The following is a 422609-nucleotide window of genomic DNA, read 5'->3' as shown; positions in this document are numbered from 1 at the left end:
AAATCTATTTTATCTGATATTAGTTTTGCTACTCTGGCCTTTTTATGGGGCCATTTGCTTGACAGATTTTTATTACAGCCTTTCGCTTTTGAGAATATGCTTGTTTAGGTCAGCAAAAGGTGTCTCTTGTAGACAGCAGATGATGAATCTTGCTATTTTAGTTTTTCTTTTCTTTTCCCTTCTTTCTTTTTTTCTCTCTTTGTTTCTTTGTTTTCTTCTGTCTCTCTTTCTTTCTTTCTTTTTTTTTTTGGTTATCCTAAGGCTTAAACTCTGGGCCTGAGCACTGTCCCAGAACTTCTTTTTCTCAAGGCTAGTGCTCTACCACTTGAGCCATAGCACCACTTTAGGCTTCTTCTGAGTAGTTTTTAGAGATAAGAGTCTCACAGACTTTTCTGTCTGGCCTGACTTTGAAACATGAACCTCAGATCTTAGTCTGCTGAGTAGCTAGGATTACAAGCACTCTGGCTACTCTTGCTTTTTGATATAGCTAGTCAATCTATGTCTTTAATTGTGGAGTTAGGTTTATTAATATTTAGAGGTAGGCCTGAGAAGTGTTTGGTAACTCCTGCCATGTTATTCACCTTCTTAGTAGCTGTGCCTCATCTTTTCTTACTGCACTTATCTGGTTCTCTGATAAGGGAATTTTTAGGGATCTTCAGTACTGCTGGTTTGGTGGAGATAAATTGTTTCAATTGTATTTGTTATGAAATGCTTTTATTTTTCCTTTGCTTATGAAGGAGAGCTTTCTGGGTTCAAGAGTTTTGATTGGTAGTTGTTTGCCTATCAGGTTTAGCATATATTATTCCAGCCTCTCCTTGTTTTCATGGTCTCAGCTGAGAATCTGTAGTTATTCTGACTGATTTTCCTTTATAAGTAATTAACCTTTTCTCTCTGACAAGTTTACGGATTCTGTCCTTGGAGTCTTTTCATCATCTGTAGATTACAATGCGGTGGTGGATGTTCTTTCTGGGCTGGTCTCTTTGGAGTTCTAAAGGCTTCTTGTATCTGGATGGGCCTAACTTTTTGGATGTTTGGAAAGTTCTCTGCTAGAATTTTGTTAAATGTGTTTCCTATGCCTCTAGTTACCTGTTCTTCATCTTCTTCTTTACCTATCAGTGTCAAATTAGGTCTTCTGATTGCATCATGAAATTCTTGCAAACACCCTTTTTGTTTTTTGGATTTGCTCTGGATAATTGCCCCCTCTTTCTCTATTATATCTAATCTGTCCTCTATTCCTGGGACTGTCTTCTACTTAATTTCATCTACTTAATTTCATTCTGAAGCCTTCCTGATTTGAGAGTATGGCTAGTGCATAGATTCCCAATACAACTGGGAAACAGCTCGGGTTTTAAGGCCTGTATGTAGATTCTAAGTCATGGGTGAAAGATGAATCCTCTAATCAGTTTGTCTGAGGGGCCTTGAGTCTCCAGATGCCTGCACTACAGAGGTGGAGTCTCCACAGCTCTCCGCCCAGCCTAGATTAGGCAGCACTGGAGGGGTGGGGCTCCTAAATTCACAAGATGGGAGGGGCTGTTATCTGCAGCCTAGATTCTGAGGAGTGCTTGAGTGTGGACAGGGCTGAGGAATAACTAGAATCTGTAAAGATCCCTGATGTGGGAGTGTGGCTAACACCTAGGTTCCCACTCAGGACAGCCTGAAAATTTTTATGACCTGTCTGGTATTTTTTGTTTTCAGTGAGATTTAGAGACTTTAGGTTTTATTATTTCAAGATGCTCAGCTGGCTGCAGAATAGTTAAGTCTCCTAATCTTGTTGCTGGCTGCTGGGAAGTGCAGGGCTGCCTCCTGCTGGTCTTTTGTTCCAAGTCCAGGAGGAGTGGGGAAATATCAGATTCCTTTGCTCTTTTCAAACACGGTGTCACTTTTCTGGCAAGTCTCCCTGGCCAGATTCTCTGAAGACAAACCGGCCTCCAGGAAATGGCACATTTCGTGGGTGGGGAGAAGAGTTCCCGAGACAAATGCTGTTCTCCCGGGGGGAGAGGTCCTGAGGGGGATGTCTTGGTGGGATACCCACCATTCCTGGTGACATTTCAGACTGTCCCGCAGTGTGGTGAATTGTCTTTGCATCTGGATGTCTCCGTTTGGAGATGTACTTTTCCAATTCCTGCTTTTTCTCTGTTTGGGTTCTTTATAGGTACATACTCAACTAAGCCAGGCAGCTCAGTGTATGGCTCTGTAATTATACTTCACTCAGTATGACTCTCTAGACCTGGAGTGCCTAAATACCTGCTTGGTCAGAGATAGCTTTTTTCCCTTCTATTTGTAGTATCCTGAGAAAATGGAATGGCTTTTTTTTTAATTAAAAAATAAGTCAATGTTTCTGACACATCAAAAATGCTAACTTCCATTTCTCGTAAAATTATTGGAATATCCATATTGTGGTAGAATAACATATTACTGCCATCTGCTGGAAAATAATGTTATACAAATATATGACTTTTAAAAAATGGTACAATACAGCAGCTTTGTGCCTTACATTTTTACAAACTCCCAATGACTGGCTGAGTGTGTGTTCATGACCTAAAATTGTTTTTAAAAATTCTCTGATCTTATTGTGATGACTTCATCCTTTTCCAGTTGTAAAACTATAAATGTGTATACTTTGATTTATTAGTGACCAAGTTGCAACTTGATGAAATTGCTGTAAGAGAAAAGAAAAGAAACTAATTCACAAAGGGGAAGTGGAGGGAGAGATATATAAATAAAAAGAAATAGCCCCAAATAATCTTAGAAATTCAGGTTTTAATACTACTTGAACATATTGATATCCTCACCTGTTTTTCCTTTAGCTGAGGAAAAATTCAGTTTCTGTTTTCTTCTATATCTGAAGAATTCTTAAATTCTGTGAAGATTGATGCCATCATCGAGAGATTTCTTGACATAAGAAAAATGATTGGCTAATACATATAAGTGTATATATTAAAGAGGGCACTTGGAGTTTTGCAGCTCAAGAGCTGCAAGACTGAATGTTAAAATCCTATGAGAAGGGCATAAATGTGGAGAGAGACTTGCTCAGTTGGAACTGTTGCTATGCTGGCAAAGTGGAGACCTAAATCTAAGAATAATGAGGCTTGATTAAAAACAGCTTATAAGTTTTTTTAATAGAAAGAGGCATCAACTACATACTTAAATTAAATACATCAGTAACAAAGCAAACTTGTGTTTAAGAATTTGTCTCTAAATCAGGTGCCAGTAGCTCAAGCCTGTATCTTGGTTACTAACGAGACTGAGATCTGAAGATTGCAGCTCAAATCCAGCCTGGGAAGGAAAGTTTGTGAGACTCTTATCTCCAATTATCAGCCCAATATGCCAGAAGTAGAGTTGTAATGCAAGTGATAGAGCCACAGTTTTGAGGACTCTGAGTTCAAGCCCTAGCACTAGCACACGAAAATGGAAAACAGTTTGAATCTGTCACATGCAAATATGTTAATCAATTTCTTCTTCATAGCTTAAAAGTCAGGTGACTTGGCAAATTCTTCAATAATGTTATTCAGTAACATGACCATTGGGTTCAATTTCCTCCCAGTTCTGGATTTATATTGATTTATTAATTTGTGCATTATACTTTTTTGTCGGAATTCTCAGCCCACGCGCTTACCCTGCCGGCAGGAGAAGCACTGAGTGTATCCCACAGGGTCGAGCCGAGAAGAGGTAGAAGAGCCGCGTACCGCCCGCTTGCAGCCCAGAAAAGACACGCAGGAGATCGGGGAGAAGTCACAGCAACGTCCCAGGATTTAGTCTGGGGTTGCATTTATAAAGCAGTAATGGCGGCAGGAAGGGGAGGGATTTGGAGCGGCTAGCTGGGCACTGTGATAGGCTGGTTAGGCTGTCCATCAAGGGTGACGTCATGGGACTTCCCCTAAGGGCGGACGTCACAGCCCACAAGACCACCCCTGGGTTGATCACCCGCGGCCATCTTGGTGCACACGCGGTCTGAGGCAGGAGGCGGGGCTGGTTAGAGCCACCTTCGCTGCCTTTCCAGTTCCGGACCCGAGAAGGCAGGCAGGGCTAGCAGCCATGCGGCCCCCGGGCCTGGAGAAGAGGTGGGCCGGGTAGGACCGCCTCTTAAAGCTGCAAGCCAGCGCCCCACATCTCCTCCTTCTGTTTTAAAATAGCAGGAGGCGCCTTACTCGAGAATGCACCTGTCTTAGGTTGCCTCCCCCATGGGAGGTCTTACCCGTCATGGGCTAACACCCTAGCTCTTCAGGCAAACCTACCTGCAGGGCCGGCCAGCCCAGTAGAAGGACTCAGGGGGAGTGGAATTGGCACTCAAGAGAAAGCCCTGTTATTTCTACCTCACGCCTGTACACCCCAGTAGGCTGCGTGTCCTGGTGGGTGTCGTGACCAACCTCATAGGGTTCCCAATTGGCTAAAAACAAAAGACCACCGTTGACTGGACAGCCCTGGCTTATCACTTAAGAAATAGGGGAGAGGGGCTGGGGATATAGCCTAGTGGCAAGAGTGCCTGCCTCGGATACACGAGGCCCTAGGTTCGATTCCCCAGCACCACATATACAGAAAACGGCCAGAAGCGGCACTGTGGCTCAAGTGGTAGAGTGCTAGCCTTGAGCAAAAAGAAGCCAGGGACAGTGCTCAGGCCCTGAGTCCAAGCCCCAGGACTGGCCAAAAAAAAAAAAAGAAATAGGGGAGACCTATTTGTTCTAGCAAGAGGCAATGGGACTATAAGGCAAATGTAGACATAAGGCAAATGTGGGGCCTCTCCCGCAAGGGGAGTAGGTGAAGGAGCCACCCATTTGGCTCAGTCCAGGGAAAATCGGAGTTTAGTCCATCTCCACGCTGCTCAAGGTGGAAAGGCAGCGCCATCCCCCATCTCTGGCGGTGAGGTAGAAGCAGGTTCAGGCTCTGGCGACTCTGGAGGTCCACAGCAGCCAAGGTGCTGGTAACTTAATGCATGTGGTTAGTAAACATTTTATCATAACATTGAAGCAAGGTGCCAAACCCTCAATGCCTATTTCCCTCCAATGGGAACCCCTAAGCTCAGCAGCAGGGGAAAGGCAAAAGGGAAACAACAGTGCAATAGTCCATTCTAGTTCTTAAAAGCTGCAGGCAATATCGCCACAGCAAAACATTGCACCATGAAAGACGCCAAGGCAGAGTTCAGGAAGCAAGCAGGGCAGGGTACTGGGAGGAAGGGAGGCTGGCTGCCTCTGGTGTCGTCCACCACCGATGCACGCTGGCAGGCTTCCCGTATTTCCATGGAGGAGCAGGAGGAAATCCACCATGGTCTTTGTTTTTTCCTAGAGAGAATGAGGAGAAGACCTTCCTCAAGAGCGAGTGCTCTTGGGTGGTTATTCTGATGAACAATACTTTAAGTTTCTAATGTAAACATAGCTGTCCTTAACTGGTCATGGGGGCTGCTCCCCCCCTTCATTTTAATTAACAACAGAGGAGGGGCACCAGGCTGGGGGTATGGGTGGAGGTTGTTTCTTCTGGAACTACTTCCTGCTGAAAAAGGGGCGAAGTAGTCAGGGGTCCCTGATTCGTCATTTGGCCTGGTACCGTCCAGTTTGGTTGGAAAAAGTCCTCATCATTTCCAAAGCCACATTTTGAAAAACCAGTTCAGCTCCAGTGGGAGCTGAAGTCGATGCTATGACCAGAGAAGGTCCAGGAGATGGGAGACAAGACGCGAGCAGAATAGACACGTGGCACGGCTTAATGGCGGCAGAGCTGGTCAGAACCTTAGCAGGCTCACAGCAAGACACCTTCAAGTCCCTGCCCGGCCTTGAGGAATTTGGCACGCCCATCACCTGGGGGATGGGTGAGCTCCACCTCCAACCAATGTTTAGGATTTAGCCAAACAAGCAGAATTTAACCGAATCTCCAACTTAGCAAACATCAACAAGAACCGAAAGCCTTTTTTGTCTCTTTTGAAGCAGATGTTAAGCAGATAAGCCCTTTTATCTCCTGGGCAGCCAGGGGGCTGTCTCCCCTCCATCCAGTACATTCCTCAGCAATGCTTCCCAGTCTCAAAAGAGCCTTTACGGGCTGGGGATATGGCCTAGTGGCAAGAGTGCTTGCCTTGTATACATGAGGCCCTAGGTTCGATTCCCCAGTACCACATATACAGAAAATGGCCAGAAGTGGTGCTGTGGCTCAAGTGGCAGAGTGCTAGCCTTGAGCAAAAAGAAGCCAGGGACAGTGCTCAGGCCCTGAGTCCAAGCCCCAGGACTGGCCCAAAAGAAAGAGCCTTTACTGTCCCCGGGTGTCCCTTTACCACCTGGGGGGGGCCTGGGGAGAAACCGGCCTTGAGGGATAGGGTCAGGTAGACCCCTAGATGGCTTTCCCCTCCCAGGCCCACGCAAGATGGTGGGGAACCTCTGGTGGAGGGGCGACGAGGCAGCGGAGGCCACCCGCCCCCACCCCGCTCATCCGCCACATGTCCTAGGACCGAGGTGCCTGGCCCAGGATCCGGGGGATCAGGCCAAGGCTCGTCCATGGGCCCATCGGAGTGATGCGCTGAGCCCCTCTCCTCCTGGGCAGCGGGAAGGCCGCTTCCCTCCCCTCCACGGCGCTCTCGCTCCCCCGCAGATCCCTCCTGGGCCCAGACGCCTTTCTCCAGGGGGCCTGGGGAAAAACCAGCCTCAAGGGCAGAGAGGACTGGAAAGGCCTCCTGCGGGAGCTCCCCTCCCAAGTCCAACTTCCTCCTTTTCACTTTCTGCTCTGCGGGGCCCCGAGCTGTCCAGCTAGCAGCCCCCGCCAGCCGCACAGGGGCGGCGCGTGTCAAGGCCTCCGGGATCCTTTCCCCCGGGAGTCTGAAATGTCCTGTCTGGTATTTTGGAGCATGAACCTCAAAACCCTGAAGGGTGGGTCGCTCCGCTGACTGGGGGTTTGACCCATAGGGGATACTCTCACCTCAGAGACGGCGTGCTCGGATCGCCGGTAGGGCTTCTAGGCCTACGTTTGTGTGCCCCACGTCTGGGGACACTCGGCTCCAGGCACTTCTCCTGCCGGCAGGAGAAGCTCTGAGCGTATCCCAGGGGGGGTAGAGCCGAGAAGAGGCAGAGTCGCGAAACCGCCCGCCCCGAGCCCCCCTTACGTTTAAGGCAGGACACAGGACATGCAGACGATTCCGGGGAGAAGTCAAAGCAACGTCCGAGGATTTAGTCTGGGTTTGCATTTATAAAGCAGTAATGGCGGCAGGAAGGGGAGGGATTTGGAGCGGCTAGCTAAGCACTGTGATAGGCTGGTTAGGCTATCCATCAAGGGTGACGTCATGGGACTTCCCCTAAGGGTGGACGTCACAGCCCCACAGGACCACCTCTGGGTTGATCACCTGTGGCCATCTTGGCACACACGCGGTCTGAGGCAGGAGGCGGGGCTGGTTAGAGCCGCCTTCACGGCCTTTCCGGTTCCGGACCCAGAGAAGGCAGGCAGGACTAGCAGGAGAAGGCAGGCGGGGCTAGCAGGAGAAGGCAGGCGGGGCTAGCAGCCACGCCGCCCCAGGACTGGAGAAGAGGTGGGCTGAGTAGGACCACCTCTTAAAGCTGCAAGCCAGCCAGTGCCCAACACTTTTTCTTATACATATGAAAACATATGTATCTTTAAGTATCTTTAAGCTTTTAAAAAAAAACTGATAATGTGTAATATTTCAATAAATCTATTGACTACACATAAAATTAAAATTTAATTTTAGCATATTGACTTTGACACATATACCTTAAAATATGTAAAAAAAAAATTAACAATGTTATCAAAATAAAATAGGGGTCCTAAAATCACTTTTTAATAAAATTTTTATGATTTAATTTGTTGGGGGCTGTCCTTCCCCCAGCCCTGGGACAATGAAAGTCCCTCCTACCTTCTGGCCTCCACCCCTTGGGAGGTGAACACGTGCGTGCCACCATGATGGGGTTGTCCCGCCCACAAAGGAAGTTTCGTGATGTCACTTGATGGACATAGTCCTTAGCCTATTACTGGCCCTTTGGCCAGCCCCCTTTCTTTCCCGCCATTACTTCTATATAAGTGCCTTTCCATATTAAAGTCTTTGAGATGCTTCCCACCACCGCAGCGTGTCCCTGATGCCTTCCTTTTCGCCTCCGCCCTTGGTAACATGTGAGGGGACTGGGGGGAGGGGAGGCTTCAGCAACCTTTCCTCAACTTAGCGCTTGCCCATGTGAGCACGCCTTTGGCCTTCCGCTGGCGGAGGGCCAGGCTGAGTGCTCTTTCATAGATTTTGTGGTTACCATTCTCCCCGTGGAGGGAGAAAGGGGTCGTTCAGACCCCAACAAAATTGATGTACAGAGGAGTTATAGTTTCATACATAAGGCAGTAAATACATTTCTTATCAAACGTTTTACCTCCTCCCTCATTTTTCTCCCACCTTTCCTCCTCCACAACCCCCGCCTCCAAGTTGTACAGATGGTTTACAGCATATGTAAGTATTTTTAAGTATTGCTGTTGCATTGGTTCACCTTTTACCCTTTGTCTCTCCATTTTGATCTTCCCCTTCCCTTGTTCCAATAAGCATATATACAATACCCAGGGTCCCAAAATCAGTTACAGTGACATCAGAGGTAAAACCATGGGGAAGAAAGACAAAGAAAAAGGCATAATTTCACATAGTACATTGAAAATAACAGCAACAATGATAAGCCACGTATTCCCATAACTTGGAGTTCATTTCATTTTGCATCATCTTATGTGTTCATATGTACTTAGCTATTGAGCTATTGTGATCTTCTGCTACGACTATCCTAGTCACGTACTAACATTACCAATAAGGGAAACCATAGAGTATGTTTCTTTGTGTCTAGCTCACTTCACTTAGTATGATTTGTTCCAAGTCTTTCCATTTCCTTATGAATGGGGCAATGTCCTAAAATCACTTTTTATTGAAATTATTTCGTTGTCAAATAATGTGTACTGGATAGTAGGTAGAGGTTAGATCAAAGCCCTATGTGTGAGTTGCCAGAGTGAATTTAAATTAATAAAACTAAATGCACTGCCCACTATTGTCTGAAGAAACCTATGCACAAAGGTTTCACCTGTACAGTATTCATGTATTCTTTTGCCTCCTGCATTCAAGATTGGTTTGAGAAAATAAGTCTCAGGAGGAATATTATTGAGCATATTTCCTGAAGGAAGAAATTTTCAAAAAGAATTTTGAGACAATTCTGTGAGTTTAGCCTTTTCTAAACATTTACTTATGAGTGTCGTGAGTGAATTGTGAGCCTATTTATGTTTTCAGTAAAATCTGCTTTCTCACTACATGAGTTGGGGAATTTCTTTACTGCTAATCTCAACTTTTCCTTCCCTTCAAACTGGTAGTTATACGGAGCCTCATGTGTTCTCTTTTCAGTGCATTAACAGTGCTAAGAAGTTGCCACCAAATTCCAAATCTACCTCTACCTCCATAGTTACCTTGAAATGCCAAGACATCTTTACCTTATCCTACTGGGCTACCGCCCTATGACCATGCTTGCCTTTGTGCCATTCCCATAGCCTCTATAAGACTTACCTCCTCTCGTCTTTGCAGCCGTTCTATCAACAACCTTCAGAGCCTCTATGGGAGACCTCATGTTTGTCTTTAAGGTGAATTATATTATAGATTATTTATGCTTTCCAATTAAATGCTAAGTATTTGAAAAGTCCTGGCCATTTCCTCCAGAAAAGCTATGGTTAACTTCGTACATTTGAATTTATTTTCCTGCTATTCCTGAGGCTTGAACTCAGGGCCTAGGCACTCTCTCTGACCTTCTTTTGCTCAAGGATGGACCTCTACCACTTGAGCCACGGCTTTACTTCTAGCTTTTTGGTAGCTTATTGGAAATAAGCATTTCACAGACTTTCATGCCCAACCAGGCTTCCTGTCAGGATCCTCAGAGTAGCTAGAAGTACAGGCAAGGGCCAGAAGATCTCAGCAAACCCAGCATTCCTAAATGTTCTTAGGGTGAAGAAAGGGAGCCCAAGAAGAATTTGTTATCTATCATGTCTCCTCATAATGAAGACATTTTACTTGATAATTTCTAGGAAATTTTCCACTTATATTCTTCCATATAGTCAAACATTTGTTAAATGACCTTATTTAAAATGGACCACTAGATTATCTGAATTATATAAGCTCTAAATGTTCACATTTTGCATTACTTTTTTCAGAATAGTTTGCACCATGTGTATTTTTGTTTCTTTTCTTAGATACCTCATCTCATAAGTCTCAAAGACACAAAAATCTACTTCTTTCAGCAGTTGAAACACATGTTCCTTACCCTTATAACTCTTTATTGTAGGAACAGCAGAATATGCCCATTAATATCCACACACACAAACTTCTATAACTGACTGTATTTCTCATTTCCCATGTAGCTCTTTAATAATGAACCAATGTTCTGGAATGTTTACCTGATGATCAAAAGCTATTCCTTGAATCATAAAAATTATGTGAGAAAAGCCCAGCTTTTATGATCACAAAATTTATGTTCCAGAACCTGTAAATGTTTCCCACATTTATAAAAGCAAATGCTTTCCCATATTGTCCTTTGTGTTTCTAGATGACTATACACACTAGAAATCATTTCTCTCATATTTCTCATCATCTATGAGTATAATCCATGTTACTCATTACTGAAAATACATTTACGCATTTACTATGTAAATAGCATCTTTGGATCAAGCATAGATTTGATGCCTCTATAAAAGGTTCATTTTGAAAGAGACATATTTTGATCTATGTTCTGTTGATATAATAGTCCCAGGAAAGCATAGCCATTGAATTTGTCTTTACTGAATTACTTTTGTACACCATTAGTCACAGGCTGGCTCATGCACTCATTAGTCTGCAGCTATGTTAGATATTTATGATTCTTATTCTGTCTTTCCTCCCACTCTTTCAGCCAGCTATTTACCAACTGGCTTCTAGGTAGCTTCACCAACCACGGATGGGAGTAAAGAGCGAAACCAGAGTATTTCTTCTTTTGTTAGGGGGTAGGGAGGAGTTAGATACTAGGAGACCATCTTTAGCGGTGATGGTATTTTCTCAACTATTTACAGCAGACCTCAATCTAGGGTCTGAGTGTTGCTAAGTGATGCTCTAGTACTCTCTGAGCAGCCCACATTCTACACCAAGTATCAACTTTTTGTTGCTCAAGGAAGACATGATTCCAGCTGCTAATAATTTCTGAACTCCCTCATCTCTGACTAACACGACAGTTCTCCTATCATCCACATAAACAGTTCTCTGAATTTTTATTCCAGAAACAATCTGGATTTTTGGAACGTCTGCTTTAGCTATCACTGCTTCTGAAAAATCAGTTCAAATGTCTCAGCACTGTGACATAAAATTTAAGTTCTGACATTGATTCTATTTCATAGATTTGGGAGTTTGGGGGGTGGAATGAGGGTTTGAATTCAGAGCTTCATGCTTGTTAGATAGATACCCTACCACTGGAGCTTTGGATATTTTTCAGATAAGATCTCACATTTCCCTAAAGCAGCCTTATACCATCTCCATCCTCCTGTAAAGCTTGGATCACAAGCACACATCATCACAATCATGTCATCCACTGAGGTGAAGTCTTGTTACAGTTTTGCCCAGGCTGGCCTCAAATCGTTATTCTTTAAATCTGCTTCCTAAATAGTTGCCATTACATACATTGTACAGGAGGGCCTTGAACATATTTTTTGACCTAGTGGACTGTGAGTTTGATACACTGACCTAATTGCTGGTGTACATAAGTACTGGAAAAACTTATTGACAGAAAAATTAGCATATATACAGATTACAACACTACCTATTTGCCAACAGGGGTTGGTTCATAAGAGCTTATAATTATCAATACACACCTACTCTCTGCTTTCAATACATGATTCTTTTTAAACTCCATGTTACTGTACCTGGAGAGGAGCAAACCTGCACCTACCAGGTGCACTTTGGTGGTGGGATCAATAGCACATTAACATCCTTGATCCGAATGGTTTCCATCCATTTTTTTCCAAGTCTGTGGAACAGCAATTCATAAATAGTAGCTAGCTAAGATTATTTAAAATAAATTATTACCAAATGTTTTTAAGAATCTATGATTTGAGTCTCAAAAGCACGTGACTCGCTACTTTGCTAATAATATAGATGCAAAACATTTGCATCTTCCTATGCAGTTCATTAATCAATTTCCTGTGGAATGTCCTATGTTCCTCATATTTTATTTCTTTCTTCTCTACCTACATTCAAAGAAAAATTTGCATTATCTACCACTTTCTTGCTTGTTTGCATTGTTTTTATTTAATACAGAGCCCCATGAAAATGCCCACCTCTACTACTAGATTGCTATTCTTGAGGAGAAGACCTGGGTAGGAGGATCTGGCCTGGGAAGGAGAAGCTGGTGGCCCTGTGCGAAATGGGGGCTCACAGGGATCAAGGGCAGCCACACCCCTACAGCCCCTGGGTGTCCTTCAGCCTGACCCTCGTCTTCAGCTTGTCCAACAGCTGTTGACATCTGCCAGCTCTCTTCTGGCCCGAGGCCTCTCATCCGTCCTGGGGCTGGGCTCTCCGTCCGCATCCCTGCTGGGGAGCAGGCCTCTGGGGTGGCCGGGGGACTCTGGGGCCTGTCTGCTCATGGACGAACACCCCACCTTGACCTTCCTTGCTCACCTCAGCCTGGCCACCGCTGGTGGAGGGGACGGGAGACCCCCCCCCCCCCCAGCTCCGTCTCCTATGCAGAAGGCCAAGGTCCCAGAGAAGAGTGGTGTTCAGGAGGACTCCAGTGACTCTCTTTAAAATTCAGGTGGAATCGGTTTCCCCAGAGGCCTGGGGCAGGCAGGGCCCCTTGGCCTTCGGACAGAGGGGTCAAGTGACCGGGCTGGCACATGAGCTCGGGCAGGGTCCCCAGTCCCGGGCAGAGAGGAAGCTCCGGGCGCTGACCCTCCTCCCCCCCGCTGGGCAGCCCCCTCCCTCGGACTCCCCATCACACACGCCCCTGCCCACGTGTGCTTTGCACAGTGCCACTCGGTCTCGGGGGGCCCCGGGCCCTCCCTCCGCTCCGCAGGTGTCGGGGAGAGCTGCCACCGTCCACCGGTGCCAGGCCCAGCACACAAGCGGTTTTGCAGCTGGCGAGGGTGGAAAATCAACAAAGAGGGGACGGGCTGTTCACACAATCCGGGGCCCTGGTGCTCACGATGAGACAAACTAGGCCTCTTGAGCGCTGACAGAATGAACTGAGCTCAGGGCCTTATGCTAGCTAGGCAGGTGCACGGCTTACGATAGTAACTATATCCACACTGCTTTGCAACCATCACCTCTATTTTCCAACTTTCTTTTCAATGCGACAAAATCCGTGCAGTAATCATTCAATAATAATCACCCCCGACAACCCGCCCCGGGAAACTTTCAACCTACTTTTTTCCTCTCCTTAAATGGTCAATTCAATATATTTCACATAAATAGCATGGTATTTTCTTTTTTATGAGTTGCAGCTTTTTTTGTGAATGGGTCACAGTGATTTCACACATCCCTCCTGCGGTATAAACCTATTCATGGGATGGCCCCTCCATTCCTTTCCAAGTCTTGACCACGGTGCACACTGCTGATGTTATCGCTGGCATACGAGGGTGTCCGGTTTTGTTTTCAGTTCTTTGGGGTGTGTAGCAAGGGTAGACTTGCTGGCTCGTATGGTAATGCTCTGCTATGTCGGAAGGATGTGTCGAAATCTATCACAACGGCTACAACACTTCCATCGGCACCAGACGTTCAGAAACGGTCTGCACGTGCGCATGAGTGTCCCAACTCTCCCACATCTGAGCTGCAATGGGTCATTTGTCACCTTTATAGGTTCTTATTTGACTCAGGAATGCCTAGAACGATGCTGCTCTGGCTAGAGGCGAAGTCATGTCAATAGCGTGTGCCACCACCCCGTCTCCAAACGCTTTTATTCTGATCATCTTTTTTTTCTCTTAGAGATGATATTAGTGAGAGAGAATATTATATATACATTTTCATCTCTTTTTTTCTTCCAGTCCTGGGGCTTGGACTCAGGGCCTGAGCACTGTCCCTGGCTTCTCTTTGCTCAAGGCTAGCACTCTGCCACTTGAGCCACAGCGCCGCTTCTGGCATTTTCTATATATGTGGTGCTGGGGAATCGAACCCAGGGCTTCATGTATACGAGGCGAGCACTCTTGCCACTAGGCCATAGTCCCAGCCCTACTTTATTCTTCTTGTGTGGGTTCATCCTGGGATTTGTGTTCAGTGTCTTGGATCTTTCCTAGAGGTGGTTTTATTGTTGTTGTTGTTGTTTTATTTTGGGGTTTTTTTGCTCAGTTTTGCCACTTGAGTCACAGTTCAACTTCTAGCTTTTTTTTTCTTCTTTTTGGTTGCTAATAGGGGGTGTTTTACTTCTATCCTCCCTCCCTCCTAGTTTTCCCTTCCTTCCTTCCTCCCTCCCTCCCTCCCTCCCTCCCTTCCTTCCTTCCTTTCTTCCTTTCTTTGTTGTATGTACTGGTCAAGGGGCTTCAACTTGGGCCTCATGATTGAGAAGGTTTGGGGTGTCTTTTTTCCCCTCAAGAGTTGCGCGTTATTACACAGCCACAGCTCAACTTTCAGCTTATAGTTATTTTGTGGTAGTGAATTGGAGATAGGAGTCTCACAGACTTTCTGCCTGGGCTACCTTTGAATGGCTGTCCTCAACTCTCCACTGCTAGCCTCCTGAGTAACTAGCATTACAAGCATGACCCACCAATGCCTGGCTCACTTAAAAAACGTCAATTGCCTGTTTCTCCTTCCAGCCTTCTTTTCGTTTACTTTTTAAGTTCTTTTTTCTCTGTGTGCGGGCTTGAGCACTGTCCCAAAGGGTTTTTTTTTTTCCTCCCTCAATTCAGCCACTTGAACCACAAGTCAATCTCTGCCTTTGGGGGTGAAGATTAATTGGAGGAAAGAGTGTTATGGGAATCCAGGAGCTGTTCACGAGACTTAAAAATGAGGATTGCTGTTCAACGCCAGCACAAGCAGGAAACATCACGAAACACTTATTCTCAATTGACCACAAGAGACCTGGGAGGGACCCCTCTCGGTTGTCTTATCCCGGGAAACTAGTGTTTGGGCTGCTGAAAGGAGTTTGGCCACACGTACGGAAAGGAAGTGAGACTCGAAGGGCAGGCCAGGAGGAGCCACGTTAACTCGCAAGTTGTAATTGTGCCGTTCCCTTCGCTGATACCTGGTAGCCCAGGAGCCTGAAAAGGTCCAGTCCCAACGGGCTCGGGCTCCCTTCCTTTATCGTTACTAACAGTGAGTGTCCTCAAGCCACCCAGTTCAACGCGTGCTGTGGCATGCACCGGGCAGATGAAGCCATCAGAGGTTACCCCGCACCCCCGGGGGGCTGCGTAGGGGGGAAAAGTGGCAGAAACGCAGGTGAAAATGATCGGCTTGCTAGCAACTATGAAAACCAGAAGTTAGCGTTTACCCTCAGGTTTTAAAGGCTCCCCAGGAGCTCGCGGCAGGGAGCGCCTTCAGCTCTGTGCTCAAGATGGTTTCCTGGAACACCTCGCGGTGGTGGCTTTAACAGGTGTGCTTGTGTCGCAGCCATGGGTTCGTGAAGGTTTGGGGGTGGGGGGGCCGTGGAGTTGGGGGGGGCGTGGAGGGGGTGGGGGGGCCGTGGGGGGTGGGGGGGCGTGGAGGGGGTGGGGGGCGTGCAGGGCCTGCGCACTGCCCAGCCCTGGCGCGGAGCCCTTCCCCCCCCCGTGCACCCCTGCGGCGGAGCCCGCGGGTACCGGACGTCGCCCCGAGATGGCGGAGACTTCCCGGCACGGCTAAGCGGACGGCGGGCGAGGCTGGCTGGGACCCAGGACGCGCTGCGGGGAAAGGTGCGCGCGGTGACTCTGTGAGCAACGTGGGCCGAGCCGGCGGGGCGAGGCGTGCCCGGGACAGGAGCACCGCGTGCCCGGGACAGGAGTGCCGCGTGCCCGCGACAGGAGCACCGCGTGCGCGGGACAGGAGCGCCGCGTGCCCGGGACGGGAGCACCGCGTGCCCGCGACAGGAGCACCGCGTGCGCGGGACAGGAGCGCCGCGTGCCCGGGGCGGGAGCACCGCGTGCCCGGGACAGGAGCACCACGTGCCCGGGGCGGGAGCACCGCGTGCCCGGGACAGGAGCACCGCGTGCCCGGGGCGGGAGCACCGCGTGCCCGGGACAGGAGCACCGCGTGCCCGGGACAGGAGCACCGCGTGCCCGCGACAGGAGCACCGCGTGCGCGGGACGGGAGCACCGCGTGCCCGGGGCGGGAGCACCGCGTGCCCGGGACAGGAGCACCGCGTGCCCGGGACAGGAGCACCGCGTGCCCGGGACAGGAGCACCGCGTGCGCGGGACAGAAGCACCGCGTGCCCGGGGCGGGAGCACCGCGTGCGCGGGACGGGAGCGCCGCGTGCGCGGGACGGGAGCACCGCGTGCGCGGGACGGGAGCACCGCGTGCCGGGACGGGAGCACCGCGTGCGCGGGACGGGAGCACCGCGTGCGCGGGACGGGAGCACCGCGTGCCCGGGGCGGGAGCGCCGCGTGCCGGGACGGGAGCGCCGCGTGCCCGGGACGGAGCGCGCCGCACCCTCGGGGCGGGGGAGCGGCGTGCGGCCTGCTGGGCTGGCCTGGCCGGCGGGGACCGAATGCGGGCCTGGGGCGAGCGGAGCCCACACCAGGGCGGGAGCGGCCGGCTCTGCGCGGGCGACGGCAGCGTGCTCCGAGGAGGGGCGGCGCCGTGGAAGGGGCGCCGTGGAAGGGGCGCCGTGGAAGGGGCGCCGTGGAAGGGGCGCCGTGGAAGGGGCGCCGTGGAAGGGGCGCCGTGGAAGGGGCGCCGTGGAAGGGGCGCCGTGGAAGGGGCGGGAGAGGCTGCACGGGAACCCCGAGAGGAGGCCCCGGGCGCGGTGGCCCCGGCTCCCAGGCCTCGAGGGGACCCCGGGAGCTGTCCTGACCTGGGGGACCCCGGGAGGGGGCGGGCTGCGGCCCAGGAGCACTGCCGCCCAGGGAGGCCGCCCTGCAGACGCCCAGTGAGCCCTGACCCCGGCTCCACGGTGACCCCACAGTGACACCTCAGCCCTGACCCCGGCTCCACGGTGACCCCACAGTGACACCTCAGCCCTGACCCCGGCTCCACGGTGACCCCACAGTGACACCTCAGCCCTGACCCCGGCTCCACGGTGACCCCACAGAGACACCTCAGCCCTGACCCCGGCTCCACAGTGACCCCACAGAGACACCTCAGCCCTGACCCCAGCTCCATCCACGGTGACCCCACAGTGACACCTCAGCCCTGACCCCGGCTCCATCCACGGTGACCCCACAGAGACACCTCAGCCCTGACCCCGGCTCCATCCACGGTGACCCCACAGTGACACCTCAGCCCTGACCCCGGGCTCCACGGTGACCCCACAGTGACACCTCAGCCCTGACCCCGGCTCCATCCACGGTGACTTCACAGAGGCACCTCAGCCAGCCCCAGGCAGCCCTTGGGCTGGTGAGCCCCTCCCAGAGCAGAAGCTCGCCTTCCTCCTCAGGACCAAGCCCCCCCGCAGGGAGCATCTTCCCAGCGTGGCTCTTAGACCTGAGCCGGGGTGGCAGTGCGGGCCATTCCTGCGCGTGTTCTCTGGAGCTGGGAGGCTCCCGTCCCGTCCCAGCAGCCCACTGGCCCCGCCTGTCCACCTGGCAGGAGCCCCACCAGCCTCCCTGCCCCACAGGCCTGGGACTCTCGCCTGCTGGGCAGAGTCCTGGCTTCGCCAGGTCTGTTCCTGGGTCCAGCCTCGGACTACAGCGGCTGGTGCAAATAGCCCTGAACAGCCAGGATCCGGGGGTATCCCATTCCCCAGGACCCCATCAGCTTGCCCTTCCCTCCATGGACTGCAGAACTATGGGTTCCAGATCACAAGCTCCAACGCATCTGCTCTCAGCCTGCGGAACCCAGGGAAGGCCTCAGCCCACGCAGGACTACAATTCTGATGCCCAGCGTCCTGGTGTGGCTCATGCTGTACCTAGAGACCTGGCACAGGCATCTTCTGGGCTCCACAGGTCTGTGAAAGTAGCTAACAGCACCACCAAGCTCAAGCCCCAGCTGAAGCTGCCCCCCGCCCCCCCCACCATGTGACCTGAGGAAGATCCTCAAGTGTTCCAGAACCTCCCATCAGCAATGACCACAGCCACAGCCCCCGTCGTTAAGACAGTAAGTGGAGAGAGGTGGGGCAAGCCTGCTCTCCAGCTACGGGAAGTGTAAGGAGGGGACCACGGTCCAGGCAGAGGAAGAACGTGAGCTCCTATCAACTGCAGCAGCAAGGGGGGGGGGAATGTGGCTTGAGTGTTAGACCCTGCGTTCAACCCACACACAAGTCAAGTCGAGTCACCAGAGAGGGGACTCGGAAGTGACCGTCGACAGGTATCTACCACTGCCTGTCAACAGTCACGCCTGTTCTGCCCATAACCGCATTCACATGTTCATAGTCCACTAGTAATAAACCATGCTCAGAGCGTATCCGTGTTTAGGTGGAGTAATAAAATGCCTTCCCTTTAGCAAAACCCATAATTGGGGGGAATTAAAGATACTCAACGGCCCTGATTTTGATTTAAGCTACATTTATTATTACTTCATTCTTTCCATCAAACTTAGTGCACATCACATTTCTAAGCACGTGATCAAGTAGACAGAGGTCTCGTTTACAGATTTTCTTTTAGCCAGTGTATATACTTGTCTTTTATTCTGTGGCCTATCTGTAACCGAAATGGAAACAGCGTGAATGCCAGAGCTCCGTGGACCCCGTCTTCTAAGTGTTCGTGCGCGACGCGAGCCCCAGCGTTCCGAAGCCGGGTGACGAAGATGAGCCCGTCGTCTCTCAAGAGGTCGTGCTGACACGTGAGGACGTAAGTGAGCGGCAGGCTCTGCAGCACAGAGTCGTTGGCCAGCAAAGGCAGCGTGGGAAGCACAAGGCTGAAGTAAGAAGCATTTAACATCCCAGTGACTGGCTCCGTGTAAACATGGTTCTTTTTATACTTCTCGGGAAGGAAGACACTCCAGTTAATGAACTTCAGCAGGTGGTGGGAGCTTCGAGGCAGATGCTGGTTCTTCAGCATGGCTCGGGGCAGGGCTTGGTCCTTAGTGACGTACAGGCATACCAGCTTAATTAGCACATCCCTTGGCAGAATTGGGCCATGCTGGTACTCCACATACGACGGCGTGAGGGTATCCAGTAGCTGTAATCCCGGATAAATCAAAGCTTGTGCCTTAATTTTATCTGCAAATTCTGGATCGCTCTTTAGCTGAAAAATACAATGAGAGATTAATGAGTCCAAGGGTTTCAAACTATACAAGCCAGAGGCTTCAATTACCTGGAATCAATACATCTATAAAATTTATTTCTAAATCACGAGCAATTATTCTTCTTCCAATTCCCTGGACAGACAACAACCAGGTAAAACAAGCATGCATGCACACATACACATATGACCACCAAGCAAATATGAATATTATATTCCTAGGAAAGACTATGTTCGGAACCATGTCGGTGTGAATCAGCCTAAATGAGAAGAGTACAGACCGCAAGTTCAATGGCCAGTCGGTGTGAGACCACACAGCACAATGTAAAGGAAGGGCAGTAGTTGTTATTCTGAAATCAGGTTCTGCAACAAATACGCGGAACAGAGGCTGCAATGCCACCTCTTTCCGACAAAGCTTCGGGACTGGTGAGGTAGTCACTCAGATGACATGCAAGAACTAGCTGAACTCCAAATGCACATGCCAAGGGAGGGCGTCCAGGTGACGACAAAATGCATAATCTGTGTGCACGAGGACCTGGATGTTCAAGTGGGAAAGAAGAAAACCTTCCCCTAAGAGCGTATGTTCCCGGCTCTTGATCCTTCCCCAGTGCCCTTAGACTGATAATTACCTACATAAAATGAACCATCTTAACAGCTTAGGGAAGAAACAGTGGCCACAACCACAAAAGTGAGTTTGAAACAGAAGGGATCCTTAAAGATGACTTACAAATTCCTGCTGGTTCTTGAGGCAGGAAGAGACCATGCTTTCAATGATCCATTTCCAAGTTGCATGGAAATATGGGAAAACTGAGATACACCGTGTGGGAAGGAAATGAGCAGTAGTTTTCTCCATAGGAGTTGCTACGTGGCACAAGCTTTAAACCAGAAGAAGCGGGAAGAATGCCGGGGTGGGAGATGCTAAGCTACCGAGAAGGGCGAAGCGGATGCTGCCCGGCTTGCGGGTGTCACGGTGACACCTTCTGGAGCCACTGTGCTGAAAAGGCGAAACCGTGTCCTCCGGGTGCTCTCTAAAGCCACCGTGTACTATAAAACCTCAAGTGGGGCTTCAATGCCTGAGAGATGCTCTGACCACTGGAATCTCCCATTAATACTGGTCCTTTGTTACTTAAAAAAAAGTTAATTCTGCAAGTCCACAGTGTGCAAGTTCACCTAGGACCATGGCGGCCTTAGGTACGGCAGCGGAAGCCTTACTTCCGGGGCAAGGTGGACAAGGCTCTGACCACTTTCGGGGCCTTAAAAGGGGAGAGCTGTGGGCAAAACGGTTTCCAGAACGTTTCCCATTTGGCAGTCTTGATGAGCTTCTACCTGTGCTGAATGGCCACACCGCCCCACTGCAGCGCTACATTCTTACACTAACACAAGGAATCTTGTGTCTCACACTCGCTCTGGAAAAAGTACCTGGGTTCAAACCTGGCCTCCAGGGGCGCCAACCTCCCACCCCTTGGGTCTCAGTGGTTGTGGTGTTGCGTTTCAGACCCAACCCTGCGCTTTCACCGGGGCTGCCCTGGACCTTCCGCACCCCATCTCCACCCACCGACTCGTGGTGACCGCAGGCCTGTGCTGCCACACCCACCTTAAAATCTTCTTACTGTAAAAGAGAAAATTCAAGAAGAGAAACCCACAACGCTATAGCGAATGCAAACAGGCTCCTCAGACACATGGTAGATAAAGGTTGATATCCTCATAGATCGCAAGGAAAAATACTCTGGGAAATAAGCTAGCAAGTACTACAAAAGAAGAAACAAAATCATGTATACTTTATGCATTAGGATATTCTATGTTAGTGGTAAGGAGGACAGGGACATTGATAGTTTAGTGTAAACATGTTCCCTTATCTGTGTAAAAAAGAAAGACCAGAGCTAGGGGTATAGATCTACGATACGGGCACACATCTGCGTGTGCAGAGGTGCAGATCAGTGGTGTATGTGCGTGTCTGCATGTGCTGGGTCTCGGTTTGATTCCTTGCAGCACACGCAAACACTGCCGCCAACATCACCGTCGCATTTATTATCTGCTACCCACATAAATGAAATGAATCCAAAAGTAACATTTAGCACATATTAATATTAGGGCCTAAGTAAGTTGGAGACTCTCATTTGCCCTGCACTGTGGCCTCCAGCCCTAAACATTCAAGGTTCCCCACCTCTAGAAATCTGTCTTGCGGCAGTAATACCAAGTACGGAAGCAATGGCAAGGATGTCTCTTCACTATAGCTTATGAAACAATTAATGAGTGTCATACGCATCAATCTTTGTTAATGAAGTAAGACTTGTGCAGCTCTTGGACTATTTTCTCCTGGGGGAAAAAAAAGTCGTTTCTGCTTCGGAAGCTTCCTAGCAAAGTCTGTGTGTCTGGGAGCCTCCGTGCGCTCCCTATGCTATTGGCTCCTTCCCTTCCCTTCCCTTTCCCTTCCAATTCAGAGGGCGCAGAAGGGTCTCACGCAGCACGATGCAACCGAAGCCATTTGCAAATGCGAACTTACACGGCCCACGCCCCGGGCACCCACGCCCCGGGCACCCACGCCCCGGGCACCCTCGCCCCGGGCACCCTCGCCCCGGGCACCCTCGCCCCGGGCACCCACGCCCCTGTCACCCTCGCCCCTGTCACCCTCGCCCCGGGCACCCACGCCCCGGGCACCCACGCCCCGGGCACCCACGCCCCTGTCACCCACGCCCCTGTCACCCACGCCCCGGGCACCCACGCCCCGGGCACCCTCGCCCCGGGCACCCACGCCCCTGTCACCCTCGCCCCGGGCACCCTCACCCCGGGCACCCACGCCCCTGTCACCCTCGCCCCTGTCACCCTCGCCCCGGGCACCCACGCCCCGGGCACCCACGCCCCGGGCACCCACGCCCCGGGCACCCACGCCCCCGGCCACGCGGGCCACCTACCGCCTGGACCACCTGGGCCGCCAGCAACCCGCCCGAGCTGTCTCCCGCCACGCAGACGCGGGCGGGGTCCACGCCGAACTCGCGGAGGACCCGGTCCTGCAGGAAGAACTTGACGGCGGAAAGGCAATCCTCCAGCGGGACGGGGAACTGGTGCTGCGGGGCCAGCCGGTAGCTGCGGAGGGACGAGGGCGCCGCGAGCGTCACAGACACGCGTGCCCACGAGAGACAGGGAGCGCATCGGACCAGCCGACGCCCCGCCCGCCCCGTCCGCCCCGCCCGCCCCGTCCGCCCTCCCCATCGGCCCGGGCGCGCGGGTATTTCCTGTGTTGCCATCAGCGGTAAAAAAGCAAAGCCGGCGGCGCCCGGCGTGGGGATGGGAGGCCGGGCGGGCGGGCGTGGGGAGGCCGGGAGGCCGGGCGGGCGGGCGGGCGGGCGTGGGGAGGCCGGGCGGGCGGGCGTGGGGAGGCCGGGAGGCCGGGCGGGCGGGCGGGCGGGCGTGGGGAGGCCGGGAGGCCGGGCGGGCGGGCGGGCGGGCGTGGGGAGGCCGGGCGGGCGGGCGGGCGGGCGTGGGGAGGCCGGGCGGGCGGGCGGGCGGGCGTGGGGAGGCCGGGCGGGCGGGCGGGCGGGCGGGCGGGCGTGGGGAGGCCGGACGGCCGGGCGGGCGGGCGGGCGCTCCGCGGGACGGGAGCCGGGATCCGCCCACCCCGGGGGGGGGGGATGAGCGTGGAGGCGGCCCCCGCCTTCGCCTCCCCGGGAACCGACGGGCCGGAGATGGGGAGCCGCGGGGCGACCCAGTGCGGGGGGGGGGGGGGGCCCATGACCACCCGACTCCCGCAGCGGGACGCGAGCCGCCCGCCCTGGGCAGCCCCGGCCCGCGAAGCCCCGCCCCGCGCGGCCCCGCCCCGCGCAGCCCCGCCCCGCGAAGCCCCGCCCCGCGAAGCCCCGCCCCGCGCAGCCCCGCCCCGCGCAGCCCCGCCCCGCGAAGCCCCGCCCCGCGAAGCCCCGCCCCGCGCGGCCCCGCCCCGTGCGGCCCCGCCCCGCGAAGCCCCGCCCCGTGCGGCCCCGCCCCGCGAAGCCCCGCCCCGCGAAGCCCCGCCCCGTGCGGCCCCGCCCCGCGAAGCCCCGCCCCGCGAAGCCCCGCCCCGCGCAGCCCCGCCCCGCGCGGCCCCGCCCCCGCGAAGCCCCGCCCCGCGCAGCCCCGCCCCGTGCAGCCCCGCCCTCCCGAGCCTCCCTCCCCGGGCTCCCCTTCCCCCCCATCCCCGTGGCCCGGCCTCCCCAGCGTCCAGGCGCCCCCTCCAGAGCCCTCCCCGCCCCCCAGCCCCGTCCATCCCCGCCCCGCCCAGGCCTCCGCCCTCCCTCGCCCCCCCCCGCCCTGTGGCCGGGCCCCCCAGCGTCCCCGGGAGGGCGGCGGCCGGGCGCGGAGCCCCCAGGTCTTACTCGACGGACACGACCACGGCGCCCACCACGCTGGCTGTGTCCCTGTTGAGGAAGTCGTAGACCGACAGCCCTGCAAGGAGACGAGACCAGGGGCAGCGGGCCGCCCCGCCCGCCCCACCCGGGCCCCGCCCGCCCCACCCGGGCCGCCCCGCCCGCCCCGCCCCGCCCCACCCGGGCCCCGCTCGCCCCACCCGGGCCCCGCCCGCCCCTCCCGGGCCCCGCCCGCCCCTCCCGGGCCGCCCCGCCCGCCCCACCCGGGCCCCGCCCGCCCCACCCGGGCCGCAGCCACACCCACGGCCCGGCACGGCGTGGGGGGTGGGAAGATGTGTCTTGCGTGTCTGGTGCAGGGGTGAGGTGCGTGTCACGTGTGTGGCGGGGTGTATGCGGCACGGGGGTGAGGAGTGCTGTTTGCTGTGTGGTGTGTGTGGGTGTGGTGTGGGTGTTGTGTGTGGTGTGGGTGTTGTGTGTGGTGTGTGTGGTATGTGGTGTGTGTGGTGTGTGTGGTGTGTGTGGTGTGGGTGTGGTGTGTGGTGTGTGTGGTGTGTGTGGTGTGTGGTGTGTGTGGTGTGTGTGGGTGTGGTGTGTGTGGTGTGTGGTGTGTGTGGTGTGTGTGGTGTGGGTGTTGTGTGTGGTGTGTGTGGTGTGTGTGGTGTGTAGTGTGTGTGGTGTGTGGTGTGTGTGGTATGTGGTGTGTGTGGTGTGTGTGGTGTGGGTGTGGTGTGTGGTGTGTGTGGTGTGTGGTGTGTGTGGTGTGTGTGGGTGTGGTGTGGGTGGTGTGTGTGGTGTGTGTGGTGTGTGTGGTGTGTGTGGTGGGTGTGGTGTGGGTGTGGTGTGTGGTGTGTGTGTGGTGTGTGTGGTGTGTGGTGTGTGTGTATGTGATGTGTAGTGTGTGTGTTGCGTGTGGTGTGTGGTGTGCGGCGTGCGGTGTGTGGTGTGTGTGGTGTGTGTGGTGTGCGGTGTGTGGTGTGTGGTGTGTGTGTGTATGTGATGTGTAGTGTGTGTGGTGTGTGGTGTTGGTGTGTGGTGTGTGTGGTGTGTGTTGTGTGGTGTGTGTTGCGTGTGTTGTGTGTGGTGGGTGTGTGGAGGCATTGTGTGTGGTGTGTGTTGGGTGTGGTGTGTGTGTTGCGTGTGTGGTGTGTGTTGCGTGTGTTGTGTGGTGGGTGTGTGGAGGCATTGTGTGTGGTGTGTGTGGTGTGTATGGTGTGTGTGTTGTGTGTGGTGTGTGGTGTGTGTGGTGTATGGTGTGTGTGGTGTGTGTGGTGTGTGGTGTGTATGTGTGTGGTGTGTGTGGTGTGTATGGTGTGTGTGGTGTGTATGTGTGTGGTGTGTGTGGTGTGTGGTGTTGGTGTGTGGTGTGTGTGGTGTGTGGTGTATGGTGTGTGTGTGGCGTGTGTGGTGTGTGTTGCGTGTGTTGCGTGTGGTGGGTGTGTGGAGGCATTGTGTGTGGTGTGTTGTGTGTGGTGTGTGTTGCGTGTGTGGTGTGTGTTGGGTGTGTTGTGTGGTGGGTGTGTGGAGGCATTGTGTGTGGTGTGTGGGGTGTGTGGTGTGGTGTGTGTGTGTATGTGATGTGTAGTGTGTGTGGTGTGTGGTGTGTGGTGTGTGTGGTGTGTGTGGTGTGCGGTGTGTGTGGTGTGTGTTGTGTGGTGTGTGTGTTGCGTGTGTGGTGTGTGTTGCGTGTGTTGCGTGTGGTGGGTGTGTGGAGGCATTGTGTGTGGTGTGTTGTGTGTGGTGTGTGTTGCGTGTGTGGTGTGTGTTGGGTGTGTTGTGTGGTGGGTGTGTGGAGGCATTGTGTGTGGTGTGTGTGGTGTGTGGTGTGGTGTGTGTGGTGTGTGTGGTGTGTGTGGTGTGGGTGTGGTGTGTGGTGTGTGTGTGGTGTGGTGTGTGTGTGTATGTGATGTGTAGTGTGTGTGGTGTGTGGTGTGTGGTGTGTGTGGTGTGTGTGGTGTGCGGTGTGTGTGGTGTGTGTTGTGTGGTGTGTGTGTTGCGTGTGTGGTGTGTGTTGCGTGTGTTGCGTGTGGTGGGTGTGTGGAGGCATTGTGTGTGGTGTGTGTTGGGTGTGGTGTGGTCCGTGGAGGGTGTGGGGCGTGTCCTTGACATCACCTGGCAGGAGCACCGTGAGCTGCACGCTGAGCGGTAACACTGCGGCGGGAGGGTCTCCCACTTCAGGGAAGGGTGTGCGGGGGCCGGGGGCTCACACCTGCTGACCGTGCAGCTGGAAGCCAGCCGGGGCAGGGGAGGCGGGGAGACTCTTACCTCCAGTCAGTTACTCAGAAAAAGCTGGAAACGGCACTGTGGCGCCAAGCCCTGGGTTCAAGTCCCAGGCCAGCACAAACACACAAAGACCCGTCTGATTTAATTTGAGGAGACGAGCTCAGGCCCGTGGTATTATTAAAGTTAAGCTTCGTGTTATCTTTTTGTACTTCCAAGATGATGTTATCAACACGCTTGTTTAATAATAACGTTTTGACCAAAATATCATCTACTATATTTTCAAGCTATGTATGAGGAATGGGTGAGTTGTGATTGATACCATCCAGTATATGACAACCAACATGCAGACACATACTCGCAACATAAACGCTATATCAACAAACGTTTTGGAGCTGGGAATGTGGCTCCGCGGTAGAGTGCTCGCCTCGCGAGGTGCACGAAGCCCTGGGTTCGATTCCTCAGCACCACATACACAGAAAAGGCCGGAAGTGGCGCTGTGGCTCAAGTGGCCGAGTGCTAGCCTTGAGCAAAAAGAAGCCAGGGACAGTGCTCAGGCCCTGAGTCCAAGCCCCGGGATTGGCAAGAAACAAAACAAATATATTCTCAATTATACTGTATTCTCTATAGACATATCCAGAATGTTCCATATATGCACAGTAATAAAATGCACTTACTGCTGCTTCCCATGACAAAGGCACCGCCGTGAAGATAAATGACAGCCGGCCGCCGGTCCCCTGAGGTCCTTGTTGGCAAGTACAAGCGGACAGGAATGTCACCCAAGTCTGTGTCAATCACTGTCGTATTTTCATCCGAACTTGGTCTTATAGAGGTCATAGATGATAATGTGACATACAATTCTTCAAATTTCATAATACCTACATTTTCAACTAACAAAGCCTAGCAACACAAAGTAAAATTTAAAACATTAAAGATTTGTATTCCTCACACCAAATGACAAAATGTCACAATTTAAAGGGAAGACTAAATAATAATGACAGTATAGTCTGGAATGCCCTACCGTGACCTGTGTTAATACTGATTCTACAGGTATCTCGAGGGTAACACTAACCTTATTTAAAGTCATCAATAGCCTGGCCCTCTAGGTGAGTCTAATTATTTCATAATTATAAAGAGAAAAAAAAAAGACACGAGAAACATATTTTCTTTGTATTCATCTTTCTAACACCTTCATTTTACTTTAATTTACTGGTTATTCCGTTTAATGAATGCTTTTTGAACTCAGAGCCTGGGCGCTGTCCCCGAGCTTTTGTGCTCAAGGCTGGTGTTCTACCCCCTGAGCCACAGCTCCGCTGGTAGCTTTTTTTGTTAATTAAATGGAGATAGCCGCACAGAAAGCCCGGGCGCCAGTGGCTCACGCCTGTCATCCTAGCTGCTCAGGAGGCCGAGATCTCAGGACTGTGGTTCGAGGCCAGCCCCGGCAGGAAAGTCTATGAGACCCCTATTTCCCATAAACTACTCAGGAAAAGCTGGGCGCACGCAGCACATGGGGCGCACGTGGGAGAGTAAAAGAAGCTCGGGGAATGTGCCTAGGTCCAGTCGGAGCCTCGGGACTGGGGGGTGGGGTGGGGGGGTCAGGGGAGACTCATGGGCCTTTCTGCCTGAGTTGGCTTCAACCTGTGATCCTCACAGCTCAGCCTCCGGTGGAGGGGGGTGGACACCACCCGTTTCCGGGTAATAAAGACATAGTTTAAAAACCACTTGGTGACTGTATTACGAGTAGCCTACATTTTATGTTATCAGCTACAAACAGGCTTCATCTCTTGTCCTTAAAACCATTTAAACAAAACACTTTAAAATTTTTATGTCATTAAAATAAATTTCTCGGGGCTGGGAATATGGCCTAGCGGGGAGAGTGCTTGCCTAGTACGCATGAAGCCCTGGGTTCAATTCCTCGGTACCACCTACATAGAAAAAGCCAGAAGGGGCGCTGTGGCTCAAGTGGCAGAGTGCTAGCCTTAAGCAAAAAGAAGCCAGGGACAGTGCTCAGGCCCTGAGTTCAAGCCCCAGGACTGGCCTAAATAAATAAATAAATAAATTTCTCGAAAGCCTTGTATTAATGGAACTATAAAGCACTACCTGGTATTAGAAAACTATAGGACGCTTATCATTGTGATTATCTGGGAAGGAAAGATTTTAGCAGGTACTATAGATGGTCTAGCCCATCTGCTTTAATGGTGGAATACTGAAGCCAGAAAGTCCAGGTTATTGACAAATTACAGCAAGTAGCGAACAAAGAAAGGAGTGAACCCATTTTTCTAGGCCATTATTACATAGTCTCCTTTCTAAATTGCCAAGTTATATGTTTAAAACACTTGACTAAGTGGGGAGCAGTGGCTCACACCTGTTATCCTAGCTACTCAGAAGGCTGAGAGCTGAGGATTGTGATTTGAAGCCAGCCCGAAGCAGGAAAGTCTGAGAGACTCCCATCTCCAATTAACCAGTCAAAAACCAGAAATGGAGCAAGATACTAGTAAGTTTCAACTTGAAACACATTTACAGAAATATACGCAAAAGCACGTAAAACATACTCAAGCAGATAGCCACCAATTCCTAAAATAAATATATTGTTGGAATGTGGAACTAGGGGAATTCTGGGACATAATAAAAATTCAGGTATAGATATCTGTCGTCTTTGCAAGCTAAATTCACAGGATCTCAAGTAAAAAGTCAAAAGCAGAACAGTAGAGATGAATCACCATTGCAATCACATCCTTCAATGTACAGTTTTTTTATTATGTATTCTTATGCTTCAATATTCTTGAATATCTTTAAGAGATGTATATCTTTTTCTCATAGAAATGTAATTATGAGTTGTAATATACTAATTAATGTTTCTCCAAATCTTGAAGAAAGCTGGGCACTGGTGGTTCACACCTGCAATCCTAGCTACTTAAGAGGCTGAGATCTGAGGATTGTGATTCAAAGCCAGCCTGGGTAGGAAAGTCCCTGATACTCTCATCTCCAATTAGCCACCAGAAAACCAGAAGTGGCTCTGTGGCCCAAGTGGTAGAGCGCTAGCCTTGAGCTGAAGAGCTCAGGGCCCGAGTTCAAGCCCCACAACTGACAAAATTAAAAAATAATCTTGAAGAATATCATGGATATGTTTATTAATTATTAAATCTTATTTGTGTTAAAAGAATAGATTCTAGTAGCTTTCAGTCCTAGACAAGATGAAATAAACTCATAAAGGAATAATAATAAATTCATAAATAATAAAGTCATGGTTCCCATTAACCACAACTACAAATTATGTACACAACACAAAAGAAATGGTACTCTGAAAAGTGAACAATAGCGTGTTTAAGAGGAAATTCAAAACTTGAATAAAGATTCATAAAAGAGGGTGGATTACAGAAAAAATAACAAAAAAGTTTAAAAAAGAGAGTGAATTACATATTTCTTTTGTCTTCTAGTTGATCTGAGCTCAGATTAAGCCTAAATGTCATAGAATGAGAGATTTAAGCAAATATTCTGAGAGAAGCTTTCTATTTTTAAGTATAGACATAGTTGGTGTATTTCCTGTGCACCAGAGTGCTCATGGGAAAGATGACTTTCCAACGCTCATTTCCTTTGTTCATTCCCATTGTACTCCAAGGCCAGTTCTTTCTTTTCCTTTTTTCTTTTTTTTGGTGGGTCATGAGGCTTGAACTCAGGACCTGGGCTGAGCTCTTTTTGCTCAAGGCTAGTGCTCTACCACTTTGAGCCACAGCACCACTTCCCGTTTTCTAGTGGTTAATTAGTGATGAGACTCACGACCTTACCTGCCCAGGCTGGCTTCGAACCATGAGCCTCAGATCTCAGCCTTCTGAGTAGCTACACTTACAGGTGTGAGCCACTGGTGCCCAGCCCTTTTTCCATTATTACAGTATTTTTTCACTGAGCTTCTGGCTCAGGGCCATGCTCAAGAAAGAAATAAAAAGTATTCAAAATGGGGGGGAAAATGGAAACTTAGAACTAGAGAAATTATTTATTTAAAATGAAATATTAAATGAAGTACTTAGTAGTAAATAGAAATGACAAAGGAAAGACTCACAAAGTTCTGAAATTAAAACAAAGTATATTATCTGAAAAATCTTCTTAAAATGGTGCACATTTAAGGATTCATGGGACATCAAAAGATCTAAAATTGCGTCACTGGAGTAGCGGAGAAAGAGAGAGAGAGAGAGGAGATTAGCCAGGAGAAGCTATGTGATGAAATAATACTTGAAAGTGTTGCAGACTTGTTGAGACACTTCCAGTGGCAAGCACCTTATCAGTGAGGGTAAAGTCAGTTCAAAGGATGGCTGGTTTCTCACTGGAAAACGCAAACACTGTCCTGGCCTGTGAACCTGCTCCGGTGGCTGAGGTCTGAGGGTCATGGCTCAAAACCAGCTTGGGCAGATATATCTGGGGGATTCTTATTTCCATTTAGCCAGCACAAAGTCACAAGTGGAAGTGTGGTTCAAATGGGAGAGTGCCTGTCTTAAGCAAAAAAGCCAAGTAAGCGTGTGATGTCCTGAGCTCAAACCCCGGTACTGGTACAAAAGTGAAGAAAGGGAGAAAATATGAACGTGAATATCACATGACAGTTGAATGCATGCTTAAGGGGAAAAAGGAAACAGAATTTGAGGCACAAGGAGAAAACATGCTTTAAAAAGCAATAACAAGATGGGGAAGTAAACCAGACACTACAAGGAAGAAAATGTGTTCTAAAAAGAAACAGCAAAGGGAGTTCCTCGGGCAAAAAGGAAATGCTACCACAGAGAAATTTACTAGTCTAGAAATAATGGAGGAATAACAGTGTATACAATAGACTAATGGTCTGCCCTAAAATGATTTCAAATATTAGTAACTGTTGAAAATAAGGAGTGATATTGGGTATAATCACATAATGACTATACTATAAATATTAGGAATAAACACACTTAAATAGTTGAATATTCTGTGCTCCACAAAAGAGAGTTTATCTCTGAAAAGGGAGAAACACGTAGAAAAGTAAATCCATTTTAAAGGAGCGTAAGGAAATGTGCCAGTACTCAGCGAACTGAGAAAGGAGAAGCATTGAAGCTCAGGGGTTCAAGACCAGCCTGAAACATAATCAAACACAGGGTAGTGTGGGGCAGAAAAGAGAAAGAAGGAAGAAAGGAGAGGAGGGGGGAGGGAGGAAGGGAGAGAGGGAGGAAGGAAGAGAGGGAGGGAAGAAAGGAGGGATGGAGGGAGGGGAAGGGGAAGGGTGAAAGCCAAAACTGTGAAAGAAAAATAAGTAAATGGTTTAAACAGAAAACAATGTAACTTAGTTGTAGAACTAATTCCAACCACAGTAGATTGTATCGTGTGTGTGTGTGTGTGTGCAAACTGAAAGACAGATCCTTTTAAACGCTCAAGGATATGAAGTATATGTACAAAACACTTATTTTAAATACTATTATATGGGTCCTCAGAAATAAAAGCTGTAAGAAATATACTTGGCAAGCAAAGTTCTCATTCCTATAGTTGAAAGTTAACTTTATGTTAATACAATTGTATCACTTGTGGTGATTTGTAATGAAATTAACACCATCTTGTGCAAAGGAATTAATTACTAATACTGTTAAAGGTAGGCATGCAGAAAGTCCTCTCCTGTCTGCAGTAACACAAAGAATAAAAAGCATTTCTGAGTAAAGAAAGCTTGAGAACTACTTAAAAAGGTGAAAGTAGTAACTATACATCAGGATGTAAAAACATAAGTGACATACTCATTTCAGTTTTAAGAGGTGCATGAGACTATATTACCTCAGAAATGTCAAACATATTCAAGCTACAGAATATTTCAACAAATTTCACTTTGGACAATATAATTTCTTCTTATCTAATCACAGTATATGGTCAATGTCTTTAGATACAAATTCTAAAACAGAATTATGTTCTTCCTTGGTTTGCACATATTCAAATAAACACTTATAGTTAATAAAGTTAATTATTAATATTCTAAATATTCTAAAAGAAAAGTCATTGTCTTTCAAAATACTAATGGAAAGAAAGTTAATATTTACTTGTAACAAGACATTCTTATTTCTTAGAAAAAAAATATTACCAGTAGTGAGAGCATTTTAACTGAAGCATCCAAAATTTGTACTTTCCAAGGCTCTTCAATGCCTTCTGGTATAGGTCTATAAACATGGTAAGCCAAGAGAATACAAGACAGTCCTAAGCACAGAGCTTTGTACCCCATTGTAGTTAGTCTCTTCCCAGCTTCTCTGTGATGATAATGTTTTGTCACCCATATATACTAAGTGCTGAATAATAGGATAAAGGTTAGCTTTCTCAAGTGGTGTGGGCATTTTAGCAATACTGACCTAACAGTTCCAAGATTAACTAAATGTAGTAACTGATTCTGCAATTACTTCTCCTGAAACTGATTCACAATACAGCCTATCAAGTCATTCATCAATATCAAACAACTTAAAAAGTCTGTGGCTAGCAGTTCTTCACTTACCCTATGGTGAATAGAAGACATCTTATTAAGCTTCAGCAGAACACCAAAAAGAACCAGGAAGTACATTTTTCTGTGCAGAGATTGTTGACAAGAGGTTAAAAACAAAACCTATTGCGTAACAAGCACGTAATGAATCTGAACTGCAAATCATTAAGAAGAACCTATGGCACAGATCTGTAAAGAAACTAAAATCTGCCACCATCCGCTGAACTTTAATGTGTGTGTGTGTGTGTGTGTGTGTGTGTGTGTGTGTGTGTGTGTTTGGTGTAGGTCCTGGGGCTGAACCAGGACCTAGGTGCTGTTCCTCAGCTTTTCCACTCAAGGCTGGCTACTACTTGAACCACAGCTCCACTTCTGGACATTCGGTGGTTAATTGGAGATAAGCGTCTCCTGGACTTCTCTTCCCACCCTGGCTTTGAACCTCCATCCTCAGATCTCAGCCTCCTGAGTCATTAAGATCACAGGCACCTAGCTAGAGAAAGGATCTTTCTTTAAAAAAAAATTTAAAAAACTTAATGAGCTCCAGGAAATGGAACAAGAGGTGTGACATTGTTCGAAGATGTGTAAGGAATGTTGGAAGATGTGCCACAGGTGTGTGTGTAGAGGAAAGGCAAACGGCAGCACCCTCCAGTCATACAGAAAGGCAAACCAGTACCAGCGTGGTGTGCTTCCCTCGCACTAGGTAAGCACAGAGTTCAGATCCCTGGAGATAACAGCGGAGTCTGAGACACGCCAGATGGCACATGTGCAGGGCTTGATTCTGAGGCAATTAGAGAACGGCATTGCATACACACAGGAGAGCTTGCTCATCCGTGCCTGAGGTTAGTAGACTTCTGCTATATGGATGTGTGTTAGTGACACACACCCTTCTTCACCTCCACAATTTGGTTTGAGTAACTGTCTGCCTTCCGAAGTTGGGTCATAGGGCAGAAGTATTAGAAAATGCCCGAACACTGAAGATTGAAGGGCACCGTGAGTTTTTTGGTTTTTTGTGTGTTTTTTTTTTTTTGCCAGTCCTGGGCCTTGGACTCAGGGCCTGAGCACTGTCCCTGGCTTCTTTTTGCTCAAGGCTAGCACTCCGCCACTTGAGCCACAGCGCCGCTTCTGGCCGTTTTCTGTATATGTGGTGCTGGGGAATCGAACCTAGGGCCTTGTGTATCCGAGGCAGGCACTCTTGCCACTAGGCTATATCCCCAGCCCCGGCACCGTGAGTTTTTGAAGCAGCATGAAAACTGTTCCATGAAGGTCATTATTGCAATGTCTCCTCCACCCCCACCATACGGGACCCCTGTGAAGCAGATATCTGCAGATTGGATATGACGAAGGAAGTTGCTATAAATGCGTGTACAAGCGTTTTCATGGACATATGTGTTCATTTCTCTTTGGTATATAGGCTTAGGAACGGAACTTTTGTGTCGTACAGTAGCTATTCGATCATTTGACGAAGCACTCGATGGATCGCCAGTACACTGGCACTCGTAGATGATCCCACCAGGAGTTCTGAAATTTTTGTTTCTTTGCCTCAATTAACATCACATAAAATTTAAAAATAGATCCACACTACTTAGGTGAAGCAGATCCTTTTGTGGTTTCCATTTACACCTCAATATGATCAGGGAGGTTGAACATCAACTACAGGGTTCTGCATATGTCCCCATCTTCCTTGGGAGAAGTGTGTAATCTCACCCTTCACCTTTGGTATCGACACCAGCTTGAACTATATTTTATCAGTATATATTCACTGGAGAAGGTGTGTATATGCACAGATATTTTAGGTCTGGATTGTGCTTATGAAAGAAGTTATGTGATCTTTATTCTCTGAACCTGGATTATTTCTTGCAATGATACGAAATCAGTATACAAAAATAAGTATATTTTTGGTACATCAACAATGAATAGGCAGGGGAAGAAATCAGGAAAAATAATCCCATTCGCATTATCCTCTAAAACATGAGGAATGAATTTTACCACAGACATGGTCATTTTTAGATTGGTTTTTTTTTTAAGTGACAGTCCTGGGGATTTGACTCAGGGCCTGGGCTGTGGCCCTGAGCTTTGTTGCTCTGCCACCTGAACCATGCTCTATCTCTACCTTCGTGGTGGTTAACTGGAGGAAAGAGTCTCACGGGCTCTCCTGCCCTGAACCATGATCCCCAGGTCTCAGCCCCCTGGGTAGCTAGTAAGCCACAGGTAGTGGGCTTACACGGACCATTTTTGTCTTTCTGTGATAAATTACACTATGGGTGATACAAAACCCCAAAACCATGATGTTGTTTCCCCATAGTTCTACAGCAGGTCGGGCACTATTTGTTTTGTATTTGTGCTTATGAGCCAGCGTCTGTTCATGTCAACGTAATAGCCCCTCTAATCACGGGGATGCCATGGACTTTCAACTCCACACAGTGTTCTGTGGCCTGACTCAACGTTCCCTTGTTCTACCTATTTGTTACCAAGGGCAGCATTTTGTTTTGCATTCTGACTGCACAATACTCCAGGTGTTTTAATATCACGTTTTCTCATCTATCACGGAGCACTTAGGATGATTTGGAAAGCACTTCCATCTTCTGATAGTGATGTGCAATGCTGCGAATGCTCAGAAATCCCTTTCCTGTACAGCTGGGGGTGCCCCCGGCTGCTCGAATCTGCCCCAGCAAGCCCTGGTGAGCACAATAGTGGAAGCCCAGTTCCTCCTCCACCCTGCAGGCACCTGGGCTCCTGACACTGGGAGAGGGGTCATGGGAACTGTGTGGGTTCGCTCAGTCCCGGTGGTGAGCACTCTTCCCACTGCTAGCCGCAGCACGGCTCCTGGTTTTCTGGGGACTACGTGGAGATCAGAGTGTCACAGACTTCCCTGCCTCCGCTGGCTCTGGACTGTGGTCCTCGGAGCTCAGCCTTCTGAGTGGCTAGGACGACAGGCACAAGCCACTGGGATCCGCTTGTTTCTGTTCTCTTTCCTTTCTTTGGTTTGCACCAGTGGCAACCTATTTTTCCACAGCTGCTGCACAATTCTGCATTTCCCCTGACAGTGTCTACCTGCCTCGACTTTCCCACTAGTACTCGGTACTTCTTGTGTGTTTGTGATATCTTGTGGCATTGATTTGCACTGTGTCTCCCCCATGGATAATAACGTTGAATGTGGGCCCTCCGCCCCTCCCCCGCCCCGTCACATTTTTTTGGAGAGGGTTTCACTGTGTGGCCTTGAACTCATAATCCTCAGGGTACACCATCAAGCTGCAACCAAGTCTCACACAGGGCATGGGGCAACTCTGTGGGGTCCTGCTCCCCTGTGGGGGTGCTAGGGTATACGAAGGCGTGTGCGAAGCCCCTGGTGTCGGAGGGGGGCCGAATCCGTGCGGAGAGGCTCGCATGTCCAGATCCCAGGAGACGTGGGGGTGCCGGCTCACGGTACCTGGCTCTGAGGAGATGCCGTCCATCCGGAGCACGACCTGCTCTGGGGCGTCCATGAGCGTCCAGCCTCGACCCACTGAGGACCCACTGGGGCCTGGGCAAGTGGCGTGGAGCCGTACCTGGAAGTGAACTGGAGTCTGGGGGTTGCGATGACTCCGGAGGCACAGGCCAGGGTCAGACACTCCTTGGAGGCACCTGCTGCCCACGAGGGCCGTCTGGCGGGGGAGAGTGGGGCGCCCCAGGCACGCGCGGGGGGTCGGCGAAGGGTCTCGGGGCTTCCACGGGAAGGCGGCCGGCAGGCATCGGGGGGGGGCCCGTGGGAACCGTCGTCCCCACGCAGCCGGCCCGGGGCCCCGCGATGCCGCCCCGACGGCCAGGGCGCCCTCGGCCTGCGTGCCGCCCTCGTGCGCGGTCTCCGCGCGGGCTCCAGGGTGTGAGCTGGGTCAGCAGGGGGGAGGCCGGAGCCGGGGGAGGGCGGGCGGGCGGGGAGGGAGGGGGGAGGGGGGGAGGGGGCGGCTCCACGCGGACTAACCTTGAGTGGAAGCTTCGAGAAAATGGCCCTTGCCTCCGAATCTCCGGGCCGCCTCCCCGCGGACCATTTCCGAGGGAAGCGCTGGCTGTCGGGGAAGATCGCGTGTCTTGATTGAGATCCCTCCCACTGCTCTCACCGTGGGCACCTCCGCCCCGCCCCTCAGGGGGCGCCCCGCCCCTCGCACGCGCCGTCGGCACCTCGGCCCCGCCCCTCAGGAGACGCCCCGCCCCTCGCACGCGCCGTCGGCACCTCCGCCCCGCCCCTCAGGGGAAGCCCCGCCCATCGCACGCAACGTCGGCACCTCGGCCCCGCCCCTCCGGAGACGCCCCGCCCCTCGCACGCGCCGTCGGCACCTCCGCCCCGCCCCTCAGGAGACGCCCCGCCCCTCGCACGCGCCGTAGGCACCTCGGCCCCGCCCCTCAGGAGACGCCCCGCCCCTCGCACGCGCCGTCGGCACCTCGGCCCGCCCCTCAGGAGACGCCCCGCCCCTCGCACGCGCCGTCGGCACCTCGGCCCCGCCCCTCCGGAGACGCCCCGCCCCTCACGCGCGCCGTCGGTCCCCGGGCACCGCTGCCGCTCTCCGGGGCGGCCCCTCCTTCGGCGCCCTCCCCGCTGGCCTCCGTGCCGCCCCGCTCCGCCGCCCCGGCTTCCCCGCCCCGAACGCCGGGAGGGCGCGCGGTCCACCCCCACCCCCCCGACGGAGGAGGGGCTGCGGGGGGGGGGGACGCGGGGCCCGGGGCTGTGATCGCGGCGACTCCCGGGCGGCTCCGCGTCCCCGCAGGGGCCCCGCGGTCCCGGGCCGAGCGCGGCCGGCGCCGGGCTCTTCCCCAGCAGCCGTGCGCCAGCGCGTCCGTGCACTGGAGAAGACCCGGGGGGGTGGCCGCCCCCCTCCCCGTCCCCCCTCCCCTCCCCCTCCCCTGCTCTCCCCTCCCCTCCCCCTCCTCCATCCCCCTCCTCCTCCCCGTCCTCCTCCCCGTCCCCCCTCCCCTCCCCTTCCCCTCCCCTCCCCGTCCCCTCCCCCTCCCCTCCCCTCCCCTCCCCTCCCCCTCCCTTCCCCTCCCCCTCCTCCTCCCCTCCCCCTCCTCCATCCTCCCTCCTCCTCCCCTCCCCTCCCCTCTTCCTCCTCCATCCCCCCTCCTCCTCCCCGCCTCTCCCTCTCTTGTGTCTCTCTTTGCTGTTTTCTCCAGACGTTTTATGTTTGAGGCGCGTGTTAGCATTCATGATTCCCCACCCGTGCGGTGTAGAATGCGGGCCAGGCCCCTCCGATGGCCTCCAGCAGTGGTGGGGCTGATTGATCAGAGTCCTTGCCCTGCCATGCCTGATGGTGTGCTCCCGTTGCGTCTACCTTTGGGTGACAATGGAGACTGGAATAAATGGTCAGCTGCGCTTCCGCTGTGTTCCTGCACCTGCTCTGCACACACACGTGAGGGTGTGGGTGGGGGATCGAGTGCTGTGTGTCTCTCTGTGTCAACTTGGACACTCCTTAAGCATGGTTGACAAAACAAGGCCACCTGCTTCCAGGGATGCAGAGCACTGTGTGGTAAGTATCAGGGTGTGGGTTGGGGTTGGCATTTAGTTTAAGAATTGGGTTGTTAGGTGTCTGGGGTAGAGGTAGGGGTTAGAGTTCTTAGGGCTATTGTTTTCAGGGTTGGTATGATTGAGATTATTAGGGTTCAAGTGCAGGGCTGTTGATGGTAACCATAGGGTGAAGGTTGGGTGTTGTTAACGATACTCAGTGTGAGTTGCGGTTAAGTTTTTAGTTATGCTGCAGGAAAATAGGTTAGAGCAATGTTGGGTTTCCTATTAGCCTTACTTAGCAGGTTAGTGTTGGGAAATAAGTAAGGTGAGGGCTGGGGATATGGCCTAATGGCAAGAGTGCCTGCCTCATATACATGAGGCCCTGGGTTCGATTCCCCAGCACCACATATACAGAAAACGGCCAGAAGCGGCGCTGTGGCTCAAGCGGCAGAGTGCTAGCCTTGAGCAAGAAGAAGCCAGGGACAGTGCTCAGGCCCTGAGTCCAAGGCCCAGGACTGGCCAAAAAAAAAAAAAAAAAAGGAAATAAGGTGAGTGGCAACATTCCAGAAAAATAGCAGATTATGGTTAGTGAGTGGGTTAGGGTTAGGATCTGGTGAAGTTAGGAGTTATGGGAAGGATTAGCATTTGGATTGTGGAATAGGTCAGTTTTAAGGGTAGGGCAGAGTGCAGGGGATGTGGTAGCCAAAGTGAGTTTGGGGCTGCAGTTGAGGAAAATGATAGAATAAAGGTTAAGGGTTAGGGATTGTGTGAGAATGAACTTTGTGGGATGGGTTAGGGTATGGAGACATTTCAGAGTGGTTACTGGAACAGGTGAGGATTAGAAAACCTGTTAGCAAAGGGGATATGGTTAAGTTTTAGGAATACGGAGTGGGTTAGGATTGGAAAAAGTATTAGGCATGCAGTGATGTATGGATTTGGGTTAACTGATGGTTAGGGTTAGGGTAGGGTAGGGCAGGCTTGTTAAGCCTGTAGTTTAGCATCTCACACTTACACACCTACACACCAAGTGAGAGGCCTGGAGCTTGTTTTCATGTCCTTGAACTCGGGGTCTGTCTCTGAGTCTCTCTGTGCTCACGGCTAGGACTCTACCACTTGAGCCATAATGTCACTTCTAGATTTTTCTGAGTAGTTTATTGGAGATCAGCGTCTCACTGTCTTTTCTGCCTGAGCTGGTTTTAAATCCTGATACTCAGATCTCAGCCTGAGTCACCAGCACCTGACCCCTGTAGCTTTTTAAAGTAAAATAAAGTTAGTTAAGTTTTGGAGTACTGAGGGTTGGACTCGGGGTTTACTAGGAAAGTGTTCCTACTAGTTCAGCCATAGCCCTAATATTCCATCACCATCTTATTGTATTTTTTAATTCAAGGCCCAGCTAATTTGCAAAAATTGACCTCAAACTGATCTTGGTCCCCTTGCTTTGGCCTGCCGAGAAGCTGGGATTATAGACACATGCCACCATATCTAGCCTGTGGAATGCTTTTTCCTTTAAATAAAATGGATGGTGTTTTTTTTTGGTTGGCCACTATCTCCTTTTTTTTTTTTTTTAATCTACCCTTAAGAACAGCATAGAATTTTGTCTCATCGTGAACACATGCAGTTCACTTCGGTGTTTGCTGTCACCTTACACCTCAAGCCTGTGACCCCAGTACCATTAGCCAACTCCTTCAGGGCCACTGGAAAGTCGGGAGAGGTTCAGGTCGCATTTCTCACGGATTTCCGTCTTTCCAAGGAAGCTGCCGCCGAGTGGATGCGGGGACGCCGATAATTATCCCTTACCCAAGAATGGAAAGCACTCGAGAAGGGCGGGGACGCTGAAGCCCAGGAATCTGTTTGGATGCGCTGATTGAATGGAGTGCCATCTGGGATCACGCTGGGGATTCCGGGCCTGTGGTCACCCCCAGCCCCTGGCCTGGGCCGGGTGTCACCCCTGCCTCTGGCCCTCGCCAGGGGTGGACGGGACGGGACCCTCCAGCACCCAGCTCTAAGGAGGCCCGGAGTACCCCTGCTCCTCTGTGGAACTCGGAAGCAACGTCGAGAACAGTGTTTCTACAGGGAGTCTGGAGGGATGCAGTCAGAAGAGCGACGTGGAAGTTCCAGAAGCCCAGAGAAGCCCTGGGCTCTGCGGCGGGGGGCTGACCTCCTGCAAGGCCCACAGTTCTTGTTGGGTGACAGTGGTATGGGGGTCGCTTTAGGAGAGCCACAGATCTAGTCAACCCCTTCCTTGGAGGAGCAGAGAAGGATTTTATTTCCTCTGCTTAGCGGGTAAGTGATGATGCCATTGTTTTTATCCTAAGAAGACTGACTTTCCCAAAGGCTTACCCGAAAGAACATAGAAAACACTAGGTGCTCTCAGTGCCTAGGAGATGCTAAGTAATTTTGTTTCATTCTTCAGTGATTATTCTTAGAGCCAACAGAGACAATGTCTTGCTTGAGGAAACAGTCTGATATTTTGCCTCTCTCAAGTCTCCCAAGTGACAACAGAACAAATAAAACAGAGTAGGCATACAGTATCATTGCAGACTTGTCGGCACACATTTTCTTATTGCTTCCCTAATATTCAGGTTTCTCTTCCTCTCATGCAGACACAGCGTGACGTGGCCTGGCCTGGTCAAGTGCATCTCGGTGGCCTTAGCGAGGCAGGTTTCTCTTTCTCTCATCCGGAGTGACACCAGCACGTACATAAACCAGTCTGCAGACAGCCAGAAACGCTCCCTGGAGCTCTGTATTTAGGTCTCTGGCCCGGATTTTCTCAAACTTTAGGCTGCTGTATATTTAGAGTAGAAAACCAATGAGTTAGAGAAGAACATACATTATCTAAGATTGTACCATACTGGAAAAAAGTTCCAATGCTTATCTGTAGGTATTTTCTTTGATCCCTTGTGTGCCATTTTCTGTCAACATATATTTTGTCTGTGACACAATACAAAAACTATTTTGTTACCAAGTCTGCTTTCTATATTACTTTTACCACACGTGTGTGTATCAAAAATCATTTTGCTTTAGATGTGCATTTTAGAAAACTCTTCAGACATGTGGAGAGGGTAGTACGCTGGTGGAATTAACTCTGTATTTGAATTTTCTAAATCTTGAGTCACTTGTTTTTGTGTGATGTGTGTGTGTGTGTGTAAATAACCTCAAGAATATTTCCCCTCTCTAATTATTATTCACCCTGTGTTGAGGCTAGAGATTTCAACTCCATGATGATCAATTAATTTAATCAGTTTCCAGATGCTACTGCCTGAGATGGTCACATCATGAATACAAACTGTTGCTCATAGTGACATTTGTCACTTAAGGAAGATTCAGCAGAAACACAAAGCCAACCTGCAGCAGTAAAGTAGCCCAAATTCAGAACCTCCAAATGAGAGATGAGTACACCTTCCCTGGAAAATTAGGCATGTAGCGTACATGTCCAAAACAATTATTCTGATCCCATTGAAAGGTAAATTTTGCATGACACACCACAAAGGGTTGAATCTGGTTTTTTAGAAACCTTATAGTTTTACATTAACATTTATATTTTATTCCTCAAAAGGAGAAATAAAACGGTCCCTATTTGCTCACAGATGACTTGCATGTTTTCCAAGAAATAAAAAAGCAAGCAAAATGGGAAACAAAACCCACAGGACTAATAATTGAGTTTATAATGTCGGGGGATGTGCGATCAACAAAATAGTTGTGTTTTTATGCAATAACAGTGAGTGTGGACACCAACATTCAAGGCCTAATACCACTGGCAACTGATGAGAAAACGAGTTATCTAAGTATTTGACAAAACATACATACATCGGGTTTGTATGCTGGAAATGACAACACACGGATGAAAGGCATCCAAGAGGTAAACGAGCAGAGCAACCGCAAACACTAGAGGCATCATTCCTTTTGAGGGTTAACCCAGTCCCCATCCTTCGGCCTGGCTGCCCCTGCCTCTTGCTACAGAAGGGGGAGAATGAGAAACTGAACGGTAACCCCTCTGTACAACTGAAGATACTAAAAAGATAATTTTCTTTTAAAAAGGAGCAATGTCCTTGCTGCACAGCTTTCCTCTTTCTCAGATAACCCGCAACATCTGTTCTGCTTCATTTGGCCATGGCTGTATTGACGGCCCTGACAAAGCCATCAACCTATTTGTAATCTTGTTGTCTGAGGTTTTGTTCTTTTCTTCCTTCTAGAATGACATTGGACTTGGTGAGGAACTTTGACTTACACTTAGGATTATCTTCGGGATTCTGCTACCAGCGTGAGACTGGCCTTTTGATCCTTGGAGCTTGTGTGTACCGGTCAAGAATTGCCCTAGGGGCCTCAAAGGCAAAGCCTCCAAGAGCAAACAACTCAGGGGTGGGTAAAACCCCATCCATGGACTGAATTTCAGCTGCATGAGCTTGCGGGCTTCCCAAGCTGGCTGCCTTCGCTACCCAGAGCACCTGCTCCCCAGAGTTGTCCATCCCACCTGGAAATATCTACGCTCAGGGTCTTCAGTCTTTTTTTTCTTTCTTTTGAAAGACTGATAGATGGGTTCTTGTACTTTTCCTAAAGTAAGAGAAAATTTGAAAGTCTGTAGAGGGCCTTTTAAAACAACTTAAAATGATTAAAAACTCAGTCATCAATAGCTGTGGATAGTATAAAACAAATGCCTCCTCCCTTGGCTTTACTTTCCAAGGAGAACCACTTTAAGTGTCTGTCTTAGCTGCGGGGTCACCGTGTGTCACCAAGAGCACATTCTTGTCCGCTCATATTTATAGAAGATGAGGAAACTAGCTTAGGCTTCTTTCTGTCTTCTTTTTCCTCTTCTTCCTTTGATCCTCCTGTGATTCTTCTTTTCTTTCTCCGGGTTTGTAACACTGTCCTTCTGTCTAACTGAAGCTACGTCTGTATGTTTTCAGCAGATTGATTCTGAAGAGCAGAAACCCAATCAATTTACTGAAAAAGAAATTCTGGTTTTATTTTATTGTATTGGACTCAGGGCCTGGGCACTGTCCCTGGCTTCTTTTTGCTCAAGGCTAGCACTCTACCGCGTGAGCCACAGCGCCACTTCTGGCTTTTTCTGTTTCTGTGGTGCTGGGGAATCGAACCCAGGGCTTCATGCATGCTAGGCAGGCATTCCACCACTAGGCCACATTCCCAGCCCTCTGATTTTATTTATAGCAGAACCCAAGTCTGCTTGGGTGGAAGGAGAGCAGTGCATTCTTGTCTGTTCCAGGCACTGAATTCAACGTGGACTCTCTTTTCATAATTTATTTCAACGTCTTGGCTTGGATCTGGGGTGTACGCTGGATCTGGGGTGTACGCAGGTTCTCTGATTTCTCATATTTCTCTTTTTGGGGATGGTGTTTTCTTAAAACACCTACTTCACGTAGACACTCATTTGTGAGCTGCGAGCTTTATAAACGTGTCAAAGGACAGGCACCCCTGAAATCTCCATGTGCCGACGGTGAGCTGCCCACCGCCGCTCCGTCCACCCGTGTTTGCATGTGCTCCTAGCGGTCCCCAGACAGACGGGGAGACAGAACCCCACCTAGGCTTGAAGTCCCCCCTGCAAACCTTTGGAAATGCCCTGTGCTTGCTTGCCGTCTCCCCTCCCCCTCCATGACCTGGCGCCAGCATCCGCGGCTCTGACGCCCGCCCGCCTTCTCCCGCATCCTGCCTCTTGCGCACTCACCTGCCACATTTCTTGGCCACGTGATCCCGCTGAGAACGCTTCTCGGCCTCTCGGGGCGCCTGTATTTTTACTCACAATCTGACTTGATATTTTGCAATTCCCAGGTCTCTACCTAGTCCCCTCTCTGATGTCGGGGGTGGGGGGGTTCCTCTTCTTTCCCACTGAGTTTTCAGAATTGCTGATGCGGTCTTCTGTCTTTTTGATTCTTGTGCCTTTGTAGGAAAAAAAAAAGATTTTATTTTAATCTCGGAAAGCTTTTAAAGTTTTTCTCTTTATCCTTTAGACAGAAAGGTCACCAGTATGTATTGAGGTGTGTGCCGTTTTAGAAATTTTTCCCACTTAGTATTTGAGGGTTCTTTAAGCTTAAAGACATAGTCTTGCCTTATTATTTCTTCACCTCTTGGCCCATTCTGTCTCTCCATTCTTGTTTTTCTTCTTCTTCTTCTGGGATTTCTATTAAGACATTCACTTTTGCTTTAAACTCCTGAGAACTATGTGTTGGATTTTATTATGTTGTGGCCACTGGTGGTCGATAGATAGGAATATAAGAAATTCAGAGCAGCTTGTAGGAGCAGAACAGGATTTCCTAGGGGTAGGGGCAGTGAGGAGCAGGAGAAAGTCTTCAAAGAACTACAGGAAAGAGAAGCTCGGGCAGGTGTGAGTGGTGTTTAGGCAAGGTGTTTACTTTGAAACACATTAAAGCCCTCGGTGTTCTAGTAATTTGTCACAGTATGAAATATAGTGATAACACTATTTGATTGTGTCCTGGGGGGAAATCCACTATACGTTCTGAAAAGCTATCCTGTGCCCACGCTTCTAGGGCCGGGCTAGCAGCTCCAGTTCTCTATGAAGGCCCGGAAAAGAGTAATGCCCCGGAAGAATCAGCTCAGAGGAGGATGTGTACACTGGACCCTGTTTATTGAGATACTAGAAGCCAAGGTGGTAGGAGGTAGGACCCAGGCTAACCTCGAATGGCACTGGGAACTATGGAAAGTTCCTGGGCTCTGCCTGGCTCTCCTGAGCCCAGGGTCCCTCCCATTTCTATCCTCCCAGGACAGGGAGCTGGGAAACTCAAGCTGTAGCTTTAGAGCGTTGGAAGTTTGCTTTCCTTCAAGTCTTTATACACATTGGCCCATCAAGAACGTGGACCGTCCCCTCTTCCTGCGGTGGGCAGGGCCTCCAGGGCTTTCTTCCCACCTCCACCGGAGCTTCTGTCCTGGGAGGAGGGCAGACGCTGGGGGTTCCTGTCAGATGAGCCCTTGGGATTTCTCATTAGCCTTGTGTAGGAGGTCAGGGATATGGCGTTCCCGTGCTGAGATGCAAATCGGGGGTAAACCTGGTTCTGCTTTGCACATGGCTCGTCAGGTGAAGTGGTCGAAGCCAGCCCTGAGCATCCGCCGAGCCGGACCCGGGCTCTTCCAGGCTGCCCTCACGAGGAAAAGCCCAGGCTCTGAGACTTGAACCTTGAGATTCCTTCTGTCAAACCCAAAGACTCGAGAAGTGCTCATTTGGGAAGAGCCTGGTGAGGGAGGGGAGAAATGGGGCCGGCAGACAACCCCCTGTAGTGCACCGCCAAGCTCAGCATCATGGTGGGAAACTAGAACAGGCGTTTAGTGAGGGGCTCTGGGAATGCCAGGGGTGCCCCACACCAGGGGACAGGACGCCGCAGCATGGATGTCTACCCACCGGCCCGCTAGCCAGAGATGGCGCGTTGCAGTCAAGCCCCCGTGTTCTGGAGGAGGAGGGAGCTGCGCGAGGGGAGCCGGGCAGGCCACCCGTGCCGTCTTCCTTAAGTGGATTGCTCACCCGCAGTGAAGAATCCAGTGGCGCCTGCAGTACTTAGGGCATTCTGTGAAGGCATCTGGACCCGGAGCTCTGGAATCTTCCAGCTGGGCGAGGTGGCCTCTGGCTCCATGCAGGCACGAGGGTGCTCTCAGCCCGGCCACGGGCGTTTGGAGAGCCCCCTGTACCCCGCACACCGGCGGCTCCACACAGACGTGCCGAAGGGCTGTCTCCTCTGAAACTGACGTCCAGTGGGCGTATTGGGGAATGCATTGTGCTAGGCCCTAAATATTTCAAGTCTTGAGGGCTGAGATATCCCAGCCAGCCAGGCGGGCCTCGAACCCACAACCACAAAGTCGCCAACACCCAGTCAACTGGGCTAGGAGTCTCTTTCGGCCACGCAGCCTCTGCCCTCGCCTTGGGGATGCTGAGAACAGCTTCCAGCTTCAGTTGGGCTGGGCAGACACCACACGCAGGAGGTATTTGTGCAAGGAAGCAGATCTACGGAAGCACAACGTAGCCTTGAGTTACAGAGGCAAAACATGGCCAGCAGGACCGTTAGTCACGTTATAAAAAATCAAAACATAGCCTAACAGCAGAATATAGCCTCGGGCGGGGGCGGATTGTTCAACTCTTATAACATTAGCGACTCTTTCCCATGGTTTCCGGGTGTTGTTTGGGACCTATGTCTCAGACCGTGGTATCTGCCAGATTCCACTTCAAAAACGATATACACCTAAGGATACTTTCGTGAGCAATATTCAACAGGAAATGACCCCCTTCGTGGAAAACGTAAGTGTCATCACGGTTGATACTGAGGTTTACAGATCTAGCAGAGAGGCAGTTCCCCCAGTGCATCATCCAAGAACAGGGACTTGCGGGGAGAAGCTGAAAACAGTGTGCCTGCAGCCGAAAAGCTATCATCAGTGGGGTAAATTTCACACACACACGACTTTCACCACAGTAAACACTCAGCATACTTTGCTATTACGACTAGCCAAAGCCTGTGCTGTGAATAGTTCTCATTCTTAGCTCATTAAGGCATAGAACAGTTTTGTGTTTTAAGTGGGTTATGTATTTGTCATTTTACTTTTGTTATATTTTTTAAATTATCTCTCAGTAGCTGTGCAAAAGATTATCATCAGTTTATAAGTACAATGCCATTTATGTTTGTCTTTTAAAAATGTCAAGTGATCCACTGGACATCGTCGGAATGGATGGTCTTTTCTAGGAATCTATCTTTTCAAGGTATTTAACAGTGAAAAAAAGCTGGCCTTGGAGGAAAAATTTATTCCCTGGACAGAATTTGGTAAAATCAGATTTGTGGGCATGTTTCTTAATGTTGAGATTTAGTTCTGGACACCTGTTTAAAACTGTCAGTGTACTAAAATCTAGAAGTCTCTTTGAGGTTAGTCTTTTCAGATAATTCCAGGAGGGGCTGGGAATATGGCCTAGTGGCAAGTGTACTTGCCTCAGATAACTCCAGGAGGTTTGGATTGATTGATTGATTGGCTAAAAATAAAGAAATGCTACTGATGGCTCGTGCCTACAATCTTTGCTACTCAGGAAGCTGAGGTCTGGAAAGTTATAGTTCAAAGCCAGCCCCGGGGGGAAAGTCCACTAAGGCACCATCTCTAAGGTAACCAGGAAAAAGCAGAATGGGAGGTATGGCTCAGGTGGCAGAGCATCAGCCATGAGCAAGTACAAGGTCCTGAGTCCAAACCCCAGTACCAGAAAAATAATTACAGAGAGAATGGGAATCTTCAAGAGAGTCAAGGAGTTTTTCCTCTTTTGGTGGTTTAAACTCAGCAGCGAGTGCCACAATTTAACAGCCAATGGCATCCTTTCATTCAGAGCATACCAATCTGTAAAACAACTTTCTCGCCTGGAGCCATACGTAAAACTCAGAAGCAAGACACACTCAACTTAGGTCTTTAGATACACTGTACTGCAGGCTTCAAAACTTGAGCCAATGAAGCATTTTGTTCACATGACCAATTTTAGTGAATAAAAGGGTTTTGTTCAGTCAAAAATAGCCCCGGCTTTCCACTCAGAAAGCCTGAGGTACATGCCACATTTAGAATAGGAATGGACAACAAATGGGGCGGATCGATACAAGTCATTAATGCAGCTCCACGCTGATCACTCTACTTACTACTTAGCATACTTTAGCTGTTTGTGATGAGAAAAATAGAACAAAGTCATCAGGTACGATTCTCATCATTTTGGGCGGGGGTGGAGGGAGGTCTCTGATTTTTTCCCATCCTTCCTTCTTGATTCTTTCCCTCTTGAGCCTCGTGGTGACTTCCTTCCCGCCGTTCCTGTCTCATCTCTAACGTTCTGGTCTCCCCAGTGGCTCGGCCCACTTGCTGCTTCCCCCTTTCTTGGGTTGGGCACACGTGTGGACGCTTACCCATTGTTAGGAAGCCCGGTGTCACCCGGAACAGCTCGGCGTCTCACCCAGCTGGGTGCTGTCGCGGAGCGCGGGACCCGGCCACCCGGCCGCCCGTGGGAACCCGGGCACGCTCCACCCGTGCGGGGCAGAAGGGAGGGGGTCGTGACGTTTCCGCGTGTCTGTACGAGGTCTCCATTGAACTCAGCCGCTCGGCTACGCTTCCTCCCCTTTAAAACTGCCAACAGGTTCCACCGTTCTGTTTTCATAATGCGTATCCCAAATACTTGGACTGTACTTTCCCTTCTTCCCACCTGTACAGCTGCCTTCTCCTCTTGGGGGTAGTCACCCCTACTCCTGCCATTCATTGTAAATATATTCATCGCACCAAGGTGTGTCACCATGGAAGTTCACACATGCATGTATTACCTTTAATCAGATTAACCCCCCTCGATTGCTTTCTTCTCTCCCATCTCCTATTATTCAGCAGCTGTCAGTGAGTTCTTTTATGTTCTTTATATTAGAGACACGATGTATTGAGATTTCTGTTTCCTTCAATTACTCCACAGGTCACAGGATTCTGGATGGTGTCTTTTAGCCACTTGCTGATTCTATCTACTCCCCCCCCGCCCCCCCACCCAAACCCTCTCCAGGAAATAATTACCTCCCTCAGAGCTGGATAAAGGCTCAAAATTTTAGGACCTGAGGACAGACTCTCATGCTCCATGCTGCTCTTCCTCCCATCTTAGGCAGAAACTTCCACTCCTTTGGCTTTAATAAAGCTGCTCCCACTAAGTCCTTTGTGCCTCTCCTTGAATTCTTTCTCTAGTAAGACTAGGAACTTTGTATCCTGGGCCCAGTTTCACCAGGAGAGCTGCAGGGCGTCCTGGGACCAGCAAAGCCCTAGAATCGGGGCTGCAGGACAAACAATCACAGCCAACTTGCTCTTCAGCTTCAACTTCTGCTTATCCTGCTGGGTTTTCAACTTATCTGGCACCAGTTACCTCTTTGTCTGCTTCTGCCTTTTAAAACACGAACACATATCCATGCTTGTGTCTCTGTGTGGGACAGCAAAGGAGCCCGGAAGCACCTTGCAAAGGAAGACAAACTCTATTCCCAAAGAACTGAGGACGATACGGAGGGATCATAGCAAAAGTGAATGAGAATTTATTGGTGTGAAATTGGGATACGCTACAAGGGAGCAGCAGCCCCCCAAGAGATGGCTCAAGAGAGTCCCCAGCCTTCGCTTGGCTAGGGCTTCATGTAGGCCATGGTTAGGCGTGCGTGGACTTGTCAGGTGCTCCTAGAGCAACAAGACCTAAAAATACCAGCTGCTCAGAAGTCAAACAGCGATTCCCACGAGCGTGACAATGTTACCATACATATGAGGTCTCCAGGTTATGGGCCCGAAAGGTCATTATGAGCACAGTTCCTCTACCATTGTGCATGTGGAACTATGAGGAATTTCCTTGACATATCACCTAATAGCTTACGTCTTGTGATAGAAGCGCCTCGTTTATCTTTATAGCCGATGAGTTTCACACTGCCTCGGATCCACTTCTGGGATACGCCATCACAATGGCCCTCGGGGAGCCTGGTTCTGTAGCTGGCTCACTTAATCCTGCCCTGCAGAGGACAGTTCCGATGAGTTTCTCCCTCGGCCTGATGCCCTTTCTGTGCACACCTCCCTTTTTTAATGGGAGTAAGCACCTTGGATCATCCTTGGGAAGCGACCTTGGCTTCAAGATCTCATCTGTTCAAGCCACTCAAGCCACCTGCCAGATCATTCACCGGGTACTTGTGCCCAAGACTCAGATAAAATTCTGAACCATGAGGGAATCCACGGCGGGTGGAAATAGCGTCAACATGTAAGGCAACAACCAAGCGGCCAGGAATCAGAGATGTCGTCTTGTGTTCTGCCAGGGGGGAATTCATACAGTCAGATCTGGTTGGAGATCACCAAGAACTGGAAGAGCACCACTAGCTCAGTCACAGCAGCGCGGACCAGGCAAAGCAAGCAACACACAAGACCCCTGGAAGCTGTTTCTGTGGTAGTAGTAGAAAGTAGTTTCTCCACTCAGGTTTCCTGCACCGCTCTGGTTGCCTTCTATGCAGCTGTCAGCCATGCCTAGCGCTACAGAAAAAAATGTTTTTGTGCCTATCACGTAGCCTGGAATCTGCGAATTCACTGGCCTCTTTGGGGTCTGCATCTCTTAGCAACGTTGCCCTTGGTACATTTGTTCATCCTTGCTCTTTTCCACCCAGAGCAATTGGATCCTCAGATAAGCTTCTTTGCGAGGCAGTCCTCCTCCTGTAACAAAGGAAAAACATGGGCCAAGCCCTGGGGTTAACTATGGGATTCTACCTGGGACTATTTCAGCCGGAGTGCTTCCATTGAGTTGCCTGAGGCTCTGACCTAACTACATCAGCACCCACGTCTCCTTCCGATTTCATACATGTGGGCACCAAGTGTCTTCTTCACTGATTGAGAGGACTCATTAGGAATAATGACACCTTCACCAGGTTGCTGCTTGTTTTATGGCTCTTCCTCTGTCAAGGTACTTAACGCAAAAGTGTTTGTGTCACTTTAGGGGTGGCCTCTCCTAACATACCATACAACCTAGGTTCTGAGAAGCCCCACAGATGGCTAGAACTGTGAGCACGCCCTTTGACTCAGCCTTGTGAACACCTGTTTGGAACAACAGTATCCTAAGCTATAGGCTGTTACAAACGAAGAGTTGTTTTTCTTACAAGTTAGTGCATTGCCCAGTCAGCCTGACTCTGGTTGATAGTTTTAAAGAGAATTAAAAAGGTTTACCTGAAAAAAAAAAAAGAACAACTAGAAAATCAGGCAAAGAGAGGCATTCGCATTAGGCAGAAAACCTGGGTGAACGTTCTCACGTGGCACGATCATATACTTGGCTTCCTGTCAGTAGTCTGCCTTTGTGCAGGAGTAAACTTTTGCCTGTCAAGTTCCTCTCAAGCTGTGGTCATTTCTGCATGGCACCCCAATATCCTGAAGTATTTCCAACACCCACCATTCCTCTGTTCCTCTCACCTCGCCCTTTATTTGTATGTTCTAGGTGACCTGCCCAGATCTCTAACACAAATATCCTGAAGGAATCGGAGATCTGGGCTAGAAAACTCTTGTCAGGCCATGTGACCTTTGTCACCTTTCATAGGAAAACTAAGTTATCCAAGGAATCCCAGAAAACCCACTTTGTGACTTATGTAGCAACAGACCTCGCTTCTCGTTGCCAGCAGTCATAAAACCATTTCCGTCTTAGATAATTTGTGCAGAAAATTTAATGGGACTATCGTTACTTCATTCACCATGCCAGGATCCAGAATGTCTATGGTTCTAGCAGTAGACATGAACTCTCTGAGGTCGATCTGTGACCATGCATGGAAAAAGATGTCCTCACTCTATCTGTCATACCAAATAATAGATCTTGATTCACAGCTCACACACATATCCAAAGAAAACAAAGCTGAGGCGGCTGATTTGGACAAGAGGCCTTTTCAGGCTTGTCAAGGCCAGCAGCCTCTAGCCAAGGCAGTGTGTCACTCATCTGTGACCCTGTGTTGCCCTCGATTTACCTCCCACCATAATTCCCAGTTTTCTGCAGGTGTCACTCAGACACACTAAACAGGAGACAGAGAGCACTACTCTGGAATCCTTTACAACACCGAGGACACAGTAAATCTCTACCATTCTACCAAGACACTATCTGTAGGCAGGTTCTGTCACGGATGGCTGATAGTTTTACAATCATGCCCTTGGGCTTCCTTATTTTTGTGACTCTTATTCCATCCATCAACGAAGACTGCAGAGAAGGTGGTAGCCGGCCTACCCAAGTATTCCACTGATGCAAACCAAGGCCAAGTAGATCCGGAGACTCATTGGATTGACCACAAGGTCAACTTGGGAGACACTTTAACTAACTGACCATATAAGCAGCATATCTTGAGTCTTTTAAGCCCTTTTAACAATATATCCACCCTTAAATTTAACTATTCTTCTACAGTCTGAGCCTATCCTCTTCCCAAGATATGTTTCCTTGGGTACATCACCGAGATACCTCTGAAGAGGGATGTGGGGATTACTATCCCATGTACGTGCAGTAGTAATATAAGCCTCCTCCTTGAGTGGACTTGGCCAGTATTGCCTCATATTTGAATATAGAGCAAGGGATAGTGACCCCTTATTTGGTCAATTGATGGCAGGCATCTAGTCTCTTTTGGTTAGATGGGCAAATATCTTTGGGGAATGGCCATCTTCGTACTACATTGATGGTTGCATACAAAGGCCATGGCTGGCGTCTCTAACTCTGAAGCCCACAATTTCTTCTCCTCCTCCTTCGCCTTTGCCTCCTGCTTCTCCTGTTCCTCCTTTCCTTTCTTTTTTCGGGACTATAAATGATGAGCAGAGCCTCATCCACTTTCCAATAAGCAGAGCAGGCAGTGTGCTAAGGCCTCAAGCTCGCCCTCCTGTTTGGACTCGGGTTGCTGCCTAGCGTTTCATGTGGGTGTGTGCATGTACACTTGCCTGCTTTATTGTGACAACACATCCCTATGTGAAGCACCCTGTTCAGTGACACGGTGTTCTATCCACTGAGATGCACGCCCACAGTCAATTCTAAACAGCTGATCACCCAGAGAATGTCTACTCCTTTGATTTTTTTTTTAATTTTAAATTTTATTGTTAAGGTGATGTACAGAGGAGTTGCAGTTACATAAGTCAGGTAATGAGTGCATTTGTTTTGTGAACAGTGTCACCCCTTCTTACATCTAGTCCATCAGTAGTAACCGTCCATCCCCTTCCGTTCCAGTCCTCAACTGCCAGGATACCTCTTCCCTGTCACCAGATTGTTCTGGTCCCCGCAATTTATTCAAATGGACGACACCCTCTGTGGTCTTCTGAGGCTGCCTTTTTTCACTTAGCATGTTTCTAAGTTCATCCATATTGAACCATTAATCAGTCCACTGCTCCAGTCTGTGGCTGAACATTTCATTCTAAGGATGTACGTAGTTTCTGTATCCTTTCATCAGTTGATGGTCATTTGAGATTGCCCCTACTTTTTGGCTTTTAAAACAATGCCGCTCTGAGAGCTTGCATGTGTGGTTTTGCTGTGCATCTATTTTCATTGCTCTTGCGTTGTACTTGTGATAGAGTAACTCACTCTGAGTTTACCCTTTGAAGGACTGCCAAATCATTTTCTAAACTGTCTGCATTACTTAGCATTCCCACCAGCAATGGGTAAGGATTTTGTCTCCATCCTCTCAGACACCTGCTATTGTCTCTTTTGAGTAATATGTATTTATTAGAATGCACTTGAAATTGTATCCCAGGTAGTTGAAATTTGATTCCCCTTATAGCTAATGATATTGAGTATCTTTTCACGTTCTCATTGGTGAGTCATCCCCCTTTTGTAGAGATTTGTCTATTCAGATCCTTTGCCCATTTTTAATGAACTATCATTTCATTATTGACTTGTAAAAGTTCTTTATGTACTCCTGGTACAAATCCTATATAAGACTTCTCATCTGTCGATATTCTGTCCCTTTCTCTGGGCTTCTTCACTTTCTTGTGCTTTCTGGCTCCTGTAGTGACCAAGTAAATTGTTAGTAAGTTCTAATTTTGTTGTCTGACATTGGTCATCTTAGGCTAAAGAGAATAAAGTTGCCAGAAGTTGGGGCTGTGTTTGGGCATGAATGCTTAGCAAAGCCTCGTCTATGATGTTCATCAAAGGACAGGGCATACGCTGATCTGCGCTGTGGGAGCTAGGCTGAGTTCAGTGAAACATGTACTGGGGTGTAGGAGACCCCGGGAGATGCCTGTCTGAACTCTGAACATGTGATCTCACTGTCATGGCCTTTCTACCTCGATGTCTAGACTGAGATTGGCTTCCCAGAAGTCACTCTGGGAATCCTTCCCGGTGCGAGAGGAGCCCAGCTTCGTCCCAGCCTCATTGGACTTCCTGCCGCACTTGACGTGATAACCTCGGGTCCGTATCCACCTTCGGGTGCCGTCTAGGTCCTCGTGGGGAAGGGCCCCGCGCCTGAAAGCATCCTGGGTGGGCTCCTTGCTCCCCACACAGCAGGAGGGACTACTTTAACGTCTTTCCTTCGTATTGTCTTTTCTTTTCTATAAAATAGAAAGAGTGCCTTCCCTGAGTCCTTTCCGGATCTTAACTTGACGACCCATGTGCAAGCCGTCTATGCAAATGTGGGCACAACACGACGCTGATCAACTTAAAGTGTAAATGACTGATAATGAGCCTTGGTGTTTACATAGGAAATATTCTGATCTGGTTAGGAAACTGTAATACAAATGCAAGCAAAAATCACAACGAACTATTCATTTCCCAAGTATTAAAATATTAGCTATGGCTCATGCCTATAATCCTCGCTACTCAGGAGAATGAGATCTGAGGATTAGGGTGAAAGCCACATCAGGAAGGAAAGTCCTTGAAACTCTTATTTCCAGCTACTCAACAAAACACCTGAAGTGGAGCTGTGGCTCCAGCGGTACAGTATTAGCCTTGAGCACAAAAGCTCAGGGAAGGTGCCCAGGCCCTGAGTTCAAGCCGTAGGACAGGCATTAAAAAAAAAAAAAAAGATATAGCTGCATATTCCACTTTTTGTCTTACAAACAAAATGTAGATAATATAGTACTAAATTCTAGATTGATGACCATTTACATGTACCTATAAAACATAAAACGGCTTCTACCTAACTACTTAGATCTAGAAGGTCTTGATTCAAGTCAAGCCCGGAGAGAAAAGTCCTTCAGGATCCATCTCCAAAATACACAGGGGAAAAAAATCAAGTTTGGATGCACTGCATTCGAATCCTACTATCAGAATGAGGTGACTGGGAGGAGAGGAAGAATGGATTTTAGTTGAGGCAAGTTTGAAAGAGGCATACACAGTTAATTATTTGAGACAAGCATCATTAATCAGGTGCTACTGAGTCAACAGCTTTGCCTTTTTGTTGCTTAGATTTCCATATACATGGACAATAGCCATTCCCCACTCTCTGGTGGTGATTTGATGATGATTAGCTAAGATTAATGTGGACGAGGCGACGAGGCTTAGACCAGGATATGGCAAGTACATTTTAGAGAATGTACATTATTTCATGTATCTAGTGTAGAACTCATGAGATGCTTGCAATCCAACCTACCACAGAAATTCAAAGACCATGTGATAGCAGGGATGATAGAGAAATGAGGCTTAAAATAGTACATCATCTTGGGGAACTTGGAGTCGTTTTGTGGCCCTGTTCTTAGATCTGACAGACAGCCATGTTCTTGTGGAAATAAGGACAAAACTTCACCTCCTTGACAAAAAGAAACGAAGTAAACTGAGTTCGCCTTTTTCCAGAGCACTGAACCAGGGAACAACACTATTTTTAGCATGGCAGACACAAGAGGTGGAAGCCGTAAGGATGGGACGCGCTTCCCATTCGCGTAGGAAAGGTCGCAGTGGGTCGGAAGGTGCTGGCAGCAGAACACACCTAGCTGTGGAGGAGACCGTGTGATTCTGAGGAGTTTAAAATAACATTTGGAAAGGGTTCTGAAAAGAGAATACATGTTTTAACTTTGGAAAAGTTAAAGAGTAAAAGCAAAGGGGGGGGGAGGGAGGGAGGGAGGGAGAGAGCGAGCTCATCAGCCTGAGCTTGAGAAAGAGCTCTGTGCGCCCCAGTGCCTTGGGTTCCCTGGCAGATCCACGCCGGCGTCTTCGTGAGCCCAGCAGAGCTGGCCATCCCCCGCGCCAACACAGAGTCAACACAAGCTCAAGCGCGGCGTGAGGATTCGGGCTGCATCTCACAGCCACGTCCGTGGAGCGTTCGTTCCTAGAAACAACGACAAGAAGAAGCACTGGAGGAAGTGGTGCCGTGGCTCAGAGGGGTTCAGCCTCCCCTCGAGCAAAAGACCTCCGGACAGCGCCCAGGCCCCAAGTTCAAGGCCTGTGTCCAATACCACCGCCACCAACAAACGCACTGCAAAGAGTAGCCGTGGCCTTCTCTCTTTTTTGTGAAATCTATCTAGTAGACCCTTAGTGCTAAAATCTGAATCCGTTCCTCCTTGGGTAGTCGATCTCTTCCCCTGCGTAACTGCCCCGCAGATTTATTGGGACCTAAGTTTCTGTCCTCCGTTGTGTATTTCCTTAGTCCTCTTAACCGGGCTAGGCTGGCTTACTCGCCTGTCACACAAGTGACTTTTCTATGAAAAGCTCACCCCCCGACACCACCATCTCCTCCCGCAGGAGACCTGGAAATCTGTTCTCAAAGGCCTAGCCACAAAGGTGCTGCTTGAGCAGAGGGAGCCAAGGAACAAATGGCGGGCCAGGGAAGCCCCTCTGTTCCCTGAAGAACGGTTCGGAATCAGGACTGGGAGATTTTGTTCTAGAGATGGCATCCACCAACACTTAGGAGCAGGACAAGCCCTGGCACTTACACCCACCAAAGGTTACTTGATACCACTTTTCAGGAGGCACAATGGTGCTGTCAAGAAAGCAGCCAATGGGGCTGGGGATATGGCCTAGTGGCAAGAGCGCTTGCCTCGTATACATGAAGCCCTGGACTCGATTCCCCAGCACCACATATACAGAAAACGGCCAGAAGTGGCGCTGTGGCTCAAGTGGCAGAGTGCTAGCCTTGAGCAAAAGGAAGCCAGGGACAGTGCTCAGGCCCTGAGTCCAAGGCCCAGGACTGGCCAAAAAAAAAAAAGAGAAAGCAGCCAATGCATTAAGTCCTTCCTTCTCACCCTTTGGCAAGGAATACTTCAGAGCCCTGCTTTCAAAGCTACAGATACACATTAAGTTATATCTTAGCCACTGGTAAAGCAACGCCAAGACATGATAGTTCTGAAGAGATATAAACCCTCATCAGGGGCTGAAGTCGTGGCTCAACTAGAAGAGCTCCAGCTGAAACCTGAAAAGGAAAAAAAAAAGTCCGTTGTAAACCCTCATCAAACTTGTGTCACACCTGAGAGGTGGCGTTGTCTACAGGAAGCTATCGGTGCACTGCTAAACACTAGAGCTGTCAGCAACAACCCGACTCTAAGTGTTGTTACTTAAAAGCAGAGCATTATTGCTGCTCAGTGTCACTGACGGAGCCCAAGAACCTCCGGCGTAGCCCAGCCAGCTTGAGGTAACAGGCCCCTCTCCAGCCAAGGGCCTACGGAGCAATTTTCTAATCATCTCTGCTTCCATGGAGAGAAACCCTACACAAGGGTTGAAGTATTAGGTGGCAGAATATGGCAAAGGTTTGCCCCCTTTCTCCTACATAATTTTTTTAGGATAGCCAATATTTTTTAATTAATTTATTGTCAAAGTGATATACAGAGGGGTTATATAATTTTTATTGTATATATATGTATATATATATATATATATATATATAATGTCATCTTAGCTGATATTTTACCAGCTCTGTTTTATTTGGGGATTTTTTTTAAAGTCAGCTGCGGTCCCTGGTGTACAGTGTTAGTTCTACTTTTGTTATCTGAAAATCAACCCTCTCAGATTCCTAAAGAGATTCATATTATATAAAGTGCTTCTTTAGAGACTTCCAGACTAGAAAAAGAATTGGCTACTTTCACCTCATGCTCAGAATTACTGAGGCAGGCATAACTCCTCCCGTTATCTGTGAGGAAATTGTGGTTCTGGCGCCATGCCCCACAGACACTGGGACCGTGAAAATTGAACTGCCACTGGAACCCAAGCTTTCTGCCTATGTCCGCAGTGACCTTTCTCCTACTGTAGCCTGAGTGGTCTTCATGCTACTACTTAGAGAGAGCCTTCCGGTGTCCAAGAGAGCGCAGTGCTCTGCTTCCATCCCACATTGTTCTTTGTGTTCTTTGCTTTTGTTTTAGGAAGATGTATCTTGGCAGGTGAAGCACTCAAGATGGGGATTGTGGATAAAGTTGTGAACTCAGATGTGCTTGAAGAAGCAATCAAATTTGCCCAGCAAATTGTTGGTAAGAAGACAATAGTAGATGCATCACAGGATTGGAAACAAGCTCAAGTTGCATTTTAATAAGGCGCTCCCTAATTAATTATCTTATTTATCATCCATGTGATAGATGTGATGTATGGTAAAGATGAGTGTACTGTCATGATATGAACTCTATTAGGTATTATATAGGGAAGAAAGCATCGTTGTGTATGCCGATGGTGTAACAAGTGTCAGTGCAATCAAACTTTATAAATGTGGAGATTGCGTAAGTGTGTCTGTTAGTCTGTGCTTAAAATGTTTCCGTAAAGGATTCATAGAAAATGAAGTTGCTCTCGGGGTCCGGTGCAGGTCATCTAGCCAAAGCAGTTGAAAGGAGGTGTCTACAGCTTGTCATTCCGTGCCTTAGGAATTTTTACCCCGTCAGTGTTTTTCAAGATAGCAAATAGAGTTGAAGCAGGGGGGTGAATGCGTTCTTGACAGTAGGAGACAGGCAGGCCCCGCGAGTCCCCCCGGGAAGCTGTGGCCTCAAGCTTCTCTTCCTACGACCAAGTCACGCCCTTGTCAGGTCCTCTCACTTCACAGACTGACAGTGTTCCTTAAGAAGTGCCACTTAGGCATTCCTTACGAGACACCCCAAAAGTGACTCCTCTCCAGTCGCTTGCTGAGTAAACTTCCCTCTCGCTTTCACAAGGAAAAGCAACAACTAAACGAGAATCCCTCTTGAAGCCCCTCTACATTTTGTCTGTGTGTCGGATGAGCTTCATCTGTTCCTTTCCAAAGTCTGTGGACACCGCGGGCTCTCAATGAGCCAGGAGAGGGGACAGAGAAAGAAGCTGGGAGGAGGGTGTGGCCGACAGAACCAGGTGAGCCCCACCTGGCCGCGAGGTGGCAGCTGGGGCTCGGAGTGAGGCCGGAGTCCTGGGGGGGGGGGGGGGGGGGGGGGGGGGGCGGGCTCCCTCCGGTCACCTCCTGCTTCGGTGTAGCAGCCGAGCTGGCCCTGGAGAGTCAGGCACCGGGAGACAGTCGGGGCAGTCCTGCGGAGCCGCTGAGGGCCTTGGCCAAGTGGAAATGGCTTCTCCCCTGTCCTCAACGTCCTGAATCACCATCTTCAGCTTATCGAGATGCTGATTCGGGAATTAAGTGAGTTCAAGAACTAGGCGAAGAAGCTAGTCCCTGATGGCACATGCCTGTAAGCCCAGGCACTCAAGACTCTCAAGTGCAGAGGATGGAGATTCGAAGCCATAGGGGGCAGAAGAGTCCATGCGGCTCTTTCTCCAAAATAACCAGCAAAACGCCAGACGGGAGCGTGTGGTTCAAAGGGTGCAGTCCCCGCCTGAGCAAGAAAAACCGAGCAAGAGCTCAACGCCTGGATTTTTTTTTTTCACTTACAACGTTCTCATTTTCCCAAGCATGTCTAAATTAATTCTGGGTTTCTTTTAAAAATATTGTTGTTAACCTTTCCTGGTTGTACCAGGGGGTTCATCGTGGTATCTCTACACATGCACCTAATATACCCTGGTGAAGCCCCCCCTTCCCCTCCACACCCCTCACCCTCTCTGCCCACTTCTTAAGACGTTTCCCACCGTCTCATCGTTATCTTGTCAGGCAGGCATACGAAAGTTCTTTGATCAAATCCACGCATTCCCCTCTCCACTGTACCTACCCTCCGTTCTAGTCTGTTTCATTTCCTGTCATTCTTTCCGCCCCCAGCATCTATTAATTGTCTAAAGAGGACTCAGCATGGTAGTGTACACATGCATATCCTATATTAACCTCCTTACCCACTCTGTGCGTGTGTGTGTGTGTGTGTGTGTGTGTGTGTGTGTGTGTGTGTGTGTGTGGACTGGGCTTTGAACTCAGGACCTGGAGCTATGGCCTAGCTTTTTCACTCAAAGCTGGTGCTGTAGCTCATGAACCGCATCTCTCCTTCCAGCTTTTCGGTGGTTAAGTAGAGATGAGACTCTCAAGGACTTTTCTGCCTGGGCTGGCTTTGAACTGTGGTCCTCGGATCTCAGCCTCCCGAGTAGCTAGGATGACAGGCGTGAGCCGCCGACACACACTCCCGCCCATCTTTTGTACAACAGTTTTCAGTACTTACCCATTTTCTCAACTTTACATATTGTTTTAGTTTTGTGAACTTAGTTGGCTTTATGTGTGATTCACCATGTACACCGAAATAGTTCAGCATACCCCTCAGCTTCATCGATATGTAATTCAATCTCAGTAAAACACACCTAAGTGCAGAGTTTGGTTTGTAGAGTTTTTACACTGAGGGAGAACTGTCAAGATAGATGTGGATATCGTTCTACATCTTTTTTTTGTCAGCCCAGGGACTTGAACTCAGGGCCTGGGCACTGTCCCTGAGCCTCTTTTGCTCAAGACTAGTACTTTACCACTTGAGCCACAGCGCCACTTCCAGCTCTTTCTGTGTATGTGGTACCGAGGAATCGAACCCAGGGCTTCCTGCATGCATGCAAGCGCTCCACCACTAAGCCACCTTCCCAGCCCCTAGTTCTACGTCCCAAAGAAGCCTTCTCCTAGTTCTTCCCAAGGTCTCTTGCCTTTCCATTGGCTCAGGAAACCACTGACCTGCTTTCTGTCATTGTAGTTTTGTGTTTTCTAGAATTTCATATAGATGGACTCATATACACTCCTGTTTCTCTCTTCTTTCACTTGGTAAAGCGTTTTTAACATTCACACATGTTGAGGCGTGTTTTAATGTTTTGTGACTTTCTGTTACAGACATACATTTCATAGCGTGAGTAAATGGCAGTTTTCTTGTTCATGAGGTGATGGACATTCAATTTATCTCCACTCTGGACATTCCGAGGGCCATGTATTTTCCTTTTTGGGGAGTGAGGGAACGGTTGTCCCCTTCTGCTTATGTTGCTAGGTTGCAAAGTGAGTGTATCCTTCACTGTGAAAGACTTTTTAAACTTGAGGATGATAAAAACGTGAATAAACTAAAAGCTCATGAAGTTTTGTCAGGCAAATTGAAAAGGATAGAAAGAACAGTGTGGTGAGAGTAAGATCAACTGGGCTCTCATGACTTTGCCTGTCATAAACAGAGGGCGATTGCGAAGTCACGGGTTGAGGCTTAAAAACGCTCACATTCCTCCTAATTTACTGTGGAGAAAGAATCACAGAACCACAAAGATTTGAGCATAGTAATTGATAATCACTGAAGCTTTGTCTTTGGAAACAAACATCTAATTTTAGGGGATTACTTGTTCCTAAGATGACAGCTATAAATGAAGCAAGTCCACTCAGCCATTAAAACTTCAGTTATTAAAAAAAAAATTCTGGAGGCTGGGAATATGGCCTAGTGGTAGAGCGCTTGCCTCGCATACATGAAGCCCTGGGTTTGATTTCTTAGCATTACGTATATAGAAAAAGCCAGAAGTAGCGCTGTGGCAGAGTGCTAGCCTTGAGCAAAAGAAGCCCGGGACAGTGCTCAGGCCCTGAGTTCAAGCCCAAGGATTGGCAAAAAACAAAAAACAAAAAAAGGAGAGAACAATTCCATTATTTGATGAAAATGAAGCATTGCCTGTGTATAATACTAAGAAAGAAACGTGCAGACGGGAAACGTCACAAATGTGTGTATGCTCAAATACCTGTTGACTTCAGAGCTACAGTGTAAGAAGATAGAATCCATTTTAAGAAAGGTTGTATTGGGGATATAGATTTTTTTAAGTTACTTACTAAAAACAAACAAAACGTTTCTCTTTTCCGACTACTTGGTTCATTAAATTTACCCAGTGTAATAGAGAGACATACCCAGTGAAGCACAGTGTCACAGGAACATGTACAAGGACTGGACATCGGAAGACCTTGGTTCCATTGTGGGCCACAACAGACTCCCGCTGGGCCTTCATTTTCTCCTCCATAAAAGGAATGGGCTTTGCAAAATTAATATGCCCTGCAGCATATTCTGAGGACACAGCGGCTGAATGAACGGCTGGGTTCCCAGTGTTTGAGCCTGGCTCCGACAGAGCAGTTCCACGGCGTCTGTCTCAAGGATTAGCTTCTTAGGTCTTTCGCTGTTTATTTTTAGTAAGTATTGCCCTTCCTACATAAATGCTAGAAATGGAAGGTAGGTAAACAGGGAGGCTCAGCAGAGGACCAACTCAGAGTACTTACACTTGCCACTTAGCTCACAGGTGCAGAGCTGAGCTGTGTCCATTTCTTCCTTTCATTTTCAGTTGAGGTCTTGTGCTTCTTCCTTTGCCTCCCTGCTCTCCCCTTCTCTTTTTTTTTGTGTGTTTGCTTTTAAATGTAGCTATAGGTTTAACTAACGTAACTATGTGCGTGTATGGAAACCGATGCTTCTGTGAAGCTAATGCAATCGTCTGCGGCTAGCACATGATTCTTTAATGTTTCTCCGAGTCCCCTTCCCTTGGGCTGCTTACAGCATCGACAGTTGAGCCCCACTCAGCACTTTCTTATTCGGTACGTGCAGGGCGAGGGGAAAAAGCCGAATCCCTAACAAGCACCTTGGCCGTGCTACGGCTGTGATCTGGGCCCTCCACTCCCAGGACCATTGATGTAAAGGGAACAAAGGTAAAGATGGAGATAATTTTTTCTAGTGTCAACTTTTTCCATATGCATGACCTTGTCTTAAAGGTATCAGTCAGGGGCTGGGAATATGGCCTAGTGGTAGAGTGCTTGCCTTGTATATATGAAGCCGTGGGTTTGATTCCTCAGCACCACATGTATAGAAAAAGCCAGAAGTGGTGCTGTGGCTCAAGTGGCAGAGTGCTAGCTTTGAGCAAAAAGAAGCCAGGGACAGTGCTCAGGCCCTGAGTTCAAGGCCCAGGACTGGCAAAAATAAAAAATAAAATTCCATTAATTCAGCCCATTCCCATAACCAATGCCCAATTGTTGAATTAAAAAAAAAAATGAAGCTGGGTGCCCATGGCTCACGCTTGTAATCTAGCTACTCAGGAGGCTGAGATCTGAAGCCAGCCTAGGCAAGAAGGTCTATCTGTAACACTTATCTCCAATTAACCACCCCAAAAGCCGGAGGTGGAACTTTGGCTGACGTGGTAGAGCAGTAGCCTCAAGCAAAAACAAACACACAAAACTCAAGAACAGCATCCAGCCACTGATTTCAAGCCCAAGGACCGGCACCAAAATTAAGTTAAATTAATAAATTACAAGTTTAAGAAGACATGGTCTCTATACTTCACACAAAAGGAGGGATGTTCCACTTTCCTATCCACAATTTTTGGACCAGCTATGGAGGTCATGAAGTGTGATTAGGAAAATCGCTGTAGATCTCTCCGGAAACTTGAGGCTGTTTCCTGGAGTGTTGGCTGTGGACGTTAATTAGCGCTACGCACCTCGGCTTACCTGACATGTGGAGCCTTCTAGGCGATGGCAGCCCAGTAGAAATAGCCGAGCAACGCGGAGTCCTTGGCCCCGCCAGGTTGCTCTGCTCGGCTGGGAGCGGAGGGTCCTGTGGGGTAGACCCGGCTTCTGCTGCCTGGGTCTGGCAGCCTGCTTTTTGCAGAAGAGATTCCGACTCCTGGTTGTCGTGTGTGCACGCCTACCCTCCGTGGAGCTGAGAGGGGACGCGTTTTTGCACACGCAGAGCCCGGGGGCTCTCTGCCCACTTTCTAGTACAGAGGAGCACCAGAAACGCACTCCTGGGAGGCTCAACCCGGGCAGCTGGCGCTCAGGGGTTTGTGTCCATTTTTGCTTTGTAGTCCAGAGACTGGCTTTGAACTATGGGACTCCCCAGCGTTGGGATTACAGCCCTCTGCCGCCAGTTTCTTGGAGATAACAGTCTCGTGGACCTGCTGCCCGGGCTGGCTTCGAAGCTTGATCCTCAGAACGCGGGCTCCTGAGGAGCTAGGGTGACCGGCGGAGCCACCAGCGCCATGGCCAGCCACTTTTAACAACGGTGGCTCTCCCAAAGACCTTGGTGTGTTTGTCCATTTGGACTTTGTGGCTTTCCTTGGTGTCTCTTCACTTCGTCTCTGGCTCTCGGTCGTTTCCTCATTCCACGTGAACGCTTAGGTGGCCGTGTTTCCACAGAGGGGCGTGGGAGCCTGCCACGCGTCGGAGGGGGCGCGGGGGTCTCCCCTGACGTCCCTCTGGGTGCGCTGCATGTGTCTGCAGTGACTGGCGTGCAGCCGGGCGGCGGGCGGTGTCCGTCCATCCGCGCAGCCTGCTGCCCGGCCGGGTCGGGGAGGAGCTGGCCTTTGTGTCTGGGAGGGAGGGCCCTTTCCCAATTGCACGTGGAGGCTCCTGGGGGCCAGGCAAAGAGAATCTCGTCCCGTCGGGTGAGCAGAAGGCATCGGGGAAGAGAATCGCAGGAGTCTGTCTGGATCATCGCTTAGTTCCACGCCTTCCCGCTTTCCCGGACGGCCAGTGCTGACTTGCCCACGCTGTCCCTTACTAGGGAGGTGCTGCCCAGGGTCTTCTTCCGTTCTAATGTTAAACGAATGACTTGGTAAAAACCTAAAGGTGGAGTCTCCCTCTTTTTGCTTGGGCTGGCCTGTTGCCATGAGGCTCCTGACCTCAGCCTCCCGCGTAGAGGTGACAGACACGGGCTCATCTCTTGGTTGAGAACGGGGCTTGTGAACCTTATGACCAAGCTGGCCTTGACCTGTGCCCCCCGTGACCTCAGCCTCCTGAGTAGCTAAGAGTATAGACGGGAGAAAACACACCTCACCCCAAGAAATCAAGCTGGAAACTTGCTGACTCTCACAAATAGTTGCTTTCTTTCTTTTCTTTTTTTTTTTTTTTTTTTGTCTTTTCTATTTTGGCACTGGGGTTCAAACCTAGGACATTGCACTCGCTAGGCAAGCACCTTGCCACCGAGCTACATCTCAGCCTGCACAAATAATGTCTTCATCCCAACTACAGTTAATTCCCACCCCAGACCCTGGAAGACTACGATCTTCTTTCTGTCTCTATTCGTTTGCTTTTCTGGGCATTTAATATACAAATGTTCAGGTATGACCTGCAATCTTTTGCACCTGGCTTCTTTCCAGTTACATGCTTTCAGGCTCCTATACATTGCCACCGGTGTCAATAGTTTGCTACTTTGTGTGGTTGAGTACTATCCTATGATACGGTTATTCCATGTTTTTTTTTTTTTTTTTTTTTTTTTTTGGCCAGTCCTGGGCCTTGGACTCAGGGCCTGAGCACTGTCCCTGGCTTCTTCCCGCTCAAGGCTAGCACTCTGCCACTTGAGCCACAGGGCCGCTTCTGGCCGTTTTCTGTATATGTGGTGCTGGGGAATCGAACCTAGGGCCTCGGGTATCCGAGGCAGGCACTCTTGCCACTAGGCTATATCCCCAGCTATTCCATGTTTTCTTTATCCATTCAGCAGGTAGTAGACATCTGCCTTCTTTTCAGGTTTTGTTACGACGAATAACGTTGCTCTGAATATCTATGTACATCTATTGTACAGATATTTTATTTCTCTTGGGTAGATTTCTAGAAGTGAAATTGCTAGGTTGAACCGTAAGTTCGTGTTTATTCTAGTTTCTCTAGTACTTGGTATTTACGTCTTCTTCATTATAGCTTTTGGGAGTGGGGCTGTATGTATTATCTACAGCGGCATAATGACTATTTCCAAAATTTAGGCCTAAAAGCAAGCATCTGTCTAACAGTTTCTGCAGGTGAGGAGTGCAGGTGTGGTTAGCCAGTCCTCTGGTTTTAGGAGTTCACACAAGGCTTCGATGGAGACGCCTAGCCATTGGCTGCCAGCTGGATGTTAAGGCAGCCTGGGAGGCGCTGCTCGTGAGCTTCAAGGGCTCGGATTCAGTTCTTCAGGTGCTAGCGGGCCGAGGGCCTCGGTGTCTCGGTGGCTGTTAACTCCAGAGCCTCCTTCAGTCCTTTGCCACGTCGACAGCTCCCGGCCTGATGGGTGGCTCCCATCGGACCGTGAGTGGAAGAAAGGGTGAGAAAGACAGAAGCCACAATCCTTTTCGAACCAGGTCTCAGAATTGCTATCTTCATTCTTTGAGGCCTGTGGCACGTTCCTCCTGGTTATCATTTGCATTTCCATTATATAAGATAATGATGCGGAGGGTTTAAAAAAAATTGCTTGTAGCCATTTATATAAAATACCTGCTTACATTTTTTTTCCTACTACAGAGATTTGAATTTGGGGCCTGTCCCTTTCTCAGCTGATTCTCGTCTAGTTGAACCATGTCTTTAGCCCCGATTTTTTTAGGTCTCTTAGATTTTTCTGCCTTGGCAGGCTTCAAACTCCAGTCCTTTTCACTTTCAGCCCCGCAAAGGATACGTGGGGTAGCAAGTGAGAGCCGCCAGCGCGCCCTGCTCTGCTTACGATTTTGGGAGCTGTCTCCTAGTTTTTTCACTCAAGGCTGGTGCTCTACCACTTTGAGCCACAGCTCCACTTCCAGTTTTCTGGTGGTTCATTGGAGATGAGAATCTCATGCCCTTTCCTTCCGAGGCTGGCTTTGAACTGCAATCCTGAGCTCTCAGCCTCCTCAGTAGCTCCGATTACAGGCCTGAGCCACCAGTGCCAGCCTGCTTAGGTCTTTGACCTTTGAAACATTGCACCCTATGCCAAGCCATTTAAATAACAGGAATTTACTGTCCTACAGTTGTTGACTAGATGGTTGGCAGAGGCTTCACTAACCCCAAACCCTGCTGTCGACTGATGGACGCTGTCTGGAATCTTCCGTGGAGAATCCATTCCCCGCCTAGTGGGGTTGTGAGTGGGAGGCAGTGCCTTGCCTTCCGGGATCTGCTTCCCTGTGTGCTTGCAGTGTGGAATCTGAATTTACGTCCTGGCTTTACAGGTCACCACACACCTTGGTTCTTGGTCCTCTCTGCCACGTTTAAAGCTACACCGGTCCAGAGGAGAAGTCCTTCTCCCGTTGTGCCTCTCCACACCGACTTGCTGGATCCCTGTTGCTGCATTGGTGACTACATGGGGCACACCCAGAGCAGACAGCGCCATCTTCCTACCTCGTAGTATCCCACCTTAACTCACCTGGAAATTCCCTTTGCCACGGTTCATGTATTCACAGGTTCTGTCGTCAGGAAATAGACATTTAAAGGGTGGCATTCTTCTTGCCACTAAAATATTTGTCCAAACTCTCTGGGCCTTCATTTCCTTTCTGTAACAGTGCTCATTCAAGTACAGAAGTCATTTGGCTTTTAAGTTTCAAAGGTTATTGGATATTATTTCTCTAACAAATTATAATTAAGGCATTGCACACAAGAAGATATAGCCTAAACTGAGGTGACGGATACAATTCTCTCGTTTGCTTCTAGAAATTTTGTAGTTTCAGATATTTAATGGTTTTATGACCTATTTTTGAGGTAGTTATCATAAATGGTGCTAGGTAAGGATCTTATTATTTATATATGTATTCATTGATTTATTAATTTTAATGTGGATATTCAATTAGCCTGGCACAATATGATCACAAGACTCATCTCTCTTTTGCTGACTTAATTCCTACCTGTATTGAAGATTAGATGGCCATTAAAATAATAATTTAAAGAATAATTATTGGAGGACTTGGAAGAATTTACTGATAACCCCTAAGTGTCCTTCTACCGATAATGTATGCTTACCTTTTTTGACAACATGACACTGTATTCTTTTCTAAGATGTTAAAGGTTTCTATTCCTATTAAGAAAGGAGTTAACACTATGTTGAATTAAAATATTAAGTCAAAATGGTTTTCTTTAATCTCCTTGACACATTAATATTTCATTGCTTATTAAGTTCTTCTTAGCCATGTAATAAGAACAGAATTTGAATTTTATGCTTGAATTAGGAAATTTAGATTGCTTTGAACCTGTTAAATGCTATCTTAGAAGATGTTCAAAACGTTGATAGTGTTCCATTAAATACCTTGATGGTTAGGATTTAGTTTGGTATTTTAACTGGAACCACTTACGGGTGTTACTATTTCTGTATTATCCTTTCCGCTTTGTGCAACTCCCACTTGCAAAGCTCCGCTCTCTCTCTTTTTTCCTCCAGATAAACCTGTGGACCCACGCGCAATCTTGAGCAAGCCGGTTCTGAGCTCGCCCAACGTGGGCGCCATTTTCAGTGCGGCCTTCGTCAAGGTGCGGAAGCAGAACCCTGGCGTTCTGGCTGCGGGAACCGGTGTCCGTGCAGTGCAGCTCCCGGTGAGGTGTCCCCACGAAGTGGGTGGGCATCGAGGAGGAGGAGAAGCTGTTTCACCCGCTTCGGGAACCCGGGCAGAGCCCTGCGGTGTGCTTTCTTTGCCGAGAGGATTGCAACTACGTGGGCTCCTCCCTCTGGGGCACCCTGGAACACAGCGCCAGGGAGAGCCGGCTCTTCCCTTGGTGTTCTCGCGACGTGCTCAGGGGAGCACTCCTGGGGCTACCCACATGTCACATGCGGGTGCCACCATTTGCTTTAGGGTGTCACCAGGGTGTGAGGCTCACCCTGTTTTTAATCTGACAATCCCGGTGTATTGAACACAAGCTGTGTTGGTTCTCTTAGCTCTCACTCCTTACCATCAACTCAATTCAGTGCACGGGGAGAGCCAGAGACACTCCTAACCTTTTCGACAGCCGTTGGTCGTATGAGGGATGGTCTCTGGGTGCATGTGACCGCAGACTGGACTTGTGTTCACCCTTTCTCGCCACTTCCCTGCCTGAGTCTCTCGCTCCACTGTTGTCTAACAGAGTATTGTTTACACCACAGCTTGTCACTCCTGTAGCCAGGTGGAAATGAATCCTCCTGTGGTGTTGGCGATGTCCATGAATGTCTTCCAGGTCAAAACCACTATGATCATTTGATGTGCCCTTCTGCCCCACCCCCCCCATGCGCCCTTTCAAATGCTATGAAATCCCTTTGTTTCATTCAGTACGCACTCTTAAGTGCGCGGTACCATAGACGCCTCCATGCAGCGATGATTTCTGGGTTCTCAGTACCGTTGAGTGGTTCTCGTCCTCATTCCTAATCCACAGGATTGGGAACGATGGGTCAAGGTATCACCAGTTGCTCTGCGATGGCTGGGATCCCTGCGATTGCCGTAGAATCGGACCAGGCAAAGCACGGTCAGCACCAACACTCCCCCTCTCCTCACCTGTGAAGGAGCGGGCCGGTCGGTGCAGTGGCGGAGGCGGTATTCGAGCACACGCACCTGGCGGAGCAGGTCTTGGATGAACTGTCAGCCGTGTGCAAGCCGGGAGCATCTTTATGCACCAGCACGTCAGCCCTAGATGTGGATGAGATCGCTGCCGCCACGGAGCGTCCACAGCTGGTGCCCGGCACCCCCTTCTCCCCGCCTGCTCGCGTCACGAGGTTGCTGGAGGGTATTCCCACCACCATCGCCACGGTTACGCATCTATCCACCAGAGCAGATTAAGAAGGCCGGGCTACTTGTAGGCAGCTGTCATGGTTGTGTTGGGAACTCCATACAAAAGCCAGACCTGTTTCTTGTTAGAAGAAGGAAGTAGGCCAGAGGACCCCGATGGGGTGGTGGGAGGCTTTGGTGTTAAAACGGGACCCTTTAGAGGATCTGACCTCGGATGTGGGCTGGAAAATTCACCAAGGACAAGGGGTCACGGGGCCTGAACTCAGGGCCTGAGCACTGTCCCTGGCTTCTTTTTGCTCAAGGCTAGCACTCTGCCACTTGAGCCACAGCGCCACTTCTGGCTGTTTTCTGTATATGTGGTGCTGGGGAATCGAACCCAGGGCTTCATGTATTAAGGCAAGCACTCTTGCCACTAGGCCATATCCCCAGCCCTACAGAAGCCCCTGAATTATCTTTGAGAGAGGTGATCAAGGAGGGTCCGCTCACTTCTGCAGGCCCAAAGCATCCAGGGGAATATCAGACTTTCAAGATTTTGACATTCACAAATGGAGATGTAGGGGTTAGGGATTTAAATCAATGCCAGGCCAAGTACAAGGCCCTGAGTTCAGTCCTCAGCCCTGGAGAAAAAAGAGAGAAAGGAAGGAAGGAAGGAAGGAAGGAAGGAAGGAAGGAAGGAAGGAAGGAAGGAAGGAAGGAAGGGAGGGAGAGAGGGAGAGAGGGAGGGAGGGAGGGAGGGAGGAAGGGAGGAAGGGAGGAAGGGAGGAAGGGAGGAAGGAAGGAAGGAAGGAAGGAAGGAAGGAAGGAAGGAAGGAAGGAAGGAAGGAAGGAAGGAAGGGAGCTGTGGCTACGTGGTAGAGCACCAGCCTTGAGCAAAAAAGCAAAGTAGGAGCATGAAGCTCTGAGTTCAAGCCCCAGAACTAACACACACACACACACACACACACACACACACACACACACACACACAGATTTTTGTACTCATTAACCCAAATGCCTCATCCTAAGTGTACCCGGTTAAAGCCATATCCTTCGTGTGGTGACTTTGCCATGAGAATTCAGCGTTGTGCGGAACTCCGCTTCCCGTGTGATGAAATCCTGGGTCTGACTCTTCCATTTTCTCTCCCTGGCAGCAACAGGGGATGCGTCTCTTTATAGAACACGGAGAGAGCCCTCCAGTGTTCACACCTCATCCTACACTGCTAACTAATCACCTTCACTTCTCTTACTCTATTTCTCTAGTATAGTAAGAGCCCCCGGCAACAGCTTCCCACAAACCTCTCAAGCACCTGAGCGCAAGAGCCCTCCCTCCCTCCACAGAATCCCTTCCCCAGTCCACTGGCAAAACTTTCAACCTTTCACCACATTTTCAAACTTCTTCCAACGATGATAGTATTCTGGAACTTTATTTTTTAATAACCTGCCACAATAATGAAACACTGTCTAAATACTAATGAGATATACTTTTAAAACATTTTTTGCATATGAATTATAGTTCCTGATATTATTTTAGAGTACACACACATATTTTTTGGGGGGGGTGCCAGTCCTGGGCTTGAACTCAGAGCCTGGGCACTGTCCCTGAGCTGCTTTTGCTCGAGGCTAGCGCTCTACCACTTGAGCCACAGCACCCCTTCTGGCCTTTTCTGTTTATGTGGTGCTGGGGAATCAAACCCAGGGCTTCATGCTTGCTAGGCAAGCACTCTACCACTAAGCCACATTGCCAGCCCTGCATTTATGGGGTTTTTTTCTGCAATCAGTTGCAATGATTACTTCTCATTTCTCTTGGACCTATATAAGTCAGCTGGTTTCAAGATTGATGTTGCTGGAGGAAATCTCAAGAATTAGTATAATTACTAATAGATCACTAAGAAGTAACAAATGTAGTACCTAATAGCTAAGTAACCGCTCTACTCTCCACTGCTCGATGAGGACACGTCTCCCCTAACGGCACCACAACTAGGCCTGGAGCTTTGTCTCTGGGACTACCTCTTTGTCACAGTAGTTAGGATATAAAAACCTAGTAGAGGGCCGGGCACCGGTGGCTCACACCTGTAATCCTGGTTACTCAGGAGGCTGAGATCAGAGGATGGTGGTTGGAAAAGCCAGCTGGAGCAAGAAAGTCTGTGAGACTCTAATCTCCAATTAAACACCAAAAAATTTTTTAAAAAAATCAGAAAGTGGAGTTGTGGCTCAAGTGGTGGAGTGCTAGTCTTGAGGGGTGAAAAAAAAAAAAAGCCCAGGGATAGTTCCCAGGCCCTGGGTTCAAGCCCCAGGACCAGCACACACACAAAACAGTTTCAACCATTGCACAAAGGAGTGTGCATACTGTCGGGAAAATGGAGGCTCATGGAGAAGGAATAGGCTGGACTCGATCCTCCACAGGCCGACTGCTTGTGGGGGGGGGAGGGGGGGGACAGCGAGGCGCTCAGACCTTCCCAAGGGACTGGAGGTTTTGCCTGGGGGCTGGATTCCGGGGTGGGCTTCTATAGATAGAGCCTAACGAAGAAGTCGAAAACAGAAGATGGGTTCTGGTCTCTTGGGGTCCCAGAGTGAGGTGCTTGGCCGGGCCCACAGTGGAATGCTCCCCCCACCCCACCCCCCAGGACCAGGGGCGCTGTTCCGGGCCAGGCCCAGCTGGGAATAACCCGCCTTCTGGGAAGTGGGGTGGATAGGAGTTGAGCTGGGCCCGCGGGAGCCCTGGGGCTTAGGCCTTCCAGGGGGCTGGGTCTCTGCCCCCATTTTGAGATGCTTTTCGTTTCTTCTTTCTTTGGTGGTAGTTGAGTGTGAACTCGGCGTCTTGCACTTGGTACTCGAGTGCTCTATCACTCGAGTCATAGCTCCATTCTTCTTGTCGCTGTACTTGCGTATTTTTCATAGAGTCTACCTCTACCTTCTCCTGCCTGCCTGGGCTTATAAACGTGCATCCGCCCTGTTGATGGAGGCAGGATCTCACTCGCTCTCGGAATGGTGGAGATGATAGATGTGGGCCTCTCTGCTCGGCCTTTGAGTTGTTTTTAGGAACGCTGAGTTGCTCCTAGGATGGGAAGATGACCTTGGGCATACCTTCAGCCAAGGTCAACACCGGTAGCGGACTCGAGTCCTCACCTCCTCCTCCCAGGCTCACCCAGCCTCTGGGGGAGTCGGGGCCTGGACACTCGAGGTGGGAATCTGGACCAGTCTTTTCTTAAATTACCTTTCTTGTTGTTTTCGAGGTGATGTGCAGCGGGGTCACCTTTACGTACATCCGGTACTGAGTGCCTTCCCTTCCCTTCGCCTCGTGTCATCTGTTGGCTCGTTCTCCCCGTTCCCTCCTCCGTCTCTGCCCAGGAGCTCCGTGCCTCCCTGTCACCGACGTCCAGCGCGGCCGGTGGGCTCGCGGCTGCACGTTCCGCCATTGCCCACCGATTCTGCCCCCTCTCCTTCCCCTCCCACACATGTGCGCACGGACACGGCAAATAGGAGGCAAAGAATACGGAGTCATCTGAAAGTGAAAAGACAAGGTCCTTTGTTTCCTTATCTTTGGAGTTTGCTTCAGTATGTATATTATTTTTTTCTATACGTCTGAAGAGGTGCTCGGGCATTACAACTTGGTGATTTTCTCCTAAGACTATCCTCTTATTGTACATGAATGTCTAGAATCCTGAATAATTTATCATATCCCGTTGCATTTTAAATCTAACTTCCTCATATCAGGAAGAACATGCGCCATTTGTCTCTCTAATCTGGGCTTACCTTGGTCAACACGATTTGTTCTAGTTCCATCCATTTCCCTGCGAATGACGTTATTTTATCCTAGTCTCTAATGGCCGTGTAATTCCACTGTGTATAGGTACTACATTTTTTTTTGGATCCACTCACCTATGGTGGGGCACCTGGGCTGTTTCATTGTCTTGGCTAGTGTGCAGGTGTCCTGATCCTATCCCGGCTCGTGATGTTCAGGGTAGATGCTAAGGAGTGGTATCGTAGGGAAGGTCTACAGCGAGTCATAGGGCAGGTCTTTGTTTAGTTTTTTGAGGAATCTCCAGCCTGCTGTCCAGAGCGATTGTGTTCATTTGCATTCCTACCAGCAGGGCAGTAGGGTTCCTTTTTCTCCACATCCCTGCCAGCATTTGTTGTTGAAGAAGACCAGCACTTTAAGAATCATACTTCTGTCTCCTGTCTCTGTCACTTTCTACCAGAAACTCCGAAGTCCCTGGATCCTCGTTATCTGAACTCTCCTTCCCGTGTGGCATCGAGTCTTGCCTCTCTTGCCTCTCTGTTCTTCCTACGAGTTCTCTTGGGTTCACTTTATATCAGCGCCAGCTCCTCCTCAGGGTTCACAATGCTCTTTTGCAGAGATTATTGGGGATAGTCAAGGGACTCTCTAACAAATAGCTTCATTAACTACTAGCTTCTGAATACATTGAGGAATAAAACAAAAATGAATTATGAGAGCTAAAGCATCACCTCTTTTTGATAGAGGCCAGGTTGGAGGACATACTTTTAGGCAGATCAACCCCGTTGTTGTAGTAACGTTGGACTGGATAATTCGGCAGTCCTTCCCACCTGGCCGCAGCAGTACTGACCATGCTTACCTTCTCATCCATGCTTTTTATACCTGCTTAAAGTCAAGGCTCCAAGCTCTGCTTTAGCTCTGTCGCTCAGGGCTAGTGCTCTACCACCTGAGCCATTCCTTTACTTCTGGGTTTTTGCTGGTTAATCAAAGCTAAGCATCTCACAGACCTTACTGCCTACGTCAGCTTTGAACCCAGAGCCTCGCTCTTCAGCTTGCTGAGTAGCTACAATTACGGGCAGGAGCCACCAGCTCCCAGCTCCCTCGCATGCTCAGCTTCTGCCGCAATATCATCTTGTCAGAACCACTTTTTTTCTGACTACCCACAGATAGTAGTAATTATTTACTCCCTTCATACTCCCCATCTTCTTGTCCTTCCTTTTTCCGCAGCACAATTATCCAACATAAATTTTGTTTGTTTGCTTATTCTCTGGGCCCCTCTCCAAGCATTTTACCTGCTTTCAATCTCGGCACCTAGGCCCGAGCCAGACTATTGGAGATACTCTATGTACTTGTTGAAGAAATAAACATCTTATCTTACCTATCACATAAAATATCAGACCTCAAGTTCTCCCTACTGGCGCTTCACTCGCACTGTCTTAGGAGCTAACTGAGGCTGGAGGATGTGGTCTCATCCATTGTGTGTCTCAGAACTATTCATCACGGCTTATCACACGGGATACAGACATTAAGTTTCCACGAGCCACCTTTTGCCTTGCCCACCTACTCCAGGTCCTGTGATCCAATCATTTTTACTTATGGCTTTCACAAAAACATCACGACATTTTTTTTAAAAATCAAATTATATTTTTTTACTTTTCGTGAATCCCTTTTCTTCGAGACCAAAATATTACTAAAAGTGACCAAATCCAAGAATATTCGCTACCAGAATATATGAACACTTAAAATCTGAAATGTCGCATTAAAATCTTATTTTTGACACCCTCCTAAATTTCCCGTTGCAATTCCAAGTCATCCCCACGAATATCTTGCAGTGTAGACCCTGAGTTGGAAAATGAACAGCTTAATGAAGCGCAATGGAAGTGGCTTACTTCTAAGAAGGAGGAGGGACTTTTTTGCGCCACTAGGTGGTGCTATTGAGAAACTTTCATAGTTCACTTTCAACCACAGTAGAACACACGATTCACAAATTGAACAGCTCTAAGTTAACTTTTCTATAACTTTACACAAGTGTTCTGGAGTCTCTCAGAGGCGAGTTCACTCTGTGTGTGTGTGTGTGTGTGTGCGTGTGCTGGGCCTTGAACTCAGGTCCTGGGTACTGTCTCTTAGCTTTCTCTCTCCTGGCATGGGCTCCGCCGGGGAGCTCCGTCTCCCCTGTGGGTATCTGCGGGTTCGGTCAGAGGTGAGAGTCTCACAGACCTCCCCGCGCAAGGTCGCCCTCCACGCTGCCAGCCTCCAAGCCCAGCTTCCTGAGCAGTCAGGGTGACAGGCGCGAGCCACTCAGCGTCCGATGACTTTTAACTACTCAGCCAGAGAACGCAATTCACGGGTTTCACGTTTCTCTCTCTCACTTTGGGCAAATGTTCTGGGAGCTTAAGGGGAGGTGTGTTGGGGTTCTCACATTCCCGTACCTGGAGACGGGGCCTCCGGCTCAGATAGACAGGGCAGGGGGTCTTTACGAAGCCACAGCGTCTGCACGCCTCTATTCCCATACGAGAGCGCGCCCGAGCCGCTGTGCAGGGGGCTTTTAAAGCCATGCGCAGGTGTCCAGGTGTGACCACACACAGATTTACACAAGCAAAGTCATTACTTAGTGACTCTAGGACTGGCAAAAAAAAAACAAAACATTGTGAAGGTTGCAGCAAGGCTAATGGCTGCAAGACGAATGGCTAGGTTTACCTTTGGGGCTCCCATACCTTATCTGGTGTTTGTATTCGAGATTTATTCCTGTTGACCAAATAGGATTTACTGCTGGTGACCAAACCACATCTCAGAGCTCCTCCCATCGGTGCCGTAAATCTGTCTGTTTTGAGGACTTACTTCTGGAATTTTCTTGTAATGGCTGGTCTGGAGTGTCCCTCACTAAGGCATTCTGTCCTTGATATTTCATCCTATTTCTTATATTCAATATTTTTTTATCCTGCCTCTGATTTCACATGGGTACTTAAGTAGCTAATAGGCAGTATGCACAGGCGGAAATTGGAGGTACGATTTCAGCTAGGGTAACATTTGGCAGTATGAGACTTGCAATGATCACTATGTATTTGACTTTCGATCACCTCTTTCTCAGACTTAAATAATTATGTGAGATGCATATAATATTCTTGTGGTTCCTTTTCAGCTTACAAGAGCATAAGAGGGCAAGGGCTGTAGCTCCATAATTGAGCCAAGGCTCAGGGGTTTGATCCTTAGTACCACAAAGAAAAAAGAAAATACAATTATACCACTCCTTCCTCCCTTTTTTCCTTCCTTCTTTCCTTTTTTCCTCCCTTCCTTCCTTCCCCTTTTTTTCTCTTTATCTTTTGTTGTTGGTCTTAGGGCTTGAACTCTGGGCCTGGGCACTGCCCCTGAGCTCTTCAGCTCCAGGCTAGCACTCTACCACTTGAGCCACAGCGCCACTTCCCCACTTCTGATTTTCTGGTGGTTAATTGGAGAGAAGAGTCTCACCTGACTTTCCTGCCCAAGCTGGCTTTGAACAGCGATCCTCAGATCTCAGCCTCCTGAGTAGTTAGGATTACAGACATGAGCCACCAGCACCGGATAGCTTGTTTTTTGTTACTGATTTTTTTTTTTCTGCCAATCCAAGGGCTTGAACTCAGAGCGTTTCCCTTGAGCTCAGTGTTTTGCTCATAGCTAGCAAAAAGCCTCTCAGATTTGTCTGCCCTGACTGACTTTGAATAGAAATCCTCATATCTCAGCTTCTTAGTTTCTTGAGTAGCTAGGATTATGAGCTACTAGTGCCCTGCTTATTAATTCTTTAACAAGGTTAGATTTTAGTTCTTTCTATATAAATATTTTTTATATTACACAGTCAATTCAGGAATTATTTTCGATGTCTAATATTCTCAGTGTATCGATGTCATGATACGAGCCTTGATAAAATACAGCAACTAGTTTGCTTGACAATTCCCTGGTTTCTACAGTGGATCCAGATGCTATCCCTTGCTGCAGGGTTGCGGCTGTCATAGCGATGAGAGGTCAGTGGCCTCTTTTCTTAATCCACAGTGAAAATGGAATCTTATTGCAAAATCACGATGATACTTCCTTTTTAGACTGCATTCCAGCTCTCTTACCTGACTTTTGCATGTCGGTTGTAGGTTGCATCTTCTAGCCATTATTACTGCCTTCTCCTAGTGTTAGCAGAATTCAGATGAGCGCAGGGCAGACACCCTTTGCATACTTTACGTAATCTTCTGCCTAATCACCTGGATTTATTTGCATAAGTTGTGTAAATCTATCTGAGCCATGAGAGGGCATCAGAGGGAGAGAGACACAGAGCCGGAGAGAGGAGAGGGGGGTCAGAGAGAGACAAAGAGGAAAGAGGGAGGGGCGGGAGAGGAGCGGAGGGGCGAGAACAGGAGGGGGGCGGGGGGGGGGCGACTTTCCCAAGATCCCTCCAGGAGAAGGCACGTGCAGTGACAAATCGGGGCGTGGGGAGAGCGGAAAGAAGAGCTCTCTGCGTCCGCGGCCGTGGGGCTGCCGCAGGGGGGCTGGGAAGGGGAAGGACGCGCGTGTAGCGCAGCCTCGCCTGGACACAGGGTGACGGGGGGGGGGGGGGGGGGCTGTTGACAGTGGTGCAGCTCCAACACAGGCGCTTTTCTTCTTCCACCGAGGGAGAAGGCAGCCGCTAAGACTGGAGCTTTGTGTTGCCCGTCCACCTCCCAACCATCAGCGAGAAGCTCGGTTTGGCCCTCATTCCGGGCCAGAGGACAATGCAACCAGAAAGAATCCCTCCTGCCAGGGCCCCTCTGTCACCGCTGCTCAAGGTAGCATGCTCGGTCCGAGCTGGCCGGCCGGGTAGGAGAGAAGCTGGCGGGCTCTGGGTCCGACAGCATGGAGAAGTTGGTTGGTAGAGTTGCTAACGGCTTCGACCACTCGTGGCCAGCAGGGGGCGACATAGAGACAGAGCGCATAAGCCTTTCTTAGGACTGTAGTGAAAAACCATGTTTTCATCCCATTAACTATGTATAAGCTAGTCACAGCCGCCTTCCTGTGTGGAAAAGAAGCTTGTAGCTCAGTTAGGATGCCTCAGGAAAGCTTTCCCCAAGTGGCCTGAGTCAGAAAGATAAAAATGAAGGGGAAGGGGGGTGGTGAACCAAAGAAATGGCACTGGCGCGGAGCTTTCTAGATATGAATGATTCAAGAGTACATCGATTGGGCTGGGGTTGTGGAAATGAAGTTTGGAAGATAAAAAGAAAATAGGGGCTGGGAAGGTGGCTTAGTAGTAAGGTGCTTGCCTAGCGTGCATGAAGCCCTGGGTTCGATTCCCCAGTACCACATACACAGAAAAAAAACAGAAGGTGCTATGACTCAAGGGGTGGAGTGCTAGCCTTGAGCAAAAGAAGCTCGGGGACAGCGCCCAGGCCCTGAGTCCAAGCTCCAGGACTGGCAATAAATAAACAAACAAACAAACAAATAAATAAAATTGTAAAAAGAAAATGGGTAGAAAAAATAAAAGGAAGACGCAACGAGTGTTGGTGAGCAGAGTGCAAGGCAGAGCCCTGGGCTCTGGGCTGTGCAGTGAGCTGTCAGGCCCCGTGCTGACCCTCCGAACCCACAGCGGGAGGAGGGAGGACTACAGGGTTTGAACAAACCTAGCCAACGGATGCAGCAGACTGAGGAGGGGACTGCTCTTCTCTGTCCCATGGCCCTTGACTCCTCGCTTGTCCCAGTGCTTTGCTGCAAGGGCTTTGTGGCAGCAGAGAGCAAGCCTGCAGCTCCTCCGGAAGTGCCGTCCCTCGCCTGGCCAGCCTGACAGCAGTCTTGACGGAAAGTTGGTTGGCTTCGTTTTAAAGTTTCCGAACCCCTATCCTGTCCACGGCAATACTTCGACACGCCCCTACGATCAGAACCTTGTTTACTCTCTCCCCAAGACAAAAACGGCTCCTGTTTATCTTTCTAGATAATTTAATCAGTTTGTTCCAGTTATATTGTTCACCCTGACTCATGGTGATAACTGTTTATATCTTCCTGGTGTTACAGCTAAGCGCTATACACACACTGTCTACTGACTCCTCAAAAGAACTCTCGAGATAGGTATCATGGGTCCCATTTTACCAATAAGAAAAAGTAGACCAAGCGTGTTGAGAGACTCGCCTAAGGTATCTAAGTATTACCCTCGATTACTACACACGCGCATGTTTCTTTATGACGACAGCTCATTGTCTGTACCACTTCCGATTTGTCACATATGAAGCTCTGAGAGGCTGGAGGCCAGGCTCAGATGGAGGAACAGAAGCTGAGCAAGCACAAAGCCCTGAGTCCAACCCAGCCCTTCCCAAAAGGAAAAAGAAAACAAAACCTCTTAGAGTTGAATTAAACTGCTACATTTCTATTTGTGTCTCACTTGATATTCCCTTCTGTTTGTAACAATATCCATTGCTTTCATGATTTGTATTTGCAATAATATATATTTGCAAAAAATACATAAAGATGTGAGCTAGTGGGTATTGTCTTTAAACTATCCATCTATGTAAATACAGATATCTACAGACATATGAAATGAGCGCTTATTTTGTTACAAATAAGAAATTAATCACTAATAATGTGCATAAGCTAGACCATCGCACTATCATTAGGCCCTATCTCCAGTCTAAAAGTCTGCATGTGAACTCTTCTAGTGATCTTTAGCTTTCTCCTTAAATATCTAGGTCTGTAATCATGCCACCTGCAAAATAGATTCTTTGACTTGTTCCTTTCTAATATCTACATACAATATTTTCTTATCTTAAACAGACCATATTTCTAGAATAACAGACACTGAACTGAGAAAACCAATGTGTGCTTTAAGAATAAAATGGGCTGCTTTGAAAACATGCTCTATGATGTTTAGACTCAAAGCTCAGTCAAGTTAGAGTCACTTTAGTTCTCTCTTTGAAAGGCTCAGGACAGAAATAGCCCAAGACAATTCAAATCAACAGTGGGTAAAGAGTGAAAAGCAGTCATCAAGGCTGGAAGTGCAGGATCGCACAAGCCAGTTCTTTTGCATGCATGCAGCGAGGGAAAGCAGCAGCCCTGGAATCCAGAAGCTAACTGCTCCGCTCTCCATCCCAAGGAGCGGATGTGAAGACGTACTGTGGTGACCTTGGGCAAGCAGCCTCCTTACCGTTCTGTGCGTCTACTTTCCTGAATGATGAAAGGGGCGTTGAGGGGAGCAATCCTGCGCCAGGCCCACGGGTCACTCAGCCACTTCCAAAGCTCTTCATGCCGTTAGTTTCCGAACCAGAATAGAGACGTTTGGGGGCCTGTGGGAGGTTGGATGAGGGCTTCGAGTGGCAGCTTGCGCCTCCTGGAAGCCAGCGAACAGCTAGCGGTGCAGAAGTGGCCTTCTCCACAAAGCCAGGGACAAAAGTCTCCTTATCCCAGCTCCCCGGGGAAGGAACTGCCAGTGGCAGAAAAGGGGTCCCCGCCCTGCTCTCATTGCACTCACCCAGGTGAGTGGATTAGCTGCCTGGTCCCACACTGGGCTACTCCAGGGGCAAGTAGGAGCAGAAGGCAGGGAAAGAGAATGAGCCTTCTCCTCGGCCCTTTACCGAGGGGCAGAGCGGGGAATCACTTCCCAGACAGCTGTGTCAAGATCTCAGGTCAGCCATTGTAGATACGACGATGGGAGCTAATTGGATCCAAGTTTTTTAGTTGTTCGTTCATTTGTTGGGTCTTACACTCTGGTCGCTGGGCTTGCTGGGCGGGTGTTCTAACTGCCGAGCCACACCTCCATCCCTACTTTCTGTCGGTAGTTTTTTTTTTGGCCAGTCCTGGGGCCTTGGACTCAGGGCCCGAGCACTGTCCCTGGCTTCTTCCCGCTCAAGGCTAGCACTCTGCCACTTGAGCCACAGCGCCGCTTCTGGCCGTTTTCTGTATATGTGGTGCTGGGGAATCGAACCTAGGGCCTCGTGTATCCGAGGCAGGCACTCTTGCCACTAGGCTATATCCCCAACCCTCTGTCGGTAATTTTTGACAGAGCCTTTTGCTTCCTGCCCAAGGGGTTCACTTATATTAGGCTTTGGATAGCTAGGGAAACGAGCATGTGTTCCCAAGCCCAGCTCATCTTCCAGCAATTCACTCCACGATAGCTTGTAACGTAAGCGTATCCCATCTGCGATCTATCTGCCCTGTGACTTCCAGCCTCCCCGTCTCCAGCAGACAGGCACCTACTCCTCCACCATGCCTGCCGGTCCCGGGTCCCGGGGCCTCCTGCCCCCAGCCCCTTCCGTGGGAAAGCGTTCCCTCCTGGCTCCTGCTAACGCCGCAGTGTAGGTGGCTACAATACCCTATGACCTCCCTCCTCCTCTTCCTCTCCTCCCCTTCCTTCTCCCTCTCCCCCCTCTTCCTCCACAAGAGAGTCTGAAACCCATCCTCATTGAAAGAGGGTGGGAGAGAAAAGGGAAAGGTTGATCATCCCAGGAAGGTGGGACGGAGATTTTTATAAAGTGAATTAGGGAGCCAGAGAGAGGCTGAGTACAGACAAGCTGCAAAACAGGGAAAAGGCCAAAGAGAACGCGTTAACAACGAGGCACCGACTCAGGTAAAGCCGAAGCGGGTTCCCAGTGCACACCAACCAGTGCCGCGCCAGGAACTCCGCTGCCCCTCGCTGGCTGGAGTCCCGCGGGCCTGGAGGAGCGATCGCGTTTGTTCTCAAAGCCGTTTGTTCTCAAAGCCTCTGCGGCACCACAGGCCCCCGCTCATGCCACCGCCAGCCTCCGGAGCACCCACGGCCAGCCCCAGGCTCACACATGCGCACAGTCCACCGGACACCCAGCACCGAGTTCCAGCAGGGTGCTCCCTCCATGGTGGCTGGGCCCTTCCCAGCGAGTGGGAGGTGAAGCCACCATTGCTTCACGCCCCTAGCACCACCTCGCCTTCGTCTGTTTGTGCCAGGGCTGTTTTTGGCATTTAACAATCTATAGAGCTGTTAGGTTCCCTTATGGAGCGAAGGAAATGTTGGCTCAGTGTGTGGGGCAGAACCCGGACTTGAACTCAGTGCTGTCTGACCCCCGAGCTTCTGCCCTTTCGCTCCTCGCTGAGGAGTGCAGTGAAAGCTAGGTCCTCCCAGAAATTCAGTCACCCAGACAGCACAGCGCTGCACCTGCGTGGCCGTGACACACCTGTGAAGAAGACGGGCGCTTTTCAGAACAACACAGTTCCTACCCGTCCGCATTGCATCATTCCCACGACTCTTCACGTCTTCCTTATGTTCTTGGCCTCTGGGGGTGCTGGGTAAACGCCTTGAATGAGAAGGTAGACTTTCTTATGGAAGTACTGCATTTCACGTGTCTTTGAATCATGTGCCCACAGGCATGACTCTCAGAACTGTAATCTCCACACATTTTATATTGAACTCCCTGTCTGTCTATCCATCCATCCATCCATCCGTCTGTCTATCATCTATCTATCTATCTATCTATCTATCTATCTATCTATCTATCTATCTATCTGTCTGTCTGTCTATCCGTCCGTCCATCTATCTATCTATCTATCTGTCTGTCTGTCTGTCTGTCTGTCTAGCTATCTATCTGTCTGTCTATCTAGTGTTGGTTTCAGGGGTTGAACTCAGGGCCTCAGACTTTCACTTGCGCTTTCCTTCCAGGCTCACACTGCACCACTTGAGCCATAGCTCCACGTCTAGCTTTTTGCTGGTTAATTACAGATGAGCCTGATGGACTTTTCTGCCCAGGCTGGCTTTGAACTTCAATCCTGAGAGCTCAGTGTTCTGAGTAGCTAGGATTACAGGATTCTTTGAGAGAGAGAGTGTGTGTGTTTGGATATATAGCTCACTGCATTCAGTAAAGATTTCCTTTCTCTCTATAAAGGTGTTTCCTTTCCACTTCCCTAGCTAATTCCTAGCATTGTCCTTCAAACCCACTGCCCTGGAACCAAACCATCCCGAGTGCCTACCGACTTACCTCCTGAGGTTCTGTACCTCCTCCCTACCGCACCATTCAGACTCTCCTCAGCCTCCCCTTGGACTCGCAATCCCCACATCTCTGATCTCTGCTCTGGCCCCGTTCCAGGGATCGCAGGTCATTACAGAGAGTTAGCATAGGAAATGACAATTGGTCCTGTCATTCCACACAGAGGTCTTCAGAGGCTTCTATATCAGTCATGTGTTGACATGGCTCTACAGTTGAGGAGGTGAAAACAACCCACGTGGATTACCTCACAGTTTCTACGGCTCAGGGATTTAGGCACAACAGCTCAGGAGCTAGGGGGTCTCTTCCAAGGCTGAAATCAAGGTGTTCTCCAGGACTGTGGTTTTATCTAAGGTTGCAGTGGAATCATTTGCTGCCACATTTCTGTAGCTGCCAGACATTGGGTCCTTTTAGGCTGTTGGCTGGAGATACCAACTTTGTTGTCATGTGGCTCTTTCCGTGGGATTTCTCATGAGATGGCAGTTAAGAGAAAGAGGCCTCACTGGGCAAAGATGTCTCGTGGCTGTAATCCTTACTATCCAGGCGGCTGGGCTCTGAGGGTGAGAGTTCAAAGCCAGCTGGGGCAAGAAAGTCTGTGAGACTCTTATCTCCAATTGACCACTAAAAAGCTGAGTGTGGAGCTGTGGCTCAGAGGGTAGAGCACCAGCTCTCAGGGGAAAGAGCGAAGTGCAGGGTGAGCCCTGGGAAATGGTTCTGTGTTTCAGCGGCTCCGGGAATTCCCATGTGTCTCCTCCTCTTCATTACGCTGTTTAAAACCCTTCATCCAGGTGCATGCAGCTCACGTCTCTATTCCTGGCTAGTCAGGAGGATGCCAGTTCAAAACTATCCTGGGCAGGAAAAGCCCCTAGAACTCTTATCTCCAAATAACCAACAAAAAGCTAGAAGTGAAGGTATGGCTCCGGTGATAAAAAAAAACTCCAGCCAAGGGGCTGGGGATATAGCCTAGTGGCAAGAGTGCCTGCCTCGGATACACGAGGCCCTAGGTTCGATTCCCCAGCACTACATATACAGAAAACGGCCAGAAGCGGCGCTGTGGCTCAAGTGGCAGAGTGCTAGCCTTGAGCAGGAAGAAGCCAAGGACAGTGCTCAGGCCCTGAGTCCAACGCCCAGGACTGGCCAAAAAAAAAAACAAAAAAACAAAAAAACAAAAAAACGCCAGCCAAAGTGAAAAAGCCAAGCGAAAGCCTGAGGTGCTGAGTTCGAGCCCCAGTACCAGGACATAAATAAATAAATACCCTTCATTCAAGCAATTATCTTTGATACTCTTAGGACTGGATTATTAATCTGTCCTCAAAATCATTTCCAGCTTCCTGCCCAGAGCATGGCGGCTAGAAAGCCCTCAGTGGCTCTGATAAAGTGGATAAATGAGCCCCCGGTTGGAAGCTGGGTGCTGCCTGCCTGGGGCCCTGGGGGTGCATCGAGGACGGGCCACAGCCTAGCATCTTCCCAGTGGCTTGTGTTCCCTCGGCCACTTCATCCATAATCCACGAGTCCGTCCTTGTATTCCAGGATGTCCTTTCTGTCCTTGTGACCTTTAGCTGCTTACTGAAATGTGCTAACTGAAGCTACATTATTTAAATTATCAATCACGAAGGAAATGGAGAATGGGTGCGTTACCCTCACGTTAAACCACTCCAGGTGCTCTGGTTGACCCACCGGAGAGGCCCGCTGCTCCTGGAAGTAGGTCTGCCTGCTCGCGCGGAAAGGCCGGCTGTGCTGCGCGGAGCTCAAGCTCGCCCTGGGCCTCCTCCTGTCGCTCCCCCTCACATCACCCAGAGTGCGCTGGGTCTCGGCCCACTGAAGCGTGGACACTGAGAGCTTTGCCGATGCCCCTGGGGGTGTGTGTGTGGGGGGGGTGACAGCTTAATGACAAGCCCTTTGGTGTTCCCGGTTTGTGAGGCTTATTTATCCCCTAAAAATTTACAGTGATAAAAACAAACCCCCAGTTGATTGAGACAACAACCACAATAAATAGGTATAAAGCTGCCGAGTCCCTTTCAAAGAGCTGCTTTGGCACCTTTGAAAAGTCACGTAGAGGTGATCCACAAGATCACCCACTTCCGCCCCCTTTAAATCTGTAAGAAATGCTATCTGGGACGGGTTCAAGGTCTGTCTGCCTTTCAGTCTTGCCTTTGATGGAGGCCTACTGCTATCTTTTGTGGAAAAGACACCCTTGGTGGTCTAACAGCAAAAGGTTAGGGAGAGCTCATGAATATTTCTCTGTTATGAGTCTGTCTTTCTTCAGTTCCTCTTTGAATCTGTGTTTGTGCCAGCATCAGACACATACAGAGGTAGGACACCAAGAAAGACTCCAGCCGGTTTCTAAAGCAAGGCTTCAAAGAAATTCGCTCATCCGGGGGATCTGAGATTTAAAAAGCAGGTGCTTTGTCCTGCTATACTATTTATAAAATTCCCATCCATCCAGATATACACACACAGACACACGTGTGCGTGTGTGTGAGTATGCGTGTGTCTGTGCACATGGGTTGGGGGTAACAAACCCAGAGCTCTTGCCCCTATCACTGAGCTACTACCTCGGTCATGAATATTTGATATGCCCATAAACATTTTGATATGTCCATTCGATAGTATTGGTTGAGTGTCCCTGATGTTTCCAAAATAAAACAGTATACAGTAACTCCTTCATTTTGTAAAGTACCAAGTACAGGCACAGAAAATTAAAGATCTTCATTCAGATAAGAGATGTGACACACCCCTATAATCCCTGCTACTCAGTGAGTGAATGGTGGCTGGAAACCAGCCTGGACAGAGTTAACAGGAGGCCCCATCTGGAAAAACAAACACGAACGAACAACTGAAATGCATAAGGAAGCATCCACGAGGTGCCAATCACAGGCTCATCTCCTCCTCCCCCCTCCTCCCTCCCCCTCCCCCCTCCTCCCCCTCCCCCTCCCCCTCCCCCTCCCCCTCTCCTCCCCCTCCTCCCCCTCCTCCCCCTCCCCCTCCCCCTCCCCCTCCTCCCCCCCCTCCCCCCTCCCCCCTCCCCCTCCCCCCCCTCCTCCCCCCTCGATTTGTCAAACGTGTGGAGGCCAGGTGCGCGAAGGCGGCGTCGGTCAGCCGTGGACACGGGCCTGCAGCAGGGCAGGGGGAGGGCGTCTGGAAATCCCAGCGTGACCTTGGGACCCGAAGGGATTCCCACCCCAGCCCTGTCACCCTGGACGGGCAATGGCCGCGGTACCGAGGACTGTGCGAGACACACGTGCGGCGGCGGAGCTCAGGGCCGCGAGCCTCAGCTCCTCCCCGGCCCAGCTGGAGTTGACAGCGGGCCGGCTGGGGACGGCTGCTCCTCCGCGGGGACGGCTGCTCCTCCGCGGGGACGGCTGCTCCTCCGCGGAGACGGGCTGCTCCTCGCGGGGACGGGCTGCTCCCCGTGGGGACGGGCTGCTCCTCGTGGGGACGGGCTGCTCCTCGTGGGGACGGCTGCTCCTCCGCGGAGACGGGCTGCTCCTCGTGGGGACGGGCTGCTCCTCGTGGGGACGGCTGCTCCTCGTGGGGACGGCTGCTCCTCCGCGGAGACGGGCTGCTCCCCGTGGGGGACGGGCTGCTCCTCGTGGGGACGGGCTGCTCCTCGTGGGGACGGCTGCTCCTCCGCGGAGACGGGCTGCTCCTCGCGGGGACGGGCTGCTCCCGTGGGGACGGGCTGCTCCCCGTGGGGACGGGCTGCTCCTCGCGGGGACGGGCTGCTCCCCGTGGGGACGGGCTGCTCCTCGTGGGGACGGGCTGCTCCCCGTGGGGACGGGCTGCTCCTCCGCGGGGACGGGCTGTTCCCCGTGGGGACGGGCGCGCGCTCTCTGCATTCCTGGGGTGGCGCCCCGGGGGCGCTCGGGAGGCGGGCTCTCCACCCCCCGGGCTCCCCTAGTCACGGCCGGCTCTCGCTCCCTGGCGCCCCCGCTCCTGGGCGACCCCGTCCGGTCCCCTCCGACGCCCGGGACGCGGCGAACACGTGACCCTCCCTCCCCGGACCGGAAACCACTGCGAAACACGGCCTCCCATCCTAGGGATGATCAGCCCGCATCGCCGTCGGGGGGGGGGGGGGCGGGTGAGGGGGGGCGGGGGGGTGGGGGGGCGGCCGCGCTTTCGCCCCGCTCCGCCCTCCACTTTGGCGCAAGGCGGATTTTTTTAAATGACAAAACTTTAATCGTCGCGTCCTGGCAGCCGGGGGGGGGGGGGGGGGGGGGGCGAGTGCGCGTGCGCGGCCCCCGCTGATCGGTGCCATGGGGGGGGTAATGACGTCTCAGGGGGTGGGGGGTGGGAGTTAATGGCGTCAGGGCCGGGGTGGGATGTGCGGCAGGCCAGGGGACGGGCGGACTTCTCGGCATCCGGACGTTCGGCTGCCCCCCCATGGCTGCCCCCCCCATGGCTGACCTCCCCCATGGCTGACCTCCCCCATGGCTGACCCCCCCATGGCTGCCCCCCCATGGCTGACCCCCCATGGCTCCCCCCCATGGCTGACCCCCGATGGCTGCCCCCCCATAGGTGACCCCCCTCCCTGATGGCTACCCCCCCCATGGCTGACCCCCCATGGCTGCCCCCCCATGGCTGCCCCCCATGGCTGCCCCCCGATGGCTGACCCCCCCCATGGCTCCCCCCATAGCTGCCCCCCCCCATGGCTGACCCCCCCCATGGCTGACCCCCCCATGGCTGACCCCCATGGCTGACCCCCCCCATGGCTGACCCCCCATGGCTGACCCCCCATGGCTGCTCCCCCATGGCTGCCCCCCCATGGCTGACCCCCCCATGGCTCCCCCCATGGCTGACCCCCCCATGGCCGTCCCGCCCGCGCGCCGCCCCGCCTCTCGCTCGCGTGGTGGCCGCGCCCATGCGGCCCGGGCCGGCGAGGCGAGCCGAGCCCCGGCCATTTCTCGACAAAGACCCCGCGGCCGAAAGGCGTCGGGCCGGGACCCTCGAGCGCGAGGCTCCGCGGGGGCGCGCGCCGCGCACGCGCCCGCTCCGTCCCGGGTGCGCGCCCGCCGGGGGCTCCCCCCCCTCCCCGAAGGCGGCCCGCGAAAAGCGCGCCGTGCGTGCGTGCGTGCGTGCGTGCGAGACGGGGCCGGCGGGAGTCCAGGCCCCAGGCTCCGCCCCCCCCCCCGCCCCCGAGGCCCCCTGGGAGGGAGGGCGCGCACGCGCCGCGCGTGCCCGCGGAGAGGTCCGGGCGCCCGGGGCGCGTGCGCGGGGAGGCCGCCGGGCGCGGCGCGTGCGCGTGCGCGGGGAGGGGGCGTGGCGCGCGCGTGCGTGAGCGTGAGCGTGCGCGCGCGCGGGAGGCCGTCGCCCCGCCCCGCCGCCCCGCCCCGTCCGTCGCGGCGCCCGCGCGCGGGGCGGCTCCTCCGCCCGTCCCGTCCTGGCCCGCGGAGCTCGCGCCGCCGGCGCTCCCGGAGCGCAGCCTCGGCGGCCGGGCCCGGGGCCGGCGGACGCCGCGGGGAGGATGAGCGCGGCGGCGGGGGCGGCGGGGGCGGCGGCGGGGCCCGAGCGCGGGCGCAAGGGCGGGAAGGTGGACGAGGCGCAGGCCCTGGCGCGGAGCTGCGCCGCGCGCCGCCCCGACTTCCAGCCGTGCGACGGGCTGTCCATCTGCGCCACGCACAGCCACGGCAAGTGCTTCAAGCTGCACTGGTGCTGCCACCTGGGATGGTGCCACTGTGAGTGCGGGGGGGGGGGCGGGGGGCGGGGAGGGGGGCGGGGAGGGGCGGGGAGGGGGCGGGGGGGCCGGGGAGGGGGCGGGGGGCCGCGGACCACCCCCCCACCCCGCCAGCGCGCGGACCCCTCGCCGGCTCGGGCCCGGCCCCGCGGGGTGCCGGGGGGAGGGGGGGTGGGGATCGCCCCGGCCGGCCCCGGGCAGGGGAGGGGGGGCGGCGCGGGAGGAGGGCGGCGCGGGCCCCCCGAGGGCGCGCCTCCTCCGCCCCCCGCCCCGGGGCCCGGGCACGCGTGTGAACTCGACGCCGGGGCAGCCCTCCCTCCTCCCTCCCCCCCTCCCTCCCGGGGGGCGCTCAGCTCAGCACCCGGCGCTCCCGCTAACCCGGGCCCGCGGCGGGACTTGGCGAAGCCGGAGCCGGAAAGGCGGACGCGGCCCCACTCGCGATCGAGACCCACGCGACCCGCCCCCCCCACCCCCACCCCACCCCACCCCCGGGGCACCGCCGACGCGGGCGGCCGGGGGCCGGGGCGGGGTCCGGGGTCGCCTCCCAGCGCGCTGAGCTCGCAGTTCATGCGCGTGCGTGCGCGTGTGCGCGTGTGTGCGCGTGCGCGCGTGTGTTTGTGTGTGCGCGCGTGTGCATGTGTGTTTGTGCGTGCGCGTGTGTTTGCGTGCGCATGTGTGTTTGTGTGTGCGTGTGTGCGCGCGCGCGTGTGTTTGTGTGTGCGCGCGTGTGCATGTGTGTTTGTGCGTGCGCGTGTGTTTGCGTGCGCATGTGTGTTTGTGTGTGCGTGTGTGCGCGCGCGTGTGTTTGTGTGTGCGCGCGTGTGCGCGTGTGTTTGTGCGTGCGCGTGTGTTTGCGTGCGCATGTGTGTTTGTGTGTGCGTGTGTGCGCGCGCGCGTGTGTTTGTGTGTGCGCGCGTGTGCATGTGTGTTTGTGTGCGCGCGTGTGTTTGCGTGCGCATGTGTGTTTGTGCGTGCGCGTGTGCGCGCGCGCGTGTTTGTGTGTGCGTGCGCGTCGCACCTGCAGCGGTTAAGCGCCGCCCCGCCGCCCCCGCCGCCCCGGGGCGCGGTCGGATGCCGATGCCGACCCCTTGGGTGTCTCCCGGTTTTATCTTAGGTTCGCCCGTTTTCCTGACCTACCGTGTGTTAAAATCCTGGCAAAGATCGCGTGTGCGCGTGTGTGCGCGTGTGTGCGCGTGCGCGTGTGCGTGTGTGCGTGTGTGCGCGTGTGTGTGTGCGCGTGTGCGTGTGTGCGTGTGTGCGCGTGTGTGTGTGCGCGTGTGCGTGTGTGTGCGCGTGTGTGCGCGCTCACACGCACCCATGTGTTACGTGTATGCTGTTTCCAAAAGTTCTTGCGATGCGCGCGTCGGATGCGCAGAGCGCTCGGTCTTTGTCCGAGTTGTGGATGAAGTAGCGGCCGAGGAGGAGACGCCATGCGGCTCCCGACGTGGACGCCGCCCTGAAGACGGCGACGGCCGAGGAGCCGGGGCCTGCCGACGGCCATGCGGGCACCGCCCCGCCGACGCCCCCGCCGACGCCCCCGCGGGCACCTCCCCGCCGACGCCCCCGCGGGCACCTCCTTGCTGGCACCTCCTTGCTGACGCCCCGCGGGCTCCTCCTCGCCCAGGTGTTCCGGTCGCCCACCTGTAACCTGAAGACAAAACGTTGTTGAGGTTCCAGCAAGGCAGGACTCTGACTGCTCTTCGGCTGCTTATTCAGATCCAGCCCCGCAAGCGCCCCTCAGAACAGCGGAAGATGGTCGGTTATGATGTCACCCAGGTGGCCTCCCCAAGTCCTCGCTGCTTGCTCAGCGGCCGGGAGCTGAGTTTAAGGCATCTGGATTGAGAAAAGGGGCGGTGAGGTCGGGTGTGCGGGACCGTTGTTGCTGGTTCCCCCCGGTTCGTCCGTCAGACCTATACTCATGCTCTGTTTTCCAGGCCTCCAGCGGGCTCCGGGTCTGCTTGCTGCCCTGGCGGGGGCTCGGGGACCCCACCCACCCACGGGCAGCGGTGGTGTGTGAAGCCACCAGATGCTGTGTTACTGCCGCCTCACCTGGCCGGGCGGCAGCTCTTTCTACCCTTTACAGCCAAGTGGCATTGTTCTTGAGGGGAAACAGCATGTCTGAGAATCATTTTCTCTTTTATGTGACCCGGGTGTAACTTGCCAGTGCTTAGCAGGAGTCCTTTTATTTCGTCGTGCATGGCTTCAGCATCTTTTCTTTATGAGACATCGTTTGTGTGTGTGTGCGTGTGCGCGCGCCAGTACTCAAGCTGGAACTAAGGACCTCAAACCCGCTCTTGGCCTTTTGGGCCGGGGCTGACGCTCTGCCACTCGCGTCACGTCTCCACTTGCAGTCGACTAGTTGTGTGTGTGAGTCCTTCAGTCAGCCAGCTAGACCTGGGCCTTGAACTCAGGACCCGGATGCGGCTCTGGAGCTTTTCTGCTGACAGTTAATGCTCTACTCCCAGCTCCACTCCCAGCTTTTGGGTGGTCAGTTGGAAGTAAGAGTCTCACGGACGTTACTCTTCAGGCTGGTTTCGAGCAATGATCCTCAGACCCCAGCCTCCTGAGTAGCTAGAGTTATAGACTTGAGCCACCAGCCTCAGGCAAAATGAGACCTGTTTATGGAGACAGAAGACAGGTGTAAATACAGCTGGATCCTGCTCTTGGAGAAGATGGTAAGGGCAGAACCCATGCTGGTTTTGTTTTTTTTTTTTTGTATTTCTTGAAAAATGCTAAGTGATCAAGGTGAGATAATTGATTTGCTCACTAGAGCCGAGAATACCAAAATGAAAAGCAGCCCTTCACACCCGTAAAGGCAGATACCACTGGGCACTGGTTTAAAGTATAACTTTTTGTACAAAAGAGAGATCATGGGCTGGGAATGTGGCTTCGTGGTGGAGTGCTCGCCTAGCATGCATGAAGCCCTGGGTTCGATTCCTCAGCACCACATAAACAGAAAAAGCTGAAAGTGGCGCTGTGGCTCAAGAGGCAGAGTGCTAGCCTTGAACAAAAAGAAGCCAGGGACAGTGCTCAGCCCTGAGTCCAAGGCCCAGGACTGGCAAAAAAAAAAAAAATTTAAAAAGGCAGATCATCAAGGAAGAAGAAATCTGGTTGGCAGAGACAGACAAGTGGGCAGATCTGAGGTGAACATCCGTAGGCTTGAGCAAACGTGGAGAGGGAAGAGCAGGAAAGTTATTAAGGATAACTTCTAGACCTCTAAATTTCTGTCTTGTGCAGCTCAGACGAATGAAAATGTAGGATTGTGAGGTAAATTATGAAACCAGGTTTGGATCTACTGAATTTAAACACTTTTGTCCATTCATGGTAATGTCAGTGGGAGTTAGCTATGGGAATCTGAAGAACTCAGGGGAGAGGGCTGGGCTAGAGATAACCTAGAATTCATAACATAGAAGTTATTTATAGGTTATTGTTCTAGCCAGAATGAAGTGTGAGATTGCCGCGAGAGATGGTACCATGAGAAATGAAGAAAGCCCCAGGCTTTTCTTTTAGAACACTAGTGTTTAGAGTGCCGATACAGGAACCTAAGCTGCCAGTGACATCTAAGAAGAGCTACAGAGAGAAGAAAATTCTGGAAAGTGACCACCGAAAGCCAAGGAAATGAGTGCTTGAAGAAAGAATACTGGAACCAGTTTCCTGTGGGTTATTTCTTAGACATTGGTAACTTACAGTGGTAGTGATTTTCTTTATTATTAAAGACTAGTAGTGATTTCTTTATTATGAAGGATGGTGAAAGATTGATTCTTAGGACAATTGACACAGGAAATTTTTCAGTGTAAAATGGGAATAGAATGCTGGGAGTCAAGAACTAGGACACAGAGATGATTGTCTTAATAGTTATTCAGTGATTATTTTGTGCCAGAGTAAGATTATTATGCTGAGGACTGTTGTGAGTGATGGACTAGTCACTATGTCCATTTTAGAGTTGAGAGAAAGACCGAAGTAACAGCAACCAAGAAAAAGTACCTTTCCATGGCACATAGCCAGTAAGGAGTGGAGGAGCCTGATTCTAGTTCTGGGACCTGGGCTTGGTGCCGCCATCGGTACCGCAGAGCAGCGTGATGAACTGACCCAGTTCCACTGACCTAGTGACGAGGAAAATGTTGAAGAACTGGACACGTCATGCCCACTGCAGAGTGAAATCCAGAAGAAGAAGAACTCTGAAGAGTTCACGTGCTGGAGACTCACACCCAAGCGAAGCCTTATATGAGAGAGAGTGGGGAGAAGGTGGAGGGCGGGCGTGCGGGGCGTGGAGTCGGCGCCACCGGCAGAGCTCGGCGCAGTTTCCTTTAGAAGGAATCTTGAAAGATGTCTGTTTCTTTTAGGTTGAAAGGAGGACAAGCGGGACTTGATGTCCTCTAATAAGATGATATTAGCATATCTAAAGAAAGACTGACAGTCGGGGATGTGGATCGGAGGCTTGGAAAAGTAGAAAAAGGGGAGTTGGAGAAGCAGGATGTGTGCCTGTTTTCCAGCGCTAACCGAGGTGTGCCTGCTTTCCAGAAGGTGGTGAGCAGCGTGTGTGTGCACGCCAGTCCTTGGGGCCAGGCCAGCCCAAACATTTTTGGTTTCAATTTAGCTTCCTATTTATAGGTTTCCTATACAGACAAAAGGTGCTGATTAGAGAGTTCAGCTGTCAGGACCTGAGTGAAAGCACGCTCCTTTGTGTTAGCAAGTTAACACTGTAGTTTTTGTTACTCTACTTGCTCCGTTTTTCTGCTGCTTTGAGACAACTAACTCAGGAAATGCACAATCAAGCCCTGACTGCCCTGGGAGCGTACTGGCTGGGTTCCTAAAGCGTAGCTCAGTCCTCCCTGTAGCAGTGGCTGTAGACAGTGTATTCAGGAAAGATTGTCAGTGAAACATAGACAGGAAAAGAAAGAAAGCGGGAGGGGAGGGGAGGGGAGAGGGAAAGAAAGGAGAGGAAAACGGCAAGAAAGAACAGTGGCCACTGAAGGAAGCCCACGCGAGTTCTAAGAGGAAGGTGTGAAGGTGTGGTGTAGTTTCTCCATGGCTCTTCCAGAGCTACGGGGTGTCAGCCACGGTGCGTCAGCCTCCGCAATCGCGCACTCACAGGCCTTGTTGGCAGCACAGCTGCCATGTTTGGAATGTGACGGCTTGAGGATGAAATGCCCCTCGCAGGCTCCCGTGTTGACCACTGAGCCTCCAGTTGGGGGCTTGTGGGAATTGAGAGGTGGGATCTCCACCGAGGACATAGGTCCCGGGGGCCTGTCATTGAAGGTTATACTGGGATCCTGTCCTGTCTTACTTTCTACTTCCTGCCCGCCATGCCTTCTCCATCATGAGAGACTAAATCCTTCCGAGACCGCAAGCAGATCTGTCCTCCTCTAAGTGCTTCTTCTAGGTACTTTGTCACAGAGATGGGAAAAGTAACAAATACAGATGTGCTCGTAACTCCGTAATCATTATAACCTGTTTGGTAAATGCTCTAATTGTCCTCACTTTTCCATTAGGGAACTTGCCTAACGCTATTCCAAACCACTTGCCAACAAGGCTTGCTCTTCCACTCAGGATGTGGTGAGAACGTGTCCAGCCATTGAAGAGATGGGCATTTCTATACATTGTAAAATTTTTATTTTCTTTCTTTCCCTCCCTCCCTCCCTCCCTCCCTCCCTCCCTCCCTCCCTCCCTCCCTCCCCCCCTCCCCTTTCTTCCTTTTCCGTCATGAGACTTGAACCCTGGGCCTGGCTACTATCCCTGAGCTCTTGAGCTCAAGGCTATTGCTCTGCCACTTGTCACAGCCCCACTTACAGTTTCCTGAGGGTTAACTGGAGATAAGAGTCTCATGGACTTTCCTGCCCAGGCTGGCTTTGAACTGCGATCCTCACATCTCAGCCTCCTGAGTAGCTAGACTTAGAGACATGAGCCACCAACGCCCAGCTAAAACTTATTTTCTATAATAATTGGTACTATATTTGAGTAACATAACTTTTTTAAACAATAGGCAAAAATGTGTTTGCACCAGGCACTGGTGGGTCTTGCCTGTAATCCAGCTACTAAGATCTGAAGATCTCGTCACTTCTCAAAAGTAAAAAAAAGAAAAAAAGCCCCGTGAAAGCAGAAAATGTCCTCTTTTGACAGCAGGCCTTGGAGTTAGACTTTCTTCCCTCTTTTTTTTTGATCCTCACTTCACCACCACCACCACCAATAATAACATCAGCCAACAAGCCCTGTGATTGTGTGGAAGAAAAAAAACACACACCAAAAAAACAGAGGAAATATAATAGCTCAAAAACATACAAATGTTGAAACTGACTTCCTGGCTGTCTTTCTCAGTGCATGGCTCAGTCCAGGTTGCATCTGTTTATTACTGTAGCCTCCTTTTATGACTTCACATTTTTTCTTAATAACTTCATATTTTTTAGAGTTCAGGTTAAATGTAGAATATCACAAATTGTAAATATTGTTTCTTCATGACAATATCTCTGCCAGACACTTTTTTTGTGACGTTACTACATAGATGACACTGTATATTTTATTTCATTTCATTTATTTAGCCAGTTCTAGGGCTGAGCACTGTCCCTGGCTTCTTTTTGCTCAAGGCTAGCACTCTGCCACTTGAGCCACAGCGCCACTTCTGGCTCTTTCTGTATTTGTGGTGCTGAGGAATCGAACCTAGTGCTTCGTGCATGCTAGGTGAGCACTCTACCACGAAGCCACATTCCCAGCCCCCCCCCTCTTTTATTGTCAAAGTAATGTACAGAGGGGCTACAGTTACATATGTAAGGCAGTGAGTATATTTCTTATCAAACTTGTTACCTCCTCCTTCGTTTTTCTCCCCCCTTTCCCCCTTCCTGGCCCCCTCCCCATCCTCCCCCGCGTTGGTTTATGGCATATTGTCTTGTAAGTATTGATGTTGCATTGGTTCACCTTTTACCCTTCGTCTCTCCATTTTGGTGTTACTCCCTAGTTTCGATAAACGTGCACACAATACCCAGTGTACCAAAGTCAGTTACAGTGACAACAGGTAAAAGCATGGGGAAGAAAGACAAAAGAAAAAGGCCTAATTTCATAGGGTACATTGGAAATAACAACATCAAAGATAAACCGCTTATTTCCAAATTTTATAGTTCATTTCCCTTAGCATCATCTTATGTGATCATATGTACATAGCTATTGAGCTATTGTGCTCCTCTGCTAGGACTATCCTAGACAAGTACTAATTGTTTCCAATGAGTGAAACCATAGAGTCTATGTTTCTTTGGGTCTGGCTCACTTCGCTTCACTTAGTATGATTTTCTTCCAAGTCTTTCCATTTCCTCATGAATGGGGTTAAGTCATTCCTTCTAATAGAAGCATAGAATTCCATTGTGTATATGTACCACATTTTCTTGATCCACTCATCTACTGAGGGGCAGCTGGGTTGGTTCCATAGTTTAGTGATGGCAAATTGTGCTGTGACAAACATAGTTGTCCTGGTAGCTTTAGTGTGATCTTGCTTATAATCCTTTGAGTAAATGCCCAAAAGCAGGACTGCTGGGTGGTAGGGGAGCTCTGTTTAGCCTTTGGAGGAGCCTCCACACCGCTTTCCAGAGTGGTTGAACAAGTTTACACTTTCACCGACCGTGTAGTAGTAGTCCCTTTTGGCCACATCCCTGCCATTCTTAGTGGGGTGAGGTGGAATCTTAATATTGTTTTTATTTGCATTTCTTTTATGGCTGACACTGTTTATTTCTTAATGACATCTCAAGAGAACAACTTCTTAAGCTACAAATTGTCAGTTGGTTTTTAATACTGCTAATGGTTAAGGTATTAACTGCTAAGTGCTGCATTGTAAACATAGTTTTCCATTGTTATTTTCTCAATTAGAAATTATTTTTCCATCCTTTGTCGCTAAGCCTATATCTGTCTGTCAGTGTGTTGTTTTTCTCCTCGGCACCAGCAGTGTGGTTAGTTTCTGTGGTTGTTTGTTTTGTTTTGAAAGGTCTCACTAAGTGTCTCAGGTTGGCCTTGCAGTCTTCCTTCCTCACCTTTCTATTTGCTTGGTTTACAGGCATATGCCATTGATCTTGTATTTGATTCTTTTCAGGTAGCCATAAACAAAAACCTTGCTCTTTTAAAATATGTATTTATTTGTTCTTTTTTTATACCATATTATGTTCTTTTTATTTCTTTAAACATGACAGACATGCTTTTGTTGTTGTTGCTGTTGTTTTATTTTGTTTTGTTTTTTTCTGGTCCTGGGGCTTGAACTCTGGGCCTGGGCTCTGTCCCTGAGCTGCTTTTGCTTAAGGCTAGCACTCTACAGAGCCATAGCACCGTGTGTGTGTGTGTGTGTGTGTGTGTGTGTGTGTGTGTGTAGTGTGTGTAGTTTATTAGAGATGAGTCTCATGGACTTTCCTGCCTGGTCTGGCTTCAAATGGCGATTGATGCTGAGGTCTCAGCCTCTTGAGTAGCTAAGATTACAGTGCTTGGCAGAAGGCGTTCAAGATAAGCAGGAGTAGGAGTAAGTATATTTCTATCACATTGATCCCAATTTTTGGAGTTTTCTTAGACTTCTGTGATAAGGCTTAAACTTTGTCTCCTGAATTCTGAGCTTCAGAAAACCATAGTTAAAAAGCTAAAGTTCACCTATCCAACCAAAGAAATATCATGTTCGCTTTCACACATCTCACTAAACTTCTGCTATTTATTTATTTATGTTCTTTTATTTGCACCAGTGCTGGGGCATGAACTCAGGGCCAGGGCACTGTCCCTTAGCTCTTTTGCTTAGTACTCTGCCACTTGAGCCACAGCTTTCCTTCTGTGTGGTTTTTTTTTTGTTGTTGTTGTTTTGGCCAGTCCTGGGGCTTGGTCTCGGGGCCTGAGCACTGTCCCTGGCTTCTTTTTGCTCAAGGCTAGCACTCTGCCACTTGAGCCACAGCACCACTTCTGGCCATTTTCTGTATACGTGGTGCTGGGGAATTGAACCCAGGGCCTCATGTGTACAGGCAAGCACTCTTGCCACTAGGCCATATCCCCAGCCTCTGTGGTGTTTTTTGTTGTTGGTGGTGGTGTTGGTGGTGGTGGTGGTTAGTTGGATATAAGAGTTTCTGCTTGGGCTAGCTCTGAACCCTGACCATCGTATCTCCGCCTCTTGAGTAGCTAGGATTGTAGTTATGAGCCACTGGCATCCAGCTGTTTATTTTCGCTGAGTATTCCTTACTTGTTTTTGTCAGTTCATCAATGTAGGGCAGAATATTAACTTTTCAGCATTTTTGTCTCTGCAGGAGGTTGGTCAGGTATCCTAGTATACCATATGGTTAGAAACAATTCTTGGAATTTCTACTATGATGCATGTCTGTTTTAACGTTGCCTCAGTGATTTTATGTAACAACACAAACTATAAATACATGTGATTTTGAATCAGTATAATAAGAGGCAATAACTCTATGCTCTTAATGCTCTTTAGAACCAGTCATACATCACACTTCAGGCAAACTGTTTTAATTTTGTTTTGTTTTTGTATGTAAACATTCATAGCCGTGCTAAGTGATACAAGCCCAGGAGAAAGATCCCAGATCCCTGCCAGCCCTGAAGGATGAATGGAGAATGGAATCTACATCCCCAGCCTGCTCCCTGACGGTGGAGCGGAGGGGATGGAAGGCTTAGACCCACGAGTGCACGAGTGAGCCTTGGAAATGTGTCCGAGGCGAAGGAAGTCTACACAGACACCTGTGTGGGCTGAGGGCAGGGGTCTCGTTCCTCCAGCCTTAGCCACTCCGGAGGCTGAGGTTGGAGGCTTGCGGTCGGAAGCCAGCCTGGGCTGGAAAGTCCATACTAATCTTACCTCTAATTTACCACCAGTGAAGCTCGAAGTGGAGTTTGGGCTCAAGTGGTAGAGCACCAGCCTTGGTCAAAAAAGCTAAAGTCAGTGTCCATGCCATGGCACCAAACACAAACAACAACAACCATCTTACCTGTGTGCTACATGAGTTCACGTGGATGAAGAGTCCAGAATCAGTGATTTACACAGACAAAAAGCAGACTCATGGTGTCCCAGGATGTGTTCGAACAAGAGACGGCAACTGATGGTTGGTGTGAAGTTTCTTTGTGGACTATGAAAATGTTCCGGATTTAAGTAGTTGATACTTGTGGAACTTTGTAACGATAATAAAATCCACTGATTTATCTCTCTAGAAGGATGACTTTTTTATTTTTTATTTTACTGTGGGTGATACCGTGGAGAAAGCTCACGAAAGGGGTTGGGGACTTAGCTTGGTGGAAGAGCTTAAGCCTGGCAAGGGCAAGGCCCTGGCCCGGAGTTTCGTCCTCAGCTCTGAAGAAACAAACCCAACAGCACCTCGTAAAGAGCCCTTTTATCTCGAAGCTGTTTTTCCTTGTAGTAGTGGTGGGGTTGGAACTCAGAGCCTGTGCTCAGTAGGCAAGTGCTCTGCCTTTTGAGCAGGCCTCCCAGGCCTTGTGCCTTTGTTAGTTTTGGCCAGGATGTCTCAGGCTGGAGTTGTCTTGGACTGCAGTCCTCTTGCTTCCACTTTCCACACAGCTGGGATGCTGGACGTGTATCGCCAGGCCCACTCCATCTTTTTGTTGGTTGAGATGGGGGTCTTGCTAACTAATGCATTTAAGAGTATTTTAATATATATTTTAAAGGATTATATTTTGAGAGACACACTGAAAGAGGAGCTTGTTGATACCTTGCTTAGCGATGTGTCTGAGAATATCTGTGGCTGTTAGCTTTCATTGTGTAGCCACTGCGAACACATGGCTTGTGCTTTCATCTACTCTCGAAATGAAGGCTTGATTGTTTGGATGTCATGTCACTTACGGGTTTACAATCTGTTCTGTATTTGGAATGGTAGGAACAAACTCGTTATCATTTTCTTTTGTTTGACTACAGATATTTTGGTAATAGGACAAGTCCCCGATTGACTTCCTAATTAAGCAGTAGATTAATATTATAGGCATGCTCATTTAAATAATTGCTTTTTAGTGTGTGAAACTTGATCTGTTTATTTTTTCATTATAGCTACTTTGTGCCCCTTTGCCCTGACAACTTGATGAGTTTGTTCCTTCCTTATCAATTTTGCTATTTGGCAGTGTTTATCTTATTAGTAATGTTGCCCTACCTGTATTTTATAATGGTCATTTTTATACAACGTCGTTGGATTTATAGTTATAATTGTGTTAAGTCACTAATTAGTAGAATGGGTCTGGTAAGTGCGTATGAAGAATATCAGCCAGAGTATAAAATTGGAACTGCTTAAAAACCATCTGAATCTATAGAAAAAACAAACACACACACACACAAAAAAAATCTGAGTCTAACCTGGTACTTTGAATCTTCAACATTCTTGTTTTCAAACTCGACATCAGCTTCTGTAGAGTGACTAGAAAACTGCTCGTTCCATCTCTGGACAGTGTGTTATTAGCAATAGCAAGCTATTTCTTATATAGGAGCCCTACCGTTTTTTTTCTTGTTTGTTTGTTTTGTCTTTTGTGGGGTTTGAACTCAGGGCCTCCGCTCCAGTTATGGTTTTCTGGTGGTTAATTGGAGATAAGAGTCTCCTGAGCTTTCTTGCCAGGGTGGCTTTGAATGGTGATCCTCAGATCTCAGCCTCCTGAGCAACTAGGAGGCCAGCTGTCTTAGGTCTTTGACTAAAGAAGAGCTACACTAAAGAAGTGTTGTCACCTTCTACTCTTTATCAAACCCGTGTCCTATGCAGACCCCTGGACGAGGTGCTGGGAATATAGCCACGAGGAAGGTAGCAAGGATGCCCACTCTCTTGGAGCTTCCTTCTCAGCAAGTGAGACAGACACGACACAGTCGGCACTGTGAAGGAATCCACTACAGCAGCCTGGAACGGCAGTTGCTTACGGATTACAGACACAAAGTGCTGGGTGCGGGCGGGGTGACCGAGGCCTGGTTGGGGAGGAGATGCTTGAGTTGAGAGAGTACAGGTAGGAACTACCTACAGACCTGGGTGGGAGGGGAGGAGAGCCTTCCGTGCGGAGGGGGAGATGCTGGAAGATCCTTGGGGGGGTCAGGCTTGGAGGGGTGGCTCAGGCCCAAGAGCACCAACTCGGGAGCAAAAGCATGGGGATCCGTGAGTTTGAGTCTGGTCTTGGACAAAGAAAGAAGGGTACTGTTAAGCTTTGCAGTTGTTTTTATTAGTTAGTTGCGTAAGGATTAGGATTTGTGTTCAATTTATTTGTCTAACTTTTTTTTCTTATATGACAGTATCTTGCCACTATTCCCTAAAAGTCAGTAGTAGCCTTTCACTTCAATGATACTATAGAAATCTGGCCTCTTGAATTTCTAGTAAGGTCCGTGAATTAACAGATTTCATATTTTTTTGCTTTTTTTTTTTCAGTCCTGGGGCTTGAACTCAGGGCCTGACCACTGTCCCTGGCTTCTTTTTGCTCAAGGCTAGCACTCTACCACTTGAGCCACAGCGCCACCTCTGGCTTTTTCTGTATATGTGGTGCTGAGGAATCAAACCCAGGGCTTCATGTATACGAGGCAAGCACTCTACCACTAAGCCATATTCCCAGCCCTTATTTCTGTTGTTTAAGGAAGGCAGTCTTATTAAGGACAGTTATCAATAGCTTGTTTTGTATCATAATTAAAACTATATTTCTGCCATGTCATGATTTTAGTGCAAATGTAATAACAATATATTTTTATTTTTATTTTTTTCTTATTTATTGTCAAAGTGATGTACAGAGGGGTTACAGTTTCATACGTTAGGCCTTGGGTACATTTCTTGTACTGTTTGTTACCTCCTCCCTCATTCCCCCCTCCCCTTCCCCCTTTCCCTCTCCCCCCATGAATTGTTGAGTTGGTTTACACCAAACAGTTTTGCAAGTATTGATTGCTTTTGGAATCGTTTGTCTTTTTATCCTGTGTCTCTGGATTTTGGTATTCCCTTTCACTTTCCTAGTTCTAATACCAGTATATACAGTATCCAGGGTACTCAGATGAGATACAGTGATAGTGTAGGTACAACCACAGGAAGGGGATACAAGAGGATCATCAACAATGGAAGCTACGGTTCCACATGGCATGTTGAGAGTAATTACAACAGTGATAGAACACTCATTTCCATAACTTGGAGTTCATTTCACTTAGCATCATCTTATGGGTTCATAAGGGCATAGCTATTGGGCTCTTGTGATCCTCTGCTGTAACTAGCCTAAACCTGTGCTAATTCTTCCCTATGAGGGAGACCATATATTTTTTAAAAAGCATACACTCATATTGTCATAGAAATACAGCATTAAGTTCTATGGAAGCTAGAAAAAGATCATATTTCACCGCTTTCCAAATTATACTGTAGGGTAGGATTCAGGGGAAATGCCCGATTCACGGTGAGGGTGACCTGTTTGGGTTCCCTACCATACCGTAGTGAGAAATCTGTTTGCTTCACATGGAGTGAAAAAGCTGAAGAAATGATCAATATCATTATAAAACAAAGTTGATGTTTTTTCTGGACTTGGCATCCTCGAACATTAATCAGGTACAAATTTTCACATTCAAAAAAGTAACTTCAGTGTTTGCTAGGTAAAATAAGCAGAAACCTGTCTGAACCCTCCTTGGCTTTTTGTTTCTATGCAGTGATGAGACAGATTAAGGGAGGCTTGACATTCTCCAAGGGAAGTTGTGCAAATCCAAACAGTACTTAACGCTTTGGATCACAAAGGAAGTGGTTCTCGGGTATGGAAAGGGAAGGTGGTGTTTCTCTGTATGGCTTCTTTCTGACTCCATCTGAGAGTGTACATATAATTTGTTATCACTCCGCTTGAGAAGTGAAATGAATCAGTTTGGATTGAAGAGAGAATGTTTAGACAGCATCCATATTCCCTGTTATATTTAGACCCCCACTTTATCAAATCATGTATTTTTCTAGCCATTTTTGGTGTTTTGATGCCTGGCATGGACATTGGCTATGCCCAGCAGGTTATGTATTAGTGACTTTAGTTTCCTTAGTTGAAGTTATTGAACATAGAGACTTATTGGCAGGTTGTTTGTTGGTTTACAAATTTCTTAGAATAGGATGGGGATAAATTATCAAATAATTTTTAGGCTTAATAAATCCTTACGTCTGCATAGATCAACACAATTAATTACTTCATGAGCTTATTTTAAAATGTTTTCTAGAGGCATCATTTTTACAGGTAAGGTACCGCTTAGCTACCTTGAAATATCATTTATTTAAAAATATAATTTAAAATTAATCTCAGATTAGGCTTCAATAGTAAGTTCTTCATTCACTATATTTTACAGATGTATAGGTCATGGAGGAAGAGCAGCAACATTTTCTACTTTGTTGTCACTACTGGGGTTTGAATTCAGGGCCTCATGCTTGCTAGACGGGGGTGCTCTGCCTCAAAGCACACCGCCAGTCCTTTGGGCTTTTGCCTAATAGGGCCTTGTGATTTTAGCCTGGGACCTACCTTAGATTATGATCCTCCTACTTATGCCTCTTGGGTAGTTGGATTTACAAGCATGTCTCACCATACCTGGCCAGAAATTTTGCTTCTTAGATCATTGTTCAATTATGTTATAAAAGCCCTCACTAAAGTCTTCAGAGCTGACACACTAAAGAATTTAGGTTTGGCAGTAAATTAATTTCTTTCTCTGTGAGTTAACTTCTAGTTAAGTTCCAAACAACTGTCTAGAAGCAGCATTAAATGCTTTAAATTATAATTTAGTATTTGATTATTACTAGTTTGGTTGCTGTGTATGTAGCTGGAAGGTTAGATTCTGATTCGTAGTTGTATGAGAGGTATAACTTTACAAAGTTTATATTTAGTTTAGGTTCTGGTTTTGGGTTTATTTGCCAGTCCTGGGCCTTGAACTCAGGGCCTGAGCACTGTCCCTGGCTTCTTCTTGCTCAAGGCTAGCACTCTGCCACCTGAACCACAGCGCCACCTCTGGCCGTTTTCTACATATGTGGTGCTGGGGAATCGAACCCAGGGCTTGATGCATGCTAGGCGAGCACTCTCCCGCTAAGCCACATTCCCAGCTCATTTTTGTTTTTGTTTTTTAATTTTTGTTTGTTCATTGGTGTTTTTGTTTTGCCGGGGGTTTTGGAGCTGGAATCCTGCAGTGTGGCCCAGGCTAGTCTTAACCCCGTGAGCCTCAGCGATTCTTCTGCCGCAGCCGAGCAGCTACGGTGTGGGCTCCCCACTCAGCTTTGCCCACGCTCTGGATTGATGGACTCCTCCTCCCTTCTGCTTCGCTTAGGTTAGTTCCCACGTCAGAGTCAATTCCTTGTGTCTTACTTGTGTCTCTTTTGACTCTAGATAGACAGCACATGGTGGTGGTCTGGACTCTCAAGTGGATATTATATTTTTTTCTCTTTTTACATTGTACTTCTAGGCTGTTCTAGAAGCTAGAACTGCTTAGAAAATTGAACTGCCCAGGCAGGTGGCAAAGGGACATGTTATAGGAGGTGACAGAAAGTAGTTTCTGATATTTCTGGGTAGAATTTCAGTAGAAAAATAGATGAAAGCTACCTACAAAAGTTTCTTAAGATAGAAGAATGGGGGGCTGGGGATATAGCCTAGTGGCAAGAGTGCCTGCCTCGGATACACGAGGCCCTAGGTTCGATTCCCCAGCACCACATATACAGAAAACGGCCAGAAGCGGCGCTGTGGCTCAAGTGGCAGAGTGCTAGCCTTGAGCAAAAAGAAGCCAGGGACAGTGCTCAGGCCCTGAGTCCAAGGCCCAGGACTGGCCAAAAAAAAAAAAAAAAAGATAGAAGAATGGGTTTATAGAAGGTTACAGAACCAGGTTCTCCTCCAGTGATCCAAATGTGAAGATTTTTTTTTTTTTTTTTTTTTTTTTTTTGGCCAGTCCTGGGACTTGGACTCAGGGCCTGAGCACTGTCCCTGGCTTCTTCCCGCTCAAGGCTAGCACTCTGCCACTTGAGCCACAGCGCCGCTTCTGGCCGTTTTCTGCATATGTGGTGCTGGGGAATCGAACCTAGGGCCTCGTGTATCCGAGGCAGGCACTCTTGCCACTAGGCTATATCCCCAGCCCAAATGTGAAGATTTTTAACAAGATTCTTCTGTGTGGCATTGAGCGTGGTGGGGGAAGGCAAGAGGTCCCTCGCGTGGGTAAAATTGGTCAGAGGATTGTACCTTCTCTCCCGAGCTGTTTCTTTTGTGGCCAGACATCTGTGCAGTTGGGCAGCCTCTACTCTTAGAAGGACCTAGGCTTGGTTTAATGATCTGTCATCACCAGCTAAACGTTCTTGATAAACTTTTGCCAAGCTCTTGGATCAGAAGTGTCTGTCAGAGGCTCGTGTATTAATTAAAGGCTGGACAGGGAGGTTGTGAACCTCCAGACGTGGGTTCCAGTGGGAGGTCTTTGGCTTACTGCACTATGCCTTCAGCCATTCCTTTCTTTCTTTGTACCACGTCTTGCCACGTGTGCTTCTTCTGCCTTGCACGCCTGCCATGCTTGCCACCACAGTTCCACAGCACAAAGGCCAATCAAGAGTGGACTGAAGGTATAACTTAGATCCGCCAGCTGGGTGGGGGGGGGGGGGAAGAAGGGAAGACCAGAATTCCCTTGAATTGTGTTTCAGATGCAATATAAATATAAATATATAAAGATCACCTTGTATTCTCCTTGCCTTCTTCAGTTAGAAGAGGAGGACGAAATTTCAGGTACAGAATATGTGTCCTTATAGCCTAAATGATGGTGCTGGGTGAGTCTTGGTTCTACAGGTACCGAAAGAGGAAGCCAAAGTTCTCAAACGGCTGCCTACTTTGACGAGGAATCTACTTTTGTCTTCCGATCTATATGCATGACCTAAGTCAGGTAGATTACACCTGGTTTACTTCTTTAACATTTTTTATGCAGACAGCCTGTTAGGCACTGTGGTTTCAGATGGGCAATAATTTGTACAATGGTTTATTCCCAAGTATGCCTTAAGCAGAACAAACGTGTTTTTTTCTGTATAGTCCCTTGCCTTAATAAATATGTAATATAAATTTAAACAAACTTCTATTTTATATATTTGTAAACTACAAAGTAAAAAAAATGGAACATTTTGTGGAGTTTGTACTTTGCATACTCAAGGTGAGAATTAAGTTTTAAATAAACCTATAATATTTTATCTGAAAAAAAAAAAAGAGTGGACTGAAATCCAAAACTCGGAGCCCAAATTTGTCTTCTCGTTGTCTAATTTGTTTGTGTGCGTGTGTGTGGGTGTGTGCACACGCGTGCGTGTGTGCTGGTCCTGGCCTTGAACTCAAGACCTTGGCATTGTTTCTGAGCTTTAGTGCTCAAGCCTTGTGCTCTGCCAGTTGAGCCACAGCTCTATTTCTAGTTTTTTTTGTTTTGTTTGTTTTTAATGGTGCATTGGAGATAAGATGGGCTTTCCTTCCCTGGGCTGGCTTTGAACCCTGATTCTCATTAACCTGCCAAGTAGCTGTGATTACAGGGTGAGTCACTGGTACCTGGCCTATGTCTGTTTTTTGTTTTGTTGTGTTTTTTTTTTTTAACAGCCACAGGAAGCAGATTGAACGTTTTAGACTGGAATCTTGCCCTTAGAACTTTGCACCAGCACCCATAAATGTAGCGCTTTCCCCATAAGTGTTTCACTTAAGGCAAAGAAGCGCGCAGCCTTTAATATGAAGGAGAATAGCACGTTGAGTTGAGCTGAGAAGTGAGTTAAGATGTGTCCCGTCCCTGCCGAGCCGCGTCGACAGTGTAACTTTCCACAGAACTGCCGTGTCGGTCTAGCGCCATGCACCTGGGGGCACCCAGGCAAATCACTTACTGCTACCAAGACGACGTGACTCTCTATGCTACAGCCGTTGTCACACACCACTGAGTTTCCCTTGTCTAGGAAGACAGCATCTGCACAGCCTCTGAGCTAGGTGTCCATTTTGTCATCTGGCAGCGAGCGATGCGCTATTTTATCTGGGAGAGGCCTTAGAGCTTTCAGCGTCAGGAATTTTTATCTATGCCAGTCTCTGTTAGCTTGAATTTAGACCACTCTGTTCAGTTATTGGATATATTTTAAATTCAAGAAAGTAATTAAGGTTAAAAGTGATCTTAAAGAGAAACTTGTAAAAAATAAACTCCTTGGAAAATTGAATATTAGAAAATGGAAAGGTATTTCTCCTTGTCACCTTAATTTTTTATCGGCATCCTGTTTTCTTTTTTTTTTTTTGCCAGTCCTGGGCCTTGGACTCAGGGCCTGAGCACTGTCCCTGGCTTCTTTTTGCTCAAGGCTAGCACTCTGCCACTTGAGCCACAGCGCCACTTCTGGCCATTTTCTATATATGTGGTGCTGGGGAATCGAACCCAGGGCTTCATGTATATGAGTCAAGCACTCTTGCCACTAGGCCATATTCCCAGCCCCAATCCTGTTTTCTTTTTAAACATTGGGTGTGATGGTGGACCGATGTAATCCCTGCTCCTTGGAAGTGGAAGTACAAATATCTAGACTACCCAAACCCGTGTCTGGAAAGCAAGCTAAAGCTGGAGGCATCGCTTAAGTGGTAGAACTGTTGCGAGGGTCGAGCTCACGCTCTAGGACCACAAAAAAAGATCCTCAGATCTCAGCCTCCTGAGTAGCTAGGATTGCAGACGTGAGCCATTGGTGCCTGGCTATTATTATTATTTTATGATGGTGATGGTACTAGAGTGCCAGGCTAGATTCACCTCCCCTGGTGCGGGGATGCTAGCTTACTCCCTTATCAGTGCTCCCCTTTTCACCCTCTCCCCTGGGCACCCGACCAGCAGGTGGCCAAGGTGGAGCGAGGGACACGGGCTAGCCTAAGGTGCACGTGGCCGATCGAGATCCCCTTTTCCTCCCTCCTTACCCACCAAGGAAGCCAGGCGCACACGGATCTCGGAGACGCTTCAGAGAGCAATCCAATTTAATCGGGAGGGGCTCACAGCAATAGTAGTGATGATGAGGATTGAGCAGGAGCTGGCGATAGGCTGGCGAGCTTGTCCATCCAAGAGCAGCTCCCAAGTGTGGGGACTGCTTTCTCTGCTCCGGCTCAAATGCTTATTCCTTTCTCTCTTATTACCCTCGTATCGTCTTCTCCCCCAACCCTCGGCCTGCAGGTCTGTCGGGGTGAGACGTAGGGGCGGCTCCGGTCTGGTGTGCGCGCGACCCGCGTGGCAATGTGACCGTTATCCTACCCTGGGAGCTACGGACATAGACCACGGGTCAGCTTCTGAGAGCGAACTAACTTTATTGAGAGGGACAAGGGTAGATGATCCGGGGGAAGGAGGTTGGCCAGGATTCCCATAGGCCACGAGCTGTCAGGTGACCTCCAAGGGGTTGGTCACTTGACCTCCAAGGGGCCACGTCACTCTGAGCGCGCCAAACCAGGGCGGGGCTGGTAGGCACCAGGCTGGCTGCCAGCTAAGTCGGGGGTCTTTTAGCCCGACCGGTTTCTCCGGATTCCAATGTAGAGAGGATGGAAGGGCTGCATTCCCCAGCTGGGGGAGGTACATCAGGCCCCTTCCATCTAGGGGGGAAGATGGACCCCAACACCCAAGCACCTCCCTCATGGGCTAACGTCACTTCCCATAGTACTGCCCTCTGGGCAAAGCCTGCGAAAGGAGAGCACTCGTGCTCACTGGCGCAAGGTGGGGGATGGTCTCAAAGCTTCCCCTTCTGCTTCCGGACCCAGAAGCAGATAGGTGTGGCTCACTTCCACACTGCCCTGGGGCTGGGGGTAGGGCGGCGTCTCGGGAGCGCTCTCCTCGCCCTTCCCCCCTTAAGGCCAAGATGAATCCCCAACAGTAGAGGTTGAACTCAGGGTCTTGCCCTGGTTGTAGGTACCTTGTATTATCTACATTGCTCACGTCCTTCTTGCCCTCTTGGAGTCTACAGTCTCAATGGAGAAAGAGGTGAATAATCACACAAATAGCTGCAGAGAGTACAGTTCCGATGACTGCAGTGCAGGAGAAGCGGAAGGTGGTGGGAGGATGGATAATAGGGTTGTGTTTAGGTTGGTCTCCTTAAGAAGGTGACCGTAGACCTGCGAACTGAAGGCTGGCTCCATAAATAAAAGCTTTGCAAGGCTGTATTACTCACTTTTCCTGTTCTCATAAAATATAAGTTCTCATGTACTTTTAGAGATCTTCAAAGAGTCCAGCATGGCTGGAACGTAAAGTATGTGTGGAAGAAGGAACTGATAGAAGGGAAGGAGGTGAGCAGGTGCAAGAAATGGAAGGGCTTGAATACCTGTCTAGGCTGGAGTGGGCCAGGAGAGCTCTGAAGCCAGCCGGGGAGACGTAATTACATTTGCATGTTAGGAAGATCTAATTAAGGAAGTTACCTATGGAGGATAGACGGGAAAAGGCAAGACTATTCTATTGTTTCCTTGGTAAGTAATTCATGATCGGTTCTATCCTTTGAAATGTTAACATTTTTTATAAATGTTAATATTTTATTCAATAATTAATATCCAACATGTTTCATTGCAGTACATTTCACTGAAAAAAATTACTGAGATATACGATATCCTATAGATCTTCTGTAATTCAGTGTATTCTTTTAGGATTACAAGTCTGCACCCCAGATGTTAAGTGTTTTGCAATTATAGCACATCTCCATGTGTTCTACTCACATTTTTCTTTTTTCCAAGCATTCAACATGAAGCATTTTTTTCTTTTTTTCCTTTTTTCACAGTATGTCAGTATCTCATCGTGGTACTTTAGTATTCAAACAAGAAAATTTACCCTTGCTGGTACAGTTTAGTACATTTTGAAAATGCAGTTGCTTGTACAGTGACTGCACCAACGAATAGCATGACATGATTCGTGTGTGCAGCACTTCAGTGTGATGGTTTTATGTGAGCCTGAAGGTGATGCCCTGCTCATTCGTGAAGTTAGGATGTGGCCGCACTGTTGCATGCTGCCGGTAAACGGTCCCCGGTGCTGCCCGGAGGCGGCACCGTGGGGTTCGGGCGCTGTCGGGTGCCGTCTCTGTCGCGCGCTCCCTGGGCGGTGGATCGCCTCTCCAGGCGCTCCTGCAGGTCCCCGGGTGTCCGGGCCCGCGCCCCGGCTTTGGGGGGGTAGAGGGCCCGCGCCCCGCTTTCGGGGGGTAGAGGGCCCGCGCCCGGGTTGGGGGGGGTAGAGGGCCCGCGCTGGGCTTTGGGGGGGGGTAGAGGGCCCGCGCCGGGCTTTGGGGGGGTGGGGGGTCCCGGCTGGCTCGGGGCCCGCGGCGGGCCCTCTGCTCCTGCGGCCGCCGGCGGCGCGGCGCCTTCCCCGACCCGGCCATGGACGGCGCTTCGGGATCCGACCCCACGTGGCGTGCGGTGGCTGCCGCCCTGGGGACGCGGGGGGTGGGGCGGCCTTCGCCTTCGGGGAGCCGGGCGCTCAGCGGGGCCCGCGGCGGTGTCCTGTCACCCCTGTGTCCCTTGGCGTCAGGCGGCCGGGCCAGCGCGCGGGGGCTCCGGGGCGTCTGCGGGCCCCGCGGTCTCCTCCTCCGCCTTCTTCTCCCGCACCCACAGCCGCGCCCGCCGCTCCCGGTGCTGCACACGGGGCCCTGCGCTGCTCCTCCTCCAGGCGCCCGGGCAGCCTCTGCGTCCCTGCGGCCGGGGCTGCGGGGCTGCGGCGCCCGGGACGGGGCGGCCGCCTGACCTCCTCACCCCGCCTCTCTCCCCTCTCGACGGCTCCTCCGCGCCCCCCCCCCGGCGACGCCCCCCCCCCCCCCCCGCCCGCAGCCCTCCGCAAGGCCCTCCCGCCACCGTCCGCCCCGCCCCGCCTGCGCCTCCAGTCCTGGCTGTTGCACGCGGGGGAGCGCGGTCCAGTGGCTTCCAGGACAGCTCCCGGGAGCCAGAGACCCGCCGCCCACCGCCCCCGCGGCCCGCCGCCCCACCAGGAGCCCCGGACCCCGCCGCCCACCGCCCCCGCGGCCCGCCGCCCCGCCAGGAGCCCCGGCCCCCGCCGCCGGGCCCCTCCTCACTGGGACGCCCGTCACAGACGGAGCCCAGCTCCCCCAGAGACAGCGCTGCTTCCCCTTCCAGACGCCGCCTGGCCCGCGGGCCCCGCTCTTCCTCACGCTTGCTCTGCTTCCCGAAGCCGCACGTCCGGCGCTGCGTCCAGCGCTCGCGGACCGCCGTCCAGGGCGGCCGGGGTCTCCCCAACCGCGGCGGCCTGGCAGGGTGGAGCGCGAGGACGCCGCGCCCGAGGCCACGCGGGCCCCTGCGCTCTGTTCTCGCGAGGGCGCGTGCCGCTGCCGCTGTGTTCTCGCGAGGGCGCGTGCCGCTGCCGCTGTGTTCTCGCGAGGGCGCGTGCCGCTGCCGCTGTGTTCTCGCGAGGGCGCGTGCCCCCGCCGCTGTGTTCTCGCGAGGGCGCGTGCCCCCGCCGCTGTGTTCTCGCGAGGGCGCGTGCCCCTGCCGCTCGGTTCTCGCGAGGGCGCGTGCCCCTGCCGCTGTGTTCTCGCGAGGGCGCGTGCCCCCGCCGCTGTGTTCTCGCGAGGGCGCGTGCCCCCGCCGCTGTGTTCTCGCGAGGGCGCGTGCCCCCGCCGCTGTGTTCTCGCGAGGGCGCGTGCCCCTGCCGCTCGGTTCTTGCGAGGGCGCGTGCCCCTGCCGCTGTGTTCTCGCGAGGGCGCGTGCCCCTGCCGCTGTGTTCTCGCGAGGGCGCGTGCCCCGGCCGCTGTGTTCTCGCGAGGGCACTGAGGTTGCTCACCCGGAGGCGATCCACCGCCCGCGCAAGGCCGGGAGCTGCAGCCGTCCTTGGCTCCGCAGGCGGAGGTCCAGGCCTGGGGCCGCGAGCGTTTTCATTTCCTCCGTCCTCGTCTGTCCGCGGCCATTCCGCCGTCTCCCATGCTGTGTATTGGTAGGAACAGCACCGCGAGCCTGGCTTCTGAAAACACTCAAGCCTATGAGAACGGAATGGGAAGAGAGACATCTCACACCGGAAGTGATGGCTCCAGTGCTCCAGAAACAACACGGGCTGCTGAGCGGCGAAACCGACCGGGGCTGAGAGCCATGGCGTGATTGGAGGCGTCGGTACAGGAAGGGGTGTGTGTGTGTGTGACACTACTCTACAAGCAAAAAGGAAGAAATGCTGGGCTAGAACTTATGTGATGAAAATGTGAGCTGTCAGGATTCTTCGTATCTTGATGTTGGCTGCTCACTGTCGTCCGTTCAGCTTTTAAAGAAATGTGATGCCTGGAGTACCCTCTGAGTCCACGTAAAAATCCAGTCTGGGTGGGAAAGGATGGGGTCCGAGCACGGCCGTGTGTAAGAAGATCTCAGAAGAAGATTCGGCCGCTGTAATTCGTCCGAGCTGGAACTCAGGGCCCGGGCACTGTCCTCAGGCTAGCACCCTGTCCCTGGAGCCCAAACACCACTGGAGGCCCTTTCTGTGTCTGTGACTCCGAGGGGTGGCACCCAGGGCGTCGTGCGTGCTAGGCGGGCACTCTACCGCGAAGCCACCTCCCCAGCTATTGCCAAAGCATTTGCAAAAGCACCAGGCTTGTCAGGAGACGTGGACTTTAAATGTGCTATCTGCTGCTAGCTAGTTAACTCATTGGGATTTGACACCCTTCTCCTTCACAGTTAAAGTGTCAGAGAAGAACATTCCCGTTGTTTTTGTTGTTGTCGTTACCATAGTATTCCAGCTGGGATAGGAAGCATATTTTCTTCCAAGGGCCATTTGGATACTTGTAACATTCACAGGGGAGACAAAATTATCAATACAAGCAGACTGGCCTTTCATTTTTATGAAGAACCCACTATCTTGGGCTGGCAATTTAGCTCAGTGCACAACACAAAAGAAGACCAAGAACACTATTATCTAGCCAGTGCAATACTAGGTGCTTTCATTTGCATTCAGTCATGTTAATAAAATACATTAGGATGTGTTTCTGATATAGATCTGACCATTTAAAATGATAATGTCTTGAGTATCTCAATTTCTTTCATTTGTTTTATTAACTTACTGGAGATGTGGACTTGGAGGACATAACATGTAGGAAAAATGCTGCTAATTCAACTTGGATATATCCAAATATCTGATTAATTATGAGTCCTTTTAATTTATTCCAAATGTTTACAGTAATGTGGCATGACAGAATTACTTCATCAATGTTCTTTTATTTATTTATTTATTTTTAATTTTTTTGGCCAGTCCTGGGCCTTGGACTCAGGGCCTGAGCACTGTCCCTGGCTTCCTTTTTGCTCAAGGCTAGCACTCTGCCACTTGAGTCACAGCGCCACTTCTGGCTGTTTTCTGTATATGTGGTGCTGGGGAATCGAACCCAGGGCCTCATGTATACGAGGCAAGCTCTCTTGCCACTAGGCCATATCCCCAGCCCCTGTTCTTTTATTTTTGTATTCAGTAACTTTCTTTCAGCAATCAATCTGCCAAGTATTCTTTGAAATTTAAGTTAAACTAAGTTAATAGGCTCTACAGACAAGGTCTATTATATCCCAGGGACTAGGCAATGTACTTCCTCTTTTCCTCTCACACAGCTCTGTCCTTGGCACTTAGCACAAGCTGAATAGATTTTGGTTGGATTAATTACCCTGGTATGAATAGCCAACTCTGTCGTTTCCTATATATATCACACCTGTAACTTTCTTTTTGGCGGTCCAGCAATGTATTAGAATTGGAATCACTAAGACTTCTTAATAGGGCTATTTCAAATTTTTTACTAGAGTTTTATTTATAGACATCCATGTATATTTATGATTTTCTGACTGGATACATTTTGCATGCATCTTCCTGAGTTAACCTTAAATGAAGCAGAAATCAAGACACCACCCTCCAAGGAAAGGAATACTTTTTCTTTTCTTGTGTGTGTGAGGCTTGAACCCAGAGCCTGGTCACTGTCTCTGCTGTTGTGCTCAATGCTGTGCTCTACCACTTGAGCCCCAGCTCTCCTTCCAGCTCTTTGGTGGTTAATTTCAGATACTGTTGTATGGCAAGAAAGCAGAGAAGCCACATTCTGAGAGGTCGGATCGGGAAATTTTGGATTTTTATTTTGTTTTCATGAGTTTGTTGGAGACATTTGGAAGACTTTGGAATTAAGGTAAAGAAATGCTATTTAAGTGGAGTTTAGTCAACAATTCTGGTAGCAGCTCAAAAGACCAAAATGCCGACAGAAATGCAGACAGCAAAGAGTCACTGATGAGACTTCAGATGGAAAAGATTGTGTTGGGAATTGCTTTTGGAGGGGGGTGGGTGTTGGGAATCAAACTCCGGGCATAGTGCATGAGAGGTAAGCAATGCCACTGAGCTACACTTCCAACTTTTTCGTAGGAAATTGGGCTACTGGCCATCTACTACACCATGGCAAAAAAGGGGGGGGGGCAGGGAGTCTTTTTTTTTTTTTTTACCATTGCTTGATACTTTGTAGGAAGCTAAACTTAAAAGTGATACAGACTTGCTTGGTGGAGGAAATCTCAAGGCAGCATACCATCCTTGCTCCTATTACTGGCTCCTTTCAGTCAAATTTACAATGAGAACCAAGTGTAAAGAGAAACAAAGTAGAAAGATTTAAGAAACTTACAGCATGGCCAGAAAGGAAATGCATGTAAAAGTGTGACTGAAGGTGTAGTTGCTAAAGAGATTAGCACAGGTTATTTTTTTAAGCCAACTGATTTATATTAAAACAATAGGAAAGATGACTTGAGAAAATCTGGGAGAGAAAAAAGGTAAGGCCACGGCCATCATAGATTCAGAAGTGTAAAAAATACCAATGTATTTGTAAGACTTTTCTAGGCGAAATCGTTTCAGGAAAAAACTCCATGGTTTTCTGTACCGTCTTAGGATTCATTCCCAATGCTTATTCTTAAAGTAGTTCACGGCTACTGTTTCAAGTGGGCCCAGGTACTGGGTACACCGTGTGCTGGCCAGAGGCGTTGCTGTTTGCCACATGCTGCTTTTGCAGAATGTAAGAGCTGTCACAGCGCTAGGGCTGCTTCCAGCGCCCGTCTAAGAGGCCAGGCAGCGTGCTGTGGATCAGAGACCCCCGCTCCCCAAATGCACGCGGTGATGCCTGGGAGCCGGGGGTGTAAAGCCAGAGCTACGACAGAGACTGTCAAATGGACAGCCCGCCCCCCGCCCAGGGCCACATGGGCCTCAGCCAACTAAGAGTGGGGTGGGGCTGGTGAAGCCCGAGGCCGAAGCCTCAGAAGTTCTTGTCCTGAGGGAGTTGTACCAGGAGCCCCACGGGTGGCCCTGCTGGGTTTTGGTTTCATTTGGGGCAGGAAACTGTTCTTTTAAAATAGGACTATGTCTCTTATGCGTGTCCCAGTATTGTATCTTAAAAGTACTGTATGTAACTTTCCTTTTTACTTTTGTGGGGGTCAAATCTAACTTTACCTTGAGTCTTAGAGGAGATTTTTTATGTCAAACTCAAGAACTGCTGAAATGGACTTTGGAGACTTTCGGGATAAAACAGACTACATTATGAGGTAGACATAAGCCTTTAAGGGCCAATGACAGAGGCTGCGGTTTGAGTAAGTGTCCCTCGGAGGTACTTGTGTTAAAGGCTTGGTCCTTGGGGTAGCACCGTGGGGAGGTGGTGGAGGTACTTGTGTTAAAGGCTTGGTCCTTGGGGTGGCACCGTGGGGAGGTGGTGGAAACGTTAAGAGGTAGGGCCTGCTGGGAGGCCGTTAGGTCCTTTTGTGACCTTGGTCTGTTCTGCTGTTGAGCCCCTCTGGTGAAGTTTTTAGTGCGTTATTGTCTTCTTTGAGCTTCCTATTGTTTCATAATTTGTTTAGCTTTTTGAGGACCTTCCAGACTGCTGTCCAGTGGCTGTGCTAGTTTACACTCCCACCAGCAGTGCGGTACGGTTCCATTTCCCCGCCATCCCTGCCACCGTTTGTTGTTTGATTTCACGTTGGCCGGATGAACTGGGCTGATACGGAACCTCAGAGTTGTTTTGATTTGCATTTAAAAAAAAGGTTTTCTGTTCTGTTGAAATCCTCACTTTATCCATTTCTCACTTCCGTGAGCGTGTGTGTATGATTGTTATTTTAAATTGTGTTAGGTAAATCATAGGACTTGATTTTATCAGGATCAGTTTCTGGAGACTTGTCATTTCTTTGTTTTGAACGTCTTTGCCCGAGCTTTCATCCCTTGTCTCTGAGCTGGAGTCTGGTCATTAGACGAGAAAACCCCCCTAGTCTCTGCTGACTGACCTCATGGAGACCCCCAGCGAGGTTGCACAGGTTCCCGGCTGCTCTGCCTCTTCTTCTCTTCAGGGAGGAACAGTTGTTTTTGTGCTGGTACTGTTTGGCTTGAACTCTGGGGTGTCACACGGCCATTAGCTTTTTTTTGCTCCAAACTAGCATTCTACCACTTGAGCCACAGGTCCACTTCTGGCTTTTTGGACTTTCCCTCGCAGGCTGGCATCGAATCTCCGTCCTCAGATAGCAGCCTCTTGAGCACCTAGGGTTACAGGCACGAGCCAGCCAGCATTCCCCTCTCATTCTTTTGTGCCAGTCCTGGGCTTGAACTCAGGGCCTGGGCATCGTCCTTGAACTTTGGTACTCAAGTCTCTAATGCTCTACTGTTTGAGACACAGCTCCACTTTTGGCTTTTTTGTTTGTTTGTAGTTAATTGGAGACAAGTCTCACAGACTTTCCTGTCCAGGCTGGTTTGAAGCCAGCCCAGCTGGACAGTCGGTGAGATTCGTATCTTGAATTAGCCACCAAAAAGCCAGAAATAGAGCTGTGGCCCAAGTGGTCGAGCACCAGCCTTGAGCACAAAAGCTCAGGGGCAGCACCAAGGCCCAGAGTTCAAGCCCAGGACTGGCACCACCACCCCAGTTTATATATATATATATATATATATATATATATATATATATATACATACATATATATGAATTTATATATAGTTTATATATATGTAAATTTATATATAGTTTATATATATACACACACATATATATTCTCTCTCTATGCTTGTATTTTACAGATTTTTTAAATAGGTTTTTAAGAAATAACCGTTTTAGGGGCTGGGGATATGTCCTAGTGGCAAGAGTGCCTGCCTCCTATACATGAAGCCCTGGGTTCGATTCCCCAGCACCACATATACAGAAAATGGCCAGAAGTGGCGCTGCGGCTCAAGTGGCAGAGTGCTAGCCTTGAGCAAAAAGAAGCCAGGGACAGTGCTCAGGCCCTGAGTTCACTCCCTAGGACTGGCCAAAACAAACAAACAAAACAAAACAAAACCATTTTAGAAGCTGGTAAGTTCTTAATGTTGAGGGGCTCCTTATGGGGAGAGGGCCTTCTTGCCGAATGGCGTCATGGCAGGGGGATGAGCTCCTGGAGAGCCGCATCACCAACCATTTCCAGAGGAATGGCATTCATCCATTCATGAAGCCCAGGACCTAATCACCTCTCCTTAGGCTGCACTGCGACTGCAGTGGCATCGAGGATTAGGTGTCCAATAGATGAGCCTTGGAGAACACGGTCAAACCCTAGCAATGAGCTGAGGTAAAATGCATGCGTGTTGGCTGATTTGGGGAAGAGAACAAGTAGAAATTTGTGAAAATATGTGAAATATTACATATGTCTTTTTAAGTTCTATATTCTGGTAATTCTTTTTTTAAAAAAAGAAATAACAAAGGTATCTGTAACATACTAGAAAGTAAAAATAACAGCATTCCCGCAGGAACATGTAAGACTACTCAAGGGTTCTCTTGGGCTTCTGGGCTCCGTTTTGTGCAGATCTCTGCTTCCTAGGACCCTGATGCCTTACCCTCTGGAATGGGAGTCTCATCTTATTATTTCATAGAGTGTTGTGGACTTGAGGTTCTCCTGCCTACTCTGCTTTCTGTCTCTCAGAAGACATTGTTTCTCTTCTTTAATGTTAGTGGTCTTGAAAACCACTGTGTGCTATGGTTAGTCTGTTCTTTTTAATTTTTGTTGTTTGCTTTGTTTTTTGGTGCCTGTTGCTCTCTCTTTCTCAGAAGTCTATCTTGACTTGGCAAATGGTACTGCCAGTGCCTCATTTGCTCTAACCATAAACCTGGGAATCACCTTTGACCTTTTATCAAATTATTAACTCATAACCTGCTTTTTTGTCAGTGCCTTAGTTCAGGCTCTCGTTCCTTTCTCTTCTTGCAAACTAGTTTGTCTTCCGGACCCCATAATCCTTTTGTACTACTGTGGAAGCAGTCTTTCTAAAATGCAAATATGCTCTGCTATCTCTCTTCTTCACTGGACATCCCTTAGTGACCCTGCCTTTTCCCATGGATAAAAACTATAGATCCAACAAAACCAAACCAAACCAAACCTCTTCAGATCCAGTCTTCCTGCTTGGAAAGCCAGTCTTTTTTTTTTTTTTTTTTTTATTCAGGCCTTTAATTGATAGGGTATTGTTCATTTGCATGGAAAGCAGTCTGCTTGTTCAGAGTTCACTGATTTAAATGCTGTTCTCATTCAGAACCACCTGCCATGCATTAAAATGAAGAGGAAGATCTTTTCTCCCTTCATCACATCTTGTAAGTCCTTTGTGATTTTTACAAAACTTCAGATTTTAAGTTACCAGCAGCAATCAATGGACTCTTGGAGATAATTTTTTCAATAGGTTATGGCCTGCTCCCCCCTGCCCCCAAATCATGAATAAGTCTCCCTAATTTCTGTGACACCCTCAAGAGATCTCACCTAACCTTTTCAGATCACAGTCTGAAAGGATTCACTGAACCTGTACGTGGCTCTTCATGAGCAGCTTGAAGATTCCTCCGTGGGGTGTGTGGTCTCCACGCACAGCCGGGACCTCGTGGACCGGGCTCCCCGCAGTTGGACAGTTCCCGGGGTGTTTGCTTGGCTCTCTCAGGGCGGACACGTCGAGCAGCCGTGCCTGCCGGCTGGGGCAGGGGCTGGGGCTTCCGCCCGGCTGGAGCCGCCCTGGGGCGGGGGCGGCCTGGGGCGGAGGCTGGGGCTTCCGCCCGGCTGGAGCCGCCCTGGGGCGGGGGGCGGCCTGGCCAGCCCGACCACGCGGGACGACGGGCGCCGCCCCGTCACCGGATCCCGTCGGGGTGGCTCACGGGCGCCTCTCGGGCTCCGGCCTCGGTGTCGCCCAGTGTGCACGGGGCTTCGCCCGTCTGGACCCCGGGCTCGGACGGCCCGCCCCGCGCTCTCCCCCCCGCCACTCTCCCCGCCCGGCCCCGCGGGGCCGCCCTCCCCAGCCGCCCCGCGCTCCAGGGGCTCGCCCCGGGGCCCGTGCCCAGGGACGCCCTGGCGGTGGCGGAGGCCGGGCCTTCCGGAGCGAATGACCGGGCAGCGGGCGCTTGGCCTTCTCGGCGGCTCTGGACGTGACTTCTCCGGACGTGACTTCTGAGGACGTGACTTCTGTGGACGTGACTTCTGTGGACGTGACTTCTGTGGACGTGACTTCTGTGGACGTGACTTCTCTGGACGTGACTTCTCTGGACGTGACTTCTCTGGACGTGACTTCTGTGGACGTGACTTCTCTGGACGTGACTTCTCTGGACGTGACTTCCTGGCGCACAGTATCCGAGCAGCAAGGCTGTGGGTTGTTTTTGTGTGTGGGGGGGTCGTGGGTCTTGAACTCGGGGCCCGGAGCTGCCCCGGAGCCCTCACGCTCCAGGCCAGCACCCCACCACCTTGAGCCGCCGCGCCACTTGCATTTTTCTGGGGTGACCCGAGGGAGCGTCTCGGGGACCCTGCTGCCGGGCCGGCCTCCCACGCGATGCTCAGCGCTCAGCCCCCCGACGGGCCGGGGTGACGGGTGTGGCCCGGTGCCCCATCAGAGCCGCGTCCGTGAACCCAGAATTCACCCGCCTCCTCCTGACCCAGGAGCACTGCAGTCTCCAGGCTCCCTCCCGTGGAACACCGACGCCGCCTGCTCCTCCTCACTCTTTGTTCCGCGGTCCTGGGCCGAACGATTACGCTAAGGCCTCACGCGTGCCACTGGCTGGGAAGACGCTCTCTCACTGAGCTGACCTGTCCTGTCGAACTGCAGACTCTCTTTTTGTAAATTAATTTTTATATAAATTACTCGAAGGCGTTACATGTGATCTCTACATAGGTGCCTGTGATGTCCCTGGATCAAGCTCACCACCTCTGTTAGCACTCTTAAAAAAACAGTTTTCCTCGGATTTCACCCCTCTGCCCATGTGTGTGAACCCGGGTCCTCTTGCTCCCTGCTTCCCCTTCACAGCTTCTCCGTCCCTCTCCTACCCACTCCCGCCCCAAGCAGCCCCAAGCCCCGCTCGGGCGCCGCGCCTCCCTTGCGCAGCCCTCCACAGTGCGCAGAGACCACGGGGCATTTGTCTTCCCCAGCCTGGCTTATTTCATCTCACGTGGTTTGTCTTCCACCAGTGAGTGCGACATTGCGTATCCTTCACTGTGCTCAGATACATTCTTTCTGTTCCTAATGGATTCCGCTTTTATCACCAACAGGTGCTGAATTTTGTCCAAGACTTTCTGCATCTGTTGAGACGATAATGTGATTCTGTTTATGAGCTGTATTGTGTTTAATATTTTCAACCCTTTTTTTCTCATTTCTGGAATGAAACCAACTTCATGCTTTTTAATGTGTTGTTGAATTCTGTTTGCAAATATTTTATTGAGCATTTTTGTCTTCATCAAGAAAATTGGCTGTAATTTTCTTTTTTACATTGTGTCCTCTGGTTTGTGCATCAGGTTAATACAGGGTTCATAGAACACGTTTAGAAGCGGCTCCTCTCCTTTCTGTGAAATAGTTTGGGGAGCCTTAGTTCTTCTTTAAATGTCTGTTCGAAGTTGGCAGTGAACCCAGTCATTTCTGGTCGTGGGCTCTTCTTCATTACTGCTGTAATGTCATTGCTCTCATATCTTTTAAGTGGTTTATATCCTCTTTGTTTGGTAAGTCAGAGTTATCCTTTTAAGTTTTCCAGTTCATTAGACTGCTTTTTTAAAGCATTTTTAAATTCTTGTCTGCTTCACTGTTGTTATAAAGATGATGTGTGGCAAGATTGCAATTACAGGTCAGGTGATGAGTGCATTTCCTGTTGTCCAGTGTTGACCCTCCCTCCCCCCCTCCCTCCCTCCCTCCCTCCCTCCCTGTCAGTGCTCTCTGAAGGTCATTTGAATTTCACTGATATTGTGACACTGTTTTGCTCTCTGTAATTGTATGGATTTGGGTCTTCTCTCTCTTTTTTGGTTAGTTTGGCTGAAGGTTTGTCAGTCTTTTATCTTTTGGCACAGCCACCTTTTGCGTGATCCTTTGTAGCGTTCTTCTCGCTTCCATTTTGTTAGGTTCTGATCAGATCTTTAGTATTTGTTTTGGGTTTTGACTTATTCTTAATGTCTAAGAGCTTGAGGTGCATCATCAGGTTACTTATTTAGGATCTGTCTGATTTTTTAATGGAAGCATGCACAGCTATGACTTCCCTTTTAGTACTGGCCCTTGCTGTGTCGCAAAGATTCTATTAAGTTGTATTTTACTTTCATTTGACTCTAGGAACTTTTCATTTCGTCCTCTTCTTGGATGGCCCACAGTTCATTTAACAATGAATTCTGAGGCTGGTGTAATCTCAACTACTGGGAAGTGGAGGTTGGAAGGATTGTAGTGTGAGGCCAGTCTGGACAAAAACTGAGATTCCACACCCACCCACCAGCCTTACCTGCACGTCTGTGGCTCCAGCCGTCCGGGAGGCTGTAAGACAGGACTGAGGCCGGACCCAGGCAAAGATGGCAGACCTTGAAAAAGCAGAAGCAACAAGGATTGGGGGACATTGCGCAGGGTAGAGGACCTGCCTCGTCGGTGTGAAGCACACCCCAGAACCCCGGTACTGCCCTAAAAGGTGTATTGTGAATCGCTTAGTTTCTGAATGCTTTTTTTTTTTTTTTCAGTAGTCAGAGGATCACTATCTACTAGAAATCCTATACCTTGTAAATGGGTGTTGGTCACGTTGCATTCGGTCAGGAGATAGAAGCCATACAGCAGACTAACTGAGGACATTTAGTGGAAAGTGATTCGGAGGAGGCCCCTTGGGGCCCCAGAGGAGCCCAGCTGACACGAGGGTTGACAGTTGCTTGGAGAAAGTTGAGTTCGATCCCAGGGATACCGGAGGAGGTTGCTGTTTGCCCGCGCCCCGCGGGGCTGCGGCTGAGTGGCCTGTAGGCAGCAGCCTGGTGAAGGCGGGAGGCAGAGTCAGCAGTGCTGGCCGTGTCGAGGGAACCGGCTCGGGGCGGGCAGGGGCCTTCGGAACTCTGTGCTCTGATGGAGGCAGTCCTGGCAAGGCTGCCACTGTGCCAGGCCAGAGCTGCGAGGTTGTGGAGGAGCCACACGCCCTGGCGGTGTGGCGTGGATGGAGTTCTGACCGACCCCCCCCCCCCCCCGCAGTGAGCAGGAGAGCCTCGGCCCCGCCGTGTCCCTTCAGCACCCTGTGCTGAGAAAGGTCACATCACACGCAACAGAACCACGTTTGAGAGAACTCGGTCCGTTCCAGCATGGCATATGTCATTGAAGGAAAAGTTTGCACGTGAGTCTCCACACATTCGCTGACAGCTAGTGTGTCCACACTATCAGCTGTGGAGCGATTTCCTCTGTTAGATTATTTTTTGGGGGTGGAGCCAGTCTGGGGCTTGAACTCAGGGCCTTGGTGCTGTCCCTGATTTTTTTTTTCCCTCAAGGCTAGTGCTCTACCACTTGAGCCTCAGGTCCACTGCCTACTTCTTGGCTGGTTAGTTGGAGATAAGAATGTGTCAGACTTTCCTGCCCAGGCTGGCTTCAAACCAGGATCCTCAGCTCTCAGCCTCCTGAGTAGCTAGGATTATAGGTGTGAGCCACTGACATCAAACCCTCTGTTAGGTTTTATATTCTAACCGTGGTGACAGAGAGGTAATCCCAGCACAGAGCTCCAGGCTTAGTTATGGTGCCATTATCTGATCTTTGTCCCCATTGAGCAGTCAGTAGACATGTTACTTAGCTATTCGGTACTAAATTTGTTCCTTCTTACCCCTAATTCTTGAGATTTCTCCAGCAATACCAATTTTGAAATTGGCTAACCTGTAGGTCCAAGAGAAATGACAGGCAGTTATTCATAAGTGATTGCAGAAAGAACATTATAAATATATTTTAAGTTGTTTCAGGAGCTATAATTCACATACAGAAGGGTTTTAGAATTGCGTATCATTAGTATTTAGAGTGTGCTTCATTATTGTGACAGGTTATTAAAAAAGTTCCAGAATACTGTCTTAGTTTGCATTTTCAAAATGAGGTTCTTGAATAACAAACAGATATGAGTCCTAGGAAAAATAGTCTTTCCGTTGCTTTAAAGATCCAGTGGGCATTCCCGAGCCCTGCTGAGCGCTGTGCCCGGGCCCCTGAGCCCTGTGCCCGGGCCCCTGAGCCCGCGGGGGCCCCTGAGCCCGCCGGCGCCCCTTCCTTGTGAACTCAGGAACTTTGATCCGTAGGTCAGGTCATCAGCGTGGCGGGCGTCTTAGCCGTTTCCTTTGCTTCAGGCTGGCAGCTGTGTCTGGCCGCGGCATGGCGGGGCGCCGCTGGGGCGCGGGGGGGGGGGGGGGGGGGGCGGCCGCGGCATGGCGGGCGGCCGTCGGGGCGGAGCTGCAGCGTGGGCCGGGTCCTCGGCGCCTTGCACAGGTGGCAGAGGCCGGCAGGGCCAAAGTGCACCTGACACAGCGGCCATTTGTTACCAAAGCGACCATGGCAGGAGCGGACACCCCCCCCCCCCCCCGCCCCGTCTCCCCGCCCCGGCGGCCAGCTCACCAACTGGGCTTCAGGATGACCGGGAGCTGAGGCCCCCGGGACGTGGACGGCTGTGTGCACGACGGGGCTGTTCCACACACTGGCTTCCCCAGCCCCTCCCCTCCCCACAGGGACGGCCTGCTCTCGGTGGACCGAGTGGCGAGCCGGGGTCGCAGCCGGTGTCGGGCCCTCGACGCCAGCCCACTGCGGCTCCCTGGCCCGCCCTTCTTGGCTTGCTGGGGGAGTGCGGATCTCCTCCGCCAGCGCCCGGGGTCTCTGCGGCCGCCGCCCCCCCCCCCCCCCCCGCCAGCCCCCACTATGCCTGCGTGCTGGGGCCGGGCGCCCCGCCTGACCGCGCGCCGCTCCCGCGAGTGCGCATGGCTCCTGGCGGAGTAGGACGCGCTGGGCACTCTGCCTCCCCCGTTCTTCACTAGCGGGTTCTTCCTGTCTGTCTGTCTGTCTGTCTGTCTGACCTGAAGACTTGACGGGTTTAGAACCTTCGTTCTCCTCTCTTCGCAATCGGCTGCTGTGAAGTTCTCAGTGTGGCAGGCAGTCTGCTCCTTCATCCTTACGGCGCTGACACCAATGGTATTCTCTAAAGCAGGTGGCACGGGAAGGTGGGGTGCCCCGAGGCAGTGGGGGTCCTGGTGACCTCAGCCCAGGGCGCTGCCCCGTGCCAGCGGCTCCGCGGTGCTGGCCGCCTCCTTCCTCCAGCTGTGAGCTGCGAGGTTTAAGCCCAGGCCTGGGGAGGACGCTGGACGGGGAGGACGGCTGAGCGCGCTGGGTGCTTTCCACTGCTGACACAGCAGATAGCAATGGAAGGCGGTTCATGTCCCTTCTCTCTGACAGTCGTGTAATGATCTCCACAGCCTGCCCCCACCCCAGCCCGCTTTCCTCCTTCTCCCCTCGGGCTCTAGCCACGCCGGGCCTTCCTCCATTCCTTATTGTTCATTAGCTTAAATGAGTTACACAGGGGGTTTCATTGCCGTGTCTGCACACGCTTACATGGTATTCCAATCCCTTTCATCCCCTCTGTCCATGGTATTCCTCTGTCCCCTAGAAAGCATCCCCAACAGGTTTCCTTGCTTTATTCTCACTTTTAAATTGTCTGTTGTGGTATTCTCTCTCTCTCTCTCGGTCCTGGGACTTGAACTCGGGGCCTGGGAGCTCAAGGCCCGTGTGCTCCCGCGTTGAGCCACAGCGCCGCCCTGGTTGTCTGGTGGTATTGGAACTAAGAGTCCCCCAGCCTTTCCTGCTGGGCTGGCGTCACTGTGGTCCTCAGATCTCAGCCTCCTGAGCAGCTGGAACGACAGGCCTGAGCCAGCGCTGCCCAGCTCCGCTGCCTTGTTTTTTACCTTCGTTTTTCAGCTCATCCATTCCTGAGGTGAAATGCACAATACTCCCCCCCGAGGGCTGTCTTCCTTGGCTCCTCAAGTGTCACTCAAGCACCCCAGATACCTGGTTTCTATTTCTGATTTGCTTGCCTTTCCTGCCCCTTTTTGTCTGCGCTCTGCCTGGCTCGTGACTGTGGTCTATGTGAGGGTCAGCTTAGGTGTGAGAAGCCCCAGGCCAGGGAGTGGCTCTTCCCCAGCAGAGTCCAGCATGGAACGGATGGCCAGAAGTACGAGTTTGGAAGGCGGGATGAGAGCAGGTGCAGGAGCTGGAGACAGGTAGTGCAGGTGGGTGGCAGAGGACGGGGTCCGAGGCGCAGGAGCCGGCCGGAAGGGCGGATGAGAAGTGGGGTGTCATTCGGGCCGCCCCGACGCACTCCCCACACCCTCGGGACAGGCTGTGCGTTGAGAGGCCTTGGGGAGCTCTGCACCCTGAGTGTTGACAGTGCACCACACACCGTGCGCACGTGTGTGAACGTGCGCGCACACGCGCGTGGGTCCTGGGGCTTGCACTCAAGGCCTGGGCGCGGTCTCTGAGATTTGGTTTTTTTCCTTAAGACTCGCACTCCACCCCTGAAGCCAGTTCCATGACTTCCAGTTTGTTTGTTTTTCGGAGTCACTTATCGGCGTAGACCCTGAGGCGGTTTCGCGCCCAGGCTGGCTTCACGTGGACCCTCAGACCGCAGCCTCGGGGCGCCCGCATTTCAGCGCGAGCCAGCGCCCGGCGCGCGCATGCCTAATCCTTCAGCTACCAGGAGGGGCCGAGTGGCCGGCACCTCACACCGCCTTCACCGGAAAGATGAGAGAACTACTACCTCCATCAAGGCCAGAGCTCGGGAGCCCAGCAGCGGGGTTCACGCTGGCGTGTCTGCCTTGGCCTGGGGCGCTGGCCAGACCCACGTGGCACACCTGTTTTCTTTCTTTTTCCACTGAGCCTGGATGTGTTTGTCTCGGGTCAGCTATCCCGTCTGAAAGCCTGTGACAGCCTCCTTCAAACCGCCCTCTCTTCCTGGGCCGTCCGCGCATGGGTATACCACATCGCGCCGTCGATCTTCAGCCCTTCGCTGTGGTGCCCGCCACGCCCCAGCCAGCCTCCCTGGCTGTCTCGTCCTTCCCTTGCCCTCTCGCTGGTGCCCCAACCCTCAGGCCAGCCCCAGCCCCGAAGGCAGCCTGGAGCCCTGCTGCCGGCTGCCGCGAAGCCTCAGGCCTGGGGGTGCCAGGCCCGACCCCCCCCTCCTCCCCAGGGAAGCCAGGCCCGACCCCCCCCATCTCCCCAGGGAAGCCAGGCCTGACCCCCCCCTCCTCTCCAGGGAAGCCAGGCCCCCCTGCCCTCCCGCGCCTTCACCAGCTCTCTCTGGTTTCACTTTCCTCTCTCACCTTCAATGTGGACGTGAAAGCTCCCAGAAACAGGGCTACGTATTGCACGTCATGCCATTTCCCCGCAGCATTGGACTTGGCGGTATAAACGTGCTTATGTGGTGAACATCGACTAAAGGAGTAGATAAGCCATACTTCTGGGGGTCTGCTCACCAGGAATTTGGCTATGTTAACGTGTGAGTCACACTGAGAAATTACACTGCTCTCAAATGAAGAAACGAGGATCCTGCTCAGATTTCAGATAGGGATTTCAACACATTTGGAAAATGTGTCAACTGTAGTGTTCTCCTGGGTCAAAGTGCAGAAATACTGATGCACCGTGACAGGGGCAAGCTAGAGACTTGAGCCACAAAAATGTCATGACACTGTTTTATTTTGCTTTGCATTTATGATGTCTACTCAACTTAATGACTGGTGCACTTTGCAGAAATTGCTAAATCATTTGGCAATTTCTTTTATTCCATTGGTAGTAAAAGAAACATAGTAAATATGAAATCAAAGAACCAGACTGTGCAGTTTATCTGGGGCTACTCCTTGGTATCTCAGCAGATTTACCGAACTGTAGTTTGTATAGGCTAATATTAAGATTTTTTTTTATTCCTTGAGAGCAATATATTTCAAGGGGACACATATTTAACAACCACAAAACTATCTGTGAAAAGCAAAAGGCTCATTTTCCTCCTAGAGGATTTTTTTTTTTTTTTTTTGGCCAGTCCTGGGCCTTGGACTCAGGGCCTGAGCACTGTCCCTGGCTTCTTTTTGCTGAAGGCTTGAGCCACAGCGCCACTTCCAGCTTTTTCTGTGGTGCTGAGGAATTAAACCCAGGGCTTTGTGCATGCTAGGCAAGCACTCCACCCCCCAAGCCACATTCCTGGCCCCTAAAGGATCTTTTAAAGATGGAAATACGTGCTGGACATTACAATCCTAGTTACTCAGGAGGCTGAGATCTGAGGATTGAGGTTCAAAGCCAGTTAAGGCAGGAAAGGCTAATTACTTGAAAACCTGAAGCAGATCTGTGGCTCAAAGTGGTAGAGTACTGCTAGCTTTGAGCAAAAGAGCTCAGGGACAGTGCCCAAGACCCAAGTTGAAGCCCCATGATTGACCAAAAAAAAAAAGATCAAAATACATAAAAATACATAACTTGATTTTAGACAAAAAGCTTAACAAGGTGCATAACATAGCTTCATGGGGCACCTATGTTTATTTGGCTTGCTTTCTATATTTGTCTTGGTGTTTTGTGTTTTGGTTCCTTTCTTGCTTTACAACTGAGAGAAGCATCTTAGGCAGCAGTGTTTACAATGTAATTACAGTGACTACAGTTGGGATGTCAGCAGAAGCCGGGGCAGGGAATGACTGGGATGTTGGGGCATTGTTCAGGGCTGAGCTAACCGTTTCTTCCTTCACGGATGGCTCCCGGGGCTGGGAAGTCAGTCCGTCTCACGCTGTGAGCTTGAGTATGTAACTGCTCTCTCGTTTCCGTGTTCTCTTCTTTAACCAAAGAACCAAGATACAGATACAATTTTTTTGTTTTCTTTTTTTCAGGACTGGAGTTTGAACTCAAGATTGTGTGCTTCCTAGGCAAGCACTTTACCTCTTGAGTCACCCCAACCGTGTTTGTGTGAGTCATTTCTAGTAGGGTCGTGCGCTTTGTGGCTGGAGCGTCTTGACTGTAGTCCTCCTCCCCATGCCTCCTGTGTAGCTCAGCACACAAGCCTGTCTCGTTAAGACATGGTGAGGGCGTGATATATTATTGCCAAGTATCAAAAGGACTGTTGATGTAGAATAGTGGATGCAAGCAGCAGCCCAGAAACCACGGGGACACATAGTCATGTAGAAGAAAGCAAGCATTTCAACGTCAGCCGAAGCTGACAGGCCAGCTCTCCAGGGTAGAGTAGCAGCTGCGCCCAGGCAGGGAGGTGGTTATATAGCATCGAGGAGGCTGAAGGCGGAAGGGGCTGGGAGAGCAAGTCTTCTGTAGTCACAGCTGGCACTGGGGACATCAGACAGCAGTGGCAGGCGTTGTACAGGTGATCTATAGCTGGGGAAACGCCCTCCATCGGGCACATAGCGGGACGGTGCATTCTGAAGCCGATGACCGAAGCAGCTGGGGGGCTGGGGGTGTATGCAGTTGGTGGGGGGAGTGACTTGACCGGGCCTGGTTTGTGGGTGACCCAAGATGAAGGCTGTCAGCCTAAGATGGGTGACTATGCTGACCGTGAGCTACTTATTTATCGGCTTGAATAGGCTTTTACTCGAGAAGTGCCTGCAGTATTGAATCACAGTTCCCAGAAAGAAGTGAGCTGGGTGAATTGGATTGTGTTCCTTGGCCAGGCATTCTTGTTGGTGGTGGCGGTGGTGGTCGTGAGGCTGACTCCAAGGCCCCGGTGCGGTCCCTGAGCTGTTCCTCCAGGCCAGCGCTCTGCCACCTTGAGCCCCAGCACCACGTGCGGTTCTCTGGTGGTTCACTGGAGATCAGAGTCTCACACTCTCCTCTCCGGGCCGGCTGTGAGCGGGGTCCTCGGATCTCAGCCTCCAGGGCAGCTCGGGTGGCAGCGGGAGCCGGCGCCCGCTCACAAGCGTTTTTTGGCGGGTTTAGCTGTGGCCCATCACCGGTTCCGTTACTGAAAAGCGGTTCCAGCGGGGCCCAGTGGCGCGAGCCCTGTGACCTTCGCTACGTGAGTGGCAGAGACAAGAACATAGCTGAAGCCAGCTCAGGCCGAGAAGAACCCCTTTTTATACTTTATCGCAATCACTAGCTAAGTGAGGCGGCGCTGTAGGAGCCACACAACGGCTCGCGTGTGGTGCACGCTCATCCACACTAAAGTGAGATCCTCTCTCACAATGAGCAGCCAACACGAACAAGGCTGACCAAGTGGCTCACGTGGGAGAGTGCTTGCCAACCATTGCAAGGCCTGGAGTTCAAATCCCTACTACTGTTGTTTTATTTTTAAATTGATTTTAGTACCTTAAAAAATTAGTAACAGGAGTCTTTAACTCCCATTTGTTGTGGAGGCAGGAATGTTCACTCTCCTTTGCACCAGTCCTGGGGCTTGAACTCAGTACGTGGGAGCTGCTCTTGAGCTTTCCTTGCTCAAGGCTAGCACTCTACCACTTGAGCCTCACTCTACTTCCAGCTTTTTGGTGGCTAATTTGGTAGCAAGAGTCTCACAGACTTTCCTGTCCTGGCTGGCTTTGAACCTAGATCCTCAGATCTCAGCCTCCTGAGTAGGTAGGATTACAGGTGTCAGCCACTGGCACCAGCCTACAGTAAATCTTTTTTTTTTTTTTTTTTGCCAGGCCTGGGCCTTGGACTCAGGGCCTGAGCACTGTCCCTGGCTTCTTCCCGCTCAAGGCTAGCAATCTGCCACTTGAGCCACAGCGCCGCTTCTGGCCGTTTTCTGTATATGTGGTGCTGGGGAATCGAACCTAGGGCCTCGTGTATCCGAGGCAGGCACTCTTGCCACTAGGCCATATCCCCAGCCCCTACAGTAAATCTTGGATAGAAGATAGCTCCCTAAGCTCAGTAGCCTTTGGGCAAGAATAAAAACCACCAGACTTCATTCCTGTCATTTTGTGGCCACTCCAGCGGGCATGGCTGGTTCCCCGAGCCTGTCCTCTGCCCGTGTCCACGCCTGAATCTGGGCCTCCGAGGGTTGGAGCCTGCCTCCTCTCTGCCTTCAGTCAGTCTTGGAGCCTTGCCTCCCACCCCAGCGCTGCAAGCAGAACACAAACAAATCTACGACGTCAACATTCTTACATAATTTCCATGACATCGTCTTAGTCTTCCACTTTCAAAATGTATAATCTTAATAAAGATAAGAATGAGGTTGGGAAGCCAGTGTGTCTCACCTCTGTAATCTTAATTACTTAGGTGGTTGAGGTTCGAAACCAACCTGGGGAAGAAAAATCTGAGACTCTTACCTCAAATTAACCAGCAAAATGCTCGAAGCGGAGATGCAGCTCAAGTGTTAGAGCACCAGCCTTGAGTAAAAAAGGCTAACCAGCAAGACTGCAAGTCCTTGAGCTCGGGCCCTAGAATCCACACACACACACATCATCATTTTATAGTATACTGCTTTACAACTTGTGTTTTTAACCAAACTATACTGTAGTCATTCTTTGTTCTAATATGCTAAGACATTTAAAGTTGATTGGCTGGGAATATGGCCTAGCGGTACAGTGCTTGCCTCATGTACGTGAAGCCCTGGGTTCGATTCCTCAGCACCACATATATAGAGAAGGCCAGAAGTGGCGCTGTGGCTCAAGTGGCAGAGTGCTAGCCTTGAGCAAAAAGAAGCCAGGGACAGTGCTCAGGCCCTGAGTTCAAGCCCCAGGACTGGGGGGGGAAAAAAAGGACAAAAATGGCGTCCGTGAACATCCTTCAGAGCAGCTAGGAGGACTTAGGTGTAAATTTCAGACTCCTACACTGCAGTTATTTAAGCGCAGCGGTGCTGCTTCCGTTAGGGTTCTCTGGGGCGGTTAGCGGAGGGTTTGGGGGACGCAGGGCCTCGGCACACGCTGACACTGTACCATCTCTCCTGTGCCCGCAGGCAAGTACGTGTACCAGCCCATGACCCCCGTGGAGCAGCTCCCGAGCACGCAGATCCCCGCGCGGCCGCGGGAGCCCGCCAGCACCATTCGGATCTCAGTGTCGCTGGCCGAGCACTTCCTGAAGCTGGCGTCCGCGCTCCAGCCCCCCCTGCCCCCCGAGTCCCCCCGGTACTGCACGATCTCCGAGCTCTTCCTCGACAGCTACCAGGTCAAGTGCATCAACGGGAAGATGTGCTACGTGCAGAGGCCGCCGGCCCCGCACTCGCGCCGGCCCAGCCCCGAGGACGGCCCCGCGCGCGACGCCTTCCTCCCGAAGGAGAGCAGCACGCCCAAGATGGACCCGTGCTCCTCCCCGTCCGGCTCCGAGGACTCGGGCATCAACGCCCTCGGGGCGCCCTGCGCGGGGTCGGGGGACGAGGACACGGAGGGGGGCGCGGAGCTGAGCTCCGAGGAGGAGGAAGAGGAGGAGGAGGAGGAGGAGGACTACAGCCCCGAGAGCAGCTGGGGGCCCGACGAGTGCGCGCTGCTCTCCCCGTCGCAGTCGGACCTGGAGGTGATCGAGACCATGGAGACCACCGTGTGACCCGGGGGGCCGGGGGGAGCCCAGCCCGGCCACCGGGGGAGCCCGGGGGGTGATGGAGCCCGGCCGCCCATCGGATCCTTTCCCGACGCCACCCGTGTTTTCTACCCCTCCACCCCCCTTGGCGCGGCCCCTGGCCGGGGCGGGTCCCGCGGACGTGCTGTCTGCGGTCGCGGGTTTCCTTCCCGTCTCCTTAGGTAGCATCTGGTGCCACGCGTCGTGCGTGACCCGGCCTTGACCTCACGCGGACGCTGCGGGCAGCCGCGAGCGGCCTGGCCTGGGGGAGGGGAGGGGAGGGGGGCACCCGGCCCTCGCCGCCCCCGCCCCCCCGCGCCGGGTCCGGACCCCTCCCCTCTGCCTCGGCGTCCCTCTGGGCTCCGACGGAGGCCGGCCTGGCCCTGGGGACGGACTGCGCACGCGCACCGCATCAGCGCGCCGAGGAGGAGCCGCCCCCCCCCCCCACCCCGGCCTCGCACCCCGGCCCCCGGCGGACTCGGGAGGGCGCGGGGCCGCTCGGAGCCGGCGGGTGCCCCTGATGTCCTCGGCCCGCGGCCCTGGGCTCGCACGGAGGCGGAGGCGCTCAGGGCCGAGTCCCCCGGGGCCGGGCTCGGCCGCGCGGCTCTGGAATCGTCCAGAGGGGAGGCGGATCCGGCCCCGTCCACCGAGCCGAGCGCGCGGGCTGAGCCCGCTCACCTCCGAGGAGGGGCCCTGCCCACGCCCGCGTCCACGGTGTGCGCACGCGCGCTCGCGCAGGCACGCAGCTCCTCCGTGCTGAGCGGGGCCGCGGCGCCCCCCAGCCCGAGCCGCGGGGGCTCCCCGCTCCCACCTCACCGGAGCCCCGACGGGGGAGGGGGGCCGGGCCCCCGACCCACAGAGCCCTGACTTTGGCCCAGTCCCTGTTTTATAAACCGCACCTGCCGCCCCGAGGCCCCGCTGCGTGGCGCGGCTTCTGCACCTGACGGTCGCCGGTCACTGTGGACGGCCGCAGCGTCTCTCTAGCTCCACTCGCCCGGATGCACCGGTCTCCAACTCCGCTCACCCGGATGTGCGGGTCATTGGAGACGCCCACAGCGTCTCTCTAGCTCCACTCGCCCGGATGCACCGGTCTCCAACTCCACTCACCCGGATGTACCCGTCTCTAACTCCACTCGCCCGGATGCACCGGTCACTAACTCATTAACTCCACTCACCCGGATGTACCGGTCTCTAGCTCCACTCACCCGGATGTACCCGGCTCACCCGGATGTACCGGTCTCTAGCTCCACTCACCCGGATGTACCCGTCTCTAACTCCACTCACCCGGATGTACCCGTCTCTAACTCCACTCACCCGGATGCACCGGTCTCCAACTCCACTCACCCGGATGCACCGGTCTCTAGCTCCACTCACCGGGTGTACCCGTCTCTAACTCCACTGACCCGGATGTACCCGTCTCTAACTCCACTCACCCGGATGCACTGGTCACTAGCTCCACTCACCCGGATGTACCCGTCTCTAGCTCCACTCACCCGGATGCACCGGTCACTAACTCCACTCGCCCGGACGCACCGGTCTCTTAACCCCACTTACCCGGATGCACCGGTCACTAACTCCACTCGCCCGGACGCACCGGTCCCTCCGGACGCCCGCAGCGCCTCCCCCGCCCGCGCGGGTGCCCCGGCGCTGGCGTCTTCTGGGCCTGGAGGCGCCGCCGCCTCTCACACCGCGCACTGTCGGGGCTCAGCCTTTTCTACACAAGCACAAGCCGTCGGGTTTTTCAACTCTAGCAGCGTTCACGCTGGTGGCCCAAGTTGCGACCCCGCAAGAGCTGCCCGCGCTCTTAGGAAGCGCTGGGTATTAAAACGAGCGGTGACTTCCACCTCGGCTCCTGGCCTCTTCTGTGCTGTGCTGTGGGAGAGGGTCGGCTGGGGGGGCGGGGCCTCCCGCGCGGCCCCCGCTGGGATGCGGGGTGCCCCCCCCCCCGCCCGCCGGCACCAGGATCCACGGCTCCGGGGCCGGGCCGGGGTGGGTGGGGGCCTGGGACGACCCCCGCTTTGGGAAAGATGGCCGAAAGGGCAGAAGCTTAGCTCCGTACCCAACCCAGACACTGGTTTTCAAATACACGCGTGACTTGCGGCTGCTCTCCCGACGGGGCACCCGCCGTCGACGGCGACGGTACAAAATAACCAGCCCTACAACACCGACGGGCGCCAGGCCGGCCGCGGGGCTTGGGCGTGGCGGGGACGCACTCCTCGTGGGCGCGCTCGCCTTCTCGGGAGGGAAGAGACTCAGGGACGCCTGGCGGCGGAGCGGCGCCCCGGGCCGGGGCTGCTGGGGGGCGGGGGGGAGGGCAGCGGGCTTGGGGCAGGCTGCACAACTCCCCGGGGGCTGCCCGGCCAGGGCGCGCGCGCACGCGCGGCCACGCACACGCGCGCGCACGCGCCAGGCCCTGCCGCGCTCTTCTTCTTAAACCTGTCTCGAGTCTTACGCACACGTCGACTCTGTAACGTCCATGCGTGGACGGTGTAGACAGCTTTCCTTTCGCGCGTGACGCTGGGAAATCACCGCGCTGTGGAATAAATGTGCATTTCTTTTGTACCAGAACACATCCGTTGTGTTTGGGGTGTGGGATTCCCTCCCCCAAGGCGGGGAGCGGGAGCACGTGCCCCCAGGGCCCCCTCCGCCCGGGAACAGCTCCGAGGGCGCCTGTCAATCAGAGGTGTGCGCGCGCACGACTGCCCGTCCTGGGGCTTACACTGCGGGCCTGGGAGCTACTCCTGGGGGGGGGGGGAGCTTGGACTCAGGGCCTAAGCACTGTCCCTGGCTTCTTTTTGCTCAAGGCTAGCACTCTGCCACCTGAGCCACAGCGCCGCTTCTGGCCGCTTTCTGTATATGTGGTGCTGGGGAATCGAACCCAGGGCTTCACGCATGCGAGGCGAGCGCTCCACCACTCGGCCACGTTCCCAGCCCGACTTCAGCTTGTCGTCAGGGTGAACCGGGCGCTTCTGGCTTTCCTCGGCCGAGAACGCAAACAATGGGCTCTCGGAGCCCCCACACCCCCGTCATCTGAGCCCGGGGCCGAGCTGGGGTCCCCCCAGGGGCCGCGGAGAGCCGCTCCCCGCGCCGTGGCCAGCCTGCGTGCCCCTCCGTGTCTCCCCATCCTCCGCGTGTCCCCCTCCCCATGTCCCCCTGTCCTCCGCGTGTCCCGTCCTCCGCGTGTCCCCCTCCCCGTGCCCCTCCGTGTCCCCCTCCGCGTGTCCCCCGCGGCCCGCGCCACCTGGTGCCCCCCAGGCTTCGCGGGGCTGAGCCGCAGGCAGCCCGGCACGCGCCCCACGCCCGCCCCCGCCGCCCCGGCTCCTCCTCGTGGCTCCTCAGCCCTCGCCCTGCACTGCGGCCGGTGGAGCCGTCGCCGGCCGGGCTGTGGCTTCGGGGAGCAGCCCTGCACCTGGGCTCGGGGCCCGCGCCCCGCCCCCACCCCGTCCCCGCCCGCGCGCCTGCACCCCGGTCGGAGGGTGGGGGCCCGGCGGGCGGGCGAGCGCGGCCTGGCGCCCCAGGGGCAGCCGGTGAGCGGAGCCGGGCAGGGTCCCCGGGAGGAGAGGGAGCCGAGCCCGGGCCGCGCCCTCCAGGATTGGGGGGGGGGGGGAAGAACCGGCCAAGGCCTGCGGGGCTCCCACGACTTTATTGATGGGGGGCGAGGGTGCGCAGCGCGGGCTGCAGAACACGCGGACAGGCGGGGCGCCGCCCGGAAAGGGCGCTGTCCGGATGGGCCGCTGTCTGGGCTGGGCGTCCTCTGGGCGGAGCGAGGAGCTGCTGTCCGGGCGGGGCGTCCTCTGGGCGGAGCGAGGAGCTGTCCGGATGGGGCGCTGTCTGTCCGGGCTGGGCGTCCTCTGGGCGGAGCGAGGAGCTGTCCGGATGGGGCGCTGTCTGTCCAGGCTGGGCGTCCTCTGGGCGGAGCGAGGAGCTGTCCGGATGGGGCGCTGTCCCAGCTGGGCGTCCTCTGGGCGGAGCGGGGCGCTGCTGTCTGGGCTGGGCGTCCTCTGGGCGGAGCGGGGCGCTGTCTGTCCGGGCTGGGCGTCCTCTGGGCGGAGCGAGGAGCTGTCTGGATGGGGCGCTGTCTGTCCGGGCCGGGCGTCCCCGGGGCGGGGCGGGGCGCTGTCAGTCCGGATGGGGCGCTGTCCAGATGGGGAGCAGTCAGGGCTGGGCGTCCTCTGGGCGGAGCGGGGCGCTGTCTATCCGGGCTGGGCGTCCTCTGGGCGGAGCGGGGCGCTGTCAGTCCGGGCTGGGCGTCCTCTGGGCGGAGCGAGGAGCTGTCAGTCCGGATGGGGCGCTGTCAGTCCGGATGGGGCGCTGTCCAGATGGGGAGCAGTCCGGGCGGGGCGTCCTCTGGGCGGAGCGGGGCGCTGTCTGTCCGGGCTGGGCGTCCTCTGGGCGGAGCGAGGAGCTGTCAGTCCGGATGGGGCGCTGTCAGTCCGGATGGGGCGCTGTCCAGATGGGGAGCAGTCCGGGCGGGGCGTCCTCTGGGCGGAGCGGGGCGCTGTCTGTCCGGGCTGGGCGTCCTCTGGGCGGAGCGGGGCGCTGTCAGTCCGGATGGGGCGCTGTCCAGATGGGGAGCAGTCAGGGCTGGGCGTCCTCTGGGTGGAGCGGGGCGCTGTCCGGGCTGGGCGTCCTCTGGGCGGAGCGAGGAGCTGTCAGTCCGGATGGGGCGCTGTCCAGATGGGGAGCAGTCCGGGCGGGGCGTCCTCTGGGCGGAGCGGGGCGCTGTCAGTCCGGATGGGGCGCTGTCCAGATGGGGAGCAGTCAGGGCTGGGCGTCCTCTGGGTGGAGCGGGGCGCTGTCCGGGCTGGGCGTCCTCTGGGCGGAGCGAGGAGCTGTCAGTCCGGATGGGGCGCTGTCAGTCCGGATGGGGCGCTGTCCAGATGGGGAGCAGTCCGGGCGGGGCGTCCTCTGGGCGGAGCGGGGCGCTGTCTGTCCGGGCTGGGCGTCCTCTGGGCGGAGCGGGGCGCTGTCTGTCCGGATGGGGCGCTGTCCAGATGGGGAGCAGTCCGGGCTGGGCGTCCTCGGGGCGGAGCGGGGCGCTGTCAGTCCGGGCGGAGCGTCCTCGGGGCGGGGCGGGGCGGGCGGGCTCAGTCGTCGTGGGCGGGCGGGGCGGCGAGGCGCAGGCCGAAGGTCTCCTTGTGGAAGACGCCGTGGGGCGCGGGGCCGCCGCTGAAGGGCCTGGCGCCGTCGCCGCGGCCCGGGGCGAGCTCGGCGAGGAGGGCCAGCTGCGAAGGGGTGCGCGTGAGGCCGGGCGCGGGGCGCCTCGCACCCCAGCAGCCCGACGGCGCGGCCCGGGACCCGCGACCGGCGCTCTCCCCCCCCCCCCCCCCCCCCGTGTCCCCAGGCCGCCTCGCCCCCGCCCCGAGCAGAACTCTCCCCCCTCCCCCGGGACCCAGCCGGGCAGCGCCGAAGTCACAGCAGGCTGGGGGGGGGGGCGCCCCGGGGCCTCCAGCTGGGGGGGGGGGGGGCGGGCGCCGTCCCGGGGTCCCGGTTTCCGGGGGCTCGGGGAGGTGGGGGTCTCACGGCCCCTCCTGCCCGGGCTGGCTTTGAACCCTGGTCCCCAGGCCTCGGCAGCGGGAGGCCGGCGGTGGCCCCGGACTGGCCCGGCGAGCGGGCTCCGCGCCCCCCAGCCCCTCCCGCCGCCCAGCGGCCGGTGTCCTTGTCCCCAGGCCGGCGCTCCCGGGCTCAGGCCCCGAGCCACGGAGGTCGCGGAGGTGGGGCGCACCGCTCCAGGGAGGGCTGACCCCATCCCCCCCCCAGGGCTGACCCCATCCTCCCACCCACCTTCAGGGAGGGCTGACCCCATCCCCCCCCCAGGGCTGACCCCATCCTCCCACCCACCTTCAGGGAGGGCTGACCCCATCCTCCCCCCCCTACCTACAGGGAGGGCTGACCCCATCCTCCCCCCCTCCAGGGAGGGCTGACCCCATCCTCCCCCCCCTCCAGGGAGGGCTGACCCCATCCTCCCCCCCCCTCCAGGGAGGGCTGACCCCATCCTCCCCCCCCCTCCAGGGAGGGCTGACCCCATCCTCCCCCCCCACCTACAGGGAGGGCTGACCCCATCCTCCCCCCCCTCCAGGGAGGGCTGACCCCATCCTCCCCTCCCCCCCCCCCTGCCCGCCCCGGGAGCCTGGAGGACGCACCCCGTCTGAGCCCCACCCATGCGGGGGCCGGGGGCCTGGGCCTCAGGGCAGGGCCGGCGCTGCGGCCCCCCAGGCCATGGGGGGGCTGGGATCCCCACCCCGCCCTCCGCCCTCGGGTAAGGGCCCCGGGCTCACCCTGGAGCTGCCCCGGTAGAGGCGGCAGAGCTGGTCCAGAGCCTGGATTTGCTGCGGATCCAGCGCGGGCTCCGCGGGCGCCTAGGGGGAAGGAGAGGCGGTGAGCCCGGGAGGAGCGGGGAGCCCCGCAGGGCTGCGGCCCCGCTCCTGCTCCGGGCCACGGGCAACGGCTCCGCCGCCGCCCAACCGCCGCGCAGCCCGCGGGCCCCCGGCTGGGCTTCCACGCGCCCGTGGGCACGCGGGGCCCGGGGAGGCAGCGCGCGCTGGGGGGGGGGGCACACCGGGCCTGGGGGGGGGTGGCCGCTCCCCGCTCCTCCCTGGGCGTCCCCGCCTCCGGGGCGAAGGGGATGGAGTTGTGCACGGCCCACCCCGCTGGCCCTGCCCCGCGGGGAGGCGAGGTTGCGGGCTGGTCGCCGCTGGGCCTCTGGAATAGCCCCGGGGTGCGGGCTGGGGGGCGCAGAGCCGGTGAACCCCCAGGGCTCGCCTGTCACTCGGCAGACTCACTCTGGCCTCTCAGACCCCTCTACACCGGGGCGTTACACTTGCGCACACTCCCGGGAAGCCCGTGCTCGCACGTGTGCGCGGGGTCACACTCGCGCTAAGCCTGAAGCTCCCACCAAACCCAGAGGACAACCCTCCTTCCAGGCCGCCAGGAGCAGAAAGCCAGCTCCCTGCAGTGCTGCCGGCACGAAGGGGGCAACAGGGCGACGCAGGCCCGGCACGGGCCACTCGGCACTCGGGCGCCACCGAGCGGGGCACTCGGCCAGAGACGCCGTCCCATCCCGTCCCGTCCCGTGGGCCTGCGCTTCTCTGGGTCCCTGGTGCCGTGTGGCGGGGGCTTCACTAGGAAAGCCTCCATGGAAACGAGGAGAAGGGCTGGAGCCAGGCCCGGGGGGCCAGGCGAGCTAACCAGCACGGCCGGGTGCACAAAGGAACGCACTCCTTGCAGCACTTGGGGAAACCAGCCCTTCGTCCTGAGGGGATCTTACCGGCCCAGTCTCAGGAAACTGTACATTTCGTGTACGGTAGCACATGAGATTCCATGATGAACAACACAGGTGGTGCGGGTCACATCGAGCAACCGCTTGGGAATTTCCCACCACATTTATACAGAGGAAAGCTGTGCTGCACATGCTCGTCTTATTACTGTTGGAGTTTTCTTTTCTTTTGGCGGCACTGGAGTTTGGAATTCAGAGCTTGCTCTACCACTTATGCCACTCCTTCAGGTTTTCTGCTTTCATTTTCGTAAGGGGCCTTGTGTCTTTCCCAGGGCCTGCCTTGGACCACAATGCTACTACCCACACCTCTACCTGGCTGGGATTACAGACCTATGCTAGCCTGCCTGGCTTGTGCTTTTGAGTTAGTCTTGCTGGCTTTGGCGCCTCCACGCTATGCCCCGTCTATCTCTCCCTCACAGGTTGTTGGGAGCACAGACGTTTCTAACGACCGTGGCCTGCTGGCGGGGCAGGCTGCCCCCAGGGCCGGTGACAGCGCCAGGCTGGGTGGGAATCTGTGTTCTCCAGCTCATCTGCCGCAGGCCAGGCCTGGCCTCCGTGACTACCAGCAAGCTGCTGTTTGCTGTGTTGGAGCTGCACGGTTGTGGGTTTTGGAGCCCTGGGGTGAACATGAAGCAGTAGAGGAGATGAGGGGGGAAGTGCGTGCACACCAGAGCTCGGCACCAGTCTCCACTGTGAAGTGCTGCCCCCCACCCCGGGACCTCCTTCTAATGTGTCCATGCATACCCAAAGAGGAGGAATCAGAGCCCAGGGTGCCAGCAAAACTGGCAAGGCGGGGGGGGGGGTGGGGTGCTGCAGAAGAGGGGGCTGAGGTCCCCCAGTAGCCAGGGACAGGGGTCTGCTCGGCCCGTGCCCGGCGCTGCTCGGAGCTCAGCAGCTGCGGAGTCAGCTCCAGCTCAACAAACGGATGAAGGGCTGGAGGGGAGGCGGCAGCTCCTCTAGGTCCTAAGCCCTCTGCAGCGCAGAAGGGCGCGGGCAGGCCTGCCTCCGCCTGGACTCCCGACGAGGGGCTCTGGGCAGGGAACTCAGCTTCTTGTTTTGTTAGCTGTAATACTCATCTTTGCAAAATGACTGTGAGGATTACAAGGTAATGCACAGGCCTGGAGCTCGCCTAGCTGATGTCTAATGAATGATGGCACTTACTATGATGTGATGTGTGTGTGTGGATTTTTTTTAAAAAGATATTTGGGGGTACTGGTCCTGGGGCTTGAACTCAGGGCCTGGGCGCTGTCCCTGAGCTTATTTTTTCAAGGCTAGCGCTCTACCACTTGAGCCACAGCCCCCCTTCTGGCTTTTTGGTGGTTAACTGGAGATAAGAGTCTCATGGATTTTGCTGGCTTCACACTTGATCTTCAGATCTCAGCCTCCTCAGCAGCGAGGATACAGGCCGAGCCACGGGTGCCTGGCTAACGGTCTCACCCTGTCACACCTCCCTGTATAACCCGAATAGGTGACGTCGCTCTCCAGGGCCTATGCTCGGTTTATTACAGGACAATGCCACGTGAGGCCATATTATATCACGTGGGCACCTTCAGAAAAGAGGCGCTCAGGTCATGGAAGTTTAAGGAAAACTAATGTGTACTGAGGCTACTCATGGCTTTTATTGCATAACCAGAAGCAAACGAGGGCAAAAAACTAGAAGCACTGTCAGAGACTCGTGATAGCCTTGACGGGAAGGAGCGGCTGTACAGAGTGACGGATTGCCAGACCAGCGCCATACACAAAAGTGGGACAACAAAAACCTCAACCCAATCTCAATCTGGAAAATACACAAACCTCCAACACCCTTTCCAGCATTCCAGCCAACGATTTTCCAACCGCGAGAGAAGGAAAAACGACAGGATGCTGAGAGCAAATCTGCCTTCTCAGGTACTGAAGGCCAGCGATAAGAGCTGAAAATTAAAACTAGAGATGAACATTACAGGAAGAAACAGTGCTAGCCCTGGCGCCGACTTCGTGGGGCTCCGCATGAAAGTAAATCCGGTGGAGAATTAGGTCCTGATGACCTATGAGCCCCGGGAGAGGGACGCGGGGTGAGCGCCAGCGCCAGCACATCGCAGCGCTCGGTGACTCGGTGACTCGCAGGCGCGGCGGCAGCACCGAGCGCTGCGATCACACCCGCGGGAGGAAGGTGACAACCCCGGCTCCTGCTCCTCCACAGGCCAACAACCCCATTCACCACCACCCGGAAGGCCAGGCACAGCGGGACGAGAGTAATTCTGGGGATTCTGGAGGTGACACCTCACGAGGCACACTGTACACACGGACAGTCTCTGGAGACTGGGCTCTGTTCACTTCTTATTCCCCATCATAAGTAAGATCCTGAAATCCCGATCCCCACACCTCATTCCCTGACTGTCTCCCTACGTGAGCACACGAGCCAGCCGGTGTGAGCGTCTTCCCTGGATGCTCTGTCCTTCATCATTCCCCGGCTGTGCGATCCCCTCGACGCCAACCCCCTCATGTAAAAATGGAGAAAATGGCTGCGCCCCACCTTCCAGGGCCCTTGTGAGAAGGAAGGGAATGGAGGAAACTCGGCTCCCCTTTGCCCGCTGGTGTCTGGCCTTATTTTAGCTACTTTCAGGGTTAAAGCAAACACCATAAACATATAAGGGATGAACCTCAGGCATTAGAATAGAAGCTGTCAGAGACAGGGAGGCTCTGCCGCCCCACGCGTGACCAACTCAGGTTCCCACCGGCAATCGCCGCTGCCGGGCACCAGGCCAACACCACTGGACACGGCCAGGGCGGAGGGGACGCGCGCGCATTTGCTCCTTCTGCACCTTCTACACTGGTCTAAGGTGTCTGAAACCCTCACGCCACACCTGCACACTGGACGGCTCCCCCTAGCCTGCTTTGAAAGGCAAAACCCTGGGGAAAATCTGCGGCGGTCAAAGCTGGTCTCCTTAGGCTTTCAATGAGTGGATTCTTTTAAAAAGAAATGTATCTGACGACCGCACAACGTAGCTTGAGGTTCTCCTGCAGGAGAATCTGCCTGTTGCCTTCCCAGGGACTGACTGTTGTTGGGGTGCGGTAGAGGGGCGTTTGAGCAAACCTGCTTCCCAGTCATGGGAAGAGATGACAAGGCAATGGCTGCTGCACTCGCCACCTCCTCTGCGATGCGGTCGGGCCAGAAAGAGGAACCACTTTCCACAGAAATGAAGATGATGGCGCTGGCAGATGAGCCAGAGGGCACTGAGGCCGGGACCCCCGCCCTGGCTCCTCCAGGGCTCCGTCCTACGCGACACCGAGGACACATCCTACACCTAGATACATTTTGGCCATCCCATAATAGCTTTCTCTTTTATCAGGCGAGGAAGATCTAACAAAAACATCCAGAGAGACTTATGGGAAGCAGAGTCGCAAAGCAAGCTTCTCATAGGGGGTGCATCTTCCTATTGCTAGTCAGAATCCTCCCCCCGCCCCATTTGCTTGATTGTTGGCCAAGTATCTGGACTTATTTAAAAAATATCAAAACAGGGCAAGCATTGCTTTTGTACATGTAATTAAGGCTTGCTCACCCTTGGATTATCTAACTGGCTGTTGCACTTAGGAAGCAAGTGGAACAATTATCTTGAGCGAGGCGGCTGGGGAGCTGCAATTGTGACCAAGTGCTCGTCCAGGGAGTGTGGAACTTCACGACTTGTCTCCAACAATCTTGACTGTTGAAATAGGTTGAGTAATGGTGTTCCTGCTGCCCAGCTTAAACACACACAGACTTGATAGTAAGGGGAATGAAGACAGAATCATGGGAAGAATAGGTTTAATCCTAAAATAGCAAACCCCAACATAAGTGAATGTAATTACCAACCAAAGGGAAGATTACAGATGCATGTGCTGGCCGCAGTCATTTTAGGCAGCAATTTACTGTCGGAAAGAGAAGCATTCACATTGCTTCTCTCTGAAGGACTTGGTGTTCAGAGGAGGGGAGGGGAGTGAAGAAGGCGTAAACTGAAGCCAGGTGCCGGTGGCTCACACCTGTCATCCTAGCGACTCAGGAGGCTGAGATCTGAGAATCATGGTTTGAAGCCAGGCCAGGCAGGAACGTTTGTCAGACTCTTATCTCCAATTAACCAGCAAAATGCCAGAAGTAGCGATGCGGTCCAAGTCATAGAGCACTAGCCTTGAGAGAAAAAAAGCTAAGGGACAGTGCTCAGGACCTGAGTTCAAGTCCTAGTACTGGCACAAAAGGGAAAATACAAAAGCTTCAAAACACAAAGTTAATTTGACAGTGAACTGACAAGTCTTCCAGAACAAACTTAAAACTCTCTAAAGGAAGACAACAAATGCAGATGCCCAACAAGGTAGCACCAATAATGTCCACTGCACAATCAAAAGTTTGTAGCTACATGGAGCAGGAAAATGTGGCTCACACACAAGGAAAAAAGATGACCAGAAGATAGGCTTGTGTCAGCAGATACACTTACAGTACCTAATAAACGTGCGTCCAGATTAATGGGACGATTTAAAGACATATTTTATAACTATATCTGAAGCTCTACCCAACAAATGAATACAATGGGAGAAGATGAATAGGGAATCCAACACGGTAAGAAATAAACGATGGGAGGATAGCAAATGAACTTACAGACTGGCAAGGGTCCTGTATTTTTTGTAAGATAGTAAAATACAAATTTAGACTGTGATAAAAGAAGGATGCATCCTATAATCTTGAAGTGTACTAAAATATTAGTTAAAGATATATAGCTATAAACCCAACAAAAGTATAAAAATATTCAAAATTCAAAAAATATTCAAAAACATTAAAAATATCCAAACTAACCCAAAGGCAACAAAGAATAAAAGTGAAAAAGGCAGAAGCAAAATAGCAACAAAAACAAAATCAACAGAAAGGGAAAAAATGGTAGAAAAATGACAGAACGAAATATAACCATTACATTAACTTTCAATCGACTGAACTTTCCATTTGATAGGTAAAGACTGCCAGATTAAACTAAAGGTGCAAAACACAGTTAAAGGCTGTTTTCAAGAGATGAAATGAACCTTTCTTTTTTTTTTTTTTGTTTAGTACACAAGTCATATTCACTTAGACCATATGCTTGGTAATAAAAAAACAATCCCAGTGGTTTCTAAAGATTACCATCTTATGGGTTATGCTCTGTCTCAGAAAAGAATTAAATTAGAAATCTATTACAGGAAAATACCTAGAGAAGCAATAAATACTTGGAAATTAAAGCACTGTAATTCTAAATAACCAGTACGTAAAAGCAGAAATCACTAGGTGAATTAGAAACTATTTCAAGGTGAAGCAAGCCTGAAGAGAGAAGTCCATGACACTCTTATCTCCAATTGACCATCAAAAAAATCAGGAGTGGAGCTGTGGCTTAAGTGGTAAAGCACACGCCTTGAGAGAAAAAGTTAAGGGACAGCACCCATACCCTGTCAAGTTCCACGACGGGCACAGAAGAAGGAAGAAGAATAGAAAGAGGAGGAGAAAGACAAGGACTGAAATAAGAAGCTAGAAAAATAAAAGTGAATTAAACTTTAAGTAGAAGGATGACCAAAAGAATTACACAGAAACTGTACAACTGAGTAGTTGATATTATCTGCGATGAAAAATTCACTGGATGGTCTTGATAGCAGATTTCATCTTGATAGCATATTTGTCCTATATGGATACAGAATTAGTTATGTTTAGGAAAAAGCAAGAGTTAAAGAAGGAAAGAAGAGGAGATGAGGATCGAACACACACGGCTGATACATCCCAAGTTCTGCCAGCCAGGTGCTGGTGCTACTTAGGAGGCTGAGATCTGAGAACCAGTTTGCTACCAGCTTGGGCAGACAAACATGCAAGACTCGTCTCTAATTCACAAGCAACAGTGGTCTGAAAGGCACAGCTCAAGTGGTAGATGGCTAGCTATGAGCAAAAAGGCTGAGTCTGGGAGGCCCTGAGTCGACAGGCATGGTGGGTGCGTTCATTCTAGTCTGGAGGAGGCTGGGGAAGGAGGATTGTAAGTGGAAGGCTAGGAATGAGAGGTGTGGCTCCCAAAGTAGAGAGCCAGCCTCAAGTGAAGAAGCCAAGGGAGGTAGTGGCGCCCTGAGTTCAAGCTCCAGTACCAGCATGTGCATGTGTGTGCGTGCGCGCGCACGCACGCACACACACACACAAATAAAATAAAATAAATCAACCCAGACCAAAGTCCCCTTCCCCCAACCAGCAGCAACCCATTAAAAACCCTCACAGATTTAAGACTAGTCAGACGTGGTCTCAAAAAACCCAACCAAACCAGGAAGCAGTAACAACAACAGTGTTTAGACTTAGTTCTGTTAGCAACAGGGGGCCACTGCTATTTCCTAAGCACTGGAAGAGCCCCAATGGCAGGGCTGGGGAGTCAGGGTGGAGAGGTGGGGCAGAAGGCCCCATAGAGGGGGTGACAGCGCTTGCTGAGGTGGGGAGAAGGAGATGGTGACAACTGAAACAAGAAAGTCACTAGAGGGTCTCCGTAGTATTGGACTAGAAAATGATTTGTGCAAGATTGGAAATCTTTTATAGATTTCCAATAGGCAATCTTGTGAGGATAGATCAATATAGATTATGCAAACTGAAGAGAAAAAAGGATGAAGACTAATGAACAGAGAGAGCCTTGGGGAAATCTGGGCATCACCAGCATAACATGTGATTAACGTGAGTCCCAGAGGAGACTGAAAGGAGAAGGCAGCAGAGAAACATTCGAAATGTTCTAAGAACAATCTGTCCATCCTGAGTGCCAGAGCCAGTAAAGCTGTCTTCTGAAACTAAGGGTGAAACGGACTCTTTCCTAGACAAATGGGAAGCGAGAATCTGCTGCTAGCAGAACAGCCTACCAAAAGCCACAAATGGAGGTTCTTCAGCAGGCAAGTGAGTTCAGAGGCTAATTTAAGTCCACATTAAAAAAAAAAAAAAAGACAAGGAGAACTGGAAAAGTAAATATGTAATTGTGAGACACTGTGTAAATTTTTTTTCTTTTCTTGTCATGATTGATTTAAGAAAGCAACTGCATAAAATTACATGTATGTAGCAGAACATTAGGCCTATAACAGACATGCCCATATTTTGTATATGTCACATTTACACAAAGGAAATATGCAGACGAAAGGCTTTATTGAGCTAATGAAGTGAGAGAAGTAACAGAAACAGAATGTAAAGTAACAGAATGGGTTGTTGAGTCTGCAATGCTCATGGAAGTGCTAGGCACAGCAGTAATACCTCAAGAATTGGGCAAAGGGAGTCATGTTTCCATATTTAACTGGAACTTAGCTAGCTTAAATCAGAAGCTGAGTCAGGCATGGTGGCTTTTGCTTGTAATTCTAGTACCTGGAAGCTGGTAGAAGGATTGAGAATTTGAGGCCAGCCCGGTTACATAGTGAGGTGAAGGCCAGATTGGAATACACAGGAAGATCTTGCCACACAAATATCAAACAACACAAAACATGAGCTGAATCAGAGAAGCTAGATGCATCATCACATAAGCCCCAGAGTACCACTAAAAACTACCCAAACAAACAAAAAACATCCTGACAAAACCATTTAAATGCTTCACTGAAAAAGATATATGGATGGCAAATAAGATATGAAAAGATACTCAACATCATAAGCAATTAGGGAACTGCAAATTTTCAAAATGAAATACTACTACTTGGCTATTAGGATGGCTGACTGTCAGTTCTGGCGAGGGTGAGGGACCACCGCATCTTGCGGGGAGAGCGCAGTGGTACCCTTACCCTTGCTTTGGAAGAATTTGGCAATTGAAATAACTCCAATTATGGCTGCTGTGGTTTGGATACTGCATGGCCCCTCCCTCACTCATGTCTACGTGTTAAAAGCTTAGCTCCCTTCGTGAAAGGCGCTGTGGCTTTTTAAGAGGTCACTGAGGAAGGGGTGTCCTCTAAGACAATGGTGAGACTGGGCTTTCAGGCCTGCTTCTTGCTTCCTTCCTGTGCTCTGGACAGAACGTGTTGCCCTTGGCAAGAGCTTAGGAAACCTGATTTGGACTGGACCCTCCAGAACAAGGAATCAAAAATAACCCTTTCTTCTTGAATTTACTGTCTGAGGTGTTTTGTTATAGTGATAGAAACTGTCCAATAATAACCTTAACTTCTAGATCCTGACCCAAATGACCTGAAAACTATGTCCACATAAAAGACCTACACCCAGATGAGTTTTCCGAACAACTACAAAAATCCGGAAGCATCTAAAATTTCTTCTAAGAGTTGAATGGAAACACAAACTGTGATATATTCCGACTAGAGAAAGTTTTTCAATGATAAGAAATTAATTAGGCCACCAAGGACACTGAGGAACCTTAAATGCTGATTTCTCAGTGACAGAAGCCAAATGAAAAAGCTACATCCTGTTCAGCCACATGACATTCTAGAAAGACAAAATTAAGGGGATAGTAAAGTACTAGTTGTTGCCAAAAACTTGGGCAGAGGACAGGTAGAGCACAGTGACTGGAGGAGGGGCAGTGAAACTATTCTGCATGGCAGGCTAATGGTGGATACTTTTCATTAACACTTGTTAGAACCCACAGAGCATACAACACTAGTGTCATCATAGTTAGTTACCAGTAAGTCTTCAATATTGGCTCATCAACTATAACAATATACTACACTATATTCTAGCCAAGCTGATGGCACCATTTACAGGTGACTACAGTGAGTACCGGTTCTACCTACTAAACTATGAAGAATGTCTGGGCTTCCTTCCAAGTCAGTGCCCTTCCTGTATCTTAAACCAAGACTCCAGCTTCTCCCTGTCAGCATATAACAACACCTGGCTGCCAAACTTCTTCAACCCAGCCTATACAGAAACAAATAGCAAATTAGGTGCCCTGTATCCTTGTCTTTTTTTTTTTTTTGTTTAAAGTCAGTAGCAGCACTGAAGTCACGCTTGGACACATATTCTGAGGAAGAAGCATGGACATTATCAAGGGCTGTCACTGACGAGGACTTGCAGCTTTGCAGCAGAGTCAGAGATGAGGCGTTAAAAAGCAAATACATCTTCATTAAGCCATCACCAAACGATGCCTAGAAATGTGGCACTGCTCTCAGTGCTGTCTGTATTTCAGGTTGCTCTGGACTCTCCTGAAATGATTGGCCAGCTGCTCTTGGTGCCAGCCAGCTGAGACATACAGCCAGCTTTTCTGTTGCTATGGTAACAGTAGCCTGGCCAGGCTTTCCCCATAAAACACAAAACCCCCTGCAATTCAATAAAAATCATGAGCAAGTGTAGTTGTCTACATCCCTGAGTAGGAAACTGGGCTATAAAATCCTAGTTCACAACAACACTTGGAATAAGAAATACTGGCTCCAAATTCTTACGACAGAGTTGAATATTTGAGAAACGAAAAGACCAATTTCTCAAAGGCTCAGTTATAAAAAACCCACCAGCATTCAGTTGCCACTGACTAGTAAAGGTGCCGCGAGCAGAACTAACCTTTGTCCCCTCAGAGCTGGCTGAGTATTTGCTGAATGGGATCACGCAATTGTTGGGTAGACGGCGCCTCCTCACTGCTCCTGCTTCCTCCTGGCCAGAAGTGATTGTGCAGGGAACCTCGGCTATGGGCTTTCCAGAGGCCCCCGTCTTCCACAGGGGAGGCGCTCAATCCACTATGACAAAGCTCTTCCTCCAGTGACTGCGTCTAACAGACGCCTCTTAAGAAGAGGCACATTGTCATCCAGTGGCCCGTTCAAACCTCCAATGTGGATCTTTAATATGGGGCTTACTGGAGTGGACTTTTCTATTCATTCTCATCTAAGGAATAGGCAAAGTGCCTAACTTTCTGTGATTAAACACTGACAAGGGAAGCATTTGGATCTTCTTGGTTACTCAAGGTATCAATGAGAGCCAACCAAGAACTATATATGAAATAAATGTCTTCCATACATTTTATATGCTGTACCATAGTTCTAGTTTAGGACAACTGTGAAGAATACCTACAAGTCATAATGCTGTGAAAAAATCCATGCTGTCAAGCGTGCCGGCTCCCTGACACTGCGGTCCTGACACTGGTGTCGTGAAGTGGCTGCTGCGGGGGGAAATGCGTCCCGAGGGGTTCACAGTGCCCCTGCAGAGCACCGCTCTGTCCTCTGCGCACACGAGCTGGTGCCTGGCAGAGCTATGCCCACAGCAGTTACTACGCACTTCCTTCAGCTATGGGTCCACGGATACCAACGGATTTCTTGTGACTTTGGACATGCTACTCTGGCAGTTACTGTTCCACATACCCCACTACTGTCTCCCTCTGTCAGAGCAAGCTTGGGAAGGACTACAGCTGAAGGGTGAGAACTAGAACATGCATGTAGACACACACACACACACACAAGCACAAGCGGATGCACGGCTGGTTAGGGAAGGCCAACCAGGTGTTAAGGTTCCCACGAGGGTACTGCTGACGTGGGGAGAAGAGCGAGGCACTGGCTATCAGACTGGGGACAGAAGCCTGGGCCAGCAAAGAGGTCTTAGGAGTGACTGATGGACTTTAGGTAGAGCTAACCTCCACACATCAAGGCAAGTGTGTTGACTGGGATTAGGTCAGGGTTCTGTGAGCTCAAAGGACACCTAACAGACTTGGAAAAGTATCATAAAGATTTGAATTTATCTCTTCAATTTCCTCAAGAACTTTTTCTCTTGCTTAGACAACTGTCTAATTGTTCTAACTGGCCTTCCTGCTTTCAGTGGGACTCAGCCTCAGGATAAGCAGCAGCTCCTGCAGACGGGGCCTTTTGTGCCCCTCCCAGCAGATTTTCACCCCCAGTTCCTCCAGTGTGCCTGCTCTATTCACGCAGGTCCACCTGTAATACCCTTTTCTTTTTTACCCACTGTGAAGTCTTCCCTGCCCTCTCATCTGTTATGGGAAGTTAAAGCAACTATAGACACAATGAGCCGTGCTAAGTATGTCGACTTAGTTTGGGCTTCATTGAATTTAGGGGTGGTTGGTGGTCCTAGTTAAGAATATCCTATTTCAGGAGTAGCCAGCCAACATGAATTCTCAAAGGCAGCTACCAATAAGCCCAAATTATTGACATAAGACTTTGCAAATCAGCTAAAAAGCATGGTGAATGTTGGAAATGGACTCTCATTGACAAATAAAAGCTATTAAAATATGTAGATAGGATAAAATACTTTAGACATAGTCTCACCTCTTGCTTGGAGAAGGAGCAAGTGTAACTTAACCACTTAGAATACCATTTGAAACTTGGAAAGTTTTTGTTCATGGATTACAAGAGGAAAAGTCATACTTTTATAATGTTGCCCCATTTCTGATGGTGAATGACAGAGCTAAAGGATCGCCAGGGGTGAAAAGCAGGTTGTGGGAACTTGCTTTTAAGTGAGCATTTTGTAACTGGACAACAATGTGGTTGTGGGGGGCAGCTGATCTTTCTTCAAAGTTCCTTAGTTTTTGACATAAAGAACACACAGGTTACACTAAATCACTCGAGTCTTTTCAAAGCCAGGCCTCTTGGGGACGGTGGCATGTGTCACGCTGTGTAACTCTGAGTTTACCTTTCCCACTGACTGCTGAAGTTACTGAGAACAAGGAATGGATCTTTCATCTCTAGACCAATGCTTAACTTGGTATCTAGCACAAAGAAATACATAAACAGCATGACAAATGGAAAGGACACATGATTAAGAGTTGTGAGACTGTTTTAATACCAGTCTCAACAACAGCTTGAGTATTTAGTATGTGTCAAACATAAGTGTTAGGCACTTAAAACAGTATTTCATTTCATCTTCGGGGCAATTCCAAGAGGGAAACTGTTATTTTGTTGAGGAGGAAAAAGAGAGCCTTGCTTATTCAGTATCATTCAGATCACTGGTAGAAGAGTAAATCTTGGAACCCAAAGTCTGGTTGTATCTGAGCACATGTTTTTAATGTCTACGTTAGAAGTGTGTTCCACGGCTAACTTTAGAGAGCTTATACAGAACAAAATTGCCATGTGTCTTCCCCTATCTTTCTTGTCTGTATGCCGAGACTAAAATGATTTAGGCTCCACTATGGTTTGAATGTTGCCTGTGCCCAGAGGTCTATGCAATCAGGGCTTGGTCCCAAGGCGCCCCTGCTGGGAGGTGCCCAGGCCTTCTGGGATGCCCTCTTGGTTACTGCGTGCACGCCCTTAGGAAGGGCAGAGGGACCCTGGTGCCATGCACTGTGCCTCCTGGGAATGCTTACTTCAATATGTGCTCCTGCCATGAATGCGCCACCCTTGCTGGAGGTGCACACCGCGGGGCTGCCAGGCCTTGGACTTGACACTCCCAAACTGTGAGCTAAAGAAACCGCTCTTTCTTCCTAAGTAGCCTGTCTTAGGTACTTTGTTGTAGTAGCATTAAGCTGACGTGGGTGAACTCATAGCCAATCTGAGCCACAAGGTTTAGAGAAAGGAAGTGAAATGGCACTGATGACGGACTTAGTCTACAGACCTGTGGGATGTGCGGAAATGCTCATGCTGCCCGCTAGCTTGCTTCAGGTACTATCATCCAGAGGGAAATCACAGTAAGAAGAACTAGCTTCCTCCTTAGGCACATCACAGGATGACAGCACGAGGCCACGCCTGCTACGCTGACGGGGATTCTGGAATATCGACTGTACTTGGTTGCCAGGAGACTGACACTGGCTGGGTCCTAACCTAAATCGGCATTTCTGGAGAAGTCAGAATTCTTGCAGCATGTCATTAAAGTATCCAATCAGAAAAAGCAACTGAGGGCATTAAGATGACTAAAATCAATGTCATTTTCAGAAAGGTGTTCAACAGAGGAGAATAAACACACAGAAGGAATTACTATTATTGGTTTTAAAAATTTACCTTCTTGACAGGAGGGTCCCCTTTGGACTGATGATATGAGGGAGACGTCTTCGCCTGAAAGTACAGCAAACATTTCAATGCCTTTTTAGTTACAGCCTAGCTATATTTGACTCACATTCAAATACTTCAGCTTAAATTGTTGCAACTGATTTTGTAACCAACCTATTCAACCGAAAATGGTGTGAGACAGATATTTTCAGAGTATTAATGAAAATATTTTATTTTAGGTTCCCTTGAAATTTTTTTGGAGATCAAAAAGTCAGTAATTAGCCAAGATAAAAGGATGACTAGGTAGGAAAATTGGAACCGATGGTCCAAGCTGGTTTTAATAAAATGGTAAGAATGACATGGAGTCAGAGCTTGGTGATAATGTTAGCCAACGGAAGCGGGAACCAGTGATGAGCATTTCTTGCAGAGGACTGTAGGCAAAGAACTCCTTTCTTTCTAGTTCTGTGGCCTGAGTCTCTTAAAGCCTCAGCCTCTCGGCCTCCTAGGTCAAGGCAGGCACTCTACCACTTGAGCTACACCCCTAACTTCCAGCTTTCTAATGATTACCCGGACCTAAGAAACTACTGCTTTTGTCTTCCCAGGCTGACTTCAAACCTCACTCCCCAGATTTCAGCCTTTTGAGTAGTTAGGGGTGCAGGCACAAGCTATCAGTGCCAAGCTAAGAAAGAATTCTTAATATGATAATGCGGATGAATCTCAAGTACTAAAGCTGAGTAGAGGAAGTCAGATAAAAAGGGGTATTTTATGGTTTCATTTACTTAAAATTCTAGAAAATGCAAATGAATCTATTTTTATAGAAAGGTAATGAGCAGGAGATTGACTAAATTCTTAGTGGTGATAGGCCACTATTTTGGCTGTGGCTATGGATATAAGGATGGATGTATTTGTTAAATTTGTACATTTTAAAAAGTATAGCTTATATCAATTATCTCCAAAAAAGCATTTAAATAAATTTATGCAACATAGCTAAAATATTTGTTACAAAGGAATTTACACAGGTATGGGAATGTGGCTCAGTGGTAGAGTGCTTGCCTAGCATGCACGAAGCCCTCCCTGGTTTGGATTCCTCAGCACCACATACACAGAAAAATACCAAAATGGTGCTGTAGCTCAAGAGGTAGAGTGCTAGCCTTGAGCAAAAGAAGCCAAGGACAGTGCTCAGGTCCTGAGTCCAAGCCCCAGGACTGGCAAAAAAAAAAGGAATTCACAACTTTACATGCTATACTAAAAGATAAAAAATAAAAGAACCTATACTTCCAATTTAAGAAATAGAAGACAAAAATAAAACCAAGCTAAGTAGAAGGAAGGAAATAATAAAGGGACGAAATCAATGAAATAGAAAAAAAAAAAAAAAGAAACAACAGAGAAAACTACCAAAGCCAAATATTGATTCTTCTTAAAAGATCAGCAAACTAGACAATGAAATAAATGAATGAACATGGTTCTTTAAAAAAAAACCAACAAACCACAACTTAGGAAAATGGACCCAAGGTGAAACAGAAAATAATGAATAACCTTGAATTTCCTAGAGATTGAATTTCTTATAAAGTAACTTTCCCCAATGAAAATTCCAAGTCTACTGTGAATTCTAGCATATATCAAGTACACAGACTAATATGTGAAATTGAGACACTCACTTTTTATTAATCCACTAAGAAAAAAACATAATTGCTACTATAAATAATTCAGTAATGGTAACTGCTATGTCTAAAATGATGGAGAAGCGGGGTCAAGTCCCAGGTGAACAACTGCACTTGTGCTCTCCAGACTCTCCTAACTCCTACCAGTCGAATTGCAAACACCTGTAGTAAACACAATGAGGATGCTTCCTATCGCTGTCCTATCACCGTTCAAGGAAGATCACGTTGCAGGCTTATGTTCTGCTCTTCCGCTCTAACTGTAAGGATAACTGCAGAAGGCACACCTCTGCTTAACGATCAAAACTGTTGGTGTCCAGACTGCCCTTTCAGATTTAGCAAAAATTACACCTGACAGTCCTTGCTATAACATGCCATAACATTAATACTCTGGAAATCACTCCAGATGTATGTTGTAGCCTAAAAGAAGTGAACCAATTTTAACTCCTGCTATGCTCTTTTGAAAAGGGAGGAAATAGATTTTCAAAGCAAAGTAGGTTATTTAAGCTTTAAAAAATGACCTCATGAAAGAATCTGCAGACTTTTAAAACAAGCCAAGAACTCGATGCGGTGGTGGACAATTTATCTGAGAAAGCTGCTCTCTGGAGATTAAGGCAGAGAGTGTTTGATGTGGCAGGAGAAATGGCTCAGCAGTGCTCATGAAAGGTCTTATTTTTCATTTAACAGGATTCCTCCTGGAAATGCCTCAGGCAGAGCAGCTTAAAAGGCACTTAATATCCAGGGGCCGACACCAGATTTGGGGATAAGGAGAATGTACTGAGCTATGATGAACTTTTGTGATCTTTGTTATTAATAAAATGATTCCTGACTTAAGCAATCTGGGCTGAAGTTTAAAAACAACAGGAATACCTTCCTTATCACTTAGCTTTTTGAAAGACAAGCCATAATTTTTCGGATAATAAAATGAATACATGTACACTTGTGGAAGTTGAGAAAATATAAGAGAGCAAAAGAAGCAAATAAAAATCACAATCTAACAAAGCAGTGGTAACTACTACTTATGTTTGGATTCACACCGTTTTATGATCTTTTCACATTACACATTGTTAATATTTATTTTGCCATACCATTTCTACAGTGTGGTTTTTCTGGCTACCAAGCAGTTCATTTAGTGTAAAACCAATTTTAGCTACTGTGGGCTATTGGGACATTTCTTTCTATGTATCTGCTACAAGTTTGCAAGTTTGGGAGAAAAAAATCAAATATTCTTAGGTGGAATGCAACCCTTCCCAATGCTTTATAGTCACGTTCACTAAGGCAATGCCCATTCTGTTAGCCCTGCCTAGTACATCCTTCATTTCAGACACTGCAGTGGCAATCTAGGTATTTTGACCTTTTTCTAACTTTCATATCTTTATTCAGTATATTCACTCTTTTCTCTAGCTCTATGAATGTACTGAATACAATTATAATAATTTTAAATGTCCCTGTCTACTTATTCTATTTCTGGGTCAGAAAGTGTTAGTAATTTTTTTCTTCATTATGACATATTTTCTTTATTCATTAAGTATCTGATCATTTTTTAACAAATGCCACACATGGCAAATTCAACCTTGTTGGGTGTTGAATATATTTTAAATTCTTTGCAAGTCCTGCAGCTTTTTTTCTAGCCAAGGTTAAACTCCTAGGAAACAGTTTGATGTTTTTTTAGGTTTTGTTTTCAAGCTTTGTTGGTGTTATCGAAAAGCAGAAGTTAGTCCAGGGTTAATCCTTTCTTCCCTCTCCAGGTTAAGACCTAACTTAAGAATTCTCTCAGTGCTGACCTGTGAATTACAAAACCTTCCAGGCTAGCTAGCAGAAATAGGCATTATTCCTGACTGTCGGTCAGTTTGGGACAATGTCCCACTTAAGATTCACTTGGGTAGTACTTCTGTGATCTCGGGTACTTTCCTTACATAAGCGGGTCAGTTACTCAACTGAATAGTCAAAGAACTCTGTCCCTCGTCCAGTATTTTCTCTTGCAAACCCCAGCCACCTTGGCCTTGCTGGCTTTCTTGTTCTGTCTGGTTGACTGTGAGAGACTAAGCAGCTCTATCTCACTAGGCCCCTTCTGACTCATGGCTTGCAGTTTTTCTAGGTAGTAATTTAAGAATAATCTTATGTTTTAAGTCATTTGTTCTCCTCCCCTAAAAAAATTAGGGATAATTGGCAGTGGGCAAACCAGGTGAGAGTAAAGGAGAGTGCTAGCTCGGGATGTTCCTCCTCCTGTTAGAAAGCCCAGCCCCATCACCAGGGCCTTCATCTCTTGACCTCAACCTAAGCACATTTCCAAGAACACCCAAATACCATCAGGAGACAAACCTGGGGACTGAGCCCTCAACACATGAACTTTGGGAGACACATTCACACCATTGTACTTATAAAAATAGATACACCTGGATTTTTACATGTGTGTCAGGTTAATACATAGTTTTAGGCATTTGCCAGCTTATGTGTTAAAAAAGTAGCATGTTGCTATTTTAATGTAGTTTTTTGTTTATTTGTTTTGCCAGTCCTGGGTCTGGAACTCAGGACCTGGGCACTGTCCCTGGCTTCTTTTTGCTCAAGGCTAGCACTCTACTACATGAGCCACAACATCACTTCCAGCTTTTTCTATGTACAGTGCTGAGGAATCAAACCCAGGGCTTCATGCATACTAGGGCAAGCACTCTATCACTAAGCCACATTCCCAGCCCCTTTAGAGAGAGAAAGAGAGAGAGAGCGAGCGAGCGAGCGAGCGAGAGAGAGAGAGAGAGAGAGAGACAGACAGAGTGTGTGTGTGTGTGTGTGTGTGTGTGTGTTTGAATCACTGGTAAAATATGTTCTCACATTTTATGGGATAATGAAAGTTAAACAAAAGTTCTTAGATCATATTTCCATCAAAGGTAGCTCTAAACCAAGATCGACAATCTTTTCTTAGTACTAATATCATACTTGCTTAGGTCTCTTGGACACAGCCCTTTTCTGTATCATAATGGCTGCACTAACTTGTAGGCTGTTAAGCTCCTACAATGATACAGCTCTGCAAAGTGGTGAGAACCTGGCAGATAGAAGAGATGTGGCCGACTATCCACTTCCCACAGCGATCACTGGGCCATGTCACCTCCTCCATTCATAATATTATATCCTTTCCCTTACATTAGTTACATACCCATTACAATTCTAAACTGTGTATCTGACATTACATTTATATACTTAATTACTATCTAGCTCCTCTACTGGGATAAAGCTACTAATGGTGAGTCTGTTCTATTTTATTTATTTTTGCTGTCACCAATTTATATTTTGTACAGTACCAAGAACAGTGTTCGGCCCAAGGGAGGCATGAAATAGTGGCTAAAATGATTAATCATTTGGCACTAGAATACAATAACAAGATTATTGGAAAAAGGATGGAAGTCTGCTTAAGAAGTTTCATTTATATTAGAATCACGATCATCCCTATGTACTTCTGAGACATATTATGTTTCACTCAATTTATAGGTTTAATTTAGAAAATATTCTTTTGAGAGAGGTGCTAATACCAAACATTAAAATCTCACTTCTTAGTATTTAATTTGAATGTAACCATTATTAAACAGGAGCTAATATTTGTTTAAAATGGACAAACCAAAACAAGGCATTAGTACCAGTATTCTTTTTTTTTTTTTTTGGCCAGTCCTGGGGCTTGGACTCAGGGCCTGAGCACTGTCCCTGGCTTCTTTTTGCTCAAGGCTAGCACTCTGCCACTTGAGCGACAGCGCCACTTCTGGCCATTTTCTGTATATGTGGTGCTGGGGAATCGAACCCAGGGCCTCATGTATACGAGACAAGCACTCTTGCCACTAGGCCATATCCCCAGCCCCAGTACCAGTATTCTTACATTAAACAACTTATAGAACCAACTATTCACCTGTGAATTCAAATACATAAGCAATATACAATAGTTAACAGAAAAAAATTACGACCAGAGAACAGAAATAAATATCATTTTCTGAATAATTACTTGCTAGTAGTAAATACTTCCTTCTGGCATCATTTACAAATTTACTTTTAAAGAAAAAAACATTTTCCCAGACAATCCTAATATCCAAGAGATAAAACCAACTCCATGTTCTGGAGCAAAAGTTAGTGTATTTCACTTACTACTCTCCCTCTGTGATTCTTAAGGGTGTGTGGGCAAGTATAGGTTCATTTAAAGGATCTTCTCATATTTACCTACCAGTGAAAAAGGAAGCAGCCTCAGATGTTCTTAGCTCTCTACTGGTAAGGGCTGACTTCAAGTAATATATTAAAAAACTTCTAGGATCAGGGATGTGGTTCAAGTGGCAGAGCTATGAACTGTAAGGCACTTACCCTAGTGCTACCAAAAAAGTTTCTAGCAAATTCTAAGTATTCTTGGGGTTTTTGTTGAGCTTAAAAATAACAATTTTAGTGCTTCTGATACTCAACCATGTGTTAGCCTATAAGCTGCTCTCAAGAACTGCAAGCTTTGTTATAATAAAAACTGAGATATAGTTAGGTTTGTTTTTTGCCCCTCTGAGTTTATATTAAGTTTGAGTTTGTCAAATTGTCTACTGTCCAATAATAACTTCTAAAAATATCAAGGTAATTTTATCTAATGATAATCAGTGCCAATGAAGATAGTATATGCTGTAAGTTTAACAAAGGAATAATTGAAGATGAAATATAAATTATTTGATCATACCAATACAGGTGACATTTGTTGAGAAAGTAGAACGTTGAGTACTTCAGCTAAAATGACTTGGTTCTGTGCATTTCATTTGTGAGTAAAGTGTAGAGGAAGCAAAAAGCAAAGCCTATGGACTTGCAAGGTCTACTCCACAGCCTGGGAAGCTTCAGACTGAGCAGCTGTGGAATTGGGGGTATGGGTGGGGAGACAAGGAAAGTCATTTGGTCCTTTCTACAGTACCAAAAAAAAGTGTCTATCCAGAGGAAAACAAGCATCCACATCTACATATCCAGAGAAACTTGTTGACAGTCAACTCAAACGTCAGAGTAACTGGTGGTATGAATTGATCAATGATAACAAAAAGAAGTGAGGTAAATATGGCTGGAAGAATGTCTATGTGCCAAGGCCACAGTTTTGAGGATAACTGGTACAGTCATTTTAAGAGTCAGAAAATAAACAAGCAAAGGGCAATTATTATAAATCTCTGTACATGATAAAACAAAAAGCTATTTGATAGGAGAATCGTGATACAAAGGAGGTGGGGTGTTTCAAATGCAGAGCAATGGATACCAGCCAGCTGGCCTCGACAGCTGGACTTGTGATTCACTGGGGCCCTTCCTGGGCTCCCCTCCCCTCCATGCACGTGAAGGAACTGAATCCGGGAGGACACATTTTTCAAAGGAAATTAAGAGAACAAAGTAAAACTTTCATGCACTAAAATTTAATGAGAGCCATAGCACTACAGATTTAGTATCTTCATTGTAAAATTTCTTTCCTCTTTTCCCTCTCTTCTCCTCCCTTCCCTTCCTCTCTTCCTTCCTCCTTTTCCTTCTTTGGTGCCTGTCCTGGGCTAGAATGCAGGGCCTGGGGCCTATTTCTGGCTTTTTGGTGGATAGTTGGAGATAGGAGTCTCTGGAGCAGACTGTGTGAGCTGGCTTATGAACTGTGATCCTCTAATCTCAGCCTCCTGAGTAGCTAGCATTGTAGGTGTGAGCCACGGGCACCTGGCTTAAATTTTCTTAAAATAAAACGTGGTTTCACACAATGTTGAGAAAGCTTAATTAGCACTCTCAATACTATATGGATATATTTTAAAAATCAATTTTTACCAGGTCTTAGTGAAGCCAGGATGATAAAAGATAGAATGGGCTGGCAGCAGAAAAACAAGTAGTGGTGCTAACCTTACAAACATGAGTTGGACACTCAGTTGGTATCTAGATAATTAATAGAATTGCTGTCTGAATTAGTGTTAGAAAAGGTGCCACATATTTGAAGTGTGTAAGAACTTGAGAGTAGTTACATTTATCTTGTCTGCCATTTTATCCCTAGCATCTAACACAATGCCTGGTACACGGTTCAATTCAAATTGGGTAAAATACAAATAGAATATTCTTGGAGTGATACTGAATGAGGAAATTCTAAATTGTTATCTGGGTGTAGCTGGTCCTGAGGTCTTCCCTGGCTTTGCTTCTGATACAACACTGAAAGTTGATAAAATAGAGCAAAGTAACAGGTCCAGTTTTTTGTTATGTGACATTGAAGGCAATCTATAGAATTGTGTGTTACTGAGAAACGAGCAGGGAGCAACAAATGTGGTCACACTTCAGAGAGGAAGTGCAGCTTAATAAAGCACAATAATGATGTCACACTCTGTAGTATGTCCATGCTGGCTTCTGGGATGTCCAGTTCTGTTCTCCCAAAAGTTGTTAATGTGTAAGGCTCAAACTCTGCTCTACTGTCTGCTTTTAGAAAATGTCACAAGAATCAACAAAAATCATATAGTCAATAAAGACAATGAAAAAAAGTCTCAAATGACCAGCATTGCATTCATTCACTGGCATAAAGTGATCACTTAAGAAAGTCCTGTAGGGACTCCACCACCAGTCCTGGAGAACTGGTGATTCCAAGCCCTCAGGCTCGAGGGCCCTCCTGGTCCTCTCAGCTCTCACCGCATCTCCAAGCCCTCAGGCGCCAGGCCCCCTGGTCCTCTCACCGCATCTCCAAGCCCTCAGGCGCCTCTCAGCTCTCACCGCATCTCCAAGCCCTCAGGCGCCTCTCACCTCTCACCACATCTCCAAGCCCTCAGGCGCCAGGCCCCCCTGGTCCTCTCACCTCATCTCCAAGCCCTCAGGCGCCTCTCAGCTCTCACCGAATCTCCAAGCCCTCAGGCGCCAGGCCCCCTGGTCCTCTCACCGCATCTCCAAGCCCTCAGGCGCCAGGCCCCCCTGGTCCTCTCACCGCATCTCCAAGCCCTCAGGCGCCAGGCCCCCTGGTCCTCTCACCTCTCACCGCATCTCCAAGCCCTCAGGCGTGAGGGCCCCCTGGTCCTCTCACCTCTCACCGCACCTGTCTGCACTCACCCCTGGCTCTGGCAAGGGCCCTCAGAGGTAGGACTCACATCCACATCCTCTCATGACCTTCTCAAGGGAAGGACAGAGCTCACTTCTTGCATTTTTTCTGTTTTTATGAGTGTAAATTAGTTGTCCAGGAGGTTTGATTGTAATAGTTCTAGAACCTGTCTTGTTTTCAGTGCTGAGAGGAGAGGCTCGTCAAGCACCCAATAGCATAGACAGAGGATGCCACGCACTCGATAGCCATCACCTAATTTGCTGAGGCTTAGAGGACCTAAACGAGATGAAGACAGGCCTAAAGGATATGGCAAGAAAACACATGTCCCCTTTGTCACAGTAACAAGTCTTACCTGTGTTGGGGCTATCTTTCCTTGTTTAACGTCAGATGAATTTTCACTGAGTTTTCCTACTTTGTTACTTGAGCTGCATTTGTAGCACGTCCATCTCATTTGGCCCTCGATTTCTATGGTGCATTCTTTGTTTTGTAGACAGAATGAATGATACAAATGGCCACAGCTGCAAAATGAAGGCAATCAGTCGATGCTTCTTGTTACCATAAAACTCAAACACAAACTGTGATGGAGTGTACTTATGCATGCTAACGTTCCTAATAGGCTGGACTGAGCTGTGGGTTGTATTTGGCAGGAATCCGGAGAGGAAATGGACTTGCTGCTGACTTTGCTTTTAAAAAAAACCCAGACTCTCATATTTGTGTCCTTGAACACAATCACAGTTCTGTGACTACAGGCCACCTGGAGCATGAGTTACACTTCTGTTCACTCCCAAACTATGAAGCTTTGAAAGTAATTTTAGGTAATTTGAAAAAAAAATCACAAAAATCTAGCAGCTGGAAAAGTGGTAATTATTTAAGTAGTGTGGTAATACTATTAGTGGTCAATCATATCCAAGTTAGGGCATGAGTTAGGACTTGATAAAACATAGATAAAATTTCACTGCTGCACTATTCCTATGAAGAAATTCCCTAGTGGTTACATGAATGACCAAACCCTTAGAAGCTGGGTAAGGAATACAACTCAGTTGTCTTTACTGATTCCTCCTCTTTTTTTCAACTTAAAATGTTGGACTAGCTCGTATATACCTCGTATATGCTCGTGTATGCTTATATAGTCTTTATATTCCTTCTCTTCTCTATGCTTTCTGTCCATAATTGATTTCCTTTATACTCATCTTCTTTCTGCTGCCTTTGCTGCTATGATTACTTCCAGTTCCACACCTTTAAAATACCATGGGCTCATGACGGCCAAACTTATACTTTTAGTCCAAACTTGTTCCCTAAACCCTACCTAGTCTCCTTAAGGAATGGTAGTCTGGATGTCTAATAAACATCTTAAATTTAAAAGGTCTAAAACCAAGGATATGATTTCTACTCCACTATCTCTATTACATGTTCTTACCCAGCCTACATCTCAATTAATGGCAACTAGATTCTTCCAGTGTCTCAGGCCAAAATCTGAAGTCAGCCTGACTGTTCTCTTTCCTTCTCACTGTAAGCAAATCCCATCAGCTCTACTTTCAGATTATATGCCAACTCCTCCTTTCTAACCTCCTACTATTGTCGGGGGCCATCTCTCTCACACACTGCTGCAGCTGCTAGCTGGCCACTCTGCTTTCCCTGCCGATCCTCCGTGGTCCATCCTACCGACACAGCCATCAGACTGACCTCCTTAAGAGATAAACCAGCCAGGCACTGTTTGCTCACATCTGTAATCCTAGCAATTTAAGAGGCTGAGATTTGAGGATTGCCGTTCAAAGCCAATCTGAGCAGGAACGTCTGCAAGACTCATCTCCAGTTAACCACCCCAAACCTCCAAGTTGAATTGTGGCACAAGGGGTAGAATGCTAGCCTTGAACAAAAAAGCTAAGGGATAGTGCCCAGGCCTTGAGTTCAAGTCCCAATACTGGAAAAGAGAAGAAAGGAAGGAAGAGAGGAAGGGAGGGAGGGAGGGAGGGAGGGAGGGAGGGAGGGAGGGAGGGAGGGTGGATCACTCCTGTCCTCTAAACTATCCAATAACTTCCTGTAATGACCCAGTTCTTACATGCCACGGCCTCTGCTCCTTCTCGGAAGTCCTTTCTGGTCATTTCCCTTCCCTCTCTGCTCAGGCTGACCAGCCTGCTCACCAGGTAGCACACTGGGGTACTAGGAATGCAGCTGCCTCAGTCTCCACCTGCCTTCAGGGGCTGCCCGGATGCTTCTAGGTCTCTTAATGACATTCAAATGGACCTTTAACAGTGAGGTTTTTCTTGACTGCTCTTTGGAAATCAGGTGCTTTCAATATTCTCTTTCCTGTATATCATATTTTATTTTTATCATTACATTTTTATTAATTTTCAAAATTATATGTCCATTATATGTTATTTTAACAGTGTGGCATTCCCTGACCACTCTACATAAAATACCAGTCGCTCAATTTTTTTTTCCAGAGTAGCTATTACTGTCTCGGATTTCACTTGTTTATTATCTGCCTCTGTCACTAGACTTTTAGAAGCTCCATAGAGCAGTTCCTTTGTTTTGCTTACCTTTTCCTCAACCCTCTGAATAGGAATGGGTACACGGTAAATGCCCAATAAAAACCCATCTGCTTTCAAACTCCAGATCTACCAACCTTCCTGTGAAGGTGACAACACACAGCTCTCACTCGTGCTGGCCACGGGTCAGGTAGCTTACGGAAGTTCCTCATTTCAGCTTTCCAAAACCCTAGGGTGGAGACGTCATGCCCACCTCAACTTACACATGAGGAAGAGAAGCTAGGAAAAGGGGTTTGTCCAAAACCTCACAGTGGGCACATGGCAGAGTTAGGACTTGATCTCAAGCAGCTGGGTTCCAGAGTCTGCACTGGAGCTAAGTCTTCATGTAAGTATAAGGCTCTTCTCTCTTCGCGGTGTGACTTCATAGCCTCACCCGGCTGGTGATTCCTACATTTGTATTTCCAGCCTCAACGTGTCTCCAGATTGCTGACCAGAATGTCTGTCTACCAGAAGACCCTGCTTGGATGCCTAGCAGCCAGCTCCAACCTAAAACTGGCATGATAAAGCCTTTGATTTCCCAAGCTGCTTCCGCTTATCATTCCTCATGCTGGGCAGAGTTGCCGTGTTCACCCAGTTGCCCAGGCCAAAGACCTAATGCTTCTCCCACATTTTGTATCTAATGTGGCAGCAAGTTAGCTTTACCCTAAAATATACTCCGAATCCAAACGCCTCTCAGTATCTCTTTCCTACCTCTCATTCTGTTCAAATGTCATCTCCTCAGAGACGCCTTCCCTCATTGTGCTTTCCTAAAATAGCACTCTCCTCCAGCATACTCCATCCTTCTACCCCAGTTCTGAGCTGTGTTTTTCTTCACAGCTCTCATTACTTGGGGTTTATTTGTGGTGTTGGCACCTGTCCTCCTCCCCATTCCCATACAGAATGTAAGGGTAGCAACTATCCTTCTCTCTGCTTGAATGACTGACCGGGACTGGGAATCTACATGCACGCACTCCTCCTGGTAATGCCATACACTTACATAAGCTGCACAGGTAGTAAGTCTCTTCCCCCTCCTACCTGAAGACAATAATCTCATCAGCCATTTCCTGGCGTCTCTTGTACTGCTGCAGGCATACAGAGCAATAATCCTGTTTAGGATTCAGTCCTCTCGTGACTGAAGCTCTCAGGTTGCACAGTGACCAGTGGAGATCTTGGTTTAGAAGGCTGGTTGTTGTTTCTAGTAGAGTCTATGAAAGACCAAAACAAGAAGACAAACAAAGGTTATACAATCAAAGACAGATGAGTGATAAACAATACTTGTTTTATTTTCAAATACAAACAAGCCAAATTAGAGTACACCCCAAAGGATAAACTTATAAAAAACAACATTAAAAGCCTACAAACTCAAGCAGTTAGTATTACTGAATTAATTTATGGTACTGGGGATTAAACTCAGGGCTTCACATTTGCTATGAAAACCCCCTAGTCCTTTTGCTTTCAGTTTGTTTTTCAGATAAAGACTGGCAGGCAATAACTTTGTTTGAAGCCAGGTTTGAACATCAGTTCCCTGCCTCTACCTCCCAAGTAGCTGGAATTACAGCCATCACTTGAGATAATGTCTTGCTAACTCCCTGCTCCCACCCCCCACCCCCAGACTGGACTTGAACTGTGATCCTCCTTTTCCTTCCACTTAAGTAGCTGGGATTACCAGCATAAATCACCATAGCAGACCCTTTCCACAGTTAATCTTACTAAATTGTACTACTGCATAGTCATGATGGGTGGATACATTGAAACTCTCAAGTCTGTTACTAGGTTCATCCTGAGAAATATATTCTGCCAGTCTGTGGCTTAATTCAGTACTGATAGCTTTCAAATGACTCTGTAAATCAAACTCTATTAATTACATTTATATAATAACTTCTCTCTGTATGGCTCAGACTGTTATAACGGAGAATAGACTAGAGCTGAGTTTTTAACATGGAAACTGCATCCATGCAATGTTTTCAATAACCTTTTCCTTGAAAAGCTAATGGTCACCCTCAGCTCTCATCTCCCTTGGGAGGACATCACGTTTTCCTGAGCAGCACTTTTAAGTCACTTGAATTTATTTAAGTCACATAAAGACGTTTTTCTCCGCCATCACATGAAGTCGTTTTAAGGGTGTCTGTGCTCCTAAAGTACTTTTGTCATGATATACTACTTGCTACCATTCACACAGATCACTTGGATATGCAGTTGGGTCCCAGAGAAATGGGAGGTGCAACTTACCTTCCTTGCTATATAGCATAGTTCTTCTCAGGCAAACTTTTTTGTCTTAATTGCTTAACTATCCTCATTCTTCCCAATCAATGTCATCTTTTCCTGTTCTTTCATAGCTGGCAAAAATTTTCTACTTTACACTCAGCTTAACTTCTAATAATGTAGAATTTGTGTAAGGGTATTAAACTATAGTGAGAAAAACAGCATTTTTTTTTTCCTGCTGGTACTGGACGTTGAATGCAGGGCTTCATGCTTGTTGGGCAGACACTCTGCTACTTGAGCCTGACCTTCCCTCTTTAAGCTTCCTCCTCTAATGAGGATGCAAGTGTGTAACACCACTCCCAGCTATTGACTGAGATGGCTCTGGTGAACCATTTTGCCTGGGTGGGATGGCACCTGATCACAATCTTCCTGATCTCTGAAGAAGCCACCAGTGCCCAGTCTAAAACTGCAATTCTTGTAGCTCCTAAAAATAGCCGTGTCCTAAATTTTTCTTTTTCTTCTCTTTCAAATGCTGAAAAAAGAAAACATTGTATCTAACATGCCTTCATCATATCTTTCTCTATGGATATAAAAATCTGAACACCAAACTGGCTCTTACCAAGAATTAAAGGTATAGCAGTTTTGATTTGAAGGAATACTAATGACAACTTTTGGTCAGTAGCAAAGATTTGTTTCAGAATATGGAAAACAAGATTCATTTAACATTATTCTGAAATTTCATGCTGATCCTTGCTTTTTAGGGCTTACAGTTTTATAATCAATTTTTTTCCCAGAAAATTTCTCATACTTGCATCTTGAAAGGAAGATACTAGTATCACTGCCAGTAAATCAAAAAATAAAATTGAATTAGATACATATCCTGGAATATACACGTGTATATGCAAATTAAAATCAAGAAAAAATTTAATTAGGAAATATACATATACATCAATCTACTTTATTTTTAGTGAACAGATAGTTTTAAAAGAATACATGTAGAGGCAAAAGGAGAGAAAAAGGAACACAACAGAAAGGAGAAAGAGTAACATTTTTTTTCTGGCAGGAACAAGTAGATTACTTACTTGTTCATAGTTAAAGGTGTCTAACATTCCCAGAATAAGTCCCTGGATTTCTCCAAGTTTTCCTTTTCCATAAACTGGGTCCTAATTGGAAAAAAAAAAAAAGTTAAAAATATAACTCTGGTTTGATTCTTTTTTTTTTGGCCAGTCCTGGGTCTTGGACTCAGGGCCTGAGCACTGTCCCTGGCCTCTTTTTGCTCAAGGCAAAAAAGAGGCCAGACACTCTGCCACCTTAGCCACAGCGCCCCTTCTGGCCATTTTCCATATATGTGGTGCTGGGGAATCGAACCGAGAGGTTCATGTGTAGGAGGCAAGCGCTCTTGCCACTAGGCCACATTCCCAGCCCCTCTGGTTTGATTCTTGATATTTTAAAATTACTTTAAAACATATGGTATCTGAAGGCCAAATGTTCCTAAGGTTTGTTTTTTTAAAAATAGTCAAAAGATACTTGTTTTTCCATGTAATTTCCATTGGAAATGCAAAGTATTCTTTCTGAATATCTCAAATATTTCAGAAAAAATGTAAATGATTGGAACCTCTTCCTTAGTAATCTCCTGCAAATATAATTAAACTTCTCTGTGGTTCTGTTTATATGAGAAGTTTCTCCTTTTACACTAAACAATAACTGTCTCCCTGTTTCTCTGTCTCCCCGTTTCTCTCTTTGAGTTCTTATTTATCCCCTGCATTAAGTGGAATATCAGAATCTAACCAAACCAACAACTCCTCCTGGGATCCACATTTAGCCACTTCCTGGATCAAACCACCTAAATTATTTTAGTTTTAGAGACAATGGGATGTGAGGAAATAGCTTTCAGTCTTTCCCCCAGTGAAGTCACTACGAGTAAACCACGGGTACCCCACCCCCCAAACTCAGTCTCTCCACTGATTCTCATATGAGGTATGCCAAGGAACTTGTTTATTATGTATAATTTGGAAAACACTAAGTGTACCCAGAACCTCCACGAAAATCTTAACATCTTAACCATCCAGTTAGTAAAATCTTTGTGCTATCAGAGCAAACTGTGAATTCAGAAAGAAAGAGGGTCTAAGACAGCTTTTCAGTTGACTTTGTCATAGGTTCTTCCAGTCCTTTCAGTGACTATGCATATGCTAAGGAAATGTAAGGCACAAAATAACTATGTATTTTTTCTACTAATTAACAAAATGTATACAAGTTGAGGCTTGAACAGGCCACATAAATTTAATAGAAAAAATTTTCTTTCACAGCTAGGAATTCTATCTCTAAGCTAAAGGTATTGCTCAACAAGTGGAGACCATTCATGAAAGGCAAAACTATGAAAATAACTAGTCCTTTGACAGGAAAACAACTTAGGGTATGCATACAAGACAATTTCTTTTATTTGCATAAATTTCTTCCCTTGCATAAAAACAGAACCACAGTAGTGCTTTTCATCTTCACTTAATAATGCTTTGGTCAAACACCCATTAGCCAGTTATTTCTCAGTCAAAGTGACAATGGATAGTGTAATATTTTGTTATAGTCTATCATAGTATCCACAAAAATATATGCATTCCAGAAGAACACTGAGGTAGTTCTGGCATGAATTTATAACAAGGGTCATAGAACAGAGATGTCATTTAAAAATTTAATTTTTATTGTAAAGATGATATATAGAGGGGTTATGATCACATACATCATGAATCCATTTCTTTTTAAATACTGTCACCTCTTCCCTCATTTTCTCCTAGTTTTTTTCCCTCCCGATTCTCTTCCCTTACAAGTTGTACAGTTCAGTCTCAACAGTGTCTAGTGAGAATCACGGCTGCATTTGTTGGCCTTTGGTCCCACTATTTCTCCCCCCCCCCCCAGCAGATAACTTTACATACAAGACGAAAGGTATAGACATAAAAAAGAGATAAAGGAGAAAAAAAGTACAAAAAGCAAAAGCACCAAAAATCTCATTTCCATTTCTTGGAGCTTAATGTGGTAAACATCATTTTGTAGGATCATGAGCACATAGCTACTGGGCCCCCGTGATCCTCTGCTAAGAATATCCTCCTCCGGTCTCACTGTGCCAACGCTTACAGTCCTGTTTAATTTGTCATGTACAACTGTAATTGCTTGTCCTTTTCCATTCATTGTGTTTCCATGTAGATTTATAGGCACACTGTGATGACTACAAATGAGAGAGACTATGTTTCAAAAGACTATGTTACAAATGAGAGAGACTATGTTTCAAGACTATGTTACAAATGAGAGAGACTATGCAACTATGTTTCTTTGGGTCTGGCTTACTTTGCTTAATCATTTTTCCATCTTTCCATTTCCTTAGGAATGGTGCAATATCATTCTTTCTGATGGAAGCACAAAATCCCATTGTGTATATAGACCACATTTTCTTGACCCATTCATTCGCTGAGGGGCATCTGGGTTGGTTCCATATATTGGCAATGGTAAACGGGCACAAGAATAGGTCTGAGAGATAGGCCTGAGATAGTATCTTAAATAAGTAGTGCTGGCAGAATTAGCTATACAAGTGCAGAAAACTGAAGCTCGATCCTAATATGTCACCCTGCACCAGAATCAATTCCAAATGGATCAAAGACCTCAATATAAGGCCAGATACCATCCAGATACCATGAACATATTACAGGAAGGAATAGGGGAAACAATAGGGCTCCTAGGCAAAGGCCAAAACTTCCTAAGTAAAGATCCAGAATCACAACAAATTAAAGAAAGACTGTATAAATGAGATTGTAGCAAACCAAAGAGCTTCTGCATGGCAAAGGGCAGTGTTGGGATCCAGCCTTTGGACTTGAGGGGGGACTTGACGCCCTTCCCCCCAGCCCTGGGGGAATGCGGAAGCAGGCTACGGTTCTCTGGGTCCGGAACCAGAAGAACCGGCTTTGCACCCAGCCCCCAACTCTCTCGCCAGCCCAGGCGCCCCCAGTCTCGCCCTGGCGCGGCGCTTTCGAGTGACGTTAGCTCAAGAGGGGATCATGTGATAGCTCTCAGCCTATCAGCGTCCTGGCCGATCGCCTTTCCCTTCCTATCACTTCCCTTTACCCCGGCCTTAATAAATCAGATAGCTCTTGAAGCTTCTCCGAGACTCGCGTATGCCTGGCTTTCTTTACTGGTGAGGAGGTGGGTAAGAGTTCTCATCCGGCTGCGCGCACGTGAGGTCAGTGCTGACTCCCCCGCCCCATCCTGGCCCTACCTGCCGGCCGGGTGACCAGGAGAGAGGGTGAGAAAGGGGGTGGTGAGAAACGTAGCTGAGCCTTGATCCCCACACCAGGGGAGGCGACCCGAGCCCGACAGGGCAGAGCTAGCAAGATAAACAGAAAGCCCACAGAATGGGAGAAGATTCTTACTAGCTATGCATAAGACAATGGTCTCATATCTAAAATATACTTAGAACTCAAAAAAAGAACCCCCTAAAAACAAATTCTCAAAAAAATAGCAACCCAATTAATAAATGGGCTAAAGACTTAAAGAGACTTCTCAGTAGAAGATGTAAGAAAGGCCAATAGACACATGAAGAAATGTTTAACACCCCTGGCTATAAAAGAAATGCAAGTCAAAACAATTATTGAGATTCCACCTCACCCTAGTTAGAATGGACATCATAAAAAAAAACTAATAATAACCAATGCTGGCAGGGATGTGGCCAAAAGGGAACCCCATTATACTGTTGGTGGGAATGCAAACTTGTCCAATCACTCTGTAGAGCAGTATGGAGGCTCCTCAAAGGAGTAAAAGAGCTTCCCTATGACCCAGCAATTCCACTCCTGGGCATTTATCCCATAGACCATAAGCAAGGCCACACGAAAGCTATCCGCACAGCCATGTTCACTGAAGCACTGTTTACCATAGCCAAAATATGGAATCAACCTAGAGATGTCTTAAAAGGTTGAATTCTGCCTGGTGCCTGTGGCTCAGGCCTGTAATCCTAGCTCCTCAGGAGGCTGATATCTGAGGATCACAGTTCAAAGTCAGCCCCATGAGACTCTTATCTCCAATTAACTACCAGAAAACTGGAAGTGGTGCTGTAGCTCAAAGTGGTAGAGTGCTAGCCTTGAGCAAAAGAGCCCAGGGACAGTGCTCTGGCCCTGAGTTCAAGCCCCACACTGCCTCATCTCCCCCAAAAGGTTAAATTCTGAGGAAAAGAAGAACTCCTTTTATTTTTTCCCCATCCAGGGGCTTGAACTCAGGGCCTGGATGTTATCTCTGAGCCTCTCTGTGCTCAAGATAGTGCTCTACCACGTGAGCCACAGCACTACCTTCGGCTTTCTCTGAAAAGTTTATTACAGATTATAGAGTCTCACAGACTTTCTTACCTAGGCTGGCTTGGAACTGCAGTCCTCAGATTTTAGCCTCATGAGTAGCTAGGATTACAGGTGTGAGCCACCGGAGCCCAGCAAGAACTCTTAATAGGTCATTTCTATATTTACTTCAGTACATTTTACTGTAATATACATAATTTAAGAGCAAAACCATGAAAACTACCTCATGCTGGTACAACATCTAAATTATAGAATGTAAAAGTAAGCTCAAGGCTTCCAGCACAGCAGGGCCACAATCCACTAGCTCCACAAGTGAGTTTTCAAAGTTGTCAACTAAATTCTTCAGCAATGAGTCACTGCTGAGGCTTCTCTTTAGCTCCTTCATCAACTATGGGGGGGGGGGGGCGGGGAAGAACACACTAGGTACCCTACATAAAAATCTCCGAAGTATACCAGAAAAAGCTATCACTCCTCATTTTCTTAATGTTTGCTGCTACTTCTTGCAGTATATATGTAAATGTTTTGCTTTAAAGTAAAAAGCTTTACTAGTGGATTATTACTTTAAAAAATGTCCCATGTATATAAATTATTTAATCCTTCAGTAGGACACTGGTAAATAGCTGGGTGCTGACGGCTCACAAGCTCCTAGCTACTGAGGAAGTTGTGAGCCAGACAGAGGGTTGCAATTTGAAGCCAGCCTGGGTAGAAAAGCTTCTGAGACTCCATCTATTAACCAGCCACGCTGGAAGCATGGTTCAAATGGTGAAAGTCAAGCACGTGCGAGGTCTGGCTACAGGAAAGAACTTAATTATAGACAACCTAACTATATTCTAATACTACAACCATCACTATAAATGGATAAAATTACCCCTGTGAAAATGTGTCCTGTGCTTTTTTTAGACTTTAACACAAATAGAAAAATGCTTCATTTTCATAAAAACAATCAATATAAAAGGATTGTTTTTCTGCTTAAAAAACAAACTCCTAAACTTGGAAGCAACTGAGTTCTTAGGTGAATGAGTAGAAAAGTCTTGCACACAATGGAATAAATATTATTTAGTAATGAAAACGAGCTATCAAGCCACAAGAAGATACACACGAGCCTTAAATGGCTATTGTGAAGTGAAAAAAGGCAACATAATTTGTTGGTCCAAGTGTAAGGAAAAGGTAAAACTGTAGACATGGTTAAGAACTACAAAGAGGCGGGGAGGGTCCTGTATGGAATAATGGATGCCTGACCACGCACAAGGCACTGATGGAAGCCCACAGAGCCGGACGACACAAGTGGCGAGTGCTAATGTAAACTGCAGACTCAGCTGATAATAAGGGCTCAGAGTGGGTGAGAACAAATGGGCCACAACGTCCTAAAACGCCAATCCTGGCGACACAGGGGAGGGAGGGGGGCCTCGGTGGGTGGCAAACTCTCTGTACTTCCTGTGCAACTCTCCTGGAGCCTTCATGCAGTTCTGCACACGACTGGAAGGAAAGGCCTGGCCGTGGCGGAGCTCGCTGGCGGCGGGGCCTTTTCCTCAGTGCACCACTCACTGCCTCACGGTGCAGCCCTTCCATCTCCTCCCGGGGAAGGGGGCGGGAGGCGGCACCGACAGGCGCGGCGCTGGGGGCCCCGGGCGCGTGCGAGCCGGCGCGCGGTCCCCGCCCGAGCTGTTCTGCTCAAGGCTAGTGCGCTGCAACGTGAGCCACAGCGCCGCTCTGGCTCTCTGGTAGTCTATTAGAGGTGAGAGAATGAAGGAGGTAGGTCACCTACCACGTGTATACACAACACCGCCATAGGTGAGTTTGTACCTTACTTCCTTGGAAAAGACTAAGAAAAACCTTGGTTACTGGAGCCTTGGGATCTGAAGCTGGAGAAAGGCTACGGGGCCCCTGGTAACCCAAACCTCAAAAAAAAAAAGTATCAACGGCTTCAAACCTTGATCCTCAGGTCTTAGCCTTCTGAGTAGCAGCTACCTGTGCCTGGTCTCCATAATCTTTTAGATGGGGACTACAGGAAAGGGGAAAATGAGTAAAACTATTAAGATAGTGCTTTGACTTTTAAAACTGCTTCATAAAGGTTTTACTGATACATTTAAGTTTTGGGTTGTTTGTTGTTTTTTTTTGCCAGTCCTGGGGCTTGAACTCAGGGCCTGAGCACTGTCCCTGACTTCTTCCAGCTCAAGGCTAGCACTCTGCCACTTGAGCCACAGCGCCACTTCTGGCCATTTTCTGTATATGTGGTGCTGGGGAATCGAAGCCAGGGCTCTTGCATACTAGGCCAACACTCTACCACGAAGCCACAATCCCAGCCAATTGACTAAGTTTTGACACAAGTCATGAAATCCCCCCAAATGTCATGTCCTCTGCCAAGGGGAACCCCGGTTGCCCATTGCTCTCAGATATCCCCCATTCTGCATTCACTCCGTACAGATTATCTTCGTATGTTAGAATTTCACACAATGAGAACCACGCAGTACAATGGTCTCTTTGGCTTCTTTCACTTGGCTTAGCAATTTTGGGATCACCGTGCTGTAGTGTGCCATGGATTTAATGCTTATGTGCCCCCATCCCCAAATCGTATGTTGAACCATACCATCGAGTTGATGGCAGTAGCAGCTGGGGACTTGGGAAGTAATTAGGTCAGAAGAACAGTGTCCTCGTGATGAGGACACAAGAGAGAGCTTGCTCCCTCTCCTTTCCTACTTCCATTTGAGTATTCAGAGACAAGAGCAGTCATCTGTGAAGCAGGAAGACAGCCCTCACCAAGGCCTAACTGTGCTGGCACCAGGATCGCACACCTCCAGCCTCTAGCATTATGAGACACACGTGGTATTTATGCTATCTGGTCTACACTATTCTGCTATAGCAGCCTGGTCAATGAAGCCTGGTCATACTGTACATCAACAGTTCATTTCCTTTTATTTTTAAGAAGCAGTCCATTGTATGGGCATACCAGTTGCTTATCCATTCAGCTGATGAGGGACATCTTTGTATGTTTTCATCTCCCTTGATATCTAAGAGTTCAATTGGCTAGATCATAGGGTAAGTATATGTTTAAATATTTTTACTGGTCACATTTCCCTCCAGTAGAGCATACATATTTTCTGTTTCTCAGGAATCACAGTCCTTGGCCACTACTCTCTTTTTTTAAAACCAGGAAGACAGTATGTTATATACTTATATTTTTTATGTATTTTGTCCAGTTTTGTGTTGTTTCAAGCAGGAAGGAAAATCTGTCTCTGTTATGCCAGCTTGGCCATAAATAGAATTCCTCCATCCTTGATTCCTAATCATTTAAGAATTATTATGTGCCAGGTACATTTAACTTTTATTCTTGTTCTATGTTCTGAGCATACTTAAACTTTTGCAGTTCCCCAAATGCAGCATGTCTTCACCTCCGAGTCTGGATAGATGCTTCCCTCTACTTAGAATATTCCTTTCCTTTCTTTCCTTGTCTCCTTGAGGCTTTTTAAGATTTAGCTCCCACATCTAAGATTCCTCCGGGAATCTTTCCACACTGCATTCTGTTTCCAATACATACTTTTACTACCATTCCCTGGCTATATATATTTTAGGAAACTCAGCTCAATCTAACATAAAAAAGCTAATTATGGGGAAAGCCTAGGAGGTTCCAAGACCCAAGTAAGGGAATGTGAGAAGCCTTGAGAACCAGGACGAGGACGAGGAGCCCCAAGGCCGTCAGCATCTTCTCCTCACAAAATTCTCTTTTCCTGGTTGTGGTGTTTGGAACTCTCTTACACATCTTGTCCATTTTCTTCTTTCTGTTGGTTATTTCACTATTACACTGCTTCTAGTCCACATAATGGAAAAGCAGCTACAATCAGATCCTGAAATTTCTGCTTTAAACTAAATAATCCAGAGCCTCAGAGGGAAACTCAGGTGTTCTTCTCAAGTTTGGTTCTAAAATTTCCCACAGAGGCCACTGACTTGGCCCTGTTTATGCCAGCTGCCAACAGAATGAATCCCCTGGACCAAGAACTCCTGTCATGTTCCACGACCATGCCTGGTGTTGCTGAGGATAGGGGTATAGATAGGCTAGCTACTCATGACAGCTTGGCGCAGATAATCAGTCCTTAAAGGTGGCCACTACTGATTGGACACCAGTATTTTTAGCAACTTAAGAGGCTGAGATTTGAAGATCACGGTTCAAATCCAGCCCAAGAAAGAGTCCAATTCTAGTTAAGTAGCAAAAAGCCAGAAGTAGAGCTGTGATTTAAGTGGCACAGAACTACCTTTGAGCAAAACAAAACAAAACTCTCAGGGACCTGAGCAAAACTCAGGCCCTGAGTTTTGACATAAAGCAAAAGATCAATAGTATTATCTTACTGATTTTTTTAAAATGTGGCTATAATACATGAAGAAAGGGAAGACAAGATTTATTCTAAGTATAATTCTTGCTGTTCCCCCAAAAAAGGTTTTCAGATTTTCCTAAAAATATCTTAGTGTATTTTTAGTATGTGTCTTCGATGAAGTTAGGAAGGCTCCTGCCTTTTTGCTACAGGAAACACGAGGAAATCATGTTTCCTACAAAGATTCTGGACAAAGAGCAGGCTAGAATTTAGGGCCAGAGATGAGTCTTAAACATAAAAATAGTTTTAGAATGAGTTAGAAATCCTACTAACAATCTATGATTAGAAGTGCCAATTAACTTTATTTTTAGGTTACCTTTCTTTTGATCTGAAAAGTGTAGTCAGCTGAAAGAAATGATAATGCTCTCCTAGTTAGCACACCAAGAGGAAGCTTGTGTACCTGAATCCCAAAGGAACAATGAACATTTGAAGTCTACACACCCCAACTGCAGGTTACTCAGGCAAATCTACTTTTTTTTGTTTGTCTCGATCTAGTTTAAAGCTAGTAAAACAAGTTTGTTTAAAATTTTTCATAAAAAGTGTTTATTTCATAAAACAAAGTAGAATGAGGAATGATCTCCTTAGTTTGCATTGAAGAGTTTTAAGCAGTGTAACCATTGCTAGTAGTCTTAGATTTCCTGTTAAGATATATTTATCTGTGTTGGAGTCTTCAAAGACTACTGTAAAACCATTTTTATCACGTTAGGCCATGAAAGGAGGGGTCCCACCATTGCTCTCTTCCACTGAGTAGTAGCTCATTGCCACTCTCTAAAACTAGCACCCTATTTCCTATTTTGTCTTTCTAGTCTAGTCAGTCTTCTACACTGACCTAGAAATAATCTAGCTTTTGCTTTGTTTTCTGCCAGTCCTGGGTCTTGAACTCAGGGCCTGAGCACTGTCCCTGGCTTCCTTTTGCTCAAAGCTAGCACTCTGCCACTTGAGCTACAGCGCCACTTCTGGCCTTTTCTATATATGTGGTGCTGAGGAATTGAACCCAGGACTTCATGTATATGAGGCAAGCACTCTACGAGTAGGCCACATTCCCAGCCTGAAATAATCTAATAATTATATCTGACCACCCTTTGTTCTAAAACTTTTTTCAGCCTAGCCTTCTCCCTTTGCAGCCATGTGGAATATGGCAGGAAAGTTCACTGCTGGTCCGTCTTCAATACTGGTCCTCTGCTATACCCTCTCACCTGGAAATCTAGGTTCCTGTCCATTAGTCAAATTGAGCCTTCTAGAGAAGGCATGCGCACCGACCTAGTTAAATATGGGAAAATGTCAAGTGCGTCCTATCACTTCTTGCGTATAATTGTTTCTCTCCTCTTTTCTGAAGCCTTTCACCAATGGATCCAAATCTTATAGCTATTGATAATTGTGTCTCACACAAAGTAAATGTACAATATATACTTAATGCATCAGTGAATAGCTAAGAACACGCTTGAAAAAGGTCTTGTAGGAATGGATCTCAGAGGGAGCAAAGAGGGTGTGAGAAGGACGCTATAGAGAGGAGACAGGAAATAAGTCAATTATGGTTTTGTTAATATTCTCCTCAGGGCTGATGTTTGGTGAACTCCCTCGGATTTCACAGAAATTGTCTTCATCTCTGGGTGCTGGTTTACTCTCATAAATTGGAGGTCTAATTCCTGTGAACCAGATAACTACTACATAGGAAACCATTTTATGAAATCAACATAGAGAATAAAGTTGCCAGACTTATTCTTTTTATTCTAATTCTAATTGTTTCTTCTGATTCCAATTTTTTTTCCTATTTCTTAAAAAAATCTGACAACATGGAGTTTTAAGTTTATTAATATTCTTTTTTTCTTAAAATATTAATGTCACCTTCAAGTAATGAACATATAATAGGTTAGTAAATTAGAAACAGAAAACTAAGAACAAGTAAAATGTATCATTAAAATCATTGAATTCCAAACCTGTCTTAAATTTCCTAAAACAGTCCAGTAAGGCATTAAAAATTACATTAGGTCTCAAGATGAAAAGAAAAAATTCCTTAGAGACAAAACAAGATTAAGAACAAACGTGATATGATAGATGATTTATATAGTAAGTTTGAATGTGAGTCCTTAATCAAGTTAACAGTTGCTCCTTAAGCCTCACTTCAGAGTTTACCAATAAAATGAGAGAGATGTCTGTTCTAGTTATTTACCAATCATGAATAAAATTACCCTATAAATTAATGACGTAAAACCACAATCATGTGGAGCATGAACTTAGGCAAGTCTTCTCCAAATGACTGATTATCTGGACCACTTAGTGGTCTTCAACCTATGAGTCCAAGATGTCGAGACTGTAACTCCAAGATTCGAATGGCTGCTATTCCCTCTGGTTGACATGCCTTTCCCTTGCCACATCCCTTCACCTGGAATGTGCCTTTACCCGCCAGGCAAATCAACACAGAGGAAGTAACAGAGAAGATTTAAGACTCAGAATTATAAGTTAGACATTTGGATAATGTGGAAAAGTAGCTGTTTCAAGCTTGAGACACCCTGAAAGTCAGCCCAATCTACTGGCAAAACATTAGTTGGAATCAACAAACATTTAATTTTCTCCATTTTTAACTCACCTGTAAGATTCTTTGCAAGATTGAAGGAAGAGCAATAAATGCCGCCATGCTATTGAGAACTTGCATGGTCAAAGATTTCAGAGCTGTGGTTAAAAAAAAAAAAAAAAGTTAATGTTAAAGTTGTTTTAAAATAAGGGTTTTCACGTTTATCTCTGAGTCAGTGGAAAATAGTGGACCTATATAGCTTAGAAACCTAATCAAGGAAAGTTTGGTATTTTAAAATTAATTGCTGATAAGTTACAAATGTTACTATATTCCAGAAAACATATGAGGGGAACTATAGAAAGAATGTTTAAATCTGGAAGATAGTATCAGTACTACCACATGATTTCACTAAGAAAACTTAGTAAGAATATGATATAATGACACGCTGGGGAATCGCTCAGTGGTCCTACATAAAGCCCTAGGTTTTACTCCTCAGCATACGTATAACATATGTATATATATATATATATATATATATATATATATATGGTCAATGCGAGGCTGATGATGCAGATGCGTCAGTCACGGCAGGTCTGATGGGTTTACCTTCGGAGTGGAGGTGAGGGGTGGCTGAGCTGGACGGCTTCTGGGGGGCCATCATTGCCTCCAATAGTGGAAACCAGAGTGCCTACAATGTCAAAGGAAACCAAAGACAAACCAAAGCCCTGTTACTTAAAAAATAACTAATATTATCATAGTATTTAACAAGTTGAAGTATACTTCTCGATACATTTCCTGGTAAAAATTGGAAAAAGAGAAGAGGAAACATCTGTTTGGGAACAGAAAAAAACAACAATAAAAAGCAGAGGCCACAGCTAGAAGAGGCATCTTTACCCAGTAGCCTTGGAAATGAAAGGAAGACTTGGAACTACAAGTTTATATGTCTCTGGAAAAGGTAGGGTCAAAGAAGCCAGGAAAGGCTTCCCTCTAGGTATCAAGAGACTTTTGTTTAAACAAAGTCTATACAACCTGATGTTTCACAAGAGGGAATAAATAATCCCCATAGATACCTTCCTTCATTTTTTTTTATTCAGCAATATCAAGCAAGATACATGAATAAAGGTTACCCAAAGATTTTTTCCTACAACATTTTTTTTTTAATTTCCTAAAGTCACCAAAGACCAGGAAGTGGAAATTAAGATTATCTCAATTATCCAGGTGCTGTAATCCTACCTACTTAGGAGGCTGAGATCTGAGGATGGGTGGTTTGAAGCCAGCCTGGGTAGGAAAGTCCATGAGACTCTTATCTCTAATTAAACGCCGTGTGTGTGTGTGTGTGTGTGTGTGTGTGTGTGTGTGTGTGTCCTCCTAGGCCACAACTTTACTTCTTACAATCACCACGGAATTTAGCTGTCAATCACATCTTGCCCATAATTTCTACTTTGCTGCTGTGACCGCCACCTGCACCAGTGCTCACCTAACCTTCTGTTGTTTCATTTTTCCCTTTGTGCAGCCCGGGATCTGTAGCAGCAGTGCTTCCAAATATGGCTGCACACTGAATCATGTAGAGAGCTTTAACATGCACTTATGGCTGGGTCCCAGCCCCGAGGACTCTCATTTAATTGATAGGGGGTATAGCCTGAGCAATGAGATTTTTCACAGCTCTCCAGTGATGCTAATGCACAGGCAAGGAAGAGAGCTGCTATATCACAGGCTTCTTTGACCTTTCTCCAGCTTTCTCTGTATCCCTTGATACAGAGATCCTTCTAGTTTTTTAGGTTCATTTTCATCCACAGGGAAAAGAAGACAAATGACCAAATTCCCCATAGTACCACTACATGGAATACACAAAAACCTCGGTCCAGAGACACTGGGGACCTCTAGTATTCTTCCACCTTAGATTTTACAGCACAGCCAGACACGAGAACATAAAGCCTTTTGTGAGAAGAAAGAGGCCAGACACTCCTTATAATTACTTTAAGAGTCTTAAACTCCTGGGAACACTAAAAAGTGATTAAAATCCAGCTGAATTAAACTCAAGTGGCAAAGGGGGCAGCGGAAGAGAGAACGAATTCTTAGTTTCAGACAACAGCAGGCTTTTAAGTATCTAAGTAGTAATTCTCCTACCTCTCGTTGCTGCTGATTCAAATTATGGGAATTTCTTTGGCAAAGTGCAATGGTGTCTACAATGGCGCCTTCAACATCCTTCAGTGAGGAGTCTCCTTCAGTACCTAGAGGCAGAAAGAGTCACATCACCTAAGGATATGCAACCTACAATGTCAGGGCTTCCTGAAAAACTCGCCTCTATGTTTCTTTGTGTAGCTTTACTTATCTGTTCTCTAACTCTGATATTGAGGTTTAATAGATTCTAAACTAGATCCTTCTGTGCAGTAGAACTTTTCTACATAAAGGTCTGACACGCCCAAGTACATGCAAAGCATACAAGCAATTCCAGCTCTACCAATGCACATCAACTGCTTATGGCTTACTTGGGGAATTTCACCTTTCATGGTCTACTATTGCTTCCTTTATGTTGCTGGTATCAGTTTGAACTTCAGGTTTCATGCTTGCCCAGCTTGCTTGCCTTGCTGGCTCTCTATCACATGAGGTACACCTCCAGCCCAGCTTTTTGCTGGTTATTTTTGAGATGGAATCTCTCAGACTTTTCTGCCAGGGCTAGCTTTGAACTGTCATTCTCTGGACCTTAGCCTTCTAAATAGCTAGAAGTACAGCTATGAGCCACTGGTGTCTGGCTTTTCCCTCTAGTCTTTAAATGGGGGCATTTCTCTAAGATTCTGTCTTGGGCTCTTTTTGTCTTTTCACTTTTGAATGGCTCCATTCACTTGTGTGGTTTTAACTTTCAAATATACACCTTATCTTTTTTCCATTTATAATCTGCTAGTAGAATTTTCAACTAGGACACAAACTCCTTGTGGAAAGCTTGAAAGCACTTGGAACTTGCCATATGCAAAACTTTTTTTTACTTACTTCAAATCTGCACCACACCAAAAACCAAACCAAGCCAAGCCAAGCCAAAAACTAACAATGTAAGTAACACTCTGACCCTAAGTGATAGAGTGAAGACTTGGGCTCACTTACCCTCTCCTTTCTCTGTGTTCGGGTGTCACCAGATTATTGCCTGCTCCCTGAGGTGACTAGCGAGGCCCTTCAAAGCTCATGTCTTCCATTATCCCTGAATACCCTTCCTCTGCGTTGTCTACACAAGTCTTTCCAATCTTACTTCAAAGGTCTGTCACATCTTTCCCAACCTTTAATTCATGGCCTATAAACTTTCCCCTAATTTTCCAAATCTCTTTGCCACCTTTACTGCACCTTCACACACTGCAATTGACTTACATTGAACGTTTTTATTTGCCTGGGCCTCCTTCACAAGTTTGCCACTTTTTCAGGGAGGGAGGAAGGACTGTGTTTTGAACATCTGTGTACTACCCATAGAAACTAAGTATAATGTCTTGCCATTAGTAAATTCTTCAAAATTCTTAAGCACATTGCCAAAACTGAATCTGAAAGCAGATGGCTATTACTAGATTGGTTATGAGACCATTACCGGAAATTTATCCTCATTGGAATAAAAATTTGGCCTCTCTTGATATACTACCAACAAATCACTGCAGCAATTTGAGAAAAATATACTTCTTGCTTTCCCCTCAGTTTTTCATTTATTATCTGAAAAAATTACTCTCATAAAACAAAGTTTGGCTGGCAATATGGCCTAGTGGTCACCTTGTATACATGAAGCCCTGGGTTCGATTCCTCAGCACCACCTATATAGAAAAAGCCGGGAGTGGTGTTGCGGCTCAAGTGGGAGAGTGCTAGCCTTGAGCAAAAAGAAGCCAGGGACAGTGCTCAGGCTCTGAGTTCAAGCCCCAAGAGTGGCAAACAACAACAACACCTAAAAAAACAAAACAACCCCCCCTACAAAGTTTGAGGAGAAAAATGTCATAAAATGCAGTAATATTAATAATCAAATCAATTAAGCACAAGCTGATAGCTCAAAAAGAGTAGTTAAATGTCTAGGTGAATTACCAATATGGAAAGTCAATGAATTATTTACTGAAGCTCAAAAAAAGATTCAGCATACTGCAAATACAATACACTAGCTGGGTGCTGGTGGCTCACGCCTGTAATCCTACCTCCTCAGAAGGCTGGTATCTGAGGATCCCAACTCAAAGCCAGCCCAGGCAGGAAAGTCTGTGAGAATCTTATCTCCAATTAACTACCAAAAAGACTGAAGTGAAACTGTGGCTTAAATGGTAGAGTGCTACACTTGAGCAAAAAGAAAGCTCAGGGGCAGTGCACAGGCGCTGAGTTAAAGTCCTAGGACTGGCACAAACAAAACAAACCAAAGCAATTCAATACATAGACTCTACTTAACTAACCATGAAGAAACACAGATCAACTGTGTATTGTTAGACTAATCTCCTCCATCTTGGAGCCACTCCACTACCTTAGGCCCTGCTGTAAAGCATGGCCTTGCCCCCAAATCTGGTGTGGCATGGGCCCTTCCCTGAAATTAGCTAAGGCCTTATCTTAACCAGTGACACAAGCAGTGTCTAAACCTTAGCCCTGCCACAACAAAATCCCCTGCTTTCATGCCCCTCACCCAAACCTGATATACCCAAGCTTGTGGTCCCCTCTAGCTGCTACTCTCGGCCCGCAAGGTAGCCTGTTAGATTACAGACGTTAAACTTCTTTGTATGTGACCATGAGTCTGAGAGATTCTCTTGGGGAAGTCTTTCATGTAGAGAGAATTACAACAAATGTGTGGGCCAAACAGTTTAAGAAATATGTTGCATTAAAGAGGTAGGATAAGCTAAAAAATCACCTATCAAAGGATTTCTTGACCTTCCAGCAGGGTATTTGGAAAATGCGCATCTCGTCTCAGCTTCCTGAGAGATGAGGATAGAGATGCTGAAGGCTGAGGAGGCTGGCCTGAGTAAACGCACAAGACCTTATCTTCAAACGAAACCAAAGAGCAAAAGGAGAGGAGGTATGGCTCAAGTGGTAGAGTGCTTGCCTGGCAAGTATGAGGCCCTAAGTTAAATCTCCAGTAACACCAAAAGAAAAAGAAAAATGGATGAAGAGTTTGAAAGCTCTTATCTTCAAAGAAGATACACACGCAGCCAAAAATAAAACAAAACAGATGAACCGATGCTCAAGATCACTAATTACTAGGAAAATGCAAATCAAAACTATAATGAGATACTACCTCAAACTCATTAGAATAGCAATTGTCAAAAAAGAAAAAAAGAAGCTGGGCAATAGTTGTTCATGACTATAATCTTAGCTCCTTAGGAGGCTGAGATCTGGAACATCGCAGTTCCTAGCCAGCCCAGGAGAAAAGCCTGTGAGACTCTGTCACCAAAATAATCCACAAAAGGCAGTGCTAGAAACATGGTTTAAGTGGTAGAGCATGATTGAGCAAGCAAGTGTGAGGCTAGCTCAGACAATAGACCACCAGAAAGCAAGAAGAAGAGTGGTGGGAATGTAAAAAGCATCATCACCCTTCTTCACTGGTGACAGGGATGTAAAATGGTACAACTATTATGAAAACTATCACAGTGCCTCAAAAAATTAAAAATAGAGATAGGTGTCTCAGGGGTAGGACATTTGCCTAGCATGTGAGGACCTGAATTCCTGGACTCAATCCCTAACATCACATGAAAAAATGTAGGAGGCAGGCTGGGAATATGGCCCAGTGGCAAGAGTGCTCGCCTCGTATACAGGAAGCCCTGGGTTCGATTCCTCAGCACCACATATATAGAAAAGGCCAGAAGTGGCGCTGTAGCTCAAGTGGCAGAGTGCTAGCCTTGAACAAAAAGAAGCCAGGGACAGTGCTCAGGCCCCGAGTTCAAGCCCCAGGACTGGCAAAAAAACAAAAATAAATAAATAAAATAAAAATTATCCAAAGAAAAAAGAAAAAAATGTAGAAGGGAAAGAAAGGAGAAATAAAGTAACTATGTGATACAGCAATCCCAGACCTGGTTACATGCCCCAAACAAATGGAAACAGGGACTGAAAATGCTATTTATACATCAAAGTTCATGCATCACCATTCACAGTAGCCAAAAGGTAGACTGCCAAAGGATGAATGATAAACCAAATGTGCATATATACGTGTGTATGTGTATATATATATATGTGTGTATATTATATATTTCAGCTTCATAAAGGAAGAAAAATCTGACATGTTTTCCAACATTTAGGGCCTTAAAGACATCATGCTAAGTGAAATAAGCCAGTAACAAAACAACAAACACTGCATGATTTTGATCATATAATTTCAATAAAATTCAGTAAGAGGATAATAGAGACAGTAAATAGAATGACAGAAAGTAGAATGTAGTTTCCAGAGACTGGAGAGTAAGGAATAGGAGTTGCTGCTTAATAGATTTCCAGATGGGGAGATGAGAAAGTTGAAGCTAGATCGTGGCAATCACAACAGCATATATTTTATGCTACATGTATTTTACTGTGATTTTAAAAAATACTTAAAAATATCAAATCCCATGTTAAAAATTTTAACTATTTGTGTCATAGGCATTCAAGATTCTAAACTGTCAACTTTATTGCTTTGGGTTAAAATTGTATAGATTCATTATAGAAGCTTTATTACTTAGTAGAAGCTCTCATTTGGCATATTACACCAATTTTAAGGGTGTTCGTTACATACTTCATTTACATGTAACTAATGCATAGAAGTACAACCAAAAAGATAATCTGTAGCAGTGAAGAGTGCTTAATTTCCTAAATATTAAGCTTCACCAACAGTTAGCATAATAAGCCATAATGGTTTACATGTTTTCTTATTATTAACCCTTGAGAACTAAAATCTGCTAGTACTAAAGTGGATAAACAGTAATTATACAGATAAACTATTCTCATTATTACTTAACAAAAGCAGTTTATTAAACAAGATCTTTTAAAACAGGGTTGTTGGAGAGAAGAACAATTATAAATTATGTTCAAGAACTTACTTTCACCTTGATGTGTTATCTCCTCAAGTTTGCTTTGTAGTCTCTAGGAAGTAAAAAGAACACGGGCGGTAACAAAAATGTTTCTATCTGCCACTTCTTTTTTTTTTAATGCGGGTCCTGGGACTTGAACTCAAGGTCTGAGCACTGTCCCTGAGCTTCATTTTGCTCAAGACTAGCACTCTATCACTTGAGCCACAGTTCCTCTTCTGGCTGTTTTTGGTAGTTTAGTGGGGATAGGTGTCTCACAGACACTGGCTGGCTTTGAACTCTGACCCTCAGATCTCAGCCTCCTGAGTAACCAGGGTTACAGGTGTGAGACAGTAGTGCCAGGATCCAGTGCATTTCTGAGTTAATATATTTGAAAGGTAAAACCGCCTAATCAGCAGGGTTATAAAGAATAGTCTCGGGGGCTGGGGATATAGCCTAGTGGCAAGAGTGCCTGCCTCGGATACACGAGGCCCTAGGTTCGATTCCCCAGCACCACATATACAGAAAACGGCCAGAAGTGGCGCTGTGGCTCAAGTGGCAGAGTGCTAGCTTTGAGCGGGAAGAAGCCAGGGACAGTGCTCAGGCCCTGAGTCCAAGGCCCAGGACTGGCCAAAAAAAAAAAAAAAAAAAGAATAGTCTCCGCTGGATGCTGGTGGCTCACACTTGTAATCCTAGCAACACGGAAAGCTGAGATCTGAGGACTGTTGTTCAAAGTCAGTCCAAACAAGCAAGTAGGTGAGACTCTTATTTCCCATAAACTACAAAAAGCTGGAAGTGGAGCTGTAGCTCAAGTGGTAGAGCACTAGTCTTGAGCAGAAAAAGCTCAGAGACAGCACCGAGACCCTGAGTTCAAGCCCCAGGATCAGCATCCAAAAAAGAAGAAGAAGAAGAAGAAGAATGCTCCCTTATTGCCATCCAGAAGCAAATATTTGTGTATAGCTGACAGTATGGGAAAGGGACCCAAAACCTTCTTAATATACACTGAAGTTGATACTAATGTATCTTTCAACCTTGGGTTATTTTCAAGGAGTTTCCTGCAGGCCAAATTCACAGCTAAAATCATGCCTCAGAACCTATCCTCAGAACCTTTTACACTGTCTAATGACAAGCTTCTGTATTTATCCTTCTCCTTTCCATCACTACTGCCACCTTGATAGCAAGCTCTCACAGACTGCCACCTACACCAACCGCCCCCATCACCTTTCCAAGGCCCTGGGAGGCTCCCTGCTCTGCAGCTCACCCTCTGCCTATTCAGTCACCAGGACAGTCTTCATGGAACAAGTCAGTTCCTTACTGCTGACTCTTTACTGATTCTACAAAGTCTGATCAAATCTTTGTTTTGGCCCGCGTGTGGCTGAACTGAGCCCCGCCAGGCTGCTAGCACTCTCCTGTGGCCCACGCGTTGCCACGCTCCCCAGGCTTTGCCCGCCCCGGTCTCATTCCCTGCCAGGCTCTCCTGCGCCTCCTTCCCACAGCTAGGCCAAGAATGCTTTCCCTTATCCCTTAATACGAGGTTCACAGTATTCCCACAGAAAAACTGCAGAGAAAAAAAGAGATGTGGGGCAATTCATACATTAAAAGAGGTTAAGGGCCTACACAAGTTTCTGTGAGGTATTCTTCGCAGGCAGTTTTAAAATCGTATGGCTCAAAAGAAAGTAGAAGCCAATATGGAACTTTTTTTGAAATAAGTAGGACATCTCTCACCTGTTTCTAACTGGATGACAAACAAAAAGAAAGACTCACATGCCACTTTATGCTATCGGTATGGCTACTATCAAAAACACAGAGAAGAAGTGCTGGAAAGGCATGCAGAACAACTGTAAGCCCTGCACATTGCTGGGGATGTCATTCACAATAGCCCTGTGGTGGAAGCAGCCCAATGTTGTTTGGATGAACAAAATGTGGTGTATACGTAGACTGAAAGGTCATTCTACCTTTAAGAAAAAAGGGGAAGGGTCTGGGGATATGGCCTAGTGGCAAGAGTGCCTGCCTCATATACATGAGGCCCTGGGTTCGATTCCCCAGCACCACATATACAGAAAATGGCCAGAAGTGGCGCTGTGGCTCAAGTGGCAGAGTGCTAGCCTTGAGCAAAGAGAAGCCAGGGACAGTGCTCAGGCCCTGAGTCCAAGCCCCGGGACTGGCAAAAAAAAAAAAGGGAAAAAATTTCCAATATGTTTGGAAGAACTATAAAGATATTATGCCAAGTAAAATAAGCTAGAAAGAAAAGGTTAAATACTTCATGATTCCACTTGTATGAGAGAGATAGCTAGACACTTAGCTAGCTAGCTAGACAGAGGGAGAATGGTGATTGCTAAGGGCTAAGGTGGGCAGGGAATGGGAATATTTAACGTTTAGTAAGTACCAAGTTTTTAACTGGAATGTTAAAAACTTTCTGGAGATAGATGGCAGTAGTGGTGGTGGTTACATAATAATTTGTCTACACTTTGATCTCTGTGAATAGCACATTTAAAATGACTAAGATGGGAAATTTTATACCACATGTGTTTTATAAAGAATGTTTTATATTTTTTGTGTCATTCCAGAGGCTTTCTTGAACTCAGGGCGCTTTCCCTGAGCTTTTTTGCTCAAGGTGGGAGCTCTACCACTTTAAGCCACAGCTCCAGTTCCTGTATTTTATTTTTGCCAGTCCTGGGGCTTGAACTCAGGGCTCGAGCACTGTCCCTGGCTTCTTTTTGCTCAAGGCTAGCACTCTGCCACTTGAGCCACAGCGCCACTTCTGGCCTTTTCTATACATGTGGTGCTGAGGAATTGAACCCAGGGCTTCATGTATACCAGGCAAGCATTCTTGCCACTAGGCCACATTACCAACCCCCATTTCCTGCTTTTTGGTGGCTAATTGGAGATAAGAGTCTCATGGACTTTGCTGCCCAGGGTTAGTTTTGAACTGAAATCCTCAGTTCTCAGCCTCCTGAGTGTTGGGATCCATCTTTCCCCTTGATGGAAGTGGCTTGATGAACCTCCCCCAGCCCTGGGGAATGCGGCCCTTCTAGCCCCTCTGGATTGGAATCCAGAGGAACCGGTTGGGCAAACAGCCCCCCAACCTTCTAGCCAGCCCGGTGCGCTCGAGTGATGTTAGCCCTTGGGGGTCAGGTGATACCTTTCAGCCTATCGACATCCTGGCCAAACCCCTCCCTCGGAATCATCTCCCCTTGTCCTTCTCTCAATAAAGTCAGTTCGCTCTAAGAAGCTAGCCCCGTTGCATGTGTACGTCAGACTTCTAGCGATAAGGAGGCGGGCACACATCTGCGGCAGACCATGTGCGCGCCAGGTCGGAACTAACTCCCCCGTTCCCCTCTAGTCTCACCACGTGCGTGACAGGTCGGAGCTAACTCCTCCGTTCCCCTCTAGCTTATCTGCTGGTCGGATGACTAGGGGAGAGGGTGTGAAAGGGAGGGTGGAAAGAAAGAAGTAAGAGTCCGAGCCGGGAGGGGCAAAAAAGCCCAACACTGAGTAGCTAGGATTACTGGCATGAGCCATGGGCACCTGACTCTAGAAATAATTTTAATGGAAAATTATTTTATTGACAGAGCACCAAATACTGGTGAGAATGTAGAACAACCAAAACTTCTAATACATTATCAGTGGGAGTCTAAAATGGCAGAACCTTTTTGTACAAAAAACACTTGCATAAGAGTAAAGATAGCAGATTTTGTAACTGCCAAAACTCCAGTAGTAGTCCAGGTACCACTCAACAGAATGGTATAGTCACACAATTAAATACTACTTAGCATCAAATTACTGATAAGTGTAGAAAGAGATAAGTCTCAAAAATATTATTCTGGATGAAAAAATTATACAACCACTTACTGGATACCGAAAATAATCATAAGTGGTTTTTTTTCCAGGGGTTGAGGGTGGTGGGAACATGAAGGGACTTTCTGGAGTAAAGGCAAGGATTTCTAAGTTCTGAGAGATGTAGCTTACAAAAATGTATGCATTTGTCAAAAAATTCATCACACTTGTATGTTTCATTTATTTATTTTTGGTATATATAAATTTTACCTGAAAAACTACCACCAATCATCCAAACTCTAGAGTTGGATGCCAGTGGCTAACATCTGTAGTCCTAACTACTCAGGACTCTGAGACATGGAGAATGGTGGTTCAGTGCCAAATACAGGCAGAAAAGACTGTGCAGGTCCATTTCTAATCAGTCAGTAAATGCTGTCTAGAGGTGATTCAAGCAGTAGAATATTAGCTATGAGCTAGAAAGCCAAGCACGACTACAAGGCCCTGAGGTAAGTCACAGTACCAACACACACCCCAAATCAACTGTAGTCGATACTACACATGATAAAAATATTCACGGATAGAAATTACTTTTGTCGCTGGGAATATGGCCTAGTGGCAAGAGTGCTTGCCTCCCATACATGAAGCCCTAGGTTCAATTCCCCAGCACTACATAAATAGAAAATGGCCAGACATGGCGCTGTGGCTCAAGTGGCAGAGTGCTAGCCTTGAGCAAAAAGAAGCCAGGACAGTGCTCAGGCCCTGAGTCCAAGCCCCAGGACTGGTCAAAAAAAAAAAAATGTACTTTTGTCTAAAATTTATTATGAAATATAATAAGACAAAATGGAGTGATGAATTGATAGAAATATGACAAGAAAGATGCAGTCAAATGTTACCTCTAGCATTATCAAGAAAGCACCACTAATATCTCCTTTCTTTTCCAATAGATAAGCAGTGACTTCATGGAGCTGATATTTTTGAGTAATCTAGGAAAAAAGAAAAGTTAAATATTCTCATTCATAAATCTTGTTTGTGTAGAGAGAAGATCCCAATGATGAGGGGGGAAAAAAACTCCCAAGAATTCATTCCATTGTAGTATGTTGCTTTATAGTATAGTACATAAATATTTGACTTTCTAGTTTTACAGTGACCCATTTGACAGTTCTAATTAGACAAAATTCATTTTTAAATTGCAATTTTTAAAGAATGTTCTGCATCTGAATGATATATATCCACTATAGAGAAGCTAACATATACACATAAAAATAAAATATAAACTAGAAATGACAAATGTAATTGAACATAAAATATTTAGAGCAAAACGATGAAAACATACTTATGAAGTCTTAGTGAAAGTCAATAAACTAAGAATATCTAATCGGTTAAAAAGATAGATAAAAAAAAGCTAAGAAGAAAAAAGTACAGAAAGTGACAGCAAAGATATCAACAGTAAGCAAGTTTGAAAAGTCCCAATAAAGTGCCTTTGAAAAGATTAAACATGAGTATCTCAATAAATGTAGAAAGTCATTTGGTAAAATGCAGCACTCATTCACACCAAAAACAAAAATAAAACACCAAAACTAGAAATAGAAATTTTAACGTAATGAAGGAAGTACCACATTTAATTTAATGTGAAATATTTTGCATATTCCTGTTAAGCCAGGATCAAGGTTAGCAGTTATCACTGTTTTTATCCAATAATAAGCTAGAGCCCTACATATTGGGTAAGAAAAAGATTGGAATGAAAACTTTTATAAAGTGAAAAAATGGGGCTGGGAATATGGCCTAGTGGTAGAGTGCTTGCCTCCTATACATGAAGCCCTGGGTTCGATTCCTCAGCACCACATACATAAAAAAGGCCAGAAGTGGTGCTGTGGCTCAAGAGGCAGAGTGTTAGCCTTGAGCAAAAAGAAGCCAGGGACAGTGCTCAGGCCCTGAGTCCAAGGCCCAGGACCGGCAAAAAACAAAAACAAAAAAGTAAAAAAAAAAAAAAAAAAACTGTCATTATTCTTAGGCAGTATTGTCATAAACTATCAAAAAAACAAACTTTGAACTGCAAAAGGAATTAGCTTATTGCTAAATGCAAAACACACAAAAATTAATCACATTCTAATACCACAGTAGTAAACAATAAAAAATGTCATTTAAGAAAGTTCTTTGCACAATAATAGAAAAAGCTATAAAATATCTAGGAATAAATTTAAGAAAATTTGTGCAAGAATCTTATGTAAAAATCATAAAATCTATTAAACAAGGGACATAAGGTATTTTTTTAAAAGGGAAACATTTCTAAGTGTGGAGAGTTAGTTTTATAACAATGTCATCTCTGTCTGAATTAATCTACAAATATACTGTATTTTGTAAAATCAAAGCTTCAGAAGGATTTTTTTTTTAGGGGGGTTGGCAGGAAGGTGCTAGTCCTGGGTTTGGCCTGGGCTCTGTCCCTGAGCCCCTCTGTGCTCAAGGCCAGCATTCTACCACTCGAGCCACAGTAACACCCCCAGGTTTTTCTGAAGAGTTTATTGGAGATAAAAGTCTCATGGACTTTCTTGCTTGGGCTGGCTTTGAACTGCGATCCTCAGGTCCCAGCCTCCTACGCAGCTAGGATTAAAGGCATAAGCCACGGAAGCCAGGCTCAGAAGGATTTTTTTTTTAAGGAATCTGGTGTGATCCTGATACTGATGTGGAACAGTAAGAGGCCAAAAATAATCCAAGTATTTTAAACAAAAACAGTGAAGATGCAGGACTCATTCTCCAAAATAATAAACTTCACTGTAAAACTATTAACTAAAATATGTGGGATGGGTATAGTAATTGACAAAGAACCAGAGGAACAAGAGAGAAGCTACAAAAGACCCATGCATATTTGAGAGTTTGACATAAAGGAGTATGGTATAAAGAATAGGTGCGGAAAGACGAATCAGTGAGGAAAAGACCATAAAATGCCACATGAACCACTAACCATCATGTGAGGGAAAAAAGATATAAACCTCTCTTTGATAAGCTGACAAAAGTAAATTCCAGATGGATTAAAAGCCTAAAATGTAAGAAATAAACTGTAAAACTTAAGATATCCTTTGTGCCATCAAAATAGAAATAGAAATAGACATGCATACAAACTTAAGTCTTAATGGGAAAGAAAATAAGCAGAAGACAGCGAAAGCCAAGTTAAAAGACATGCCATGACAGATTAGAAGGTGGCATCTCCAACACACAAAATAGCAGAGCAAGAAAATCAGAAATTAGGAAGAAGTTCTAGAATACAATAAGAGAAGGAAAAACTTCAAACAATTATTCAGTCATTAAACAATGGCATGAGTAGTCAATGACTATTCATTAGTAATCAATGAGTCCTAAAAATATTAGGAATCACAAGGATGTGGGAAAGAGCATATATTAACCATTGTTGATATTAGAAACAGGGATTCCAGTGGGCAGTATCAATTGAATTAAGCTACTATATACATGTGTACATATATTACATGTGTATGTACACATGTATAAATACAGTATATATATATATGTACGGTGTGTGTGTGTGTGTGTGTGTGTATGTGTGTGTGTGTGTGCATGCTGGTCCTGGAGCTTAGACTCAGAGCCTGAGAACTGTCCCTGAGCTTTTGTGCTCAAGGACCTACTACTCGAGCCGTAGCTCCACTTCTGGCTTTCTGGTAGTTAACTGAAGATATGAATCTCACAAACTTTGTCTGGGCTGGCCTTGAGCCATGAGCCTCGGGTACAGACAGGATTGCAGGGGTCCACTGGTCTCCACCTATATATATTATCTAAATATATTCATTGCCAGAGAACCTTAGATGGGTACAAGAATATATGTAGGTGAACACGTGCAATATCACTGGAAGAGTAAAAGGCTGAAAACATCCAAATATTTATCAAAAGAGATACAAACGAACTGGAAGAAATGATGACTGTTCTATCTCCAGTCAGATGAAGGAGTAGGTCTGGTGGGGGAAAACCAGTGACAGTGAGGGGAAGGAGAGAGTGAAATGGAGGTGTGAGGAAAGCATGAGCAAAGTATTATAATATAAATGCCTGTAGGAAAACAGAATGGGGAAGCCAGGCGCCGATAGCTCACACCTGTCTGTAGTCCTAGCTACTCAGGAGGCTGAGATCTGAGGATAGAGGCTCAAAGCCAGCCTGGGTAGGAAAGTCTGTGAGACCCTTATCTCCAGTTAACCACCAGAAAATAGGAAGTGGTGCTGTGCTTCAAGTGGTAGAACACTAGCCTTGAGCTGAAGAGTTCAGGGACAGCTCCCAGGCCCAGAGTTCAAGACCCATGACCAACAATAACAAAAGAACAGAAAAAGGAAGTCCATTAAGAATAGAAAAAAAAAAAAAAAAAGGGCTGGGGATATAGCCTAGTGGCAAGAGTGCCTACCTCGGATACACGAGGCCCTAGGTTCGATTCCCCAGCACCACATATACAGAAAACGGCCAGAAGCGGCGCTGTGGCTCAAGTGGCAGAGTGCTAGCCTTGAGCGGGAAGAAGCCAGGGACAGTGCTCAGGCCCTGAGTCCAAGGCCCAGGACTGGCCAAAAAAAAAAAAAAAAGAATAGAAAAAAAGGGGTAGAAGCATATAAGAAAGCATAAGGAGATGAGTTTTAACAGCATGACTATATAAACATACCACAACAAAATCTCTTTGTACAATTAATATATTCTAATCAAAGAAAAGGAGCTGGGTCCCAGTGGTTCATGCCTGTCACCGCAGCTACTCAGGAGATTCAGATCTGAAGATAGTGGGTTTGAAGCCAGCAGGGCAGGAAAGTGTGTGAGACTCTTCTCTCTACTAAACTACCAAAAACATCAAGAAGTGGAGGTGTGGCTCAAGTGGTAGAGTACTAGTCTTAACCAAAAAAAGCTGAGAGACAGCACCCAGGCCCTGAGTTCGAGCCCCAAGCATACACACATACAAAACCCAAAACAGAAAACATAAAAAAAAGCAAATCTACAAGACAATAAATATCTGAAACCAGTTGACAACATGATTACTATTAAAATTGACTTACTGAGTACACATGTATTTGAAATTTTGCACATTTGTAAGTGTTTGAAATATTTCATAAACATTTTTTAAAGTAGGTAGGCAGTTCAGAAGTTCAATGCATAAAATACAGGGTATTTATTGGTTTGTTGATAGTAAAAGAAAAGAAATAATGATATATTTAAAATGAAACTTAAAGGGAAAACATACTATGCTTTATACTGGTCTATAATATAACACACACACACACACACACACTTCATTTGGAAAAAGGAAGAGATCAAGGCAATGAATTGTGCTAAAACAATTAACTACTCTTTAGCCTATTATAGGTTATGGCACTACAGGACTGTAATCATCAGTGTCTGTAGATAAAAGTTTACTTTTCTCCTGTGAATGCTTTTCCTGAGTTCATTTTTCTGGCCTCATTGAGTTGGTTAATTTCTATAAAGGTTGATTCCTAGCAGGTTGGACATGTGTTGTTTCTGACCTCAACAGACTGTCACAGCAATTATGGTCTGGACTACAGAGTCAGACTATTTGATTTAATGTCTAATGCAGCCACTTACTAGCTATCAATGTCTGTGATTACCTTTGTAAGTGAGTATGTTCAGGGCAAGTTTACTCTTTTCTTTTGCACATGGTTGGCTTTACCTGAATAGTTTCTTCCAGCCGGTAGCCCTCAAGGACTTGCAGTGTCTCTGTAACTTCGTGTGGCTTAAACTGACACAGTAGCTCAATGAACTGCTCCGTAATACTGGGAGATACTTGCAGTGATTCTTGATTTGCATGAATACCTTCCCTGAAAACAAATAATAATAAAACTACTTCAGCACACCTCTAATTGAAGACAACAAGTAATATGTGCACATGTGAAAACCGAGACCACTTTCTGGTCAGATAAAAATGTGCATTCAAAAATGGCATGTTCAAGTCCATCATATAACATCAGGGACATTTTAACTACAAATATGTCACTCTTTACACTGAAGAATCAAAGAAATGATAGTCAGATGAGTCTCTTCTAAGTCATATTTTGTCATACTTTGCTGTGAAAGAAACAAGACCCAATTCACTCTAAGAGCACCAGTCACATCATGCTGTAATAACTTGTTTGTCTGTTGTAAGATCGACTAACGCTGTGAAGGCAGGCATCATACAGCTAGCTTCTCACTAATCTTCAAAGCCCACTAACGCCTTACATGTAGTAAGAGCTACTTTTTTTGGTTTTATGAAAAGTGGTGATCAGTAAGATCCACAACATTTATTTGTTCATTTGCCTTGTATGCAGCCACAAAGCCCTACATCCATGGTCCCGACACAGAAGCTTTGGAAGGCCTGCTGGTGTCCTCATGGTGGGCCCTCAGTACTATGGTCCGAAGGAACTACTAAGGAAAGCAATGGATACTCAGGAAGATCAGAGAAGCGCCTTTGTTCCAGTTTTCAAAGCTCCTTCTGAGAGTCCTTTCCTCTCTTCAGAATTACGAATCTTAACTTGTCATTTTATGTCTTTTGATTGGAGAACTGAGTCTATTAGCATTAGGTGTTGGAATTGAGTACAGCCTGTCATTTCCCCCCAGTTTTGGTTGGCTCTGTATATATCTCTTCCTGTCCCTCCTATGTTTATTTACTCATCTGGAAGGATTTGTTTTCTTCACTTTTTTGTACACCCATGTTCACTGCTATACTATATTTACCACAGCCAAGTTATGGCAAAAGCCTGGATGCCCTACAATAGATGAATAGTTGAAGAAAATGTGCTATATAGTGGAATTTTACTCATCCATCAGCAAGAATCTTTTGTCATTTACAGAGACATGGATGGATCTAGAAAAATTTTGCTACGTGAAGTAGGTCAGGCCCAGAGTACATACTATTTATCATATGTGGATATAAATTATAAATATATATGAAAAATATATGGTGTCATATCATAGATACACAAGCATCTAAAGTATGTTATATCCAGGGGAGGACTCCAATGGTGTAACTTCTTTGAACGACTTGCAGTTTAACAGAACAATATCAGGAAGCTGGAACTTGTGTTGTTTGGGGGAGTGGGTAAGGTCAAGGGGTAGACAAATAGAGACAGGAAGGACAGGCAAATACAATCATAATCAGTGTGTCTATATGAAAATGGAACCAGTTAAATTGGGGTCGGAAAAGGTAGGGGAGAACAATGAAAGAGGGTGACACTGATCAAGATGTGCTGTACTCAGAAACTGAAACGTTGAAGTGAAATCTCGTTGTTTAACTACTTAAAGATAATAAGAAATTAAAGTTAAAGAATGAATTACTGCACAGAAATGGAGGGGTGAACAAATGCAGCAGTTGTGCACACTAGACACTATGTTGAAGATGAACTATACAACTGTGGGTGAGAATGGGAGGAAAAAACTAGGAGTGAGGAAAGGGGTGGCATTATCCAAAAACAAACGTACTCTTTACTTACGTGACTGTAACTCCTTTGTACATCACCTTCATAATAACAATTAAAATTTTTTTAAATGAATTACTAAACTAAGGTAAGGAATGAGGAGAATTAGAATACGGTGGTTTGCAAAAACTAGTCTTTTAAAGAAAAATTTCACAAAGCATATACATGCTCTGTCATTTATAACAGAAAGCACAAGTGTACAACAAAAAACTTCATAAACCCCAAGATTCAAGCTGTGACTATAGTCACCATTACTCAGTTTGTGAAACTATCTTTAATTATAACCTATACATGCATCACTTCTAGGGAAAGACCAGCTTTTAAAACTACATTACAATATTTCTAAAATTCAAGCTCTCATTTCCTAGTAGTTGACAAAGAAAACAAGTGTTGTGCGTGAGTGAAGAGCCTGGTACACATCCTCTTCTTCACTCTAACATTCAGGCCAGCCTTGACTTCTCTTCCTCTCTAAGGAGCGGGACTTCACAGTCTTTCGTCATGAAAACTTAGGCTGTGTGAGTTTTCAAAGGCCTGCACGCCTCACTCCTCTGCTCAGCTCTATACACTCAGTCCTGGGAGGGAGGGACTCACCAACGGCTAGCCGCGACATTTTAGTCTGAGAACTCAACTCACTCAAAACACATGAGTAAACTACGCTTTTGCCTGCAGTTTTCATTCAAACCAAGTTGTTTCACAAGCCTCTAGGCTAAATTTTCAGCTTCCCGTACACATTCCATGTTGGAAATATCACACTGTAATCCTTTGCCAACTAAACAAAAAATGAGTGGGCTAACTTGCCTCAAAAAGACTTTAAGTGAGATTGTCATTGGTAGCAAAGACAAGAGTGACAAAAAATCTTAGGAAAGGATCCAATACCAAATTCACGGGCATTTATAAAATGCCAAAATCAATCCCTATGAAATTGTAACCCAACAAATACAATAATGCCTATAACTTGACAAGCAACTGGCTTCGAGGGAAACCTGTACTCTGGCAAGAAGGAATCCAGTGGCATGTCCTACACAGCTGTAATTCTTCTAAGAACCTTTGGGGACTTGGTTCTTGCTGATTGAATGGAGATGAAGTCTCACCGGTTTTCTTGCCTCTAAAATGGCACAGTAATGACAGGCAGCAAAGGAGTTCACAGTATACCAAGCAGAATAAATATAAAAAAGAATAGACCTACACATGTAATATTAAAACTTCAGAAGAAAAGAACAAATAGAACAAAATCAAGAACAAAATATTTGAGAAAATGGTGGGATGGTAGAGACATTTTATCTACAAAGGAGCCAAGAATTACAGCAGTGCTTTAAAAAAAAACAACACCCCAAAACACACACACACACACACACACACACACACACGAAGACTGCAGTGAAATACTTAAAACACGGAAAGGAAAAGCCACCAACTAAGAAATCTGTATCCAGAAAAATCACTTCTCAAAAGTTAAAGGAGAATTCTTTCTTAGGCAAAGGAACCTTGGAATGTACTGCTGCCACACCTGCCTTACTACAACTGTTGAAAGCAGTTCTTCAGAAAAAAGGAATGTGATTAATGTCAGAAACTTGAACTGACAGAACAAAGGAAAGAACATGGAGAAGGAATAAAATAAAATCTTATGACTCTTAATTGGCCTATAAAAATGTTGTGCATTCAAAAGTTATTGCAATAATGTACTCAATAATTACAGCTTATGAAATGAAATCGTCTCTTTATAACTAATATAAGGCAGTAAAAATTATAGATTATGGAAAAGTGAAATAAAGAATTGGAAATGTTGGAAGGCACTTGGACTACCACAAAATGCTACATGCTATTTTTAATTGGGCTTGTGTAGGTTGCAAATACATTGCTAACTAAATGGTAACCCACTTTAAAAAAAAAAGTGTTATCGAAAGCTGGTGGCTCATGTCTGTAATCCTAGCTACTCAGGAGGCTGGGATCCGAGGATCAGTTCAAAGTCAGCTCAGGCAGGAAAGGCCATGAGACTCTTCTCTTCAAAACACCAGAAAACCAGAAGTGGTGCTGAGACTCAAAGTGGTAGAGTGCTAGCCTGAGTGAAAGAGCTCGGAGATAGTAAGTACCCAGGCCCTGAGTTCAAGCCCCACAACAGACAAAAATAAGTATAATTGATATGTAAGCATGAGAAAAAATGATTTATAAAAAATGCCCAATTAAAACCAAGCAGGCAGAAAATGAGTTAAAGACAAAACCAAAACAACAAAAAAGAAATAATGAAAAGGGTAAATAACAGAAAACAGAAATATATATGCTAGCCCAACACCCTCCTCTCTCATAGCTTAGCACGCTCCTTTCCTAGGCAACACTAGGCCCATTTAGTAAAGGCAGTAATAATCAGCCTCTACTCCCTTTACCCTGAGATGGCATTACTTTGGGGCAGCTACAACCATAGAGGCAACAAGATCCCCTTGGAGTGGCCTTCAGGTTTGGGCAGCTGCAAGACCCCTTACCTACCACTTGGGCAGCAGCCATAAATCCTAACCTGCCATGATGAAGCCCTTGGTCCGCAAGTCCACACCAAGGTCTCCAACTCCTAGCCCCTCCCAGCCCCAGGAGGTCCCAAAGGTCACTGGACACAATAGCCGGCACTTCTCACTTCTCTCTTCTGAGAAAGGGTCTTGCTGGTCCCTTTGCTGCAATAAACCTTTCCTTTGTTCTTTGTATCTGGATGTCTGCGTGGTTTTCCAGCAAAGTCTAGTTTACTATAACAATACATATCTGATATATATACATATATATATATCCCTGCATATACCAGATATATGGATCTATCTATCGATCTATCTATCACCTATATCAGAAGAAAGAATCGTAAATGCCACAAAGTACCTAAAAATGTGTCCTTCGTACTGCAATAGACACATTAAGTATTTGGATAAAATTCTTTAAATAACACTAAAGCAAGTTTCTGAGATTTGTAGCACTCACATGCTAGTAGTGTTCACTGCATAAGAAATGTGAAAAGCAGAAACCTTTTCAAAGTATTAGCATTTTTATTATTAATGTAAGCAAATTCATGGTGCAAAGAACACACTGAACATTAAACTATCCAAATCTCTATTTGTTTTCTTCTTACCATTCAATCACACACCATTCAATGTTATTTAGTTTTTCAGTTTAGTAATTTTTTTTTTTTTTTTTGGTATGCTGGTCCTGGAGCTTGAACCTAGAATCCAGATGCTGTTCCTGAGCTTTCTTGCTCAAGGCTGGTGCTCAACCATTTGATTCAAAGAGCTACTTTTGGCCTTTTGGTGGCTAACTGGAGATAAGAGTCAAGATTTTCATTGCTTGGGCCTGTTCCGACCTGTGATCCTTCATCCTAGTCTCCTTAGTATTACAGGTGTGTGACCCCAATGGCCGGCCAATTAGTACTATTTTTACATTATCCTTGTCTGTTTGCCAATTTGGTACATATCAAATTTGGTACACACTTTATATACAGTTTGGCCATCAGCCATCTTTCCTGTTTCCTTTTTTTGGGGCTAGTCCTGGGGCTTGAACTCAGGGTCTAGGCACTGTCCCTGACACTTTTTGTTTCAGGACAGCACTCTACCACTTGAACCACAGCTCTACTTGTAGTTCTCTGATGGTTAACTGGAGATAAAAGTCTCAAGAACTTTCTTTCCCGGGTTAGCTTTGAACCAGGATCTTCACATCTCAGCCTCCTGAGTAGTTAGGATTATAGGCATGAGCCACTAGCACCTGACTCCTGTGTAGCCTTTTCTATTATGAAAGCTAATAAGGATATTTTAACATTTTAATTTCAAAGTATTTCCTTGAAACACATTTTCCAAAATGGAATCACTAAATCAAAACACACCTAATACTTTATAGCTTTTAATTACATATAAAATAGTTGTGCTCGGGCTGAGAACGTGGCCTAGTGGTGGAGTGCTTGCCTAGCATGCATGATGCCCTAGGTTTGATTCAGGACCACATAGAAAAAGCCAGATGTGGCGCTGTGGCTCAAGTGGTAGGAGAGCTAGCCTTGAGCACAGACAGAGAGGCTAGGGGACAGGGCCTAGGCCCTAAGTTCAAGTTCTAGAACTGACAAAAAAAAAAAAAAAGTTGTGCTCAAGAAAATAAGGGGGCATGGGCTGGGGATATGGCCTAGTGGCAAGAGTGCTTGCCTCATATACATGAGGCCCTGGGTTTGATTCCCCAGCACCACATATACAGAAAATGGCCAGAAGTGGCGCTGTGGCTCAAGTGGCAGAGTGCTAGCCTTGAGCAAGAAGAAGCCAGGGACAGTGCTCAGACACTGAGTCCAAGCCCCAGGACTGGCCAAAAAGAAAATACGGGGGCTGAAGAGGAGAAACAGGTTTGCAAAGGGAGGAATACAACAGGTGGTGGTTCCTGTGAGCAAATGGTTCTGAAAAGATAAACTCGTAGGAGGAGGGATCCAAGGAAGCAGCCAGACAGGCCTGGGTCAGATCAAGTGGAGCCTGCACATCAAGACACGTGTGGACTTCACTTTCAGTAACGGAAATTAAAAGAACTGTGAGTATGAGGAGGGGAACACTATCTTTATTTGTTTGTTGAGAATTAGCTAATTAGACATTAGCAAGACTGGTTGGGAAACCAGGTTAAAAGACCAGAAGAGAGACGCTAAATGCCCGAACCAGCGCAGTGAAGGTGTAGACAGGCTCTCCCGCTGAAGAGATATGGAAGACATCAACAACGTTGACTTGTTTGTTTTAAGATGGAATCTCACTCGATTGTCAGGGCTAGTCTTGACTTCTCAAGCTCTACTGACTCTCCTGCCCTGACTTCTAATGTAGCTGAGACTTTGGATGTACATGACCTACCTGGCTATGTAAGATGTTGACCGCCTGGTTCTGTGTAGCATGGCTGAGAAAGTGGAGTGGCAGCAAGTAGAGAAAGTAAAGGCCTACAACCACTCTCAGGATTTTATTTGGGACATTTATGCTCAATCTGCCTGCTTACCAGCGTGTTTCCTCCAGCAGAATGCAAGCTCTGTGAAGGTGAGAACCTGCCTCACTTACCCGGTTACCTCTCCTGCCAGTCACCAGGGTTTAGTACCCCATAGCTACTCAGAAATTGTTAGATGAAAGAAATGTTTACAGAACCATTTTCTAGGAGAGAAAATAAAGTAGAAGGAACACATCTTGGCAGGAAACAGTATATATAGAAATTTCACTATAATGATTGAAAAAAGGGATAAAGAATTGAGTACATGCAGGAGATGGATATGCATGCACAAAGACAGATAACAGACCAGGAGATGATGTTAAAATTTAAAAGGATGAATCTGGGCTGCCAGCAAAATACTAACTAAGGATGTGCTGCTACGGAGAAGCAAGCCTGACCATGCCAAAGGCACCTTAGCCACTAACTGTACTTACTGAAGAGGAATGTATTTTTATATGTTAAAGTTCATGAATATTTATTATGTCCTAATTTTCTAATTTGGAAATGTGCTATTTCAACACTGAGTATCAATATCTTAAAATATCCCTTTGAAAATACCCATAGAAATACTGACAGATTCAACTACAGCCCCATGTGGAACCATTTCCATAATCTATATTGTGCTCCTTGGCAAAGTTATTCATTTTCTTAGCTGTGTTCAATTTTCTGTGTTATTTTCTTACAAGGAAAGTCATATATTTCCAAGGCCTCCAGGACATTGTTAACAAAGACCAAATCCACAGGACTAGGAAAATAACACTGGTGAAAAATTTTTGGATATAAATACGCTTGCACATTTTTTTTCCTTATAGCTCATGGCCTCAGAAAACCCATCACTGTCCTTTCGTATTGTCCTTCAAGCATGCTGGGTACACAGAGGCCTGCATCTGGATGTGAATTCATGGCAACTCGAAACTCAGGTGAAAACTGGTGGCTAGCAGAAGCACTCGGGGAGGGGAGGGTGACAGGGGAAGAACATGGCGAGTGGGGAGCTCTGTGGAGCAGCTTCTTAAAAGAGAAACACCAAGAGGATGCAAATCCTTTCTTTCCCAAGCTCTTGGCCTAATTCAGGCAAGTAATTTGTTTCTGGAGGATTAACCCTATCTCCCCCCAAGCCTATCTAATCTTTCCATGTACAGATGTCACCAATACCTTTGTAGGTCAATTAGATTTATGGGTAAAATTATTATATAAGAAAGATAATGCAAATGAAGTAAAGAGAGAAATATGCCTAAGAATTCAAGTAGATCATTTGTTCCTTTTAAAAACTCTGCTAGTTCAAGCCCTACGACTGACAAAGTTTAAAAAAAAACACAAACTTTGCTGACAAAATAAAAAAAAATTCCCTCCTAAAAACAACTTAGCGTAAATATTTAATTAACTATGCATACAGTTTGGTTAGCAAGCACAAGACCTTGAATTCAAACCCCAGGATGAGAGAGGAGAGAGAGAGAGGAGAAACAGAGAGAGACAGAAAGACAGAGAGGAGAGAGAGGAGATAGAGAAAGAGAGAGAGGAAAGACAGAGAGAGAGAGAGAGAGAGAGAGAGAGAGAGAGAGAGAGAGAGAGAGACGTATAACCGAAAAGCTGAGAAAAACTATGAAAACTTCTATATATCTGATGTGCTCAGTAGTGGAGAGCTTGAAGAAGTGTGTACACCCCGTGCCCCTAGAAAGAAAGGGAAGAACTTTATCTTAGAAGAAAGCTCTAAAACTCCCTTTGCCCTCGGCTTCTTAACCTCATTTCTCCTCTTAATCCAGAATTCAATATATTACTAGCATTACATATTTCCATTATGGATTTAAGAGGCTTTTGCAGGTTGGGCTAAGAAGATATTATCATTTAAAATAATCTTTACTAGTCATTGTATTCAATATACATTATGTAAAAAATGAACTACATAACCCCAGGGTAGAGACAGGAGGAGGAAAGTAGGGGACACAAAGGGAGGTCGAGAGACCCTGACCAAGACACACTGCACTCATAATCTGACTTATGGAATTGTAACCCCTTTCTTCAACTACTCAATAATAATAAAATAGTAATAAAATAAATCAAGGGGCTGGGGATGTGGCCGAGTGGCAAAAGAGCTTGCCTCGTATACATGAGGCCCTGGGTTCGATTCCTCAGCACCACATATACAGAAAACGGCCAGAAGTGGCGCTGTGGCTCAAGTGGCAGAGTGCTAGCCTTGAGCAAAAAGAAGCCAGGGACAGGGCTCAGGCCCTGAGTCCAAGGCCCAGGACTGACAAAAATCAATCAATCAATCAATCAAAATCAAAATACTCTTTCTAAAAAAGTGGCTGAAATGCCAAACAGTAAGCTCAAAAATAAACTTAAAAGTATAATGTAAATTGTGCTCGACTCCGGGGCTGGGGATATGGCCTAGTGGCAAGAGTGCTTGCTTCGTATACATGAGGCCCTGGGTTCGATTCCCCAGCACCACATATACAGAAAATGGCCAGAAGTGGCGCTGTGGCTCAAGTGGCAGAGTGCTAGCCTTGAGCAAAGAGAAGCCAGGGACAGTGCTCAGGCCCTGAGTCCAAGGCCCAGGACTGGCAAAAAAAAAAAATTGTGCTCGACTCCACTATAAGACATAAAGTAAGAGGATGAAGTATGATGAATTTGGGAATTCAGGCTCTCAAGTAGAGCATAAATGAGGTCCCTAAAAGTGTGGAAAAACATAGCTAAAGCCTCTATCCATTTAATTCAAGACTCTAATTTCTGTGGGGTGAAAGCAGAAGTGGAGACTTGGCTGCTGACAAGGCGAGGTCACTCCGGGTCCCGTTGCTTCTGGTGGGAGGGAAGCAGAGGCCGTCTGTGGGGAAGGGGCGCTGCTTCTCTCTGTGGCAGGTCAGACAGGTCCTCTCGGGTGAACTGACATTGCAGGCAAGGAATAGATGCTCTAAGCTAGAAATTATCCTGGGTTAGGATCCGTTTGGGAATATAAAACATGCCTGTTTCTCAAATAGAGGTGAAATGATGTGTGGTTTACTAGCCAACAAAACAGCTTTCCTCGTGCTTTTCTCCTGTCCTCGCCTCTCCGGCGCCCTCTGTTGAGGGTTGAACTCAGGGCCTGGAGTGTGAAAGGAAAGCACTTGACCGCGGACCTCCACCTGCAGCTTGTGTACTGTTAAAAGGGCTTAGTCACTAGCATCTCACAGATCTAGGGCTAGGTAATAACTGAGCAAGCCTTTCTAATACTCCATTCTCCTGTGATCTGACATTTTCACTAGGATGAAGCTTAGTGATTGTGATATCACAGCAAATGACTATGCTGATACTTATATTACCTAACATGGTTTGTTTGCTGCTTATTTTACTTTACCTTTAAATAGCGGTACAAAGGGGTTTCAATTCAACATATCAGCTTATAGTACAACAGATCTTGAGCAATTTACCCCTTTCATCATTCTTCCCCATCTCTCCCAATCCCACTCATCCTCTTAAGTTACCTGGTTCCATTGTCACATACATACACAGGATATTCTAACTGCATTTTCCATCCTTTTCTCTTCATTCATCTACCTCCTCCCTTTGACCTCCCCCACCTCTTACTACCTCAATTTCCAGTTTGCTGGTATTCATTTTGTTTGATGATAGATAAGTTACTTGTTCAAAGGAGTTAAACCACTGGAATCCTCCCTTTCATGTACTATACTTTAATTAATAGATTTATATATATGTGCATAGGATCATGTATATACTTACATAAATATTTATATATCAGATCTAACTTTCACAGGGGAGAAATGATGCGGTCTTTTTACAGTTTAAAAATGGTAATAGCGGGGCTGGGGATATAGCCTAGTGGCAAGAGTGCCTGCCTCAGATACACGAGGCCCTAGGTTCGATTCCCCAGCACCACATATACAGAAAAAACGGCCAGAAGCGGCGCTGTGGCTCAAGTGGCAGAGTGCTAGCCTTGAGCGGGAAGAAGCCAGGGACAGTGCTCAGGCCCTGAGTCCAAGGCCCAGGACTGGCCAAAAACAAACAAACAAAAAAAATGGTAATAGAAAAGAAAAAGAAAAAAATGGTAATAGGGCTGGGAATGTGGCTTAGCAGTAGAGTGCTTTCCTAGCATGCATGAAACCCTGGGTTCGATTCCTCAATACCACATAGACAGAGAAAAACAGAAGTGACACTGTGGCTCAAGAGATAACGTGCTAGACTTGAGCAAAAAGAAGGCAGGGACGGTGCTCAGGCCCTGAGCCCAAGCCCCAGGACTGGCAAATATAACAACAACAACAACAAGAAAACCCAACCCTGATAATATAGCTGACACTAGTGGTTCATGTCTATAATCCTAGCTAATTGGGCACCTAGGATTTCTTGCCACCCAGGCAAGAAAGTCCATGAAACTCCTATCTCCAATTAACCACCAAAAAGTGGGAAGCAGAATGCCAGCCTTGAGTAGAAATGCTAAGGGACAGTGCCCGACTGGGTGCATGCCCCAATAACAGCAATGAGTTGAAATGAAAGGAAAAGAAAACAGTAATATACAAGCTGCATGGTGTATGGGGACAATTCCAGTCACATGAGAGGCAGAAGCAAGACAATAGAGTCTGAAGCCAGCTCTGTCTAAGTTTGAGACTCTATCCTAAAAACATTTAAAAAACAATAGGGGTGGAACTTGGCTCAAGTATAGACCACTTGCCTAGCAAACCTGAGGTGCTGGGTTCAATCCCTCATACTAGATAGTGGGAATATTTAGTGACCCATTAACACTTCTTTATTGGAGAATGTTCAAAGGTGAGTGAGCTGCTCTGACCTTCTAGCTTGACTATCTCCAGACAGATGGTTGGAGAAAAGAACTTGGTTAAAATAAATTATCCTTGAGAAAAGAATGGCTCATGATAGAAACTAAACTACTGAGCTTCAAAAAGTTACTATATAAGCAGAATCAATGGTATTTTGATATTTAAAGGTAGAATAGAACAACTGAATAAATAAAATTGATACTGGAATTGCTAAAGCAGGTAAGTAGCTATTTCAGTGCTAAGCATACATTACAACTTCATGCTGGAATGTCTGATATGAATGCATATCCCATCCAGAGATGTTTAAACTTCAGATAGGTATGTTTGTGCTCTACTCTAGGTGTTCATTCAATTATCCCGGCTCCAATTATTCTGTGGTGTTGGGCCCAGGCACGTACATTATTATAAGCATCCTTGGTGATATTCATGTATACTTCTGGTCAAGATTACAAACTTAGAGGATGTTTATGTCATCATCCCCAATCCCCAATGCATTCCATTAGTCATAGTAAAACAAAGATCTCATATGCAAAGCTGCTTTGCCCACATATTCGCTACAAATTTTGTCGGCTTCTGTGTTTTTTGGTTTTTTTTTTTTGGCCAGTCCTGGGCCTTGGACTCAGGGCCTGAGCACTGTCCCTGGCTTCTTCCCGCTCAAGGCTAGCACTCTGCCACTTGAGCCACAGCGCCGCTTCTGGCCGTTTTCTGTATATGTGGTGCTGGGGAATCGAACCTAGGGCCTCGTGTATCCGAGGCAGGCACTCTTGCCACTAGGCTATATCCCCAGCCCCTGTGTTTTTCTTTTTTAATAAGCTTTATAGCAGTACTTGCAAAACTCCCATTTAATTTTTCCTTCCCACGCCACCAACAATTTAGTCAAAATTAAATGTATCTAGTGAAGATTTTTTTAAAGTAGTCAGTTTAGAGGTTGACTAAGAACTAGGTAAAAGTAGACTTGAATGCCAGTGGCTTTTGCCTGTAACCCTCGTTTCTCAGTAGGCTAAGATCAGAGAATCCTAGTTCAAGGTCAGAGGCTTGCCTGGGCAGAAAAAGCTTTGGGACTATCTCTAATCAATGAGCAAAATGCCAAACTGGAAGCATAGCTCAAGTGGTAAAGTGCTAGCCATGAGCAAGAAAGCTGAGCAAGAATTATAAAACCTTGTGTTCAAGCCACAGTACCAGTGCCATCAAAACAAAACAGCAACAAAAGAGAATGAAAAAGGCAGAGCTTTCCCTTTATAGCATGGAATAAGGTATAGGAAGGCATGAAGCTAGCATAAAAGGGGAAGCTACGTTATCATCAAGTCCTTCTTGAAACTTGCCCTCATGATATGACTTCATTATTTCACTTACACGGATGAGCAAACACTGAATTTGCCCCTACTGAAATGGAAAAACGAGTTACTGAAAGATACTTATTTTCAGGTCATGGGCAGTTTTATTTATGCAATAATTAGTCTTTTTACTATTAACAATTAAGAGCCAATTTGTTGGATACTATGGACCTATATTTCCATCTTAATTTAGTTCTTTTTATTTCTTACCTACATTTTAGAAAAAAAAATATTAACATACCTTGGGTCAAGAAGACTCCTCAAAAATTTGAAAAGTAAAACTTGGTTCTAAACAGGAAAACAATAAAAAAATACAATTACATTTTGAAACAACTATTCTAGACAGCAGTATGTCTGTTTCCATGAGGAAATGTAGCGTTCTTAGGCGTGCTGAGGAAGCACCTGGCATCTTTTATGCCCCCTCGAGAGTCCTGGTCACGGTTTCATTCGCTCATGAGTGCAGAGGGCACCTTGTTATCTCAGAAAAGGCCCCCAAGGAGACAGCGAGGACCTGAGAGACAGGAGCCTCACACTGCTCTGATGACAGCGGGTCCTGGAGGCACTGATGGTTTCAAACTGTCTCACCCCCCTGCTGGGCACAAGGGCCTATGCCAAGAGACAGCTAATCAGGTGGGGTGAGAGTTTCAGGCCCAAATGGAAAACCATCACCACAGCAAGCTCAGCAACTTTGCAACACAATCAACTGCAGAAGAAACGGCAATCACAACGAAATGTGTCAGCAGTCAGTACACAAAAGAAAATCTGGGATCTGTGTTGCACACTCAAGAGCTACAGGACTTTGTATAAGTCACTTAGCCTCGGTATTTAGTCTCTTTATGTCAGGGGGAAAGATTTGTATCTTCTTGCCTTCTGCCTAGGGTAGAAGTAAGGATTACATTAAAAAATAACCTTCTCGTGTTTCTAAGGTTTTGAGAAACCCAAACAAAGTAATGTTTCTTCTTTATATTTGACACATTTATATCATCTGTAAAGAGTGGACTTTCACAGTTAAAAAGGGCTAATACCACTTAATAATATTCATCAAGAATGTGATTTTTTAAAATAAATATTTATTACAGGAGATGTAGCTCAGTGATACCGTTCTTGCTTAACATGCACAAGGCCCTGGGTTCAATCCCTAGGACCATAAAAACGTGTGCGTGTGTGTGTGTGTGTGTGTGTGTGTGTGTGTGTACACTTTTCAGGTGTTACATAATCACTATTGTAATATAAAAATATATGATAAATATCAGTCTTTGAAAAGTCTGACAATTGTATTAATTGGCCTTTATCAGTATGACACTATGCTCAATCAACCTTAAATTTCCTATCTTCCCCCGATAACTTTGCTTTACTTTACCTGACTTTTCTCCCAATTAAACTTAACATTCTGGGTAATCTTCCTCTCAAGAATTCTCACCAAATTCCAGTGGCTCCTATCTGTAGTCCTAGCTACTCAGGAGGCTGAGATCTAAGGATCTGGGTTTGAAGCCGGATGGGGCAGGAAAGTCTGAGATTCTTATCTCCACTAAACTGCCAAAAAAGCCAGGAGTAGAGCTGTGGCTCAAGTGGTAGAGCGCTAGCCTTAACCAAAAAGAAGCCAGGGACAGCGCCCAGAGCCTAAGTTCAAGCCCCAGGAAAAGCACAAAAAAATAAGAAAAAAAATCCCCAAACTTTTATTCACAAGCCACTGTGCTCAGCTTATATTCTTATCTGTGTCCTCGGGATCTAGTACACTATGGTACGAAGTAGAGTCACAGTGAGTATTTAAATGAATGAATGCTGTATCTTTGTCTCTCACACCTTCCAACTCACTATTTTGTTTTCCATGTTTTACACTGTTCTTGCTATGTGAGGACACTGGATTGTGTCTGGTGTCCCTGTCATTGTCCTATTCCCCACATCTATCTCCTGACCATTTTGGTTCCATTGCCATAGCAACTGACAAAAATGATAAGGGAAATATTGGACCTATTAGAGGTACTTCTACTGAGCTTCTCAATATTCAGTATGCAGCTGTATTCTAGTTAAGATTATACGTGTATATATGTATGTATGTATATATATATATGTATAAAGTCAGCATGAAAATAATAAAGTTCTAGGTAAGTAACATAGCTCCAAGAAAATTCAGCTATGGGTTCTGAGGCATAAAGAGGGAAAAAAGGATCATGTGTGGTATTATGATTCCAAGAATGGCATAGGTTATGATTCTGGAAGTGTTTCTTTGATGTTAATATGTCAAAGATGAACTCTCTCATTTTAAGACTCAAAGTTCTTCACAACACTATTCCTAATATATACACACATACACAATATGCATAAATATAATGTAGACATTACTATGAAGTGGCAACTACCAACTTAATAAATTACTATAAAGCTCTTAGTTGGAGATTCAATAGTTGTTTCTCTACTAGATGTTTTTCTCCCTCAATATATGACAAGACTATTTACCTGAAGTTTTTGAATGACGGTTTCAATCTGTGCAGAAAAGTGGGTTGCAACCAAATCTGCAGCCTTCCAGGGCTTCAGAGCCACAAGTTCCTAGAATGGAGGGCAAGACAGAGCCATCTGTAACGTGCATTCAGATGGGGCGTCCATGGCTGTGAGGCAGGACAAGCTCGCTCAATACTGCCACAAGCTTGTGCCAGGCAGTCCCGGAGACCTGGACAAATGGTACCCAACTTAAGAAACATGATGCACATGAGCAAAACGAGGAATCTGCCACATAATAAAAATCAGGATTCGATTTTAAAGAGCAATTCAGAATTCATAGAAAATGAAAAGACTAGAAAACTCTGGATTCTGGCCATGATTAAACAGTACAAACAGAGAGGACGAAAGCTTTTTTAAACTCTATGTAATGCGTTTTGCCCTTGAACTTGAAAAAAAATGAGGAAAAGTAGTACAGTTGTCATTTCTCTAGTTAACTATCACAAAACTTTTTTTTTCTAGTGTCTACAGAATGGGAAACGTCTGAGGAAATCAACATAAGATCCTAAGTCATAAAGAGACTCAAACATAAGCCATTGCTCATTACTAACTGTTAATAATATCTGCTTCTGTCAAGTCTAGGATTTCCATCTGGTTTTTCAAACTTTCTTTGATACACGTGGCTACAGTTTTCTTCTCGAAACTCTGACATTGGACTCTGTCACATTCCCTTTGCCTTTTTCCATTACACCTTCTCTGTGGGAACACTGACTAACACAGCTCTGATACTCGGCTAAATGCAAAGACTAAATGTAGAACAACAGCACAGTATGTTATCTAGAAAAGCTTGTACAAGTTATTGCAATGTTATATGAGATGTTTAATAATTATTGTGCTGAGTAGCATTTGTAGATCCTACAACACTACTTTAATATATACCAAAAGAGAGAGGGTACAAGTAGCTTATTTCACAAACAAAATAGGGAATATTATCACTAATCTGCAGCAATTAAAAAGAAACTGCTAGAAATTAATTTATTCTAAAAGTTTAAAAATTCAGAAAAATGCTAAGCTCTTCAGAGCGTAATAAATTAGCTTAAGAAGAAACAAAAATGAATGTATTTTCAACCACTGAAGGCACTGATGGATTAGGGATATGGGTCTGTGATAGAGCTCTTGCCTACCATGCAAAAATCCTAGGGTTTGATCTCCAGGGAAACACACACACATACACACACACACACACTCTCTCTCTCTCTCTCTCTCTCTCTCTCTCTCTCTCTCTCTCTCTCTCTCTCTCTCTCTCTCTCTCTCTCTCTCTCTCCCTCTCTCTCCTTCTGGGCATGCTGGTAGATGTCTGTAGTCACAGTTAACTGGAGGAAGGAAAACTGTACAAGTTCAAGAGTTTAAGGTCAGCTTGGGCAACTTAGCAAAATTCTCTTTCCCAAAAAAAAAGAAGGAAAGAAGGAATGTAGAGAGGGAGGAAAGAAGGGAAGGAGGGAGGGACAGAAGAAAGAAAGAGAAACTGAATTAATGGAAAATCAGTCCAAAAAGAAAACATCACGTCTAGACAAACTCACCAGTAAGTTCTAATAAGCTTTTAGGGGCTTGTGGATTCCCGAAATTACAAATAGAGTATATACTTAAGCCCACATGTAATATTAAGAGGCACAGGTCCAGTCTTTCACTGGATGCTCAGAAAGGTCTAGAACCCCCAAAGTGCTAAGAATCACTAACTTTACACTGTGTGTGTTGTCAGAAAACTTCATCATAACTTTTTTCTATGTGATATTTTAATTGCGTTTACATTAATGAAGACCAAGACGTCCTTCAATGAAAACTCCATTTAAGTGAAATCATGACCTTAGATACTAAAAGGTTGAAGGTAAGGAAATGTGCAGAAGTAGGGAGAAGAGTCAGCACAGATAGCTGTTGTACAGCAAAAATATTTCTTGCTTCTCCAGCATGAGCTGTCTGCTGAGTAATTTGTCTGCCCATTGATTAATTCATCACATTTCACATTATGCAGAGACACAGCTTCTTTTTCTTTGTATCTGGAGTCCATATGTGCAGACCATGGAATAACACAGATGAGTGAAAAAACAGAATGAATCATAATGTGACACTCCCTACAAACCTGAAGAGTATTAGGAAAAGAAAGGCTCAATGAGAAGGAAAGAAAAAGATAAAACTCAAAACTGAAGGAATGTCTCATTCATGTTGTTGACAGGAAACAGACAATAAATAATGTGTGTTGTATCCTGACACCCATAACTTAGCATGGCGACCATTGGGGATGACACATCTCCTGACTGAGCCAACTTCACCCTGATGTGTAACCAAACATGCAATATTGGCACACACAGTCTTTTTTATTGTTGTTGTTGGTCGTGGGTCTTGAACTCAGGATCTGGGTTGTCCTGGAGCTCTTTTGCTCAAGGCTAGTGCTCTACCATTTGAGCCACAGTGCCACTTCCAGTTTTCTTCTATTATTATTATTTATTTATTTATTTATTTTTGTTGCCAGTCCTGGGGCTTGGACTCAGGGCCTGAGCGCTGTCCCTGGCTTCTTTTTGCTCAAGGCTAGCACTCTACCACTTGAGCCACAGCGCCACTTGTGGCTTTTTCCATATATGTGGTGCTGAGGAATCGAACCCAGGGTGAGACAAGCACTCTACCATGAGGCCATATTGCCAGCCCCCACTTCCAGTTTTCTAGTGGCTAACTGAAGATAAGAGTCGCCTGGACTTTCCCGCTCAAGCTGGCTTTCAGCCATGATGTGAGCCACTGGCTGCTGGCTAGCACACACAGTAGTCTGTGGGGGAAATAAACAACAAAACACAACAGAAAACGCCCTGTAACCTCAAGTTAACCTATGTAACAAATAATAGCTGCCACTACTTAGTTAGCATAAAGTTAGTTTGGAAGACATAAAATGGTCTGTTAGGTCAGTACCTCAATATGATCCATTGCTTTCTTCCACACAGACTGCTTCTCCTCTACACTGTGGCCAGGAATGGATAAGATGTTGTGAATGTAATTAAAGACTTCTTCCTGGAGAGCATAAGAGGAGACATCTATTGACTCACCGAGCAATACTGAGTCTCCTGGCTAAGTATCAATCTTGAGAAATAGTCACTGTTTGTATACAGAAACTATTTAGAGATAGTTAATCAATGGAAACTGAAGAGAATATGTAACCACTTAGATTATTAGAAGTAACAAACTTATTCCAATTAACTGTGGGCTCAATTTACTAATCTTCAATGACCACTTCAGGGAGTATATCATACTTGGGCTTTTGGTGGTCCCTTTCAAGTTCCCAAATCACTCTTGCCCTTTTGTAGTACCCTCCACCTACACTAAGTTTCATTTCATCTATACAATCACTATTCAGTTCCTGAAAAGGGTCAATTTCCTCCATCTTAACACTTTTGCACATACTGTTCCCTATCTTGGAACAGTCTTACTGTGGCTGCTTGTTTGAGTGGCTTCTCAAGTAGCAAAACACAATCAATCTCTAAGTGGCTTTGCTGAGATTCTTTCTCTGGCTGTGCTGTTATAATTCAGTCCCCATTATCCTTCAATGTTCATCTGTCTCTATTCTATAGCACTTACCACAATTTTAAGTATGTACTTGGCTTTGCTTATTGTCAGTCTCTAGCACTGAATTACAAATTCCAAAGAATCAGGAATGACATTTTTAGTTATCAATACAGAATTATTTTAGAGTAAGAACACAAACAAAAACCTAGTGAATAGTGGAGAAAACCTTGGGTCAACAAACATCTGTCTATTTCTGTTGCTGGGGTGGGGGAGCAGTAAACAGTCTTTTAACTTACCTCTCTCAGTGGGTCACGCAAGTAGCAATCAATAATTTTGTCATATTGGTGTTCACGTTCATACATAAATTCACAAATCTGATAGCTGGAACACAAAAGGAGGAAGTTCAGTGTACCCAACAGGCACTGGCTGTTGGCTTGCTTATTGCTCAAACATACAGGTTAATTTTGAGAAAAATGAGTGGCTCCATTTCTGCTGTCACACAGTTGCAAAGGTTGTGTGTGTCTAATGCAGCAGATGCTCTCCAAGGGCTTGGGAGGCTAGAACATTTCAAATTCTAGATGATCACATTAGGGATGATCAACCAGTAACACATATATTTTTTAGAAACCTTCAAATTCTGAAAAACTCTGAAATCCGAAACTCTCCCAGCTGCAACCATTTCCGATAAAGCCTGTATGAAGTAGTTAAGGGAGATGAGCCTCTGCCCACCATTCCTCCAAGTGTGGTTTAAGATACCATTGACTATAATGTGCACAAGAAATATAAAGGGAGGATAGAAAATGCTAAGAAAACAGTGTGCTATATGATATAGTCGATAAGGTAATAGAAATTTACAAGTTTTTGTATTGTTTCTCTGATCAAAATTAATGTCAAAATATTCAACAAACTAGATACATAGCAACATTACCATACCATATCTTATTTGGTACGTCAAACTTTGTCTACTATACATCATTATAAAAAAAATCTATGAACTATCATGGCAATATAAAGTTACGAAAAAAATCTAAGCCAGGTGCTGGTAGCTTATGCCTATAATCCTAGCTACTCAGGAGGTTGAGATCTAAGAATCATGGCTCAACGTCAGCCGGGGCAGGAAAGGCCATAAGACTCTTCTCTTCAATGTAGCACCTAAAAACCAGAAATGGAGCTGTGGTTCAGTTTGAAAGTGCTTGTCTTGAGCAAAAAGTTGCAGGGCCTGTGCCCAGGCCCTGAGTTCAAGTCCTACTATGGACAAAAGAAATCTATAACCAAGTGTGTTGGTTCATGCCTGTAATATAGCACTCAAAAGGCAAAGGGATTCCAAGTTCAAGGCCAGTCTGGGCTCATAGTAAGACCCTGTTTAAAAACACCAGAAAAAAAATCTAAAATACTGAAGTATTGTAAGATTAAAACAAATCTACAAACACTTCAAACGGATACCATCAATTTCTAAAAACTTTACCAATTCTAGAATTCAACTGAAAATGAAAAGCAAAAGCTTTGATGTTTAGATTTTTGTTGTTATTTGTATAACATTTCTTAATTTTACAAAACAGTAATACCTCAGTAAAGTGGGCTTCAATTTAGGGAGATACAATTTAATAGTCCTATGGAAAACTAATACACAGATTCAAAACAACTTACAACTCAGCTTTTTCTGCCATGCGGATGAGTCGGCTCTCTTCAAACTGAACTATTCCTCCAGCCTGCAGCAATTCTAAAAGGACCTGAACATACAAAATAAATGAGTGAAAACACTGGGGAATTTAATTTTATTTGCTAGCTCGAGAAGGGTTCATGCAGACCATAACTTAGTTTTCTCTTTTATATTCTTGCTTGATGATATTTTGGCTTGTTTTCACAGATGCAAGAGGTCAGACTATTATACTGTTGACCATATTGTATTTAAGTCTTATAAAAAAAGACAGATGGCTTTTCTTTTCAAACATGGAAGGAATGCCATAGTATTTGCAAATACGGTCCTTGAAGAATGCAGAACTGATTACCCACCCCTCTCAAGCTAAAAATGACTGCATATATCTTTCCAAGAAATAAGGTTTTGTTTGGCATTATTTTTATACCTTAGGGTTAAAAAAAAAATCTATGGTCCATAGGTAGTATCTATGTTTACATACTAATTAATAAAAATTTAAACACTGGGGTACTTCAGAGAAGCAGCATTCAAAATATCCAAAAAGTAGAAACAAGCCAAAGAATGAATGAACACATCAAATGTGATCTATACACATATGCTACAATACAAATGAACCTTAGAGATACTATGCTAGGTAAAATCAATTCAAACACAAAAGGTCAAATACCATGACTGCACTTAAATGAGCTATGTAGAGTAAGAAAACAGTGAGAAACAGAGAGCAGAACAATGGCGGCCAGGGGCTGGAGAAAGGGAAACTAGAAGCTGTGTATTGGCTTAGTGTAAATGGAGGTTCTGTTTCGGAAGGTGTGAACTGAAGATGCGATGATGACAACTGCACAACAGTGTGAACATACTTAATGTCAATGAATTACACACTTAAGATAGCTTATTTTATTTTACAACAGAAAAAAATACTGACACACATATAGTTAATTTTTATCATGCTAGCTGAACAGAAAAGTATGAGTAGGATATTGAACTGGATTCATCAGTACTTTGAAGCAAACCTCAGAAAACATCATCGAGGCATTGCACAGCTATTAGTGTGAGAAAGCAAGCTGTCCCCATGTGAAGTTTGCATCCAGGGTCCCAAGACCCTTGAAACCAGGGAGTCCCAGGACTCCAAGCGCCACTTAACCAAGTGCTTTCCAACACAGTAAACTTACTATTTTTAAGCTCGATAAAATCTGTCTAGATCTTATGTTTCAATGCCCAAATTTTATTTTGATCATTAAAATAAACTGTTACATACAATAAATATGGAGTGAACCCTATCTGCCATGTCAGTTTGGAATAAAATAACAGGAAAGCCATTGTAGGAGTCAATCTTACCAACTTACTTAGTGCAGATGACTAAATTTTGAGGGACTTTGTAAACTAGTTATTAAAAGTTTAGCAGTTATTGAAGACTGAGAGTTGTATTAGCTTACAGTTAAACAAATGTAAAACAAAGGTAATCAATACTCAAACCCACCCCTGGCCAGTTGTTTAGCTACATGTGACTCTTACCTATCTCACCGTTATCTATATCCACTGTGGCAGTGCCTGAGTGTGGAGGGAGTCCCTCACACCCGTGCTGCCGTGCATCTCCCTGTCCTACATCCGGTGACAACACACCGGCAGGTTAGATCAGCCATGATGGGAGTACTTACACCATGGGAATGGGTGGGTGGATGCTACAAATCAGCAAGGTGCTTTTAAAAACTGTCATCTTTTCACAGGGTTGTAAGGCCAAACAAATAAATAAAAATAAGATAGAGGAGCTGGGAATATGGCCTAGTGGCAAGAGTGCTTGCCTCGTATACATGAGGCCCTGGGTTCGATTCCTCAGCACCACATATACAGAAAACGGCCAGAAGGGGCGCTGTGGCTCAAGTGGCAGAGTGCTAGCCTTGAGCAAAAAGAAGCCAGGGACAGTGCTCAGGCCCTGAGTTCACGGCCTAGGACTGGCCAAAAAAAAAAAAAGATAGAGACTATATGTGGCCACAAACCCTAAAATACGTTTTCTTTGGTACGTTTATAGAGAAAATTTGATAATCCTGGGCTGGAAAATAGGAAAAAATAACAATAAGGTAACAGATTTAAAGTACCCATGTCTCTACATTATGCATTACATTGTGAAGAGAACAAATAAAAATTGTGGACTTATTTTCCCAGCATTCAAAAGCTGATATCTGATTCAGCAGAGAAATCACTTCATTGAAGAAGGATTAAGGTTCTGACACATCTGTTGCCCTTTCTTCTTGCTCATTTACACAAATGAAAACAATCACCAACAGGGGAGTCAGCTATTAATGACTTCTCAGCAAGGCATTAGAAAATCCTGGAAAATTCCACACGGACAATTTATTTGATATGTAGCAATGACATAAGGGAAAGTGTGTTGGATTAGAATGGAAGGATCTAGCTTTTTCCTTGAACAACTTACTACATCAAGTTTCTATACTTCTAAAATGAAAAGAGGACAGATAATTGGAAAGGACATGTCCAGTAACATTCTCTAATACTAAGATATTGTGATTCTTTCTCAAAGCTTTGTTTTTTGGCTTTACTTCTTGTTAATTTACCTGTTGATTAGTTAGAGTTCTTTATTTATTATTACAGTTTCTATCACTATGTAGGGTTATACACATGATCCACCCTTACTGCCAAATGAGGGGGTCTTCATTATTATTTGTATCCAATATAATTTAAGAGATAGCCAAAATTATAGCACTGTTTGCTATCCTGTGATGTCCTGCAGCCGTTTCTGGGCCACAGCAGTGCAAAGAAGTCAGTGTGGCTCCTCTGTGCTCTGAGCTCCCCTTCTGGGCTGTGTCTACCTGAGGTCAGCCCTCATTTTCGTGAAGGCATGTTTTCACTCACTATGCAGCCCAGCCCCGCCTAGACTGTGCAATCTTTCCGCCTCTGCTTCCCTGGGCTTGATTACAGGGCATGCGCCATCAATCCCGATTGGCTTCTAAAAGATTCCACTAGTAGACGTGCTCCTCAGAAAAGCAGCACAAATACGAAGGAGTGGTAACCAGTTACCATCTCACACTGATCAAGGAGAAGGAGAGGCAGAGGGGGCCGAGTCTTCAGAATGGGGTCAGTGCAGTGGGGCCTCGGAGGCCTCCTAAAAATTGAGTGTGCCAACTTTTATAGCAGTCTTTCTGGTTCAGGACCAGAGCAGGAAGCAATGGTCAGATGAATGACACTGGTGGTACAACAGATGCCTCCTAACAGGAAGGGTCAATTATTCTCTTCGGAGTCATGCGGGATGCAGATAGGTCTACGGTCCCTAAGAACTTATTCTGATGTTAGATCCTTCCACAGGCACCCTACCAACTATCAACACTACTTCCCAGTTGCCACAGTCTTTAGCTTAGAATTAGTGTTTGAAACAAGTTATTTTCCCTGTAGGTATGTCTAGCGAGATATGTCTTCTTTCTCATTCTTTAGCAAAGAGTTCTAGTTCTTACCTGCTGTCTCTCAGAATGCCTGGAGTCATCATCGGGACTACAGAGGAATTCCAGAACCTGGCCAAAAAAGGTAAGCTTTATTGTATATTAGCAAGCATGCCTAAAACTGTTGGGATGGAAACAGCAATAACTACCCTTCCAATGTGAGGATTCTTCGCTCAACTGTAACAAATACCATAGCGTATGGTACTATCCCAACTGACTGTCCTGGTACATGAGGCATCAGGCTCCCATCTGCTAACAGTGTAACGTGTGCTTTTTACCCGTATTTCCTTACTCTTCAGGAATCCAGTTGAAAATGTTGCTGTGCCAACCTTTTCCGATAATGCCATAAGGCAGTATCATCTAAACTCCTTAACTTTCAGTTCTCTCAGGCCATGGACTGAGCACCGACTTTGTACTCATGATGCCTGAATTTAACTTTAGTAACACATGACAACAAATTACTGTGAATAATAAATGAGTTACTTAACCTCTCCAGGCATCATTTCAAAATGGGGAACTGTATCACTCCAGAACTGTTGGGAGGATTGACTTAATGAACACATACACAACTTGGCAGCAGTACTTGGCACTATGAAGCGCTGAGTAAATACTAGTCATTATTGGCTGCTTTCTTCAAGAAGAAAGCATTTTCTTTGCCATCTAGAGATATATAGAATTGTGATCAGGAAATACTTTCCAAGCCAAAAGTCATTTGTAAGTAAATTCAAATTTTCTAAAAGTAATTTCTGCTCCAGATGATTGCCATCATGATTTTACTACCAGTGAGGTGAGGTGGTTCTTAAATTAGAAAATTCTTGAGCAAAGAGGCAATTCTAGGCCACTGAAAGCAACTCAATTTATTATAGGGCAGAATCTCTATAAACCAATCTCTCAAATGGTATCAGAATCACTCAGAATATATTAGTATATGATTATTCAGAATACATCTTTAAAATACTTAACTCAGATGTTTAAAATGCTTAACTCAGATTGAAGACCTCTAAAGTCGTCTCCTTGGTAGAGTGCTTATTCAATGGTTGATCATATTAAGAAACAGTGAACATTTTTGGGATCAGTAAATAGGAGAAACAGTTCTAGTTCTTGTTAAAGACATTTACCTGATCAAAGAGGGTTCTGTTCACAAACAAGGTATTGTCAGGCTTTGCAAGCTGCCGAGCCAGGAAAGTAAAGAGACACCCTACTTGCGAGGGAGTGAAATCCGAATTTTCCACCATAACCTGGAAAAGAAGAGACCATTTATTTAATATGCCATCTGGTTTGGAGGCAAGAAGAAAAAATATATACACAATTAGAAGCGAACCTCATTACTGAAAACTCAGAAAAGATTCTTGTATGGACTTTGCAAAAATTAAGTTCAGTAGCATTTAGAGAAGGAGCACAGTTACTTGCATATTCTGAAAGGAAAACATTTTAGTGGTTTTGGCAGCTTTCTGGCACAACCTGGAAGAGAACTGAATCATAAGAGAAGGGAATGTGAGATTTCAAAGAAATATTAATGTCTCCCTCCAGGATTCTTAGGATCCTACTAAAATGATATTTAAATTAAATTTAAATAACCCTACAAAATGTTCCTATGAGCCAGGCACCAGTGGCTCATGCCTGTAAACCTAGGTACTTAAGTGGCTGAGATCTGAGGATTATGGTTCCAAGTCTGCCTGGACAGGAAAGGCCGTGAGACTCTTATCTTCAATTAACCACCAGAAAAGCACAAGTGGTGCTGCACGTGGCTCAACGTGGTGCAGTGCTAGCCTCAAGGGAAAGAGCTCAGAAATAGAGCCCAGGCCCTGAGTTCAACGCCCATGAAGAAGGAAAGAAGAGAGCTACTTTGTGGTCTGAGTTAAGGAAACCTGTGAGTAGAGCGACCTCAATGAAGTGAATGGCTTCTGCCTTGTCCACAGCCAGACGGGGAGTGGCGGGTGATGGAGATTCACTGATAGGAAACCACCCGCCACTCCCCGTCTGCCTGTGGACAAGGCAGAAGCACAGTGGAAAAAAACAAAAAACAGTTCAACTATTAGAGTGAGAATTTGCAAAGAAATGAGAAAAAGAGCTTTGAAGTTAAGCTTTAAAGGCCATCCAGACCCCTTGCCAAAGGAAAAGTCCGCAGAGGAGTGAGCAAAGAGAGGGACACAGGAAAACCAGTGTCTGTCAGGGGACTGAGAGCTTCATTAGGATTCAGCAGGAGGGAGAAACTAAGTGAATAAAAGATCAGGCCTCAAATGTCAACATATGGAATGTGGACGTGTCTACAGAAAATTGAGAAGCTGCTAAAGTAGTGATTCTGACCAGAACAATGCTTCTAAGGATGACCTCATCTGTACAAAGGGATGAATAACAGAAGAAAAGGAAAGCAGTGGGGGTGGGCGTGGGGGGTGCCATGGAGGTGAGCGCAGGAGTCCCCAGGAGGGAGGGACAGAGGCGTTCTGAACTAGGGCAGCAGGATGGACACGGAAGGAGAAACGGACAAAAGCAGAGAGGAGGCGGGACAAGTGTTCCCATGTATGCAAACGTGTGACGAAAGGCCCAAATAAAAACGGTTGATTTTGAGTATGATTGGCAAGCGGCAGAGTGCTGCCATCAAGCTTTGAGGGCAGGGAGACGGTGTTTTGGGCTAGCCGAATCAATGGAGACAACTTGTCACATCACTGCATACCTGTTAAAAAAATCTCAGGTTCCTTCCCTCCATCTCAATTCAAAGATAAATGATAAGATTTGTTCTATTACAAAATAAGATTTGTTCTATTACAAAATAGTCCTGTAGAGCCTTTGTTTAGACCTATCTTTTCTTATTTTGCTAGTAATCTACCCTTTATTTTCATCTTTCTGCTTTGCGTCCAGCAACAGGCACTTGTGAACGCGTATATTCATAATCACAATGCCGCATGTTTTGTTCTATGCAGTAGACCTTTGGTATCCATTCAGATATGGTTCCAAGGAGACGATCATTGAGGAAAGCCCTCATGTGCTCAGGACGCAGAGTTCAGTGCTGTACCGTAGGTGCTTGATTTATTTTCCCCATAACTTCACCCAGCTTCTGCTAAAGACATGTGACCTTTCAACTCACCGTTCCCATTTCATCATGTAAATTAAGCACAATAACATTTACCTTGCTTGTGGGGCACCATTTGCCATTTGCTTTTGAGGAGGCAGATTCATAAAATTAAGAGCAATAAGTTAAACACAGCTGATGATAGGAGGTTGATAGAGTGTTTCTCCACATCAGCTGAGCTATGGACTACACTGCAAGAATTAAAATTTTAGTTTCTGAAATTCTTTGGAATTTTAAAAATTATTTTTCATTGTACTTGCCAAGCCCATGTGTAATAAATCCTTGACTAAAGTGGGATTACCAATTTATCTATACTTACATCTACATCATCTACATCTGTACACACACTTTCAGTTTGTAATATTCAGAGCTTTCAGTAGCTTTAAAGATGTCAGTCATCACCCTCACTGGTGTATAGGAGTCTACTTTTATGGCCCATCAGGAGACCCTCTCTGCCTTTAGCCCTTGCTTTGCCTCTGCAAGTGCAGGTTCCTAAATCACCTGACGGCACGTCTTTAAGAAAACAGTTCCAACACACAGTTAATTATTTTCCTAACTTAACAAGTGTCTAAATTGGTTATCACTGTATAGCTTTTCCATTTTCTCTCTTTAAAATATGCTTACAAAATTTCCCTGACAATATTGTAAAAAGCCACACGTTAACAGTAGTTCCCTCTATGTCTGCCTCAGTCAGCACATGCAATGAGCCCACTTGCTGTTCTCTGATCTCTGCCTGCACTTCTATTCCCTCCACCCCCTCCAAAGTCCACACATCAGTGAATCCAGAAATGAGAAAACAGTCTAAAAAAATCACTCCTTGTTGAGCCAAAATAAATATTACCAAAGCATTATTCGAGAGTGGCAGTAGTCGTCACAGTGGAGTAGGTTGTAGAGCTTTCTTTATCTCTTCATTTGGATCATTTTCCAATGAAATGTAGTTTTATACTCAAATTTCAATTTAAACAACTTAACAAACATGTCTTGAACAACTACTAGCTTCAAAGCACTGTGCAGAACTTGTTCTAGATATGCGATAACAATACTTTCCTCAAGTAAAGAAGTATGATATCATCATCATCATCACAACCACCATTTGTACTCTACCTGCAGGGAGCTTCAGTCCTAGTTCAATAGGAAAATACGTAAACAATTATGAGACAATGTGCTAAGCATAGCACAAAACATTGTGAACAGTGAAGAGCAACAAATCAACTTAGCATAGATGATTTGTGTGTGTGCGCACGTGTGTGTGCGTGCGCGTGCCAGTACTGCAGTTCTGCCATCCCTTAGCTTTTTTTGCTTAAGGCTAGCACTCTAACACTCGAGCCACAGTTCCAGTCCTGGCTTTTTGCTGGTTAACTGGAGATGAGTCTCACCAACTTTCCTGCCTGGGCTGGCTTCAAACTGCAATCAGATCTCAGCCGCCCGAGTAGTCAGGATTATAGGCATGAACCACAAGTGCCCAGCATGGGTGGTTTTTATATCTTAGACAATGAGAAAAATCTTCCATTCAGAGGAAGGGACACATAAGGCATGACAAGCTGAAAGAAAACCAATATAAAGAACACAGAGCATTAACACAGGAGGCTTCCAATAACGTAGTATGTGTAAGGAATGCCCATCAAGTGTGGGGTGAGGAGGTGGTAAGAGAGGGACCAGTCATAAAAACGTAGTCAGGGATCAGAACATGTAGACAGACTGAGGTGTCATGTTAAACAGTCTGGATGGGTATACAGAAATTGCTACCTATACTCTGTACCAATAGATTTGTGTGCTGGAAACTTGGTTCCCACTGTGGCATTGCAGAGTGAGACGAGCTGTAAAAGGTGGAGCTGAGCAGGAAGACCTATCGCTGGGAATTGTCCTTAGCTGGTCTTAATGAATTTTTTTCTCTCAAAAATGAGTTGTTACCAGGTGTCGGTAGCTCACGCCTATAATCCTTGCTACTCAGGAAGCTGAGATCTGAGGATCACAGTTCAAAGCCAGCCCTGGCAGGAAAGTATGTGAGACTCTTATCTCCAATTAACCACCAGAAAACCAGAAGAGGCACTGTGGCTCAAGTGGTAGAGTGTTAGCCCTGAGCTGAAGAGCTTAGGGAAAGCGCCCAGGCCCAGAGTTCAAGTTCCACAACTAACAAAAAAAGAGATGTTATAGGTGGGTACCAGTAGCTCATGCCTATAATCCTAGCTACTCAGGAGGCTGAGATCTGGGGACCACCGTTCAAAGCCAGTACAGGCAGAGGAGTCCATGAGATTCTTATCTGCAATTAATCACCACAAAAGTCAGAAGTGGCGCTATGGCTCAAGTGGTAGAGCACTAGCTTTGAGCTAAAAAGTTTATGGACAGAGCCCAAGTCCTGAGTTCAAGCCCCAGGAGTGGCACAAAAAAAGAAAAAGGGGTGTTATAAAAATACTGAGCCTGACCCCCAAATCTATCCGACTTCCTGGCTCACCATGTGATTCCTCCCTTTCACACACCCTCACACCATAGCATCACCTACCCTGTAGTGACACAGCCAGAGGCTTGGGCCCTCACCAGGGACCAAACACACGGTGCTGCCCAATCCCAACGTTTAGCCTCCATAACCGTGAGCTACATACATTTCGTTTCTCTGTTAAGTGACTGTCCTCATATATTTTCTCACAGTAAGAAAAAAAAAAGAACTAATATATGCCCCAACATTTAATGATGCCTCCTAACTTACAAATACAAATCCTAATTTTTAGCTAAGCATATGGTTACACAAGATGCAGACTTTATTTCTCAATCTGTCTCAGCAGCAAAGAGTTCTGAGCAAAACTACAGTATATAGAGTCCAAAAAGTTTTCTTAAAGAAGGGAACCATTTCCTTCTCCATATCTCTACATTCAGGCTGGCTAGAACATGGAGGTAATGGCTAGAGCCTGAGCAGCCATCTTGAGCCAAAGACAGAAATCATTTACTAAGTATAAGAGTAAGACAGACAGAAGATGCATTCCTGCTAGGTTTTTTTAAAACCATCCTACTAGATCAGCTTGCTTCCTTCCAGACTTAGATGAGAAAAATAAATTTCCATTATAATTCAATTGTTGTCATTCTGAGTTTTCTCTCACAGTAGCACTTAATCCCAAGTGATCCAAAGGAGAGCCACAGAAGAACATTAGATAGAGAAGAGGCAGACCAGAATTAAGGAGGCCATACAGAAAAGTATATTTGGGGAATCTAGGTGAAAATTCTCCATAATACCCATTTAGATTTTACTGGTATTATCTGAGAATGTAGCAATCCCATCCTTACATGCATCACTACTTGCCTTATTGTTAATCAACAACTTAAAGAAGATCATATAAATACTTACTGTAAGGGCTAGGAATGTAGCTTAGTGGTAGAGTGCTTGCCTAGCATGCATGAAGTCTTGGGTTCGATTCTTCAGTACCATACAAACAGAAAAGGCTGGAAGTGGCTCAAGTGGTAGAGCCCTAGCCTTGAGCAAAAGAAGCTCGGGGATAGCGCCCAGGCTCTGAGTTCAAACCCCAGGAGTGGCAAAAAATAAAAAACAATGCAAAGGTTCTTTGAAAATTATAAAGAATAAGTATAAATATGCTCCATTGCCCCGAGGCACAATCAGAGAACATTTTAATTCTAGTCTCTCGTCCAAAATAATCTAAGTCATTCAAAGTAAGAAACCTTCATTTGACAGCCTGATGAGCAGAATGAAAACTCGAAACACCTGCTGAAAGTCCTACTGAAAGAAAGGACAAGAAGCTGTCTCTGCATTCACTCATTAGCGACAAGGAGATTCTCAAAATAGCTCTTGACTGAGCCAGTTAGAGTTAGATCAGGGTGATTAGCTCTGTGTTCCTGAAATCATTTTCAGTGTCACCCATCATCTGAATGCCATGGCAAAACATGGCATTACCATAGCAACCAAGAGATGCTAGGAAGAGAGAGAAGATGCTTCATATTATTTCCTCAAAGCATTCTGAAGTTAGTCTCTGCTATTACCAATGTAGCGATTATCGCAATATACATTTCTCAAGTGTAGTACCCAGTATCCCAGTATAAATTGGTTTTTTCTTTTTTTTTGGGGGGGGGGGGCCCAGTCCTGGGGCTTGGACTCAGGGCCTGAGCACTGTCCCTGGCTTCTTTTTGCTCAAGGCTAGCACTCTGCCACTTGAGCCACAGTGCCACTTCTAGCCATTTTCTGTATATGTGGTGCTGGGGAATTGAACCCAGGGCCTCATGTATACGAGGCAAGCACTCTTGCCACTAGGCCATATCCCCAGGTCCTAAATTGTTTTTTTCCCAATAAATGATCTGTAGTTTAATCACCTCTTAAGGACCAACATGTCATGATATAATTTTAGGGTATGATTACAATAAGTTGTTTCACTAAACAAGACAATTTTAGACCTTGTTATAAAACAATTCATTTATTTTAATATGAATATCAACATTAAAATATGGAATCTTTGAATGCTTACTTTCAACAAAATATCCACAATTCGCTGCTGGTATTCCACAGCTTGTTTGTCATTTTTAAAATCTTCAAAGGTCTAAGAAGAAGAAAGAAAAATTTTAAAGTAGTTATTATTTGCAAATTTTAAAAGGTAACCAGCTATTAAATTCTTGTGGATAAAATCCAAGTAAAATCCCCAATAAGATAACCATTTCTCATCAGGGTTTTTACATATACCTTTAGTGATAGGTTATTTTTAGGAAGTCAAGCAGAATGCTACATTTATTATTTCATGGTTTGCTAAGACCATAAAAATTATAATGTTTTAAATATAGTGTCATCACACAACCAAACAGTAAGAAAGGAAGAAAAGCAAACTACAGGTTGAGAAAACAGAAAGCACACTAATGTTAAGAGGCCATCTGAAAGCAAAGGTCTGAGAACAGAAGGCCAAAAGATGCCACCTGTTCAAATAACTGAGTGTATAACCACTGAACATAGCATCATGAAAAATTACTCTCCTAATTCTTATAACAATTGAGAAAATTATGTTCAAAATAAGACATTTTTTATTATAGGAAGGGATAGGGGATACACTAGGGCTCCTTGGCATAGGTTGAAATTTCCTAAATAAAGATCCAAAAATACAACAAATCAAAGAAAGCATGGATAAATGGGATCACATTAAACTGCAGGGCTTCTGCATGACAAAGGACATAGCCAGCAAGATAAATAGCTCAGATTGGGAGATCTTCACTAGCTATATAATAGACAAGGACCTCATATCAAAAATATACCTAGAGCACAAAAAAGTAACCCCCTCCAAAGCCAATCCTCAAAGAAACAAACACCCCCAATAATAAGTGGGCTAAAGAATTAAAAAGATTTCTCGGAGAAGAAATAAGGATAACCAATAGATACGTGAAGAAATGTTCAACATCTCTGGTCATACAAGAAATGCAAATCAAAACAACAATGAGATTCCACCTCACCCCAGTAAGAATGGCCATTATCAAGAAAATAAATAATAACAGATGGTGGTGGGATGTGGCCAAAAGAGAACACTACTACACTGTTAGTGGGAATGTAAACTGGTTCAACTACTCTGGAAAGCAGTAGGGAGGTTCCCCAAAAGACTAAACATAGAGCTTTCCTATGATCCAGCAATCCTTCTCCTGGGCATTTATCCAAATGATTACAAAGTAGGCCACACTAAAGCTACAAGCACAGCTATGTTCACTGCAGCATTGTTTACCCTAGCAAAGATAGGGAACCAACCCGGATGCCCCTCGGTAGATGAATGGATCAAAAAAATGTGGTATATATACAAGATGGAATTCTACACTTCCAGCAGCAAGAATGACATCACCCCATTTGTAAGGAGATAGAAAGACTTGGAAAAAAAATCATGTTAAGTGGTTTCCCTTGTTTGTAAAAATTAGTATAAGCCAAGGATAGTCCTAGCAGAGGATCAAACAAGAGGGCTTGGACTCAGGGCCTGAGCTTCTTTTTGCGCAAGGCTAACTACCAGTTGAGCCACAGGGCCAATTCTGGCTTCCTGTTTATGTGGTGCGGAGGAATGGAACCCAGGGCTTCATGCATGGAAAGCAAGCACTCTACCGCTAACCCATATTCCCAGCCCAAGAGGGTTTTTCTGTTGTTGTTTCTTTGTTTTTGTTTTCTAATGTATACTGTGTGAAGTTCCTTCTTTTTTTTCCTCCCTTTAGTTTATCCCCTGCTGTCACTGTCTTTTATTTTGGTATCTATCCAGTGTCTTGCATATATGTTTATCTGATTTGGAGAAGGGAAGGGGAATAACAGAATGGTGAGGAAAAGGACAAAGGTTGAACCAATGCAACAGCAATACTCACAAGACACTATTTGGAATGAACTTTGCAATTCAGAGAGGAGGGAAGCTGGAATGGGGGAGTGGGGGAGGGAGAGTGGGAGAAAACAAGGAAGGGGGTAACAATGTTTGACAAGAAATGTCCTCATTACCTTAATTATGTAACTATAACCCCTATGACATCACCCTTACAATAAAATAAAATTAAATTAAAAAAATAAGAGAATTCTAAGGTATTATAACAGAACTGCAAAAATATTAAAATTCCTAAATCTGCTCACAAGGATTAGGTATCTTATTCTCCAAGCACTGTCAAGTACACACATTATATTTTTATATTTCTGCTTGAGTGAGGCAAATGGATTTTGGATTTTGTTTGGCAGTACAGACAACGGCATGTCATAGAAGTACCTAACACAAATAGGATTCTTATAAGGAGGAACTGAAATGGTATCCATTATTTAAAAAACTGAAATGAAAATGCTAAATAAGAAGACCTGTGAAAGATTTGAAGATCTTTCCTATAGTTTTCATTTAAGGCATTTGGTTCTGAGAAATGTTTAAATCACATACAATCATTTACTGGCATTTTCTCTTTTTTGTTGTTGTTGTTGGTCATGTTGTTGTTCAACTCAGGGCCTAGGTGCTCTCCCTGAGCTTTGGTGCTCAAGGCTATGCTCTATCACTTTGAGCCACAGCTCCACTTCCACTTCTCTGGTTGTGAAATGGAGGTACAAGTCTTGGGGACTTTCCTGCCCAGGCTGGCTTCAAACGGTGATGTTCAGATCTCAGCCTCCTGAGTAGCTAGAATTACAGGTGTGAGCCATCAGCACCCCACACACTTCCTTAATCAAGAAAATAGACAACAAGCCAAGTAGTGGCTCATGACTGTCAGCTACTAAGGAGGCTGAGACCTGAAGGATTACAGTCTGAAGCCAGCTCAGGCAGAAAAATTCATTAGACTCCATCTCCAAAACAGTCGGCAAAAAGCAGGGCCGGAAGAGTAGCTCAAGTGGTAGAATGCCAGCCTAACAAGCAAGCTGAGGCAAGTGTGAAGCCTTTGAGTACACCATGCTCCCAAAAGAAAATAGACTATATATTGCATAAACAGAGAGAGAGAGAGAGAGAGAGAGAGAAAGACAGAGAGAGAGAGAGAGAGAGAGAGAGAGAGAGAGAGAGAGAGAGAGAGAGAGAGAGAGAGAGAGAGAGTGTGTGTGTGTGTGTGTGTGCTGGAGTTTCAACTCAGGACCTCACACTTGCTAAGCTAGCTTTCTACCACTTGAGTCATGCCTCCAGATTTTTTTATGAATTTTATAGCTGTGAACTCTGAAGTCTATATAATAGTTCTATTCAAAATGGAATACTTGGTGGTCTTTAAGTGGGCCCTAGATTTCCCCAACTTCCTTTGTTTTAATTGCTGTACACTTTGGTTTCTTCTCTTGGGCTAATAGTTAAGTGCTTAGCAGTTGAACGTCCAGCTAATTACTTATGAAGTGAAAGAAAATACATTTTAAAGTCTAATATAGGAATAAAAGACTCTTTAATTATGTTTAAGTTGCAACTGAACATGTCAATTTATGAGTGTAATGCATTTTGATCAATGCCACCCCCTCCAACATATAAATTATTTTCAACTAGTCTGCTTTGCTGTTAGTTACTTGAGAAAAACTGAACTGAGTTGCCAAGGAGACTGTAGGAACTCTTAATCTGGAAGCTTCAACCAGGAGATATTTATATGTTTATGTGGGTTATATATGACCCTGCCTGAAGACAGGAAGACAAGGAATCTTTCCACTCTGGTTTCTGGGAATCAATTTCTCTCTCTCTCTTTTCCTCTCTCTCTTTCTCTCTCATCCTTGCTATAGCAAGATGTCACTCTACACAGATACGGAGGGTGCCATATGCTAAGCCAAGTGCGATTCCACCAAAATCTAAAACTGTAGAGAATTAACAAATGTATGTAAAATGTCAGCAATGACAGCAAATGAAAAAGAATTTCCTTAGCCATTTTCCTTCTGGCAGCATGCTGTCATTGCTTTAAAACAGATATTAAAAATTTGTTTCTATGGATATAATTAAGTAGTGACATATGACAGTGTAAATGTTATGATACATACAATGACATGTTTTGGTGGTAGTTATCAACTGCCACCCAAATGGCACACTACTGCCAGAACATGATCATTCCATGATGACGCTTCTAAATAGTCAATGTTTGCTACAGAAATAGTAAGCAAAGGTCCTAATGGCGATTTACAGTTTAAGAAGCACAAAGGACCTAAAACTTAGGTCCAAAGCAATCTGTGAGTTTCGACATTCAAACTTCTTTCTGGAGTCTCTTACAAATTATTATGGGGAACTAGGGGAGGGGAACACCAAAATGGAGAGACAAAGGGTGAAAGACAAACCAATGCAACAGCAATACTCACAAGAACAAGACAACATGCTGTAAACCAACAGCACAACTCAGGGGAGGGTGGGGAGGGAACCAGGAAGGGGGGTGGGGGGAGCAAAACAAAGGAAGACATAACAAGTTTGATAAGAAATGTACTCACTGCTTTACGTATATAATTGTGACCCCTGTGTACATTACTTTGACAATAAAAAGTTAAAAAATTGTTATGGGGAGAATAATAAAAGGAGTGACATCAATCAAGATGCATTGACTGGTAATTCCTTAAAGATAATAAAAATACAATAAAAAGGGAAAAATAATAATTAAAAATCATGATGGTGTTTCTGGGTAATAATTACAGCAAGTTAAAGGCTAATTCAGGGGTCTGCCAGATAGGGCTGAGGGAAATCTAACCTTCTGTGTTTTCTTTACAGGATTTCAAATACATATGTGCAAGGTCTGAGTTAGTGTACTCCTCTTTCCCCAGCCAATGAAGCCACAATTCAGTGCTCATCCCATCCTTGGCCTGATATAGAAGCTCAACCAGTACCGAGTGGAAATCTTCAGTATGAAACACAGAATCCCAACAGGATGCTGTTTGACCATGTGAAAATGTTTAGGCCCTGAGGATGCACCATTGAATTCTTATGGATCCAACTATTTTGATGGTTGAACTCACATGTTCAGCTCTGGGAAAAATTACTTGGAGCTTAGTATGGATGACTATTTAGACTGCACTGTAGGGGTCTGTAGGAATCCTGAGATATGGAAGAACCCACAATAACTGAATCTGAAGGCATATTCCTCCTCTTATGTGCAGGGAATAGTTATTACAATCTCTTTACCAACTCCCCATTACTTCCTCAGTGTAGAGAGAAGCCACAGGGCCAGGTTGCTGTGTTTCTTGATCTTGAGAATGGATGTGTGAGTTTTTTGAATGTTGAGAAGAGTTCCAATATCTGGAAGTGCCCTACTGGCTGCTTCCATTTTCCTATCAGACCTTGTTTTTTCCACTAGCCACACATGTAAATGTATCTGTTAATAACTTGACCATGGGCCAGACACTTTGGATCGCAGAGAGTACATCTCACTTAAAGGAAATTACTAATACTGTACATGTATTTCTTTGTTTTTATTGTACTTTAATATAACTTCATTTTGTTATTAAATATATATTTATAGTAAAATGAAAAAAGAAATAAAGGGTCAGGGAGTAAATATTTCAGGCTTTGTGGACTACACATGGTCTCCATCACATATTCTTGCTTTTCACAACCTTTAAAAATACATATGTATGTATTTTAATATATATATTCTGAGCTTCAATAGGCATGGGTTAACTGGGGCTGGATCTAGTTCTCAGTCATTTGTCCTAATCTATACACACACACGCACACACATGCACATACACTAAAAAATAAAAAAGAGCAAAAAGAAACAATCTGTACTAATGACAAAACTAGAATGAGAACAAATATCACATACTCCAATTGACCCTAAATAAAATAAACACCTCATGTTAGACAAGTTGATTCTCAACAAATTATCCCATCAAATTTAAGTCAGGATAGAAGCGTGTAATGTAAAAGTAAGAGAGTGCAATCAAGTTTTAGTAGGAGCAGGAAACTTATAACCCTCAATAGAGTTCACCTCAAGAAGAGAGAGTTGAGGAAATCCTGGGTGAGGAAATACTGAGATCACGCCTGAGACCTAGTAGATCAGAGCACCAGCTTTAGCAAAACCAGAAGAAAGGGTCTGGAGAGTATGGATCAGAAAGTCTGGTAAGATACAACATTTGACAGAGAGAAAATATACCTTGGAATGGGAAAATGTTCCCTAGAGATTTGGTAGTAAAGGCTTAGCGATAAAGTTGGAGCAAGTCAAACACACCAAAACAAGAAAAGGTCTCAGAATGAAAAGATGATAGACTACCTACCCCAAAAGGTATCATTCATTTAAGAAATTGCTCTTAATTTCTTGTCTGGACATATTTTTTTTTTTATTTTGAGTAAATACCTAAGAATTTCTAGAGCTTCTGGATCATTTAGTACCTGTATTATTTTAACTTCAAAAGAAATGGACAAACTTTCTCACAGTGGTTCCTGGTATGGTATGTAAAATTATTCTAGTTTCTTCAGGAGTAAAGCACTGTAATTCTAATTGTGAACAATAAACGTCTATTGTTTATGAGTCACTTAGTCTATGGCATTCTGTTCTAACAGCGAAGGAATCTGAAATAGTGATTCACACCTAAATCCCAGCATTCTGGAGGAGGATGGAGTGGCCAGCCCTGGCCTGCTTAGTAAGACCCTGTCTCAACATAATAAAAACAAACCAACAAGTCAGAAGGAATCTTCTAAAAGTACAAATTACAATATCCTTCTTTCTAAAAGACTTTCACGGCAACCTACTGGTATAATATAAAGCCAGTTTGTAAATGTTACTTTTTATTAGCATATATGAATCACACAGAGGTCTCCCTGTGATATTTCCACGCATGTACTTTGATAGATGTCACCCCCTCTCCCCCTCTGCTTTTAGTCAATTTCCTTGGTAGGTCCTGGGGTCTGAGGTGAGAGCCCCACCCTTGCTAGGCAGATGTTCTACCACCTGAGGCGGTCAGCCTTTCTTGCACTGGTTACTTTCCAGATAAGGTCTCTCTGTGGACTCGGGCTGCCACGCTCCCACCCGTGCTCTCCTCCGCTGCTGGCTCACGCGCTGCACCACTGGCTGCGATGGGGTCTCACAAGCTTTGATGTTTGGGCTGGTCTCACACTAGAATCCTCAGTCACCACCTCCCAAGAAGCTGGGATTGCAGGCTTCAGTCAGAACCAATTTCAATGGGTTTCAGTATCCTATTTTCATACATGCATATGAAATACTTGGATTATAACTAAACGCCTGCATCACCTTCTATTCCCCCCAGGTTTCCCTTCCCAAACAGTCCCCATTTTACGCTCATGTCATCTTTTTTTTTTGGTCTAGATTTCATATGTAAGAGAGAACATGCAATACTTATTTTTCTTGGTCTGCAAAGTCCAATCCCTTACGATAGCATGCAAGAACTAGTGTCTCCTTTTCTCTCTAGATTCGTTTCTCTCCGCATTGTCTTACATTTAAAGATGCAGACATACTAATTTTCTTCTGCCTCATTTCCAGAACTTCTTATGTATTTTGGTCTTCTCCCTGGAATATCCTTCTGCAGCCTCCACCTCTTCAGCTGTCTCTGGAGCTCCATGTGGACGGTCATTTCACCTTGAAGCCCTCCCCTAAGCCTCTCCTGGGGCCCTTGCTCGGTGTCCCCTGGCGTCCTGCACTCGAAGCCGCAGGGCGCACTGTGGGGTAAGGAGTGAGCTATGGATCTGGATCCACTTCCTGCACAAGGCCACGGCTCCCAGCCGGCCAGCCAGGGTTGCGTCTCCCAGCCAGTGGAAGGGGTGTACTAGGTGAACAGCATTGGCCAAGCAAAGGAAAGGGATTGCTTTGCAGCTTTACTATAAATTCCAGTATCATAATCCACATAGCAGCACAATCCCACATTTATTTCGCCATCGTACAGCCCTTAAAAAGCAAAAATGGGACCAAATTTCTTGCTGTCCACCACTCTTTCCAAACTCTTTTACTCCATCACTTCTTATTTCTTTATTCTAAGTGCCAGCCACCAAGTACGTTCTCTGGACATCTCAGGTCTCCCAAACTCACTAGATCTGAAGTCCAGTTCTGAGACCTTCTTTCCTTCCTCCTATGCTATTAAATTACTGCTTCCAAAGTTAAAATTTCAAGTAAACCAATTCAAATTAGGAAATAAAAACTTTCTCATAGGTATTCAACTACTGAAAGTAACTTAGTAGCTTACTCTATTATTGAAGTTATGTCCGTAGTATATGCTCATAGGGAAATTTGCCCCATCTGAGTTAATCGTTATGAACATTTAGATGGTCCCTTGTTTTTGTTGAAGTCAAATACCATGTGTAAGTGTGTGCACTACATATTCTGAACCTGATGCGTTCACAAACCACTATTGTAGAAGCACTTCCCATCGTTCCCAAGCTTTAAAAAAAAAAAAGCAAAACACTACAATATGATTAAATTGGGAGGATTCATCATATTCTATATAATTATCCCCCTAGGGACACTTCCACAGAAACCCTGCTTCATCCAAATTCATCTCTAATTAAACATGAATAAGGATTTTGCTCAGCACGAAGCTTTCATGTTCCAGTTCAACTACAATTATTTCCCCTGCCCTCACCATGTCTACTTGGATCCCCCATTCACATCTAGGAAGCTAGGCCATACAATTTATAAAATCAGAGATGCATATCTAACCTCTTCTTTTTAACTTTCTGACGAGTGTGCAGAGACAAGGAAACAAAGGAAGAAGGACTATAAAGAACCAGAGAGAAAACATGTGAGACCCACAAAAATCAAACATTAGAGACTTTGACTTACAATTACTGCACTTTTCTAAGGATAATTGTTTCTTCTTTCATTCTATTAAAAAAAAATGATCATTCTGACTCCATCGAAAACATCAATAAAACCCGACCATCCTTACCAGTGCCAATACGTTCAGAAATTCCCTTGTGTCAAAATGTAGCAAAGTCCGGACATAAGGATAGACTTCTTCCTCAGAAGAAGCTTCTGCAGAATGCAGGCGAATCAGAAATTCAAAAACCTGCAAGGTGAACAGCAACTGTTGATGATTTCCTCCCAGATTTCAAAGCATCTTGCTGAAGTAATAATTCCCACTTGGATAAAATAAAGGTAGGTTGAATTCAGTTTAAATTGCTACTGTGTTATAAGATCTCTCTAGAATCCTCTACCAACTGAAATTGTTGATTCTTTTGACAGTGAGTAGATTCCTGTATTGGACATAATCCCTGAGCTGACTGTAATCCTCCACTGCGAGTTACATTCAGTGCATTTCAAGTGGCCTAGGTGTGAAACGCTGTGAAAACGGTACCAACCTGGTTTTTAACCAAGGGGACAAGATCTTCAGGGATGTCACCCAGGGGATAGGCGCGACCTGCCAGACAACAACTAGAAGAGAAGGGGGGTAGGGAAGGGAGGGAGAGATGTAGTGACTTGTGAACAGGCATCTTACAAGTAAGTAGCGCACTGCATTGTCTCTCAAGCCCAAGATGCAAGTTTGCTTTGGAGGCAGGCTCAGCTTTGTCAGCTCAAGTTCAAAACCAGATCATAACTATTGCACAATAAGGTTACACACAATAAGGTTACACACATAATGATCATGTGTGGCATGTTTCAAAAAACTACAAGGAAGGCTTTGGGTTTGCTGGGGGAGGGGGGGGTTGCCATAAAGCTAAATGTTTGAGGAGGCAGATGTGTTCATCCTGATCAAACATCAATGTATACATTTATCAAAACATCACATGGTACCCTCTAAAAATGTACATTTTAATGTTCTTATGTAGCAGGTTTTTTTTTTTTTTTAAAGACAGCCCATTCAGAAAATGGTGATGAAGTAACCCATCCTGAGCCTGAGTGAAGACTTCCATTTCTGTACAACAGCGCTAAAGGGACAGAGAGCAATGAGGACTTAATCCAAAGGCCTCACACTCCGCATCTGCAAAGAACCGACAGTACTATTCGTAGCCGCCTGGTCAGTCTGACGTGGCTTTAAGAATGGTCGTTAGCTGGGTGCTGGTAGCTCATACCTATAACCCTGCCGCTCAAGAGGCTGAGGCTGGTAGCTCATACCTATAACCCTGCCGCTCAAGAGGCTGAGATCTGAGGATCAAGGTTTGAAGGTAGCCTGAGCAAGAAAGTCCATGAGACTCTTCTCTACAATTAATCACCAAAAAGACAGAAGTAGAGCTGTGGCTCAAGTGGGAGAGTGCTAGCTAGCCTTGAGCAAAAAAGTTCAGGAATAGTGCCCAGGACCCAGTTCAAGCCCCAGGACTAGCACACCAAAACAAACAAACAAACAAACAAACAAACAAAAAAGAATGATAGTTAAAAGTCTGTGAGACTCTTATCTCCGCTAAGCTACCAAAAAACAAAACAAAAAAACAAACAAACTGGAAGTAGAGCTGTGGCTCAAGTAGTGCTATCCTTTAGCAAAAAGAAGCTCAGAGACAGTGCACAGGCCCTGAGTTCAAGCCCCAGTACCAGCACTCCCCCCCCCAAAAAAAGGCGCTCTGGAAATGGAAAAGCCTTATATAGACAAGTATTAAATAATAACATTTCTTCAAACATTAGGGAGAAATAGGGAAAGAATACAGTCACAGATAAATAAGCAAAGAGTTCTTACCTAATATATACAAGAAGCTTATTGCCCATGACAACTTGCTCATCTGAAAAACAAAGACAAGTATTGTTAGCAGTTTCTCTCTCAAAATTTTCTCAGAAATATACTCTTTATGTGGAAACAAAAATTAAAACTTGGCATTTAAAGGTGAAACAAATACACCTCCAAAGAACATAAAATTGAGAGAAGATCACTTTAATGTAAAAAGAAAATCTCCCAATGGGTTCTATACACAGGCACAAAATCCACAAGTTACTCAACAGCACACATAGAAAGAAATAGATCTAAAAAGAAAAGCTTCCATATGACTGCCTTATCCTCTGGCTTGGGTCCCAAGGAAGATGTAGAGCAGGCTGTGAGTGGGTAACTAATTCATTAATATTAAGGTAATAGCCACAATGACTTCTCCTTTTTAATATAAACTTTCACTACCCATTGTCTTCTAGGGCTGAGAAGGACACTGGTCTCAAATATTTCAAGTAACTGATTTTGAATAAACTTTTTAGGGATCGTTCTATTTTAGATTCTGTCAAAAATGTAAGCTTCTGTCATTTGGTGAGATAAGCCTATTTGCCTGGCTGATGGATATCAGAAAGATAAATAAATACTTAGGTCAAGGGTCAAGGGCATAGAATGGAACAGGAACATCAACAAGGTATACAGATAATAGGAGTTTGTAGCTGGTAAAAATGAAAGCTTAAAACTTCTAACTTTGCTATGTGGCTCTAAGAAATAACATAAGCATTATATGGTGAATTGAACTGATGTAGTGCTTTTAAGTGTACTCTTTATAAATACTGCTTGTGATGTTACTTATACAAATAATCTTGAGTTGCACAAAACTGTATGAGCAATTATATCTTGTTTTAATTCCAAATGTTACTTAGTCCAACACAATTAGTATGACACAGGTACAGATTATCTTACTGATGAAATTACCAGTTTCATTGTATTGACTAGATAATCACTTTTTTATTCACTTAGCATCAATCACTTTTATTACCAGAAATGCAAGGCAGAATCTCTAGATCATAATATTCCTAGGCAGAGTTAAACCCGCTCATCTCCCAGGCCGCCTCCATGATTCCCCTAATCATGAGCTTCTTACAGGCAGAGAATCTGAGTGTTTCTATACTTCTATTGTCCCGTAGTGTCTGGCCTGTACGGAGGTGATCAGTAAATGTATAATAAACTGAACTGCTACCCAGCTTCATTTGCTATAACTGATATCTCCTAAATCTTTGTTTAGACCATTTTCTGTTGTAAATGCTCAACAACTGCATTTGGACTTTTCAGTGCTGTATTCCATGTTCCTTCCTGGTAGATAAACATGTTAAAACCAATTTTCAAGTTGGTTCCAAAAAGATTAGGCTCAAGGCGGTTTCATGGTATGAGATTAAGACTACAGTAAATGAGTCCCTTACAGCAGAAAGATGAAACCTTGGGCATAATACAAAAGTAACTCCTGAAGTTATTGGAGAGAGGACAGATCCATCAATCTGGTGAGGAATTCTGATTCATGGCTTCCCTCTATGGCCTTTCTCAAAGGGCAAGTGCACTGAGACCTGCACTCATGAGCCAGCAGTGGAAAGCTCCTTAGATTTTCTGGCCTAAGGGAAAGTGAAATCAATAAACCAGGACTGGAAGAGAATGAGATAATTCCAAAATGGAAAGAGTCAGAGAGTGGATCTGCAAACTGTCTGACTACACCTTTGACTGATCACTAAAGCACCATGCAAGAGAAAGACTGCAAGCAGCTCAGCCAAGGACAAAAGGCCAGAGCAATCGCCAGCTCCTGCTCCAACAATGCCAGAGTGGGATGACAAGCATGCAGGCCTTGTGGGGCTTTCTGCTTCTTGGAGCAGAAGAGATTGGGAGCTGTACAAGTAAACTGCCATCACTATAGCTTTCAGCCTGGGACTAAATACAGCCTGTGTAGCAAACACAGCAGGATCAGGGTTCACAGGGAAAAAGCAGAAAACTTTCTGGCTGGGGAACAAGAAAAGAGAAGCCAGGAAACACAAACAGTTAAGAGATTGGGAACAGGGGGACCTCTTACAAAGAAAATGAGCAAAGGAAGGACTCAAAACCATCTTAAAGCAAACAGCTCAAAACTCAAGAGATTACCAGTCACCCTGACCCAAAGTAAAGTGATAACAGCTTTTCCAAAACTCCTCCACAGGAGGAGAAACTAGGGGGAAAGTAAGGAGGATCAAGATCCAAGGCCAGTCCTGAACAAAAAGCAGAAGGCTCCATCCAAAAAAATAAAGCAGCGGAGTGTGGTGCCTTACTCCTGGAATTCCAGCCGTGTACTTGGGAGAGGGAGGCCAGCCGGAGCAAGAAATGAGGAAGACCCTACACCCTATCCCAACCAACAAGCTGAAGGTGGTGGGTGTTGCCCATCACCTCTGTTATATGTGGGAGGCACAGATGGAGGGATCACAGTCCAGGCTCCCCTGGGTAAAACAATGCAAAATCCTACATTTAAAAAAACAAGTGAAAACAGAAAAGGCCTGGGGCATGGCCCAAGTGGTAGAGCAACTACCAGACGTGAGGTCTGACTTCAAACTCCAGTACTATATAAAAAAAAAAAAGAAAGTCTGTGATAAAACAAAAGGAAAAAAATAGGCAAGAAAAGTAACAAAATATTAGGACAAATACAAAATAACACAACAGAACCAAGGCGGGAAAAAAACTAAGACAAAAGAAAATTGAGCAAGTCCAATCCTGAGATGAACCAAATGTTAGAACAGATGAGGGTTTTAAAAGAACTATTATAATTATCCTCAATAAAGTAACACAAGACATATTTCAATGCATAAAAATTTCAACAGATAAGTTAAGAGTTAGAGCAGAGGAACAGAACCAATAAAAAAGAGAACTAAATTAGACTGCATATAAAAAATTGTTGAGTGGGGTGAACAGCTGAATTGACATGAAAGAGGAAAAACCAAGTCAACTTAAAGGTAGAGTAAAAGAAATCACCGAATGTGAAAGACAGAGAGGTGTTTTTTTTTTGTTGTTGTTGTTGTTTTGTTTGTTTGTTTTTAAAGCCCAAACAAAACCCCTAAAATCAAACAGGACAAACCCTGAAATAGTGAAGTGCTCCAAAAGTCTCTTACTCCACGAAGGTAATGAAAACATAGGCAAAATTCAACTTTTTCCAAATTCTTGAAAAACTAAAGCTCTGCGATAATCTGAGAAATGTTTCTGTAAGTAAAATGTCTGAATCTCGGTAAGAACAGTAAGCTTTGTAGTGTACAACTTTACCTACTACCATACCTTCCCCGATTTCCTAGCATTATCAAAGCTTCTAAAACCAAAGCTGAACGCTAGTGCTTAGAATCCTAGCTATTTAGTAGGATGAGACCTGAGGATTGTGATTTGAAGCAGTCAAGACAGGAAAGTCTGAGACTCTTAACTCCACTTAACCACCAAAAAGCTAGAAGAGGAGCTGTGGCTTAAGTGGTAGAGGACTGGCCTTGAGCACAAAAGCTTAGGTACAATACCAATCTGCTGAGTTCAAGGTAAACGCACGTGCATGCACGCACACACACACACACAAACAAGTACACACACACACTTCTAAAGTAATAGCCTCTCAACATTCACAGCTGTGAAAACCAGCAACCCAACACAGATCAAGATGCACTGTACTCATAAACTGACTGTTGAACTGAAACCCCTCTGTACAACTACTTCAAGATAACGATAATGACTGTCACCTCGCAGCTGTGTTCTCAGAAAACTATTGATAAAAAGGGAAAAATACCCAGTGGAGAAAAAGAACAAAAGCCACACGTTTTCCTTCCTGATTCAGAACAGTACTACCTTCAGGGCATCTGAGAATAATTAGCACTATTCGTTAACATGCAGCTGCCTTAGACAATGTTAATAACAATTGGGACTAGTAAGAAGCTCCTCAAAAAATGTAAAAGAGTAAGATGGAGAATGGATCTGTGTCCTGTTTTTTAAATGCCATATATATTTTTGGAATTTTCTTAGAAGGATCTGCACAAGTGTAGAATTGTACACCTGACCTAAGACCAGAAAAAGCCCACTATAACCTATATGGCTAATTTTGAGGCTCTCCCTAAGCAGGAAGTGAAAGCTAAACCAAAACTGTATACTGCCTCTCAGAAAACTGAAAATTCCAAACTAAAATTAAGTAGCAACTGCGTCTCTGGCTTCCTGGCCTAACTGGCATTTTTGTATGTGCTTCCGCCATTGTGACATTTGCCATAAGGCCTTCACACGAGCGCAGCAGAAGCCAACACGTACTTTTGGACCCTCAGAATTGAGGACTCTGAGTAATGGTACCTACTGGACCACACATGAGTGGAAAAAAGAGCCTGCATAATACAGTTTGCACTGATTTCTATCAACACAATGGTACAAACTGGCCCAATTGGCTTCCATGTTCCTACGCAGAAAATGGCAACAGGATTGCTGGTGGCGTTTTCAGGAGGAAGAGTGGTACAGATGATGATACATAAAGGACAGAGCAAATGATGGAAGAAGTGAATAACAGAAGAAATCAGCAAAGCACCCTTCTAGTCCATGGTTATCGTGGACCAATTGGGAAGAGGGAAAAATACCCATGATGGAATTGCTTATGCTACATCAGAATATTTTATTAGAGCTATGAAATCCTTAACCCTGTTTGCCACCGCATCCACCAGTCTGTTAAGTAGAAAAAAAAAAGTTGGTAATAACAGGTAGAGAATTGCCACACAATGTTCTTGGTCAATGAGGATGAAAGCAAGCAGGATCCACGTGAACTCCAGAAGCGAACAGAAGAATTTCAATTGGAAGACATACACTTTTCTTTTTGAATAATAAAGAGTCTGTTTTTGAACAAAAGCAAAGGATTAAAATTTCTTTACTGATTAAAAAATTCTGTACTGGTACCACAATACAACCCCTAGTAAGAACCTTGTCAGGGACCCCTGATCTCTCTGGGCAGGGCTGACGGCTCCCTTGGCTCCGTCAAAGGCACCAGGCGAGGGATGCTTACGTGGCAAGGGTCACTTAGGCAGAGTGCAGAGTGCACAGGCCCCCACCCTCACCATCTCCCAAACCAAGAGAAGCAGATAACCAGTTAACTCAACAACTCCAGCTGAAGATTTGTGCTCGGCGTGGCTCCCGAAAGCCCCTTCCAGACCAAGACAAGAAGACAGCCAGTTTACTCATACGGGTTGGCGCAAGCCCTTGTTTAGCTTGGGGTTACTTTTCTAGCAGAATGATGCCTGCTTTGAGCTAGAGAAGAAACATGTATACATCACTAGTTATGTATAACGTTTACTGTCTTTTCTACTACAGCATACTGGATAATAAAAAATGCTTGGGAGATAAACTAGGGGGCCTTTGTCCTCTGAGATGGAGTGTCCCCTGGTTTCCTGGCTCTGATTCCTGAAACTGTCTTTGTGTCTGTTAGGAAAATAGAGGAGAAAGGAAGGAAACAGGCTGGACTCAATCTTCCACAGGAGAGGACTGTTTATTGAGACAGAGCAGCAAGGGACACAGCCTTCCCACAGGCTTGGAGACTGTGTGTCAGAGCTGGGTTTCATGAGGTCTGAGCAAGGAGGCGGAGGTTAGAGAAAAAGCCATTAGGTCAAGGGAGGTAGGAGGCTTTTCAATCGGGCCCAGGATGGAATGTTTACAGCCAGGCTTAGGGAGAGGGCCCTGCTGGAGTCAGGCAGTCAGAGCTTATCTTTGGTGGTTTGCCTGGTATCTGTATGCACCTGGGAAAACAGGGTGGGAGTCAACCCTTCAGTGTCAGCCGGTTGTTCTCATGCTGCTACTCCCCCTTCTAGATAAATATGTTCACTTTGCAGCACAGGACCCGCACAGCTTATCTGTGTGTGATATGTAAGCATAAAATAGAGGTCATGGTAAGCTGGGCACCAGTGCCTCACGCCTGTAATCCTAGCTACTCAGGAGGCTGAGAGCTGAGGATCACAGTTCAAAGCTGGCTCAGGCAAAAGAGTCCCTATGAGACTCTTACCTCCAATAAACAAAACAAAAACAAAAACAAAACAAAAAACCCAGAAGTGGTGCTATGGTTCAATTGGTAGAGCACTAGCCTTGAGCACAAAGAGGCTCAGGGACAGTGCCTAAGCCCCGAGTTCAAGACTCAGTACTGGCAAAATAATAATAATAATAATAATAATAATAATAATAATAATAATAATAATGATGATGATGATGATGCCATGACATATTCCTAATAGTAGCAGTGTAGCCTCATGTAAAGACCTTTTCAGGTTCTGTACTACTAATTTTTCAAAGTAAAAATGCTTTTGAGTATTAAGACTTCTGCTATGTAATTTAAAAATTTCACAGACAGTAAGCTTCTCATAAAACCAAAACCAAAATAACACCAAAAGTGGCAGGATGCAGGTCATGAACTTTTGAAGAGCAATAAAAATTAGATTCATGTTTTTCTTTGTTTCAGTTCAGTTCAATGGGAACTGGGTAGAACTGGATGGAATCTACCTTTTCATTTAAACTAATTTTGTAATGCCACCAGTGTAATTAATTATTGACTAAAGAATTCTTACAAGAAATGGAAAGAATGTCCAAACTTTTAGAAACTGCCACACAAAAGGAACATAGCATGAAATGTGGGAAGTTAAGTGTTGTCAGAGTTTTAAACAAGTTAATGACTTTAATTTTGTTTTGCTTTGTTTTTTGCCAGTCCTGGGGCTTGAACTGAGGGCCTGAGCACTGTCCCTGGCTTCTTTTTGCTCAAGGCTAGTACTCTGCCACTTGAGCCACAGCACCACTTCTGGCTTTTTCTATATGTGGTGCTGAGGAATAGAACTCAGGGCTTTACATACACAAGGCGAGCACTTTACCACTAGGCCATATTCCCAGCCCCAAGTTAATGACTTTTTGATGAAATTATTTGTCATTTGTCTAAGTGATAAATAAATTAAGTAAGAAATGACAGGATTTTAAGCTAAAAATTGACAGGGAAACAATAATCTTTAAAGAATCTAATAACCTACTTCCCATACTAGATAAAACAATCAGCAGAAGATAAACAGGAAATAGAAGATCTTAACAAAACTACAAGACAACCGGACATACTAAAATATTCTACTAAACAGAAGAATACATTCAATATTTTCTTCCCAAGAGTAAACCATATTTTAGCCGGTAAAATAAATTTTAATAAATTTTAAAAGGCAGAAATCATAAAGTATGTTCTCTGACTATGGTAGAATGAAATTAGAAATCAATAACAGAAAGAAATGTAATAAATTCACAAACAGGTAGAAATAATGCTTCTAAATAAACAATATCACCAGGGAAATTAGAAGTACAGAGGACAAGAAGAAATTTTTACTATGAGAAAAAAATACAATTCCTTCTATGGTTTGACTATGATGCTGGTTACATATGATCATCAAAACTCATATTCATACATAAAATTGGTGAATTTTATCATGCTTAAATCATAGTATAAAATATGAAAAAGAGAAAAAGATTAAAGCTTACAAAATTAATACCTGATAGCGTTTTTCCTGCATTCAGAGGAGGAGCAATGACTCTGAAAAGTTTCTGTATTAAAATTAATAGAAAAATAATCACCATCATTTCAAAGGATATTTTAAAGGATAATAAGAATCTTAAGTTATTAATCATCTTTCTCTGATGAAATTATTTTCTATTGGGTTTAAATATAAAAACATAACACATACATGCACTGTATAGAAGGATTACTAAGGAAAAATCATTGTCATATTCCTCATTAAAACAAACCATTTAGACAAAGTTAATTACTCAGACGATAATTTCTTGTATAAGGCATCTTAGATTCTTAAACTAGCTCTACGCTTTTTTTAAGATATTGACATCCCAATGAAGTGGTACTGAGATTGCTTTCTTTATACTAAAAACATCAAACATCTGATGGGGTACAGGGTTGGAACACCAGGACATTATCTGACCATAGGCACAGTCTCGAAAAATTATAGATGCCATGGATCCACTGAAGAAACTTCCTTCTTTGAGAAAGGACTGAGCCACAGCACGGGAAAGTACAAAATTCAGCTGTCTGCATCAAGAAGTCTCCCCAAAATGGAGTGCATGCCTATCGGCCTAGCTCCTACCAGCTACTCAGGAGGCTGAGGCAGGAAGATCTCAAAACAGCAGGAGGCCTTTGTGGGGAGGGGAGGGAAAGCAGGAGAAAAATGAGGGAGGGGGTGACAAGAAATGTACTCACTACCTTGCATATGTAAGTGTAACCCCTCTGTGTATCACCTTGACAATAAAATTAAATTTAAAAAAAGAATATGAGGTCAACCCACAAAGTAAAAATCTTATGTCAAAAGAGAGAGAGAGATGGCTGGGGATATGGCCTAGTGGCGAGAGCTTGCCTTGTATACACGAGGTCCTGGGTTTGATTCCCCAGCACCACATATACAGAAAATGGCCAGAAGTGGCGCTGTGGCTCAAGTGGCAGAGTGCTAGCCTTGAGCAAAAAGGAAGCCAGGGACAGTGCTCAGGCCCTGAGTCCAAGGCCCAGGACTGGCCAAAAAAAAAAAAAAAAAAAAAAGAGAGAGAGAGAGATAGAGAGAGAGAGAGAAAGAGAAGAAGAAGACGAAGAAGAAGAAGAAGAAGAAGAAGAAGAAGAAGAAGAAGAAGAAGAAGAAGAAGAAGAAGAAGAAAGATTTCCAAAGAAGTTCACATACTTTCCTAATATAGCCCTACCTCCATTCTCTCTGTTGTTTGTTAAGCTGGTATATAAATCCTTCCTTCTAGCTATTCATGGAGCTACTCACTAATTAGGGTTCCCATATACATAGGTAAACACAATTTCCTTTTCTTCTGTGACTTTGTATATTGATGTTCTTTCCCACTGCCTCCTCATGGCCTATCAGCATTGGAACCTCAGTTGGTAGAGAAGTTTTGCTTCCTAACTTATGTTGGCCCTATTTTTACATTAGAAACATCCAAAACTGCGCTAAGCCATAATAGTCATCTCAACTGTGATGACACTTCCATTCTGAAAAAGCCAAGAAAAAATTCAAAAGTTAGGAAATCTCTTCAAACACTGAAAAGTGATTTCCATACGGGCAGAGAATTAAAAAAGAGGAGCCATAGGACTCTTCAAATGACTGGCTCCTGCTGAAAGCCATTGAACTTGAAAGCTACTCTGAACACAGGCAACCCCAGGAGCCCAGTGTACCACGTGACGTGTACAGGTACAAATGTGAAGCAGCCCAGGAGGAGTAAAATTCACACCCAACAGAAACTGCAAAAGCAACATAAAAATCCAACAACCATTTCTGTTGGTGTGCCATGTGTTAAATCAAATCTCTTTCCAGGGATTTCTTTGAGAGAAACTAGAAACTGTACGAATTTTTCCTAAGTGTGGTCTTACGAGGACACAGAGAAATTTGTGCATGCAAGGAAATCCTGCTCATTGCTCATAGCTTTCTAGGCGTCCCAACGAGGAGTCAGTTGAAAGGTGTTATGGGAAAGAACACTTAATACAATCAGGGTTGAAATCAAGCCAAGAGGAATGTGGTATTAATCTCAGAAACTGACCAAGAGAAGAAAGGTGTTACCCAAGTTGAAAGGCTAGGAGTTAGGCATGCTTAAGAAGCCTGAAATTTCACAGAATGATTGCCAACTTGGTGACACTGAAGACAGTTTGGGATTGCAATAAATATGAAAAGAAAAAAAAGTCGCCTGGATGTGATCAGCAGATGCCCTGCTCTTGTGAGGTACATGAGTACATTAGCCACTGCGATAAAGCCGCAGGCGGATGAGAAGGCATGGTGTGCACCTTCTCCACAGTGCCTTCATCCATTTCAGGCAAATAACAAAATGGACAAAATCAAAGCCTAAATGTGTCTGGGGTTCTCTAGGAAAGGACGATTAAAAAACAGAATATCATGAATGTTACAAGATTCTGAATTTGGAAAATCAACACATTAACAACATTACAAATAATAGCTGCTCGGGCTGGGAATATGGCCTAGTGGCAAGAGTGCTTGCCTCACATACATGAAGCCCTGGGTTCGATTCCCCAGCACCACATATACAGAAAACGGCCAGAAGTGGCGCTGTGGCTCAAGTGGCAGAGTGCTAGCCTTGAGCGGGAAGAAGCCAGGGACAGTGCTCAGGCCCTGAGTCCAAGGCCCAGGACTGGCCAAAAAAACAAAAAAAAAACAAATAATAGCTGCTGGCTGTTTTCAGGACCCATCCCTAGCAGAATACATTTTCAAAAATTACAAAATAGTAATTTATTATATATAATAGGCATATAAAATGAGTTTCTTAAACCTTTTGAAAAAATAAAAATTTTATAAAAAATCTTTAGCAAAAAAAGAATTTAAAGTCTTAAAACTTAAACAAGCACACATTATTGCTCCTTGAGATTTAAATATCTATATGTACAAATAAACAAGAACACTGTGACAGAAGATATGAAATGAAAGTCTGGTGCAGATCAGTGGTAGAGAATATACTTAGCACACGAGAAATCCCAAGTAATAAAAGTTCAACCTCAGTAATAAAAAATAAAGAACAATAAAGACAACCTGAGAGTAAAAGCTAACCTTGGGGTAAGTCTAATAAATAAAAAAAATTAAATGACTGGGTAAAAACAAACTGTTCAAAGCAAATTGAGACTAGGGGAAAACTAACAGACAACACTAAATATGTCCTACATTTAGCAAGTACTTACCTCCATGGGACTAATAAATTCATTCATGCCTCTGTTGTAGACATAGATCATAGCATCATAGAGACGATTTTCCCAGCACATGAGGACTATCTATAGAAGGAAAAGTTCATACAACTTAGTGTATCTTAAAGCATTAAGAATGAAGAAAATCTTGAATTCTTTCCCCTTTTTATTCCTTCTCTGATTTAAAAACTGAAATTGAAGGACTCATGCACATACTCATGGGTAAGCATTATCATGGGTTCAGTTTTGCTTTGGAATACCACAACACCTACCGTGTGTGTGTGTGTGTGTGTGTGTGTGTGTGTGTGTGTGTGTCAGTTTTGCTTTGGAATACCACAACACCTACCGTGTGTGTGTGTGTGTGTGTGTGTGTGTGTGTGTGTGTGTGTTTTTTGATCCTACAGCTTTAACTCAGGGCCTAACCACTGTCTCTGAGCTTCTTTTTGCTCAAGGCTAGCACTTTACGACTTGAGTCACAGCTCCAGTTCTGGCTTTTTTTGGTAGTTTAGGGAAGATAAGAGTCTCACAAACTTTCCTGCCCAGGCTGGCTTTGAACAGCAATCCTTAGACCTTAGCCTCCTGAGCAGTTAGGATTACAGGCGTGAGCCACCAGCACCCAGAATACAATAGCTACTTTTAAACATCTTCCAGTGTCTCATTTTGTTTCATCTCTATCCTTCTGTTTTCAATCTTTACTTTTAGTTAGAGGTGGGGGAGCAGTCTTGTGGCTTGAACTCAAGGCCTGGGCGCTGTTCCAGAGCTTTTTTGCTCAAGGCTACTACTGGAGCCATTGCTCTACTTCCACCTTACTTGGTGGTTAACTGGAGCTAAGAGTCCACAGACTTTCCTGCCCAGGCTGGCTTCTAATTGCAATTGTTAGTACTCGGTTTCCTGAGTAGCTAGGATTATAGGTGTGAGCTACCGGTACCTTATTTTACTTTTGATGAAGAGTTGAAATCGTACTGTAAATATTTATAAAACCCTTATCTTTGAACACTCTTCAGGCATCAAGAATAAAGTAATGGAAAATCCAGACCTAGGCTCCACCCTTAACAGAACTTATAGTCACCTGGACACTAACCAAAAAAAAAGGAGGGGCACAAATTGGCATGAATTCATACAGGAAAAAAGATTCCACTACATTAATAATCTTACACATGTGATAAGCATTATTATTTTTTAAATCTGACTTGGTCTACAATATTAAAAAAGACATCCCTGAGGAAGCAACATGTAAGCTAGACCTACGGATGTCCACCTCCACTTGCATGCCAAGAGCAGAAATAGAACGACGGATATATCAGGCAGAAGAGAGTAAGGAAGAAGGCTTGATGTGTTTAAAGGATAGGGCGCCATCTATTGAGAAGATGCTTAGAAAAATGAATGGATGACTTACAAAAACTGAAGGTTCCATATTGTTCCCATGAGAGTGACATGGTACTCAACTGACAAAAGGACTACAGCAGAACAGCAATGGTCAGGGAGAATGGTCTATCTCCTTACGGATGAGCAACACACAGTTCTACTCTCATCTCTCCTCTGGCCCTTTCCACCCCTTCCGTAGTATCTTCACCTGAATTTTTAGCAGCTATTTCAAAAGAAAATGCCAAAGCAAGACTCCTGATTTTGTCTCTCAGACTTGGACTTGCACTAGTCTTCCAAGTGCCTTAAAGAACTCACTCTTTATCCACTCTGTTTCTCAAGCTAAAACTCTCATTTCCCCATTTCAACATTTTCACATCCAGTTTACCAGTAAACCAATTGTACTTCCGAAACACTTACATAAAATGGAGATATTTTACCTTGCCTTGCGAAGTCTTTCTCACCAAACTCCAGATTTGTTTTCTTCTTTCTGTTACTTCAACACCAACCTCCCCCTCCCTTTACATTAACTTTCATCTGCAACAATTTTCTCTTCCAAGATCTGTATATTATAGATTCGTTCTTGTCCTCAGATTCTAAGACTCAACATCGCTTTTTCAAAAATGCTTCCTATAGCTAACCAGTCACAGGAAGCTTCTCTTTCTCCCTCCACCATATTGTCCCTTTTGATTTTTAACACTTGTTTGGATTCTTTTCTAGTTTTCTTACTTATTTATATGTTTATTGCCAAACTTTCCTGCTAAAAGTGAAGCTTTAAACTAGATGCCAGTGGCTCACACCTGTAATCCTCACTACTCAGGAGGCCGAGATCTGAGGATCACTGTTTTAAGCCTGCCAGAGCAGAAAAGTCTGTGAGACTCTTTTCTCCAACCACAAAAAAAAGCCAGAAGTGAAGCCCAAGTGATAGAGCACTAGCCTTGAGCACGAAGGCGCTGGGATAGTGCCCAGGCCCAGAATTCAAGCCCAGCACCAGCAAAAAAAAAAAGAAAGAAAGAAAGAAAGAAAAGAAAAGAAAAAGAAAGAAAGAAGCGGGGGGGGGGGGGGGGGAGGGTGTTCGGCTTTCAGAGACAAGCCTGTTCACCAGGAGATCTGTAGCATCCCCAAAGTCTGACACTCAATAAATACTTCTTGAAATGCCGAACAAACACTGCCAAAGACCAAGTAAAATATGGCTGAACAATATTCAACAGGATGAAGAAAGGTCACTGATGACTTCAGTAAAGCAATCCAAAGTTTTTAGAATGTGAAGAGCATGTAAATAGCAAGACCTGGAAGCAAGAAGGAGTGGAAGCTTGATGTGGAGAGATAACTTTTCTTTATGTTGCTGTCAGAGGGTATTTACATGATACTGAGAAAAGATGAAAATACTGGGTATAAAATTTTCTCCTCAGTTGGGCACTGGTGGCTCATACTTGTAATCCTAGTTACTCAAGAGACTGAGAGCTAAGGATTACAGTTCAACGCCAGCCCAGGCAGAAAAGTCTATGAGACTTGTATCTTCAATAAACTACTCAGAAAAAGCCGAAGTGGTGCTATGGCTCAAAGGACAATGCCCAGGCCCAGAGATCAAGCCCCACATGGAATCAGATTGACAATGTGCTCTCAAATCACTGGATTGCTACCAGACTAAACAATATGCCAGATTAACCAGCTAACAGAAAGACTTGCATAAAAAAGATACGGCTTTGCTTTATAGTCATAGCTACTCCAGAAAGAACTTGCAGAAAGAAGATCAACAGCATGTTTTAAAATCGTTCATTTAAAGCCTTTGATCTCTCTAAAACCTTTGTTAGTCACCCATATTTTAGTTCAAGAGGGCTTAGCACTTTTGTGCAAAGACATTCATTATTAGAACTAATGTGGAATTAAAGAATTTCACTGCACAGTATTTTAAGCCAGAATAGATAATGACTCTCAATGAGGGACTGAAAAATTGTTGTGGGAACTTGAAATATACCAGAGGTATATTATCAAACAAGAGCCAGGCTGCCTGGGCTAAGAAGTTCTGTAATTTGCCTTTCATATCATTGTCACGCATTTCAAAGCTTTATATACAAGCTCTTGGCAAAATGGCATTATTCTCTTAAAGGTAAACATATTCTATTATTTATGCTGCAGTGTAGCTTGTGATAGAGAGCTTGTCTAGCATGCACAAGGCCATGGGTTCAATCCCCAGCACAACAACAAAAAGAAAAAGAATACAAACAAAACCACTATTGTTCATGTGAAGGCTATCTGTAATTGAAACTGAGTCAGCTGCTGGGTGAAAGCTGCATTAATGAACAAACTGATGAATCAGCCAAGAAGCCTTTTTTTTTTTTTGGTGCCAGTCCTAAGGCTTAACTCAGGGCCTGGCACTGTCCTTGAGCTTTTTTTGCTCAAGTGCTCTAGTACTTGTACCAGCACTCTAATTCCAGCTTTCTGCTGGAAATAAGTCTCATGCACTTTCCTGCCTGGGCTGGCTTTAAACTGTGACCCTCAGCCTCCTGACGAGCTAGGATTACAAGCATGAGCCAGTTTAAGAAGCATTTCTTAAACAACTAATAAAAGCAAACTCTATGCCATAAGCTACTAAAGAATTTTGAGGCAATAGAAGGCTTAATCCTGGCTTGCAGGCATTAATGATCCAGCGTTCACACACATAGTCCTAAGAAATACATTGACAAACACAAATTTGTAAGCTATTTTCCCCAAAGTATTCAATAAACAAAAAGCACTTTACAGAAGACAGACAGTCCTTATCAGTCAGGTAAATATAATCAATAAAAGAATGTTTATTCTGTAAGCTAGCAGACCATCGACACACTCACCTGCTGAATGTCTAGGCTGGTGATATCCATATGTACAATGAGGGCCTCCACATTTTCCATTAACTTTTTATCTTGGAAATGAACAATTAAGTCCTTCATGACCTGGGGTGTGATCCCCATCAATTTATCACTCAAAATATATGGCTCAAGGCACTCCAAAAATACTCCCTTGGCCACTGAATTCTCGCTTAACTTGTCATACATTTGGCTAAATAAAAGATCCCTGAAACAAAAAGAAAATAATTTTAGCAACATTTCAGATATGTGTTAGTCTGCTAAGACTATCCCATCTTTTCAAACTATTTCAACTTACTCATTAATTTATTAAAAAGCAGCAACAGTATTTGCATAGAACTTTAAATTATGAAAACTTCCATATACACATATGTGTGTATACACACACTCATATACACTCAATCTTCCTAATACTTCTTTTACAAGATGTTGTGATAATGACAAAAAAAACCTGTAATCCTACCACTCAGGAGGTTAGGGCAAGAGGATTTGCGGTTGGAGGCAAGCCTAGACTACATAGTGAGATTGTCTCAAAATGAACAAAATACAAGAGAAATTATTAAATAGGCTAGATTGTTTACTGAAAGGCACATAGCAAACATAACAGAGACAGAATTCAGACTTCAGGCCTAAATCCTATGCACACACAGGTTTATTATGATACACACTTCTTAAAGGCAGTTAGCACTAGCATGGGGACAGGTAAGAGCAGACATGCTGAAGCAGGAAAAGTTGAAAGACTGATTCATAGTTATCTTTTCTTCCTTCCTTGTACAAAAAGTTTCATAAGTGATCTGCAGAGCCAATAAGCTTTTATCTGGCTCTAGTCTTTTGCTTCCCAAAGGGATTAGACAATGGACAATGATGATTGATGGGTGAAGAAAATGAAATATAATAACTAAAACACATACCAATTACTTATCAGAGACAGTTTTACTGAAAAATTTTAAATTATTCTCAACAATCATATTTTCTTTCATATTTTTTCTGTAAGTAGTCACAGTTTCATTATACTTAGGATTCTATTCTGAATTCTGTTTACATGCAACATCACATGATAAACATTCTGTTACTTTTAATTTCAATTCTGCAATTTTGTTTGGTTAATTGAATTTACAGTCATTTTTACTTCTAAATGGCACGTTACATATTTACAGAGTATGGAGTGATGCTTCAATGCTTGTATACAGTGTGTAATAATCACACACAGAAACAGACGTTTCTTTGCCATACACACTTGTCACTGCTTCACATTAGGAATATTCAATATCCTCCAACTATTTCAAAATGCACAATTGCCACCAACAAAAACTTTTCTACTATGTTACAGAATGCTAGAAACTACTGTACCTATCTTGACGCACCCCAGCATTCCATGTAAGCCCAGACTGGCCTTGCATTCTTGATATTCTCGCTTCAGCTTCTGGAGTGCGGAGATTACAGGTGTACAGCAACAAGCCCAGCTCTGCTTGTCCCCTGTAATCACCCTTACCAGCTCCTATCTACCCTCTTCCAGCCTCTGATAATCACTACACTAATTTCTATTTCTATGGCATCAGCTCTGTAGCTTTCACAAACAGATAAGAAAATGTACTGCTCATCTTTCTGAGCCTGACTTATTTCACTTCACGTAATGTCCTCCAGGCCCGTCCACGTTGTCCCAAAGGAATGAATTTCATTGAGTATGTACATCTGTTTTCGCCATTCATCCCCTGAGGGACCCTGAGTGACTTGCTTGCATTGGCTGTTGTGAAGAATGAAGTCATAAACAAGGGCTACAGATGTCTTCCACACACTGCCTTCCTTTCCTTTGGACTCATGTCCAAATGTCTATACTGCTGTCCACTTTGGCTCTTCTCCTTTATATTACCCCTTTCTGTGCAAGCACTTCTTTAGCACAATCATTTTTGTCTAACGCTTGAAGCTTCAATACGCTAAAACATCAGAGCTAGTGTAGCTATTTCTAGAGTGCTGCATGTGTCACGTACTTTCTGCATTTCAAGTGATGCCACAATAAATAACTCCACTGACAGCTTTTGCCACACAGGGGTCTTAATCACTTTGTCATTGGATTTTGAGAAATGTAATGGAAGTGAAAAGATACAGGGTCTAGGGATCTAGCTCGGGGGGGTATAGTGCTTGCCTAGCATGCATGAGGCTTTGAGTTTAATCCCCAGAACTGGGGGGGGGGGGGAAGGAGGGTAGAAGAGAGGCAGGGGAAAGGAGAAGGGAAACATGAAGGATGCTGTGTACTTCAAGTGTGTTTTACTAAATTATCTTCAAAACATATCACATTACCATTTACAGGGCCCCCACCACTCTTTCACAAGAGAATTAGATTTTTTTCCCATAATAAGCAAATTAAACAACATCATCCATCATTTTCAATTCTGTATCAACTGGCAAGATTGAATATTTTCCATTTCCCTTTATAAAGTATATTACTTTGTATTACTTTGTTTAAAATGTAAAACTATACTAATTCAATTTGTCCGTTATGATTGCAAATTTTGTTGTCTTCACATGTAATTCCTTTGTATGTATGCCGTGTTATTTTCCTTGTGGAAAATGGAGATGGTTTACACAATCTGCAGGTATGGTCTTTCATGAGGAGTTTCACAGAAAGGTCACGGAAGTTCTTGAAAGTAGACAGGCTCTGCCTCACCTCAGGTCCCAGAACAGTGTGGCTCTGATGACACGAGAATCCAGAATTCTGTGTACTTTCTATAAACAGCGTTTGCGACATCCTGGGGCAAAATCCATACCTACTTTCTTCCTTAAGTGCACAAATGTAATTTTCCTGTCATTTTCCCCTCTACTTCACATTTATTAGAAGATTTTTTTGTTCATTACATTTTAATCAATAGTCCATCACATTTTTGTGAGTACCAATTACTAGCCAAGCCAAAGAATCTGAGATTAATGAAGTCTAACTGCAAGAAAGAAAGAGTAAAGGGCAACAAAATGACTGCAATAAATTCACAAAAGCTGTTCTATTTTTCAGCCTGGGCACTGAGCATAGACAGTTAAAAGCAACAAGCTAACAAAGATAATTACAGATTTGAGTCAGGTACAAAAAAAAAATCCTTGGGGAAGAGAATTAAAGAAAGCTAAAAAGAGCATAAAAGTTGACAGACAAGGTGGAAAGATGAATGGCAAACCAGTCTAAGGCTATGGTTAAAAAAAATTAATCAAGAAAAGTCAGTCAGCAACTCCTACCTATATAAAAATGAAACAAAATTCTATGACATGGTCTCATCATTTGGAAAAATATTTACTAGGGCACAAGAGAAGAATGTGAGAGGAAAGTACAGGAAGCAGTTTTGGGCTCTCATGTTTCTCTCTCTATGGAGGTACCATTCTGCAAGGTGCAGACTTCGTTTCCTAGAAGAGAATAACCCTGTCATCTGAGCTTGGCCTCACCCAACCAGCATACCAGAAAAGCCATCATGACCAACAGAGGGTCAGCCAAGACATCTTTCTAGAAACCATACTCATGAATACTCATAATAAAGATACTTTAACTTAAATACAGAAAAAATGATTAAATTCACTTTGTACATTATCAACTTTGTAATATTTTTTTAAATGTGAAGGACTGCTTTAATTATGAGATAACCGCATATTCAAAGGCTGACGAACAGGGGCATCATCAGTCAGAATGTATAGCCAATCTATACTAAACGTATAGCCAGAACCAAATAAATCAATTCTCACTGAATATAAGTGAAACAATTCCAAGTTGTTTGGAGCTGATCTCTTATAAAAGTAAAAGCAACGTTCAAATGGACTTTAAGAAATTATGGCCAAACTGCTATTTTCTGATAGTAATATCACAGTCTGTAAAGATGTTCTTTAAAAAGGCATGGCTAAGTGCTGGTAGCTCATGTCTACTGAGGAGGCTGAGAATTAAGGGGTACAGTCTAAAGTTAGCCTGGGTAGGAAAGTCTGTAAGAATCTTCAACTAACCACCACAAAGGCTGGAAGTGGAACTGTGGCTCAAATGGTAGAGTGCTAGCCTGTAATACCAGCTACTTGAGAGGCAGAAGCAAGAAGATCAAGAATTTGAAGCCAGGCCAGGCCAGGTAAAGGTAATTGTGAGATCCTGTCTCAAAAACAAATAATTTTTTTTTTTAAGGGCTGAGAGTATAGCTCAAAGTAAAGCACTTGCCTAGCATGTACAAAACTCTTCATTCAATCCTCAATACTGCAAAACAAAATAAAACAAACATGGCTTAACTATGTGATGGTTGTACAATTCTGTGAAAACAGACAAAAATTGTATACTTTGAAAGAATGTTATGGTATAAGAATTATCTGTCGGGGCTGGGAATGTGGCTTGGTGCTAGAGTGCTTGCCTAGCATGCATGACGCCATGGGTTTGGTTCCTCAGTCTCACATAAACAGAAAAGGCCAGAAGTGGCGCTGTGGCTCAAGTGGTAGAGTGCTAGCCTTGAGCACAAAAGAAGCCAGGGACAGTGCTCAGGCCCTGAGTTCAAGTCACATGGCTAACAACAACAAAAAAAGAGTCCTACAAAAAGTCGAGATACTTTATATTTTTGTCAAATACTGAAAAATATAAACATTTGATTGAAATGAAATTGTTATACCAGAAAACAAGTATTAATCTTCAAAATCTATCATTTCTGATTTTAAGTAATTCACAAACAAACCACTAGTTCATAATAAACTGATTAGTACTACCTGCCAGAGAAAAACAAGCAAGGTCCCTGCTACTGTAAAAAGAACTTTACATCGGGCTGGGGATATAGCCTAGTGGCAAGAGTGCCTGCCTTGGATACACGAGGCCCTAGGTTCGATTCCCTAGCACCACATATACAGAAAACGGCCAGAAGCGGCGCTGTGGCTCAAGTGGCAGAGTGCTAGCCTTGAGCGGGAAGAAGCCAGGGACAGTGCTCAGGCCCAGAGTCCAAGGCCCAGGACTGGCCAAAAAAAAAAAAAAAGAACTTTACATCATCAAAGTTATTAGCATAAATTGAACAGGAATATATATTAGTTCAGTTAACATTCTGTCGAGGAATGGGGTTTATGAGTTATATTATGAGACAAGTGTAAGAAGGGTGGTAGTGAGTTAAGATTAATTTTGAAGCATAGATTTTGAATAGAATTGACCCATTTAAGAAACATTTTTCATACTCTGCAGATAATGAACCATATATAACTTGTGGGTGGGCACAGAAGGGAAAAACTGGGAGACAGTGAGGAAAGGGTGACACCATCCAAAGTGAAAGATACTCATTACCTGACTTACATAACTGCAATCTCTGTTCATTACCTTTAATAAATAACAGTAAAAAAATTAAAAATTTAAAAAGAAACACTTCTTCATGCATTTATTACACATGGTTTTGATCAAGCATAGTAAAAAAGCAAGGCCAGTGTTAAAAATCAAAAGAGCAATTAAATTCCTGCATGCACACCACCAGCTCAGCTGATGGGGAGAAGCTCTCAGTCTTATCAGTGGTTGTGTTTAAATCACTGTGTGATCTGCTGCTTCCCTGTCCTTAATTTTGTCAAAATCTGCCTCCCTAAAAATAAACAGTGACCCAAAGTAAAAGTGAATGTGCTTAACTTTAGTGATAAACTGAAACTCTGAGATTATTGAACGATGGGGTAATAGGGCAAACGAATGGCACATCTCCACTATAGCACTGATATCTAGGCATCTGGAGCCTTGAAGAGGTAGTCAGTGGTAGGCTCCTTGGAACCATATTCCCCAGGATACCAAAGGTCTACTAGAAAAAAGAAAAGGATGAACAATAAAATGTATTCTGCCAGAATACACTGTCAGAATACTCTCCTTCCTGGAGGGTCAAAACTGTGTCAGCATGGTAAGCCCCAAAGAGGTTACCTGAATCTGGCTGAGTATGAAAGTAGGTTTTGTAAGATTTGCACTGGACACATCCGGAGCATTTCTTAAAGCAACGTTAATGTCACAAATGCTTTGCTACTTTGAGAACAACACTAGCTATACATAGAACCAAGCCAAAGAAGACAGCATACAGAGTATCCAGTTTAAGAAAGCTGTCATTATACAATGAAGCTATATATAAAAAGCAGTCCTCTGATTCAATTAAACCCAGGGAATTGATCACTTTTATCTTTATAATCTATGACAATTCTAAGAAAAAAAAATTCTCTAAGGACTCCACCATTTAAGACTGATTATACTGAACTATTTATTTAACTGTTAAAACTAATAAATCTTTAATCATTGCATGTTTGGAATAGAGAAAACTAACAGATGGACCTAGAAACAAAGAATCAAGGTGATCAAATAGCCAGCTCCATCCTTTCTAAATGCAGGCTCAATTTCTGATTAAAAAAAAAAAAAAAAACCCAAATGGAGAGAAAAAGCAAGTAAAAGAATTCAAATCTACAACAAAGAAGGGAACATTGACCCAATGCTTAGTTTTAGTACCTAGCCCTTCTGCCTTTTCTGGAATCTAAAATAGGAATAGGGAAAGAAAGAGAAAGAACGAATGAAAGAAGGAAGGAAGAAAGGGAGGGAGGGAGGGAGGGAGGGAGGGAGGGAGGGAGGGAAAGGAAAGGAAGAGAGGGGGATGGAGAGAAAGGGAGCGAGAGGGAGAGAGAGGGAGAGGAGGAGAGAGAGAGAGAGAGAGAAATCACACAGAAGCTGGAACTTTCTCAAGTGTAAGTTTACTTAATTTAGTCTTCACACCCTGGACACAAATTGATTGAGGACCACAGTGTGATAGTACATGCTGTAATCCCAGCTACTGGAAAGGCAGAAGAGACAAGTCAAGTATGGTGGTTCACACCTGTAATGCCAGTTACTTGTTCACTAGGCAAAGGTAGGTGAGTGACAGTTCAAGGCCGGCTTCAGCAAAATTAATACAAGACACTCTCTGAAAAACAAATGAAAAGCAAAAGAACCAGGAGGGTGGCTTGAGGCAGAGTGCTTGCCTAACAAGTATGAGGCCCAGAGTTCATGGCCCTCCAGTACCACGAAAAAGAAAATCGAAACTAAAGTCACACTATTTGTGTACATGCACTTGATCTAGGAGGAAGAGAGAGAAAAGCTATGAAAAGACCAGGAAGATCTGGAAAAAGAATTAGGGAACGGAGGGGGAACATCAAAATGGTGAGACAAGGACAAAGGGTGAACCAATGCAACAGCGATAGTCACAAGACAGAATATGCTGGAAATGAACTGTACACCGTGAGGGGAGTGGTTGGAGGGGAGGGAAAGTGGGAGGAAAATGAGGGAGGGGGTAACAGATTTGACATTTGAGAAATGTACTCCCTGCCTTGCTTATGTAACTGTCCATCACCTTGACACCCTCTGTACATCACCTTGATAATAAAAAGAAGAATACAGGAGCTGTACCCCTGTGCCTGACCCCTACCTCTGCCCCAACACTTGTGCTGGAAATCTGGGCAAGTTGTTAAATCAATTTCTGCCTTTGGAATATGCTCTATAAAATCAAGAGTAATAAGACTGACTTCACTTTTTTTCTTTTTTTTTCTTTTGCCAGTCTTGGGGCTTGAACTCAGGTCCTGAGCACTGTCGTTGGCTTCTTTTTTGCTCAAGGCTAGCACTCTGCCACTTGAGCCACAGCGCTACTTTTGGCCTTTTCTATATATGTGATGCTGAGGAATCAAACCCAGGGCTTCATGTGTATGAGGCAAGCACTTTACCACTAGGCCATATTCCCAGTCCTGACTTCATTTTCATAAAAACTACATAAATTATATACATATATATGTGTTTTTGTGATGTTCATAACAGAATACATGAACAAAAAAGAACGTGTGTGCATATATGTACATATACACACAAATCACATACTTTTTACTTCAAAAATCTCTAAGTAGCATTACTCTTGTTATATTCTTTGCTTCCATTATTGTGGCTCACAAGAACACCTATGATATAAGCATCTGTTTAGGAAATGTTGATTTGATTAGATGAATGGATCGAATATCTGTGAAATTTTTTTAACCTATGCAGTGAAATTCATAGAACTCATGGCAAGTAATTCTGCATCACCACAGTCGCAGAGTCTACAGCGACCAAAGGTGACAGCCAGGCCACGCATACTCACTTCCGCTGCAGCAGTAGGCAGTAATCAACGATGACCGGCACGGTATCCTGCAGGGGAACCACAAAGACAACGTGAGGCACACTGGTCACGGCCTCACTCACAGGAGCAGAAGACGCTGGCCCACCGTCGGGATGACACCGTGGACCATGCTTGCGGTAGGCAATCTGGCATGACGCTGGTCGGGCCACCGTCGGGATGACACCATGGACACCATGCTTGCAGTAGGCCATCTGGCATGATGTGCCAATAGTCTTAAAACTATACAAATGCTCTGGTCCATTCATTTTCTTTCTGGAATATTCTCCTAAATACTTTTAAGGAAAACACGTTAAGGTGTTTGCTGCAGCCTTGTTACAGAAGGACTAGGAGAAGGACGGCAAGGGAAGTAGAGAAGGAGAAAGGAATGAAATAAAATTCAATAAGCAGTATGGGAAGATCATTAAATTTTGCTTTTTGAATAAAATATTATGTATCTAAGTTCACAGACTTTCTAATAACACTGAAACAAACAGTAGGTATCTCACAACTTCGTAAAGAAATCTTGCAGAGAAGAAAATACTCTGAGGCCAGAGCTAGCCCTGCTGGTGGCTGGGTGCCTAAGTTGACATTGTCACAACCCTCCAAACTAGCAATTTTAAGGTTGATTTAACTTCTCAGCTTCATAATATTTTGATGGCTTTAAATTCATCACGTACGGACTCACAGAAAGTAAGTGGCAACCCATAATTTTGGCCCCTTTTCAAAGGAAATAATCTGAGGATGAAACAATAGCTTATTATGACTGAAAATTGTCAAGGAACCAAGCATCAGATTTCAATAGAACTGTTTAGCTCTCTGCTGGTGACAGGGAATTGGTTTACTTTTTAAAATCCTAGGGGACATAGGCTCTAGGCAGAAAACCAATTCTATCTGGGGGAAAGGGAACTATGGGAAAACACAAACTTCGTGCCAATGCCTACCGGATAGAAAAGTAGAAACCAAAGGGACCCTTCTTACTAGACAGAGGACTCTGAAGATGATGTGCCATCCTGAAAGGAATACAGAGCTATCCCTGACACTGTGCTCTTTGTCATCAATATTCAGTATTTCTAGTGAGCAGATCTGTAATGTTATTTCTACTCTTCAAACACAAGAACTAGAAATCACAGGTTTGAAAAAGGTGAGTCAAATCTCAAGCTGAGCATATAGAAGGGTAGATAATGGTATGGGAGGAAGACCTCTCTAGAAATGCTGGGGGTTTCTAAGAAACATCCTTTCAGATATACAAGTAAACTCTCAAAACTTCCTGGAGGTTTGTTGGTCACAGAGAAGCTTGGGCTTTGTTTTTTAATTAATCTTCTTTACTGTTATTATAGAGGTGATATATAGAAGGATTACAATTGCATGTGTCAGGTCATGAGTACATTTCCTTTCATATAGTCTTTTGTTCCCGATTCTCTCCCAGTGCCTCCCTCCCAGTGGGTTTTAATGCCAGAAAGAATTTGAGGCCTGAGATCCCTGCAACACAGGGAAAGGAAGCCAAGGGCCTGCCTAAAACCAGGCTCCTTGAAAACCTGCACCTTCAATTAAAAAAATGAAGAGCCAGGACAGTGCTGTACACTTGTACTCCCAGCTACTCTGAAAGCAGGTATCAAGAGGATCACCCGTTGAGGTCAGCCTGAGGAGGGAAAGCGCGTGAGTAAGCTGGACATGGTAACACACATCGATAGTCATAGCTACTCAGGAAGTAGAAATAGGAGGATCACGGTCCCAGGCTGACCCCAGGAAAAGTATGTCTTAAAAGGAGTAACAACAACAATAATAATACTGGTAAAGATGTGGATGATGAAAGAAATAGTCAGAAATAAACCCTGTCATTTATGAAGGGGAAATTCTGATTTCTCCATAAAGACATTTTCTGCCCGAAAATAATAGAGCAATATTTCTAAGATCCTTAATGAAAAACCAAATTTTTTCAATAAAAGTCATAGACCAACAATGTGATGACACTGTACCTCACAGAATACGATCTTGAACCTTTCCTGGGGAAAAATAAAATGCTTTGGCAACCAAGACATAACTTAGAGAGTAACAACAACACAAAAAGGCTCAAGTTCTGATCTCCAAACTTAAAAAAACAACAACAACAAAACACACCAAAACACCAAAACACACCAGAGCAAATATATCTTTAATGCACAGCCCTTAAGTGGCCAAAGTAGAACACCTCTCTTGGTAGATATTTGTGTGTATTTAAGATAAAAGAAGGCAATATAGATTTGAAAGTAAGAAATGGAGCTAACAGAAAATTTAAATTAGGTCTGTTATTGCTTGAGTGGCTGCAGTTGTGATGATCTTAACATCTGCCAAGTGAAGACAGAATCTCTGTCCTTCCCCGTTTCACAGGAAGGATGTGAAAAGAAATGAGATGATAACCAATATGGATTCCATTGCTTTTGGAAGTAAATAGCATTCATTTTTTGATTTATATTCACTCAGTCACTCGGGTAATAAAAGCCTGATTCTTTGAACATGATTCAGAGTTTGAACTGAAAACCATGTGTGTGTGTGGATAACATGTGGCTCTCTGTGGGCTGTGGGAGCTAAGCAGCTAGTGGTCCTGGTGTTGATGCACAAACACCCTGAGCAGCTGGAGACACAGACACTGCTCTGTACATGTGCATGCATTTCTCTCTTCTCTGCAGGTATGAGAAAATACCTCTCTTGGAAAGACTTGACTCTTAGAACTGGCATCTGAATCAAGTGTTGGGGCTGGGGAGGGGGCAAGGGAAGCATGGGGGAGAGTAAGAAAGCTCCCCAGTCCTGCTCTGCATTTGGCTTTAGTCACTGTCCACCCTGGCATGATCTCCTCTTAATGCAAAGGCACCTGCCTCCAGCTGCAACAATGTCATCCTCACGGAAGCGTCAAGTGAAGCACCAAGGAGAGGTGGCTGACAACTCACGTAAGACTTCATTAGGTCTTAGAAGATTATGTTCTTTCAAAAGTAGAACTTTCAGCTTGATTACCATTTGCAACATATACGCTCAATAACACAGCCAATACTTCGACAATTGTATTGTTTACTTCTTATAACAGACTTGAGAGGCAGGTATTATGGCTGATCCCACTTCACAGATGAGTAAGACTGACAAGCTTGCCTGGCAGTACCGAACCATTCATTAGAAACCTTAGACATTCAGGCTGTCTTATGTGAAGATGTCTCACATTATTAAAATTTCTCAAAATATTGCTTTCGCTATTAACTGGCTAGATTCTGAGTTTAAGAATGGTTAGCAACTCACATTAATGAATCTATTCCAGCACATGGCTTTCCTAAAATTAATTCATATATAATTTACCTTGAGGGAAGATGATATACTTTATTAACTTCGAAAATCACATAAATTACTTAGGACAATCTATTTCAAAGCACACTGGTCTGAGATTAGGGAAAGTTTTGGATGAAACGTAGTACAGTGCAGGGTTAAGGTTCCTGAGTGCCTTCTCAGTCTCTATCAGTTCTGGGATAGTCAGTTGTTTTAGATCAATACTGAGGCTGGATCTCAGGGCTGGGGGCCGAGCCTTAGCCTTGGCACTTCAGGCTGGTGTTTCGCCACTTGAGCCCCGGCTCCACTTGGTCAGCGGAGCCAGGGCTCATCCTATCTGCGCTTGTATTTACTCATCTGTAAACAGGGTTCATAGTAACTGTCCTCGTGTATGTTATCAGAATTTAAATAAGAAAGCTGTAAGCTATACAGCACATAATAGCAGTCATGATTATCGGCAGACGTGTTGCACACAGAATCCTTACATCTGCTCTCAGCTCAAACCTCACCAAGTTACGTTAAAACATACTTGCAAGGTAAAAACTGTACACAGAATCTAAGTTAGTGGCAGAACAGAAGGCATGATTCAGACTAGAGAAACTGTCGGAAGGGCTAATGGACAGGAAACTGAAAAATAAGAATCACTCACTTAGTGAGGGAACCGGTGACACTGCCCAAAAAGAAACGTACTCCTAGCCAGGCACCAGTGGCTCACACCTGTAAGACTAACTACTCGGGCTGGAGATATGGCCTAGTGGCAAGAGTGCTTCCCTGGTATACATGAAGCCCTGGGTTCGATTCCTCAGCACCACATACATAGAAAACAGCCAGAAGTGGTACTGTGGCTCAAGAGGTAGAGTGCTAGCCTTGAGCAAAAAGAAGCCAGGGACAGTGCTTAGGCCCTGAGTCCAAGGCCCAGGACTGGCAAAAAAAAAAAAAAAAAAAAGAAAGAAAAGAAAAGGCTTTGAAGGGGAAGTGTTTCTGAGTCTGAGGTACCTATAGAAAATCCAAACAGAGCCAAGTGTCAGTGGTTCATCCTTGTAATTCTACCTCCTCAGGAGGCTGAAATCTGACAATCACATTTCAAAGCCAGGCAAGACAAAAAAAAAAAGTCCATGAGACTTATCTCCAATTAACCATCAAAAAGCCAGAATGGAGTTGTGGTTCAAAGGGTAGCGCTCTAGCCTTAAGGGGGGAAAAAAACCCTTCATGGATAGTGCTCAGGCCTTCAGTTAGAGACCGAGGATTGCCCCCTCCCCTACCACCAAAAAAACCCCAAAAAACCAACAATCCAAGCAGAGATGAAAATGGGCAACCAACTACACAAATCTCAGGACTTGAGCTAGGGACACTGATTAGACAGTCATTTCCCTCTATTGGCTAGGGAGAGAATGTAAAGCAATGATACTTAAACTTTAGTGTGCTTACGAATCATCTGGGGGCTGATTATGAATCTTAGATGCCAATCCCAGAGAGTCAGATTCAGAATACTCAAGAAAAACATTAATAAATACCCTCAAGTAATTTCTGAAGCAAACAGTACCCAGAGCGCTCAAGAGAGAGACTAATAAAAAATAGGAGATCAAAGCACTGTAAAAACATTTTAATATTTACTAGTTAAGTAGACACGAAAAAGAATGAGCAACGAAAGCCAATAACAGAGAAGCCAAAGGCAACTGTTTCAAGGAGTCATTCATGTACTGCATGCTGGTAGGGGGCAGAGAGATGAGGAATCCGAGGGACTGCATACCTTACAGACAGAGCAGAAGGGCAGAGATCAGCGGATGGGGCAGGAAGGGACAAGACAATGTTTGTGAGGTGCTTGACTCTGTTTATGTGTACACAGGAGGCTCGAGAACAACGGGGATGGGGTGGGGCAAAGAAGGGATTTGTTTGCTGTCTAAGGACTTGAAAGATAGAAATGTGTGGACATGCACAGATGCAGAGGGGGCAACACAGGAACAGCTGGGTCTCAAGGTCTAAGAGGCAGATACTGTAATTCTTTTATCCCACTAGCTATTAGACAAGTGAGATACATTTATAGCTTAAACCTTTCCTTAAATACACAAAAGATAAAACTATCACAAAATACAAGTGACTGTCTATAAAAAAAGATAGGACAAAATACGGATTGATGTTTGGAGGAAGGCAGAAGTGCTGAAGAGCATTTGCTATTTTGACTGAAAGGGAAAGGAGAATCTACCTCCCCAACAGTAGAGATGAAAAATGAGGCAGCAGGCACGGGCGCCACCTGCTGGTGAAACAAAGATTCTCAGTATAAACCTGTTCTAAGAATTTCCTGTTTCCAGTAATAGCTACCAGTCTGGCCTTGAACTCATGATTTTCCTGCCTCAGTCTCCTGAGTGCTGGTTTTACAAGCATGCACAACCAAGCCTAGTGCTTTCTCCTAATTCCTTATTCACGCTAGGCTTCCCTTTGCAGCAGTACATCATATTAAGGAGACATGCTACTTCCTCTGCTGAGTAAACAACCCAGGGTTGTTTTTTTCAAACCTTCCATGATTCCAGTTGTGTGATGTACCTTTGCTTGTCATCGCTCAGGAAAAGTCCTTCATCTAAGCCTTTGCACGTTAGTGGCTCATAGTAAGTTTATAGCAAATAAATTTACTATACTCTGGATCTTCCCAGTTAGAGCTTCCCAATCTAATACCATGCAATTATATGAATCGAGTATAAGTCTTAATGTTTATCCTTGCTAAGTTCCATCCATAGTGATTTTGAATGCATTTCCTTGTCAGGTCATTTGGAACCTTAATTCTTGGTGCTATTTAAATCTGACAGAACAATCACTAAATTTTTCATTCAAGTCAATGATAAAAGACACTTGGTCAAGAAAGAGCTCTAACTTAAAATTAATACTAACCTAGCAAAGCACACCCTTTAGTTCAAAATGCTTATCTAGCTGTAAATCTATTTTGTATTTACCAGTCTATTTATACTACTGACATATCTATTTTAGGCATGAGGATAATGGAGATAAAAATGCAGAGAACAGGGGTTGGGAATGTGGCTTAGTGTAGAGTGCTCGCCTAGCATGCGTGAAGCCCTGGGTTCCATTCCTCAACACCACATAAACAGAAAAAGCAGGAAGCAGGTGCTATGGCTCAAGAGGTAGAGTGCTAGCCTTAAGCAAAAAGAAGCTCAGGGACAGTGCTCAGGTCCTGAGTTCAAGCCCCAGAACGGGCAAAAAAAAATGTAGAGCAGATCACAAAGCCTCAATAGCTGTGTGCATATGTCATATAAAATGAGATTTATTGAAATGAACTCCAAGAAATAGAAGCAAAGTTTTTGTTATTTGCCTTTTGGCTTTTCTTTTTCTTCTTCGTTGCTGTTCATTTTTCTATCTTTTGCCTAGCATTTACGTTAATCAGGTTTGCTAAGAGTAAAGGAGAGCACAGCAATGGTGGGACTGGTGAGTGAATGCAGCAGTGATACTCACTAGAGACTACGTGAAAATGAACTCTACAACTTGTGGAGGAGGGGGGTCTGGGGGGAAAAACTTTCAGAAAAACAAAGGAAGATGTGACAGTGTTCAAAAAGAAATGTACTCATTACTTGACATGTAATTGTAACCTCTCTGTATATCACCTTTATGATAACAAGTTAAAATTTTTAAAAGAAATAAAAAGCTATGTAGTAGGTACTTCATGAATATACCAAAAACTCCTCTTAAAAGGCAATTATACAAATTTATCATGTTTGTTCTACAGTGAACTAATACAAACTGTTCACTAATAAGCCCTATAGGTAACGTCAGCTACCATCCAACTCTTTTTTTTTTCTATTGTCAAACTGATATACAGAGCGGTTACAGTTTCATACTTTAGGCATTGCATACATTTCTTGTACTGTTTGTTACCTCCTCCCTCATTCCCCCCTCCCCCTCCCCCTACCATCCAACTCTTAATTACTCTACCTACACTTGTGTTCCAAAGTTAAAGAACATCCAATGGAGGTATAAAACCAGGATTGGTGCCTGTTCCATAGAACTTCAAAATGCTTCCATTAATATAGAAGAAAAAATACTTAACTATATTCTAAATTTTAGGGTTGCAAGAACCATATGTAGTTTACTCATTATTGCTTGGAGACTAGTATATATTGTCAGGGGACACATACTTTATTTTAGCACAAGGGTCAAATCTTGCCCACAATCTGTTTCTATATGGTTTACAACTAAGAATACATATTTTTCTTTTTGGGCCTGGGCGCTAGCCCTGAGCTTTTTTGCTCAAGGCTAGTGCTCTACCACTTTGAGCCATAGTTGCTACTTCCGTTTTTGAGTGGTTAATTAGATACAAAAGTCTCATAGAGACTTTCCTGCCTGGGCTGGCTTTGGACCATGATCCTCAGATCTCAGCCTCCTTGGTAGCTAGGATTACAAGTGTGAGCCACTGACACCCAGCTAGTTTTCACATTTTTGAGCCATTACACTTTAAAAGAAGACTGGGTGTATAGCTCAATGTAGAATGAGTGCTTAGCATGAGCAAGGAACTGGGTTCAATCTTTAGCACAAAGAAAAAAACACACACACAAACAAGATTAAAAGTCAGAGACCATTTGTGACTCACAAAACCTAAAATTTACTAGCCAGCTCTTCTTAGAAAGTTTGCTGTTCCTTTCTATTTGAGAAGGTAGCCTAGGCTGAGGCTGTAGCTCAGTGGTATAGCCTTGCCTAGAATGGAAGGGAAAGAACTAGAGATTTGCAGATTTGGAGATAACTGCAATAGGAAAACTTGGAAAATAAATATGCCTATCTTCAAAGGGGTTTTCATTTTCATTAACTTCCACGATAACTAAACATCTGTAATTAGCACATCTTACAGACCATATATATTTGTAACTGAGCTATTCTGGAGTCACAGGTGCTTCTGGGAGAACTAAATTTAAACCTCAGCAGTACACACTAAGGTACTAACTACCCTACTTAACATAAATGTTAGTCATTAGCAAGGCGTTCCCGCTGTCAGGTGTCAACGCACAGGTGTGTCCTCTCATCCACACCTCCTTTCCTTCCACAAAGTACTAAGTAGTTAAGCACCAAGCACTACACAGCCTATGACTACATATCCACTTCTTGAAAACTCAACCATACAGGAGGCCTCAGCAGCTTTGAAATAAAGCGTTGCATGCGAAAAAAGGTTAACCAAGACATAGAAGACACATTCTCAAGCTATACGAAAGCCCAGGCCTCAGCCTGTTCACAGACTGTATTATTACCGACTCGAGCAAGGTATACCTGGAAATGCTGCTCCATTACTTGAATCTTTCCTTGGTCTGGGCACTTTTTCAGAGCTCTGTCTGCATAATGGAATAGGATTTCAACCATCTGTAAAGAAAACAGCTTTGCTTTGAAATCAAAATGTATCTCTAAATTTTTTAATTATTTAGTGTATGGCCCTCCTAAATTAGCTACCATATGAAATTTGAGTGGCTTTATTTCCAAATCGTTTTTAATCCTAGCCTAATTTCTTTCAGCCGCAAGGCCGGTACTAATTTTCTATTTTTTCTTATGAAATATCTCCATGTCCCAGACCGCAACAGTATATTACTCTAGAAATGAAAAACTGGAGTTAATTCTTCAATAATCTTCCTCTGTAGTTCTTTCCCTGAAGAGCAAACCATTCATGAATCCCCAGGATTTCCTCCACTTTTCTGCTGTCTTTTGGTTACATTACTGTTTTATTATCTTCACAGGAGAGTGAAAGAGGAGGATAGAGAAGTACTAAGAAGGAAATTTAAAATGCATTCACGGTGACACCAAGTAATAATAATCCAACCTATTTTTTTACATTCTGTCTCCATGATTTTAACTATTTTCCCAATAATGCCCAAAGATCTCAGCAAACATGAAAGCAAATCTGTCCTGCATCCTAGTGAAAGCCCTATTAAAATACTCACCCGATCAGCAACAACAGCCTTTCGTTTACTGGCATCTCCTGAGAGCCCTGCAGAGACACATAGTCCGCCATGAAGCCAACAGTGCACAGCTTCCTGGGAGAGCCTGGTGCCCTCGTCTTCTCTTTGTGGCCCACGCTAACAACACACAGACTATGGATCAAATGCTGGGAACAGGGCTGGGAATATGGCCTAGTGGCAAGGGTGCTTGCCTTGCATACATGAAGCCTTGAGTTCGATTCCCCAGCACCACATATATAGAAAACGGCCAGCAGGGGCGCTGTGGCTCAAGTGGCAGAGTGCTAGCCTTGAGCCAAAGAAGCCAGGGACAGTGCTCAGGCCCGGAGTCCAAGCCCAGGACTGGCAAAAAAAACAACGCTGGGAACAGGCTACCACGCATTCACCCGAGCAGATGCGCATCCGTGCACTGCTTTGCTCTCACAAACCTTCTGCACAGAAGAATTTTCAAAAGTGACTGTCAATTTCTATACTCCACATTTACTTACCCACCACTGCTTTGGCTTTTCCTTCATGAAAAGACCATGCGAGACCCAAGGCTTCTGTAAGACAATCTTGTTTCAGGAGATGATCCACTCTCTAAAATGAACAAATGAGACAAGGCAGACTTCTCTAGCTGCCCAACTACCAGCCACAGTTCCTATTCTATCTGCTTGCTACCTTTCCAGAATTGGATGTTCAGGTGCTTAAATTAGTTCAATAGCACTGCAACATTATTTCAACATTGGGACTTTCTCTGGCCAGATTATAAAGTTAATATCTTAAAGTATGGATAGTATAAAGGCTAGTATGGACCAACAAGCCTAAATATTAAAAGGAGAAACAACAAAAATGATCACCATAGCAGAAACAGTTGTTTATCATAATATCCATTTAGTAACAAACCCAAGTTTGCTGGAGCCAGTAACAGACAACCAGTTAAAAAGAAATTTCTGGGGCTGGGAATGTAGGCTAGGAGTCGAGTGCTTGCCTAGCATGCATGAAGCCCTGGGTTCGATTCCTTACTTAGTACCACATCAACAGAAAAAGCTGGAAGTGGTGCTGAGGCTCAAGTGGTAGAGTGCTAGCCTTGCACAAAAAGAAGCCAGGGACAGTGCACAGGCCCTGAGTTCAAGCCCCAGAACCAGCAAAAAATTTAAAAAAAAATTCTAAGAGTTCTGGACCTGAATTTGGAGCAATGCAACTAAACTCTCTAGCCAATGATAAGTAAGTCAAAGTATCACCAGGTATTTCGGTGATGTTATCTTAAAAAGGCATGTTCTGTTTCCTCCTGCCTACAATGCAGTTCAAACAACCATACTTGATCACAAAATGACCTTGTGACTAGAGCTCAAATGCAAGGTAGTGACATCTTTAAGACCACGGAGCTCCCATACTAGATATGGGCTGCCTACCTCCAGTGTTTCCTGACACGGAAACCTTGAGCCACTATTAGTTTGAACTTGCTGAATTTGCTATAGTACAAAGTCCAAGTAATCTTCAGCAACATCAAAGCAAAAGCATGTAAATTCTATAAACTCAGTCACAATAACATGTAGGATGACTGTGAACTCACCTCTCTCCAGCTCCTCAGCATCATCACATAAACAGACTGCAAAGCAAAGAGAAGGACATGAAAATAGCCTGTAACAGACTTGCTTGGGAAACAAATCTGCCCCAATTCTACATCTCACTTTAGATCTCCAAGTGAAAATGATTTTAGTTGTAGTTGGAAGTACATCTTGGAATTTAAGTCTTCAAGAACCCACACTGACGAGTCATCAGGCAAATATTCAAGTCAGGAGGTCTACAGTCAAACGAGTAAGACTTGACTCCATGGAACACAAACAAGGAAAACCCAAGTCCATCCCTTATGTGGGTAACTGCAAGATACTGGCAATATTTTGGTAGAATTTTAATAATGGAGAAATTGTTTCTCCATTTTAAAATGAAAAATAAGTCAATAAAAACAAAGGAACAAACTGAAAACAGAAAGTTTATAGCTCAATAATCCTATTCTAAGTCAAATGCCTTAATATAGCCTAAGCTAATTTGATTAAAGATCACCTGTACATATACATAATTAACTACCTTCCTAATTGTTAAAACAAATAGGAAAGCACGTCATTATGTATATCCCTAAATTTTAAAAAGTACATTATTAGCACCTAATTAAAAGTAAAAAATAGCAGTGGAGGAAAGCTATTAAATAATACTAACCAGTTCATTTACAATTTTTGGATCACTAATGATCAGTGTTCAATTTAAATACAATGCTCTCTTTACCAGCTTCCTCTTTTAGCCCCAACCATCCTGATACACACAGTATAAGAACTTACTTTTGTCCCCAAATAAAAGATCTGACCAGCATAGCTACTGATGGATTGGTAACAAGCCTTCTCTCCAACCAAAGCCTGTAAAAATAAATAAGTAGACAGGTAAACTATCTAAAAATTATATGTATTAGAAGTCTCCATAAATAATGTCAACTACAGGCTAAGATCTGGAAGATAGCAGTTTGAGGTTAGTCAGAGAGGAAAAGGTTCATGAGTCTGTCTCCAAAATAATCAGCAAAAAGACAGGTTGGAGGCATGGCACAGGTAGTAGAATGCTAGTCAAGCAAGCAAGCCAATGAAGTGTGAAGCCCTTAGTTCAAACCCCACAACCACCAAAATCAGAAGAAATAACACTGTGCATATAAATGGACATATTAAATTGTAACCTTTTCTACAGCCACTTGTAGATTTAAAAAAAATTAAACAAGTGGGGCATTGATGGCTCACACATAAAATCTTAGCTACGGGGCGGGGGGGAAGGAGGGAGGGAAGGAGGGAGGGAGGGAGGGAAGGAAAGAGACAACCAAATAGGGGCTGGGAATATGGCCTAGTGGCAAGAATGCTTGCCTTGTATACATGAAGCCCTGGGTTCGATTCCCCAGCACCACATATATAGAAAAGGCAAGAAGGGGCGCTGTGGCTCAAGTGGCCAAGTGTTAGCCTTGAGCAAAAAGAAGCCAGGGACAGTGCTCAGGCCCTGAGTCCAAGGCCCAGGACTGGCAAAAAAAAAAAAAAAATGACCAGAAGCACCAACTTCTATTATCTAGTTATCCAACTTCTACTTTTTATTATGCTAGTTTATTTATCCTAATATAATTTATAATAAATACATTAAAGTTAAAAAGAAAAACAATTTTCTTCCTGTATAAATAGCCTCACTTTTTAGAATAATGTAGAAAGGGAACAAATATGCCAATGTACAAGTCTAAAGGGAAAAGACTACAACTGCATTTTACTAGATGAAAGGACTCAGTGCTTCTCACAGGAGTAGAGTTAACAGAAAAAGACACCTCCACATGTCAACATAAAACACAAGAGGAAACAAGAAGACAAAGTAATATAGTATATGAGGGTTATAGCACAGACCAGGCAAAATAGAAGAGAAACCCACTGATAATATGGGTTGCAAACACTGTCTCTGACAACCGTTATGACTCTGAACCAATTTCAAACTGGTAACATTCAATGTTCCCCATCTTTGAATAGTAGGGCTTAAATATGTTACCATGTTATTAATATGCCAAATGACAATTATAGTAATACTTAACCTACTATGGAAACTTGTAGAAGGTCTATGCGCACATCAGATACACCTTCTCTGGAATCTTTCCAATGGCGCTTTCCCTGGCCCTGGGATCAGTAATTGGCTGGAGACTCGTGGGGGACTCTAATGGTGCTCTCTCTGGTCTAGCACCCAGTCCCACAAACTCAGTCTGCGTCTGCTTTACTGCAATCTCAGCTCTGTCTCCTCCACTCACAGAATCCTCCATATTCCAGCTGGCGCCCTCTTCCTTGAGCCACAGTCTACAACCATCAGTCCCTTGTTTAGTCTTTATATAGTATTGCTGTCCATCGTTACTGATATCCAGGGTCTTGAGAACTACTATTTTCCCCAATTACTACAACTATCACTATAAATTTTTTGTTAGTTTAAGCAAAAGAATAAATCCAATCCCTCATCACTCCATTTGGGCTAAGATCTATTAGTACTTTTCTTTTTTTTTAAGTTACGAGGATATACAATTTAGGGCCTGTGCTTGCTAGGCAGGATACCAGGTATACTAGGTAGAGATACCACTTGGGCCATGTCTCCAGACCCTTTTGTTTTCAGTATTTTTCTAATAGGGTCTCCCATTTATGGCCAGGCCGGCCGGAACCGTGATCCTTCTATTGGTGCTACCTCCCTACATAACCAGGATGACAGGTATGTCCCACCATATCCAAATTTTATTGGCTGAGATGAGGGTCTCAAGAACATTCTAACAGGGATGGTCTCACACCACAATCTCCTCAGTCTCTGCCTCCCAAGCTGTGAGAATCATAGGTGTGAACCAGCTACCTGGCTCTAATAGTACTTCTGATAAACATAGAAACACAGAAAATACCTCAGTCTAGAAGAGTAATTACTATTCCTTTAATGAATCTTGATGCATTACTATTCTTATTCTGGATTTTCTTAGTTCTTAAATTCTGGGGCTGGAATCCACTTTCCTATATACTTCATGCTCTGAAGATGTAATTATAAAAGAGTTGAGCAGTGCCTACACCCCATGCCATATACATTCATTATAAAGGATCACTATGATTCATTTTTTTCAAATAACTCAGTAATGTTCCAGAATGGTCTGCTTTCTTTCTGAAGATGGTTTAGAAAAACATGAGACCACAAATAAAGTGTTTAATTATAAATTGCCTATGGTCTTTATTGAAATTGTCCATAAGAGTATAAAATTTCCATTAGGATGCTACCTTTTATTTGTGTCCCTCTAGGTTCCTACATTTTATCTATCACCCGTTCCTTATTTCCCTCAAAGCCACCATTATCATTCCATGTCCAGAGCTACTGTACCTGGTGGTCAAGCTGTTACTGTATCAGCCAAATCTCTCCAAAGTTTCATAGGCCACCTGCCTCAATTATCTGTCCCTTAAATCTACCAGGATAATTAGCGCAAGTTATGAAAATATTTAAATTTTACAAACTTTCTATTCCATTCAATTTCATTCTTTCAATTTCCTTTCAACTTTCAAATTCATTCTTATACATATGCAAGTTTCAAGTTCTTTATATAAAGTTAAATTAGTCACATTTTTAAAGAAAAGGCAACAAAAATCATTGTTTTGGCTCATATTCCTGAATGCTTACAAATATATCTACACTGGTGCCTTGTAAAAAAAAAAAAAAACTCATCAAGGCAGAAAAATAACCTCCTTGGATTCCTATTTGTGAAACAAAGCAACAACAAAATGTCAACCTTTTGACAGCAATGCTGAGATCAAGGATAATCCTTACCAAGGCCTGGCTAACGTTTCCTCCGGTGGCAAGTGACTTAAAGTGGCTGCTGTTATAGACCAGCTGCACCTCTGAGATCTCCACGGTTTCTAGTTCCTCCTGGGTCTGCCGATCCATCACATGTAGCTTCTCCACACTGTCTAGGAGCACAACTGTGCGAGAATTTATCCACTGCAATTTAAGCCCAGAACAAGAGGGGAGTGAGGCCCGTGTCGTCATTTAGGGCAAGATGAAAGCTTGGCACCGCTGTTAAATTACACTGAGGACATCATCCATTTCAATGCTTTACATAGCAACACAATCTCAGCGATAATTACTCAGTGACAGCCCAAAGCAGGGTACTGAGTTTTGAGTGTTAAAATGACATTTTGATAGTGTAAGAGATATTAAGAACTGTAATGGATTGTAGAAAATATGAATTTTTAAAAGATCTTCTTAAAGGCACATTAGAAAACCTCACATTAGCACTGAAGCAACATATTTTAAAATAGAAGCTATTTGAAAACTATATTTCCTTCCAAATCTCCATAAAAACAATGGAAAATTTCTTCATCTTTCTATAGAATTGTATTGCCTAAGTTTCGTTAAAAAGTACTATTATAATTCTAAACGTTCTAACTTAATAATTAAAAAATCTTAGTGATATCATTTTGACAAACCTTGGACTAGATATGGGATAAATTCTTTAATTTTTCTGTTTTTATTGAGACATACTTTTACATGTTTATGGGATACAATATACTAAAACGATACATTTATACAATATACATACAATGATCAAACCACAGTAATAAGCACTGATATCTCCTCTGACAGTTATCATTTTTATGCCTTAAGATAATTTTATGCAAAGTCTTTTTAGAAATATCAATACTCCAAGGAAAAATTAAACAAACCTATATATTTAGAATTGTAAGTTGCTGAAGTGATTCATTCCCCTGCACATTTGTATGATTTGCTCCACATTATCATTTACATAGTGTTGTACCAAAGTCAGCCAATTGAAAATGGATCTTCTTTTAGCATACATTAAATTTACGCTCTATACTACATGATAGTCACTAAAGGGTTTCAATCAGCCCTTGGCTGGAATGCTGGGGACCAGAGTTCCTGTATTTGGGGCTATTTTAGATTTTGAAATGTTTGCGACAATAAAATAAACTATCTTGGAAATGGGACCTAAGTCTAAACACAAAATTCACTTGATTTATACACACAAAACAATATTTTCAGCTACCTGCATTTTGACTGCCACTCATCATAATATGTCGCAGGTGTAATTCCCCACTCATATTTGGCATAAGCTCAGAAAGTTTTAAATTTTGGAGCATTTCTGTTTTCAGATTATGGATGCACTGATTTCTAAATCAATAGTGTAAGGGTGAGTTTAAAAATGCAATGTGAAGCTAGGTGCTGGTGGCTCATGCCTGTAATCCTAGCTACTCAATAAGCTGAAATCTGAGATCACAGTTTGAAGCCATCCTAGGAAGCAAAGTCCATGGAACTCTTATATCTCTAATTAACTACCAAAAAAAAAAAAAAAGTTGGAAATGGAGCTGTGGCTCAAGTAGTAGAACACCAGCCTTGCGCAAAGAAAAATTCATGGACAGTGCCCAGGCCCTGAGTTTTAAGCCTCAAGAATGGTGCACGCGCACACACACACACACACACACACACACACACACACACAGCAATGTGAACAAAAATTGGTGATACTTACCTACAGTCTTAGTACTTAGGAGCCTGAGGCAGGAGACTGCCTGAGACCAGGAGTGACCGATCAGCCTGGGCTACACACGAGACTATCTCAAAGTGCAATGTGCAACTAAATTAATGAATCACATATGAAAAAGAAAATACAAGCTATAGCACCTATGTGCTTAATTATTATATATTATTGAGTCAAAGAAGAAAAAACAATTTTTTTAGTTCCTTTGCTTTGACAGTGCCAGGGTTTGAACTCAGGGCCTACCAGTCAGCTTGCTGGCCCAACTGGCATTCTAACACTTGAACCAATTCCATTCAGGCTTTGTACTGGTTATTTTGGGAAGAACAGACTTTCCTGCCCAAGCTGGCTTCAAACCCTGCCCCTCTAGATAATTGCCTTCTGAGTAGCTAAGATGGCAGGCATAGGCACTGGGGCCTGCTAACAGATGCTGATGTACAAAAACCAGTAAGCGTAACAACCCAGAAATATCCTAAAGGTATTACTCTCAAAACTAACACAGTATTTGAAAAATAAAAGGTAAAATTTGATGCAAAAAGAAACCTTTCAAAAAAGAAGAACCATAATGTATCTCAGGACCGAGATGTAAAGTAGAGAAAAAAAAACTCATCAAAGTCTTTGGCCCATTACAGTCTTTTGGCCGTAACACCTACCACAAGGGCCTGACCTTTTAGGACAAGCTCACAAATATAAATGTGTTCACACAGAGTAGAACAATGATTCTGATGTACTTAAAATCTTTCAAACCCAAACTTCCCTTTTTGCTCATCAAGACTGAAGCAACTTTGCCTGACAAGGCCAACACCAAGTAGAAAACCAGGCGGAAAGGCACTAATTCCGAGGTATCACACCAAATTCAAACTTCATTCAATGTGAAATAATTTTTATTTCTTTATATGATCCTAATGGTTATAGTTCATGGTGAAAATCCTGGCGTTTTAATAACCCCTGGGTTCAGGACAAGTGCACCAAATAAACGGGAACACTGAATCTGAAAAATACTCACAGTAAAGTTGATGAGGTCATAGTACAGGTGAAGGTGCTTTTGCTTAGTGACATGTATCGCTCCAGACTCATCTCTCTTAACCTGACAATGAAATAACAACCTAAGGATTAGCTACTGTCTTAGGGACTTTGAAAAACATTCTATATTTATATATCATCTATATTTATATATCGTCTAGAGAATGAGTGCCACACCTTGTGTACAAGCCAAAGTTACTGAAAGGGAAACTATCCATGAAAACCATTTACTCTGTGATATGTAACCAAACCCAAGGCATATATAGCTAATGGTCTAATCGTATTAACAAATGCTATGATTTCCATTCTGTCATAACACAAAAAAAACCTAGCTTCACCATATCAATAATTAGTGAGCTAGAGTATAAAAGAGGACTCGTGATGTGAGAAAGCCAAATGAAGTTCATTAAAACATAAAATGCTACTTGAAGGCTATGAGGGGAGACAATCTCAGCAGACAATCCCGGGCAACACGGTGAGACTCCATCTTGAAGAAGAGGAAGAAGGGAAGGAAGAAGATGGAGGAGGGGGAGGGACAGCAGCAACTTTGACAAAATTACACTTTTCTGAACTCAGATCTTTTGACAGTTCCCCAAAGAAGCTCTTCTATCAATGTTTTATTTACATATGGATATCTAGACAAGCTAGAATCCTCAATCATCTCTGTGTTCTGTTTTGTTTTTTACTATCTCTACTTCAGCTTTAAGGTAATAAAACACTATGGAAGAAATAAAACACAAGATACATCTGGCCACATTATACTCTTGACATCCCCTTCAGCTGTCCAGCGTTCTAGCTATGTTTCTTTCTAAGTCTCGATTCCTTTTAGCATCCCGGTGCTATCACTTACACTTGACCTTACTCTATACCTTAACCAACACCCAAGCCCACTTAATGGGGTGCTGTCTTCAATCACTTGCCCCAGTGAAAGGATGATCTGGCAACAGGAACACAGGGCCCAGAGCCATGTGCTTAAATATTTAAGTTTCACCATCCTAGCTGGGTGAACAGGGGTGATTACTTATTGCTTTCCACATCTGTCAAATGAAAATACAAAATTTTTTGATAAACTGCATATGTTGAAAGTGTTTCATAAGCTGGAAAGATCAATGTCAGCACTACTTATTCCTCTAAGATTTTTCTAAAGTCCTTGAAGAAAAGCACTTCACCTGTCCAAACCCAAGTTCCTGACCCGACCCCCATCCCTGTTGCCTCTCCCCTGCTGGTACAGTTCATCACTCCTTTTAAGGGGTCCTCTTGCTTTTGCTCTCAGATATATTTCTGACTGCTCTATCTCCAGATAAAAAATAAAAACAAATCCCTTTACTTACAAAAGATAAATACTATACATACTATTTAACCCTGCTCTTTCTTGTAATCAGGTACTATGAGTGTATGCATTTGCTTCTGGAGACCCTTTTCAGATAGGGTCTTGCACTGTTTGCCCAAGCTACACCCGGACCATGATCCTTCTACCTTGTAACAGGGCCACGGGCATGCCCCACCACACTGACATGATTTTGAGATAAGGTCCTGATAACTTTTGAGTGAGCTGGCCTCAAACTGAAATCTCCTGTCTTCAACTCCCACACAGCTGGACCACTATGCCTAGCCCTAGAAATCCATTTCTTTTAACAAGGTTAATGGGGTCAGCAAACTATGCTGCCAAGGGACACACCATAAATATTTTAGACTGTGGATCCTGTAATCTCTGTCACCTTATTCAACTTTACCATTGTACTAAGAAAGCAATCATAAATAACATATAAATGACTGTGCTCCACTAAAGTTTATTTACAAAAACAGATGTGACTAGCCAGATTTGGCCCATAGGTTATGGTTTGCCAACCCCTTGTTGAAATCCATCCCACATATTCAATCTTATTGTCTACCATGGATTAAAGTTCTATAAACATGTATCAAGCATCTGCTATATACAGGTCCTGTTCTCATGGCTGAAAAGTTTCCTGCCGGCTGGCATCAGAGTTAGTCTCTAGACTTATGGAGCTTTCAGTTTAGTGCAGAAGAAAAATATTAGACAAGAAATTTTAAAAGTCCTAAATGTGGGATGGAGTCATGGTTCAAGTAATAGAAAGTTTGTCAAACAAGCCCAAGGTCCTAGGTTCAATTCCCAGTTCAACACTAAAAAGGAAACGATTTTATATGAGTAAGTAGAATGAAGCACTGACTTCATTCAGATCAGAGAAGGCAATGTTGCATTCGCAGGATAAAGTGGAGGAATACACAGAGCTTCCCTGGCAGAGGTATGAGAATAAATGAAGGTGCAGGGTAGACTTAAGACTTATTTTATTACTGGAAAAGCAGTCAGTCATGGGAGTAGGGAGTCACAAAGGGAGAAAGGGATTTTGGAGGTAGAATTAACAGGATGTGGTGATGGAACACATGTAAAGGAAGAAAAGTAACTTAAAGGTGACTCTGGATTCTAGCTGAGGGTATTCAGGGGAAGGGGTGTCACCACCTTCTTACTAACAAGCAAGAAACCGGAGACAAGATGACGTAGGCACATTTCCTCTCCTCCCCTGCAAATGGTTATAAAACTTTCCACACTTCTCTGGATCACCTTAATCTCTCTGAGCTCTAATTTAGACCAACGTGTGTGTGTGTGTGTCTATGTGTGTGTGTGTCTGTGTGTTTTCCAGTCCTAGGACTTGAACTCAGGGCTTGGGCCCTGTCCATGAGCTGTTTTGCTCAAGGCTAGAACTCTACCACTTGAACCACAGAACCACTTCCAGATTTTTGGTGCTTCATTGGAGAGATAAGAGTATCACAGATTTTCCTGCTAGGCTTCAAACTGAGACCCTCAGATCTCAACCTCCTGAGAAGCTAGGATTACAGGCAAAGCCACTGAAACCTGGCTAGACCAACTTTTAATCCTCATCATTATAGTTGAATGCTTCAACTGTTATTTCTAGTAGCAATAAGTATACTATAGCAATCTAATATGCTGTGTGAAATTAAAAAAAATGTTTTATACTTCATTTGTTTCTTGTACCCATCAAAGTGTAGAGAACAGTAGGTATTCAAGGATACCTAACACACAGGATAAGAAAATTAATATAGACATGTCTACATTATGTGTTCATACATAGAAATAATAAACTATTAGCTACTGTCAGCCAGTGAGACATAAAACATGACAGGTTATAGACTAAGGAAGATCAGGGTTTCTGCTCTCCCCCTCCCCCACCTGCCCTGCCACGTTAACCATTAAAACCTTAAATAAAAACTAAAGAGGTCAATCTCTCCCCAAAGATTTAAGATACTAAGATAGATTCCTCTGACACAATATTAAATTATTGATGAATCAGGAAGAAATTGTGTACTAAGACTGCATGACAAACAGCACTCAATCCTATTAGAACTTACCAGGAGAAAATGTACGACATCACCTCTGCAGAACGCGAGCATGGGGTTCACATAATTATGCACTGCCACGAAGTGCCAGGCCAGCAACGGGACACTGGAGGGATCCATCTACACGAGAAGGGCGGGAGAACTCATCACAGCGTACAGACAGGACAGAGGAGAAACCCTACGTAAACACAGGCAACTACTTTCCCTGGACAGAACCTTCCCCAACCACTCGTGAAAACATCGGTGAAGCAAGGACTAACTGCGAAGAATTATGAGGGAACTTTCCGGGTTAACAACCATGATCTATATCTTGATAAGGAGTTGGCTTACAAATGTACATATGTATTTGTGAAAGCCTGGCAAATGTCCACTTAAGATATGTGTATTCACTTCACACAAATTAAGGAGAAAGCTAAGCAATATTAAGCTCTAGCTAATTAAATGGATGCTGAGTACTTAACGTAGAGCATTGGTTTCCATAAAAAACTAAATTAGTTTGATAGATGGATAGAGAGATGGACAGATTCATAGATACTACATAAAGAATGTATAATAATAAAAAGGCACGGTAATGATAGAATTTAGATGATAGGTATATAAGTATTTAATGAAAAATTCAACTTTTTTATTTGGAAAAGTCCATAATAACTATTAGGGGAAAAACACCAACAAAACATAAAAAGATATAAACACAGATATCACGACAAAAAGCTCAGATAAGAAACTAAAGTTAGTGGCAATGCATGTCAGCCTAAAAGATCTGTTCTAAAAGAACAGATCTGCTTCTCCTGGTGCCCAGAGATAAAGAGTACCAAGAAGAAGACAACAGTATGCTCCCTCAGTTATAGGGGCTACTGCTTTCTGAACTAGCCAGGGTCTGTACCATCATTTTCCATCCCACCAATACCCCTCCTCATGCATACAGCACTGCTCTCTAAAAACACTAAACAGGAAACAAAAGGGAATCTGTGGTTTGAATAATATACTTGTCTCTCAGTATCTGGGATGCTTGGTTCCATGGCAAGCCCTTCTACCCTCATATAAATCATAATCTTTATGTAAATCCATAACCCGTATATAAATCCATAATGCTCAAGTCCTTTATATATAATGGAACAGCATTTGCATATAACCTATGTGCATCCTCCCACATTTCAATCACCTGTACATGTCTTATAATATCAAGTACAAATGCTATGTAAATAGAAGTTATAATGTTTTAGTTAGAGAATAATGACAAGAAAAATGTCTGCACCTGTTTGGTACAGATGTAATTTCTTTCTGAATATTCTGGATGGGTGGGTGGCTAATTGAATTCATGCATACACAACCTACAGACAAATAAGAGCAACTGTTCTTTCTGCAAAATATCTTCTAAAGTAACATCAGAGGTATAGACCATAGACAGCACATGAAGCATAATTAATGTTGGATGTTACATATTCTGGAGTGTTCTATCAGTATTTCAGTGTCAAAGCAGCAGATATCAGGCATAATCCTAGCTCACATTAACCATCGAGGCTAGGACTCAACACATCAATGTATCCTCCAGCTTTAAGTCCAATAAGGAAATTTTACTGTCCTTAAAAAGGGTAGTAAAAGGGGCTAGGAAAATCCAGGCATGGCTGGGAATATGGCCTAGTGGCAAAAGTGCTTGCCTCGTATACATGAAGCCCTGGGTTCAATTCCCCAGTACCACATATACAGAAAACGACCAGAGGTGGCGCTGTGGCTCAAGTGGAAGAGTGCTAGCCTTGAGCAAAAAGAAGCCAAGGACAGTGCTCAGGCCCTGAGTCCAAGGCCCAGGACTGGCAAAAAAAAAAAAAAAAGAAAGAAAAAGAAAATCCAGGCACGAAATTAGATGTGACCACAAAATGCTAAGACAGCGATACATAGAGAGTGTCAAACTGAGGTTAAAAACAAAACCCAGTCATATGCTGTTTATAAGAGAAAAACTTAAAACAACAGACATAAAAGTATACGATTATCACCGTAAGATAAGTCTGGACAATGAATTTCAGAGCACTGACTTCCATTCTACCTCGATTCCTGCCAATCCCACGGGATTCTCTGAGAAGCCCCTTCCTCCATTCTGACTTGGTCCTCAATTTTGCTGATTAAGATGGAAAGACATACTCACCCGTCCATAGGGAAAAGTCATCCACACCTTCAAGGATGGTTTCAATCCAATGACAAGTATCTTTAGGGGAAAATAATATTATTTTCAATATCTAGCTTGATATTTTCAAATGGTTTGTGTTCAAAACCTCTAAAATTTGGGGCTGGGGATATGGCCTAGTGGCAAGAGTGCCTGCCTCATATACATGAGGCCCTGGGTTCGATTCCCCAGCACCACATATACAGAAAACGGCCAGAAGTGGCGCTGTGGCTCAGGTGGCAGAGTGCTAGCCTTGAGCAAAAAAGAAGCCAGGGACAGTGCTCAGGCCCTGAGTCCAAGCCCCAGGGCTGGCCAAAAAAAAAAAAAAAAACACAAAACCTCTAAAATTTAAGAGTTACATCTTCTAGACTTTTTTTATAAAAACATCACTGAAAAGGAGGTAGGGGTTAAGAGGGGAAAGAGTGAGTGAGAGAGTTAATCTGATTAACCTAGTAGATACATGTATGAAATACTACAGTGATGAACAATATAGATCTAAAGAAATGAATGACGGATAGGAATGCAAAACAGGTCTTTTTTTTGGGGGGGGGTCGCCAATAAGAGAGGAAAGAGTGAATGGATAGGGTAAAATATGGTAGAAGTACTTTACATAGATATATGAAAATAGTTCAATGAAACCTGTTGAAATTGTATGAAAAAGGAGGGTAGGGGTATACATGAAGAAGGGCAAATCTGATCAGGGCACACTGAAAGCAAATATGGATATGTCAAAATGGAATCCTTCTATACAGCTAATAGATGCAAATTTTAAAACACAACCATTAACACGGAAACGAGAGAATGTCATCTTCTCACCACACTTACCTTTGTCAAGGAAGCCATGGCCAATAATGAAAACTGTGTGATGGGGTGATCCTTCAATTCAGGCTTAGAATGTAGAGGTTCGATGCAGCACACTTCACCCTTAGAGCCACTGAAGAGACATCTGGATTCACAGGTCCTCACTCCCATCACTCTCCTAAAAACGCAATCAAGCAATTCAGAATCAATTTCGTCATGATCCATCTCCTATTCTTGTCTCCAGTAGCCCAAGCTCCCCATGACAGCAGCGTGACCTTTTTGTTTTATGGGTCAGATCTGTCACTTTTCTGCTAAACACACTCCGCGGGCCTGCCTCTACACATGAACTCCACGTTCTCTGCCTGTATCTTAAAGGTCCTACAGGACCTGATTCGCGCCTGGGATCCTTTTCCACTACGGGCCTTTCTAACAAAGTCAAGCTCCAGCCATATCTGGCTTCTGTGCATTGCTCCAGCAGAGTCAACTGTGTGACCACCTCAAAGCCTTTGTGTCTGAATAGCCACCTATCTGGAGCACTTCTTCCAGATCTTTCCATGTGTTGACTAGCGCTTTTTTTCAAATGTTACCTACAAAGGTCTTTCGTATGTCATCATCAAATTCATTCTAATACACTAACTTATCTTAGTTTCTTCACAGGATCCAGATCTACCTGTGTTGCTTTATTTACACATCAGCTTATTGTTTATATCCTTACTCTCTTCCCAACTAGAATGTAAGTTCTAAGAACAAGGACCATGTCTGGTTCATAACCATAATTCTGGTATCAGGACAAATGCCTACATATAGTAGACTCTCAATAAAAATAAACTGAATAAATAAGTAGTGTTTAATTATTATTATTAGTAGTAGTAGTATTATTTTGCCAGTCCTGGGGCTTGGACTCAGGGCCTGAGCACTGTCCCTGGCTTCTTTTTGCTCAAGGCTAGCATTCTGCCTCTTGAGCCACAGCACCATGTCTGGTCTTTTCTGTTAATGTGGTGTTGAGGAATTGAACCCAGGGCTTCATGCATGCTAGGCAACCACTCTACCACTAAGCCACATTCCCAAGCCCAATAAGTAGTATTTCTTGGAATTACTTTGTACTCAGTATTTCTGGAACTTTATAAAAAATACAATAAATAAAGACAGACATTAACCTTGAAAAACTAAAGGAAACATAATTATCAAGTATAGTGCATTCAACATTTTTCTTAAAACTTGAGCCTAGTAAATATCCTACCAGGTAGTAGATGAGTCTTTGTTCTCATTTAAAGAGTAAACAGGGAAATTCTAAAGCAATAAAAACCCTTTACACCTGGCCATTATGGTCATAATCAAGTAGGCCTGGGGTCTAAATTAAAATTAGTGAGCTATTCCAGAATAGTGGCTCCCCAGCCTGATAGCATGTAAGAATCCCCTGGAGAACAGAAGTCCAGAATCCTGCCTCAGCTCTAAGATAAAATCATGGGGAACCAGGCCTGGAATTCCACATGCTCCATACGTCTCCCCAGGTAATTGTAATACACAGCCATAAGCTATTTTCAATCACATAGGCTTTCCAGACCTCTTCACATTCAATTTCAAATCATTAAACCAGAGCTAGATTTCTCATTTGTCAATAAATGTCCATTAGTCTCTTACTTAAAGGTCAATTCAAAAACAGAACCTCCACTGTCGTTGCAAATCGCAAGAGTTGGATCATCTGTAAACTAAACAGAAAAGGAATTAATTTTCTTGTAGAGTTTTAAACGACCAGTCAAGTATTCAATAGATCAAGAGGAAAACTATAAAATGGTGAAAATCTACAACAGGCACAAGTCAGCATTTTAAATAACCTGAATGAGATTTCGCTCATCAATTTAAGCATGCAAAATCATCCTTATTTAAGACAAAAGTGGCTTGGCATCTTTAAAAGGTAAGAATTTCAAAAGGTAAAACTACTTTTCCTCAGGACAAGAGAAAAATATTAAAATGGTTAATAAAAACCCTGAAGTTCTCTAGTTGGAGATATATATATATATATATATATATATATAAATATATATATACTTTTTTTTTTTTACTTAAAACAACTTAGATACAATTGCATTCGTATCCTTTGGATACATTTGCAGTTGCCTAGTTTCTAAAAATAAGGACAGTAAAAGATGTATGCTATCATTGGGAAATGAACCTGTTTGAATAAGTTCTGTGACTATCTGAAGATTAATCCTGTATCTAAAACATCTCAACTTTTCATGTAACTCCCTAAACTGTGCTTACCTTCTTGACTGATCTTCCACATGCTATACTTCTACCAGGAAAGCTCAATAACTGTGCTCACAATGACAGTCCTAAGGTTACATGAGGTATGGGAAATGCTGCTGAACACACGGTGACTTCTACAGTGCCCAGGCTCTCAAAAAGCCAAAGGTTGGTGAACCATCCTAAATGGCATGCATGCCTTTTTACTGAGGGATGGTGAAAAGGAAGCAAGAGTCTCCTCCCTCTACACACACGGGCCTGTCTCAAAGCCACGGGGGAAGCATATACTCTATGAGTATGCATGAAATGGCCCCCTAGAGTGCAGGATGAATAAGAGAACCCCTATTTCTATTTCCTTTTCTGCTTCTTGTGTATGCGCTATAGAAAATGCTTTAAACTAGCAGTCTATTTATACGGTTATACACACACACATACATACACACACACACACACACACACACACACACACGAACAAAAAAGGATGAAAGCCCAAACTGTTATTGATAGGAAGGTTGTTTAAAGAACAATGAGTAAGGGTGCTCAAGTGCAAGTATCTATTGTCAATCAAACTTCAGAAGTTTCCAACCATGTATGTCCCTTTCTCTAATGTCAGTGTCTGCACAAACTACCCTCATCATCATTCTGGAACAACATAACAGCTCCTGAAATACTGTGATTTTTTGGGTCCTGGGAGCTTGAACTCAGGGCCTGAGCACTACCCCTGAGCTTTTTTGCCCAAGGCTAATGACCATTAACTATGGCTAATGAGCCACAGCTCCACTCCCAGCTAATTAACTGGAGATAGGCATCTCACAGACTTTCCTGCCCAGGCTAGCTTTGAACCACGATCCTCAGATCTCAGCCTCCTGAGTAGCTAGGATTACAGGCATAAGCCACTGACACCTGGCAGTGCTGTACTTTTAATCCTAGCTACATCCTTCTCTTTTCATCTTTACTGTTTTTCCCAATAATTTAATTTTTTTCTGCAAAAGGATTGGCCAGTGATTTACTTTTTAAAATTTTTAAAAATTTTATTGTAAAGGTGATATACAGAGGGGTTACAGTTATGTACGTACATTTCCTTTTTAAAAAGTGTTACCCTCTCTCCTATTCTCTCCCACTTTTTCCCCTCCAAATTTTCCTCCACCTCAAGTTGTATAGTTCATGTCTAACATAGTGTCTAGTGGGTTTCACTGCTGAATACCACATTTTCTGGATTTGTTCATTCACTGAGGGGAATCTGGGTTGATTCCATTTCTTACCTGTGGTAAACAGTGCTGCAATGATCATGGTTGTGCTGGTGGCTTTAGTGTGGCCTGGTTTGTGGTCAATTAGATAAATGCCCGGGAGTGGGATTGCTGGGTCATAGGGAAGCTCTATGTTTAGTCTTTTGAGGGACCTCCATACTGCTTTCCAGAGTGGCTGAACAAGTTTACATTCCCACCAACAGTGTAGTAGCATTCCCTTTTGGCCACATCCCCTCCAGCATCTGTTAGTTTTCTTGATAATGGCCATTCTAACTGGGATGAGGTGGAATCTCAATGTCGTTTTAATTTGCATTTCTTTTATGGCCAGAGATGTCAAACATCTCTTCCTGTGTCTATTGGCCATTCTTATTTCTTCTTCAAAGAAGTCTCTCTTTAAGTCTCTAGCTCATTTATTAAATGGGTTGCTGTTTCCTTGAGGATTTGTTTTGGGGAGGTTTAACTTTTTGAGCTCTGCGTAGTTTTAGGTATGAGGCTCTTGTCTGATGCATAGCTAGTAAAGATAACTCCATTTATTCCTTCAACCAGACATTTATTGACCAGTTGCTATGTGTAAAACACAAAAACAAATGACAGATTTTGATTTCAAAGATCTTACTCTATTAGGAGAAATAAGCCATATACAGACAATTATAACATATTACAAGTTGGCACATGCCATAGGAAAAGAGGCCAAGATACATTAACAGCATGCATTGAAAGAGGAGACATTCTCTCTACTTTTACTTGTTTCTGTTGTTTTCATTATTACCAAATGCTTCAATGCTGCTTTGTCACAAAAGACTTTTTTTTGTAACTAACCTAGATGCCAATATATAAACTCCAGATGCTACAGATTTTAAAAAGCATGTGTGTGGATGAGAGCTCCACATAGCTAAGCAACAAAATATGTATGAGATTAGAATCTAGAAGATCTGATTTTAGATTTCCTACTTAAGGTCCTGTGCCTTTTATGCCTCTGAACATGGGCTTGCCAACATGCAAGAACCAAGGTTCACATGTACTTATAAATGAAATCTCTTACTTAAGTCAGTTTATGGTTTTCAAGTCTGGAAGGAAAAACAAAAACCAAGACTGAGATCTTAATGCATTTCTTGAAGAGGCCTGAAAGAAAATAAACCAATAGATTCATTTCTCAACATAATCCAACCATTGGTTCTTTCATGATTGGTGCCTTGAACCTCAGGCCACTTCCAACAACAGACAGAGCATACCACCACCTTAGCAATAAAATCTTGGATGACTAAACAAGGTAAAGAGCTTTTAAAGTCTCCATATGAGTGTTCAGCAGGGTGCTTTTGTTGCCAGCCTCTGCTCTGGGATCACATAATTTGCCCTTTTTGTTGCTGTATCTACTAGACTTCAAGTCAACCAGAAGCTGAATACTAACCCATCCCTGCTTTTAACTTGGGAAAACTTGGGCTCATCAAATAATGTTCAGCTTTGTGTAACAAATATATTTGGAAGGCTTCTGATTACCAAGATAGATGAATTTGCCTTAAAGACGACACACAAGCATACTAATAAAGATAAGCAGAAGAAAACAAAGTGACTACCTTGATGTGCAATATCGCTGTTCCTGGAGGATGAGCATCTGTTATTGATCTGAGAAGTTTTCCACTGGCCAAATCCCACATGGTGATCTACAAGACAACTAAGTGCTTTAAAAACAAATTTACTGCTTCGGTGGGGGGGAGGGGGACTTAAGTATGTTGCCTTTTTGGCTAAAATAATCTTTTCCTTGTCTATAAACACTGCAAGCAAAGACCATAAAGCTAAAACATACCTACAAGTTGCAGCTCCACTAAAGCACCAAGCCTTTATTCTACCTTCATCTACCCCTCACCCTGCCCAACCCACTTAGCCCCTTCGATTTCAAATGTTGATCATATACTGAGAAATGGAAGTGATTTCTCTGATAAGTCAATCTGTTTAGTACTGGTAAAAATTATAAGAAAGGCTTAGTGCCAAACGAGTGATACATAAATCAAAAGATGGGGAAAACCATAACCTACGGTCAGTTTCAGAAGTGGGGAGGAAGATATGCTTAAACAGTTACCAGCAATGACAGTAAAATATAATGTACCTAAAAAGCAGACAGAAAAATATGTACTGCTACCATAAAGAGGCAGGTCTTATATAATTCCATTTGGTTTTAGAAAGCTATTTATTAAAAAAGACTCACAAATTCCGATATAAAATTACAGACTGTAGCTCAGTCAATACTTGAAAATTTTAACAAAAATCATACTGAGCAAACTCAACTTAGCTTTAATAAGCGTTACCTCAAAATACATATTTTGTCTTCAAAACTGTGATCTAAAGACATTCGTTTTTCAAACTTGATTTACTATTATCTTGTGTAAGAAAGAAATGTGACATCTTACCTGGCCTTTAGCGAACCCACAAAGAAGCCTGGAGCAGTCATTGTTGATGCTGAGGGCAGAGACGGCGCCATACTGCGCTCCAACGCTCGTGCTACCCAGGCAGAGCCGCAAGGCTTGGTTCTGATCTGAAGAAAGCAGTTTGCAAAGACAAGTGAAAGAAGTGAAGAGGGCTGGGGATAGCTGGGTAATCTTAGCTCAAGTGGGACCGGGGGGGACTAGCACATGACAAGGTCCTGGGTTCAATCGCCAAGGGGGGGGAAACATATAAGAGGACAAACACGTAAATATAATATAGGCACCTTTTCAAAGGCTGGAAGGGGCAAGAATCAAAAGCAGATGATGAAGACACATTCATTTAAAAATACATTTACTGAGCACTGGCTAGAAGCGAGTCACTCAGCAGACACCAAGAACAAAGAAAAAGACCTACAAGGAAGCATAATGCAATGCTAAGTCTAAAACTGTATATTCTTAAAACAAAACAACCATCTCTCAGCTGCCTCATCTAGAACTGTGGCATTTTCAAGATGCTAGGATGCAAGCACTACTTCCACCACCTTGCAGGGGCGAGGCCCACCAAGGGCCATTGCCTTCTTTGTACCTTCAGTGGAAAGCCACAGCAAATGATCAAGACGGGCAGCCTCAAGCAGCCCGTCAGAGGCATTCAGGAAGCATATGTGTGTGTTCTGTCACACGCTCCTTACCTTACCCGTGTTTGGGGAGGACACTGCCCACTCCTGTGCGCAGCTTTAAAGCTTCAGAAACCAAGGTGCATTCGTTTGGAATTCAGATGAAATTTACATTTATATTACCCATGAAGAAAAGGTCCACTAAGTAAATGAGCAATGCAAATAAACTTTTGGAGTAATCATTTAAACTACTTCAAGAAAAGTGTTTTGTGCATCATGTTTGATATGCTAAAAGCAAATAATTCAAATCTCTACTAGACTAAGGTCTTAAGAGTATAAAGTTGGGCTGGGGATATAGCCTAGTGGCAAGAGTGCCTGCCTCGGATACACGAGGCCCTAGGTTCGATTCCCCAGCACCACATATACAGAAAAAACGGCCAGAAGCGGCGCTGTGGCTCAAGTGGCAGAGTGCTAGCCTTGAGCGGGAAGAAGCCAGGGACAGTGCTCAGGCCCTGAGTCCAAGGCCCAGGACTGGCCAAAAAAAAAAAAAGAGTATAAAGTTGCCTTAATCACCAACTAGAAAAATCACCATTTGTACTCATCTATTAAATTTTATTATGTAATAATTAAAAGAAATTGCCTGAGGGCTTCTCCTTGGTAAGGTGTACTTTATAGAGTTCATGAGTGTACCTACTTGGGGGGAAAAAAAGGGAGATGGGAAACAAAAACCTAAATATAAGAAGGTATGCAACAAAATGTAACTGTTTAGGAAAAAAAAACAAAAGCAAGCCACTGAACCAGTTCTCTCAGTTCCTCTACCATCTATATATACCTCAACTTACCTAGACTACTAGATTTTAGATCTGTCTTCCCTCTCCTATGAGACTGTGACTTTCTGAGTCAAGATTATGTGAGAATCAACACTCCTGGACTTGGCTCAGTGCCTCATGATAGCCTTCTGAACAGCTTTCACGTTTGCAAATCTACCTTCTGTTACAGTAAACCTAGTACCAGAAGGAGCCTGCAGACTTGCATTCTCAGGTGTAGGGATATTAGGTAATGACTTTTGCCAGTGTACAGTGAACACTGGAAAAGTAGTTTTCTGCATTCATAAACTGAATCTAAAAGCACTCCCCCACCTTCAGAGTTCTGGAACAATTAATAGCTGTTTTGTAACTGATACCAAAAAAATACTTTTTTTTTTTTTTTTGGCCAGTCCTGGGGCTTGGACTCAGGGCCTGAGCACTGTCCCTGGCTTCTTCTTGCTCAAGGCTAGCACTCTGCCACTTGAGCCACAGCGCCACTTCTGGCCATTTTCTGTATATGTTGTGCTGGGGAATCGAACCCAGGGCCTCATGTATACGAGGCAAGCACTCTTGCCACTAGGCCATATCCCCAGCCCCGAAAATACTATTTTAAAGCCATCTTAGTTTCTGGCTTTCTGAAGTAAAAACTTCAAAAAGGAGCAAACTCAAATGTACAAGGTCTATTTTACAAATTATATATTCACATCTAGAATAGTACAATTATAGATTTCTTCCACTTATATAGACTGGCCTCCCTCTACCTCTCTCACTTAATTTAATCCTAATTATTAAAATTTCTCCTTATTCTCTAATTTTCTAGAATCTTATTTCATTGTGCTCCACTGAAACTGCCAACAGAAGACAACAGTGTTTTCCATGACTTGCTTTGTCAGGGCTACCTACACAGTTAGGGATTATCCACATACCTAAGTTTGCAAAATGATATGATACCATGGGTGGGCAGTGTGTGTGTGTGTGTGTGTGACACACTACTCTGCATCACACATATCGTCAACAGATGAACTGCAAGTAAGAGGACAAAGACAGAGGCTGGTATGAAATTTCATACCACAAAGAAGCACCCAGGAGTCTGGTGGTCTGCCTTTCAGATACAGAATGGTTTTCAAATACCACACTGCTGAGAGCCTTTGCGGCACTGCCTTAAACGCAAATTTTAATAGAATTCAGATCCACTAGTATACTCACTATTGCTTTCTAGCTTAACTAAATTCACATTTAAATTAAGAGACTTAAGAATTCACATAAGGCAAAGAGAGTGAGCAGGAGAATGAAGAAGCATGATCAAGTAGAGAATAAAAGCACTGAAGAGGGAAGAAACTGAAGAGTGGCAAGCAAAGAAAGGAGGGAAGGAAAAGGCATATCGAACATGCAGATTAAAATGCCATACATGAGGGGCTGGGAATATGGCCTAGTGGTAGAGCGCTCGCCTCGTATACATGAAGCCCTGGGTTCGATTCCTCAGCACCACATATATAGAAAAAAGCCGGAAGTGGCACTGTGGCTCAAGAGGTAGAGTGCTAGCCTTGAGCAAAAAGAAGCTAGGGATAGTGCTCAGGCCCTGAGTCCATGCCCCAGGACTGGGAAAACAAAACAAATAAGTAAAATGCCATACATGACTGTACTTTCCTAGTGGTCTTCCCACATACTGAAACTACCTAAGAGAGGAAACTAAATTATCAGCTTTGGTCTTCTTGAAATAAATACATTTACTTTTTTTGTTCAGTGTTCATTTTTATTCCACTTTCCCCATACTTGAAGAAGTAGCTGTACAAAGGATGAATTTCAATTCAATATCAGTTTATGTGTAAAATGCATCTTGCTCAATGTCATCCTTTCCACCATCCTCCCCCATCTCTTCCAATCCCATCCACTCCCTCAATGTTTCTAGTTCCATTTTCAGGTATATACCTGGAATATTATGACTGAGTTCACCTACCCTTCTATTCCTCTACCCTAACTTCTCCTTGAAGCCCCGCCCCCCCACACCCACACATCATACCACACCACAAGTGCCAGCTTCCTGATAAACATTTTGCTAAACTAAGTCATTGAAGGGGAGTCATACTATTGGAATCTTACAGTGAATATTCTTACATCATTTGGGTCTGTGTCAGTGTAAACATTCTCCTTTTTTCTTGATTTAAAAATTTTTTGTTGCTATTTTTATATCGTTCTTCTATAAGGTAGCATGTCTGTGAAACACCCACACATGAAATTTAATCCAAACACTACACCTGGAGAGTTGCAGGCATTTCAGCTACATATCTAAGCTATTTCTAGAATGTTATTTAATTTCTCTTACCCTTCCTATCTTCATGTACCTAATACAGAAAACATCCATTTACCCCACCTCTTAGCTGAGAAAATTAAAATAAGACAGTACACAAATTCTATGTCCCTCCAATTTTGTTAGGTTTCCATCACCAACTTATAGATTCAATTTACGTACAAATATTCAAAACCAGCAAACAATGGCAGAGGGGCAATGGACTGCATATAAAATGGAATCTATTTTGACTCCCCAAAGAAAATTTTCAATTCTTACTCTATATATTCTATCTTCATGCTAAAAAACTTGCTTTTGTATAATTACAACTAAATTCAGAAAAGGTAGGCTTTCTGTGGAAAGGAGACAGCAGGTTTTTCCTACTAGAATAACTAAACACTTTTGTACTCAGATATTTCTGGAAAATTCTGAGGTTAAAATACATGTAGTTAAAATAAACATAAAACACTTAAATTGTACAGTCACATGGGAAGAACAACAGAACCTGAACAGAGCTAGAAAAGCAGTAAGAGCTCTGTCCAGGCTGCTACTGACTTCAACTTAAAAGGACAACTTTTCTTATCCTCCTACACTCTAGAGTTTGCTGATAGGGAAAAGATATTAAGTTAGTAGTAGCACATCTAATTTCATTTACAAAGTCATGTAAAATTCTATTTAATTCACATGGTCCAAGTTAGTATGTTTTTTTTAATGAATTAGGTCTTTATAAAGGAGGTGGCCTAGGAAAGAAATACAAAATGAGGCTATTGCTTTACCTTCATACTTCAGAATTTACAAACTGGCATAAATACAAGGAATCATTACTAGTGGTAATAACATAGCTTACCAAATGAAGAGGACCTAAAGTCCTCTAATATGTAATACCATAACACACACACACACACACACACACACACACACCTATTTTACATAGCCATGAGTAATACCAATTTATTTTATCGGTACAGGTTAAACATCCCTAATCTAAAATCCAAATTCTGACATCCTCCAAAATCCAGTACTTTGAGCATCATAGTGACATGCAAAAAAGACTTGGATTCTAGAGTGTTTGGGATTTGGGGATTAGGGAATTTCCATGCAAATAATCCAAACATCTCAGAAAGCTGAGATGCTTCTCCTTTCAAGCATTTTAGGTAAGTATTAGGTAACCTGACTATCTTTCAAAGTATACTTTGCTCAAGGTAGACCTCAACATATTCTTGGCTTCAGAAGAATACATGGAAGCTTGGCTTGGTCACAAACACCTGTAATCCCAGCATTCAGGAAATGAAGAGAGGAAGATTGCAAGTTTGAGGCCAGCCTGGGCTACATAATGAGTTGAGATAAGTCTAAGCTAGATAGCAAGATCCTATCTCACAAATAACACAACACAAAACAAAAAGAGTGATATTCTGAATAGCAAAGAAAAGCCACAAATAATAAAAGTCTACAATAAACTTAAAATCTGAACTTAAACATACTTCAAGAATTTCTAATTCTATCTATATATCAAATTCAACCTGATCTTCCTCTATCTCTTCACCTTAATTTGTTTTAATTGGGTCTAAGGACAATCAAAGCAGGAAATGTGTATTCTAGAAGAAATCAAATTGTATCATGTATGCAGAAAACTGTATTCTTCTGGGATTCATCATTCTTCAATACTATTATTATCCTTTATTCAACATTATAATATTCTCTAAAACCAAGGGAAAATAAGGAGATCTTAAAAGGGAACATTTTTCACCAATGGAAAAGCACTTTTATCTTAAAGTCCCATTCTCCTGTAAAACTTCCTGATAAAGACTAAGATGTAGATGTGGCACTGTGATTCCAGTAGTAGAGTACTAGCCTTGAGCTGAAGAGTTCAAGGACAGTGTCCAGGCCCAGAGTTCAAGCTCCATGACCAGAAAAAAAAAAAAAAAAAAAAAAAAAAAGACTAAGACGTATGGAGTCCCCATGGATAACAGGCTACCTTTCAGATTGCTGCTACTTCCTAAAAGGCTCAAGTGTCAATTTTAGGGCATCTATCATCCATTGACATGTTTAGAAATGTTAACAGGGCTAGGCACTTGTGGCTTATACTGTTAATTCTTGCTTATTTATTTATTTATTTATTGCCAGTCCTGGGGCTTGGACTCAGGGCCTGAGCACTGTCCCTGGCTTCTTTTTGCTCAAGGCTAGCACTCTGCCACTTGAGCCACAGCTCCACTTCAGGCCTTTTCTGTTTATGTGGTGCTGAGGACTCGAACCCAGGGCTTCACGCATACACAGCGAGCACTCTACCCCTACGCCATATTCCTAGCCCCCATGAGACTCTTAATTCCAATTAACTACCAAAGAGTTGCAGAGCTCTAGCCTGGAGCACAAAAGCTCAAGGGCAGCACCCAGGCACTGAGTTCAAGCCCAAGACTCATACCAAAAAAAAACCAATAACAAAAAAAGAAAAATACATAAACAGTATGTAAACTGACCAACAGTGGAAAATGAAGTGCTATTCTATGAACAGCAGATGTTTCAGACTAACTTGATAAAGGTGAGTTATTTTACAAGACTGTCATGAAATGGAGTGTTGAAAAAGTTTTGTTAAAATGCAGTATTTTGCATGCATAGATTGATTCACAGGTGCTTGAATTTTACACAACCTATTACTGATGAAATTCAGTCCCTGAAAAGTTGCTGCAGACCTCCAAATGGGCTGTAATCAAAAGATTAAGTAAGGAATTGGTAGTTCCCACACAGTAAAAACTAGTTGAGACCAAAATATTGAAGATATGCATATATTTACAATTTTCCACAATTCCTGATTTAACCAATTTTCAGTTAGCTATGTTTTTCTCTCATAAGAGGGCATCTATTATAATTGATAGTATTCTCTTTCAACATTAAAAAAGTCAAAAGAAAAAGAACTATTCATGCAAACCAAATTTACTATACCTTTTCCTTTTGAATCCATAAAGAAAAGATCAAGAGAGAGAGAGAGAGAGAGAAAGAGAAAGAGAGAGAGAGAGAGAGAGAGAGAGAGAGAGAAGTCAGTTCAAAGTTCAGAGAAAACATAGGTAAAATCTCAAGGGTATACATGACAAGATTTAGTTAATCTGTCAGAATGATATTAAACTTGATCACTGATGTCTCTAGCATTTATAATTATATTCAGATACTAGATCTGGGAAAAATGCCTAATATTCAAATAACAGTATAGTAAGTAAACCCACATTTCAGTTAGTTAGAAAACAAGGACAATTTCAACAACCCTCTCCAATCCCCTCCCCCCCAAAAAAAGAAAAAGAAAAGAATCTTGGGGTAGGGAAATATCTATCTTTGAACATTTGAGACTCTATATAAAGTAAGATCCCAGATACACAAATGCCTATAAGAACAGGCACCATACATCAACTTTAAGAAGTTTATGATGACTATTTTGATGACTCAAACGCTATTTCAAACAAAGTCTAATAGTACTTAAATAAGAATAGTTTTTCTGCTACATTTTCTTCAAGAATCAATAGATACTTTTAAAAGATCAGATCTAACGCAGACCTCTAGTCTAGACACTTCATAGTGTCTGCTATTTGTTTCTGGGCTTTTTAGCATATTTTAATCCATTGTTAAAAACCATTGTCTAAACATCTGCTTCCTCCAAAGAATAATGATTAAAATTTATAATCTGCACTATTAAAACTCAAAGCACACCAAGAATACTCTGATTCTTCCTCACTCTGGCATGCTTTCTTTTCCATGAGACTGTAATAAAAGATTAGTATTTCATCGACTCTCTAAGAAAGCTGCTGGGGGGTCTAAAAAACCAGAAAGCAGGCCGAAAGAAATGAAAGAGACAGTATTAGAAGGTACTTTTCCTTTGTTAGTTTTTAAAGTATTCATTTCGATTTGTTTGTAGTAATAAGTTCAACATGAGTTTGATTATAAGCAATCACATATCCTTTTTTTAAAAACATTTATTGTCAAGATGATGTACAGACGGGTTACAGTTACATAGTAAGGTAGTGAGTACATTTCTTGTCAAACTTGTTACGTCCTCCCTCATTTTTCGCCAACCTTCCCTACTCCCCGACCCCCAGTTGTGCAGTTAGTTTACAACATATTATCTTGTTAGTATTGCTGGTGCATTGGTTTGCCTTTCACCCTTTGTCTCACCATTTTGATGTTCCCTTTCTCTTCCCTAGCTCAGACAAACATATATACAATGCCCAGGGTACCAAAATCAAATACAGTGACAACAGGGCTAAACCATAGGGAAGGTAAACAAAAGAAAAAAGAAATAATCTCACATAGTAAGCTAAAAATAACAGTGACAAATCGCTTGCTTCCATAACTGGGAGTCACGTATTCTTAGAACCTCTTGATAAGAAAGGAATGTCAAAGCAGACAGAGTTGAGGACAAGTGGGTATTAGGAAATGGGAACAAAAAAATTAACATGCATCCCACTAACAGATAAATATACGCATTTTATTCTGCCCTCGTTGACTTCAGGTCTTCTATTTTTTTCTCATCATATCTTGGAATTTGTCTCCTTTTCTCTCAGAACAGGAGGACTACTTGGAATATGGAAATGAGCTGACCTAGAATTCAGTACTCCTTAATTCAGGAGCTGGATCTGTGCGTGTCACTTTGGTCCTCAATCATCTCAGATGTGAAATAAGAGGACTGAGTTACCTTGTAGGATTGTCCTCAAACCGTGTAACATTCTAATAGCAATTATACCCTAGAGAAAATATTCATTCTTACACCTGATAGGAGACTAAGCTGCTAAAACTTTTCTAGAAGGCAATTATACAAAAATGTTTATTATTTAGTGTATATGTCCTGACCTAAGCAGTAAACTTTTAGTAATTTGCACAAAAACAATGCAGAACCAAAGATGCTCCATGTACTATTTATTTAGAAACAATTTAAATGTCTTCTGGGAGGAGGTGGATAATTAAATTTTGGTAAGTCCTTTCAAGTTTACTAGGGATCCATTAAAAAGCATTTTATAAAAAGGCAGGCACTGGTGGCTCATGCCTGTAATCCTAGCTACTCAGAAGGCTGAGATCTGAGAATAGCAGTTCAAAGCTAGCTTGGGCAAGAAAGTCCATGAGACTTCTAGCTCCAATAAACAACCAAAAAGTTGCAAGTAGGGGCTAGGAATGTGGCCTAGTGGCAAGAGTTCTTGCCTAGAGGCATGAAGCCCCGGGTTCGATTCCTCAGCACCGCATAAACAGAAAAAGCCAGACGTGGTACTGTGGCTCAAGTGGTAGAGTGCTAGCCTTGAGCAAAAAGAAGCCAGGGACAGTGCTCAGGCCCTGAGTTCAAGCCCCAAGACTGGCAAAAAAAATATTGCAAGTAGAGGTGTGGCTCAAGTGGTAAAGTGCTCATCTTGAGCACAAAGCTCAGGAACAGTGCTTAGCCCCAAGTTGAAGCCCCAGGACTGCCACACACATGCACAAAAAGCATACTATGGACAAACTTATCAGGAAAAGCAGGCTACAAATTAACATGATCCCATTTGGGGATGTATATGTACAGGTACACATGTGAAAAGAAAAGCTAGAAGGTCACATAGAAATTTTAAGATTGTTCCTGAATATTAAGTTTTGGCATGTTATATCCTCAACTTTTTTGCTCAACTATATTTTTCTATATTTTCTATTATGAATATATAACAACTATTTTGCAAGAAACATATACTAGTCATAGGATCAATTCTAAACTTATTTCAAAAACTTGTATTTTTTCTATCCTTTTGGTTCCCAATCAATAAAACCAATTATCTTAATCACATAATACACATACTATAAAGCACATAATAATTATACACAATATAAAGTTTGGGGAATAATTGAAAATTTATAAATGTAAAGTCAAAAAAAACTGACAGTTATCTACAGTATGGTAAGTAAGGATACAAGGTTTCACATAGATCAAATTATGTTTCTGTTACTAAATCTTCTTACTGGGGCACAGTGGAGCACAGCTGTAATCCCACCCAGTACTTGGAATCTGAGGCAAGAGAAGGGAAAGTTTGAGTCCTCCCTGGGTTGTTACATAGTGAAATCCTATCTTGAAAAAAAAGAAAAACTACTCTAAGTGAGATGCTGGTAGTTCACCTGATTCTAGCTCATAAGGAAGCTGGTATCTGAGGATGAAGGTTAAAGCCAACTCAGGCAGAAACATCTATGAGACTCATATCACCAATTAGCCAGCTGGAAATGAAGGTGTGACTCAAGAGGTAGAATGCCAGCTTTGAGAAAAAAGCGAAGCAAGAACATGAAGCCCTGCCCTACAGGAGCAACACAAAACAAAACACTATTCAAATCCTAATCATATGTTCCTCACTTAAATATAGTATCATTGGTTTTCCTTTTAAAGGGATGGAAACAATTTAAGATTCAGAAGAGAACACAAAAATGGACAGAGAAAAATGTAATGGTTCTTAGATGCAAAACCAGAGCAATGTATCTGCTTATATATCAAACTCAAAAGCAAAGAACTAATTAAATTGTGATAAGTCTCAGAAAAAAAATAAGGAAAACACATTTTTTTTTTGCCAGTCCTGGGGCTTGAACTCGGGGCCTGAGCACTGTCCCTGGCTTCTTTTTGCTCAAGGCTAGCACTCTGCCACTTGAGCCACAGCACACCTTCTTCTGTGTATGTGGTGCTGAGGAATGGAACCCAGGGCTTCAAGCATGCAAGGCAAGCACTCTACCACTAAGCCAGATTCCCAGCTCATGACTAATTTTTATTTTATAAAAAACTACTATCTTCCCTTCCTAATGAAGAAAACAATGATTATGAGCTAAGAATTTTGAGGTTGGAGAGATTTTACAATGGATATGAAAAGCTTGCAGTCCATGAGTTAAAGAAAATCATTCAGAAATCTGGGGAAATTCCTTTCCCTGAAGAACTTTTACAATGCCCACCACAGGAACAGGATTTAAAATTTAAAAATCACCACTACCACAACTGGAGGTTGACAGGCCAAGATTTCTTTCCTTTTGGTATAGGCCTTGAGAATTTTTGCCAATAGGTAGGGTATTATATAAATCCAGTCAAAATGAGGCTGTAACAAAAGCTTTTTGTTGTTATTTGGGGGATTTTTGTTTTGTTTTGTTTTTTGTGCCAGTCTTGGGGCTTAAACTCAGGACCTGGGTGCTATCCCTGAACTGTTTTGCTCAAGACTAGCACTCTACCACTTGAGGCACAACTCTACTTCTGGCTTTTGGGGTATTTAATTAGATAAGAGTCTCATGGACTTTCCTGCCCAGTAAGTAAATACACACACACACACACACACACACACACACGCACACACACACACACGCACACAGAGAGAGAGAGAGAGAGAGAGAATGAGGCTACTGCTTTTCATGTTTTTCTGGTTTTGTTCAAGAAAATAAAGTTCAGCAGTGGTTCTGAGAAGACACTATGTTAAAAATCAACTATACAACTTGTAGGCAGGGATGGATGGGAAAAACTGGGAGAGAGCAAAGGGGTGGTATTGTCCAAAAAGAAATGTACTCATTACTTGACTTATGAAATGGTAGCCCCTCTGTACATCACCTTTATAACAACCACAAAAATATATACCCTTGAAAATTTTTAAAAGAAAATTTAAAATAAAAAAGAAGGTCCACTATGTAAAATGCAATTTAAAACATTATAAAACCTGAAAGGATTCTTAATATTTGAAAGTGAGAAAGTACTTAGAAAATTTACCAAATATTAAAGCCAATCCATGAGATGTACCCACTGCTATCAAACTGGACACTGCCTGAAAACAAAAGGGAAAATAACATTTTAAGACATCATATCAGATCCTGAAATAGCTATAGTTTACTTGTCTGTCTTCATCTGTCCTCCTTTGGTGCCATCATAAATAAATTTCATTTAGGAGGCAAAATGGGAATTCAAAACTTACGATGCTCTACTTCTGGGCATGCATCTAAATTTCCTCAAAGAGAAAAAACTACCAATGTTTCATGTGCTATGACTTGGAAGGCTGAGATCAGGGGTACTGCAGGCAGAGGCCAGCCTGAACAAAAAAGTTCTTCCTAAGCTCCCTTCTCAATCAGTTGGCAGGCATGGTGTACGCCTAAATTCCCAGCGATGGGGGGAGGTAAAGAACGGGAGAACTGCAGTCCAAAGGTGTGTCTAGCAGGAAACATGACCCAACAATTTTTTTAAGTACAAAAAGGGCTAGAGGTGTGGCTCAGCAGTTGAGCACCTGCCTAGCAAGTGTGAGGCTCTGAGTTCAAATAAAAGTACCACTAAAAAATAAAAATAAAACGTGCTTTTAAAAAGGACCAATGTCCAGATAAAGTAAAAGGCAATTATTCAGCACAATCAGGAGCCTCCTAGTAGGTGTAAGGAAGGCAGGAAGAGAGTGCTTTTCTTCTGTTTAGCCAAGGAGTCAAAAGGCCCCAGAAATGTTACCAACTCAGTTTCCTCACCAAAGACTAATGAAACAGCTACGTGCAGCAGCTGGAGAACGATGGGAAAAGAGAAGCATTAGTGTACTTTCAATATTGCCCAGCCCCCAGCTCTGCACAGGTTTACTACACAGATTTACTATGCAGCAGGCTTGGCAATGGAGTCCGGGGCTGTTAAATCTATATTATTAACCTCAAAGTGATTTCACTGATGTTGTTTTCCCTTCTCCATGACAGAAGGGAGATCAGCTCACAGGAGGAGCAAATTTACTCTATCAAGGTGACACTACGTACAAACAAAGCAAGAAAAGGCTAATCATTACCCCGTTATTTGCTTCTCAAACAAAAGATAACATACATTAGAAAAAAGAAAACATCTTACCTGGACCAATTTTAAACCTGACTACTGAGACTAAAATGACTTATGAACTCATTATCATAATAGCAGATGTAACCACTTTGAACACTGTAAAAACTCTAAGAAAACCCAATCCGACAAAGAACTTACTTTCAAAAGGTGAAAAGTATACTTACAATTGCTGTAGGCAAGCCAGCATCCACTTTGTCCTAAATAAAATTCAAAAGGGAAGTATTTGAAAAGATATTTTTGTTTGAAAGTAGAAAATGGTATCAGGTTCTCTTTTTACATATACTTTGATCTAATCAATTCAGACAAGAAGTGGGACCTTTGTTTTTGCCTTCAACCAAAAGCTGCATATACCCACAAGAGTGGATCTGTTTATTTTACTAGCTGCAACAGATGCTTCAGGAAAAATATTGATTATAAATGGAAATTTACAGGAAAAAAGAGAGGAAAAGAGGTCTGTTTTTTTTTTTCCATAATGTAAATACACCATAATACTACTGAGCCAAGATGGCAGGAGTCTATAAAGATTCAAGAGGCAAACATACGCGAAAGACATCCAACTTCTGATCAGAAGCTTTCTGTCCAGCAAACTGTCTACTAACCCCTAAACCAAATCCCAGAAAGAGATACTGAATCAGTTCTTCAGCCTAAGACGGTAAAGCATCAAGTGCTAGTTCAGCTCTGTACAAGCTGAAAGTCCCCTAGTGACTCTTGTATTAATCTCCCCATGTATTCGCATAGATAGCAAATACTCCTCTATGTAGCTCAATAAATTGTCCTGGGGGCCAAATTAAGTGTAAAGAACAACAAAGAGTAAAAGTATCTATCTGATGCATTTTTTACACCTCCCAACCCTTAAATAACATTACATAATAATGACAGCTCGGCTGGGGATATGGCCTAGTGGCAAGAGAGCTTGCCTCGTATACATGAGCCCCTGGGTTCCATTCCCCAGCACCACATATACAGAAAATGGCCAGAAGGGGCGCTGTGGCTCAAGTGGCAGAGTGCTAGCTTTGAGCAAAAAGGAAGCCAGGGGCAGTGCTCAGGCCCTGAGTCCAAGGCCCAGGACTGGCCAAAAAAAAAAAATAATAATAATAATAATAATAATGACAGCTCATGGTTTTGCACAGTTATGGAAGCAAAGTGCTTTTCAAACTCGGAGAGAAAGAAGAGGCAGGCAGTATTTACTGGTTTTCCAGATCAAGAAAACAGTTTCAAAGTGTTTGGCAGACGTGCCCCAAGCTACTAAGAAGTAATTAAACTGTTTCAAACTCAGGGCTCCCAGGTCAGGCTATTTAGATCACTTGATAGTTGCTGTGTCTGTCCCTCTCAGTGTGGTTAATTCCTTAGCGTTATCTCTCAGAAGGCAGAATCTATTTACCTAATTTTATAGAGCTTCCTATAAACTTATTCCAGCGCATAGAAATGTAAGAAAGGTTTTGGAGAGCAGCATATATCCAGCTTCAGGTAAGTATGTTTAGGTACATCATGCCTAATAATATTAGACAATTAAGAAGCATGCAATAAGTACTGATTCACGATTTGTGCTATAGAGAGGAAAAAAGGAATGATGAAACAACTGATGAAAAACAAACTATATTCAAAGTGGAACTTGAGTAATAAAACCAGGAGTCACCTGACTTCAAAAGCTAAGAACACACAGATGTGGGGAGCATTTTAGAAAATATGGAATGTTAATACCAGGGCTGTAACATCTTTAGGTAATGGTTCTCTAAGCCCACACTTCAACACAAGCCCCAGGGATGCCTGTCCCAATGCAGATCCCCTCTTTATACTGCGAGATTTCTATTGAGGAGGTCTGGGGTGGTGGCCAGAAATCTGTATTTTAATAAGCACCCCCAGGAGATTCTCCTGGGCTGGACACATTCAAAAGCAAAACAAAACAAAAGAAAAGCACAGCACTATGGCATCTGCAGTATCTTAAGGTTGATCCTTAAAACGATAAAGATCCTTAAGACGTTAATTTAAATTAATTTTAAGCATAGCCACATGTCATATTACTTTGAGAAGGATCCCAGAATTATGCAATGGAGTTCACCACTCCAAAAACTTCATCTCTCCTAAGTGTTTTGCATGCATGGACTCCGGAGCCATGATGATCAGGCCCTAAGCAGCCCTGATAACATCAATGCCCACAAGGCTGAAGGCCTGATAGTCAGGAAAAATATCCAAAAATATAACCAGCTTTACATGTTAATAAGCCAACCATCACAGGAAAGCATGCAACTTAAATTGAGCTAGTAATCCAAAATTAGGAAGGTACCACATGCTGACTGTCCCAGCAAAAGCAGTTTTCATTTGAACATACCAAAGGAGCTCAGCCATAGCAAGGAAATAAGAACAGAATGCAAACACTCTGGGATTTATTAGAATTTTCCTCTCTTTTTCAGGAGGGAGGAGAAACCTTTTTAAAAAACAGATTTATCTAATCATTGGACAGCGTCTGAGTTTTTAGTGCAGTCTCCATTATTCAAAATATTTTTAAAACTGCACAGGTGGGTCAAATGACTGTGCTGGTTCATCTTGATCTTGAAAGGAATGAATTTCATCACCTACATAAGGATTAAATTCAGAAACGTCATGGAAATGTAATCCTCAACAGGTGGTTCCCATTCTGGCAAATGTGAGTTACTCTCCACCTACAGGAAGGACAATCGCCCAGCTCTCTTCCACTGCTTAACTATCCTTCTATTTAAATTGACATTATATATACAAGGTGGGTCAGGATATACTAGCTGCCCAGTGCAAACCTTTTCTTTTTCTAAAAATCTGCAATAAGAGCTTTCTGTGATAAACCTGAAAACGACAACAAGATTTTGGTGTCCTAGTGACATTCTATATCCACTTCTTGCTCTTTTGAAAAAATAAAAACCTTTACTTCTTGTCCAAATTGAAAGTGCAAATACCAATTAAACACTATGAGAAGAACATGAAAACACATCAAAGTTCCTAACAGATCTGACATTACTATTATATGCAGAATCTACACACTGAATTCAGAAAATGAAAACTGCAAGACTTAGTACAGGACTTAGTCAAAGGAAAAGTGTGATCAGTGTCTACAGTCTTGATAAACTCTTTATTTACATTAACCCAAGACTCTAAATTTTAAAAAGGCCACAGATAGTCTTCACATCATCTTATAATGGCTGCATTCACCAATACCACTTCCTTTCACAACCAAGAGGTACTAGATGTGGAGTTAGAACCCAAACGCTAAGTAATTGCCTTGTTACATCCTAAAAAAAGTTAATGTCTCCTCTATGAGCCTACCTTCTCATTTGAAAATAGCTTTATAGTCAAATGGCTTTATCTACTTTAAAGTTGTAAGAATAAATGAAATAAGGCACATGAAAAGACTTGTAGATTATTTTCCAAATTATTTGGTTGCAAAAAAAAAAAATCTGATCAATCATTTCTCTCTTATAAAACCAAGCACTTTACTTCATCCATACAATACACCCAAGATGGCAGCTAACCTGAAAAGGAATGTAAAGAAAAGGCAGATCGTTTTCCTTCTAGGCTTGCTGCCATATTTCATTGAGGCACACCCAAAACTCTGAGCAGACCTTTATTTTCATGGCCGCACTAATTTCTATGTCAAGATGTGTAGCCATGTCTTATGAGTCAAAAATAATCACATAAAAAACATGAAAGCCAGATTTTATTTTTCTTAAGCCTCAGGCCAAGAGAAGAGCTGTGCTTTGTTTTATGCTCATTCCTACTTCATTACGCCATTGCAGGTTATAAAGCTGGGGAGATAAAAATACTCACAGCTGCAGACACTATCTGGGCAGAAACTCCCTTTAGAAGTGAATGTCGCATAACTGATCCATGGAGTGAAAAAGAATCAGGTAGTTTTTTTTTCCTGAAAAAAAAAACAAAAAACGTTTAGGAACAGATGAAAAACGTTCAGAAGGCAAGGTTCCAATGCTTTGAAGGAAGAAAGGCAGAAATAGCACTGTTTGTAATTTGTCAGTTCTGTTTTAAGAAGAAGTATGAAGCCTTTAGCAGAGCCGCAGGAAGAGGTAAGATGCGTTCTGAACGCAGCCTGCGCCTCCCAGAAGCCCCGTGTCTTTTCCACTGACTCACACGGCTCCCTGTGCACCTCAAGTCCCAGGGCAGTAGGTCCTCCGGTTCTCCAGAAGGCCGTCGTCGACAAGCGCTCCTCGTGCCCTGTCTGCACTGCCCACGGCCTCCTTCTCCTCCATGACCCCCTTCCTACTCTCCAACCAACCACCTTCCCAACATCCCACTCATTCCTCCGTCACTCCTGTTAATGGCTCCTTTCATCATCAGTACTCGTCGTTCCACAGGCAATATTTAGTTGCTTACTCATTTTTGTGGTGCTAGAGTTTAAACTCAGAGCCTTACATTTGGTAGGCAAGTACTCCACCATTTAAGCCATAACCCCTGCCCTTCATGCTTTCTCCTTTTGTTAGATAGGGTCTCAGGCTGACCTGGAACATAATCCTATTTATTCTTCTTTCACAGCAGGGGTGACAGGCACACAACACCACACTTTTTATGTTGGATGAGATGGAGGTCTCATGAACGGTTCTGCTCGGGCTGGCCTCAAACCGCAATTCTCTTAATCTCAGCTTCTCAAGTAGCCAGGTATGATCCACTTCGCCCCCCTCAAAAAGAAAGCTTTAAGCTTCCAACAACCATTGCATGCCTAATCTGTATAATTAAAAGAATACTGCCAGCCTGGCTCAGGTGGCTATCCTAGCTGCTCAAGAGGCTAAGATCTAAGGATTGAGGTTCAAAGCCAGCCCAGGCAGGAAAGCCCATGAGATTCCAATTAACTATCAAAAAGATGAAGTACAACTGTGGCTGAAGTGGTAGACCACTAGCCTTGGGCAAAAAAGAGCTTCAGGAACAACACACAGGCACCAAAATAAAAAAAAAAAAAACAAGTATACTCCAGGGACACAAATAAGGAAATCACCGTTTCTACCATCAAGGATCTTATAGCCTAGATGGAAAGATTAGTAAGTAACTTTTGAAGGGTAAATGTTAGAATAGAAATTAAAGTAACAAAAATATGCATGTGAAGAACACTATTTCTACTTGGGCTATTAGAAAAGAGAAAATATGTGATTTGGCCTTGATGGATGGCCTTGAGTCTGTTGGGCAAGTGCAGGAACAGAAATCTGAAGATGCTAAGGTGCACTGTGTATCACAGGTCAAGGAGGGCCGGGGGAGGGCTGGGGATATAGCCTAGTGGCAAGAGTGCCTGCCTCGGATACACGAGGCCCTAGGTTCGATTCCCCAGCACCACATATACAGAAAATGGCCAGAAGCGGCGCTGTGGCTCAAGTGGCAGAGTGCTAGCCTTGAGCGGGAAGAAGCCAGGGACAGTGCTCAGGCCCTGAGTCCAAGGCCCACGACTGGAAAAAAAAAAAAAAAAAAAAAAAAAGGAGGGCCGGGAGGCTTGCACTAGGCTGCAGTGGAGTGCTAGAGATGAGCTTGAAGTGATCGGCACGATCCAAACGACACAACGAACATGTGAGTTCATTACAGCGGGAACAGGAGAACGCCACACTTTCTAGCAGGCAGGGTCTACATCATCTAAAACACTTATTTACTAGCCAGATGCCGCAGTGAGCAGGTGACCATCCAGCAATGACTCCCTAGATAAGGCACAATTGAAGAGGAGAAAGAAAAATACACAGAGAAATTACAGTGGAGGTGCAACTTAAGTGGTAGAGCACCATCCTAGAGCAAGAGCTAAGGGACAGGACCCTGGCTGTTCAAGCCCCAGTACCAGTACCAACACCAACAACAAAACCCACAGGAAAGTTACAAGTAAATTCAATGAAGTATTTGTATTATGCTCCCCCTACTTCTCTTTCCTTTTCATGTTCTCTCCAAGAATTTAGAAAGTGAGAAACAGCCAAAATTGAGGCTATTTAGGGGGTAGAAGTCTTCTTTCCAAATTGTTCATCATCTCTGAGAGTCTCTTCTGAACCTACCCCAGGGGATGCAGGAACACTGAAGCTGACCTTAGTGGGAGTGAAGGGTGTGTAGGGCACAGAAGAGAGACAGTGGTCATGGTGGCCATCTTTTCATCCTTTCCACCAACACTATCTAAATCTAATCTAATAAGCTATACTTCCAAACAAGTGAGCCTTCTACTTTCATAAAGAGCTTCAACAGATCATACTGTACTACAAAGTAATATTGACATTTTTAATTATCAAATATTTTGGCCACATACCACACATGAATATTTACCTTTTTAAATTAGTCCTGTCACCGCTATCTGAACTTGCCACAGATGAAGTATCATAGGAGTGAGAATCAATAGTATCGATGTTTAGCAGCGTAGGATCCTCAAGAACAAAAGACTCCTCTTCATCATCAGTCTAAATTGAAAGAAGACAGAACAATAAACTCAAAATTCCAAATAGTCTGAGATATGTTGGATAGGCTTTAGTGGTTTTCTCCAAAATGCTTTTTTTTTTTCAGTCATGGGGGGTGAACTCAGGGCCTGAGCACTGTCCCTGGCTTCTTTTTGCTCAAGGCTAGCACTCTACCACTTGAGCCACAGCACCACTTCTGGTTTGTTCTGTTTATGTAGTGCTGAGGAATTGAACCCAGGGCTTCATACATGCCAGGCAAGCACTCTACTACTAGGCCACATTCCCAGGCCTCCAAAATACTTTTTAAAACTCTTACTTCTGCCTTATATCTCTATTTCATGCATTCTTATTAACTAGAGAGGCACAGCACAGATTTACCAAAATGAAACTTCAACTGCACAGATATTTCTATATTTACAGTTTATGCCAAAACTTCTCTTTCAGGAAGAAGCAAGAACCGTTATGCAGATTACTGTTAGCTACAGAATAATTCTTAAAAGAAAGACGCTTCACTGGTTAACAGCCAGTGTCCAATTAAAAGACAATAAATACCACTGACTATAGTGTACTCTAAGAAATATGACAAGCAGATAGAAGAAAGGTATCCTGGGTAAGAAATACCACATACATATGCACTGATTTAATAATATGAATCCTGCCCATGGAAAAAGAAGTGGCTGAACATGGTGAGAGTATATGAGAAGTTGGAGATGATCTAGAAAGATAAACTGAAATCCAAATTCTAAAACATCTTCTCTTTCACTAAGCTAGGTGGCAGCAGGTACCCACAGGTTCAATGCCGGAGCAAAACCAGCACTTATTTACTTAACAAATCTATATATAGTATATGCCGTTCACAGTGAAACACAACTGAGATTTTTAAGCAGTGGACAGGCATGCGGGGACCCATGGTTTGGAGAGATAAATGGACAGAGAGGGCAGAGGGAGACTAAGGCAGGAAGAAAAGGAGATCCCAGTTGAGGAATGTAACAGAAATCAAGAGAAGGAATGGTGAAAGAAATATTACTGGAATAAGATCAAAAGCCCTTGGTAAATGAGGAAGAAAGATTGGTAAGGGAGAAATCAAAGACAATTCCAAAGTTTTCAGCAAGAGCAAGTAGGCAAAAAGAGATCACAAAGCACACCAACAGCAGATAAAGCACAAAAGAGACCACTTTATAGAAGTTGTTTCTAAGTTACCAAAATTACTTTCTCTTACAGCTGGACAAACACATTACATTTTCCAACAACATTCTTTTTGTTGTTGTTTTGGTTTGGTTTTTTTTGCCAGTCCTGGGGATTGAACTCAGGGCCTAAGCACTGTCCTTGGCTTCTTTTTGCTCAAGGCTAGCACTCTGCCACTTGAGCCACAGCACCACTTCTGGCTTTCTCTATATAGGTGGTGCTGGGGAATTGAACCCAGGGCTTCATGTATACAAGGCGAGCACTTTACCACTAGGCCATATTCCCAGCTCCAACAGCATTCTTGAGAAAGTAATCCATACTCATTATCCCCACCCTGGTCTACTCTTCCCAAGCTACTGACTACTAAGGCACTAGTGTGTGGCCTAGTCTCAGTGAGCACGCTCTTGTCTTCCAAGCCGCATTTAACTGCTGACCATCCTCTACTTGAAACTTTCTCTTCCTCTGCTTTCCAACTGTCCCTTTTCCTGGTTCTCTTACAGATTATGTGCACCCTTCATCAGTCATGTTCTTGAGCTCCTTCTCTGCCATGTACTCAACATTGTTCCCCACAATTAAATTCTTGGCTCTCTTTCCACTCACCTACTTCCTGTTTGAGCAAGCTTATCCATACCTATGGCTTTAAGTACCATGTGGTAAGGACTCTGAAATACATGTTTCTCAGCATCAACATTTCTCTTGGGGTTTAGGTCTGTATTTACAACTGTTTTCCAGATAACTTCACATACATGTCTGCTAAACCAGCATTAGCAATTGGCAAGGAGACATTATGTTACTTGAGAACGGTAAAAGATTTAAACAATTGCTGTAGGAAAAGAGAGAAGAAAAAAGATCAGAAATAAGAACTCCAGCACCAAGGTCTTAAGAGACTCAATAAAAACCTTATTTGATTTTCTTAAGCAGCTCAGGGACATAATTAAGGAAAATCAATCAGCTGAGTGAGGTAAGGCTTACAGGATATGTGAAAAAGAGAAACGTAAGACTTGAGCATGTCAAAACTGAATTTTAAAGTGCTGCCACAGAGTGGAGATAACAATTTCCCAAGCTGATGTGTAAAACCCATACCATTTAATCAAGTTTCAGCTAATTTATGTGTGTTTGTATGTGTATTTTCTAAAAACATATATGGAAATGCAAAACACTAAGAATAAGAAAAGCAATCATCAAAGACAACAAGAAGACCAGAAGATTAGAAACTACCAAGTTACAAACCCCACTACAAAGGTTCAATCATTACAAAATGATGTTGAGGAATCTTTTAACTCCCCTATTTTTGCATAAGGGCAGGAAATGTTTGAGTAAGTATAACAGACCAATGAGATCAGACCACACATGTCTGACCACCTGATCTGTCACAAAGGTAATGCCATAACCAGGAATACCCTTTTTAGCAAGCAGTGTGCTGAACCATATTTCACATTAATAGATACAAAAGATGCCAGATGGATTACAGATATAAATGTGAAAGGTAGAACAAAAAAGGGTTTAGAACCAATGGGATGGCATCATTATGAACTTGGAGCCGGGCAAATTTCCTTACACAATACACACCAAAATATTAGCCATAATGGAAGTATAATAAGGTGAACTGTATGAAGAACTTGTGCTTATCAAAAAATTATAATAAAAAGGTATTTTATACAACGAAAGATGATCACAGGGAAGATCATGGTTTGAGGCTAACACAGGCAAAAAATTAGCCAGGCTCTATCTCAAGAAATAAGCCAGAAGTAAAGGTACCTGCCTACAATCCTAGGAAGACTGCAGTCTGAAGCTAGGCTAGCCCCAGGTAAAAACAGAAAACTCTAGCCAAAAGCAAACTTTTTAAAAACCCAAAACATAAAACACGTCTGTACAATTAAGTAGGTCACAGACACAAAAAGGTTATCCACAAAAGTGATACCCAAATCACCAAAACATATGTCATGGTATCCAATTTCATCAGTCCTCAGGCAAATTCAAAGGAAAGCTACCATGTGAAACCACTAAGCAGGAGGTCAAAAGGAAAACAGAAAAATTAAAAAGCTGACAAGTACATACTTAGCCAGAAAGTATGTATCAATACAACCAACTTTGAAGAACTATGGCAGTATTCATGAGAGCTGAATGAAACTACAACTATCACTTATCACTTCTACTCCTGAGCATATGCCCAAGAGAATGTGTCTAAGGGGCAGTGGGAGGGATTTGCATGTACCAAAAGATGTGAGTAAAAATATTCTCAGCAGTATGCTTCACAGTGGCCACCAACTGGAAAACTACATAAATGGTTGTCAATAGGAGAATGAATAGAAGATACATAAAGAATTTTATATAATTATTAAATAAAACTATGAATGAACCTACATTGAGGAAAATAAATACAGACACACAAGTACATATTCCATATGTGAACATATGTGTACAAAAGTACAACTCCATGTTTATAGTTCACAGCAGGCAAATCAATGCTGACAAAAGTCAGGATAGTAATTACCTTGTCATTTGGTACTAAAGGGACCCCAGAAGAGCTTCTGGAAGGTTAGTAATAGTTTACTTCTTCCTCTAGACTCTGGGTTACCCAGGGTATTCTGTCTGTGAAAATTTGTCATGCTATACATTTATCACTTGTGTACCGTTTTTTAAATTTTTGGTTTTTTTATTGTCAAGGTGTGTATCTTTTTGTATGTCCATTATACTTAAATAAGAAATTGAAAAGACAGGCTTGGTGTGATCCTGCAATCCCAGTTACGCAGGAGGCAGAGAGAGGAGAATCACTGTTCATAGGTTTAACCTGGTGAAAGATAGCAAGTGCTTCCTGTCTCAAAAATAAGGCCACCATGGTAGCCTACAACTCTGATCCAAGCTATGTAGGAAGTGGCGATGTAAGGACTGCTGTCCAAGGCCAGCCTAGCTGAAAAACAACTCAGGTAAGAAGGCCTGGAGCTGTGGCTCAATTGACAGAGCTCCTACATAGCAAGTACAACACGCTGAGCTCCAATTTTAACACTGGGGAAAAAAGTTCAAAAGCTATTTTTGGTTGCATAACTCAATAGTAGGACTCCTCTCAGAGACCAGAATACATGAAAGATCGAGAGGTGGTCTTGATGAGATTAAGTTAAAGAAAGAAAATAAGAGGGTTTGATATGGCTAGTTAATGGAAATTCAGACTTTAAAATCTCATAAGTAGTACCAATTTCAAAGAATAACAAGGCCTAGAATTATTATTTCATACCCTAGTTCCAAGATCCAGGATCTCTCAGTCACCTCCAACTTTCAATTTTTTTCAAGTATCTTGGACATCTATCCATGCCTTCAGTTCTCCTTCAGGTTGATATTAGTAAATAAAGACTTATTGGGCTGGGAATGGTGGCTTAGTGGTAGAGGGCTTGCCTAGCACGCATGAAGCCTTGAGTTCGATTCCTCAGTACGACATAAACAGAAAAAGCCAGGAGATGGCACTGTGGCTCAAGTGGTAGAGCGCTAGCCTCGAGCACAGAGAGGCTCAGGGACAGTGCCAAGGACCTGAGTTCAAGTCCCAGGAATAGCAAAAAAAAAAAAAAAAAGATTTATTTACACTGTCAATTTTTACTTATTTAATTTTACTTCTTTACTCTTTAAATTATTATTATTGCCAGTCCTGGGGCTTGAACTCAGGGCCTGAGCACTGTCCCTGAGCTTCTTTTTGCTCAAGGCTAGTAGTGGCTCTACCACTTGAGCCACCGAGCCACTTCTGGCTTTTTCTGTTTATGAGGTACTGAGGAATTGAACCCAGGGCTTCATGCTAGGCAAACATTCTACCACTGCTAGCCCTACTTTCTACTTATTAATGGTCTACAATTGAAATTAGTTTCTTTCATTTGTCCACTGCCTACCTCCCTGTAATTTAGTATAAAGGCTGGCCAGTTTCCAGTCCCATTTCTCTCTCAAGGACAGACACAATCACATAGCACTTTATAACTCTAGCATCTACTATCAAGACCCAAACATACCAGGCACCAAATTATACTTTGGGTGATACAAACATTATCTTCTCTATAAGCCACTGATGACAGTATTTACCCAGAGATAAGGAAGCTGTGTAAGAACAGAGTGCTTTCATTTATGAGCCATACTCTCATTCCTATTATTCCTATTATTTTCTTTACCAACATTATATAAATATTTACAAATGGAGTTTTATACAATCTTCTAAAATTACTTGTATTTCACACTTGGTAAGATAATTGAAATGAGAATATGAATAAAACCATGCTAACAAATGGACTAAAATTAATTCCTCATATCTAAGATTTTTCTCTACATTACAAAGCGATAAATAAAGGCTATTTCACTGTAACAGGATATTCTTTCAGGCCCAACACTGCCTTTGTCAAAACTGGATCTGCTTCAGTCTCCACACAGATCGTGCAGAACATTTTTGAAGTTAAAATATATTTAAAGACACAGCAACATCAAAGGAAAAATATATATGTATATAAAACATATCAAAGCTATACAAGAAAAAAAGTTCAAAGAGCAAGTAGTTTGCGTCCTCTGAAATACTGCCTCCAATCCTCCTGTGCAGGTAAAGAAGTGACACGGACAGAGGCCCAACACACTCACAGCTATGATATCAGCACAGTTCTGCTGAGAGATGCTTGCATCCTTACCTTTTGTAGAACAAAATAGATCTGAACTAGATCAATATATTTTTTGTTTGGCTTGGTTTTGTTTTTTTGGCCAGTCCTGGGCCTTGAACTCAGGGCCTGGGCACTGTCCCTGGCTTCTTTTTCCTCAAGGCTAGCACTCTACCACTTGAGCCACAGTGCCACTTCTGGCTTTTTCTATATATGTGGTGCTGAGGAATCAAACCCAGGGCTTCATGTATATGAGGCACGCACTCTACCACTAGGCCATATTCCCAGCCCCTTCAATATATTTTTTAAAAAGTATTTTGCAAGTTAGAACCTAAAGCCTCCAAGAAAAATTCTAAGCAAGCTTTTGGGGTCAAAAAGTCTGAGCTGCTGAGCACTAGTGGCTTACATCTGCATTCTAGCTATTCAAGAGGCTGAGATCTAAGGATCACAGTTCAAAGCCAGCCCAGACAGGCATGTCTGTGAGACTCTCCTAATTAACCAGCAAAAAGCTGGAGTGGAACTATAGCTCAAGTGGTAGAGCACCAGCCTTGCGTGGAAAAAGTTCAGGGACAGTGTGGAGGTGTTGAGTTGAAGCGCCAGTACCAGCACAAAAGAAAAGAAGTCTGACCTGAAGAGTTCCATGGCACACTTTACTACCCATGTGCCCTTTCATCTTCCAGTTCAGAAAAGAGGAACACCAATCCAAAGCAGGAAAAGTTAACAGAGTTGGTATTTGTGACATAAATACTGGAAGTTCAGTTTCCCTCATGTACCAAACTGATCAAGCCTATTATATAAGGTGTTCCTTGGTGTCAGAAGATGAAGTATTTAAATATTTAAGCACTACCAACATAGTATCTCCCAAGTGACATGAATTTAGAATTTCAATTCATATAATAAAGTACACACAAGCTTTTTTTTCTTCAGCGTTGGGGCTTGCTTGAACCAAGGGATTCAAGCATGCTATGCTCTATCACTGAACTTCTTCAGCCTTAATAAAAAAAGATTTTTAAAATCTGCCAAGTATTAGGCATTGTGCTAGGCACCAAGACTCTAAAGACGATCAAAACATAGTTCCTGCCCCTAAGAAGTTCACAATCTAGACCAATGCTACAAATACTGTGTGTTTATGTTGCCCAGTATACAAGACACTACCGACATGTGATTACTGTGGCCCTTTTTCAAGTGCTTTGAGAAAGTAACTTATTAATTGAAATTAACCAATTTAAAACTGAACATGCAACTAGGTGCTACCACAATGGACAGTGTGAATCTCTATACACTCTATAACCTAGAAAGTATTCAAATCAATGTCACAAAATGATAGCAATCATTAATATTTACTTACCTCGTTTAGTATGCTTTCCAGAGTTGGAGGAGTGTCAACTTGAGGAATATCAAACTCCTTGTCATCAATCTAAAAAAAGAAAAGAAACTAACTCTCACAAAATGATGCCTTTCCTGTTAAAATCATGAGGCTATTTAAATTAATTAGAAATAGTGTCAATTAAAAGACAACTCTAGACTGCGCAGGGGTGGCTTGCACCTGTAATCCTAGCTACTCAGAAGACCTGAGGATCATAGTTCAAAGTCAGCCTAGGCAGAAAAGTCTATAAAAGACTCTTATGTCCCACTGACCACCAGAAAACCAGAAGTGGCTCTGTAGCTCAAAGTGACAGACCTCTAGCCTTCAGTGAAAAAGTTCAGGGACAGTGTCCAGGCCCTGAGTTCAAGTTCCATACCAAAAAAAAAAAAGGCACTCTACCACCAGATTATAAAGTGTGTTCAGTAATCTGTGCTAGTAAGGTTTGGTCAGAAGCTACAGAATCGCTTTCTTTCCTGTCCACACATTCATCCCATAACTCTCAAGGACACGCCTGCGCCAACTTCACACTCCAGTGACCCTTTCCAGGAAGGCGGTCAGGACCTGCCAAGGAGGACATCAACATGACAAACACCATGTCTTATGCCGCCCCTCTGCTTCTGTAAGTCTAGACACAGGCACAAGCAATACACCAAAGTCTGATAGGACATTTCTTCGTTACTTCATAAATTATGGTAAGAGATGACTAGGCCAAGGAGCTTATCATTAAATATTCTCATAGTCACAGAAACCTATTAAAATAATTTCAATCAATGAGAAAAACAGTTGCTTCACAAGATAAGAATTCTAAGCCTCCATTAGCTCTACGACCTTGAGAAGTCACTGAGCCGCACGCTCGTGTGTTCATCTATAAAATGGACTGTCACAGAGCTGTGGCAGCTCTGAAGATCACACGGCAACATGAACCAAAGTGTTCTACAAGCGGTAATGGACTGCCCAAATAAAGAGGGAAAGCATCTCCTAAGACCGCAGACTCCCACTAACCAGGCAAAAATGACGGGCTTAGAGTGTTTGGGTCATAGAGCACTCTGTAAGCAACACTTGGGTTAAAGTCGTCACTTGACAGAAGTTAAAACTTTACTGGATTCTATCTTTCTAAAAATGTAAATGAATTGTACAAAGTGAGGCGTTTCACTGTGATAGTCCCTTGCATACATATAATGCACTTTGATCATCTTCACCCCTGCTACACTTGCTCATCTCATTCACTGCTTACCAGATCATTTTTGAACTCCAGTTCCTTGTCCAGATCTATGTAGGAGAATTTTGAAAGTGAAGCTTCCAGATTAAAAGACTTATTCAGTTCTTCTTCAGTAGTCTTGGCACAGAGGTTCTGTTCCGCATTCTCATAGTCTGGTTCATTTTCCATATTGCTTTTAGTATATGTATTCCATCAACCCAAGCAAGTGTTTGGTTTTGGCCTTAGATTGCCAAGATCTGAACGATGGTCTCTTTGGGAGAAAAAAAAAGTATCATTTAGATTTTCTCTTGGCAACTACACATTCGAAAGACTTGGCCATAGGGGAAGAAAAGTAGATACTGGGGTACAGAGTAGGCTATGTTGCGGAGGTGGGGGGGTTCCCTATGATACCACAAAGGAGAAACACTCTGGGAAATAACCCACCACCCAAGTCATGAAACTAATTAGACTGACAGTCCTAAAACTTGGAAGGCTCTAGACCTGGTACCCAGTAGATTTATGTACCTAACAGCACAGGGGTAAATTGCTGCCAAAAACTGCAATTAATCTCTTAGGTTTCAAGACCTGAGTTGCTCTCTAGTTGCCTTGGTGATAAGCAAGGCTTTGTTATGGGCATTCACAAGAAGCCCACAGATGTCTCAGAACTCAATACAGACATGAAGTCTAGATTATCCAGTTATTTAACGCAACACTGGTACATCTGAGGGCTCGGGTCTAACAGATATGAGGGGGAAACAGCAGTAGTATTCCCAGGATAATATAAGTACACAGACTCCCAGGGATTTATTTCTAAAAGGAAAGTCGGTTATGGAGAAGTATGGACATTTTCAGTGGAAAGTAGAATACTAAAGAAAACTAGAAACGTATACATTTTTCATATATTTTACAGATCTAAATAAACCCCTATGTTATATCGAAAGAGACAGTTAATCCGACATATTTGCAAAACTGCCATTTCTGGAAAATTTTAAAATATTTTTAATTCGTACATTAAATAATTAAATCTTCTTTTAAATGTTTTTAGGTTGTGTTTCAATAAGAACATAAGTGACCACATAGCTTTGCCTATTTAGAGTGAAATTAAAAATATAAAAACAGGGCTGGGGATATGGCCTAGTGGCAAGAGTGCTTACCTCGTATACATGAGGCCCTGGGTTCAATTCTCCAGCACCACATATACAGAAAACAGCCAGAAGTGGCGCTGTGGCTCAAGTGGCAGAGTGCTAGCCTTGAGCAAAAAGAAGCCAGGGACAGTGCTCAGGCCCTGAGTCCAAGGCCCAGGACTGGCCAAAACAAAACAAAAATATATAAAAACATAAACAATGCCATAGTAGAGCGATAAAAAAATAAAGACCATTTTGTTTTCTAAATGATATTCTTGCCTGTCCCACAGTTCTACTTTCTATAGTTTTAGTCCATCACCATCTACTAAGATCTGAAAATATTAAACAGCAAATTCCCCCAAAAAATAATTCCTAAGTTTTAAATTCTGTGCTATGAAGGTAGCATGATGGACTCTCGCATTCTCCTGGGTCCACCCCGCGGGTGCCATGCATGAATCACGCCTTTGTTCCGTGTCCCACCACCTAAGGCGTGTCACCCCCCAGCTAACCACAGGACTTCTCTTAGTTATCAGGCTGACGGCTGCAACATCGCCATCACCCTTCCTTAATCATGGCCCCGAAGCACCGGAGTCATGAAGCTGTCAGTTTAGACTTCCCGAAGAAAGGTCAGGGTGCTCCTCTAAGGGAAAAGGTGCAAGCTCCCGCGTTAATTAGAAAGAAGAAGAAAGTCACGTCCGAAGTTGTTGAGGTTTACAGTGAGGACAGATCTCACACCTGTGAAAAGTTTATAGCAGGAAGAAGCACTGTGAAGGTTACAGCAGTGATGCTCGGTCATCACTCGGTCACGGCGGGAGTGCTCAGTCATCCCCGCGCTTCACCTCATCACCCAGGCACTGTATCGCATCACAGCGTGACAAGAAGGGCGACTGTGGTGCGATGAGGTATTGTAAGAGATACCACAGCCACTAAACTTCTGTTACAGTGCACTGTAATTGTTTTTTATTCCTGTTATAAGTCTCTTACTGCGACTCATTTGTAAACTAAACACTTTATTGTGGGTATATATGTACAGGGGAAAAAGACTTGGCTCTCCCTATCCATGGGTTCCATACCCATGGACTCAGACAACCACATATCAAAAATATCTGACAAAGGCCTGGGAGTGTGGCTCAACACGGGCAGTGCCTTTCTAACACCAGGTACTAATACTGCGCCTGACCAAGGAGTCAAATGCCGCAGCAACTAATGTTCGTATGCATTTCCTCAAAGAAGACGGAAGTGACTCATGACAAATTACTTTTTAATAGTCACTATTATTTGTACCACTAAGCAAAAATAGCTCCAATTATTCAAGACATATTCACAAAGATGTATAAATCTAATCCATATTCTAGGGTACCTGAGGGCAGTTATTAAGTTTTATTCCTGTGCAGTTTTTTAAACAGTGTAAAAGATCATGCAGAAGAAAGAAAAAACTTTTACTTCAGCAATTTAATCATCTAAAATGTACTTCACATTTGTCTTTCTGAAATAACTCAGAAATACAAATCATTGTCACCTTTGGCTCTTTTTGTCTCCTGGAATTAAGAGGCTCAAAGATTAACAGTGCAGCATCTGTGAAAAACAATATCCCACTGGTGAATATGAGGTGATCAAGCATTCCCTGCTACCCTACCCCATTTCCAATCATCACTTCACTGAGCTCCGATGAGACAGTAAAGTGAAACAATGTAATTAAGCCATAGAGCCATTCAAATCATGCTTGGATCTGGCCTTTTGCCAGTTCCTATCTGAGACTGTGGTCAGCTAGGTAGCCCTTTTGTGTTTGTTTGCCAGTCCCAGGGGTTGAACTCAGAGCCTGGGCACTATCCCTGAGCTTCTTTTTGCTCAAGACTAGCACTCTGCCACTTGAGCCACAGCGCCACTTGTGGCTTTTTCTGTGTATGTGGCACTGAGGAATCTAACCCAGGGCATCGTGCATGCTAGGCAAGCCCTCTACCACTAGGCCACATTCCTAGCCCTATTTAGTTGTGTTGTTTTTTTTAACTGTATTGGGAGTGGTTGTCTTTTCTTATTTGGTACTGGGGATCACACCGAGGACGTTGCACTTGCTGGGCAGGCAGGCATTTTGCCACTGAGCTACATCCTAGCTCAGGTACCTCTCTCTTAACTCTATTTCTCTATCTGTAAAGTAAACCAGAGTGGACATTTGTGGAACTTGTCCAGCACAGCATCTCTGAGTCAGGCTCCTTCAACCCAGTGTTCTGGGGGGACTGCCAAATGAAATCACCTAGGAATAGAGATTAGTGGTATAGCCACTGTCCTTCATCAGGATTCATTAAACTGTAACTAAGAAGGAAGGGCCATTCCACTGCTCTCTAAACAATTAATAAGACCAAGCAGTCCCTACACTCCCCTCCCTACCCTCTTATATTAAAAAAAAAACAAAAAAAAAGAGGAGACTAGATCAAGAAACCAATGTACATCCTACAAAATCAAGAAACATGTAGGCTGGGAATATGGCCTAGTAGTAGAGTGCCTGCCTCTTATACATGAAGCCCTGGGTTCGATTCCTCAGCACCACCTATACAGAAATGGCCAGAAGTGGTGCTGTGGCTCAAGTGGTAGAGTGCTAGCCTTGAGGAAAAAGAAGCCATGAGCCATGCACAGGCCCTGAGTCCAAGGCCCAGGCCAAAAGAAAAGAAACGTGAGGGAAGGGGTGGGTAACACAGGGATGGGTGAGAATGTTGGAAGGGGTGACATTGATCAAGATGCATTGTATTCATAAACCACTTTGTTAAATGGCAACTCCTTTGTACAACGACTTAAATAAGAAAAAGAGGGGAAAAAATAAGTCATTTGTTGCTGGGAGCTGATAGCTCAGGCCTATAATACTAGCTACTCAAGAGGCTGAGATCTAAAGGTAACAGTTTGAAGCCAGCCCAGGCAGGAAAGTCTGTGAGACTCTTATCTCCAATAAACTACTCAGCAAAAGCTGAAAGTGGCAATGTGGATCAGGTGGTAGAGCTAGCCTTGAGCAAAAGAAAAGAAGCTCAAGGACAGTGCCCAAACCCTGAGTTCAAGCCCCAGGACCAGCAAAACAAAACCCCAAAACCAAAAAAACTTGGAAGTCATCTGTTGAACAGTGTCAACTGAACAGCTATTATGAGTCTGTCACCGGGGGCTCACCTCAACTGGCAGAACTCTCGTTCTGAGTAAATTCCCTAGCAAGAATGAAAATAACTAAATATAAATGAGAGAGGAAGAAGAAAGAGAATCCTGACATCATTCAAGGTCCAAGTTCTAGTTTTCCAAAAAGTTAACTCTGCCCAAACTGATGGCAGTTTGGTTCCATAGGTCAACAATACCCTCCTTTCGCCACTCTTCCTGAGGGGAGGGCAGGATTCACAATTGGGAGTCCTGACTCTGAAGATTATCATTACTTGTCCCCAAGGCTGTCACAAAGAGTAAATTCTACAAGGAATGTAAAGCATTTAAAATAATACCTGGACACAAAGTAATTTTCAAGAAATATTAGCTATCATCATATATAGTTTACAATGAATTTCCAAATTCTTCCAAGTTAGTTAGATTCTAGAACCAGTGTTTCAGTAAAGGTTTACCCAAGTGGATCAGTCAGAAACCTTCTGACACAGTATTCTTCATGAGCATCATGACAGGGGCTTGTTCAAGACTGCTGCACCGCCAAGCCACGTTACCAGAGGTACTTAAAACCCGTAATCATGATGGTGAAAATGAAAATGCCTTATATTACTAAAATCCTACAATCATGTTTGAACCTTTTCCCCCTCAATATTAGTCTATACTTCCTTCAATGAAGCCAACTATGTCCCCAACCTTAGCTCCTCCTTTTGTCACTTACAGGAAGTTATTCCTTCATGTTCCTGAGTTTTTCTCAGGCTGAACAAATGAGCATCTGATGCTATTTTTAAAGAAAAAAGACTACAGCCTATAAATCTACAAGTAAACACACTGGATAGTAAAAGACAAAAAAAATTACATTTGGACATGATAAATTAAACAGGACTCTACATATTCACACACTGAGACCAAAGGAGGATATTCTTAGGAGAAGATCACAACGACTCAACAGCTATTTGCATATGGTCATATAAAATGATGTTTATCAAAATCAACTCCAAGAAATGGAAACAAGAGGTTTTTGTTTTACTTTTTGTGATTTGTTTTCTTTTGGTTTTCCCCATTAGCCACTGTTTTTGATTTCTGCATTTCCTGTCTTGTAAGTTTATCTGTTTGGAGGAGGATAAGAATAGAAGTAGTGGGACATAGGATGAACTCAGCAAGCAGTGATACTCACCAGACGCTATGTTGAAAATGAACTATACAACTTGGGGGGAGGGACTCAGGAGGGAAAAACCTAGGTATAAACTAGGGAAGAGGTGACACTGTTCAAAAAGAAGCGTACTCATTACTTGATTTATGTAACTGTAATCCCTCTGTACATCACCTTTACAATAAAAATATTAATAAAAAAGACTACTGCAGCAGCTTGTGAATTTTTCAGAAATTCACAGATCTAGGCCTGAACCTACCTACGGCAGGAAGAGTAATATTGGCATGCTATCTGGAACCTGCGAATATGTTACCTAATGTGACAAAGTAAACTTTGCAAGTGTGATTAAGTAAGGACCCTGAGATGCAAAGATTATTCTGGATTATCCAGGTCGACCCAGTATGAGCACATTGGTCCTTAAAAATGGAAAATTGAGGCAAAAGTGAATCAGAGTCATAGATAGCCATGTCCACAGAAGCAGGGTCAGAAAAATGCTGGTTGCAGACTTCAAAGCTAGAAGGAAAGTACCAGGAGCCAAAGAGGCTGCAAAGTCAAGGAGTGGATTCTTATGTAGAGCCCTGAAAACAACCACAGCCCTGTCCTGACACCTTTGTTTTAGTGAAACAAGTGTTGCATTAATGAACTACAAAACTTCAGTAGTAAATCTGGGTTGCTTTAACCCACTAAATGTGTGATCATTTCTCCTGACAGCAATAGGAAACAAATAAACCAACATACTTTAATTAATTTGCTTCTGGCCACAACTCCAATATTCTGAAATACGAACCCCTCCCTTAACCAGTAGGTGTGGCTCTAGTATTTATTGAGCAAGCTCTTAAGGTCAATAGACAGCCAGTGATGAAATACATAATAAATGATACTTAAGATTACACACTGTATGCAGATACTGCTTCAGATATCACTTAAGCATTATCCCAGTACAAAGACTGACAATAAGCTACTCACCACTCCTACGTCTATGGAATCTTAAACTACTTCTTCACCCAACCATCTATAGGATCTAAGTTTGTTTGTTTTGTCTGTCGTGGGGCTTGAACTCTAGGCCTGGAACAATCCCAGAGCTCTTCAGCTCAAAGCTAGCGCTCTACCACTTGAGCCACAGGGCCACTTCCCGTTTCCTGGTGGTTAACTGGAAATAAGAGTCTCACAGACTTTCCTGCCCAGGCTGGCTTAGAACGGTGGTCCTCAGATCTCAGCCTCCTGGGTAGCTAGGATGACAGGCGTGAGCCACAGACGCCAGGCTTATGTGAGCTTTTACCATTGTTTCAGTTCCAGGGTGTGAACTATGCCTTGTAGTTGCTCAGCCTGCTTGCTCACTGGTGCTCTTTTACTTGAGAGATGCCTCCAGCTTTGCGTTTTTGCTGATAATTTTGGAGATGGAATCATACAAACTTTTTGCCTAGGCCTGCCTCAAAGCACAATCCTCCATATCTCAGCCTCGTGAATAGCTAAAATCACAGGGCTTGAGACACCAGTTCCCAGGAGAGTTTTTATAATTCTTAAGGGAATGCCATTCTAGACAAAACTTGCAGAAAGTGCAATAGAGTACTTCAAATAGTTCTCAGTCTATCCCAGAATAAAATCAGATTACTCTAATAGGAAATTTACATTACAGAATCATGATTACCAAGGATGCTGTTAAACAAATAATAGTTCAGATTTAACATTATCTTTCATTTTGATCATTTCTCAAGGTTATTCCCAACCAATTAATAATAGAGTCGAGGATCATTAAAAAAAAAAGTACCATATAAACAACAATGACCCCATTATGACACTGGCCAACTGAGTAAGAACTCAAGAATGTGTCCTACAGTGAACTAGGTTAATGTGGAACTTCCCACCAGTTTGGTTTTTTTGCTAGTAGTGGAGCTTTAACTTAGGACTAAACCATCCCTTAGCTTTTTTGCCCAAGGCTAGTATTCTACCACTTAAGCCACAGCCTCATGTCCATCTTTTTGCAGGTTAACTGGAGAAAGAGTTTTGCACTTTTCTGCCCAGGCTGGCTTTAAACCGAGATCATCAGTCTCCATCTTGAGTGGCTAGGATTACAGTGTGAGCCGGCAGCACCCTGTTTGTGGCAAGCCTTCCCAACTACTCTCCAAGCTCCAAGCTCCTGAAATTGTTTTAACATCCTTCATATTTTTTGTAATGTGGAGGTCAGATCTGCCCAGCGCCATCATTGGCTGTTGAGGGGTATCAGATTGACTCCATCTCAGATTAGTTAGAGAGCAGAAGACTCCGTCTTCACTAAGATCTCCGCCGCCCTATCCAGGGAAGTTCCCCTTCACTTTGATAAGATTGTGTAAACTGCTTGACCACCTGAGTAGTGAAGCATTGAAGGTTAAACTTGGGACCCCCAAGAGTAAGCGAATCGCCTTCATCATGTGAGCCCCACCAAATCCGTGCGCCAAGTCTAACTAAAATGATAGGTTAGTTCAAACAGTCGCTATGAGGCAGATTATAACACCATTGGCAGGCTCGACCATGTGGTGTTTGCCTTTATAACCCGACCCCAGCATGGCCCAAGCGGGCGATCCCAGCTCCAGAGTCTGGGCTGTGGCCCAGGCCGGCCAGCCTGCTTTTTATGGTCACGGTCCCAGCTCCCGAGTCTGGGCAGTGACCCTGGCCAGTGAGTATACTTTTTGCTTCCCCAATAAATCCATCTTTTTACTTGAGACTGTCTCTGAGCAGTGGACTGTTGGAGGGATGGGGGAATCCCCCCACCTTGGGCCCCCTTACATTGTGGTCCCCTCCCTTGGGGGGACCCCATTACATTTTTCACTTAAATGAAATCAAGCTTGTTTGTTTTTTAATTTAAAGTACTGTGATAGAAAGACTTTATGAAATCCTGATACCGAAGCAACCCTGCTCACTTTGTTTCTGGCCTTCCTAATCAAAATATTTGTCACTGATTTTGTCTTGTCTTTTTAAGGTTTTCAAAAAGAAAAGACACCATGGAGTGTTTAACTTCTATTCGTTTTCTATTACCTTGCTCTAAATGGTCTGACTCATTTTTAACAGCTCAATGGCTACAGGACAAAATTCCAATGCTAAGCCTAGGACTCTGGGAACCTAAGAGCAGCCTCTTTCTCCTACAACTAGACTTATTATTTGCACTCAAGAGTCCTTCAAGAAAACCTTCCACTTTCCCTCCAGGTCTGCTCAAGCTGCCTGATCTCTTCCCACTCACTTCCTTCTTCATTTACAAGTTCCTTCTTTCCTTGTGGACTCTGTTCAAATTGAACCAGCCTAGGACCTCTTTCTTCCCTAACCTCTTTCTCTAAGCCCAGAAGGTCAGTCCCTCACTTTCTTCTTCCCTTCTTCTCCTCTCCCCGCCTCTCCTCTCCCCTCTCATCTCCCCCTCTTTCCTCTCCTCTTCTCTTCCCCCTCTCCCCCCCCTCTTTCTCTCTCTCACTCAAGGTTTCACATAGTAGCCCAGGGTGGGTTCAAACTTGTAATTCTCCTCCCTCAGCCTCCTGGTATTATAGACATGTGACACCACACTCAGTTAAGTCACCTCCAAAACTATTTTGGCACTTAGTTCTTGTGTGTGTCTGCCATACTGAAGTTTAACCTCGGGGCCTTGTGCTTGCTAGGCAGGCACTCTCAACTTGAGCCATACCGACAGCCCTTTTTGCTCTTACTAGCTTTGTGATGGGGTCTTGCTCTTTCCCCTGGCCAGCCTGACCTTCAGTCCTCCTATTTACATCCCTAGCTGGGATGACAGATACATACCACTGTGCTGTGACCATCTACTGGTGGAGATAGGGTCCTGTGAACTTTTTGTCTGGACTGGCCTCCAAACTCCTGAGCAACTACAATTGCAGCCAGTGAGTTATCTTACCATATGACTATGTCTTTCTCCCCAACCATGAAATAAAAATGAGGCCATGCTTCCTTCCACATCACTGGACTCATTGGCAGACTACGTAGACATTTTATAATATTTGCTGACTAGTATGAAATCAGAAAACAGGAATAACACCTATGTTGCAAATTAAACATGTAAGTTTTTATTACCTATAATTGTGAAGCTTCAGAAAGCACTTGACTCCCAGTATACAGAAAACTGTGCCCTACTAAGTCAAGTTATAATTGAGTTCTACTTCTAAGTAATCCAGCTTGTCAGCCACTGCGGGTCATATTTATCAAATCTCAGTTAAAACTATTTTCACAAAAAAAATTAAAGCAATATTTAGCTCATTTCTTCACCATCTGAACCATTCTTTCCCCACATCTGGAATGCAGGCTCCTAGAGAACAAAGATCAGGTCCGCTTTGTTCACTGCCACCCTAATGCTAACTGTACAGAGCTAACCAACCCATCCACCTATTTCTCTCCCTCCACAGGTGAGTAGCCAAGCAGCCCTGCACCACTGGCTCCCAGAACTTCAATGAGTGGTTCCTGGTGTAGCATACAGTTTAGACACTATACTCTACAAAGTCCCCCAACCTGTCAGAGTTCCACAAAATGATTGTATTTTTTAAAAAGACTTTTTTAATCCTTATGAACTTTTAATAATTTAGCTCATGTGTAACACAATCCATAATCTCAGACTTTTCATATTCACATTAATTTAGCCTATACATAAAAACAATAGAAATGTATCATATACCCCTTCCACTATTATCTTCAGTAAAGAGACAGAAAATAATTATTCACATAGTCGGGCTATCATACTCAGCAACGACAGGCTTCACAGTGAGCACAGAATAGGAGATGGACATTGGCTGTGCTTCTGGTGAGTCTCAGTTCCTCCATGCCTCATTCACCAGCAATCCACTTCATCTGTGCTAAAAATAATAAGACGCATACTGTCCCAACATGGAGTAAAAGCTGGCTGTGATGTACGTCCTGAGAGACAGATCACAGGTCAATCTCTACTGTGACTCCTTTCCAGATTATAATTTGAGGACACCCAATTTCCATCTTAACAATGATAAAGAAGGAAAAGAAGTTCAGACACAGACTGTGTTAGATGCATCATGGGTTGCTTATTTGATCCCCAAGTGTCTTTCCAACTACAGGCACATTTAAGTAACTATATAGCCCAAAGTGCTCAGAACTACCACTATGACAAAGACCAAATCTGCCTCTCTTCTGATAATGTCTAAATGAAAATAATGACCATTCAAAACTTAGGAAGTACGTACACAACAAGTGTAAATAAAATAGAAAAGTGGAGGAAAGGAACAGTACTGGAGACCTGCCTGCACACCGTACTGAGTTACTACTTCAAACTGTCAGACACAAACAATACTAAGAGAACATCCATTCTAGAAAACTCTAATCCCCTATCACAATATACAAAATGAGGAAATAAGCACCAAGTCTACAAATGTCCATGTCATATTTGTCATATCAATTTTATACCAATGTGTACAAGGTGACTAGTAATATGAATGAGAGAAATTACTTCTTTCTAGCTTCTAAGACCCAGCTACTATGAGAAATCTCTTCAAAGACTGACTCCAATCTCAAAGACCTCCTAAGAAGAATCTTATATAGGCTCTGTACACAGCCTATCATATTCCTTTCTCTTCACATAACTGAGGCAGAAAAAATCCTAAAATTTATATACACAAAAGACAGGCTTCCACTCAGTTATTGGCTGAGTACATGATGGTCTTTACTAACTCCCAAGTAATTAAACTAACATTCTAACTTCTCTTGGTCAGATGCCAAGAAGGATGTAGAGTCACAAAACAATTATTATTTGTTTGGTTGGTTTTTGATAAAAAGAGGAAGCTTCTTGCTGAACTACAGAGATAGAAGCAAAAGTTAAAACATCCCAGCATCTTTCCTGTCTTTCCCTTAGGAAGCTGTTCCTCAACTCCAACTATGTGATTTTAGTAGTGTTGTCAAACAAGTGCCTATGAACCCAGCCAAAAGAAATAAAGCGGGCTGGGGATATGGCCTAGTGGCAAGAGTGCCTGCCTCGTATACATGAGGCCCTGGGTTCGATTCCCCAGCACCACATATACAGAAAACGGCCAGAAGTGGTGCTGTGGCTCAAGTGGCAGAGTGCTAGCCTTGAGCAAAAAGAAGCCAGGGACAGTGCTCAGGCCCTGAGTCCAAGCCCCAGGACTGGCCAAAAAAAAAAAAAAAAGAAATAAGGCACACAACATTTTTATGTCCGATCTGGTCAATCAAAGCCCTTCTCTGAAATCTGTAAATACTGAAAACAGAAGTTTTCTATCTACCCTACAATACACAATTTGGATGAGGTAACACAGTAGAATATATAGTATATTCTATGAGAATATGAGAATGAGACATATATTGCATGAGACTTGCAATTAGAGATGGAGAATCAGAGATGGAGGCTGAGGAGTCAGAGGCTGTTTGTGGGAGGTTGAAAAATATAACCTGGTGTCAGTGGCCCAGGCCTATAATCCTAGCTACTCAGGAGGCTGAGATCTGAGGATCATGGTTCAAAGCTAGCCCAGGCAGGAAAGTCCATGAGACTCTTATCACCAACAAACAACTCAGGAAAAGCCAGAAGTGGCGCTGTGGCTCAAGTGGTAGAGCGCTAGCTTTGAGCACAAAAAGGCTCAGGGACAGCACCCAGGCCTTAAGGTCAAGTCCTGGGACTGGCAAAAAAAAAAAAGTTGTTTAGTAGTTATTGATGCCTTACCCTTTCCCAGGTTTGGTTTGTAAACCAATAAATCTCTTTTTGTTTAAGCTCATTTGATTTGGATTTCTGTCACTTATAATGGAAAAAAAAAAGCCTTCACTTAAAAAGTGTGTTACTAGAGTAAATCTTAGAAATTTATAACTGTTATATCCAAGGCAAATCTATGGTTTCTGGTTTGAACACACAATGAACTTTCATGCAAGGAATAACTACAACTCAAACCTCAATTCAGGACTGAGCTGAGAATACAGCAGCGTGATCTCATAAATATATAAAGATGACACCAGAAGCAACAGGTCACGAAAACACGCCATCTAAACTCTATGAAACCTGCAAGCAGATCAAAAGTTCCCACTTTAGAGTTCAAAAGGCCTTCCTTCTCACTCCCATGTACGACATTTGGTGTCAGGAACGTGAAACAGCAGAATGCAGCTAAGGAAACAGCAACGTACTCCAATATCCTGCAAGACAGACAGCATGCACCTGTTGCTGATCATCCAGGTACAAAGAACCCTATCAAGGAAGATAAACTTACTATTCTGCTAGAGGCCATAAGGAATTCTCTCACATTCGAATACCAATGGTTCACACAACATTGTCCCCATTCGTCTCCATGGTGTGTCTGCGTAACGGGCAGGCTGTGGTCGGGTGGACTCAACACCCATCCTCCACTTAAATGTTAAACGTCAGCACACACGCGTGTTAAACACGTGTGGGTCGTCCTCCATCCCCGTGTGTATCAGACACGCTTCCCGCCAACACACACCCACAGGTGGCGCGTGACGCTCACCTAAACACACACACGCGCGCGCGCAAGGCATGCCCCCAGCGAAGCTCCGTGCTCATCTTCTTTGGCACAGTCGCCCGATGGCCTGGGAGGAAGCGGGGGAATGGGCGGTGCACAAGACACAGACCTTCCAGGGCATTCAGATCGCAGTCTGGGGGGGGGGGGGGGATCAGGAGGGGCGAGCCCCAGGGGGCCCGGCCCGGTGGAGAGGGGGCGCCCCCACCCCCGCCCACCCCCGGCGGCTCCGGAGAGCCCCACCCCACGGTGGGCAGCCCCCGCCCGGCTCCCTCGAGGGTCCCGCCCGGGGGGGGGTGTGTGGGGACGGGCGGCCGGGGCTGAGGCGCCTGAGCCGCAGGGCTTCCCGGGCCCCCTCCGCGGGCAGAGACACGAGTGGGTCCACCGCGCGGGGCGGGGCGGGGCGGGGCGGGGCGCGGGGCGGGGCGCAGGGGCGGGGCGGGGCGCAGGGGCGGGGCGGCCTCCCGGCCCCGGGTCCCCCGGCCCTGTCAGGCGCGGCCCGGCGCCGGGCGCACCCCGCCCCGCCCCTCCGCCCCGGCCGCCCCGGCCGCCGCGGCTCGGCCCGGGCCCGTCCGAGCGCGCGCGCCCACCCCGGGCACCCCCCCACCTCTCATCCGGGACACCCCGAGCTCTCTCCTCGGAAGAGATTCGTTACCTGCGCCGCCAGCCATTCCCGCCCGGACCCCGGCGCGCCCACGTGACCCCGCCTCCGCAGCCACGCGTGCGCAGTTCCCGGCGCGCCCCGCGCCCCGAGGCCACGCCCCCATTTAAAGGGCCAGAGGCACCGCGAACAGCTGGGGCACCCGGAGAGCTTTGGACGGTCAGGGAATGGGATTCGGCCCGGGCCGGTGAGGAAAGCGACGCTGCGTTCCAGCCAGGACGGAAAGCAGCATTGGGAGGGCAATGACCGGCTGCTGGAGCCCGCGGCCAAGGAACAGAGAGGAAAAGTGTGTGTGTGTGGGAATACCTATTTACACGCTCGGGTAAATATATGCAAGGGTTGCCGGCAAGGATGAGGAGCCGGAGCGGGTGCTGAACATTTTCCTGATTAGCAACATTGCTCAAAAAAAAAAATATATATATATATATACATATATACACATTGCATAGTGCAGGGGGGACATACAGGGAAAGACTGTTTATTTTCCTTGTTGCTACTGAGGAGAGGCGAAAGCTCACGAGACCGACTGGCTGGCTTTGAGACCCGGCCTGACGGTAACGCTGGGCCCTGCACGTAAGAGGCGAGGCCTGTCCAAAAGTTAACCAAGGGCTGGGGAGATGGCCTAGTGGTGGAGAGCCTGCCCCATATGCATGAGGCCCTGGGTTCGATTCCCCAGCACCACATAGACAGAAAACGGCCAGGGGTGGTGCTGTGGCTCAAGTGGCAGAGTGCTAGCCTTGAGCGGGAAGAAGCCAGGGACAGTGCTCGGGCCCTGAGTTCAAGCCCCAGGACTGGCAAAAAAAAAAAAAAAAAAAAAGCTGAGTATTTGTAACCCTAGCTACTCGGGAAGGAGTCTGCGATGTGAGGACCGCGGCTTGAAGCCAGCTAGGGCAATAAAGCTCATGAGACTTATCTCCAGTTACTCAGCAAAAAGTCAGAGGTGAAGGCGCGGCTCAAGCTATAGAAAAGCCAGAGAAGCAGAAAGGCCAGGTAAGCCCGTGAGACCTTGAGTTCAACCTGGTACCAGCACGAAATAAAAATTACGATAAAACACTGGGAAAACACAAAGATAAAACGGAAGTTACGTCCCGGAGAAGAAGTACTTATCATTTCTGCCGACTTTCATTGGGTCTTGTATAGGGTAAGTTTACTTTATTTTTTTTACATAAAAGAACTATATAGAATACATAGTTAATAGTTTATATCCTGCTTTTTTTCCCCCTTATTGTTATCTTAAGCACTATCAACTATCACTGAAGTGGTTCACAGATATTTGTAACAGTTACATAACTACTGACTATGGATTCTACTGCTCATTGACAATGCACCTGACCATGTACAAGTGCTCGTGATGATAGTGCAGTTTTCATGCCTGCCAAGACAACATCCGTTCTTCAGCCCCGTGGATCAAGGAATGATTTCAACTTGTGAAGTAAAGGAAAGACCAGGCTAAGTCAGTCACCTTGTTCTTACAGCCGTCCCAGCACCTAACCAGGTGACCGGGCTCTTTACCTGGCTTCAAAGGTATAGAAGTGAGACAAGCCATTCTTTGAATTGCAGACACACCGCCTTGTTTAGAGAAGATATGTAAATATACCATGCTGTTTAGCCCCAGGGATGTCCCACCTCCCAGGTGATGGGCAGGGTTGGGGACTCGGATGATAGGTTACTGGACCTGTCAGTCCTGTGCCTTAAACCTGGGAGACTCTTGAGCTTCCTGCCACCCTGCCCCCAGACCTGACCCTTAGTTTAGAGTCTGATGAGCTCAGCTGCCTTTACCCCAGGCCTGGTGTGCTCTGTGTCCTGTCTCCTGGCTCTGCTGCAGTCAACGTGGTGTCCCACGTCAGCTCCATGAAGGATGATCTGGGTTGTTGGTATTGTTTTTCTGCTCTTTCTTTCCTCTCCTGCTCTCATGACTCCATTTTCTAACAGTGTTAAGTCTATCTGCCGGGCTGCAGGTCTTTGTGACGATAATTGTCTGCTTGTAGACGCTGGCCTTTTAATAAAGACTCCCAAATCGACCCCTCAAAATGTGGCTTCTTTGTATTTCTTCTACTGGATTTACCTTACAATACTTTTAAGTCTTAATATTGAAGAAATACATTTCATGGAGCTGGTAATGTGGCTCGGTTTTACAGTGATTGCCTAGCATGAGGGAGGCTCTGGGTTCAATTCCCAGATCTACAGAAAAGAAAGCAATCTATTTCCTCAGGCTACAGTGGTCACGCATAGTGATTCCTCTGACGGATCTCTATAAAGTAAATTTAAAATCTTCTGGAAAGAAGACACTGGATTCAGACACCACTGTGTAGAAATGCTATTGTGATTCTTTGGAAGAGGTCAAAATACCAGTCTTAACAGGAATACGGAAGACGTTAGCTCTGATCTCCATAGATGACTCTGAAGCTCTCAAGATTTCACTAGAGGAGGCAAATGCAGTTATGGTAGTAACCGCAAGAGAAATAAATGAGAAGTGGAGGCTGACAAGTGACTGAAGACTGAAATCATAATACTGTAAGTCTGAATGAATGAGAAATACTTCTTAGGGTTGATCAAAGGAAGTGGCCTCTTGAGATAGAATCTACTCCTGGGGAAGATGCTGTGGCTACTGTTGAAATGATGACAAAGAATTTGAAATATTGCATACATTTAGTAGAAAGGCAATGGTAGAGTTGGAGAACATTAATTCTAGGGTTTTTGTTTTTGTTTATTTGCTTAGGGCCCATACAGGGCTTAAGCAGGGCTTCATGCTCTTGTGTTTTTTGTGCAAGGCTGATGCTTCACCCCTTGAGCCACATTTCTACTTAGGGATTTTGGCCGATTAATTGGAGATAAGAGTTTTTCCAACTTTGTCTGCCTGAGCTAGTTTTGAACCATGATCCTCAGAGCTCAACCTTTTGTGTAGCTAGAATTACGGCTGTGAAGCATTGGTCCCTGGCTTAATTCCAGCTTTGAAAAAAGTTCCCTGCGGCTAAAATCCTACACTCAGTATCTCATGCTACGGAGAAATCGTTCGGTACAATAAATTTCCATGTCTTAGCTGAAGAAACTGCTTTAGCTGGGTACTGGTGACTCATGACTGTAACTCTAGCAATTCAAAGGGCTGAGATCTGATGATCGAAGTTCAAAGCTAGCCCCAGCAGGAAAGATCACATGAGACTCCTATCTCCCATTAATCACCAAAAAGCCAGAAGTGGAGCTGTGGCTTGAATGGAAGATGACTAGCCCTGAACAACAACAGCAACAAAAATTGCTCAGGGACAACCCCCAGGCCCTGAGTTCAAACCCCAGGACTAGCAGAAGAAAAAAAAAAAGCCTTAGCCATCCCAGCTGAACAACTACCACCACTCAGATCAAACAGTCAAGCAGCAAACAGATTGCAATTCACCGAAGGCTCAGGTGATTATTAGCATTTTTTAGCAATAAGGAATTTTTAACGGAGGTATATGTCTTGTCTTTTTAAACTTCATATTCTTGTGCACTGAATAGACTACAGAAGAGCATAAGTGTAACTTTTATATGCACTGGGAAACACATACACAAAGCATGTGACTCTATTGAAATATTCCCTTTTTCCTATGGTCTGGAATCAAGCCCATGATGTCTCCAAACTATGCCTGCATTTTAATTTATTTCACTATTCTATTATGTTTGGACACTTGGATAGGTCCCCCCCCCCTTTTTTTTTACTGTTAACAAAAATATGCCCATGAATGTCCTTATATAGAAATCTTTGCCCACGATTTAAAATTATCTTTTTAGAATAGAAACCAGTAAGTGAGATTACTGATTCAAAGGCTTCAAAAATCTCTTAAGTCTGCCAAATTGCTTTCCAGAAAGGTCAGGCCAGGTTTCATTCACCCAAGAAGTGCTCAAAGGTACCCATCACAGACACCCGCCAGCATTTATTTTATCTTTTTTGAAAAAAAGCTTTGCCAATTTGATAGCTGAAATAACCTCTCATTTTAATTTGCATTTGATTACTAGTGGGCGAAAATATCTTTATAAATTTATCAACCCTTTATAGTTAGTTATTCTGGGAATGCAATTTCACTGCCTATGTTTGGATTTGTGATTAGCAAATAATGCTAAGTGAATTGTTACAGACTCGTGAGAAATAAAACAGGAAGGATTTTAAAAATAAATGATGTGGTCACACTAAGTTATGAGCAAATTGTATTGTGGTATGCTGTACTAACAGAGATTAGTGGGAGAATTGAGTCATCACAAGGTATGGAATTAAATATGTCTATGCATTCAGTACAATATTCATGTTGTGAGGGGTGAATTTGGTTTCAGCAAAGTATCATTCCTCATACTAAATCAATATGGCAGATTTAAATATCCTCACTTGGTAGTTTTGCTTGCACTTAGTTGATAAATTTATCTTCGTCTTATAGACATATAGAATCTATAAAAAATAATCTTTTTCTTGGTTTGGTATTTACATACACACACATAAATACATATGTGCATATGTATGTGTACAACAATATTAAAAAGAATATAAGCCAATTCTAGAGATCTGTGAATATTTATCCCTTTTTATAGATTTGAACAATATTCAAACTAGAGAAACATTGTTAGGGGAAGCTTTTTTTAATTAATTAAATTTTGTTGACAAGGTGTTGTGGAAAAGGGGTACAGTTACATAATAGGGCAGTGAGCACATATCTTGTGATATCTTACACCCTCGTTTTTCTTTCCCTTCCCTAGATCAGGTAGGCATATATACAATACCCAGTGTACCAAAATCATATACAGCAACCACGTAGGGTACGCCAAAGGAAATTCACCTAGAGCATTAAACATAACGACAACAATAGAATCCTCCTGTGTCCTTCTCTAGGAGTTGTTATTGCTTATCCTCATCTTATATGATCATGTGTACATAGCTGTTGAGCTATTGTGATCCACTGATAGGTCTGTTCTAGGCCTTTTTATGTTTAGTAGTTGTTTGGTTTTAGATACATAACGTAGGGTCACTGACCCAAACCTGTGGAAATACCATTTGAAAAGAAGTTTTTGGTTTCGCAGACCTGGTGTCTACTATCTCCCCCTCCCCCCACCCTAACAGTCATATATCAAGGAGACCATGCCCCTTTGTTCTCTGTGTTCTTAGGCTTGTCTCGCTCAACATTATTTGCTCAAGTTCTGACCATTTCCCTGAGAATATCAATATTTTATCATTTCTAATCGCTATGTAGTATTCCATTGTGTATAGTTACCACATTTTTTGGATCCATTCATCTGTAGTGGGGCATCTGGGTTGTTTCCATATTTTGGCTATTGTGAATTGTGCAACAATAAACATGGATGTGCAGATGTCTTTTTGATATCCTGAGACCTCTTGTTCAGGATAGATGCCTAGGAGTGGTATGGCTGGGTCATAGGATAGGTCTATGTTGAGCTTTTTGAGGAACCTCTATACTGTTCTCCAAAGTGGTTGTACTAATTTGCACTCCCACCAACAATGGAGAAGGGTTCCTCTTTCCCCGCACCCCCTCCAGCATTTGTTGTTGCCTGAGTTCAGAGTATAGGCCATTCTAACTGGGGTGAGGTAGTATCTCAGGGTTGTTTTTATTTGCATTTCCTTTACTGCCAGGGATGTTGAACATTTCCTCATATGTTTCTTTGCCATTTTTATCTCTTCTCTTGTCTCTCTTTAGCTCCTTTGCCCATTTCCTAATAGGTTTACTGGGCTTGGAGGGGGTTGGTTTTTTGAGTTCTCTGTAGATGACAGATATTAGGCCTTTGTCTGTTGCTGTGCTGGTGAAGATCCTTTCCCATATGGTTGGCTGTCTATCTAGTTTGGTGGCTATGTCTTTAGCTGTGTAGAAACTTTTTATTTTGTAGTAATCCCATTTGTCGAGTCTCTCCCCTATTTGTTGTGCCCCTGGGACTCTATTCAGGAATTTCCTTCCTGTGCCTTTAAGTTCTAGCGTCTCTCCTACTCTGTCCTTCAGTAGTTTCAAGGATTCAGGTCTGCTGTTGAGGTCTTTAATCCATTTTGAGTTGATCTTGGTGCATGGTGATAGGCTAGGGTCACTTTGAGTTTTCTACATATGGCTGCCCAGTTTTCCCAGCACCAGTAGTTGAAGAGGCTTTGTTTTTTCCATTGTATGTCTTTAGCTCCTTTGTCGACTATCAGCTGACTGTAAGAGTGCAGCTTTATTTCTGGGTCTTCTATTCTATTCCATTGGTCTTCAGGTCTGTTTTAATACCAATACCAGGCTGTTTTTGTTATGATGGCTCTATAATAGAGCTTGAAGTCTGGTATTATGATTTCTCCTGCACTGCTTTTTTTGCCTAGAATTGCTTTGGCTATTCTAGGTCTTTTGCTGTTCCATATGAATTTATGGGTTGCTTTCTCTATTTCAGTGAAGAATGTAGCTGGGATTTTGATGGGGATTGCATTGAATTTGTATAACAATTTGGGCAATATGGCCATTTTCACTATATTGGTTCTGCTTACCCATGAGCATGGGAGGTCTTTCCATCTCCTTGTGTCCTCTTTGATTTCCCTTTTTAGATTTTTATAGTTCTCATTAAATAGGTCATTCACATCTTTAGGTAGGTTGATCCCTAGGTAATTTATTCTTTTTTTTTAGCTATTGTAAATGGTATTATTTCCATAATTTCCTTTTCTGCTTGTACATTGCTGGTGTACAGAAAAGCTGCTGACTTTTGTGGATTGATTTTGTATCCTGCTACTTTGCCAAAATGGTTTATTAGGTGTAGGAGTTTGGGGACTGAGTTTTTTGGGTCCTTCAGATATAAGATCATGTCGTCTGCGTATTGGGATAGTTTGATTTCTTCTTTGCCGATGTGGATCCCTTTGATGTCTTCCTCTTGTCTTATTGCTATGGCTAGGGATTCCAGCACTATGTTGAAAAGAAGTGGGGAGAGTGGGCATCCTTGTCTTGTTCCTGAGTTTAGAGGAAATGGTTTTAGTTTCTCCCATTTAATATATATTAGAAGTTGGTCTGTTGTATATGGCTTTTATTGTTTTAAATAATGTTCCCTCTATTCCTGTTCTCTCCAGGGCTTTTATCATGTATGGGTGTTGTATTTTGTCAAAGGCTTTTTGGACGTCGGCTGAGATGATGATGTGGTTCTTTTTTTTTTTTTTTGCCAGTCCTGGGCCTTGGACTCAGGGCCTGAGCACTGTCCCTGGCTTCTTTTTGCTCAAGGATAGCACTCTGCCACTTGAGCCATAGCGCCACTTCTGGCCATTTTCTGTATATGTGGTTCTGGGGAATCGAACCCAGGGCCTCATGTATATGAGGCAGGCACTCTTGCCACTAGGCTATATCCCCAGCCCGATGATGTGGTTCTTGGTCGTAGCTCTGTTGATATGATGAATTACATTTATTGATTTGTGGATGTTGAACCATCCTTGCATCTGTGGGATGAAGCCTACTTGATCATGATGTATAATTTTCTTGATCAGTTTCTGGATTCTGTTAGCTAATACTTTTTTGAGGAGCTTTGCATCTGTGTTAATTAGTGATATTGGTCTGTATTTCTCTTTTTTTGTTGGGTCTTTGCCTGGTTTGGGGATGAGTATAATATTAGCTTCATAGAATGAGTTTGGGATTTCTCCCTCTGTTTCTATTTCACGGAAGAGTTTGAGGAGTATTGTTATTAGCTCCTCACTGAAGGTTTTTATAGAATTCATTGGTGAATCCATCCAGGTCTGGGATTTTCTTTGTTAGGAGGCTCTTGATTACCTCCTGTATCTCGCTGTAAGTTATTGGTTTATTTAGTTGATTTATTTCTTCTTGATTCAATTTGGGCGGTTTATACTTCTCTAAGAATTGATCCATTTCTGTGAAATTTTCATTCTTTAGTGAGTAAAGGTTCTGGAAATCGTTCCTTATGATTGTTTGAATATCCTGTGTATTTGTTGTAATTTTTCTGGTGGAGTGCCTGATCTTACGTATATGAGTCTCTTCTCTTCTTTTTTTTGTAAGTCTTGCAAGGGTCTGTCAATTTTATTTACTTTCTAAAAGAACCACCTTTTAGTTTTATTTATTTGTTGAATGGTCTTTCTATTCTCAATCAGATTTATCTCTTCTTTAATCTTTGTGATCTCTCTCCTCCTAGTCATTTTAGATTCAATTTTTCTTGTTTCTCCAGACGTTTTAGCTGCATCATGAGGTTATTTACCTGTTCCGATTCCATTCTTTTAATGTGTGCACTGAGGGCAATGATCTTGCCCCTCAACACTGCTTTTGCTGTATCCCATAGGTTTCTTTGTGATGTATTTTCATTGTCATTGTGGCTTATGAATTCGTTAATTTCGTCCTTAATTTGCTCTGTGACCCAAGTGTTAGTTAACAGTGATGGGTTTAGCCTCCAAGTATTTGTGTAGTTTCTGTGGTATCCTTTGTTATTGAGGGTTACCTTGATTCCACTGTGATCAGATAAAATACATGGGATAATGTCAATACTCTTGTATTTGCTGAGGTTCTTTGTGTGGACTATGGCATGATCTATTTTGGAGTATGTTCCATGGGCTGCTGAGAAGAGTGTGTATTGGGTCTCTGTAGGGCAAAAAACTGTACAGATCTGTCAGATCCATGTGGGATATGGTATTACTTAGGTCTTCAGCTCCCTTGCTAATCCTCTGGGTGTTGGATCTGTCTATTGGAGAGAGTGGAGTATTAAAGTCTCCCACTATGATTGTGTTTGGGTCTATCTTGTTCTGTAGTTCTGTGAGAATTTGTTTGACATATTTGGGGCCTCTTTTGTTCAGTGAGTGTAAATTTATCACCATGATATCTTGATTCTGGATTTTTCCTTGTATTAAAATGTAGTGCCCTTCTTTGTCTTTTTGAGTTGATTTTAATGAGAAGTCCAGCTTGTCTGAGATCAGGATGGCTACCCCTGCCATTTTGGTAGGTGCCTTTGCTTGGAAGATCTTGCTCCATCCCTTCATTTGGAGCCTGTTTTTGTCCCTTGCTGTAAGATGAGTCTCTTGAAGACAACAGATAGCAATTTTTTGTTTACAGATCCATCCTGTCAGTCTGCTCCTCTTTATCGGGGAATTTATGCCATTTATATTCAAAGAGATCACGGATAGGTGTGGTTTTTTTCCCTTCCATTGTCCTGTTAGGCTGTTTTTCCTCTCCCTTCTTTCTTGTCTTTATTGAGCTGCTCTTCCTGTTGGGCTCTGGCTATTGTAGTTTCTTTCTGGAGGTCCTGTACATTTTCTGTTGGGTGGGCTTCCCCTCTTAGAATTCGCTGTAAGGCTGGTTTTTTATTCACATATTCCTTTAGTTCCTCTTTGCTATAGAAAGATCTGTTTTTTTTTAGGGGAAGCTTTTTTTAAAGTCTTATATTAGTTCTATCTTTACTCACAATCACAACATAAAATAAAATCTATCCTTTTTTTAAGTAGCCTAGTTGGAGAACAGGAGGAGTTGATACTACTCTGTTTGGTACTATAATGGTAGATATGTGTCATTCTACAATTGTCAGCCCCATAGAACATACAGCAGCAAGTGTGAACCCTATTGGAATGCTGGATAATGTGAGCATCGATTGTAATAAATGTACTACTGTGGTGGGGGAAGTTACACATACGGGAGGAGAGGACATATGGGAAATCTCTGCAGCTGCTGCTCAGTTTTTCTGTAAAACTGAAACTGCTGTAAAGAACAAAGGGTATTAAAAGAAAAAAGAACTTGGTATGCAGGGTTCGTAATTGAGGCAAACATCCAAGTAAGCTGGAGACAAGTGAACTTGGTTCTCTGTAAGTTGTCCAAACTAGACTAGATGCCATTGTCAAGCTCCTATGCCTACAAAGTTCTTCCTCCAAGGCAACCACATGGCTCAGTCCCTCACCCACTTCAGAGGTTTACTCAAGTGTTCCATGATTGGAGCTGGGAATGTGGCTTCATGGTAGAGTGCTTGCCTTGCATGCATGAAGCCCTGGGATACACAGAAAAAACTGGAAGCGGCCCTGTGGCTCAACTGGTAGAGTGCTAGCCTTGAGCAAAAGAAGCCAAGGGCAGTGCCCAGGCCCTGAGTCCAAGCCCCAGAACTGGGGGGAAAAAAGTTCCTTCAGAGGCTAGGGATATGGCCTAGTGGTAGAGTGTTTGCCTCGTATACATGAAGCCCTGGGTTTGATTCCCCAGGACCACAAATACAGAAAACAGCCAGAAGTGGTGCTGTGGCTCAAGTGGTAGAGTGCTAGCCTTAAACAAAAGTAGCCAGGGACAGTGCTCAGGCCCTGAGTCCAAGCCCCAGGACTGGCAAAAAAAAAAAAAAAGTTCCATCATTGGTCTGGACAAAAACACAAGGAAGATGGGGAGCAATACTCTCCTCCATCTAAGTTTCAAGGACTCAGTTTTTCCCATCTAGTGACACTCAGCTGAACACATGGCCTCCAAGTTCCCCAAGGCTGGGAATTGTCTTGGCCCGAAAGTGGCATGTACCCCTTCTGCTCATAGTCCATTGGCCAGCACCAGCTACCCGGTTCTGCTTTGTTGCAAGGGAGGCTAGAGATAGGGCCAGAAACATACAGAGTTCCCAGAGTGGAGATGTGGTAGAGTGTCAGTCTTGAGTGGAAAAGCCAAACAAGAGAATGAGGTCTTGAGTTCGAGCCCCAGTACCAATGTACATGCGCGCGTATACACACACACACACACACACACACACACACACACACACACACACTCTAAGAGGATGGTGACATGGAACTCAGGTATTATAAATTATTTCCCAAAGTCATAAAAGAATCACCATTTTCTACCATTTAGTATTTTCAACAGCAAGCTACCTTTGGCTTGTTCCATTGGTTCGAGGGCCTTCCTTCATCTATCTTGCCATGAGCCTTAGTAAAGTAGCAGCCCACACATAGTTGGTTGAGAAAAACTAAGGCTTGCTCAACTCTTGAACAGCATTCCTCAGCTGGGTAACGGTGGCTCACGTCTGTCATCCTAGCCATTCAGGAAGTTGAGATCTGAGGACTGTGGTTCACAGTCAGCCCAGTCAAGAAAGTCCATGAGACTCTTTTTTTTTTTTTTTTTTTTTGGCAGTGCTGGGCCTTGAACTCAGGGCCTGAGCGCGGTCCCTGGCTTCTTTTTGCTCAAGGCTAGCACTCTGCCACTTGAGCCACAGCGCCACCTCTGGCCGTTTTCTATATATGTGGAGCTGGGGAATCGAACCCAGGGCTCCATGTATACAAGGCAAGCACTCTTGCCACTAGGCCATATCCCCAGCCCTCCATGAGACTCTTATCTCCAATTAACCACCAAAAAGCCAGAAGTGGAGCTGTGCTAGCCTTGAGCACAAATAGGAACAGCACCACGGCTCTGAGTTCCAGACCTAAAACTGGCACAAAAACAGGTGAGTAAGTAAATAGATAAATAAATGAGCACTTCTCCTTGTGATGGTGTTAGAACTCCAGAAGTGCCATCATTTGAAACCTGCTTATATTTGCCTCATATCCTTACCCCAGCAAGCAAGTAAGCACAGTCCTTTTAAGCTGAGGACTGGCCTTACAGAAGCTCCCAGAAGTCAATAACAAACAGCAAGTGGGAAGGGAGGCTCAGGGCTAGTACCTGGGCTTTATGGGGCCCTTAAGCAGGAACTCTAGAGGACTGGGCACTAAACAAGAAGGAAAAGCAAGGGCATCAAAGGTAAATGTGAGCTACCTCACGGTTTTGCCTGCTTACATTGCTTACATAAAAGGGCCCACATTATGTATGTCTTTCTTCTTCTTTCTTTCTTTCTTTCTTTCTTTCTTTCTTTCTTTCTTTCTTTCTTCCTTCCTTCCTTCCTTCCTTTCTTCCTCTCTCTCTTTCTTTCTCTCTCTCTTTCTTTCTTTCTTTCATTCTCTCTTCTCCTTCCTTCCTTCCTTTCTTTTTTATTTTTAGTTTTGTGTGTGTGTGTGTGTGTGTGTGTGTGTGTGTGTGTGACGGCACGGGGGCTTGAACTCAGGGCCAGCACACATATACGTTTTGAGTTTTCTCTGCTCAAGGATGGCGCTCTACCACGTGAGGCACATCTCTACTTCTAGCTTTTTCATGGTCAATTGGAGACAAGAATCTCATGGGCTTTCCTGCCCAAGCTGGCTTTAAATTGTAATCCTCAGATTTTAACCTCCTGAATAGCTAGAATTATAGGCATGAGCTATGGGCTCCCAATCCATATCATTTCTTTAACACACACAAAAAGAAACAATTAGCTGAGAATGAAAGAAAAGTCAAAATAATAGCAGTGTTCCCCTGTGTCAGTATCCAGATTCCTTCAATCTCATTGTTCCTCCATGCAGGGCCTTAATTCTCAAATCTTTTACATAAGCCTGTATGTTGGTTCCAATCATCACATCAATTTTTCAATTAATAAGGGAGAAAAAAAGAAGAATGCATATTAATTATTAATTGCTAGCTACCCTGAAGATGGAAGGCTTACAACCATCACTTGCATTATCTTGCCAATTCTATAGGTCAGGAATCTTGCTGTGGCTTAATTGGGTCCTCTGGCAGAATTTCTCACAAGTCTACACCCAAGAAAGCAGTCCAGGCTATGACCATCTCATGGCTCAAATGGGGAAGCATCTGCATCTAAGGCCACTTACATAGTTTCTGGTGAGATTTTATTTGCTGCAAGCTGTTGGCATAAAGACCTCAACTCCTCACTAGTTGTTGGCCAGGGGCACACTTAGCCCCTTGTCACATGGGCTTCTCCAACATGACAGTTGGCTTCATCCAAGCAAGCAAGAAGAGCCAGCAAGGCTGGGAATATGGCCTAGTGGCAAGAGTGCTTGCCTCCTATACATGAAGCCCTGGGTTTGATTCCCCAGCACCACATATATAGAAAATGGCCAGAAGAGGTGCTGTGGCTCAAGTGGCAGAGTGCTAGCCTTGAGCAAAAAGAAGCCAGGGACAGTGCCCAAGGCCTGAGTCTAAGGCCCACAACTGGCTAAGAAAAAAAGAAAAAGAAGAAGAAGAGCCAGCAAAATGTGAGGAAGACAGAAGTCACAGTCTCTTATAAACTGGTCTTGGAAGTGACTTCCCATTGTTTTATGCTACGTTCTATTTATTAGAAGCACTAGCTCCAGCACATACTCAAGGGGAAGGGATTACACATGAGTGACTTCCTGGAAGTAGAGTTACTGAGAGCCATTCTAGGAGCTGGTAGCAAAAAAAAAAGAGTATACCTCCTCCCTTCAAAAACTCTTCCTGAAATCACGTATACAAATTCTGCTTGTTTCACATTGGTCCATGTCTAGCTGCAAGGGAGGCTGGAAAATGTGTTCTATAATCTGAGTGTCAGTTAACCCAGCTAAAGTGTAAGGATTCACTCTTAAAGAACAACTACAGAATTCTGAAGGATAGAAGCCTTGGTTGTTCTGTGTGTTTTGGGGTCAGGCCCAGACATGGATAGGAAGGCAGAAAAAGGCTGGGTAGTCTCATAAAATCTGAGTTCAGGGGCTGGGGATATGGCCTAGTGGCAAGAGCGCTTGTCTCATATACTTGAAGCCCTGGGTTCGATTCCCCAGCACCACATATACAGAAAATGGCCAGAAGGGGCACTGTGGCTCAAGTGGCAGAGTGCTAGCCTTGAGCAAAAAGAAGCCAGGACAGTGCTCAGGCTCTGAGTTCAAGACCCAGGACTGGCAAAAAAAAAAATCTGAGTTCAGATTCCACTGTCATCCTCCAATCTGAGTACAAAAAAAGTAACCCATCATTTGTATGTTTAAACTAAATGAAATCATCTCCTTTAAGCATCTTGAACTTGGTAGGCACCCAATAAATATCAGTCAAATGTGTTTCAAATGTAGCTTTGTGTCCTCGAGACTCTTCAACCAGGCTCAGGCTGCCATTTAGCTTGTCGTGTGACTTCTTGCGTTCAGAGTCTCTTTGGGTATCAGCTTCCTGGTAGTAAACAGTGTTCTACCTATTTCACCAGGCTGTGAAAGGATAATGTGTGTGGAAGAAACCAGAATCTGAATGGCTAGACAAACTTGGTGTGGCATTAATGGCCACCAGGTGGCAGTAGGAAGCAGAGGGTTTGGGCTATGGCCTGTGGCCACCAGATGGAGCTGACATTCAGCAGATGACAATACCTGGCGTTTCTAGGAAACCGAGGAGGCCAGAAGGGTTTTTGAAGATGGTCAGTGCTACCTCTCATCCCACGGATGAGGAAAGTGAGGCCAAGATGGAGGACTAGAAGTCTACACAACAGAGGAGCCCAGGTTTCCTGACTCCCAGCTTAGAGTGGCTCTTCCCTGTCACTGTAAGGATCTGCACATGTCCCGAGACTCGCACTGGACGCCCAGGGAGTCCATTGTCCTTTTGCCCATAGATTTATCAGATTTTGAAAGGCTGAAAATATTCACAAACATCATATGCCTTTCTGGCTGATAAGAGCATGGCTTTAGGGTTAGGCAAGACCTCTATGTGTAGACACACTTCAGGTTCTCACCTGCAAGGTTAGGGTAAGAAGTTTTACCCCCTAGCTCATAAAAGTTAAGTTAAACGAGGCAAAGGATACAATTATAATAGTTATATAAAGTACCACCCACTCCTCTAAGCAATTTACACGTGTTTAATTAATTTAATTCTCACCACATGTTATATGGTATCTACTTTTATTGTCCATTCTACAGAGGAAGAAACTGAAAAGCACAGAGACATGGTAATATCCCACAAGCATAGCTAGTAAGTGGAGCTGGTATTTGGACCTGTTTTCAGAGCTCTGAATTAAGCCATATGATTATTAATACTTTAAGAGTACCAAATAAATACCAAATAAATCACAAATAGGGTTTGACGGGCCAAGATGAGAATCCAGCTTTAGGAACAGCAAAGGTTGGATAAACAATCTACATTTTCAGAGTGGGAAGTAACTCACAGGCAGAAGAAAAATGTTAAGTACTCAATTTAATAAGCAAGTATGGTGAACAAATTTTTTTAAAGAAAACTAAGCTGGGTACTGTTGGCTCATACCTGTAATCCTTGAGATCTGAGGATCAAGATTCAAAGCCAATCAGGGCAGACAAATCCAAGACACTCTTATCTCTAATTAGCCAGCAAAAAACCTGAAGGGGAGACATGGCTCAAGTGGTAGAGTACCAACCTTGAGTCAAAAAGCCAAGTGAGAGCAGGAGGCCCTGAGCTGAAGACCTAGTATTGAAAATGAGAAAAAGAAAGAAAGGAAGGGAGGAAAGAAAAGAAAAGATGAGAAAGAAGGATAAGAGAGGAAAGGCAAAGCATTAGGATAAAGAAAACACAGACTTGAGAGAGAGAGAAGTGCTTTCATTCTGATACTGCTTCTTCCTGGCTTTGGAATAGTGGGCAGGTTGTTTAACAGTAGTGCACCAGGTTCCATATCTAAAAACAGAAGCACATAATCTACCTTGCACAATTTCTGTGAATGCTAGAGACCAGCATGGTTAAAAGACTATGTACAGTAGGGCAAACATTTGATTTTTGCAATTCTTAGTTTTCTACAAGTATACATATAGTCAGGCATTGTTTACCTAAGAACTAAGTTCTAAGAAATGTGTTATTTGGTATCTCATTATTGTGTAAACACCGTAGAGTTCAATCCTGTGAGCAAAGATGGCGGCCACGTAACATACGCGCTGTGGCATCACCATAGTGCATGTGGTTTGTCAAGGACTGAGATGTTGTGCATGACCACATCTCAGTCAACTGCTGGATGAAAGGGATTCAGCGATGTTAACCTAGGGCTGGGAATGTGCCTTCGTGGCAGAGTGCTTGCCTGGTGTTCAATTCCCCTGTACCACATAAACAGAAAATGGCTGAAGTGGTGCTTTAGCTCAAGTGGTAGAGCACTAGCCTTTAGCAAAAGAAGCTGAGGCATGCTGCCCAGGCCCTGAGTTCAAGCCCCAGGAATTGCAAAAAAAAAAAATGTTAAGCTATTGTTCCTCCCCTCAAGTAACTTGTACAGCGAGGTGGAGGATTTTTAAACCATTTTGGTGTGTGTCTTAGGAGAGGTGGCATGCACAATGGGCATTAGAAAGAGCAAAAATTCTCTAGCACTGACCACTTTAAAAGGAGATGACTATAGCATTCCACATTAGCCTTGCAGAATGGGGAAAAGATGAGAAGAACATTCCAAAAACCTTACCAACAAAGACAAAGAAACCAGACAAAGTAGATTCATTTGAGGAATGGTAACCAGCCCAAACCAACCAAACTGGAACTGTGAGTTTGGCGGTAAGAACAGGAAAAGAACTTCCAGTTACTCTCAGGTATTAAGCATAGGTGTTTCTAAAATGACAGCAGACTAATAAAATATAAATCTGCAGGAAATAAACAGTAGCTAGTGGAGATGTCCAAACATTTTGGGGAAAAAAGTAGTAGTAGTTAGATAAGTATTAACTGGCTTAGCAAAGGAGACTGCTGCCTACAGGGAAGGTGGAAAACATAGGTACTTTCAAAAAGGAGGCAATTTAATGCGACAAACTGGGGGAAATGGGTACCATTCCCTTTGAAGCTGATAGGATGGGGTTGGGCTGAAAATATGAAGATTAGTTGCAATTTTCTTCCCTGCTGCTTCCTTCCTAGTCAGTGGCTAGCAGAAAGTCCATTGAGCGAATCTGATCCCACCCGCTTCCAGTTGGGCTGCCAGATGCTGAAAACCTGGCTTATGCTTTGGGGAAAGAGGTCAGGGAAGTCCCTGCTGTGTAGCTGGCCCGAGAGAGAGACCCATGGATACCAACATTTTTGGGAAGTTCTGAGTAGCTCTATCCAGTAGCCCTAAGCCGTGGCCCACCACTTTCCCAGCCCTGTGCCTGTTGAGTACACAACACACACACACACACACACACACACACACACACACACACACACACACACACACACAGTGAGCTCTTTAGGGCTAAGAGATATTCTGAAATTCTTAGTGAGGAAAGTTAGAGGGTCTAAAACAAAGGCCTAGGATAAGGAAGGAGAAAGCAAAAGGAGGAAAGGAAAAAGGAAGGAAGGGAAGGAAGGAGGAAAGAAAGGAGGAAACTAAGGACAGAGGAAGGAAGAGAAACTGATGAAGCAAAGACAATTCAAAGAAACAGGAAAAACATTCAAGCGGTATAATCAATATTGTAGAGATAGGGAATCATTGCTCTCAGAAACAAGATCAGACGACTATCAAATAAAGATTCTTAGGGCTGGGAATGTGGCTTAGTGGTAGAGTGCTTGCCTAGCATGCTTGAGGCCCTAGGTTTGATTCTTCAGTACTACATAAACAGAAAAAGCCAGAAGTGGTGCTGTGGCTCAAGTGGTAAAATGCTAGTATTGAGCAAAAGAAGCTCAGGGACAGTGCCCAGGCCCTGAGTTCAAGCCCCAGGACTGGCAAAAAAAAAAAAAAAAAGATTTTTTAAGCTCTTAGAAATCATGATAGCTAAAATCTTACTATTATATATGTTTGGAAGGAGAAAAAATGAAGCAATCTTCTGACAGGAAAATAATTAAAAACACTCACACATACAAAAAGAACTAATAAGAGGAAAAGAAGATAAGAATACAAAATGATTATTTCAGAAGCTTAATACCAGAATAATAGGAGTTCCAGAAGGAGGAAATAGAAAAATTGAGAGGATAATTGCTAAAGAAATTTAAAATATTTTTTCCAGAAGAGTGAAGGAAAAAAATCTTATGAAGGTACATCATTGTAATATTTCAGATATCAGACAGAAAGAGCAGATCCTCAAATCTTCTAGAGAAAAAAACTAGGTCACCTACAAAGGATCGGGGTTGATAATACATTGGGAAAATTGCTGAAATGGGCATGAGGGATCTTATTGGGTAATGAAAATGTTCTAAAAATTGATCTGTGGTCATGGTTGTACATCTTGATAAATTGAGTAAAAATTATAAAACTGTATGCTTGAAGTGAATGGATTTTATGATCCAACCATATGCTTCAGTAACACTGTAAAATATAAAATTCAGAAAATAAAAATCTGTGAAATTAAATGTGTAAAGCATTTCGCATATGAAAATGTAGAAGCCCACTATAAATAACAGAGAAATAATACATTCATAAATATTAAACATACCACTCAAATAGACTACTATAAAAAGTAAAATAAGCTGGGTACCAGCGATTCATGACTGTAATCCTAGCTGCTTAGGAGGCTGGGATTTGAGGGAAATGGTTTAAAGGCAGCCTGGTCAGGAATGTCCATGAGACTCTTATTTCCAATTAACCATCATAAAGCCAAAACTGGAGCTGTGGCTCAAGTGGTAGAGTGCCAGCCTTGAGCAAAAGAGCTCAAGGGGAGTACCTACAACCTGATTTTAAGCCCCAGGACTGGCACAAAATAAACCAACAAATAAAAATAACAAATAAAAGGGATGATGGAAGCTGGAAGGGAATAGAGCAATTTCTTCCAAATTCTGAAAGAAATATTTTTTTATCTAGAATTCTCTAGCCAAGCTGTCAATAAAACATTAATAATATATATATTCAGACATTCCACATTTCAAAAAAAAACTTGATTCTGATATATCCATTCTCATAAAGCCATGAGAAAGTGAACGAAAAAGGAGACATGAAGCCTAGGACTGAAAACTACACTAGAGAAAAAGGCCCAAGAACTTTCTAGAATAATGATGAAAGGAATGTCAAGGTAATAGTTATGCAGCAAAATCAGAGATGCACCCAGTCCAGGCTAGAACAGGAAAACTATAGCCTTCAAAAGTGGTGTTTCAGGGCTGGGAATATGGCCTAGTGGCAAGAGTGCTTGCCTCGTATACATGAAGCCCTGGGTTCAATTCCCCAGCACCACATGTATAGAAAACGGCCAGAAGTGGAGCTGTGGCTAAAGTGGTAGAGTGCTAGCCTTGAGCAAAAAGAAGCCAGGGACAGTGCTCAGGCCCTGAGTTCAAGGCCCAGGACTGGCTAAAAAAACCCAAAAAACAAAAAAACACAACAAGGTGTTTCTGGGCTAGAACGATAGAAAAGGGTGACATTGCTCAAGATGCATTGTACTCATAAAACAATCTGTTCAACTGAAACAAAAAATGTTTTGTTTTTTTTGGCCAGTCCTGGGCCTTGGACTCAGGGCCTGAGCACTGTCCCTGGCTTCTTCCCGCTCAAGGCTAGCACTCTGCCACTTGAGCCACAGCGCCGCTTCTGGCCGTTTTCTGTATATGTGGTACTGGGGAACCGAACCTAGGGCCTCATGTATCCGAGGCAGGCACTCTTGCCACTAGGCTATATCCCCAGCCCGTCAACTGAAACAAAAAATGTTTTTAAGGAAATAATAAAAATAGGTAATATGATTCATTTTGCTATCTTATGAGAGCTGTAGGAAATTGAGGATGGATATTAAGTACATAGAAAAGAAAGCAAAGGGGGTGGACTGGGGATATGGCCTAGTGGCAAGAGTGCCTGCCTCATATACATGAGGCCCTGGGTTCGATTCCCCAGCACCACATATACAGAAAACGGCCAGAAGGGGCGCTGTGGCTCAAGTGGCAGAGTGCTAGCCTTGAGCAAGAGGAAGCCAGGGACAGTGCTCAGGCCCTGAGTCCAAGGCCCAGGACTGGCAAAAAAAAAAAAAAAAAAAAAAGCAAAGGGGGAAAGATAAAGCTATTATTAACTTTAAGCAGAGTTGCTTTTGTTCAAAGAGAAAGATGGCTGGGTGAAGTGATGCACCCGTGTAACCTCAGCTACTTGGGACAGTCCGGCAGGAGGATCACTTTAGCCTACGAATTTAAGTCCAGCTTGGGCACCACATCAAGACTGTCTCATGTAAAATAAGATAAAACCCAATATTTCTTAGCTCTGTGTGAAGTACCTACATAGTCGCAAGAGCTTGTTACTAAATACCGGTTTAACTGAGACTTTGTTACAGTGACAATGACGCTGACAGCACCCACTCACAGGCTCCCTGTTCGGGGAGAGGAATTGCAAGGGAAGTAAAAGCTGGTCTGTGTGTATTTTGGATTTCTCCAGAAGCAAACCAACCCGGAGACAAAGGTCATGGAAGTGGGTACTCTGGGAAACACAGGGGACACTCACGGGGAGTGGGGAACGTTTCAGAAAGGGAAACAGACAATTGCTTTAAACAGTGTGATTAAGCTAGACACAGCTGTGGGCAATTAGAGCTTCACCTTCGGGGACAACTCTGGAAATGGGACAAAACACATGTTTCAGAATGATCCTCCCGACGGGGAGGGAGCTGAGGTGTTTCTATGCCCACTCCTGGGACTTGTTAGCCGAGGAGGGCAGGGGGTTGAGTGGATGACACCGATTTCCAGCCCCATCTTGCCCCTCACGCCGTCGGGCACGGTGACTGGGAGCGAGGAAGAAGGCTCCATGCGATGTTTAAAGGATAAACGCAGAGCACAGACGTCATCTTCAACAGAGCCAGTAGATGATGTCCAGAGCACAGCAAGTGAAAGCACAGAAACAGGGCTGGGAATACGGCCTAGCAAGCCCTGGGTTCGATTCCTCAGCACCACCTATACAGAAAAAGTCAGAAGTGGCGCTGTGGCTCAAGCGGTAGAGTGCTAGCCTTGAGCAAAAAGAAGCCAGGGACGGTGCTCAGGCCCTGAGTTCAAGACCCAGGACTGGCAAAAAAAAAACCACCCAAAAAGCAGAGACTTGAAAGTACAAAAATACAGGTAAATACCTTAAAAATAAGTTTCAAGCCATTCTGAGTAATAGAAGTCAGAGGAGAGAAGAAATTTAGCAGGCGACAATTGGTTTTTTATTAAATACACAGTAAGATTATTTTGATGGGTATTTTTATTTACGTAATTATAAACATGCTAGGTTATGTTGGCTCATGCCTATAATCCTAGCTACTCTGGAGACTGAGACCCGAGGACTAGGATTTGAAGCCAGCCCAGACAGGAAAGTCGATGAGAGTCTTATCTCTAACCACCAAAAAGCCAGAACTGAAGGTGTGGGTCAAATGGTAGCACACCGGCCTCAAGGGAAAAAGCCAAGGGACAGTACCCAGGACCGGAGTTCAAACCCTGGCACCAACCAGCACACACACACACACACACACACACACACGCACGCATGCACACACACGCACACGAACAGACCAGTACAAAGACAGACAGATTCACGCTTTCAAGGTGGAACCAGGGCTTCGTGGCCCAGTCTCAGTCTGGACCTCCAAGCTGATCTTCCCTGGGCTTTCTGGGAGTCTCAGCTCTCAGCAGGTGGGTGGGTCTCTGTCATGGGTCTTTCTGCCTAGAAGTTATGGGGAGGATACCATTAGAAAAGGGGTGAGGAAAGCTGGTTGGAGAGGAGGGGATGAGGTTGCTTTGGGACACACTGTGTCATAGAGGAGCTAGCAGGACACCTGGGGAGACATCCAAAGGGCTGCTGGGAGAGGGAGCTTGGCCTCAGGGAGGGTCTGGAAATTACTCCCAGGAGCTCACAGCAGATGGTAGGGAGTCCTTGGAGATGATCAACGAGACAGCCAAGCAGTCACAAGAGGGAATTCAGGGATGGATTCCTGACACGTTTGCTGGTGAAACAGAGGAGACAGTGAGTAGTTAAGAAAACTTGATAACAGAAGTGTGAAGAGAAGTGCGAGGTCAGGGGTCAGCTATCAAGAGCAGCCGACAAGATGTCCAAGGATACTGCTGCCAGCAACAGCCTTTGCCTTAGTCTGGACACTGAAGTGGTAGGAAAGTCTGTTGAAGGAGTCAGACATCTAACTTCCCACTCTTTCTCCATCCCTCCCTTTGGATCTCAGTGCTCGGCCTGGGTGCCGTTATCCCATGCTTCAGAACAGGAAGTCACCAGACAGCTTGGTTACAAGCCCCACCTCTGCCAGGTGCTGGTGGCTCACACCTGCCATCCTAGCTACTGAGAGGCCTGAGATCTGAGGACGGCAGTCCGGAGGCCACCCGGGCAGAAGAGCTCACGAGACTCTTTTCTCTAATTAACTACAAGAGGAGGAGCTATTGCTCAAGTTGCAGAGTGCCAGCCTTGAGTCAAAAAGCTAAGGGACAGTTCCCAAGCAGAGGAATTCCCCTGTGCCTGATGGTCTCCATACTGCTTCTCCTGTCTCTTGTACTCATCGGATCACATGCGCCTCTGTTTAATAACCGTCAGAGGCTCCTGAATGCCTTCAGGATAAGATTTGAGCCCCGAGTTCAAGTCCCAGTACTGTCACACACACACACACACACACACACACACACACACACACACACACACACGGCCCTGAGTCTTTGATGTCTGGTGACCTCAGCATTCAATTGTCCTACCTTTCCTTGTCCCTACCCAGCAGCCCCCCCCCCCAGGACTTTGGTGCATGAACACAGAGAGATGCTTCCAGATTCCTTTCTATGGCCTGCACTCATTCCATTTGGCTGCACCCACCGCGTATGGGCTGTTAAATATCTTGACGATCACTCCTGCTAATAATACCTTCTCTGCCTACCTGACAGTAACCCGGTGAGGGTCAAATAAAATCGTGGATGTAAAAGGCCCTACAAAGGCCCCAAGTGCTGCCGTATAGAGGGTAAAATATTGTCTTAACATCAAAATGCAAAAGTAGTGCCGCAGAGAGACTCGGTCACCGAGGGCACGGCCACAGGGCTGTGATGGATTGCGGCTCGAGACAGTGGGGGAGGGGAAAGGAGGCAGCAGAGCAGAGAGGGGAGAAGGGGAGGGAGGGGAGGAGAGCGGGAGCCAGGCTGATTTGCGGCCTCCAGCCCCAGTGACTGTGATGTTGAGCATAGAACCCGGGGAATTTAGATCTATGCTCTGCTCCAAACCAGATGCCGAATCCAGCTCAGACCATATGCTGGGCTTCTGCCCTTTCATCTGTCTGTCTGTCTGTCTCTTCCTCCCTCTTCCCTCCCTCCCTCCCTCTCTCTCTCACACACACACACACACACATTGAGAGAGAGAAAGAGATATGTTAGTCCTTACGCATATATTCCTGTTCAAGCAGCTTGATGTGGTTTGTGTCATTGGTAAAAGTCCTAGCACAGCAGGAACCACAGCTATTTTGGGGGTGTGCACCAGTTCTAAATGTCTGATGTTCTCAAAGCCAAGTCCCACATGGGAGGCTTTTCCTATCATACCAACTCCAACAATCCTCTGCTTTGCCAGTGTCTACAAATTTATTCAAATACCTTTTCTCATTCAATGCTCACGAACAAATTAGCTATTATTATGATCCTGTTTAACAGTTGGAAAAAGAGGCCCAAAGGAGCTAAGTGACTTGCCAAAGACACCTAGGGAACCAGCAAATGGTAAAGCCAAGACTCGGGGGCCAGGCTTGTGCTTATTTTCCTTGTAACTGAACAGATTAGATAGAACTTGCTGGAAGAGGTAAGGCTAACAGCATTCAAAAGGAAGACCATTCATTCTTCTCTTTTAATGCAGGCCCTGTAACTCTGAGTTCAGTGCCTGCCTGTCACTGTCGCAGAAAGCAGCTGCTACGACCACAAGAGGAATTCCCCTGTGCCTGACGGTCTCAATAGTGCTTCCTATCTCTCCCCCATCCTGTCTTTTGTACGCATCGGATCACATGCGCCTCTGTTTAATAACCGTCAAAGGCTCCTGAATGCCTTCAGGATAAGATTTGAAGTCCTTGGCATGGCACACCAGGCCCTTCAAAGCTTGGGCTGAGCGATCAGCTAAGGGGAGCAAACTCAAATGCCCACAGGAACCAAGCAGACAGATGCTAGGGATTAAGGGAGAAAGAGAGAGCTGTGATTCTCAACAAAGGCCAGACCACAAACCTAGGGTTATTTAGGGTTATCTTCTGGCTTTTTGTTGCTTTTTTTTTTTCCAGGAAAAGCCAAACTTCAGCATTTCCTATGAGATGGATCAACTTTTAAATGTTAGGGCAATTATGCATGTATAAAATAGTACCAGCAAAAATAGCTCATGCCTACTGGTTGGAATTGGAATTAGAATTGCCAATCTGTGTTCTCTGATTTGAACAAATCTGGTCCATTCATTATTTCCCAAACATTCCATGTATTGTTCGGGCCTCAGGATCTTTGCCCGAACTGATCCCTTTACCTAGAATGGCAGTCCTCTTGTCCTTAAACTTATCTCTTTAACAAATCCTCACTTGTCTTTCAAGACCCAAATAAATTGTCAGCTTCTTTCTGTGAGTGTTCATGGCTTCCCCTACACCCTCCAACTCCAGGCAGAAATAAATCCACATTCACCAGGTTCCTTATTCCCTGGGACCTTCCCTAGCCCAGGAGGAGGGGCGGGGAAAGACCTGGGCTGGCTACCTGCCCTGCTTAGATAAACCACCTGCTTCCACTGTTGGCTTCATGCGAAGTCAAACTTACTCATCTTCCAATGCTTCCATCTCTCGTGTGCGAGACACAGCTAAAAATAGTGTCTACCTCATCGGACGATGGTGAGGGGTGAATGTGTATGTAAAGTACCACCCAGGGTGTTTGTTACATAGTAAGTGAGTACTTCTATTCCAGGTATGAAAGAAATGTCTCAATACTTGCCAAGTGCCTCCCAGGTGCCCGCTTGGCGGTGGGGCCGGGGGCACCTGCCTTGCTGGGCTCTGGTATTTTGTTTGAAAGGCCCACCGCCGGATGAACCCTCCCGACACCTCTCCTCACTCCTCTCTGTGGGGGAGAAGGGGCTTTCCCCATAGCGAATTTGAGGGAACGATTTGAGGATGGGGAGCTCAGCCCCTTTTGTCCTGAAGCTTGTCTAGCCGCATTTGCCTCGTGTTATACACTGCTTTTTCCAATCAAACCCTGGTACTAGGCACCCAGAGGGAAATCAGAACAGCCTGGGCAACTGAGCCGCTCACAGTCCCTTTCTGCCCGGTTCCTGGATAGGGAAGAAATCCCCTGAGGCCAAATGGGAGTCGGGGGAGGGGGGGGGAACAGCCTGGGGGTTGAAGTCAGATTTGTTCTGTCACTTATTAGCTGGGCAAGATTTAGTCCCGTTGTTCTGGATTTCAGCTGTACACTCAAACGTATTCCCACCCCCCCCACCCCCCCACCCCCGCCCAAGGCCTTCTCTTTCTTAATAAAACGAAACTTTATTCTGCCATTGCTCAAGACACAAACCTCAGGATCAGGCTTTTCTCTGACCACACATTCAGCCCAACCGTCACTTCTATTGGTCATATATATGGCAGCTTCTCACCCTACAGCTGCCTAAGCTCCGTCTTAATCACTCCATCAATGCTTCTTTGCTTCTGTTCTTCTCTCTCTCTCTCTCTCTCTCTCTCTCTCTCTCTCTCTCTCTCTCTCTCTCTCTCTCAGTCCTGGGCCTTGAATTCAGGGCCTGAGCACTGTCCCTGGCTTCTTTTTGCTCAAGGCTAGCTCTCTGCCACTTGAGCCACAGCGCCACTTCTGGCTTTTTCTATATATGTGGTGCTGAGGAATCGAACCCAGGGCTTCATGTATGCGAGGCAAGCACTCTTGCCACGAGGGCATATTCCCAGCCCTGATCTTCTCTTTTGTACTGTACTTTTACTCTAGCAGCCAGAAGGAGCTCATTAAAAGAGGAATTGAAATGGTTCATGAAGCGGTTCATGCCTGTGATCCCAACTACTCCAGAGATGCAGGTAGAAAAAAATCATAGCCTGTGATCAGCACACAGGGCAAAGTGCAAGATCCTATCTTAAAACCAATTAAAGCCAAAAAGGGGCTAGGGGCTTGGCTCAAGTAGTCAAGTGCTCGCCTAGCAAGTGAAAAACTGTGAGTTCAAATCCCATTACTGTTAGAAGAAAAAAGTAAGTCCAATCACGTTTCTCCCTGGCTCATCATCTTTCAAAACCTTCCCATCCCATCCAGGATGAAAGCCCAAGAAAATGAGGTCCGATCTGGTCCCCTCTCCATCCCATCTTCCCATCTGGTCTCCTCCCTTTCCCCTTCTTCTGTCTTCCTGTCGCAGCCGTGCTAGCCTCCTTGCTGTCCCTCAAATCCACTGAGCACACTCCCAGCTGAAGCCTTGGCACCGACCGTCCCCCCTGCCCGAGAGTCTGTCCCCAGATCACCACATGGCTTTCTTAGTCTGTCCAAGTCTTTGCTCAAATGTCATGGCATCATGGAGGCCTTCTCTGACCACCCCCTTCTAATGGTAATACTCTTCCCCTCTGCCACCTGTCTCCCTTCTCTTGCTTTGTTTTTCTTTTCTAAGCAGTTGGCATTCTCTCTAGGTCTGCCGAGGAGAGCTGTGCGGTGGGCTGGCCGGCTGAGCGAGAGCAGGCCCAGCTCTGCTTACCAAGCTGTGCGCGAGGCCCAGGGTGGCCCAGAAAACGGGGCGAGCCCTTTCCGGGATACCATGAAGATATTGCCTATGCTAGCAGTTACTCAGACATGAAATATTTCCTTTCTTTTCCTGTTTTTGTTTTTCCCCTCCAGTCCTGGGGCTTGAATTCAGGGCCTGGGCTCTGTCCCTGAGCTTCTCTGTGCTCAAGGCTAGCACGCTACCATTTGAGCCACAGCGCCCCTTCTGACCTTTTGTGTCTGTGGTGCTGAGGAATCGAACCCTGGGCTTCACGCATGCTAGGCGAGCGCCCTACCACTAAGCCACATTCCCAGCCCACCTTCTCCTGTTTCATCTGTGTCCTGGCCTTTCCATACCAAGAAGTCAGGACCTAGAGGGTAGGACTTTTTGTCGTGGTCACTACTCTATCCCCATGTCTCACAAAGGCACCGGGCAAAATGGTGGTTCAACAGATGTTGAGTCGATGAAGATACGGTGAGTGGTTTGACAAATTTTGTTGTGCTGAGTTAAATGTTGGCTCTAACAATAAAAGGTAGCTGTGCCTTTATTGAATTTTCCTCTCTTCGGATCACTTAAGAATTCCCACTGTCCGGTGGAGTATTCTGAGCATCCAATACCACCTTTATCCCATCCTCTTTGCTCACGCTCTGCCAAGCCTCGCGGGGTCTGGGTTTGTTGCCATCCAGTACGGACTTCATTTCTTCTGCGTTCATCACACACGGCCTTGCCAGCTCCAGCTTCGATCGTCTCACGTTTCCTGCCATTGTGCTCCCAGGGAGGGGCTGTCTGCGGGGCAGGGCAGAGAAGAGGGAAGCCTGGCCAGTGGCCATCCGGCTCCGGGTACCCAGCGGCCGCTGCTCTCTGTGCGCCCGGCGCCCTCAGGCTCCCTGACGGCAGTGCATCCAAACGTGAGCGCGCCGGTTCCTTCCCTTCCCTGCCACACCAGCGCGCCTGCGCCCGGGAACCATCCTCCACATGCGCCCCCCCCCAACATAAGCCAACCCCCAAAGCCTGCGGGTCCACTCTCCTAATTCTGTTTTATTTAACTATCTCGGGGAAGCGCGGGGGGGGGGGGGGGGATCCAGTCACTCGATGCATTGCACGCGTGTGCAAATGGAACCCTGAAACCTGACGGTACGGGTGGGGTGGGGAAAGGTGTCACTCAGTGACACATGACCCCTGCAGGACTCTCCTTGGCGCTTCTCACCTCCACGCCCCTCGGTGGTACCCCAGGACAGAGTGTGCTGGGCTAGCCCTCAGCCTCCGCTGCCCCGACCCTGCCTGCTTCTCCGCTTTGCCTTCCACACCCACCCCCTGCTCACACGTCCTGTGTCTGCACAGCCGAGGGATCTTGCACTCCTGGGCTGGGCTGCGGCATTTCGTGCTTGGTGCTTTGTCGTTCCAGTCACACCGGAGGCTGAGATCTGGGCATCGTGGTTTGAAGCCAGCACCGACAAGAAAGTTTGGGAGACTCATCTTCAATGGACCAGCAAAATGGTACAGGTGGAGCTGTGGTTCAAGTAGTAGAGCACCAGCCTTGAGAGAAAAAGCTCAAAGACAGTGCCCAGACCCTGAGTTCAAGCCCCAGTACAAGCACACGCGCGCGCACACACACACACACACACACACACACACACACTCAGTGTCATAAAATCCTGCTTACCCACATAATAGTAAAGTAGATGTAAATAGTAAATAGATGTACATTAGGGTGATGTTGCTAAGCCCTCTGACCCTCTGTTTGACCTTCTAAAAATAACCAAGAATAACAGGCTGAGCGGTGCCTCCTAGCTATAATCCTAGCTATTCGGGAGTCTGAGATCTGAGGATTGCACTTCAAAGTCTGCCCAGGAATGAAAGTCTGTGAGACTCTTATTTCCAATTGATCACCAAAAAGTCAGAAGTGGAAGTGTGACACAAGTGGTAGGGCACCAGCCGTGAGCTAGAAAGCCAAGCAAGAGCAGGAGGCCCTGAATTCTAGCCCCATCTTAAAAAAAGGGGGAGGGGGGCTGGGAATATGGCCTGGTGGCAAGAGTGCTCGCCTCAAATACATGAAGTCCTGGGTTCGATTCCTCAGCACTACATATATAGAAAATAGCCCAAAGTGGCGCTGTGGCTCAAGTGGCAGAGTGCTAGCCTTGAGCAAAAAGAGGCCAGGGACAGTGCTTAGGCCCTGAGTCCAAGCCCCAGGACTGGCAAAAAAAAAAAAGGGGGGAGGGGATAACAGAATCTTTTCCATGGGGCATTAATTCACAGAAAGTTCTAACACTGTATCTGGAGCGTGATAACACTTCATACCTGTATGCTGGGTTTCATTATTGATGAATTCAAGTTCACCTCAGATGTCACCTCTTCCTGTGTGCTGCTGTTTCCGTACCTTGTTCAAGTACAAGGTGATGAGTTCCCTTGCCTGTCCCAAACTCTGGGCTGTGAGCCTCTTGAGGGCCAGTCTTTAAATGTCAGCCCTGGGCACATTGCTGCTATTGAACCGATCCAGTAAGATAAAGACCGATCTGAAGTAGCACACCGAGGAAGAGGATGCCAAAGGGAATCGTGCTAGCTTGTCTTCCAGTTCACGGCTGGCCCACGCGATCGGTGTGCCGGATGTGTTTCCTTTGTCTCTGTAGCGGAAGGGTCCCCAGCACTGCCCGGCCAGGGACGGCCTGGGCTAGAAGGCCTGGCTTTTCTGGGGGTGGTGAGCACGCAGCTTTCCAGTGCCTGTTCTGACGCCTTTGCCCACGTGGGCCACTTCTTTGCACTACTGGGGATCACGGATGGGACGGCTCTGGAAGTAGGGCCGTGGCAGCCAGGAACGGCGAGGCACCCACAGCCAAACCCTTCACGGGCTCTCAGCAGCCACCGCTGGGCCTGGAGCAGACGGCTCCTCTAGCTCTGGCCTGCCTCCGGGAAGACATGCTGCCTTCCTCCCGCCCCCCATTCTCACTCCTTATGTGCAGGCCACCATTCCTGGGCATCGATGCTTCTTCCTTGAATGAAATAAGAGGGTGTGCATCGTTTCCCGGACATTGAGAAAGGGGAAGTGCTTCTCTCTCCCCCTCTCTCTCCTCTCTCTCCTCTCCCCTGTCTCTGTCTGCCTTCCCTCCCTCCTTCCTCATGTACTATGCGTGTGCACTGTGTCCCCTTCCCCCACCACACCGCCTAGCTTCGCAGGAGGCTTAGGTTTGAGGATCCCAGATGGGCAGAAAGACTTGAGAGATTCTTACTTTCAGTGAACCAGCAAAAAGTGCAAGTAGTCAATACCAGACTTGAGCAAAAAAGCTAAGCAAGACCATGAAGTCCTGAGTTCAAGCCTCAGTACTGGCACACACACACACAGTACACACACACACACACACACACACACACACACATTCACAATTATGGACTTTCCAGAGTCATTGCTGATCATCCATAAAAAATTGATTCTAAGCATTTGCTGCCAGAACTTTCCTTCATGAGAAACCGCTCGCCCACCATGCTTCAGATGGTCTTGTCCATGCCAGCCTCACCCCAGACACACAGCCCTGGCCCAGGCCGCTCAAACCTCCCTGGACACGCGGCCTGTGCCGCCCAGGGGACCAAAAGCCATTTGTTGAGCCACTACTGTAGATCCTATTCGTCCCCATCTGCCTTGGATTTATAATTAAACATCCAAAATACTCTGTGGACCTGGCGGTTGATATTCCTTGAACAATCCTAGTGGAGAAGCTCCGTGTGTGTGTGTGTGTGTGTGTGTGTGTGTGTGTGTGTGTGTCCTGCTTTATACAGAAAGAAACAAGCTGAGGATGAGAGAGAAGGACAACTCGGTGAACTCGCCCTCCACTCCGCCTCATTGGTCGGGATCTCTGGGGATGGAGACCCTCTCTCCTTCCCACTCTCTCCCTAGAATTCTCTTTCTGACCTCTTCCCAGTTTTCTGGCTCCATTTCCTTTCTAAGAGCCCCGATTCTGTCTCCCGGAGCTGCATGCCCTCCCCCACCCCCGCCAGCGGTTCCTCTGCCCCCCTGTCTTTTTTCATGCCCCCATGTCTTTCTTCAGCTTGGTTCTTTTGTTCACATCTCCAGGCTTGCTTTTTGCTTCTCTCTGCCCTTTCATTCCCCCTCCTCGTTCAGCGCTGCCTTTGTTTACCCCTCCTGCACTGCCTTGTCTGAGCACGTCCATCATTGACAGTGGTTCTTCTCCGAGACCCTTCCACTCACAGAAGTTCCTGTCCTTCCGAGAGACACTGCCTGCTAAGGGAGAGCGGAAATCCAGCCATTGTGAAGGGAAACGGGCAGCCATGGATCGGGGCCATGGAAAGGCTGCCCAACCAGTGGGAGTCTCTTGGCTACAAAAGCTTCATTCATTGTAATCCATTGTACAGACACCCTCGAGGGCGATGAGCAGGCTCTGCTCAGATACCCTGCTCCCCACCGGAGAATCCCGGCCAGTTTGAAAGCACACTAGTTCCTTCCTATGGCCAGTAATTGGGAATGCCCCACTTGTAAATGGGCTTTCAGAACCTCTCCGCATAGCAGACTCTCCTCATCCCTGAAGACCAGAGGGGTTAACCTTTGGAAAAGCAGGTTTTACTTTCCTGCTGTGCCTAATTTCCAAGCTCCTTTCTCTCTAGTCATGTTTATTTGAATGTAAGAATATGGTAAATGTCAGAATGTCATGAGATGAAATCTATGATCTAATTTATTTATTTTTTTTTCACAGAGGAAAATAAAAAGGAGCTGAAACACCTATTTAAGTCAGGTGTACTGAAAATGATTAAGTAAGAGGAGTACGAAGAGGACCGAAGTGTAAAATAGAGCTCAAGAGGCCTGGTGCCACACAACCAACCTGCTTATTACACTGAACAATGTGAATAATTTATCACATTTTACCCTGCATTAAGTACTGTTGAGGATTAATCTCCAGTTTATTTGTAGACCACATTAACCCCTGCCTGCCTCGATCTTCTGTTTCTAGGGGAGGTTTGTGCGAAATCTCTGCTGCTCCTGTCCTGAGCAACAGTTAACTAGACTACTAACTAGAGTCCTTCCTGGAACTCCCTGAGAACTTAAACGTATCATGCTGCCTGTGTGTGTGTGTGTGTGTGTGTGTGTGTGTGTGTGTGTGTGTGTGTGCCTGTGCCTGGTCTACCATTAGACTTCTGGCTTTTTGCTGGTTAATTGGAGATAAGAGCCATGTGGACCTTTTCTGCCCTAGCTGGCTTTGGACCTCAACCCTCAGATCTTAGCCTCCCGAGTAGCTAGGATTACAGGCATGAGCCATGGGGACTCGACCCATTCTAAAATATTTTCTCTTGATAACTTTGAGATTCTCCCAGTCCTGGTCTGGCTCCCTCCTATGACCAAGTCTTTTCCATTTTCCTGAATGTTCTTCCTCTGTCTAGGCCATGAACACTAGTCCACGCTCTTGCTGGACTTGGCCGGTGCCTCGTCACGGACGCTCCCACTGAATCCTCCAGTTCATGCTCAATATGACGAATCGTCCTAAAGTCTCATTTCCATTCCAGCTTTCCTTCTTTTTGGAGGAAACAGTTTGGCCTCCTTTCATATATATATATATATATATATATATATATATATATATATATATATATATATATATCTTGATACTTGGTTTGAACTCAAGGCCTTGTGCTGCTAGGCAGATGTTCTACAGGCAGATGGAAGTACACTTCAAGCGTATAGTGAGTGTGTGTGTGTGTGTGCGTGCGTGCGTGCGTGCGTGTGCCAGTACCGAGGCTTGATTTCAGGACCTGAGTTCTTTAGCTTTTCCATCCAAGGCTTCTGACATTTTGCTGATTCATTGGAGATAAGGGTCTCACAGACTTTTCTGCCGGGACTGGCTTCAAACCACGGTCCTGGGAGCTCAGCCTCGTGAGTGGCTTGGATTAGAAGCACCATCCATCAGATCCCAGGCAAGGTCACGATTTTTACTTCGGGCTTTCTGCAGGGTGATTGATGAAGCGGAGGGGACAAAACGTACCTCTCCGGCGGCCCCTTGGCATGCACGCTGCCCCCACACTTGCAGAGGAAGTGAAAGAGACATATCGAAATCCGTCTTTTGTGTATAAAAGAAATGTGCAACTAGTAGGTAGGTGTCAGAATTGTTTGCAGAGTTATATCAGCCAGATTTGTGAACCAGTTATGTGTCTCAGATCCTGCTATCTATTTGCTATTCCAGACATCTTGGAATTTCACGACGTGACTGTTCTTTTCTAGCACAGAGCCCTCTGGAGCCTGAAGGCAAGTTCATGAGGAATGTACACACACTGGCCTCTCCCATTTCTCCAGATGTTCTTGTCTCTATCCTCAAGGCTGTGCACTCTACATTTCCTCCTCCTCCTCTTGAAGGGTGGGTCTCTTGCCTTTATATGGCCACTTCCATTTAAGACCATCCAGACCTTATGGTCGAGGACTTCAAAATCATTTTTGCTTCGTTCATTTTCCAGTTGTGTCTCCCGCCCTCAACTCTCTTTTAGAATGAGGCTGAACATAATACTGCACACCTATAATCCCACCTGCTCAGAAGGCAGAGACAGGAGGATCAAGAGGGAGAGGCCAGCTAGCCTAGACAGCATTGGCAAGATTGTAGTTCAAAAACAAAACATAAAAATAAGCTGGACACTCGTGGCTCACGCCTATAATCTTAGGTACTCAGGAAGCTGATGATCTTTGTTCAAAACCAGCCCAGGAAGACAAATTCAATTAACCACTAAAAAGCTGGAAGTGGCTCAAGTGGTAGGGCACCAAGCTTGAGCCAAAACGCCATGAGAGAAAGACAGAAAGAGAGAGAGAGAGAGAAAGAGAGAGAGAGAGAGAGAGAGAGAGAGAGAGAGAGAGAGCTTGAGTTCAAAGTCCCAATATAGGCACAAAGAATAATTCAAAAATAAAAATCAACAAAAGAGACAGGGAGCCTCATTCGTGTGGTAGAGCCTTTGTGAGGCCGGGGTTCGATGCCCTGCTACTGAAAAACAAACAAAAGATAAAGAAAGCGAAAAGGCAGGAAACGAATGAGCAAACCACCGAGTAGCGTGGCTCGTCTTTGCTTGTCTGCGTAGTAATCCCAGCGTTGTCCACACAGCGGCCTTTGCGGACATGCTCTCCGTCCAGCCCCAGGCCCTGCGGGGCCCGGTGACCGCGCCCGCCTGGCTTGCAAGCAGGCCACACGGACGGAGGGAGCCCGGTGGAAGCTGAAGCGCCTTCCTCGCTCCCGCAGCAAACGACCTTCGCCGCCGCTGACCTACATTCCGCCCCAAGGACAAGGCAGGGACAGGTGGGTGAGCCCAAACAGGACGGGTGCCCGCTGCTAACCCGTTCCTTTCCGCGATGAGTAGCTCGGCCTTCATGCCAGGAAAGCACCAGACACTGACTGCCTTTGGGGGCCCCTCCTGGGGCTGCCTCCCACGACACTTCCTCCCTCCTTCCCGCCCGGTTCATAGCCAGCTGCAGCCTCGGCCCACAGGCCCAGCGGGCACCTGGGACGCAGCTGCAGTGGCCCCCGTGGTTTGTGGATAGCCTGGCCCGGCGCGGAGAGGCACAAGAGCACATGCCACCAAAGTCCCAGGAGCTTGGTTTGGCCAAGGAGGCTGGGGGGGCAGCTGGCTGCCCTGGGGCTGCAGTCTTATCTGGAGAGGCCCAGCCGCAGGGCTGTGGTGAGCAACCTGCTCAGTCCTGCTGCTGCCTCGGTCTGAACTTGGACAGCGTTTCCCAGGCCTCCGCTCAGCACCTGAAAATCTGCGCCCTCCACAGACTGAGCTGTTTGCTCCGTGGAAGCCAACGTGAAGGAATCTAGAGACGTTGATGAATTCTCAGCACGAGAAGCAAGGAAGAAGATGGAGAAGAGGAGAAAAACCTCAAGAGTATTGAGAGAAAGTATAATTAAAAATAGCAAATTGCAAGTCTGAAGGGCAGGGAGGGACGGAACCAGGATAAATAAATGAGTAAAAGGACCAAGGGACACCTAGTGAAGTGTCTCACAGAAATGATTCCCAGGGATGTTCTTGGGGGAGGAAAAAAAAATCCATTTGGAAAGAGAGAGAAAGGAAATGAAACAAGAATTTGCTGCATTATTTAAAGCGTTCAGAGGTGGGGGAGGAGAGTCTGGGAGAGAGGAGGTTAAGAGAGAACAGAATGGAATTTTTTTCTATGAAAGGGGATTAAAAGAACCATACAGGCTTTAAAAATGACTCAAGACAAAATAAAAAAGGATGCAAAAAATTGTAAGCTGTGAAATTAATGGCGGCCAAGATTCTTGGTTCATTCGTTAAATCTGCTTCACAGGAAAAATGAAGGAGACACATTTGTATGCTTGGGGAGTGATGGAGTCCTTGAAATGCAGTTCCAGAGCGCACGGACAGAAACGACAATGTGGCAGAGAATGTGCGTCTTGGGATAGGCCAGAGCTGGCAGGGAAATTAGACTTCATGGCAGGGGCAACCTGTTTATACAGAAACACCTGCACTGCCTCCGAAGTGTTCGGCTTCCTAAAGAGCTGAATCTTTCCCAGGAGGCTCCACATCATATGCAGAAATCAGCAAAGTTGAAAGATGCTCTTAAGCTGGGCGCCGAGGGCTCACGTCTGTAATCCTAACTGCTCAGGAGTCGATGCTCACGACCCGATCCAAGGGTCATGGTTCAAAGCCAGCTGGGCAAGCAAGTCCCTGAGACTCGTGCCACCAATTAACTAGCAAGAAAAAAAAAAGCTGGAAGTGGAGCTGTGGCTCAAGTGGAAGAATGTCAGCTCTGAGTGAAAAAGCTAAGGGATAGTTCCCAGGCCCTGAGTTCAAGACCCAATACTAGCGCGCACACACACAAAAGAAAAGATCTTTCTTATTGTAGAGTTGATAAACACAGGGGTTACTGTTACATGAATCAGGTGATGAGCAAAGAGTACAATGTTTTTGAACCATTCCCCTTCCATTGCTCTCTCCCAATCTTATACTCCTATCCCCACCCACAAGCTATCCAGTTCACTTTCCACATAGTGTCTAATGAGTATCACTGTTGTATTTGTTCATCCTTGTTCCACCTTTTACACGCCCTCCTTTGTCCTTCCAAATACAAACAAAATAACAAACAAGACAAAAGGAAAAGAAAGCAAAAACAGCAACATTGGCAACTAAGGAATGTCTCCTTTTCTTGGAGCTCATTTCATAGGATATTGTCTTATTTCTGTACATAGTTACTGAGCCTTTGTCCACCAGTCCTATCCTTTGGCCTGTGTATGTTGATGACTAGGGTCCTATAAAATTTATCATGTCTCAGTTTTATTTATTTTTTTTAGTCATTTAATGTGCTTACGTGTGACTTACAGCCACATTCTAGTTACCACAAAGTAGGGAAACCATGCAGCCTAAGTTTCTTTGGCTATGGCTTACTTTGCTTCATATAATATTTTCCAAAGGGCTGTTACATATATAATGGAATTATATATATTATATATTATAATATTATGTATTATAATATTATATATATAATTTTCTTGATCTGTTCATCCACTGATGGGTATCTAGGTTGATTTCATATCTTAGTTGTGGTAAACAATGCTGCAATAAACATGGTTGTGTTGGTGGCTTTAGTGTGGCTTTGCTTGTGGTTCATTGGATAAATGTTCAGGAGTGGAATTGTTGGGTCATAGGGGAGCTCTATGTTTAGTCTTTTAAGGCTCTTTATTGCTTTCCAGTGTGGTTGAACAAGTTTACATTCCCACCAACAGTGTAAATAGGTGTCTAAAAGATGCTCTTATAACAAACAACTTTCCTCACTTTATAGGTCTATGGTGAGGGCTGAATGGAATTAAACCTAAGCCAGTACCTGTCACTGTGTTGGTCCATGGTGGGTTGCTAGTGAGGCTTCATTGAGTCTAGCTCCTCCTCCACCTGACAGCTTCTTTGGTTCAAGGACCTTCTGCACTGAGTTCCATTCTTGGGACACACAACTTCCTGGGATCTCAAGTTTGTAGCTCACTAGAAAACACATAGGCCTAGGCTTCTCCCAGGACCCAGCTTTGCCCTAAGGAAGCCCTGTAATGGGTGTGAGGCACTGGCTCAGGATGTGGAAGGATGAAGACTAAGCTCTGTGAAGGAAGGTTGTAGGGAGAAGAGAACGATAACCTCTGAGAAACGAAGCTTGATTTCCAAGCAGTGGGCGACAGGACTTGAACCTGGGATCCGCAGGACTGGAGGACTCCACAGGGCCAGGACACAAGGATGAGCAGAGCCTGAGTGGACCGGCATCTCCCGAGGGCTAGGGGCACAAGGTCTTTCTCTGTGGGGATGACACTGGTGGCTGATTTTCCAAGAGAGCTGCCAGGGCTGAGCAGGCTGCTTTAGGTCACGCACGCCTGCCAGGTTTCTCCTCTTTCACAAGGGGTCATGGGGACCTCTGGGGGGGTTTGGCAGCCCAGTGGGTGTGGAAGACCAGGCCTTGCTGGGCTCGGGCTTACCTTAAGGCCCCTGAAACTTGTCCACCTTGCTCTGGCTCTTCCGTGCTCACCCTGAGCTCTGGTCTGGCCACATGCCTAGGGATGGTGAAGAGGAAACGCACACTCCCTTCCCTAGGCACACACTTCCGGGGGGGGGTGTGTGTGGTAAGAATGGGCACCGCCTTGGGGCACAGCATCCTCCTCAGCTTGTACTCGCCCTGTGCCAGGATCCCGGGCATAGTGGCGAAGTCCTAAGGGAAGAGCATTCAGCCTCCTGGTAACCGTGGGGAGAGGGTGAACTAGCCCCAAGCTCCAACCCACCAACTCTTTGGGAGCAGATGGTCATCTCGCACCTGTGCTCCTGGTCTGGTGGACCCGGAGCCAAGTCAGGTTCAGACAAGAAGGTGCAACGGTAGACGAGTCGGTCACCAGACCGGACTGTAACTTGGAGCAAACCACTTAGCTTCTCTGAGGCTCAGCGTGGGGCCCTCAACTGTAAGAGGGGGACATCTGGCACCCAGAGAATGATTGAGAGGGTGAACTAGGAAATGCAAGTGCCTTTTTTTTTTTGGGGGGGGGGGAACGAGGTAACTACAAACTCTTAGACTAATGAATATTATTTTTTATGGTTATGTATAACCCAGGGAGCAGTTTAACCTGTAGTTTCTCAAGGAATTTTTCTTCTTTGAAGTAAGTTTTACTGTATTATTACCCAGGCTGGTCTCAAACTGATAGACTCACACAATCTTCTTACCTCTGCCTCCCGAGAAGTGGGGACCACAAGCGTGTCTGCTCAAGGAGTTATTTTTAGACTCCTTACCTAGAAACTAGAATGGCGCAGCCCTCCGTTCTCCTTTCTCTTTACCTCGTCTTTTCTTTTTTTCTTTTCCAGTTTTCATTGTACCCAAGCTGACCTCTACAATAATAGCACTAATCAACTTGCTTTGTAATTGTTGCTTTGCATTTTAATCTCCCGCTGACCTTTCCTCCTACAGTCTCCTATTGACCTCTTCTTGGGAGGTCATCCATTCAACAAGAGTAAGTCCTTTCTTCTCTGAATCACAGCGGGGGGGGGGGGCCTCAATACATATTTGATAAATGAATGGACGGAAGCCTTGGCAAGCTGAGATGGGAGCTGTCAGACATGGCCACCAGGGGGCAACCACGTTCTTCCAGAGGAGGCTGGCTGGGGAGAAGACGGCAAGAATGACTCTGACGGGCGATGGCCAGCGCCCAGAGCCGGGCTGCCAGTTCTCTCATGTCTGGCACCAGCTCTGTACGAAAACAGAACCATCCATCATGGTGTCTTGAGTCCCCTCATCTGCCTGGAGCCCGAGTGCCCAAGACCCCGGAGGAGAGAACCAGCTTAGTCCCTACGGGAAGAATCGGTGAGCCGGCTGGCCGGGGGCTCCCCCTTGGCCTGTAATCCTACTCAGGAAGCTGAGCTCTGAGGATCACAGTTCAAAGCCATCCTGGGCAGGAAAGTCAGTGAGACGTTCATTAGAAAAAGCTGGAAGTGGGGCCGTGGCTCAAGTGGTGGAGCACTAGCCTTGAGCGAAATGAAGCTCAGGGGCAATGTTAGCACCCCGCCCTCCTCAGGTCCTCAGCTCCGCCCTTTAGCCCCCCCCAGATCCACCCATACCTGAACTCCCTGCCCTAGAGCTATAATGGGCCACTCCCACTCACCACTCAGACCTACCTTCTTCCCTTTTAACCCCAGAGCTATATAAGCGACCACCTGGTTAGGGTGCAGACGCCATGTTGCTCCCTCTCCCGTGGGAGACATGGCCCCGCTAATAAACCTCCTTAGGAACCTTCTCCTGTCCGTGACCATCTCCGCATGGTCCCCTGGGATGGCTTTCAGACAGCACCCAGACCCTGAGTTCAAGTCCCAGGACAAGCACGCGCACACACACACACACACACACACACACGCACACACAATGATCTCTGTTGGCGAGGTCCAAGGGCCAGTGTGTACGTCTTGAATAGCTGCGCAGGTGAGCCTACAAATGGGGGCATGTTGAGTGGAGCCCCTGGACTCCTCCATGGAGACCCGGCTAGTCCCCTGCGACGGGGCCTGAGCTGCTAGCTTCCCCTTTCTAGGCCTGCATTTCCCCACTGGAGCAAGGAGGGTGGAGCGAGCTGGGCAATGCCCTGCCCGGTGCTGACTGTGATTCTTGGTGTCTCTGGGAGAGGGGCTGCTCCAAGCTGAAGAGCTGTAGGCGATCCCAAGGACGCTCACCTGCGTGGGGACCGGAGTCCTGGGGAGGGAGGTGGGGTCCCTGACGCCTTCGGCTCCTCACCTGGGAAAAGCCCGGCCTCTCTCGGGCGGAAAAGCAAATGCTGCTTAGGCGTAGAGCAGGTTCCTCCTAGCTTCCGGAAGCCACTGCTTCCCTTTCCGTCCGCTGCTCTTTCCCGGGTGCGACCACCTCGGTCTGACGCCTTCAGTCTTCTCCTCTCGCTCAGGCCAGGGGTGTTTCTTCCAGCCATGTGTCTTGCCATAGCTGGGAAGGTAAGAACTTGTGTCAGGCCCACTGGTCTGGCTGATAGTGAGCAGAGCCTGGACCTCGGGTCTCTTGGGGGCCCTTTGAGACTCCCCCCCCCACCCCATGCCTCTTCCACCTCTAAGAGGAACTGGCCAGACAGAGAGACACCCCCCCCCACCCCCAGCGGAGCTGCTGTTGAAATAAGGAGAGAGATGTTTCTTTATAATTTTCCCCTTGAAATAAACCCAGACTTAAGAACAACAGAAACACGCAAAATGTGTTTTTAGTGGAACCCAGATGGAGGGCCGGGAGCCCAGAGGGCTGTCTCCACGGAGGGCTCTCTTCTCTGGAATTCTACCCTCTCCTCCCGCCCCCTCGGGTGCCCCTCCCAGCCTCCAGGCCTGGGCTCTGGCCCGAGGTGGCCTCACTCGCACTAAGTCCTTCCTGGGATTTTCTGAGAGGCAGTGGTTGGTGGTGGTGGTGGTGGTGGTGGTGGTGGGGTCCAGGGACAACACCTTCACCCCTCTGGACCCAAAGCTGAGTCCAGTGTCTACTGAGAGCCGTCGTTTTGGAGATTTGGGGGGGAGGGAACAGGGACCAGGACCAGTCCAAACACCTGGATCTGCCGAAATACAACAAAGAGAGAGGGAATTAAGACATCTGAAAAAAATACACTGAGGAATGCCACTCACCCACATGACCACTGCTTCTCATTAAATAGCTGCAGTTTTCTCATATTAACATATGCAAATCCAGCCGTGCAGGGAAGATTTAGGATACAAAGGCCCTCCTCCCCTCCTTCCCCCAACGTGGTCCGAGGATTTCGCTGTGGGATGAAGAGCCCTCTCCACTTCCATTTTGGTCTGCAGGCTGTAGTCTGGGATGCCCTTCCTAGAGAGCAGACACACAAGAGGACTATTAGGGGAATCGAGCAAAACTCATCCTGGAGAAGCTGCTTCTTTTAATAAGTAGTGCTGGACATTGTTTTCTTTTCTTTTCCTTTTTGGTGAGAGCAAGTTTCTGGCTCTTTGCTGGTGTGCTACCACTTGAACCATGCCTCCAGTCCAGCATTTTGCTGGTTAATTGAAGACGAAGCCTTGTGGAGTTTTCTGCCCAGGCTGGCTTTGAATCATGCTCCAGGCTCCAGTTGTCAGTCTCCTGAGGAGCTAGGATTATAGGTCTTGTGCTATTGGTACCCAGTTGACTTTTCAATCAATATTCCTGGGTGCCCATCATATAGCAGGGCTGACCTAGGCCCAGGAGATGCAAGGCATAAGGACAGGCCTCAGATTGCTCATAGTCTAGTGGGAAAGAAGGAAGAGAAAATCACAGCTCACCAGCTGATGAAAAGCTGCTTGGTCGGCTCTGGACCTGCAGGTAGATAGATGGAAAGGTTGGCACTCAGGAGTGAAGTCTGAGAGATGGGTAAGACACGCAGACACAGCAGACAAGCCTCCTGCGGAGACGCGTGGAAGCGGAAAGCCACGTCCTCGGGAGGGAGTGTCCCGTGAAAGGGATGACGGAGGCAAAAGGGAAGCCACGACAAGCCAAGGTTAGAGAAGTACAGGGAAGGATAGGACAGTCCCAGATGTGGATAAGAGGAGGACCCACAGGGTCCAATGACACCAATAAGAACCTGAACGTGTCTTCTAGAAGCTTCTTCAGGATACTGCCCAAGCCCTTGGCCAGAGTGGGTTCAGCGGTATGGTGAGGAAGGAAATGGACGAGGAAGTCAGGGAGAGGGATGGGAGGAGAGCTGCTTTCAAGACGCCGAGCAGGAGACGAGGCGCGGAGGCTCCTGTCGGTAACCCTAGCTGTTCAGGAGGCAAAGATGAAGAGGCTCACAAGTGGAGGCCACCCCAGGGGACCCCAGTGAGCAGGTGGCACCCACCCACCCGTCACCCCAGTTACTCAGGAGATGTAAACGGTAGAATCACGGTCCAGGTCAGCTTGGGCAACCCTGCAAGGTCCTAGTTCAAAAAGTAACGAATGGGGCTGGGGATATAGCCTAGTGGCAAGAGTGCCTGCCTCGGATACACGAGGCCCTAGGTTCGATTCCCCAGCACCACATATACAGAAAATGGCCAGAAGCGGCGCTGTGGCTCAAGTGGCAGAGTGCTAGCCTTGAGCGGGAAGAAGCCAGGGACAGTGCTCAAGCCCTGAGTCCAAGGCCCAGGACTGGCCAAAAAAAAAAGTAACGAATGCTCCGGTGACCGTGCTCGTGCAGCTGCGAGTGGAAGGCCAAGTCCAGCCCAGCTCCCCAGGGAAGACGCGGGGCACAGGGCAGATCTGGGGGGTGGGGTGGGGGTGGGGCGGGCCGTGGGCGCCATGGACGAGATCACCAACTGTGCCCACCTCACAGGACCCAGCCCAGAGCTCCGGGTATCGAAGCGGTTGGAGAGGGAGTTGGGGGTTTGTTTGATCTCCATCCCCTCATCCCTCCCCGGAAAATCGAAGGCCATCTCGGCTAAGGAAATGGTGTCCTGGGGCTGGGAAGGTGGCTTGGTGGTAGAGCGCTTGCCTCGCACGCATGAAGCCCTGGGTTCGATTCCTCAGCACCACATACACAGAAAAAGCCAGAAGGGGCGCTGTGGCTCAGGTGGCAGAGTGCTAGCCTTGAGCAAAAAGAAGCCAGGGACAGTGCTCAGGCCCTGAGTTCAAGGCCCAGGACTGACAAACAAACAAACAAAACAAACAAACAAAAAAAGAAAGGAAATGGTGTCCTTCTGGTCACTCCATAAGCATTTGAGGCTGGACTGGACCCCAAGTGCTGGCTACGAGGGAAAGCGGTGACCCGGCCCTGCCCGCCTGCGCAGGAGGACTTCCACTCGGCCTTCCTGACCGCACAACAGTGGTGGCATGCTGTTCCCGGCGTGGCCGACCCTGGGCGCCGTGGAACTGCGTGGTCCTCCGCCGGGCCCTGGGGAAGCCTCCCTCCTGTTAGTGACTCGAGGGCAGCGAGGGGAGCAGCCACTCTTGGGTGGCGGTGGCGGGGGGGGGGGGGCATTTCCAAAGGCCACTCCTAAGGACCGAAAGGCTTTCCTGCCCCAGGGACTGGCATGAGCGCAGGGCGCCAGGCCGCTCCAGGGAGGAGTTCGGTGGAAGGGCGGGGTGTCTTCGGCTTCTCAATCCTTCACGGGCCATTTTCTGTTTCACTTCTGCTTACACTGAGGCTGCCCCTGCCTACGCCCCCTCCTCCAGGCCGTCCCCCTCCCTCGGGGCTCCCCTTCTTTCCATGTGGCGATCGATCGTCTTCCGTGAGGTGATCAGAGTCCAGCAGGAGCCCCGAGGTGGCCTGGCAATGGCGAGACCTTGCTCACGGCTCTTTGCCTCATAGGGACTTGTTGCAGGAAGGAAGGAAGGGAGGAAGGGAGGGAGGGAGGGAGGGAGGGAGGAAGGAAGGGAGGGAGGGAGGGAGGAAGGAAGAGAGAAAGACAGGAGGAAGGGAGGGAGGAAAGAAGGGAGGGAGGGAAAGGATGGGAGGGAGAAAGGAAGGATGGATGGAAGGAAAGAAGGTAGGGCAGGAAGTAGGGAGGAGGGAGGGAAAGAGGGAGGGAAGAAGGCAGGCAGGAGGCAGGTGGGAGCTGCATTCTCCCTCTCCCTTCCCGGCGGTGCCGGGAGGCCTCGGGCCCCCCCACGGCAGCGGCCGGCTCCGGGAGAGGGGCGCGAGCGAGCGTCGCCTCCCACGTTCCGCGGTGACACTTGGCTCCCCTGGGAGCCTCCCACCCGAGCCCCGTTCCATATGCATGGAGGAGCGGCCCCAGACAGAGGGCGAGCATTAACATTCCGGGCAGCTCCTGCCGGTCCACCTCCCCAGCTGACCAGGGGCCTCTCTCCTGACACGTCCCGATCCACCCGCGGCTCCTCCCGAGGCAGGCCTGCCGCACGGGGCTGCCCGCGTCCTGGGGGACGGGGGGGGGGGCAGGTGGCCCCCGCTTGCCAAGCTCGGCGGTGACTGCAGCCTCTGCCGGCAAGGTGCTTTGGGGACCTCCGGTGGACGCCATCGCCCTGCGGGGAGCGCGTTTGCTCTCCGCCGAGGGCTCCGAGTGGCAGGTCGCATGTGTCTTTTATTAATACAAAACGAGAAAATGGAGTCATTATTAGGGCATAATTGTAGTTCATCGGCGCGGCCAAGTCTTTCAAAGGCGGGGTGCTGGCAGGGGCGGGATGGGGAGGGGAGTGACAAAGGGGCCTGGATCTGAGCCGCGGGGGAAGCACCTGTGCGGGGGGCTGGCGGGGGGCACGGGCCAGCCTGGGCGCGGGGCCTTTCCCGGAGCTTCTAGACTGCGCCACCGCCCCGCCCCGGCGCCAGGTGACCTCCACGCGAGGCCGCGCCCCTCCCCCACCCTCTCAGGAAACCAGAGCTCAGATTCCCGCCCTGCTCGGCTCCCGTGGTCCTTCTGGGAGTGAAATCATATCCACCACGGAGCCTTCCCTTCCTTCGTTCACCCCACGAGCACCTAGCTGGGTATGCTCTGTGCCATGTACTGTGCTAGGTGATGAGATGCATACAGACACACACACACACACACGCACGCACGCACACACACACACACACACACACACACACACACATACACACACATACACACACACACATACATACATAAGATTCAGATCTTGACTTGAAGGAACCCACAATCTAGTGGGGGGACACACAGAGAATCAGAGGCTAATACGGCACTACCGACTAGAGGAATGCCAGCAGGTGCCATCCGGTTCTGAGAACTGGAATGTGTGTCCCCAGCCATCCTCCCGGCATGGAGAACGGGACAGGGTCTTGGGCTGCGGGTGCTGGAGCTGACTGATAAAAGCTGAGCGGAAAGCTGGGAGGGATTGCATGTTATTGTTCTCATGTGGATATGGCACGTGGTGTGACCTTGATGATAGACCTTGATATTCCAGACGGAATAAAATGATTGGCACATGCGTTTTATGACTGTGACTGCCCAGGAAAGCTATAGAAAGGGGAAGGGGGGGGGGTCAAGGAGACGGCAGGCCATGCCGCTTCACCCCGTACGGAAGGGGGCAGCACCAGGTCCCAAGGGGATCAAGAATCCTTGGAGCCAGGTGCGGGTAGCTCACGCCTCGAATCCAAGCTGCTCAGGAGCCTGAGATCTGAGGACTGTGGTTCAAAACCAGAGGGAGCAGGAAAGTCTAACCGACTCTTAGCTCCAATGAATCACCCCAAACCTGGAAGTGTGGCTATGGCTTAAGTGGCACAGTACCTGTCTTCGGTGAAAAAGGTCGGGGGACAGCAGCTAGGCCCTGAGTACCCCAGGACAGGAAACAAGCCAACTCCTGAGACTGCACTTGGCTATGATGGCTAGGGGAATGTCATTTCGCAGGCTTGTAGGAGAAGAGATCAAGATGAAATCAACTAGCTTCCAGATGACAGGAATAAAGCTGATGGCCCCACTCAAACCCGGACCCAGGAGGAAGCCAGACCACAGGCTTGTAGCTTCCTTCAGCTCTTGAAGGCAAGGAGAGACACCTGCACTTGCAGACGTAGCCACGCCTCCGCTCTTGACTTTCCTGTAAGGTTTTTCTTCTTAGTCTCTTCCAGTATTAGCTAAAGTTAGTTTAGTTTAGTTTAGTTTTTTTTTTTTTGCCAGTCCTGGGCCTTGGACTCAGGGCCTGAGCACTGTCCCTGGCTTCTTTTGCTCAAGGCTAGCACTCTTCCACTTGAGCCACAGCATCACTTCTGGCCGTTTTCTGTATATGTGGTGCTGGGGAATCGAACCCAGGGCCTCATGTATTCGAGGCAAGCATTCTTGCCACTAGGCCATATCCCCAGCCCTAACGTTAGTTTTAAACATGCTACCTGGTCTCGCTTCTAAAGAGCCTGGACTAGAACTTTAAGGGAGCAATCTCGTGTTGTTGGGAGCCAGCATATAGAGGTAAAAATTGCAAAGAGGTCTGGAGGCATGGCTCAAGAGGTAGAGCACCAACCTAGTAAGCATGAGGCCCGAGTAGGTACAAAGCCAACTCCTCCTCTTCCACACCCACAAAATAATAATAATAAGTTAGGTACTGGTGGCTCACATCTATAATCCTAGCTACTCAGGAGGCTGAGATCTGAGGATTGCAGTTCAAAACCAACACAGGCATGAAAGTTCATGCAACTCTTACATCCGATTCACCACCAAAAAGCTCGAAGTGGAGCCATGGCCCCGGAGTTAGAGCGTCAGCCGTGAGTGGAAAAGCTCAGGGACAGCAGCCAGGCCCTACGTTCAAGCCCTACTATTGGTACACACACGTGTGCGTGTGCGCCCAGTCCAGCTCGAACTCCTCCTCCTAGTGTCCTGGGATTCAAACCTTGGGAGCAGTGTTATATTTCTTTTTTGTAGGGAGGACATTTCACTGAGGTTCCTTACTGCCTGTAAGACTCTGGAACCGAGACTAAATACGGGGAAGCTGTGTCCTGTACCACGAGGGCCGTTTCCCAGGTCAGCGAACTGGGACACCCGGTTGGGATCTCCTCCATGTGCCCCGTTCTGTGGGGGGCAGCCCGGATAGGGGTGCCCACCCTAGCCAGAGCCTCCCACAAAATGGGGGGGGGGTCTGATTCCTAGATGAACTAGGAAGAAACGTTCCTCCCTCACCTCTGGACCTCTCGTGAATTCTGATTCAAGCCACACAGGGCCTAAGAATCGATCGTTTTAATCATTTCAAAAACTAGCCCCACTCTGGGTAAAATTACCATGCGCAAGGAGCTCAACGGAGCTTAAAGGCTACCACCTCATTATCATTTCATTAGACTCACATTTCAGCGGGATGGAAAATGTTCTCACACACCGCCCCCTCCCCCTCCCCCGCCGCCCCCCCCCCCCCCGCCCCGGAGAATAACTGTGGAGGACAGGAGTGGTTTACAACAGCTGTCAGCCACCAGAGCCACCGGCCCTTCCTTCCCAGCATGCACCGTGCTCCGGGAGGAAGCTCGCCAGGGCCGCAGGAGACCTCGGTGCAAATCAGCACAAATGCCTCCCAAATCAGGCGCGCGGGGCTGGCAAGTTCAGTAACAACAGCCCCGCTGTCAGTTTGCCTGCTCACAGCTGGAGGGGTCAAAGGCATCCACACAGCCTCCACCCGGGCCGGGAACCTCGTCCTGCCCGGGGCCCAGACGCCCTCCGGGAAGCCAAAGGGTTTGCAAATGTCTTCAACTCTTCCAGTTTGTTTATTTTCCAATGTTTAATGATATTGTCCATGCAGAGGAACAGCGCTCCAGCTCCTGCTAACAATTAGAAAGCTTTTCTAATTCAAGAGAGAATGCGACGTAAAAAGAAGAGAGCGAGAACTTGCGCAGGAAGCAAAGCAAATAATTCACACAGAGCACACCAGGCGGGCCCGCCATGAGGGAGACACCCGACTGTCTGGTGACCACATGGGGGTGAAGCTATCGATTCCAGGGCGGCGGGGGGGAGGGGGGGAGCCAACCAAGGGCCAGGTCCATAGAAGGCAAGCAAATGTCTACCAGCCACCCGCAGAGACTCTCCTGACTGTGGCTTGTGTCTGTGACCTGGTCCCCCAGACCTCAGCCATCCCTAAGTCCGGATGGGTTTCCCTCAGTCACATACCCAGCTTTTGCCGGGCCCATTTCCACCTGCCACGGGTTTCCTCTGTGACTTGGGGGTCCTCGGGAGAGCCCCACACTTGCGCGTGAACATCTGTAAGCAGAAGTGCCCTCTCCCCACCCGGCTCCACGACTGGACTCGGTGCTGTTCAAAATCACTGCAGGGGGGGCATCCCATGCCGGGGTACCCCAGAGCCTTAATCTAACAGGGTGAGATCAGATTCTATCCTAGAATCTCTACTGTCGCACCTGGACACCCAACAGGACCGAGTTCCATAGGGAGTGGGGTGGGGAGATGATCTCTCTCTCTCTCTCTCCCTCTCTCTCCCTCTCTCTCTCTCTCTCTCTCTCTCTCTGTCTTCTGCCACAGGTATCCATGCCCTACAGTTCTTCAAATCGACTTCACATCCAGGCCAGGGCTGAGATAAGCTGGGGAAGGAAGTTGGGGTTCCTCCTCTACCCGCTCAGACCAGTGCTTCTCATGGCTGGCTGCATGGGAATTTTTCTTAAAACACAAACAGACAAACAAGCTACTACTGCCCGAGCCCCGCCCCAAGCCGAGCCCAGCCCTCTGGGCATCCATGATACTTGAGTTCCCTTGGCCGTTTCGACGGGCATCCCAAGTGGAGCATCGCTGCCTCAGAGCAGGAAAGGAAGGGGGAAACTGAGGGACGGAGGAGGGAGAGCAAGGCCAACCCTGGGCGCCCTTTGCTGAGAGGGCAGGGAACCGACGCGGGCCAGACCTGCCGCCACGCCCCGCACGCGCGCCCGAAACCCGCAGTGATTCCCCGTCACGCCCGCCGGTGACTCGAGCCACAGCTGTCCGTGCCTTTCGGCTGAGTCAGCGTGTCGGGGGGAAGGGGACCGGCGCGTGGGGCCTCGCGGCCTGCCGGGGGCTTCCCAGCTCCCACCCGCCGGCGGCCCGTGCCTTCTGGGAGGAGGCCCGCCGGGGCGGCAGCGGGGACCGGCAGAATCCTACCGCTGTCGGGGTTCCAGGTCTGACCTGACCCTGCGCGCGTTCCCGAAGGGTCCAGGACAGCTGGCCATCTGCTCCCCAAACAGGCACGGCCAGGAAATGGCCTGCGTGAGCCGAGATCATTCATTGGCTCGTTCATTCATTCATTCATTCATCCACCCATCCATGTGCTCGCTCACATGTGAGTGTGTCAGAGCGGCGTGGGAGGGACCTCGGGTGTCACACGCAGCCACGTGGCTCCCCAGCTTTGGTGTTAGCCCAGGCATGCTGGGTCCAAGTGAAACCGCGGGGAGGCATAAACAACTATAAAGGGAACACTTAGCGCTGAGGAGGTGAGGGCCCGGAGCCCGGCCCCCCCGCTCACCTCCCTTCCCCAAAGGGGGCTTTACCAGGTGCTCCTCTGTCAAGATGAAACAAAGGCGGAAACCTCTCATTTAGTGAACGAAGCCACGGAGCCCAGAACAGGGCGGCCAGTCTCTCCTCGGAGTCACACGGATTTGGCCGGTCTGTATCGGGGAAATGCAGCGCTAACACAAGACTCCACAACAGGGAGATGCTTGCTACCCAGATTATACCTTCATCAGCCACTTTAATCGTGAGCCCTGCCTCTCTCTCGGCTTTGGTTTCTGAAGAAAGCCCTAGCTTGGCCAGTGTGTTGCCGGTGGTTCACACCTGCGATCCCAGCTACCCAGGAAGCTGAGATCCGAGGACTGCAGTTCAAAGCCAGCCCAGGCAGGAAAGTCCATGAGGCCCTTATCTCCAATGAACCACCAGAAAGCCAGAAGTGGCCCTGTGGCTCAAGTGGTAGAGCACTAGCCTTGAGCTGAAGAGCTCAAGGACAGTGCCCAGGCCCAGAAATTAACCCCCATGACTGATGGAAAGAAAGAAAGGAAGGGAGGGAGGGAGGGAGGGAGGGAGGGCGGGCAGGAAAGAGAGAGAGAGAGAGAAAGAGAGACAGACAGACAGGACAAGAACGCCCTAGCTGGGACTCAAATAGGGAGCTGGCTGGGTGTTAGTGGCTCATGTCTGTAACCCCAGCCACTCAGGAGGCTGAGATCTGAGGACCATGGTTTGAAGTCAGCCCATAAGTCGCAGAAAGCTATCTCCAATCAGCTCTGACAAAGATGGAAGTAGCAGTGTGGCTCTCAAGTGGTTGAGCACAGCAGCCTTCAGCACCGGAGCCAAGCAAGAGCACAGGGCCCTGAATTCAAGCCCCAGCCCCAGCCCAAACACAACAAAGCAAGGAAAACACACAGTTTCATCCTCTAGGTCTCGTCTTCAGCTAAGATGTACCACTGTGAGTGGGTCCTGGGTCGTTGCCTGGTTGTTCACTGTCTTTTTTCTTTTTGCCAGTCCTGGAGCTTGAACCCAGGGTGTGGAAGCTGTCCTGGAGCCTCTTTGTACTCAAGAATAGGGCTCTACCACTTGAGCCACAGAGCCACTTCTGGCTTTTTCCTTACTAATTTACTGGAGACAAGAGTCTCACCGACTTTCCTGCACACGCTGGCTTCCAGCCATGATCCTCAGGTCTCAGCTTCCTGAGTAGCTAGGATGACAGGCGTGAGCCACTGGCACCTGGCTACTTATATTTAATGCCATACTTAGGTTTCATCATCAAGGTTTCCAAAACATGACTAAGAACCAGACACTAACATAGATATTAGTAACTAAAGGATCCATGCCTTTCTTCTCAATGCTGTTATTTGGAACTACGTCTATCTGTGAGCTCCTGGAGGAGGGGGAAACCAGTCTTTCCACGGGGCTTTCTGGGCGTGGCCTCCCATTCATAGTTGACCATTGGTATTGGACCCAGGACGGCCAGCCAGGCTCACGTCTGAGCTAGATGAACAGGTGCCGTGCCTCGGGCCAGATGCTGTGGGCTTTGGCCTCGGAAGGCCACGTTGAAGCCCCAATCCTGTCCGTGGCGGCAAGGCTGGGTGTGGACGGCAGGTGTGGCTCTGGTCCGTGGTCCTCCTGGAGCGACCCAGGGCACCTAAGTCAGGCCCTCTCCCCAGGGTTCCAGCGCCCCCGTCATCGTCTCCTCTGAAGGGCCACCACGCTTCAGTGAACATCGGGGACGCAGCCGAGCTTCCTATCTTCCAGCCTGATCCACGACGCTCGGGCTGACGGTCTTGGCCCAGCCGAAGTGATTGACGTGTTCAAAACCCAATAAGTGATCCGTCCCTTCCTGATGGGCAGGAACCTACCCCTCCCACATGGCGTGAACGCACACGCACACACCCGCACGCACAGGCACATACGTGGTATTGCAGAGTTCCACACCACCACCACCACCCCGGCACACGTGGAACTGCTGTGAAGGGGCATGCGTCCCGGGTGCCATGCGGCCTGGCTCGGGAGAGATGTCACTTCCCAGGAGGAGGACCCAGGAGGGCTCCGGGAAGGAGGCCGCAGGGCTTGAAGATGGATGGGTGGAAATCCAACCGGCGGGGGGCGGGGAGAGAGCGCGGCGGCGTTGGGGAAACACGAGGCCTGCCTAGGCCAGTTCTCCAGCCTGGCGGAAGGCAGGGGATCACAGACGGGACACGGGGCGGGGCCCCCCGTGGGAAGGGAGTTCGGGAGCCAATGGGGTGGGTCCTGGAGTGCCAGGCTGCGGCTGGAGGGGCTCAGCGCCCACCTGGGGGGGTGGGGGGAGGAGAGCTGGGGGACGGTCACGCATAGGGAAGATTGCCAGCACTGGCGAGGACCCCGCTCCTGGCAGGGGGCGGGGGGGGGCGGGGGGGGGGCGGGAAGGGGTGTCCAGAGCAGGAACGCCGCTAACCTCTCTCCATTGCTCATTCTTGTTGTAAATCATTCTTATTCAAACTTGCCACTAGGCCCCAACCCTGAGCTCCGGATCGGAGAGCTGGGCGACCCGTGAGCTCACTCCCCAGCAATTGTTTGGGGAAGTGAAAGAGGAAACACCTCAAAATAGCGAGTGTCCTGACTCACGGTCTCTGGGTGACCTTGTGCAGGAAAAGCCTCTGAACTTGCTGCCAGCCTCCTCCTCGGGCCACACCTTGGTGCTCAGGAATGCAGTCACCACGAGAGAGTCCTACGCGTGAAACACCTAGAAACTTCCAGACAGGACAGACACAGATCCCACGCCCCGCCCCCCACCCCTTGCCTTAGGGCCTTCAGCAAATCACTGACATATTTCTGGGCCTCCGTTTCCAGATCTATAAAATGGTCACCCCAACCAACACCACCCAGACGTGGGCCTTTTACGAGGTCAAAGAGCCCAATAAACCCGAATGAGCTTCCGGCGCTCGGCTACGGAAATGCCAGGTGTAATTGTTGACCTTGTTGTGCAATCGGCATCCTCACGGCCAGCGCCGCGGCAGACTCGCCTCTCTTCTCTGACGAGGTCAAATACTGTTCAGGGTGTTTCTTCATAAAGAAATCCCAAATGCCTCCTCTTGTTTGGATATAGGTGTGACACCAAAAGGTACTGCCGATCGCTGCCTGCCAGAGCCTACAGAAGCCAGCAGGGCCGGGCTGAGAGAACTCTGGAGAAGGAGCCACAGGGAGGTGGTCAGGAAAGGCACGTGACTCAGGATGGAACTTTCTGGGGCGGAAGAGCAACCATGATCACTCATCCGCCCGATTCCTCCAACCCTTGGGCTCCCTCAGCCCAGACTTCCTCCCTCTGGCCCACGCCCCATCCCGGCCAACCTTCTCGCCCCACTGCCTAGAAACTTAACAGTGCAGCGCAGTGACTCACCAGCCGCGTGACTTAGTAACACCCCAAGCTACTCTCCTTTTCCTCATCTGGAAAACGGGTTGACCGATGGGGAGCTGTCTGCCATACAGGAAGCGCCCATGGCCCGAGGAGGTTCCGTCGCGGTAGGATAGGCTAAAGGTCGTTGGAGGGACGGCACCCGGAGCTGGGAGTGTAGTGGAGGCTGGCGTTTGCTCTGCGGTGGCCACGAGGGGAGACTTAGCGGGACCCCAGCAAGCCAGCTCCCGAGCCGGGCCGAGGCTGGCGGCTTATGCCCTGTCATCCTGGCCACTCGGGGGGCTGTGATCTGAAGAATGAAAGTCAGCCCTGGCAGGAAAGCCCACGAGACCCCTAAACACAACTGACCAACAGAAAGCCAGAAGTGAAGATGTGGCTCGCGTGGGAGAGAACCAGCCTTGAGCACAAAAGCTGAGCAAGTGAGGACCGGATTGAAGCCCCAGAAGCTGGCGGAAGGAAGGAAGGAAGGAAGGAAGGAAGGAAGGAAGGAAGGAAGGAAGGAAGGAAGGAAGGAAGGAAGGAAGGAAGGAAGGAAGGAAGACAAAACATCTCTTGAACATACAGGTTAAAAGTATTTGTTAGGGACTGGGAATGTGGGAATGTGGCTAGTGGTAGAGCGCTCGCCTAGCGTGCATGAAGCCCTGGGTTTGATTCCTCAGCACCACATAAGTAGAAAAAGCTGGAAGTTGCTCAGTGGCTCAAGTAGCAGAGTGCTAGCCTTGAGCAAAAAGAAGCTCAGGGACAGTGCCCAGGCCCTGAGTTCAAGCCCAGGACTGGCAAAGAAAACAAGTATTTGTTAGTGTTCTGATATAAAATTCCACTTCTCCCCACCCAAACAAATCAAGAGAGTAGGACCGTGTGTGGAACGTTCTATCAGCCCGTAGCCTGGCTGAGGCACCTCCTCTAGTGTCTCTGTACTTCCTGGACAGAGGCGGGGCTGGCCTCTGACAGTGCCATTCCCCCACCAGAACCACCAAAGGCTCATGGCTAGGAGAAGGCAGTTCTCTCTGCTCAGAGCCAAGTCAGACTTGCGCTACCATGGGGCTCAAGTTCCTTCCCCAAAGGGGCAGGGAGTGCCCAGACCCCAGGGCAGCAGATGGGCATCCAGTAGGAGTGAGCACCAGCCAGGGGACATCTGTGCTGAGTGGCTCTGGCTTCCACCCCCCGCCCCCACACACAGCCACGTTTTGGGGGTGGGGGTTGGGAACAGGTTAGCACTATGCAGAGAATGGTGCCCAGGAACAGCTGATGCACTCAGAATGCTTCGGGATTTCCCTCACAAGACCACACAGCCTCCAAGAAGGCTGGGGCAGAACTGATGGAGTGGTGAACCCCAAGGTCCCGGACGCTAAGACAACGTCTCCATATGCACACAGGTTTGGATCATCAGCTATTCTTCACTCTGTCCCTTTCCTTACACATTTGGGCATTCCTGGGGCTTGAATTCAGGGACTGGGAGCTGTTTCTAAGGTTTTATGTTCAAGGATAGAGCTCTAGAGTTGAAGGCACAGCTCTACTTGTGGCTTTTTTTGGGGGGGGGCGGGGGTTGGTCATGGGGCTTGAACTCTGGGCCTGGGCGCTGTCCCTGAGCTCTTCAGCTCAAGGCTAGCGCTCTACCACTTGAGCCACAGCACCGCTTCTGGTTTTCTGGTGGTTAACTGGAGATAAGAGTCTCACAGACTTTCCTGCTTGCAATTCATTGCAATCCTCCGATCTTGGCCTCCTGTATAGTGGCGCCCGGCCTGGTTTTTGTTTTTTTTTTTAGTGGTTAATTGGAGCTAAGCATCTCACAAACTTTCGTGCCCAGGCTAACTTCAAATTGAGATCCTCAGATCTCAGCCTCTTTTCTTCCTTCCCTCCCTCCCTCCCTCCCTCCCTCCCTCCCTTCCTTCCTTCCTCCCTCCCTCCCTCCCTCCCTCCCTCCCTCCCTCCCTCCCTCCCTTCTTGGTGCTGGCGCTGGGGCTTGAACTCAGGTCCTTGTATTCTCTCACTTGAGTCTTTACACAAAGTTGGTGCTCTGCCACGTGAGCGACAACTCTACTAGCTTTTGTGTTCATTAATTAGAGATCGCGTCTCCTGGACTTTTCTGCCCCGGGCCGACCTTGAGCCTCGGTGCTCAGAGCTCAGTCTCCTGAGCGGTTCGACGGCCGCTCTGAGCCACCGGCGCCGTGTGTCCACGCTTTTAATTGTTCCCCAGCCCCAAGTGCTTTCCTAATCCACCAGCCCGGGGCTTACGTTTTCCTTCCACTTGACCCCTTCTGTCTCTCAAACCCGGCCCCGTCACAGTCGCTGACTCCAGCCTGACTCCTACCACTGACTCCTACCACTTCTGCCCATTGGGGGGGGGGCGCTGTGGCCACAAGGTCCCTCCTTGGTGTCTCAAGCACCGACTCCAGCACAAGGCTCAGCCCTCGTCGGGCACGCGCCCGCGGCAGGCTGCTCCTCTTTGGCCCTCCACGTCTTCTGCCTGCGGCTCACAGCGGGACTCACGGTGGGACCCGCCTCGTCACCTTCGTTTAAGAGTTAAACATACGAACCGAGCGCTCGGCCGAGCACTTGCCGCTCAGCGAGCACGGTAACTGCTTCCAGCGCGGAGTGGGTTCCGCAGGCCCCGGCGGCTGCTCCGGACTCAGCCGCCCTCCCTCGCCGTGACATGAGGGAAGCAGGTCGACCAGGGCAGAGCCACGGAGAAAGGGCGATGAGCCTCAGACGTGGAGGCAGCGGCCGGGCGGGTGCTCGGCGTGGGCTCCGCACCCCCCCCGCCTCGCTGGGAGAGCGGGGTCTTCGGTGGGCGCCCGGCCTCCGGCTCTGGCCGCCCCTCGCCTGTGGAGAGTTACCACGCGTCGGCGCGCGTGTTCACGCAGCGTTGGCTGGGGGTTTTGTATTTCCCCACGACTGTGCTGTGCCCTGACAATCCCCGGGGCCGGCTCTTTATCCTGGGAAGGTCACAGGGGACCGGGAGGCCTCGGGTCTCGTGGGACGTGTCCCCGTGGGGACTCCATCGAGGGCGTCAGGACCAAGGCTGCGTGCGGGAGTCCCGGGCCCTCCGTCCAACACACCGAGCAACGGCGGGGCCCGGGCTGCGCGCCAGGACCTGCGCTGGAAGAGTCTGTCTCGACCGGAGCATGCGGGACGGGGACAGCCCGCGGCGTCCGATGGGCAGGGACGCCTGTCGCGGGGCAGCTGTGTCGTGGTGGTGTCGGGGCCGCACTGCGCCCGGGTGCTGTTGGAGAGAGGGGGGCGGCGGAGCGGAGGGGGGAAGGAGACGGCCTGGAGGAGGTGTTACCTCGGCTGCGTTGGGGTTCTACGGAGCCGTCGGGGGGGAAGTCAGCCGTCCCACCCGCGGCTCCTCGGCTCGCTCGCCCCGGGCCGAGCCCCCTCCGGCTGCGGCTCCTGCCCAATCAGGTCCTGCTCAGGGGGCCGAGGCGAAGGCCCCTCGCCTGGCCACGCAGCCAGCGAGGCCTCGAGCCGCCCAGCGCGGGCCGCGTGTGGTACGGTCGTGTGCGCGCACACGCACACTTGCTCAGGGTCCCCTACACATCTGCCCAGGGGGAGAAGCAGCCCCGCGGAAGGTTCTGGGACTTCAGCCCAGCACGTCAAGAGCCCTGGTATCTCTTGCTGAAAGAGCACCAAAGGGTTAAGCGAGAACATTTCCAGGGAGTTTGCCTCTTAATCAACACAGTTAATTCTTTTCCTTTTACAAACATACATTCTTGGCAGTCAGTAACCAAGAAAGAAAGTGGGGGGCGGGGAGGAGCCTTCACCCAACATTAGTCAAATCGTTGCCTCTTCCTATTTTTTTTTTCCAAGTTCAGACCCAGGGGAACTGAAAGCAATGAGAGAAATCCCAGCCCAGATGGAAGGTTTCTGCTAATAGACGTCTGCACGTTATTTCGAGGTAGGTGTGTGTGTGTGTGTGCGCGCGTGCACGCATGCTGTGTGTGGATGAGGGAGGGAACGTGAGAGCAAGGGAGCGTGGCTGAGTGACGTGTGCGCTTGCACGTGCGTGCACACGCGTGTGACGAGGGTGCACCCCAGAGCGAGGCCCTCAGCGTCCTCTCTGCCGGGGCCCAGCGGTCCCGCGGGGTCCGCCCTCGGGTCTAGGCCTGAAGCAGGACAGGGCCCGTAGCCAGGCCTGTCCTTGTCCTTCACCCCGGGTCCCCGCCCCCGACGCCCCGCTCTCCCCGCCCTGGGCCTTCGGTGGGTCCCTTCCTTGCTTAGCCCAGAGCGTGGGGCTGAAGGTCCGGGCCTGGAGAAGGAGGAGAGTTACGAGGACTCCGTACCCCATGCCCAGCACAGCCTCGCCGTCTCCCTGGAGCTCTCTGCCAACCCCTCCGATGGCGGCCCTGACTCTCACGCGTAGACTCCGTCTTGGCAAGAAGCCCCCCGGCGCTCCCCGCGGGCCCGGGGTACAGAGACCTTACAGGCCGCCCTTCAGCCCCCCACTTGCCTGCCCCCCATGCATCTCTTTCTCATCTGCTCCCCCCCCCCACCCCCAGCGGACTTTAATTCTTTTAATCTTTCCTCTGAAATCACTCGTCTGGCCCTGTAATCAGCTGTGTGGGATCCAACTTCCTGATTTCCAGGGGGAGATTAAGCAGCTCTCTCCATCCAAAGGCACGGGGGAGGCCCTCACGTTCCTGAGCTCCGGCCCACCCCAAGTCCCGGGCCTTCCATGTAGGACTGCCCAAGCTCCCCCCTCCCCCCGAGCTCAGCCCTCCGTCGCTTCTCCTCCACACGCACCCAGGCCGGCCGGGTCTCCAGCCAGGCCGGGGCCGGAGTCCACACTGCCTCGGTGGCCCCGGCTGCTCTCCTCTGGCCAGAGGCCCTGTCAGCGGGACGAGGCTCTCCTCCACCTCCCTGTCTGCGGAGGCGATGAGGCCCAGCAGCTGTCCGCTCTCCAGAGACAAGGGTCCCCTCCACCCCCCCGTGAGTGCCACCGCAGGGTCTGGGGCTCGGCCGGGCCGTGGCTGGAGGCATTGGGAAAGAGGACGGAGGGAGCACAGCCAAGGGGAAAGTGAAGTGAGTTCGGGGTTATGCATCACGTCAGCGTGCTTGATAGGAAGCTGGGGGGGGGGGGGGGGGGGGGGGCTCAGCCTGATTTCTAACCTGGAACCCAGAGCTGCTGGGAAAGGAATGTGGGGCGGGGCGGGACGGGGAAGGAGACAGCCTGGGGGAGGCGTCCTGGAAGGACACCACACCTCGAGGGGCCGCAGCCGCGTTCCGTGCAGTCGGTGGGATCCTGCCAGCCACAGGCAGGAGATACCAGGAAGTCGGCCGGCGTCGGAGGAGGGCTCCCAGGAGGCCGGGAATCTTTCACATTGTTGGCGAAATCCTGTGGATTTGAGCACTGTTATGGGAAGAGCCGCCGTCAGCCCCGATCGCAGTCTCCCAGCCCGCCGTCTCTCACCCCTCCAGGGTAACAACTACTAGGAGGATGCCCCGAGGCAGTGGCCCGCAGCTACGATCGCAGCCACTCCGGAGGCTGAGACCCGAGGATTGCAACTGGAAGCCACCGCCGGAGCCCAGAAGTCTAGGAGACGCTTATCTCCAATTAACCGGCGAGAGCCAGAAGTGGAGCCGACGGTGAAGTTCAGACCTGTGACGCCCTTCCCAGGCCCCCGGGGTGGGGGACGGAGGGCTTTTTCCACCGGGGCCCCGGCAGGCACGCGCAGAGGAGTGAGGACCTCGATCCACGCAGAGCTGAGGTCTTCCGGGGCCAGCAGGGGCCACACACACAGAAGGGCCTGGGCCCGTAACCTTCACCCTGTGCACACGGCTCATCCGTCACGGAGCGTGTGTGCGCGCACAGGCCTGCTCTCTCAGTACCTGGGTGTGTCCGGCACCCTCGTGGACACCTTGGAAGTGTCGCACACAGTCATCCGTGGCAAGGGGTGACGCGGGAGAGAGCAGCAGGTGGCTGGGGAAGCCTCTTCGCCCGGCTCTGCGCGGGGAAGCTCGCCACCCCCGGGCCTCGGCCTCTCTCCTGTGACACGCATGGGCTCCGGGGGCTCCAGTGCCCTTTGGTCTTCAGAGATGCCCGCTTCTACCCTTCCCCGGAGCATATGCGTACAGACGCGGGGGTGACTCAAAGGCCACGGGGAGAACTACCCAGGGCCTGCAGGGGGTTCCCTGCTCCCAGGATTCCCCACAGAAGAGTGGGTGCCCCTGCTGGCTCCTGCTGCGACGCCAGCTGCTCGGGAGGCTGAGACCTGAGGATCCCCCTTCGAAGCCAGTCAGGACAAGCAAACCCGGGAGCCTCCAATATGCCACCCGGTGGCACCGAGACGCCTTCCTCGACTCGCGTCCAGGCGCGCGTGGGTCACCGCAGACGGAAGGGTGCGGTGAGCCGGGCGGCGTGGCCGCCTGGTCCGCGCCGCCCGCCCCTGCCAGGGCTCCCCAGAGGCGGCCGCAGTGTCTCTCTCGACCGCTCTCGCCTGTCACTTCCGCCGGCCACTCTCTCGAGCTGTCACCGTCCCGGCGAGTCCGCCCCGCCCGGCTGCTGCCGCATCCTCGCCACTTCCTCCGCAGCCGCTGTCAGATCTGTGCCTTTCCCGGCCTCCGCCCCCTCCCTCGGCGGGCCTCCCCCCCGTCTCCCCGGGCCTCACGCGGCCTCTGGGCCGCGTCGAGTGTTTCCGTCCCCCTCTCCACCCCCAGCCAGGGCGCCTCCTTGGGGGAGAAGGCTGCGCATGTCCTTGGCTGCCCTGGGGTTTGAACTCGGGGCCCGGCATTGGCTAGGCTTGCTGGCGTGGCCGGCTCCCGGGCTCTAATTCAGCGTTTTTGCGTTTTCTTTCCGTTTTCCTGGGATGGAGTCTCGTGGACGTTCCTGCCCAGGCTGGCCTTCAACCGCAGCCCTCCACATCTCCACATCCCCGTCCCCGGCGGAGCAGCTGTAGCTGCTCCTTCCTGTTCCTCACCCTCACTGTCCCCCCCCCCCACCCAGGGCTGGGGGCTGGCGGGGGGGCGGGGGGAACGGAGGAGGACGGGGAGAAGGGCCCGCGGCCGCCTCCCCCCACCTCGCTCAGATCAGCTGTGCCGGCGAGAACCCGAGAACCCGTGGGCCTGGAGAAGAACAGCTGGGCGAGGAACCGGCGAGCAGCTTGGCCTGTTGCTAAAACAAGTGGCGCGCGCGGCTCATTTGCATGCTGGGTCTCTTTTGCATAAATCTGCATGTCAAGTGGGCGGCCCTGGAGCCAGGTAACGGGGAAGGGATGCTCCATAAATCAATCCGCGCGGCCGGGGGCGCAGGTGTCCGCCAGCCCCGGCTCCTAACCACCAGCCAAGCCCGCCTGGCCACGCTGGCGGCTGGGGGGGGGGAGGGAGGGAGGGGGGGGGCCGAGCGGGGCAGGGTGCTCTTGGCACCGGCTTGGAGCTGGCAGCCTGCTGCTCTGATTCGCGCGGTGGGTGGCCCGGAGTGGCCTGCTTTCCAGCTTTTCTCTACAGCCACCCTGAAAGGAGAGCCAGAGAGCAGGGAGCCAGCCAGCTGCAAAGGAGGGGCGCGCGGAGGAAACTGAGGCGCGGGAGGTGGAGAAGCAACTCCCCAAGGGAACTCGCTCTCCAAAGTCAGATCTGCTCAGCGGCCTGCGCTTCGGCTCTGAACCCCAAGGCTTCTGGACGCCTGGCCGCTGCCTAGGAGTGGGCGAATCTGCTCCGTGGAAGGGGTTTAGGGGATCAGAGAGGATCACCCGCCCCGCTTCAGCCCTCGGGGTGCACTACCCCTGCTCGAATCACCTTTCCTCACCCAGAACCGGCCCCCGCTTCCCCTTCCGCAAAGTGTCGCCTTCCGGCTCCCTGCTAGACTGGGGAACGGCCCCCAGGGCATGAGAGGAGAGGTACCAGAACACCCCGCTCTTCTTCCCAAACATGAACTAGCCCCGGGGGCCCAGGGCGCCCCAGACGCCTCCTGTCCCCCCAGACACCCCGGGCCCGGCTGCTCAGGTCCCACCGCTGGGGGGCCCGGACCAGGCACAGCCCGGGACACGCCCGGGGTCCCCAGGCCCTGTGAGCCCCGGGTGAGACGCCGGGGCTCTCGGAGCCTGGTTTTCTCCTTCCACTGCCGGGCTACAGCGCAGGCACCTGCGGGCGGGCGGCGGGCACCGCCATCCTAGCCGCCAGGGCGGGGCCGCAAGCAGGCGGGGCTGCGGAGGAGGGTGGGCAGACTCACCCTTCCCCTCCCCCCCCCCCCCCGCCCCGGGCTGTGCTCACGCCACCGGGAGTGCTCCCAAACACAAACATTGTCCCACCCCTCCCATTGTGCTGGGGAACCAGCTGGAGTCCCCTGCTTATCTCCCTGGCCTCCTTTCTTATCTTCCCGGGACCCTGGGGTGGGTCGCACTCCACTGCCCCCACTCCCACATTCCCAATCACCTCCAGCCCCCCAGCGCTGAGGTGGGGATGCTCCCGGAGCCCTGCACGCCCCCCTGGGGTGGCTCGGAGAGGCCCAAGGCCCTGAGTTCCGGGAGACACTGCTAAGAGGTCAGCCAAGGAGCGCATCCGGGAAGAGCCCAGGATGTATGTGGGGCAGGGACGATGCGATGACACCCCTTATTGTGGCATGATAGCGCTGGTGTTGGGAACATCCCCTCTGCTATGAGGAGAGAGGAAGGGAATGCCTCTATGGCCACGGTGTCTCTCCATCTCTCCCCAAGATACGGGCCTATCTCGCTGATCAACAGGGAGGGATGAGCAAGACTGAGCCCAGGACAATGGGGGAGGGAGAGGGCAAAGCCAGGCAACAGCTGGGACTGAGAAAGACGGTCACGAGCCCCACTCAGGGCCACCACGGGTCTGTGGGGAGAACACGCATGCTGGAATCTGAGGGCTGGCGTTCCAGGGCCATTTCCTAGCAGCGCAAGTGGGCGAGTCATTCCACCTCTCTGCTGTAAAGTGGGAGGAACACGAGCACGGAGAGCAGGCGCAAGGATGGAGGTCGAGCCCCTTCTAAGCAGGCCGGCGTGTGGTCCGAGCAGAGGCTCCTACGCCTGGCGCTGGCGGCTCCTGCCTGTAAGCCTGGCGAAGCAGGAGGCTGCGGTCTCGGGATCCAGGTTTGAAGCCAGCCTAAGCAGAGAAGTTCCTAGGACTCGTACCTTCAGTTTACCAACGAAAAGCTGAAATTGGAGCTATGGCTCAACAGACAGCGCTCCAACCTTGAGTGAAAGCAAGTGAGAGCTTGAGGCCCCAAGTTCAAGCCCTAGTATGGGGGTGCTCTCTCTCTCTCCCCCTCCCCCCCAGGAGAGGGGTCCAGGGAGTCTCTGGTCAAAAACTCGGTTTCCATGACGAGAAACTGCTAATACCCCGTCTCTTTGCTCACGCTCCCTGCCTAGTGTGCTATAGATGGAAAGCTTATCAATATTTGTTCCTTACGGCCAGACGTTCACGAGTTCCATCAACCCTCCGATAAGGTAATCTGCCCGGCTGCTGGGTTCTGGCACCTGGCATTCTGCACGGCAGGTCACCTCTCAGACCCTGCTTTTTAATACCTGGAAGGCAATACTAGGCTCTCACCTTACAAGGAGGGAGGGGGGTCGACTCTGAGGGGCTTCGAAATGAGCTCCCTTTGCTTCTGGGTCTGATGGTCCACAGTTGACCTAGGACTCGGGGTTAACACCTTTTGTGCCAGCTGGTGACTAGCTCCGGCGTGGCTCCACCCGGTATGGAACCCGAAGGTTTGGAAAGGACTTGAATGGAGCGTCCTTCTCCTTTAATTAAGCACCAGATCTCCGCGTCTATTTCCGCCTTTGCAAGGTGAAACCCAGGAAGGCAGGCTCTCCAGCAGAGGAGAGAGGTGTGCGGAATTAATACTCCATTTCCACTTTCCCTGTGTAATTTAATAAGTTGACTAAGCCTATTGGGGGCGGGGCGGCTCGGCTGCGTTTAGCCCCTGGGCCGGCCAGGCCTCCCTCCCTCCACACTGCGCTTTGCCAGTCGACGAAGGTCACATTAGAGCGGCTGACTGGCCAGGCAGCCAGGAGGCAAGGTCAACCAAGGTCAAGGTGAAAAGCTGGGGCCCGTCTCACCTTGCTCAGTCACGCGTGGTGACACCTCCAGCCTCCCTCGCGCTAAGCCGTGCACGCCCCTAAACTGCACCTGCTCCCCGACCTCTCTGAGTCTAGGACCCCGGAGGGCTCCCCTGGCTTTCACTTCTGCTGCTGCTTCTGGTTCTTTCCAGAGCCACCATGGGGCTGCTCGGCCCTGTTCTTCCCAGAAGAAAGGCCACCGTCGGCCGGGGCCGAGTCCCCAGGGGTGTGCAGCCTCTCCTCGGCTGGCCGAGGGCCAATCCCACGATTCTTCCCCCAGGCTTTCTAGGAATCAGCCTCCCCAAAGCCACATTCTCATTTCATCCCCGGAAGTGGGGGGGGGCCTGGTATACAGGGTGACACCCCCCAAAGCGTTCACCGGTGACGGGCTCCTGATAGTCACTAGAATTCTCCCCACGAGCATGGACTTTCAGAGCTAGGAAGGATTCCACTGATGTCTATCCCCTATTTGAGTGAAAATATTTCTTGTCGTTTCCCTGAAACAGGGTCTCACTGTACAGCCCAGGCTGGCCTGGGACTCTGCATCCTCCTGCTTGAGACTCTGCTGGGACCGCAGGGATGAGCCATCATGCCTAGCTCTGAGTGTTTCATTGATTGGAGTTCAGGGAGGAAAGTGACTCAGTGAGGTGTGTGTGTGGTGTTCTACCAGTTGGACCCTATCTCCACTTCTGGCTTTTTGCTGATTAATTAGAGATAAAAGCCTCATGAAGACCCGTGCTGGTGGCTCACGCCTGTAATCCTAGCAACTTGGGAGGCTGAGATCTGAGGACCCTGGTTCAAAGCCACCCCAGGCAGAAAAGCCCACGAGACTCTTATCTCCAATAAAATACTCAAAAAAGCTGGAAATGGGGCGGTGGCTCAAGTGGCAGAGTGCTAGCCTTGAGCAAAAGGAAGCCAGGGGCAGTGCCCAGGCCCTGAGTTCAAGCCCCAGGTCTGGCAAAAAAAAGGAAAAAGGTCTCATGGACTTTTCTTCCCAGCTGGCTTTGAACCTTAATCAGCCCACCTTTCTGAATATATAAGAATATAGCTGGGAGCCACCAGCACCCAGCTCTAGTAAGTTCTAGTAGCTAAGGCCAACGAAGCTTTAGCTTGGAATTGAAGAAGCAGCATGGAGACAGAGAGAGATCTATGGAGTGAGCAGGGGAGGGAGAAGTTAGGAAGGGTCTGGGGGTGTCTCAGTCCCCGGGCCTGGTCTCCTCCTGGAGGCCCTCAGTGTGCATCCTTGTTAACACCCAGGCCGCCTCGCCGGGGCTCCTGCCAGGGGCGGGACGGAGGTGAAATCACGCTGGTGCGGTTCCGCGTAAGGGCTGGGAGTCAGACCCGAGCACTGGACTCCACAGTCACGGCCAGCAAAGGCCCTCAGAATGGGTGAACCTGGCATTTGGCTTTGACTCGCGGTCGACGTCCCCTCCCCACTTCTCCCAGCCTGGCAGTCACCTCAGGTCACCGGGTCAGCACCTGGGTCTTAGGATCCGTCTTCCTCCACGGTTAGCATTGCTTTGGTTGCCTGGAACACGTCCTGTTCTACTTCATTCGCCTTTTCTTTCCATACCCCACATCCTTTCTGCCATGGCCAACTTCGCCCTCGCTCCTTTCCTATCCGCAGCCCTGCACACGGGTGAGTGCCGGCCCCGCAGACACACCGGCGCCAGCCTTTGCCCAGGCTCCAGGTTCAAGGCTTTCCCTTCATCTCTTCTTACCTAGAGAGGGAGAACCTCGAGGCCAAGCTCTGCCCTTCTTACCCAGCCCCTCTCCTATTCAGTGTTCAAACTGGGGTTCCCTTTTCTCTGCTGTGAAATCCGGGCCACTTTCCTTTAATGTTCTGTGTGCTGCCTAACGAGTTCGGGGTGGCTTAAAAAAAGAAAAAAAGAAAGGAAAGGAAGGGAAGGGAAGGGTAGGAAGGAAGCAAGGAAGGAAGGAGAAGGAGGGAAGGAAGGAAGAAAGGGAGGAAGGGAGGGAGGGAGGGAAGGAGGGAGGGAAAGAAAGAAGAGGAAAGAAGGAAAAGAAGAAGGAAAGAAGGAAGGAAGGAAGGAAGGAAGGAAGGAAGGAAGGAAGGAAGGAAGGAGAAGGAGGGAAGGAAGGAAGAAAGGGAGGAAGGGAGGGAGGGAGGGAAGGAGGGAGGGAAAGAAAGAAGAGGAAAGAAGGAAAAGAAGAAGGAAAGAAAGGAAGGAAGGAAGGAAGGAAGGAAGGAAGGAAGGAAGGAAGGAAGGAAGAAAAGAGCAATTATTTTTGTCCTTTCCAAGGAAGGCTGTCCACTTACTTTTGTTTTGTCTGAGTCGGAACTGACTGATGCAATTCCCTCATGCTCTGACAAATGGGACCCTCAGCAAAGAAGAAAACAGAGCCAAAGCAAGAGGAAAGGGGTGAGAGGCTCTCTGGAGATTTATGAAGCTCCCATCGACGCAGACGCAGCTGTGCAGTGCTCATCTCCGTGGCTGCCTGGAGCTTCAGGGAAACTCGGAGTCTCAGCTTCATTCGCATCATTTGAGAGGAGGCTGGGTTTTTCTTGTTGTTGCTGTGCAGTCCTGGAGCTTGAACTCAGGGCCTGGGGATTGTCCCTTAGCTTTTCCGCTCAAGGTGGGCTCTCTTGTACTTGAGCCGCACTCCTACTTCTGTCTTTTTTATGGGTTGTTGGGGATAAGAATCTCATGGGCAGGAAAGTCTGTGAGACTCTTACCTCCAATTAGTCACAGAAAAGGCCAGAAATGGCGCTGTGGCTGAGGCTGTAGAGCACTAGGCTTGAGAGTGTGATTTTCTCCCCACCGTCCCCCCTTTTCCCTCTGAGCCCAGGCGGGGAGCAGAGGTGGGGTTGCTTCCTTCCTTCTCCTTGGGGGCCAGGACACACAGAGAGCTAAGTCCTCTCATTCTTCTCAAACCCGGCCTCTCACCCTGTTTGTCTACCCTGGATTTAGGGGGTTTCAATTCACTTCGACTTAGTGAAAATCTGGAGGGAAAAATATGTAGGAAATTGATGGATGAGATGGTAACACAACAGAAGTAACACAAATCCATGAGCCTGAAAGAATCAGACCACAGGCAAAAAAAAAAAAAAACTTTCCTAAGAATAGAAAATAATGATGAAAATGAAAGCCATGGCTTGAACACGCACCTGTGATCTGGGAGAGAATGGGTTGGCATGAAGTAATGATAAGTTGTAAATAAAGTAATCAGTGAGGCCAATTTCAGGTGTGGGTTTATGTGAGCCTTTAATACACACGACTAAAAAGTATATCTATGACTAACGACTTAACCAAATACGGCTCTCAATGTCCTGAAATAATGGAAATATTGGCACTGTGTAGAAAAGCGCTTCCCACCCTTGGGGCGGGTCCTTTTCTCTCTGAGCTGGTAGTTACTGTGCTCAGTGCTCCATGCTGAATGGGTCTAGCACGGTGGCTCCCTAGCGATGGGCTGTGGCGGGTGGCAGGAGCGTCTGGCCAGGACCACTGGACCTTTGAGGGGAAAGGAAGTTGGTATGAGCTCCAGCTCAGCAAGGCGGGTCCCAGGGTGTCACTGGAGTAAGACTGTCAGAGGTGGCCTCAAGGCTATAGTGTCGTGTAGTACAGAGTGTAGCTAGAGTGTTGTGGTAATACACAGCTGCAATCCTGGCTCTCAGGAAGTTGAAGTAGGAAGGGTGTGAGTTCAAGGCCAGACTGGACTATCTAGCAAAAAACATAAATACCAAAAAATAAGCACCCTGCTGAGTGCTAGTAGCTCATGTCTGTCATCTTCGCTACTCAAGTGGTAGAGAGCTGAGATTCAAAGCCAGCCCAGGCAGAACAGTCGGCCAGATTCTCTCTCCAATTAAACACCATCTGGCCTTTTAGCCAGAAGTAGAGGTATGTGTAGTTCACATGGTCGATAGAGCCCCAGCCTCAAGCTGAAAAGCAGAGGGAAAGAGCAGGGTCCTGAGTTCAAACCCCAGTACAGGCAGCATTTAATAACAACCACCACCACCGTAAGAGAATGGCGTGGCCCAGTGAGCAGCCTCCGCCGCCTCTGGCTCGCAGCTGTCACCCGTGAGGAGTGGGGCAGCAAAGGTGGGTGGCATGGGTCAGACTCCCAGCTGTCCCGGGATGGAAGCGCCGGCCTGTGGAGGGTGCGGTTTGCAGAGTTTGCGCTGGCATGTCCTGGGTTTCACTTCCGGAAGTCCTGACCCCCAGCCCCAGCCCCTACCAGGCCTGGCCCCCTCTGGAAGTCCTGTTTATCTTGGCACAATGGCTGGGCTGTTGTTTTATGACATCCTCCTCTTCAAACCCTCGGCCTGGGTGAGGGCAACTAGGAAACCATCGCTCCGCACCTGGCTATCGGTCAGTGTCTGCCTTCCTGTGTTGTCACGGGTCACCGGCTCGGGGCACTGACGCACAGGTGACGTCCTCTCTACTTTGCCATTCCTGCCAATCCAACCAGAAAGCTTTCCTTCAGTCACCGAGCGCTGCCTCGTCCTCCTGTACAATCCAGCTCAGCTTGGAAGACAATTAGTGATCACTTGAACGGGAGTGCACGCTGTTTACCCCCACTGCCGCGGGTAGGAGCGGGGGGGGGGGGTAGCCGGGTGGGAGAGCACTTGTCTACCATGACTGAGTCCGGGCTTCCATCCCCTGCCCTGCCGAAGCCATACGGACCTGCAGTAAAAACAAAGACTTCAGAGGCGACAAAAGGAGATCACCAAGGAGGTTTCCAGAGTAAGATGCCTAGTCCGCTTAGATCGCAGGAAGAGTCTGCGCTGAAGAAGATGAAAGCGGCCAGGGGCCAATGTCACATGGGAGTTTGGAAGATGGAGCTAAAGGAGCTGACTGTGAGCTCAGCCTGGATGGAGAGGATGGCGCAACTCTCCACCAGAGGAAGGGGGCGAAGGGGGCCTGTTCTCAGCATCGCCTGGCCCCCACCCACTGTGCCAGACCTACTCTTACCCACTGGTGAAGCGCGGAGGGGTAGCATCGGGAAGATGGGGAGTCTGGAAATGATAACAAACAGCAAATGGAGAGCACAAAAGCACTGAAGAGGTGGAATCCAAACAGCCAAAACAATTGCAGGGGGCATGAAAGCCATGGTGTTTTGTCTTTGTGTTTGGGCAGCACTAGTGCTTGAACTGGAGACCTAGGGCTTGCTAGGCATGTATATATTCTGCCACCAGGGCTACACTTCCAACCCTTTTTTCTTTCCTTTTTTTTCTAGTTATGCAGCTTGAACTCAGGTCCTGGGCGCTGTCCCTGAGTTCTTTTGCTCAAGGCTAGCGTTCTACCACTTTGACCCCCAGCACCACTTCGGGTTTTTCTAGTGTTTAATCGGAGATAGAGTCTCATGGACTTTCCTGCCTAGGCAGGCTTTGAACCATGATCCTCAGATCTCAGCCTCCTGAGTAGCTAGGGTTTCGGGCGTGAGCCACCAGCCTCTGGCTAGGTTTTGCGTTGAGTCAAGCCGCTATTTGTCAGTAATTCAACGTGATGAACTCGATGGGTCCTTTCAACTCAGAGATACTCTAATTCTAGTACTCTCTATTATAATTCATTGTGCGCTCCCCTACGTGAGACTATCTAATGGGAACATAAAGTTGCGGAACATGGGCACTATTTTCCCGTTCTTGGCAGCTTAAACATCTTTGATAAAGAAGAACACCTGGGCCCGGATCCTGCTTCTGTTACTCGTGAGCTGTGTGGCGTTGAGCGAGTCGCTTAACCTTTCTGCTCCCTACAGTCCTCAGTTACACAATCGAGATGATTAGAGCGCCTACCTCAAGGAGGTACGATGAAAAGTAAGTTCGTAGCTAAGAAGCACTCAGAACACTGTGGGCATATCATGTGCGTTATGAACGTGCCGGTCACATAAAACGGGCCTACAACATGGCTTAATACGGGGTTTGAGGAGGTCTTGCTTCTTGACCAAGTCCTCCCCAACAGCTCTGACTGTCAAACAGCCAAGAGCCCAAAGGCAGCAAAATAACAAACACACAGGATGCAGACATCAGGCTCCCCCCAGCTCTCGGGAGGCTCCGGAAACGCCCCAGCTGTGGGGAAGGGGAGTGTGTTTTGTGGCACTGAATAATTCTTCCCTTCCCTCCTCCCCAGGAGTTGCGGGGGGCGGGGGGGGGGCTGGTACTCGTTGGATACCCAGGCCTGTCCTCCCGAGCCAAATCTTCTCTTACTGGACTAACCGTTGTCTTCGCTTCTCAACAAATACTATCATTAATAAAAGGGCTAATAAAATCATTTATTGCACTTAGGCAATGGGCCCACTTTCTCTAGCTGCAGGGCTTTGGCAGAGGCCTGTGGAAGATGAGGGATGGGAAAGCTGAGGCTCCCGCTCGAGCTGAGCCGGGCTCCCCCAGAGCGCGGCGGGGGCCCCCCGCCCACCCCGCGGCCCGAGGGCCAGGCACCTCGGAGATGGACGTGGGGCGCTGATGCTGGAAAGGAACTATCTCGCAAGAAGCCCACTTGGCAGGACTTGGTCCCCATTTTGCAGGGAGAAGTTTGGAGGCATGGAGACATTTAGGGGTTCGTCCAGGCACGCGGTGCAGAATGACTGGAACCCTGTGTTCTTCACTCCTCGGTCCTGCTCTTTTGTTGGTGGTGATGGTCCTGGGGCTTGAACTCATAGCAAGGGCGCTGTTCCTAGGCTCTGTTGCTCAAGGCACTAGCCTTTACCACTTAACCACTTGGAGCCACAGCTTCTGAATGTCTGGTGGTTAGCGGGAGATAAGACTCGCATAGACTTGCCCGCCCACACTGGCGTGGAAACACCATTCCCAGGCCTCCGCCTCCTGGGGAGCTGCGATTACAGGTGTGAGCCTCTTGCGCCCAGCTCTGCTTTTTAGTTTTTAAATGCTGGTACTGGGGCTTGAACTCGGGGCCAGTGTTTTCTCTAAGCCTGGGACTCCACCATGTGAGCCACATCTCCACTTCCAGCTTTTTGCTTGTTCATTGGAGATAAGAGTCTCAAGAGCCTTTCTCCCCGGGCTGGCTTCCAACCAGGATCTTCAGATCCCTCCCTCCTGAGTAGCTTGGATCACAAGCACGGGCCACCAGAGCCAGGCCCATTTGGTTTTGATAGGAAAGGCAAGGGTGGGGTTCTATCTGCATCCAGCCCCCAATGGGGGATCCAAGAGCGCTGTGATTGCCATCGCTTCTCTAAATTATTATTGTTGTTATTATAATAAGTAGTGGGTAGACTTGAGTGGGTGGTGGATGCCGGGTAATTACCAAGACCCCCAAATTAAAGCGTCAAGTCTTTACTTTTCCACGGCTGCTCAAAGATGAAAATGAAAGCTGGCCTTGGGGCGCCCTGGGAAGAGCCCGCGTCTTCAGACAGGGTGAGCCGGGAGAGGAAGGCAGCGGAGGCAGGCCAGACCCCAAGCCTTGGAACCCAAAGATCGGGCTGGGAGGCCGGTACCACACGCCCCCATTCCAGTCCTGCCCCTCCCGTGGTTGAGCTGGGCGGCCTGGAACAGTCCACTCGGGTCTCCAAACGCCAGGCCCCTAAGACCTAGGAGTGGCCGAGGAATCCCGGCCACCCGGCAGGGCTGTCGGGAGGGAGGAGGACAGGGTGGGAAGTTAAACGCGTTCTGTTTTGCTTTGTTTTCTCTGACTGTTGGCTTCCATCTCTGCCGGGGTGAAGGGCCTCTAATTGTGGGGCCACAGGTGCCCCCTCATATCAGGGGACAGGGGTCCTTTTGGCAGTGAACAGTAACTCTGACCGCACTCTTCCCCCCAGTAGAAGAAGACAGGACAACAAGGCCTGTGCAGTTCCCGCCCCGGCCCCAGGGCTGTCAGATGCCCTGAGATAGGGCCGGGCGGGAGGCGGTTAATGACAGCGCGGGATCTGTGATTATGTCTTGACTCCGGCTCTGGCCAGTAAGCAGCCGGGACCTGAGGCCGGGCCGGTGACTCACCGTCTGCAGGCTGAGGCCTTCCCCCGCCTGTCACAACTCGCCCCTCGCCCACACCCCGCCTTTCCCGGCCAGCTTGGGGTCCCCGTGGCGGGGTGAAAAGGGGGTGTGAGGAGACGTTGGGGACCGGAGCACCCATCTCTTGAGTCTCAAGTGGACTGGAAGCAACAGAATAAGCTTGGCCATGGGGCGGTGGGGGGGGGGGGGACCCCCGGAGAGGGGGTGTGGTGGTTGGCTTCTGGGGGCACCGGGCAGGGCCGGGGCCGGGAAGGAGCACTCAGGCAGAGGTCAGGCAGCAGCGCCTTCAGACACGGGGTGGCATGGGGGGGGGGGTGGCTCTAAACCACCAGGCAAGTACCCTGCACCGTCCCCTCCCCCTCCCCGCGGTTTCATGGGAAGGGTGCCGCCTGTCAGAGTTGGTGCTCTGGAGACTTGGGGTCCTGTCCGGCTTGGGCTCCCCGCTCAGGTGGGGGCCACTGGCTAGGTCTGGATAGGAGGAGTCTCAGAGGGCAGAGCCGGGCTGGGGAGGAGCCCGGACACCCCAGGACCGCAGCCAGGTCGGAGGGGATCCCCAGAGCTGCGCCGCCTGGGCTCTGCGGGGAGGAGGGCGGCTGTGCTTTGTGGCGGTTGTTTCGCGCCAGCCCTGGGGTTTGAACTCGGGGTGTGGAGCCCTCCCTTGGTGTCGCTCAAGGCTGGGGATCTCCCACGTGAGCCACGCCTCCGTGCTCAGCATTTTGGTGGTCCCTTGGAGGTAAGGGCGTCTTGCTCTTTCCTGCCCAGGTTGCCTTTGAACCGGGAGCCTCAGGCTGCTGCCTCCTGGGGAGCGAGGGTTACGGGCTGAGCCCGGGCGCCCAGCGTCGTCGGGGTTGGTTTTGACTGCAGCTGGGAGGGACGGCGACCGAGCGGGGTCCCCGCCTGGCCGTGTCTGGGCCCGGGGCGGCTGACGGGATTGGCCCCGAGTGGGAGAAGCAGGGGCGGCTTCCTTGTGGGAGCACAGCCCTCCCCGGCCGCGCGGGCCCAGTGAGTCCTCAGCGCGCTGGGTGCTCCAGGCCCGGGCAGCAGAGCCCAGGCTCAGACAGCAGAGCGACGGCGCCCGCAGGTCACCCTACGCTTTCGTCCTGGTCTGAGGCAGGTTCTCTTTGCGCATGCTCTCACATTCATGGGAGTTCAGGCTGTGCTTGCTTGTTGGATTGTTCTGGCACTTTCTGCGTGCCGAGATTTCCATTCAGCCCTGAGAAACCAGAAAAACAAACACACAAACGAGGACAGGATCCATGATGGTAGACTAGGACCAGTTTACTGGAGTGAGAGTCCAAGGGTCAGGGATGGGGGGGGAGGAGATGCCTTAAGGAAGGGGAGACAGCTTCCAGGCACAGTGAAGCGGAGCGGGGTTTTGAAGGGTGGGGAGGAGTTGGCCACCGGGTCTCGGATTGGAGAGAGGATCAATGCGGAGAAGGCGTGGGAAAGGAAGGGCAGGGAGTGAGCGTCATCAGGGACTTTTTATTTGGGAGACGTGTGGAGGGACCGAAGGAGGGCGGGAGGTACCACTCGACGAGAGTGGGGAGCCTCCTGAGGCAGGCCTAGCCCGGCTGGCACGCCGCCGAAGCCTCTGGACGGTTTACGCCTCATGCCTTGTCTCCCCCACCACTCTTCCTCGGTCCCGGCACCCGCGAGCCGGGCTGTCCCCCCGGGCTGTGGGGCAGGTGGCCTCCCTGGGGGGCCGGACCGGAGACCCCGTCTCAGCTCCTGACCTGCTGCAGACCTCGCTGTGCCACCATGGGGTCTGCCCCCCCCGCACCCCCGCACCCCGGTCCTGCTGGCTGTCCTGTGGAATGACTGCCTGCCCTGCCTTCACTTTAAACAGCCTGGAGGCCCGGGAGACAGTGGTGTCCTGAGGGGAGGAGAGCTTCCCTTCCTGTGTGTGTTCCCTCCACATCGCAGCCATCGCCCCTCAGATCCGCGGGGCTGGGGTGCCGACCCGGGGCAGAGCCGTCCTCCGCGGGGCTGGGGTGCCGACCCCAGCGGGCAGAGCCGTCCTCCGCGGGGCTGGGGTGCCGACCCCAGCGGGCAGAGCCGTCCTCCGCGGGGCTGGGGTGCCGACCCCAGGGGGCAGAGCCGTCCTCCGCGGGGCTGGGGTGCCGACCCCAGGGGGCAGAGCCGTCCTCCGCGGGGCTGGGGTGCCGACCCCAGGGGGCAGAGCCGTCCTCCGCGGGGCTCGGGTGCCGACCCGGGGCAGAGCCGTCCTCCGCGGGGCTGGGTGCCGACCCGGGGCAGGCCGGGCGGGCAGGGCGGCGGCGGGGCTGGTGGGTGGAGCCGGCTTCGGGAAGGCTGTTTTCTCTCGGCTTCGGGAAGGCTGTTCTCTCTCTGCTTCGGGAAGGCTGTTTTCTCTCGGCTTCGGGAAGGCTGTTCTCTCTGGGCTTCGGGAATGGCTGAGGAGTGAGCCGTCTCGGCGCAGGAGGATTGTGCGGCTTGAGCAGAAGGCGGCGGGCGGGCGAGTGGGGAATGGCCGTCAGCGCTGCGCTTCAAAGCCACCACGTCCTCGCGGCTGGCGAAGTTGACTTTATGCAAAGTAGAACTCGGATGAAGACGCGTTGACAGCCGCGCCGGGAGCCGCCGCCCCTGCGCAGACCCCGGGGAGGGGGGAGGGAGGGGGGAGGGAGGGGGGCAAGTCCCCGTTCACCCTCCGAGTCCTTGCCGGGCGGACGCCGGGTGGCCTGGGGACACGGCCGCGTCCCCCCTGCCGGCTCTGCACGGGCGGCCTCGGCCTCCCCGCCTGGCAACCACCCGTTTGGCCCCACGGGGCCCGATGGGGACGGGAGTGTCGCAGTGAGGAGCCCTCCGCCATCGGGGGACCCCAGAGCCGCCCGGGCCGTCGTGGATGCCGGGGTGCTGGAGGAGGAGAGAGGTCGCCCCCACAGAGACGCGGAGAGCTCGGGACGTGTGAAAGGGACGCCCGGCAAGGCCACCGCCCGGGCTCTCGGGCGTCCCCCCGGGGGAGGAGCGAGGCGCCTGGGGCTCCCGGGACCTGGAGGGGGGGACCCAGGCCCGGGAGGCAGGCTGAGCGGGAGAAAGGCGCGAGGGGGGCGTGAGGCACTGGGCTCGGGGAGGGGAAGGCGCGGGGCCCTCGGCGCTGTCCCCGGGCTCAGTGCCCCCGGGGAGATGGGGACAGTGACTGACAGCCCTCGCACGGGGCTCGTGCACTTGAGGCCTTCGGGAAGGAAGCCCCCAGAGTTTGGCTGCCCGGCTCCCGGGGGAGCTGGCACCAGAACGGGCCTCCGGCGGGCAGAGCCCTGGCCAGCAAGCCGAGCTCTTGGTGGCAGTGTCCGCGCGACACTGGAAGCGACACCTGACAGGCTTGCCGTGGGGGTGGGGTGATCGCGGGGCCTGCTCCGCGGGAGGGAAACGCGTCGTTTATGAGCCGGAGACGGGCCGCTCCCGCCTACAATCCCAGCTACTCAGGAGGCCAAGGGCTGAGGGTCACAGGAGAGACCGTGGCACTCCTAGCCCCAGCGAACCGCCAGAACGCCCGAGCGCAAGTATGGCTCGGTGTTAGAGATGTCAGCCTCGAGAAAGAAAGCGGCAGGATAGCTCCCAAGCCCTACTACTGACACAAAGAGAGAGAGACAGAGAGAGGGAGAGAGAGGGAGAGAGGGAGAGAGGGAGAGAGAGAGAGAGGAGAGAAAGCAAGCAAGCAAATAAGCAGGAAGAAGAAAGGAAAGAGGAAACAAGAAAGAACTCACGCCATTTATGAAGCGATTGGATGGTATTTGCTCACGCACGCCGTTGTACCTGTTCCGATCATGATGACAGTCAGGTCCCCAGAAAACGGCGAGGAGAAGGAGGTGTCTTCAGAAGAGAGTGGGCAGCAAATGGCAGGAACTTTGCCTGCCCGAGGAAGGAAAAATTAAGAATAGTTTTAACCAAGCCACGGGAGGTGGTGCGCCCCTGTAATCCCAGCTACTCAGAGGGCAGAGGCAGGAGGATCACCAGTTGGAGGACGGCCTAGGCAAAGTTGCTGAGAGTCTAAGCCTGGGGCTATGGCTCAAGTATGAAGTGTTTATTTAGGATGCACGAGGCCTTGGGTTCAATCCCCAGTGCTACCAAACAAACCGACCCACAAACACCAAGTGCTGCCTCCGTCACCGACCAGGCCCAGCCCTGCACGTGCCTTTCGGCGAGTCCTCAGCTGGGGCATTCGTCTCTCCCAGCTTCAGTTTCCTTACCTGTGCTGTGGAGACCCCGGCAGCTGCCTTTGGGGGTAGCTGTGATACCTACAAGGGGCACTGCCCGTGAAGAGCCCGATCAACACGGTGCTCAGGAAATGTCTACCAAGAGCCCGCGCGGAATGCCCAGGGGGCCCCCGGGCGCACCCCACGCCCCTCATCCCAGACCTCGGGCAGCAGAAACCTTTCCCTCCAGCAGCCAGGGCTGTGGGGCAGCACAGGCGGGACCCTGCCCCCCCCCGTTCCCCCCCCAGGCCACTACTGTCACCCAGGAACCCGTAACCAAGTCTGATGGGGGAGGGCAGCAGACATTCTACGTGGGAAGAGCTGAGAACCCAAGAACGAAGAGACGAGGGGAGGAAGAGGAAAGGAGCTGGTGGTGCCAGGTGCCGGTGGCTCACGCCTGTCATCCCAGCTACTCAGGAGGCCGAGACCCGAGGATCAGGGTTCAAAGCCAGCCTGGGCAGGAAAGTCCACGGGACTCTTATCTCCAGCGAACCACCAGAAAACCGGAAGTGGCCCTGTGGCTCAAGTGGTAGAGCGCTAGCCTTGAGCTGAAGAGCTGAGGGACAGCACCAGGGCCCAGAGTTCAAGCCCCACCACCAACCAAAAAGGAGTAGAAGAAGTAGAGGAGGAGGAGGAGGAGCTGGTGGCGAATGGCGGGTGCACGCGGGGGCTGCAGCTGACACGAACCCTCACCACGAGGCGGGCCTGGGAGAGACCCGGAGCGGGGCCGCGTCCTGGCTCTGGGGCCAGGTCAAAGTCTAGGAGGATCTTGGAGCACGACTTGATGGGGAATGATGGCCGGTCTCCCGCGGACGAAACTAAGCCTGGGGAACTGTTTTCTTCCTCCCTCCCCTCCCCTCTCCTTCCTTCCTCTCCCCCTGGCGTCACCCCTTCTACTCCTTCTCTAGTTCCTTCTTGCCTCCCGCCTTCCCTCCCTCCCCTCCTCTTCCTTCTTTCCTAGACGGCAAGCGGAGGGTTGACAGGACGAGGCCCCAGGTAGGAACCAAGAAAGGAGACCCACCGCTCCCCTGCCAGGAAAGAGCTGGAATTCTCCGAGCTTCTTCGAGCCAGAGCTCCGAGGGCGGCGTCCCAGAAGGCCGCCCGTCGGGTGGGCAGAGGCAGGAGAACGCAATGTGTGCGATGACGAGCCGAGGATCGCCCGCCCCGCCCGCGCCCAGCGCGTCTTAACGAGCCCAACTCCAAAGCCGCGCTCCTTTAATCTGGCAGCTGACGTGAGACGCGGCTCCGGAGCCCCCCCCCCGCCCCCCCCCCCCCGCCCTCGGGGTTGCCATGACGACCCAAGTCCCTCGCCACGAAAGAACCACCTCAGCACTTTCCCCTAACACAAAAGGAAAGTGCTCCAGGTTTCTGGGCAGAGAACGGCAGGGAAGGGACCTGCGACCACAGCTGCTCTAGCGGTGACATCCGAGCCCGCCGGGACCGGCCTCTGCAAGGCCAAGCAAGGACACCAGAGGGGACCGGACCCCTGCTCCCCAGCCCGCCCGGCGCTCAGAGCCCTGCCCTGCCGTCACGGCTGCACCCCTCCCCTCCCCTCCCCACCCCCCCCCCCAGCTGGGCCTCATCTGGCCCTGCGATGGAGCACAGTCACAGGAAACACATCCCCTGTCCACATGGATGGGGGGGCGGGGGGGGGGGGGCCGGGCACCAGGGAAACAGGTCCTGGGCTGCCTGGACCGCAGGGGTCCCGGTGGGTTCTGTTCTCTTGAAACAGCCCAGGTGAAGCCAACCCAGAAGCCTGACCCAGAAGCTTCGTGAAGCTCCCCATGAAAGCCCAAGGCCCTGCTAAGGAGAGCCGACCAGCCCCTTTCCCCAAGCCCAGGAAGAGAGCCACAGGCGCTCCGCGTCGCCAGGCATGGCTCCCGACACCTCCGTCGCCTTCGCTCGCCACCACCCAGTCCTTCACCATGTTTAAGACGACTTTCTAGCGGCCTGGGAATACGGCCTAGTGGCAAAGAGCGCTCGCCTCACACACATGAAGCCCTGGGTTCGATTCCCCAGCACCACATATATGGGAAACGGGCAGAGGTGGCGCTGTGGCTCAAGTGGCAGAGTGCTAGCCTTGAGCAAAAAGAAGCCAGGGACAGTGCTCAGGCCCCGAGTTCAAGGCCCAGGACTGGCAACAAAAACAAACAAACAAACAAGACTACTTTCTAGAGATTTCTCCAACTCAGCCGCGTCTGTCTTTCCCCGCTGCCGGTGTCTGGGCCAGGCCTCCTGAGCGCGCAGACGCTCTCCACGTTGGAGCTGGCGGAGTCCACGTTAGAAAGCCAGTCTAACCATGTCATCTCTCGCGACAGTCCTCCTGCCGCTCCCCGGCCTGGAGGACAACTTTCCAGATTCCTTAGAAAGCCGGGACCGTGCTCGATACGGGCGCCGCCCCCCCCCCCACACTCACTCCACGCCAGCCGTAAAGAAAACCCACCCCCACCCACCCGCAAACTGTGCTCTTCCTGGTAACGCGGCCTACTCCCGGCCTCCTGCCCCCTCCAGCCGGCTCTGCTGTCCTAGAGCTTCCCAGGACGGGGGGGCGGGGCGGTACTGAGGCACCGGGCCCTGGAGGTCCGGCCTGCCTCCTCTTGTCCCCCACACCCTGCCCAAACTCGACAAAGAACCCCCTCCCCCATTTTGTGTATTACACCCCCTCCAATCACCCCTGAGTCATCAGGATGCGCTGCCAAGTCCCAGCCGATTCCTTGGAACTGAACTCACCTTCTCCAGGAAGGCTTCCCCGCGCCCCCCAGGTCAGCTGCCCTCCCCGGGCGCCCGCCTCTCTCCGTGTCTCTGTCCCCAATCTTTCCACGGATGACAAAAGACAGCCAGTCACCTGCTCTCGATCGGAGCCCCCCGATGGCCTGACCATCTCTGCGCCCCAGGACCCACCCAAAGCAAGCACTCAGAAAACCTGGCTGAGAGAAGGCAAGAAGAGACAGGAGCCCAGGGGAGCCAGCTGAGTCCCGAGACCAACAGCCCTCTGCCCTCTGCCCTCTGCGGTTATCTGTGGTGGGAACTTGGGCTCCCGGGGCACAGGGAGACCCCGATATCACAGTGCACTGGGAAGGACGCGGCTGTTATTCACAGAACCCCTCCACCTGCACGGCCCAGTGGAAGTGGACACGAGGAAAGAAGGAGGATGTGCTGCTTCCTGGGAGAATGACAGGCCAGGTCCCCTCAGCCGGGGGGAGACATGGAAAGCCCCCTCCGAGAGCTGGGGTTCCTGCGAACCCCGCTGCCAAACCCTGGGCGACTGGCGTTTCCTGGCTGATATAAACTCACACGGCTGCTCCAAAGGACTCAGCACCACCCTTCCCCAAATCACCACACCAACGACCCGCTCACTGTCCAGCTGCATCTACCGCGAGTCTGCTGTACGCTGAACTGCCCTCTGATTTTACTCGGTTGAAATTCCACCCGAAAGGGAAAAGCCACTGTCCTCCCCTCCAGTCTCATTCCGTGGCGGGCCTTAGGAGAAATCGGGCGGAGCTTGCGCTTCCAGGTAGAAAGGCCCTCAGGTCCTTGGGGAAATCCTGGGAGAGGGGACTACATGGTAGGTGTGAGGCGGAACAGAGAAGCAGTATAGCAAGAGTTCTGGCTCCCTTTGTCCCGATATGCGATGTCAGGCAAGATACCTGGTGTCTCCACCACTGAGTTTCCTCCCACGAATGGTGGTCAAAATAAACCTAGTGTTGTGAACGCGAACGATATACAAATAGAACATAGCAGTGGCCTAGAATAGCCGATCCCACTCCTACGAGATCCAATACTTTTATATCAAATAGCATGTAAAATACATTTACTATACAGATAATGTAACTCACATTTAAAAAAATATTACTAACCTAACTTCAACAAGGAAGTGGCACGCTGGTGGCTCACGCTTGTAATCCTAGCTACTCAGGAGGCTGAGATTTGAGGACCTTGGCTCAAAACCAGCCTGTGCAGAAATGTTTATGAGACTCTTATCTCCAATTAACCAGCAAAAGAAGCTAGAATTGAGCTGTGGCTCACGTGGTAGGCCACTCGCTTTGAGTGAAAAAAACAAAGGCAGCACCCAAACCCTGAGTTCAAGCCCTAGAACTGGCACAAAATAAAATAAATACAAGGAAAATAACTTAGAATAAAATAAGATGTGCTAAGTGCTCAAGTATAACTGTTCTAGAGAGTAATAGTATAGTCAGATGATTGCACTTACTTATACGGAATAAATTTGAATATAAAGAAGTAAAGCAATATTTATTGAAACATTATGGGTGCTTATTTATATTTGATGTTCTAAAGCGAGACTTAATAAGTACTATATATTCATACAGATAGGTAAAAATCTCAATTCATGTGTGAAAGCAGAGGAGTAGAAGTGTGCTTTTTCCCAGCCTGAGTCCCGTGAGCATTTTGCTGTTCGTAGTGTGGTTTTCTAAAATGGTGAACAACTCTTGGTAAAGATAAAGTGCAGTGTGGTCTTGAATTATATCACAGTTGCGTTCATGAAAAATTCAGAGCGTTCCTAAAACTACAAAATGTATTTTATCTTTATATACAAAATGGAATTAGGTTCTAGGCGCAAATCAATATAGAGAGGTTTCCTACAGCATCACCAGGCGAGCTATTCCAACGTCACATGAGGTGAAGGACAAGTCCTCATTGTGCAAGACAACCCCAATCATGGCAGCACATCTGGCTCCCCTTCACCCGAACACTGCACCAACGAAAGCCAGAAACACAAATACGCCACACATCTCCAAGATGCCTCTAGGGGGCAGCGCGGCCTCCCAGATGGCCGCGGGGCCAGAGTTCATGGACTTATCCAGTAGGTAGCCTAGCAGGAGACGTGGGGGTGATGGCCCATCTCCAGGATCATTGAGCAGTCAACACCGGAGACTCTGTCGGCACCTCAGACTTAGTCTCCACTGTTTTCTTAGTTTTACTGTGCCTTTGGTTGGGGCCACAGGCTCAGGGTTGTGGATAAAGTGTAAGGTCAGTCTTGAAGAGTGTGTAAAAGAAATCAGCACCAAAAAGAGATAAACCCATGGCCCGTAGACTTCCAACTAAGGAAAACATCTCAGCAAACAGATAGGACCTTGTGTTTCACTTCCCCTGGACCAGCGGGTCCTCTCTGAAGAGAATACAATTCCTAGTTTCTGCAAATCACTCTGGGTCTGCTCACGGATGGCCCTGGTGTAAAACAACACCGGACTATTTCACAATCTTGGAACATTTGGCCTCTCCATTGAATGCATCTAAAGAAAAATCATTGTCTTGGTGGATGTAAAGTACACTTCTGGCAAGACCAGTCAAGGCCTTGGGGTGAGGTAGTCAACCATTGTATATCCACCCATTCCTCCGTCTACGCAGCCTTAATGATTGACTGAACCCTACTTGTATCTGGGATCATATTTCCTACAAAAAGGAGCAGTCATTTCTAGTCATTTCAAGAAAGGTCACTTCCTGAGACAGGAAATGAGTACAGATGGTTGGCACCAGATAGAAAAGATTCTAACCTCTATGCTTTCTTCTTTCCTTTTCTTTCTTCTTCTTCTTTTTCTTTTTTAGTGGATCCATCTGAATTTGAAAGAGGGCAGCTATCCCTGTTTCTGCTTCCAGGCCTGGCCTGCAAAGGCCCTGGCCACACAGGGGCAGCCTTGGGGGTGGGGGTGGGGCCCTGAGCCCTCGTGGCCAAGTCATAGCTTGTAAAAGGGCTTGACGAGGGTCATATTACTCTGTTTATTTCTCTTTTGTTCTCCCCAAACTGTGGTAAAGGCTGATCTGAAGTATGTAGCCTGATCTCAGCTATGCTGTTCCCTGTAGGGACAAGGGCGGGGACAATGCGTGAGAAGTCCTAGTGGAAAAACCCAGTGACCCCTCTCCATAGAGGTTTCCCCTCCACTGATAAGCGCGGGGGAGTCGGCATCATTCATAAGAAAAGATGGTAACTGTTTCCTGTGGGGTCTGCTGGAACTGGGGCGGGGGGGGGGGGGGCTTCGTCTTGGGTGAATTGGGCAGGAATGAATCTTAAGTGAACTTAGGATGAATTTCAAACCCGTGGACTAAGCCCACTACCAGGTGCATGGAGAGCTTCTAGCACGCAGACTTGATGTTCACACCCATCTTTCTGGAGCACACTTCGTATTTATGTTGCCAAGAGTCAAAGTGGTTTACCAGTTGTTGGTATGGGCAAGCCTGCCTTTAGACGCAAGTGACTCGACCCGTGGATAGAACAGATTCGGTGAAGCTGGGAGCCAACGTATGTTTTGGAGGCTAAGGAAGGCACTGAGAGGAAAAGAGAATTAAAATACATATAAAAACACAATATAAAACTGAAATAGGCCAGGCACTCGCGGCTCATGCCTGTTATCCTAACTACTTAGGAGGCTGGGATCTGAAGATTGCAATGCCAAGCCAGCCCTGTCAGAAAAGTCCCCGTGAGACTCTTATCTCCAATGAACCACTCCAACACCAGCCGTGGAGCTGTGGCTCCAAGTGGTGGAGAGCTAGACTCGAACAAATGGGTGCAGGGACAGTGTATAGGCCCTGAGCTCAAGCCCACAAAACTGAAATAGACAGCAGGTGTTTTCTCAAGGATTGTTTCACACCATCTCCTATTCTTAGGAGTCAGAGTCAAGGTGATCCCAAGTAGTATCTGAAGCCAGAGCAGTTGCCCCAGAGAGGGGCCTGGGATGGCACTCTCTTTTGGTGAGAAGCTGACATCATTTCCAAGTGTCCAGAGGAACAAGCCGGTCAAAGATGTGAGTGTAGGTGCCTCAGTGTCCACCCCCCCCCCCCTTGCTGCCTGACCTCTGCTCCCGGGAGTCATCTCCTCAGCCTGGGTGGGCTTCAGGAGAGAAGTACCGGGCAGAGCTCTCGGTTAACAAGAAAAGAAGCCCTCGTGTGCCCAGAGGCAGTGCAGCCCCTCAGTGGTCATCAGCCGGGCCTGCACGAGAGAATCACCCACCGAGCTGGGAACCACACCAACACCTGCGTCCCACCACGCCGAGGCCAACGTCATCGGCCTACCAGGCAAGGATGGGCTTTAAAACTCCCCAAGTAATTCTAATACCCGCCAGAGCCAAGAGACTCTACTTTGTACAATAGGAAAGGCCCTCAGGCTCCCACTAGATCTCAGTTACTGTTAATTTATCTGGACTTCTAACCATCCAGTTGTCTGGTTTTCTAGCTGGTGTAAGATTTAAAGCGGCACATTTAGAAGGGGAGAGAAAAGCTGCTAATGAAAAGACACTAAAAGCAGCAAGACATAACACTTGAGAGAGTCTGATCACAAGGGTAAAGATAGAAAACCTATAAAAAGCAAACACGGCGCTCAACCTTCCCCACGCTGGCGTATGCTATTTACAGTAGGGCCCGAGCAGAGCCCTCCAGGGGGAGGAGGAAAACGGAGGGTGGCGGTCTAAAGGGCAACTGACGCCCATTGCCGTTCATGATGTGTAAGGCGGGGGGTGACGGTCGCTACAAACATTATCTCATGTCATTCTCAGAGGCCTACAAGGTAACATTATTGGCCCATTTTACAGATGAGGAAACAAAGACGGGGGCGGGGGGGGGGGGATCACTGGCTTGCTGAGAGCAGCACCAGCAGCGATCTGCAAAGCTAGGATTGTTGTTTTGAAACCAGTTCTTGCTATACTGTGGCCCAGGCTGGCCTCGGACTCGCGATCCTCCTGCTTCGGCTTCGCGGGTGCTGGGATTTCAGGCACGTGTCAGCTTAGAGACAGCTGCCCGACGTAGGTGCCTCGAACAAGAACTTCGTCAAGTGCCAGTTCATTTGACTGAGAAGCCTGCTGATCTGGCTCAAAAGTTGACATGTGTTTAGAAATGCATCTACCTGCCTATTGAGGCGATACACGACAATTCCCGTGACGAGCTGATGTCTAAAGCTGGATAACCCTCAGTACCCAGCTGTTCAAGGTGTTCCCTTTAGGAATAGTTACCTACATGCACAGACGAATGCACGCGTGCACACACCACGCACACGCACACGCACGCACAAACATGTGCTTTTTAGCAGTGATGAAAGAACTGGGCATCCATTTGGGAAATAAATAAATAATACAAGTTATTTCCCAGCTCACACCATTCATCAAAATGAATACCAGATGGCTACAGATGGAAATGAAACCATAAAGGTACTAGAAGAAACTATAAGTGAATATTTTATAATCTTAGGATAGGGAAGGACTTTCTAAACATGTCAACAAAAGCAGAAACCATAGAGGAAAAGATTGATAGATTTGACTACATAAAAAATTAAAAACTTCTGTACATCAAAAACCAGCATAAATTGAAAAAATATCCAACCTCGCTCGCATTCAAAGAAAGGCAAATTAAAACAGCAATGAGAGACCCTTTTTTTTTTTTCTTTGCTGATCAGATTGGCAATGATTAAAAAGAATGATAATACCGAGCTGGCATGTAACGGGAAATCAGCTCTCACACACTGTTGGAGGGAGTGTAAATTGGTACAGTCTTTCTGGAAGGCATTTTGGCAATATGTAGGGGGAAAAAAAAAAACCAAGAAGGCACCTACATTTGACCTGGTAATTCTGCGCATAAAAATGTATCCCAAGGACAGAAACGATCGCACACATGTGCATTAAAATGCAAGACACTCTCTTTCTTCACTGAGGTACTCTTTGAAATACTGAAAAACTGGAAGCAATCTAAGTGTCTAACAAAAATAAATTAGTCAAATAAATTATATCATATACATAAAAAATACTAAGCAGCTAGCAGGCATGACGCTCTATAGACAGATTGACCAATGGAACAGAACAGAGCCCCCATTCAGACCTAAATATATACGAGAATTTGATCAATGGAGAATAGCAAACCAGTGAGTAAAGGCAGATTTTTAAATAATTAGTTCTAGTGAAGTGGAAAAAGAGAGACTGGACAAAGGTCACACACAGTACACCAGGATAAACCTCAACTGGTCAAAGATATGGATGCAGAACATAAACTCATTCACAATCTTGGGGTACTGAGGGCTTTTCTGAATCACTCAAAATTTACAAGTCATAAAATTTCAGAACTTGCCAGGTGCTAGTGGCTCCCACCTGCAATTCTAGCCAGTCAGAGGCTGAGATCTGAGGATCACAGTTCAAAGATAGTCTGGGCAGGAAAGTCCATGAGGCTTTTATCTCGAATTACTACCCTCCCCCGCCCCCCGAAGGAAAAAAAAAGCCAAAAGAGGTGCTGTGATTCAAATGGCAGAGCACTGGCTTTGAGCACAAAAGTTCAAGGATAGTGCCCAGACCTTGAGTTCAGGCCCTAGGACCAGCGCAAAACAACAACAAAACAACAAAAACTCACATTTTTTGCAGGTCAAAAGCACCGTAAATAAGCCAGGCATGGCAGCACACTGTTGTAATACCAACGGTTGGGAGGCTGAGGCAGGAGGCCATCTTGGGTTACATGGTAGGATCTTGTCTACAAAAATCAATCAAGCAATTAATTAATTAACCAAATGTTACAATTAGTTTCCAAAAAATCAATCATCTTGATGCATAATTTACTCATATAAAGCAAAAGGATAAAAAATACCCATTTTAATGAAAAAAATAAGTACTGAGAGCCGGGCGCCGGGTCTGAGGCTCAAGGTTCAAAGCCAGCCTGGCCAGGATAGTCTGAGACTCTTCTCTCCAATTAACCACCAGAAAACCGGAAGTGGTGCTGTGGCTCAAGTGGTCAAGTGCTAGAAATGATAAAGAGCTCAGGGACAGCACCCAGGCCCAGAGTTCAAGCCCCAAGAACAACAAAAAATTTTTTAAACAAGTACTGAGATCACATGTGCTAGTTTAAGTTTTACGCACATGAAAGAGTCCTCGATCTCATTTGTAATGAAAGAAGTACAAATTACATTTCCAACAATATTCCCATTTTTCACCTATCAGATGAAATATACCCAATTGCAGAAGTTGTAGGAAAACAGGCATCCTTACTGATTGTGTAGCAGTACAAAATGGTAAATCCTTAAGAAGGGGAACTTGGTATTTTCCATTAATATATATTTATCCTTTGATTCATCAGTACCATATTACAAATATATTTGCACATGGCATAAATTATATATAAAACACAAGTTTGTAATAGCAAACGACTGGAAATAATCCAAATGCCTGATTATGTGGAATTGGTTAGATATATAGCTCATACCATGAACTATGAAATGCCAGAAAGCTCTCTACCTATTGATATGAAAATGTCTCTACTCTGTGCTATTTTCTAAGCAAAGTACCTCAGAGGAGGGGAGGATTGTGGAGCAGAGGGTTTCTAGGGCAGTGAAAATTCTCTCTCTGATGCTATCATGGTAGGTGCTGTTCACCGTTACACCAGGCACTAAACAGGATTCACTCGTCCTGATACATTTGTCTAACATTGTAGAACGTACAAGATCAAGGAAGAACCTGGCACAAACTGTGGACTTTGGGATAAGGACGGGTCAGTGTAGGTACATTAGATTGCAACAGCTGTACCAGTCTGGTGGGGAGTTTGGGCCGTAGGGGAGGCTGTACATGTGGGTGGTGGAAGATACATGGGGTATGAGGTGCCTAAGAATGTACGTAGTCTTGACTTATACCGAAGAATGGATGGGCAATAATACCTATTTGCATTTGTTCTGTTTTTTTTTTTTTTTTTAAGAGGAGTACTCTATGCAAACTAGTGTGTGGCAGTTGGGATGAATCAGAACCAGGGGACTAGAGACGTGCGGAGGGACAGGGATTTTCATGGCATACTTTGTGTTGTTGTGTTTGATTCTTTGGTGCTAGCAGTACTGGGGCTTGAACTTAGGGCCTAGGTGTGGTTTCTCAGCTTTTTTGTTCTACCACTTGAGCCACAGCTCTACATCCAGCTCTCGGACGTTCCTGCCTGGGGCTGGCTTAGAACCACGATCCCCAGATCTCAGCCTCCTCAGTAGCTAGGATGACAGGTGTGAGCCACCTGCTCTTGGCATCGCATACGTTGTTTTGTGTGTGTGTGTGTGTGTGTGTGTGTGTGTGTGTGTGTTTAAATGCTGTCTCGATTTTTTTTTTTTTGGCCAGTCCTGGGCCTTGGACTCAGGGCCTGAGCACTGTCCCTGGCTTCTTCCCGCTCAAGGCTAGCACTCTGCCACTTGAGCCACAGCGCCGCTTCTGGCCATTTTCTGTATATGTGGTGCTGGGGAATCGAACCTAGGGCCTCGTGTATCCGAGGCAGGCACTCTTGCCACTAGGCTATATCCCCAGCCCCTTGATTTTTTTAAAATTATGTAATTTAGCTGGATGCCAGGCTCACGCCTGTCATCCTAGCTACCCAGGAGGCTGAGATCTGGGGATCATGGTTCAAAGCCAGTTCCAGCAAGAAAGTTTGTGAGACTCTTCTGCCCAATTAACCACCAAAAAGCCGGAAATGAAGCTGTGGTTCAAAGAGGTATAGTCTAGCCCTGAGCACAAAAGATGGAGGATGGTGGCTAGGTCCTAAGTTCAAACTCCAGGACTGGCAAAATAAATAAATAAACAAATAAATAAAATACACAATGGTACAGATTCATCTGTGTTGACACAAAAACGGTTGGTAAAATGCACCTAAAAATAAAGTAGTCACAGAAATCTGTATCTATCTATCTAAATCTCAATTTTTTTCTTACTATCATGTCATGTACAGCACAAAATAGGAAACTCTATAAAGATGTACTCTAGTTTGTACTTAGCTCTAGTTAGGATTTAGAGTTTATTTTATTTGAGTCATCTTTTATTTTCTTATTTTTGTGGAATGATCACATTCTTTCCGGTAATTATAAAATAAAGAGAAAAAGCTTACCATAGACAAGGAAAAATAGTAGCCTTGGAAAGATATTTAACAAAGCATTTGTTATCTTTACAAATATTTTAAGAACTCTTAGAAGAAATCAGAAAAATAATGTCCCAGGTAGAACTCAAATAGACAAAAGAATAAAGAATTGGTGTGAAGCCAGCCTGGCAAACAAATCCAAGAGATTCTTATCTCTAACTAACCATCAAAAAGCTGGGAGTAGATGTACAGTTCAACTGGTGGAGAACAGGCCTTGAGAAGAAAAGCCAAGCAAGAGAACTGGCTACCAGTGGCTCAACGTCTACAATCCTAGCTACTCAGGAGGCTGAGACATGAGGATCATGGTTCAAAGTCAGCCTAGGCAGGTAAGTGCATGAGACTTGTATCTCCAATTTACCATTAGGAAACCAGAAGTGGCACTGTGGCTCAAAGTGGTAGAGTGCTAGCCTCAAGCCAAAGAGCTCAGAGACAGCACCCAGGCCCTGAGTTCAAAGCCCCATGATCAATAACAATAACAGAAAAAAAAAAGGCTAGCAAGAGTATAAGGCTATGAGTTCAAGGCTCAGTACTGACACACACACACACACACACACACAAACACACACATAGAGACATGCACACTTATACAAAATATTACTAGGAAACAGTCAAGTGGCAATACTGAAACTTATGATAAGAACAGTCCTTATGTATTAAGGAAAATAATGTTAACAAATAGCTATGCCAGACTTACTGTGTTTTTTGATGTATGCCTTTACCCAGAAATATAGATATATGTACAGATTAAAATCTGTGAGGATACCCAAATATGACTTGTGGATGGTAAAATCATAGGTCTTCCATTTTTTTCTTGTCTTATAATTTTTCCTTAAGGAAATGTTTACTTCATGATATGAAATTTAACAATAATACTTACAGTACTGTCTTGTGGAAATTTTAACCATAAATAAGTTCATCATATTGTGCTAACGACTAAACAACTGAAAGCAAATAAAATCTATAACTAGAGCCATTATATAATCGTTAGGGCATTGGGCTGATGTGTAGGAGAATTTCAATTACCTTATAAAACAATATTTATTGTTGGGAGAGATTCATGACATGTGAAGCTAGAAAGGTATGTTATGAAGCCAGGCGCTGGTGGCTCATGCTTATATTCCTTACTACTCAGGAGGCTGAGCTCTGAGGATCATGGTTCAAAGCCAGCCTGGGCAGAAACATCCCTGTGAGACTCTTATCTCAAACTAACCACTCAAAAACTGGTAATGGAGCTGTGGTCCACAGTGATGGAGAGCTAGCCTTGAGCAAAGGAGCTTAGGTAGGGACAGTGTTCAGGCCCTGACTTCAAGCCCCACGACCGACAAAAAAAATAAAAATAAAAAGTAGCAATACTAAAAGCACTTCCATGCCAGGGAACTGGTCAACAAAACCACCGGGCAGTGCATGGGGCCCAGACGCTCCAACCAAGAATGTGTTCCAGAATGCGCGGTGTGGCCGCTTGCCCTGCGGCAGGTGGGGTGACAGACCTGTTAGGACACCAGGTAGGCGGTTCGAGGACAGCGTGGATGTAAGGGGATGGGTGTCTGGGGCCCAGCCTCCTAAGGGTCCATTGCTGCTGTTTCTACTACCGCTTGCTTGGTCATCCTTGTCTGTACATCCCGCGGGACCCATGACGAGGAAGAGAGGTGGCAAAGTGGGGTGTCCCTAGGACTAGACAGCTAGGACGGGGGTGTGCCTAGACAGCTCTCCAACCTCTTGTTTCCTTTCTCCTGAGAGTTTTTCACCACAGCCTCCAAACTTCGCCTCTGCCCCTCAGGCCCTGCCCTGTTCAACTCTTTCCAAGCTGCCACTGCTCTTGAAACACGGCTCGTTATTTCATTCCTGGCATTACAGCGTGTTACCCAAAAACACTGCTAGTGAGATTGTACTGCTGAGGTAGACCAACAGCAGACAAAAGAAATGCCTTACGCTCCCCTGGGGGGCTGCGTAGCCCGGGGCCCCCGCCACGCACCCCCAGTCCCCAGAAATCCCCGGAGTCCTCAGAAAAGTTCAGGAGAAATTTGCATTCTTCTGCAGGACATAGCGGCGCTTCCGTTCACATGAAGCTGCTTGAAGTTCTTCGCCTCCAGGAGAACCGACGCTCCCGAGAGGAATCGCGTGTTCCTCAGAGCCTTCAAGCGTCCTCCTTGGAGCAGTTTCCAGACGATCAAATCGGACCGAGCTCCTGACAACCGAGGGTCTGGGTAGCCTGGCCCTCACCGACTCACCGAGCGGGGTCTTTTTCCCTGGGACTCCTCTGCACACATCTCAGTCTCTGGGCTCCCTGGACTCCTGTCCCTTCCTGACATGTCAGCTTCTCCCCAACCCCTGGGGGACCACGACGTCCACGGGGGGACATCCCACCAGCCCCAAAGGCCTTGAGGCAGCTCAAGCACACCTCTCCATGCTGACCCTTCCCGATGGCCCTGGCAGATAGGACGTGGGAAGGCATGAGGAGTTGTGAAACAGCCTGGGTTTGGGAAGCCAAAGGGGGAGAGGGGGGTTCAAATCTTGACTCCACCTTGGCAGTGGACGGGTGGTCGGTCCGCTTCGTTGTAATGCAGCCAATTCCCGTGAAACATATCATCCCCGGAGCTGATTGTGCTTTCTCCTGTGGCTGTGACAGGAATGAAAGAAAGACTCAGGTCATTGTGCAGGAGTCCTTACACCCCTCCAAACAAGGGTAGAGCTTTACTGACACCCCTGCTGTAAAAGGCACACGCTGACGTAGCACTTGTTGACACTTCCCGTATAGACTGTTTCCTTTAAACAGATGCGCGCTCCGGATAGCCCTGGAAGCTTCTGGTATTAGCCCCATGATTCCATGGCTTGAAAGACTCTGATGATTCAATCAAACGCATGTGTGAACTAATTCTTCTAAAAGTGTGCTCCTATGCAGCATTCTGAGTACTCAGGCAATGCGGCCCTTCCTCTCCTGATCAGCTTTAGAGACTTGGAGCTGGAGCCGCCCACCCAGCAAGGCCATAAACACCTTGAGAACGCGCTCCGTCTCCACAGTTTACACAGCACCTTACTCAGCGCCGCGCCGAGAGACACGCCTAGTAACTGCTTGTGGCATAAACAGAAGGCTTCACGCACATGAGCAGGGCTCGGGGAGCCTCTCCAAATGAGCCGGTGTGCAGAAAGGGGTCATTGTTATGGGAGGCAGAGAGCTGGAGGGGAGCAGCACCCCCAATTACACCAGCTGGCCTCCCACTTCTGTGTGTGAGCCGATTAAAAAGCACCCTCTCTCCAGTGTCTGGAAACTCCTGCAAGAAAGTTTGCCGCCCAAGTTGGCTTTTGACTACAGTCTTAATAAGAGGCCTCGGCAGGCTGTGCTGAGAGAGACAATGTCACTTAGAGGAGCAGCTTGAAGCTGCAGTTAGGAGAAGAATTATTTTAATGAATACATTTCCTTTCAATTGTATGGGAATATCAAGATCCCATTAGAATGGGGAAGCAATTAGAACTAATAAAGATGAATGCACAGAGCGCGGTGCGTTCAGAATAACAAGCAGCCGACAAAGGGGCTCCGGAGAGCCTGCTCTAATCCAAGAGAACCGGCCGCCAGCAGAGGGGCAACGCTCTGTTCACTGCTCAAAGCCTCTGTGTCCCGCACATTCTCACCCGGGCCAGCAAGTGGGGTGAGCTGGGCTTCCGAGGTGGGAGCTGCCCCCCCATCCGCCCCCCCCCCCCCCGCAGGCAGCCTCTTGGAGGTGGAGATGGGCTGTTGGCAGCCCCTTGGCAACAGCCATTCAGAGCAGGGCCCTGGCTCCCCGCCAGCCTCCCGCCTGCCCTCCCGCCTGCCCTGCACTGGGCCTCATTGTGTCCAGGTGGCAAATGCCTTCTCACCAGCTCCCCCGGGGAGGCTTCAGAGGGGGGTGGGATCAGGAGGAGGGAGAAGAAGGGGTGAATGAGACGCAGCCCTCGGCCTGCCCCATCGCTGCCCCCCCCACCAGGGTCGCTGCTCCTCCTCTGGGCTTGGGGTTATGTTACAGACAGTGGTGAGTCACAGGCAGCCAAACACAGCAGCACTGTTGCTTACACAATTGCGCTTCAAACAGCAACAAACAATCTTCATTACCCAAGTCAGATCGAATCATCCGCCCGGCCATCCTGCCTGGCTCCCAGCCGCTCACAGGGCCCACCGCCCGCCCATGCTGCTCCCACAACACTGGGCTCCATTCTGCCCTGGCCCGGCAGAGGACAAAGCTTGTCCCCCGAAGCCTTCTCCCAGAGAGACGGGCTGCATGGCTGTCAGGGCCGGCAGGAGAGGCGGAGGAGACACAAGCCCGATACTGGTGGTGCAGGGGCGGGGGTGGGGGGGGTGGGGACTGGCTTGGAGGAGGCGTGGGGTGACTTGTTACTCGGCACCTGTGTGAAGAAAGCATGCACAAGTTTGGACTCCGTGGCCAAGTTTCAAAGGAATCCAACAAGATAGCCTGGCTGCCCACCAAAGTATTCACTGGCCTCTGATGGAGTGTCAGTGCGTGACAGTGCTTTATTTAATCTGTTTTGGCCAGACTTTTTTTTTTTCCCCCAATGAGGAATGTGTAAGCTCATTCCTAAATGTCTGCATAAGAGGTCAGTCACACCCTGACTGGAATTCTTTTTTTCCTACCACTTCTCTTAAATAAAAAAAGTATGTGGCATTGTATATTGTTTCTTAATAGTGGAACACCTTAAGAGCATGTTTACATTTATAATTGCATTCATACCTCAAAAGAACCTGTAGGATGGGCGAAGGAAGGAAGGGCTGCTTGCCAGGTCTCAACAAGGGGAAACAGTAACCCAGAGAGCTTCGGTGTCCGGTGCAAGGTCACAAGACAGGTGAGTGAGGCCCGGTAAGGCCCGGCCACACGTCTCTTTCCCACACCTCCACAGAGCGCTGGGCATTCCAGCAGAGTTCACCCCGACCCCGCCACGTACCCTACCGCACCAGGCCCCCAGAGCTTTCCAAGACTCCAGGCCACAAAGGAGCCTCCCTCAACACGGATCCCCACTTGAGTCACCCGAGAGTCTACCAGCCTCCCCACCCCCCCCCCCCCCAAGCAGAGAAACACAGCTTCGCTCCCTTCCGTTGCCTTCTCAAGATTCATTTAAAAAGCTGGCTTCTCCAGAACATGGTAAGTTGGAGACGTGGTGGTTAAGTTCCTGCAGTGCAACATGGAAGGCCCGGCAAGCGTGAGCAAGTCCATTTCCGACTGCTCACCCCCCCCACCCCCACACACACCACAGGACACATTCATCCAGTTTTGGAAACCCTTCTCTTGTAACTTTTGAGTATAACTTACGGCTGTAAAGTGTCTAGATGCAAAGTACAGAGTTCGGTAAAAAGAAAATTTGGGGGGTGGTGGTGTGCCAGTCCTGAGGCTTGAACTCCAGGTCTGAGCGCTGTCCCTGAGCTTTTTGTGCACGAGGCTAGCACCCTACCACTTGAGCCGCAGAACCCCTTTTGAGCCCCAGCACCACTTCTGGCTTGTTTGGACAGTTGATTGGATAGAAGGATCTCACAGACTTTTTTTTTGCCCAGGCTAGTTTTTGAACCTTGATTCTCAGATCTCAGCCACCTGAGTAGCTAGGATTATAGGCGTGACCCACCAGAGCCTGGCCAGTTTCCTGAGTCTTGATAAATGTATTCCTATACTCGATACAAAACACTCCCACGGCGACAGAAGGTTCTGGTTGCCCTTCTCAGTCGATATCACCCTTGTGTTATTTCTATCACATATATTAGTTTAGCTTTCTCGAGCATCAGATAAATGGAGTCATATGGTGTGCATATAATCTCTTGTATCTTTCTTGCTGCTGTTGGTCATGGAGCCCGAGCTCGTCGGCTCAAGGCTAGTGGCGCCACTTCCGGTTTCCTGGTGGTTAATTGGGTATAAGAGTCTCTCAGACTTGGCTGCCCTGGGCGGCTTTCGCCCGGGGTCCTCAGATCTCAGCCTCCCGAGTTGCCAGGATGACAGGCGTGAGCCCCCAGCACTTGGCAATCTTTTGTCTTTCTTCTCTCGTTCAGCATAATGACTGTGGGACTCATTCATGAGTATCAGAAATTAGTTCTACTCTAACAAAAATGGTTGCTATTCAGTTTTTTTTTTAATCCATCTGTTATATTGATAATTTTGTCCCTCAAAACTCCTTCCATTCAAGCATATTTTTTGCATGCTTTTTTCCAGGCATGTTTCTCCTGCATACCTCCTTGGCCAATCCAGCAGTGATGAAAACATGTCGGTGGATTATTTTCTCTCCAGCACCATCCTTTTAGGTAAAGGCAGCTAACCAGGCACACTAGCAGAGAGGCCATGAATGCAAGCTTCAGAGAAGATATAGACTTGGGTTTGTTTTTCTGGCCTAGCAAATAATAGATGGGTTGACCGAGAAAGATGATTTAACCTTTTCATGACTGATTTCCCATTTGTAAAATGAGGATAATAATACCTTCCTAATAGAGATTTGAGAGGACTAAATTATATTGTACATAAAATGTTTGGCACAATGCAATATAATAATAGTCCCGAGCTAGAGTATAATAAGCATCTTCCTGCTTCTTCACACACTTTCAGGTTTTGTTAGTTGGATAATAGGAATGAGTACATTTTTTGAAGGCTTTTTTTTTTCTTTTTACCTGATTACTTTTTGTTGTTTTTTGAAACAGGGTTTCACTGTTTAGCCCAAGCTGGCCTCGAACTCTCAATCCTCCTGCCGTGGTATCTTGAGTTCTGGGTTGTATGCAGGCAGGAGACACAGGCGGCTCTTTTGTTGTTGTTGTTGACAGTCCTGGGGCTTGAACTGCGGGTCTGGGCACTGCTCAAGGGTAGCATTCTACCACTGGAACTACAGCTCCACTTCCAGCTTTTTTTGGTGATTAATTGACGCTAAGTGTCTAACAGACTATCCTGCTTGGGCTGGCTTTGAACAGAGATCCTCAAATCTCAGCCTCCAGAGTAGCTCGGAATACAGGTGTGAGAGGCCAGTGCCTGGCCTTGTGGCTGTATTGTTTAAAGCCTTTTAAGGAACAATTTCATGTTTAACTCTATTTACTTAAAATAACTACTTTTCCTAAGAAAAAACGTAAAGCCTTCCATTATGTATTCATTGGCAATTGTGTAGTGACAACTATGAGACTTCAAAAAAATTAAAAACACAGCTATAACTTTTAGGATGCTTTGTTTAGGGAGGGAAAGAAGACAAAAACAAAAAAAAACTACAAAACAAAGTGTGATAAATAATAATAACAATTAGCATCTCTTAATGTAGTGGTAAAGAACAGTCTCCGGACTCGTAACATAGAGTTCAAATCCCAACTGTGCAAGGCCTGACAAGTTACTTAACTCTTTTGCATCCTACCTCATTTGTAAAATAGGGATACCTCACTAACCCAGCCCGGTTTTGGTATCAGCACACTTAACAATGCAATACTAGCTAGGGGGTATTGGAAGTTCACTGTGTGCCAAGCACACATTATCCACATTATACAATCTCCACAGTGTGGTTACTACTGTTATACCCACTTTACTGATAAGACACGGAAAGGGCAGGGAGTTCAGGCAGTACACAGTTAGCAAACAGCGAATGCTCCAGGAAGGACACACTCAACTATAAAACGAAGATGAAGATAACAGCATTAACCTTAATGAAAAGCAAACGATTCAGTAAATGTGGATGTTGAATAAGTACAAATATATATATATACATCCATACATATTAAATGAGAAAGTAGCACTTTATACTTATTTAACATATAATACAAATTTTAGAGATGAGAGCAAACTAATTCTATGTGTGATAGGTAAGGAAGACTTTGAAAAGCTGATGAGGGGGTGAAAAACTGGGGTTTGAACTCACGGCCTTATGCTTGAGGTCTACTTCTAGTCCCTTTTGCTGTAGGTTGTTTTTCAGGTATTTTGCTTTTCGCCAAAGGGGCAGGTGCACGCCATGACCTTCTACCCATGCTCCCTACATAGCTGAGAGGACAGACGTGAACCCCCGAGCCTGGCTCTGACTTTCTGCTTAGGCTGATGTCGAACCACACAGTGTGCCCTCCGATTTCCACCTCCCGAGTGGCTGTGACTACAGGCGCAGGTCACTGTGCCTGGCCGTGGAAAGGTGATGTCCAAAAAGAGCCCTCACGAGTGGCCACGATTTGAAGAAAGGGGCGATGTTAGGAGATGAGAGCGAGCGAGAGAGAGAGAGGGGGGGGGGACAGAGAGAGAGACCGGGACAGAGACCGGGCCCGCGCAGCAGGTTCCGGGTGGGTGAACAGGTAAAATGGGAGTAGTAGCAAGGTTAATAATAAAGCAAACCCTTCCCTTTCCCCCCACGGGCGGCCCTCGGGCCTGCGGGGCGCCGGGCCTCGACGTGCAGGTGCCACGCGGCATCGCGGCCCGGCGCGGCTCCCCACGAGCTCCCTCCGTCCGCGCGGAGGGGGTGGGGGTCCCCGGGCCTTGAGCTCGGGCGCCGGCCCGGGCTTCCTTCGGCTCGCGTGGGGCCGGGGAGCCGACGCCGGGGCCGGGTGCGCGCTGGGCCAGCCCTCCGCCGGGCCGCCGGGGGCTGCGGGGCCGCCGGCCCGACCCACCGGCCCTCGGGGGGCGGCCCGCCCTCCCTCCCTCCCTTCCCCGGGCTCCCCGGCCCGCTCCCAGCGCCCGCCGACGGCCGCCCTCGCCGGGCCGGGCGGGAAAGCCGGCCGGGCCCCCGCTCCCCCGGCCCCACCCGCGGCGACGTCGGCGCGGCGGCCGGAAGCGGAAGGGCCGGGCGCCGCCCCCGGGCCGCCATCTTGGCCGGAAGCGGCGGCGGCGGCGCGCACGGCGTCTGCGCGCACGGCGTCTGCGCGGCCGGGCGCGGGGCCGACGGGGACGCGGGCGCGGTGCTTCCCGGAGCCCGGCCGCCCGCCCGCCCGCCCGGCGTCGCCCCGCACCCGGGCCCCTGCCCGTCCGCGCCCGCCCGCGCCGACCCGCCGGGCCCGCAGGGCGGCCAGGCCCGGCCCCGGCCCCCGACCCCCGACCGCAGCCTGGCGGCCGGGCCCGCACTCGCCCCCGGGGCCGCCCCCGCGAACCTCCCGCGCGGGACCCGGGCGG

General features: G+C 46.8%; 3 protein-coding genes and 1 pseudogene across 4 annotated transcripts; 2 read left to right on the top strand and 2 right to left on the bottom strand.

Annotated features, from left to right (window-relative positions):
- Nucleotides 1–18609: 18609 nt before the first annotated feature.
- Nucleotides 18610–32017, bottom strand: Aadacl2 (arylacetamide deacetylase like 2). The gene is made up of 5 exons (XM_048346037.1): nt 31880–32017; nt 26481–26703; nt 23596–23665; nt 22159–22330; nt 18610–19249 (listed from the first exon to the last, which is right to left on the bottom strand). The coding sequence occupies exons 1-5, from the start codon at nt 32015–32017 to the stop codon at nt 18650–18652; spliced, it is 1203 nt and encodes a 400-aa protein (XP_048201994.1). The 3' UTR covers nt 18610–18649.
- Nucleotides 32018–52849: 20832 nt separating this feature from the next.
- On the top strand, nt 52850–69126 carry LOC125351155 (annotated as a pseudogene).
- An 18820-nt stretch (nt 69127–87946) lies between these two features.
- Nucleotides 87947–131021, top strand: C5H3orf70 (chromosome 5 C3orf70 homolog). The gene is made up of 2 exons (XM_048347273.1): nt 87947–88169; nt 130138–131021. The coding sequence occupies exons 1-2, from the start codon at nt 87959–87961 to the stop codon at nt 130719–130721; spliced, it is 795 nt and encodes a 264-aa protein (XP_048203230.1). The 5' UTR covers nt 87947–87958; the 3' UTR covers nt 130722–131021.
- A 4799-nt stretch (nt 131022–135820) lies between these two features.
- On the bottom strand, nt 135821–328175 carry Vps8 (VPS8 subunit of CORVET complex). Of its 2 annotated transcripts, XM_048347271.1 has the most exons (48): nt 328123–328175; nt 314641–314875; nt 313389–313457; nt 306112–306242; nt 303646–303739; nt 300015–300047; nt 298768–298822; nt 293988–293993; nt 287329–287453; nt 286498–286584; nt 283074–283141; nt 281457–281610; nt 280614–280673; nt 278486–278593; nt 275082–275162; nt 272350–272520; nt 269343–269417; nt 268580–268615; nt 267513–267603; nt 267010–267056; nt 266348–266437; nt 257783–257829; nt 249678–249900; nt 245482–245571; nt 242294–242345; nt 234780–234822; nt 233473–233545; nt 233061–233180; nt 224287–224358; nt 217872–217991; nt 216769–216825; nt 213295–213377; nt 211944–212028; nt 211057–211155; nt 208123–208212; nt 205907–205953; nt 192830–192977; nt 188067–188156; nt 183430–183472; nt 178559–178662; nt 177038–177119; nt 176507–176589; nt 165314–165394; nt 163065–163234; nt 159854–160019; nt 150835–150888; nt 137012–137092; nt 135821–135958 (listed from the first exon to the last, which is right to left on the bottom strand). In XM_048347271.1, exons 2-48 carry the CDS (start codon nt 314791–314793, stop codon nt 135821–135823), a joined length of 4275 nt encoding a protein of 1424 aa, XP_048203228.1. In that variant the 5' UTR covers nt 314794–314875; nt 328123–328175. The 2 variants fall into 2 exon arrangements, with proteins under 2 accessions (XP_048203228.1, XP_048203229.1); XM_048347272.1 differs by lacking the exons at nt 135821–135958; nt 137012–137092; nt 328123–328175 and adding exons at nt 148437–149533; nt 324653–324673.
- Nucleotides 328176–422609: the final 94434 nt, after the last annotated feature.

The sequence above is a fragment of the Perognathus longimembris genome, chromosome 5, assembly GCF_023159225.1.
Source record: "Perognathus longimembris pacificus isolate PPM17 chromosome 5, ASM2315922v1, whole genome shotgun sequence".
NCBI classification, from domain to species: domain Eukaryota; kingdom Metazoa; phylum Chordata; class Mammalia; order Rodentia; family Heteromyidae; genus Perognathus; species Perognathus longimembris.
Note: the sequence above shows the minus strand (reverse complement) of the source record. Positions and strands in the feature narration are given on the sequence as shown.

What these genes read in the sequence shown, in the direction of transcription:
- C5H3orf70 (XM_048347273.1), top strand. Translation starts at nt 87,959, where the DNA reads ATGAGCGCGGCGGCGGGGGCGGCGGGGGCGGCGGCGGGGCCCGAGCGC. An exon ending in CCACCTGGGATGGTGCCACT is followed by an intron (nt 88,170 to 130,137) that starts GTGAGTGCGGGG and finishes CTGTGCCCGCAG; the next exon opens with GCAAGTACGTGTACCAGCCC.
- Vps8 (XM_048347271.1), bottom strand. Translation starts at nt 314,793, where the DNA reads ATGGAAAATGAACCAGACTATGAGAATGCGGAACAGAACCTCTGTGCC. An exon ending in TGCGTGACCCACTGAGAGAG is followed by an intron (nt 211,156 to 211,943) that starts GTAAGTTAAAAG and finishes TATGCTCTCCAG; the next exon opens with GAAGAAGTCTTTAATTACAT. An exon ending in CCCTCACCTCCACTCCGAAG is followed by an intron (nt 176,590 to 177,037) that starts GTAAACCCATCA and finishes TTTTAACCACAG; the next exon opens with CTCTGAAATCTTTGACCATG.
- Aadacl2 (XM_048346037.1), bottom strand. Translation starts at nt 32,017, where the DNA reads ATGGGGTACAAAGCTCTGTGCTTAGGACTGTCTTGTATTCTCTTGGCT. An exon ending in CTTTGTCATGGGAAGCAGCA is followed by an intron (nt 23,666 to 26,480) that starts GTAAGTGCATTT and finishes GTCTCCTTGCAG; the next exon opens with GGCTGTCGGTCTACGACTTC. An exon ending in CGGCCCAGGTGGTCCAGGCG is followed by an intron (nt 19,250 to 22,158) that starts GTAGGTGGCCCG and finishes TGTATTTTTCAG; the next exon opens with CTAAAGAGCGATCCAGAATT.